The 576,716-nt window shown below is 47.7% G+C and overlaps 1 protein-coding gene across 1 annotated transcript; it reads left to right on the forward strand.

Moving 5' to 3' along the window:
* Positions 1-217,382: 217,382 nt before the first annotated feature.
* LOC144817846 (uncharacterized) lies at positions 217,383-456,561 on the forward strand. Its single transcript, XM_078674707.1, has 5 exons — positions 217,383-217,629; positions 437,190-437,651; positions 440,110-440,247; positions 449,025-449,115; positions 452,723-456,561. The coding sequence occupies exons 1-5, from the start codon at positions 217,575-217,577 to the stop codon at positions 452,937-452,939; spliced, it is 963 nt and encodes a 320-aa protein (XP_078530833.1). The 5' UTR covers positions 217,383-217,574; the 3' UTR covers positions 452,940-456,561.
* Positions 456,562-576,716: the final 120,155 nt, after the last annotated feature.

Raw genomic sequence — 576,716 nt, forward strand, 5'->3', positions numbered from 1 at the left:
AAACATTTTCCAAACTGTTTGACCATCCTAGAAGTGGGCGGATGGATGAGTGGGTGGATGGATGAGTGGGCGGATGGATGAGTGGGCGGATGGATGAGTGGGCGGATGGATGAGTGGGCGGATGGATGAGTGGGCAGATGGATGAGTGGGCGGATGGATGAGTAGGTGGAAGGATGAGCGGATGGATGAGTGGATGGATGGATGAGTAGGTGGAAGGATGAGTGGATGGATGAGTAGGTGGAAGGATGAGCAGATGGATGAGTGAGAGGATGGATGAGCGGGTGGAAGGATGAGCAGATTGATGAGTGGGCGGATGGATGTGTGAGCGGATGGATGAATAGGTGGAAGGATGAGTGGATGGATGAGTAGGTGGGCAGCTGGAGGGAGGGACGAGGGAGCGGATGTATGATGAGGTCGGCGGGCGCCTGCTTTGATAGATGAGTGGGTACCGGAATGGTCAAGTGGGCAGCTGGGTGGGTGAATGAAGAGATTGGCAAGTGCATGCGTAGATAGATGAGCGGGTGGATCAGTGGCTGGGTGTTCAGATGGGTTAGATGAGTGGTTGAATTTGCTATTGTAAATGACAATGCCATTTATGTTAAAAAAAAACATAAATAAAAATGTCAAGAGCAATGCCAATAGCTCTAACTTTAACAAAGGCAAAACCATTGCATTGTAAATGCTTGTGTTACATTGAAATCCATAACTGTCAAAGGATTGTTTTGTCAACAAGTAGTTCAGGGGTGTTGTCATAGATTGCCCAATAAGTTGCACGCCAGGCGTGATAGATGGTTTGTTCATCTTTAACCCGTGAATCTTTGTTTAGAATGGGGTACGTCCATTTGTGGTGAAGTAATTGCCCCTTGGTCAGATATAATCACGTTTTAGGTAGTGTGGCTGTCACCTTTACAATGGGGAGAGTATGAGGTGTGTGGCCATTTAGCTAGGTCATGCCTGTTCTGGGAAGAAATCTCGTCCCCCGTCGTATGTGCAATTGAAAGAAATCTTTTACTTCGTTAACTTTGTGGTTAGGCTCAGGTTATGTTATGAGGTTTTTATATAGCACACGTTTTGGCTCCCATCTCTTCCTGCTGCCGACTAAGGTTTTTTTGTTGATGACTACTATGATGGCATATTGGGTGATGTATTATGTTGCATTAAGCCATCCAGGAGCTCTCTGACAAATGAAGCTGTAGACCTTGTCTTGTTTCATGTCATAGAATCCGTAGGTAACTGATGCACTCTGATATATCATTATGGGTAGGTGTAGTCAGGTACAGAATTGGTGTTATGGAAAACAAGCACAGGGATTTTACACACCAGTGCATCTGATGAAGCAGATATCAAGTGTGTGGTAAATTTGTTTGGCGTTCTCAGCCCAGACTCTGAAAAAGCTTTACGCTTTGTCTACGCAAAGCTATCTAGCACCTGTTTGCAGGTAAGCTGGGTGTGTTTGCTAAACAAGCAGCGCAGTGTTATGCAGGATGTTCTGCAAACAAACAACATTGAGCAAGCAGAGTGGGAGCGATTCTATTATATGGTCCCAACTCCGGTTTCAGAAAGACACAATCACATTTTTTTCCAGCTCAGAAAATAATTTGTTAATATAGTGTTTACTGTCATACTTTTGCCATTTGTAAGTGTTGTGAATAACATATTTAACTGTTGCCTATTTAGTAACCCCAGATAGAAGGTAAACCGAGTCTGTCTTCCTTGGATTCAAATTTATGACCTTCAGATTGCTACATTTGTCTGTGTCGAATGTTCAACGCATTGAGTCATCCTGCTAGATAATAGAATATTACAGACTAGCATAATAGTCATAAGCGGAGCTAGCTACCAGTGAAGAACCAATTGGGGCATTCTTGTTTATTTTGCTTCTTTATCATTTCATTTATCTTAGGAGTCCTTATTCTGTGTTTTGTGTCAGTGAACGCCCTCTTTGGTATTTGCTGGAGCCATTAGAAGGCTAGTTGTAGACATTAGCTATCTGTGTTAATTGCTTGTTAGATGAGGTCTCAGTGAGATATGTTCAAGGGCTGAAAGGTTTAATTTCTTAAGGTGCCTGTAGGTGACATAGTTTCGTGTCACTTCTGCTGGGGCTTTTCAAGTTGCAAAGTTGTTATGCAAGGAGAAGATGTGATGGTCACACCAGATTAAGTTCATGTTTCTTCTTGTTGTGATTAATCCCGGCATGCCAAAGATTACGTGTGGGTCAAGCCACATAGAAATTTTCTTGCCACGTCAGTATGGTCATACCAAATGTTCGTTGCCTAAGACAAAGACAGATGTTGCTTATTGTTGGTTCTGGGATGAAATTAATTAAGGCTTCCTTGAAGGCTCCGTTGTTTGAGGATATTATGTTGGTTCTGGGATGAAATTAATTAAGGCTTCCTTGAAGGCTCCGTTGTTTGAGGATATTATGTTGGTTCTGGGATGAATTTAATTAAGGCTTCCTTGAAGGCTCCGTTGTTTGAGGATATTATGTATCGCAAAAGGGAAACACATTTCACGGATCTTATCAGTACTAGGAAAGATTCACATTTAGTAAAGTCTTCCATTTTGCCCATTTCTTCTATATTTGAAAACACCAACGATCTCACCCGCTGTCTACACATGAGGGATCCCGAGTGTGTGCGTGTGTGAATGCCATTTTTTATCTGTTTTCAAACCCAACACATAAATACACATTTTGTCATTTACAATGCCAATAGCTCTAACTTCTCCAAAGGCGAAACCGTTGCATTGTAAATGCTTGTTTTATATTATTTTGAAAAACATTGTTTTCAGGCTTGTTGGGTCAATTGTATCAACTGACTCAGAACAATAACAGACGTCACCATGGCAAACATAAGCTCAGAACAATAACTCAGTTTTCACCATGGTAAACCTAAGCTTCGCTGCTCTGATTTCTATTGCATTAGTTTATTCTTCTCCCTCCTTTTTGCTGTCGTACACCTTCATCCTGCTCCAAGCCAAGCCCTTGCTGCACTATATGTTGTCTCCTCCCCTTAAGCACAATAATTATTCACCACAATGCAACAGCAGGCTCTTAAGTAAATAAACAAGCATTGGCAATAGGTCTCGTTTTACTTTAAATGGCCTCGGTTTCTCCTGCCTTCACAAGCGTCCAGCATAGTTTGGCAAAGGAAACCCGCTGTCCTCGCGTTTCTTATGTAACGCTCTTGTTCTTGTTGTAAAGGCTACTTAAAACGATATTGGACATTTCACTCACTTTTTTTTTATTTCAGTATTTTCGCAGGGCTTTGCCTGCAGACTCATCCCCTCTGCTTAACTTGGGTTTAAAAACAAATCCAGCTTGTCAGACGGTGGGCATTTTAGCGGAGATATGAGAACAACATCACTTTCTTGCACTTTCCCCTCGTAACTGACCTGGCATGCTGTCCTGCTCCCCTGTACTCTTTCTGCTGTACCACACTTTTCACACACAACAGCTATTTTCTCACATGACCGCCTGCCGAGCGGTGCCTCTTTACTTTGTTAGGTTGCTTCTTTCCATAAATGAGCTCCCTGACGAGATTCATTGCTGCCTCTGCTACTCCACCCTCCTTCAGTAGGCCATTAAACTTCACATATAATGTTACCAGGGCAGTGTCATAAACCCAGCACACTAGCAGATCACCACTTTGTATTTAGATTACTGTGCACTTTGTATGTCTGGGTACTAATCCTATTTCAAGAAACATAGAGTTTGCATGTTTAAACATTTGAAATGACACACACAACCACACACACAACCACACACACAACCACACATACAACCACACACACACATACACAACCACACACACAACCACCCAACCACAACCACACACTCAACCACAGACATAAACACACACAACCACACACACACACAATCACACACACACACACAATCACACGCACACACACAATCACACGCAAATACACACACACAACCACACACACACAACCACACACACACACACAACACACACAACCACACACACAACCACACACACACACATAAACACACACAACCACACACACAACCACACACACACACAACTACAAGTACACACACAACCACCCACACACCCACACACAACCACAACCACACACAACCACACACACAACCACGCACACAATTACACACGCAACCACACACACACAACCACACGCACACAACCACACACGCAACCACACACGCAACCACACACGCAACCACACACACACAACCACACACATAACCACAAACACACATACAACCACTCACACAACCACACACACAACCACACACACATAAACACACACAACCACACACACAACCACAAACATGCACACACCCACAACCACACCCAACCACACACACACAACTACAAGTACACACATAACCACACACACAACCAACCACACACACACACACACACACACACAAACACAACACACACAACCACCCATAACCACACACACAACCACACACACAATCCCACACACACAACCACACACAACCACACACACACAACCACACATACAACCACACACACACAGCCACAACTACACACACACAACCACATACACACACGCACACACAACCACACACACAACCACAAACACACACACAACCACACATACAACCACACACCCACAACCACAACCACACACACACAACCACAAACACACATACAGCTACACATACAACCACACACACAACCACACCATCAGTGCACACTTTCACCAGGCACAGACACCATCAGTTGTCAGTGCACGCTTTCACTGGGCACAAACACCACCAGCCGTCAGTGCACGCTTCCACCAGGCACACACCACCAGACGTCAGTGCATGCTTTCACCAGGCACACACACACAACCAGCCATCAGTGCATGCTTTCACCAGGCACACACACACCACCAGCCATCAGTGCACGCTTTCTCCAGGCACACACACCACCAGCCGTCAGTGCACGCTTCAACCTGGCACACACACCACCAGCTGGCAGTGCACACTTCCACCAGGCACACACATCACCAGTCATCAGTGCACAATGTTACAGGCACACACACCACCAACTATCAGTGCACACATCAATTGTTAACGCATCCACAATTAACTATTGTAGCAATCGCAGTATGGCGCACTTTACTTTTAAACATATTCATCTAAAGCGCAGCATGCCAACAATGCTACAAAAATAAATACACGTTTTTTTGGCTTACAATTTTAAGACTTTTGTTGCAATTGGTGTTGCACTATTTAGCAATGCCAATAGCTCAAACTTAATGCCTTGCTACAGTGAGAGAATGTATGATAATTTTGAGCTGGACCGGCGATCCGCCCTGGAGCTTCAGTGAAGCCTAAACTGGACACAAGCTTTTTGTCAGCGCATGCAGGGTACAGCTGAGACCATGGCAATTTCCCCCCTGAGATGAGGTTGCAGCTATCTCTTTAGTTGACGTTCTGCCACCAGTGCAGTCCGATCTTCAGATGGCGGGTCAGGTCACAGTGTGTGAGGTGTTTTCTTTTTTGTCAGTTTGTGGCCTTGTCAGGCTGGACTGCTGCTTTTTCTGAAGAAAATAAAATCCTTAAGTAAGCTTAAATGAACGGAATATGACTTGCAAAACAGGTATATAGCATATGAGGACCACCTGAAAACGTGTTTGTTATGGTGTACGTTATGATCTCCCACTGCTGCACTGACTTGCTATGCTATGAAAATTTGCTTTTGGTGGCACAGTCGCGTTGCTCAAATGGGTGTAATTTCTGATATTTACGTTTTCATTGCTTGATTTTACTCGCAAAAAAGTGTCGCTCATAGTCGTTGAAATGTCACTCATAATTTCCCTAAAATTATGAACACGTCACTCATAGCAATCCGAAACCTTGGCAGCTATGCTCTAGCCTAAATCCAAAGAGGTGCTAAGAGAGGCCTGAGGGTGGACAGCGGTGCCAGGACCAGTGGGATCGGAGGCCGGCACCATGCCGCTCTTCGGATCCAACCCCTTCGATCAGGACGGTGAGTGGGTGCGGCGGACGTTGGTCTTCCAGCCTGACTCAGGCTCCGTACACCTGACAGGGGGAGGCTGGGGATCCTAGGCATGACTATCCGATGTCCACGGTTTCCCGGAAGTGACAGTCCCAAGTAGCCAGGAATTAGTAGCTCCGTGACCCACCTCGTACTAAGAAGGGCTCTGTCATTAGCTCAACAGGTCCATCCTTGTTTACAGCTGTTGTGAACTTGGGCCACTCCTTCACAAATACCCCAATGGTGGAAATGTACATGCCCTAAGTCCCCAGTAAGTACACCGTGAAAACCCATTCACAGAACACAGTAAGAAACACAAAGTTTCGACGGTTTAGTAAAAAGAGCACTGCTGCCAAAGAGTAGTAACATGAAAATGCCAGCAGTGCCAGGAAAACAGTGAAACAGCAGCAGCGCTGGAGAATAGTACTATTGCTGCACTTCCACCAGGAAGTATTAAAGTGACAGGTCTCAGTTGGGATCGAAACATAGACACTCACACAAAGCTTAAAGAAGCACTTTCGTCACACCGTTGTATTACAACAGCAGCAGTAATAAATTAACAAGCAGGAGTGCTGGCAGAGACACTCACTGAAACATCACTAAATCTTCCAGCTGGTGAAACTACCATAGCAGCATTGCCATAGAGTACAGCTAAAGCAGCAGTGCTGCCAGCGGGTAACTTCAGCACCATCACAGTCATAAAGTATTATTACAGCTGTAATGTTAAAATTCTAAAACAGCTGTACTGAAAGAGGATCATTGCGGCAAAAATACATCTAATTAACATAGTAAATGCAGTGGTACCTATATTTATTATTATTATGTGTTCTATAGTAATAGCTAAGTGACGACTCGGTATGGCAGTAATATTGAGATGGTAACCCTGCTGTCAAGCAGCGTTAGAGCTGCAGCCCTACACTCGAGTATTATTAATGTGACGCACTTTGCAGCTTCGTAGTTGTGCAGACAACCGCTCGTGCAGTCCTTCTTGTGAGCGTCACTCTCTGCTACTACGTCTTACAACTGTAATGTTAATACGTCTGTATGAAGGTATAGCGCCTAGTGCCGTCAGCAGCATTACTTATAGCAGTCCGCTCTCCTGCTGCCCGTGGGAGAAGAGGATGGACAGGCGCCTGTGGCTGTAGATGAGACTCAACATGTTGACCTGCGTAAACTGCTAGCTGTGTCTAACACCTGCCCAGATCTCCAGGTATCGCTCTTTCGGGCCAGCTACTGACAGTAGCCCTGTGTGTGTGTGTGTGAGAGAGAGAGATTGTGCGCTTGCCTATCTCTCGAGTCCCAACTACTGTTTGGTGGTCAATGGAAACTTCCCCACCACAAGATTTCTCCTATAGCCCACCATGCAAACCATCCTCTCACTTCATACAGTTGTTAATCTCCACTGATTTCAACAATGCCAACATTTAAGACTAACACTCTTACCTTCGTTGGAGAATCAGCAGTTTAGTGGCATATCCTTGCGTTTGTAGCGCGTGCCCTGTGTTATGAAAGTTGATGTTTTGTTGCCTTCTCCATTGTGTCTGTCAATTAACCTCCATAATTAAACATTATTCATATCCTTCCATACTACCTTGCCCACCTAGTCCTCATGACTGTCTTCCCCAGTAACTGTTTGATGTAATCCATGTCATCATGTTATATAATTTACAAATTAATTTCCTAGTCTCTCGTCATCAACAGGCAAGCGTATAATGTGGGGCTCTGTGTGGGTGTGGGGCTCTGTGTGAGTGGGGCGCTCTGTGTGTGTGTGGGTGGGTCTGTGTGTGTGTGTGTGTGTGTGGCTCTGTGTGTGTGTGTGTGGTTCTCTATGCGTGTGTGTGGGACTCTATGCGTGTGTGTGGGTCTGTATGTTTGTGTGTGGCATTTGGGGGAGATTAAGCTATTGACATTGTAAATGACAATGCCATTTATTTATCTGTTTTCAAAACCAACACATAAATAAAAAATGTGTCATTTACAATGCCAATAGCTCTAACTTTTGAAAAAGCGAGACCGTTGCATTGTAAATGCTTGTTTTTTGTGTGTGTGTTAAGTCGTCGTCCCGTCTCCCCCGCCCCACTACTTTTGTTTCACAGCAGCCGCTACCGATTATGGGTGGGGGAGTCAGTTATCAATTGCATCAGTGAGGAGGGGTTTTTCAATATTTTATTATAAATTACAAGTTTCTAATACACACCTGTTCTAATAAAGCAGCCTTTTGCTCTTACCATGGCCTGTTATCTCTGCACTGTTTTGCCTGATGAATGGTTGGAAACTAAGTTGAAGAGAAACCATTCCTATACTTTCATTAAACAAAAACAACCAAGTCAGGGTGGATGAGGAAGCCCAGGTCTTGGGGGTCACCATCTCACAGTGGCTCTGGATGTAAGTCACTGATACGGAGGAGTGTAGGAACACGCATGGTGACAGGCGCACCTCAAGAGACAGCCTACAAGGTTAGCTTGCTTGAAGTGTACATTGAGGGAAATGAGTGTCACCAGCATCTTTCTGGACTGGTATAGAGCAGAAAATGCAGTCTTGTAAAATACAGAGGAGTGCTGATGGTTATGATTAATTCAGCCATTTAATCGTTCACGTTTAAAAAAAAATTGTGGGACGCTAGAAGCTGCTCTGCACGTCTGTCAGCTCCAACTGTTGCAGTGCACCAACACAACGTAGGGATTGAGCTGAATAATGCTGTGCGTAGATCCGGATGCTACAGAACCCCCCCCCCAAAAAAACATGCAACTCGCTGTTCGACTGCATGAAAACTGTGAGCAAGGCTATGTACACCTCCCAGAAAAAAAAAATTTGAGTATAAAGATCACTCAGCTGTGGCACAGTATTTCCCAGTTCTTTGGTTTCGACTGACGCCCTTGCGGTAGCACTTTTTTGCAAAGTAAACATACTATTTTTCTCCATTTTGTAAAAGACTAGTAAATAAGGTTCCGGTGGTCCTGTGCTGAGGAGGGAACAGTTCCGTTCTCTGCACATGACCAGGAAATCTCTCTGCTGTTTACAGCAGAGGGATTTCCTTTTTTAGGTTTTGCTTGGCAATGCATACGAAGTACGCATGCGCTAGCAAAACCCTTATGTTTCTCTGTGGGGTCGGGTATCCGCCCCCTCCTCGCCCCCTCCTCCCATTGGCTAGCTCCATAAATGGAGGCTAGCCATTGGGAGCCGGATCTGTCCGTCAAAGGCCGGACCAGATTCGGGGGCGTTCCCGAGAATTTTTCCCTTTCTGCTCACGTCATGTAGACGTGTTCACTGTGGGCGTGTACTTTTTTTTTTATATTCATGGCTGTTTTCCCTCATTTCTTCGATGGTCCTGGTCTTGCATGGTTGTATCCCGCTGTCCGTGTCTTTGTTCGGCCCCCCTCCCGTCCCCCCCACCCCCCCCCTGACTCCCGCGTCGGGCCTCGCGCTTCCTTTTCCTGGCTGGCTGTGGACGAGGCATCGGGAACGTAAGGGCGCTTTTATTACTTTTACTCCGGTAGCACGTATTTTTTTTGTTTGACCGAGCATCTCAGCCCCTTCCGGTACGGACGGCACACTTTATTTAGCACAGGAAGGGGCTCAATGCTTTCTTCCGTTGGTTCTAGGATGGGTGGGTATTATGTGAATAGTAGGTTTGAAAATGATTATGCTCGAGAAATTCGCGTTTTAATTGAGTTAGGGATGCCGCCATCATTGTGCGCGTCGCCCTCTCCAAGAACAGTTTATGGCCGGTGGAGCCTTTTAATCGTAGGCGCTGGAGACGGTAAATGCTGGCACGCATCTTGTGGTGAGTTAGACAGTAATTAAGTTCGCAGTTAGCTCCTGCGAGATGCCCTTAATAGTGGAGCACAGCTGCCCGCCCCGCGTGTGTGCGTGAGTGTGTGTTTGGGAGGTGCCGTTTCCCACAGCTCTGATCTAATTCAGACGAAACTGATTGCAATGTCCGTCTGTCTGTGTGCCTGTAGTGTCCCGCTGTCTGTGCGCCTGCAGTGTCCATCTGTCTGATTGCAATGTCCGTCTATCTGTGTGCCTGCGGTGATCGGCTGTCTGCCTGCCTGCAGTGTCCGTGGTCCGTCTGTCTGTGTGTGTGCCTGCAGTGTCCGTCTGTCTGTGTGCGTGCAGTGTCAGCCTGTCTGTGTGTCTGCAGTGTCCGAGGTCCGTCTGTCTGTCTGTGTGCCTCCAGTGTCCGTCTATCTGTGTGCCTGCAGTCTATGTCTGTCTGTGTGCCTGCAGTGTCTAACGTCCGTCTTTCTGTGTGCGTGCTGCAATGTCAGCCTGTCTGTTCGTTCCCCCAGCAAAAAAAAGTGAGCACCTACTGTCAAGGCAACCACAGTGTCATGGAGCAGCCCCTCTCCTATCTGTTCCTTCCTTCAACCAATCTCGCACAGGGTGAAACGCCTAAGATGCGCCACTCCGAGCCAGCAGGAATAAGAAACAACCCTTGTGTCTAGGTTTACAATGTCAACCGGCCAGGATACGGTGCCTGTCTGTGTGCCTGTAGTGTCCATCTGTCTGTGTGCCTGTAGTGTCCGTCTGTCTGTGTGCCTGTAGTGTCCCGCTGTCTGTGCGCCTGCAGTGTCCATCTATCTGATTGCAATGTCCGTCTATCTGTGTGCCTGCGGTGATCGGCTGTCTGCCTGCCTGCAGTGCAGGCCCGGCTCCAGACATTTTTATTTGGGTGGGCCAAGGGTGCATTTGGGTGGGCCACTGGGACTCAATTTGTCGCATATATTTCTGGGCAGGCCTGCTTCAGGGCCCTCATTTATCTCTTCTTACTCTTGCAAGGCCCAGTAAAACGCACTCTTTTCCAAATCTCTTTCTAAATTTTATTACTCTCAAAAAGTGCTTTTTCCTTGTAATGTTCCTTTGATGGGAAGAGGCGGATTCTGAGGTGGGGATATCAGGCAAATGACACTTCTCGGGCTCCCTCTGTGCGAGCCTTCAGGGAGAATCCCTCTTCATTACTACCTCCACCTGACCCCAGACTCTGCAACACACTCCCTTACAGGCTTGTATATCCACTACTCCTCTCCAGTGCACCTTATGCCACAGCTGACCTTGGGCCCCAGCCCCATATCAGGCACCATCGGGCTCCACTTTCATTTTGCCCGGTAAAAACATTAGAAAAATCACCTTCCAACTTAAAACATTGAATATAGCAGTAAATGTAATTAGCACGCACTTTAAAGTATGTTCCACAGTAGCCCTTATGACCCGACTGCTAATTAAATAAACAAAAACAGAAAGGCCATGACAGGGCCGGCTTTACCGCTGATGGGAAAGTCTTTTTTGGTGCCACACCAATAACCTTTCTCCGTAAATACCTTTACAACCACCTTCCAACCGTGCCCCTCATCCCTCCATGACCCCCCCTATTGACCTCCTCCTCAGATTTCTTCACTGCCTCATGCCACAAGTGCCCCTCATATCCCCATAGCCCCTCCCCCGCATGACCTCCTCCTTGGAGACCAGTACCCCTTATCTCTCTGTAGCCCCTCCCACTCAAGACCTTCTCGTCTAACTCCCTCACTACCACCCTACACCAGTGCCCTCATCCCTCCCTAGCTCCCCCTCCACCCCATGACCTCTTCCTCGGATTCTCTCACTACCACCCTCCATCAGTGCCCCATATCTGTCTGCAGCCCCCCTCATGACCTCCTCCTCAGGCTCCCTCACGCCACCCTCCACCAGTGCCCCTCATCGCTCCTTAGCCCCTCCCACTACCTTCTCCTCGGATTCCCTCACTGCCACCCTCCAACAGTGCCCCTCCTCTTTACGTAGCCCCTCTCTCATATGCATTTCATTTGTTGTATAGCGCTACTCATGTCAGTGTAGTGTGTGTGTCAGTACTTTACACCACACACACATTATACAGAGACAATGAATCATACAAGTATGTAAATCAGTCTACAGGGAATGTCACATAAACCAATGAGGATTACAAGGTGTAGGAATAACATGCCATCCATACTGGTGGGCAGTATATTTTAAAAGGGTTTGGTATGGGGAAACCCAACCTTAGGATTTAAAGACGATTCCATGGGGTCAGCTTTACTGATAAAAATGTATATCTGTCCAAACATACTCATTTTAGCAACTTTAGAATAATGAAAGACTGGGGAAGTTCTAACTATATCACAAAACAAAAAAAGCTAAGTTCTAACTATACCATTCATGTTTGTAGACAGCTCTTAGATGACAGTTCATAGGTCACTGTCCTATGATACGATTGTAACCTCTGAACTTCAAGTAACACAAGGATCTCTGCGACAAAGGCAGTAACCCACTGAGCTATCCAGATACAATACAGTTCATCTGCATTTAAAAACTACTAACAAACAAATGATTGCTCTCCAGAAGGATCATTAATCACCAGCGTTATCTGGGCATTTTGTTTTGTCTTATTGCTGTCCTGCATCGGCCATGATAAAGATGAAAACTGTTTAAATAAAGCTCACACGAAGTATGTGTCCTGCTGGGCCTGTGCAGATTTCAAAAAGAAAAAAATGTAGTAACACATTCTCTTACCTGCTCCATTAGTCAAACTTTGTGTCACAGCCTGATGTGATAAGCCACTGCAGGGGTTAGGAAAGGTGACTAAGAATAAACAAACTTATTTTCGCCTGAGCTGCATAGAAAAAGAAATATCAACGCAGCAGGGCAATAGGCAAAGGTTACCAAAGGTTACCAGTGTCAAAGAAAGGATTTGTCACCTTTCGCTGTGCCGAGATGAAGGGGTGAAAAAAGTTAACAAAGCCGTGTTAACATGTTAATGGTCTTTAAAGACCTGTGAAGTACTGGGGTGTGGGGCTGCGATAATCTCTAAATCTGTCTGTGTGTGTGTGTGCGCGCCCGGGAAAGCTGCCTCGGCCGGGCTGACACACACGACCTGAGCGCTGCGCGCCTGCCTTCAAGCCCTCACTGCGAGGGCCAAGGCTCCTCTTTGGGTGGGCCAGGCTCATGTTTGGGTGGGCCTGGCCCACCCTCTAGAACCGGGCCTGCTGCAGTGTCCGTGGTCCGTCTGTCTGTGTGTGTGCCTGCAGTGTCCGTCTGTCTGTGTGCGTGCAGTGTCAGCCTGTCTGTGTGTCTGCAGTGTCCGATGTCCGTCTGTCTGTCTGTGTGCCTCCAGTGTCCGTCTATCTGTGTGCCTGCAGTCTCTGTCTGTCTGTGTGCCTGCAGTGTCTAAGGTCCGTCTTTCTGTGTGCGTGCTGCAATGTCAGCCTGTCTGTTCGTTCCCCCAGCAAAAAAAAGTGAGCAACCACTGTCAAGGCAACCACAGTGTCATGGAGCAGCCCCTCTCCTATCTGTTCCTTCCTTCAACAAATCTCGCACAGGGTGAAACGCCTAAGATGCGCCACTCCGAGCCAGCAGGAATAAGAGGACTTTGCAAACAGCAAGAAAAACTGGAGCACATTAAAACTTGGCTGCGCAGATGTGGCAGACTGTGAAAAGTGACGGTGTGGAGATTTAAGTGCTAGTGCCGAGCACCGGAACCTCCAGCTCAAATTAAGCACTGGCTGCTGGGTGCCTGTCTGTCATGTGTGTATCCTGCGACAAACGTGTGTGTGTGTCCAAGATAAGAGTGAAAATAATTGCTTTCAGTTGTTGGATGCAGGACTTTGGTGCAGCAATGTGTTGCACAACTTGTGTTTCTCAGTGCCATGCTTCTGTTTGCAGAGGGTGGCAACGGAAGTGGTCAGTTGTGGGGTGATGCAGAGTAGTTTATGATTACATTTCAGTTTCATGCAGTGGTAGCTTTTGCACCCAGCTTTCCATACACGTGCCCGTAAATTTCATTCGTATGCCTTGTTTGTGTCCGTATTTCTGGAATTCAGGTTTACAGGAGCCGTGTTTGCATGCTTGCTGACTAGCAGAATGAGCGTGCAGCTCAGGCGAAAATAACTGAGCCCAGACTGTGAGCTTTTACATAGCTGACCTGGCCCTGATTCAAAGATGGCTGCACCAAGCACCTGCCTTTCAAAGGGTCTCTGGCGGTGGATACTCAATCAATCAATCAAGTCATTTGTATAGCGCACTACTCACCCGTAGGGTCTCAAGGCGCTGGGAGGGGGGGGGGTGCCGTTACTGCTCGAACAGCCAGGTCTTGAGCTTCTTCCTGAATGAGAGGTGGTCTTGGGTCAGGCGCAGGTCGGACGGGAGTGAGTTCCAGGTCTTGGCAGCCAGGTGGGAGAAGGACCTTCCTCCTGTTGTCGCTCTTCGGATGCGGGGGACGGCGGCGAGGGCGTGGCTGGTTGATCTGAGGAGGCGCGTGGGAGTGTAGAAGTTGATCCTGTTGTTGAGGTAGCTCGGGCCTTGGTCGTGTAGGGCTTTGTGCGCGTGGGTGAGGAGGCGGAAGGTGATCCTCTTGTTGACCGGGAGCCAGTGCAGGTCTCTCAGGTGTCCGGAGATGTGGCTGTTTCGTGGGATGTCGAGGATGAGTCTGGCTGAGGCGTTCTGGATCCGCTGGAGTCTCTTCTGGAGCTTGGCGGTGGTTCCGGCGTAGAGGGCGTTGCCGTAGTCCAGTCGGCTAGTGACGAGGGCCTGGGTGACAGTCTTCCTGGTCTCGGTGGGGATCCACCGGAAGATCTTCCGTAGCATGCGCAGGATGTTGAAGCATGACGAGGAGACGGCGTTGACTTGTCTGGTCATGGAGAGGGAGGAGTCCAGGATGAAGCCCAGGTTGCGTGCGTGGTCCGTCGGTATGGGTGCGGTGCCCAGGGCGGGGGGCCACCAGGAGTCGTCCCAGGCGGAGGGCGAGGAGCCCAGGATGAGGACCTCCGTCTTGTCTGCGTTCAGTTTCAGGCGGCTGGTCGTCATCCATTCGGCTACCTCTCTCATCCCTTCGTGCAGGTTGGCTCTGGCGGCGTCGGGGTCGTTGGTCAGGGAGAGGATCAGCTGGGTGTCATCGGCGTAGGAGATGATGTTCAGGTTGTGTTGGCGTGCGATGGTCGCGAGGGGGCTCATGTAGACGTTGAAGAGGGTTGGGCTCAGCGAGGATCCCTGGGGTACGCCGCAGATGACTTCGGTGGCCTCTGACTTGTACGGTGGTAGACGGACTCTCTGTGTTCTTCCGTCGAGGAAGGAGGTGATCCATTCCAGTGCCTTGTCCTGGATTCCGATGTTGCCGAGGCGCTGTACTAGGGTGCGGTGGCAGACAGTGTCGAAAGCCGCGGAGAGGTCCAGGAGGATGAGGGCCGCTGTTTCCCCGTTGTCCATCAGAGTTCGAAGGTCATCGGTGGCGGCGATGAGGGCGGTCTCGGTGCTGTGGTTCGCTCGGAAGCCAGACTGTGAGGGGTCGAGGGATCCATTCGTCTCGAGGAAGGCGGCCAGTTGTTTGTTGACGGTCTTCTCGATGACTTTGGCCGGGAACGGGAGGAGCGAGATGGGACGGTAGTTCTTGAGGTCGGTGGGGTCTGCTGTGGGTTTCTTGAGAAGGGCGCTGAGTTCGGCGTGCTTCCAGCTCTCCGGGAAGGTGGCGGTGCTGAAGGAGGTGTTGATGATGTCCCGCAGGTGGGGTGCGATGACAGCGTCGGCCTTGTTGAAGACGTGGTGAGGGCAGGGGTCGGTCGGAGATCCGGAGTGGATGGAGTTCATTGTGCGGATGGTGTCTTCGGTGCTGATCGGAGTCCAGGTGCGGAGGGTGGTGGTGGGTGGCGTTGTTGCGGTTGTGGCTTCCGTTGGTTGGTTGCTGAAGCTGTTGTGTATGTCCGCGATCTTGTTGTGGAAGTAGGACGCGAGGGAGTTGCAGAGGTCTTGCGACGGGGTGATGTCGTTGTTTGCGGCGTTAGGGTTGGAGAGCTCTTTCACGATGTTGAAGAGTTCCTTGCAGTTGTGTGCGTTGTTGTCCAGCCGGTCCTTGTAAGTATTTTTCTTGGTGGCGCGGATCAGTTGGTGGTGTTTCCGGGTGGCGTGCTTGAGGGTGGTCATGTTGTCCGTGGTTGGTTCCCTTCTCCAGACTTTCTCGAGGGCTCGACAGTTCTTCTTGGAGCTCTTGAGTTCGTCGGTGAACCATGGTGTTTTTCTGCTGCAGGGTCCGCTGGGTGGGGTTCTCAGAGGGGCGAGTTCGTCTGCGCAGTTGTTGATCCACATCGTGAGGTTGTCAGCGGCCTGGCTGGGGTTCGCTGAGCTGGCGGGAGGGTGCTGGCTCAGGGAGGCGGTGAGCTGGTCGGCTGTGATCTTGTTCCAGCTTCTTCGGGCAGCCTGTTGCTGGTGGTGGTGGATCGTCGTTCTTTTGAAGGTGAAGTGGACGCAGCTGTGGTCCGTCCAGTGGAGTCCTGTTGCGTGGCTGAAGGTGACGTCTTTGCTGGATGAGAAGACTGCGTCGAGTGTGTGTCCGGCGAGGTGGGTGGGGGAGGTTACCAGTTGCTTGAGTCCGAGGTTGGCGAGGTTGTCGAGCAGGCTGATGGTGTTGCGGTCGCTGTTGTTCTCCAGGTGGAAGTTGAGGTCCCCCAGGAGGATGTAGTCGGCGGAGGGGAGGGCATGCGGGCTGACGAAGTCGGTGATGTCCTCGCTGAATCGTGTGCGTGGTCCCGGGGGTCGGTAGATCAGGGTGCCTCTGAGGGTGGTCTTCGGGTCGGTGTGGATCTGGAAATGCAGGTGTTCAGCGGTGGTTAGCGTGTCGTCGGTGTTGGTCGTGATGCGGATGGTGTCTTTGTGGATGATGGCAATGCCTCCTCCCGTCAGGTTGGCGGTGCGGTCCCTCCGGATGATCTTGTAGCCCTCCGGGATGGCGATGGCGATGTCTGGGGCTGAGGAGGCGTTCATCCAGGTCTCGGTGAGGAAGGCAACGTCAGGGGCGGTGGTGTCGAGGAGGTTCCAGAGTTCTACGGCGTGTCTGTGGACGGAGCGGGTGTTGAGCAGGAAGCACTTGAGGTGGTTGCTGCTGATGTTCGGCTTGGCGAGTGCTGGTGCCGGGCAGGTCCGGATGCAGGTGAACTTGCAGGCGTGGCAGCTGAAGGGTCCGTGGGTGTGCTTCGGGGCGGCTCGGTGACATCCTGGGATGTGGCCGGTGTTGAGTGCGATGAGGTCGGCGGCGCTGTAGGTTCGTCGGGTCGGCTTCCGTCGGTGGGGGCCAGGGGTCCTGGCGCTGGGCGCGGTCCAGGCGCGGACGGGCGCAGACGGGCTTACCTTTGGCGCGCCTTCGGCGCACAATCGGCGCACCCGCTGCGCGTGACCGCTGCGCGTTCGCACGGTCGCCATATAAGGCCAAGTGCGCGGGTGGGCGGAGCAGCTGGGAGGCGGGAGCGGGGAGGGAACAAAAGAGAAAGGGGCGGGGTAACAGGTGGTGGCGGGAAGCGGGGAGGGAGAGCGGCGAGGGCGGCGGGAAAAGGGTAGACGTTAGCACAGAAGTACAAAGTCACAGAAAACAGGCACAAATTACGGGGAAAAAGAAAACAAGCACAAATTACGGCAAAAACAGAAGGCACTGTCGAATATCACCGCCTGCCTGTGCACAAGTTATTCCCTAAGTGGCCTCCAGATCGGTGCCACAAGAAGTCCAGCAAAACATCTACATGTGGCATAACTGCAAAGTCTGGAGCTGTCCATAAAGCTCTTAGGTGCCCCAGAGCTAGGAGTGAATACATCCACCCTGGATCATAGATGGCAGGAGTTATTACCAGGTTGATCTCTTCCTCCTCCTCCTGGTCTAGTAAGCAGGACCCTCGGCAGCGCAGCTGCCCTTTACGGTGCAGGCATCACTTTGCTTATGATATCGGATGAACGCGTGATAGTGGTGGTGTATTTATTTTATTTTATTTATTTATGCATTTTTATATAGCGCGGACTTTACCCGAAGGCGTCAGAGCGCTTCACAATACGAACAGAAATTATACATGATGAGAACATTACACAAGAACAGATTACAAAATTAGCCGTTAAGTTACAAAAGGTAAAAGTGACAATTGTGAGCAAACAAAATACATGAGGTAGTAAAAAGTGTACAGGAGGACAAAGTGACAAGTGTGCAGTTACAAGAGAAAACAAGGTATAATTGGAGGTATAATACTGCAATATGTGCTAGACACTCAGGCACAAGAACAAACGTTACTTAGGCAAAGGTGGCACTTGTGCAAGTATCAAAGGTAAAAACATGTGAGAGGTAGCAAACCGTGTGTTACAAGGGCAAAGTGGTGTGTGCATGTTACAAAAGGGCACCGAACACACGTACAAGGAAAATACTGCAAAAAAAAAAAATCAAACACTGATTTGTTATACTGATTTGAGCTTGGCGCCTGCAGGAAGGAAGGCACGTTGTGGTGTGTATGTAGTTTGGTGGCAAGGAGTTGTACTATACTTCGCGTGCAACATCTAACTAGCTCCGGAATGCGCTATTCCCTGACCTTCGGTGTACCATGAAGGGCCGGATCGAACTGGCCATTAAGTTCCACTTCTAGCCACGCTCCCGCCATTGCTTGTTTCGACCTTTTAAAGTGTGCATAGCACGATCGTTGTGAGCGGCAGCGCCAGGCACTTAGTTCTTACAACGTTTTTTTGGGAGGTGAATATAAAAATATTGTATTTGATGTTTTTTTCTTTCAGCGCAAGTTACCTCCATGAAAAGACCGAGGCATATGTGCCATGGTGTGGACAGGGTTGCCCAAAAGCTTAGCTAAATTGGACGCCCCTCCCCTTTCGGATTTTCCCGGCTTGAAGTTAAGACATTGTTGGCAGCTGACCCTCCCCCACGTAATGCTGGACATGCCATGCGTTCTGGCCAGATCCCTTCACTGTTGCGCCTTTTCACGTTAAAAGCAGACCTTTACTTAGATTTTTGCCGACTGTTGTTGTTCGTGCAATAACACGCTGTCCATCCTCTCTACACGCTAGTCCCAAACCCTGCACCCGGGACCAGTGTCACATGCTCCTGTCTCCCACCTCTGCCCCCTAGTACCTGTGTCTCCATGCGTCTGTCCGCCCTGTGCCAGCCTTTCCTGTCCAGACAACCCCGTCACTTGCTCAGTCCTCACCTTCATGAACAACTTCCTCTTCGCTCCTCCCACTCCCTGTGGCTCCATCACTCGCTCTTCCCTTTCACCGCACTCTCCTTCTCTCACTGCCTCTCTCTCTTCTGCTCATACTCTCATCCCGTCACTCACTCTTCCCTTTCACCACACTCTCCTTCTCTCACTGCCTCTCTCTCTTCTGCTCATACTCTCATCCCGTCACTCACTCTTCCCTTTCACCACACTCTCCTTCTCTCACTGCCTCTCTCTCTTCTGCTAATACTCTCATCCCGTCACTCACTCTTCCCTTTCACCACACTCTCCTTCTCTCACTGCCTTTCTCTCTTCTGCTCATACTCTCATCCCGTCACTCACTCTTCCCTTTCACCACACTCTCCTCTCACTTCCTCTCTTTCTTCTGCTCATTCTCTCATTCCGTCACTCACTCTTCCCTTTCACCACACTCTCCTTCTCTCACTGCTTCTCTCTCTTCTGCTCATACTCTCATCCCGTCACTCACTCTTCCCTTTCACCACACTCTCCTTCTCTCACTGCCTCTCTCTCTTCTGCTCATACTCTCATCCCGTCACTCACTCTTCCCTTTCACCACACTCTCCTTCTCTCACTGCCTCTCTCTCTTCTGCTCATACTCTCATCCCGTCACTCACTCTTCCCTTTCACCACACTCTCCTTCTCTCACTGCCTCTTTCTTCTGCTCATTCTCTCATCCCGTCACTCACTCTCCCTTCAACACACTGTTAACTCTCTCCAATGCACCACTTTCTCACCCTAATTTGTTTTTCCTTCTTGGCTCTCTCTATTCATTATCCCTCCCAGGCTCCTCCTGATTCTATAGAGCACTTTTCAATAAATGTTGTAACTATCGTCCATTTGCGTGAGATTACTGTCAGGGCTAGGGTGGCTTGCGGTCTAGGGCACGCCCCACTCAGCATTCGGGGGTTCCCGTGTGGCAAAATGCATCTGTCGTCCTTGGGAGGGCGTTGGTGGCTGATGTGCGCTAGGCCTGCTTGTCCATCTGTCTTGCATCCCTGTTAGAATGTCTGTGCAGGCTGTCTGTCCTTACTCTGCTGTTTTATGCTATTCCGCCTAATGCGTGAGGTTTGGCATGTCGGGAGCGTCCGCCTAATGCGTGAGGTTTGGTAGACTGGTCGCATGCGTGAGCGCCGTAAGCACGCTAGTTTACGCGACCGCGCCCTGGCTTCTGTGCTCACTATTCTGGACTATTCTAGGGAGAGGCTGTGGGCTCTCCTTTCTCCTCATCTTGTTTTTGGCAGATCCAGCGTTTTGGAGCAAGAAATCACCGGAGGCTTTCGGAGATCGATCCAGGGGGCGTGGCAGTTTCCAGCTTTCCTCGTTCTCAGGATTCCAGGGGAGAAGAGTCGTTTTGAGTGCCCAGAAGGGACGTTAGTCCTTCAGAGAAGTAGAGTAGGTCGTACTCTACAGGTAGGGGCTAAGAATTCAGAGTTCATGGCGCAAATTGTCTTACGTTTATTTTTCATGTTTTAAAGGTGACAATTAGGCTGCTAATTAACCATTGATGATTTAAATGCACTGAAAGGCTGAATCACTTTATGTTTTTTCTTTTGAACAGTGAAATGCATCTCATTGCTGGCAATGGTTTAATGTTTTCTGAGAAGCGCAAAGCTAATTAATGGCGCGTTAATCCTATTTAATCACAGTACATTTTGGCGCTATTCTTTGCTTGAGATATTTGGCGAAAAGGCCAAAAGGTGGTTTTTCTGGAGCTTATGTGAAAGACAACATTGTGATAATTTATAGTTTGCTCTTCAAACTTTGGTAAAGGAGTTTATTTACTAAAGAGTGGTGTTATTTCTGAATCTGTCGCAATTCACAAGAGAAGAGAATACACAACGTAGTGAATAGAACTGTGATTTATGAATGCTTCTTTACTAGAGGCTATTTGGATTCTTAGAGAGAGTTTGATTAGAGGCTGGTGTTCTAGAAAATTCTCAAGTTTGGTTTTAAAGGTCTTTAGTCAACTTTGGATTCCAGAGTGTTTTGTTACTAACTTTTCCTTTTCAGATCTCCTTCCCTGCTGTTCCCTTCCCAATTCCCTTTTCCCCCCCGCTTGATCACTCCAAGATTCTGTGTAATTATTACATTCGGAATTGGAGGTATCGAGAGGTGGGTCCTTATTACTTCACGACAGACCCTGAGGAAGACTTCGCCTGACAGAATAGTGAGCCCACGAATTATTTTCCTCCCGGTCTGAACGTGAAGTCATAATGACTACCATCAATGACATAATGTCAGCAATCATGCGTATGCAATCAGACTTAAAAGAAACCATGAATGCAACTGCTTTGTTAGCAGCTAAGGTAGACAACATTCAATTGCAGGGTACTCCTCTTCCTGATGACGTTCAGGAAACTGGTGCTAGTAGGGCAACCACTAACATAGCTGTTACAGTGCCCCCCCAGATTCCTTTAGCAGCTCCTGAACGTTTTTCTGGGGACTCTTCCAAGGTGCAAATCTTTTTGACCCAGATAGAGTTACATTTTGCTTGTAGACCAGCTGCGTTTCCAACCCCTCAGTCTAAAATTGCGTTTTTAATTTCGTATTTGACCGGAGATGCCGCAAACTGGGCAGTTCCTTTGGTCAGACAAGATGACACCCTGTTATATAACTGGAAACGCTTTGTGGAAGAATTTGAAAAGGTTTTCGATCGACGTACTGTAACCTTATCAGCAGATCGAGAACTCCTTCAGTTAAAACAAGGAAATAGGGACCTTGTTGTTTATTTGTCTCACTTCAACAGATTGATCGCCGAAACTTCTTGGCCAGAGGAAAAAAGAGCAGCTCTTTTTTATCAAGGTTTAAAAGATGATCTAAAAGATGTTTTGGCGCAAATAGACCCTCAACCAACAGTTTGCTCTAATTTGATTAATCTAACTCTGCGATTAGATCACAGACTCTCTGAACGAAGAACAGATAGAAAAAAGATTGACAAACCTAATTGGAGATCTGAAGCTAAATCTAGACCTCAATTCTCAAACTCTGAAGCTAGTTCTGAGCCAATGGAAATTGGAACGTTAAGACAACCTTTGTCAAAGGAAGAAAAAGACAATCGACGAAAGAATGGACAATGCCTTTATTGTGGTCGAAAAGGTCATTTCGTGAAGGACTGTTTGACTAAGCCTAAAGGAAGATTTCCTAACCCTAGTAAGTCAGCAGCTCTGGAAAAAACAGAGCAAAAGTCGGAAAACTAGCTGGCCCAAGATGTTTGAAGGGAGATCTCTTGGGAACCATTGCCTTCCCTTCTGTGAACTCATGTGTCTCTAACTACAAGGCACATTTTAGATTAGCAGTGCAAATCAGGTTAATTCGAGAAACATGCCAAATGGAGGTTTTAGTTGATTCTGGAGCTACTGGAAATTTTGTGGACTTGGAAACTGCCCAACGCCTAGGAATCATCTGTGAACAAAAAGAGACTCCAGAAATTGTCCAAGCAGTGGATGGAAAAATATTAGCTGGAGGGCCAGTAACCATGCAAACTTCTAAAGTCGTTATGTTCTGTGAAGATGCTAAGCAACAATTACATAAGGAAGAGCTCCAATTTGATGTTATCCAAGCACCTCAATATGGTTTTATTCTTGGAATGCCTTGGCTTTGTTTACATAATCCAACCATAGATTGGCGGAAGAGAGAACTGATGTTTCTGTCTGACTTTTGCCATTCATCTTGTCTAAACACCTCAAAAACAACTCTAAGTCAATTGGCCACAGCAGAGGAAAAAGAAACACTTTTACCTAAAATGTACAAGGAATACGCAGAGGTGTTCAGTGAAGCTAAAGCAGCCCTCCTTCCTCCTCATCGTAGCTATGACTGTCAAATTGATCTCGTACCAGGTTCTAGTGTCCCAAATTGCCGCATCTATGCTCTGTCTGAAAAAGAAAACCAACATTTAAGACAGTATCTTGATCAATATTTGGAGAATGGTTTCATCCGCCCCTCCAAGTCCCCGGCAGCATCTCCGTTGTTCTTCATTCCAAAAGCAAATGGGGAATTAAGGACCTGTATCGACTATAGGGCGTTGAATAAAATCACCGTCAAAAATAAATATCCATTACCACTCATCCCTGTTCTGTTGGACCAAGTTAAGAAGGCCGAAATCTACACTAAATTGGACCTTAGAGGGGCCTACCATTTGGTTCGTATCAGGCAAGGTGATGAATGGAAGACTGCTTTCAAGACTCGATACGGATTATTTGAATACTTGGTAATGCCATTCGGGCTGTGCAATGCACCAGCGGCTTTCCAGTTTTTTCTGAATGATGCCTTGAAAGAATTTTTGGATCTTTTTGTTATTGTCTATATAGACGATATTTTGATCTATTCCGATTCTGAAGCTGAACATGAAGGTCACGTCAAGAAGGTTTTGAGCACTCTTCAGTCTCACAACTTATATTGTAAACTATCGAAATGTGATTTTCATGTTCGAGAAGTTGAATTTTTGGGAGTTCTCCTCACTCCAACTGGAATGAAAATGACTGACAGAAAGATCAAGGCAGTTGCTGATTGGCCTACTCCGACATCTGTTCGAGACATACAATGCTTCTTGGGCTTTGCGAATTTTTACCGACGCTTCATTGATCACTTTTCTGCTGTGGTGGCTCCTATTACACGTTTGTTGAGGAAGAAGGTGAAATTTGAATGGACCACAGAAGCTGAAAATGCGTTCCAAAAGCTAAAAAAGGCCTTTACTGAAGCACCCGTTCTTATGCATCCCAACGTAGGAGAACCTTTCATCGTTGAAGCAGACGCTTCTGATGTAGCCATAGCAGCCATTCTCTCTCAAAGGCATCACACTACTGGTCAGATGCATCCAGTTGCTTACATGTCTCGAAAACTTAATCCCGCAGAGCAAAACTATGTTATAGCTGAAAAAGAATTACTTGCTATACTCGAGGCCTTCAAAGAATGGAGACACTACATAATGGGAGCGAAATTTACTGTAACAGTTTATACAGATCATAGAAATCTACAGTTTATGAGTTCAGCTAGAATGTTAACCCCGCGACTACTCCGATGGATGATGTTCTTTGCCGAGTATGATTTCTTAGTAACTTTTCGCCCAGGACAAGACAATAAGAAGGCCGATGCCTTGTCCAGAAAAGACTCTTCTTTGCATCGCTTTGAAGGGACACCACAACCTATAATCGATCCTGGCAAGGTAATCAGTGTGCTCTCAGCAGAACAGTTTCTGGAGAATATTCATGAAAGTTTTCCTCCTTCTCAGTGGAAACTATGGTTGAACCCCATAAAAGATCAAACTATCAAAGAAGGAATACCTTTCCATGGAAAACAAGTATATCTGCCCTCTTTGAAATTACAGGAAACTGTGTTCAACTGGTTACATTCACATCCTATGGCAGGACATCCAGGCCCCAGAAAGACTGTGGAAAAAATACAAAAGATGTTTTGGTGGCCTACGCTACAGAAGGATGTAATGATGATGGCTAACGATTGTGAGGTCTGTGCAAGATTTAAATCCGATCACACGAAACCAAAAGGTTTTTTGCAGGTTTTACCAACACCAACTGAACCATGGAAAAATATTTCATTGGATTTCATTACTGACTTGCCACCAATCAATCAGCATACTGTGATTCTAGTAGTTGTGGACAGTTTAACCAAATACGCACATTTCATTGCTTGTAAGCAATTGCCATCTGCTGGACAGTTAGCGCAGTTATTCTTGCAACATGTGGTGCGCTTACATGGCTTGCCTTCAGTTTTGCTTTCAGATCGTGGTTCTCAGTTCTCTTCCAAGTTCTGGCAACAATGGTGTAAAAATCTACAGATTACTTCCAATATGTCCACCAGTTACCATCCTCAAACTGATGGGCAGACTGAAAGACTGAACCAAACTTTGAAGCAATACTTGAGATGTTATGTTACGGACTCTAAGAAATCCTGGTTAGATCTACTTTGGATCGCTGAGTTTGCATACAATACTTCGCCTCATTCGTCAACCGGATCCTCCCCGTTTGAGGCTCTTTACGGCTATGTACCTAACACCATTCCTTTGACTCTGCCCAATGATGGGAGTGGTGTGCCGGCAGTTAGAGACTCTGTGCAGCTTATGCAGGCTATTCATCGTCAGGTTCAAGATCGTTTATTGCAAAGCAAAAGAAAGTATAAAGAGCAGTATGATAAACGACATCGTTCAGGTCCTGAGTATGCCCCTGGAGACAAAGTTTGGCTATCCACAAGGAACTTGAACTTTAAACACAAGAGTATGTTTCAACCTAAGTTCATTGGTCCTTATCCAGTCCTGCGTCAGGTGAATCCTGTGACATTCAAACTGTTGTTGCCCAGGTCCCTGCGCATTCATCCGGTCTTTCATACTTCCCTTCTTAAGCCTGCTAATCAGAACCTGGCTCCCCGTCCAGCACCAGTTTTAGTTCATGGCAGTTGGGAATATGAGGTGCAGAACATTTTGGATTCTAAACGTCGAGGCTCCAGGTTGTGGTATCTTGTCTCCTGGAAGGGGTACGGTGCTGAGAATGATTCCTGGGAGCCGGCTGACAATGTTCATGCCCCTCGTTTGGTACGCCGTTTCCACCTCCTTCACCCTCTGAAGCCGGGCCCTAGACCGCTCTTGGGAGGGGGGAGTACTGTCAGGGCTAGGGTGGCTTGCGGTCTAGGGCCCGCCCCACTCAGCATTCGGGGGTTCCCGTGTGGCAAAATGCATCTGTCGTCCTTGGGAGGGCGTTGGTGGCTGATGTGCGCTAGGCCTGCTTGTCCATCTGTCTTGCATCCCTGTTAGAATGTCTGTGCAGGCTGTCTGTCCTTACTCTGCTGTTTTATGCTATTCCGCCTAATGCGTGAGGTTTGGCATGTCGGGAGCGTCCGCCTAATGCGTGAGGTTTGGTAGACTGGTCGCATGCGTGAGCGCCGTAAGCACGCTAGCTTATGCGACCGCGCCCTGGCTTCTGTGCTCACTATTCTGGACTATTCTAGGGATTATTGAACCGTCTTTGTGTGTTTCCCATTTTCTGATTCTGTTTTTATGTAATGTATCCTTAATAAATTGTTTTTATAATTTAAAAATATTTTTAGAGTGTTTTCACATATATGGTTGATTTCATCTGTCTACATTGCTTCTGTGTGTTATATGGGTGGCTCAAATGGTTGTTTGAAAGTATTTTTGTACTATTGTTACCTTATCCAAAGGGAATTTCTTTCTGACTAACGTCAACTGTGGAACCCCATCCCTTTGGTTTCGGGGTCCCTCTCTCTTTTATTAGAGATTCTGTGAACGGTCCTTTGGACTGGAGAGTTGTACTTTGCCCTTGAGCCTAATATCTATATCCTCAGAGACGTTTAGCCCTGATGGATAAAATCAAAACATTTGGTTTCAGTGAAGACCAACTCCACCGCATTATAAGTACCAAAAGTGGGAATAGGATCACAGTAGCCTCAGGGAAAGGAGAAAACTGGGGGAAGCTTGTGAATCTGAAGAAAAAATTAATTCGAACGGAAGCCCATGCTGACTTCCTAGTAGAATATTTAACATCTGGTATTATCCCCATTGGATTACAGGTTCGCAATGAACCGGGAGTATTCATAGAGAACAGGAAGTTCCTTGAAACCTGGGCACTAATCTCAAATAGGTGTAGTAGAGACTGGATGCTCTTAATCATCGAAACAGCGCAGGGCCTACTCATCCTAGAAAAGGAAGAAATTGACAAACTTGAAGATGAACTTAAAAACTGCCCAGCCCTAGAAGAGGCCAAGAAAAAGCTGGCCGACATTAACAGAGATGTTGAGGGCTACAGTACCTACCTGATAAATAAAAAAACTAATAAGTTGAAAAAAGACATTGAGATGTATGCAGAAGATAAAACGTACCCTTTTCTAAAGGAGAATTATTTTCAGAACAAATATAATGGGAGTTGGGAACGACCCCCTAATAGACAGATATACTCAAGAGGGGGTAACAAACAAGTGACCTTCTCTAATTCATCATGTTCCGGATCTGAAGAAGAAGAAATTAGTGAGGCTGGTAGGAACAATTATGATCAAGGGTTTTTTTTAGAACCACGCCCAAGGAGGGGGCAAGCTTACAATGGGAACCGAGGCCAGGGTCATTTCAGTCGAGGGAGGCAACAATACCAGACCCAGGGCCAACACAATTACAACCAAGGCCCCCCTCAACAAACTTATATCCAGGGTCCTCCCCAGCAGAACTACAACCAAGCACCTCCTCAGCAGGAATATCTAAGTACCCGGAACAAGAAGTACTGGAAACAACCAAATTACCAGTAGTCAATCTATCAAGCAAAACTCTGAGTGATGTAGAAATAGGGATCCTTAGCAAAGGTTTTAGTTTTGTCCCATCCACCAACTTAGACAAATTTCAGTTTGAAAAGGACCTACGTTCATTTTTTAGGAAGATCAGATTAAAAAGATTTTTCGAAGACAGGGAATATAGAGAGAAAATAAATATCTCCGGCCTAAAACCCAAGTCTAAATTCACCCCTACTCTTAGTATGGTGAACAAAAACATCGAAGCCTTTGAAATGGCAGTTGAAAGTGGCATCCATAAACTGTTCAATAAAGAGAAGCGATGTTACAACCATAACATCTCAGCTAGTGAAAGAAGGGCCATCCATCAGTTGAGAGACGATAGTTCCTTGACCATCAAACCAGCAGACAAAGGCGGCGGGGTGGTGGTCTTTGACACCGAGGACTATGAGCAGCGCATGCTTGGGCTCCTTGGTGTTAGTGAACACTACGTCCGTACCACCGAAGCCAGCCTGAAAAGAATAGCAAATGAGTGCCTTGCTCTGCTTACAAATGCCAAAGAATCTGGACTCATTTGTGACGAGGAATTTTGCTTCCTCAACAATCTGGAGCCTAGAACACCTGCCATTTATGGCCTGCCCAAATTGCACAAGAATAAATCTAATCCTCCTATGCGCCCAATAGTGAGCAGTATCGACTCTCTATTGGAACCAGTTAGCAAGTATGTCGACCACTTTTTGAAACCGATTGTGTGTAAACTAAAATCATATGTGCGAGACTCAGCACATATCATATCAATGATTGAGGGAATTCCCTTTTGTGGAGAGACTCAGTGTCTAGTTACTCTAGACATTGAGTCGCTTTACACGAATATCCCTCAGGAGGCTACCACAGAAGTGATCGATGAGATTCTATCAGGACAAGATCTTGGCGGGGCCAATAAGGACTTCATAGTTGACTGTGTGAGACTTATTCTTACTAACAACGTTTTCCTCTTCAAAAATGATTATTATAAACAACTGAAAGGGACCAGCATGGGGGCCACCTGTGCCCCTAGTCTGGCCTGCCTGTATGTGGGCAGGTTCGAGGACACACACATTAACAACGAATTGGCCCCTTTCTTCGAAAATGTAGCGGGCTGGTACCGCTACATAGACGATATTTTTTTCATATGGGACGGGCCAATTGAACTCCTGGAGGAATTTCTCCTGTGGATTAACTTAGGAGATCCCAATTTAAAATTCACCTCAAGTTACAGTACCACCAGGGTTGAATTCCTCGATATATGCATAAAAAACTGTGATGGAATCTTGGCAGTAGAATTATATACAAAGCCAATGGCGAAGAATACATTGTTGGAATTTTCAAGTTTCCACCCAAAATCCCAAAGGGAAAGTATTCCTTTTAGCCAGTTTCTCCGTCTTCGGAGAAACTGTTCAGATCTGAATGACTATTATAAACATGCTGAAGTCCTTAAATCTAAGTTGAAAGATAGGGGATACCCAAAAAAACTCCTTTCAAACTCTATGAAAAGGGCACGTTTCTTTGATCGGGATGCCTTGATTCACAATACCCCTAAGGAAAAGAAGCCCCTTAACAAGGTTGTATTTGTCAGTAAATTCTCAAATATGAGCAACCAAATAAAAAACGTTGTAAACAGACATTGGCACATTCTGAACCACGAAGAAGATGTTTTATTAGAAAGGCCATTATTTGCATTCAAAAAGAATAGCAATTTGCGTGATCTATTGGTTCACACCTACAGGGATGAACTAGTTGAAAAACAGAGAACTATTGATGGCACAAAGGTGACCGGTACAACAAAATGTGGAAATTGCAATATGTGTAATCAATGTATTGTGGGACCTGAGATTGTCTGTAATCTGAGAAAAATAACATGCAAGACCCACAACAATTGTAGGAGTAAAAATGTCATCTATCTACTGCTATGCCCGTGTGGCCTACCCTATGTTGGAGAAACAGGGAGAGAAGTACGAACAAGACTTCAGGAGCATAGATCAGCCGTGAGAATGGAAAAAATCACTGCTCCAATCGTGGCCCATTTCTTAGAAAGGGGCCATAAGGATTCAGAATTTGGCTGGTTTATACTAGAAAAAATTAAAATTGGTAAAAGAGGTGGAAATATGGTCGCAAGGAGAAAGGAAAGGGAGCAATGGTACATCTCTTTTCTGGACACTGTTAAGAAGGGCCTTAATTCAAGAGAAGAGTGGGAACGGATTATTGGAGCTATATAGGACAATCACTGATTCTTAGATGCTCCTATTGGCTACATAATTTGCTCATACTATCTACATTTGGACGTATCAGGTATAATATAGAGAACGGTGCTCCCCTCCACATAAATAGATCACTCTGTAAACACAACTTTGATGCCCGGAGTATTTAGGGTTTATGTCTAAAATAATGACCTTCACATATGACATTTTCATTAGCGACTATTTAAAATAACTATAAACTTAAAGTAAAACGAATATAAGAATTTTTCTTTTTAATTAGTTCATGAAGACTTTCGGCTAATAAGTAAAATAATATCAACCGCTGTATTAGTTTTTGTAGAATTTATAACAATTTAAAATAATAATAACAATGCATTATACACGAACGTTACTAGCACGGGCAGTCTGTTTTCCCGTTTTACTGTTTCCGCATTCGTCATCAATAATCACCCGCGTAAATGCTGGGTATTTAAAGTCGCGTCTCTTCCCCTAACGTTGCTAGCCGGGAAGACGAACAAAAGCACGCAGGACGTCCGGGACCACAGCACCCAAGGTAAACATATTGAATGGTGGTTTTAGACAACAGTGCGTTAGCGTTATACGCATACGCTTGTAACGAGTATATTTGCTCTTTTCTCGTTATGACGTGCAGGGCGTACAGAGAGGTTCCCTTGCACAGCGGGTATATTTGGATCATATTCCCTGAACCCATGCTGACACCAATCGTGTAGAAACCTGATTAAAAAGACTAAAGAATGGACTGCACTGTTGGGGGCTTTAGAATATATTGCGTTAACGGTTTTATTAACACGCTTGTAACGAGTATACCTGCCCTTTTCTTGTCATAATATGCAGGGCTTACAGAGAGGTTTTCTTCGTACAGCGGGTATCTTTGGATCCTACCTCCCGAACCCACGCTGTAACAAAGTGTGTAAAAGCCTGATTAATAAGACGAAAGCGGGAATCGAATACCTCACTACTGCGTGCTCATGCACTAGCTTTTTAATTATTTGTAAGTATGTCTCTAGAATTCGGCATAGCAAATATTTCTTACTTCATAGCAGCCAGTCAGTAATGGTCTGCTATTGTGTATTTCCTTAGCTACCAGCCAGTCAGCTGGAGAACTCGATGAGTGAGATAGACGTATTTACGCCTCATACCTCCAATTTTTAAATAGTAAGTACTTGATAATAATAAAAATTAATTATCTGCTTAAATAAACGGAAGAATGTCTGCAATAGCACTGGGGTATCATTACCCAGCAAGCTTACAACTGAGGTTGCCCCCCTGCTTTTTATAAACATTTACCTCCTTCTCTGCCCAACTATAGTATCTATGTCAGACATAAGCTGAGACATTATTTTTGTCAAACGCACAAACCAATGGGCATAGGTAAATTGCTGAGAGCACTAAGTTGTTTTTTGATAAATGGATACACATGAGCTAAGTTCCTTGTAAATCCTGAGCTATGGCACGCAGAGGGCCAACCATCTCTATATATTCATTTTTTCTAAATAGGTGTCTCTCTAATATATAAAAGAAAGACGAATTCGCTGGACGAATATCTTGAGTTGACGACAAGGAGGCCGAATACCCCTTACAATATCTGTTAGACTTATCTAGTGTCTGAGGTAGGTGATGTATCATTGCGCTATTTCCGTGCCACCTCTAGTACAGTAAGCACTGATCAATGTAGTATACCAATACTCATGGAAAAACACATGTTCCTGAACTCTTTCTAAAGTCTGGAAAGATGTATTTCAATGTCCTTAAATGATGTGATTATTATCAAAAATGTTGTAGTAATATTGTCAGATTATGAATCCTGCATATCTATATGAGCATGATGGATGTACTATGTGTTGTTTGTTTGGAAGCAATGTGTATATATATGTGTTAACATAATGAGTTGGAAACATTATGGTTGTAATAGTGTTATTAGATTTCTATATATTAAGTGGATCTTCCGTCTCTAGCAAGTAAGCTTAAGACTGGTTTTATTTAATTTCAGAATTTATTTGGGAAACTCTATTACTGTCCTGATGAAGGCGGATTAAAATGAATACTCCGCCGAAACGCGTCGACGCCTAAGGAGTGAATCTGGGAATACAAACTAAGGAGGAATTCAAAACTGCTCTCTTTTTTTATTGAGTTCTATCCTTTTTCCCTGTATACTCCTTTTTATTTGAATGTGGTCTTTTATTGATTATTGAACCGTCTTTGTGTGTTTCCCATTTTCTGATTCTGTTTTTATGTAATGTATCCTTAATAAATTGTTTTTATAATTTAAAAATATTTTTAGAGTGTTTTCACATATATGGTTGATTTCATCTGTCTACATTGCTTCTGTGTGTTATATGGGTGGCTCAAATGGTTGTTTGAAAGTATTTTTGTACTATTGTTACCTTATCCAAAGGGAATTTCTTTCTGACTATTCTAGGGAGAGGCTGTGGGCTCTCCTTTCTCCTCATCTTGTTTTTGGCAGATCCAGCGTTTTGGAGCAAGAAATCACCGGAGGCTTTCGGAGATCGATCCAGGGGGCGTGGCAGTTTCCAGCTTTCCTCGTTCTCAGGATTCCAGGGGAGAAGAGTCGTTTTGAGTGCCCAGAAGGGACGTTAGTCCTTCAGAGAAGTAGAGTAGGTCGTACTCTACAGGTAGGGGCTAAGAATTCAGAGTTCATGGCGCAAATTGTCTTAAGTTTATTTTTCATGTTTTAAAGGTGACAATTAGGCTGCTAATTAACCATTGATGATTTAAATGCACTGAAAGGCTGAATCACTTTATGTTTTTTCTTTTGAACAGTGAAATGCATCTCATTGCTGGCAATGGTTTAATGTTTTCTGAGAAGCGCAAAGCTAATTAATGGCGCGTTAATCCTATTTAATCACAGTACATTTTGGCGCTATTCTTTGCTTGAGATATTTGGCGAAAAGGCCAAAAGGTGGTTTTTCTGGAGCTTATGTGAAAGACAACATTGTGATAATTTATAGTTTGCTCTTCAAACTTTGGTAAAGGAGTTTATTTACTAAAGAGTGGTGTTATTTCTGAATCTGTCGCAATTCACAAGAGAAGAGAATACACAACGTAGTGAATAGAACTGTGATTTATGAATGCTTCTTTACTAGAGGCTATTTGGATTCTTAGAGAGAGTTTGATTAGAGGCTGGTGTTCTAGAAAATTCTCAAGTTTGGTTTTAAAGGTCTTTAGTCAACTTTGGATTCCAGAGTGTTTTGTTACTAACTTTTCCTTTTCAGATCTCCTTCCCTGCTGTTCCCTTCCCAATTCCCTTTTCCCCCCCGCTTGATCACTCCAAGATTCTGTGTAATTATTACATTCGGAATTGGAGGTATCGAGAGGTGGGTCCTTATTACTTCACGACAGACCCTGAGGAAGACTTCGCCTGACAATTACGCTATTGGCATTGTAAATGACAATGCCATTAATTTATCTGTTTTCAAAACCAACACATAAATACAAAATTTGTCATTGACAATGCCAATAGCTCTAACTTTGTCAAAGGCAAAACCATTGCATTGTAAATGCTTGTTATTTTTTAGCCTCTGGAGCTGAGGAAGAGGTTCCCCCAGCGGCCTGGGATATTTTTTCCCCTCCAGTGTAATGACGATCGGCGCGCGTGGTGCGCTGATGTCATTACATTGAAAGTGAACTGAGCAGATTGGCTCATCTCACTTTTACTGCCTACGTGCACGTGGGGCTATCTGAGCCCTCCAAACATGGAGGCAGACTAGAGAGGTATTATTGGTAAGGGGAGAATCGCCCCTTTCCAGTGGTACTCTTCCCTAGTGATCCCGCAGGCACTTGGTCCATGCAAGCCATACATCCTTGTAATCCCCGGGTGTCTAGTTTTCAGAAATGTCTGGGTTTGGTAGGTTTCTCTAGATGGCCTCCTAGCCCAGGACCAAAAACGTAGCTCCCCCTTGTAAAAGCAGGTCATTTGTGATAGATAATTTTGATATCCCCAAAATACATTTTGGACCCTTCCCTGTTGCCAGCACTTGGCTCACCCACACTAGTGAGGTGCCATTTATATCGGGAGACCTGGGGGAACGCTGGGTGGTAGGAAATTTATGTCTGTCCGGTGATCCTACAACTTTCAGGACACAGAAATGTGAGGAAAATGTGATTTCTTTTTTAGCTGAATTTGACCTTTGTAGGGGATTCCGGGTAGGAAAATATGGGGGGATCCACACAAGCCACACCCCCTAGACTTCCCTGGGTGTCTAGCTTTCAGAAATGTCTGGGTTTGGTAGGTTTCCCTACATGGCTGCTGAGCCAGGGACCAAAAACAGAGTTTACCCCCTTGCTAAACTAGGTTGTTTTGTGATAGCTACAATACATTTTTAGACATTTCCTGTTGCAGGGACTTGGCCTATCCACACAACTGAGGTACAATTTTTTATCCGGAGACTTGGGGCAATGCCGGGTGGAAGGAAGCTTATGGCTCTCCTCAGATTCCAGAGCTTCCCATAGGAAATGTGAGGAAAATGTTTTTTCAGACACATTTTGGGGTTTGCATGGGATACTGGGTAACGGTCCCTGGTGAGACCCACACAAGTCACTGTACCGTGGATTCTCCTGGGTATATAGTTTTCACAAATGTAAAGGTTTGCTAGGTTTCCTTAGGTACCGGCTGAGCCAAGGTCCAAAATCCTCAGCTAGGCACACTTTCAGTGGAAAAATGTAATGTGTCTACCTTATGTTTTGTCCCATTTCCTGTCGCAGGCACTAGGCCTACCTACACCAGTGAGGTACCTTTAAACTTTGGAAAATGCAGGGTAGAAGGAAGTTTGTGGTTCCCCTCAGATTCCAGAGCTTTCCATCACTGAAATGTGAGAACAATTAGTTTTGTTTAGACACATTTTGAGGGTTGCGAAGGATTATGGGTAACAGGACCTAGTGAGAGCCACACAAGTCACCCAATTCTGGATTCCTCTGAGTGTCTAGTTTTCACAAATGTACATGTTTGCTAGGTCTCCCTAGGTGCTAGCTGAGTTAGAGCCCAAAATCCTCAGTGAGGCACATTGCAAAAAAAGGGTCCGTTTTCAGTGGAAAAATCTGATGTGTTCAAGTTGCATTTTGGGTCGTTTCCTGTCATGGGCACTAGGGCTACCGACATGTGTTTGTATTTATATAGCGCACTTCTACCCAGAGGTCTCGTAGCGTAGCACATAAATAAGGTACTTTTTCTACCAGGAGACTTGTGGGTGGAAAGACGTTTGCACCTCAACTCATATTCCAGAGCTTTCCATCACTAAAATTTGAGGAAAAGGTTTTTTATTTTATTTTTTACAAATGTTGAGGTTTGCAAGGCCTGCTGGGTAAAAGAAGCTGGTGAGAGCCACACAGATCAGCCAATCCTGGATTCCTCTTGGTGTCTATTTAAAAAAAAAATACAGGTTTGTTAGGTTTCCCTAGGAGCCGGCTAAGCTAGGGCTCAAAATCAGCTAGGCACATTGCAAAAAAGGGTCAGTTTTCAGTGGAAAAATGTGGTGTCCATGTTGCATTTTGGACCACTTCCTGTCGTGGATTTTAGGCCTATCAACACAAGTGAGGTACCATTTTTATCGAGACACTCAGGTGAACACAGAATAATAGAACAAGTGCTATTAGCTATTGTCTTTCCATGCAATTCCGGCTTCCAAATGTAAAACTGTGTCAAAAAGAAGTGATTTCGAAAAGTGCCCTCTAATTCACATGCTAGTTTGGGTACCCACAAATTCAGAGATGTGCAAGTAACCACTGCTTCGAAACACTATATCTTGTTCTCATTTCGGAAATACATAGGTTAGCTTGATACCTATTTTTCACTCTTTATTTTTTACCAAATGAATTGATGTGTCCCAAGTACACAATAAAAAACCATTCGAAGGTGGAGCTCAGTTAATGGCTCTGGGTACCACGGGTTCTTGGTGAACCTACAAACCCTATATATCCCTACAACCAGATGGGTCCAGCGGATGTAACAGTATGTTATCTTTAAAAATCTGCCCTAGAAGAAGTTACTGGTGAAAACGTAGACACAAATGGCTGTTTAAAAAAAAAACTCAATTAAAATATTTTTTTATTTCAACTTTTGCTTTCTAAAGGAAAACCTTGAAGGATCTACACAGATGACCACTTACTAAATTCAGAATTTTGTCTACTTGTCAGATACGTATAGCCTTCTAAGATCCCTGATTGGTTTCAGACCCATTTCTAGCACTAACTGGAAGGAGGTTGAAAGCACAACAAATAGGCTATGTCCCAGTAAAATGCCAAACCTGTGTAGAAAAGTTTGGTTTTCTGACAAAAGTCTGCCTGTTCCTGAGAGCTGGGAAGATTGTGATTTTAGCACTGCAAACCCTTCATTGAAACCATTTGCACTGGGAAAAAAACGACGCCTTCTTAAACAGCACTTTTATCCCCAAAAAATCCCAAATTTACCTCTGTTTTGGCTAATTTCTCAGTCCCCTTCAGGGAAATCCACAAGCCCTGGGTACTTTTAGAATCCTCAGGATGTTGAAAAAAAGGACTCAAATTTGGCATGGATACCTTATGTGGGCAAAAAGTATGGGGGCCTAAGTGCGAACTACTCCAATTTGCCAAAAAAAAGGCTTAGCACGAAGGGACGGGGGGTCCAGAAGCGAAAGGGTTAAAACAATTGGGAAACTCAATTAGTCCCAAAGGTGAATCCTTTTGGCTTTGGCACTGCTTGTTTTCTTTTAAACAGTACGAAAAACTATGGAGTGTTTCTGGTTGAGGAGCTTATTCTTTTTATTTCACGCTGTCAAATATTTTACCACTAGATGGCAGTCATACCAAACTTTTTCAAGTCATAAATGCCAGCTGTAAACTCATTCCCTGAAATTTTGATGCAAACTGCAGACCTCATCGTAGACCTGATCTGAATTTTTTATGAACTATGTCAATCACACTGTCCATGAAAAATCAGTGATGGCATTATAGAGAACATTGTATTGCAGGAAACATGTATTCTAAGGAGAGAGTGAATGTCTAGGAAGATAACATAATATTACTGAACAGCACATCAGTCAAAGTCAGACCAGCTGTTTGAAACTACCAATCTGTTTTTCACTACAGGTGACAACCTGGTTTGTGTTTCAAAGGGGACAATGATACCCTTGCAGGCAGGTGCAGTGAATGACTGTACTAGCCTGATGGGGTATGCCTACGGGGGTCCCTAGCACCCTCATGCCCCTGTCACAAGGGGTGTCTACTAGCAGCTCCTTTGCCTCAGCTTCCTCATGTCATTATGATGAGTGATGTAATATATGAGGTGAAAAGCAGTGCATGATTGGTGCAAAAGTCCTAGTTAGTTCACTACTATTTCTGTGATTTTTTTTTTTTTGAACATTAGCTCCTGTCTCATTCCAACACCTAACGATAATGTCACTTTAACCTTTTTTTCCCCAGAGAATATATGTATGTATATATATATATATCCATCAAAACGAAGGTGACCCCTCGGTTGTCCTCATGGAAAGAGCCACTCAGCAGGTAAGTATGTTCTTAGCTTTAATCATGAAAGCTGCAGCATCACATCCGAAAACAGCATTAAATATCAAGGGAGTCCATACGCCGACGCGTTTCGTGCGCTGTGCGCACTTCTTCAAAGGCGGACTGTTGAAATAACACACAGCAATCCACGGCACCTGAACACTTTATGACGCTCGCTGAGTAGGGCGGGGACAGCTCGCACTGTCTTCTGGTCAATTGAGTGCAGTGGACAATAAAGTTTTGCTAGTGTGCTGTCATATTCAAATAAAGTTCCACAATGGGTTAGTGCTCGTTTCTCTTCTGGGAGGCTGCACTGTAGACCTTCCATTTAGCCCTCGCCTGCCCCTTCAGCTAGCGTGATTAGGCGCCAGCCTGGGCTGTGGAACACAGCGGGGTTCTTTCCGCGGCTGGACTAGCCGCTACGAATCCATCAAAACGAAGGTGACCCCTCGGTTGTCCTCATGGAAAGAGCCACTCAGCAGGTAAGTATGTTCTTAGCTTTAATCATGAAAGCTGCAGCATCACATCCGAAAACAGCATTAAATATCAAGGGAGTCCATACGCCGACGCGTTTCGTGCGCTGTGCGCACTTCTTCAAAGGCGGACTGTTGAAATAACACACAGCAATCCACGGCACCTGAACACTTTATGACGCTCGCTGAGTAGGGCGGGGACAGCTCGCACTGTCTTCTGGTCAATTGAGTGCAGTGGACAATAAAGTTTTGCTAGTGTGCTGTCATATTCAAATAAAGTTCCACAATGGGTTAGTGCTCGTTTCTCTTCTGGGAGGCTGCACTGTAGACCTTCCATTTAGCCCTCGCCTGCCCCTTCAGCTAGCGTGATTAGGCGCCAGCCTGGGCTGTGGAACACAGCGGGGTTCTTTCCGCGGCTGGACTAGCCGCTACGAATCCATCAAAACGAAGGTGACCCCTCGGTTGTCCTCATGGAAAGAGCCACTCAGCAGGTAAGTATGTTCTTAGCTTTAATCATGAAAGCTGCAGCATCACATCCGAAAACAGCATTAAATATCAAGGGAGTCCATACGCCGACGCGTTTCGTGCGCTGTGCGCACTTCTTCAAAGGCGGACTGTTGAAATAACACACAGCAATCCACGGCACCTGAACACTTTATGACGCTCGCTGAGTAGGGCGGGGACAGCTCGCACTGTCTTCTGGTCAATTGAGTGCAGTGGACAAAACAGCATTAAATATCAAGGGAGTCCGTCGGCGTATGGACTCCCTTGATATTTAATGCTGTTTTCGGATGTGATGCTGCAGCTTTCATGATTAAAGCTAAGAACATACTTACCTGCTGAGTGGCTCTTTCCATGAGGACAACCGAGGGGTCACCTTCGTTTTGATGGATTCGTAGCGGCTAGTCCAGCCGCGGAAAGAACCCCGCTGTGTTCCACAGCCCAGGCTGGCGCCTAATCACGCTAGCTGAAGGGGCAGGCGAGGGCTAAATGGAAGGTCTACAGTGCAGCCTCCCAGAAGAGAAACGAGCACTAACCCATTGTGGAACTTTATTTGAATATGACAGCACACTAGCAAAACTTTATTGTCCACTGCACTCAATTGACCAGAAGACAGTGCGAGCTGTCCCCGCCCTACTCAGCGAGCGTCATAAAGTGTTCAGGTGCCGTGGATTGCTGTGTGTTATTTCAACAGTCCGCCTTTGAAGAAGTGCGCACAGCGCACGAAACGCGTCGGCGTATGGACTCCCTTGATATTTAATGCTGTTTTCGGATGTGATGCTGCAGCTTTCATGATTAAAGCTAAGAACATACTTACCTGCTGAGTGGCTCTTTCCATGAGGACAACCGAGGGGTCACCTTCGTTTTGATGGATTCGTAGCGGCTAGTCCAGCCGCGGAAAGAACCCCGCTGTGTTCCACAGCCCAGGCTGGCGCCTAATCACGCTAGCTGAAGGGGCAGGCGAGGGCTAAATGGAAGGTCTACAGTGCAGCCTCCCAGAAGAGAAACGAGCACTAACCCATTGTGGAACTTTATTTGAATATGACAGCACACTAGCAAAACTTTATTGTCCACTGCACTCAATTGACCAGAAGACAGTGCGAGCTGTCCCCGCCCTACTCAGCGAGCGTCATAAAGTGTTCAGGTGCCGTGGATTGCTGTGTGTTATTTCAACAGTCCGCCTTTGAAGAAGTGCGCACAGCGCACGAAACGCGTCGGCGTATGGACTCCCTTGATATTTAATGCTGTTTTCGGATGTGATGCTGCAGCTTTCATGATTAAAGCTAAGAACATACTTACCTGCTGAGTGGCTCTTTCCATGAGGACAACCGAGGGGTCACCTTCGTTTTGATGGATTCGTAGCGGCTAGTCCAGCCGCGGAAAGAACCCCGCTGTGTTCCACAGCCCAGGCTGGCGCCTAATCACGCTAGCTGAAGGGGCAGGCGAGGGCTAAATGGAAGGTCTACAGTGCAGCCTCCCAGAAGAGAAACGAGCACTAACCCATTGTGGAACTTTATTTGAATATGACAGCACACTAGCAAAACTTTATTGTCCACTGCACTCAATTGACCAGAAGACAGTGCGAGCTGTCCCCGCCCTACTCAGCGAGCGTCATAAAGTGTTCAGGTGCCGTGGATTGCTGTGTGTTATTTCAACAGTCCGCCTTTGAAGAAGTGCGCACAGCGCACGAAACGCGTCGGCGTATGGACTCCCTTGATATTTAATGCTGTTTTCGGATGTGATGCTGCAGCTTTCATGATTAAAGCTAAGAACATACTTACCTGCTGAGTGGCTCTTTCCATGAGGACAACCGAGGGGTCACCTTCGTTTTGATGGATTCGTAGCGGCTAGTCCAGCCGCGGAAAGAACCCCGCTGTGTTCCACAGCCCAGGCTGGCGCCTAATCACGCTAGCTGAAGGGGCAGGCGAGGGCTAAATGGAAGGTCTACAGTGCAGCCTCCCAGAAGAGAAACGAGCACTAACCCATTGTGGAACTTTATTTGAATATGACAGCACACTAGCAAAACTTTATTGTCCACTGCACTCAATTGACCAGAAGACAGTGCGAGCTGTCCCCGCCCTACTCAGCGAGCGTCATAAAGTGTTCAGGTGCCGTGGATTGCTGTGTGTTATTTCAACAGTCCGCCTTTGAAGAAGTGCGCACAGCGCACGAAACGCGTCGGCGTATGGACTCCCTTGATATTTAATGCTGTTTTCGGATGTGATGCTGCAGCTTTCATGATTAAAGCTAAGAACATACTTACCTGCTGAGTGGCTCTTTCCATGAGGACAACCGAGGGGTCACCTTCGTTTTGATGGATATATATATATATATTCACTGAAAAAACCATAGGTTTTTGGCACGTTATAGTTAGGAATTAGCATTAAAAAAAACGTAGAAATTCACAAAAAAAACATAGGTTTCAGGGACGTTATAGTTAGTTGAACATTTGACTCATATAAAACCAGAGAAATTCGCCTGTTATAGTTAGTTGAGCTAACTATAACTTGCGAGCCCGCAATGCACTGCTGATGATGTCACATATTACATCACTCATGACATGGCCAGTGACATCACTGATGACATCTCAAATGACATCACTCATGACATCATCCAGTGAATGTGCGTTTCTGTAAAGGTTAAATATATTTGATATATATATGCCAAGGGGTATTGAAGAATGAATGCATTTACAAGTCCCTAAAGGAATTATTTCGTATCTGCATGACTGACTGTTTAAGTGAGTGATTGAATGTGCTTACTGAATGCATGGGTTAGTGACTAAACTGTGTAAAAGTCTGTATTAGTCTCTCCGTTGGTGTGTAAGCAACTGCATGGATTGCTGAATAGCTACATGAGTGTCTATCTAGGTTATTGATTTGTAGTCTGAGTATCTCTATGGGTCCCTGAGTGTCTGTGTGGGTGGGTGTGTGGGGGGTATATGAGTCTGTGCATAGATGTCTGAGTGGGTGATTCAGTTGTTGTATGGATTAAAAAGTGCATCTGCAAAGGGCGGTATGGGTGAGTTTGTGTGTCTATGGGTGTGTTGGTGAGTGAATAAATGTCTCAGTGGTATATCTGTGAGTAACTACATATCTTTTAAGGCAGTAGATGTGAGTGTTGGAGTATATTAATGACTATACATGAGAGTAAGTTATTTTAAGAGTGGTTGTATAAATAAGTGTCTGCTTCTATCAGTGATTGTATAAGACTAAATATGTAGAACCTTCCTAAGGGCATAGCAGAACAGTACCTGTCAGAGCGCCAAGGAGAGCGAGCGGACCAAGCGCCAAGGAGAGCGAGCGGACCGGATAAGGACCACAAAACCGCCACCAGCCGCGCCGCCGCATCGGGACTGCATATCCCGACAGCCTCAGCGGCGGCGCGTTCCCCGACGCGTCACACGCGCCGGGACGGGCCAATAAAGCAGAGAGCCCTCGGTGGAGCGGGGGGAACCTTCCTAAGGGCATAGCAGAACAGTACCTGTCAGAGCGCCAAGGAGAGCGAGCGGACCAAGCGCCAAGGAGAGCGAGCGGACCGGAGAAGGACCACAAAACCGCCACCAGCCGCGCCGCCGCATCGGGACTGCATATCCCGACAGCCTCAGCGGCGGCGCGTTCCCCGACGCGTCACACGCGCCGGGAGGGGCCAATAAAGCAGAGAGCCCTCGGTGGAGCGGGGGGAACCTTCCTAAGGGCATAGCAGAACAGTACCTGTCAGAGCGCCAAGGAGAGCGAGCGGACCAAGCGCCAAGGAGAGCGAGCGGACCGGAGAAGGACCACAAAACCGCCACCAGCCGCGCCGCCGCATCGGGACTGCATATCCCGACAGCCTCAGCGGCGGCGCGTTCCCCGACGCGTCACACGCGCCGGGAGGGGCCAATAAAGCAGAGAGCCCTCGGTGGAGCGGGGGGAACCTTCCTAAGGGCATAGCAGAACAGTACCTGTCAGAGCGCCAAGGAGAGCGAGCGGACCAAGCGCCAAGGAGAGCGAGCGGACCGGAGAAGGACCACAAAACCGCCACCAGCCGCGCCGCCGCATCGGGACTGCATATCCCGACAGCCTCAGCGGCGGCGCGTTCCCCGACGCGTCACACGCGCCGGGAGGGGCCAATAAAGCAGAGAGCCCTCAGCGTCGCGGGACGCGAGCGGGACGCCCGGGGCTAAGCCCGGGCAAAGGGCGGGCCCTCAAAGGCCTGACAAGGCCGGGCCGGGCTACCTCCATTAGGTGTCCATCTTGGTAAATCATCTGCCCGGGTAGTGAGGATGTCTAAATCGGGAACTGAAGGCCATAGAACCGCCGAAGGGAGCACAATCCTGGGACCTTTGGATAAATTCTTTTCGAAAGCAATTGGCGATCAAGATAGAGATCTGGCTCTGGCTGAGCGCCGCATCGCGCGGCGACAATCCATAGAGCAACTTAAAAACACCATTCTAGATCCTTGTCTGACACTTACCCCTGAGCCTCTCCCTGTAAATTCATGCCTGGAAAACACTGACGGGGACTTAATGAATACAGATAATGTTCCTTTACTATTTCAATCTTATTTTTCCCCGAAAAATGGTACATCTACACCGTCCCCTTCACAATTGGTTAATAACACTACCACTGCTACTATTGATCTTATTGACCTGGTCACTCAAAACTTGCCAAAGATTGCTGAGTTTGTCCCATCGGACATCATTGTAGTTCCGTCCCCCCTGGTCACACAAAAGTTAACTATGTTTCAACCATTACCCGTCGTATTAAGGCCAGACAAATCCTTACCCGCCACAAATCCATCCAAAAAGAAACAGGCTATCATTCGATCTCCACCAAAAAAACTACGAAAAAAAGCCCCAGTAAAAAGGTTACCTAAACCCCACCTATCGGCTGAGGATCAACTAACTAAAGAATTGTTACAAATTGGAGAGGGATCATCCATTTGACCACGGGACACACCGACTTCTAGTGTCCCCCCTACAATTAAAGACTTTGTGGATGCAATGAAACATCTTATCAAGGCACTATTAATACCTATCCTTGAGAGAGTGAAGAGAATAGGCACTCAGTTGGATACCTTTTTGGGAACCCAGACTCAAAACCAACCTGGTAAAAGGGCCCAGGAAGCCCCTTTGAGCCTCGAAAATGGAGAAAAAATTCAGAGTACTTTAAAAACCTCCATGCCCATAACAAAGCCCATTTCTCTGATAGCCGCAGAAAAAACGACTAATAAAGAACAAAAGACCGTGGATCAAAATTTGATAAATGACAGGACTCCGTCTGGTCAACAAAAAACCCAATCGTCAAAATCAATTATTAAGGTGGCATTAAAACAAAATCCAGTGCCACTCCCAAAAACACCTTCCAATACTCAGGAGCAAATGCTTCAAGTAAATTCCCTAATGGCTTCGGCAAAAATGGGCAATTCCCAGGCCATACTAGAAAAAACTAAAACCACCGTACAACATGAAAAACGTGCACGTGAAAGGTATGCTGACCTACCCCCCGCGGCATCACAAAACGTTATATTATTAACGGGGGTCTTACCATTACCATTATCTACTAAAGGAGGTTATGAAAACCACCATAGCCTAAAAAACAAGGTGATTTTCTGGCTCCGTGAGAACAGACCCCTACCTCCCCACATAAATGGCGATATAATAATGGTAAGAAGAACAAACTGGGTCGGTATTCGCCCGAAAGATATTGATGGGGACGTTGTAATCGTCACGTTTAAAGACGCAAGGGTCATCACACATATCTTAGATTGGTTTTCTGGGTTTAGCAGGGGTCCAATATCGCCTAAACCTCTTGCTTACTTCTACCCTGAATCACTAATGCTGTCTAAGCCACATCAATCAAAAATTGCTTATGGTAATTCCTCATTGGCACAGCCTAGAAGATCATTTTATGATAAATATTCCACAAGGTACCGAGTAAGGGACCAGACATCTTTCCCTTTTACCGATTATAGGCAATTGCCCACACCACGATATAACCCTGTGGGATATCTGCAACCTTCCCCTTTTATAAATTCGTCTTGGAACTTTCCCTGCCATAACTTTTATGAGCCACTCTACGGTCTTGATGATGTAGAGTGACTCTTTCAGGGCAAAGAAGATATCAAGGGTAGTAGGTATGCTGTAAGATCTTCTGACCACCTCCATGCTACTCAGGCTAATCCGGTTGATGGGCTTGAGTAAAACTTATCTGCAAACAGAGCTAGAAATAGTGAAAAATCTATTGAAAGGGGCAAAATTAAAGGTGTACTATGTTCAGGCCTAAAACCCACTAACAACATTCCCTCGTCATATATGGGATCCAGGAATAAAACTTCCCACTTACACTTCCTCTCTTGGAACTTGGCGGGTCTTTCCTCAAAAATGATTCTACCAGACTGGATTAAGGTGGTTAATCAGTACTCCATCCTGTGTTTTCAGGAAACTTGGGTGATTTCTCCTATCCATCTACAGGGTTTTCAAACATTTCATTCACCAGCGTCTATGAGCAAACAGGGCAGACACAAAGGGGGACTTTGTATGTATATTAGTGTAGCAGTCGCCCACAGGATCAGAAAAACGTTACTTAGGGACTCATTCCAAGTAATCGTCATGGATATTGCCCCGTCCCTTTTACTGATTATTGTTAACTTCTACAATAACTTGACCGTGGAACAGTTAGAGAAAGCATTGGACAACCTACAACAAGCCGTTCTAACGATCAAAGCTACCTCTGGAGGCGAGTGTGCAATACTTTTCATGGGCGATTTCAATTGTCACATCTGCCCTAACACAACGAGAGATGCGTGTGATATCTGAGTCATATGAACTGGATTCTCCCGATGCTAGTTTCAATCACTTCCAACATACAAAATCAGGGGATCTGTTTAATAATTTTGTGACCTCTCTCAACTTACATTTTGCGAATGAGCTTCTTCACATCCCAAGAACTCTTAAAACAACTTTCCATGGCAGAGGAACGAGCTCTATCATAGACTTCATACTCTTCTCAAAAAATCATGCTTCACTAATATCAGGCTGGGACACCCTCAACCACCCTCACAGTGACCACTATCCCTTGTCTATATCGGTTAAGTGTCCATCTCCATCTATGGATCAAAAAAACTTAGAGGTAAGACACGATCAACCAATTCAAATTGGAGCCATAAACGGTTACACTGTTAAAATGGAATAAAATTAACCCAAATAATCTTCTCAAAAACCTAGTCACCAAGAGGAGGGAGGAGATTCATATCTGTCTTTCTGACAACGATAACCCTAATGTCATTTGTAAAGCCTTTATTAAAATTCAGACTACACTAAAAGCATTACTTACGCGCCAGTTCAAATCCGGACCTATTGTACACAAAGGGTGGTTTGATCATGAATGTTCCATGGCTTTAAAATCTTTAAAGAATTTGCTGCGTGTCACCCCCAAACCACTTCCAGAAATTCGACAGGCTAGAACACACTATCGCCTAGTTATTAAAAATAGAAAAAGGGCATTGAAAATGGAAGCATGGCGAAACTTGGTGAAAACTTCCGAAATTGGGGACATGTCAGCCTTTTGGAAACTTATCAATACACCCCTGCCATGGGTAGTATTGCCTGAGAGGTACTTGGACTTGGCAATAACTGGCGAGACGTGGGCGGCCTATTTTCAAAAACTATATAGTAAACCCACGTGCTCAAATACCTCAAATACCTCTATATCAGATCCCATCTTACCTCCAACTTTAAATTCGTCTCCGGAGGGTCCATGTAAAATTGTATTCTCTTTCCAGGAGGTTGAATTGGCCATTAGGGAAACACCCCCTGGGAAGGCTCCTGGTCCGGATGGCATTCCGGCGGATGTGTACAGGGCAGAAATAGAATTTTGGGCCCCCCTATTGACTTCTGTTCTAAACTCCATAAATACGTTTGATCTACTACCATCATGGGCGGAGGCAATAGTAATACCAATCTTTAAAAAGGAGATAGGCACCTGCCATCGTGCTATAGACCAATATCCCTGCTTGATACCCTAATGAAAATTGTTGGACGTATCATCCTGAAACGAATAACTAACTGGACAGAAGATAAGAACATACTGTCGAACTTGCAATATGGTTTTCGGTCAGGTAGAGGAACCATTGAACAGACCCTCAATCTACACCTTATTATGTCCAAATACGTCGATACAAAAAAGCAAAGTCTGTATATAACATACATAGATTTAACTTCAGCATTCGACTGTGTGCTTCACGATCAACTATGGGACATTTTAAAACAACTGGGGATAGATCCATCAATTCTCCTTTTTATTAAGGCCCTGTACAGAAATGCCGGCGCCAGAGTCCGATTTGGCCTCAAGGGAGAGTGCTCGCCACGCTTCAACATCAATAGAGGGGTTAGGCAGGGGTGCATCTTAGCCCCCCTGCTTTTCTCCCTCTATATAAACGCTATTGGCGAGCATCTCAAAAACATCGAGTGTGATTTCCCAAAAATAGGCGGTCAATCTATCCCAATTCTGCTATATGCAGACGACGCGGCTATTCTTTCCCAGACCAGAGTGGGTCTACAAAAAGCTGTATCTGCATTCACAGTGTTCATGAATGATAGGGGCCTGAAAGTAAACATAGGAAAAACGCACACAATGCTATGTAACAAAAGGCATAAAAAAATCCCTTGCCCCGTGTTTATTGAGGGCGAAAGACTTGAGACCGTGGAGGCATTTACATATCTGGGCATTTGTTTACACAAAAAACTAACATGGAAATCGGCAATAGAGAAGAGGAAACTTGCGTTCGTCAGAGCCATTGGTGGACTCTGAGATTTCGCTGGGAAAATAGGGGGGAGGCCTGTGAAACAACTAATAATCATATACAAAGCAAAATGCGCCTCTATTGCCACCTATGGGGCTGGACTTTGGGGAATAGATAAGCATATCTTATCCTTACAGATAGTGGAAAATCAATTTGTAAGATATCTTCTGGCCACCACAAAAGCAACCTCCGTGTACATGATGCATATTGAACTCGATTTGCCGTATATAGCAGACATTATAAAATCTGAGCCTCTCCTTCTCTGGCACAAAATTTGGACTACCCCCGAGACCGCTTTAAACAGAGAAGTGATATTGGATATCCTAAAACTGGAAGGGGCTAAAACCGCCAACCAATCTAAATGGTTAACTTATGTCAAAAAAATTTTTGGTGAGATTGGACATCCAGAGTGGTTTACAGATCCTTCGCTATTGGAAGACATCTCAAGAAAAACCCTAAGAGAGACCCTAATGGCCCACCTGGAAACAACTAGATGGAATAAGCAAAAACACCTTAAAAATATCCAGGCTTATCAAAGGGTGACATCCCATAAGGGACTACAATTATATCTCTCTTCAGAGTTCTCATGCTACTCGAGGATGTTGCTTACGAGATTTAGATTGGGTTCTTTCTATCGCCTTGTAACTTTTCCCACATGCAATGATTGGGCTCAGATTCTTTGCCCCTGTCCCTGTGATGAATTGTCAAATCAAACTAACATCCACACTATTCTTTTTTGTAAATAATATGTGTCTCTGCGGAAAGCCCTTTTGTTACCCCTGTTAAAGAGATGGGGTATTAGGTTCTGTAAAATCGCCTTCGAGCGTCTTCAAGAACTTGAAGACCGGGAGGTGATCTCCATCATGGAACAGTTTTTAAAACTATTGATCAAATTCAGGAAATCCTTAGCATGATATCGTTGATAACAATTGTCGTTTTTAAATGCTGTTTTTAAACGCTGTTTTTAAATTGTTTTCTTAACAGTGTGTTTTTAACCGTTGCTTAAGCTATCGAGGAATTTCAAATTGGAATTTTATGTGTTCCTTTGTTCTTTTCTTTCATTATCCTGTTTTTAAAAATATTGTATACAATGTACGCTTATATGATATTTCTTTGCTAAATATCGAATAAAGCTTATTTTGAATCTTTTGAATCTTTGACTAAATATGTGTTAGTATCTGTATAAGTAAGTGATCTGGTATGTCTAAAAATAACGAAGTTGGTGTGTATAACTGTATACATGACTAAATGGGTATGTGATTGATTCTTTGCATGACTGACTAGGTGTGAGAGTAACTCTATGGATGAGTGGCAGAGTGTGACTGTATGTATAGATGTATGAGTGCATATTATAGTCCTGTATTGATGAATAACTACAAGTATAAGTGACAGGATGTGTGTGTAGACCTAGGAAATAGTGAGTGCTACGTAGTATATGGCATTCTTCTGTGTATGGTTTAAAAAATAGTAGTCAGCATTTTAGAATGGGTATATCAAAGTTTACATTAGAGCATCAGTATTTGCATCAGATTGTCACGTGCATGATGGCATGAGTGATATCATCAGTGATGTCATTTCAGATGTCATCAGTGATGTCATCAGTGATGTCACTGACCATGTCATGAGTGATGTAATATGTGACATCATCAGCAGTGGATTGCAGGCGCTCAAGTTATAGTTAGCTCAACTAACTATAACAGGTGAATTTCTCTGGTTTTATATGAGTCAAATGATCAACTAACTATAACGTCCCTGAAACCTATGTTTTTTCAGTGAATTTCTAGGATTTTGCAAATGTTAATTTCATATTTTAATGTTTCTAAAACCTATTTTTTTTTTAAATATTTTGCAACTCTATTATACTTCTTTTTTTTAATTAAAAAATTATGTAATGTTTTATATCTTCACCAAAAATATGTATACATTTTCTTTTTTTTGGGAGAAAACTGCACTCCCATACTGGTAGCGTACTAAGCTCTATCACCACGCAAATCCTATCCACCATATTGCTAAACTCGTAAATGATGGGCATTTCGTATCCGACGACTTCGTGGCACCGCATCCAGGGGGACGTTATATGCGCATGAAGTCACCCCAGCTGCTACTATGGTATCCGATGGGTACACAGTACCAAGCCACACGTTATGTCATGTACGTATGGGGTCGCGCCCGCTGCGCATTGCGTATGCGACAAGTACACGCTGCCAGGCCCTGTGTTATGTCACAGACGTATGGTGTCGCGCCAGGTACGCCATTCCCTAAGTTTTTTTTGTCTCAAAAGTATATCTAAATAACTTTAAACAGTATATGAGAGCAAGCATTTATATATTTCTAACTGTAAAACTTATATTATGATAAATATATTTTGTCAAAATCGCGTAGGGTTGAAAAGTTTTTTTGCTGTGTTGTACACATATCTTATACTACTGGAAAGGGGCGACCATTCGGTCCCCCCGAACGTATGGTGGAGTACCACGATCCCCCGGGAAGCCATCTTGGGCGGGAGGCGAGTCTCGGCTGGTATGCCCGAAGCGGCGTGGCCGGGGCGCGCCTTTTCCCGCCCTGGAGTGGGTTGTCCTAGACACTGACACACTCAGCCACGCCCTCGGGGGCGGGCGGGGGCGGGTTGACGCCCGCCCCGAAGACGGATAAAAGAAGCAACACGCCAAGAAAACATCCTCTTGTTCCTGTGCTCTGAAGCTGCACCTCCCCACTGCACGTGAGCTCAAGACGGAACGAAGAGCCAATTTTGAGCGTTGTAATCTTTCTTTTTGTCTTACAGATATCCCGTCCGGGAATGCCTAGGAAAGTTGAAAAGCGGGTCAGTACCGATCAGATGCTCCGCATGCTCATGAAGGAGGTAGCTGATTTGAAGAAGCAGATGGCGGCTAAGAACGGGGAGGGAGGACCGAAACGGCCTTTGCCGGGAGTAGTCCCCGGTGGGAGAGGCAAGAGGTCCAGAAAGGGGGAGCTTGGGGGTGAAACTCCGGTCCCTGATACCCCACTTGAGGAGCCAACCCCGGTGCCGAAGGGGGGGAATCCGATCCCCGTGGTGGTCACCCCCGTGACCAGGGAAGATATGCCTCCCGAGTTAGCGGCACAATTGGCAGCGTGGTTGGGAAAAGATAACGAGGGCACCACGGCTGACGACGCCCGGGCAGTAATGAGACAACTGCGTGACTCTAGGGAGGCTGGGAAGACACCAGCTTCTGTTACCCCGCCAGTTACGACGGCGGAAAATGCAACGGGCCCAGTTTCGGCGGCAAATGCAGCTTCTGGTTCAGGTAAGCGGCCATTGCCAATCGCGGGGGAAGGGTCTGTACCTTCACGAAGGGAGAAGGTGGCTCAGCATGTTCCACTGGAACTTAAGGAAAAGATTTGGGCGAATAAGTATGTTAATATTTTTTCTTTGCTTACCGACCATTACGAGATGGAGCATGTTAAGAGCCAAAAGGAGCTCATGCATCCGAGTGTTTGGCGCGCAAAAATGGCCGCCTTTAAGGTTGACGAAAACATTGGTACTTGGGGCAGAGCGTGGGGCATTTTTACCTCCATCATGGGTGAGCGCAGGCCCGAGTTGCTGACCGAATTGCCTATTTATCAAGCGCGTATCATGGAGTACTCCGTAGCGTATGGGGGCAATCAGTGGTTCTGCTATGACAATGTTTTTAGAAAAGCTAAGGAACATGACCCAGTGTTGACTTGGGATTGTTACGACTCCGTGTCATGGCAAAAAATGGAGAGTACTGGAATGTTAAAAGTACCATTGTCGGGGAATAGCGGGGGTGAATCTTCCTGCCAATACTCTGGGACACCCTTTCGGACGGGTGCAGGTAGCGAGTACCACTCGAAGACGAGTGGCAACGCAGGTAAAAGGGGGATCTGTTGGAATTTTAATAGAGGTAAATGTACGAGGCCCCAGGGGTCATGCAAGTTCAGACATGAATGTGGGGGGTGTGGGCAGCCATCCCATCCTGAGTCCATGTGCAGAGCCAAAACGGGTGATAACGGTGGTAAAGGAAGCGCCAAACAGGTCTGAAATAGTCCGAGGGGCGGCTTTACCTACTCCGATTGATACCATGGCAATGATTCCTTGGCTCAGTGAATACCCGGATCATGCTTCCGCTGGGGTGTTGCGGAACGGGTTTTCATATGGTTTCCGCATCCCAGTGGGGGATTTTCAGGGTGTAGCTGACTGTACGAATCAACTATCGGTCTTACAGCATTCGGCTGTGGTACAGGCAAAGATTGGGAAGGAGGTGACTCGAGGTCGTGTCGCCGGTCCATTTGACTTGCCACCGGTTGATAATTTTGTTTGTTCCCCTCTAGGGGTGGTCCCCAAGAAGGACCCGGGTGAGTTTCGGCTGATACATAACTTGTCGGCCCCACGTGGTCTTTCCGTGAATGATGCGATAGACCCGGAAGTGTGTTCGGTGCGGTACGCATCTTTCGATGAGGCCGTCGCCATGTTGCATCGCCTGGGGCCCGGGGCGCTGATGGCAAAATCAGATATCGAGTCAGCGTTCCGGTTGCTCCCGGTACACCCAGACGATCAGCGTCTCCTTGGTTTTAGGTTTCAGGGTCGCTATTACATGGATAGATGTATGCCAATGGGGTGTTCTATATCTTGTGCCTATTTTGAAATGTTCAGTTGTTTTTTGCAATGGGTCTTCACAAAGGAGACGGGTTTTCAACATGTTATGCATTATCTCGATGATTTTTTGTTCTTGGGGGCAGCCGGGGATCCAGAATGTGGACAGGCTTTAAATGAATTTTGTGTCTTGATGAACCAATTTGGTGTGCCGTTGGCGCCAGGTAAGACCGTGGGTCCCTCGACTTCCCTCGAGTTTCTGGGGATCGAGCTCGACTCGGTAGAGGGTTGTTTTCGACTACCAAGAGAAAAGGTTTTGAAATTCAGGGCATCCCTCGAAACATGTATCAGTGCGACTAAAGTAAAACTGCATCAATTACAACAAGTGGTGGGCCAGTTGAATTTTGCCCTGAGAGTAATGCCGATGGCCCGCCCCTTTTCCCGCTCGATTGCACAAGCCATGGTCGGCCTGAAGGAGGGTCATCACCGCACGAGGCTCTCGGCTGAGGTTCGCCAGGATATGCGCATTTGGTTGGCATTTCTTGCGAATTTCAATGGTCGAATTGTCTGGATGAAACCAGCGGTGTCCTCTGAGGAGCTGGGGCTGTGGACCGATTCGGCGGGGAGTATAGGTTTTGGCGGCATATTCGGCACACAATGGACGGCTCAAAAATGGCCGCCATGGTAGCATGAGTGCGGATTGACAAGGAACATTGCTTTTCTAGAACTTTTCCCTATTTTGGTGGCCCTGAAAACTTGGCCTGAGGGTTTCCGGGATCAGTCTGTGGTATTTTGGTCTGACAACATGACCGTGGTAGAGTGCATCAATAGCCAGGCAGCACGTTGCAAATGGATGCTGAGACTGCTTAAAGAAATTGTGTTATTGTGCATGCAGTTGAATGTGCTCTTTAAGGCAAGACATGTCCCGGGGGTATTGAACCAAGCGGCTGATGCGCTTTCTCGTTTCCGTATGCAGGCCTTCTGGGGTTTTCTGCCCGCAGCGGACCCGGTGGCAGCTCCCTTTCCCGAAGCTCTCTGGTCTCTCGGTGCCCCGAACTACAAAACCTCGTGGGAGAGAGTTTAGCGCCCAGGACAAGGAAGGCATACGAAGGGGCGTTCCGTTCCTATTGGTCCTTTTTGGGTTCTGCTAGGGGGGAGCTTTGGGGCCAGGAGGAGCTTGTCGTTAAATTTTTGCTGTCTTTACATCAGGCAGGCAAATCAGTAGCTACGGCCCAGAGGCATCGGGCCGCCATTTCCTTTATGGCAAAGGCTCATGGGATCCAGGACCCGACAGCGTCTTTCGTAGTCCAGAAAGCGCTACGGGGGTGGCAACGCCTGGAGGGTCGCAAAGCAGATGAGAGGCGCCCGATAGGTCTGGCTAGGTTGGCCCTGTTATTTTCCGTACTCCCGGCAACATGTTCATCACAATATGAGACAGTATTATTCCGAGCCGCTTTTGCGCTAGCATTCCATGGGGCTATGCGGGTAAGCGAACTAGTGGCGAGGAACAAGCGGGATACGATGGGGGGATTGTGCCAAGAGCACGTTCAGGTCAAGGGGGAGACAATGACTGTCTCGTTTGTCAGGTCCAAAACCGATCAGGGTGCGTTTGGGGACTGCATAATCATACAGAGGATTCCCGGGTCCTCCATGTGCCCTGTGGTTTGCGTAGAGGAATATTTAGCGCAGAGAGTGGCATCATGGGGGGGGACCTTTTTGAGACACGCTGACACCACCCCACTGACAAGGTTTCAGTTCCAGCGGGTGCTTGCGATGTCGATTTCGGCCGCGGGCTTGAACCCCGGAGAGTTTGGGACCCATTCTTTTCGGATAGGGGCTGCTACAGAGGCTACAGCCAGGGGTCTGAGTGTGGAGGAAGTAAAACGCGTTGGGCGTTGGTCCTCGAACTGTTATAAAAGGTATGTGCGGTTACACATGTTATGAAGCTGTAATGATGTACTCACGCTTCTTGTTTTGTTTGGTTTTCAGTTGCGCAAGCCTACGAGGCGGGGCGGACTGTGCAGTCGACCCGACACATGTGGACCAGCGGTCAGACATCACCGGCTGTGAAAAAGGAGGTGTGGGTCGTGGGCCACTCATACGTGAGGCGAGCCGCGGACGTATTCAAAGCAGGTGACATGATTCACGTGGCTGGGGAATACGGGTACAGTGTGTCCTTCTACGGAAAGGGCGGGCTCTGTATTGACCAGTTTCAATCCTTTTTTGCGGGTTTGTTAGGGCGGACAAGGTCACCGCCGTCTATAATCATAGTCCATCTTGGGGGCAACGATCTGGTGGCCACTGGTAGACGACTTCTTCTTGAGGCAATGTTTTCCACAGTAAGTTGGTTGGCAAGGAGAGTTCCAGGGTGCACAATTGCATGGTCCCACATGATCCCACGAAAGGTGTGGCGGGGGGCGATTTCTGTTTCTGCTCTGAATCATTCAGTAAGGAAAATAAATAACAAAGTGAGTAGATTGTTTCGTTCAAATACTCTGCATTATGTGTCGCATGGTTGTATCAGAGGGGACAGTATGTATTTGGGGGACGGTGTTCATTTGTCCCGGGTGGGGAATGAGTTACTCATAGGAGACATCATAGCTTGGTTAAAGAGTTTATAATATGACCTTTAGGCAGGAGTTTTTGTGGGGGGTCCGGATAGCCGGTCAACTATCCGGCCTGTGGCGGTAAGGTCATGATCGGTGAGCAGTAATTGGAAGATCCCTATGTGGGGGCGTCACCCATTACGGATGGGAGCGCTCGGGGGAGGTGGCCATTGGCCCCTCAACGGGGAGGCGGTCCCGTCTAAGGATAGGCCGCCGGAAGGAAAGGAAAGGTGGTCAAGGCCCCTTCCTGGATAGGAGGGGCTACGGGCCCTCCTGGGGAATTTCCCGGGGCCAGGACATCTGCGACGGCAGATGGGTAAGTTGGTTGTGTGGGGTTCGGGAGGGGGTTTACGCTACCTCTTAGACACCTCACACGAGTCCTCGGACGACCGTTAAATGGCGTCGAGTTCATTGGGGCCCCCGTCAAGTCAAAGGGAAATTGGTAGATGCACTTGAGGTACGCCTCTGTGCGGTTGGTCCTCTCACAAGTGAGGGTTGTATTTCCGGTTTAGGGATCTGACACCGGTTACGACCTTGCCGTTGGCCCTTAACGTTAGGATGTACAATTTCAAGTCAAATGTTTTGTAGGATGTTGGATCGGCTAGGAGAATCTTTGTATTAGAGATCTGTTAAGGTTAGCCAAACATCGTAATGTGGAAATGAAATTGTACATAATATGAAACTGTTATTTTAATGTTTTGATTTTGTTTCATATTTTAATAAATACGGCCGGGAGGGTCACTCCCTCCCGCCTTCCAAAAGTTCAGAACCGTTTCGGTTTCCCATCATTGGGGATTGTGTCGAGAGGGGGTGGCGGGTATCTCAGCCATATGGAAAGGGGCGACCATTCGGTCCCCCCGAACGTATGGTGGAGTACCACGATCCCCCCGGGAAGCCATCTTGGGCGGGAGGCGAGTCTCGGCTGGTATGCCCGAAGCGGCGTGGCCGGGGCGCGCCTTTTCCCGCCCTGGAGTGGGTTGTCCTAGACACTGACACACTCAGCCACGCCCTCGGGGGCGGGCGGGGGCGGGTTGACGCCCGCCCCGAAGACGGATAAAAGAAGCAACACGCCAAGAAAACATCCTCTTGTTCCTGTGCTCTGAAGCTGCACCTCCCCACTGCACGTGAGCTCAAGACGGAACGAAGAGCCAATTTTGACCCACCCACCAGCCCCTGAGGACAGCTAGTCGTTTTGAAATAAAGTTTTGATGTGGTAACTCGATTTTCTTACAGGTTGTGACGGTTGTTGTGATAATTTCTGAGTATGCAATAAAGATGGTCACTTTCAGTATGTGGTGCAAATAAAGGATTTTGCAGTGGTGTTGATCAGTAATCATGCTTTCAATAGGCTATAATTGTTTCGTGATTTAGTAATTTAGGTAGATTTGTCGTATTTATTGTCGGGCGGTAAGGTCATGATCGGTGAGCAGTAATTGGAAGATCCCTATGTGGGGGCGTCACCCATTACGGATGGGAGCGCTCGGGGGAGGTGGCCATTGGCCCCTCAACGGGGAGGCGGTCCCGTCTAAGGATAGGCCGCCGGAAGGAAAGGAAAGGTGGTCAAGGCCCCTTCCTGGATAGGAGGGGCTACGGGCCCTCCTGGGGAATTTCCCGGGGCCAGGACATCTGCGACGGCAGATGGGTAAGTTGGTTGTGTGGGGTTCGGGAGGGGGTTTACGCTACCTCTTAGACACCTCACACGAGTCCTCGGACGACCGTTAAATGGCGTCGAGTTCATTGGGGCCCCCGTCAAGTCAAAGGGAAATTGGTAGATGCACTTGAGGTACGCCTCTGTGCGGTTGGTCCTCTCACAAGGGAGGGTTGTATTTCCGGTTTAGGGATCTGACACCGGTTACGACCTTGCCGTTGGCCCTTAACGTTAGGATGTACAATTTCAAGTCAAATGTTTTGTAGGATGTTGGATCGGCTAGGAGAATCTTTGTATTAGAGATCTGTTAAGGTTAGCCAAACATCGTAATGTGGAAATGAAATTGTACATAATATGAAACTGTTATTTTAATGTTTTGATTTTGTTTCATATTTTAATAAATACGGCCGGGAGGGTCACTCCCTCCCGCCTTCCAAAAGTTCAGAACCGTTTCGGTTTCCCATCATTGGGGATTGTGTCGAGAGGGGGTGGCGGGTATCTCAGCCATAATACAACATGCAACGATCATCTTGATCCATATTCATGGTCTGTACATTAGCCTTCCACGTGTGATTGCCATGCATCTCAAATGTTCCATCAAAAAACTAATGTGTTACACGATGCCCCTGGTGTGTGTGTGTGTGTGTGTGCACATTATTGTGCTCCCTTTCGGCCTGGGTATTCGGGGCTCTAAGAAGTATCAGGAGCCACGGGCAGAGTGCACACCCTAGATCACATGTGACAAACAGTAAACCGCAATGTGTAGATTTCTTTTGCTGTACGCTCTGTTGACAGGCTTTACCAATATACTAGTGAGTTATATGTGAGACTTTCAGATTCACATTTGACATGTATTCCTTGACTGTAATGAGTGTTATCACTGTGCATGATGTAGTCTCACTGCTGTTCCTCCCTCCATCCGACCACATTCACATGTGTAGGCTTCGCGATAGGAATACTTTCAATAATACCGCACACCATTGACATGTGTGTCTGGGCATATCCACAACCTTGACAACAACATGTAATGTTCACCATTCAATCTTTTCAAACACCATCTCATTAACGATAGTTTCCGCTCTCCCGACACATGCTACACTAATGTAAATTGCACACTCTGAAAGGTCAAAACTTCAAAAGAAACACACATAAGTACGCCTCCTGGCCAGAGAGGAACTGAACAACGCCCAGGTCCCCGGAATAATTATTCACACCCCTACGCTGGCCTGGTGTACGCAAGCCCAGCCCACTTTGCGTACGTATAAATAGGATAACCACGTCCCTCTTCTTCCACACTGCCTCAGGTGATGTGGCTGCATCCACCTCGCATATCACAATGCGCAATAACAAAAAAAAGGGATCCATGAGGTGTACACCATCCTGGCAATCAAAACAGGCTCTAAATTGTGAGCCCTACTGCACGTCGTCTATGAACGGGATCCATGAGGTGTACACCATCCTGCAATCATCACTCCAGCTGAATTGTGAGCACTGCTGTCCTAGTGTTTGCTCACACAACAATGACAGCAGGTAAGCAGAGCGGCCTGGGTGCACAGGGCCTCCAATTGAGCGTGGTGCAGTGAGACAGGTGGGGTGCATCACCCTGGCTGCGCAGGTGCAAACAAACGATGTTGCCGTGCAAAATGATGTGATCTCTGACCTGATTCAGTCTCATCTCTGTCTCATTTTAAAGACCTGCTGGACTGTACTGTAGGCCTGAGCCAGCGGGCAGTGCAGCCCTACAGACACCTGTTGAGCACGGTGCTGCAGGAGGGGTGGGGTGTATCAGCCTGAGTGCGCCCGTGCGAATAAGCGATGTTGCCGTGCATAATGATGTGATCTCTGACCTCATTCAGTCACATCTCTGTCTCATTTAAGGACCTGCTGTACCATACTGTAGGCCTGAGCCAGCGAGCAGCGCTGCCCTACAGACACCTGTTGAGCGCGATGCTGGTCGAGGGGTGGGGTGCATCATCTTGAGTGTGCATGTGTGAAAAAGCGATGTTGCTGTGCGTAATGATGTGATCTCTAACCTCATTCAGTCACATCTCTCATTTTAAGGACCTGCTGTACCATACTGTAGGCCTGAGCCAGCGAGCAGCGCTGCCCTACAGACACCTGTTGAGCGCGATGCTGGTCGAGGGGTGGGGTGCATCATCTTGAGTGCGCATGTGTGAAAAAGCGATGTTGCTGTGCGTAATGATGTGATCTCTAACCTCATTCAGTCACATCTCTCATTTTAAGGACCTGCTGTATCATACTGTAGGCCTGAGCCAGTAGGCAGCGCTGTCCTACAGACACGTGGCGTTGGCTTTTAGGGCATTGCAGTGAGCTTGTTACTAAGTGTACATGCACACAGCCTTCCGCCACTGCATTACACGTGCACATTATGCTTCTAGCATGCGCTCTGTTCCTTTCTATATGAACCTTCGTATAACATATTATTATTTAACCTTGTGAATTCTCGAGCACTCCAACTCCTCTTTGAACCATGATTACCACTAACACTTGAGCTGGGAGGTTCCACCATGGTGGTAATCAGCACAGCGGAGAATGGTTTGGCCCTCAGTTAATTCCTCCCCTTATCCCCTGCCATAACCGGTACAGCGAATTGGAAGCTGTTGATTGACTCTCGGCACAGGTAAAGGTCTCTCAGGCCCTTCATGTTCCCTTTCCTGTATTGGACAATACGGTTAGAGGTAGATCTAGGTCCCTAGAACGTTCTGACAACCTGCTTTCTACATTGTCCCCCGAGTTATGTGGGGATAACAATTCTAATGCCCAGCGCAAAAACTCCACCCTGTGTTCGTTGAGTGATGAGGACCACTTTACCCTGACAGGAATTGGCATATGTGGTAAAAAGAAACTCATAGTATCTGACAACCCACTCCATCTGGTCCCAATTGATGGTAGTGGCAAAGATCCTGTCCTAATACATACCAATACATACCAATGGCCAAACTAGCTATTTGAATATCATCTCCTGGAATATAGCGGGTCTGGGAAAAAAATATTACTTCCCGACTGGAATGATTTAATTGGAAAGTATGACCTGTGCATTTTTCAAGAAACTTGGTGCCTTGAACCAGTGTACAAGTCTGGTTATTCCACTTTTTACGTTCCAGCCACCTCTTCTGGAAGGGGTCGTCCGTCTGGTGGCCTGCTAATTTGGATCAATATTTCTTTGAACTGTAAAATTATCCATCATCATGGTACCTCTCCTGATATGATGAGGCTAACGATCCGGGTTCCTCAAGCCGCAGTGACTCTGGAGCTCTTTAACATATATGCCAGAGGCCTGAAAGGGGGGGGGGGCAAATCTCCAACTATCTCCTTGTTAGCAGATTTACTACATTCTTGCCCCCCAGACTCTTTGCCCATAATTGCCAGCGATTTTAATTGCACCTTTGAACCGCTGGCAGTTGATGGTGCGGTAGGTTTCTCTGATGAGGACGCGAGATGGGGAATCCCCCAATTGACGACTGTGCCTATTAAAAAATGGACACCAATCGTCATTCAACTAAATGCCTTTGTAATGGAGCATGCACTGGTTGCCGTGAACGGGCGCACACCATCAGATTTTGCGGGTGCTTGCACCTATAATAGGGTCACTTGCCCCAGTAGAATAGACTACATCTTGGTCGACAGGAGACTGTGGAGATTTGTGTCAGACATGATAGTTATCCCATCTATCCATAGTGAGCATAACCCCCTATCTCTTAGTTTGTGGAATTTCATAACTGAGGGGATGCCCTTGCCCACTAATAAATCTATGCTGGCGACCAGAGAACTTGCACCTTCAAACTGCAAAAGATTCATTAAATGGCAAAAATTTGTCATTAATGAACAAAAGACTAGCGCCCTGGGGGAGATCGCAAGAGCTCAGACGGAGAAGCTCTCCGCTATTTGTATTAACGATCTAGGTCCTTTTCAGGCTGATGTGGTCTATGTGGAGACAATTGACAGGATGGCTGCTCTCTTTCTTGACTCTCGTGGGTCAAGTAAATCGAAGAGTAGGAAATCCTCAGCCAAGTGGTACAACCAAGAATGTAGAGGGGCTAAATCCAATTTGTTAAGTGCCATTAAACCAACGATGCAGCAGAGGTTCGCTTAGCCCGAGCCGCGTACAGGCGAACACTACTGGCGGCAAAGAGGGCTTGGGATGACTCCCATTGGGAAGAGTTGAAGCAGGCTAGCCAGTCCAAAAATGGTGAGCGTTTTTGGGCTTTAGTTAGAAGAGAAAACGAAGGCGATACCGAACCACTACCCAATTATATTACGGATAAGGACTGGTTTGAACATTTTAGGAGGCTGTATGAAGGGCCAGGGGTACCCGATAGCAGCGAGCCCTCTGCATATTGCACACCACCCTTGTCCGACATCTCGCCCCCATTGATCCCATAGGGCAGGCAGAGGTTGAGTCAGCTATCAATAAAATTGTTCAAGGTAAGGCACCAGGCCAGGATGGCATTTCTGGTGATCTGTTTCGCGCCAGCTCCAAGCAGTGGGCCAAGTTCTTCTCACGTTTGATCAACGCCCTTCTCCATGGGTCCCCAGTCCCTAGCTCATGAAAGGGGGCGGAGGTGATCCCCATTTACAAGAAGGGGTCAAGGGGCGACCCTGCCAACTATCCTCCAATCAGCTTGATCGATGCTGGTCAGAAGGTGGTTGGCAGGGTTCTTCTGGAAAGGATCCTCTCCTGGGCGGAGGAGAATAACATCATATCCCATTTCCAGGCAGGCTTTAGGGCCTGCACAGGCACCGTCGACCAGGCATTTAGGCTGGTACTACTCCACTGGAAGATAGTATCCATTGGTAAAGGCGGTTTGTAGCTGGCCTTTATAGACCTGAAGACCGCGTTCGACCTACTCCCTCGTGAGCGCCTGTGGGTGGTTTTGCAGGAGATGAGGCTTCCATTGCCCATTCTGCACCTGTTGGCCCGCATGCACGACGGAACGTATGCATGCATCCGGTGGGGCACGCAGGAGCAGAAAACGGCTAAAATCCCTGTAAACAGAGGTGTTCGTCAAGGATGCGTTCTGGCGCCGACCCTCTTTTCTCTGTTTGTAAACGGGGTTGTCTCCTTTTTATCTGACATCGATGCTGATGCCCCTATTTTGGCTGGTGTTAAAGTCCCCGCTATGCTTTTTGCTGACGACACGCTATTGGTCTCTAAAACGCCCATGGGGCTCCAAAAGCTTTTGGACCGGTTTTGTGTCTTCTGCAACTTAAGGGGCTTGGTTATCAACACCGCCAAAACTAAGCTCCTTTACTTTAACCCCAGTAGAAAAGCAAACCGTACGCTCACACTAGATGAGGAGCCACTAGAGCGTGTCAAAATGTTTGACTACTTAGGGATTAGGATATCCGACCAACTCAAATGGAACCCACATATTGAAAAAATGGCCCTAAACCATAAACGTGTCGTGGGTGCCATCAGTAGGGAGCATAGATCTTCATTATCCAGACCCATAGCCCCTGCACTGGAGATCTATTCGGCAAAAGCCATAGGCAGCGCACTGTACGGAGCGGAGCTATGGGGTTTCAATAATGTCGATTCCCTTGTCAAGGCTGAAAACAATTTCTTTAGGGAGCTACTGTCCCTACCCAGGGGCTCGCCTAACAAACCTCTCCAATATGATCTTGGCCGCAGATCTATTAAAGACCTTATAATCCTGCGTCCACTTCTCTATTGGGCTCGTCTGTGGCGTACACCTGAGCAAGCTAGCCACGCAGACGGCCTTAGAGAAGTTATGAATATGCCGGGGTCCCATAAAATTGCTTGGCTATCAAAGGTTAAGGAGCTGCTAATGGCCATTGGATTTAGTGCTGCATGGGAGATCGGTGCACCGGTTTCCAAACTGGAGGTCAAGCGAGCATATTGGTTGTGGGTTGATGCCCAAGATGCTAGAGCTGATAATCTGGGTAGACTCACAGATGAGTTTCGTCTGCACAAGACAGTACACTCCCTCGAACCTTATACGGACTTCATCAGAAAACCCAAAGATAGGGCCTTATACATCCAGTTTAGATTGGGAACCCTACCGGTTTGTGAACGCACCTCCAAGTGGAAACCCCCTCACCAAACACCTGCCACTTGTCCACTCTGTAACGTTGCACCAGAAACCATTCCACACCTTTTTTTCGTTTGCAGCGCCTACAACAAACTCTGATCGAAATGGCTAAAACCTGTTTGTCGGCAGCTCGAGACCAGGAGCCATGTCTCTGCCTTAAGAATTTTACAGACAGACCCTAACACTACACTGGCCTGTGGGGTAGCTAAATTCCTCAGTTGGGTATGGGTGATCAGATACAAAGCCTTATGATTAATTTTATCGGTGATGCTTTATTTTTAAAATCATGTTCAAAGCTGTAAATGGTTTAATGTCTTTTTATTCTTGTTTTTTAATTGTATATTAAGTGCATTTTTTAACCAAAATGTATTGTATTTTTAATAGTTATGTGCTTTTAAGATATTTTTATATATCGAAATAAAGCTTTGATACACTAACAGTTGGTAGATCGTACTTCAAAAACGAAGGATGCACTCAACTCCTGTTTTCTATCAAGCTTGAAATAGACCTTCATTTACCTCCAGACGTTTCTACCAATAAATTATTTCTCCCTTTTCAGACATTCAATTGATCGGCTCAAGAAGGGCGGAGCGGGAGCTGACCCCGCAATGATGCCCTGGGCATTCTGACACCTTCCATCGTGGTATCAAGACACCGTCCCCGACCGGAGACCTAGTCTCCTACCGTACAAACCTACCCCGGACTCGGAGCTTGCACCGGTGGTGGCAGGTGAGCAGTGAAACCTCAGTGTGCAAGACCTACAATTGAGCACAGTGCGGGGGAAGGGGCTGGGGTGCAGCACCCTGGGTGCACAGGTGCATGCAAGCGATTTTCCATTAGCTAATAATGTAGGACTATGTTATCAAAGAACAGTGATAACATTATCGCCGCTTTAGTGGCAGGAAACTGCCTCTAAAGCAGCGATAATGGGCTTGATAATATGCCCTTGTGAATACCTATAGAAGCCCAGGTTCACACCAGAACCTGGGCTTCATTGGGAATTCAGAAAAACAAGACACCTGAAATAGCCACCAACAGGAGCAGACAGCAAGGCAACCGTCTTCTCCAGCACCGTGTACGAACTCTGCAAGGTTCCCCTCATGACAGCCCTGCATTCTAACATTACATACTTAGATTCTAGTAGAATTACATACTAACATTCTACTATGACTTACATTGGAATACTACACAGAGCACATGACTTTACAGCAATGAGCTCATGGTTTCATCCACGAGTCTTGAGACCGGTAAGGGTAAGTATTTCGCTTCACACTCCCTATATTGTATAAATGCAAACTAACACTGCTTCCACAGGTATGCTACAGCTCCCAGAGCACATCACTTTACAGCAATGAGCTCACAATTTAGGCTCACGGTTTAATCCCCTAGTCTTCACACCAGAAGGGGTGAGTAGTTCACTTCCCACTCCCTGTATACTATAAACGCATACTAACACTACTTACACACTTATACTACAGCAGCTAGTATTCTACAGAACCCAGAGCCCATAACTTTACAGCAATCAGCTCGGTTTGATGCACTTCCCTTCCTACTTCCAGGATAGTATAAACGCACTGTACCGGTCAGTAGTTCGCTTCCCACTCCCTGTATGGTACAAACGCCTACTAACACTACTTGCACACGTATACTACAGTGCCCAGAGCCCATCTTTTTACAGCAATCACCTCGGTTTCATCCCCAAGTCTTCACACCGGTAGGCGTAATTACTTCGCTTCCAGCTTCCGGTATACTATCAACACACAGTAGCGGTCAGTAGTTCGCTTCCCACTCCCTGTATGGTATAAACACCTACTAACACTACTTACACACGTATGCTGCAAACACCAGACCACATCACTTTACAGCAATTACCTCACGGTTTAGGCTCTCGGTTTCATACCCAAGTGTAGCACCATATCATATCAGCACCATGTCTCTCTGAGCAACACCGGACTTTCAGACCGGTAACAGTGACTACTTCGCTTCACACTCCCCACAAAGCTTACAGTGCTCCTACCCTCCTTTCCTACTTTTTTGCCCATTTTCCCCTTACTCGCTTCAACGGAATCACAAAATGGCAGCCAACACTTCCTAGTTGCAACAGCATCACAGCCAATAAGCAGAAAGCACGTGCTCGTCACGCCTCAGCCAATCAGATGGCAGAATTCCCAAATATCGTTTTCTGTAATATTTCTCAAAAACTAGTGAACGAATTTACACCAAATAAACAAACATGTGCTTTCTACACCAAGACCCTTCTCCCTGCCAAATTTGGGGTAATCCCGTTCACCCGTTCCACCTTTAGCCTTGTCTAAACTTTCCTATGGAAATTATCATGGAGAAAACACGTTTTGGGACCCCCTTTTATCTCGGCCCCCCTTTGACGAATCACCCCCAAACTTTCAACATAGGACTGATATGAAGAAAGAATTAGTTTTCAAAATTTCATGAAGATTCATCAAATGACGCCAAAGTTATAAGCAAAACAAAAAATTATTTTCTTATAGAAACTCGGTCCTGACTCTATAATTACCTACTGGCATCGCCAGTAGGTAATAAAGAACAAATTAGAATAGTTCCTTGGTTCTTTTAGCTTTCAAAACTTCTCTCTATTACTGTCTTTCTAATTTTCCATATAAACAATGTTTTTAATATTCAATCCAGAAATGAGTCGGATGGAAGCTCGTTGCGTGAAGCAATGTGTTCCCATCCGTGGGTTTTCGGAAGAGTTTGGTGTGAAGTCTTCCTTGATGTATGTACAAAGTGAGATCTAAAAAAATAACCTCAACACTACTGATGACACTGGTAAATTTTAGGTTAAGCTGATTGATCTGTAGCTTCCTTACAAATTCTCGGGAACTGATCTTATCTCCCTTCCACACTACAAATAGATCATATATATAGCGATTCCACTGAATCACATTGTGTTGCCATTCAAGCGGAAACAGCGCCTGGACCACCTGCTCCTCCCACCAGCCCACATGCAGATTCGCATAGCTGGGGGCGAAGCAGGTGCCCATCGCTGTCCCACATCGCTGATGATATAAGTCATCATTGAATAAGAAAAAGTTGTTTTCTAGGCAAGTGGTTATCATTGACAGTAACATCTGAGTGGGGTGCCACAATGAGTCTAATTTTTCTCCCAGAAAGTATTTGACTGCATTTAGACCATTCTTATGATGAATACTCGTATACAGAGTTGTCACATCAATCGTCATAAGAAGGAAATCTGGTTCCCAAGGCATGTCATATATCTTCCGTAGGAAATCACCTGTATCTTGGATATACGAGGGGAGTTTGGTGACCAAGGGGCAAATAAATGAATCAACAAATTTTGATGTGTGCTCAAAAGCACTATTGATAGCTGAAATGATAGGGCAGACAGGGGGGTTGTTAATGTCCTTGTGTATCTTGGGGATTAAATAAAATACAGGGGTAACTGGGTTGGAAATTTCAAGATATGCCAGTTCGTCTTGGCTAATCAAACCCTGGCTATGCCATGCGGATAGCTGCGAATTGAACACGTCAACACTTTTCAACATAGTGTTATTATCGATTTTTTCATAATTCACTCTGTTACCCAATTGTTTGTTGGCCTCCGCTAGATACTGCTGTGTCCCCCACAAGACCACATTGTCGCCTTTGTCTGCATTCCGGACAATACACTCGTCATTGTTCGCTAGTTTGTATACTAAAGCATGATAGTCTCTCATTCTCTGCGTGGCATACAATTGTTTTCTTTTGTTCTTTTGTGCCCACAATCCCAACTAACTTCATGGAACTCCAGACTGAGCTTATGCGAATTTTCAGATGCATACGCCTTCAGGCCTTCTTCCAGTTGCATCCAACACCCGATTACAATGCCAAGACTCCTTTCCATCCCCCCTCTACTTTCCTCCCCTCAGCCGGGATGATTCCCACTGAGGTCCTTACATTCGAGAAAGTCATTTTAAAAGAACTGTCCTTTCTCCAAAAGTCGAGGAAATTCATTCCTTATAACATCACACTACAAGAAAAACAGGCAATTAACCAACTCAAAGCCAATGACACTCTGAGAATTAAGAGTGCAGACAAGGGGGGCGGTATTGTGCTCCAGGAGAAGACAGCCTACACAACAGAGATAGAGCGCCAATTGAATAACAAAGAACACTACAGAAGGCTTGCTCATAATCCCACAAAAGAGATACAAACTATGATTCTCAAGATCACTAATGAAGGACTGGAAGCTGGCTTTCTATCTAAAAAAGAATTTAATTTTCTAAATGTAAAGAGCCCACGCATCCCAGTTATATATACACTTCCTAAAGTGCACAAAAATGCATTGAACCCATCGGGAAGACCTATAGTCTCGGCATGTGGCTCTATACTGGAGCCCCTGGGCTCATACGTAGATTATTTCATCAAAGACTCCGTTCCAAAAACTCAATGCTTTGTTAGGGACTCAATGAACATGATCAATATGATTGAACACTATCCTTTCAATCCAGCCTCAGAGATTCTATGTACCATGGACGTAGAGTCTCTCTGTACGAACATACCCCAGACATCAGCGCTATTAGTGATCCAACGAGTCTTAGACTCAAGACCCCGACCCCACCCTGTTCCAACCAACTTCATTCTCCAACTTTTAGAGGTATGCTTGACCAGAAACTGCTTTATGTTCAAAAATGATTTCTTTGAACAGATCAAAGGGACCTCCATGGGGGCTATTTTTGCCCCCAATCTGGCTGTGCTCTTTATGGACCAGCTGGAGACCAATGTCATCCTTACACCATCCAATCCTTTTTTCACAAATATTGGATTTTGGCGCAGGTATATTGATGATATCTTCATCATTTGGAAACAGGACGTCAATTACCTGCGCCAATTCCTGCACTGGATGAACAACAACTGTTCGGTCTGGCTTTTACCATAACTAATGACAATGATTCTGTGGCCTTTTTAGATCTCACAATCTTTCACTGTGACGGTCACCTGCTCACGAGGCTTTACCGCAAACCAACAGAGAAGAACAGTCTGCTGGCATACAGCAGTAATCACCCGAGAGCTTTACGTGACTCTTTGCCCTATTCTCAATTTTTGAGAATAAGACGCAACTGCTCATGCAAAAATGACTATTTTCAGGAAGCAGCAGTGCTTACCTCAAAACTAAAAGAAAGAGGGTACCCCAAAAAAATCATAAAGAATGCCTCTAAACGAGCGTGGTACTGTCCGAGAGAGATCCTGCTAACTCCCAAGCCCAAAAAAGACTTGAAACGTATTGCATGTGTGACTACATTCTCGCCCATTTCACACAAATTGAGGAAAACAATACTCAAACAATGGCCAATTATCAACTCAGGCATTCTTGATATTGACAAACCACTCTTTGCTTTAAAAAAAAAGCAAGAACCTCAAAGACCACCTTGTTAGGGCAGCTTTACCCTACACACCCACAGCTTCCACCCTTGATGTTGTATGGGGTCTGTCCCCCATTGTTGGTCATTCAAAATGTGGGGGTTGTAATAGCTGCAACTCGACGATTGAGGGAAAAAGCTTCACATTTGACAATATCACTGTTCATAGCCATTCTTTCTCAAATTGTAATACTCAAAATGTGATATATCTCATTCAGTGCCCATGTCCAAAAATATACATAGGACAGACCACACAAAAGATTCGCACCAGGATCGGACAGCATAGGAGCCGCATTCGATGAGGTACCCTGAACGCCCCGTTGGTTGAACATTATGCAGCTATGAGATACAATGAGGACGATCTAAAATGGACAGTCCTTAAAGTACTTAAACTACCGCCGCAGGTCGGTAACTTGACATTATTGCTGAACAAAGAGGAACTTAAATCAATCATACAGTTCAATTCCATCCAAAACGGACTAAACAGATCTGAAGATTGGACTAATCTGCTGTAGGACAAACCACCCAGCTGGTCATACACGATGTTACCTGTTGCTTCCGATGGTTTCTAGAAATTACACCAACCAGCTCTCTGATGTCTGGTTGACTATGGACAATGTACTACTACCATGCTGAACTGCCCCACTTATCTTGAATGATAATGTAAACCATACTGCATGTGTTCAAAGTTGCTGTATTTATTTGTATATAAGTTTTTGTATTTAATTGCATACAAACTGTACTTGTACTGTGTATCCACTTAGAACACTCCTTCACTCCGCATCCTAAATTGCCTGCCGTCCTCTCACTCCCTCACCCCCTTTCCACCCCTTCAATATGTCACCCACACTTTGGACGTGTTACCGTTCCAAAACGGCGCCCACAACCTGGACGCTTTACTGTTCCAAAATGGCGCCTACACGCCAGGTCCTCGATCGACATCAGTCCTATTTCTATTTCGACCGTCGGCATGGCAAACGCCGACATATGAGCAATCTCGCTATGCAGTTACTCTTCCACCATTGAGTGAGAAGGACGGGACTCCGTACTGCACACGACTCTATTAAGGTAACTGGCCTTGGCCCGCCGTCCCGCACCAACGGTTTTTCCCAACTTTTCCCAACTGGTCACGTGTCTAATTTCCTCCCACTGCTGGTTTCCACAGGACACGATGACAGCGGACTGCTCACCCTGACAGCCGCCATCCCCAAACTGCCCAGGATCGACCAATTTACTTGACCCTGAGACTCCTTTTTAAGGTAATTCGACTATCCCAATATACCCCCTCACTCAACCCCCCGGTAATTCTAGTTCCACCCGGGACAGTTCCTTACTGTCTGCCTTCATCCCACAGGCAATCACGCCCGAGGACGAGGCCCTTCATAATCAATTTTAATTTAAAAGCTGCCATCCCGTCCCACAAGCCGCAGAAGACACATCAAGGTAAACGCGCATGTTTTGCCCTTGTGTCCAAAGTATCCCCTGCGCTTACACAATGTTTTACTAGCCTTTGATTTTTACAGGTGTTTGACTCCTCAGTCAACCGCTTCCAATCCAGACGCCCCGGAGCTCATCCGCCCACTGGGCCTGGTTAGTACCGGAACTATTTTTAGTCATGCAACCCGCGGAACCCTTGACAATTGTAAATTCAACATAGCCAATACTCTCTCACTTGCCGCATCGTGGACTTAAGGCTTCCAGTCGAAGCCTACTCGCCCTCCGGTTGTCTAGTACCGCACTCACTCTAGTCACCAAGCTACCGTTGTCATCCTTGCCATCACGACGCACACCGTATGGTCGCACTCACTTGCCCTATCGTGGATTTAAGGCTTCCAGTCGAAGCCTACTCGCCTTCCGTGTCGTCTAGCATCACAATCACTCTAGTCACCAAGCTAGCGATGCAATCCTTGTCATCACGGCATACACCGTACGTTCGCACTGAGTGCTTCACTTACTGGGCACTTCCACTCGAAATCTGTATTCGATCGACCCCACACAGTCTGCTCAATACCCTCCTAGTCACACATCACTCGTTACCCATCTCACAGCTACCACTGCCTGAAGTTCACTGGGTCACCAGTTCACTAAGTGTGTTGAAACAACGTGCAAATGGATGACATGCCCAATTCCTATTGAAAACGCTTTATACCTTATCTCCACTTTTCCTCCTGTTTATTCCTACAGGCTTCGAACAGCTCAGGCAATAGCAAAAATAATAGTCCTGAAGATGATCCCAGTTAATTATTGGAGCTAGGGATCGAAACGTCACGTCGACTGTTGTAACAGAACTGCATGTCTCTAACGTATATATTAAGTGCAGTAACTGTTTGTGCATGCTTACACAAGACTGCACTGTATTGTAAGCCGCCATTTGCTCCAACCCTTTTGCCTGTTTAAATTTTCATTATTCTTTTTCTTCTTTCTCTGACTTGGTACAGGCTTGTGCCCAGTTTTGTCGATTCATGTTGTGTCTCACGTATTCATCTATTTTCTAAAAATCCTTAAAATAAATCCTTGTCCGGCTGGACACTGGAAACTAAGCCATCGTTCTTATTTAAGTCTATGTTTGCCATTTTTCCTAAAGTATTTGTTAAGCTCAGGACCTTTGTTCTTGATAAAATACAATTGTTTTACATCATTAATTACAAAGTCACTAAAAACATCCACAGAGTCTCTTGTTGTGGCAGGTATGAATTTGGACGGTAGTTTGAATTCAGATCATTCACTTCTGCCTATCTCAATTCTCTCATCCTTGGCCAATTGTATTGCTCTGTTGGATATACTTGGCAGATCTTGTATATCATCATCCATTCCTGGGTTAGTTGTTTCTCTTTCTAAATCTTGCAGTTCGACCATCAAATTAATGTCATTGACTCTCAGTCCATCCCCACTACAGCCTTGATCACTATCAGAGTTCATTGGTCATTGGTCTTGTTTGAGCATTCGCAAACATTTTTTTAAATCTTAGTAACCTACGAATTTAAATAGATCAACCCTGGTCCACCCGGGTGGCAATATAGTCCATATCCATCTCTGGACAGTATGACAGTCCTAACCTCAATATTCTTTCTTCATTTTGCGACAAGGTAATTGGTGTAAGATTAACAATTGTTGCATCACTCTCTGAATTTATTTGTTGGTTTTTGATTTAGCTTTCCCGTTTGAAGGCACAGAGTTTGGCGCCTTTGCGCCTCTTGCTCCTCTGCCTCTTCCTCTTGGTGGCCTGTGATCTATGGGAGGTCTTGGCCTGAGATTGAATCGTCTCTCCTCCCTTAAAAAATCAAATTCATCTATTACACACGGGATTGATGATGCTTTCACATTAGAAGTTGTCTCCTCTACATCAGTGTCTAATTCGGAGCTTTGTAAACTGCTGGCATCTGATTGCCGTGCCATCATACCTGTGCCACCCATATTCATCCTCTGTCTTCTCATACCCTCAACCTTTTTCGCAATGGTATACATTTGGCCCCTCTCATAATCAATTTTATCCCGCAAAAGATTTTGGGCTTTCCTCTCTTTTATGGTTGCTTCCAACTTGGTCAAATGATCTTTCATTTCCGCCATGAATTGTAAAATGGGCTTTTGGTCTGTTTCCTTGCTCAACATATCTATTATTTGTTCTACTTCAACAATTATTTTGTACCGATCTATCACTGCATACTTAATCAGTATATCCAACATCCGGCTAGAGGACTCCTGGTTGTTATCTGCCCACTCTCTTAGCATGTTGGGATTGGGGTCCCCGTATGTGGGTGCTACCAATATTCTGAGGCCCCGTGGATTTCTTTTCACTTCCAAATATCCGTTTAACGATTTTACCTCCCACCACTTTGATAGCTCTGAACGTTTGAGCTTCTCCAGTCTTTTAAGCCTTGTTTGCACATCAGTTAATTTCGTATTAGTATTAATTGTTGCCACTTTCTTGCTGGTGCTAGGAGCATTATCATCAAATATGGAAAGTGCCGCCTCCTCCTCTCTTTTAACTCGGCAGCTGACATGACGTTATTTCTCAAATTCTAGCACTCCAAAACCGCACCCCAAACAAACCGCCAAACAAGCAAACAAACAAACCGCCAGTAGTCGCACTCAGGCAATCTCTGCGACACTGTAATGACACTGGCTTTCCTCTCTCCCCAAAGCCGTAGCATGACTCTCGCTCACCTTAGCCTCTTCTGTCATTTCCCCGGGTCCTCCGACTCGACGATGCGAACAGGTCAAGCCTTCTGGCAGCTTGTGAGTCCTCTGATTAGGTCGCACTCCTGCTTTCCTGTAGTAACAGCTGTGGGGGGTGGTATCCAACTCGGTCCACCAGATGCTTCTAAAAGCCCTCTGCCTCTAGAACAAGAGGCGCGTTGACGTTTTCTAGACCTCAAAGCACGGTCTGGTAATATCCACAAAATTCTAAAAACGGATTGCCGGTGTCGGGTTGCTTTGCAAAATGTTGTTAATACGTCAGCTGCAACAAAAAGTCAGGCTTGTTCACCAACATTTTTGTAAACAAGAATTTTGCCATTTAAGGAGTAGTTTCTTACCTGTAACTCCAGTTCTGTAGTAGGGGTATCTCTGTTATAGTCATAATCTAGTGAATAGTCCCGCCCGTGTGCGTGGACCCCGGAACAATCAAAAATAATCTCTTAAACTGTCTTCATTGCAGTCCTGCATAGACACTTATGAGAAAATTAAAGACAATAATGCAGCCTGTACCTATAAGACTACACTGTCCAGTACTTCAACTAGAAATGCCAAGGATATTACACCAATAACACATTTAACACAATCTGTCAAGTTTCACCCATAGAGAAACTTTCCTCCCCTCACCAAATCCTTGGAATGATAGAGAGGACGGGATGGACAGACAAGCCTCCATAGGCTGCCATTATGTGTCTGGAAAAGGGATACGTGCCTTTAAGGAACACTCTAGAGATCCTCGGTATCCCAGCATGCACAGCCCAATCCTTTTACTTTCAGTTCTTTTTGAAGGTGCATAAAGCAAGGCCTGTAGCATACATCACAGTACCATTTTCTCCACCGGGGAGGAGGGCCGGCGCTTATGACTATAGCAGAGATACCCCTACTACAGAACTGGAGTTACAGGTAAGAAACTACTCCTTCTGTAGTAGGGGATCTCTGTGTGTAATCATAATCTAGTGAATAGAATGGCAAGCCCATCCAAAAACAACCCAGCGGTGGAGAAAAACAGACAACACCACTATTGTGCGAACAGATTCCGCAGCGAAGCCTGTCCAACCTGAGCATCTGCTCTGGCATCAGAGTCCAGACAGTAATGCTTAGCAAAGGTGTGGACCGACTTCCAAGTGGCCGCCCTGCAGATCTCTGCAATGGGAACATTTCGAAGCAAAGCTGTTGTAGCTGCTTTGCCCCTGGTAGAATGAGCCTTAGGCTTACGCCCTAAGGTCTTATTCGCTTTCTGATAACAGAGCTGGATACATGACACAATCCACCTAGAGATGGACTGTTTCGAAGTAGCCAGACCAGTCCTAACCGACCCATAGTTGACAAACAATTGGTCAGATCTACGAATACCCTTGGTCTTATCCAGATAGAATTTCAACACCCTTCTGACATCCAGGGAATGAAGAGACCGTTCCGCTGGAGTGGAAGGATTCTGGAAAAATGTTAATAAAGTTATAGTCTGATTAACATGAAAATCAGAAATCACCTTGGGAAGGAACTTAGGGTGAGTATGCATAACAACCTTAGCAGCATGAAATACAGTTTAAGGTTCCTGGCAACACAATGTCTGAATTTCACTCACCCTGCGGGCCGATGTAATGGCCACGAGGAACGCCGCCTTCCAAGACAGGTGCTGCAGTGAAGCCTTATGAATAGGCTCGAAAGGTTCCTTCATCAGCATGGACAGCACCACATTCAGTTCCCACAAAGGCGAAGGAAGCCGAACAGGAGGGAACACTTTCTTAAACCCTTCCAAAAAATCCTTAATCACAGGAATCTGGAAGAAGGATGTCTGCGAAGGGCATTTTCTGTAAGCCGTCAATGCAGCCAGATGAACCTTAATGAAATGGAAATTAAGGCCAGACTGAGCTAGATGCAGAAGGTATGGAAGAATAACATCCTCCTTGCTGGTCGTCGGATCATAGTTCTTAGACATGCACCAGATGCAGAATCTCTTCCACTTGTAAGCATCCTTGTAAGGTCCTAGTAGACGGCCTCTTAGCCTCCTTCAATATGTCCATGCAATCCTCAGGAGATTCAAGTGGCCATATTGCACTATCTCAGGAGCCACGCCGCCAAACTCCACGATGAGAGGTTGGGGTATACCATCTGCCCCCCGAACTTCGTGAGAAGGTCGGCCGACACGGCAGCCGCCGACGAGGCAGGATCGACCGGTGAAGCAGGTCTGTGAACCACCACTGCCTGGGCCATTCCGGCGCAATGAGGATCATCCGCGCCCGGGATTGGGCCAGCTTGATGAGCACCACCAGAATCAGGGGAATGGGTGGAAAAGAGTACAGAAAGCTGTTCGACCAGCTGATCCATAACGCGTTCCCCAGAGTCCCCGGCTGGTAATACTTCGAGACGAAGTCGCGGCATTTGCTGTTTTCTGCGGTGGCGAACAGATCCAATTCTGGAGCGCCCCACAGGGCGAAGATGTCGTCGAGCACCTTGTTGTTTATGACCCACTCGTGGTTTTTGTGAAGCAACCTGCTGAGGGCGTCTGCCTGAACATTCTGCACACCTGGCGGATGAGTTGCCGTTATCGTCATTCCTCTGGCTAACAGCCAGTGCCAGATCGCCTGCGCTTCCTGTGACAGTGTGCGCGATCTTCACCCCCACTGCTTGTTGAGGTAATACATCGTGGTCGTATTGTCCGTCTGTACAAGCAAGGAGTTGGTCTGGAAGGACGGATGAAAGGCCTTCAGTGCCAAGTGAACCGCTCTGAGTTTCAGGAAATTGATGTGATACGTGGACTCTGTCGGAGACCACGTTCCCTGGATCTGTAGATGGTCTGAATGCACTCCCCAGCCCAGGAGAGACGCATCCGTAATGATAGTCTGAGTCGGGATGTCCTTGTGGAAAGGAACCCCTCTGAGGAGATTCTCTGCTGAGCACCACCATCTCAGGGACTGTTGGGCGTGAAGAGACAACTGAATCCGATCGTCCCAACACCCTTTCCTCTGGTCCCACTGGTCCTCCAAACATTCCTGTAGTGGCCTCATGTATAGGCGTGCGTGCGGAGTGAGGAAGATACAAGAGGCCATCGGCCCCAGTAGAGAAGACACCGTCCTCACTGTTGTAGATGGAGCAGCTATGAGAGCCTGAGCCTTCCGATGGATGGATAAGCATCTCTCCTCCGAAGGAGACACGCTTGCCGACAGCGTATTGATGGAGGCTCCCAAGTACTGCAGGCACTGCACTGGAATCGGGACAGACTTGGACAGATTTATGTGCAACCCCAGACAGTTCAGCAAGACGGCCATCCTGTTGAAGTGCAATTGTGCTTCCTGGAAGGTGGAGGCTTTGATCAACCAATAGTCCAGGTACGGGTAGACAAACACCTTGTTCTTTCTCAGGTGCGCTGCTACCACAGCCATGCATTTCGAAAAAGTCCTGGGTGCAGACTTCAGTCCAAACGGTAGTATGGTGTACTATTAGTGATTGGTGCCGACGAGGAAGCACAGGAACTTCCGATGTTTCCGTGCAATGGGCACATGGAAGTACGCATCTTGCAGATCTATCGCGCACAGCCAGTCTCCTCTCTGCAGCTGAGGGTAAATCTGGTGCAAAGACAGCATGCAAAACTTTTCCCTGCGAATCCACTTGTTTGCTTGTCGCAAATCCAGAATGGGTCTGAACTCGTTCTTGTCCTTCTTCTGTACTAAGAAGAAGCGTGAGTAAAGACCCTTTCCCCTTTGAGACAGAGGGACGTCTTCTATCGCCCTTTTTCTTAACAGGGTATCGGCCTCTGCCTGGAGCTTGCGCAGCTGGAACTGCGAGCCAACCGGTGGAATTGCTGGAGGCGGGCTGGTGAAACGAAGACTGTATCCATTGCAAACAATATTCAGCACCCACTTGTCCTGAGTAATGTTTCTCCACTCTGCCAGGTAATGTTGGATGCTTTCCCCCACTGGAGCGGGTAACGGATGAAGGGGAAGTAGCACCTCAGGGCCTAGACCCAGCCGGGCCTTTGGTCGCGGAGGAAGACTGTTGACCACCTCGGCCCCTCTGGCGCTTTTGGAACGGTTTTCGCTGGAACTGCTGCTGTTGCTGTCCAGCCTGTCGACCTTGCCCTCTGCTTTACGCCCCGTACCACCTCAGGAACGGGCGGAAGGTCTTTTTCTGTTCCTTAGGCTTTTCTAACCCGCCAGCCGTCAGGGTTTCCGCCTCCGCCTTCATGCGGGCCATCTCGTCGGCAGCATGTTTCACGAAGAGGGTCTCGCCCGAAAAGGGTAGGTTGGCAACTCTCTGCTGCGCCTCGGGCTTCAAGGATGTAAGACGCAACCAGGCGTGGCGCCTCAGGTTGACCCCATGACAGTACCCGTGAGCTGCCAAGAGGGAGGAGTCCGCAGCCGAATTTATCACCTGGTTGGAAACCAGCGGTCCTTCAGCAAGGATCTCTTGGAAATCTTCCCTTTTTTCCCGGGGAAGGTGTTCCGAAAATTTTTGGAGGGACTCCCACAGAGCCTGATCGTAATGCCCCAACAGTGCTGAGGCACTCGCGGCCTTCATCGAGGTGGAGGCCGTCCCGCAAACCTTGCTGCCTGCCGAATCCATCCAGCGGCTCTCCTTGTCAGGAGGCACTGTCGATGATGGGTTGGTGGCGTGCTGTTTTCTTGCCGCCGTCACAATTACCGAGTCAGGCGCAGGATCCAACCGAAGAAACACTCGGTCCGAGTCAGGAGCCTTATATTTCTTATGCAGCCTTGAAGGTGCCGACCTCGTAGCCGCAGGAGTGAGGAACAGCTCCATGGCAGGTTCCACCAGCCCAGGCACCAAGGGCAGCGAAGGGCGAGATAACTGCTTCTTGTGCAGAGTTACAAAAATGACGGAAGTCAATGGCGCGGGCACAGTGAGCGTGATAATCAGCTTAGTCGCCCCTCGCAGCAACACGTCCTGGAAGGAGACTATGTCGTCTACTGGAGACACCCTCGTCCGAGGGGAGTCATTGTACAACATGTCTGTATTCATTAACAGTAAAATTACAGAGAGGTGCCCAAATACTGCTCAGGTGGCACACTATCAATCACAGGGTTCTAGTTCACGTGTTTTAGGCCACATCCTAAATTACAGAGCCTCTTGAAAAGGACCAATAATTTTGCTTCATTGACCACGCCTCTTCTGAGACCTCCAGCTTTTCCATCCAACTTAAAGCACTGTGATGGTTCATGCAAATAAAATCCATGACAGAAAAGACATGTATTTTCAATGTGGGCTTCAAGTAGTTAGCATACCTCCTACAAAATATCCGTTTGGAAAATACTTTCAATGTGCTCAGAGTCTACTAAATATAGGAAATAAGAAACTACTAACAAAATCCTATGGCCCAGACAGACACCTATGCATTGGAGTCTCGTTTATTTCTTGAATATCCTAGACCTACTAAGTAACATTTGCTAATAATAATGCCTAGTTTGTATATTACACATTAGTATTCCCAAAGAAATAAACTTAGCCACCAGGAAATAAAGAAAGTTGTCCAGATGTGAGGATTAGCACTTTAGTCTCCATACTCCCTATTTTGGCTCTTTAACGTTACTCTCCTGTTTAATAGACAGAATCAGGTGCACACGATTTTAGGTTCAGGCACACTTTATTGAGAGAGCCAAGAATAAAAGGAGAAAAAGAGGAAAGCAGCAAAGAAGAGGAAACTGGAGACTATAAAGGAGAAAGGGAAGGCAGTGTAGGCCAAGATGAAATGAGAGGATGATGACATTGAACCAAGAGGTCCTAAGGTGAGAAAAAGGATGAGTTATATGTAGTCGATGATGAACAGTAGTGAGATGTAAAGGAGGCAGAGAAAAAAGGAGCGAGAGAAGGAGAGAGGAAGAGAGAGGGATAGAAAGGCCTTAACAGGAACAGGAGAGAAAAGCAGAAGAGAGGGGAAGGACAGAAATAACTGAAAGAAAGAGATAAAAGGGAGCATGAAGAATAGAAACGGAGAAAGAAAGGTATATATCATATTGTTTATTTCTAAGAATAATTTCTTATACAAATGCGAATCTAAAAAAATCACAATTTCAAAACAAACATATAACAAAATTTTGTTAATCGAACCAATTATTCCACCACATAATAACAATAAAAATACCCCTCTTACATAAATTATACATATTTAAACAATCTCTTTTGTATCAGGATAATATACTTCGCAGTTGACATTTCAAAGGCTAAAACCTGCATTGAACTTACATCGACTTGTGCTTGATTTTGTGTTCTAATGCCATACTTCCTGAGAAGAGAACATGGAATCCTTTTCCTCTCAGGAAGAGAATTCAATCTAAAAGAAGGTACATTAAGAGGCAAAGTAGAAGAGAGGAGAGACTGAAAGGGAGAAAGGAGAATAGATGAGAGAGAAAGGGCAATAGGGATATGAAATAAACAATTGTACTTTTATGGCACTTACTCCGCCTGATGAGGCATTCAAAGAAAAGAAGAACAAATGAGTAATTCAAAGACATGTAGTATCATTAGTGCAGCAGGTACCCAGAGGTGTGAGGGATCTACGGTCTCCCAAATATGGTTTTCTGTAAATACCAACCTGTGAGGGCGAGGGGGCTCATTTTCCTTCCTTGTGATAGAGTGTAAATAGCACTCTAACTTGTAAGGGTTCACTATACTCATGATTTAAATGCACCGCATATAATTACAGTGTTACAATGTATTATGTTTATGAAATGCATTTACTCTACACATTAAGTAAGAAAGGTAATGTGCACTTTAAAAAAAATGTGCATAGCTTGGAAGACACAGTCATTTCGACATGCATACGTGTGCAATTTGATATTACATTCACATAACTATAATTGTGTGTGTTAAAGTTGCCTGCAGTCTAGGCCCAAAGCTGCAGATTGTTTATAGTTTCAGTTCTCAGCTACTAAAGAAATAATTGAATGTATTTTTGTATGTGCCATACAGTGTGCTTTCCTCCCATTGCAGGTATAAGGAATTTAACATCGGTATTTTAGTTAGGGAGATAACTGGAATGTCTTTGAACAGTCTGAGAAGTGAGAGGGGAGGATATCTTCTGAGCCTGGCCTATCTACACTCCATGGTCACAAGAAGGGAAGAAGATTTAATTAAAGAAGTCATGGAAAGTCACCAAAACTCTGAAGAAATGAAACAATATGTCACGTGATACATTTAGGAGGGGGGCTGAATTTATCCTTTTTGTATTGTGCGCAAGGACAGAAAGTCAGACTTCTAGATTTTCGGGGGAGAAAGAGCATCTGAAGAACGAGCTCTATAGCTTTAAGCTATTCTGACTCATTTGATGTGAATACTTCTAAGGAAGTCCAAACGTGCTGACACCTTTGAGAAAAGAGATAGGGGAATCAGCTAGAGACATCAGTAATGAGAGTAGTTTAGGGAAAGGTAATTTATGCTTTCCTTCCAGATGAAAAGGGACTTGGATTTCGCCTCCATCTTGGGTTGTGTACTAATCTTGGAGTTTATTACTCTGGGTCTTCTATGCCGAATCAATTATATGTGTAGATTTGGTTCTGTATAAATTTGTCTGTACCTATATTCATCGATACTCCGGTGTGTGTATATTCAACTATTTTTGGCCTTATAATAAAATCCATAAACTGGAATTCGGAGTCTGTGGTCTTTAAAACATGACTACATTAATAGTATTATCTCGACGTGTTTATATTCCCCTCAACAACTTTCAGTAGGCAAATAAAAGACCATCAACGCTAAATTTGGAAGGTAAGGCAAGGTCCGAATTTGGAGTTACCACTTGCAAAAGGGTCATGACACCATTGCTATGCCACTGTTTTAGGTCCCTCCTCTCACGTTCCTTCAGTGCTCTTGTTCTCTCATCCCTCTTCTTCATCCCTTCTCATCCTCTCTTTCCTCAGTTCTCATGTTTCTCCATGGCCTTGATTTTCCCTCCTCGACTCCCTAGTTCCTCACTATGAATGGAGCTTTCAAATGGCCTAAGTGGTGAATTGTTCCTTGCATGGTGCCTACGTCATTAGTCTTCACTCCTTCCCCATCAGCAGAGACCAGAGTGATCCAGTTTGTCTCAGCCTTCATTTACTGTTTGGCTGGCATGCCGGCAAGCAACTGCTGACCTGCATTAAGCCCGCCATAGACTTTTCCCCTTCTTTAGCATTGCAATGTTTTCCAATTACAAACTCCAATTGGGGGATTCTTTTTTTGAAAAACTCAAAAAGAATCAATATCTTTGACGTGTTGTTTTTCTCCCAGTGCGGACATGTGTTTTTTGTTTCCGGTCTCAAACTGGCAAGTGCTGCACTAGAACTAGAAGGCCCATCCTAAGAAGGGCGGTCCTTCCAAAGCCATACCAGGTGGAGGTTGTGTACATTAATGGGGTGGAGCTGGCTTTACTGGCGGATTGGGAATCAGCCTCTGAGCGGATTCCTTCCTTCTCGGACTCTTCAGAGCTACTTTACCAGGTGGGAGAGGAGCTGGATAGGTGGCCAGGGCCGACTGGGAACCAAAACCGGCCCTGGCCAAGTGCTCGGCCGGTCCCCCCCACCCTCCAGGGGGGTTGGGCGTGCGACCCCGCTCTTTGCCAGGGCCGGTTTTCGGACGATTTTGTTACAGGGCCGTTTTTGCAGCAAGGCTGCAAAAACAGCCATGTAACAAAACCGGCCCCCACCCTTGCGGCGCACCGGGGGATTGCCCGGTGCCAACAACGGCCAGTCCGGGCCTGCAGGTGGCACAAGAAAAGCAATTCTGATACAGATGCAGCAGGTCCTGCGTCTGCTCTCCCTGTTCTCAAATACATGTATGACAACCGCTTGCATGAAAAATGTTAACACCCTTCTTAGAATGCTTTTCACAGTTCCTGTCACAGTAGCCTCTGGGAAACAATCCTTCTCAAAGACTAAAATTATTAAGAATTACTTGTGCTCCTCAGTGGCCCAGCCCCGGCTTGACACCGATATCCATTGAACATTAAGTTGGACTAACTCTCGACTGCTGTGAACTAATAAAAAAAATTGCAGGACAGAAAGCAAGGAAAGTTCCCTTTTTGTGAAGAAGTAGCATTATATAATATTCTATCACAGGTGCACTTGTATAGTGACATTTTACTTGTTAACAATCTACTAAAATAAAATGATTAACAATGAAAAACAATTGGACTTGTGTCATGGGGGAGAGGGCCAGTACAGTATACTCTGCACAGGGCCCAAGGTATCCTAAGGCCGGTACTGGCGGGTAGTACTGAGCATTCAATAATCTGATATGGAGTGAAGCATTACACAGTTTAAACCGGAAGTACAAGGTGATCACTTCATATTATTGAAAATATGAAATGAGACATTACCCAGATTAGATCAGAAGGTCGATTAAGGACTCTGTGTTGTCTTAACCGAGGCTGGGAATTCAGCGTGGTTTGACGTTTTAGTAAAAAGACAGTGGCAAGACCAGTGTCTCTAGACCCCTCTGAGCACCGACAGACACTTGGGTGGCACAACCAGAGGCCAGGTAATCGACAAACAACATAGAAAAGACATACCCATCAGATATCAAAAGAATACAGAAACACTGTAAAGAATGGTATAATGGCACAAAGGACAACGCCCGGCCCAAAAAAGGCACATTTGCCGATAAAACGACCAAACACATTAACTTGCATTCGCACCAAATACACGGGGAAAAGAAACAGTAAAGGGAAGCCACCCTAGCACTTTTGACCCAAATGACGTCAATGGGCAACACATCTGTGACGTATTAGAGCAGCCTGTTGGAACTAGTAATGATGGGTCACTTCCCATGCGAACAAGCACTGGCCACAGCTTTCATTTGCGGTCGAAAAACCCACAACAAGAGTAATGGGGTGAATTTATATGCAGAACATTCAGTAGGTGCAATAATACAGAAGGTCAAAGGCACCCTTACAACCCAGAGAGCCTCAGCATACATCAACATCATACTGTCACTACCTTCGCTTCAAACAGTCCGCAGTCACACAGTGAATCCCATCACATTTCTTACATGTCCAGTAGAACCTGGTGAGGAAGTGCATGATTGCACCACTCACGACCCAGAAGAATATGGGACGGTGGAGGAGGATCCACTACCAGGCAGTATCCTCCTGTTTGTTGACGCCAGAAGAATATGGGACGGTGGAGGAGGATCCACTACAAGCAGTATCCTCCTGTTTGTTGACACCAGAAAAATATGGGACGGTGGAGGAGGATCCACTACCAGGCAGTATCCTCCTGTTTGTTGACGCCAGAAGAATATGGGACGGTGGAGGAGGATCCACTACCAGGCACTATCCTCCTGTTTGTTGACACCAGAAGAATATGGGACGGTGGAGGAGGGTCCACTACCAGCAGTATCCTCCTGTTTGTTGACACCAGAAAAATATGGGACGGTGGAGGAGGATCCACTACCAGGCAGTATCCTCCTGTTTGTTGACGCCAGAAGAATATGGGACGGCGGAGGAGGATCCACTACCAGGCAGTATCCTCCTGTTTGTTGACGCCAGAAGAATATGGGACGGTGGAGGAGGATCCACTACCAGGCACTATCCTCCTGTTTGTTGACGGTTTCTCCTTTATCGACCAGGACACGGGGATGAGACACACTGGAGCAGCGGTGGTAAGAGTGGAGCAACAAGGTTCCTCAGACACCCCAAGTATTCTAATGTAGATACCATTATCCTCTAATTACTCAGCACAAGCAGCAGAACTAGTAGGCATGACAGAGACACTAAAACAAGTAGAGGGAAAGGAGGCTACCATCTTTTCGGATTCGGCATACATGACCACCATGATACACTCACATATCCACAGGTTGGAAAGGAGAGGGTTCCTCAAGTCAGATGGGTCACCCGTTATGCACAAGGATCTAGTAGCACAGCTAATTAAAACTCTGACACTACCCTTCAAAGTGGCCAAAATAATGTGCAGCTCATACTAACAAACAGGACCTCATATCAAGGGGCAATGCCCTAGCAGACTGGGCAGCTAAAGATGCAGGTAGGGCCACCGCAGGGACAACAGAGGTCTTCTCAACAGAGTTGACATATAGACAGACAAAAGACAATGACCTACCCCCCACCTTACACAAACATAGACAGGCTACATCTGCAGGAATTGCAGGATCAGGCTCTTCCCCACGAGAGAGAACTGTGGGCACAGCAGGGATGCGTCCAAACACCATCAGATTTTATCTACAGACAGGAGGCCACGGAAAAGGCAGTGATGCCACAGGCCTTACTATACACCTCTCTAGAGTAGCTGCACCTCCCTGCACACACTGCAAGAAGTATATTTTAGCCACACACCAGGCCGACTGGTTCATCCCCCAGCTAGCTGAAATTATCACTATGAACATGGCAAAATCAAACAGGGAATTGTAAGGCGTGCTACTCACCAGTGAGGGCCACAAGGCGCTGGGGGAGGGGGGAGGGACAGTCGAAGGGCCAGGTCTTGAGTGACTTCCTGAAGATGTTCAGAGTGGGGGCGCGTCTGATGTCGATCAGGAGCTCGTTCCATGTCTTGGCCGCGATGTAGGAGAAGGCCCTTCCACCCGTTCGGGCTCTGCGGATGAGCAGGGTTTCGGCGAGGGCGAGGTCAGAGTATAGGATGTTTCTCTTGGGTACGTGGAAGGAGATTTTATCGTTGAAGAATTGGGGTCCGGTGTTATGGAGGCATTTGAAGGTGTGGGTAAGTATCTTGAAGGTTACTCTCTTCTCGACAGGGAGCCAGTGGAGATATCTCAGGTGTTGGGTGATGTGTTCTTGTCGAGGGATGCTGAGGACAAGTCTGGCAGCGGTGTTCTGTATGGTCTGGAGTTTGCGTAGCAGAGACTTGTGGATTCCGGCATAGAGGGTGTTTCCGTCGTCCAGTCTGCTGGTTATGAGTGCATGGATGACGGTTTTTCTTGATTCGGGAGGGAATCCATTTGAAGGTCTTGCAAAAGATGTGGAGGGTGTTGAAGCAGGTGAATGCGACGGCATTGACATGACGGGTCATGGAGAGGGAGGAGTCGAGTACGATGCTGAGTTTCCGGGCATGGTCGGTGGGGGTGGGTGGGCTACCGAGGGCGGTGGGCCACCAGGTGGTGCCCCATGCAGTGGGGGAGGGTCCCAGGACAAGGACCTCTGTCTTCTCTAAGTTGAGCTTCAGGCAGCCGCTGCTCATCCAGGATGCGACGTCCTTCATTCCTTCCTGGAAGCTGAGTCTAGTGGTGATGGGGTTCTTGGTTGGGGCGAGAATGAGCTGGGTGTCGTTGGCTTAGGAGACTATCTTGAGTCTGTGCTGTCTGACGATGGCGCCCATGTAGATGTTGAAGAGCGTAGGGCTGAGTGAGGATCCTTTAAGCACTCCGCAGTTGATCTCTGTGAGTTCGGAGAGGAAGGGTGGCAGTCTGATTCTTTGGGTCCTGCCGGTGAGGAAGGAGCAGAGCCATTTGAGGGCGGTTCCCCGTATCCGGCTTCCATGGAGTCTGGGGGCGAGCGTGTGGTGGGAGACGGTGTCCAAGGCTGCGGAGAGGTCGAATAGGATCAAGGCCGTGGTGTGGCCTTGGTCGAGGAGGGTGCGGATGTCATCTGTGGTGGTGATTAGGGCGGTCTCAGTACTGTGGTTGCTGCAGAATCCGGATTAGGAGGGGTCGAGGATGGAGTTCTCTTCAAAGAATTTCGTTAGTTGGGCGCTGTGACTTTGGCTGCAAAGGGAAGGAGGGAGATGGGTCGGTAGTTTTTGAGGTCCGAAGGGTCTGCAGAGGGCTTCTTGAGCAGGGGCTTGACTTCTGCATGTTTCCAGTCATTGAGTAAGGTGCCAGTTTCAAAGGTGGTGTTCATGGTGCGTAGTGGTTCTGGTGTGATGGCGGCGGTGGAAGATGTGCGGAGGGTGGGGGTCCGTGGGAGCTCCTGAGTGAATGCCTTACATCGTCGATTCGGTGTCTTCAGTGGTGGCTGGGGTCCAGGCGTGGATGGGGGTTGGCTGGTGTTGTTGGAGGTGGGGGTGGTTTCGGAGTCCCGAGTTCTTTGAAGTTGTTGTAGAGGAACATTGAAATGCGGGGCATGCCAACAGTACAGCCCCAAGCCCACTCTCAAGGTGATAACATTCACCATCCCGCGACCCACAGGCCATTCAAGAATTTACACATAGACTGTGTGGACAAGATTGTCAGGTGTAATAACTACCGGTACCTCTTGGTAGTCATCTGCCCCTTCTCCAAGTGGATTAACGTAGGGTCTTACGTTCAAAATGATGCAAAAGCAGCCATGACAGTCGTAGTGAAAGAGGTGATAGCTAGGTGGGGTATGCCTAGGCCATCCGCTTGTACAATGGCACACATTTTGTAAATACCCACTTTCAGCATATCTGTTCATCCCTAGGAATAACGCATAAATTGACCTCCGTTTGTCACCCACAATCTAATGGAATTGTGGAATGCATGAATGGTTTATTGAAGAACAAAATAAGCAAACTGTGTGCCACTCTACAGAAGACATTTCTGTACTGGAGCCCCCCCCCCCCCAACCCTGTACGCCCTCAGGAATCAGCCCGTTAGCAACCATCACCTGACACCACACCAGATTGTCATAGGGTGCCCCATGCCTACGCCCCTGACGTTTCCTTGCAGAATGACAGATGCACAGAAAACTGCAGAAGTATTGGGAAATAAGATGGCGTTGTATTTCTGTGTACTAACAAAGGCCGGTAAGTATATAAACAGGTATCGCAGAAGGAGCAGTGCACCAACGAGCTGGAAGTGACACCAGTGATACCTGGCCCACACGTCTACATCTGCACACTCAGAGCACACCAACAGCAATAAAAGTGACAACCAAGAGATCATGGATACACTGGATCGACGTCTGGCTGGACCTAGCACAGCATCCAACATTCCCAACAGATGGGTCGGAAGGAAAATGGGCAATGAGGTTATCACCCCCCACTCCCCCGCGGAATGGGCAGTTACGTGCCTTTTATTGTTCTTTTTTGCTTTTGCTTTGGCGCTTTGCTTGTTTGTTTTTCATTACCTTAACAAGACAATCCGAGCTCAGGCACGCAATGCTGCCTCGGCGCCCATAGGTTCTGAAAATTTCTCCTCCCACACCCACGCCCTTCATTCAAAATCACTAGGGAACATGTGGTACCAACATATGCATGACATAGGTAGAGATATATCCAATGACAGCTGCTTTGTGTGTTCCTTCATTCCTCATGCCACCATATCAGACAGGCTACACTCCTCAAAAGAAGTACCACCAGACACCACACTATGCCTACTAGACCTCTTTCTATGTAGAATATTAGCACAGATACAGTCGCTCAGTATTAGGCCTGTCTCAGTTAAGGTGCTCACCATAAAATACCAGAATAACGCAGAGGAGTGTTATACCAAGACAAATCCCAAGGAAGTGTCTGCAGAGTTGCAGGGCAGGAGACAGCTAAAAAAGAATACGCCCAATAGTTGGCTAGTGATGAAACAGCTAGATATTCTTGGGGACAACTAAGCCATCCTCTGCATGCAACAACTATTGAGCTGACCCCACGCCCCCTGAGTGTGCAGGAAGGCCAGCACTGGAGGTCAGTGGGACAGTCTATGCCAACAGCCGCTGAAACTACGAGATTCCATTCCCTTGTAGGGTAATATCATTAGGGAGTGGCAAACGTAATGATAGTGAGACCATGCGCAGGTGCCAGCCAATTTGGGACACATATGCACCCTACTACCTTCGGCTAGATGTAACTACCAGGTCCAGACCAATGATGAAACTGATATCATTATCTTTCTGTTTCCAAGGGAATGGCTCCATTGAGGATAGAAGGAACCTCAATTGCTTCATCACAATATATAAAGCTGGCATGCAGGTGGTCCAGTTAGAGAAAAACACGAGCAGAGAGGCGGTATAGATAAGATTTGTATAAGCAGGGACATGTCTTAGTAGTTTATTTTTTTTAAACATTAACATGTGAGTCAATACTGTTTTTAGGTATAAAAGAAGTTGCCTGCGAGCAACAAATTCAGTTCAGTTCTCAACTCTAGAGTTGACTGTCCTGCCAGCCATGTGCAATTAAACCCATATCGTATTGCCAACAGAATTGTGACTTTTTGTGATCCTAGTTAAAACACGATAATATTATAGTAGAGTAGTAATGGTCATTTTCCTATTACAAGTGTCTAGTGAGGCCCCATGCTTCCTTGTAATATAACACATACGCTGGTGATAGGGATTAAATACAGTTTAGTTGAAGGTAGGTTAAGTCTTCACATTTTGCATGTGTTCTTACTAGAAAGATAATTGAAATCTGTTTAACTGAAAAAGCACATTATACAGCAATACACATGGGAGGGGTGATATAATGACCAAGGGTGTGTCTTGGCTGCATATTACCACGCTATAACAATCTAATCAAATCCTAAATAAATAAAACCAACTAATGTGGATCAGATGAGGCACAAATACCCAAGGGTGTGGTTTTTGCCTGCTTTACGTTAGGAACTATATTTTCATGGTCAATAACACCCTTCTCCACTCTTCATGCAGAGAGTTCCCCAAAGTTTGTGTGCAGTGAATTACTCATGCAATGACAGTCTGCATGTTTGTTATTGTGGAATTTAGAAGTATTACTTTATGTTCTTGCTCGATGTGAAAGCAACGTGTGTGTCGGTCTCTGACGTGGAAAGCCTTGCTCTCGTGTCCGACATCAGATGCGAAAATTCTTGACTGGCTTGCTCATCTCTGAAAATCCCACAATTTCAGTTTTTGCACCTGGACAGCTCCTTGTTTAGGTTTTGTCACAAGATCTCCAATAGAGGCCTATGTATGAAAACATGAACCTGCATTATTGAACTTGGAAGCTTTAGCTTGCAGTGCACAAGGATCCCCAAGTCACCTTCTGTGGTTCATAGATTATTTTTCTATTTTGTTAGTAAGTAATTTGAGACCTATATTTCAGCGTGAATGCAGATTTCTTTCACATTTCCCAGGTCCATTTCACCCTGATAAATATCAATGGTAAAATTGACAAAGATATAAAACAACTAGGCCCCTCATATCATACTAGTACTCGCACCTTTAGGTCTTCTTCCATCTTCCAAAACATTTCTCAGACAGTGGTCCACTTGTAGTAATACATTTATTGTATTAATCAAAATATTACATTAAAAAACAGTATAAGACAATCGTCATGAATATCAAAATGGATGGTTAAAAAGTACAGGACAAAAATTAAATTAGCCTTACAATTGCACTATTATTTGATTCTTAAACAGTATCTAACAGACTCTACAGTCGATCTTATTTTTGCCTTATTAAAAATCGGTCATAGGTGCAAGTTTCTTAAATAAAAGTTTGGGACAAGTACATAAAATGTGTAAAAGGGTTTCAGCAGTAAGTCCGCACAGTCGACAAGCAGTTTTCCTTCATGAGCTGGATTTCATTTCCCTTCAAATTCATAAATGGAAATGTAGAACAGTCTGAATCTTAAGAATTTCATTTTAACTAGGCCCGGCAGGTTTGACCCTAGATATTCTTGGTTCTGTGAGGCAAAAGGGTTTCAGAAACTAAATCCATGTGTTTATATTGTTGTGACTTGGCCAATTCGGTCTTCCTCTGTCTGCTGGTTAAAATCCCTCGAACTAGGCTTTTCTGGGACACTCGGTTTAATTTTGCCAGTGACTCTAGATCGGGTACATTACATGTTTCTAGAGCCGTTTTTGAAAATACAGCATTCAGTTGTATGTCCTTGTATGATGTTTCATTTAATTCCTGATGAATTAAGGATTTTAAGGTTCACAGATCAGCCCTTGCACAGTCACAGGAATAATTCAAGCTGCTTTTGTACTAAAGTCACGTTAGAATTTTTAGATTTAATTCCAACCTGATGACGCAGTGTGGAGTGACTGTGCGAAGAAGCATAACATTATTTCCACATATAAGTGCATATAAGTTTTATTGAGACTAGCTATGAACTTGTTAATTAATGGAGGTGATGCATAAAGCAAGGGATAAGTTTCATGTTTAGTGCTTTCATAGAAGATGTGATTGCTCTGGCCCACGAACAGGTTGGAAAATCTTATGAAAGATTTTATAATCATGTTTGTTTTTAGCTTTCTTGTAAATAGGTGGTTAGTCCATGATAGCTTACTGTCAAATGTAACTCCAAGGTAGTCGTATTGATTGACTGTTTTGATCGAGGTCTCTCCTAAGATCCACAATATGGACTTGCTTTTCTTTCCAAAGGTCTTCATTTCGGTTTTAGACAGGTTGGAAATTAGTCCACTCTCCAAATTAAAGTTGTTTAGACAATTTAGTATATATAAATATTGTCGCCCTTTTGGGGTTTGCGATAAAACCACTAGTGTAAAATCAGCGGAGGCCAAGTGTTCCCCTACAGACACCTCCCAACATAGATCTAATGACATGTTGAGTAAACCAGCATATCACTATTTTGTAATGAATTCTATTGCCTGACCCTAGATACAAAGCAAAAGAGAATTATACATCATGGGAAGTTTGCAGTGGACAGTGAGTAAAAAAGGGGTGATGTGGGGAGATACATAATCAAGACCATTGGGGAAAGGAAAACTTTCAGTGGACGTCTGCATAGCAAGGGGAGTGCCAGAGCTGTGGATGGGTGGGTTAGGATGGGAACTCTCCAGGGGTGTTTTTTAATATGGTTGGTTACACGATGTTCTTTGAAGAGATGGGTTTTCAGTTTGTTGCATATGTAGTTAGGTAATCAAGCACATTTCTGCAGAAGAGGCATTAACTCCAAGCGCTATCTTACTAGAAAGAGGCACAAGCTTCCCCTTACTTGAATGTGTTGTGTCAAATGCATTTTCAGATCTCCAAATCAGTTTTTATTTTTTCTTTGTAGTCAGGTACCTTAATTTTTATGGGATATAAGAAAACTACAATTACCAGAATGCAAAGAAGAAGACCCAAATTCAATGACTGCTTATACTTGAATTTGAGAAACTTGAGAGTTCTGCAGTACTGTGATTCTGGCTAACAGTACTGTTATTCAAGCACACTGCAACAGAGAGGACTTGTCAAATCTCCATCAATGTGGCAGCTTTGGCATGAAGCAAGGATGTTTCAACGAAAGCACGTTATGCTGTGTTGTGTTGAGTTGTGTAGGTTATTGACTGCTTTCTTAGACCTAGTATCAGTCTTGCAGCCATAGCCATGCAGTGAACTGCCCGGACATCTGAATTCCGCTGCCCGCCTGCAATCACCGCCTGCATTAGACTGCCCGGACATCTGAATCCCGCTGCCCGCTGCCTGCCTGCAATCACCGCCTGCAGTGGACTGCCCGGACATCTGAATCCCGCTGCCCGCGCCTGCCTGCAATCACCGCCTGCAATGGACTGCCCGGACATCTGAATCCCGCTGCCCGCTGCCTTCCTGCAATCACCGCCTGCATTGGACTGCCCGGGGACCCCGGACGGGACCGCGGCGGGAAGACCTGACTTCGCTGCACCAGGAGGTCGGTGTGGCTATCGCGGCGGTCTGTGTGTGTTTCTGCTCCGCGTGTCCCGGCGATCTGGGGGCCTGTCTTCTCGGTCCGGGGGCTGGATCCCTCGCGCCCCGGTGGCGCCCGGAGGGTTCGCCGCCCCCCCCCTCACCAATAAGTGTCATTGGTTCCGCCGGGGTGGGGGACAAGCGGATGGGAGTTGGCGCGGACCGATCCGGCGAGGGTGACGGAGGACGTTCCGACGGGAGGCTTCCCCCCCTCCCAGTGAAGCATTGAGAGCGGGACATTTGGAGTGGTGGATCTTCGAGAGCGGGGCATTTGAAGCGGCTCCGGTGTGCCCTGTTTGTGTGTTTTGGGCAGCCTCTACGTAGCTCTTTGAGGTGCCTGATCTGAGCAGCGTCAATGGCGACGCGGAGGGTGGCTGAACGAGAGTCCTCTATGTTGGATACTCATGCTGATGTTTCACTCTCTGCCCGGAACTCTGCACGCAAGACTATTTGAGCAGCGTGCAGTGGCGACTCGGAAGGTAACTGCACACAAATCTATCATTTTAAATACTCATGCCGGTTTCCCACTCTCTGCCCGGAATTTTGCACGCAATCTTTCACTTTAAACACTCATGCCGGCTTTTTTACATTTTTACATTTTTTACTTTACTGTATGCCTGGAATTTTAAACTGATATCGGTGTACTTTACATTTTCGCGGGCTTTGCGTTCGTCTCACTCTCCATTGGCCAATATGGCTGGGGCCATAAACTGGAGCCATAAATCGCCCCCATGCCCACCAGATGACCATGAGGCTACATACCAACGCGGTCAGGGATCAGCAAAACAGAGATAAGCCTCTCTCCTCACCATCTAACTACATAGAAGCTGAACTCTATCCTCCCCCTTCAAGCAACATGGAAGATGGACTAACTGGACCTGCCCAGAGTAGAAAGAGAAACTAAACTCTGTATTCACTACAATTTGGCGGCCATTTTAGACTGGTCTCTCTCTCTCTCATTGGCGGCCATCATGGTCTATCTAGTCTTATTCACACCATAAGAACTGGCCTCTCCTGACTAGACTATTCTCAACTAGCGATTGCCTGCCTTTTATTGCAGTATTATACCTCTACTTGTATTTAAGACCACACCCTAAGAACTGGCCTCTCCTGACTAGACTATTCTCAACTAGCGATTGTCTGCCTTTTATTGCGACTGTCTGCCTTTTACTGCAGTATTATACCTCTACTTGTATTTAATGCACCGATCGGTAGCTCATATATCTCTAGCTGCACTCTAGTCTCATTTTGACTCATTTAGCTCTTTGTGTGCACCTGTATTTGTTCCAGTATATCATTAGTTTTATACTTCTATACTGTACATTGTTATAAACTGCACCCTTTGCACTTTCTATTTAGTTTTGCACCGACTGCTACCTCATATTTTTATTTATTTCTTTCTCCTTTTCTTTATTGTAAGCTATACCCATTCCCATTTCACTCTGTGCACACCTGAATTTTGGTCCAGTGTATCATTAATATTACACTTATAGACTACACATTGTTATAAGCTGCACCCTTTTCACCTTCTATTTCTGTATTTGCACCGACTGCTACCTCATACTTTTATTATTATTATCTTTATTTTTACTTTTATTTTTTATATATCTTTCTTTTTCTTTTCTTTGTTGTAAGCCGCACCCATTCCACTTTATGCCTGGACTGCACCAATTACTACCTACTATATTTTGATATTTTGATATTTTGATTGGGATTATGATTATGTTGACTGCTCAATAGTATCACTTTAGTCTCCATGTAACTTACTGTTTGCATCTGTTTTTTGCACACGTGTACCACTTTAGTTCATCCTCCAATACCCACCTAAACCGCCATCCCAACATGGATCCCATCGGTAAGCACACATATAAAATAAACTACCCACCCACACTCACTAAAAAAGCAGCTAAACGCTATAAACACAACTTCCTGAGATCCCACCCTGAAACCCCCTTTGCCGACACCTACTTCTCACCGGTCAATGGATCCCTGAACACTGATATCATCTTCCACACCACACGCAGAGCTCAATGGAGAAAAACGTTCCACACCTTACTCACCGTCTCCAACACCCGGAAATCCGCTCATGGCCTAACTCTCTCCATCACACCATCACAACTCTTCCCAGGCAGAGCCACCATTACTATTTACAATAACGGGATGGTCATTTCTCAATCCACAGACAGGAACTTGGAACTACTAGACAACCTGTTCCCCACTCTCAAAGATCACCTGTCCAATCCGCGGTCAGACACTCACATTTCCCTCAGTCCCACCACCCCTGACTTCACAGCTCCCACCACACACAACCCCTCTAACCTAGCACAGCACCAGGTAGCGGCTACACACTCATAATTCAGTGACACACCTACCACCCCTGACTTCTCAGCTCCCACCCTCAACCCTTCTCTCCCAGTTCAGAACCAGGTAGCAACCACTCCTCAAACACAGACACAGATCCTTCCCCCTCTTACAACACTCGCACCCCCACCCCTCCTTCCGGACCTAGGACCTCCACACATACCATTATCACTCCTCTCTCCCAGGACATCACAGCCGGCATTGACACATCTAACCTAGTTCTGCACCAAAACGACACGCACAACGACGAATCCCACCCTCTATCCCTCCCCACTCTCAGTCCCCACCTCCCTCTAACTAACTACGCAGAACACACCTCCTCTCTTAATTTAACTCCCCCTCCCCACAACAGGACCATCTCCAATCCCATTTCCCCACCCACTCTCAGCCCCCATTACCCTTCCTGCACCCCCAGTTCCACTAACATACACCCAACCTCCACTTTGATCTCATCGCCTAGCAACAATGCCCTCACTCATACCACCAACCCCCTCCCTACCTCATCCACACCACACCCGCCCAAACACTCTCTCCCTCCTAATACCATCTCGTACACTAACATAACGGAGTCCTGCACCAACACCAGCCCACTCCCCCACCTGCACGACATCTCCCTGGCCAGTCATCCACCTTCGACCTCCACCCCCACCGCCAACACCTACCCCACATTGGACATGATTATGGCCACCCTCATCCAGATCAAAGGAGACATGCACAGCATCAAAGAACTACTATCCACACACCCCATACACCCCTCACCCACCTCCACCTCCACCCCAAACACATCCCCTACCCTACCGGTTCACCCTCACACTCAGCACTCCACACACCGGACTTCAATCCCTGTTCGTAATCGCAACAACCGCCCCCGTCGCCCCTGCAACCCCTCACCCACCTCCACCTCCCCTCCCAACATGTCCCCCACCTCTTCGGTTGACTCCCTCACGCAACACTCCCCACAATGGACCTCAATCCCTGCTAGCAATCGTAACAACCGCCCTTGTCGCCCCTGCAACCCTCTTTCGGACCTCGACACACTCACTCTCCTCCGTGCGTATGACCCAACCCCCCAAAATCACACATCCACCACACACCTCACCATTCCCACGATACACTCAAACTCCCTTAGACCCCCCACACTAAACAGCAGAATCTTCAACCCCAATAACCTTAGAAAAGTCCCTCTCTCTCTAGAACCCTCTACCGCCCTCAACGCACCCCGTCTCAAATGCACTCTCCTCAACTGCAGATCGGCCTCGAAACATTCCGCCGCCATCGCTGATCTCCTCTTATCGCTGGACCTTGACCTAATCATTCTGACTGAAACATGGCTAACTGAAGCCTCGTCACCTATAATGGACATTCTGGTTCCACCTAATTACCACATAATTAGACTTGACAGGCCAGGCAAAATAGGTGGTGGAATCACATGCATCTACAGGAACAACCTCTCCGTTCTGAAAGGCAAGTCCACCTCCATATCATCCCCAACATCCTGTGAATACATTTGCCTCGACATTATCAGTGGGGGCAAACCGATATGCTCTCTACACAGCATTTACCACCCACCCAGAGACAATCTCACCTTTTCCCAACAAATCATGGATATGATCTCAACCAACTCCGGACGGCAGCTCACCCAAATATACCTTGGCGACTTCAACCTCCACTGGAATGATCGCAATGACGCGGTGGTAAATAGTCTTACAAGTTTCCTCAATGCCCTTGACCTCACCCAAATATGTCACAGCCCGACCCACGAGAAAGGCTCTATCCTCGACCTTATCATCTCCAAAGAGGACTCTATCCAACTCGAGTCTATCAAACCCTGTGACTGGTCAGATCATCATATTGTGACATTCTTCATCAATGTAAAAGTTAAATCTAACCCGGTTCAATCCTCCAAGCCCAAAGTCTGGAAAAGAGACCTGGAAAAACTCAACCCAAGCTCTCTGCCTCCTAACAGCTGCAATCTCCTAATACCACCGCCCGGCGCTAAGGACGTTCAATCACTGACTGACCACTACTTCAACGCTATGACCTCAATAATAAATGAGGCTGCACCTATGCAGTTAAAAAGAGTCCTCACTAAAATCTCCAACCCATGGTATGACGGAAGTCTCAATGAGGATAGACGAGACATGCGACTGGCAGAACGCACCTGGAGATCATCTCCCTCTGCACTGCACCTAAAAACTCTGAAGAAAAAGAGAAACGCTTATTTCAAGAAAATAAAACGCTCAAAACTAGACTTCTTCAGCCTCCAGCTCGACCAAGCAAAAAACCATCAGAGAAAACTGTTTGAGCTAATCAAAACACAATCCAAGGAACAACCCCAACCACTCAGCACTGTGCGCGAAGCTCCTTCCTGTGAAGACTTCTCCGCTTTCTTTATCCAAAAAACTGACAACATTAAGAGCGATCTCCTCACTGACGCAAGCCTCTACTCCAAACCCCACTGCATAGCACCCATTGAACAAAAAAACAATGCTACATGGTCATCCTTTGGTACATACTCTGAAGAGGAAATTGGTAAACTGCTCAGCACCTTGAAACCATCCAATCACCTCACAGACCCCCTTCCTGCTAACGCTGTAAAAGACTTTGCCCCTTTGCTTCTCCCACTCTCGACTAGAATTATCAACAGCTCACTTCAACAAGGAACCATACCTGACTCCCTCAAAGTTGGACAAGTCACACCTTTACTAAAGAAACCTACAGCGACCCCTCTGATCTGAACAATTACCGTCCCATCACTAATATCCCACCCTCGCCAAACTGCTGGAAAAATGCGTACAACTACAATTGACTGAACACATTGAACAATTTGATCTCCTCAATCCTCATCAATCAGGCTTCCGAGCAGGACACAGTACAGAAACTGCTATGACTCACATAATTGACGACGCACTTCAAATGCTAGACCAAAACGACACCTGCCTCCTCATCCTCCTTGATCTCTCTTCAGCATTCGACACCGTTAAACATGAGAACTTACTCGAACTACTAAGCTCAAGAATGGGTTTATCTGGAACTGTTCTCAAGTGGTTCACTTCCTTTCTCCACAACAGGTCGCAGAAATTCAAGAGCAACAACCTGATGTCCTCGCCAATACCTGTAACACTGGGCGTCCCCCAAGGATCCTCCCTATCCCCAACTCTGTTCAACCTAGTGATGGAACCTCTCACCACCTTGCTACAAGCATCCAATTTACACTTTCACATGTACGCCGATGACACCCAACTATATCTCAAATTACAATCCCCCAAAGACATTTTGCTCCTGAACTCAACGATCAGAAGCACCCAATCCTGGCTGGCCGATAATCATCTTAAACTCAATGCTCTGAAAACAGAGTTCCTTTTGATCTCACCTCCAGGGAAGATCTCCACCACTCAAAGTTGGCTCAAACACCTAACGGCACTCAATGTCCAACCCACCATCGTGGAATCAGCAAAATCTCTAGGCATAACTCTCGACACCAATCTCAACATGCAGCAACACATCAGCAAGGCAACTAAGGGAGCGAATTTCCAAATCAATACCCTGAGGAAACTTAAACCTTTCCTCCCAGCCAATGACTTCCAAACCGCAGTACAAGCACTAGTCATCCCTCGAATAGAATATGGCAGCGTCGCCCTCTGCGGACTCCCTCTAACTACTACCGCACCCCTAAGAGCTTCTCTAAACGCTGCAGCGAGGCTCATCACTGGGTCAAAAAAGCACTCTCATATTTCCCCTGACCTGAAATCCCTGAACTGGCTGCCTTTTGAAGCCAGAATACATCTGAAAATCGCCTGCATGACTCACAAGGCGGTACACCTGAACTCTCCCGGCTACCTCACTCAGAAGTTGACAATCTCTGGCGGCGCTAGAAACACTAGAGGCACAAACAATCTTTTGCTGAAACCCCGCAGATTCCGGAAGGAAAAAACATATAAACGCTCCTTCTCAGGAATGGCACCCAGAATCTGGAACTCACTCCCCCCCGAAACTAGGCTCATCTCTTCCACTACACTCTTTAAGAAAGAAGTGAAAGCTATCCTCATGGCAAAATACACCTGAACTATTAATTCGGTCTCCTTAAAAATATGCACCGAACTGTATTACTTGTTTGACCCCGCTGCATATTTGTATTACTTGTATTATTGATTTACTGATTTACATGATTGGCTTTGCCCTCACTTATTTGTACTGTATGCTCCTCTGACTTACTGGTTTGACTATGTTCCCTCATGTACCCCTTCTGTGTAAAGCGCTCTGATATCTGCAAAGATCTTGTTCGCGCTATATAAAACTTTTACCTGAATCACCTGGAGGCAATCAGAAATCCTCTTCAGTCTCCCCCAGGTAGCTGCTGAAGTCTAGTCGTGATCAGTGGCAGCCGGCATGACTCCGAGGTGGTGGGGTGGGGGCGGGGTTTGTGAGGGGGTTGCGGGATTGCGCAATGAAAACTATATATATATATATATATATTTATATATATATATATATATTCACTGAAAAAACCATAGGTTTCAGGCCTTATATAGTTAGGAATTAGCATTTAAAAAACCATTGAAATTGCTCCTATATAGTTAGTTGGACTAACTATATTTCGCACACCCGCAATCCACTGCTGATGTCATTTGAGATGTCATCAGTGATGTCACTGACCATGTCATGAATGATGTAATATGTGACATCATCAACAGTGGATTGCGGGTGCGCGAAATATAGTTAGTCCAACTAACTATATAGGAGCAATTTCAATGGTTTTTTAAATGCTAATTTCTAACTATATAAGGCCTGAAACCTATGGTTTTTTCAGTGAATTTCAAAGGTTTTTTATATGCTAATTCCTAACTATATAAGGCCTGAAACCTATGGTTTTTTCAGTGAATTTGCAAGGTTTTTTTAATGCTAATTCCTAACTATATAAGGCCTGAAACCTATGTTTTTTTCAGTGAATTCACAAGGTTTTTTAAATGCTAATTCTATTAGCGGATAACGTTTAAATATGTTAATATCCTTGTGGGACCACCTGAGCAGCCCTAGCGGGTCAGGTTGTTTCTACCCTGTCCCCTTTTTGCATTCTACACGTTTGTATTTCTGCTTCTTTTGTGCCTCGGTCTACCTAGCACAAGATGAATGCCAACACTTCCTGGTTAGAAGTGTTGACAGCAAATGAGCATGCTGCTTTCCTGTGAAAGGCATTCTGATTGGCTGCCACTGTCTGTCAACACTCCAAACTAGGAAGTGAGGGCAGCCATCTTGTGCTTTCCCCGTGGTACGCTCAGGTTACCTGTAAGCGTACATGGCATCGCACCCAGCGCGTACTCCGCGAAATTAAAATTTTTTTTTAGTTTTTTTGCCCCCCTGAGAAAACCTAGAGGGTCAGGGGGTCTCTACCCTGCCCCCTTTTATAGTTTTCCCCTTTTGTTTTCCACCTCTTGTGTCTCGGTTGTACAAGATGGCGGACTCTCCGGACCGTTTGGAATGTTCACAGACACCCGAGAGCCAATCAGCTTTCCGCTCGCGCACTTCCGCGGCGTGCCAGGTGCGCTCCCCGGTACGCGTACAGGTATGCGCTCGAAGCGCGCATATAGATATATATGTGTTTTTGAAGTTAATTTTCATAAAAACCACTGGAGCAATTTTCACCAAATATAGAAAAGGCACTTCTGCGTACTAGTCCCTACAATTTTGCAAAGTTTGGTGTAATTCCATTCAGCGGTTCGGGCTGTAGCCGTGTCTGAACGTCCTACGGAAATTAACATGGGGAAAACACGTTTTGGGACTCCCCGTTTTTCTCAGCCCCCGCTTGACGAATCCCCCCAAAACTTTCAGGGAAGGAGCAGAACTGAGCTGGCCAAAATTTTGGAAAATTTCACGCAATTTCCTCAATTGACGCCAAAGTTATTCCCAATAGAATGTTGTGGATTTTCTATGGAAACTAGGTCCTAACTATATATACCTACTGGCTATCGCCAGTAGGTAATATATATATATATTCCACTACTTTTTTTCGCTTCAACTCGAGCCACTTACGACGGCGGGCCGTGGCGGGTCAGCGACGCCCAATATTCCACTCAATCCGTGTTGGAATCCTGTTTCCATGCACAAAACAACGGTCCACGGCACCACAACTGCTTTCACAAAATTTTTATTTAAATGGCAAATTTAAATAGATAAATACACACATATATATATATATATATATATATATATATATATATATACACACACACATATACTTACCTTGCCGCTGCGTCTTTGCTCCTTGCTCACGCTCTCCTCGTGGGACATGAGGAGCAGGAAGCTAGGAAGAACAGCCAGGCTCCCCTGAACAATCACAATGTTGCTCCAAGAGCAAGGCAGGCAGCCCCACCCGCCTGTCCGCTAAGGCAACATAAAATGATAATAAGTCAGAGTTATTAACATTTTATCAGTGGCGGCTCCTCTTCCACCCCACTGCTTTTGAGCAGTATAAAGTAAAGGAAATATGAAATAGTAATAACTTTGAGTTATTATAATGTTATGTTTACTTTGCTCTGGGCTGCTCTGCTCTCGGAGCAGGGCAGGAGAGGAGTGGTTTGCCCACTCCTAAGAGCGTAATGACTGTTTGGTCGGCCCTCTCGGGTCGCCAAAACCAGTCATGCGCACTTTCTCCATTGTCCATGCAGGCTGCATTTCAGCATGCGTGGAGAACATGCCCAGGCCCCCATTCCCTGATTGGTTTTGAGCATCCTGGTTCGACGCCTAATCACAACTTTGTATTGCAGTGTTGTGATTGGTCAGGGGAGCCTGGCTGTTCTTCCTGTTTCTTGAGTCCCACTAGGAGAGCAGGAGTAGAGCCATAGGACCCGGTAGCAAGGAAAGTGTATATGTATATATATATATATTACCTACTGGCGGTCGCCAGTAGGTATATATAGTTAGGATTTTTTCTCTATGGGATTTTTGAAAATTCTATGTCTAATAACTTTGGAGATTGTGGACGGAATTGGCTGAAATTTTCAGGAAAATGGCACATTTTGTTTCTGAGCAGCCCTTGAAAATTTGGGGGGGTTCGTCAAGGGGGGGCCGAGAAAAAAGGGGGGTCCCAAAACGTGTTTTTAACATTGAGTTTTCCATAGGGCGGTTGGCCTCACATTTAGCCCGAACGGCTGAATGGATTTGCACGAAACTTGGCAAAATTGTAGGGACTGGTAGCCCGATGTGCCTTTTGTAGGTCTCAATATATGTGCTACAGTGGATTTTGAGAAATTAACGTTTAAAAAAAGATATATATCTGTAACAGCGGACCGGGCAGCGCTCCAGGACGCGTACTTTTTTCGCGCAACGGAGCTTTGTGAAGCGAAGCTGATTGGTTCTCCGGCGTCTGTCAACATTCCAAACAGTCCGTAGCGGCCGCCATCTTGTCTCTCGGTAGGATCGAGAGACAAGAGGAGGCCAAAGCGAAGGGGCAAATGACCATAAGGGGGAATAGTAGATCCTCGCTGACCCCCTAGGTTTGATGTGGAGGTTTTAAAAGGGCCCCGCGGGGCAAAAAAAAAAAATAATAATAATAATCGAACGGCTGAATGGATTTGCACGAAACTTGGTAAAATATTAGGGACTGGTAGCCCGATGTGCCTTTGCTAGGTCTCAATATATGTGCTCTAGTGGATTTTGAGAAATTAACGTTCAAAAAAAGATATATACCTGTAACAGCGCTCCGCTTCGCGTAACGGAGGTTTGCGAAGCTGATTGGTCATTCTGTCACTGGGCTATAGTTGGGCTACATCTGGCTGATATTTGGGCTACATTTGTTTTTTTTGTCTCTGGCGGCCATCTTTGGGCTACATTGGGCTACATTGGGCTTCATTGGGCTTCATTGGGCTACATTGGGCTACATTTGGGCTCCAACATATATATAGGCCAATGTAGCCCAATATATATTTTTCAAAGTTAATTTTCGTAAAAACCACTGGAGCATATATCTTGAGACATAGCAAAGGCACATCTGGCTACCAGTCCCTACAATTTTGCCAAGTTTCGTGGAAATCCATTCAGCCGTTCGAGCTAAAAGTGAGTCCAACCGCCCTATGGAAATGAAGGAAATGAATGGGTAATTTGTAATTAGCAAATAGCTAATCGCAAACTAGGAATGGTAAAGAATCGCTATTTATTCCTTAAAGTTCGCTATTTAGGAAATGCAAAAAACTTTGATGATACATATGGCGGTTCATCTCGAACAAGATAAGAAGCATAGGGATAGATTTATGATGACTGGCGCATCACCAGGGATGTGTTAGTCATTCTGTGCCGCTGTTCCGTCACCTATGGTGTGCTGCATTTACAATGCGGCGCATCATGGGGCAAAAACAGCACAGATGCGTGATGTAACTGTGCCGTAAAGGTGGCGCATTGCTGGAGTTGTATCGCAAGTGTGATGAAGCTCCAGGAAGGGTCGGGGGTGCCCCTGTCGCAGGGTTTCTGTTCTCACACAGAACTGTGGACAGAGGATTGGAACCTCGGCGAATTAGAGTGCCCCAAAAGTCACCTTAGTAATCAAAAACCCCTTAGCAAGCTAGGTACAGTGTCACATTGGATATAACAAACTCTCAATGTTTAGACAATCCAGAATATGAACTTATAGTACCTCAGGATACGTGGAACTCATGAACAGTCGGTCGTTATATATTTCTTAGAAACCAGAACATGGAGTTAAGAAGAACACATGTGTATTTGAAATGTTGATTTACTAATGCCGTCTTCTCAGGCGTAGTATCTTAGATAATACAAGTACACATATTATCAGTAGCAAAATTACCAGCATAGTTACTAGTACATAAAAAGCGAATGGTGACAGTATGTTAACATGCTGTAAATGAATAAGAGTTATCAACACTTATAAGCAGCCACGGGCCGTGGAGGGAGTTACGGTGGGGCAGGGAGGCGGGGAGGGGGAGGGGCAAGGTGGAGAGGGCTCCACCCTGCCCCTCCCCCTCCCCGCCTCCCTGCCCCATCGTAACTCCCTCCACGGCCCGCGGCTGCTTATATCTCACCCTCCCTAATACACATATTATATTATTTGCTAAGAATGTCTCTTTGTGTTGGTTTAGGGCGTGCCCATACTTTAGTGTCTTAGATTTGAAGGAATCACATCAGCATACACCAGCTCTCTCTTCATGTGAACCGCATCAAGTGTTGTGTATGTGTGTTCGGCAAAGCAATATAAAACCCGCCTCATGCCCAGAATTGGCAGAAGCTGCACTTATGTTATGAGTATGAAGTCGTGGAGATCAGACCTCATAACAATTCTGTATCGTGTTGTTCTTGAAACTTCAGCACTCGCTGTACAGATATAGTTTAACAAGTAAAGCAGATAGTAGAGCAATAACATATTATTCTCATGTAAATCACGATGAACTATTAGGTTGAAAGCTAAAGCAACAACTAAGTGTCGTGTGCAGAAGTTGCAAAAAAGGAAAAATGGCGTTTAAACCGGTAATGAGCCCATGCTAACTTAACACGGTGTAAAGATATCCAGGACCTAGATGACACCTCCCCATGATCCGGAAACAAACTGAATAAGATAATAGAAGTGCCATCTCATGAGAGCAGATTGCAACTTTATATGTGGACGGTCCGCAAGGTAAAATATTAAAAACTAGGAAAATTTAATGCTAAAGAAAAATAAAACAGCCAAGTACTTTATCGAGTCTTAAGCCAATAGGCAAGCTAAATAATAAAAACTTGACAAATAAGTCAATGAATTGTCAATGAAATGCTAGTACTCAGCATATCAAAAATGAAAAAGGTCTATGACATAACTGTGTATGCAAAATAAGCTGCAACAGCCTCCAATAGGAAGTCACCGTCTTCATCCGAAAAGAGTTCAGCCATCCAATTTAAAAGCGGAAAAGAACATACGTGCTCTCCCAGCACCGGATCCTCTATCACCATCAGAGGACAGCTCGGTGGGTTTTCAAAAAAGCTCTGTTCCAAGAAAGACTGTGTTGCCGCCAGTAAATTCCAGGGACCAATTAGTCCATGCATCAATGCCACAGCCATAATCCTTTCGCCAGGACAAACCAACTCGTGAGTAATGATAGGAGTCATCAGCTGATTAAAGTCGACGTCAGGAGAAACCGGTCCGCAGAGACACAAATCAATGGCCCAATCGAAATCACAGGTCAGGCAGTGAAATACAGGCTGGACACAGGTGAAGTAGGAGAATCGAAAAGATAATCCATATGCCGTGCTTAATATCGCCAACGGCATTGTGCCATAATATTCTAGCATGCGATTGCGGAACAGTGTCAGCAGCTGCAGGGCGGGAGGTTGCACAGGAGGGACATCCATATTTAAAAATGTAAAAAAGCACAAGAGCGTCCGCTGGTAATGCAAGTAAAAATGGCAATCCACGAAGCAGAGTGGAAAAAATAGAATGAAAGAAAGCAGGGATGACTCCAAAGATTTTCTCAAATGAAGTCACGAGACCACTGGTAACAACTTTAAAAAAGTGCGCCAGGGCCTTTGTGGAGGATGCGTTAAAGATAGTCCGAACCATGTCGCTGAAATGCAAAGGCGAATCTGTATTGAAAAGGGTCTGCACCTCTGTACGGGTGTTCGCTATGTGAAGCACGAAAGTTTCACGGGCCGAACTCAAGGCCACCTCTCTCTGAGACAAAAGAGCTCTTATTCTTGCCATGCCGTTGAAATCTGCTCCCAAGGTTGGTATTTGTGGCGAGATTGAAAACTCCCTATGTTCATGTGTGGGAGGAAATAGAACATTTCTGCAGCAAATAACCCGTTCACTTACTGTTACGATAAAAGGAATACTTTTAATTAACCCAGAACAATCTTCATTATTGAGCATCAAATAACTACCATTTTCCAACAACTTGAACGTGGGGATGATAGCAGGAACTGGCGTGCCTTGCAACACGCAAGCCATATTTGGTCGGTGTTTGTTGCATGAACCGTGTAACTGTATGTGCCTACACATTAGTGAATGATCTGGCGTCTCAGTGCATTCCTCTCCATTCAGATAAACTTCTTGATCATCTTTGAAACATCTGTATGTGTATGGAAGCGACCAGACCTCATGAAGAAAAGCACTACCTAAAGGTTCATAACGACCTATTGGTATATATTTCATACAATTTGAAAACTTATATAAAGCAAAAGGCAGCGTTATTAAACCGTGGATAAGGCACGTTGCCAAAAAACCCGCAATCCTCTGCTGATGATGTCACTGAGCATGTCATGAATGATGTAATATGTGACATCATCAGCAGTGGATTACGGGTAATAGTATCTCTAGTTTACTCCCCTATAGCTGTCTTTCTTTTAACATAAGTGTCTGTTTCCTTCCCTTATACTTACTGTTTTTGGTTCGCTTCCGGTTCGCGTACCGGCGAGCGAACTGGGAAGCGAACTAAGAGAAATAGAGGTTGGCACAGTTCCAAATATTGTACCAATTTTTTAATAACGGGGAGGTAGTTCTGAAAAGAACTTTTTTTTTAATTGTTTTTGTTGTTTTATATTTTTTTTATTATTTTTCTGAACATTTTTTTACTTTTTTTGAATTTTTCTGAACAGTTTTATATTTTTTTGGGGTTTTCTTGGAGGGGGCAATGAAAACGATTCATTGTAAAGGGCTCAACAGGAGCAACAAAACAAAAAAAAAGTATTTATTATTTTGGGCGTTTCGTACAAACTTGCATATGATAGTCAATAGCTCTGTTGATCAGAGTGATGCTTCTTTCTCCGTAGCAAATGAATCCATCGCAATGTACGCAGACGTGTTTTACTTCACCAAATCTCATTTGTATATTTGGCACTATCTCCCTGCCCTCTGGTCCCGTTACTTCCGGTACAACAGATCTTCTGGCCATAATAGGGAGATTATCTAGGTCGTTCCGAAACTGTGCAGCACTGTAGTTGTTAGGATGCCACCTAGTCATATGGCGATGCATTGTGTAGTTTCCGAAACTGTATTTTTTCTCGGTCCCTCTGGACAGTCTATCTTGACATATAAGGCAAGTTACGTATCTTGCATTTACTTTTTTCTGACCTTTGGGAATTTTAAAAAATTGCCAAATGAAGTTTTCTTTCCGGTGAGACGTCCTGGGCTCCTCAGGCAAAAACTGCCTCTCTTCGTGCTCGTCGTCCTGTTCCTCTTCTTCCTCTTCTTGTTGAATTATAACTTGAGCAGGTGGTCCACTCTTCCTTGGATGTGGTGGAGGTGGTGGGGAAGCACCAGCTGAAGCTACTAAAGAAGCCATTGCTCAGTGATCACAAAGGGTCTTTCTCTCACAATGATGAAAGTCAGAGTGAGGAAAGAAGGAGGGATTTTCATCATTTGGGAAAAACAAGAGTTCTCAACCAATGAAAAGTGTTCATTTTAGATTATATGACCTAGTCTTACATCATTAGGAAACCAAAAGTGAAATGAACCAATGAAAAGTGTTATTACCAAGTCACATGACCTGCTGTGTTTACGTTAAGCACTTTGCAGGGCCTCCCGGTTTGCTTCCAGAAACCTGCGCTTTGCGACTCGCTTCGCGTACCAGTTCGCTAACGTAGCACGTCATATGACGTATCACGCGACAACGTGAAACGTCATGCGGACGGGAGGCGTCACGATGTTGTTTTCTAACGCGGCAGTTGCGGTAAAGAAACGTTTACCGGCTCGCGGTCTATTTCGCGGCATCAAGGTCAGCTAACGGGAAGCTTCCCGATTCGCGAAGCGGGAACGAAGAAAAAAAAATATTTAAAAAATTTTTTATTCATAAACATATAAAATATCTTTTTGGATTTAAAGAAGAATACATTTTACAGCTACAGATATCAGCTGTTAAAAAACCAATGAAATTCACTGAAAAAACCATAGGTTATAGACCATATATAGTTAGGAATTAGCATTTACAAAACCTTGAAAATTCACTGAAAAAACCATAGGTTATAGACCATATATAGTTAGGAATTAGCATTTACAAAACCTTATTTTACTCACACAAAACCATTGAAATTCCATATATAGTTAGTTGCACTAACTATATATCGCGCACCTGCAATCCACTGCTGATGATGTCACATATTACATCATTCATGACATGGTCAGTTGCCATCACTGATGACATCACTGATGACATCTCAAATGACATCACTGATGACATCACTGATGACATCTCAAATGACATCACTGATAACATCTCAAATGACATCACTGATGACATCACTGATGACATCTCAAATGACATCACTGATGACATCACTGATGACATCTCATTTGACATCAATGGTCACATCACTGATGATATCATTCATGTGACAATACAATGCATCTCCTCACACTTTCATATAATCTCTGTTACACCCAGTGTTAAATACAGAATATAATTTTTTAAACCATTGACACACCAATACTAGTTACTACATACGCCCTCACTGATTCCTACGTCTACACACACATTCACTCATTCACCCATACAATCATTTATACATACAATCACTCATCTTTACAACACTATCATATGCACTCATACACCTATACAAACACTCACACTCTGCCACTCATCCATGGAGTTACTCACACACCTAGTCAGTCCTGTAAAGAATCAATCACACTTCCATTTTCTAATCTATACAGTTAAACATAGAGTACCTTACATTTTCAAACATATACTAACACATACTTACTCTCTTATACAATCATTGATACAAGAACATATTGATCTGCACAGAGTCACACATCTCCCAGCCAGCCACACATACACTCAGTCTCCCATACAAATACTTGGACAATCAATCAATAACCCATATAGTTAGTCATATAGCTACTGATCAACACATGCAGCAGTTTACAGAACAAAAGACGTAATGATGCACAAATTAAGACAGTTTAGTCACTAACCCATGCACTCAGTGAGACACATTTAATCACTCATTCAGTCATGCACCTACTAAATCCTTCGTCCAGACACTTATACATCTACTCATTCTTCAATATGTAAGACATATTTTAACTTTATAGAAACATACAGTCACTGGATGTTGTCATCAGTGATGTCATCAGTGATGTCATTTGAGATGTCATCAGTGATGTCATCAGTGATGTCACTGACCATGTCATGAATGATGTAATATGTGACATCATCAGCAGTGGATTGCAGGTGCGCGATATATAGTTAGTGCAACTAACTATATATGGAATTTCAATGGTTTTGTGTGAGTAAAATAAGGTTTTGTAAATGCTAATTCCTAACTATATATGGTCTATATATATATATATATATATATATTCACTGAAAAAACCATAGGTTATAGACCATATATAGTTAGGAATTAGCATTTAAAAAACCTTATTTTACTCACACAAAACCATTGAAATTCCATATATAGTTAGTTGCACTAACTATATATCGCGCACCCGCAATCCACTGCTGATGATGTCACATATTACATCATTCATGACATGGTCAGTGACATCACTGATGACATCACTGATGACATCTCATTTGACATCAATGACCACATCACTGATGATATCATTCATGTGACAATACAATGCATCTCCTCACATTTTAATATAACCTCTGTTACACCCAGTGTTAAATACAGAGTATAATTTTTGAAACCATTGACACACCAATACTAGTTACTACATACGCACTCACTGATTCCTACGTCTACACACACATTCACTCATTCACCCATACAATCATTCATACATACAATCACTCATCTTTACAACACTATCATATGCACTCATACACCTATACAGACACTCACACTCTGCCACTCATCCATGGAGTTACTCACACACCTAGTCAGTCCTGTAAAGAATCAATCACACTTCCATTTTCTAATCTATACAGTTAAACATAGAGCACCTTACATTTTCAAACATATACTAACACATACTTACTCTCTTATACAATCATTGATACAAGTACACATTGATCTGCACAGAGTCACACACCTCCCAGCCAGCCACACACACACTCAGTCTCCCATACAAATACTTGGACAATCAATCAATAACCCATATAGTTACTCATATAGCTACTGATCAACACATGCAGCAGTTTACAGAACAACAGACATAATGATGCACAAATTAAGACAGTTTAGTCACTAACCCATGCACTCAGTGAGACACATTTAATCACTCACTCATACATTCAGTCATGCACCTACTAAATCCTTTGTCCAGACACTTATACTTCCACTCATTCTTCAATATGTAAGACATATTTTAACTTTACAGAAACATACAGTCACTGGATGTTGTCATCAGTGATGTCATCAGTACAGTGATGTCATTTGAGATGTCATCAGTGATGTCATCAGTGATGTCACTGACCATGTCATGAATGATGTAATATGTGACATCATCAGCAGTGGATTGCGGGTGCGCGATATATAGTTAGTGCAGCTAACTATATATGGAATTTCAATGGTTTTGTGTGAGTAAAATAAGGTTTTTTAAATGCTAATTCCTAACTATATATGGTCTATAACCTATGGTTTTTTCAGTGAATTTTCAAGGTTTTGTAAATGCTAATTCCTAACTATATATGGTCTATAACCTATGGTTTTTTCAGTGAATTTTCAAGGTTTTGTAAATGCTAATTCCTAACTATATATGGTCTATAACCTATGGTTTTTTCAGTGAATTTTCAAGGTTTTGTAAATGCTAATTCCTAACTATATATGGTCTATAACCTATGGTTTTTTCAGTGAATTTCAATGGTTTTTTACAAGCTAATATCTATATCTGTAAAATATATTCTTTATTACGTGACGTATCACGTAGCCACGTGAGACGCCTCATGACGCGTCGCATAACCGTGACGTATCGGCTCTGCAGCGCAAACAAAACCGGTAACGTAAGCGCGCCGGAGCACGCTTACAGATATATATTTTTTTTTTAACCTTAATTAGACAAAATCCACACGTGCACATATCTTGAGGCCTTGCAAAGGCACATCAAACAAACAGTCCCTACAATTTTTCAAAGTTCTCTTGATAATCTATTCCATAAATTTTTTTTTTTTACTGTTTCTCTTGTTACGCTTACCGGGACGCTACCCGGTACGCGAACCGGACGCTCCAAAAACACAAGATGGCAGACTCCCGTTACGCTGCCAGTTAGCTGCCCGGTTCGCGTACCGGGATGCGCCTCTATGGCGAAAAATCGCAAAAATTTTTTTTTGCCCCGCGGGGCACTTTAATATCCCCCTCATCAATCCTAGGGGGTCAGGAGGGGTCTACCTTGCCCCCTTTCCTTCATTTCCCCCTTCGTTTTTCACCGCATCTTGTCTCTCGATCCTACCGAGAGACAAGATGGCGGCCGCTCCGGACTGTTTAGAATGTTGACAGACACACGAGAGCCAATCAGCTTCGCTTCGCGAAGTTCCGTTACGCGTCAGGTACGCGAACCGGGGCGCTGCCCGGAGCGCGCTTACAGATATATATTTTTTTTTTACGTTAATTTCTCACAATCCACTGGAACACATATATTGAGACCTAGCAAAGGCACATCGGGCTACCAGTCCCTACAATTTTGCCAAGTTTCGTGGAAATCCATTCAGCCGTTCGAGCTAAAAGTGAGGCCAACCGCCCTATGGAAAATTGAATGGGAAAAACGCGTTTTGGGACCCCCTTTTTTTCTCGGCCCCCCCTTGACGAAACCCCCCCAAAGTTTCAGGGGCTGCTCAGAAACAAAATGTGCCATTTTCCTGAAAATTTCAGCCAATTCCGTCCTCAAACGCCAAAGTTATTCGACATAGAATTTTCAAAAATCCCATAGAGAAAAAATCCTAACTATATATACCTACTGGCGACCGCCAGTAGGTAATATATATATATATATATATATATATATATATATATATATATATATACCTCCTTTCAAGATTTCAAGAGACGCCTCAGAAACCTCTATCTCAACTGTGCATTCCCGAACTCTACCTCAGCAGCTCACCCTGCAACTATGACTACCTCTAACGCACTACCTCAAACTCGCCCCTCAGGCGCCAATTAACAATGTTAATCCTTGAACTTGTATGAATCTCTCTTTCTTGATATACTGTTATGCACCCGTTCCCTCCAGCTCGATTGTAAGCGCTCCGATACCCTCGGGTCTGGCCAGCGCTATAGAAAACTCCAAAAATAAATGAAATAAATAAATATTTTTTTTTCTTTTGCACAACCCCGTGTACTCTTACATTTTGTAATTCTGACTCAGTGTCACCTGATGCGCCCCATCTTCTCGACATATGTCGGTTCCAGCGGGAACATTAAAACTGCCAAACAATAATGAACGGGTGCCTTGCATACGTGTAAGTGGCTGCATGAAATTCACAAGGTCCATCAATTTAAAGCACTCTGCTGGTTCCATTTTATTCTGTTAAAAAAGGCAGACGCGTTTCAACATAAATGTCTTTATCAAAGCCCATTGCATGGATTCACTTGAATCCCTTGTTGTAGGACTTAACTCGCTCCCATTGGTTGGAATGCTGGCAAAGTGTTGTTTGAATAGAATTCAAACAATGCTTTGCCAGCATGGTTGCCCTCACAATCGTGTGAGGGCAACCACAATGTTGTCGACCTGGTAAGTCTTCAGTAGATGTATTATGCCACATTCGGTACAAAGTCCATAATGCATTTCACCTCACTTTTTTCCATTCCAAGTGCATCCACACAATGGGCAATGATAAAGACATTTCTGTCAAAACGTGTCTGCCTTTTTTTAACAGAATAAAATGGATTACTGAGAATCCGCTGAGTGCTTCCAGTTGATGGACATTTTGAATTTCATGCAGCTACTTACACTTATGGAAGGCAACCGTTTGTTAGTGTTCGGCAGTTTGAATGTGGTCTTGGTGAAAATATATGTGTGTGTAGTAAGTGAGCTACGTTATAAATGAGGCCAAATGTTTCTCTGTTCAACCACTCATATTTAATTCTCAATTTTGAGCTGCTATGTAATATTTCCCTATTTGGATTGGATTGGATTGGATTGGATGTGTATTTGTAAAGCGCGAATTGCTGCCCGAGGGCGTCCAAGCGCTAAAAATACCGTGGAACCACACTATGGCCCAGCATGGGAGAGAAATGGGTGTTAATTAAACTGGATGACATAGAAAAGTTTTCAGCTGTTTACGGAAGGCTAAAAGATTGGGGTTGGCTCTGAGATGCAACGGAAGGGCGTTCCAGGCCCTGGCAGCATTGTGTGAAAATGTCCTGCCTCCGGATCTAGATCTTTTTATTCTGGGAGCCACTGCAAGGAAAGTCTGACTAGAGCGTAAGCTTCTGCTGGGCATGTAGTGGGTAATTAGGTCCCGAGTGATCATGGGGCCAGTGTTCCAGAAGGCCTGGTGTGCTATGCACATGGCTTTGAACATAACTCTCTGGCGCACTGGCAGCCAGTGGAGGGTTACCAATCCGGCCCTCACTGACTGTCTGCGGGGGATGTCGAGTAAAATGCGTGCTGCGCAGTTCTGGGCTATCTGAAGCCTTCTCAGGGTGGATTCCGGGGCACAAAGGTAAAGTACATTATTAAAATCAAGGCGTGACTGGATTAGAGTTTGTACAGCTGCTTGTTTGGCTTCCAGGGGGAGGAGGGGAAGAATTCTCCTCAGCATCCTCATGATGCCAACGCATGTGGCTGAGAGTTTAGTGGCTTGTATGCTGAAGGACAGGGATCTGTCCAGCCAGATTCCGAGACTCATGATACTGTTTTTGGGTATTGGCGGGGGACCCAGACTGGGCGGCCACAGGGAGGCAGGGATGCTAAGTTCTGAGGGGCCTAGGAGCATCAGCTCAGTTTTGTCCCCATTCAGTTTTAAGGACGATAGGGACATCCAGGTCTTCACTTCCTCTAGGCACTCTCTAAGCCCGCCCAGAGCCGGTGGATTGGCTTCCTGCGTCAGGGAGACCACCAGCTGCGTGTCGTCCGCATAGGAGATGATCTTAATCACATAAGGGCGGACGACATCAGCCAGTGGCCTCATGTACAGGTTAAAGAGAGCAGGGCTTAGAGAGGAGCCCTGGGGAACTCCACATTTCAAAGGTCTGCTGGTGGACACAGACTCGCCTTCAAACACACGGAAAGATCTGTCCTCTAAGAAGGACTGGAACCAAGACCAGGCTTTATCCTTAATCCCGACCTGGGACATACGGTGCAGCAGGGTGTCGTGGCTGACCCTATCGAAGGCCGCACTGAGATCAAGGAGGATCACTGCCACTGATCCTCCCTGATCCAGGATTTTTCTGGCTTCCTCTGTAACCATGAGGAGGGCGGTCTCGGTCCCATGTTTCGGTCTAAAGCCCGTCTGGGAGGGATCCAGTAGGTGGTGATCTTCTAGGAAATTTATTAGATGTTGATTTATATATTTCTCCAGGATCTTACTTATCCATGGGGGCAGGGATATGGGGCGATAGTTACTCAGGTCAGTAGAGTCCAGGTTAGGCTTCTTCAATAAGGCTCCGACCATGGCCTGCTTCCATACTGTCGGGACCGTGCCAGAAGAGATGGAGGCATTTAGGACCTCCATTATGGTAGGCAGGGTCGTCTGCGAGGCTGCCATTATTATGTCTGGTGGGGCTGGGTCATTCGGGGATCCGGATTTTACTTTCCTTGCTAAGGGTTCGAGGGAAGCGAGGTCCAGCAGAGGGAAGTGGGTCAGCGTGGGGAAGTGTTGGTTGGAGGGAGAGGCTGTAGGAAGGAGAGGATGGGCTAAAGGGAAAAGATTATTCGGGGGAAAGACAGAGTAGATGGAGCTTATTTTCTGGTGAAAGAATTCAGCGACATTATTGCAATGAGTGGTGGACTGGTCCGCCTGCACACTGGGGGACTGCTTTGATAATTGTTTGATGATTCGGAAAATTTCCTTGGGTTTGGATTTAGCAAGCAAAATGTTCTCAGAGAAGTATGTGGCCTGGGCCGCTTTTATCAGTGTTTTGTATACACTGATGGCTTTCCCGTCCTGAGCTTCTCAGAAGCGGTCTCTCCCCTCGCTGCTCCCTGCTTCCACCTGGTATCGTAGCGCTCTGATTGCCACGCATTGGACGCATTGCTCGCACTGCTAGAATTTGTTTGTCATCGTAGCGCTTATTGCCAGACTTGCTCGCACTGCTGAATATTAAGTGATCGTAGCGCTTCACCATTAGACCGTGCTTTGCTATTTACTGTGCCATTGTTATTTACTGTGCCACTCGCTTTGCCTGCTCTGATAATTGTTGCCTGACTGTGCTGCCCAGTTCATAGCGCTTAATTAACTACGGTCGTGCCCCAATCTCGTCCTGTTTCGCTTTTGGCTTGCTGCCATTTTGTTGTTTGTTGTTGTGCCTCCCAGCCCGGCTCTCCACCCCGCTCCCGCCTCCCAGCTGCTCCTCCCTCCCACAGAGAGTGTAAGCTCTACCCGTCCTGCAATAGCGCTGTGACCGTCCTGAGCTTCTCAGAAGCGGTCGCTCCCCTCGCTGCTCCCTGCTTCCACCTGGTATCGTAGCGCTCTGATTGCCACGCATTGGACGCATTGCTCGCACTGCTAGAATTTGTTTGTCATCGTAGCGCTTATTGCCAGACTTGCTCGCACTGCTGAATATTAAGTGATCGTAGCGCTTCACCATTAGACCGTGCTTTGCTATTTACTGTGCCATTGTTATTTACTGTGCCACTCGCTTTGCCTGCTCTGATAATTGTTGCCTGACTGTGCTGCCCAGTTCATAGCGCTTAATTAACTACGGTCGTGCCCCAATCTCGTCCTGTTTCGCTTTTGGCTTGCTGCCATTTTGTTGTTTGTTGTTGTCCCTCCCAGCCCGGCTCTCCACCCCGCTCCCGCCTCCCAGCTGCTCCTCCCTCGCCCCACCCCCCTCCACTAACCACTTATGACAGATGCTTTTGGGCGCAGCGTTCACGCGCAGCGGTCGCGCCCCATGCGCGCCGAAGGTGCGACAAAGGTAAGCCCGTCTACGCCCATCCGCGCCTGGACCGCGCCCAGCGCCAGACCCCCTGGCCCCCACAAAATCCACTCCGCCCGCATAACATATGACGCCGCAACCCTCTCAGCCCTTAACCCCGGCCACCCACCAAACTGCTACCAAGCCGCCCCAGGACACACCCATGGACCATTCACCTGCCACTCCTGCAAACTCGACTGCATCAGGACCCACACCAAATCCAAAGACTCCAATCAGAGCTCCGACACTAACCACCTAAAGTGCATCCTGCTCAACACCCGCTCGGTCCACAGACACGCCATTGAACTCTGGAACCTACTCGATACTACATCGCCGGATGTCGCCTTCCTTACAGAAACCTGGATGAACGCCTCATCAGCACCCGACACCGCCACAGCCATCCCGGACGGCTACAAGATCATCCGCAAGGACCGCACCAACCAAACAGGAGGAGGCATTGCCATCGTCCATAAGAACACCATCCGCATCACGTCCAGTTCCGACGACTACCTCGCTACCGCCGAACACCTTCACTTCCAGATCCACACCGACCCCAAGACCACACTCAGAGGCACTCTCATCTACAGACCACCAGGACCCCCCCACACAATTCAGCGATGACATCACTGACTTCATCAGCCCACATGCCCTTCCCTCCGAGGACTACATTCTACTGGGAGACCTCAACTACCACCTGGAAAAGAAAAACGACTGCAACACCACCACCCTTCTGGACAACCTGGCCAACCTCGGACTCGAACAACTTGTCAACACCCGCACCCACTATGCCGGACACACGCTCGACCCAATCTTCACCTCCAGCAAGCACATCTCCTTCAATCACACCACAGCTCTCCACTGGACGGACCACAGCTGCGTTCACTTCAACTACAAAAAGACCACGACCCACAACCCCCCACAACCTATTCCCCGAAGAAACTGGAACAAAATTACTACCGACCAGCTCTTCACATCGCTTCACCAAAACCCTCCTGCCGAATCATCGGACCCAAACCAAGCAGCCACCAACCTCACACAATGGATCACCCACAGCGCCGACGAACTAGCACCCCTGAAAAACCATCAAATCAAGCAAGTTAACAAAAAAGCCCCCTGGTTCCACGATAACCTTAAGAAATCCAAGAAGTTATGTCGCACCCTCGAGAAAGCCTGGAGAAAAAACCCAACCACTGACAACCTGACCACCTTCAAGAACGCCACCCGCAAACACCACCAACTGATCCGATCCGCCAAGAAATCAACATTCAAGGATCGACTTGACAAGAACGCCCACAACAGCAAGGAACTATTCAACATCGTCAAAGAATTTACCAACCCCACCGCCGGCACCAACGACATCACTCCCTCCCAAGACCTCTGCGACTCCCTAGCCTCTTTCTTCTACAACAAAATCGCCGACATACATAACAGCTTTGAACACCAGTCCGGAGATCAGTCCACTCCACCCACCTCCGAACCAAAACCCCCCTCTATCAACCTTTGTGCCTGGAACCCAATCACCACTGAAGACACCATCCGCCCCCGCCATCCGCCTCCAACCCCAGCACTGGCACCAACGACATCACTCCGTCACAAGACCTCTGCGACTCCCTCGCCTCGTTCTTCCACCGCAAGATCGCCGACATCCACAACAGCTTCGGCGCCCCACCCACGCACCCAACTGTCGAACCAATGCCCCCCACCGCCACCCTTCGCACCTGGACCACGGTGACCACCGAAGACACAGCCCGCACGATGAACACCATCCACTCTGGATTACCGACCGACCCCTGCCCACACCACGTCTTCAACAAGGCCGACTCCACCATCGCACCCCAACTCCGGAACATCATCAACGCCTCCTTCAACACCGCCACCTTCCCGGAGAGCTGGAAGCACGCCGAGATCAGCGCCCTCCTGAAGAAACCTACAGCGGACGCCACCGATCTCAAAAACTTCCGCCCCATCTCGCTCCTCCCTTTTCCTGCTAAAGTCATCGAGAAGATCGTCAACAGACAGCTGACCGCCTTCCTCGAGACGAACAGATCCCTCGACCCCTCGCAGTCCGGCTTCAGAGCCAACCACAGCACCGAGACCGCCCTCATCACAGCCACCGACGACATCCGGACCCTGCTCGACAAGGGGGAAACAGTGGCCCTCATCCTCCTGGACCTCTCTGCTGCGTTCGACACGGTCTGCCACCGCACCCTAGTCCAGCGCCTCAGCAACATCGGTATCCAAGAGAAGGCACTGGAGTGGATCATCTCGTTCCTCGCCGGAAGAACACAAAGAGTCCGCCTCCCCCCGTTTCGCTCTGAGGCCACCGAAGTCATCTGCGGCGTCCCGCAAGGATCTTCACTCAGCCCCACCCTCTTCAACATCTACATGAAACCTCTCGCAGCCATCGCACGCCAGCACAACCTCAACATCATCTCTTACGCCGACGACACCCAGCTGATCCTCTCCCTCACCAGAGACCCCGACACCGCCAGAACCTGCCTACACGAAGGGATGAAAGACGTCGCCGAGTGGATGAAGGACAGCCGCCTGAAACTGAACTCGGACAAGACGGAAGTCCTCATCCTGGGATCTTCGCCCTCCGCCTGGGACGACTCCTGGTGGCCCCCAGCCCTGGGCACCGCACCCAAGCCAACCGACCACGCACGCAACCTGGGCTTCATCCTGGACCCCTCCCTCTCGATGACCAGACAAGTCAATGCCGTCTCCTCATCGTGCTTCAACACCCTGCGTATGCTTCGCAAGATCTTCCGCTGGATCCCGACCGAGACCAGGAAGACTGTCACCCAGGCACTCGTCACCAGCCGACTGGACTACGGAAACGCCCTCTACGCCGGAACCACAGCCAAGCTACAGAAAAGACTCCAGCGCATCCAGAACGCCTCCGCCCGACTCATCCTGGATGTCCCCCGACGCAGCCACATCTCCAGCCACCTGAGGAACCTGCACTGGCTCCCCGTCGACAAGAGGATCACGTTCCGGCTCCTCACCCACGCACACAAGTCTCTCCACGACCTGGGCCCCAAGTACCTCAACGACCGCCTGACCTTCTACAGGCCCACCCGCCAGCTACGGTCCACCAGCCTCGCCCTCGCAGCCGTACCACGCATCCGAAGAGCCACCGCCGGAGGAAGATCCTTCTCTTACCTGGCTGCCAAGACTTGCAACTCCCTCCCCATCCACCTTCGGCTGACCCAGGACCATCTCGCCTTCAGGAAACAACTCAAGACCTGGCTGTTCGAGCAGTAGCATACCCCTCCCCCCAAGCTGTGGTAAATAAATAATTAATTACCGGTACTATTTTTCAGTATAAGCAATAAAACAGGTAGCTCAATAAATAAGAGTCAGGATTCGAGGTATCTTGAGTCTTCAGGCTTTAATCAGGCATAAGAGAAAAGGACAGAACAGCCTGGAAGCACGGGACGGCAGCTGCACGGGAAGGGACAAGGGAAACTGGGTAACTTTTTGTAACAGTGCACAATATATATATATCAAAACAATTGCATTACATTTAATACAGTAGGCGTAGCAGTATGCGTGACTCGTAGCAGTCGCGAAAGATAAGGGCAAAATGATGTAACAAGAAGGCGTGTACAGGGCGTAGACATAGACATGTGATGTAAACGTAACAGAAGTGTCATAAATGAGGCGGAAACATGGAGGGGGCTACCTGAGCAGCTGGGACCTCTAACCTAGTGGTGCGCGCAAACGGGCAATGACGTGTTACCAGGGAGAACTGGGGGCTATGACTTCTGCGCTAGAAGAGGAGACTAAAGTCTGGAGTGTCAGAGCGACATGTACCCAAGGCATATCTGGTATCTGGTGTTTAGAGTACATATTGATAGAATCCAAAAGTTATCAGGGCAAAGGCTACTAGACATTAGGCCTGATGCGTGCATAATTCTACATGTATTGTGTGTGCGAGGAATATTCTATGAATATTAATACAGTATTTCTCTTACATGGAGACAGAAAGGCTAGACCATGACGGAAACTATTGATGCGATTCAGTAGCTTAGGAATGCAGAGAAGGAGGGCTGGACTGATAACTGGAAGCATAACATACTCTTGGCAGACTGGGAGGGAGAGCCAGGCCGGGCCGGGCACTGCGAGGCATGAAGTAAGCTAAGGGTCAGGGATGCAAGTGGGGGCTGTATCGCTCCTCGGAGAGGGTTCAGAAGACTGGAGCTGAATCTGAATCCGGGCCCTTTTGAGGCCTAGAAACGGGGACAATTCAATGAATTAACGTGCACACTGTGAAATATGGCAACGTAGGTTTACATAGGCCTGATATTCGTTGTTTTCATGATGACTGGAAACTGGCATACTAGAGATGGACACAACTGTAATTGCGTCTTTAATCGATCAGAGGGGAATACATGCATATCGATCATGCACATATAGCATAAGATGGGGAACACGTAGGCACATATAACATGGCAAAATTTACTTTTCCACATTCCCTCCTTGTGCCCTACGTTTCCATCAGGAAACATCAATATTCATGATACCATCTATCATTTCATATAGCATCATTTGTTCGTCTCGAATTGTCTTGGAACGGGACTTAGGACTGGGGATACAAGAGGTAGCACACATGCCACAAATCGCAGGGCCACATTGTATACAGAGGCAGCAACTGAATATGATCATTACTGCTACACCTAGGAATGACAATACTTTCCATCCCCAAGCAGATATGATACTCCAGAGCCAACCGGACCATGTCCAGGTGCCTGGATTCTGGTGTAACTGATGGGCAATTTTATGAAGTCTGGTTATAGCTGAATAAACAGACGGCGCGTTATTAGGAATGAAAATGCAGCAACTAGATCCGATGACTCTACATGCTCCTCCTCTATCGGCCAGTATGACGTCAAGAACGAGACGATTTTGGAGCACGACAAATCTCATAGCAGATTGCTCTTCGGTTAAGTTACCTAGAGCGGAAGTAGTCTCATTCACTACTGCTTCAAGGGTTCTGGTTAACCTACGTATTAGCTTACTATTCTGGATAGGTCGTATAAAGAAGAAGAAACCTTTATTGAAGTCTTGATATTGTTCTAGAGTAGTTTCAGTTTGATCGACAATTGGGGACTCGATCTCCCTTCTATGTCTGACGTGTACTAGATGTGTGTTTCTGTGATAATCAGATGGGGCTAGAAGAACTGGTGGCAGTAGGAAGGCAATATAACATGTTCCATCCCAATCGAGGGGCAGACGAACATATGCGGTCTGACCACAAACAAAATAAGAATGACGTGAGGCTTTGAAAATAGATTTCCCACTGTCACTATACTCGATAGTAGTAGTACAATCACTATGTCCCACATGTGCGGAACCATTCTTTCTGACACATAATTCGCCTTTGACTGGTAGTACTGAAATGGCAGGTAAATCTGGAGTAGTATCAGACTGAACATTCAGGACCATGAAATTCGAAGAATAATTACCTAAATCATATACTTCATTTTCTAGATCTAACCCTGTTCTATGGGAGAGACCTTGCTTGTCTGGAAAACATGTTCTATTCAGAAGGGACATATCATTTGAGGATGATGTTAACGTGGACCATGCTCCACACGAACCATTATGTGAAAACGGATAAGGAAAGAGTGGCAGAACTCCCTTCGGAGTCTGGAAAGGGGGGAGTCGACCACACACCCAACAATTAGTGGCATTGCTGGTCTGGTGTGAATAATGCAACATCTTATAGAGTTTTGACTAACTCTCTCACTATGGGGGTCTATCTCATACATGTCAGGGACCTGTCTAACCGTTTCACCCGAGAGGGACTTAGACAATTAAACTGGCTGACTTATTTTACTAGACCGGAGTTTCTGTTTATACTCCTGTTGCGGAGTTTTCTCTAACAAGGGAATTTTGAGTTCAGAGTCAAGTTCAGAGTCTGTTTTTAGGCAGTCTTTTGGAATGAGGCAGTCCTTAGCAAAAGTCTTTTCTGGTAGTCCATGGAATTTCTTTATGTGGGTCAGGTGGACCCATCCTTTTCTCCCCTCGAGCTTTACTGCGGTCCTTGTTGTTAGTAAAACGAGGCGGGGCTCCTTCCAGCGGGGCTCCAGCGGACTTGAACGATCAAAATTCCGCACCAACACCAGGTCGCCTGGAATGACTTCATGCGGTTTCACCTCGGTGTTGTCTGGAAATGCGGCGGCAACCTGTGAACGACAAGAGTGTAGGGCAGACATCAAGGAAGCTAGGTAATCTGTCAGCATATTACTGGAAACATCGGTAATACTGCGGGGTCTAGGTGTACCCCACATGTTTGGGGGGCGGCCGAATACGACCTCATACGGGGACAGACCTGATCTGGAATGTGCAACCATCCTCATAAAAAATAAAGCAACTGGCAGGGCAACTAGCCAGTCTACACCTTTTTCTCTACAAATTTTAGCAATGCGGATTTTCAGAGTCTGATTATGTCTCTCTACGAGACCGGCTGCTTCAGGATGGCGCACACAATGGAACTTCCACTGGTACCCTAACAGAAGGGAAACATGTTTCATGAGCTCAGATGAGAATGGCTGGCCGTTATCTGAATACACGACCCTAGGGAGTCCATAGCGGGGAAAGAATTCACGAACCAACTGCCTGGCAGTGGTCGCGGCTGTGTAATCTGGAACTGGATATGCTTCTGTCCACCTGGACAAAGCGCATACAACTACGAGGACATACTTAAAACCTCGACATCGCTCCATCTGAATATAATCCATCTGGAGGACTTCAAAAGGGTGGTCAGGGGGTTGGAATCCACCTTGTTCCACCGGGACACTTTTACCTGGATTGAACTGACAACATATCATACAGGTACGGACTTTCTGCTTGGCTGCAGCTCGTAAGTGTTTGTTGAACCAAAGGTTCTGAATACTGTCTAACATAGCTTTCTCTCCTAGATGTGCTGGACTATGTGCGGTATTAATAATGACTTGAACCATAGAGTCGGGGAGAAACCATGTGGCTTTTCCCTTCGTCAACCACCCTTGATCTGTCTGGACCCCTCCTTGTTCGGACCATTTCTTGATTTCTTCGGGAGTAGCATGTAACTGTATGTCTATGACATCTTGTGTAGGGTCCTTAACTGTCATGCAAGTAGTCGGATCTGGAGTGAGTGTCTGTGTCGTGTTAACTAGAATGTCTGAAGCCTGAGCTGTAAGCTTGGCTGTTCGATCTGCTAGATCGTTACCTTGGGAAATGATGTCAGTAACTTTCGTATGTGCCTTGCACTTCATGATAGCGATAGCTGTCGGTAAATGTATTGCATCTAACAGAGCTTGAATGAGGAGACCATGCTGAATCTTGGTTCCATGAGAAGTCATGAAACCTCTCTCCTGCCAGAGCACTCCAAAGTCGTGTACGACTCCGAATGCGTAACGTGAATCTGTATATATGTTTACTTTCAGGTTCTTGGCACGTATGCAGGCTTGGGTCAGAGCGACTAGCTCTGCTGCTTGAGCAGACAGGGTGTCAATACGATGTGTTTCTATAACTTCGGTTTCAGTAGTCACTGCATACGCGGCTACTAGTTCTCCTGTACTTGTTCTCATACATGAACCATCCACATAAAGTGTCAGGTCGGGGTTAGGTAATGCAATGTCTGTCAGGTCTTGTCTTGGCTTTGTCATAGTGTTGACAACTTCCACACAGTCATGTGTGGCCGGATTTGAAGTAACTGACGGTAACAGTGTGGCTGGATTTAGAATGTTGCAGCGTCTGATTTCTATGTGTGGCTGGAACAGTGTCAGTTCATAACCTGTTAAACGTGCAATGGTCAAGTGTTGAGTCTGGGTTCGGTTTAAAAGAACTTCCACGGAGTGTGGAACTTGTACTGTCAGGGAATGTCCTAACACTATGGAATCACTTTGTCTGATTGCTAGAGCTGTGGCTGCAACTGACTTGAGGCACGCAGGCAGAGCCTGGGCTACTGGATCTAATGTGCTCGAGAAATAAGCACAGGGCTTGTACTGTCCTGCTTGATCTTGTGTGAGAACAGATAATGCAGTACCATCACGTTCTGTAACAAAAAGTGTAAAAGGCTTACTGTAGTTGGGTGTCGCTAGAACAGGTGCTTGACATAAGGCTTTCTTTAATTCATTGAATACAAGTGTATGTTCCTGGGTCCAAGGGAGGACAGTCGATACGGCTGCCTCCTGTGTCGTTAACTGTATCAGGGGCTTGGCTAGAAATGCATACTGAGGAATCCATTGTCTGCAGTAAGAAGTGAGGCCGATAAAAGCTCGTACCTCCTTCTGTGTCTTGGGCTGTGGAAGACTCGCTATTAACTGGATACGGTCTGGTGTCAACTGCCTACCCCACTTGGACAGTAAGTGTCCTAAGTATACCACTTGCTGGACACAGAATTGTAATTTGGAAGGGGACACCTTGTGCCCCTGCTCGGCCAGAAAATACAGAACTGTAAGTGACGCTCGCTCGCAGTCACGTTCAGAACGGGCCGTGATCAGTAGATCATCGACATACTGGAGCAGGGCAGTGTCAGATGGCATGTGAATATTGTCTAGTTGTCTCTTAAGTGCTTGACTGTAAATACTGGGACTTTCTGTGAAACCTTGAGGAGCTCGTGTGAATTTATAGCTCCTTCCATTTAAACAAAAACCGAAAAGGTACTGGCTGTCTGGATGAATGGGGACACTGAAAAATGCGTTCTTGAGATCGATAACTGTGAAAAATGTAGCTTCAGAATCAATGGCTGTCAATAGGGAAGAAATATCTGGGACTACTGGATACTGAGGTATGATACATTTATTAAGCTCTCGAAGGTCAATCACTAATCGATATACTGGAGGTGCATTTGGATCAGTACGTTTCAAGACCGGAATGATAGGAGAATTACATACATTGGAGTCAGTTTCTACAACCACTCCTTGAGCAATGAGCTCGTCAATAATTTTGGATAAGGCTGCTACAGCCTCAGGTGGCAATCTGTACTGTCTGATTCGTGGCAAAACTATACCTTGCTTGAGAGTCACACGATGGGGTGTGATATGCATACAACCTACATCAGTTGGACCATGCGCCCATAAATGCTGTGGTACATTCAATAATCTTGGATCAAAATCACGTAATACATAATGACCTTTAAAGTCTCTCAGGAACAATCGGACCCCTTCTGGGGAGCAACAAATTACTGCACCTAATTCTTTTAATTTCTTAATGCCTAACAAATTTTCTGGACATGATTTCGTGAGTAACAAATCAGTAGTTCGGGACAATGGACCAACTTCTAGAGAAACTGGTTTCGAAATTTCATTAACAATCGGCTTTCCTGAAAATCCAAGGGAAACATTTTTAGAGCCTGAGAGCGGAGCCCCTGGAACCTCGTCATGACTGATAGTAGTCCTACTTGCCCCTGTATCAATCAAAAACTTTCTGTCTTTCCCTAATACTTGACTGTGTACATAGGGACCCTCTTGATCTACAGGTATCTCGATGAGAGGCAAGCCTACCTCCCTCTCTAGGCTGTATCATGAATATGGCTGATAATCTGGATATTCTGTCTGTGCATACTGGTACATCTGCTGTGTAACATGCTGTGTTGCAGTGATAGGCTGCGATGCTGGAACTGTCTGTTGTGCATTCTGGGGTGACTGAGAAGTCTGTGAATCTTGTTCTTGTCTAGGCGGATGTGGTCTTTCTTTAGTCTTACCAGTAGCTATGTTGTGTTTCAGAACTGCACACTCGTTTATAAAATGACCTGGCTGTTTACAGTAATTGCAGGTCCCTTTAACGGGAGCTGCAGGATGACTGGCTTGATTCGGACCCCTCTTCTGACTGTCTTGTGGAACAGATTGTGCAACTAATACTTTCATTTTCGTGTCTTTCATACGTCTCCTTTCGTGTTCTTGCTCTTCCCTGATTCTATTCTGGTGATACTGGAGCATCTGGAGCATTTGTGACGGAGTATTAGCTTGCCAACTACTTTCGACTTTCAAAACTCGATTTTTAACTTGTGGACTTGAATTCTCGACTAGTTTGGTAACAAAAAGATGAGGGTACGATTCACTACTCGTTTTCAGACCACTATTAATAATAAAACATTTTTCAAATCTAGAATAAAAATCACTAGTGTCTTCCTCCTGTTTCTGTTTACAAGCTGAGATTGCATCCCAATCTTCCTTTTTCGTGGCTAGTAATCTTGGCAAAACCTGGATCAATAACTCGGGCAATTCTTTAACTTTAGCCCCAAGACCGGTACCTGGTACTCGTGAATTGTCTTCAGCTTCTAGAGCTGTCCAATCTATCTTTTTCTCTCCCACCTCCCATTCTTTTTCCTTGAGTTTTTCATATACCCCTGCGGGCAACAGGACCTTTAACATTTTAATAATATCAGGATACGTGTATTCTCCCATACGGAGCATGTCTTTTAATTCTCGGTGGAACCCTGCTGGATCTTTGTCGTGACAGGGAATTAACTTTTTCATCTCTAAGAGTTCCATCTTTGTGATAGGGGTGTAAACAAATACTCGTTCTAGATCACCACCCGTTGTCCTAACTGGGTGTACTTCTCGTAACGGATGTTGTCTATCTATGTAAAATGATTTACTTTCTGGAGGTGAGACATGAACAAAATGCGGATTCAGAAACGTTCGATATTTGTGGCGCTGTTCTAGAATGATACTAATTAAATCAGTACCTAGACCTCTCCATCCATACTGGAGTAACTCGTTCAGAACATCATGTAACGGACCTGGATCAGAATGCTGTCCCTCATACAATGTAATGAGGTGCTGGATCATATACATACCCACCAGTCGCTGCTCGGCTGGGGGCAGTTTCAGAAACATTTGTGCCACTATTTCGTCTGGAGAAGTGGTAGAATCAGTAGTCCATCGGACTGCTGATCGAGCTAGTTCTTGTTCATGCATTGTACTCAGTTCACTATAACCGATTCGTGATTTCAGAATGTGATCGGTAGCTTGAAATACTTGCTCAAGAGAACCTTGTTCTGGTGCTGGAGGAGGGAAAACTTTCTTGTGATCTAGGCGTGAATGTCGGTCGGGAAGTCTAGTACTACCTACATACGCTATCCTGGAGGGATTCTCGTCGTCTACCTCTTCAGTAGAAGAGTTGTCTTCTTTCTCGGTTACTCGTGCTGCTTCTCGTTTCTCGTGTATCTTTATTATTTCCCTACGCATTTTCTTGTACATACTCTCTATACAGTTCTGTGTCTTGTGTCTTCCCTCGGCTATATGGTCACTCCACCTGGTCAGGACTTTCATTTCTTCCGGATCTTTATCCGGATAATCTTGTTCTCTTATTAAACAATTAATTAGAAATTTTAAAAGCATGAGCTGAATCTCGACTTTTCTTTGAGCCATGGCCTCGCCAATACTTCCTGGATCTGCTCCTGTACGGATGAAACGATATATTCTGTCTAGATAACCTTTCATATTCGGTAGGGTGTCCAAATATTCGGTCACCCGTCTTACACGCAATGAATACAGGACCATATCATCATCGCCTGGGACTGGATCATAACGGCATTCGGTAAGGGCTCGCTTGATATCGGCGACTGACTGAAGTTTGGGCGAACGCTGTAACGCTCGTGCATGTAGCTCGAGTAGCGTGATACGTCTGGGTTGAGGCGGGGTTCCAGGAGGACTTCCCCCCGTGGCCCCTAGACTAGAATCGTCAACGGGTACTGTACGTGCTGGGAGAGTGACTGATGTAGCGGGTACATGTACTGTAGGCTGGACCGGGGGTGCCGTAACAGGTGCTGTAACCGGTGCCCCGGTGGCTGGAGGAACAGGAATTACATTATTTACGGGAGCTGGCGGAACAGGATTTGCATATTCTGGGACTGTGTCGTCCAAATAGGACGAGAGAAAAATATCAGCTGCGGTTGGTTTGTGACGTAACTTAATCGGAACTAATGGCGGCGGAAAATTACATGGTGCTTCCGGGGTTGCTTTCGGCAAGCCCTCGGCAAGAAGAGGATACATACCCTTAATAAGGGCATTTCTCTGTCTGTCTGACTGTTCGGCTTTAACTCGTTCACCTACTTCGATTAATTCCCTTTCTTGGGCTCTTTCGGAGGATTCCCTACTTAATTCTGTCTTTCTGATTTCTTTTTCCGTTCTTCTGTGAGATTCTTTGCGCCATAACTCGATGGCATCTTTCTGGGACTGTCTGGATTTCTTTTTCCATAATGCTTCTTCTACTCGCATGATGCACTCGGCATCCCACGTACCTGATACAGGCCATCTATATTTCTCTTCTAATTCCTTGGTGTACTCCACCCATAAGTCTAGATATAATATGGCACTTAAGCCATGCTTATGATACATAAAATGACCTGGACTGTCCCTCGGTGGGACAGGAACTGCTTCCTCTAACAATCCCTTTCTGGTTTTTAACTGACGTAACTTCGAGAATAGAGGCATAGTTTAGGCTGAAGTCTGGACACAATACAATACACGGTAAACACAATAATAACTGGAAAAACAAATCACTCATACCACGACATTGAAGACACATGAAATAACATTTAAAATAACGGTTCGGACAGAACACTTGAATTTCTTGAGAACAGAACTTACTGGAATGACTAGATGCACTGCTAAAACAGCACGAACTTACCGGTCCCATAAAGAGACACGTCAGGACCCGCATCCACCTAGGTGGACACTTCGTGTTGGATCTGTGTACCCAAACCCACGGACCAGAGACAAATTAATTGACCCTGTCTAGATACTACCCCAGCAACGGTACTCACCGGGCAGCAAGAACGGAAGGCCTCTGACTGGACTGGACTGCTACGACGACGGACTACGAACTTCGGACTTCAGTTACAGGTGGGCCTCCGGATACCTCGGACCTTGGACTCTCGGCTTGGGCTCTGGTCGGGACTCGCCGCGTTCCTCACCGCCTCGTCTGGATGCTGGACCGCAACCTCCGTCTCCTCCGTGGGCCTGAGGGATACTTGAAGCAGAAATATCTGCACGTGCACGGTATGGTTCCGTCATGGCTGCAGAGGATCAGGGGGCCTGCGTGGCTTCTCCGGCGCGTGGGGAAAGGGCAAGTTCCTATTCGGGCGCCATTATGTGGTAAATAAATAATTAATTACCAGTACTATTTTTCAGTATAAGCAATAAAACAGGTAGCTCAATAAATAAGAGTCAGGATTCGAGGTATCTTGAGTCTTCAGGCTTTAATCAGGCATAAGAGAAAAGGACAGAACAGCCTGGAAGCACGGGACGGCAGCTGCACGGGAAGGGACAAGGGAAACTGGGTAACTTTTTGTAACAGTGCACAATATATATATATCAAAACAATTGCATTACATTTAATACAGTAGGCGTAGCAGTAGGCGTGACTCGTAGCAGTCGCGAAAGATAAGGGCAAAATGATGTAACAAGAAGGCGTGTACAGGGCGTAGACATAGACATGTGATGTAAACGTAACAGAAGTGTCATAAATGAGGCGGAAACATGGAGGGGGCTACCTGAGCAGCTGGGACCTCTAACCTAGTGGTGCGCGCAAACGGGCAATGACGTGTTACCAGGGAGAACTGGGGGCTATGACTTCTGCGCTAGAAGAGGAGACTAAAGTCTGGAGTGTCAGAGCGGCATGTACCCAAGGCATATCTGGTATCTGGTGTTTAGAGTACATATTGATAGAATCCAAAAGTTATCAGGGCAAAGGCTACTAGACATTAGGACTGATGCGTGCATAATTCTACATGTATTGTGTGTGCGAGGAATATTCTATGAATATTAATACAGTATTTCTCTTACATAGAGACAGAAAGGCTAGACCATGACGGAAACTATTGATGCGATTCAGTAGCTTAGGAATGCAGAGAAGGAGGGCTGGACTGATAACTGGAAGCATAACATACTCTTGGCAGACTGGGAGGCAGAGCCAGGCCGGGCCGGGCACTGCGAGGCATGAAGTAAGCTAAGGGTCAGGGATGCAGGTGGGGGCTGTATCGCTCCTCGGAGAGGGTTCAGAAGACTGGAGCTGAATCTGAATCCGGGCCCTTTTGAGGCCTAGAAACGGGGACAATTCAATGAATTAACGTGCACACTGTGAAATATGGCAACGTAGGTTTACATAGGCCTGATATTCGTTGTTTTCATGATGACTGGAAACTGGCATACTAGAGATGGACACAACTGTAATTGCGTCTTTAATCGATCAGAGGGGAATACATGCATATCGATCATGCACATATAGCATAAGATGGGGAACACGTAGGCACATATAACATGGCAAAATTTACTTTTACCCTCCCGGGTGAGTAGTGCGCTATACAAATGGCATGATTGATTGATTGATTGATTGATGAACTCCATCCACTCAGGATCGCCAACCGACCCATGTCCCCACCACGTCTTCAACAAAGCAGACTCCATCATCGCACCCCATCTCCGAGACGTCATCAACTGCTCCCTCAACTCCGCTACCTTCCCGGAAAGCTGGAAACATGCCGAACTCAGCGCCCTTCTGAAGAAACCCACAGCAGACCCCACTGAACTTAAGAACTACCGCCCCATATCGCTCCTCCCATTCCCTGCCAAAGTTATTGAGAAAGCCGTCAACAGTCAGCTCGCCGCCTTCCTCGAATCTAACAAATCCCTCGACCCCTCACAGTCCGGCTTCCGAGCCAAACACAGCACCGAAACCGGCCTCATCGCAGCAACAGACGACATTCGAACTCTACTGGACAACGGAGAAACAGCTGCCCTCATCCTACTAGACCTCTCCGCTGCCTTCGACACAGTCTGTCATAGCACCCTCATACAACGCCTCAGCAACGTCGGAATTCAAGGAAAAGCATTGGACTGGATCATCTCGTTCCTCGCCGGAAGAACCCAGAGAGTCCGCCTCCCCCCTTTCAGATCAGAGGCCACCGAAGTCATCTGCGGCGTACCACAAGGATCATCACTCAGTCCTACCCTCTTCAACGTATACATGAGTCCCCTCGCATCCATCGCACGCCAACACAACCTCAACATCATCTCCTACGCAGACGACACCCAGATGATCCTCTCCCTCACCAAAGACCCAAACACCGCCAAAACCAACCTACACGAAGGAATGAAAGAAGTAGCCGAATGGATGAAGAACAGCCGTCTAAAACTGAACTCGGACAAAACGGAAGTCCTCATCTTAGGATCATCCCCCTCCGCCTGGGACGACTCATGGTGGCCATCGGCCCTGGGAACCGCACCCATACCTACGGACCACGCACGTAACCTGGGCTTCATCCTGGACTCCTCCCTCTCGATGACCAAACAAGTCAACGCCGTATCATCCTCATGCTTCAACATCCTACGCATGCTCAAAAAAATCTTCCGCTGGATCCCCACCGAAACAAGAAAGACGGTCACCCACGCACTGGTCACAAGCCGACTGGATTACGGAAACACCCTTTACGCCGGAACCACAGCCAAACTACAGAAAAACTCCAACGCATCCAAAACGCCTCAGCTAGACTCATTCTGGACATCCCCCGTCAAGCTCACATTTCCGGACACCTGAAAGACCTCCACTGGCTCCCCGTCAACAAGAGAATAACGTTCCGTCTCCTCACCCACGCACACAAAGCCCTCTACGACCTAGGACCCGAATGCCTCAACACGCGACTGTCCTTCTACACCCCCACCCGCCAACTACGATCAACCAATCAAGCCCTCGCCGCAATTCCGCGCATCCATAGATCCACCATGGGGGAAAGAACCTTCTCCTACTTAGCGGCCAAAACCTGGAATTCTCTCCCCACCCACCTCCGCCTTGCAGAACCACCTCTCCTTCAGAAAGCAACTAAAAACTTGGATATTCGATAAATAAAGTACCCCCCTCCCCCACGCGCCTTGAGACCCTATGGGTGAGTAGTGCGCTATACAATTTTCTGAACTTGAACTTATATCTGGGAAGCTAGGACCCCTCTTTCTTGGTAGTGCTCCTTAACAGTGCCTTTGAAGTCTCAGTTTCTGTTGTGCCACACTAACACATCGCAAGCCTTTTGCATCCGAGACATCTCTTGGCTCGACTTACCGACTAAGTGGGGTTGAAATAGATCGAATAATCAGGGCCACACGAATTAATGCACCAGGAGAGAGACAAATTAGGCTTCAGGGTTGAGCAAATTATGCAGCAAGAAGAGCCAAACTATGCAGCATAATGCGGCACATTTTGTAAAAGTGTTACTTAATTATTTTGTCATTTTGAAACTTGGTAACACTGTCCGGGCATTGGCTACACTCATTAGTACCAGTTTAACCCCCAAACATAGCAATAAGCAACAGAAAGGTGACCAGTCAACCTTTGCAAAACGCCTTCCACTTCGAAACCGTTTTAGCTAAAAGAATTGTTTTGGGTTAAAATATGTGGATTAAGTGGCAATGATGGATTATGTGGCAAATGCAGTAAACATATAGTTCTCCAGTATTGGGGTGTCTTTCGTAGATTCACATGCCTGAATCATTCCCCGTCGTCGGAGTGGGAGTCTCACGGTATATAAAAATGCAATAAATATGCCAATAATAACCAAAAACCTTGGTTACAAGAAACCAGGTTGTAAAGTTGCCCAAGGCTACCAAGAAAAAAGTTGCACATGTATGACTATCATAGTCATTATACATAGCTCAAACTGCAGCCAATCAGGAGACAGCACCCACCAGAATGTTCTCCCCAGAGGCTCAGGCTCTTAGATTTTCTATTGCATGTCGTGTGAAGGGAGGCACCCTGAGCTCTGCTCAGTTTTTCTCAACTTTCTTCAGGATTTCTTACTTTTAGGATGTCTTCCTCTAAGAAATCATTATTCAGGCCTTGTGAATCTTGTGGTAAGCTCCGGCTTTTCTCAGAAGATCCCCACAAGAAATGCATTTACTGCCTGTATCCGGATCATCAAGTGAAGGACTGCAAGATATGCAGGACCTTCCCTCAAAAGATTCTCAGGGATAGAGAGGGCCGCTTACTTCTGTGGCTACAGAAGCTTAAGGACCAGGAAAATCCAGTTTCTGAGTTAGGAAGTATTGCCTCTGGGTCATCTGTGGCCTCTAGGAAGAGAGCTGTTGAGGAGATTATATCTTTTCCTGGGGCCAAGGTTGTGAGGAAACAACAAGCCTCTGAGGGTTCAGAGAGGCCTACCACTTCTAAGGCTACTCCTCCTGTCAAGAGCAAACCTTTGCCTTCCACGCCCCTGAGAAGATCAGTCAAAATGTTGCCTCCAAAAACAACTTCTGAGAAGATTCTTCCTCAGAAGAAGACCCCATCGTCGACGACCCTTTCGTCGACGAAGATTCCCGTCGACGCAACTTCCACATCGACTGTGAATTATTCCTCACCTAAACCTCAGATGATTATGTCGTCGGCGTCATCCCCGGCGACGCTGGTCTACGTCTCGGTGAAACCCATATCATCGACGAAAGAGACTGCATCTACTCCTATCGTCGGCGTGTGATCGACGACCAAGAAGATCTCGTCGACAGAAGCTTCATCGACGATGGCCTCGTCGACGGCCGCTTCATCATCGTCGATGACTTCCTTGTCGTCGAGAACTACATCGTCGAAGACCACATCGTCGACTAAGCCCTCCTCGTTGTCTAAGGCAACTTCGTCGACAGCCACTTCCTCGTTGGCGTTATCACCTTCAGGAATTATTCATTAGTCGACGGGCCTGTCGACGACTCTCCCGTCGACGCTCAAATTATCAACATGTGCTGAACTACAAGCCTGGTCACCGTCTACGGCTTTATCATCTACGCCGTGTACGACAAAACCTCATTTGTTTCAAAGATGTGGTTCCGCACTTGAACCCTTATCTCCATTACGCCTTTCTCCACATAAGGTACCTCTACAGGTTCCTGACAAATTGCTGGATTCAGAAGACAGTGAGGAAGATTCTGATGTGGATGATAGATTTAGGGCAGCTACAAGTCCTTCGGAGCTGTTCATAAAGTACTAGGAAGATGATCAGGATGATCAACCTTCACCTGAACATGCGGCTTCACCTACTGCTAATATCCTTACAGCTCAGATGCCTATAGCTTTATTAAATAATCTTCAGCATATGCTAGACGATTATTATCACTGTTTCCCGCCATCTGAATCAGCGGATTCCATGCCTCCTACACCAGTGGCTCAAGCTTCCACATCAGAATTCCGGTCGCTTAGACCTCCTTCGCCAGTGGTTTCACATCATTCTGCAGAAGCGCACTCATCGGATGAAGAAGATAGAGAGGAAGGTGAGGTAGATGAGAGATCTCTATTGTCGGAGTGGGATGAATACCAGATCCAAACACCTTCTCCTTCACCTACGGCTCCTGCTGATTCACCTCCAGTGGACATTGGAGGCTTTCACCTCCTTATGGAAAGATCAACCCAACTTTTCCTTATCCCTATGGAAACTAAGAAGGAAGAATGCTTCCTCTATGATTTTAAAGACCAGCCAAGGAGACAAGTGCGGGAGATTCCCATTATAGACTTTTTATGGAAAGAGGGATTGAAAGTGATGTCAAATCCTGCATCTATTCCTCCAGTCTTGCCACATCTGGACAAGAATTATAAAGCAGCTAACAAGTCTCCAGCATGCCTCATAGGACACCCAAAGGCGGATTCCGTGATCCTGCAGGCTGCCCAAAGACGGGCTAGAAATCCATCTTCTCCGATCACAGCCCCACCTGACAGTGATGGCAGGCGGCTGGACTCGATTGAGAAATGAGTCTCCACTATGGCAGCGACAACAGCCAATTCTCTAGCCATTCTGAGTCGGTACGACCGACAAATGTGGTCTGATATTTCCCCATACATAAACATGCTACCAGAGCCTTCAAAATCTGAAGCTCTGAAAATACTACAAGAGGGAGAACGGATTTCGGCAGAAATGATTGATTTGGCAATGTACGTTGCTTTCACAGGTTTCAGGGAGCTGGCGGGGGCTGCTGTTCTACGTTGACAAGGCTACTTCGTTTCGCCAGGAAGTACAGGCTAAGATACTTGACATGCCTTTCGATGAGAGGCCTTGTTTGGCCCACATGTAGAAGAAGCCTTACAAACTATTAAGAAGGACACAGAAACAGCCAGATCCCTTGGCACCTTACAGTTTCATAAGCCGCCCTTTCGGGGTGCAAGAGGACGTGGATCGTCCTCTAATCGAGGAAGCTATAGTCAACAATCTTCCTACAGGTCATATCAAGGAAATCAGCACTACCAATTGCAACGTTACCAATCATATGGCCAGGGCAACACATCCTATTCCCAGAATAAGAAGAAACCTTCCTACAGTGGAAAGGATTCCAACAAAAGACAATGAGTATCATCACCTGCCACCGCTACTGCCGCAGTCCCATGTAAATGTTGGAGGAAGAATCTCAAGATTTTATTCAAATTGGTCCTCAATAACATCGGACAAGTGAGTCCTAGACATTGTAACCAGGGGCCATGCTCTAGAATTCAAAAAGTTTCCTCCAAATTTCCCTCCAAGGACCCTCCTACAGCTCATCTCAAGGAGTTGTTTTCCCAGATAAATTTGATGTTACAAAAAGGAGCGATCGAAAAAGTCCCTCAATGGCAGAGAGGAACAGGATTCTATTCACGGTTCTTCCTGATAAAGAAGAAATCCGGAGAATGGCATCCAATTGTAGATCTCGGTTCTTGCAACAAGTATCTAAAGAAATTGTCATTTCGGATGTTATTGCTTCAAGAAATACTTCATCTTCTGTCGGCAGGGGATCACATTGCCTTCCTGGACCTTCACGATGTGTACTTCCAAGTTCCCATTTTGCCCCGTCACAGAATGTTCCTGCGTTTCAGAGTGGCTGGCAGGGATTTCCAGTTCAAGGTCCTTCCCTTTGGACTAAGATCGGCACCCAGAGTGTTTACGAAGGTCCTAGCACCAGTAGCAGCGCACCTCCGCCTGGAGGGGATTCAAATATTTCCTTACCTGGATGTTTGCCTTATCAAGGCGAGTTCTTTCTCAGACACAAACACCCATGTCCAAAAATGTCTGTCTCTGTTCCAATCGCTGGGTCTCTCTATCAACCTCGGCAAAAACGTTCTTGGGGCGACCTTGGACACGCAACTAGTTCAAGCTTTCGTATCAGACGAAAGGCAAGAAAGAATCCAAAAGCTGGCTCACATGTTACGATCAAAAAGTCAGTTTCAGTCCGACAGTTCAAGTCCTTTCTGGGAATGGGCTCTTCTTGCATCCCGTTGATACCAAATTGCCGCCTCAGAATGAGGCCCCTTCAAGAGGAGCTCAACCTGCAATGGTTACAAGTTTCAGGTTCATTCGAAGATCTCATTCAAATCACTCCTCGGATGCAGGAGGCATTTCTCTTGTGGGCTCAAGAAAGAAATCTAAAGAAGGGGTGTGCATTCCTTCAAGAAACGCCGAATTTCACTATCACCACAGACGCATCCCTCGAGGGTTGGGGAGCACAGCTTCAAGGGCTAAAGGTCAGCGGGAAATGGAGCCCTCAACAAAGAAAGTGGTACATCAATCTACCAGAACTAAGAGCCATCTTCTTAGCCCTCAAGTCGTTTTGTACACTCATTCATTGGTTCACACAGACAATACTACAAGTATGCATTATTTGAACAAACAGGGAGGAACGAGGTCGGCTCTTCTGTCTCAGGAAGCCCAAGAAATCTGGGCTTGGGCGATACGGCACAAGATCAATCTCTTGGCAGTTCACGTGCCGGGAGTTTCAAATGTTCTGGCGGATACCCTCAGCAGGTCAACGGTGTCCACCCATGAATTGGAACTGCATCAGCCGACGGTGGATCGAGTCTTCCATCAGTGGGGTCATCCCAATCTGGACCTCTTTGCGACGAAGAAGAACAGAAAATACCTATTCTTTGCAAGCTGGCTTCCCCACAAAGATTCTCAGGGGAATGCGTTTTCGATGAACTGGTATCAAATATATGCCTACGCCTTTCCTCTGATACCGTTGGTTCCCAGAGTTCTCCGGAAGATGAAGAAAGAACCTTGTCGACTAATTCTCATCGCTCACAGATGGCCTTGCCAATTCTGGTTCACCGAACTTCTCCTCCTGTCAGAGTGCGATCTAATTCAGTTTCGACCAGTACCCAATCTCCTGTCCATTCAGAACGGTCAGATTTGCCATCCAGGTCCAGCTTCTCTGAAATTAGCTGCCTGGTGCCTGAGCACCTTGAATTCGCTCATCTAAATATTCCTGCGGATTGCAAGGAAGTTCTGGCTAACGCGTGAGCGCCTGCCACAATAAAGACTTACAGACTTAAATGAAAAAAATTCTGCATATGGTGTCAATCTGCTGGGGTTCACCTGATTTACGCAACACCGGAAAAATCATTACCTTTTTTTTTTGCACTTAGCGAGATCAGGCTTCTCTCATTTAACGTTAAAAGTCTTTCTGGCAGCCATTTCAAGGTTCCGACAGGATGGGTCCAATTCTCTTTATTCATCAAGAATAATACAACAGTTTTTTAAAGGACTATTCTGAAAGTTTCCTCCTGTACGTCGTCCACCTCCATCCTGGCATCTTAATTTGGTATTAGCGCAGCTCATGCGCCACCCATTTGAACCAATTCACAGAGTGGATTTTAAATTTCTTTCCTGGAAGGTTTCTCTGTTGCTAGCATTGACTTCATCTAGAAGGGTCAGTGACATTCAAGCTTTCACCGTCAATTCACCTTTCTTGCAATTCACGTCCAAATCTGTGGTGCTGCGTACAAATCCTAAATTTATGCCTAAAATGCCTTCGTATTTCCACCTGAACGAACCAGTCATCTTAAAAAAAAAAATATCCTAACCCGCAATCCCCTGCAGAGAGGGCATTGCATACCCTTGACATCAGAAGATGTATTAAGTTCTATTTACAAAGGACCTCTACCATTCGTAAATCTGATCAATTGTTTGTTGCCTACGGAAAATACGGCAAGGACAAGCGGTGTCTAACAGACCATAGCTAGATGGATTTCTGCCGCTATTGACTTTTGCCATCTACAAGCTGGAAGACCTTTGCAGACAACTCCAAGAGCGCACACTACGAAGGCGCTTTCTTCATCGACTGCTCTCTTCACTGGTGTTCCTCTTCAGCAAATCTGCAGGGCAGCAACTTGGTCCAGAAGACATACTTTCACCAAGCATTACTGTTTGGAATCTGCCAGCGATGCGGATGCTTCAGTGGGACAAGCGGTTCTCTTTTCAGATAAGGTGAGCCTCTGTTTCGCTCCTCCTCTACACTGCTTTTCAGACGCTTATTATCTTGCCTATATTCCGTACATGCTCATGTGATTGCAAATTTTCATATATGTTTATGCATATTAGCATTTCTATTATGTGATTGCAAATGCTTTCCAAAAGCAGATAATGTTAAAAATAGCGTCTTATAAGCATTATTTGGGTACTGCTATCTACTCTGATTCAGGCATGTGAAACTATGACAGACACCCCAATACTGGAGAAGAACAATAGTTACTTACCTGTAATCTGTGGTTCTCCAGTATTGGTGTCTTTCATAGATTCACATGCAACCCGCCCACCTCCCCTCAGAGGCTACTTTATGCTCTTATCTCTTGGTTACATTCTTGTGCGAGAAAATCTGAGAGCCTGAGCCTCTGAGGAGAACATTCTGGTGGGTGCTGTCACCTGATTGGCTGCAGTTTGGGCTAAGTATAATGACTATGATAAAAATTTAACAAGAGGGGGGAGAGAGAGAGTCAGTGGATTCGGCCTCCCTAGTTATATGCATAAACAAAGTAGAATCCACTCAGAGTGGTGGTGATCCCAAACAAGATGGGGAACACACAGTGTTGTATAAATGCCCCTCACACACCAACAGGCCCCTTGGTGTCATGCTTCATCATCGGGGCCTTCGCACCCCTCTACGGGATGCGGCGTGCTACGACTCGCGAATACGCAGGAGCACTTGTAAGTGAACTATGTGAGGGGGTGTGTGTCTACAAAAGTGTGAGTGAGGTGAGGTGAAAAAATGGTTAAAAGATACCTGGCGCGTGGGTGAAACAAAATTTATTAAATCCCCGGCTGGTATTATTAAAAAAGTGCAAGGCGTGGTTGAAAAAATACTAATTAAGGTATTACAACCACTGTGAAAAGTGTCAACATGTTTCGGAACTCAGAGGTTCCTTCTTCAGGACAAGGATAGCACTTACCCTCCCCTTACTCACATGTAAATGTAAAAGTGTAAAATTTAATTACAACAATGTGTAATGTACCTAACCATGTTATATATGTAGGTGGGTGTCGTTGCGCCCAATTGGCGATGAAAACCTGTAAAGAGAAAGCATACATAAACACACTGGTCTAAGATGCACAGGTCCTAGGAGAAGAAAACAACTTCCCAAAATACAACTTCTCAAAATACAGCAGGGTAAATCCAAAAATAGTGGAGCCCTGTGAAAAATGCAAAAATTAAAATCAAAAATAAACACACAAGGACATGGCACAGTGTATACATGTACAAACACAGAACACGAACTTAGTCTCTACTCTGATGGAAATAGAGCACAAAAATAGATAATTTCACAGCTTACTTCAGGTTCTCAAAATTAAGACCTCATGAGCCTGTGCGTGTTATTGGGGGATCCTTCCTTTCTGTTCAGAAAATGACCTATAGAAACATTAGTATATGGGATTCAATTTGTAGTAGGTACCAATACACCAATGCGCCATACTCAAGCTCCTATTTCTAACCCAAAACTCACGGTTACTGCAATGGCTAGTTGCCTGCCTTCCCTCAACGCGGCTCCGATGAAGTGAGCGTGCATCGCGTCAGTACCCTTCTTTATACTCTGAAAATTAGCTCATTATCGTTGGTTAATTGAATAATGAGACCCGGTAGATGCCCAAATAGGGACTTGGTAATCCGAGGAAGTCCGGTGCTGCGCGATCTGCCACCGCTATACATTGCGCATGCGCCTACCCAGCAGGAAGAGTGTTAACTGCGCATGCGCGGAAAAATACAGTCACCGCGCATGCGCAAAGGAGCGGCACTGCCGCTCATGTCAGAACGCCTGAAAAAGAGACTTGGAGGTGTTTAAAGCATGCGCGCTCTCTTTCCAATGTAACAGGAAGAGAAAGGGCTACATGAAAAAGAGACTTGGAGGTGTTTCGAGCATGCGTGCTTTCTTTCCAATGTAACAGGAAAAGAAAACGCTACGTGGGGATTAACAAAGCGGTGATTCGCCATACATTCTAGAAGGGGTAATGGTTTTCTATGTCGGAACAGGAGACATACAGGAAAGGGGTGTGTTTTCAAGAACCCTGATTGAGTTTTAAATGGCCCCATTAGCTATCTAATGTTCATAATTCATAGGGGTGATGGTGAAGAGGAAAGAAGTTTGAGATTATCCTATTGGTGATGATATAACTTGATATACCCAAACACAAGGATTCTCAGAGGCCATTTTGACAAAGTTTGAATAGAAGGTCTGAATGCAGTTCATCTCAAGAGATTCCAAGGAATGGAATCATTAAGCCCAGTGACATCAGTGCCAAGACGGAACACCCATCTTTGTTCTTTTTCCAGGAGGCCCACATCTGAGGGCAGTTGTTCTATTACCGTCCACTGTAATTCGTTGACACAGTGTTGGTGTTCGATGAAGTGGGCAGACATTTTAGTTGTAAGTTTTTTGCACCTGATATTACTTTTGTGCTCATTGAGTCTTATTTTGACTTGTCTCGTAGTCATTCCCACATACTCTTTCCCACAGGGACACGTGATCAAGTACACAACATTTTTACTGTTACAATTCGTAAAAACACGTTGGTCCCACTTTGTCCCGTTCGAAAAAGTCAAGGACAGGCTTTTTTTGGTGAGGTGACAATTGTTACAGTTTCCACATGGGTGGTGGCCGTGAATGCCCTGCAGTCTCGGCTGGTCACTTTTTTTGGGCAATGGTCTCGTGTGGACAAGCATGTCTCTTAAGTTCTTACCCCTTCTGTGTGCAAACAGAGGTTTTTCCAATGACAGACTTCCGCTCGTCAGTGTGCGCCAATGTCTATTGACCAGTTTTGTCACCTGGTTTGTAACTGGGCTATATGTTGTGACACATACTGTTCTTTCCCCTTTATTGTCACTCCTTGGATTATCCTCCAGGAGGGACTCACGGTTGTTATTTCTAGCCCTTTTCATTGCTTTTTGGATCACAGTTTCTGGATACTGTCTCTGTCTCAGTTTCGTACTGAGGTCCTTCGCCTGAGTTTTGTATTTGTTGATGTCACTACAATTCCGACGTAGACGCAGGAACTGTCCGTACGGTAAATTCTCCCTCAGATGACGCGGATGAAAGCTGTCAAATCTGAGGAGACAGTTCCTGGCCGTCGGTTTGAAGTGGGTCTCTGTTTTTAGGATGCCCGCTTGATGATAGATGTTTAAGTCCAGGAACACCATGCTCTCATTTGACACCTGATGTGTGAATCTAAGAAATGCATTCTGGGTGTTCAACCAGTGGATGAATTCAGATACTGTGGTCTCATCTCCTTCCCAGATGACCAAAATGTCATCTATATACCTTCGCCAGGTATGAATCCTTGCCCTGTGTGGATTGTCTGGATGCAGAATCTTAGTGGATTCAAGATGATGGACATATAAACCCGCCAGACTTGGGGCAAAGGTGCTACCCATACTCGTACCATGTTTCTGCCAGTAAAGGGTACCCTCATACTCGAAGAAATTTTTGGTAAGGGCCAGTGAAATACATTCCAATACTACATTCCTGGGAGTGTGGTATTCCCAATTAGTAGAGTGCAGTACTTCCTCCATAATTTGCAAGGTCTCATCGTGTGGGAGGCTGGTATAAAGGCTCTCCACGTCCAGACTGAGGAGCATTTGAGAGGCGGTATCAAAAGTTTGGTTTTGTAATAGTTGGAGTACCGCTTTGGTGTCTCTCAGATACGTGTCAGTGGCTTGTACAATAGGTCTCAGAAAGGCATCGGCAAACTTGGACAGAGGTTCCAAGATTGACGATATGCCAGATACAATGGCCCGTCCTGGAGGGTTGTCTAAGTTTTTGTGCACCTTAGGAATGGTGTAAAAATAAGGAATACGTGGATTGTTCTGAATCAAAAACTCAGACTCTTTTTTGGTTATCCAGTCATGTGCAAGAGCCTCTTCGACCATACCACCTATCTGCACTCGTAGTGATTCAGTGGGGTCTTCAGTTAAGACCTGATAGTTCCTCTTGTCAGAGAGCAGTCTCCTGCACTCTGTGTCATAGGCCTGGGTGGTTTGGACAACCACTGCCCCACCCTTATCAGCGGGTTTTATAGTGAGATTTTTATTCAGCCTCAATTCCTTGATTGCCTCATTTTCCAATCGGGTCATGTTCTGAAAAATCTTTTGCTTAGTTTCCAAACATTTCAGTTCTTGCATTATGGCTTTTTCGAAGGCCAATACCTCCACCGGGAGTTGGTGATCCATCGGTGTAAAGGTTGACCTAGGTTTCAAACCTGTATCTGAAGTGTCTGTAGATGGTTCCTTGTCTTTGAAAAAGGCCCTCAACTTAACTGTTCTGATGAAGTCCTGCATTTCCTTGTGCAGTAGAAAGAGGTCTGGCTTATTGGTGGGGACATACCCCAGACCTTTGTTGAGCACCTTGTTTTGTAATTCAGTAAGGGGCCATGGGGTTATGTTAATGACTAGGTCCCCCTGCTGCTCGTAGAAGCTTGATTCGCCGTCATGCTCCTCGTCGACACCCGTTGGTCTGCCTCCTCTGTGGGATGCCAGTTGACATTGTTGCCCTTCTTGTTCCTCCCCCTGCGGGATCCCTGGCCCCAGGATAAAAAAGGCTGTGCATTCTGGGGTGCATTGGTTTGGTCTGGGACCCATTGAGGATACATTTGTCCCATTTGTGGGGGAACGAACTGGTATTGTGGGAATTGGAAAGGCGGCTGGTAAGGATTAAATTGAGGACCTTGATAACCACGCCAGCCTCTCTGGCGTGGGAATTGGGCTCTTCTTTGTCGAAAACCACCCCTTTGCTTGTTCTGTTGGAAACCTCCTGACTTTGTACTTGAGTTGCTACCATCCGAGTTCACACTGTCCGTGTCACTTGTGTTATCTTTCATAACATAGTCAGCCCGTGTGTATGGGTAGGCTCTTTCAGGGGTGAAACGATCTTTATCCTTTTTTAATTTATTAAATTTACTTTGTTTCAAGGTTGCCTCAAAGTCTCTCATTTGTTGGTTCAATTCCTCTAAACCTTTCTTTAAATCTGCTGGTGAGATACAGGCTTTCAATTGGACCTCCAGTCTTTGGATCTCTACTTTCAGTTCCAGAGATTTCCTCGCGGCAGTTTGGACTATAAGCACCAACCAATCCCTGGTGCAGTGCCATGAGATAAGCGACCATGCTTTCTTAAAAACCAGGTCATCTTGAAAGATGAATGGTTCTGTTTTTACCAAGAGACCCTGCGGGGCCATTTTGTTTCGTAAATATTCCCTCATCAGGAGGCCATGGAGAGCTGTTCTGATCTGGTTTTTACGTACGTTCATTAATTCATCCCAGTCCGCCACAGCAGGGCCAGGGTCACTGTTGCTAAGGCCTTCAAAGGGATTGACATCAGCTAGAAGCCGATCGATGTCATCCTCACTGAAGGTCAATCCATGTTCATCCTCCATGATGTTGAGCAAGGAGGAAGGTACAAAAATGATGTTCTGTGTTGTATTTAGTGTGTGTCTGTGTATGTCCAAGGTGGGTAAGTTATAACGGGAAAGGGGCTCCCACAGCTGCGCGCTGTCTATAGACAAAAATTTAACAAGAGGGGGGAGAGAGAGAGTCAGTGGATTCGGCCTCCCTAGTTATATGCATAAACAAAGTAGAATCCACTCAGAGTGGTGGTGATCCCAAACAAGATGGGGAACACACAGTGTTGTATAAATGCCCCTCACACACCAACAGGCCCCTTGGTGTCATGCTTCAGTGCCGCTCCTTTGCGCATGCGCGGTGACTGTATTTTTCCGCGCATGCGCAGTTAACACTCTTCCTGCTGGGTAGGCGCATGCGCAATGTATAGCGGTGGCAGATCGCGCAGCACCGGACTTCCTCGGATTACCAAGTCCCTATTTGGGCATCTACCGGGTCTCATTATTCAATTAACCAACGATAATGAGCTAATGGCAGAGTATAAAGAAGGGTACTGACGCGATGCACGCTCACTTCATCGGAGCCGCGTTGAGGGAAGGCAGGCAACTAGCCATTGCAGTAACCGTGAGTTTTGGGTTAGAAATAGGAGCTTGAGTATGGCGCATTGGTGTATTGGTACCTACTACAAATTGAATCCCATATACTAATGTTTCTATAGGTCATTTTCTGAACAGAAAGGAAGGATCCCCCAATAACACGCACAGGCTCATGAGGTCTTAATTTTGAGAACCTGAAGTAAGCTGTGAAATTATCTATTTTTGTGCTCTATTTCCATCAGAGTAGAGACTAAGTTCGTGTTCTGTGTTTGTACATGTATACACTGTGCCATGTCCTTGTGTGTTTATTTTTGATTTTAATTTTTGCATTTTTCACAGGGCTCCACTATTTTTGGATTTACCCTGCTGTATTTTGAGAAGTTGTATTTTGGGAAGTTGTTTTCTTCTCCTAGGACCTGTGCATCTTAGACCAGTGTGTTTATGTATGCTTTCTCTTTACAGGTTTTCATCGCCAATTGGGCGCAACGACACCCACCTACATATATAACATGGTTAGGTACATTACACATTGTTGTAATTAAATTTTACACTTTTACATTTACATGTGAGTAAGGGGAGGGTAAGTGCTATCCTTGTCCTGAAGAAGGAACCTCTGAGTTCCGAAACATGTTGACACTTTTCACAGTGGTTGTAATACCTTAATTAGTATTTTTTCAACCACGCCTTGCACTTTTTTAATAATACCAGCCGGGGATTTAATAAATTTTGTTTCACCCACGCGCCAGGTATCTTTTAACCATTTTTTCACCTCACCTCACTCACACTTTTGTAGACACACACCCCCTCACATAGTTCACTTACAAGTGCTCCTGCGTATTCGCGAGTCGTAGCACGCCGCATCCCGTAGAGGGGTGCGAAGGCCCCGATGATGAAGCATGACACCAAGGGGCCTGTTGGTGTGTGAGGGGCATTTATACAACACTGTGTGTTCCCCATCTTGTTTGGGATCACCACCACTCTGAGTGGATTCTACTTTGTTTATGCATATAACTAGGGAGGCCGAATCCACTGACTCTCTCTCTCCCCCCTCTTGTTAAATTTTTGTCTATAGACAGCGCGCAGCTGTGGGAGCCCCTTTCCCGTTATAACTTACCCACCTTGGACATACACAGACACACACTAAATACAACACAGAACATCATTTTTGTACCTTCCTCCTTGCTCAACATCATGGAGGATGAACATGGATTGACCTTCAGTGAGGATGACATCGATCGGCTTCTAGCTGATGTCAATCCCTTTGAAGGCCTTAGCAACAGTGACCCTGGCCCTGCTGTGGCGGACTGGGATGAATTAATGAACGTACGTAAAAACCAGATCAGAACAGCTCTCCATGGCCTCCTGATGAGGGAATATTTACGAAACAAAATGGCCCCGCAGGGTCTCTTGGTAAAAACAGAACCATTCATCTTTCAAGATGACCTGGTTTTTAAGAAAGCATGGTCGCTTATCTCATGGCACTGCACCAGGGATTGGTTGGTGCTTATAGTCCAAACTGCCGCGAGGAAATCTCTGGAACTGAAAGTAGAGATCCAAAGACTGGAGGTCCAATTGAAAGCCTGTATCTCACCAGCAGATTTAAAGAAAGGTTTAGAGGAATTGAACCAACAAATGAGAGACTTTGAGGCAACCTTGAAACAAAGTAAATTTAATAAATTAAAAAAGGATAAAGATCGTTTCACCCCTGAAAGAGCCTACCCATACACACGGGCTGACTATGTTATGAAAGATAACACAAGTGACACGGACAGTGTGAACTCGGATGGTAGCAACTCAAGTACAAAGTCAGGAGGTTTCCAACAGAACAAGCAAAGGGGTGGTTTTCGACAAAGAAGAGCCCAATTCCCACGCCAGAGAGGCTGGCGTGGTTATCAAGGTCCTCAATTTAATCCTTACCAGCCGCCTTTCCAATTCCCACAATACCAGTTCGTTCCCCCACAAATGGGACAAATGTATCCTCAATGGGTCCCAGACCAAACCAATGCACCCCAGAATGCACAGCCTTTTTTATCCTGGGGCCAGGGATCCCGCAGGGGGAGGAACAAGAAGGGCAACAATGTCAACTGGCATCCCACAGAGGAGGCAGACCAACGGGTGTCGACGAGGAGCATGACGGCGAATCAAGCTTCTACGAGCAGCAGGGGGACCTAGTCATTAACATAACCCCATGGCCCCTTACTGAATTACAAAACAAGGTGCTCAACAAAGGTCTGGGGTATGTCCCCACCAATAAGCCAGACCTCTTTCTACTGCACAAGGAAATGCAGGACTTCATCAGAACAGTTAAGTTGAGGGCCTTTTTCAAAGACAAGGAACCATCTACAGACACTTCAGATACAGGTTTGAAACCTAGGTCAACCTTTACACCGATGGATCACCAACTCCCGGTGGAGGTATTGGCCTTCGAAAAAGCCATAATGCAAGAACTGAAATGTTTGGAAACTAAGCAAAAGATTTTTCAGAACATGACCCGATTGGAAAATGAGGCAATCAAGGAATTGAGGCTGAATAAAAATCTCACTATAAAACCCGCTGATAAGGGTGGGGCAGTGGTTGTCCAAACCACCCAGGCCTATGACACAGAGTGCAGGAGACTGCTCTCTGACAAGAGGAACTATCAGGTCTTAACTGAAGACCCCACTGAATCACTACGAGTGCAGATAGGTGGTATGGTCGAAGAGGCTCTTGCACATGACTGGATAACCAAAAAAGAGTCTGAGTTTTTGATTCAGAACAATCCACGTATTCCTTATTTTTACACCATTCCTAAGGTGCACAAAAACTTAGACAACCCTCCAGGACGGCCCATTGTATCTGGCATATCGTCAATCTTGGAACCTCTGTCCAAGTTTGCCGATGCCTTTCTGAGACCTATTGTACAAGCCACTGACACGTATCTGAGAGACACCAAAGCGGTACTCCAACTATTACAAAACCAAACTTTTGATACCGCCTCTCAAATGCTCCTCAGTCTGGACGTGGAGAGCCTTTATACCAGCCTCCCACACGATGAGACCTTGCAAATTATGGAGGAAGTACTGCACTCTACTAATTGGGAATACCACACTCCCAGGAATGTAGTATTGGAATGTATTTCACTGGCCCTTACCAAAAATTTCTTCGAGTATGAGGGTACCCTTTACTGGCAGAAACATGGTACGAGTATGGGTAGCACCTTTGCCCCAAGTCTGGCGGGTTTATATGTCCATCATCTTGAATCCACTAAGATTCTGCATCCAGACAATCCACACAGGGCAAGGATTCATACCTGGCGAAGGTATATAGATGACATTTTGGTCATCTGGGAAGGAGATGAGACCACAGTATCTGAATTCATCCACTGGTTGAACACCCAAATGCATTTCTTAGATTCACACATCAGGTGTCAAATGAGAGCATGGTGTTCCTGGACTTAAACATCTATCATCAAGCGGGCATCCTAAAAACAGAGACCCACTTCAAACCGACGGCCAGGAACTGTCTCCTCAGATTTGACAGCTTTCATCCGCGTCATCTGAGGGAGAATTTACCGTACGGACAGTTCCTGCGTCTACGTCGGAATTGTAGTGACATCAACAAATACAAAACTCAGGCGAAGGACCTCAGTACGAAACTGAGACAGAGACAGTATCCAGAAACTGTGATCCAAAAAGCAATGAAAAGGGCTAGAAATAACAACCGTGAGTCCCTCCTGGAGGATAATCCAAGGAGTGACAATAAAGGGGAAAGAACAGTATGTGTCACAACATATAGCCCAGTTACAAACCAGGTGACAAAACTGGTCAATAGACATTGGCGCACACTGACGAGCGGAAGTCTGTCATTGGAAAAACCTCTGTTTGCACACAGAAGGGGTAAGAACTTAAGAGACATGCTTGTCCACACGAGACCATTGCCCAAAAAAAGTGACCAGCCGAGACTGCAGGGCATTCACGGCCACCACCCATGTGGAAACTGTAACAATTGTCACCTCACCAAAAAAAGCCTGTCCTTGACTTTTTCGAACGGGACAAAGTGGGACCAACGTGTTTTTACGAATTGTAACAGTAAAAATGTTGTGTACTTGATCACGTGTCCCTGTGGGAAAGAGTATGTGGGAATGACTACGAGACAAGTCAAAATAAGACTCAATGAGCACAAAAGTAATATCAGGTGCAAAAAACTTACAACTAAAATGTCTGCCCACTTCATCGAACACCAACACTGTGTCAACGAATTACAGTGGACGGTAATAGAACAACTGCCCTCAGATGTGGGCCTCCTGGAAAAAGAACAAAGATGGGTGTTCCGTCTTGGCACTGATGTCACTGGGCTTAATGATTCCATTCCTTGGAATCTCTTGAGATGAACTGCATTCAGACCTTCTATTCAAACTTTGTCAAAATGGCCTCTGAGAATCCTTGTGTTTGGGTATATCAAGTTATATCATCACCAATAGGATAATCTCAAACTTCTTTCCTCTTCACCATCACCCCTATGAATTATGAACATTAGATAGCTAATGGGGCCATTTAAAACTCAATCAGGGTTCTTGAAAACACACCCCTTTCCTGTATGTCTCCTGTTCCGACATAGAAAACCATTACCCCTTCTAGAATGTATGGCGAATCACCGCTTTGTTAATCCCCACGTAGCGTTTTCTTTTCCTGTTACATTGGAAAGAAAGCACGCATGCTCGAAACACCTCCAAGTCTCTTTTTCATGTAGCCCTTTCTCTTCCTGTTACATTGGAAAGAGAGCGTGCATGCTTTAAACACCTCCAAGTCTCTTTTTCAGGCGTTCTGACATGAGCGGCAGTGCCGCTCCTTTGCGCATGCGCGGTGACTGTATTTTTCCGCGCATGCGCAGTTAACACTCTTCCTGCTGGGTAGGCGCATGCGCAATGTATAGCGGTGGCAGATCGCGCAGCACCGGACTTCCTCGGATTACCAAGTCCCTATTTGGGCATCTACCGGGTCTCATTATTCAATTAACCAACGATAATGAGCTAATGGCAGAGTATAAAGAAGGGTACTGACGCGATGCACGCTCACTTCATCGGAGCCGCGTTGAGGGAAGGCAGGCAACTAGCCATTGCAGTAACCGTGAGTTTTGGGTTAGAAATAGGAGCTTGAGTATGGCGCATTGGTGTATTGGTACCTACTACAAATTGAATCCCATATACTAATGTTTCTATAGGTCATTTTCTGAACAGAAAGGAAGGATCCCCCAATAACACGCACAGGCTCATGAGGTCTTAATTTTGAGAACCTGAAGTAAGCTGTGAAATTATCTATTTTTGTGCTCTATTTCCATCAGAGTAGAGACTAAGTTCGTGTTCTGTGTTTGTACATGTATACACTGTGCCATGTCCTTGTGTGTTTATTTTTGATTTTAATTTTTGCATTTTTCACAGGGCTCCACTATTTTTGGATTTACCCTGCTGTATTTTGAGAAGTTGTATTTTGGGAATTTGTTTTCTTCTCCTAGGACCTGTGCATCTTAGACCAGTGTGTTTATGTATGCTTTCTCTTTACAGGTTTTCATCGCCAATTGGGCGCAACGACACCCACCTACATATATAACATGGTTAGGTACATTACACATTGTTGTAATTAAATTTTACACTTTTACATTTACATGTGAGTAAGGGGAGGGTAAGTGCTATCCTTGTCCTGAAGAAGGAACCTCTGAGTTCCGAAACATGTTGACACTTTTCACAGTGGTTGTAATACCTTAATTAGTATTTTTTCAACCACGCCTTGCACTTTTTTAATAATACCAGCCGGGGATTTAATAAATTTTGTTTCACCCACGCGCCAGGTATCTTTTAACCATTTTTTCACCTCACCTCACTCACACTTTTGTAGACACACACCCCCTCACATAGTTCACTTACAAGTGCTCCTGCGTATTCGCGAGTCGTAGCACGCCGCATCCCGTAGAGGGGTGCGAAGGCCCCGATGATGAAGCATGACACCAAGGGGCCTGTTGGTGTGTGAGGGGCATTTATACAACACTGTGTGTTCCCCATCTTGTTTGGGATCACCACCACTCTAATGACTATGATAGTCATACATGTGGAACTTTTTTCTTGGTAGCTTTGGGCTACTTTACTTCGTGGTTTCTTGTTACCAAGGTTTTTGGTTATTATGGGCATATTTATTGCTTTTTAATATACCGTGAGACTCCCACTCTGACGACGGGGAATGATTCAGTCATGTGAATCTATGAAAGACACCAATACTGGAGAACCACAGATTACAGGTAAGTAACAATTGTTCTCATGCAAAACTTGCCGTGGACACACAATCACATAATTCCAGTGGCCCTGCCAATAATCTAGGTAGTATGTTCATTTTGAGAGCAACTATTCTTCCCAGCCACGAGATAAACAATGGCTCCCATAAGTATAGGTAATTTTTATTTCTTACCTAAAAATGCTTTTACATGCACTATTACGTTGTAACCTATACACTGACAGAAAGGGCCATAATTATGTAAAATGGCATTGACAAAGACAGTGCATCATATTACATAAACAGGCACTGGTAACGCCAGATAGGTTTCACCTTTATAATGCAAGTACAGCGCTGTAGGCTTTGCCAAGGTTTGTCTGTAAAGCATTGCTGAATTTTCTTTTTTTAATGAAAACAACATTTCATAATAGTGAAGGAAAAGAAAATGCATATTTTATGAAATCTCAAAGACTTCACTGAGGAAATACTGAACAGAACATTAACAATGAAAAAGGAAGTGTCAGAATGTAAATGGAAACTTGTCTCAGTGCCATGAAAGCCTTTGTGTGTCAAAGCTTGTGCTTTTCACACAATAGTTGGAATGCAGGAGATAAAACAAAAACGATCTTTGAGGTATGCTTTTCAGCCATACCCTAGCAAAAAATACCCCTGTTGCTGTGCTTTTACAGATAAGCTGGGAGGTGTGAGGAGCAACACAGTGTGGGTGGCTATTTTTGGGGAGAGGAAGCACAAGAGAGTCAGAGCTAGCAACTACATGCACTCCCTTGGAGTGACGAATTTGCAAATAAAAAAAGGAGTTCCTTAAATATGAGCAGGGAAAGGATACAAGTCAGCCAATCAAAATGACCTGAAAGAGACTATGCATTGTGCAAAGGAAAATCACAAGAACAGGACAGGGGCGGCTCCTCCGTTAGGGCAGAGGAGCGTCACCTCCCCAAAAAAAATGGCCCCAGAGATCGAAAAATAAAATGGTAATAAATTACCAGTTTAAATGTCAAAACCCCAGTAGCAAAAAGCAGTAACGGGTAGAGAGGGCACTTAGATTTAAAGTGTGCATGTTTTTTTGGCCGGCCGTCTTACGATGGCCAGCCAGACATGCGCAGTTTAAGCCTCTCTAACTCAGCTGTCTTAGACAGCTGGGTTAGAGACAGCATAGGGCTCTAGTGCCCTCTGGAGCTGTGAGAGAGGCCGATCCCTCCAACCCTGGCGCTGCTTTCATGCTGCGTGAAATCAGAGCCAGGATTGGTTACTTCAGCTTCCCAGTCCCACGTTGGAGCGTGCCTGCCTAGAGAACAGAAAATCCGAGCAAGGAGGACATCACCCCAGGATTAAAGGTAAGTATAATTTTTTTATTTATCACTTTGAATTTTTTCCCTCTCGCCTCACCACCATTCTTACATGCCAGCCGCCACTGGAAGGCAATCAAGCAAAGGAGAGTGACAATAAAGCCAACCAACAGTAATCAGTGGACGAGCTCTACGCACACTGAAAGCTTACAGGAGACAGCTTTTTCTGTCTGGTAAGCTTGACCTAAAAAGTGCAGTATCCACTGGGCAGGCACTAACTTGCGCCTGCGTTAGGACCACCATTGCATGGCTTGAAACTGCTGGTCTGTATTTGAGGACAGGGATAGTCAGTATTTTGAGGTAGGGGTAGGGATCCTCCTACAGGCTGGTGCAGTGTGTCATTGCACCACCCACCCCGGGTGGGGTCCACGAGGAAGTCATGGTCCTCCCTATGCACCCATCCCTATTGGCGCACACTGTGTGGAACTTACTATGTGCACAATCAGGCACAGGGTATACCAGTTGCGGCGGATGGCACAGGTGTAGGAAGCTGGGTCTGTATATACTATACCAAAGTGAGGTAGAGTGTGCACCAGTGGAACCCCAAAGGTAGGCAGAGGTAAAAGTAGATAGCACCTTACTCTCTATGTGTGGTAGTTTGGTCGAGTAGTAGGGCTGTATCAGAGGAGAATGTTAAGCATTTGTTGTACACACTCAGTCAGCAAATGATTTCAAACACTCAACGACTGAACTTCAGACCAATTATTTTTGTATATAAATATTCTTTTAGTTATTTTACTTTCTAGAACCAAGCAAGCCTGGCACAGGTAAGCAATGAATACTTTGTAGTAGTAATGCAGTTGTAACACAGTTTGGATTGCAATTGTATATGCACTTTGTTTTGATTACAGTACTGTTACTGAAAATGCAATGCTTTGGAAATACAGTACACATACTTTTTACAGGCTTTTTAGTAAAATGACAAGTAGATTACTTTGCAGATTACTTTTCTTACTGTTAGGAGGTGGTTCTGACCCTATGGGCCACCCGGATTTTTCGCTTTTTGCGCACCTAATTGTGAGTTTTTACTGTGTGGGGGGCCTCATATGTTGAGACTCACCCACAGTGAACTCAGGATGAAAGAAGACTGCATGGGGATTTTACTGGTGTCCCCCTGGCTTGACCAGGCCACTGTGCAGCAGCTGGAGTAAGGGACACCGGGCTGGTTACATGCAGACACATGTGTACATGGGTGTGCAGACTTGTTGGGGCTGCGCAGGGGAGATTCCTAGCGTGTGCAGCCAAAGAGCAGGTGCTCATAGACTGGTGTGGCAGGACTTATGCAGAATGGGGTGGTGAAATAGAATAAGCTTTATACACTGGGAAGAAACATGCCAGGAAAGTCAGTGTGTTTTACTGTTTTTACTTCATTATTCCCCTATGGAGATGTGGAGCCAATGGGCTGGATTAACTTTCCTAAGGCCTACAGATTCCAGACAAGCACTAAAGTCCACTGTTACAGATGTATTATGCAGAGTCCAAAGTCATATTTATACTGCTTTTGGGTCAACCAGAAATGTCATATTTATCTGAGTCAGCCATAACCAGGGCCTGGCTGAGGGCTGACCTCAGCAGGCTGGATTGATAACTTTTCTTCCATGAGCTAAGGCCTCCTCTCCACGAAGAGAAGATGGGTGGGGCTACAGGCTTTTCCATCAGCAGCTATCACTGGGTGCCAGGCACCAGGCTGCACCAAGGAGGGAAGACAGCAAGGGTGGAAGGGGCTTTCAGAGACCATGTGTCAGGAGACCCTGAATGAAGCCATCTTGAACCAACCCAGAGGCCTGGGTAGGAAGGAGGGAGCAGGGGCAGAGAAGTGATGTGGTGCTGTGTGATAGGGCAGAGACTTCCTGCCAGCCCCCTCCCTAAATTCTTAAAAGAACTTGCACAGGAAGAGAAGCTCTCTCTGGGGGGGGTGGTCTGCTGAGGTAAAAGGTGCTGAAGCCTGGTGTAATGGGCAGTTGGAAGGAGGAACCCCCTGACTGCCCCCACGATCCTGAACACCCCCGGAAGAAGAGTCCAGGACCAGTGCGCCAAAGCAGGGGTCTCTGCGCAGGGAGAAGAGAGGCCCAGGAGGAGAGCAGGTGGAAGGCTGGCGCAGGGAGCCAGTGAAGACCGCTCCCTGTAGAGTGCACCCTCTTGGAGACAAGAAGGGCGAAGGAGAGTGCTCCCAGTGGTGGGGGAGCACCACAAGGAGCAAGAAGAGGCCAAAATGAAGCCGATTGGACCCTTGCGGGCCGAGAAATGCCCCCCGGAAGGTAGGCAACCTTTGACCCCTAAGAAGACCGACGACGAAGCACCTGGGGCTCTGCCGCCGGTCTCAGAGATGCCCCCGGGGTGGGTCAGGTCCCGGGGGCTGATCCCAAAAAGAAATGAAGCCAGGGGAGCGCTGTCGCAATCCCCTGTGAAGGTGACCAAAGGGGCCCGGGACCCCATCCCCGGGTCCCGCAGAAGAGCCAAGTCAGGGAGCGCCGTCGTGCTCCCCGTGAAGAGGACATGAGGAGGAGGGGGGCACACGTCATGCAACCCCCCTTGCGGCCAAAGTAAAGCTGGGGAGCGCCATCTCGCTCCCCGTGAAGAGTGCCCAGGCGGAGGGCCAGGAGCCCACTCTGGGCCCCGGCGGAGAAGCTAAGTCGGGGATCGCGAAGCCGTGTCCCCGAGTGGAAGGCAGAGACGGGGGAGCGCCGTCGCGCCCCCCGGGAGGGCTAAAGGGGCTCAGGACCCCATCTCCAGGCCCTAGTGTGAGGTCCAGCCAGACCAGGGCGATTCTCCGTGTCTGCCCGCAGGAGCAGGCATACCAGAAGAAAGGTGCCGGCTCACACAGCTGCACGAGAGGGTGCGGGCAGGGTGGGGAGCCGGCGGGGCAGCCAGGAGTGGACTCCATGGATTGCCCTCCAACGAGAAAGGCATGGGGAGGTCCTGGGTGAGACCGGGTCCCCATCAGTGGCATGAGCGGCTGGGCTCCCCGAGCTGTAACTAACTCACATAGGAGTCCGGGTGGGACCCAGCTCCACCACCGAGGCCGGCTGAAGAGGCGTGAGGCCGGCGGCATCGCAGCTCTCCCCAGCACAGCGGGAGAGCCGCTATTGTAATCACGGAAAGGAGCCTGATGCGCCCCATAATGCCTTGCAAGGCATGGGGAAATTTATCGTTTTTGGTGCCTGGTGGCCCCCAGAGGAGGGGGGTCACCCTTATTTGCGAAAAAAGTGCAGGGGGAGCTGCAGGAGCCACGCAACCTTCCCCAGCATGAAGAAGAAAAGTCCCACCCTAAGTGTCCTGGGGACTTCAAAGAAATAACCCTGCAGGGCTCAGGCAGCATTTCAACACCTTCTGGGCTTGAACTTTTGTTCTACAACTGAGGGTGTATGGAGAAGTTCATCAAGGAGTGAATGGCTGAGTTGGGGATGTCTGGAGGAAGGCATCCCCTGGAGGTGAAGAGGTGTAATTGCCCTTTAGTGCATTTCCGAATGTTATTTCTTTCAGAGGGACTGAAGGTTACATGTGTAATGTGAAAGACCTGTGTAAGGTGATGTCATAAGCAAAGTGGGGTTATATTGCCAGCCATTCCTGCTAGGTTATCTGGCATGTGGATGCCTTGATAGCTAGGCCTGCAGTTTGCAGGGCTTTTAAAACCTTTCCAAGGTGGATCAGGTGATCCTGCCAGGTGGAGCTAAAGACAGCAATATCATCTTAGATAAGGTGCACTAAAGGACTCCAACCCAGCAAGGACTTGGTTCACCAATCTCTGGAAGGTGGCAGGGGCATTCTTTAAATTAAAGGGCATAACAGTAAACTGATAATACCCATCAGGTGTGGAGAACACTGTCTTTTCTTTTGCTCCTAGGGCCATGCCAATTTGCCAGTACCCTGCAGTGAAGTCAAAGGTACTTAGAAATTTGGCTGCACCCAATGTATCTATCAACTCATCTGCTCTTGGGATAGGGTGAGCATCTGTCTTGGTGACAGAGTTGAGCCCTTTATAGTCCAAACCTCATTTCTCTCTTTCCACCCTGTGGATGAGGTTTGGGAACTGGAATCACTGGGCTGGCCCAGAGCTCTGAGAGGGTTCAATAACCCCGAACTCCAGCATCTTGCTGACTTCAGCTCTGACGCTTTCCTTGGCTTGATCAGACTGTCGATAGATTTTGGTTTTGACAGGTGAACTGTCACCAGTGTCCACATCATGGGTACACCAGTTTGTCTGACCAGGGGTCAAGGAAGAAGAGCTTAGCATACTGCTGCAAGACTTGCTTGCAATCAATCTGCTGTTGGGCAGTGAGGGTGTCTGACAAGACAACTCCATCCACTTGCCCATCTTTGGGGCTGTATGAGAGGAGGCCGGGGAGAGGTTCACTCTCTGTCTCCTGATCCTCATCAGTCACCATCAGCATGGTGATGTCAGCCCTTTCGTGGAAAAGCTTAAGGCGGTTGACATGGATTAACCTTTTGGGTGTCCTACTCGTGCCCAGGTCAACCAAGTAGGTGACCTCACTTTTCTTCTTTAAAATGGGATAAGGGCAATTCCATCTGCCCTGGAGATCCCTTTGTGCCACTGGCTCTAAAACCCACACCTTTTGTCCTGGTTGAAATTCTACCAGTGCAGCTTTTTGATCATACCAGTACTTCTGAAGCTCCTGGCTGGCCTCAGGATTCTCGGATGCTTTTTCCATGTACTCAGCCATTCTGGACCGAAGGCCAAGCACATAGTCCACAATATCTTGTTTTGGTTCTTGGAGAGGCTACTCCCAACCCTCTTTTAGAAGATGGAGTGGTCCCCTGACAGGATGGCCAAACAGAAGTTCAAAGGGGGAAAACTCTACTCCCTTATGGGGCACCTCTGTGTAGACAAAAAGCAAGCATGGCAAGAGGACATCCCATCTCCTTTTGAGTTTTTCAGGGAGCCCCATAATCATGCCTTTCAATGTCTTGTTGAACCTTTCAACAAGACCATTGGTTTGTGGGTGATAGGGTGTAGAAAACTTGTACTGCACCCCACACTCTTTCCACATATGCTTTAGGTAAGCAGACATGAAGTTGGAACCTCTGTCTGAAACCACGTCCTTAGGAACCCCTACCCTGGTGAAGACACCAATGAAGGCATTGGCTACTACAGGAGTTGTAGTAGTCCCAAGTGGAATTTCCCCAGGATACCCTGTGGCATGATCCACTACTCCTAGTAGGAATTTGTTTCCTGATGCTGTGGGAGGTTCATGTGAACCCACTATGTCCACACCTACCATTTCAAATGGAACCCCAACCTCTGGTAGTGGAATCAAGGGGGCCTTTGGATGGCCAACTGTTTTGCCACTGGCTTGACAGGTGACACAGGAGCTGACAAACTCCTTCACCTTCTGAGACATCTGGGGCCAGTAAAAGTGACTAACTAGCCTTTCCCAGGTTTTGGTTTGGCCCAGATGTCCAGCTAGGGGGATGTCATGAGCTAAAGTTAGTAGGAACTCCCTGTACTTCTGAGGTACTACCACTCTCCTAGTGGCTTTATGGTTGGGGTCTCTGGCCTCAGTGTACAGTAGTCCCTCCTCCTAATAAACTCAGTGTGTACCACTAACATCTCCCTTCTCCTGGGTAGCAGCTTACTGCCTCAGACTTTCAACAGGTGGACAGTCCTGCTGTCCAAGGCACAGCTCTTCCCTAGAGGGTCCCCCTGGGCCTAAGAGTTCAACCTGGTAAGGGTCAAGCTTGTGGCCTCAGTTCCCTCTGTGGTGTCCAAGTCCTTTCCCTGAGGAAAGGGGCCCTGATCCTTTTGCTGTACAGAAGCTGGTTTCCCAGACTTCTTACCTTTTCTCTTGGAAGGTTGGGCTATACTTTCAGGCTCCAACACTTCTTTTTCACCCTGTTTTCTGCTCTGTGCTCTTGTTTTTACACAACCCACCTCAGGGATATCCAGCATTGCTGCATGGGTTTTCAATTCAACCTCAGCCCATGCTGAGGTTTCTAGGTCATTGTCAAGCAGACAGGCGGCTGGCAGCTTTGGAGAGACCACTACCTGCTTCAGGCCAGTAACTCCCCCCCCCCCCAGTCTAATGTCACCTTGTATCTCTCACCATAGTGACACTGGCACCTGTATCCCTCAGAGCTTCTATCCTAGTTCCATTAATACACAGGTATTGTAAATACTTCTTTAAGTTGGGTGGCCACACAGCAACAGTGACAAGCTCAACTTCCCCTTCTGAAACTAGAACTGCTTCAGTGTGCAAGCTGATTTGCTCTTGGCACACTGTTGATCCCATCTGGAGACTTGCTACACCAGCACCAGGAGTAGCTGTAGTAGGACTAAGAGGCTTCTTGTTAGGACAAGAAGCATCTCTAGTTAAGTGTCCCAACTTTCTACAGTTGTTACACCAGGCCTTTGCAGGATCAGAGGGGCATATTACCAACAACTAGCGATAATTATCGCTATGTTGGTTTAGCGGCGATATTTTTATCGCCGAGCTGCGGCGATTTTTATCGCTTAGGAGCCTTGATATTATCAAGGTTCATCTCCTAAGCGATAAAAATCGGCCGAAATGCATGAATATCGCTGAAAAGTCAGCGATATTCATGCATTACCGAGCTAATGCTCTTAGCCATGTTATCCACCTACCATTGGATAACATGGCTAAGAACTGCTCAGGGGCAGGTGTTAGCTTTTGGAGATATTCGCGCGTAGCGCGAACATCTCCAAAAGTTGGTAATAGGAGATAGCGATAGCGAACTTTCCCTTTCAACTACCCCTCTTTTGTTCAGTAAACATATCTTCTATCAGCGCTTGGACGCCTTTGGGCAACAACCGCGCTTTACCAGGTAATCGCGCACTCGTTCTTGAAAGCAGCGCTTTGAATCAGGTTGCGCTCAGGTCGCGCTGAGACCTACAATTTCTTAAAATATCCGCGCTTAGGCTCGGTTTTTTAATTTACCCGTTTTGTATTTTAGTTTATTTTTGTTTATCTTACCCTCGTTTTTAGCTTCTTGTCTTGGCCCTCACTTGCTCTGTAATAGTTACAACACCGCATTTGGCGGGTCCTGCTCACCTACTCCGAATACCAGCGCCATCTTGGGGGTAATTATTGCACGCTCGGCGGCGCCATTGTGGTTAGCGCGCTAGGGCTTGAACATCTACTTAAGGCGAGCGAGAACTGGAGCTCGGGGCTTGACCAGGTAATCGCGCACTCGTTCTTGAAAGCAGCGCTTTGAATCAGGTTGCGCTCAGGTCGCGCTGAGACCTACAATTTCTTAAAATATCCGCGCTTAGGCTCGGTTTTTTAATTGACCCGTTTTGTATTTTAGTTTATTTTTGTTTATCTTACCCTCGTTTTTAGCTTCTTGTGTTGGCCCTCACTTGCTCTGTAATAGTTACAACACCGCATTTGGCGGGTCCTGCTCACCTACACCGAATACCAGCGCCATCTTGGGGGTAATTATTGCACGCTCGGCGGCGCCATTGTGGTTAGCGCGCTAGGGCTTGAACATCTACTTAAGGCGGCCATGTATACGCGCAGCCTTCGCGCGAAGCGTGAGCACGCCGGAGTCACGCCAGAGTCCAGCCCGTCTGCGCCCGTCCGCGCACGAACGGGCCCAGGGGCTAGGACTCTTGGCCAAAACTACACCTATCATGCGGATCAGCTACATCTGCTTAATGCAAATAAGGTGAGGCTAGAGACGAATGTTATTGGGAGACTGAAAGAGTTGCATCTTTTGAGATCTCTTGATATTATGCCCGATCGCCGGAAATACAAACTGAAAGTGGTTAGCCTGAATACGAGATCTCTGCATAAACATCATCTTGATATCTTTACCCTCCTCCAAGATGGTGATATTGATATTCTAACCTTAACTGAGACGTGGTTAGATAATAATTCTGCCCCAGACATCGTGGCCGCCTTGCCCAGTGAATATGATGTCATCTGGCAAAACCGAGCTAACAACCTGCTAGGTGGAGGAGTTGCAATCTTTTACAAAAGGCAGTTGACAATGGAAAACCTGATGGCAGACTCAATAGACCTGGCGGATATACTTGGCGTCAAGTTTACTTTTGAAAATTCTTGTTGGGTGATTCTTACCATCTATCGTCCCCCCAACTCCTCGCCCGCTTTTAATGATCTCTTTTGTCCCATAATATCCGATATCTGCTCAAGAAACCAAAAAGTGGTGGTTACAGGTGATTTTAACCTTCATTGGGAAAAATCCCCTAAAGTATCGGTATCTCGACAATTGGAGGAAGTTATGTACTCAATTGGCCTGACACAGTTGGTGGAATGCCCTACTCATATTAAAGGACATACGCTTGACTTGATCTGGACCTCAGACCCTGTGGTTACTATAGATAGCGTCCTACCGTGTCTTTGGTCAGATCATTTCTTCATCTACTGTACTATCCCCATTGGTGGGAAACCCCCTTGTCAAGTTCCAAAACTGAGGCGGGTACGCCAATGGAGGAATGTTAATTCACAAGCGTTGTTGGACACTCTCCCACAACACCTTGCTCCGCTCAGTGGAAACTTAGATGGGGACTATATGGGACAAATTCAGACCATCTCCCAGGCAATTGATCAGATAGCCCCAGAGAAATTACAACGAGCAAAGGGTCTGGGGAAGGGGGCACCTTGGTATACCACCCCTGTGAGATTTAAAAAAAAAAGCTTCGTAGTATGGAAAGGAGATGGAGAAAATCCAAGGAGGATTCTGATAGGGAACAATATAAAACCCTTTCAAAAGAATATAAGAAAAGTTTGTTGTGGGCTAAAGCTGAATACTTTGATATCCGCATTAAGCGGGCACATAATGTGCAGAAAGAAACTTTTAGTATTTTGTCAGAATTGACAAAGAAACCAACGAATGCGGTTACAAAGATTGAGTATAATACGTTCCAATATTACTTTTTAGAAAAAGTTGAGACTATTCTCTCTGAGATCAAGAGCAATACGGTGAGTGGCCTTTATGTACCGCAGCTGATCGAAGTACCGCAAGATTGTACTATTTCATCTTTTCCAGAGTTGGATGTCATGAGGCTTGAACATCTTATGTCCTCTATAAAATCAGGCTCACCGGCAGATCCATGTCCTCCGACTATTTTTCGAGGAGCATTAGCCTTGATGTCAGACCATATTGTCCCCTTTTTAAATAGTTCATTACGGACGGGCTATCTCCCAATGAAGCTTAAAGAAGCCCGGGTACGACCCTTACTGAAAAAACCTGGAGCTGAACAAACAAACTTGAAAAATTATCGACCAATCTCTCAGCTGCCGTTTATGTCCAAAATTATTGAGCAGCATGTGCTACAATCGTTGGCTGCCTTCCTGGAATCACACAATCTCCTCCAGGGACGCCAAGCAGGTTTTCGGGCACATCACAGCACCGAGTTGGTGATGCTCTCAGTGTTGGATGAGCTCAGGGACATGGCTGACAGTAGGAAACCGAGTGCCCTGATACTTTTAGATCTATCAGCGGCATTCGACACTGTCAGCCATGATCTGCTCTTGGACAGACTGGCGAATTTTGGAATAAAGGACACAGCCTATAAATGGCTAGAGTCCTTTTTGACAGGGAGGCAGCAGAGGATTCAATTGGGAGAGGAGATTTCTGAGTTGGGCAGTATGAACTGTGGGGTTCCGCAGGGATCCGCATTATCACCGTTACTTTTTAATCTTTAACTGCAACCCCTTATTGAATCCTTGGTACAGATGGGTTGTCGGGTGTTCAACTACGCAGACGACACCCAACTACTCTTTAGTATTGAGAACTCTAAAGTAGCTCAGCTACATACACAGGAGGTACTTAGGTATACAGTCAGCTGGATGAGTGACAATCTGCTGAAGATTAACCCCGAGAAGACGGAGGTTTTGGTGTTGTCAACCGGCATTTCACCTTGGGGAGATCTGTTTTGGCCAAAAGAACTTGGGCCCACCCCAATGCCAAAGCCCAATGTGAAAAGTCTGGGTATAAAGATCGACAAGGACTTGTCGATGGTTACCCAGATTTCTGCTGTTGTGGGCACTTGCACTGGCCTAATTAGGCAATTGCGTCGACTAGTCCCTCTTTTATCCGAATCTATGCTTCGGACAGTGGTTTCGGCCACCATATTATCAAGACTGGACTATGGCAATGTCCTGTACTTGGGTCTACCAAAGAATTTGATCCAAAGACTGCAGGTCGTTCTGAACGACGCTGCACGCCTAATCTTTAAACTTCCGAGAAGATCACATGCTTCCCCCTTATTGTCTAAGCTCCACTGGCTTCCTATGAAGCAGAGGGTAGAATTCAAGAGCTTGTGCATCGCACACAAGGCAATTCATGGGCAAGCACCTAGTTATATTAAGGATCGTCTAATGCCCTACAATCCGAAACGAACCTTAAGATCATCTGATGCCTTATTGTTGACTTGCTCCCGCTTTAACTTAGCCACAAAAGGCGGAAGGTCCTTCTCCATACTTACCCCACTGTTATGGAACAAGCTACCAGTGTCCTTGCGCAAGGAGGCGAATCTTCTTTGCTTCAGGAAACAGTTGAAAACGATTTTATTTAGGGAGGCTTTTGGACACACAGGCTAATCTACAATCTGGTCTAAGTTTCTGTGAGTAAGAATAAAGTGTGTTTTCTTTGGTCTGGAGCGCCTTAAGACCTGTTGGTGAGCTGGCGCTATATAAACCAAAGTAACATAACATAACATAACATAAATACCCATTTCATTCATTTCATGTTAGCGACTGTTTCAAGTCGCTAACATCTTGGCACGCCCACTTTGCATGTCATTAGTGATAAATTTCACTGACATGCAAAGCGGGGCCCAAGATGGTCGCTATCTCCTACTAGCTGTCGCTAACTGCTGTTAGCGACAGCTAGGTAATAGGGAGATAATTTTATCTCCGCTTTCTTGGCTTTTAAAGCCAAAAAAGCGGAGATAAAACCCCTTGATAATATGCCCCAAAGTTCTTTCCCATGTCTTTCCCAGTAGTAGATTGGGAAGAGTTTTGGGACCCAACCCCCTGTGCAGGTTTTTGGGGCGCTTTAGAAGACTCAGGCTTTTTATCTTGGGGATTCTCACCACCTTTCCCCTAGGGAGGTTTTGTCACCCCTTTCTTTTGGTCACCACCTGTGGTTATTTTAGTCACCCTTGTCGTGACCCAGTGGTCTGCCTTCTTTCCCAATTCTTGGGGAGAAAGTTGATGTAACTTTTCATTAGTGCAATTCCTTGAAATATGTTGTTTCATAAACAAATTGTAAAGTCCATTGAAATCATGCACTTTGTGTCCAGTTAACCAACCATCTAGTGTCTTAACTGAGTAGTCTATGAAGTCAATCCAGGATTGGTTGTGTGACCCCCCTGAATCTAATTCTATATTCCTCAGTTGATAGTCCAAATCCCTCAATCAGCGTTCTCTTCATGAGGACATAAGACCCAGCATCTGCCCCAAAAAGGGTGAGGAGTCGGTCTCTGCAGATACCAGAGAACAGTTCCGAAAGGAGTGCCCCCCAGTGTGACTTCTTCCCCTTTCTCATTTCACAAGCCCTCTCAAAGGCTGTGAACCATTTTGTGATATCATCACTCTCTTCATATTTAGGGACAATCCCTTTGAGGATTATATGATCATAAGATTGCTCTTTATCCTTATTGAGTAAATTGTTGCCTGGCACCAACCTACCATGCAAGCGTAACTTTGTGCATACACCCAATCTTGCTAACAGCGTCCGTCAACTTCTACAACACAGACGTCATCACCAGTATTACGGTCCCCCGTATTACCAAGCACCAGCCCGCTCAGCCCATACCAGTTAGATGTTATTTTGTCACAGTTTGGTTATTAGTCCCCCCTCACAGTTATGGAACAAGCTACACCCGAAGCGCCCACAAAATGCCTGCACGACATGCGCTGCATGAGAAGCAATTTAGGCTACCACCGCAGACGTAGATCCAAAACGCTCAGTCGTACCTTGTGTAATCTGCAAAAGTTGTTCACAAAGGGAAATGATGCGATTCGTAATTTCAGTGAACCCACTAAACGCAGATAGCTGCAAACGTTGAGAATACAGCAATGTTTTACATTAACACATGCAACACCGACACATCAAGCACTAATGAGTCTTGCACATGTGTTCAGAATGAATAAATAACTCACACCACAAGCAAACAATTGCCATAAGGTCATGTTTAAGTGTAATATTTGTAAACAATTGAACCATGCTTGACAGTTGAAATAACTTTCGATGCTGAATTGTCAAAGTGTTGAATGTATCTGACTTACTAGAGATATGGCATGTATACAGTGCAATGAAGCCTACAGATATTCCCATTCTGGCTGTTTGTTATAAACCATAAACTCAATAAAAAGATTTAAAGAAATAAATTAGGTAAATTGATGACACCATTGATGGGTGCTAGGCCCATCTCTGCGCGCTCTCGCCAGCAACCTGGTCTCTAGATCCAGTCTTTTTGTCAGCCTTGCTAAAAGACTGTCTTCCTCATTGAGGCCGTCCTCAATGTCCTCAGTAGTGCCTGATCCACCTATGTGGGCTCTAGGCACTGAGAGGTTGATTTTTGGATTCAGGGCCATTGGGGCCCTTCCCTCCCTATGAAGTGGGGGGAGGGTGTTGGAAAGCATCCTCATACCCTCAATCTTATTCTTCATCTGTTTGCTCTTCACCATTTTCAAATGGGTGGTCCTTAACCCCTCCCATGCTGATGACGAGCTGAGCTAGTCATCAGCCACGGTGCTCGTGTGCTGATGACGAGCTGAGCTCGTCATGGCCATTAGAACGCTCGCACGCTGGGATAATTCCCCTGCTGTGCTGTGCGTTCTGAGGAAACGGGTGTGGACATGATGAGCTCAGCTCGTCAGGAGCTCAGGAGCACTGTAGCTCAGCACTCGGAGTCAGGTAAGTCGAAGTACAAGAAGAAGTCGAAGAAGCATCGTCGCGCTTTGACTTCTCCCTATCAGTCGGCTGAAGCGAGGAGGGATGCAGGCGGTGCCCCTCAGGCAGCTCAACGTGTGGAGCCTGAAGAGCCGACTCAGAGTTTCCCTCCCTTCCTGGGACCCAGAGCGACTCCTGCCCAGCTTTGTAAATTTTACGAGGCTATGCACGCCATTTTTGGGCAGCCCGAACCCGCTGGCGGGCCTTCGGCTCCAAGGACTTGTTTAAGGGGCCTAGGCCTTCTCCGCCGGCAGCTCCGGCCCTACAGGTCCCCCATGGATCCAGGCCTGGACCCGGATCCGTGCCGGTTGACCTTATTACGCCTCCACCGATGCCGCTTCCTACGGCACCGCACCCGCATTCAACACCGGTCGTGCCCCCAGCCGGCGTAGACCCTGGCCTCCATCCTGATGTGGGCAGGGAGTTGGACCGGCATCGCCTGATGCCGGATCCGGCGCCGAGTGGGGTTTTTGTGCCCCATTCACTCCGGGGGTCTCTGTTAGGTCAGATTGACACCCAGAGGATGAGTAGGATGACTGGGAGGGGTCAGGTGACCCGCTGACCGACCAGTTGAAGTATAATCCGGATTGGAGAGAGGACCTGGGCTATGCCAGTGGTCTTGATACCTCCCATGACCTTGGTAGGTTGTCTCCTCCTACCGTGGCTACGGAGGAGGGAGCATCATACACAGTGGTGTTGCGTAGGGCGGCTGAGGCTCTCAACCTCGAGCTCCCTACAGTGGCAGTAAGGAATAACCTCCTGACAGAGATGCTTCAACCGCAAGCAATCTCTTCCATGCCCTTGCTGCCGCTCAATGACACCCTCACCGATGTCCTTTTGGGCACCTGTTCCAGGCCCAACAAGGGGGCTCCTGTGGATAGGATGATTGCCCGATGCCACCGCCCGGCTCCAGGTGACCCCACTTTCCTCTCCCAACACCCCACCCCTGAGAGCTTGGTGGTCCAAGCCTCTACCTCCAAGAACGCATTCTCTACTGCTCCACCAGATAGGAAATCCAAGAAGCTGGATCATCTTGGGAAGAAGATTTTCTCTTCCGCCAGCTTGGGACTGCAGTTAGTAAACACTGCATGTCTATTGGGCCGTTATTCCCATTCTGTGTGGGACATAATTGCGCAAGTGCTGCCTCAGGGTCCGGAGGAGGCCTGGACAGTGCTCTCTCAGGCTGTTGCTGCCCGGAGGGATGCGGCAAAGTTTACCATCCGTTGTAGGCTGGATACCACCGACTCTCTTGGCAGGACGATTTCCACGTCGGTAGCCCTTTGACGCTACGCCTGGATGAGATCGACTGGCTTTTCTGGGGATGTCCAGAATACCCTTATTGACATGCCCTTTTATGGGCGTCTCCTTATTGGTGACAAAGCGGACAACGATCCAGAGCGTTTCAAGGACTCACAGGCTACGGCCAAGTCCTTGGGCCTCTCCAGCCGCCCTGCACAGTCTGCTTTTTGCCCCTTTTGTGGCTACGGAAGTGGTGCCCCACTACGTTCCAACCAGAGCCACAGGCCGAATCAAGTTCCCCAACTTTTGCAGGGATGTGGGACCCACCGCTGTGGTTCAGGGGGCCAGCGGGCGGGCCAGTCCACCTACCCCCCTTCTGCAGCAGCCTCCAAACCTTCCTACACTGACATTTCGGGCCCATCAAACACAATTGTGTGCTGCAAGATCCGCCATCACCTCCCCCACTGGCACACCATCAGGTCGGACAGGTGGGTTTTACAGACAGTCCGACGGGGCTACTCCCTCCCCTTCGAGGCTACCCCTTCAGCCATGCCACCCCAATACCACCGTATGTCGGAGGATCACCTGGGCCTTCTCCAACAGTCATGGCTCTCTTGGCCCAGAAGTAGGTCGTGGTTGTTACTCCCACTACTTTCTGGTACCCAACAAGGACAAGGGCCTGCGTCCTATCTTGGATCTCAGGAACGTCAACCGCTTCATCCGGAAGGAGAAGTTCAAGATGTTGACGCTCGCTCAGGTCTTGTCTGCCCTCGACCCTGGAGACTGGTTAGTAGCGTTGGACTTGCAGGATGCTTATTTTCACATCCCAGCCTGCCGGCGTTACCTGCGGTTCACGGTAGGCCAAGAGCACTTTCAGTTTACCATGCTCCCCTTTGGCCTTACCAGCGCAACTCGGCTGTCCACAGAAGTGATGGCGGTGGTCGCAGCTCATCAGCGCAGATCAGGGGTTCCAGTCTTCACCTATCTCGACAACTGTCTGTTGAAGGCGGGCTCACCCCAGACTGTTGTCTCCCACCTCCAGACTACGGCCGACCTCCTGCATTCGCTGGGGTTCTCCATCAATGTGCCGAAGTCACGCCTGATTCCCTCTCAGAAGCTCCTCTTCATCGGAGTGGTTCTGGACATGACGCAGTTTCAGGTTTATCCTCCTGAACAGCAAGTCTGGGATATTTGGGCTATGATTCCGATCTTTCAGCCTCTAACCTGGGTTTCGGTCAGAATGACCCTGAGGCTGCTGGGCCTCATGGCCTCCTGCATCCTGCCGGTCGATCATGCCTGGTGGCATATGTGGGCTCTGCAGTGGGACCTGAAGTTCCAGTGGACGCAGCATCAGGGGAATATATCTGATTGCATCCAGATCTCGGAGGGCACTGCACAACAATTGCAGTTGTGGCTCACGAACCAGGACTGGGTCAACAGCAGATCCCTCTCCCATCCCCAACCAGAGTACACAGTGGTGACGGATGCATCCCTTCTGGGATGGGGCGGCCACATGGGAGAGGCGGCGATCAGAGGCCTCTAGTCTCCGGTGGAGTCCGGGCTCCACATTAGCATTCTGGAGTTCCGGGCGATTTGTCTCGCACTCAAGGCATTCCTTCCCTTTGTCCGGGGAAGAGTAGTGCAGGTGTTCTCGGACAACACCACCGCCATGTGGTACTGCAACAAACAAGGTGGGGTGGGGGTGTGGACCCTATTTCAAGAGGCCTCTAGACATGGCTGGAACATCAGGGCATATAACTGGTGGTTCAACACCTGGCAGGTTCCCTGAACACCAGGGCGGACAAACTGAGTCGCCGGTGTATGATGGAACACAAATGGCGTCTACACTCGAAGATGGCACAAGGTCTTTTTCAACAATTGGGAGTGTCTTGGTTAGATCTACACGCCACCGAAGAGAACACGCAATATCAGAAATTCTGCACGTTGGAATTTCCAAGCCAGACCTCGCTAGGCGACGCTTTTCGTCACAAGTGGAGTTGCGGTCTGTTGTACGCCTTTCCGCCTATACCACTTCTGCCCAGACTGCTGAAGATCAAGCGCGACCGGGCCCAAGTCATTCTGGTGGCTCCGGAATGGGTACAAAGAGTCTGGTATCTCAAGCTGCTCAACATGGCCATCGATCCTCAGATCCGACTTCCTCTTCAGGAGGATCTCCTGTTGCAGCAGCAGGGGACGGTCCTCCACCTGAACCTGTCGAGCCTCCACCTCCTTGCGAGGATATTGAGTGGTGGCAGTTGACATCATTTGAATTGCCTCCCGAAGTTTGTGATGTAATCTTGCCAACCAGGCGTCCCTCCACTAAGACGGTCTTCGCCTGCCGCTGGAATAAATTTGTGGCATGATGCACAGCAAAGGCTGTGGATCGCCTTGCTGACCCTCTTTCTGGGGTTCTCTTCTTGCTCCTTTCTTTGGCCCAGCAGGGCTCTGCTCTGGGCACTGTCAAGGGCTATCTTTCAGCCATTTCTGCCTTCCTTCGGCCGCCTGATCAGCCTTTGCTCTCCATGTCCCCGGTTGTAAATCGTTTCTTAAAAGGCATAACTCATCTCTTTCCTCCTATTCCCTTCGTTATGCCTCAGTGGGACTTGAATCTTGTCTTGACTTATTTAATGTGCGCTCCCTTTGAGCCGCTTCTCAACTGTCCTTTAAGACTTTTAACTCTTAAGACTCCATTCCTGGTGGCCCTCACATCTGTCAGAAGAGTGAGTGAGCTCCAGGCTCTTTCATCGAAGACTCCTTTTCTGTCTGTACATCCGGACAAGGTTGTCCTCAGCACTCATCCATCCTTCCTTCCCAAGGTTTCCACCTCCTTTAACATTGGGCAAACAAACCATCACTTTACCCACCTTCTTTCCACCTCCGCATCCTTCAAAACAGGAAGAAAGGCTCAACCGTTTGGACCCAAAACATCCGTTTACCTTTTATCTGGAGCGCACCAAACAGTTCCGGGTTGATGACCAGCTCTTTGTTGTCTACGTGGGCGCCAAGAAAGGTCAGACCGTACACAAGCGGACGATCTCCAGATGGGTCATTTTGTGTTTCAAAGCCTGCTATTCTGTAGCGAAGAAGGAGCCTCCAGTGGGGCTGCGCGCCCATTCCACCAGGGAGAGGGCAGCCACTACTGCTTTGTGACAAGGAGTCCCTCTAAATGACATCTGTCAGAAAACTACGTGGGCATCGCTGCACACATTTACGAGACACTACTGCCTCAACAGCCAAGTCGGAGAGACGGCTTCTTTGGCCGTTCTGTTCTCCAGCACTTTCTGGTGTGAACTTATTCGCAGACCCACCTCCGTGGTTGGTAATGCTGGGGTATCTATTCTAAGGTAAGGAATCTATAACTAACTGTTTCTTCCATATGAACAAGTTACTTACCTTTGGTAACGATATATCTGTAAAAAACATAGGGTAGTTATAGATTCCTTACCGCCCAACCCATCCTCCCCGTTCTGCTAACTGATTTCTAGGGTTACGGACATCCTTTCAGGGCCCTAGTTTTGTGCACCAGTGGTCAGTGTCTTGCATGGCTCTGCGTTTCTGGCACGGAAAGTCGTGTACGGAACTGACGTCAGCTCACGAGGGCAGCTTCTAAGTAGCTACCGTGACGTCATCCCAGCGACCACGACGCCAACGACGGACGCGGAGCTGACAGACGCCACCTTCCGACATGCAGAGGTACTGCTGACGAAAAAACTTTCTGGATCCAGTCTGACACCTGGGGGTAATTCGAAGGTAAGGAATCTATAAATAACCTATGTTTATTACAGATCTATTGTTACCGAAGGTAAGTAACTTGTTTTTTACATAGGGACCTTGCCTCCTTGAAAGACAAGTGAAGGTAAGGGGTGAGGTTGAGCTCCTCAACCTGGTCCTCTTCGTAACTGTGGTTATCTTCACTAACAGCTGGGTTCTTGTTAAGAGACATAGTTAAAACAACTTCTAACCCCTCTTATCCCTAGCCAAAGTGACTTTTTATTTTTCTAAAATTCTAAAGGGACTTAACCAAGGCCCTAACAAGACTTTTAGTACTTTTGCAAAAATGCCAATTTGAAAAACATCAGAATTCTAAAGTCAATTTAAGAGTTCTGTCATATGATCAGGTGGGAACCAAGTTAGTCCAACAAATGCAAAGTTGTATAACCCACCGCTGATCCACCAATGTAGGAAGCTGGCTCTGTATATACTATACGAAAGTGAGGTATACATTGCACAGAGTCCAGTGGAACCGCAAAGGTAGGCAGAGATAAAAGTAGATAGCACCTTACTCTCTATTTGTGGTAGTGTGGTCGAGCAGTCAGGCTGTATCTGAGGACAGTGTTAAGCATTTGTTGTACACACGCAGCAAATTATTTCACACACTCAAAGACTGAACTTCAGACCAATTGTTTTTGTATAGAAATATTCTTTTAGTTATTTTATTTTCTAGAAACAAGCAAGCCTGGCACAGGTAAGCAATAAATACTTTACAGTAGTAACACAGTTGTAACAGTTTGGATTGCAATTGTATATGCACTTTGCTTTGGTTACAGTACTGTTACTGAAAATGCAATGCTTTGGACATACAGCATATATACTTAGTATAGGCTTTTTAGTCAAATAAAAAGTACATTACTCTGCAGATTACTTTTCTTACACAGTGCAGTATACCTGGATAGTGCACTGGAACATTTCCTGTAAACAGGTGAGTAAAAGTGTTTTAGTTATTTAGTACAATTTTAAAAGGATTTTTTAGGTTTTCCAACTCCACACTTAAAAAACGTTTCCTAGAAAACAGTCAATGGTATCCTATGGAGGAAAATAGTGTTATTGGTTAACAGGTATATACTTTGTTGTGGGAGTTGGTATTCTGGGGTTAGACTCAGGGGTCTCCCAGGGTCAAGGATGCACTCTTGTTACCTACTCAGCAGCACTAGGGCGGCCGGGTGCAGAGTGCTGAGGCCCAATGTTATCCAATGGGGGATAGGGGCCTCCGGTTGGTGGCTGCTGACGAGCAGGCCACTGGGTTGTGGGAGCAAAGGTCCTGTACTTAAGCTCAAGTCAAATGGGGGTTCAAGCCAGCACAAAAGGTGCACCCTCAGCGGCACTGGGGAGACCGGGTGCAGAGTGCTGTTTTGGCATCTGGCTCCCAGTAGCTTTCAATGGGGTTTCTCTGGTTTAAAAGCATCAGGCAGGTTTGGGGACGAATGTCTTCTGGGTGAGACCACTACTTGGAGAGGTAAGTTGAGAAGCTGAGGGTTGGTTAGGCACCGTCGGTTGGTCCACCCAAGCCTGTGGGGCGTCGGGGGCAAGGGTGCCTTTTAGGGTCGGCTCTTCTTACCAGCTCCTGGTCGCGGTTGGGGGGACCTTCTGGTTTGAGGCTGCAGGCATCGCCTGGAGGCGTGAGGCGGGTCAAGGATCACTGGATCTCAGGTCAAGATTACCGGGGAGACCTCCTTGTGGTGTTGGGCCACTCGAACTCGGGCCATGGGCGTCGGGTGCAGAGTGGTGCAGACTTGTGGATCCTTGTGGAGCTGGATTCTGTGGGTGAACAAATCCGGTGTTCACTGGAGAAAAATGTCTTTGGGATTGAAGGCAGGCAAGTCCTCAGGGTTTCTCGACGTTGCTGGCTGCAGGACACACCGAGATTTGGCTGGAGCAGGTTTAGGGTGGGGACAGGCCGGTAGGACTGGAGCCAAGTGAGTCTGCATCCTCCTCCTGTTGGCTTCGGCAATGCTGTTCGGTCCTTCTTCTTTTCTTCTTCTGGTTTCTTGTCTGAGGAAGCAAGTTTCAGGGGTGCCCCCAAATACTAGATTATGGGGCGTTACAGGTAGGTACAAGGTTGGGACCAATGGATTCCTTCCCTGGGGTGGGTACATCCCTATTATGCCACCCTCCAGTGGGAGGAGGCCATATGCCACTCCCTGGTTGGCTAGGTCCTCCCATCTACAAGATGGCGAGGACTAAGAGTTGTGCTTCACCTCGCCTCCCCCACCTGAGGGGTGGAGTTGGCAAAGGTGGGCACACCTCTCTTCCTCACTTGTTTTTCCCACCAGTTCTCCCGCCCAAAGGGGGGGTCAGAACCAGTGCGGACCAGTTTCTGAAAGCAGCAAGTGGCCTGGGGAAGCTCACCAAGGTAGCAAGCCTTTGAAGCTTTTCCTTCATGAACCCTGCCCATCCTGGGGGAAGAGGCTTAGCACCTCGTCCCAGGATGTGCATTGTTGCAGGCCCCAGAGAGCAGCAGGTTCTCATCCAGGGGATACTCATCAATAGTCATAATCTATGATTAATCCCCGCCCATGTGTGGGTTCCCGGAGCATATATCGAGTGAGCAAGCGGCGACAAGCTGCGAAACGTGTCTGGACATTAGGAAATAAAATAAGCTGAGCACTTACTTTGGGTCCGTGTCCTGTTTGATTGGCCTATGGCGTGAGATACAAGCGAGCGAGCCGAGGACTGGAAATCTTTATATATATATATATATATATATATATATATATATATATATATATATATATATGTGTGTATATATCCTACTGGCGGTCGCCAGTAGGTAGTTATAGTTAGGACCTATTATCCATAGGAAATCCGCAACATTCTATTTGGAACAACTTTGGTGCCAGTTAACGAATCTTTGCGTCATTTTCAAAACTGGTGGCCCGCTCCGGTCTGCTCTTATCCTGAAAGTCTCAAGGGGATTTGTGAAGCAGGGGCTGAGAAAAAAGGGGGTCCCAAAAACATATTTTCTCCATGTAATTTTCCATAGGAACCTTTAATCGCAGCTACAGCCCGAACTGCTGAACGGAGGTACACCAAATTTGGCAAAGAGGTAGCCTTTGGTTCAGACTTGTGCCTTTTGGTTAAATGGTGTAAATCCGTTCAGTAGTTGCTGAGAAAATTAAAAAGTAAAATCATAGATATATCTATGGCCACGGTGGATCCGCGCACCCTATGCGCATCGTCCCGTTAACGCGCTGCATGCTAATTGGCTGTCAAGTAGTTGTCAACATTCCAAACCAGGAAGTGTTGGCAGCCATTTTGTGCCTCGGTAGAAGCGAGGTTGAAGAAATCAGTGGAAAAAGTGTGCAAAATGTATAAAGGGGACAGGGTAGCAATACCCTGACCCTCTAGACCTGCTTAGGGGGTCCCACAAGGACACTTTTTTTTAAACAGCAAAATGCGTGCAGGGTGCATGGATCGTAAAAAAATAAATAAAAACAAAGCGCAGGATCCCGAGCTTCTTTAATAATTAGCCCCAATGGGGGGCCAAATCCTGGGGGCTAAAATATTAAATTTGGAGGAGGGGCCCAGAGGGGCCCCTTAGCCCTGAGGACCACCACCCCTCGGGGCTACACAATAAATGGGTGGGGGGCTCAAAGGCCACCCCCCCCAGTAAAATACATGGGTGGGGGGTTCAAAGGATCCTCCCAGCCCCGGGATCCGCTACTCCCCGGGGCTTTCAAAAAAATGGGTGGGGGGACTCAAAAGCCCCCCAAGCCCCGGGGATCACCACCCCAGGGGCTTTTTATATTGTGGGAGGGGGGCAGCGTGGCCCCCCTCCTGGAGCCGTAGGGCCCTGGGGACCATCACCCCCCTAGGGGTAGGTCCTGCAGTGTCTCCGGGTGCCCACCCTCGGGACACTGCTATTTGCTATGCCAGGGTGGGAGCCTGGGCTCCCGCCCTGCCATAGCAAACTTTGTTTGGATTTTGAAAGAGAGAGCAGGGAAACCTGCTCTCTCTTTCAAAATGCAAAGCAGACTGCTTTTCCCCACGGGGAGCTGCATGATAGCAGCTCCCTGTGTGAAAAAGCTCCCGAAGGACGCGGGGAGCCGACTAGGACCGTGGAGGCATTGGGGCTCCCCTACGGTCCCCAATGTTGTATATAGGCCGCAGGGGATGGGGTCGCCGGGGAGAATAAAAATTAGTGGTAGGTGGTACATTTTTTTACGGTAAAATTAGGAGTCTCTACGTTTTGGAATGTTGTCAACCCCGTCTCCCACTTAAATAGCCACAAAGTATTTAGTGAAGCCCACACTGTCAAGTGTTTCACAAAACATGAAACAGCAGTGTTTGGCTGGGATCGATGAAGAATTGCCCACTGACGAGTACAGAGTAGGCAAATTGTACATGGGGTTTTGTAACGCCAGTGGCTGCTGCTCGTGCCCTCTCTTGAGGTTAATTCGAAGAGTTGTGTACTCCTTTTGCTCCTAATGTACACTACGCTCCGTAGTCTCTGTTTGCTTCCCCTCTGTCATGTAGAGGCCCCTGGGGAAATATGATGGCTTCCCTACAGCCAGCACCTCTGAAAAGGTAGAAGAGCTGGTAAAGATTCAGCCCGGGTATTACACTTCCAGTCATAAACACCATTCTTTTCTTAGTAAAACTTTGAGCCCCGGCACTTATTCTTTTACAAATTAAGTACTGTGTTGTCACGTGAATTGGGTGCAGAAGGGTACAGAGACGCTTTGCAGTCTAGGAGAGCGCCAACTTCCCGGGTATTGTTTACTAATTGTTCGAGGAGTTCAAGGTCAACTTAAGTCCGGAGATCGTCATACTCAGAATCTTTATTTAAATATGCAGGGTGGGCCTCGGCAGTCCCTGAAGCCTCGGTGGTCCTAGGCAGTGCCTTATTTGTTCTGTAATCACACGGGCACTACTTATGGTTTTATAAAGTGATACACTCATAGAACTCTTGCAGTTGTATAATTACCCAGGATTCATGTGCCTAACAGTTAGTTACATTATTTTTTGTAGGTGCACTGTAATGTTAAATAGTATGGACTTTAAAATCTTCTATAAACAGATGATTATCACAATAAATAATAGTCAAGTGTTGTCAGGAAAAGAAGACCTAAACACTCCGTTATTTATTTATTTTTTAAAAGTAACCTTTATTAAAACAGAAATAAATAGAAATGTAACTTTAACAGAACAGTATAATAAAAGAAACTTAGGTTGGACTCCAGTGGAAGCAGCATAGGTAACCTGCAAGACAAAAATGAAACATAAGCAGTTGTGCTATGTGGAAGAGGTAAAGAAAGCTAGTTCGAATGAAAGGACCATAGTGAAAATGGAAGGGAGGGGCAGTGGGTGGAAGTGAGAAGGGGAGGAGAGTTAAAAGAAGAGAGGTAGGAGGAGATAGAGCGTCGGCCTATTGCACTCAGCCCTTAGTGTTCACCCTCCGTCACCCGTTTGTCTAGGACTCAGGGATCTGCAAGATAGACTGTGGTTTAAGAAGTCCTTAAAATTAAATACATGAAGCCAGAGATTATGGGCTAAATTATGAAGGAAGGGCGATAACATTATCGCAGTTTTAGCATCAGGAAAAGGCCGCTAAAGCAGCGATAAGGAGTTCATAATATGCTGTTGTGAATTCCATTAGAAGCACAGGTTTTGGTGTGAACCTGGGATTCTATGGGAATTCACAAGGGCATATCATCAACCCCTTATCATCACTTTAGCGTTAGTTTCCAGTCTATAAAGTGGTGATAATGTTATCGCCGTTCTTTGCTAATATAGTTCTACATTATTAGTTACTGGAAAATCGCTTGTATTTACCTGTGCACCCAGAGTACTGCACCCCAGTCCCTTCCCCCGCAATGTGCTCAATTGAAGGTCTTCCACACTGAGGCTGCAAAGCTCACCTGCCACCACTGGTGTGTCCCACGACGTGTTGGTGCAAGCTCCGAGCCCGGGATACATTTGTATGGAAGACCATGTCTCCAAAATGGAACGATGTCTTAATACTGCCATGGAAGGTGTTAGAATGCTCAGGGCATCATTGCCGGAGAGAGTTCCCGCTCAGCCCCTTTTCAGGCAATCAATGAATTTCTGTAAAGGGAGAAATAATTTAATGGTGGAAATGTCTAGAGGTAAATGAAGGTTTATTTTAAGCTTGATAGAAAATAGGAGTTGAGTGCATCCTTCGTTTTTGAAGTACGATCAACCGTAGTAATCGTGGTTCAAAAAGAGTTGGAGTGCACGAGAATACAGAAGGTTAGATAATAATATTTCATGGTAAAGTTTACATAGAAAGGAATAAAGCACATGCTAGAATCTTAATGTCCGCGTGTAATGCAGTGGCGGGAGCCTGGGTGCATGTACACTCAGTAAGGATCTAACTACAGTGTCCTAAAAGCCAAGGCCACATGTCTGTAGGGCAGCGCTGCCTTCTGGCTCAGGTCTATAGTACGGTCCAGTAGGTCCTTAAAATAAGACTAATGTGACTGAATGAGGTCAGAGATCACAACATAATACTTGGCAATATTGCTTATTCGCACATGCGCAGTCTGCATGATGCATCCCACCCCTCTTGCAGCACCACGCTGAAGAGGTGTCTGTAGGGCAGCGCTGCCCACTGGCTCAGGTCTACAGTATGGTCCAGCAGGTCTTTAAAATGAGACAGAGATGAGACTGAATGAGGTGAGAGATCACATCATGCACGGCAATATAGTTTGTTTGCTCCTGCGCAGTGACGCTGATGCACCTCACCCCTCTTGCCGCACCGCGTTCAATTGGAGGCACCTAGGCCGCTCTGCTTACCTGCTGCATACACTACAGGCAGCAGAGCTCACAACTTGAATTCTGCTTTGGATTTATACTGCGGACAGCTTTGAATTCAGCCTTGATTTATCAATCTGCACTGCGGACATCAGGGTGCACAACTTGAAAAGAGTAAGACAAACAGTGTGAGAGAGGGGAAGAGAGAGAGAGGAAGAGATAGAGAGAGAGGAAAAGAGAAAAAGAATGAGACAGAGAGAGGAAGAGAGCTCACAACTTGAATTCTGCTTTGGATTTATACTGCGGACAGCTTTGAATTCAGCATTGATTTATCAATCTGCACTGCGGACAGCAGGGTTCACAACTTGAAAAGAGAAAGAGAAACAGTGTGAGAGAGAGGAAGAAAGAGAGAAAAAGAGTGAGAGAGGAAGAGGAAGAGAAAGAAAGAAAAAATGAGACAGAGAGAGGAAGAGAGCTCACAACTTGAATTCAGCATTGATTTATCAATCTGCACTGCGGACAGCAGGGTTCACAACTTGAAAAGAGAAAGAGAAACAGTGTGAGAGAGAGGAAGAGAGAAAGAGAAAGTGTGAGAGAGAGAGAAAGGAAGAGATGGAGCAGGAGGGGTAGTGTTCACACTGGAGAAAATCTTCGCAGCTCACCTTTCTGTCACCGGTGTGTGTCCAACCCGGTCCGGGTCATAGTGCACCCTCAAGTTTAGTGATCTGAAAGATAGTATAGAATTCGTAATTGCAGAGTATATACAACTGCACACACATGTTTCTGTGTTTCGACTCTGAGCACCCAGGCTGCTGTATTCCATCAACTCCCACTCCAAGGAGGTGTCTGTGCGCTATTTTCCTCCCAGGGTGCTGTACCCTATCCACTCCCACTTCCCAGTGATGACTTCCCATTACTGCGTACCCAGACTGCTGCACCCCATCCACTCCCAGTGCCCGGAGGTGAGTGCCTGTTCCTTCGCACCCAGACTGCTGCACCCTAGCCATTCCCACTCCCCGGAGGGGAGTGCCCATTCCTACGCACTCAGGCTGCTGCACACTATGCACTCTCACCGTCCAGAGGTGACTTCTTGCTGCTGTGTAAAAAAGCTTCTCTGCTCACCTTGTGCCACAAGCATGTTTGGAAGAGGGTCCACAATGTGCCGAAGCAACCTTCCTCAGGCATTGTCAGGATGGCCACACATCATCGCAGCTTCCACAGACGTTGAGCTCTTGTGGTGTTGGGGGGGGCGGGCGCCAAATTGTGAAACACAGCCTGTTAGATAAAAAGCAAGATAAGATTGTGCGTCATTCGTTCATCAAGGGAGAGATGAAAAGAGAGAGAGTAAGAGTGAGATAGTGACACTGAAGAGAATCTTCGCAGCTCACCTTTCCGTCACCGATGTGTCTCCCACCACGTACCGGGACATAGTGCACCCTGTAGCTCCACATCTGAAAGATAGTAGAGAATTAGTAATTCTAGGAAAGTCCAGTATGCAGGAATGAAAAGACAGAGATGGCAATTCTCTTGATGTGAATTGATCCTCAGAACACGTCTTGTATGCAGCAAATAAAAAGGAAGAATGACTGAACCGCCGTTAATTTCTACTTCTCAACATTCTCATATTTGAAACATAAAATTCCGAAAGCGACGCAAGGAAGCCACGAGCTGTGACATGAATGTCACGCTCGTGTGTGCAACACACGTTACCTCATTAAAAACAAGCTTTTGCAAAGCAATAGGTCTTGCATTATTTATTTATTTATTTATTATTTGAGCTTTTAGAGCGCGACAGCTACCCGAAAGGGTTTCCCGGCGCTATAATAATGTAGTTAGTCGTGGATGGTCAGGCCGAATCAGTTATTGGTCGAAAAGCCAGGTCTTGACTGCTTTACGAAAGCGAATATAGCTGTCCTCGGAGCGGATGTTCAGAGGAAGAGAATTCCAGAACTTAGGTCCCAGATAGGCGAAGGAGCGGCCTCCCATTCTGGAGAGTTTGATCTTTGGCACAGCAAAGAGGATTTGGGAGGAGGAACGAAGGGACCGGGTCGGGGAGTAGCATTTCACCAAGGTCTGTAGGTAGCTAGGTGCCACCTTATGCCTTATCTTGTGCATATAGCTGAGTGCCTTGAACCTCACTCGCTTTTCCACCTTTAACCAGTGAAGATCACGAAGGCGACTAGATATATGGTCGGTTTTGCGGCAACCACTGAGAAGACGTGCTGCAGCATTTTACACCAACTGTAGGCGTTGAGTGACTGCCTTGGCCGCCCCCAGGTAGACTATGTTGCCATAATCCAATCGGGAGGTGACCAAGGCATTCACCACCGACCTCTGGGTGTCACTGGGCAGCATCCACAGGATCTTTCTCAACCAGCGAATGATGGTAAAACATGTGGAAGAAACCTTGTTGGCTTGGCATTGCATGGTCAGGTCCCTGTCAATTGCAACGCCTAGATTTCGTACCTGTTCCACCGGTGCAGGAAGAGGGCCCAGTTCAGCTGGCCAGTGTCTCCAAGTCCAGAGGTCAGGTTTGTGCCCCAGGACAAGGACCTACGTCTTCCCACCATTCAGCTTGAGGAGATTATTAATGTTTGAGCTATTGGCATTGCAAAATAATGCAACACCAATAGCTTAAACTTTAATAATGAGAGACCTATTGCATTGCAAATGCTTATTCTATGATAGAGTTTAACTTAAAGTGATATTGCAGAAATCATTATTTATGACACAGATTCTTTAACAGGAATAACACGAAGGAAGATATTTTGACTGGTAATTGCCACTATCTTAATTTGGACTATCATAACACCGCCCTCTTACACCCTCCCATCTGCCCCCCCCAAATTGTGTTATGTCCCACAAAATGGCCAACTTGGAAGGTACGGGGTATCACTGACCCTATATTCATCCATAGTTCCACACATAAAAGATGGTGGACATGACGCCTTTCTGTGGATATGAATGTTTATTGCACATTCAGTGGGGTGTTGTAGCTATAGCAATACAGGGCCATGAAAAGTTCAGGTTGCAGTTTTTGGCACATGAAGGGCAGCAAATTAGAGTGAGGCTCGTGGTCGGAGTTAGGCTGCGCCAACATATATACTTATGTGGTCAGTCGGGTACACTGTCGAACTTTGGTGCTGAAAATCAGTGTCGCGCCTCGGAGTCACGTCCACATCCTGTTTTTGTAGGCAAATCACGTAATCTCTGCGTGCCTGGAAGTGTAATGTAAATACAGTGCTCATGTAAATCGCTGAAATACTTTTGGGTCGAGTTCGCGCTATATAAATATGCTAAAAGAAATAAAAACTCAGTCAATCGCAGGCACTTATAAATCTACTATACACTTTGCTTGCAGTACTATAATGATTCAGTCTCTACGTTTGTACTTGTAGAATGAGTGAGAGAAAGTCACATAACCAAAGTTTTTCCTACTGCCAGAGGTAAGATGATTGCATACGCTGTTTACAGCATAATGTAATATGGTAGGGCCCAGGGGTAGCATTTTGCAAACATAATGAATACGCAGACACAGATAGATAGTTGAAATGGGTACGGGCATGTGCACTCGACTCCATTTTATTACCAGGGTCACATGTTCAGTGATATCTGTGCTGGGTGAATGTGGGGTGAGTGTAAGCCAGCCCTCCGGGAATCGTTGCTGTTGGTAACAAGTACAATACTAATCATCAAATCATACACAGATATTCCATCATAAAGAGTTTATGACTTGTGCTGCACAAAGGTAGGAGCACTACATGTGAAATAATACACAAAAGATTTTATCGTAAAGGGTTCATGACTTGTGGTGCACTGAGGTAGGGATGACAGATCTGAAATCATACACAAAACATTCTCTCGTAAAGAGTCCATGACTTGTGGTGCACTGAGGTAGGGGCATTAGAAGCATTCAGCGTCTGCAGACCCAGTTATGATACGTGATCTGGGCAGGTCGCACTGGGAGCATTGTCTGTTGCCTACTGGACTACATCATCTGTAATCGCGATTCGAATAAAAGATGAAACATGTATGCAATACATTGTCAAAACATGTAGGTTTCAGGGACATTATAGTTAAAATTGTGAGCTGTGCTGTCTGCAGAGTAGACTGCCATTCAGTGTTCGTTTGGACTTACAAGATTAATTTGGTTATTGTATTAAACCTATAACTGTTATAAAACAAGTTCTTGAAGGAAGGCTACTAAAAGGATATATTGTGTAGGTTTGAGGGACGTTATACATAGTTGCGTACTGCACTCAGCAATTAATGAATGAGGAGTCAATTTAATTGTGAGCCCTGATAACCGCAGTGTAGGCAGGAGGCAGCGGTTACCAAGGGCCCATGGCCACGTGGCATTGAGTAGAGCTGCACAGTATTGGCAATTCAGCGTGTGTGCAGTCAGCGATGATAAGTGGTGCACTGAGTTAGTGGTACCTGAAGCAACCAGCTTCTGTGGAGCCTGCGATGATGCGTGGTCCGGGCACGTGGCACTGGTAGCATTGTTTTTTGCCTAGTGAGTTCTGCCTTAATAAGGCCATGTGGCGATGACTTATGGTGCACTGAGTTAGTGGTACCTCTGGCGCTCAGCTTGTGCGCACCCTGCGATTATGCGTGGTCCAGACGGGCCGCACTGGGAGCAATGTCTTCTATCTAATGAATTGTGCCTTAATAAGGCCACGTGGCGATGACTTGTGGCGCAGTGAGTTAGTGGCACCTGAAGAACTCAGCGTGTGCGCACCCAGCGAAGATGCGTGGTCCGGACGGGCCGCACTGGTACAATGTGTCTTGCCGACTGGACTGCGTCATCTGCAATCGCCATTCCACCTGAATCGTGAGCCCTGCTGTCTGTAGTGTAGATCGAAGGCAGTAGTCAGCACAGACATCGAGGAATGCTTTTTGTCACATCATTTAACAAAATCTGAGGACATAGGGTACAATTGTCTCTGCATTACATAAATCAAGGCTAGATTCAATGTTGTCCGTAGTGTAGATCCAAATCTGAATTCAAGTTGTGAACCCTGCTGTCCGCAGTGTAGATCGAAGGCAGTAGTCAGCACAGACATCGAGGAATGCTTTTTGTCACATCATTTAACAAAATCTGAGGACATAGAGTACAATTGTCTCTGCATTAAATAAATCAAGGCTATATTCAATGTTGTCCATAGTGTAGATCCAAATCTGAATTCAAGTTGTAAACCTAGCTGTCCGCAGTGTAGATCGAAGGCAGTAGTCGATACAGACATAAGTCTGTGATGCTGTGCGCTGGGTTTGTAGGGGGCCTGTGTCGAGGAGGCCCATGGTCATGGCGGGAGCCATGTGGCTGGGTGAGGGCCACTGCTCTGGCAGACTCTTTTGTCTTCTCACAAGTGAACCACGCCCATGGCGTGGCCTATGTATTTATACTCTTACGCTGGAGTTGCATACGTTGGACCAGCCCACTCCGCTTCCGCTTCAAGGGGGGGGACAACACAGCTACATGACCGAGATATTTCCCAGTGTCTGAGATATTATGGTTACGTCCACTGTGCAGTACACTACAGGTATCAATACTATATCTCCACATGGAAAGGTTTGTTGTTTGTACAGTGAGTTGTGTACAGCATATCACCGGTACACTTGGGATTGTGTGAATTATTGTTGATGTACATAGTTGGTTACACATCTCCGAACATTCAGCTATTGTGCGGTAGAGTGGATATGGTATTTTCGGAAGGTCTGGTGTCCTGCTTTGCTCTGCCTCTGGGGTAGTAGGGGGGCGGGGAGTGGGCCGGGGGGGGGTTGTGGTGGCACTGGGTGGTGTGATTTTGTTGGGTGTCGGAGCTGCATGATTAGTACCTCTATCACATATTCGTCTCTAGATATGGCTGTGAGTTGGGTGTAATTCACGCAGTAGATAGTCGACTTTCTTACACCAGTTAAATGTTGATGTTAATTTGTTACCGGTAAGTGGGGCTATCGTCTCTTTTTAGGTCGCATTGCAGATTTGGCTGTTGTTGAAAATATGGGGAAGTGGTGTTTTCGTGTTTTTTTCCAACGGAAACGCCTAGTTTGTATATCATTTGAGATGTCATCAGTGATGTCACTGACGATGTCATGAATGATGTAATATGTGACATCATTAGCAGTGGATTGTGGGCGCGCGAGTTATAGTTAGTACAACTAACTATAACTGAGGAATTTCAATGGTTTTGTATGCGTGAAATGTCCAGCTAACTATAACACCCCTGAAACCTATGTTTTTTTTTCAGTGAATTTCTAAGGTTTTTTAAATGCTAATTCCTAACTATAACATACGTTTTTTTCAGTGAATATATCAAAACAAAACCCTTTCAGGCATAGAGTGACGCATAAATTATGCAAAAAAGAAGGAGAGAACTCTGGGTAGTTCCCAAGTTTAGGTGGAAAGCAGCTCCTGTTAGAGCACTCTCAACACCAGCGACACTCTAGATCTGTTCACCTCAAATGTCTGTTTTTCTATCAAAGTTTTTAAGCATAGGATTAGCACAGTGCTATCCATGCCGAGATAGAAAATGACAAAGTCTTTTGCCATTTAAACAGCAAAGTTTTTAAGCATAGTACTAGTACAGTGCTGTCCTTGCCGAGCTGTAAATGACAAAAGCCATTTATCACTCCAGGCACAATATTACAGCTTTGAATTGGTAAAATACCAACTCAAGCCAACCTGAAATGAGTAAAAGCAATCCCTGACACAGTGTTTCGCTCTAATTAGAGCTCTTCTGAGAGGTATAGCTTTGTCCAGACACAAGGGAGCACCCAGTATTAAGTCAAAACAAAACCCTTTCAGGCATAGAGTGACGCATAAATTATGCAATAAAGAAGGAGAGAACTCTGGGTAGCTCCCAAGTTTAGGTGGAAAGCAGCTCCTGTTAGAGCACTCTCAACACCAGCGACACTCTAGATCTGCTCACCTCATATATATATATATACATACACACACACACATATGTGAAAACATATACCTGAAGCCTAGAATGTTTCCAACATGGCAAAAATGCCTCCTAACCCATAAGGAAAAGAGGAAGCAGTGAGAAATTGTCATACAACAATGCTTTAATGCCTTAAAGAAAGCTTGTAATTGCAGGCAGTTGCCTGTAAGCTACATAGCAGAGCAATGAAACAAAGAAAAAACTGACACCTTGCCTTTAAGGCTTTCAAGGGTTAGGGTACCGTGCCTTTCAGACCTGAAGGAGACCCCCTGCTCCCATGATGCACCACAGGTGACAGTTAGGTCAGTTCTTTTTTCCGGCTCCTTCTGTGAGGATCCTGGAGTTTGAGCTCTTCCGTTTTTTGACAAAGTGATTTATTTGATATTTTCTCAGAAAATTCAACAGATTCTGATTCCTAGAGGCATATTCTACTTGCTTTTTAGGTTTTTTCCAATTTTTTTCCAGTCAGAATGCCTGCTTTATTTTGGAAATGTCCTTCCTGTGGCTAGAAAATGGCACTATCAGACCCACACTCGGTGTGTATTGTGTGTCTTTCAACTTCACACAACCCTGACCAGTGTTATCATTGCCAAAAGTTTTCCAAAAGGACTCTACGCGACAGAGAACGCATCAAGCTTCATGCCCAGCTGGAGAATGGACAGAAGCCATCATGGAGGTGACCATGGAGACTTCAGAGCACCTTCTTCAAGTAAGCAACACCGAAAACGGCGTCGTTCCACCTCCCCTGAGTCCAGAAAGAAGAAGGTGACGGAATGTTCGCCGTCGACATCAAGATCGCCGTCGAAGAGGCCGAGGCACTCTTCAGCGTCGAGGGACCAGTCATCGCCTCGACGTCAAGACTCTCCGCCACATGCCAATAAGTCGGCTCTTCGGGCTCGAAGGCTGTGGGTCCAGAGAGACCTGAGAAAGGTCCGTTGACGTAGAGGCTTCCGTCGACGTCAAGGCATTCTCTGCCACCCTCTAGGGGGTCGGCGTCGAGAGACACAACGGTGAAGACCATGCCGTGTGTGGACAGGTCGACGTCGAGAGCGTCGTTGAGGTCCCATCATTCAACGTCGAGGAGATCGACGCCAGCCCGACGTCATCGGAGGTAAACGTCCACGTCAAGGTCCCCATATCGCAGTAGGCGATCGACGTCGAGACCAACGTCGATGACAAGACGGCGTTCCCACACTAGATCGCCGCGCACATCGACGACGAAGGTGACGCAGACCTCATTGACGTCGAGGGAAAAAATTGCAGAGGCCACTGAGGAGGCCCAGCGCAAGTCAACTTCGAGATCCCGATCGACGTCAAGAGCCCAGTCATCATCTCCAGGGCTGCATATTGTGCAGATTTCTCCTGAGAGATCTCCTAGAGCTGGGGAGAAGAAGGCCTATGGTCTGTCGCCTCAATGGCTACAGGGTGTCGGAACAGGTGAACGCAGAAGTCTGGGCTCGGACTACTCTCGAACATACTCACCATCCAGAACCTCTCCTGATAGAAGTGCTCCTGCAAAGCCTTTCAAATCCCCCCCCAGAAGACCAAGGTTGCCTTCCACACGCCGATCACGGTCAAGGGGTCATCACAGCTCGCACCACGAACGTCCACACAAGAGGAGACGCAGAAGATCATCCCCTGGCCTTCTTCCACGAGGTCTTCTGTTCGGGTCTATTCGCCCACCTTTTCATCGACTCCACCATCAAGGGTATCTCCCATCGATGAAATCGGGACTTTCTCTGATGTACTGGGTAGAGGAGCAAAGAAGCTGTATATCATCTTGCATACTCCTGTGATCCCTACGTCAATAATGTTTGAGACACTGCACCATCGTACAGCCCCCAGACCCCTGCTGCCTCTGGTGCCAAGTATTTTAGAACCAGCTATGGCCACGTTCCTCACTCCTGCCACAGTGGGCTCAGTTCCGTTGAGGATCGCTAACAAGTACAAGGCTCCAGCGAAGATCTCTTGTTTGTTAGGTCTGATCCCCCAGCGGACTCCGTCATTGTGGTGGCTGCCATGAAAGCACACTCGCTGTCCTCGTCAGCTTCAGTTCCTCCAGAAAAGGACAGTAAGCAAATGGACTCTTATGGCAGGAAAATGTGCAATACTTCTGCATCATCTATGAAGATTGCAAGTGCCTCAGCCCTTCTCGGGCGATACGACAGATCTCTTTGGGACTCCCTGACAAGGTTCACCGACAAGTTCCCCAAAGAAGATTGGCAGGACTTCCATGAGATCCTGCAGGAGGGTGGTCTAGTAGCCAACCAAGTCATCAGCGCAGCAGCGGACGCCTCAGATCTCGCCGCGCATGGCTACTCACATGTCATCTGTTTGCGGCGCTCAGTGTGGCTGCGCCTCACAGATTCTTAACCTTCCTTTGAATGGTTCCTTCTTAGTCGCGGCTCATGCCGATGAGATGACTAAGATGAAGACTAAGCTGGATACGTTCAAAGCAGATGGGCTGGGAAAACGGAAGGAGTTTTGCAAACGCTCTTGTCAGAACGACAAACGTCCCTTCCAACAGAGGGTTCAAACCCCTCAATGGTCCTCCCAGAACTAGCAGAGGTCTCAATTCCAGCAGAAGCACCCTGGCAGTGGAAGGGGGAACAGCAAGCAACAGCAGTCCTCCTCCAAGCAGCCTCCCAAACAGTGAGGCATTGCTTCCTCCGCAGGCGTTCGCCACTCCGGTAGGAGAGAGTATCGTTTTTCACCTGGAAGAGTGGGAAACCATGACAAGAGACAGATGGGGCTGAATATTGTGCAGCATGGCTACTTGCTGAGGTTTAAGTCTCCCCCCGCAAGTGCCCCCACAATTGAAGTGCCTTCCTCAACAACACAGTCTTCTGTTACGAAGCGAAGTGTCTACCCTCCTCTCCAAGAAGGCCATGGAGGAGGTCCCACCTCACCAGCGAAACCAGTGGGTATACTCTTGGTACTTCCTGGTGATGCACGCTGACACGGACGCAGTAATTTTTAAACTCTGGGAAAATTGCTAAACCCTTTTTAAATCATTTCACTTCGCTACTTGTCCACATTGCAATTTGCTTTCTTGCACAATCCTTACCTCCTCTGACGCCCTCTCTGGCCGCGCGCTCTCCGGTCCACCACGGGGTTTCCCCGATTGTTGTGGTGAGAGCGCACGGCGGCAGGCAGCACTTCTGGGCTAGAGGTGGGGGGACGCACACTACAAAAGGCAGCCCGGCACCGAGCTGATTAGATGCACGCTGACAAGGACGCTGTAATTTTTAAACTCTGGGGTAATTGCTAAACCCTTTTTAAATCATTTTACTTCGCCACTTGTCCACATTGCAATTTGCTTTCTTCACAATCCTTACCTCCTCTGACGCCTTCTCTGGCCGCGCGCTCTCCGGTCCACCACGGGGTTTCCCCGATTGTTGTGGAGAGAGCGCACGGCGGCAGGCAGCACTTCCGGGCTAGAGATGGGGGACACACACTACAAAAGGCAGCCCGGCACCGAGCTGATTAGATGCACGCTGACACGGACGCTGTAATTTTTAAACTCTCGGGTAATTGCTAAACCTTTTTTAAATCATTTTACTTCGCTACTTGTCCACATTGCAATTTGCTTTCTTGCACAATCCTTACCTCCTCTGACGCCCTCTCTGGCCACGCGCTCTCTGGTCCACCACGGGGTTTCCCCGATTGTTGTGGAGAGAGCGCACGGAGGCAGGCAGCACTTCCGGGCTAGAGGTGGGGGACGCACACTACAAAAGGCAGCCTGGCAGCTACATGCAGCGGGCGCGCCAAAGGCAAGCCCGTCTGCGGCCGTCCGCGCCAGGACGCCAACAGGAGACAGGAACCCTATCCCCTCGATTGCAAAGGAGTTTAACAAACCGAAGGAAACCTACAAGTATACGCGACAGGAGCTCACTGCCCTTAGGTATCCTACCTCCTTGCCAACCTCATCCATCATAACCTTACTTTGTAGGCACAAATTTCCCATGGTAGTGGAAGGCCCCCTTGCTTGCACCTGTTGCAAATTCCACACCATACCACCAGGGCAGCGGTATTACTTCCCTACTAAGAACTCGCCCGCCTCCTCAGACGCTAAGAAAGCTAGTTGGAATTGCTTTTTAGCTAATGTCCGCTCTCTCCCGAAGCATGCTATTAATATCTGGGACCTCCTGTCTTCTTCATGCCCAGATATCGGCTTTCTTACCGAAACATGGCTTAAACCAGCCTCCACCCCTGCCATCGCTATTGCACTCCCAGATGGCTATCGTATATTGAAAGCAGACAGGCCATGCAAAAGAGGTAGTGGCATTGCCATCATTTACAGAGACCCTATAAAGACCATCTTGATAGATTAACTCTGTAACAACATCATAGAAATCCTCGTATTCAGAAAAGACATCCACTCTCAGTTAAGTTGGAAAGGGGCATTGGTTTACCGCCCGCCTGGTTCACTTCTCCCCTCCCTACCCCTCCTAATAAGCATGATCGCCCCCGCGCAAAATCCTCGAGCAAATTCCTTTTGCTGGGGGATTTCAATATCCACAGTGAGATTGTTGAGGACCCTGAAGCAACCGCCCTCATGTCAGAAATGACTGCCCTAGGTTTGACCAAAATTAATAAGGCGCCTACACATACTGCAGGCCATACTTTGGACCTGGTTTTTTCCAACTCACCATACACAATCTACAACACCACTAGTCCTCTTCTATGGTCGGACCACTCGTTAATCAATTTTAACCTTAACGGCCCATACGAACGTGCAGTCAAGAAAAACTCCACTAGACAGGCTCACCGACAATGGCACAAACTCTCCCCTGACCTCTTCCACGAACAATTTTCTCCCCCCGAGGAGTCAGCCGCAGACACAGTTGACAATCGCCTCATGGCCCTACACAATGCAGTAAGATCTACCATTGATTCCACTATTCCCCTTAAATTTCCTTCTCACGTACCCAAACGCCCCCAGACCCTCTGGTATACACCCGTGCTCAGAGAAGAGAAAAGTACATGCAAACAGCTCGAAGGCCGCTGGCGCAGCACTAAGTTTGTCAGCGACAAGAGGAAATTTAAAACCGCCCTCGATATTTACCACAAAAACCTCAAAATAGCCCGGAAAAAGAATATAGCCACCCAATTAGAGCAAGCCGGGAACAGCCCCAAAACTCTCTTCCAGATCCTTAACAGTCTCATCAACCCCATGGCCTGCAGCCCCGCTGAAGAACCCACTCAGTTCTTATGCGATGAAATCTCCAATCACTTCTCCCATAAAATCGATGAAATATATAAGAAAATATCTATTTCGCATGCAAATCTCGACCTGAACATAGCTACTGACCCTACTTTCAATCTTCCCAGCCTTCACATCCTGGACAAATTTCCCTCTCAGACTATCCAGGAAACTGAATCCCTGCTCATCACAGCCAAATCAGGCTCTCCTAACGACCTCCTCCCAGCCAAAACGGCAAAAAAACTTGCTGCCGATCTGGCTGCTACCCTTTGCGCTGTTTTGAACAGTTCCATCAGCGAAGGCATGTTACCGGCTGAATGGAAAGCGGCTGAAATAATGCCCATTAGGAAAAACAATAAATTGCTCCCTGACATCATCTCCAATTATCGACCAATTTCTCTGCTCCCCCTCTACAGCAAATTAGTAGAAAAACACATCAACACACACCTCACCAATTTTCTAGAATCCTCCAACTGTCTTGATCCCACACAATCGGGATTCCGCCCCAAGTACTGTACCGAAGCCGCCCTGGTCAAAGTGATCGATGACATTCGCATGCAGGCGGACGCAGGTCGAGCGGTCATTCTTGTACTGCTCGACCTCTCTGCCGCATTTGACACCATCTCACATCAAATCCTGCTGGACAGACTGGTAACAGCTGGGATCCAGGGCACTGCACTTGACTGGTTAAGGAACTTCCTCAATGGAAGAACGCAAACCGTTCAACTTGGTCCCTTTAGCTCTCAAACCACCCCCGTGACTAAGGGAGTACCGCAGGGCTCATGCCTCAGCCCGTCACTATTTAACCTTTATGTCGCCCCACTCGCTACCCTTCTCAGGGACAGCGGGTTCTCCCCCCTCACCTACGCTGATGACACACAGCTTCTCCTCACCTTCGACAAAGATACCCCGAATACTAAAAACATCTTCTCAGAAGGTATGAGGACGATAACAACATGGATGAGCAGGAATTTTCTCCAGCTTAATGCTGGTAAAACGGAGATAATGCTCTTCAGAGATGCAGTATTCACCTGGTCCCCCAGCTGGTGGCCAGAAGAATTGGGCCAGGCACCTTCCCCCAAACCAACGGTCAAAAAAACTAGGAGTCCTAATTGATAATAAACTCAACTTCAGTGAACATATAGCCACCACAAAACGCGTCTGCTTTCACGCACTGAGTCTCCTCCGTAGAGTCTTTCACTTCCTCCCCTTGTCCACCCGGAAAGCGCTAGTTCATGCCCTGGTTCTCAGTCGCTTGGACTTTAGCAATGCTCTGTTGATCGCGGCCAAGGAATCTGACCTGGATAGCCTTCAGGTGGTACAGAATACAGCGGCCCGCCTGGTAACTAGCTCCCCCTACCGTACCCCCTCTCTGCCTTTATTGCACAAACTCCACTGGTTGCCAATCCGCTCGAGGATCAAATTTAAAATCTGCTGCCTGGTGTTCAAAAGTCTTAACCAATTAGGCCCCGAGTGCCTTTCAAATAAACTGACCAGACACTCTCCCATGCGGACTCTCCGCTCTAGGAGGAAAGGTCTTCTTGTCGTCCCACGTATCAAACAAACCAGATTGGGAGGTAAATCTTTCTCCCATCTAGCACCCCAATACTGGAACCAGCTCCCACTGGACATCCGCCTCTGCACCAACTAAAAACTAAAGACCATATTCTTCTGTTAATATCTGCCCAGTTTCCTCACCGGCTGCATCTATAGCGCTGAGATACCCCATGTGGGGTGATTCAGGCGCTCTATAAATGACTCAAATAAAATAAATAAATATTAATTTAAACAGATACTGATTAATTGGAAAATACTGTTTAACTGGAAATACATGGTACAGATGGAATATTGTGTATATAGAATGTACTAATTTTATCCTTGATTATCACATCAAATTTTTATTTTTGATAAAAGAAAAGCAAAAAAGAAAAAACAATAAAAATAATATGTTTCAAATAAATTGATTGATACATTGTTTATTTAGAAGTGTTAACACAAAGTTTTTCAGTATAGTCTACACTAAACCCGGTCAATTGTGCTTTTTCTAATTAAGGGTGCTGAATATTGTGCAGCATGGCTACTTGCTGAGGGTTAAGTCTCCCCCCGCAAGTGCCCCCATATTTGAAGTGCCTTCCTCAACAACACAATCTTCTGTTACGAAGTGAAGTGTCTACCCTCCTCTCCAAGAAGGCCATAGAGGAGGTCCCACCTCACCAGCGAAACCAGTGGGTATACTCTTGGTACTTCCTGGTCCAAAAACGAGGAGTAGCCAAAGAGTACAGACCTATCCTCAACCTGCGCCTGCTGAACAGGTTTATAAGGAAAGAAGTTTTGAATGCTAGCCCTGCACCAGATTTTCCCACATCTTCACCAGGGAGACTGGATGTGTGCCATCGGCCTGCAGGACGCCTACTTTCACATTCCTGTTTCAGTGAAGCATCACAAATTCCTCAGGTTCCAGGTTTCTCACCAGCACTACCAGTACCGAGTACTTCCGTTTGGGCTCAAATCCGCTCCCCGGGCATTCTCCAAATGCATGGCAGTGGTGGCTGCCTTCCTCCGCAGGCGGAAGATCTTCGTCTATCCCTACCTAGACAACTGCCTCCTAAAAAGTTCCACACCTGCACTACTCCAGAGCCATCTCTCCTACTGTCTCAATCTGCTGCACTCCCTGGGGTTGCAAGTCAACGACAATAAGTCAGTCCTCAACCCCACACCACAGATACATTATCTGAGCATATCTGAGCACTTCCCTGGACTCCACAAGGGCAAGCGTGTGTCTTTCGGAGGAGAGGTTGTCATCCATGCTGATCAAGTGCCGCACTCTCCTCAGCTCTACACATTCCACAGCAAGGCAGGTGTCATCACTGCTGGGATCGATGGCCGCATGCATATACATTGTGCCCAATGCAAGACTTCACATGCGGCCTCTGCAACAGTCCCTCGAAGATCAATGGACATATAGGTCAGGCTGTTGGGAAGATCGTGTCTCTCTCCCTCAGGCTGCCAGGGAATCCATCAAATGGTGGATGATGCGCTCACACCTTCTACAAGGGGTCCATTTTCATCAGGTTCCTCCGACTCATACAGTGGTTACAGATGCCTCCCTGCAGGGTTGGGGAGCGCACATGGGTCAGCTTCAGGTACAAGGTTTCTGGTCAGAGACAGAAAGAAGTTATCACATCAACTTCTTGTAACTAAGGGCAGTCATCTTGCTCTCAAGTCTCTGTACCAGACCCTACAGTCCAGCTCCATTCAGATTCAGACAGACAACACAACAACAATGTACTATCTGAACAAGCAGGGAGGCACCAGGTCACGGGTCCCGTCTCTGGAAGCCCCAACCATATGGAAGTGGCTTCTGGCGAGGAGTCTCACGATCGTAGCCGTCCATCTTCCAGGAACCTTGAACGTGCAGGCAGATGTTCTCAGCAGAGACTTCGTAAAAGCGCACGACTGGATGCTCAACGACAAAGTCACTCAGGACGTCTTTCGGCAATGGGTAGTGCCAGACATCAACCTGTTTGCAGATTAAGCAAATACAAAATGCCCCGTCTTTGCGTCCAGATTCCCTTAGCAAGGATCAGGGGGGAATGCACTTTTGATCAGCTGGTCGCAGACATGGCTGTACGCTTTTCCGCCACTCTTTCTGATCCCGGTGGTCATACAGAAGTTTTACAGAACCAACACCAAAATGATCCTGATAGCACCAGAATGGCCGTGCCAGTGGTGGTATCCGGATCTCCTGCAGCTGTCAGAAGCTCCACATCGGAGGCTGCCCTGTCGGCCGGACTTGCTGACCAAGAACGAGGGAAGAGTATTTCATCCCAACCTCCGGTCTCTGCGATTGACTGCATGGCTCCTGAAGTCATCCTGTACAGACACACAGACCTCTCTGCCGACTGTATGCACATTCTCAGGAAAGCAAAGAGACCCTCCACCAGAAAGTCTTATGCTTTCAAGTGGAAGAGATTCTACCTGTGGTGTAAGGACAACGCTTTTGATCCGACCAGGGGTCCGGAGCAAGTGATCCTCCCTTACCTGCTCTACTTGGCAAAGTCAGGCCTGAAATACCTCTCCATCAGGATTCAGGGTCCACTTGGCTGCCATTACCGCTTACAGAAAGTCTCCTACCCAGACTTCATTCTTCCAAATGCCAGTGGTCAAGGACTTTCTAGAGGGACTCAGGAAAGTTTATCCACCAGTCAGTTCCCCTTCTCCAACTTAGGAACTTAACATTGTCCTTACTAAACTGATGGGTGCTCCTTTTGAGCCTATTCACAAGTCGTCTTTGCAGCATTGGACCTGGAAGGCTGCGTTTTTTGTAGCCATCACTTCCGCCCGCAGGGTGAGTGAGATTTAGGTGCTGTGCTGCAAGGAACCTTATACTGTGTTTCATGCCAATAGAGTGGTGCTACGTACACATCCGAGCTTCCTTCCTAAGGTGGTCTCGGATTTTGACATCAATCAAGTTATTACTCTGCCCACTTTCTTTCCTCAACCATCCACTCCCCAGGAAAAATCATTACACTCTTTAGATCTCCGGAGAGTATTAAAGTTTTACCTGGCCAAAACTCTTACACTTAGGACATCTGACCGGCTCTTTATCAACTATGATTCCACGAACATCGGTCTAGCTGCATCTAAAAGATCTATCTATTGATGGATCGTCTCTTGTATAGCTCTATCCTACCAGTTAGCTAACAAGACCTTACAAGGCAGACCTAAAGCACACTCAGAGGGAAAGCTCCTACCACAGCTCTCCTTCGCAACGTTCCTATGTCTGCAATCTGCAAGGCAGCTACATGGTGATCAGTGCATACTTTCACACGCCATTACTGTCTAGATTCTGATGCTCAAGCCGATGCCCAGGTTGGGCAGGCTTCTTTAAAAAATGTGTTTGCATGATTGCAATTTGAAATATGATGTTTCATGTTCTGTATACTCTATTGCTCGTCCGTGAGACTTTGGGTATGGGCTTGCTACTCTATTCATAGAATATGACTATTGAGGAGTATTCCATGGATGAGAAGGATTAGTTACTTACCTGTAATCCTAATTCTCATCCAGCGGTATACTCATCAAAGTCATAAGCAACCCTCCCTCCTCCCCGGACGAACATTATTGGAGTTGTTTTTATGTTAATTGCATGTCTAGTCAGGTGTCTGTACATAGTACGCCGTCAAAAAGAACTGACCTAATTGTCCCTGTGGCAGATCATGGGAGCAGGGGGTCTCCTTCAGGTCTTAAAGGCACGGTACCCTAACCCTTGAAAGCCTTAAAGGCAAGGTGTCCATTTTGTCTTTGTTTTATTGCTCTGCTATGCAGCCTACAGGCAACTGCCTGCAATTACAACTTTCCTTAAGGTAATAAAGCATTGTTGTATGACAATTTCTCACTGCTTCCTCTTTTCCTTATGGGTTAGGAGGGTATTGTTCTTGCAATGCAAACCTTTGTAATTTCAGCATTTTTGCCATGTTGGAAACATTCTAGGCTGCATGTATATGTTTTCACATATGTATGTATGTATGTATATATATACACACATACGTATGTAGGTATTTTCTATATGCTCTGGAATCCCGCACATGGGCGGGGATTATTCATAGATTATAACTATGATGAGTATACCCCTGGATGAGAACTAGGATTACAGGTAAGTAACTAATCCCTCTCGACCCAGGGGTCCAGAAACATGTCTGGTGGTGGCAGCAGAAGACAGCCACTCAGCCAGGACACTAATGGTAGGTCGTTTTTAGGTTTCGCTGGAGCACGGAGCTTTTAGCTCCGCCTCCAGAGAAATCTGTAGTCTTCACAGTAAGGGACACTTGAATCCGCCCTCTTCCGCCCTCTGTTCCATTGGCTAGCTCCATAAATGGAGGCTAGCCATTGGAACAGAGATCTGTCCGTCAAGGCCGGACCAGATTCGGGGGCGTTCCAGCGATTTTTTCCCTCTCCGCCTCTGCGATGACGTCATCGCGGCGGTGGGCGGAGTTTCGTTTTTTTTCCTTGGGGTGTTTGTTTTCGTCATTATGCCGACCACGGCCGCCGGAAGAAGTCCAGGTGAGTGTTCGTTTTCCCCCCCCTCCCGCTGTCCGTGTCTTTCCCGCCCCCCCGCCGTCCGTGTCTTTCCCGCACCCCCCCTCCCGCTTCCGTGTCTGCAGCGGAGGACGAATACTTCTAGGCACTTAAAGGTGCCAGGATTTATTAATCACTGCTAAGGAGCACAACCCTGGCATTCAATGGCTGCAGAAACCCGCCAGGGCGTGTGGGCGTACCACAGTGGGAATGATTGCAAGTGGGCACTAGGGTTCGCCCATCAGGACAAAAAAACACCACCCTAAAGAAAAATGGATGTCGGAACCATGTGAACGCACGTTTGTGGTTCGTTCCAACTACAGCTTTGTGGTGTTTCTTTCTATACACTCCCTTGATCGAAGAAGTCCTTCTTCTAACACTGCTTCATTCCCAAGCGTGCGCTTGTGGGTAAACTACGCTCTCCCCAGGCATCGTTGCATTGCTGAGTCTCTACCCATGCTTGATGTCAGCTTCCAAATCGCAACGCCAGGCACACGTTGGGCAAGAGAAGCGCTGAGAATGGATCACGCTTAAGTCCTGTTTGTGGGGTGCGCCACAGAAGTGGATGCAAGAGCACGGGCAGTTCCTCATATGGGTGAATACGTGCATAGACTGTAAACGTCCGCATCACTAGTCTGCGTCAGCGGCAGACGGCTGTGGCCAGGCTGCCGTCTGTGACATGGCCAACTCTCCTGGAGAACTTTCTACCTGTGTCTTCCCTCAGTGTCCTCCCCAGTATTCACTGACTAATGTTTTCGACTGTGTTATAGCTTTTGAATTGCGCACATTCACTGTTCCTCTCCTGTCCGCTCGCACTATCTCACCTGCTCGTAGCCTCCTTTTGGTACTATTTTGTGGGGATCTGCAGTACATGTATTCTTCCTCGTTGTGGCCAAGACCATTAACCCCCACATGAGTATTCACACAGGACAATTCCCTCGGATGAGGACTGCAGTGAAGCGGAGGCAGGCTGCTCCACCAGAACATCGAGACAGCAGGGCATTGCCAATGGGTACCACGCCGCAGAGGAGGTGTGTGCCCTCGGGCACGGTGCGTAGCTCTCCCCTGCTTCTGTGTTATTCCTTTCCCTGCAGAGTGCACTTGATTACCAGGTAGCACAGCAGAGGAAGGGGCGGAGTCGAACCATACTACTCGGAGGTAGGGTGGCAGATTTACGGGCCCTGCCCCCCCCCCCCCCCCCCCCGCTCCGACAGCAGTCCCGGGCGTGGGTGAGGGCTCGCCAGGCCACGCTGAGCTGTAATCGAAGCCACGTGCAGCAACGCGCTGTGGCAGACACCACTTGCCCCGCTGAGAAGGGGGAAGAGCTGGAACAAATTATATGCATTCAAAAATAGTTAGACTAAATTGACAGCAGAAATGGCCTGGTAACCCGAGTCTAAGGTTACCAAGTGCGTGAAACGAATAACCGAGTGGCCTGCGTCCCGCCAGCAGCCGCGGCAGCGGGGGTGTCAAATGCGGGGTGCAGCCAGGCCCCGGGAACTGGGAGCCAGTGAGAGCTGATGTACCTGCAAGGTGAGAAATGGAGTCTCCGCGCTGACCTGGGCACTGCCACAGATGCCAATCACTTTAGGTATGCAGAGCTCTCCAGTCTGTCCACAGTCCTACCTAAATCTGCCCCCTTAACCGATAAATCACCCCTAAATAGACTGCACTGAGCACTGGGAACTGGTTAAAAACTTCCACAAAGCCTTAGACTCTTAGCATAGCCATGATGGCATCACAGAGGGTTTGGTGGCCGAGAGGCTCCCGTGTGACTTCTCTCCTTCCTCCTCAAGTTGGAAACATATCTGACGTCATTGGCACTTCACCCCGATGCCAGAGAACGCTAAAGGATGCCACCGAACTCTAGAGACTTTTGTAGGGTGACTTTCTGAATTCTAGACACCTCTGGCCTCACTCTCCCCAGGACCTCTGTCCCATCAACAAAAATATTAGAGTAGCTATTCGCCCAAATTAACTCTCTGAAAATTAATTTACTGCAAAAGTGTTCTCTAAATTTGTTTTTATGATTCACAAATTTCGTCTTTTAGAAACAATACTTATTGGGATCTGCTCTTGGCAGGCTGCAGTATTGCTGACAGAAGCAAACTGGGCAGCCCTTGGGGGCAGCGCTTGTTAGCTTCACATATATTTATCATAATATGTATCTCACCAACCAAGCAAAAAATCTCACAAAACTCATTACTTCCTTTTAAAAGTTGTACCGAAGAATACTAAATATCTGTAAACGACCGCTGCTGTGTTTTGTGCTGGCCAGCCCTGCGGGCTGATTTCACTAAAGGGGTTTCTGACTGGAATTAACTTTTTAGGGGTATTGATGCTAAAAATGAACGGTGTGCAAAGACCACCGTCTCTCCTCTCCTCCAGGGAAGATGTGCATAGCTCCTGATTTTTTTTTATTATTATTTTTTTTTAACCTTTACTAATTTTACAAATAATTCGTATTAAGCTTCTTACGAGCAACGTTTATTGCTGCATTGCAGGACAATATAGGCTGCAAAACAAAAGTTTCACTCTAATCCAAGCCAACCAAACTGAAAAATGCATTTAGAGATTCTCTCAGCAAGTCTCTTATTGTTGAGCTTTTGTATGCACAATCACATTGTTCAGAAGTACATTAACCACCTGCTTTGAGGCGAATACATGTGAGGGCCCCTGTGCAGTGAAGGGAAAGCTGGGGGAGAAGAGGTGATGTCCTTGGCAGGCAGGATCACTGCATGCTCCCTTGTGCGGTGGGTAAAGGGCCAGGCAATGGAAAGGACCTGAGATGCATGCAGCCCTTACCCAGGGCAATTTTACTTGTCCAATCTTCTGGCTGGAAAACTGGTTCCGCTGCTCCAGCACCCTGTAAATCAAGGTGCACGAGCACCGGCCTACCAAGAGTTGTGCAGAGCGTAAGTGCCACGTGGGTTCTCGGTTTCTCACAACTAATTCCGGGCCATGGTGTTTTCTGCAGAGGATATGTTATGCTGAACCATTTTATTAACAATAAACAAGGATATTTGTTACAGAAGTCACAATTTTCACTCGGAAGTTAAAAAGTGCTGAAAAAAAATGCAACCTTTCCCACAGTCCGTTGCGAGTTTGAGCAAAACAGAAAAAAAGTATTTGCACGAGGTTTCGTTTAGATGAAGGGCCAGGTGACTGTTGTAGTGTTTCTGGTCGATGTGATGGCATGAGTTCCTTCCAAATGTGCGAGGGATGCTCGTGGCACCGGTTTCTGGCACCACCTCCCCCCACACATCTTCTGGTAAAAATAGACTGCGGGTATTAGCGTGGGAGGGCATGGGGTATTTCTGGAATATCAGGGAGAGGGAGAGAAAAGCTGGTATTTCGCTCTTTTACTCACCTGGAGCCTACGCGCCTTTCTTTTTGCTGAACATGCCCTTTCTATAGGGCCTTTTATGGTGCCCCTCCTCCTTTCACCCCAGTCCTGATGAAGACCCCCACGTAAGGGATTGAAGAACCTACATAGGCACGGGGTCGAAATGTCGAGACACTACACTCTGCCAATATAACCAACAGTGATTAGTCCACTGTGGTCTTTTGTCTGAACAATGGCTAGATGATCATTTATAGAGCATATGTTATGAATCTATTGGCCGAAGAAAAAGCCAGTCTGTAATATACATATGAATCTGTGATTGTCACTACATTTCCTTTCCTTATACCCTTTTAAACCTCACTTGAATCACACAGCTTTCCCTATTCCCCTCTTCTCCTGGGCACTTACTGCTTTTCTAATAACAATTGATGCTATAAACGTTAGTAGTATATAGTGATACCTTCACTTCAACTCTGGCCTTAAATTTGACAGCTCCGGCCAGGAATCCTGGCCTTAAATGTGATGGTTCTAGTCTTAAATATGACAGGCCTAGTCTTAAACTTGTGTCTGGAAATTTGACAAGTCTGGCAGCAACTTGCTGGCCGCAAACACTCTGGTTTTAAATGGGTGACATGTAGGGCTAGTCCCAAAACTGACAGGTTTGATTGCAAAACATGGGGTAATTGTGTATGTGTTTTAAAAAAAGTACATAGAAAAAGTGTGTGCATGTAGTAGGGAAATGCCTGGGCATGTTTAAAACTGGGAGGTTGCAGACAGCTGTTGGCTGAACAGATGCAGAGCAGTCCTGAGTCCCCACAGCCCAGGGCCTGGGAGGAAGTCTGTGGCATGTAGGTGTCAAAGTTGTAAATGGTCCTCACAAACCTGCCTATGGTAATTCTCTCCCAAAAAAATAGGTTAATACAAACACCTTATAAAATAGTAAACCCCAGCAACCCCTGAGCTTTGAGATGCGAAAAAAAACAGGTAGCATGTTGAGGCAAAGCTTCCCATGAGACCCTGAAACAGGGGGCCAGCTGTTAGGATGTAAAAAACACATTGCAAAACCCCTGGTCCCAAATTTGACAGGCCTGGCAGCAAACTCTGGCCTTAAATTTGACAGGTCTGGCCTTAAATTTGACAGGTCTGGCAGCAAACTCTGGCCTTAAATTTGACAGGCCTGGCAGCATACTCTGGCCTTAAATTTGACAGGCCTTAAATTTGACAGATCTGGCCTTAAACTCTGGCCTTAAATTTGACAGGTCTGGCCTTAAACTCTGGTCTTAAATTTGACAGGCCTTAAATTTGACAGATCTGGCCTTAAACTCTGGCCTTAAATTTGACAGGTCTGGCCTTAAACTCTGGTCTTAAATTTGACAGGTCTGGCCTTAAATTTGACAGGTCTGGCCGTAAACTGCTGGCCTTAAAATTGACAGGTCTGGTCTTAAATTTGACAGGTCTGGCAGCAAACTACTGGTCTTAAATCGGACAGGTCTGGCCTTAAACTGCTGCCTTAAAATTGACAGGTCTGGTCTTAAATTTGACAGGTCTGGCAGCAAACTGCTGGTCTTAAATTTGACAGGTCTGGCAGCAAACTGTTGGTCTTAAATTTGACTGGTCTGGCTGCATAACATGGGTAATTGTATATGTGTTTAAAAGTGCAAAGAAAAGTGAGTGAATGTAGGAGGGAAATGTCTGGGCATGTTTAAAACTGGGGGTTGCAGACAGCTGTTGTCTGAACAGCTGCGGAGCAGTCCTGAGTCCCAGCCCAGGGCCTTGGAGGAAGGCTATGGCATGTAGGTGTCAAAGTGGTAAAGGGTCCTCACAAACCTGCCTATGGCAATGATCAAAAATAGGTAAATACAAACCCCTTATAAAATAATAAACCACAGCCACCCAGGAGCTTTGAGCTTTGAGCTCAATATCTAGGTCTGTTTCTATCTGTAACCATCTCTGTCTATCTCTCTGGCCCTCTGGCCATCCTTATCTGCCTATATATCTACGTATAGGGCTGTGTTGCAACCGCTCTCACTTTCATTATGTCTCTCACTGTCATCTATCTAGTGATCTATTCTAGTCCCTCTATTCTCTTTGTCAATATTTTTCTGTCTCCTTATGTCTTTTTTCTGTTTCTCTGCTGTGAGTAGGACAATAGTTTTAGCTAACAGTAAAATGTGAATTTGAAGCACCCACAAAATATAAGGAGTTTGTTGAATGTTCTGATTCGATGTACTACCCACCATTTGGGAAATGATTGAACAATACTTCATTTTGCAGTAACGTGTTGGAATACAGTGAAGGTTTTTAAAAGCTTGTGACTTCCATTTCAGATTTAATCACATCATGTGTCATTTCAGTTTTGGAAAACTAAGTTTTTTATCTTTTAATCCAGCCTTATGAGGAAAAGTGTAATCTTTCTGCACAACGTTACTTTGAAAATAGTTTTAATACACTGAGAAAGTTCAGCTTATAACAATCTGTGGTGTTTACATTTGTTTGAATTGCCGTTATATATTGCTTACTATCACAACTAAATTGTAAAAAAAAAAAAGCACCTTTTACATTTTCAAACTGTGTTATCTCGGAGTCAGTATTCCGTTTTACTGACGAGATTCAAATGACCTAATGTTGACGGCTCAAGATGTGGTGACTGCTTCGTAAAGTCGTCTTTCTTGAATACCTAAAGCAAATACCTGGAGGATTGGGGGATGAGGATGCTTGGCTCTGGCTTTACATACGTTAATTTGATCTTCTTTCCCCGGCGTGGCTGTCCTGCTGCTGAAGAAAGGCTTTCTAATCCAGCGCCAGCCAGGTAAAGAGACAAAAAGACATGACAATAGCTGGAAGTTATGGGTCACGCCTTCCTCTTGAGGCTGACGGTCGGATCGTAGGATGCAGAACATTCGGAATCCTGCAAACTCCGAAGAGGCTTTTGTGCGTGACGGGCCGCACCTGCACAGTATAAAATGAGTTTTTCTGCGAGAAACAATCCTTTCATTATTGTGGCCCCTCAACAGAAACCTACGACTTGTCCGCACCTTGTAGTTTATTGTAAACTGGATACAGATTACCCCCACTGATTTAACAATTCTTCATATTATGTCTGTTTTCATAATCTGCTTCAATATACTAGAAGTCTCTAATAGCTTTCTCCAAACTACCGCGGTGCCTGCATATATTGTGTAAACGGGAAAAACATTATTTTTCTTTGCTGTTCTGGCCATATATCTCCCCACCCTTAGAAGATGTCCAGTGCAAGTAAAAAAACTGCTAAAACTGTTGAAATGGTTTTCAGCCCAAAGATTCTAAGCGGTTAAACAGAGAAATAGTCCTTTATTTGCTTTAATTTGAACTGAAAGGCACCTCTTTTTGGGGGGAAATGAATAAAGTACTGAACCATCAGAACCACTTTTAATTTCTATTGTCTAAATACATTGACTTGACTATTCACTTACAACTAACATTGGCACCCCAAAGACTAATGTGCTACATGACTGAAAAAGCTTTGGTATTATGTTTGGAATTCTTTCACTGAATGTACAAAACAGCGCTATTTTAGGCACGCTTTGCATTCTTAGGAACACATTTGGTTCTGTATTTATCCAGAAGAGCCATCAGAAAAAGATTTCCCAGTAAGGGCTGGTGTGTTTTAAGAACTAGATTCTCGGAAATTAATACTGAAAATACATAATGTGCATCAACGTTAAGGAAATTATCCAAGAAAGGCGTTAGTTATTTACCAAAGTACGCTGCATAGCCAGATTTAGTCAACCACGGTAAATCCTGTTAAAATCCTCCAGTGGGAAATATGTTTCATTTAGTATTTAGTAATAAATTAAAAGGCATGCAACATTGTAAGATCATTACTACACTGTGTTGCATATTTCTTTTCCACTCAGTTAAAAGTAGTATTTTGCGGGCTGCAAATACAAATTCATTTTGCTCTGTATTAGGTATTTTTTGCAACACTAATGCATAAAACAACATAACACACAGTCCTTCATTCTGGATACTGTGGTTCACGCAGGTGCATCATTTTTCATGAAGAGGTATGGTTACCGCACATTTGATGTTTTACCACAGTTGGATTTCCACTCAAATGGAGTTTAAAAGTGTGACATGGTCAGATGCTTATGAATAGCTTTCCAGGTTAGGATCATTGGCCATAAGAGTGGGTTGTCCATTGTTTTCATGAGTGGGGAATCATGGTACATGTGTGGTATACCTTTGGGGGTAGAATGTGTAGCCTCTATCGAGTCGGGCCGTTATTGATTAGGTCTAAGAGTTTGTTAGCAAGATAGCAATATGTGACAGTTGAAACATATGATACAGCACTATCGTTGTCAGAATATCATGTAAATATTGTGTCACAAACATTTTCAAAAAGTATTGCCCCAATGGAGTTAAAAATAGTAAATCTACATCCAATGGGACTATACTTCTGTGAACAATATTAAGGAGACAATAAATAGGTCAGGTAATATTTTTGTAGATGATATCGTAATATCCAATTGTGTTGACTTGCTTAATCACAGGATGATATACCACAGGACTGCATATCAGCTCTGAGTTCAGAAGAGTTTGGTGTGTTTTATGTACCCCCAAAGAATAGTATATCTTTGTCTATCTGGTGAAGTAGAAATATTAGGATGAGCAGGGGGATCAATCCTAACAAGCAGGTAAAATGTGGACCACCCCCATATTCACTGTTTAGGCCTTCCTCTAAAGAGTCAATTGTAAGATGGATCTTCGTATAAAGACATTGGTCTTCTCAGAGATTAAGGATGAACCCTCAATTAACAAGTATTCCTAAAAACTCAAGATTATTCTATCTCCACTCCAATTCAAAACCTAGTGGGCACTCTTGACATGGTTAATGTTATACTACCGTTCCAGTTAACCTTAAAATGTACAAAAATGAAAATTATGAATTGAGGGGAAGTAGGGAGGGCTGTGAACTAAACTGCTGAGTCAAAGCAGAATACTAATAGCATGGGGCAGTGGTATAATTGTTGATCTTCGAGTGTTTGCTCCTATGACATCTGTCAGACAGTTGCCTGTTTCTAGAGGTTCTGGAACTAACAGGAAGAGATCAGGCAATAACGGGGCACCCTGTCTCAGGCCCCTGTCAACTACAAAAGTATTGAATAGCTGCCCCACATATTTCCTGTGCCACAAGGATAACACATGGCCGACACAATTTTTTTATTCATACTCTGTCCTATCCATGTCTTTTTCAAGTGTTAGGAACAGATACCCCATATAACAAACAAATTCCTCTTCGGCATCCAGTGAGATAAATATAGCTTCTTCCAAGGTGTCCATGCTGAGCCATAACATATGACGCAATGTCCCATGATGTTTTTGGAATGAGAATCCAAGGACAAATAATTTAAAAACGTGTATTTTAAAATGCACATGTACCCTTAGGTCTCTTGGTGCTAAAATAATATGTTTATCGTTACCCACCAATAGTACAAAGTAGTCTTTCTATTGACTTCAGAATTATGAAGATCTGATTGGACCCACTGTGATCGAAACCTGTTCCCATGAGATAAAACAGAGATTCCTGAAGTGGATACATTTGTCCACGGAACCACCTGGGCCGCCATCTAGTAACAAATGTCACTTGTGACTGAGTTTATGATGGGCGACCATATGCCTGTTAGAATTTTAACCAGAGTCTTCAACAATACATTGATTAAAAATATTTGGAGATAGCTGACACTTTATAAGGTGCCCCTGACGGGTTTGAGATTAACACAAACTAACGCCTTGTACAACAACAATCCAAGTACCAGTGGATTACTCTTCCTTGTGTGAGTGAATCATGAATGTCAGTCAGCTGTGCTTTGCCCAGCTTATAGAATCTTTCTCCAACAATTGGGTTAATGGCAATTAAGTGATGGGTAAGTAATTTCACCCGCTGATATTTTCTTTCTTGTAATGCTTTCTTCTCTGTTTCCACTTGAGGTATGTCTTGCCAGGAAAAGAAATCTTCCGCTGCAGATGTGGTTTCCTCACTCCTCTGCAGGTTTGGTTTCCCCAATCCCTGAAATATACAACTCTATATAGTAACTATCTAATGTATTTAATATGTTTTGAGTAAGGCCATTGGGTTTATTCAATTTTGCAGCTGCGGCGATTTTCACATCATTATAGATTTGTCACATTTAACACATAAGCCATCATCTACCACATGATCTGCAGATATTAACAAAAAGTAGTTTCTAGCTCAAACTGTTCAAAAGTTATAAAAATAAAGCGACATGTGTTGCTGCTCGGTAGTAGGCCCTTTGCAAAGATGGAATGGTCACCTTTCTGTTGCTTATTGCTATATTTGGGTGTTAAACAGGTTTTAATGAGATGCAACCGATACCCAGACAGTGTTTACAAATTACTAAATAATGATGTAATTCTATTACAAAATATGCTGCTTTATGCTGCATAATTAGATTTTTCTTGCCATATCATTTTCTCAAATCAGCTGCATAATTTACTTAACTCTGCTGTATAATTTGGCACTCTCAAGCCGCATAATTCTGGTGGCCCTGGTATTGGGGATGCTTTTGTACGAAGCCCTGGCTATATTAGATGATAGGTATCGCAGAGAGTGCAAGGTTGAGTTGCTAACTGCATATCGAATTTTCACCTTCTTAATAAATTTGTCATTGTAGATGAATAAGGGAATGACCAGATCTGGGGTTAAAGAGCGAGTTAAGAGAGATCTTAGAACTTTTCTGTTTCAGTCAGTGGAGTGTCTTTTGTATCTAGGTGATAGGTCTTGAAAGAAGATTCAAGTCACTTCTGTTCCCACTTAATCTTCTTCTTGTGTAAGGCAATCTCTCTCATCATTCCCACTTGTAGAGAAGTCCTATCCGCTTCCTATGAGGTTACGCTGTTTTCCAACGGATATGTCTTACTATGGTTTGTAGCTCATTCATTTCAGCAGTAAGTTTACGCTTGGTTAATTTTCCATGATTTGAGTAGAAGGGCAGCCTGGATACACTCAAGGATTAAGGTCTCTGGAGAGTGATCTGATAGTGTGCCCACATGGATGTATCAATGCAAAACATTTGGCAGCAGTGAGCCAGTGATAAAGACGCATTTTCTTTCCTTGGTGCAAATGGCATACAATAGAAAGGAGTGATCAATCTTGGTTGTATGTACCGGTCTGCAGACATCCAGCAGGAAGTCTCAGTTGCACAATTCTAGTTGCCCTGGTTATAAGACATATTTATGCTTCGATGTTTGGGTGTGCCTCTTGGTGCCATTTCCAATAGTTCCAATCCCATGAAAGGGGCAGCTGCCCTGAAGTGATTGTAAAGTCTGAATAAAGGCAAGAAAACCTTGTTCATAAACATATCACCCATCATGAGAAGTACCACTGTCTTTCTACCTCTTCCAGGCATTCTCTATCTCGGTCTTTCCATGTCTGCAAATGTATTTCTCTCTGTCTCCCATGTCTCTCTCCCCTGTGTCTCTCTCCTTTTATCTTTCTCTGTACCAGTCTTTTTATCCTGTTCGCTCACTCTGACTCCCCTGACTTATCTTTGCAGCGTGATGTCTCTCTCAGAACCCTTCTTCTCTTTCTCTGACTTTGTATGTATCTCTCTGTCTTTTACTCTTTCAGTTTCCCTCTATCCATGTCTCTTTCTTTCTCCACATCTCTCCCTGTCCTAGGACGTTCCTATTATCTTGGACAAATATTTTCAAACTCTGCACTTAATCTTTGAAGCCTGCTTTGCAAACTGGAAAGTTTCAGAGGCGAAATTGTTTGAATGTGTTTGTCAGTGCTCAATGTAGTCCGCTGTGCATTTTTATTACTACCATCTGACCCTGCTTCGATGGGGTCAGTGGACACTTCATCTTCTTAAATCTCAACTATTCTTTTCTCTATTTATAAATGTTGGCTGTAAGTCATCCTCATCCCTCCCATATCACACTAGATCTTACCATTTGCACCTACTCACATATACCACATACCAGACCTTCAATTAACTTCGACGTGAGAACCTTATGAAAAAGCTACAAATATGGATTCAGCTTTTGAAGGGATCTGAGAAATATTTGTCCCTTTACTAAGTAAAAAATGCCTCAGACATTTGTAGACTTAGAAGGACTAATTTGTGAATTTATAACTGTAACTAGAAAACATTGATACATTTAAATATACTATGCGCTTTAAAATTGCACATGTGGTTTGTTTGTTTTTAATGTAAACTCGAGCTGAGCAGGAGGCTATGATCAGTCAGCCTCTTTTTGAACACTGTAGCCCCATCCTTGCTGCAGTCAGGGTCTCAAATCATAAGCACCTGAGGCTTCTTGTTCCTCGAAAGTGTTTTCCTTGCAACAGGGCCCATCCCCCAGGCTGCAGAGTAAACTGACTTCATGAGATCCTGGAACACTGGCCTCTTGATATTCTAATGGCCCTTGTAATGCACAGGTGCCTATTTACACGTTGATAGCTGCCCATATCGAAGTCCTGCCATGAGCGTCCTCTCAAGGCACATATTTTAACATCTTCGATGGTAGACTGAGGAAAGGGCATTGTCTACATGCTATGGAGCAAAAACTAAAGGCTTTTGTGTTTTAAAAGCAAAATAATGTGAATTGCACAGACCCCTAATCATCAGGCATTTGTAAAAATGTGTCCTGTTAATAATTTTTTAACTTTCATGTAAGCCTTCTGCAACTTTGACACTGTTAAAGAAACGATTTTCTAACAATGAGCCTTCAATGAGAGATTAGCGCTAACAGCAGTTTTAAATTGACCTCATCAGAAGACCTGAAATAATTTGGTGCTGAAGTCATGTTAAAATATCATTGTTGCTAAATCAAGCAGTATGAGCAGTCTTTACATGCTTCCAGAATAAGAAGATATCGAGCCAGTGCAGACATTCCAACACTCCCCAGTTCTTAAAGGCAGCTGCTCAGGTCATTTCCCCACATCCTCTACCTTCCTGGATTTCTCTTTGGTCACCCCATTATGTGTTCCGGTCCCCAGCAATATAATTTTTGTTTACTCACATATCCCCGTTTGTAGTGCGCACTACTGAAGATGCGAACAGCTTAAATAACCTCAGCATTATAACTCCAAAACGTTCAGCTGGTGAAGAGATCGGAGAGGCATGTAACTCTTTCGGTCTGCGCAAACTCACCATGGAACTGCAGTATGTTTAAGTACAAATGAAATAATTTACACAGTAAACTATGCTGCGCCTTTAAATCATACATCCTTAACAGTTGCTCTTGTTTGTAGAACTGCTCGCAGATTTAAGTTCTGCAGAGACAGCCTCTGTTTGCTCAACGGCATCCTATGCTGCTTCTCTGTAGAAAGGTGTGTTAGAGGCAGGACCCACCCCCCAGTCAGAGTTAAGAGAACGCGGATCTCTTGCGATGCTAATTGTCCCTTTGTTATGCGAAGAGAGGCATTTTGCAGCTCTAGTCCGGCGGCATCCTGAAGCCTTCTTAGAGTTTCCTCTCAAAGCAGCGTTCACAGACGCTGTTGAGAAATGCGTCATAGATTTTAGAATCATGCCAAACAAGTGCACCACTCTTTTAAGGGCTGATGACTTTAATCAGGTAACCTCCACGTGCCTAAAACAACAACAACAAAAAAAGATTGGGTCAGAAATAAAAATAGTCGACCTTTGACTTCTATTTCTGAGCTGCACTGTCAGAACCTAAATATTAACTATGAATTATTTTGATGCTAGGTTCTGACAGTGCAGCTCAGAAATAGAAGTCAAAGGTCGACTATTTTTATTTCTGACCCAATCTTTTTTTGTTGTTGTTGTTTTAGGCACGTGGAGGTTACCTGATTAAAGTCATCAGCCCTTAAAAGAGTGGTGCACTTGTTTGGCATGATTCTAAAATCTATGACGCATTTCTCAACAGCGTCTGTGAACGCTGCTTTGAGAGGAAACTCTAAGAAGGCTTCAGGATGCCGCCGGACTAGAGCTGCAAAATGCCTCTCTTCGCATAACAAAGGGACAATTAGCATCGCAAGAGATCCGCGTTCTCTTAACTCTGACTGGGGGGTGGGTCCTGCCTCTAACACACCTTTCTACAGAGAAGCAGCATAGGATGCCGTTGAGCAAACAGAGGCTGTCTCTGCAGAACTTAAATCTGCGAGCAGTTCTACAAACAAGAGCAACTGTTAAGGATGTATGATTTAAAGGCGCAGCATAGTTTACTGTGTAAATTATTTCATTTGTACTTAAACATACTGCAGTTCCATGGCGAGTTTGCGCAGACCGAAAGAGTTACATGCCTCTCCGATCTCTTCACCAGCTGAACGTTTTGGAGTTATAATGCTGAGGTTATTTAAGCTGTTCGCATCTTCAGTAGTGCGCACTACAAACGGGGATATGTGAGTAAACAAAAATTATATTGCTGGGGACCGGAACACATAATGGGGTGACCAAAGAGAAATCCAGGAAGGTAGAGGATGTGGGGAAATGACCTGAGCAGCTGCCTTTAAGAACTGGGGAGTGTTGGAATGTCTGCACTGGCTCGATATCTTCTTATTCTGGAAGCATGTAAAGACTGCTCATACTGCTTGATTTAGCAACAATGATATTTTAACATGACTTCAGCACCAAATTATTTCAGGTCTTCTGATGAGGTCAATTTAAAACTGCTGTTAGCGCTAATCTCTCATTGAAGGCTCATTGTTAGAAAATCGTTTCTTTAACAGTGTCAAAGTTGCAGAAGGCTTACATGAAAGTTAAAAAATTATTAACAGGACACATTTTTACAAATGCCTGATGATTAGGGGTCTGTGCAATTCACATTATTTTGCTTTTAAAACACAAAAGCCTTTAGTTTTTGCTCCATAGCATGTAGACAATGCCCTTTCCTCAGTCTACCATCGAAGATGTTAAAATATGTGCCTTGAGAGGACGCTCATGGCAGGACTTCGATATGGGCAGCTATCAACGTGTAAATAGGCACCTGTGCATTACAAGGGCCATTAGAATATCAAGAGGCCAGTGTTCCAGGATCTCATGAAGTCAGTTTACTCTGCAGCCTGGGGGATGGGCCCTGTTGCAAGGAAAACACTTTCGAGGAACAAGAAGCCTCAGGTGCTTATGATTTGAGACCCTGACTGCAGCAAGGATGGGGCTACAGTGTTCAAAAAGAGGCTGACTGATCATAGCCTCCTGCTCAGCTCGAGTTTACATTAAAAACAAACAAACAACATGTGCAATTTTAAAGCGCATAGTATATTTAAATGTATCAATGTTTCCTAGTTACAGTTATAAATTCACAAATTAGTCCTTCTAAGTCTACAAATGTCTGAGGCATTTTTTACTTAGTAAAGGGACAAATATTTCTCAGATCCCTTCAAAAGCTGAATCCATATTTGTAGCTTTTTCATAAGGTTCTCACGTCGAAGTTAATTGAAGGTCTGGTATGTGGTATATGTGAGTAGGTGCAAATGGTAAGATCTAGTGTGATATGGGAGGGAAGAGGATGACTTACAGCCAACATTTATAAATAGAGAAAAGAATAGTTGAGATTTAAGAAGATGAAGTGTCCACTGACCCCATCGAAGCAGGGTCAGATGGTAGTAATAAAAATGCACAGCGGACTACATTGAGCACTGACAAACACATTCAAACAATTTCGCCTCTGAAACTTTCCAGTTTGCAAAGCAGGCTTCAAAGATTAAGTGCAGAGTTTGAAAATATTTGTCCAAGATAATAGGAACGTCCTAGGACAGGGAGAGATGTGGAGAAAGAAAGAGACATGGATAGAGGGAAACTAAAAGAGTAAAAGACAGAGAGATACATACAAAGTCAGAGAAAGAGAAGAAGGGTTCTGAGAGAGACATCACGCTGCAAAGATAAGTCAGGGGAGTCAGAGTGAGCGAACAGGATAAAAAGACTGGTACAGAGAAAGACAAAAGGAGAGAGACACAGGGGAGAGAGACATGGGAGACAGAGAGAAATACATTTGCAGACATGGAAAGGCCGAGATAGAGAATGCCTGGAAGAGGTAGAAAGACAGTGGTACTTCTCATGATGGGTGATATGTTTATGAACAAGGTTTTCTTGCCTTTATTCAGACTTTACAATCACTTCAGGACAGCTGCCCCTTTCATGGGATTGGAACTATTGGAAATGGCACCAAGAGGCACACCCAAACATCTAAGCATAAATATGTCTTATAACCAGGGCAACTAGAATTGTGCAACTGAGACTTCCTGCTGGATGTCTGCAGACCGGTACATACAACCAAGATTGATCACTCCTTTCTATTGTATGCCATTTGCACCATGGGAAGAAAATGCGTCTTTATCACTGGCTCACTGCTGCCAAATGTTTTGCATTGATACATCCATGTGGGCACACTATCAGATCACTCTCCAGAGACCTTAATCCTTGAGTGTATCCAGGCTGCCCTTCTACTCAAATCATGGAAAATTAACCAAGCGTAAACTTACTGCTGAAATGAATGAGCTACAAACCATAGTAAGACATATCCGTTGGAAAACAGCGTAACCTCATAGGAAGCGGATAGGACTTCTCTACAAGTGGGAATGATGAGAGAGATTGCCTTACACAAGAAGAAGATTAAGTGGGAACAGAAGTGACTTGAATCTTCTTTCAAGACCTATCACCTAGATACAAAAGACACTCCACTGACTGAAACAGAAAAGTTCTAAGATGTCTCTTAACTCGCTCTTTAACCCCAGATCTGGTCATTCCCTTATTCATCTACAATGACAAATTTATTAAGAAGGTGAAAATTCGATATGCAGTTAGCAACTCAACCTTGCACTCTCTGCGATACCTATCATCTAATATAGCCAGGGCTTCGTACAAAAGCATCCCCAATACCAGGGCCACCAGAATTATGCGGCTTGAGAGTGCCAAATTATACAGCAGAGTTAAGTAAATTATGCAGCTGATTTGAGAAAATGATATGGCAAGAAAAATCTAATTATGCAGCATAAAGCAGCATATTTTGTAATAGAATTACATCATTATTTAGTAATTTGTAAACTTGTAAACACTGTCTGGGTATCGGTTGCATCTCATTAAAACCTGTTTAACACCCAAATATAGCAATAAGCAACAGAAAGGTGACCATTCCATCTTTGCAAAGGGCCTACTACCGAGCAGCAACACATGTCGCTTTATTTTTATAACTTTTGAACAGTTTGAGCTAGAAACTACTTTTTGTTAATATCTGCAGATCATGTGGTAGATGATGGCTTATGTGTTAAATGTGACAAATCTATAATGATGTGAAAATCGCCGCAGCTGCAAAATTGAATAAACCCAATGGCCTTACTCAAAACATATTAAATACATTAGATAGTTACTATATAGAGTTGTATATTTCAGGGATTGGGGAAACCAAACCTGCAGAGGAGTGAGGAAACCACATCTGCAGCGGAAGATTTCTTTTCCTGGCAAGACATACCTCAAGTGGAAACAGAGAAGAAAGCATTACAAGAAAGAAAATATCAGCGGGTGAAATTACTTACCCATCACTTAATTGCCATTAACCCAATTGTTGGAGAAAGATTCTATAAGCTGGGCAAAGCACAGCTGACTGACATTCATGATTCACTCACACAAGGAAGAGTAATCCACTGGTACTTGGATTGTTGTTGTACAAGGCGTTAGTTTGTGTTCATCTCAAACCCGTCAGGGGCACCTTATAAAGTGTCAGCTATCTCCAAATATTTTTCATCAATGTATTGTTGAAGACTCTGGTTAAAATTCTAACAGGCATATGGTCGCCCATCATAAACTCAGTCACAAGTGACATTTGTTACTAGATGGCGGCCCAGGTGGTTCCGTGGACAAATGTATCCACTTCAGGAATCTCTGTTTTATCTCATGGGAACAGGTTTCGATCACAGTGGGTCCAATCAGATCTTCATAATTCTGAAGTCAATAGAAAGACTACTTTGTACTATTGGTGGGTAACGATAAACATATTATTTTAGCCCCAAGAGACCTAAGGGTACATGTGCATTTTAAAATACACGTTTTTAAATTATTTGTCCTTGGATTCTCATTCTAAAAACATCATGGGACATTGCGTCATATGTTATGGCTCAGCATGGACACCTTGGAAGAAGCTATATTTATCTCACTGGATGCCGAAGAGGAATTTGTTTGTTATATGGGGTATCTGTTCCTAACACTTGAAAAAGACATGGATAGGACAGAGTATGAATAAAAAAATTGTGTCGGCCATGTGTTATCCTTGTGGCACAGGAAATATGTGGGGCATCTATTCAATACTTTTGTAGTTCACAGGGGCCTGAGACAGCGATGCCCCGTTATTGCCTGATCTCTTCCTGTTAGTTCCAGAACCTCTAGAAACAGGCAACTGTCTGACAGATGTCATAGGAGCAAACACTCGAAGATCAACAATTATACCACTGCCCCATGCTATTAGTATTCTGCTTTGACTCAGCAGTTTAGTTCACAGCCCTCCCTACTTCCCCTCAATTCATAAGTTTCATTTTTGTACATTTTAATGTTAACTGGAACGGTAGTATAACATTAACCATGTCAAGAGTGCCCACTAGGTTTTGAATTGGAGTGGAGACAGAATAATTTTGAGTTTTTAGGAATACTTGTTAATTGAGGGTTCATCCTTAATCTCTGAGAAGACCAATGTCTTTATACGAAGATCCATCTTACAATTGACTCTTTAGAGGAAGGCCTAAACAGTGAATATGGGGGTGGTCCACATTTTACCTGCTTGTTAGGATTGATCCCCCTGCTCATCCTAATATTTCTACTTCACCAGATAGACAAAGATATACTATTCTTTGGGGGTACATAAAACACACCAAACTCTTCTGAACTAAGAGCTGATATGCAGTCCTGTGGTATATCATCCTGTGATTAAGCAAGTCAACACAATTGGATATTACGATATCATCTACAAAAATATTCCCCGACCTATTTATTGTCTCCTTAATATTGTTCACAGAAGTATAGTCCCATTGGATGTAGATTTACTATTTTTAACTCCATTGGGGCAATACTTTTTGAAAATGTTTGTGACACAATATTTACATGATATTCTGACAACGATATTGCTGTATCATATGTTTCAACTGTCACATATTGCTATCTTGCTAACAAACTCTTAGACCTAATCAATAACGGCCCGACTCGATAGAGGCTACACATTCTACCCCCAAAGGTATACCACACATGTACCATGATTCCCCACTCATGAAAACAATGGACAACCCACTCTTATGGCCAATGATCCTAACCTGGAAAGCTATTCATAAGCATCTGACCATGTCACACTTTTAAACTCCATTTGAGTGGAAATCCAACTGTGGTAAAACATCAAATGTGCGGTAACCATACCTCTTCATGAAAAATGATGCACCTGCGTGAACCACAGTATCCAGAATGAAGGACTGTGTGTTATGTTGTTTTATGCATTAGTGTTGCAAAAAATACCTAATACAGAGCAAAATGAATTTGTATTTGCAGCCCGCAAAATACTACTTTTAACTGAGTGGAAAAGAAATATGCAACACAGTGTAGTAATGATCTTACAATGTTGCATGCCTTTTAATTTATTACTAAATACTAAATGAAACATATTTCCCACTGGAGGATTTTAACAGGATTTACCGTGGTTGACTAAATCTGGCTATGCAGCGTACTTTGGTAAATAACTAACGCCTTTCTTGGATAATTTCCTTAACGTTGATGCACATTATGTATTTTCAGTATTAATTTCCGAGAATCTAGTTCTTAAAACACACCAGCACTTACTGGGAAATCTTTTTCTGATGGCTCTTCTGGATAAATACAGAACCAAATGTGTTCCTAAGAATGCAAAGCGTGCCTAAAATAGCGCTGTTTTGTACATTCAGTGAAAGAATTCCAAACATAATACCAAAGCTTTATCAGTCAGGTAGCACATTAGTCTTTGGGGTGCCAATGTTAGTTGTAAGTGAATAGTCAAGTCAATGTATTTAGACAATAGAAATTAAAAGTGGTTCTGATGGTTAAGTACTTTATTCATTTCCCCCCAAAAAGAGGTGCCTTTCAGTTCAAATTAAAGCAAATAAAGGACTATTTCTCTGTTTAACCGCTTAGAATCTTTGGGCTGAAAACCATTTCAACAGTTTTAGCAGTTTTTTTACTTGCACTGGACATCTTCTAAGGGTGGGGAGATATATGGCCAGAACAGCAAAGAAAAATAATGTTTTTCCCGTTTACACAATATATGCAGGCACCGCGGTAGTTTGGAGAAAGCTATTAGAGACTTCTAGTATATTGAAGCAGATTATGAAAACAGACATAATATGAAGAATTGTTAAATCAGTGGGGGTAATCTGTATCCAGTTTACAATAAACTACAAGGTGCGGACAAGTCGTAGGTTTCTGTTGAGGGGCCACAATAATGAAAGGATTGTTTCTCGCAGAAAAACTTATTTTATACTGTGCAGGTGCGGCCCGTCACGCACAAAAGCCTCTTCGGAGTTTGCAGGATTCCGAATGTTCTGCATCCTACGATCCGACCGTCAGCCTCAAGAGGAAGGCGTGACCCATAACTTCCAGCTATTGTCATGTCTTTTTGTCTCTTTACCTGGCTGGCGCTGGATTAGAAAGCCTTTCTTCAGCAGCAGGACAGCCACGCCGGGGAAAGAAGATCAAATTAACGTATGTAAAGCCAGAGCCAAGCATCCTCATCCCCCAATCCTCCAGGTATTTGCTTTAGGTATTCAAGAAAGACGACTTTACGAAGCAGTCACCACATCTTGAGCCGTCAACATTAGGTCATTTGAATCTCGTCAGTAAAACGGAATACTGACTCCGAGATAACACAGTTTGAAAATGTAAAAGGTGCTTGTTTTTTTTACAATTTAGTTGTGATAGTAAGCAATATATAACGGCAATTCAAACAAATGTAAACACCACAGATTGTTATAAGCTGAACTTTCTCAGTGTATTAAAACTATTTTCAAAGTAACGTTGTGCAGAAAGATTACACTTTTCCTCATAAGGCTGGATTAAAAGATAAAAAACTTAGTTTTCCAAAACTGAAATGACACATGATGTGATTAAATCTGAAATGGAAGTCACAAGCTTTTAAAAACCTTCACTGTATTCCAACACGTTACTGCAAAATGAAATATTGTTCAATCATTTCCCAAATGGTGGGTAGTACATCGAATCAGAACATTCAACAAACTCCTTATATTTTGTGGGTGCTGCAAATTCACATTTTACTGTTAGCTAAAACTATTGTCCTACTCACAGCAGAGAAACAGAAAAAAGACATAAGGAGACAGAAAAATATTGACAAAGAGAATAGAGGGACTAGAATAGATCACTAGATAGATGACAGTGAGAGACATAATGAAAGTGAGAGCGGTTGCAACACAGCCCTATACGTAGATATATAGGCAGATAAGGATGGCCAGAGGGCCAGAGAGATAGACAGAGATGGTTACAGATAGAAACAGACCTAGATATTGAGCTCAAAGCTCAAAGCTCCTGGGTGGCTGTGGTTTATTATTTTATAAGGGGTTTGTATTTACCTATTTTTGATCATTGCCATAGGCAGGTTTGTGAGGACCCTTTACCACTTTGACACCTACATGCCATAGCCTTCCTCCAAGGCCCTGGGCTGGGACTCAGGACTGCACCGCAGCTGTTCAGACAACAGCTGTCTGCAACCCCCAGTTTTAAACATGCCCAGACATTTCCCTCCTACATTCACTCACTTTTCTTTGCACTTTTAAACACATATACAATTACCCATGTTATGCAGCCAGACCAGTCAAATTTAAGACCAACAGTTTGCTGCCAGACCTGCCAAATTTAAGACCATCAGTTTGCTTCCAGACCTGTCAAATTTAAGACCAGACCTGTCAATTTTAAGGCCAGTAGTTTGCTGCCAGACCTGTCAAATTTAAGACCAGCAGTTTGCTGCCAGACCTGTCAAATTTAAGACCAGACCTGTCAATTTTAAGGCAGCAGTTTAAGGCCAGACCTGTCCGATTTAAGACCAGCAGTTTGCTGCCAGACCTGCCAAATTTAAGACCAGACCTGTCAATTTTAAGGCCAGCAGTTTACGGCCAGACCTGTCAAATTTAAGGCCAGACCTGTCAAATTTAAGACCAGAGTTTAAGGCCAGACCTGTCAAATTTAAGGCCAGAGTTTAAGGCCAGACCTGTCAAATTTAAGGCCTGTCAAATTTAAGGCCAGAGTTTAAGGCCAGACCTGTCAAATTTAAGGCCTGTCAAATTTAAGGCCAGAGTATGCTGCCAGACCTGTCAATGTCAAATTTAAGGCCAGAGTTTGCTGCCAGACCTGTCAAATTTAAGGCCAGACCTGTCAAATTTAAGGCCAGAGTTTGCTGCCAGGCCTGTCAAATTTGGGACCAGGGGTTTTGCGATGTGTTTTTTACATCCTAACAGCTGGCCCCCTGTTTCAGGGTCTCATGGGAAGCTTTGCCTCAACATGCTACCTGTTTTTTTTCGCATCTCAAAGCTCAGGGGTTGCTGGGGTTTTTTATTTTATAAGGTGTTTGTATTAACCTATTTTTTTTGGGAGAGAATTACCATAGGCAGGTTTGTGAGGACCATTTACAACTTTGACACCTACATGCCACAGACTTCCTCCCAGGCCCTGGGCTGTGGGGACTCAGGACTGCTCTGCATCTGTTCAGTCAACAGCTGTCTGCAACCTCCCAGTTTTAAACATGCCCAGGCATTTCCCTACTACATGCACACACTTTTTCTATGTACTTTTTTTAAAACACATACACAATTACCCCATGTTTTGCAATCAAACCTGTCAGTTTTGGGACTAGCCCTACATGTCACCCATTTAAAACCAGAGTGTTTGCGGCCAGCAAGTTGCTGCCAGACTTGTCAAATTTCCAGACACAAGTTTAAGACTAGGCCTGTCATATTTAAGACTAGAACCATCACATTTAAGGCCAGGATTCCTGGCCGGAGCTGTCAAATTTAAGGCCAGAGTTGAAGTGAAGGTATCACTATATACTACTAACGCTGTATGTCCAGTGTGATTAAACAACACTAGTACATTATTTATATAATGTTGTCTCTTTTATTTGTTTTCATGATTTATGTATGATTTATGGTTGTTATTGAAATAATAATTTACGCAAACTCAACAAGGTATCTGTTTTATTGTCGACCAGTAAGTAGGTGTCGGGATGGATGTATGATTGCAAGGATGCGTGACAGAGTGCTTGTTGATGTCTTGAGTGCCTAAACTCCGCAGTAACTGAAGAGTCCCTTTCAGTTATAGAATGTAGAATGTCTTTGTAGTGCTTGTTTAGCCTCATCTGGAAATTTTTTGACATTCTTTGAACTGGTGTAAATTAAATCATTAAAACTATACATAAAACCTGACCTCTCCTGTCATGCCAAGTTTTGGTGTTGTTTTGTGGAGACAGTTTTTCTCCTTTTCTTTGGTTTATTTGTAGCTTTGGCTAAAACTTTCATGTGCTACTTAAAATGGTGAAAGTAAATTAGGCAATGCCTATAACATTTTTTCTTTACCCATTACTTGTAAACCTTTCTAGGACCAGCCAATTGTAAATGACCTTTTTTGGAAAAGTTTGGTGTGTACTTTACATGAAACTGTTATAATTGAAACAAAAATGCTTTTGCTGTGGACTTTTCAATGTAGTCATAACAGATGCATTCCATAATAAGGAATTTAATCTTCAAGTTTTGTTCATATTTCTCTTGCAACTCTCCACCCCACCCCTACTTAATATGCAATGAATGTTGTCATAGCGCCTGATCTAATTCACAGCCGCATGCTGTTGAGTGTTATTAGTAGCCAATGTCTGAAATTTGCATTGGACGCGTGTACCCACCGTGCAGCGCCCGTGCGGCCACCTGTCTCCGCGCCATCTCCGCCACACACCAGATGCGTACCCTTTCATAACCGCTTTCAGGGTGCTTTCAAGGGGGAAACAACCGCCATGGCATTATCCGCGCAAACATCTGCAGCAAATGTTTATCAATTTAGGAAAAAAAGTACCATAGCAATGCTTGCATAACAAATTGGAAATGTGTGTTTTAGAGGAATCTAGGTTTGAGGTTCATTGACTCTGTGTGTGTGTGTGTCTGACTCTGTGTGTGTGTGTCTGACTCTGTGTGTGTGTGTCTGACTCTGTGTGTGTGTGTGTGTGTTTCTGACTGTGTGTGTGTGTGTGTGTCTGGCTCTGTGTGTGTGTATCTGGCTCTCTGTGTGTGTGTCTGGCTCTGTGTGTGTGTGTCTGGCTCTGTGTGTGTGTGTCTGGCTCTGTGTGTGTGTGTCTGGCTCTGTGTGTGTGTGTGTGTCTGGCTCTGTGTGTGTGTGTCTGGCTCTGTGTGTGTGTGTCCGGCTCTGTGTGTGTATTTGTGTGTGGGGCTCTGTGTGTGAGCAATGCCAATAGCTCAAACTTTTTCAAAGGCGAAACCATTGCATTGTAAATGCTTGTTTAGGGGGCATCTCTAAGATGCCCTCTGTGTGCTTTTTTCATTAAATTCCACACTGGAATCAGTATGGGTTTAATGTGCTGAGAAGTTTCATACTAAATTTCTCAGTTTTCAGTGTAGCCATTATGGTATTCATAAAGACAAACTACCAGCACTAATATACTCTTAATGGCAGCACTACACTTACAATGTCAAAGCATGGGCTTGAACATTATAGGGGTACAGGGCCCCTGTACCCTCACCACTGGTATAGTGCACCCAACTAGTTGGGTGACTGATCTATGCCAGGGCAGTGGGTTGTAGGCATGGCACACAGTGGACTCTTCACTTTGTTCTGCACCAAGACATGCAGCAGAGAGAGAGAGAGAGAGAGAGAGTGTGTGTCTGTGTGTGTGTCTGTGTGTTTTTTTTCTCTCTAAGGGTGGTTCAATAAATGCTGCAGCCCTTAGAGGCCCTACTTGGTCACATTGCCCTGGGTACCTGTGGTACCATTAACCAGGGGCTGACCTGTGGCCAGGGATGCCAATTGGGTTTTGGTTTCAATGCAGTTTTAGGGAGAGAACATAAGCCCTGGGTACCTGATTAACAGGAGCCCAGGGCACATTCAGTCAAAGCACATCAGCAGTTCAGCAAAAAGTGGGGGCAACCATGCAGAAAGAGAACATTTTCTCAAAACAGGTAATTGCAGTGGGAAGTCGACAGACGACGGAATAGGTATAAATATATAAATAAATAATACCTATTCCGTCGTCTGTTGGCTCCCGCCCTGCTACGTCGCGCTTACCTGTGCCGGCCGCCGCTGCAATCAGCACAGCTCGCAACAGCCCATACGCCATCTGTAATTCAGCACGAGAGCAAGGTCATAGATGTTCGCTCTATGCAATAAACGGGTGCAAACGCCTGTTGCGCCTCCAAGCCACTTTCTGAAATATACCAAAAGTTATTTAGATACTGGAGACCACACGAGCACCAAACTTCCTTTCATTTCATTTCACCGGGTTGCTTGACATTGTGACGTTGGGTGCATGTGTGAGTTACGGCCTTTTTAACAGGAGGTCGTCCTGCTGGCATGTCCTGGTGCCTTAACCCACCCACCCACACCTTCACTCCGTTTCGTGAGTACATGCACTTCGTTTTCCTCCCATTTTAAGTACAGCTCAGCCATGCTTGAAGCTTGTTGACACCAATGGCAGCTGACAGCAGGGCCTGGCCTGGAACAAGCTGATTTCACTGCTATTAAACTGTTTGCATGAAGTCACCCAGCTGCAGTGGGAGCCATTGCTGCAACTCAAAGAGACATAGCTACCCAGCTTCTCAGGTTCGTGCGAAATGAGCTGCACAGACCAGGTTTTCTTGTTGTATTCTGGGACTTGTAGTCCTGACCTTATAATGGAATAAACAAGACTGCAACTTCCAGAATTCACAGATAAACTGGACTGGAGCATCTAGACACACATGGACCTAGGAAACTTTTCAGGGCCAGAGAGAACTTGCAGCAACATGCTTGATTTACTGCAAAAGCTAGACACATGGCTCGTTGTTTGCAAGCATCAATGGGTCCATGCATTGCGGGCCAGGAGCGAGGGGGGCTCGGCCCCTCCTCGCGGTCCCTCTCTACATCAGTGCTCTAACCCCCGCTCCCTCCCTCACCCAGACAGCCCACCGGCCATTAGCATTCCCTCCCCGCAGCCTCTAACTGGCTGCAGCTGCTCTCTGCTCGGCGCGCTGGTACCTCTTCCTGACTGCCCCGTCAGCCAGCCCCCCGCATCCTCTTTCACGAGCCGCTCTTGGACTATCCTTCGGGCGCACACTCTGCGGCTTCTCCATCCATCACTGCCCCGCTCTGACTGGAAATGTCGGGTGTAAACTAGCAGACTGCGCCTCTTCGGACCCGGCTCCCGGGACTCCCAGGGGCTCTTGGGCGCCTCGGATTGTTTGTTTTGTTACCTCTGTGTTTGGCCGCAGATGGCCGGCTGCCCGGAGACCACCTTCCTCTCTCGGTGACATTCTTTGCCCACCACGCGTTGCCAAGGAGCAGAATGGAGCGTTTCCCGTGGAGTCTGGGCTGCCTGAGCCTCCTGCTCTGGCTGCAAGGTAAGCAAGTGTTGCAGCAAAGTAAGCCTTGAAAAGTTTACCTGCAGAGCCCATTCCCCAGCGCTAGAGTTTATCAGGTCCCGATTTTAGCGTGGGAGACATAGGACTACTAGTCCCAGAATGAAAAGAAAATAACCTGGACTGGATCAGCTACTCATGGTTGAATCAGCAAACGTTGAGTACCGTTATTCGCAAAGCATGTTAATTGCAAAATCAGGCTCACACCACCCTGGGTCTCCATCAACTGTGGGCTTTTGTGTGACAACCAAATGCATTCAGCGAGTTGTAGCCCTGGTTTGCTTTGTTTGAACTATTTACACTAACAATGCTTTGTAGATGAAAGCCCAGAACTGGAACCACAGTGCCTGTGATAGCCTGGAGCAAGGAAGCAGCCCGACCCTGAAAGGATCAGAATGTTTCCACGTGTATTATGCAACACCTAGATCTAGTACTGGTTTTACATTCAGCAGAACAGTGCATGCTGGGACTTGTAGGCCCACAACATGTTGGGGGAAAGGAAAACTGCAAGTCCCAGAACTTGTTATTGGCAGAAACGGTAAAAATGGCTTAGTATAGGCTTTGCCATACATGTGAATCTAGGTGGGAGAATGTACTTTCTATTGAACCAGAGGCAATTTCAGGTGGGAGGCATCCAACATTAAGTTATTTTTGGCCCAATGCTGCTAAATATGAATAAAAGGCATGGCGGGAATTATAGAGGCCTGATGTAGATATGGACCGATGGCAAACACATAGCTGAAAGTGGCTCCCCGAGCACGGGAGATAGACGGCGTGGAGCTGAATTAGTGTAAGTTGTCAAAGCCACTGAGGATGCAAGCTGTAGGCTTTGTAAGTAACTCCTCATAAACACCCCGTGACAGTACACTGATCCCTGAGAAAACGTCTGTGCACAGAAACCTGCACTGTTACTATCAGCCGAAGGCTGTTGATCTGATGCATTTGATGTGGAGTTAACCCCCACCAAAGGGTTTTTGTACAGGACCGGTTCTCACAGGCATTGTGATTCTAAGTCAGGCTTGCCTGCCCAAATAGCCATATTTACAAGTGCAAACACACTTTCTTTTTCATAAAAGTTGTTTTTCCTCTCATAAATTGATTTACTCACAGGAAATTAGTGTGATCAATTTGCCACCAGGCAATGGGGTGGCCTTTACACAGAATGGGCATACCCTGTAAGTTTAACACCCACAGTCTTACTCAACTTCCTTACCAAACCCATTCCCACTCTGAAAAAGGGTACGATTATACTCCTAAAATGCCCCTGGGAAAGCAAAAATACATAATCAAAGTAGCTCGTCTACAAAGCCTGGAAATCCCTTCTGCGTTTATTCTTATTTTCTGTTTCCCTTGTTTTTCCTACTTTTTCTATTTCCTTCCTTATCACCCTTTCATCCTCTAGAAGTTTTACCCTGTTATGTTTATAGTAATAACTTTTTTCCTTTGGTTTTAACGTATTTGTTCCATTTTATGTACATTTTCTGTATCTGTTTTTCTGATGCACCAAAGCCCAAAAAGTGTTGCTAATAAACTTGAGAGTACACTGGCAAGGGTTGACGTAATTCCATTTCCAGATTGGTAATGGGAAATTGGTGGGGGTGTAGATGAAGGGGTTTCTAAACGAGGAAAAATACATCCCTGGGTAGGGGCGGTACAATGCCATTGAAGAAATGTGATGACCTGTTCTAATGAGCAATGTGCACTTTGTTCAATTGCACACGCGCCGTTAGCTTTGATGCAATTTCGGCTTCACAAAAGTTTCAGGAGTTTGCCAAGAGACCTGTGACAGTCGAAGGTTAAGGGGCGTACCTATCAAAGGGCCAGCAGGTGCTATGGTTGGGGTGGCCAGAATTTTAAAGCCAAAAACCGGGACATTTCACGAAAATAGAAGGACTTCAGTTTTACTTCAAGCAAGCGCACATAATGACAGCGCTCCTCAGCAGAGAATTACAGAACAGGCAGTTAGAACATACATACAATTCAATGTTTAAACCCAGTAGCTTGCCTGTTAATTACATTGTTTTCTTGAAACAACTGCTAAGTATCCCAGCTTTGTACAATATAAAAAAGTACCTCCCGGACAGAAGCTACATTTCCTGAAATTTGCTGGGACAGCAAGTGAAAACCCGGGACCGTCCGGGAAAAACCGTGACGCCTGGTCACCCTAGCTATGGTCCATAGATGTACGCGTCCCCCTTGTTCCCAAATTATGACCATCTTTTATTTCTTTACCAGGAAATGGGGCACCTTTTTTCCTAGCTAGCATTAGGGTTGGGGCACTGTTGCTGTGCTGCCACACAGGACTCCAGTCATAACCTGGAAACTGTTCATGACTTCCAGAAATTAGGGAATCTTCATCTGGTTCATAACCCTCCAGGTGCTGATTTACTTTTGTAATTGAGTATCAGCCCAAGATCTTAAATATGTCTGGTTTTATTAGTGAAAAACAAATCTCTAAATTATAAGCGTGGGTTGTCTTTGGAGACTTTTCTTGGTGTCTCCAGTTGCCCATTTGGATATGCCTTCCACTTCCTTTTGACTTTAGGGTTACTGTTGTTGCTATAGAGGAAATCCACAAAGTAAACTAGATATAAGCAGCTGGCCAGAGAGATGAATTAAGCAATGAGTGTAGGAGAAATTTTATAACTAACGGGTAGTTTAATACAAGTACTAATCATAATGGGTGCAAAAGAGAAACCCTGTCCATGTTTCTGGTGTGTTTAGTTGTGGTCTCTGGTGATTATAAACTTTTTAATGTCTTTATAGAGTTCGTACTGTGAGAGAATTTGTATTGAAACAAATATGCGCAATTAGTTGTGTAAATGAAAATATAGTGGTTGCCTGCAAGGAAGGAGATTGGAGAGGTGTGGTAATGAGGTCCACACAGATAGGATGTAGTTTAAGATGATTTATTGAAGTTAGTTACATGTCGATACTACAAGAGGGCATGCCTGATGCCGCAGAAAAGTAACCTAGGCAGTTGTATAGAATGCCACCTGCAGCGGTTGCCAGACTTCTTCTGAGTGGTGCCTAATCTGGTCCACCAAAGCTGGATCCATACTAGGTCTTCATATGGGATACAGTTATCCACATGGAATCTGTTGGCCTTAATCCCAGTAGTAAACTGATCCCAAATCGTGCACGCTCAGCAGTTTGTGCACAAACTGAGGTTCCAATTTTTTTTTACTGGATATCCACAATTTTTCGTGGACACATTTCGTGACAAGACTGTCTATGTGGAAATAGTTGGAAAAGTGTTGAAACATGCTGTAAATAGTACGAAGAACATCAATGGTTTGTGATTCATATTTGCAGAACTTAGACTCGGTATGTATTTCCAGCTCCTACTAATATTCCAATCTGCAGGAATCTGTATACACCAGGTACAGTAAGTACTAACCCGTTTTCGCAATGCTAGGAATGGGACCCAAAATTTGTAACATTTACACAAGTACTACATGGGATCTGGCAAAGATCCAGTAATGGTGAATGCATGCTGATATGCTTACCATCACTCGCTAATCTTCAGTACATACCCGGTACCACAACTGAGTACTTTCACATTTCATCCACAAACATATCAACACGTGTTAATAATACAATAAGCTATTTTAATATGTAAATGACATACTTTATGTTTATGACACAACCCCCATCCTAGGCCTTCCCCAACAGAGATGTCATTATGTGGTCCTTCCTCCTCACACTGCCAGTAGTACCAGGTGCAATACCACAAGTTGTTACCAGATGTACCTCCGAAGGAAGAGAAAAAATGCAGTACCTCAGGTTGTTAATAAATGTCCCACTAACGTGACCAGAAAGAGCACGGCAAATAATGTTATTAGAAATATTAAAATATGAAGAACAGTGTGGTACCATAATCGGTTTCCAGATGTGCTCTTCACTCAGATGTCGCGCATCTAGAAAAATACTATTTGTTTTTATTTTGCATCCCATATTGTTACATTTGAAAGGAAGCCTGCACCAAAACAACAATCATGCAAGTAAAATTCGTTGAGTGTTCTGTATTCCATGCCTAGTACCTTCACAAACACATTTAATACAAGTTCTAACAATGTTCTGAGAAGGATCCGAGCTAGCATGGCACAGAGTAACTGGCAAAAGGAACACCAAAATGTTCCTGAAGCAGGTATGCGAAGGAATGTAGACCCGATGGTCCAACAGATGTGTCCAGGGTCTCAGATTGTGTCTCATGGATTTGCATGGGCATGCATTCTTACACCACTCACCGGATATGCATGCGCAGGAACGAACATAGATCAATTATGAAAGCCCGTGTCTTCAAAAACACTGGCCCAGTCACAGCAGGCATGGGTTAGCTGTACTAAAGCTACTTTTGGAAGGATCATGTTATCAATATTCTGTTTATTTACAACTTGGGCACCCTCTTCTGGGATTACATATTTTAGTTGATTAGATGTGACCATTGAAACATAGTGTAAATAAATGAATGTCATTATTCATTACAACATGATAATCAAGTCGGCTTGAATAGGGTATATTCCTGTTGGTTTGTATGAATCAGAGTCTCTGTTATGGTGATTGTTTAAAATGAAGACCAAAAGTGTCATGGAACCTGATAACTTCACTTATGTGTATTGCTTTCTAAACAAAGGGTAATTGTGAGAAGTTGGCCTGATGTGCAGTGCTCACTATTCTAGTGATCACTATATATCAGTCCAAACAACCCTTATTGATGATTGGTTGTAAGTCAACCTTATAGACCAGCTATCCTAGTAGCATGGATACGAGCAGTCTAAGGCTAAGACTCTAGAGGGCGTGTTAAGCCAGCTGTTTTACCATCACATTACCCCTTGAACACCCAGTGAAAGGACACCACACAAGTTGTTATGAAAATAAACAGTGTATTTATTTATAACAAGACTACCCTGGCTCTTTATGAGACAGGGAGCTAAGCACACAACAAAACTCTTACGAAAATACTTTTAAGTTAGCACGTTACACAAATGCCCGAGGGGCACGAAAAACCATATACGCTAAAAGTGGAATGCGAATTACTAGCAGGTAAGTAACAGTTCTAATAGGCTTTGGAATCGCTAGGACTGGACTAGGGAATCGTTAGATTACTACTAGGAGGCCCAGGGGACTCGGGTGCAGAGTGTGCACTCTCACGCGGGATGCGGGACAAAGTCTATGGAAGCTAGAATTCACAAAGTTAGTGTTCACGGGCGAACCCGACCTGGTAGGGAGAAAACGACAGTGGATCCTGACCCTTGGATAGTGAGGCTATGCTGGGACACCGGAGTGCCGAAGTTACCTAGCCCAGGGGCTGCAGCTGCATAGGTCTGAAAAGACGTCGGGGATCTCGTTGCCGGACCAGGAGCCTGGAAGGAAGAAGTTGCTGGCAGGCGACCAGTGAAGGAAAGTTCGATGGATCCAAGCCTGGATCAAGGAAGAAGAAAACCTGAAAGCAGAGGGGACCAAGTTCTTGAATCACTAGCCAGTGATTAAGTGGGCACCAGGATGGCACCGGGCGAAGTCACCGCAGTCAGGTGAGTGGGCACTGCTGGGCTCTGCAGTCTCTCGGACCAGGAGGCGTTGTCGGCGACCAGGATGGAGGTGCGAGCTGTCCCACGAAGGATGAAGTCGTTGGCGTCGAAGTTACCCAGGATTGGGCAACAAGCCTTGGCTAATTCAAGCCCACGCGGTGGACTCAAAATGGCGTCTTGAGTGGACCAGGAGGGTCCAGGGTGCTCCTCTTCTGGAAGGGAGCAAGGGCCAGTCTGGAGCAACCAGACCAGCAGCAGAAATGTCGTCGGGCATCGTCAGGAAGGCCACAAGCCAACGGGCTAGTAGCCAAACAACGCGGTGAGCAGCGGAAAGCAGAAGGGCCCCACGCAGATCGTGGAGATGCTGGGGGGGCTGCACTTCGGAGCTGGAGCTGCTCAGAGTCGGGGCTTCTCGGACCCCAAAGCACTCACCAGTAGATTACTCGGCGGGCTTGCTGGAAAGAAGTCGTGCAGTCTTGCAGATGGCCGGTCCCTTGAGGTCTCGTCGCACCCACGGTTCTCAGCTGGGCTGTAGAGGTGGGTAGAGGTCAGAGGTGCCAGGGAAGCCGGTTCTCGTCGAGCTGGGCAGTCGGATTCCGGAGGAAGGACTTACAGCAGACCGCAGTGTTCTTAGATGGTGCCTGCGGATGCAGGGTGACTACTCCTTAGTCACAAGGGAGAAATCTTAGGAAGAAGTCTTGAGTTCCTTTCGCAGAAAGTAGTTTCAGGATTCAAAGATGATCTGATTTGGAAGGGGGCCAGTCTCTACCTTTATCCTGTAAAAAGGGGCTGGCACGCGACTAAGTCCTGCCCTATGGGTGGGACTAGGAGGGGGGTGGTTACACCCACTTCCTTGGCGGGCTTTTCCCCAGCACAGGGTCTGGAGTGACCCTGGAACTGGTTCCAGCCAGCCTATGCACAGTGAGCACCGGGGTGCCACGTGCAGTCACCTTCCTCTAAAGCCCTGCCTACCTACAATACACAAAACCCTGTCTGGGACGGTGCTGGCACCGCCCCTGGCAGGAAACCCTTTGTCCTTTTCTCCTGCTCTGGGAGGACTCCCAGCAGCAGGAGGGCAGACTTGTGTCTCGGTGGCAGCATCCATTTTGTGGATGCTAAGGCTCTGTCTGACTTTTAACCGGGTTATAGGTTACATGCATGTCGTGTCCCTCTAGAAGGGTGGAATGCTAACCCCGTCGCCAGAATTGGCGAGGGGTTAGTATTCCAATTCGTATGACACCTTACTCGACATGTTTTGATAAAGCGATACCAGAGTTGGCACATAACCGCGAGGATTATAATGCACTTAAGAGTATATGGTATGCGATATCATGGAAACGGCTAAGGGATAGATCCTGAAAGCCGCAGACAGGCTCAGCTCATGCCAGAGCACCATCTCACACGATTCCAAGCACTCTGCCTTCAGGATTGTTAAGGCCTGCCATAGGAGTGACTGATAGGAGATCTGTGTGTCCATTTTAGGGTTAGGTATAGGTATACTATATCTAAAGCAAAGGGTGAGTACACCACCTTGCCCCAGCTGTCGTGCAGCCAGTTGTGTCAGTTTTAGTTAGTCAATCCAGGGGTGGCACAATACATGCTTCAGCCCCTGGGAGACTTCTGGGTGCACCTCAGCCCTGGGTACAGGGACTTGGAGAGGGCCCAGTGCCAATTCAGTACCTGAGTACAATTTGGATAGAGAGAACAGCTAGGCTGTGGGTCTGATTAGCAGGCCCACAGCCAGGGAAAGTCGTAAACCAGTGCAGCAAAAAGCAAAAATCTGGGTGATCATAGGATTGCAGACCCTACTCTCCTACATGACCCCCCCCCAAACTTTGGGACAATAAACTAACCTTGACCAGGTGAGTCTTCTTGCTCTAAGTGGAAATACCTGGAGAGCCCATCAGCATTGCTGTGATCAGTCCCAGGTCTATGCTCCACTGTAAAATCCATCCCCTGTAGGGAAATGGACCACCTAAGCAGTTTGGGGTTTTCACCCTTCATCTGATTTAGCCACAAGAGGGGCTTATGGTCTGTCTGAATGGTGAAGTGAGTGCCAAACAAGTAGGCCCTCAGCTTCTTCAGGGCCCAGACCACAGCAAAGGCCTCCCTCTCAATAGCTGACCAATTTTTCTCTCTGGGTGTCAACCTTCTACTAATGAAAGCAATAGGCTGATCATTACCATCAAAATTCAGTTGAGACAGAACAGCTCCCACACCCAACTCAGAAGCATCTGTTTGGACAATGAATGGCTTGGAGTAATCTGGACTCTTGAGGATAGGTGCTGTGCACATGGCCTGCTTTAGGTCATTGAATGCTTTCTGACAGCTTGCTGTCCACTGAACTTTCTTTGGCATCTTCTTGCTTGTCAGGTCATTAAGGGGGGTCACTATGGACCCATAATTTCTGACAAACTTCCTATAGTACCCAGTCAGGCCCAAGAAAGCTCGAACCTGAGTCTGGGTGATTGGAGGAGTCCAGTCCTTGATGGCCTGTATCTTACTCTCCAGTGGCTGAACCTGGCCTCCACCTACAAGGTGGCCCAGGTATACAACCTGTGACTGCCCTATCTGGCACTTTGTGGCCTTGATAGTGAGGCCTGCCTTTTGCAGGGCCTCTAACACTTTCCTCAGGTGGACCAGGTGATCCTCCCAGGTGGAGCTAAAGACAGCAATATCGTCAAGATAAGCTGCACAGAAGTCATCCAGCCCAGTGAGGACTTGATTCACCAACCTTTGGAAGGTGGCAGGTGCATTTTTCAGTCCAAAGGGCATTACCACAAATTGATAATGCCCTCCAGGGGTAGAAAATGCTGTCTTGGGTTTGGCTTCCTCAGCTAACCTGATTTGCCAATACCCAGCTGTCAAATCAAATGTGCTTAAGAAGTTGGCAGAAGCCAATCTATCTATAAGCTCATCTGCTCTTGGTATTGGGTGGGCATCAGTCTTAGTGACTGCATTGAGGCCTCTGTAGTCTACGCAAAACCTCATCTCTCTCTTACCACCCTGGGTGTGAGGCTTTGTCACTAGAACTACTGGGCTAGCCCAAGGGCTATCTGAGGGCTCAATGACTCCCAGTTCCAACATCTTTTGCACTTCAGTTTTGATGCAGTCTCTAACATGATCAGGCTGTCTGTAGATTTTACTCTTGACAGGCAGACTGTCTCCAGTGTCAACATCATGGGTACACCAATCAGTTTGGCTGGGTGTCAGAGAGAACATATGTCGAAAGGATTGCAGAACTTGCCTGCAATCCTGTTGCTGATGTTCAGTGAGGCTGCCACAAAAGACAACACCATCAACTGACCCATCATCAGGATTCTGAGTGAGCAGGTCTGGGAGAGGGTCACTCTCTTCCTCCTGTCCCTCATCTGTGGCCATGAGCAAGCTCATGTCCTTCCTGTCAACATATGCCTTGAGCCTGTTAACATGGAGCACTCTGAGAGGGCTCCTGGGAGTTCCAAGGTCCACCAAGTAGGTAACCTCTCCCTTTTGCTCAATGATGGTGTGGGGCCCAGACCATTTGTCTTTCAGAGCTGCTGGGGCCACTGGCTCCAGCACCCACACCTTCTGTCCTGGCTGGTACACAGTCAGTACAGCCTTTTGGTCATGCCAAGCTTTTTGAAGTTCCTGGCTGGCCTCAAGGTTTTTAGATGCCTTTTCCATATACTCAGCCATCCTGGAGCGGAGACCAAGTACATAGTCCACTATGTTGGTTGCAGGCTTTTTGAGAGGTCTCTCCCATCCTTCCTTCACCAAACACAGGGGTCCCCTTACAGGATGCCCATACAGAAGCTCAAAAGGGCTGTAGCCAACCCCCTTCTGTGGGACCTCTCTGTAAGCAAACAAGAGGCAGGGGATCAGGACATCCCATCTTCTCCTAAGAGGTTCAGGTAGTCCATGAATCATCCCTTTCAGGGTCCTGTTGAATCTCTCAACAAGCCCATTGCATTGTGGATGATAGGGTGTGGTGAACTTGTAGTTCACACCACACTCTTTCCACATGGCAGTCAGATATCCTGACATGAAGTTTGTACCTCTGTCAGAAACGACCTCCTTAGGGAAACCCACTCTGGAGAACACTCCAACTAGGGCTCTTGCCACTACAGGGGCTGTAGTGGTCCTAAGGGGAATAGCCTCAGGATACCTGGTGGCATGGTCCACCACCACCAGTATAAACTTGTGTCCTGATGCTGTCTGGGGTTCCATTGGACCAACAATGTCAATCCCCACTCTTTCAAAGGGAACCCCCACCACAGGTAGTGGTATGAGGGGGGCCTTTGTTGTGCCACCTGACTTACCACTGGCTTGGCAAGTGACACATGAGCGACAAAACTCCTTGGTATTCTCATTCATATGGGGCCAGTGAAAGTGTGAGACAAGCCTGTCCCAAGTCTTTGTCTGACCTAAATGACCTGCAAGGGGAATCTCATGGGCCAAGGTGAGAAGGAAACCTCTCAGAGACAAGGGGATGACCAGCCTCCTGGTTGCACCAGGCTTGGGGTCTCTTGACTCAGAGTACAGGAGTCCATCTTCCCAGTATACCCTGTGGGCACCTGTGGCATTCCCTGCAGCCTCAGCAGCAGCCTGCTGTCTGAGGGGTTCAAGGGAAGGGCAGCTCAACTGTTCCTTCCCCAGGTCTGCTCTGGAGGGTCCCCCTGAGCCCAGAAACTCAACTTGATCAAGTTCAAGCTCTTTAGGCTCAGTTTCCCTCAGCTCTTCTAGATCAGCCTCCTCAGAGACTTGATCCTCAACCTGGGGCAAGGGGGAAGGCAAAGCCTTACCCTTACTGCTCTTCTTCTTGGGAGGTGTCTGGTCCATAATTTCAGGATCCAGCACCTGTTCAGTGGGGCATCTTCTGGCCTGTGACCTAGTCACAGCAAGCACATGTGCTGGCAAGCCTAACATCTCCATGTGAGTCCTCTGCTCCACTTCTGACCATTGTGATGACTCCAAATCATTGCCCAACAAACAATCAACTGGGAGGTCTGAACTGACTACAACTTTCTTTTGTCCCTTCACTCCACCCCAGGAGAAAGCTACAATTGCCACACTATGACTAGTAGTGACATTGCTGGCATTGGTCACCAGGAAATCAGTACCTGGCATGATCTGTCCAGGGTCCACAAAGTTAGGTGTCACCATGGTGACACTGGCACAAGTGTCCCTATAGGCCTGAGCCATTTTGCCATTAATCAAAGGCGTCTGCCTGTATTTGCCCAAGGTATTGGGACTTATTTCAGGGGACATATCCATATCCCCTGTACAGACAAGGACAGCCTGAGTGAGTGTGCCAACTAAGTTGTCAGACCCCTCAGTACCCAAGGTTAACCCAACTAATGCCTTGGGAGTGACACTACCACTACTGACTGTACTAGGGGGTGCAGTTGCTTTAGGAGCTGTAGTGGCAGGAGTTTGTCCTCCTCTTTTGGTGCACTCACTAAACCAGTGAGATTTACTTTTGCAGTACTGGCACCACCTTTTTGACTGGCCTTCTTGAGTCTTCTTCTTCTGGGAAGCCTGACCCCCACCCTCTTTGGTTTGTTGGGGACCTGGTGAAGACTTCTGGTCATTTTGCTCATTCTTAACATTACCCTTCTGGTCTGCTTTCTTCTGACCACCCTGGTTCTGGTTCTGGTTCTGCTTGATCCTTGTCCTGACCCATTTGTCTGCCTTCTTTCCCAATTCTTGGGGAGAGGTCAGATCTGAATCAACAAGGTGCTGGTGCAGCAACTGGTTCTGACAATTGTTCAAAATTTGTTCTCTCATCATTAGATTATACAATCCTGTGTAATCTGTAACCTTGCTACCCAGCAACCAGCCCTCCAAAGCCTTAGTGGCACAATCCACAAAATCAGACCAGTCCTGAGACTGAGTTTTCTGGGTGTCTCTGAACAGCAACCTGTACTGCTCAGTGGTTAAACCAAACCCATCAACCAGTGTATTCTTCAGGACCTGGTAATTGTTAGCATCCTCCACTCTTGTAGTGAGGAGCTTATCTCTACCTTTACCATCAAAGGAGAGCCACAGTATAGCTGCCCACTGACTCTGGGGAATGTTCTGCACAGTGCAGGCCCTCTCCAGAGCAGCCATCCATTTCTGGATGTCATCCCCTTGCTTAAAGGGGGCACTATTTTAGTCAGGTGTTTAGTATCTAAACCCTTCTCTCTATCTCTTGGGAGATTGCTGCCACCAGTGGGAGCTAGCCCACTCATCTGCTGCTCTCTTGCCAGGGCAAGCTTCTCTTTGGCCAGGGCAATTTCTTCCCTTTCAATCCTCAGTTCAGCTTGTCTCATCCTAGCCTCATGCTCCTTTCTCTGAGGGGAAGTAAATCTCCTCGGTGGAGGATTCCTTCTCCCCTGAGAAGAGGCATTAGAGTGCAGAGACCTATTGGAGTCCCTAGAAAGAGATCTATCTCTCCTAACTCCAAGGTTAGGCCCACTTCGGGTTAGTACTGGGGGGCCCCCAGATCCTAGCCCAAGTAAGTCTAAGTTGGTCCTAGTTAGCCTTCTGACTACCTCAAGACCCTTGTCTACCTCATCCCCAGAGAGTACCTCCTGATCCTCCTCCTCAACTGCTGAATCAGTGTTGGGGAGGTCTGGATCCCCAGAGGTTCCCTCTAAGGCTGGCATGCTCTCATGTAACTGAGAGAGCTTTCTGGCATCATATGTCTCTAAGAGACCTATCAGAAAGGGAATGGTGGGGTTAGACCCCTGCTTCAGTTTCCTGGAGACACAGATTTGTCTCATCTCCTGAAAACTGAGAGCTGCATATCTTGAAGTGACCTGTGGAGGGTCAACACTGACCAGGGGAGTCTCAGTAGAGTCCCCCTGAGTCGACATGCTTTTCTAGTGAGGTGTAAGTGGTGCACTTACCTACACTATATGTTTGCCTACTGATCCCTTGCTAGAGTTGTAGTTTAGGGTGTGCTAGGCCCTAGGAGCTACAACAGCTGGTTCAGTAGAACTCAGAGTATTCTAAGCTAAGTTATATGTACCTTTAGTACTTATGTGATCTTTCACCAGATATTCTTAGGGCATGTGTGGTAAAACAACAGCAAGCTCAAATCCCAACCGCTGCTCACCAATGTGAGAAGTTGGCCTGATGTGCAGTGCTCACTATTCTAGTGATCACTATATATCAGTCCAAACAACCCTTATTGATGATTGGTTGTAAGTCAACCTTATAGACCAGCTATCCTAGTAGCATGGATACGAGCAGTCTAAGGCTAAGACTCTAGAGGGCGTGTTAAGCCAGCTGTTTTACCATCACATTACCCCTTGAACACCCAGTGAAAGGACACCACACAAGTTGTTATGAAAATAAACAGTGTATTTATTTATAACAAGACTACCCTGGCTCTTTATGAGACAGGGAGCTAAGCACACAACAAAACTCTTACGAAAATACTTTTAAGTTAGCACGTTACACAAATGCCCGAGGGGCACGAAAAACCATATACGCTAAAAGTGGAATGCGAATTACTAGCAGGTAAGTAACAGTTCTAATAGGCTTTGGAATCGCTAGGACTGGACTAGGGAATCGTTAGATTACTACTAGGAGGCCCAGGGGACTCGGGTGCAGAGTGTGCACTCTCACGCGGGATGCGGGACAAAGTCTATGGAAGCTAGAATTCACAAAGTTAGTGTTCACGGGCGAACCCGACCTGGTAGGGAGAAAACGACAGTGGATCCTGACCCTTGGATAGTGAGGCTATGCTGGGACACCGGAGTGCCGAAGTTACCTAGCCCAGGGGCTGCAGCTGCATAGGTCTGAAAAGACGTCGGGGATCTCGTTGCCGGACCAGGAGCCTGGAAGGAAGAAGTTGCTGGCAGGCGACCAGTGAAGGAAAGTTCGATGGATCCAAGCCTGGATCAAGGAAGAAGAAAACCTGAAAGCAGAGGGGACCAAGTTCTTGAATCACTAGCCAGTGATTAAGTGGGCACCAGGATGGCACCGGGCGAAGTCACCGCAGTCAGGTGAGTGGGCACTGCTGGGCTCTGCAGTCTCTCGGACCAGGAGGCGTTGTCGGCGACCAGGATGGAGGTGCGAGCTGTCCCACGAAGGATGAAGTCGTTGGCGTCGAAGTTACCCAGGATTGGGCAACAAGCCTTGGCTAATTCAAGCCCACGCGGTGGACTCAAAATGGCGTCTTGAGTGGACCAGGAGGGTCCAGGGTGCTCCTCTTCTGGAAGGGAGCAAGGGCCAGTCTGGAGCAACCAGACCAGCAGCAGAAATGTCGTCGGGCGTCGTCAGGAAGGCCACAAGCCAACGGGCTAGTAGCCAAACAACGCGGTGAGCAGCGGAAAGCAGAAGGGCCCCACGCAGATCGTGGAGATGCTGGGGGGGCTGCACTTCGGAGCTGGAGCTGCTCAGAGTCGGGGCTTCTCGGACCCCAAAGCACTCACCAGTAGATTACTCGGCGGGCTTGCTGGAAAGAAGTCGTGCAGTCTTGCAGATGGCCGGTCCCTTGAGGTCTCGTCGCACCCACGGTTCTCAGCTGGGCTGTAGAGGTGGGTAGAGGTCAGAGGTGCCAGGGAAGCCGGTTCTCGTCGAGCTGGGCAGTCGGATTCCGGAGGAAGGACTTACAGCAGACCGCAGTGTTCTTAGATGGTGCCTGCGGATGCAGGGTGACTACTCCTTAGTCACAAGGGAGAAATCTTAGGAAGAAGTCTTGAGTTCCTTTCGCAGAAAGTAGTTTCAGGATTCAAAGATGATCTGATTTGGAAGGGGGCCAGTCTCTACCTTTATCCTGTAAAAAGGGGCTGGCACGCGACTAAGTCCTGCCCTATGGGTGGGACTAGGAGGGGGGTGGTTACACCCACTTCCTTGGCGGGCTTTTCCCCAGCACAGGGTCTGGAGTGACCCTGGAACTGGTTCCAGCCAGCCTATGCACAGTGAGCACCGGGGTGCCATGTGCAGTCACCTTCCTCTAAAGCCCTGCCTACCTACAATACACAAAACCCTGTCTGGGACGGTGCTGGCACCGCCCCTGGCAGGAAACCCTTTGTCCTTATCTCCTGCTCTGGGAGGACTCCCAGCAGCAGGAGGGCAGACTTGTGTCTCGGTGGCAGCATCCATTTTGTGGATGCTAAGGCTCTGTCTGACTTTTAACCGGGTTATAGGTTACATGCATGTCGTGTCCCTCTAGAAGGGTGGAATGCTAACCCCGTCGCCAGAATTGGCGAGGGGTTAGTATTCCAATTCGTATGACACCTTACTCGACATGTTTTGATAAAGCGATACCAGAGTTGGCACATAACCGCAAGGATTATAATGCACTTAAGAGTATATGGTATGCGATATCATGGAAACGGCTAAGGGATAGATCCCGAAAGCCGCAGACAGGCTCAGCTCATGCCAGAGCACCATCTCACACGATTCCAAGCACTCTGCCTTCAGGATTGTTAAGGCCTGCCATAGGAGTGACTGATAGGAGATCTGTGTGTCCATTTTAGGGTTAGGTATAGGTATACTATATCTAAAGCAAAGGGTGAGTACACCACCTTGCCCCAGCTGTCGTGCAGCCAGTTGTGTCAGTTTTAGTTAGTCAATCCAGGGGTGGCACAATACATGCTTCAGCCCCTGGGAGACTTCTGGGTGCACCTCAGCCCTGGGTACAGGGACTTGGAGAGGGCCCAGTGCCAATTCAGTACCTGAGTACAATTTGGATAGAGAGAACAGCTAGGCTGTGGGTCTGATTAGCAGGCCCACAGCCAGGGAAAGTCGTAAACCAGTGCAGCAAAAAGCAAAAATCTGGGTGATCATAGGATTGCAGACCCTACTCTCCTACAGTAATGTTACTCAGAATGTAAGTGAACAGGTGCTGTCTTTTCTTGTCAATGTTTATTTTGAAAAAAGTTAAACAATGAACTGATCTGATATAAAAGCTAGGAACATGAAGGAACTTCGAACCAGGGAAATGGGACAGAAGTCATACAGAATGGTATCATTTTCCTTTGCTAAAGGCTACTGGGAGGGGCTTTATCATCATTTTGTTGGCTTATCATTCGTTTGCCTGTGCATACAGGGATTGCAGACAGTGTTATTTATTATGAACTTTGACTACATTATTGAAACAAGGTATGCAGGTGTGACTCATCTTTGAAACTGGAATTAGGCCTTTTTTCTTTGGTGCTAAGGTCCACTTTCGTTAACAAAAGAAGGAGGGTGGTGTTGTAAATGTTGACTTGGGGCAAGACCTTATGATTTTACCAGCATGTTACAATAGTATCTGCTATTCAAACACTACTGTCCTGTTTGTGTTCATAATAGGTACTATTCATTTTATGTGCAGTAGGATAGGGTTTGATTTTAAAAATAATTATTTGAATTGCGCCCTTGAATTCTTTGCGTTCATGAGTGTGTCTTTCCATCATGAAAAGGGGTATGGGTTCCATTAATTATCCCCGTGACATCTCATGGTATTGATTGTTACCCAAAAGGATTTTTGCTCTGTGGGTTGTGGGGTGGTTGCAGTCCCACTGGCTTTCTGTCTCGGGTTGGCACATTAACAAAGTCCTTAGTGTCAGGGGGTCTAGAAAGCCTATTCCAGTGGCGGCTGGCATGGAACAGTGGAGGGGACAGGGGGTTAGGGAAAAAAAAGACTTACCTGCTCATCTCCGATTTCCAGTCTCCGCCTCTCCTCCATCCTCCATCCCGGCAGCACCCAGGATTCTAGACTCCGTTAGGCCAATCAAGATGCTGCGGTCACCATGACAGCAGCACCAAGATTGGTCTGAGCGCCGTGGTTCGGCACTCAGGCAGGGAGTAGGAGCCTGTGCATGTTCTCCACCCAGGCTGTGCTTTACAGTCTGGTGGAAAGCATGCTAAGTGTGCATGACGATTTGGCTGACCCAAGACTGCCGGTCAAACCATCATGTGCTCTTAGGTGTACCAACCACTCCTCCCCTTGATAGGAGCCCAGCCCCACTCTAACCTGGCTCCAGTCCCTTATAGTAAAAATAAAAAGATAATAATGTTCAGTTATTTTGATTATATTTTTCCTTCCCACTGCTCATAGAGCAGTGGGACGACCCTCCTCTGCTTTAGCGGAGGAGCCGCTGCTGTTCCCAGGTGGTGTTCTGCAGAAAATCGACAACGGAGCCATCAGGTTTTTAATGCAAAGAAAGTGGGGGAGCGGTTAGTGAACAAAAAGAGAGTTGTATATGCGAGCAGGGAGAAATGTTGTCAGGATCAGACATCTGCATACCCACAATCCTTTGTATGAAATACTTGCCATCCTTTTTCATGAGTCCTTCAAGTTCACTTTATTAGACTAGAAGAAAACATTTAGCATTTGTACTAGATAATGTGTGTTTGTAAAGTGTTGTTGGCTTCAGCAAGTGGGATTGTAGTTTGTTGAAGCAACAGATTCTACTGGCGGAGAGGTCTCACTATTCACATAGTAGTTTACTGTGCTACCATCCTCCGGAAAATAAGGTTGTATCCGTTTCGTATCACATTCACCTTGTATGGCAGTGATGAAATGGTTTAGTTATTGGAGAGTTTTTAACTATACAGAGAGCCTAAACATTGTACAAAGTAATGTTTAATGGTTTTTAATTAGTGACTGTGCAACATTTAATGACTGCATGTTGTAACAAATCATAAGCAATATGACAGCAACTTAACAACCAAAAAGGCAACAATATAATTTGATCTTAAACTAAGGCCTTTTGGCAATGATAAGGTGTGTCCCAGATCTTTATTTCATTTCTATGAGTAGTCCTTAAACTGCATTATGTAAAAGTAGTCGTGCAGGGGTTCTTTTGCATGGTTCCATGTTTAAATATCGATAACAAAAATATAGTTAACAAAAATATAGATGTAAAAATATCGATTACAAAAATATCGACTCCCTATACTTAAACAGGTAAGTACAATAATATCGACTCAAAAATATAGATGTAAAAAATATAGATGTAAAAAATATCGACTTTAAAAAATAACATAACTTAAATTAAATAATTAAATGATATTAATATTGACAAAATAAATTAAATTAAATTTATATTTTAACTAATTATAACAAATAAACGTAATTTAATAAATATAAACACAACAAATGTGTACATATATTTACTTAAATACATTTTATTAACTATTATCTTTATTTAATTTATAAACTTTAATAATTATATAAAAATAAAATAAACACATATATAAAACATTTTGAATAAAATTAAATATTCTATATTTAATTAACACATTCAAGTATTAAAAAAAATACATACATTTAATAACAAAATAAAAACATTAGTAGTTAAAACATTGGGTAGCAAAGGGGTAAAAATTACTATTCCCACTCAAGTGAATGCAACAGTAGGGAAAGCGCTGGATAGCGTAGGGGTAAATAGACTATTCCCACTCCCGAAAGTGCAACAGTAGGGAAAGTGTTGGATAGCGTAGGGGTAAAAATTACTATTCCCACTCCAGAGAGTGCAACAGTAGGGAAAGCGTTGGATAGTGTAGGGGTAAAAATTACTATTCCCACTCTAGAGAGTGCAACAGTAGGGAAAGCGTTGGATAGCGTAGGGGTAAAAATTACTATTCCCACTCCAGAGAGTGCAACAGTAGGGAAAGCGTTGGATAGCGTAGGGGTAAAAAATACTATTCCCACTCCCGAGAGGGCAACAGTAGGGAAAGCGTTGGATAGCGTAGGGGTAATGTTGGACTTGGCCCTTCTGGCAGGTTCACCCCTGAACTTTTTGCTTTAAATTGTGACATGGTGTTAGTGATTTTTGGTTTCTGCGCACTTTACCACGGTGTCCCAGGGTAAAGTGCGTGCGTGTGGTGAGATAGGCCTGCCCTCCCTTAGGAATGCATGGTGAATGTATGTGTCCCTGGTAGTTCCTGATGCATGGGGTGTGCAGGCTCGAGTCTGGTATGTGCAGACTCGTGTGATTCAATGCTGCGAAATGATGTATGCGGCGTGTATGTGTCTAGTGGGGAAGTGCCACTTCTAGACATGGGTGTGCGTGTGCAGTGAGTGTGCTGGCACGTGATTGGCTGGGGAGCCTGGCTCCAGGAGTCTGTATGGGTCTGCCCCGGTGGTGAATGGAGAGATTAGCATGCTGATGTGAGGGAGGGGTGCACCTGTGTCCTGAATAGGGCTGGGTTTTCCCCACACAATGCTGGTTCCGCCCCCTGTGGTGCGTCTAACGACCCTAGTCCTGCCAGTGAATAGAGTGAGGGCCTGAGCACATCAAGGGTGCTCACCAACCAGCGCGCCTGGTTTTTCCCCCACCCTGCACCTTTAGACAACGGAAATTCAATGTATAAAAAGGGGCTGTGTCCCCTTACAAAATGTTCTTGTTCTGACACTTGAATCTGCCAGGGGCGTGCTGCTGCTGGGGCTCAGGGGAAGGCTTGCCTCCCTGGACCCTGCCCAGCACCTGGATTGCTGATGGACTTCTCTTGGATCCTTCTGCCTTGCCTGGGGGGACTGGAGGACTTTTTCTTTGTTAGGAGCTGCCTGCTCCGCTTTCCCTACCCCAGGATTCCTTCTTTACCCAGGAGGACCATGTTGCTGGGGCCCTAGTTGCCTAAGGGGTCCTTCCTTAGGGCCCTGGTACTGTTTGTGCCCCCAGCGCCTTGAGCGCGCTTTTATCTTGTCGTCCCTGGGCAGAGCGCTGTCGTTTTCCCTCGGAGAGAAGCGCTCCTGCCCTTTGGGTGCCCGAGTGCGCAGGAGCCTACCCTGCGTTATACCCTGCTTATTTTATTTTTATTCACGGGTGCCACCCCGCTTATCAGTGGCCTAGCGGGTGCTCACCCCGCTATTTACGTGTATTTTGAAGGTGCCTACCCCTCTCTGTGCCCGGAAAATCACCGCCGCGGCCCTCGCGCCGCAGAACAGGAAGTCAGGCACCGTAGTGCCTGACGTGGGGTGGGACTTCCGGTTTTGGAAGGAAGTCCCGCCCGCTGCCGCGCTGTGATTGGCCGGCGCCCGCCTCTGAAAAAGAAACTAACAGCCGGCCGAGATATGTCGTCTCGCGGCCCGGGGCTCCGGTGAGATATGGAGAGCCCCGGGGCCGCCAACAGGGAGAGGAGTGTTGCCGCGAGAGTGCCCGCACCCGGACAGAAGTCCCACCGTCGAAAGGAAACCCGCGAGTCCCGTAGCTCTCCTGTGCTTGTAGAGTAGGCGGGAGTGAGGCGTCACTGCACGTGTGCGAGCAGCGCGCAGTGCTCCAATCTATTCATGAGGATTACTTCGAAGAAAGGGAAAATAATTCCAAAAGTAAAGTTGAAGTCACCTTTGCCTGACTCAATCAAAGGCGGTGATGCGGAATCAATCCGTACATTTGGTTGATCGCGTCTGGGGGAAATGTACGGATTGATTCCGCATCACCTCTCACTCTTTGAATCTGCTCTCGCAAATTACCATCAACAAATCAAAATAGAAAAGAAATCCTACTTCACTAACCTAATCAGGCGGGCAGTTTCAGACTAGAACATGAGATTCTGTCATCACAGACTCTTTGTGATCGAATTGCGCATTTGTTTGTTAACAGAAAGTCTTAGGCTTCCAAAAAATCTTGAGTTAACCCCCTCTCCGGGCTCTGAGGCACATGACCATGATGATAGACTGGCTCTCAAATTCTTTAAGGAGGTCAGTCTGGAAGAGTCATGCCAAGCTATCTTCTCATACAAATCAGGTTCCCCTTTTGACCCATGCCCTCCAAAGTTACTGCATACCATCATTGACATCTTTAACCCAACCCTCAACAAGATTTGAAACTCATCAATCACTCAAGCAGTAGTACCATCACTTTGGAAAATCACAGCAGTTGAACCACTCCAAAAAAAGCAATTATCTGAACGTACAATCCTCTCGAATCTTCGTCCTGTTTCTCTTCCACCCAGCCTCAGTAAAATTACTGAAAAATTAGTGAACACCCAATTGACCGACTTCCTGGAAGAGGCTAATATCCGGCATTGAAGTCAATCAGATTTTAGGCCCATGCACTCCACAGAATCAGCACAACTACATACCACTGAAACACTTAAATTCGCCTTCGACCAATGGAAAAATGTAGTGCTGATTCTGTTGGATCTATCGGCCGCATTTGACACGGTCTCCATGACATCTTGGGAGACCGACTCAAATGATATGGCATTTCCCACATGGATCTTGCTTGGCTGAAATCTTTCAGGCTAATAGCAACCAAATAGTTACCCTCTGCCATTATCAATCTGTGAAGAAACCCTTGCTTTCTGTAGTCCCACAGGGCTCTGTCTTAAGCTCAACACTGTTCAACATCTAAATGGCCCTACTGCTAAATGTGATATCCTCGTCTAACATTGAAACTATTTCTAACCAGATGGTACTCAGTTAATTCTAGTACTAGATAAGGAATCCACCAATGCAGAGGAGAATTTCCAACAATGCCTTACTGCTGTCATTCACTGGATGCAATCAATCACCCGAAATACTACAGCCAAAAAACCGAGATCATGCTGCCTGGCAAATCTAACACCTTCTTGCCCAGTCAGTGGTGGCCAAATGATATTCCTCCCCGCCAAATGCAGTGAATTGTAGTGAGGAATTTGGGATTAAAATGTGATACCTCATTATCCTTCCATCAACAAGCTCTCTGTGGCCGGCACATGCTTCCATCTGATAAAGTCTCTCAAAAAGGTTTTTTGATCTGTTACCAGGTAAGGCTTGCAAGCCTGTTGCATTAGCTCTGATCATGTCCAGACTAGACTACTGCAACAGCTTATATGCAGGTGCCAATAAGGCTGTCTTGAAGAAACTACAGATAGTTTAATATGCAGCAGCTTGTCTGGTATTAAAAAAACCTAGTGTTTTTTCAGCCACAGCAGCTGTAAAATTCTTACAATGGTGCCATACATAAAAGAATCCTCTTCAAGATCCCGATAATCACTTACAGAGCTATCATGTCATCAGGACCCAGGTACCTTACAGCCAGAATTAAACCGTATCTGACACAGCGCCGCTTAAGATCCTTATCAGCAAATCTTCTCACATCACCCAGCTTCAATCTGGTTTCCAGAGGAGACAAATCAATGGCAGTCCTAGGGACCAAAGTCTGGAACTCTCTACCCATCCATCTCTGGCTCTCTCGGACAGAATCCATTTTAAAGAAATCCCTGAAAACGTGGATCTTCGGAGCCTCAGACAATTTAGTTTTCTCACTCATCTGATCTGGTAGAATCATACCGCTGCTGTCCTCGCTAGTCTTCTTTCTGCTTTAGCCCCTTGATGCTCCTCGGAGTGATAGGTGCGCTATATAAATCTCTTCATTCATTAATGAAGTAATCAATGCTATAGCCAAACCTATGGTCCACTGTATTTAAACTGGGTAGGCGTACTACTGTGTTGGTGGGGAGGGAACACTGCCACGACGAAGTTCCCTCTCCGCCAACATATAAATTGGCTCCTTGATCACTCAACCAAATGATTGAGTAGTGAACCAGACACCCACAAAGGCAATCAAACCATCACGCTTAAAAAACAATTCTGCATTTACCAAGTGACATAATCCCTGGCTCAGCAAATGTACTCACTCAAACATTCAATTATCACAGACAACCATACTCGCCCTTTAATTTGAATTTCATGCATCATAACTTCATGTATGCTTGATATATGCACTTTACCTTTCACATCTAATGGGGAGGGTCAGCTCGCAAGAGAACCTTACTTGGCGAATTTTTACGCATTTTTGGTTTTATGTTGGAGGCCTCCTGCCAAAGATGGACTGGGCTGAGGTGTGTTATGAAACGATTCCTGTGGGGCTATATTTTTTCATGTAAAGTGCTCCTCAGTAGGAAGCTCGGCCCCTGCAAGGACATTAAATTAAAAGCAGAAACTCACTTTCCGAGGAAAACGTATCAAAATCCGCCCTGCAGTACATCCAGGCAATTTGTAGCTTTCAGTAAAATGATAACCAGATGCCTTGCTGCCCGTTTACTGACTGGAATAATTAGGACAGCCTTGAATGATTAAGAAAAAAGTGCGTTCGAGAGACATTACTGGGAAGATTAGTCTCAAAACACATGCCAAGCGGGAACAGAAACTGCAGCTATGTGGGAAATGAACTCCTGCAGCGCATGCCTGTGCTTCCAAGTAACTCTACGTACTCTGTGGCTGTGAAAGTGAAGGATCCTCTTGAGTCACTTGTCTAAACTGAGGCGCCAATGTACAAAGGGATATCTCTGAACTAGTAGTAGTAAGCCAATCAATCAATCGATCATGGTTTTGTTAAGCGTGACTACTCACCCGTAAGGGTCTCAAGGTGCTGGGAGGGGATGTGGGGGGGATCAGCAGGTTTCAGTCCATCAAGGAGGGGGTCTGTCGAAAAGCCAGGTCCTGAGGTTTCTTACAAAGATGGGGAGTGATATTGTCTGTCTGAGGTGGAGTGGCAGGTCGTTCCTGGCTCTGGTTGTGAGGAAGGAGAAGGAGCGGCCTCCCGATCTGGTATTTCTGGTGCGGGGCACTACTGCGTAGGCAAGCTAAGCTGATCGTAGGGTTCTTTGGGGTGCGTGGAATTTGAGTTGGCTGTTCAGATATGCTGGTCCGGTGTCGTAGAGGGCCTTGTGTGCCTGGGTGAGTATCTTGAAGGTGACTCTTGCCTCGATGGGGAGCCAGTGCAGTGTGCGTAGGTGCTGGGAGATGTGGCAGCGTCTTGGCAGGTTGAGGACCAGTCTAGCGGCAGTGTTTTGGATGTTCTGTAGCTTGCGGGTGAGGTTCTTGTTTATACCGGCGTAGAGTGCGTTGCCGTAGTCGAGTCTGCTGGAGACCAGGGCGTGAGTGACTGTTTTCCTGTGTTTGAGGGGGATCCATTTGAAGGTCTTGCGTAGGAGGCGGAGGGTGTGGAAGCAGGAGGACGAGACGGAGTTCATCTGGCGGTCCATTTTGAGCTCTGAGTCCAGGATGATTCCCAGGTTACGTGCGTGGTCCATGGGGGTGGGCGGGCTGCCGAGGATATGGGACCACCAGGTGACGTTCCAGGCATTGGGATTTGGGCCCATGATGAGTATTTCCATTTTGTTTGTGTTTAGTTGCAGGCAGCTGTTTTTCATCCATATGGCGACGGCTTCCATGCCTTCTCGAAAGTTGTCTGGCAGTGTTGGGTTAGTTGGATAGGGAAGGGATGAGTTGGGTGTCTGCATATGACACAATGTTGAGTCTGTAGGTTCTGACGATGCGGGCGAGCGGGGCCATGTAGACGTTGAAGAGCGAAGGGCTGAGGGAGGATCCCTGAGGGACTCCGCAGGTGCTTGGTGTAGGGTCCGTGAGATTAGGGGGGGCGGGGAGGGAGTCTGACCCATTGCGTTCTGCCGGTTAGGAAGGAGCAGATCCAGTCAAGGGCCTTGTCTTGGATTCCTGCGTCGTGGAGACTGTGTATTAGGGTGCGGTGAGAGACTGTGTCGAACGCCGCTGAGAGGTCGAGGAGGATGAGGGCTGCTCTTTCTCCTCTGCCAAGTAGGGTGCAGATGTCGTCTGTTGCGGTTTCCATACTGTAATTTTTTCTGAAACCGGATTGGGAGGAGTCAAGGATGTTATGCTTTTCGATGAATGTGGCGAGTTGGCTGTTGACGGCTCTCTCGATGACTTTCACTGGGAAAGGGAGCAGGGAGATGGGTCTGAAGTTTTTGAGGTCGGTGGGGTCCACCAAGGGTTTCTTCAGGAGGGGGTTGATCTTGACATGTTTCCAGTCGTCGGGGAACGTGGCAGTTGCCAGTGAGCGCTTGATGGTGTGGCAGAGCATGGGTGCGATGGTGTCAGCGGCTTTGCTGGTGGGTTGGGCGAACTCCTTGATGATGTTGAAGAGTTCTTTGCTGTTGTGCATCAGTGGAGATTCTGTCTTCAATCGCTTTTTTCCTCGTTTGTCTGATGAGTTGGTGGTAGGCGCTGGTGGAGGCTCTGAAGTTGTTGTGGGCTTCTGTGGATTTTGTGTTCCTCCAGGCCTTTTTGAGGCGGCTGCAGGTGCGTCTGGACTCTTGAAGTTCGGTGGTGAACCATGTAGCTTTCTTGGCATTGGTGGTGGTGTTTTTCTTGAGGGAGGCTGTGGTGTTGGTGCTGTTGGAGATCCATCTGTGCAGGGTTCGGGATGCGGTGTTGGGGTCGTCGTTTTCCGTGGTGGTTGGTGTGGAGTTGCTGAGTGAAGAGGTTAGCTGCCGTCAGTGATTCTGGTCCAGTTTCTTCATGGGAGCAGGTGCTGGTGTCTGTGGATGGTGGGTGTTCTGAAGGTGAAGAGGATGCATCGGTGGTCTGCTCATGGGAGTTCGGTGGTGTGGCTGAAGGTGATCAAGTTTCCTGTTGTGAAGAGGGGGTCGAGAGTGTGTCCTGCTGAGTGCGTGGGTTCGGTCTCGATCTGGCGTAGTCCGATGTTGTGGAGGTTGTCCAGGAGGGATGTGGTGCTGGGGTCCAATTGGTTGTCGAGGTGGAAGTTGAGGTCTCCTAGTAGGTTGTAGTTGGTGGATGCGATGGCATGCGGGGAGATGATGTCCGTGATGTAATTGGTGAAAGGTCCGCGCGGTCCAGGGGATCGGTAGATGAGTGTTCCTCGGAGGGTGGAGGTAGGGCTGACCAGTACCTTGAAGTGAAGGTGCTCCATCCGGTTCGTCGGGAGTGTGCTCAGGCGGAGGGTGATTTTGTGGACGATGGCGATTCCTCCATCCGGGTGGGTGGTGCGGTCCTTCCTGGAGATCTTGTATCCTTGGGAAATGGCGATGGCGATGTCTGGTCCCACGGTGGTGTTGGTCAAGGTTTCGGGGAAGAATGCTACGTCTGGGGTGGTGCTGTTGAGGAGGTCCCAGATTTCGGTGGTGTGTTTGTGGAGGGATCGTACATTGAAGAGGATGCATTGTAGGGTCTTCGGTTTGGTTGTGTTTCTGCGGGTGGGTTGCGCTGGATCCGTGGTCGTGGCGGTGCGGCAGATGTGCCGGCATCGGTGACAGCTGAAGGGTGTCGGCTGGTGAGACTAGCTTGTAGTCGTCGTTGTTGCCTGGGTTGAGAGCGCTGGGTCGTAGCGTTGGCGGTGCAGAGATCCAGGGTTCCTGGAACTGGCCGCGGTCCGGTCGCAGACAGGCGCAGACGGGCTTGCCTTTGGTGCAACCGCACAGGTGTCGCCATTATGATGGGGAGGGGGGCGGGACCAGAGGAAGGGAGGAGGGAGCGGGACTGCAACGAGTGGAAGGGACGCAGGGCTTTGGCGGTGGGAAAACAGGCAACAGAAACGATCTGGAAAACCGATGGGCACAGAGGAAGGGAAATACAACAATGAACAATGAAAACACAATAATCACAAATAAAACAGATGTCAAATGCGACACAGTTACCAGGGCAGAGCGGGTAAAGTCAGGGGGAGCAGGAGGCAAAAGTAGAGAAACGGCAGCACATCGGCCTGTGGAGGCACCGGCGAAGGGGTGGACTGAGGTGCCGGTAGCAGGCGTGAACCCTGTTGAGGGTAGGCGGTGGTGTCCCAGGAGCGGCGATGCAACTGAGCTGCTGGGGAGAGTGCTGGCTTGGACCGGTGGAGGCTCGCCCATTGGGGCGCCAGGAGGTCCACCCACCACCTTGCTCTGCCACTAATTGCTTGGCATGTGCATATTTTACATGAAAATAAACAATTCATGGATCATTTGTTTTTCATTTAAAAACTAAAATATCACCTTCCCAGCAGAAAAGGGCTCCACTGGATGTATTGCGCATGTACCAGGTGGTAGCTGTTACAGCCGAGCCCTATACAGTCACAATACATATCTGATACGCTGCACTAGTAAACCTGATTCCGATTTGTTAGATAAATCACCAAATTATTTATCAATGCTGATCCCAAATTTCAAGATATCCCGAAAAATATTATGAATCAGGGTGCTGAAGGTACTTCCATTTCTGGTTCACAAGGACTAGAGGGGTTTCATCCCAGATCACAGCATATTACCTAATCTTAAAATGTTATTGACAGAGTCCCCTTGAATCTTGGAAGTCCTCAGTGGTCTCACTAGAAAATGAGGAGGGCCAAAACAAGCTGGTCTGAAAACTGTATCAATAATGTTACATTTCGGTTTAATTCTTCATTAGCTTGCAACTGTCGTGAATGGTGACGCAAGATCAACAAATTAACCTAGAAATTATTGATGTTGCTGCACAAACTTTTCCTAAGAATAAAGTTGACAGACTTCTTTTGAAAAAAGTCTTTTGAATTCAGAGTTTCTCAAACAGGGCCTGAAAGGAATTAAATGAATGACCGGGTTACAGAATATTTTGTTGATTTGAATATATACTTCCTGTTTTGGATACCAATTATGGTTATTATGACTACAATAGACATAAAAAAAGGTGCTGTTGTTGAAGTGACGTGACAGACATCCAGGAAGAGATAAGTTGGCATTGCCTGCTCATTGTGGTCCCAGTCGTTAGCTCCAAAGTTGAACCTACCCAGACTTTGCAACACTTAACACAGGATAATGCACCAAAATGTTACTCATGATGTAGAATACTTGGTCCTAAACACATTGAGTAAGACAACTCTATTTAGTTGTTTTGGACACCGTGATTGAACACTTAAGATACAAGAGGTTTACAGTGAATCATTTACATTAATTCCATATAAGAATATTGGAACAGAAAATGTTTTGTTTGTGCTGTGCCTTGGATCAGGGAAAACATTACCCTGACAAGGTTTAAAGCTCACGGGACCCTTTGAATGGAGGTACAACCAAGTGTTGAAGTGGGACAGCCATACAAACACAGGAGTTTTGCCTGCTATGATCTGGCCACTGTGAGAACAAGACTGCTTGCGGCATAAACACCAGAACAGGGAGGGTGCATGAGCACCATCCACACACTCCTGGGAGACATAGAAACACACCTACAGACCAAACAAGTGCAGGAGAGACACAAACAGATGTTTCAATTGCAGCGGGAACATATTCAGACAGTGAGGAAGGACAATGACAGCTGTCTAGGCCCATACGTGGGGGGCCTAGTAGGACTTAGTCATGCCCTCGATGCATATGGTGGACTACAAACATCAGCAGTCACCTCACTCATCAGCCTCCAGTACACAACCTTATCCTGTTTGCAAACACAGCCATGTGTTATGTAGCCATGACCATTCCCCAGGGACATGGGAAGCATCCACCACCCTCTTCCACACAGCACAGACTTCTCAGCATCACCTTGGGTACAAATGACAACCCTTCATGTATGTTTCCCAAAACCAAACCTGTAACTTGTTGGAAATGGTGCTTTCTGCAGTGTCACCCCCAAACTTTTGGCCTTCCTCCTCCCATTTTTGCTGAATTCGTTTTTGTTGGCTTTAGGATTCTGGGCACTTTACTACTGCTAACCAGCGCTATCGTAAATATGCTCTGTACCCTAAACATGGTAGCATTGGATTATCCACTATTGGCATATTTAATTTATTTATAAACCCCTAGTAGAGTGCACTATGTGTCCAGGGCCTGAAAATTAAATGCTACTAGTGGGCCTGCAGCACTGATTGTGCCAACCACTCAGCAGTCTTTATTTATTTAGGAGTTTTATATAGTGCTAGCCAGACCCGAGGGTATCTGAGCGCTTTACCGCATAAGTATTGGTGAAATCAGTCAAAGAATGTTTTACATATTGAGATATTAACAAACAAACAATATTATACATATTGAATCATGCCAAATTAAAAGTCTGAGAATATAGTATCACATTATTGGGATGAAAACGCATTATATAGGAGTGGTCTACAAATTGATTTGTGTGGGGACCTTTTCGGGAGGGGATGCCCATGTACCGTTCGGGTGGTGGAAGCGGTAGAAGTCTTAATGCTCAGGTGGCTGAGTGCTGCAGTGTTCAGGAGTTTGCGTTTGGGCAGCGGCTATCCATTTGGAAGGGATCGGTTGAGGGAGAGGTCTTTGAGTTGTCTTTTGAAGTTTACAAAGGAGGGTTGGTCCTGATATGGACTGGGATGGAGTTTCAGATTTTGGGCGCATTTCCCGAGAAGGATCGAGATGCGTTTTTTGTTTGCGAGTTCTCTGGGGGATGAGGAGTAGAGTGTTGGTACTCCTGAGGCTCCTTGTCTGGCCTGCTTTTTTGAGTTTTGTGGCCAGATAGGCAGGTTTTCCGGTGTGTAGAGCTTTGTGCATGAGACAAGCAGTACTGATGTTCGCACGCATTTCAATTGGAAGCCATTTTAGTTGTCTGAGTGCAGGCGAGATATGTTCAAATTTCTTTACTCCGGTGACCATTCTGGCTGCTGCATTCATAGTTGCTCTGAGGGGAGCCAGGTGGGATTTTGCTGCTACTGTGAGGGTTGCATTCCCATAGTCCAGTCTGGACAGCACTAGGGCTTGAGTAGCTTGTTTAAGGTCATTCGGAGGTATGAAGGGCTTTATTTTGTTGAGCAGTTTGAGGGAGAGGAAGGCGTTCTTGGCAGAGTTTTTGATGTGTTTGGCCATGTCTAATTTTGGGTCCAATGTGATTACCAGTGATTTCACTGAGTTGGCAAGGGTGAGATTGCAGTTGAGAGCATCAATGGCTTTCAGCCATTCTGTGATTTGGGGGTTCTGCTCCTTGTTGGAAATGAGAAGGATATCCGTTTTGTCTTGGTTGAGTTTCCAGTGATAGAGTGGTAGTTAGACTTCTCTTAAAGTGTTGTTTAGTCTTTGGATGTCGTCCATGGAAGAGATTTTGAGATAGATCTGGGTGTCATCCACATAGAGGTGGAAGGAGATGATGGATTTTATGAGTATGGTGGTGAGGGGCTCCATATAGATGTTGAAGAGTTGTGGGGAGAGAACTGATCCTTGGGGTACGCCCCTGTTGACAGGGTGAAGGTCAGACATGAAGTTGTTGATTTTTATCGTTTGGGTGCGCTTCTGTAGAAAGGATGTGAACCACTGTAAGACCACTTCGTCCGCTCCCACCCTCTCTTGTAGTACCTTAATGAGTAATTTGTGGTCAACCGCGTCGAAGGCTGCCGATCGGTTCAAGAGTATGAGTAGACAGCTTTGGTCGTAGTCTCGAGAGTTCTGGATGTCATCTATGACGATTGGTGAGGGTCTAGGAGTTTATTGCAATCCATGTGTTGGGTGAGTTGGAGGAGAGCACACCTTTCCAGGATTTTAGCTAGTAGAGGAAGGTTGGAGACGGGTCTGAAGTTGTTCAGATCATTTGCTTCCGAGCCCGGTTTCTTTAGTAGAGGTGTGACTTGTCCGATTTTGAGACATTCAGGCATAACTCCTGTTCTCAGGGAGCTATTTATAATATTGATCTAGATCGGTGCTAGGGTGAGATTGATCTTTTTGGCCAGTTGGGACGGAATGGGGTCAGAGACGTGAGTTGAGGGAGTAGAACTAGCAATCATTATTGCTATCTCAGCTACAGAGATATAAATGTAAATCCAGTATTTGTAAAGCGCACAGCTACCCAGGGGGGTTAAAAGATTTCCATTTGTTTGGGAGGTGCTTGGGTGTGGTAGCTTCTGTCTCAGTGAGTGAGCTTCTGTCAGGGTGGCAGAGGTAGACGTCTAGGGAGAGCTCAATCTTTGTGATTTTATCATCAAAGAAATTGGCAAAGTTCTCACACAGGACTTTGGAGGCCTGTACAGTGGATACAGGGGGCTTTGAAGTTTGTTGTCTGATGACATTGAAGAGTTCTTCCAGCCTGTTTTTTGTGTTGTCAAGGGCCCTACAAAAGAAGGACTTTTTTTCGTTCTCGAAGTGCTTATTGTATGCCCTGTGGACTGATTTGAGTTGATTAAGGAGGATTGTGGACGGAATGTTCTGCCAGAGTCTTTCTGCAGCTTTGAGCTGTCTTCTTTCCGAGTTGATGTCGGAGGATCTAGAAGGGTGGTTCCTGACTCTATTCTTTATCAATGGGGCTAATTGGTCCATGACGGATGTCATATTTGTGTATTGTGAGGTGAGTTCTGTTGTGGAGAGGTTGTCTGTGGTGATGGGGAGGAGCGCGCTTACCTTTTCCTCTAAGTCCCTAAGAGGAATTTTATTTAGGTTTCTTCCCAGTGGAGTGGTTCTAGTGTGTGTGGCAGGTATTGGGTGGTTTGGTTGATGTGGAATAGAATTAAATGGTGGTCAGACCAGTCCACCAGCAGGATGCGGTCGATAGTGACTGTGTCTGCTTGGGCTATGATGGCATCCCGGATTGATCCTCTGTTATCTGTCTGTCTGTACAGTAATGGGTAAGATTGGTGTTGTGCAGCAGTCCATTTAAGGTTTGGATCATCGAGTTGCTTTCCTCATTCCAATGTAGGTTGAGGTAACCAAGAATTATGCTGTTGGAGTCCCGGAGTGCACAGTGAGTTATCAGGCCAGAGAGGTGTTCACTCTCCAAAATAGAGAGTTTCCCAGGGACCAGAAAGGACTGGGTATCAATTGCTTATCAAAAAGGATTCCTTTCTGTGTATTATTCTTTTAGTTGGTGACCATGAGGCCTACACATTTAAATCAGTGACCTTTGGTTTGTAACTGTGACACTAGACAAGTATTCGTGATCCACACTAAAGTATCATTTTTGTAACTCAAGGTTTATTTTCATAAAAAACATTTGTATTCAATAGAACCATATTTTAAAAATGCATTCAATATATACTTTAATTAGGTGCTCTGGTACAATCTTATATATACTATCTAACAATTCCGATTTACGGTGTCTAACTCAGAGTCACACACAATATATAAAATCATATACTTTCATAATTACAAGTTAACACTGAACAAATACATTTCATAGACATTAAAAAGTCCCACTGTCAGTGGGACTTTTTAATGTCTATGGGCCAGATGTAGGTAAAAAATATTTACCGATCCTTAATTACCGAATTTTACCGATTCGGTAAATAAGAATCGGTAAATAAGAAGGGGGGGTATGTAGGAACATCCAGATGTTCCAATTACCGATTCGGTAAGAATCGGTAAATAAGAATAGGTAAATTTTGAATCGGTAATTACCGATCGGTATTTACCGATCGGTATGGCCAATGCATTCCTATGGGGCAAAAGTCCCATAGGAAAGCATTGGAAATACCGATCGGTAATTACCGATCGGTAAATACCGATCGGTAAATACCGATCGGTATTTCCCGCGTCGGCCAGCAACCAAAAGTGAAACTCAACACAACAGCCAATCAGGTGCAACCACCCTCCCCCTTCCTGGCAGGAAGTGTGCACACAGGCAGCTGCAACTAATTAGAAGGTTCTGGAAAGGCAGTTGGAGCAGAGAGACTGGGAGCAGCAGCAGCAGCAGCAGCAGGCAGAGCTCGTGAATTGAGAACACTTTAAAATGGAAAGCAGCAGGGAAAGTGAGCAGGCAGAAAGGAAAAGGAAACTTAAGTTCAGTAGTACTGAATTACAGGTGCTTGTTGAGGAGGTGGTCAAGGTACACCACAGACTTTTTGGAAAACTGTCCCTCACTGTGGCAGAATCCACAAAAAGGAAAATATGGCTGGACATCCTAGATAAAGTGAATGCTGTGGGAGTGACCACCAGAGTGACAGAAGACTTAAAGAAGAGGTTCTATGACCTAAGGAGCCTCACAAAGAAAAAATTGGCTGATCGCCACAAACAGTCACAGAAAACAGGTGGAGGAAAGAACACAGCACCCCCACTCACCGAGCTTGAGGAGCTGGTAGCCACAACCCTGGAGTCTGAAAGTGTCCATGGACTGGGAGAAGTGGACAGCTCGGCTAAATCTGCAAAAACAAAAGGTAAGATGCATGCACAGCAATCCCCCTCCCACCCCCATCCATCCCTCACCCCTTGCAGCTCAGTTACCCCAGTCCCATGGTGTGTGTGCAAAACTGTAGCAATGCATCATGGTACATGTAGTCAGTCAGTGACAGAACATGTGACATGGCACTGTAACCAACAAGTAATTTAAATGTTTGCAGACAAAATGAAGGGCAGGCAGCATGTTCAAAGTGCAAATTGATATGTTTAATTGTAGTGGCTGTGACACATTAGCACCTAGCTGATATGTGCCCATATGTCCACAGGTCACACATCCAGAAGGCAGTCCGAGGAGGCAGAAGGCACGGCACCCCAGAGGGATGACAGTCAGGATCCAGGGCCCAGTGCATCCCAGGACACAGGGGTTCCGAGTGGGCAGCCATCCTCCCAAGCAACAGACATCAGTGAGGAAATGCATGGAATGATGATCTACCGATGATCTACGCATGCTCCAGGACAAAGGAACATCAGCCGTCCTGGTGCTGCTAGATCTATCGGCAGATTTTGATACCATCTCACATGAAATTTTGGTCGAGCGTCTGACTGAGAGTGGACTAGGGGGCATGGCACTGGCTTGGCTAAAGAGCTTTCTTTTGGATCGAACCCAATGTGTCACCATGGGAGATTTTCGATCCAAGGAGACCAGGATTACTAAGGGGGTGCCACAGGGCTCTTGTTTGAGCCCCACATTATTTAACATCTATGTGGCCCCCCTGGCGAATATCCTGAGAGCCTTTGGTTTTTGCCCAGTGTCATATGCTGACGATACCCAGCTGCTCTTTCCCTTTGACCACCTAACTCCAGAGGTATTACATTCTTTCTCTGAGGGGATGAGAGCAGTTTCCCAATGGATGTCTTTGAACATGTTGCAGTGCAATGTTTCAAAGACAGAGGTTATGCTCTTCGGTGAGGCTAAGATCTGCTGGGCTCCTGACTGGTGGCCTTTAGACCTAGGCCCAGTCCCTGAGCCTAAGCAGATAGTCAAGAACCTAGGGGTCCGTCTGGAACAAGAACTCAGCCTGAAGCAGCATGTTACCAACCTTGTTGGGTCCTGTTTTCGAACTATAGGACTGCTGCGCAGAGTTTTTCCATTGCTTCCAGACACCATTAGAAAGACCCTGGTCCAGGCGCTGGTTATCAGTCGTCTCGACTATTGTAATGGCCTCTTGTTGTCAGCTAATGAGGAGGATCTGGACAGGTTACAGGTCGTGCAGAACACTGCAGCTAGGCTGGTTGTAAATGCTCCTCCCAGGACACCATCAAAACCACTTCTTGCCAGGCTTCATTGGCTCTCCATTCGTCAGAGAGTCATCTTTAAGATCTGTTGTACGGTACATAAAGAACTTCATGGTTTGGGTCCCTCTTATCTGGCAGACAAGTTTGTGCCGTATGTCCCTTCCCGTGCTCTACGGTCCAGTGATCAATTGCTTCTTACGATTCCTAGGATCAAGCGGGCAAGGCAAGGGGGTAAGGCTCTGTCGGTAAGGGGAACGAAGATTTGGAATGGCCTCCCCCTCCAGCTTAGGCAGCTTGAAAATCATCTGGCCTTCAGAAAAAAGCTGAAGACGTTCTTGTTCCAGGTCTAACCACACAGTTTCAGAATTGGATTGCAGTTATGTAACTCGATCTCCTGCAGGTTCGGCAGTCATACAGCGCGGAGATACTCCCCTGGGAGTCTATTCTAGCGCTCTACAAACACGCAAAATAAAATAAAAATAAATAAATGGATCCCCAATTCCCTCACAGTCACCACTATTGGTGTCATCACCAGAAATGCCTGCATCCCTTGAATTGGTAACACCTGGTGCACACCCTAGCAGGAGGCATGTTGTTTCCCCACTGCTGCAAATGGAGATAGGTGCTGAGGAAATGGTGGGTGTAGAGTCACATGACTTGTCTGAGGCTGACATCACTGCCACACTGCAGCCCGGCACAGAGCCTGTACCACCTACCACTAGAAGGCGCACAGTCCAAGGAAGGGGTGCAGGTGCACGTGGGGAGGGGTCCAGTGTCTTCCAAGGCCTGGAGGGATTGATGGTCAGGATACAGAGGATGCAGGGCAAGGGCATCATGGCCTGTCAGAGACAAATGAGAAACATGAACATTAACATTCAGGACATTGGCAAGGGCATACAAGAGCTTGTGGAGGTGAACAAGTGCATGGCAACAGGCATACAGCAACTGTGCACTAAACTTGACTCTGAAATTGCTGCAAGGCGCAGGGACAAGCAGCGAGCACAGAGAGCAGAGAAATCCTTACACCGCCTGGGAACAGCCACATCCCTGCTATGCAGGCGTAGCATCAATAGCCAGGAAGTCCTGACTAATAATACCAACCAGTTAACAAGGGGCATAGCTGGAATGACTGGTGCGCTGGAGGCCCTACTCAATGCACAAAGTGCACGAAGTTCTGCTCTTGACGTGCCGGACAGTGAACCTAGCACCAGTAGGAGCAGCACAGCTAGCCCACATAGTGTTGAGCCAAGGAGGAGCAGCAGGCGACAGGGTGAGGCTACAGGCCAAACGCCCAGTGTACAGGCTGAGCCACAAACACCTGGCAGTGCAAAGCGTGGCCGAAAATGAACATTTTTTACTATGGCCTACTGCCTGTGGACATTTGTTTATTTAGTTGTTAAAGTTACATTTGCACATTTGTGCCATTTAAACAAGCCTAGTGACAATATGCAACTATGGTGGGTGGGTTCAAGACCTGTCTGAGTGTGTTTGCTCACTGTGAGCATTGATGTCAAATGCTTACTGTTGATCTTTTTTTCTTTACCATCTGTTTATGAAACCTAAATAAACAGAAGCTTGTGCTTTGACTATAGCTCAGTGTCTTCACTTACTCAGAAATAGTTGCGTGTAATCTCCTCACGTCTGTATCTGCCATCACTTGGTGTTGACACTCCTGCAGGATGTCTTTCAGGCACAGCATTGTCGTCGTCGTGATCCTCATAGTCACTTAACTCCACCTCAGTCCCCTTCTTAACAGCCAGATTGTGCAACATGGCACAGGCAGCAATGATCTTACAGCATGTGATGGGGGTATACTGCCTTGCACCTCCACTCTTGTGCAGGCATCTAAACCTGCTCTTCCAAATTCCAAATGTTCTCTCAACAACATTGCGTGTGCGCTTGTGTGCCCGGTTGTACCTCCTTTGGCTGGGTGTTGAGGGGTTGAGGTAGGGGGTTAGTATGAATGAGCGAAGGGCATATGCACTGTCTCCTGGAAAGAAAAGGGAATAATTTACTCACATGCATACATGTACTGCTAATTGCAATAGGTCTAATAGGTGTTGCACACTGTGTCTTACCTAGGAGGTAGCCTTCACCAAATTCCCCTGCAGTCAGCCGTTCATAGATGCCACTGTTCTGAAATATATATGAATCATGGGTACTTCCCGGGAATTTTGCTACAAGGTCTGTGATGTAGTGCTTAGCATTGCAAATCACCTGCACGTTGATGGTGTGGGTTGATTTCCTATTGCGGTAAATGTATTCTGTGGCATCAGGGGGACAAATGGGGATGTGTGTGCCATCAATGCATCCGATGATATGGGGAAATCCTGCCATCTGGTAGAAGTCCGATTTGGTTTGAACCAGTTCTGCATGGGTGGATGGAAAAGAAATGTAATGGTCCATCCTGTGCAACATGGCGTCAAGGAATCTGTGAAAAAACCTTGAGAGGCTGCTCTGGGTCACCCCTCCCACCGCAGCAACCACGCTCTGGTAGCTCCCTGCCGCCAGCAGGTGGATGCTGCACAGCACCTGTACATGTGCTGGTATTGCATGTGCCCTTGGGGTGGGGTGCTCCAACAGAGGTTTGAGGTCCCTGATGAGCTCCATGATGGTGTCTGGAGCCAACCTGTACCTTTGCACAATCTCTTCCTCTGTGAGCATGAACAGGGTCACCCTCTGCCTGTAGACCTGCTCCTGTCTCAGCCATTCCCTCTCTCCTTCCTCCTGTAGCCGTAGCCGTCTTGCAATTACATAGAATGCCGCCATTTTGCAAACAGAATTGCATTTTGGGTCCTTTTTTATAGGCTGTACCTGGTTAACACCTGATTTGAATCCATGGTAAATACCGACTCTTAAATACCGATTTGGGCCCAAAATCGGTATTTCAGAGCCTCCCTACATCTCAAACTTCAATTTTACCTATTCTTAATTACCGAATCGGTATTTTACCGATCGGTAAAGTTACCGATCGGTAAAGTTACCGATCGGTAACCGATCGGTAACTTTGCCGATCGGTAACTTTACCGATCGGTAACTTTACCGATCGGTAACTTTACCGATCGGTAAAGTTACCGATTCGGGAAATTTACCGATTCGGCCTATTTTCTGTCACCTACATGCCGATCTCCAAATACCGGTCGGTAACGGCCGAATTCGGCCGTTTCCGACCGGTATTTGGCTAACTACATCTGGCCCTATGAAATGTATTTGGGACTTTTTAATGTCTATGAAATGTATTTGTTCAGTGTTAACTTGTAATTATGAAAGTATATGATTTTATATATTGTGTGTGACTCTGAGTTAGACACCGTAAATCGGAATTGTTAGATAGTATATATAAGATTGTACCAGAGCACCTAATTAAAGTATATATTGAATGCATTTTTAAAATATGGTTCTATTGAATACAAATGTTTTTTATGAAAATAAACCTTGAGTTACAAAAATGATACTTTAGTGTGGATCACGAATACTTGTCTAGTGTCACAGTTACAAACCAAAGGTCACTGATTTAAATGTGTAGGCCTCATGGTCACCAACTAAAAGAATAATACACAGAAAGGAATCCTTTTTGATAAGCAGAGAGGTGTTCACCACATGCGGTGGTGTTGCTAGGTGGATGGTAGAGGAGATGGCACAGTAGAGTTTTGTTTTCCCTCATCTTGATGTTGGTAGTTAGACATTCAAATGAGTTATAGTTGAAGGAGTCAATTTCCATTATCAGAGATGCTGTCCTTGTGTATTATTGCAGTGCCCCCACCTCAATTGATTTTTCTGTTTTTGTTAATGATTGAGAAGCCTGGGGGTACAAGCATGTCCATGGATGGGTCAGAGAACTCATTGAGCCATGTTTCAGAAATGAACGCGATGTCTATGTCGTGTTCAAGGATGTTTTCTGCCAGTTCTGTAGCATGTTTCTTGGCCGATCCACAGTTACTGTGTAAACATTTGATGTTAATCTCCTCGTTGCTGAGATTTTGTTAGGGGGACCATGGGAATAGAAGAGAGGAAATCTGGTGGCCTTGGCGTTCTGGGTGGGGAGCGGTCTCTACCGAATCCAGTGATGGCCTGGATCTTGTAGTTAGGGATGATAGTATGGGATATGTCATATAAGGTGGCAAGTTCCATCGCCTCTCTCATGGGCATTGAGGTTTTTGTTCTATTAGGTCTCTGTGATTGGTTCGCGAGGGGCGTTGTTTTCCAGCGTTGTTTTCCAGCTGTGCCATTTATCCTTTAGAGGTCTTGGGTGTTTCGTGTTGTTATTTTTGGGTGTGAGGTGTGGGTGTTGCTGAGAATTCCGGTGTGAAGTGAGGCTAAGTATGATTTTATTACCGTTTCTAGCTGGCTTTCCATATAGAGCGAGTCTCTGATTCGTCTCCCAGGAGGAGGGGGGTGTTGTCCAGGGAAGGGGAGAACTTGGAATTGAGATATTGGCTTTTAGTGATAATGTTGCCTGAGTTATTCCTGTGGGTGGCCTTGGGCCTGGGGTGAGGGGGGTCAAGTCGTGATTCATGCGGTCGCCTCTGGCTCGCGGGTAGAGTAAGCGAGTTAGGATTCAATGACTGAGGATTCGTTTTAGTAGTTGATAGTTGGGAGGCGTAATTTAGGGGGGGGTGGGTAGGTGATGGTCAGGGGGTTGTAGGGTCTCGTCTGAGGAGTACCTTAAAGAATAGCTTAGGCCTGCCATTACAAAGCCTATGTGAGCGGTTTTAAACTGCCATTTCAACCTGGCAAGTTAACTTACTGGACAGGCCCAAATCTTCCTTTTTATTGCATATACGTTACCCCTTAGGAAGGCCCAGGGCAGCCATTATGGCAGGGTGCTGTGTATTTAAAAAGTAGAACAATTACTTTTCAGTTTTACATGTCCTGGTAGTGAAATACTCTTAAATTAGTTTTTTCGCTACTGCAAGGCCTATCTCCCCCATAGGTTAACATTGGGATTGCCTTAAACATCTTTTAAGTGTAATTTCTAATTGGGAACAGATAGAAATTTCGAGTTTAGTGTCTCTGGACTCTCAATTTAAAATCGCAACTTATGGTGAAGTCAGGTTTTAAATTGTAAGTGTGAAAATGCCACTTTTAGAAAGTTGACATTTTCTTACTTTAACCATTCTGTGTCTCTGGCTGTCTCTGCATACACGTCTGGCTTGGGTGACAGCTGGGCTTTGTGCATTCCCTCTTGACAGTCACACATAAAGGGATATGAGATGTGCCACGCACATCCTGATGGCCCATCACCAGGTTGATGGGTCTTCCCGAGCTAGAGTGTGAGGAAGGAGCTGACATTTTCACCTGAATAGGGCTGTGCCTGTCCCCACACAAAAAGCTTCATACTCCCCTTTACTGAGTCTGTAACTGGAGACGTTCAAAAGACTCTTTGAAGTATGCCTACTTCAAAGACTAAAATGGGTATAAGTACTGCGCCTCTGACACCATGCACTCAGTTCACTTTTGGGTCCTGAAGAGACTCTGCCAAGAAGAGGAGCTGCTTTGCTAGGAGGGGCTGCTACTTTGCTAACTGATTTGCTGTGTTGGCCTACTGCCTGTGAGTGCTGTGCTGTAGGATGGACTGACACTTTGCTACTTGCTCTCCTGTGTTGGTCTGCTGCCTCTTGGTTGGGCAGTGAAAAGGACTGGACTTTCTCTATACCACCTCTACAAGTCCAACTTAAGTAACTCCAATGGCTTCCTGGCTTGTCTCTTTTTTAAGAAATCTCAGTGCCATAAAATACTTCATCACCCCCGTGAGTCTTGCAGACCAGTTCCTCCAGGCCAGCACAACGTTTCCTGACCTGCAGAAAAGGGCTGTACAAAGGTCCAGCACTTGCTTCCGACCTGCATTTGTAGTCTACGAAGATTAGCGCTGTGCGCCAATCTAAATCACCATCTATGTATAAACAGAAGCTGCTGTGCCAAGCGATGCCCTTCCGGCGCAACTTCCAGTGTTGCCTTGGTAACCAGTGCTTACCCCGTGATAGCGCACCAGCTCAGTCCGCCCACGTCAGCAGAGGCCGTGCTGCATGCCAACAGCTTATGGTAACCTCAAGGGAAATCTGTGTTCAGCCTGCTATCCAACCACCGAGTCTGCTTCAACCACTCAAGGGCCGCCCAGAATGGCCGCCGCCGCACCGCCTTCCAACCGGAGAGTCCCCAGTGAAGAGGGCCCCGCTCCTACGGAGAAAGGTATTGTGCATTTGAACAGGATCGGCGAGACCCCCTGTAGCCGACCTGCTCCCTCGCAGGCAGTTGGAAGTATATGAAGGCACTGCTGCCGAGGGACCAGTGGCCATCTCGTTTGGGTGACTGTGAAACAGTTTTTGTCAGAAACTGTGTCAACGCATATCTGTCGATTCCCCTGCTGGAATCTTTGTCAGTTACCACAATCTAGTGAGACCGCAACAATAAATGTGAGTGCTCTTTCCTGCACTCCCATCTTTAAGCATTACAGTAAGGGACCTCTGGGAAACGAAGATGTTTTCAGCACTGTGATTGCATACATTCTTTGAATGTTAATTTCCTGAGAAATATTGATTAGATTTTTGTCACTTTGGTCTTGGTTTGTACAGTAAATGAGACATTAGTTTTGTAACTTGGTGTGGTGTCTTATTGTGGTGTTGCACTGTGTTACCATCGATTAAAATGTGAACCACTACTTTATACATTGCCTCTTTGTGTAGGCTGACTGCTCTGTGCCAAGCTACCAGAGGGTGAGCGCAGGTTAATTTAAGTGTGTAACTTAGTTTCCCTGACTAGGATCGTGGTCCCTACTTGGACAGGGCGCATATCCTTGCCAACTGGAGACCCAATTTCTAACATAACTGTAGCAACATTTCTTGCACTCTTTTACACAATAAATCTTTTGCAACTAACTTGATTCTGTCTGTTGCATAAGCAGTAAATGCACCTTGAGGTGTGAAATGTTCCCCAACATGCATGAAATGCTTGAACCAATCATGCAAATATGCTTACTACCATCAGGAACCACATTCATATTGCCATCAAAATCAAGAGGCATGCTCACACATGATGCCCACGTGGATAATATACTCGTGTGACGTCATACATATTGCATTTTAAAAAGCCGGATTCATTCCTGGAGCATGGAATCCAGGAAACCATGGGATTTTGGAAAGAGTTGAAATGTCCAAGGAGGGTGGTAAGCAAATAAAATTGCGAGTTCAGGGAGGGAGATGAAATTTGGAGTGGGTGTACACATTAATTTTACACTGTCCGAGGGCATAATGTTGAAACCCAAAGTTCACTCTAAAACAAACAGATTTTAAGACCTAGTCCAAAATTCTAGTCTAGTGTAGAACTAAAGTTAAATTAATTCATAGCAAAATAAGTACCAATCAATCAACCTGGAAGTGGTGTTCTTGCAGCTCAGACTCTTTCTGAGTACTTTGACACAAAGAGTGAAATGTGGTGGTACATAATGAGGGTCTGACAAAGCAGCAAGTATGGTAGAAATGTGTTGGTGGGGGTGGATGTGAGGCTGACATGTACACAGCTCCGGAGACAAAAAAATTGTTATTTCTTAGAGATGAACAGACTACCCTGCTGCCGCTTCACCACCTATTTGATTGTGTCCCAGAGAGCCTCCAAGAATGAACAGATGGGGATGATGAAGGGAGAAAACAAGAGGACTCAAAAGTGTCTGGGGCCAAACTCACCCTCTGCTGCTGCTGTTCCAGAGGGTAGGCACCCTGTGTGAGGGGAGGGAGCATCAGGCCAGATGATGATTGGGGAGGTGGTCATAGGCTCTAATATTGGAGAGGCATACTCTTTGGAACTTTCTGGTTGGTCACGGCCAGGAAGACAGCCATCATCACTCTCTGCTTGGCATGTGGTGTCCAAGATGACTATCTCTTCTGTAGCTGAGGCCTCCACCTGGAGCCAAATTGTCTGAGAAAGCGTCTATTTCCATTTTGGCATCGTTTTCCCAGTCTGTGCAGGTGTGGTCTGTTCAGGTTCCTCCATTCTACATACCTATTTTCCAGATGTAACAAGTTGAAAAGGCACAGCTCACAAATGAGATGGCTCCACTTACTCAAGCTATGCATCACACACATACCCTTACGATGGCCCACACAAGGCCTAATACTGATGTCATCATGTTTGAACATATGATTGTGGTATGCCTGTTTGCATAATATGCAACAAATGCAAGTAGGGATTGCATCATGCGCATTAGACAAATATATCACATGAACATGTATTCAACATTAATGATTTGAAATATGTGTTAAGCCACTTTTCTTTTTTTTAAAACACTTTTTTTTTCAAATAAAGGAGAAAATTTGCATTGCATATAGTCTCTTCACAACCCAAACAAATCGTGCCTGACATCTTGTGGTACAATAACGGACAATATATCGACCAGCACAATGGCAAAATCCAGCAAACATCAGTCCCCAACCATCACCCCCACCCCCACCCACGGTCTCACTCCGAGCTGTAATGCTAAGGCAGTCAATGTATTGCAAACACTCTGAGAAGTGGCCTCGCATCCTGGTCCCGCCACGCCATCGCGTGCAGCTGCGTGGCAGCACCTTCCCCTCAGCCCACTCCCTCCACTATGCTGTTATCTGCCAGTGTGCTGGAAGCCTGCTTAGCTGCGTCCAGGTGTGCCCTCAGTGGTCTCCATATGTCTTTGGGGCAGGATGTCTGTGGCATAAGACTGGCATATAATTCTGCGTTGGTGTTGCAAAATACTAAGCTGCTCAGCCAATCTTTTAGTTTGGGGGCTGTCTTCCTGCCCAAGTGAATGGCCACTTCCCTCTTCACTAGAAATAGCCCCAGGGACGCCTATCTCCTTTCTTTCTTGGGAATCTGAACTGTAAAGCCCAGGAGGGCAATTTCAGGAAAAGGGACAAGTGGAATCCCAATTATTTTCCCCAGTTTTTCATGAACCACTGCACAGTAGGTCAGTAAACGAGGACCGGTCCAAGCTAGATGCAGAAAGTCAGCATGTGGGGAGTTGCATTTTAAACAATTGTGTGACTTAGTATCATCAATCTTGTGGACCATGGCTGGTGTAAAATAGGTATGGCGGCTGTTAAGCAAGAGGTCCCTGGTGACCATACAACACTTCTCCCATTGTTTGTCTGTGATCACTCCACCAGTATCTGCCTCCCAGTCCTGTGTAATCTTGGAGTCATCTACAGGGAGCATTTGGGCGCAGGTTTTGTACATTTTGGAAATGAGGCGTGCGCCACTCGTGCTCTCCAGGACCAAACCAAGCGGGGGGAACAAATCTGGTTCAACCGGGTATATGGGAAATGCCGCACGCAATGCGGGTTTCATTCTGCTCATTAGGAAGCGGGTCATAAAGCTGCAGTGAGAGAACCGGTCGTCTTCGTCTTTGTAGACAATATGACCCCCAGGGAACAGATCGCCCATCTTCACTATGTCTGCTGCTGCCAGTGTACGCTGTACTATTCCTTCTCCAGTGAGTGGGAACCATCTGGTATTGGGTAAGGCAGGGCAGAGGAGTATAGAGATGTAGCACCCATGCGCTTTCTCAGCTTGTCCCAAGCCCAAGCAGTAGTTGACACCGTCTGAATGTCCCGCAGGTCCCGTGGGAAACCACCCGGCAGCACCTCACTCAATTTGTCCGGGAGAACCAGGTCCGCCTCTGGTCTTAAAAACGGGATACGGGCATCAGGGTGAAACCAAGCATGCGCGTAGCGACATTGCTCTACCAAGTAGTACAATTGGAAGTCTAGGACGTTCAACACCAACCCACTCACCCCCCCTCCCCCGGTCATATGAAAGGGTCAGTATGGACCAGCGCACGCGGGCCGTTTTCCACCCTATACCAGTCGGATCATGAGTGTGCGTAGAGTGCGAAAGAAACCGTCCGACTGGGGCACAGGGATATTATTAAAGAGAAATAAGAATTTGGGGACAACCACCATTTTTAATATGGTCACCCTGCCCGCTAGGGACAAGGGTAGCCTCAGCCATCTGTCTAACTATTCTTCTAGTTTTGAAAAGGTGTGTCCATAGTTTAAGCGTATGATTTGAGTGGTGTCCAGGTGGATATGGATGCCAAGATATTTCACAGAGTCCTGGCACCATTCAAGAGGGAATTCGCAATCCCATTTGACTGTGCCCTCCGTTAGCGGTAATATGATGGACTTATGCCAGTTGATGCCCAGTCCCGAAAATCTATCAAAACGGATAATTTCACGAATTAGAGGAGCCAGGTTTAAGTGGAGTTCACGGACATACAGGATGGTATCGTCCGCGTACAGGGAAGCTAAAAGGGGGCCCGTTTTGAATTGTAGCCCTCTATGTAGATGGGAGTTCCTGGAAATGCCTAATTAGCGGGTCCATTGCTAGAATGAACAATAGAGGGGACAGGGGGCATCCCTGTCTCGTCCCACGGTATGACCGAAATGGCCTTGACAGAGTGCCATTCAAGCAGAGTCGTGCCAAGGGGCCGCTGTATAGTAAGGAGACGGTTGCGATGAAGCCACAAGCAAGACTCATACGCTGCATCACCACCACCAAGAACGGCCACTCCAAAGAGTCAAACGCCTTCTCTGCGTCAAGTAACACTGCCACCGGCACCTCAGGCAGCTATGCAGCACAGTGAACAGTGTTTGGAGGTTCAAGGACGTGGAGCTTTTGGGGACAAAGCCAGACTGTATTGGAGAAATGATATACTCCATCGACTGTGAAAGCTTGTTGGCGAGTACTTTCGCCAAAATGTTGTAGTCCAAGTTCAATAAGGACAGCGGCCGGTAAGAGCGCATTGTTTGTGGTCCTTGCCTGGCTTCGGAAGGATAATCACAGCTTCACGCATTGTGGGGGGGAGACTTTGCTTTTCCAATGCCTTCGCATACACCTCAATTAACAGGGGGGGCCAAGATGTCCTTGAACTCTTTATAGAAGTCCCCGGTAAAACCATCTAATCACGAGGCAGTAGATCCCCGCAGGGTGTCTATTGCTAGAATGACATCAGCGACGGATATTGGTTCTGCCATAAAGTCTAACATGTATTTCTCCAAGAATACCAATGCGATTTCATCTAGGTATGCAGCCTGGGCCGTCCCGTCGGGGTCTATTCTAGATGTGTAAAGTGTAGTATAATAATCTAAGAATTCATCCCTGATAGCCACAGTGGAAGTGAGAGTAGTGCCAGCTGCGGAGTGCAATTCGGTGATATAATTTTTACTATAAGGTGGTCTCAGCATTTGCGCAAGGAATCTGCCAGGTCGTTCGCCCTCCCCGTATCGTCTTGCCGTGTGGTATTTACCCATGAACAGAATCTCTCGATCCGCTGTGTCCCTGTATTCAGTCAGTAGGGCAGGACTCGCAGCCTGAGCCGTTGTGTCAGGGAGGGTCGCCAACTGGGAGTCTATCGCAGCTATTTCACGTACAATGTGGGTCATTGTCTGTCTAAGTTATTTAAGCTCCCCTGCCTGTTTGGGGATGTACACCCCCCTGATAACGGCCTTAAATCCCTCCCACAGGACAGCCACTGTGTCCACCGAGCCGGTGTGGAGTTCAAAATAGTCCTCTATCGCTTCCCAGACTCCAGCCTTGAACAGGTCGTCCTGGAGGGCTCTCCCAGGGAAACGCCACTGCCTCTTCCGGTCGTGGGAGCATTAAATGTAAAACTATCGGTGAGTGATCAGAATATGTGCAAGGGAGCATAGTATGGGAGTCAAACCAGTCCGCAACCACGGGAGAAATCAGCCAATAGTCTATCCTGGACCAGGTTCTGTGTGGGCTAGAGTGATGGGTGTATTTGGTGAGGGTGGAGTTGTGCCTTCGCCAAATGTCAATTAAAGTGTAGTGATCACAGAGGTCCCTCAGGGCGCGCCGCTCCCGGCTTGGTGTCTGGTGCTTTAGAAGTGCCATCCAGGCCGGGGTGTATTAGTAAATTGAGGTCCCCTCCCAGGAGTAGTGTGTGGGGGTCGTGTTTTGTGATCTGCGCATTGAGGTCTTGGAAAAACTCGGGAGCATGAATATTGGGAGCATAAACATTTGCTAAGGTGAGTTTGTGGCCATAAAGGTTACCCGCGACTATCATATAACTGCCCTCAGGGTCCAGGGTCGCATGTATGAGTGTAAAAGGGACTCTCCTGTGGACCAAGAATCTGTGTGTGCCCCAGCTAGTGCCAAAACGGGCCGAATCTGTAATGGGGAGGTGTGTCTCTTGTAAGTATGCTATGTCGACCTTATGACGAATGAGATAATGGATCACCTGCCTCCTCTTACGGGTATTATTGAGCCCTCCAACATTCCATGACATGAAAGTGATGGCCGAGACATCTGACCAGTGTGTAAACCCTTGCCTGTCAGGACTTGTATGCAATGGCGATGCAATAAGCAATGCTACAATAAAGTGAAAACAACAACTCAAACAATACGCAAGTCTGATCCTTGCCCTCCCCTCCCCCCACCCAGCCGCCTTCCAACCCGAGGGTGGCCATCCAGCTCAAAATTTTCCAGCCTGTGTGTCATGGGGACCGTAAGGCTAACAATCGAGGCCTATGAAGTGGACCCCAAGAATGCAGTGAACCAAACACAGAGGATACACCTGGGGGGGGGGGGAGGCAGCCCGCAATCAGACCGGCCAAGTGATATAGCAGATAATTATGTTAATCAATACGAATTCCCCAGAGCAAAGTAGCCATACAAACAAATATGATCAAACCATCATCCAGTTCCGGAGTTTGAGAAAAGTTCAGCGCTAGCATCCGATCCGCTGTGTGGCGGGGAGGTGAGTGCACCCTCTGCAGAGTTCTGCGTGCTCTGCATCTTATACGTGCGACAAAATTCCTGGGCTTCCGTAGGAGTGTCGAATATTCTGGACCTGCCGCCAAAGTCAACTTTCAGTCTCACTGGATATAACATTCCGTATTTAAGTCCAAGGTTGTGAAGTGTGGCCTTCACCCCCTGAAATTTACGTCTTGCCTCCTGGACCATTGGAGTAAAGTCTGGATAGAAGGACAGTTTTGATCCCTGCCACTCAATTACTCCTCGTTCTATCGCCAGGCTCAGCGCTGTGTCGCGGTCTCAGAAGTTCAGGAGTCTCGCAATGATGAGTCTTGGGGGGGGGAGGGAGGTGTGGCGGCCAGGATTCGGTCTAGGGCCAAGCGACCGGTGTGCTCTTTCAACAACAAAGCCCGAAGTGAAGGCTTCGCTGTCAAAAGTTCTGTAAATAGCTTCTCTACGAAGAGGTCCATCCGGCCTGTGGACGTTGTCTCCGGGACACCCATTATGCGAACATTATTGCGTTGCGATGTGTTAGACACTTGTTATAAATTTGACACTGACATTTTACAATATTTATACAATACATTTTCTGCCATAACCTGTTTACTGTGTGCAAAGAAATACTGAGTGCTTTTTAGACTAAGTTTAAAACAATTAGTACATTTGGCTATGCATGACGTTTGGTATTTAAATGAGTATTTTTCAACAATATGCATGACATCCAGTGTAAATGACAACATGCGAATGCTGTAACTAACTGTATAAGCCATGATGCGACAAAGTTTGACATCTACAGGAGTAGACTTATAAGATAAATAACCAGTTCTCCCTGGCATTCTACTCCAGATGGACATGCAGTTGATCAAGAATGTTCAGTGATACATTCTCCAGGACTCTCCTCCACAGTGTTGTGAGCCGGGCGGGTTGGTGTAGGGATCTGGAACCTTCCCAAGATGTCCTGTGCTTGATGTGAGCCACCAGCCAGTTCAGGCCACATTTCCCCAGCGGGTGGGACTTTCATTTCAGTGCCCTTTCTGGTGATGTCAGGTGTACATTTTTTAGCCAGCCCGGTGACTGGTCCCGCATAGGATGGAGCCCCCTCTTTCTGATAATATTACATTCTTCTGGCATGAAGGTTGAGGTCCTCTCAGATCTATCCTAAGCCAGTCTTTGGGTTCTAAGTCAGAATTCAGTAGCGAGTTGGAGAACCACTAGTTATGCCAGATATTGAATAACCGTGTTATGAACCATTTGAAATAAATATTTGCAGGGCTCGAAAATTCCACTCGACCGCTCGCATAGTCGAGCTAAATTTAACAAGGTCGAGCTGTTTTTAGGTCCTACTCGCACTTTCTGGCGAGTAGGAAAACAAACCAACTTTTGTCCTCTGTCTGTGAAAAGGAGCAAATGTGACAAGATAACAAGATTTAAATACATTTTTATTGCTCACAAAGTTAATGAGCAATAAAGATGCATTTAAATCTTGTTATCTTGTCACATTTGCTCCGCTTTCACAGACGGAGGTCATGTAGGTTACAGTTAGGTCGAGGACATTTTTTAAGGTAGTCTTGCAGGACTAGTACCATTTTTTTGATTTTTCGAGCCCTGATTTGGGATTGTGTGTTTCTAAGAAATGAATTTTTATAAAGCGCTTTCATGCCTGGAGGAGTTCTGGCACTAACGCTACAGAAGGATGTGAAGTAAAAAGGAAAACTTTTTACGATAAAAAAGCAGAAGTAATGAAGATGGACAGCCTATTGGCTGAATAGATATGTTTTTAATGCTTTTCTAAAAGGAAGAAGACCGGTCATTTTTTTCAGACTAAGAGGAAGAGTGTTCCAGAGTTTGGCAGTACAAATAACAACGTTTCTGCTGCCAAATCGATATCTTCTGATCTTGAGAACAACAGCGTTTTAGGTCCAAGAACGCAATGACCTGGATGGAGTATACCAGGAAAAATTGTGTTTAAGATATTTATTTATTTATTTACTTATTTAACGGTTTTATATAGCGCTGGCTAGACCCGGGGGTATCGGAGCGCTTTACAGGGTTGGGAGTGGAAAAAAACAAGTTACAATATTATATAAGTACCAAACAGAGTCAAATGTAATAAACGATACATTTCTTGTGAACCAAGAGAGGGATTAGGATGAGGGAAGTGGAGCTCCTCAAGTCTCTAGAACAGCCTGCCTTGTGAAGTTTTTGACAGAGGTAAAGAGGGGTTTGAAGATGTAAGGCTTTGTGTGTAATGCACGCGTTCTTGTAGGAGGATCTGCCTTCGATGGGAAGCCATTGGAGATTTTTGAGGATAGGGGAGATGTGATCAAACCTCTTGCAACCTCTTGTGCATGAACCACACACTGACTACCTGGAACATCCTCTCCTTCCAGAGCTCCCCCTCCGTTATGAAACCCATCCACTCGGGAGCTCCCAAAAGACCCATGCCGCACCACTTCTTCAACCTCGGAAACCAAAGGATCAGCCAGGAACTCACTACCGTACTCAACACCTCTACCACCACCACAATATTTCTTGATGCCTGGAAACACGCCAAAGTCAGACCACTGCTCAAAAGGACCTTTGCCAACCCCCAACAAACTCAAAAACTGCTAGCCAATCTCTCTGCTCCCATTCCCAGTGAAGGTACTAGAAAAGATTAACAACAATCAATAGTCAGGATCAGAGTCATGGAGTGCTTTAAAAGCAATGCATAGAGCTTTGAAATCAATGTGTTTCCTTATAAGCAACCTGTGAAACTGAATTGGGGTCTGTGAGGTGACTGATGCCTAGGGATCCCTAGCGGCAGACCAGCTACAGCGCTCTGCAGGATCTACAGTTAGTTTAAGTCTTTGCTGCATGTTGGTGTAAGGGCATTGCAATAATCCAATTTAGATAACACAAGCGCCGTGACTACAGTCTTTTACAGCTTATGGAGAATGAAAGGGCGCTTTCCTGAGAATTTTCAGAGTGTAAAAGGATGATGAAGTCACAGCATTAGTTTTGTTTTCGAAAGACAATTTGTCATCGAAAAGAATCCCCAAGTGCCTCACTTTCCGGACCCGAATTGGCAAGGTGCCCAATTCCAGAGGCCACCAACTAAGGGACCAAAAGGAGATGTTGTTACTGAACAGAAGGACCTCAGTTTTTCTTGAGTGCAATTTAAGGCAGTTGTTGTTCATCGGATCACTGACATAATATAGAATACCAAAATATAGACCTACAAAAATATCGACGAAAAAATATAGAATGCAAAAATATTGAATTCCTATCTACAAACAGGTAAGTACAATAATATCGAATCAAAAATATCGTTGTAAAAAATAGTCAAAATAGCAAAAAATTTGATGTCTTAAAATTAATTGAAAATTAATGAAATAATAAATATAATTAACTTAAACATACTTAACCTTAAAATTAATAAATTAATGTAAGTTAAAAAAAATATATTTTTAATACATATATATATATATATATATATATATATATATATATATATATTAACGTAATATTAATAACAAATATACAATATTTTTACCATACGATAGCGGGAGAGTAAAATTTACTATTACAACTCTAGTGAGTGCAACAGTAGGGAAAGCGTTGGATAGCGTAGGGGTAAATATTACTATTCGCACTCCAATGAGTGCAACAGTAGGGAAAGCGTTGGATAGTGGGAGGGTAAAAATTACTATTCCTACTCCAGAGAGTGCAACAGTAGGGAAAGCGTTGGATAGCGTAGAGGTAAAAATTACTATTCCCACTCCAGTGAGTGCAACAGTAGGGAAAACGTTGGATAGCGTAGGGGTAAAACTTACTATTCCCACTCCAGTTAGTTAAACAGTAGGGAAAGTAATGATTTCATATATTAATAAAAATAAATTAAATATCAATACCAATAAAACATTAATTAAAATTAATTACCAATTTAATATTATGTAATAATTAATTAATTAGAAATACAAATACATATTTATTAAAAATGAATTCCCTATTCATAATTAATTAACTAATTTTCAATAACAAAAACGAATTATTAATACAAATTAATACCACTTAATAACGACTAGAATGAAGGTGTGTATGTGTGTGTCTGCAAGTATGTTTCTTCACACATAAATGCAGGGTGATGTTTGTGGGCTGATGCCAATAGCTTTGACTCTGGTTTTAGGAGCTGAGGCCACTTATGTTTTGTGGTGGTCAGACATGCTTTGTTTATTCATGTAGTTTGTGCAGTGTCTCAAATGGTGTTTCTTGCTTCTTTTTATGCAGTGTTTTTGAATATTAATATTTGATTTTGTCACAAAACATGTCTAGCGCTACATAATTAATTTTTTTTTAATTATTTTTCCACAATTTTATTATAGGGTATCTGTTGTGTGTGCATTATAGAACTGTGAAATGGCTGGGTGTATTTAAATTATGCTTCAATTCGCATCTAGCTGCTGATTTTTATTTAATTATTTTTTTAAACCATTTTATTAGGTTTTCCACATTGTGGGATCATTGTACATCGTTGTTTACAAAGACTATATGCATATCAATGGTAGAAGTTACAAAGGTCTAGAGTCTTTGTTACAAGTGGGTAGGAGCATAACAAAAAAAGGAAACTGACGATACGATTACCTCACATCATACTTCAGTTGAGTCTATTTTTCTATGGGGTGGGGGAGGGTTGCCTATCCCGTGCTGTCTCACGGTGGAAAAAAAGGAAATAAAGGGTTTAGGACCCGCTATCTAACTGTAAACTTGGGCATGAACTAGGGGTGTGTTATGAAGGGTATTGGCATGGTAGTGGGTATTTGTCTCTTGTGGCTATGTTGTTTGGGCGAAGGCTCAGTCAGGATGCAGCTCAAATCGGCCTTCAGGAAGGGTTGTCATGTATGCTTGAGCACTTGTGTGGTGTGGGCCTTCAAGAAAGTGGAGGCCTTTCTGGGACCTCAGGAAAAGGCTCTGGGCTGGGTGTCCCTGACCGGGTTCGATGTAGTTGAGGGCAGTTGCGCCTCTTCTAACATTTGTCGGAAGTTCTGGAGAATGTGGCTCATTCTGTGGAGCTACGGTGATGTTGTGTTGTATTCCCCACAACTCTTCATGTCGTATCGAGTCCTTCTCCGCTGCACCCCACTTGCTGATTGCTCCCGACCTCTGGCGCTCGCCAGTGCATTCCCCGTTTTGCCAGGAGGGACGCAAACCATGTTTGGACTTTGTACTGCTTCCAGCGCCGGAATATTCCCAGCGTCAGCTTTCCATGTGGTGATGTCGATGAGCCCCGTAACCTCCAGTGCTGGGCTCAAGAAACATGTTTCTTGAGCAGCAAATCCATTTTATCAGGCCATTGCTGAAAATCTATCCATCCTCATAGAACTCATCATTGGATACAGCCTGTAAACTTGTCCCATTCTGAACTCCAAAAAGAGACTTCATCCGATCAAAAAAAAAAGCACAAAAGTATCCAGCCGACAAGTTGACTTCTCTGAACGTGAAATTTGAATTTTTGCGCTTTCACAATTTCCCATCCAAACCAACAGCTTCAGCTGGATCTCATCCAGCAGCTATCCAGTTAGATGGGGCTTCTTCTGATACAGTTTGCAAGTTAGCCATACTCGAAGATTTAGACTTCCACTTCAATTACTAAGTCCCTAGGTAAGATCTTTGACCGGGGAGAAACCTACTTAGTGTATCCAGCCCACGCTCCATTATAGCTGGCCTGAAATCTCACCTAGGTCGGGAGCAAGTGAGAGTATGCTTGAAACAAAATCTGACCAACTGGGAAGCCATTTTGAAGCATGAGCAAAGTTGGCAATTGTCCAAGACCCCGGTCTTTCAGGGCCCCTCATCCCCTCCAGGAACGTAAAGTGATAACTGTGTGAATAACAAAATATTTTTGGACTTGACAGCTGGGACTGCCCGGCCCGCCCAAACTCATTCCTCATGCTCTTGAGTAGTTGCTGGCAATACATTAAAAATAATATTTTTCCTTACATCTCCTTACTATTTACCCCTGTCTATTTACCTGTCTCTATCTCTCTGTACCTATCCTTCTCTTTTACTCTATCAACACTATTGCAACTATACCAATCTCACCTCTCTCATTTCAACCGGAATATCTGATAGGGCTTTGGAGTGGTTTAGGTCCTACCTGAGTGATAGATCTTTCCAAGTGTATGAGGGTAATGTCGCCTCCTCCAGCAAGCCTTTGGGATGTGGAGTTCCGCAGGGATCATCATTGAGCCCGACGTTATTCAACGTCTACATGAGGCCACTGGCTGAGATCGTCCGTCCGTATGGTATTAAGATCGTTACCTACGCAGACGATACTCAGCTGGTGGTCTCTCTGGCACAGGTAGGGGGATCTTTGGCATGTGCAGATCTGGCTGGTTGCTTGGAGACGGTTAAGAGCTGGATGACCACGTCTTGCCTCAAACTCAACGGAGACAAGACTGAGCTCATGCTCCTAGGTCACACTGTACCATCCTCCATAGACACTCTCTGGCCATCCAGCCTAGGCCCTCCCCCTGTCCCCAAAGACGCCATTAAGAGTCTTGGTGTCTGGCTGGATAGGTCCCTGTCATTTGATCAACAGGCAATAAAACTATCAGCCATCTGTTTCGGCATCTTGAGAGTCATTAGGAAGATCTTATCCTTACTCCCTTTTGAAGCAAGAAAGACCGTGGTTCTGGGCCTGATCCAATCACGTCTGGACTATGGGAATGCTTTATATCTTGGAGCTCCTGATTTTACGCTGCGCAAACTACAGTTGATACAGAACTGCGCAGCACGAATGCTTCTACAAATCCCTCGCAGATCCTCAGTAAAAACCGGACTAAGGAAACTGCACTGGCTTCCCGTTAGGGAGAGAGTCAATTTTAAATCATTATGTATTGCTCACCAGGCCTTTTGGTCCTTAGGTCCGGCAATCAATCTCCCCCTTATCACTCCCTATCTTCCCACCAGACAGCTGCGCTCTACCTCTGCCAATCTGGCAATTGTGCCGCAAATAAAGAGATCAAGATCTGGAGGTCGCTCCTTTTCTTATAACGTAGCTAGGCCGTGGAATGGCCTTCCCCACTATTTAAGATCTAACCCCGACATCCTCTCCTTTCGTAAACAGCTGAAAACGCTCCTGTTCATCAATTAAACAGCTCAGTTGACTTTTCTCTTCCCTTTTAGCTCCAGCTGGTATTCTTAGCGCTTGGACGCCTCAGGGCAGCTATCTGCGCTCTAGAAATCTTAATTCATTCATTCATTCAACTCTCTCCTCCACCTCTCTCAATGACCTCATGTATCTGCCTCTACGCCATGTGCCTACCTCCACATATCTTACCTGTCACTCTCTATCTCAACTGTCTCTCCTTTTGGTCTCTCAATGTACATCACCACACTATTTATTTTACCTCTCTGTAGCTTTACTCTAAACCTCTCTCATCCCTCTATATCTCACCCTTCTCTACCACTCTTAGCTTTCTCTGCCTCGGCATTCTCTGCCTCAGCATTCTCTTACTCACCTCTCTCCCTCTACTCCATTTGATTACCTCATATCCCTCTCACTATCTTATTTCCCTCCACCTCACCTCTTTCTCTCCCTAACCTCTCCGTTTACCTCACCATTTGGTAACCTTGCATCCCCACCTCTTTCTACATGTTTCCTCTACCTCACCTCCCTGACTATTCACTTTCTCACTACTACCTTTTCTTTATATTTACCTCTTTTCTCTATCAACTTCTTTTTTGTTTTCGTATTTGTGTGTGCACCTCCTTCTCTATTTCAACTATCCCTGCTTTACTCGCCCCTTTCTCTACCTCAATGTACATCCTTCTACCTAACCTCTGTCTCCTCCGCTTTGTCTAACTCACAACTTTCTGTACCTCTGTAACACTTAGCCTATGTTTGTCTACCTCGCCTATCTCTACTTCATCTTTTCTCCCTGCATCTCAGGTCTCTTTCAACTTCCCTTTACCCCACTCACTCCACTTTTCTCTCTGCCTAGCTACTCTCTTTAGCTGGTCTGTATTTCCATAAGTGTTCTGTTTGGCCCTCACTCTGCCTCACCACATTGTCTACTTTGCCTCTCTAGAATTGTCTCACTACCTCCCTTCTATTCTATGTACTTTTCTCTAATTCAGCTCTTTCTACCGTACCTCTCCATTTCACCCCTCCGTGTACTGCACCAGTCTTCTCACTACATTTCCTTCTCCTTCTCCTTAACTCTAGCTCTTGCTTCCTCACTCTAAACCTTACCCGTCTTTGGCTGTTTCTCTTACTACTACTTAATGTTTCTACATTTATGTTTCTTTCTGGCTACCTCGCCTTTCTCTCTTTACCTTATGCTTCTTCCTACTGCACCTATCGCTCTACCTTATCTGTATGTCTAACTCCCATCTCCCTCTATTTTCCCTATCTCATTGAACTTCCCTCTTTACCTCTCTCTCTCTTCTTCTTCGCATTTCTCTTGTTCTGCAGAGTCGGATGTCACTATCTAGCAAGAGAAGAGTACAAAAAGAAAGAGAGGAGGGGTAAAATGAAAATCCTCGGAGCTGTGATTTAATTTTCACTGTTGCCGGCAGAATGCAATTATGAATATCCGGTCATTAAAGCTGGAATTTAAATTGCTGTGCACAAGTCTGTAGTTAATATTATGCACTATACCACAAAACATGTGTCAGTTGACCCAAATGATGTATTTCCTATGAGCTGGTTATATCCCACAAAAAGTGCATTGCGTTACAAAAAAAACATATATATATATATATATATATATATATATATATATATATATATATATATATATATATATATATATATATATATATATATATATAATTACTTAACTGCTGCTTATTCAAGGTCTCCTTTTGTACTTTTTGGCGGGCAGATTGAATATTCATCTGAATTTGCGTGCCCACATTTCTGAAAGTTTAACGTATAATTTAATATTGCTTGTGAGCACATGGGTTTAAATTAGCAGAAAATTGTTTAAAACAATTAAAAGATGGGGGCAAAATACGATGCTACGCTACGGAGTAAAAATATTATTCATACCTCACCTCCAATTCACAGCTCGCACCAACGGACACTTCGCTACTCTGTCGTCATTCAGTCCGCATAGCCAGAGACTAGTCTCATTTGAAAAAAAAGTTAATTTAATTCAAATATTGATATCAGAAATTGCTGACTGATTACACAGACGGCTAAAGGCTATCTTTGCCGCAATAGAATAGTTCGGTATTTTACCGTCCCGTGAAAAAGAATAAAGAAATAACTGACCAATAAGATTTCCTCTCGGAACAAAGCCGGGCGCAACCAGGAATCGCGTTCTACGGCAGACACGAGGCACCAAGGGGCAGATTTACAAGGACCTTGCGCCACTTTTGCGTTATTTTTAACATGGGGAAAATGACGCAAAAGTGGCGCAAGGGCCTTGTAAATCTGGCCCCAAAAGCCTGCGCAGCACTGACGGGCTCTCAAACGACTCGGCCTCCGGTCCCTTGGCACAGGCTTTAATCTTTAGCTGGATAAGGCTTTTTTGGCTTGGTGCATTATTGACTTTTCTCTATATCCTTCAGGAAATAAAAGCCTGCTGTGTGAATCGAGCCCATGAAACAAGTTAAATAACTTCGAGCTTTCCCCCGAGGACCGGAGGGATGTGGGCGCCTGGCAGGGCCGCGCTCCTCATACGTTTTTGATTGCTCGTTCTATCCCCTGTTAAAGCCAGACCCTGCGTCACTTCCGATCTTCCGGCTCTTGGCTCAGGTAGAGCTCGGGGCAAAGGAGAGATTAACGGAAGCCAGGGTTATCTGACGTGCGGCGTAAACGGCGCCAATCCCTGGGGCGCGCTGAACCCTGTCCTTGCGTGCTGCTCGGCTCCTAATTTTATTCAGAAACATCTGATGCTTGTTGTATTGTACATGACCCTTGGAACAATCCTACTGAAGGTGATGCATGCGAAATAGAAGAAGAAAAGATAGAAGTTAAAAAACACACAAGCACATGACAGAAAAGAGAGGCAGGCCAGAGCGAGCTGCGGCAGTGACTTGTGTGGCGCAGTCTGTGCTGGGGGATGAGCAGCACCGACAGGGTCACCCCTGCCTTAGAGGGCCTTGGATGCTTGTCGGCAAGTTTCTGAAGTATTCCACTGAGCCACCCTTCAGTTGACCAGTCACAAGGCCATCTCTTGAGTGAATAACGCGCCTTTGGCTTTGCATGTGCTGGGGTTGTATGTTCGCCCACAAATTGAGAGCACTCGCTTTCTTATAGCAGAAAAGGCCACTTTATTCAGGATATGTAATTCATAAATTTCCCAACAGATCATCAAACATGTAAATTTGGCATTTGAACCGAAACCATTTCTTTATTTATTTATTTCCTTTCATCATAAATTTAGACTTCAAACCGAAACCATCAAACCATCTCTTTTCTTGTATTGAACTCATCATAACTTGCCCAACATTTTCTTTCATTTTTTCCCCTCCATTTTTGTGTATAATTCCCCCTATCTAACTAAATAACTGGAGGAGCCCGCTCTAGCCTCCTCCTCCCTGGGGATTTTACGCCACCCAGGAAAACCCAAAGAGTTTTCCTGGCCCCACCCCCTAATAAAAACACAGATCTACTTTATAATTTGGAACTGCACCAAAGATTTACTTGTAACTCTTGCGCTAGCATGTCTCTGACTTCAACTAAATAGTATGACATGCCTAACTGAGACAAGTGGACTCCGTCATCACGAAAAAGATGACTCTCATTACTTGAGATGTTGTCATGTTGTAAAACCCCAATCTTCATCACTTTACAAAATACCCGCATAGCTTTATTGAGTTTCCGCCTGGCCTTCTCCACTGCTGCATGTGACCTGGCCTGACGCCAAGATTGTCTGTATATGAACTCAGTCCAAAACAAGCGAGTGGTCGACCAATTCATCCTTAGCACCGTCAAATCAAGTTGCATGCGTTTGATGAGCGCTAATCCTGACATTTTAACCAAATCATTCTCACCTACATGTATGATAAGGTGGTCCGGACAACCTCTCATGTGAAACATTTGTGTTAATGTAGGAATCAAATCGTCCCACTGCATGCCTCCTTTACCCTTCCAGACTACTTCATGCTGCGCACTAGGGATACCAAGTGAACGTCCATAAATCTGCTCTTCTGCGAAGAGGGCTGCCCACTTTACGAACAAATGGCCTACTATCCAGGTCTGCCGTTTAAACTTTGAATTTGCACCCCGCACAGTACCTGAAATTAAAGAAAAATTAGCCACACACCCTTATCTAAATACTCAACAATAATGTTATTTGCGCACATAGCGTTTGTAACTGTTAGATTTCCATCTACCAACGCGTTTTAGCACGTCCACACCCAAGCCCAATCGTCCCGCCTCTGTAGCTGCCCCTATACGAAAAGAGTGCGTAGCAAATGACTTTGGATTCTCCCCCAAGTATGTCAGAGCCCTTCTCAATACTGCTAAAAATTGGGAACTTGTAATTTTCTCACCAGTTTTATGAATGAAGATGTGTCCTGTTGTCCCTTGTTCTCTCACCACAAAACTAACCCACTCCTGCACCGGGCAACACTCTGCCATCCCACTACTATTTAGAAAAACCCAAGCGCCTCGGCCTAGTTGATCCGTTTTCGACTTCCTCACCCATATCCCCAGCCTATTTTCTCTTAATGCAATCTCTGCACTGGACAGACCTCTCTCACTGCCAACTCCCAAAACCTCCGAGACCCTAAAAGCCCCGAAAAACATCCAAATCATAGCTAACCTAAAACGCCCTATCTCCCACCTATCATAACAAAACAAACCCAATTGTCCTAACAACTTCTGTAACAATTCAAACGTAATGGGAGCTCTTGGTTGCCGTAAACCCACGGACCCCCTTTGTAAACCCCTCAACATTTTCCTTACCAGCTGATCATCCACCGGGTCAAAACCCCACAACAATTGACCGTAAAAGGATAAACCAGACAATTTTCCTGCAATTGTAGTGTGCGACAAACCTTTGTCTATTAAAGTCAGCACAAAATCACAAATACCACCCGTCACTTCCCCCACGGACACCGCTCCTACCAATGTCTGTTTGTACCACAAAAACTCCTGCCATGCTTGCACATAACTTCTTCTAGTTGAAGGGGCAATGGACTGCTCGACTAGCTGAACGATCCTCACTCCCCTAGCACCCAAAGCTTGTGTGGGACTTCTGTTTTGTAGAAATCCACCCCCGGCGCCAATTCGCGGAACCTCTGCCACTGAAATCGGGAAAGAGCATCGGCAATGCAGTTATTAACCCCTGGGACATGTCGAGCTTTAAACATCATGTTAAATCGTAAGCTTAACAACATGAACATTCTAAATAACTGTAACACTCTAACATCTTTCGCTTTCTGGTGGTTAATCAGGTTCACAACAGTCATGTTATCAACATGAAATAACACCGACCTGTTCTGAAATTCTTGACCCCACACTAGTAATGCTACAATCAGTGGAAAAAGCTCTAAAAAGGCGATGCTTCGTCCATGGTTTTTCCAATGATCTGGCCACCCTTCCGCACACCACCGCCCGTCCCAGAAAATACCAAAACCACTGAACCCCGCTGCATCGGAATAGATTTCAACTTGCCATAAATAATTGTCATGCACAAATTGTAAAGGAATGCCATTAAAATTGTCCAGAAAACACAACCATACTCGCAAATCTTCTTTGATGTTTCTTGTCACTCGAACTCTGTGGTGTGGGAGATATGCACCAGATAAAGCCATGCCTAAACGTCTACAAAACGTCCTTCCCGCCCTCACCACTCGACAAGCGAAGTTTAGATAACCCAGCAAGCGCTGCACCTGTCTCACCTCAATCTTAGTTGCGGTTAAAACTGTGAGGATAAAAGCCTTAATCTCGTGAATCTTGTTTTGAGGAAGGCGTGCAGTCATATGGATAGTGTTCAGTTCAATGCCCAAAAACGTTAGTACTGTGACCGGGCCTTCGGTCTTGTCTGGTGCTAAAGGGACTCCCAGAGCTTCAGCCAGCGACTGGAAACTCAACAGCGCTTCCCTACAGTGTCCTGTGTTCGCCTTTCCTATGAAAAGGAAATCATCCAGATAATGACAGCAGACACCCTTAGAATATGTCTGAGAGAAAATCCATTGTATGAAAGTGCTGAAAAGTTCAAAAAGCGCACAAGAGGCCGCACAGCCCATTGGCAATACTCTGTCTACAAAATAGTGTCCTTGGAAAAACATCCCCAATAATTCAAAGTCAGAAGGGTGAATTGGCATTAACCTAAAAGCGGACTGAATATCACATTTCGCCATTTCAGCTCCTTGGCCCATCTTCGACACTAGTTCCATTGCCTCATCCACCGTTGTGTAAGATACTGCAGTGTCCATTTCCGATATAAAATCATTGACCGATCCCCCTTCTGGCCAAGATAGATGCTGAATCATACGATATTCACCAGCAGTTTTCTTGGGAATGACCCCAATAGGGGACACAATCAAATTGGGCAAAGGGCAATCTTTGAAAGGGCCCGCTATCCTCCCTGCTCCCACTTCCGTGTGCAGTTTTTTACACACTACCTCCGGCATCTCTTTAGCCGAACGCAGATTGTCCGCCCACCGCTGTTGTCTAGGCCCTTGATACCCTAATTTGAAACCTTCCTGAAACCCCCAAAACAAGCAGGATGCTGCCTCATTATCATGATATCTTTCTAACCAAGGCACTAAGCTACTCAAATTAATGGGAGTAGGCGCCTTTTGGGAAAGGAGGGAAATGGGCGCCTCTACCTCTCGCTGCCCAACTACTCTGCTCTGGAAACCTCTGTTGATCACTGCCTCTATGCCCACTGAAACCTCCCGCTGGGGCATTACATTGCGTGAGCGGATGTCGCCCCCCGCAATGGGAACAGTCGTGTTTAAAACGGCACAAGGGCCTGTTGCACATTCCTCTGTTATAATTCCAACAGGCGCCTGTACCCGATGAAACACCTCTTCCCCATGCACCCGCTCCAGATTGAGCGGGGCGCCATAGAAAGGGCCGATAGGGAACTGGCAACCCACTGGCAGTGTGTGTCATAGCTGATGGATGTGATGTGGACATCCACTGAAGCCAAAGCTCCGAATCTACGTCACCCCAAGGCTTCTCTACGCAAATACTAATCCGGGCTCGAAACTCCTCATCGTAGTTAAGCCAAGAGTATCCCCCAAAGTGTAACTGCGCCTTCCTAACTATGTCCATGTATTTGTAAAGAGCGACGGACCTTTCGGGGTATCTTTCACAATAAATGCTCGCGTAGATCAAGAAGGCAGAGGTCCAGTTCTCAATCGTACGAGGCACCCTGGGACGTCGCGCTAACTCCCATTCCTCCTCTTTGGAACCCTCTTTGGCCTGCAAGTCTCGATGCAGCAATTTGAATATGTCCACGAACTCATGGTTCCATATTCGCTGCTTGTTTTTTTCTGTCAAATGGGACCCCAGCGGCATCGCCAACCCCATATACGGCAGCCGCTGTCTAACGTTGAGAAACTGTTCTGATGCTGCAACCCTATCCTTCCCTCCAGTTATAACCGGCAATTCTTGAGGTAAAACCCAATCACCTGAACACACCTTCCTCCCGCCTTCTTTCCCAACCACTTGCACCACTGGTATCTCTCGTACAATCCCCCTGTCATCCCTACCCTCCTCCCACACCGTCCACCACTGATGCTTACCGCATGGTAGCTGTCTTGCTCGCTGTTGCAATTCAGTTGGAGACATCCGCTCTTGATAGTCTCGTGGGGCCATATTCGCGACCGCCAAATCCGCACTGGACTTCTGAAACAACAAAGAAGAATTTGTTGCCCCCCTCCCAACCCTGACGTCTGTATCTACTATACCCCTACCACTCTGTTTAGAATGTACACTCTTTTTGCCCTTCTTTCCGTGACCCACCTGACCTTCTGTTGATTGACAAAAATCACCCCTCACCTGACCACTACTAATAGACCCCGGGCAAGCTCCATCTCCCACACCCCCGTCGAAAGTTGACCAAAACAGATCAGCGCTCCGCTCCTGAGACTTATCTGTTCGCAAAAAATCCGCTCTAGATTCGCTAGCGCATACTTTACCAAGCTCCGCATGATACCGTGACACGGTAGGGGCAGCCGCCTGAACAGATGGCGCATTCTGGACCCCAACCATCTGCGCTTCAACTATGTCGCGTGGTACTCTTGAGGTATGCATACCTTCCCTGGGAGCCGGAACTCTAGCTGTGATTTCCTTGCACATGTGGCGCTCAACCCAGTGCGACTGACTGTCTTCTCTTCTAACTGGTTTACTCCTATCGGAAAGTGCATCATATGGTGAAGGGCGGGCACGTGGAAAGAGATATTGAATGTCCCACCTCTTGCCCGCCTGTTCTGCACGTAATGTGTCTTGTCCCTGCTCCTGCTCCAAGTCCTCGTCCGTGTCTGAGCTCACCGAAAACTCCTCCTCTGCCTCAGACTCACTGATGTCTTGTGACCTTTGTAACATTGCGTCATGCTGAAACACTGGGGGCCCCGCAACCAAAGCCATGGGAAAATTCGAAGTATTCTGAGATGACTGCACGGGCGTCTTTTTACTCTGTGGGGCCTGCAGGGGTTGTGACTCATAACCCCCTTCTTCTTCTTCACTGTCACTTGAATATGCCACCAACGACCTCGACCCCCCTCTCATAAAAAACCTCTGACCAGCGTTATTCTTTCCATTATCTAGCCCCATTGACTCGCTGACAGGAATGCTATTCGAGGGGTGGGGGGATAATGTCACACAGTGTTCCCTCAAACCATCCTGTTTAAGGGCTACCTTCTTTACAGTTTTTTCTTTTCCTTTTCTCTTCAGGGAAACCTGCGTGCCACATGTAGCAGCTCTCAAAGGGGGTTCCGCCACCAGCATATTCACCTCAGGTCCACATGCGCTGTTATCTAAAACACTCACTGTCTTCTGTCGTGTGAGTGACGACGCTCTTCTCGCTGGCACCATCTGACTCCCTTCGCCATGAGGTGAAGCCTCATCTGTCCCAGCACTCAAGGAGCGAGCACGCCCCCTTTGCTTCCTGAGCGAAGCCGGTTGACAGGCTTCAATTGCGTACCTCACACCTTTCGCCGCTTGCCTCTGTGGTGGGCGCTTTGGAGGCATCATCTCGTCAAGCGCTGATTTCGTTAACATGTCCTCCCTGCCCTCCTGCTGTATCACTCTCAGCGCTGCTATCAGCTGGGCGCTCATTTCCATTTTCAAAAATACCCCTAGACTGGTTAAATAGCCTCCGTTATTATAACACTACCTATTAATTTACCTGAAAACGCTAAGAAAACTAAACGCCCCTCACTACACTCCCTGCGCCTAATCTCCTCAGCAACTACGCAATGCTATTCCCCTGACGCTCTCCCTAACGCGCGCTCCTGGACCCTACCATTATGCGCGAAATCCGCAGGGGGAGACGTCTCGCGCCACTCCCCCTGCGGATCCATTGTGGGATGCTGTTAGTATGTAGACAATCCACTGTCAAGTCATTCAGGGAGCACTTTGGGGCGGGTGGATCATTGTCACGGAGTGCTGAAGTCTGGAGCAGGATACCGGCGGGGTGAGCAGAGTCCATGATCAGCTGCTGTTTCCAAGTGCCACAAATGCTTCATTACCTTTGGGATTTTACTCATGGTACCTCCATCGGATCACGAGCTGTTCTGTAGGTGGTACTGTCAATCCACTTTTGAAAGGAACTGGCAGGATGTCTGCATCCTTTCTTAATTGGTGTTCGCAGGACAAGTTGATGATGTTGGAGGTCATGTGCAACTTTACCGGGAACAACTGCACTTCAAATTGTAACTTTTGTTCCATATTACATAGATTTGTGGTGGGTTTTCTATGGTTCATCGAGTCCTCTTTTGAACAATGAAGAGTGTTTGTGTGACGGTAATGGGAAGGACTTCGTCATCTTCCAAAGATAGATGAATTGATGGTTATGCCAACCATAGCTGCCAAGGTTTCAGATTGCTATGTGTGACATTTTAATAATTTTAGAGTAATTATGAGTGACATTTCAATGACTATGAGTGACACTGTCTCGTGAGCAAAATTAAGCAATGAAGAGGAGGGAAACAATAATATCAGAAATTGCACACATTTGAGGAACGAGAAACGAAGTTAACTGCTGCAAAACGTAAGAAATATAAACAACTTCCATTGATCAGACTCTAGCTAAAATTACAGAAATTAGATAAAGCAGCTTGGAAGTGGTTCAAAATGTCTTTATAATCAGCTGAATGACTCGCAGTCTCACTCAACTGCTGCCAGTGACCTGAGCTATAACGCAACTGAAAACCAAAGCAGAGACATACTGTGTGAGTGACAGGGGCACAGGCAAACTCGGAATAAGTCTAGAATAGAGTGGTAGGCACCTGATTGCGATGATCCACACTTAACACATAGAACTGGGTAAGCTCTCAGGTATGTTTTCATGAGTTTAAAATGGTTGAAGTTCTCTTCAGTTTAAGATGCCCTAATATTTCGAAAGTAATCTGTGGCATTTAATTTGACGTTGTGTATAAACGCGGCACAGTTTATTCAATTTAACAAGAAGCTCTAATAAATATTGGTTCACTAAGGGACTGGGGTTTGCTGTGGTAGCTGCCCTGACCCGGGCAATCTGAGTGCTTCTGAATAAGTGAAAGATCCGCCGTGGCCTTCTTGTGCTGCCTCTAATCTCTTTTCCTCTACTTGTGAGGCAGAGTGTGACTCTCGGAACAAACAAGGAGGCCCAATGAGGGGGTGGGTGGGGGGCTCCTTTACGAAGCAATAAAAAAAACCTTTCCAGTCGCTTCAGAGACTCACGGCCTCTCCCAAGGCTCCGAGGAGAGATAACCGAGGTACGGCGGAAGAGCTGCACGTGGGGGTGGGGGCTCAGCCAGCATCTTAACTTAGCGCACACGGGCTCTCTCGCCCACTGACCACGACCATTCGAACATGAGGCGATAGCAAAGTATCACTAACCTCAGTCACAGAAGAAGGGCCCTCCACCTCCAGCCTGTCCAGGCGGCCCCGGTGTCACTGACTTCTTTCCGTCGGCTACAGTAAGATATTGCATGATTCAATGGGGGGGGGGCGGTAATAACAATTGCACTGGTGCCCGAGCCGATGCAAACTGGCGGACGGTGCCGTAATTATAAGCAGTGCTCCCTTTAAGGTGAACATGCTGCGCAGCCCGCAAACTATCCAGCCACATCAAGCGCCCAAAATAAACTGAGCGCGCTTCCGCAGTGACGTCCCCCCGCGATGACATCAGCCTGTCAGTAAGAGCCGAGCCGTGGCAGTTAGATTCACCCAGGATACATTGTACTAAAGCTGCTCACTGCCTCAGACTCTCAGTTTTAGTCGGGCTTGATAGTCACTCAGGCTTGACAGTGACAACCTCAAATACTGGTAATACACTCAGCTTTTAAATGCGCTGATTTGCGTGACAATCCTTTCACATGCGGTAATGCGGTAATGCGGTAATGTAACTTAAAATGCGTTAGTGTCACACCGGATGTGTGACACTTGACAGGGCTGGCCAACAAGCTGTGCCTAGATGAGGCCCGTGTGTAAGGCAGGCACCTTGCAGGACATCCTGGGAAAATAAAAAGGACGTCAAACTTTATCTGGCCCTGCTTGCCTCCAGAAATGCAAAATTAACACTTTCGTCTATACTGGGAGAAAATGTGTTTTTTAATAGGGAAAACAGGGGTAAAAAGTGAGGTTGAGCTTCATATTTTTCCCTGCTATTCTAACCATGACAAAGTAGTGAATTATTGGGCAAAACAAGATGCCACAGCCCGATAATTCAAGGAAGCAGAACGTGGTCGGAGGGTATAAAGGAACTCAAGCGGATGCCTCCACAACTTAGGGAAGTTCATTGCTTAGCTGGCTCCCTTTAATATTTTCGTGTGGTTTGCTGTACGCCTACAGATACTTGTTCATTCTATGCTATCCACTAATTTGGAACTGTCCAGTAATTGTCTTAAATCTCTGAAAGCAGCATTAACCCAGTATATTCTGACCCACACACTATGTCCTGTCCTGACAAAGGTCTAGTCACTCAAATAGGACGAAATGCCGACTGCTTCAACGTTGTTCTTGTTAAATATTGTATATGTTACAGGTTGACCATATGAAGGTGTGGTCTTGGGTTCTTGTGTACTACTTCCGATTTTATTACAGCAATAATTATTTAGGATTATCCTGCCCGTTTTCATTGATATCCTGTAAGAACTAATTGGTTGTAGTACGTTACATAGTTTTGGTTGCAATTATGTGACACATTATCTGTGTCCTTAGTTGAATTTAACCTCAGGGGAGCACTCCCTTAGTGTTATTGTTAGTGACCACCGCCCGTTGAGCAACTGGGTATCCCCATCTCTGTGTTGTTACATACCATTGCATCCTTGCTAGGAAGTTCAGCTTGCCTTGCACTGGCCTGTTATAATGGATTTAGAAAATGAAGAAGGCCCACTCATTCAAGTGCAAGTATCATCAAAAAGCCATGTACAGACGGACGTGTTAAAGGAGAAATACAGGCCTGAACTAGTATAATAGAAAGCCAGACTCCGCCGACAAAACAGGCAGCGAAGAAAGCTTATTGGGAGTGGGTCACCCTAGAAGCTACTACAAATTCTAAGCGGGGCACACTGACGGAGTAATTCCTAGACCACAAACCCATTGCCAAACTGGAGCCCTTTCTCGATTTTATTGATTGCCCGAGAGATAGGACACTATATCTGAAGTTAAGGCATGGAAACACTCCCACTCAGTGAATTCACTGTAGGATGGAATTCTAGGGTTGCGAAAGCTAGTAACTGCCCTGCTTGCCCTTCTCCCACAGAATCGCTTCCACATTTTCTTTTTGACTGTCCAGCGTGCAAACTCCAGAGAAGAAAATGGTTGAAACCCGTTTGCATCAACCTGGGAGCTAGGAACTATAGGGAGGTGTTGCGTATTTTAAAATCTGACACATCCTCCCTTAGTACAATCTGTGGGACTGCAACATTTTTGGGCTGTGCCTGGTTGATCAGAAGCAAGTTATTGAAGGCTAATGCGGTTTAAAACTAGGAGTAATAGTGAGGCCTCCCCTTGTATCTCTGGACCTTAGGATATATGAATTGTTTTTTTAGCTTGTATAGTTTTTAAGGAATTTCTACATTTTCTACATATTGTTCTTAATCAACATGAATGTGTTTTATTGTTTGATTGTATGACATTGCGATATTGCTCCTTTTAACTCTGGATGTTTTTAATTGGATGGTCTTGATTTGATTTGTTGATACTTTTATGATATTTTTATATCGAATAAAGTCATACAACAATAATAGCAAGCACAAATGGAGTCAGGACCTCGGGGGGGGGGGGGGGGGTTGGACAGAAGTAGACACACCCTTTACTAAAATAGAGAGATATTATTAGACAGCAAAAATGGAAAGTCACAGGCCCTCATTGTAAGAATGTCTCTGAGAAAAGATGTAGATAAGCAGCACCGAGGCACAGGAAGTGGGAGGTTAGGTCTTGCAGAGCTGTAGACATGTAGGAGGAAGGTAGAGCATTGCCAGGCTTCAAACAAGCATTTTGAATGCAATAGGTCTCACATTTTTTAAAGTTTGAGTTGTTGGCACTGAAAATGAGTTTTTTTTTTTTTGGTATTTGTACGTGCATAAAGAAATGAAGTACTTATAAGAAAGGCAACCTATTAAAAATTGTTAGAAATTCAAATAGATATAGAAGTTTATGCAGATGATATTACATGTAATTAGTTGTTATTTGTATATGGTAACAGTTATGCAATACTTCTAAGAATATGAAGGTGATACGTATTGGATATGGTTATAGTTGTGGAATATTTGCATTAGTAATAAATTGTTTAGCGTTAGTTTTTAGGCGATTGTTGTTAAAATATTATTGTAATCTTTATAAAAAGGAATGCACAATACCTATTGCATAGCCTACGGCGCTTCAATGTAAACATTGGATAAGAACAAATAACTCCTTCTAACATACAAAAACCAACTCACCATTGTTAGACCTGGGGTCACCAGTCCACATAGGGTAGCCTGGCACAGAGTAGGAAGGTCTATTCTCAAGGCAATCTGTGCTAAGCTTGCGTCAGACCCTCACAGGAACCCCGCGCCCAACCACTCAAAAAGATGACACTACACCAGTTTTAGAAAAATATGGTTCACGTTTATAAAAGTTCTTTAGGCTCTCTTGTTCCGTTAGGTATAATATTGTTACTCACATCAGGTACCTCCAACCTTAATTTCTTGCATCACTGAAAATTTCCACAATACATTGTTCCCTAAAATCAATAGTTTAGACAGTTACACTTCTTCCTTCAGATTACAGACAGGTTCTTAACTGTTTAGGCAAGGTTCAATATGAAAAACATTTTACATTACATCAGGCTAATGAGCCACAGCAGTGAATTAGATTGGAGTCCCTTCGTCTTATCTATGGCTTAGGCAATTTCTCATCAGATGCTTGCTCAGCCGAAGCCAAATCAATCCCCTCCTGTTAAGCTGACGTTACAGTTAGTTTCATGCATTGGCTCAATTTGTCTTGCGCTGCACCGGCCCTTGGCTTTACCTTACTCGTCCTGCCAAAATCTGTTTGCCTAGGGTTCGTATGGTTGTCTAACCACTAGAACCGGTGGCTCTCAATTTGGACTTTAGGTCCCTCACCAGCCCTCAGTTTCCCGCTTACTTGTGACCAAAAGCGCCTGTGTTCCAGTTCAGCAGTCTCTGTCAGCTGTGAAGAATTATTTTCCACCGTTAGCCCTTCTGTTCGGCGTCCGCTCCCTCACAGGCCAGGCCGATCTTACAACAGAGCCCGCCTTGAGGGGAGGACACTCTCGCTGTCGGAGCCCCGGTTTTCACCTCACCTCGGCACCTTCCTTGAGTGCTTACACCGTTTCCTGGCAGAACCACGCTACTGGGCCTGCGCGGACGATCAGTGGCTTCACTGAGGTGCCGCCTGTCTCCTCAGGCAGCCGGAAGGCCCTCCTCCGGACCCACTTGCGAGCAGCACTCCTTCACCACCACTCCGCCCCTTTTGGGAAAAGTGTTTCTCCCTCTACTGGGCCTGCGCAGCACTGAGTCACTGCCGTTTCGATCTGCCACCCACACCGCTTTCAATTTACAGCGGGCAGCCGCTCCCGGGACACTTCCGTCACCGGCCCCTCTCTCACCCCTTCTCGACTGGGAGTCCCAACACCCTTCTGGGCTACCGCTAGAGTCGAGGCCACAGGACTGATGAACCCCACCACAGCGGACACACCGGCAATCAACGGGCCACCAAGGGGGGGGGGGGGGACGACCTCCCAGTAGTACTTCACATTACAGGTGAGTGAAGACAGGTAGTACAGGAGTATGTTGTCTCTGGGGGGAAAGACAGCTGTAAGGTTCCCTCAGTCTGGTCTCTACCCTCGCGTTCCTTTTTCAGTGCGCCTGGACAGGTTACTTCAGCTGATTTACAGGGCAGAACTTTCGCTCAGCTCCACCCCACCCGTGTCAGAAATCAGTTCCTCTTGACTGACTAAAGTCCTATCACCAGGGTCACAGGTTTAAACGAGCAGGGCCAGATCTATGGGTCGAGGGACGGTGACCACAGTAAGGAGGCAACCCTTTAGAAGAAGTCAACCCTCTGGGTGTCCTACCCCTCTAGCGCCACAGCCTGCACTCCCACTAGCTCTCAGAAGACTTAACAAAATGGCCGCCCAGGATTTGGCCTTATATACCCCTAGTCCCATGTGTCCCGAGTAAGCCAGAAGGTTCTAGATTCCCCACATTAGTCTATGGCCCAGTCCCTGAGGTAAAAAGATTGTGACAGTTACAAGCCACCATTATAGGTCTCTGTGTTCACCATTTCAAGAGGAGGACTAGGCCTCAAAAAGAAAAATATATATATAGGGTCAAGGTAGCACCTAACCCCCTTGGACAACACCAAAAATTCCAGTGAACATAAAAAGGAAAAGCATTAGGAAGCAAAAAGGGACAAAAATAAATAAACCATGAGGAGGGACCACCCAAAGGGTCGACAGGTCTAACAACCATTATGTGTAATAATAGAGTAAGTCTAAAGGTAGCGCGTAACCAGGGTAGATTACATATCCCATTTACGCAATCAGTGAGACAACCTTGAATTTAAATTATTTATATGCTGTGCTTTTAGGTGTTGATACATATTGGTATAACTACTGTGCAGTACTAAGCATTTAATTTGGTGGCTGTTATCAGGGAGTAATGCATGAAACAATAATTTGACCGTAAGAAGCAACATTTCCACTTCCCTCTTTGCTAGTTCTCGGTCCAAGCCTCATCTGCAGCCAATATTTACAACCAGATGGTCTTAAAAGTTGCACTCCGTTCTATCCAATAATATATCATGACATTGATAGAAAATGATTCTACTAAATCTACAATAACATATTTTAAGAACAGTTGCACGCCAACCACAGGGCTGCAATTATTCAACTCATGGTTTTTCTGGTATCGACGTAAACGCAAGGTTAGCACTACAACATGTTTTAAGATAAAATTCAATTTATGAGTCTAATGGGGTGGTCATTTCGACTTAAAATACTTTTTTGCATAATGCAAAGATTATCCTATATTCTTTGTTCTGTATTTCATAAACTAGTATAGGTTTGAAACAAATCCACTGATAGCACACATGGCACTGGACATGAACAGCAGTTCAGTATTCTGTGGAGAATAAAGGCACAAGTGCGGAGGATAATATGCAAGTGGCACCTTTGAACAAAGTTTATTAGCAACACATCCTCAGGCAGGGCGCATTTAGTGGACATCATCCAGGGATTTGTGAAACACCCAGATATCTTGATGGTCAGAGGTCAGCTGTGGCTTCAATGTACAGAGACCATGAGAAGGTGTGGTGGAAGTAAAGGGTTCATCAGATAGGCTATGTGATTATAATCCAAGGTCGCAGGACCAAATTAAACAAGGAAAAGAAATTATGCAGCACATTACAACACATTTTTTGATAGTTTTACTTCATTGTTTTGACATGGTTACACTCACACCTTTTTAGTGCTTAGGTTTCTCCTCAGTACCAGTTGAACACCCAAATACAGCAATAAGTCTACAGAGTTACCCTCACGAAAACATACATACTTCGATGTTAAAGAAAGATTTGAGGTAATATCAAGAAAGGACTAGCTTAGTTGTGTTGGCGAGACTCAGAGGGTATGTCTGTGGGCAAACCATTTGGTTTGGTCATGAAGCCCTCACCCACCAACCTAGTTGGTGGCATGCTTCATCATCGGGCCCACCACAGTGACACCGAATGTGTCCCGGGTGTGATGCGACTCCAGATTACTGAGGAGCTGGTATACTTACTGAGTGTGCTGTGATAAGTGGGTGTGAACGTGATGTTAAAAGCTATGCAGGTGGTCCCAGTTCCCGAGGGTATAAGGATAATTTTAATATCTGGGCCCCTGCTAGCGGATAAAAAGGCAAGTGGACGTTGTGGAGTGAATTATGAGCTCCTACATCCTATGTGGTCTACATGTTTCAGCCAGGCCTTTTGTTTACAACTGGCTTTCCTCAGGACCAATGAGTATGTGTGGGTGATAAAGTAAATAAACTATATTAAGTGGTTGGTGTGTGTTAAAAAGTGTCGCACTCGCTAAGGTGCTATACGTGTTAGAGGGGGATTCCCTCTGCTTCACTGTACATATAACATAAAGACACAAACAGACATACAAAGTAGAGCCAATGAGAATTGTATTTTTGTAACACAACATGTTGCCGACTTCTAAGGTGCATGAACGGCCTAGAGCGGCAGGTAGAACGTGGCCATGAGGATTTGCATGGCAGGTGTGATTATAGCGTTATTTTACAGCGTAGTGGCGGTGGTGGGCTAAACAGCGATGCGAGCGTAGCGTGAGGTGCAGGTAAGTATAATACATATTTCCTCACACTTGCTATTTGCTGTTAAAGCCTCCTGGGTCACCTGGCAGGGAGAGAAGACCCTAGGCATTGTAAAAAGGCATAGGTTAGGGCTGAACCTGTGGAAGAAAGATACTGCTGCTTACCCAGATCGTAGAGGTGAATCAGCATGATTACTCACGGAATTGCCGATCTGCGTGCTCCTGCGACCTATCATCCTGCTCCGGTGTCCCGAGTGAGAGTTAGAGCTTCGAGGACGGCTTTAAATAGCCTGTTTCATTCGCAGCACCTGGGGCAGGAATGAAAATGGAGGGTGTGGTCACGCAGAAAGCGTGGAGTCATCTCCCATACTGCGCATGTGTGCGAGACAAGTGCTGGTAGCGGGGTACGCTGGTTTTGCGCATGCGCGGAGTATAGACTCTGTGCTGGTGCGCTTGCGCAGTACGTGCTAGTGCGGTTCAAAGGTGATGGCAGCGCTGGGGGGTAACTAACCATGTTGCGGTCAAGTTAAATGATAGGACTATATGCCAATCGTGTGAATTTAAAATTAAGAATTAAAACGAGAACGAGATTAGAAGGGATTAAAAATAGTACAGACTTGGGACAGACCACGAGTCAGAGCGAGACTAGGAATGGAACAAGGGGCTGGTTAGTTTGACAGCGCATTCCACGGAATGGAATCATTGAGCCCCTCTATATGTGTAGAGAGGCGGTATATCCAGCGCTGTTCTTTGGTGAGGAGAGTTTTCTCATTGCAGTCAGATACTGCGAATTGTTCAATCACTGTCCATGTAAAGTCATTTGGGGTGTGATTTTGGGTGAGGAAGTGTTGTGTCAGTTTACTGATGTTTTTACCACAGCGCATGGTGCTTCTGTGTTCAGTCATCCTGGTTCTGACTTTTCGGGTGGTCATGCCAATGTATCTGAGACCACATCGGCATGTGATGAGGTACACAAGATTGGATGAGTTACAATTGGTAAACTGGCGTTGTATCCAGGTTTTTCCGTTTTCCAGGGACAGTGTCTTGGAAGGGGTGGTCAAATGACAGACACTACAGTTGTTACAGGGTTGGTGGCCTGTTATTTTATGTAGGCCCCATGCGTTTAAGATCGTATTGCCTGTCGGCCGGGGATTTTTCTTTGGTCTAGTGGACACCAATTGATCTTTAAGGTTCTTCGCTCTTTTGTAAGCGAACCGTAGTAGCTCCCACTTTCTAGTGCCAGAATTAATGATCTTCCAATTTTTGCGGATTATGTTGGATACCTGGTTAGAGGCTGTATTGTAGGTAGTAACGACGTCAAGGTGGGCGTTTCCGATGGTTTGACGAGGGTTTCCAAGAGTGCTTCTCTATTCTGGTTGCGTGCTCTTTTGCAGGTTTTGGAGATGATTCTGGTGGGGTAGCCTCGATCCTCAAGTTTGTGGACTAGTGCCTTGGACTGTGATTTAAAATCCTGAATATTGCTACAATAACGTTGTATGCGCAGAAATTGACCGAATGGTAAATTCTCCCTGAGCGGTCTGGGGTGGAAACTGTCAAATCTCAGTAATGAGTTCCGCGATGTTGGTTTATAGTGTGTGGTGGAAGTCAGGCCCCTCTGTTCAGCTCTGATATTGAGGTCAAGGAAGGCGAGTTCAGTGGAACTGCTAGTGCAGGTGAACCGAAGGTAGGAGTCGCGGTTGTTAATCCATGTTAGGAAGTCCTTCAATGTGTCCTCATTGCCTTCCCAGATAATGAAAATGTTGTCGATGTAGCGACGCCAGGTTACGATGTTTGCTGAGTAAGGGTTGGTGGGGGCATCAATGTGCGTCCGTTCAAAATGATGAACGTACAGCCCCGCCACACTAGGGGCAAAAACACTCCCCATAGAGGTTCCGTTGGTCTGGAGAAAGAACTTACCCTCATATTCGAAATAGTTCTCTTTCAACGCGAGGGAAGCACAGTCCAAGATGAAATGACGTGGAGTTCGGTTTTGCCAATCGTTCTCCATCAGGACATCATGGAGTACTTTTAGGGTGGCATCCTGTGGTAGACTTGTGTACAAGCTCTCTATGTCTAATCCGACAAGGAGTTGTGTGTCTGGATTGAAGCTGATGTCTTTAATGATGTTTAGAAGATGCTTTGTGTCCTGGATGTAGGATGGTGTCTTTTGGACCAGCGGATTTAGATAGAAGTCACAGAAGCGTGATAGAGGTTCTAGAAGGGACTGGATGCCTGACACGATGGGTCTGCCTGGGGGCGGAGTGACCCCTTTGTGCACTTTGGGCACTGTATAGAAGTAGGGTACTCTGGCATTTTTTTTACAGAGGTAGTCCGCCTCCTGTTTGGATATGTAGTCTGCATCATTAGCCTCTTTCACTAGTTTGTTGATTTTCTTCTGTAGTTCTTGGGTGGGATCTTTTTGTAGACATTTGTAATTACGTGTGTCGCTTATGAGTCTGCGACATTCAGTGTCATAGTCGCTCTTGTTCATGACCACAATCCCTCCCCCTTTATCCGCTGGTTTTATAATGCGGGTGGGGTCATTTTGTAGGCGCTTGACAATCTCCCTGATCATTAATTCTGGCACTAGAAAGTGGGAGCTACCACGGTTCGCTTACAAAAGAGCGAAGAACCTTAAAGATCAATTGGTGTCCACTAGACCAAAGAAAAATCCCCGGCCGACAGGCAACACGATCTTAAACGCATGGGGCCTACCTAAAATAACAGGCCACCAACCCTGTAACAACTGTAGTGTCTGTCATTTGACCACCCCTTCCAAGACACTGTCCCTGGAAAACGGAAAAACCTGGATACAACGCCAGTTTACCAATTGTAACTCATCCAATCTTGTGTACCTCATCACATGCCGATGTGGTCTCAGATACATTGGCATGACCACCCGAAAAGTCAGAACCAGGATGACTGAACACAGAAGCACCATGCGCTGTGGTAAAAACATCAGTAAACTGACACAACACTTCCTCACCCAAAATCACACCCCAAATGACTTTACATGGACAGTGATTGAACAATTCGCAGTATCTGACTGCAATGAGAAAACTCTCCTCACCAAAGAACAGCGCTGGATATACCGCCTCTCTACACATATAGAGGGGCTCAATGATTCCATTCCGTGGAATGCGCTGTCAAACTAACCAGCCCCTTGTTCCATTCCTAGTCTCGCTCTGACTCGTGGTCTGTCCCAAGTCTGTACTATTTTTAATCCCTTCTAATCTCGTTCTCGTTTTAATTCTTAATTTTAAATTCACACGATTGGCATATAGTCCTATCATTTAACTTGACCGCAACATGGTTAGTTACCCCCCAGCGCTGCCATCACCTTTGAACCGCACTAGCACGTACTGCGCAAGCGCACCAGCACAGAGTCTATACTCCGCGCGTGCGCAAAACCAGCATAGCCCGCTACCAGCACTTGTCTCGCACACATGCGCAGTACGGGAGATGACTCCACGCTTTCTGCGCGACCACACCCTCTATTTTCATTATTTCCCCAGGTGCTGCGAATGAAACAGGCTATTTAAAGCCGTCCTCGAAGCTCTAACTCTCACTCGGGACACCGGAGCAGGACGATAGGTCGCAGGAGCACGCAGATCGGCAATTCCGTGAGTAACCATGCTGATTCACCTCTACGATCTGGGTAAGCAGCAGTATCTTTCTTCCACAGGTTCAGCCCTAACCTATGCCTTTTTACAATGCCTAGGGTCTTCTCTCCCTGCCAGGTGACCCAGGAGGCTTTAACAGCAGATAGCAAGTGTGAGGAAATATGTATTATACTTACCTGCACCTCACGCTACGCTCGCATCGCTGTTTAGCCCACCACCGCCACTACGCTGTAAAATAACGCTATAATCACACCTGCCATGCAAATCCTCATGGCCACGTTCTACCTGCCGCTCTAGGCCGTTCACGCACCTTAGAAGTCGGCAACATGTTGTGTTACAAAAATACAATTCTCATTGGCTCTACTTTGTATGTCTGTTTGTGTCTTTATGTTATATGTACAGTGAAGCAGAGGGAATCCCCCTCTAACACGTATAGCACCTCAGCGAGTGCGACACTTTTTAACACACACCAACCACTTAATATAGTTTATTTACTTTATCACCCACACATACTCATTGGTCCTGAGGAAAGCCAGTTGTAAACAAAAGGCCTGGCTGAAACATGTAGACCACATAGGACGTAGGAGCTCATAATTCACTCCACAACATCCACTTGCCTTTTTATCCGCTAGCAGGGGCCCCAGATATTAAAATTATCCTTATACCCTCGGGAACTGGGACCACCTGCATAGCTTTTAACATCACGTTCACACCCACTTATCACAGCACACTCAGTAAGTATACCAGCTCCTCAGTAATCTGGAGTCGCAGCACACCCGGGACACATTCGGTGTCACTGTGGTGGGCCCGATGATGAAGCATGCCACCAACTAGGTTGGTGGGTGAGGGCTTCATGACCAAACCAAATGGTTTGCCCACAGACGTACCCTCTGAGTCTCGCCAACACAACTAAGCTAGTCCTTTCTTGATATTACCTCAAATCTTTCTTTAACTAGTCCTTTCTTGATATTACTGCATATAAACCAGGGGATCCGGACTAGCCTATCTAGTCCTCTCTCTCCATTTTGATTTGCTAAAGAAAGATTTGAGGCAGGGGGAACATTCTGTTATCATGGGCTTCTTCTCTATATGGTAACATTGCACATCAGTTTTAAAGGGTGGGTTAACTTATTGCACACACAATTCCGCACCACAAAAATTCACCTCCACACAATTCAACACCACCCAACATAATTGCACTCCACATAATACCACTCAACACAACGTCATTCAACTCCACATAATTCCACTCACCTTAATACCAGATAAATACACTCCACATAAAACCAATTGATACCATATAGTAAAAATGCACAACAAAAAACTGCATGCATGCCGCATAATTCCAATCAGCATAATTTCACTTAAGACCACACAGTTCAACACCACACAACAAACAACATATTTCAACTCACCACAAATACACATGCCACATATATCCAAACCACACCACAGAATCTACATGCCACAAAATGTAACCGCACGCCACATAATTAAACTCGACTTCATACCACTCCACAACACAAAATACCAATTTACATAATCACACTTAATACCACATAATTACTAGCCACATAATTCTACTACACACCATGCCACATAATTTCACTACACAAATCCACTCCACAGCACACAATTCCATGCCACACAATTCCATACCTAACAATGCCAATCCAGCCCACAACATTCCACCCGCACCATATACATTCACTCCACTCCATAACACATGGGTCTAACACATTATCATTTACAACGCCAAGGTTTCGTTTTAGGCAAGCAGAGCTCACATCCCACCCAGCTCCTCTGTTGTTCCCCTAACTCCCTGTTGCTGCTGCAGCTCCTATGTTTGTCTTCTTAAATTATCTTTACAGACCCCAAGACCTTTCTATTCACCATGCTACATAATTGCACTCCACAAATCCACTCCACAACACACAATTCCACAACTGACAATTCCAATACAACAGATATAATTCGGTCCAATATACTTCCACTCCACTCCATAACACATGGGTAAAATACATTGTCATTTACAGAGCCAATTGTAACTCTTGTATATAATAACTTTTCAACACACTGCACAGCAGGCACACTGCTCTACAACATAGCTTAAAAGCATTAGCAAAGCCAATAGCTGTGGCTAAACCCTTATAAGGTCCCAAAGAAATGACTATTTATTGACTATGCCAATGCTTGTTCTATGTTGTTTATGTGGTGATTTGCCTTAAGAAAAGCCTGGGCAGGCCACGGAATATAAGACTAGTTGAGCCTTCCAGGAGGGCTGTAGAAACCTGTTCCAGCTGCGCGGGGTGGGGAGGGAGGGGTACAACCCTGGCCAGACTGTGGCGTGCTGGGAGGCCCCTCCAGTGCTGGAGGGAAACAGTCCAATGACTCTCCTGCAATGACAGGTGTCCTTGGGAAGCAGTACTGGAGGACACGAAACCAGCTCGGTGGCTCTGCTGTCACTCAGGACAAGAACCAGCCGCTTCACCCTCTGTAAACACCACTGGGTCAAACACCTGAGGGGGGGATTGTGGTCGCACTGCTCCCACTAGTGGCTGAGGTTGTAACATCCTTCTTCTTGGTGCTGAACGTTTTATCCATTGAGAGTATGTTTGGCCTCATGAAGACTCTTTCCATTCAAGGTATTTTACATCTGAATATTCCTTATTTGACTAAATTGTGTGATCCTGGACAAAAACCCTTGTCGTTCTCCTTGGCCTCTGCTGTCAGCAGTGGAAGGGCTTAGAAACAGTTAGTGAGCACACAAGGCACAACTGTGGCGGAATCGAGAGTGCGGCGAGCCACGTGGTGCCCATTGGCAAATGATAGCCTTGTCACTCTCTCTATGGCGCATAATGGGAAGCACTTTGACTACTACAGCAGGCACCCTAACCCTCTGAGTTATGTAACATGGATTGGAAGCTGCGCCTGGCAGGTTTAGACACAGGTCAGTGCGACAGGCTCATTAACCCTCTGAGGTGTTTGCACTAATACACACTGTGATGGGCTGGCATGGACAAATGAGAGCGGCAGGTGCATTATCCCTCTGAGGTGCTTGCACTAATAGACACTGTGACGGGCAGGCAAGGACAAAAGAGTACAGCAGGTGCATTGACCCTCTGAGGTGCATTCACTAATAAACACTGTGACGGGCAGGCACACAAACGAGTGCAGCACGTGCATTGACCCAGTGTGGTGTTTTCTACTCACCTGCTTCTCCGGGGTTCCGAACGCACCCTCACTGCTGCATGCTCACCCGTGGGTGCCTCAGATCACACATCCTGATCAAGGGGGAGCGTGGACCCGAGTGCCCAGGCGAGGGGTCCTCCTGGTACCTTCACCCAGTGCAGTGTCCACTCCTGCGAATCTTGGATGTACCCAGGAGGCTCATGCCTGTGAGTCGCAGCGCCAAGAGTTGAACTGAAAGATATCACTATGGCTTTTAGTCCGTTCGTGTTCCCTTACCCTTGTTGCTGGCTGGAGTCTGATCTGTCCAGGTCACCTCTATTGAGTGACTCCGCTGCGAACGAGGTCTCTCCCGATGGCATCCAGATGTCGCTCGCACGGCTCGAGACGGCCCTGGAAGGGGTCACAGGAGACAGCGAGTCGCAGTCCTCCCCTCTGCGGTTTTACAGACACAAATGCTCCCGGCACAGTGTCGCTCGTCACTTCTCAGAAGAGAGACAGTTTACAACGCAGGAGACACTCGGAAGTGATCCGCGACACATGATGGGGGTAAAAATTAAGGAAGGACCCACCGTAGTTCGAACAGAGATGTAAGAACTACCCGTAGAAATGCCGATAATAATTCCGAATAAAACCATAACAGATGGTTATCTCTTGCGCAAAAAAATGCAAAAAGATCCAAAAGAGAAAAAACAAATAGAAAACAGACTGTGCACATAATCACTAGACTGAACAGGCTCAGGTATAGCAAATGTCTCAGGGGCACCAGAGAGCTCCTGCTCAGAATGGAGCTCGGTCTACCAGAGGAGCAGGGGCGGGAAATCAAAACTAGTGGTGCGTGTGCACCACAGAGGAGCGGGGACAAAGGAGCGCGGCAGCGAGGTGAACGCGCGCTGCTGCACGTTCTAGCCACCATCGGGAATAGGCATTGCAAAGGCGGGACATTGGCCAACCTTTGCCCAATCGAGTGCCGTTTTTTTTTTTTTTAAAAGCACGCGCAAGCCTATGCCAGACAGGGAAAGCAAAACCACACACATGAGCGTGTGGGTAGCTTTCTAAACCCCGTACAAGAGGTCTTGCGCTGCACGAGCAATGCTGCGCACTGCAACGCTAGGCGCGATACCTAAAAGCGAGACAAGCCGAGGACACCAGTAGTACAGCGGTGGCATTGAAGTGTAACAAATAACACGTGCACATGAGTCGCATTTCATAAACGTGTGGTTAGCTGTTTTTGCAGAAAGTAATACCTTATGATATAATGTGTTTAAGCAAATGCTTCATTGCATATGCAAATGCATGACGTATTTGCAGTTACAATGTGGCAGGCAGTTTCTTTTATACATTTGTAAGTTGAAGCTCAGATTCCCAGATTCCAGGGGCGGACTGACCTTTTGCACGCATTTATAAACTGCACTATATTACCAACAGAAGTTGTCATCTTTCTTTTTCATCCGGCAACAGAATGTCCTGCAAGGCGACTGCCTTAGTCATGGGCCTCAGCTAGGCACAACTTGTTGGCATACCCATCAACTTGCCCAGCTTTGGAAGATGACACATCCACTGGGGGGACTTACATATGCCCACCTCACAGCATGCCTTATTCACCAGCCTGGGCCTCTTTGCTGCTGTTATTAACAATACTGCAGTTGTATCCCGGATTACAAGAAGAGACAGACAAAGCTGCAACAGGTACATTCGCAGTGACTTTCCCCACCACCAAGGATGAGGGGGTTCCGACAAGTGATTGGTGAAATGGCATTACAAGTGACCGCAATTTGTCTTGACCATCTAGAGGCGGGAGGAGAAGAAGGAGAAAACAGGGTGGGACTAGAGGGATTTTGGGGGGCAGTCTGTGGTTGCATTGTTTGATATGTAGGTTTTGGTGTGATGAAAAGCAATAAAAAATAGTTTTAAAAAACAAAGCTGCAGTTATGAAACTGACATGCCCTGGCCAGTCTGCCATCCACCAGACAGTTTTAAAGACTGGCCTGAGTGATATCAGGGCCTTTGGACTGGAGTCAGAGGTTATGGATCAAGACAGTGGCACTTTAAACAGTTCAACCTCCTCAATTCCTCAATAACAAAGCAATTCCTATTTAAACAGGCATTGGCATAGCCAATAGGTCTTGGCTTTGGGATCTTATAAGTGTTTAGTCAGAGCTATTGGTTTTGCTAGTGTATTTAAGCTATGTTGTAGAGTAGTGTGGCTGTTGTGCAGCTTGTTGCAAATAAAAAGCGTTGTAAGCATTTTTGTTACCTTATATATAATAAGCCTCGTTCCACCGCGGCTGGTGCCGTTTGTACTGGAGGGCAGAGTGAACCGGAAATTCCTGACTGACTTCCGAGTCAAAGGAGGCAGTCATTCATGCGCGCGCCAAATCCCCTGCCACTTGCATAAAGATAGGATGCAGCAGCGGACGAGCAAGCATTAACGGTAGGTCTACGCCGCACACTGAAATTGATTTAAAACTGATGCACCACGCATATCAGCAACAACCAAGACCTTTTTTTTTTAGCTTTTTTTAAAGATTGCCACAGAATTAGTGTGTTTTTTCATTATTGACTGCAAGACGAGCACTAAGTCAACCTTACCTGCCTTCTCCGTGGTCTTGCCTCGTTCCACCACGGCTGGTGCCGTTTGTAGTGGAGGGCAGAGTGAACTGGAAATTCCTGACTGACTTCTGGGTCAAAGGAGGCAGTCACTCGTGCACGCGGCAAATCCCCTGCCACTTGCATAAGCATAGGATGCAGCAGTGGACGCGCGCAGCGGGCGCGCCTAAGGCAAGCCCGCCTGTGTCTGGACCGGGCCTAGGGCCACGCCCCCTGCCCAAAAGTCAGTACAAGGCTGACGTATTGTAACATCAGTCTTATGAACCTCAATAATAAACCCACTACATCCCCCTGCCTACGACTAATTTGTCTAATGATCTTAAGCCATGCCACCATTGCAACGCTAAGTGTCTATTTACTAAAGCCAAGACCTGTCCCATAGATAACCCAATATGGACAGTCACCAGCCCCAAGGCAGTGACCGGCTTGCTCCTTAACACCCACTCCCTTATAAAACACAACATAGAATTTGCAGAACTATTGACCTCGCACAATGTCGATATGGCTTTTGTGACTGAAACCTGGGCAAACAGCACCACTGACTGCGATCTGGCCTTAGCTATACCCCAAGGATTCTCTATTATCAAAAATGATAGACAAGATAAATGGGGAGGTGGACTAGCAATTATAGCCAATAATTTCCTGGAACTTAAAGGATCCCCGGCAGGAAGTAACCCAGACTGCGAACTTCTCTCCTTTACAATCACTCTGAGCGCCAACTAAACTTTAAACGGCACACTACTGTACAGACCGCCTAGCTCGAAAATCAAATTCGAGGAAACTATTAGTCAAGTAATAGAATCAAGTACTAACTCAGAGGACTACTGTATATTAGTACGATTTTTAATTACCACCTGGAAAATTCAGACGACCACAATTCAACATCACTAATAGAGATGATGTCCAATTCAACACTGGAACAGAAAGTATTGCATCCCACACATAAAGCTGGTCACACTCTGGATGGACTTTTTACTTCCAACCCATGCCTAAAAATACAAGAAATCCTGCCAATTCCATTGTCAGACCATAGTGCCATCTTGTTCACATTAACTACCACTCACCACATTCCCAAGTGGCACATGCCCCATAAAACAATCAGAGGTCGTAACTGGAGGAATATTGGCCCCCTGCAAATGCAATGCACTCTGTCCTCCTCTAAACCTGACCTGAAACATGAAACGAGGGAAGCAACAGGTAACTTCTCCAACTGGATTAATTCCGCAGAGAATTTACTGGCACCAGAAAAAAGCATCACTAGCAAACGCACAAAGAAATCTGAGCCCTGGTTCTGTGATGCCCGGCGCAAACAGAAACAACTCTGCAGAAAGGCAGAGTGGCGCTGGAGAAGCAACTACTCTATAATGGAGAAAACCTCATACTCTCAATCTTTGAGCATCTATAAAAAGATGTTATTGGAAAAGAAAAGTAATTACTTTTCAAACAAAATCCAACAAGCAGGCAAAGCACTATTCTCAACATTAAAAAATCTAGTTAAACTTTGAAACCAAAAAAAAAGATTTGTACACGACTTTCTGCAACCAACTAGCCGTTTTTTTCAAGAACAAGGTACAAATTATCTTCAAATCCCTTTCAGACTGGGAAGACAGCACGGTAGCAATTTCCGCCACAATTTCCCCTTGCCCCTCCACTGTCTTAGTCATTTGAACACCAAACTTAGAGCAGTTACAGGAGACAATTAAATCAATTAAATCCGGAGCATAATCGGACCCCTGTCCTCCCAGCATACTTCACATAATAAGCGAACAACTCCGTATCCTTTTTAAAGAGATAATCAGCTCAATCAATCAATCAATCAATCATACCATTTGTATAGCGCACTACTCACCCGGGAGGGTCTCAAGGCGCTTGGGGGAAGGGGTATGCTACTGCTCGAACAGCCAGGTCTTGAGTTGTTTCCTGAAGGCGAGATGGTCCTGGGTCAGCTGAAGGTGGATGGGGAGGCAGTCCCATGTCTTGGCAGCCAGGTAAGAGAAGGATCTTCCTCCGGCGGTGGCTCTTCGGATGCGTGGTACGGCTGCGAGGGCGAGGTTGGTGGACCGTAGCTGGCGGGTGGGCGTGTAGAAGGTCAGGCGGTCGTTGAGGTACTTGGGGCCCAGGTCGCGGAGAGACTTGTGTGCGTGGGTGAGAAACCGGAACGTGATCCTCTTGTCGGCGGGGAGCCAGTGCAGGTTCCTCAGGTGGCTGGAGATGTGGCTGAGTCGGGGGACATCCAGGATGAGTCGGGCGGAGGCGTTCTGGATGCGCTGGAGTCTTTTCTGTAGCTTCGCTGTGGTTCCGGCATAGAGGGCGTTTCCGTAGTCCAGTCGGCTGGTGACGAGTGCCTGGGTGACAGTCTTCCTGGTCTCGGTCGGGATCCAGCGGAAGATCTTGCGAAGCATACGCAGGGTGTTGAAGCACGTTGAGGAGACGGCGTTGACTTGTCTGGTCATCGAGAGGGAGGAGTCCAGGATGAAGCCCAGGTTGCGTGCATGGTCGGTTGGCTTGGGTGCGGTGCCCAGGGCTGGGGGCCACCAGGAGTCGTCCCAGGCGGAGGGCGAGGATATCAGGATGAGGACTTCCGTCTTGTCCGAGTTCAGTTTCAGGCGGCTGTCCTTCATCCACTCGGCGACGTCTTTCATCCCTTCGTGTAGGCAGGTTCTGGCGGTGTCGGGGTCTCTGGTGAGGGAGAGGATCAACTGGGTGTCGTCGGCGTAAGAGATGATGTTGAGGTTGTGCTGGCGTGCGATGGCTGCAAGAGGTTTCATGTAGATGTTGAAGAGGGTGGGGCTGAGTGAAGATCCTTGCGGGACACCGCAGATGACTTCGGAGCGAAACGGGGGGAGGCGGACTCTTTGTGTTCTTCTGGCGAGGAACGAGATGATCCACTCCAGTGCCTTCTCTTGGATACCGATGTTGCTGAGGCGCTGGACTAGGGTGCGGTGGCAGACAGTGTCGAACGCAGCGGAGAGGTCCAGGAGGATGAGGGCCACGGTTTCCCCCTTGTCGAGCAGGGTCCGGATGTCGTCGGTGGCTGCGATGAGGGCGGTCTCGGGGCTGTGGTTGGCTCTGAAGCCGGACTGCGAGGGGTCGAGGGATCCGTTCGTCTCGAGGAAGGCGGTCAGCTGTCTGTTGACGATCTTCTCGATGACTTTAGCAGGAAAAGGGAGGAGCGAGATGGGGCGGAGGTTTTTGAGGTCGGTGGGATCCGCTGTAGGTTTCTTCAGGAGGGTGCTGAGCTCGACGTGCTTCCAGCTCTCTGGGAAGGTGGCGGTGTTGAAGGAGGTGTTGATGATGTTCCGGAGGTGGGGTGCAATGGTGGAGTCGGCCTTGTTGAAGACGTGGTGTGGGCAGGGGTCGGTCGGTGATCCGGAGTGGATGGTGTTCATCGTGCGGGCTGTGTCTTCGGTGGTCACCATGGTCCAGGTGCGAAGGGTGGCGGTGGGGGGCGTTGGTTCGACGGTTGGGTGCGTGGGTGGTGCGCCGAAGCTGTTGTGGATGTCGGCGATCTTGCGGTGGAAGAATGAGGCGAGGGAGTCGCAGAGGTCTTGTGACGGAGTGATGTCGTTGGTGCCAGTGCTTGGGTTGGAGAACTCCTTGACGATGCTGAAGAGTTCCTTGCTGTCGTGGGTATTGTTGTCCAGTCGTTCCTTCAGGGATTTCTTCTTGGTGGTGCGGATGAGCTGGTGGTGCTTGCGGGTAGCGTGTTTGAGGGCGGTCATGTTGCCGGTGGTCCGGTCGAGGAGCCAGGCTTTCTCGAGGGTGCGGCAGGTCTTCTTGGAGTCCTTGAGTTCGTCGGTGAACCAGGATGCCTTCTTGCTTCTGGGTCTGCTGGGAGGGTTCTTCAGTGGTGCGAGGTCGTCGGCGCAGGCGGACAGCCACTGTGTGAAGTTGCGGGCAGCTTCGTTAGGGTCCGTTGTGTTGGCGGGTGGGCTCTGGTTGAGGGAGGTGGTGAGCTGGTCCGCGGTGATCTTGCTCCAATTCCTGTGACGTACCTGTTGCGGGTGGTGGTGGTGGGTCGTGGTTCTTTTGAAGCTGAAGTGGACGCAGCTGTGGTCGGTCCAGTGGAGTCCGGTGGCATGGCTGAAGGTGATGTACTTGCTGGAAGAGAAGACGGGATCAAGCGTGTGGCCGGCGTAGTGGGTGGGGGTGTTGACCAGTTGCTTGAGTCCGAGGTTGGCGAGGTTTTCCAGCAGGGCGGTGGTGTTGCGGTCCTTGTTGTTCTCCAGGTGGAAGTTGAGGTCCCCTAGGAGGATGTAGTCAGCGGAGGGGAGGGCGTGAGGGCTGATGAAGTCTGTGATGTCTTCGCTGAATTGTGTGCATGGTCCCGGGGGTCTGTAGACGAGGGTGCCTCTGAGGGTCGTCTTAGGGTCGGCGTGAATCTGGAAGTGGAGATGTTCGGCTGCGGCGACGGAGTCGTTGGCGTCGGTCGTGATGCGGATGGTGTTCTTGTGGACGATGGCGATGCCTCCTCCGGTCTGGTTGATGCGGTCCCTCCTGATGATCTTGTACCCGTCCGGGATGGCGATGGCGATGTCGGGTGCAGAGGAGGCGTTCATCCAGGTTTCCGTGAGGAAGGCGACGCCCGGTGATGTAGCGTCGAGGAGGTTCCAGAGTAACACGGCGTGTCTGTGGACGGCTCAGGTGTCTTCCCAGATGCATGGAAGTCAATATCTATTCATCCACTGTTAAAAAACCCAACTTGGACCCCAATGATAACAAAAGTTACCAACCAATAGCAAGGATTCCGTTCCCATCCAAGAGCTTGAAGAAAATTTTAAACCTTCAATTAACGACCTTTATCTCTTCGACAGACCTACTGGACTCCTCTCAGTATGGTTTCCAACAAGGACAAGGCACTGAAACCGCCCTGATCATGGCAGCAGAAGAGATCCGGGCCATTCTGGACACAGGTGCCAAGGCCGCCTTGATCCTGTTGGATCTGTTGGCGGCCTTTGACATCGTGAACCTTGACATTCTAATTAGGAGGCTATAAGAGATGGGAGTTAAGAACGCTGCCCAAACTCTGATCAAATCCTTTCTGAACAACAAATATCAATATGTTAAGATAGGGGATGCCTGCTCAGAACACTTTACCTTGCCTTGCGGGGTGCCACATGGCTCCTCCTTAAGCCCCATCTTGTTTAACCTTAACTTTTGCCAGGGGGGCCACGTAATCAGGCAATTCAGCTTTACTCTCCTATCCTACAGTGATGACACCCAATTTGTGGTGTCCATCTCCAGCAATCCAGAGGAAACAGCTGAGCTTTTCTACCAGTGTATGTCACACAATAACCACTGGATGAGAACACACTTTCTGAAGCTCAATTGTTCAAAAACTGAGATACTTTTATTGGGGTCAAACACTTCCTTTTGGTCACAAAATTGGTGGCATCCTAGTATGGGCACAGTCCCAACTCCAGTTCAGAAAGTGAGGAACCTGGGCATCATCTTTGATGACAAACTGACCGACCTTCCAACAACAGGTCGACAAAGTTGTCTCATCAGTGTTCCTCACTCTAAAATCTATCCGTAAAGTGCGTTCCTTCATTTCTCCCGAAGCGGTAAAAACACTAGTGACAGTCCTAGCCTTGGCTAAATTGGACTACGGAAATGCAATATACTTAGGCCTTCAGAAACAACACATGATTAAACTCCAGCGAGCACAAAACGCTGCTGCTAGGTTACTACTTGACGTACCCAAATTCCAATCCATCTCAGAAGGCTTGGAAAAACTCCACTGTCTTCCTATCAAGAAAAGGATAGACTTTAAGGCCCTATGTTTAGCATATAAGGCTGTCCATGGAAATGGACAAACGTTCTTGAAACAACACTTCACATGGTACCACCCTTCAAGGCTCTTACGCTCAGCACAGATCAAACACCAACACTCAAGAAAGCAAACTGGGGAGGAAAGCGCTTCATCCTAGGTACTGTAAGGCTGTGGAACTCGCTTCCACTAAATATCAAAAGCTGTCCAATACTGCTTGGTTTCAAAAAACTACTTAAGACATGGCTCTTTTTAAATTAATGCGCCACCTCCGGCAATCTCCTCCGCAAAGCGCCTAGACGCTCCAGGGCAATTGTGCGCTATATAAATTCAAGTATCAATCAATCAATTATGAATAACTCAATGACCCTATCAAAAAAATGTGTTTTTGAAGATATATGAGTAAAAGTGATTATTGTTTTAAAGTAACTAAGGCCAAAAAGCGAATTCACAAGCAGAATACCTTTTTATACAGCGGAATAGTGCAAACAGTTTTATATTTCATATAAACCTGCCATGGTTATGCTTTCCTTGAGGTTAGGGAAGCTCTGTGCCTTTTAATCAAGAAGGACCCTTGCGCATGACAACTCTGCGTCTATGCTTAAGGTGTTAATTGGCAGAGGAGAGCCTGTAGAGTCTCCTGTGAAGCAGCGGGCTGAGGAATGTTCACATTTTACAGCCCCTTTAAAACAAGCATTTACAATGCAACGGTTTCGCCTTTGCAAAAGTTAGAGCCATTGGCATTTTAAATGACAACATTTTTATTTATGTGTTGGTTTTGAAAACAGATAAATAAATGGCATTGTCATTTACAATGCCAATAGCTTAATCTCTCGCAAATGCCACACACACACACACACCCACAGAGAGCCTCCCCACACACCCACACAGAGCCCCCCCACACACCCACACAGAGCCCCCCCACATACCAACACAGCCCCCCCACACACCCACACAGAGCCCCCACACACTGCAAGCCCCCCACACACCCAAACAGAGCCCCCCCCAACATTGGGTGCTCACCAGCATACATGTGTAGTATAATGCGAATATTTAGATGAGGGTGCATTGTAATGTTTGCCCTCTTAATTTTCTAAAACACGTCAGGCGTCGAAGTATGTGTGCAGGTTTATCAGTTAAATAAATGTGGAAACAATTTTACAACCACATTTATCCCCGAAATATACAGTAAATATGGATAAATAATTATAAAAATGGCCCAAACATAATTATGGATAAATACAGACGGAAATGTTAAAAAACAAATGCCAGGGAGAAGCGTGGCTCAGTGGTTAGAGGCGGCAGACCCGGAAGCTGAGATCGACCGTGGACCAGGGTTCGATTCCCCGCCTCGGCGGGTCTCGGGCTCAAAAATTCCACGGACTCAACAATTCTCGCTCTAGTGCCTACTCAACTCACGGGGTCACACTCTGCGACTCTGGGCAATAGCTTGCTTAATCTCCACTACGGCCCCTCGCGGCGGGATGCCTGGCTTTCACCTTGTGGACACCCTGCCGGGGTTTCGCACAGGGGAATACCAGGACGGGTTCCCTAAGCAAGCGCCGGGACGCTCACGGGCAGCCGTGCGCTTTACAAATCCAGCACATTTACATTTACATTTACATAAACCCGGAGCCTTAATTATACTCCAAAAAAACTAAAGCACATTTCAGTTACAGTACATAACTCACCAACCCCAGTACAGACATATCCCTCACAATCCCGAGTACATACACTGGCACAATTGCACGCACACACACTCAAATCACAGCCTTCCGTAAACTAAAATCACAACACTATAATAATATTATTCCAATAATAAAACCACACACCCCTTCCACATCTCTCATGATTCCTACAAATATACCCTATGTGATGTGACCGGCAGCTACAGCCCCAGTAGAAGTGCCACAGTCCCGTGTTCAGCCTCATCCCTTCACAGACCCCTCCAGTGGACCACAGTCCCCAGTACATGCGTCAGAGTGGGAAGTACACACCTCTCGTACGTCAGTAATCCCATCACAGGCCTCATCCATCACAACCCCCAGTATATCCCAGAGTCCTGAGTACCTCCACATGTATCTCAACACAGACCCCCTCAGCCCCCCTCAGCCCATCACAGCCCTCTTCCCCCATAAAAGCAAGAGAGTTCCAAGTGCTTGTTCTATCACAGCTCTGCATGACATCACCGACAACTTCAGCTCACCAAAGCCCCAGTACATGTTACGTTATACCGGTGTATTCCATCACAGACCACTTCAGCCTAGAGCCCCCAGAGCAAGCGTCAGTCTAAAACGCACATCCCTCTCAATGTACATCATGTATCCTACCACAGACCCCTCGTGTGCACCACCGACCCCTGCAAAGGCAGCGGAGTTCCAAGCACACGCGCCAGCACACCCATGCACACCATCAGACACCTTCACTCCGGTTACCAGGTGAGTCCATGCCATTATTAACACCGTTTCCTACTCCTAGGATTTTCTTAACCCCCTTAATGCATTTTGGCAAAGGGAAGTACTGTCTCGTTTCCCCTCAAGCGACTGGACTAGCACACCTGAAAACAGTGATTAGTAAAAGGAAAGTCCTAGACTGGAGCACTGTCCCGGACCACATGGAGTAATTTGGTAACCGGTGAGTGCCCTTCAGTATTTCCCGCACCAGAGCCCGAGTGTACCCTACCCGACCCAGCCCCCTACAGTTCGAGTACCTGCGACTGCAGCCCCTGCTTGTGGGTTCACCAGAGCCCCCTCCGTTGGGATTTCCAACTTCCAGCCCCATTGTAAGTCTGCACCGCAGATGGGGTTCTCTTCTCGCTGCCTGGCGAAGGCGCCTCGAATCTCCGCGTCCTGTCCAAGGCGCTACAATTCTGTCAGGCTGGGGGTCTCGTTCTGACAGACCCACCGAGTCTCTTGACCCGCGCTGCAGGTCTGTGCTCCCTGAAGGTCTCGCGGTGGGCGCCTCGTCTCTGCTGGCGTTGTGCGCACAGCGCTGCGCTGCCTCCGCTGGAGCTGTGCGCACACCGCCCATTACCCCCACCCTCTGTCACTCTCCCAGTGCCAGTTGCGCCCCTCCCCTACTTGCTTCCAGCAGCCACGCTGCAAACACCAGACCGCAGGGCACAGCAGCAAACACAAGGCGAGGCAAACTGCCACACGCTTAATTTATTATCACATCTCCGTGCCATGGCCCTTCTACTCACCTTTTTAAATTGAGAATTATTGGCGGGAACAAATGGATCGCTGACAGCGGGAGGAGGGCGGGATAACTCCTCGGCGAGAGGAGTGGGCGGGACGGATGAGGCACGGACAGTGGGCGGGCGGGAGGGAGAAGGCACGGACAACGGGAGGGAGGGCGGGGGATAAAAAAATGGATCGCTGACGGCGGGATAACTCCTCGGCGAGAGGAGTGGGCGGGAGGGAGGAGGCACGGACAGTGGGCGGGCGGGCGGGAGGGAGAAGGCACGGACAATGGGAGGGTGGGCGGGGGATAAACAAATGGATCGCTGACGGTGGGATAACTCCTCGGCGAGAGGGAGGGTGTGGGGGGCGGGACTTAAATAAAGAGTCAGAAACGCCCACAATTCGCGTCTTGACGGGGGAAACAGTGATGGACAACCATGTCTTCCAATGGCTAGCCTCCATTTATGGAGCTAGCCAATGGAAGAAGGGGCGGGTTCAAGTCCCCCATACTGTTCTAACATTAGATTTCGCCCGCGCGAACGCTGCTGCACAGCGGATGCCAGGCGAAACCTAAAAAGCGGTGGGGGCAGAGTGAAGAGGAGAAGGCTTTTTTCTGAACTGTGAGGGTGTGTATCATTTATGGATGACAGGGGGCAAATTAGGCAGCAAGATAATTTTGTGTTAGCCAAAATCACGAATGGAAATCAAACTTTACACTAGAAATGTATATTAACTAGAAAGCGTCTATATGTAAAAAGTAAGCATAAAGGTGGGTAGCTGTGCATGCAGGAATGCTTGGCTGTGAGGGTTTTGGTACAGGCTGATAAAAGGCATGCAAAAAACATGCTAGACAAGGAAAGTGAGGCAAAAGTTGGATGTTGGCCAGTGGCGGTGCGTCCATTGGGGGAGTTGCCCACTAGCCATGGACGACCGTCATGTCACGCATTCAATTAGGATTCAAAATAATTTATTATTCTGAGCGCACTCACCCACTGCTCTACCAGGACAAGCACGACAGAATCGGACATCGCGGAAGGGTGTAGGGGCGGGGCTGCGTCAGTGAGTGACAGTGCAGCCAGCACTGCAGAAATAGCGCAGCAGGCAGCAGCAGTGTGTGCGCATGTCAAATTTAGGACTAGTAACTTTTTTACTACTGGCCCGCGCATGCGCACACACAGAAGACCTTCCCTCCTCCTCCTCCCCTATAGCACCCAGACAGGCAGGGATCCGGGCCCCCCGGGTCTCATTATGGGCAGTGGTAACTCCTGCTCTTAGCCAATCCTGGCTCAGTGGCGCTGTTAATGCTGCGCCAGGATTGGCTGAGTAGACACCGCGCAGACTGCAGCAGGATGGTGACGCGCGTGGGTGGTGGCTGAGCTCAGTGCCGCACTGTATGGCCAATCACATGTGGCTTATGTCAAGCCATGCAGAGGTGATTGGCCATTTCCCTACGCTATCGGCACGTCACCGCGCCTGGCGCACCAGTGCCACAACAACGACGAGTCAGAGTCACTAGGAGAGTGTACAGTGTGTGTAGTAGACCTCGTGACTCGTGCCTGGCCTGCTGCAGTCAGTGTCTTTTTGTCTACACAGTCAGTCATAACGTAAGTGTTTTTAACTCAGTCAGTGACTGTGTACAGTGCGTGTGCGGTGTGCGTGGCATGATGACTCTCCGATGGCATATAAGCTGATCTGTGCCTCAGTCAGTTAGCTAGGCCTCGGAGGGAGGCGGCATTGAAAGGCGATGGGGAGGCACTCAGTGGAGGGGTGCTTTTTCTCCCCAGTGAAAAGTGCCGCCTTGGATACGTTTCTTTTTTAGGTTTCGCCTGTCGAAAGCTGCGCAAGCAGCGTTTCACGCAGGCGAAAACGTTTGTGTACAGTGTGTGTGTGTAGTCCCGCCCCTCTGTTCCATTGGCTAGCTCCATAAATGGAGGCTAGCCATTGGAACAGAGATCTGTCCGTCAATGCCGGAGCAGATTTGTGGGCGTTCCGGCGATATTTAGGCATTCAGCCCCTTTGGTAACGTCATTGCGATGGTGGGCGTTTTTTTTTTTTTGGGGGGGGGGGAGGTTTGTTTTGGTCATTGCAGGCCGACCGCCGCCGGAAGAAGTCCAGGTGAGTGCTTTTTCTTGCCTTCTGCTTTGCCTTTCTTGCCGTTTGCCATTCCCGCCCCCCCCTCCCGCTGTCCGTGCCTTTCCCGCCCCCCTCCCGCTGTCCGTGCCTTTCCCGTCCCCCCTCCCGATGTCCATGCCTTTCCCGTCCCCCCTCCCGATGTCCATGCCTTTCCCGTCCCCCCTCCCGCTGTCCGTGCCTTTCCCGTCCCCCCTCCCGCTGTCCGTGCCTTTCCCGTCCCCCCTCCCGCTGTCCGTGCCTTTCCCGTCTCCCCTCCTGCTGTCCGTGCAAAATATCACATGCATTGGTAATCCAAAAGACTGGCAGCCAATGCAGCCAATGCTAGACTTACTGGCTTTGCATATTCTTGTTCTACCTGTGAAGAGTAAATTCAATGGCGCAGTTGTGTGAAGGCCCGACTTGACCACAGGAGTTGAGATGTTTTTCATTGGTGTTGTGGTTCAAGACAGGAATGTTACCTAGTGAGGTTGCAGAAACGTTCGTTTTTGTTCCGGTTAGAAATATCAAAGTATCGCCGGGTTTTTGCTGGGCAGACTGGCTCCGGTAGTTTGGTAACGTGATATAAAGCCAGGTGGTGACGTTGCTTCGGAGATTAGACCACACATAATAAAGTCGCTTTACAACCCCTCTGTCCTCCCAATCTTTCTTCGGGCCTCTTCGCTCTTCCAATGTTTACTTGCACTCATTCTACCCCCTAAACTTTACCCCCAGTCTCTGCCCCGGGACCCTCTGCTCTTTTACTCTTTACTTCCATCCTCTGGCCTCATAATGCTACTCTGCCCCTACTCTCAGTCTTTACTCCCACCCTCTCTTACCTCACGTTCTTTACAACCACCACCTCTACTTTCCTGGTGTTTACTTCTACCCCCACGCTCTTCAACCTTTTCTCCTGTCCCTCGCCTCTGCAATATTTACTCGAATAGTTCTCGCATTTGTGAGAGATTAAGCTATTGGCATCGTAAATGACTGCCATTTATTTATCTGTTTTCAAAACCAACACATAAATACAAAATTTGTCATTTACAATGCCAATAGCTCTAACTTTTACAAAGGCGAAACCGTTGCATTGTAAATGCTTGTTATTTCCATTCCGACTAATAAATTGTGCAGGCGCACAAGCAGATTCTTACATGCATACGAAACACGCAGACATATATCTTCTCCTACACAATCTGAAATTCATTCTCCCAATGAAACACACTGTCATTTTCATTCATTCTCTCACTCATACCCAAACACAATGTCACTCAAATGCATTCTCTGTCCGATGCAGGCGGTTTCTGTCAGACTCCTATACCGGCATGCACACACTTTTAGACACATTCATGCAAATCCACGCTGCCTCTCTTATACCAAAACTTATGCAAACACGCGCACACACAATTTTAAAGACGGCTTCAGTGGCACACTCACTCCTTCACTTCCACACGCAATCAGTGTACACCATACTCACCCACACATTTTCTCTTGTGCACATGCTCATATTCTCACACTAACACTGAACCTTACAAACATCGAATTATTTTACACATATACACTTTTACACAGCCTTAATGTCAGTAGCCGATTGTATCAGTTTAAGTATTGTCGAGGGTGTGGCGGTAGAGCCAGAGCTGCCGACTTTACAACTGGGTCTCGGCGTCGGCTCAACATTGAACATTCCGTGATTCTGGACAAATGGATGTACGTTGTTACAACGCATGCTTTTACTACGCATGCCTTTACAACGCAGGTTTTTCAACGCAAGTCGTTATAACGACTTGCGTTGGGGGGTGCTGGATAGTGAATAGTTTAATTTACTATTCCAACTCCAGTCCCCGTGGATAGTAGGGAAGGTATTGGATAGTAAATTAAACTATTACCTATCCTAGAGCGCCCACCAGCGCAATTCGTTGTAATGACTTGCGTTGAAAAACCTGCGTTGTAAAGGCACTGCGTGGTAAAAGTTGCGTCGTAAAGGATGTTTCTCGGGCAAATCATCAGTCTCCCAGTGCCTACAAAGTGACCCTGTGTAAAGTAACTGGTGCTCAGGTAAAGTGCTCCTATACCTTCAGGTCGAGTGCGCGGTATATAAAAACTGAAAGCATGAATAGATTTATAAATCGGCGGGTGAGCAGAAACATATCTCTATATTTTAAATATATGTTGTTGTTGCTCTAAACATAGGCGAGATTAAATGGTCTACTGGTAATTAAGTTTGCTACTGGGTCTGCGCGGATCAGACGTAATATGTGTTCTTCTTTTCACGTCATCCGGTTTTCTAGTTCTTGATGCTGTTTGTCAATGAAGCACATTTTGCGCAGCTGGGCTGTTTTTGAGCATATTTTAGGACTCCTCCGGGAGTTCCGCAGACTTGAGAAATGCATTTCTGGCTGGAAAGAGTATCAGTATTGCTGGTGTGTTGTCTCAATCGCCGGCATTCCGAGAGCGGAATTCTCTCTTTTTGCAGTTGCAAACCGTGTTCTGTTTGTAGCTATTGGGGGGCATAACGTGCTACAAGGTCATCTGAACACAAATGCACTGAAGAATTACCCCTGGGAAGGCATGTGTTTTGCATCCCGTCATTGCTAGGGTTCTTATGGAAAGTGGAGAAATCACCTGTTTTTAACGGAGTGGTGACTTGTGTGTGGCTGAGCGTGTATGTATGTGAGTGTGTGTGTGTGTGTGCGCGTGTGTATGCATTGTGTCTGTTCTTTGAGTTTGGTGGTTTGTGGCCATTAATCTACAGTGCCATGTGTGGTCATTGTTTTGTCATGTGCTACTAGGTCGTTTAATTATGGTTTTGTGAGAAAGTCACCAGCACACACCAGAGGTGGATAGAAAACTGAGCCTGGGTTTAATGTCATCTGTGTGAGCTTTCACAGCGCCTTAAAGCAGGCCCGGTTCTAGAGGGGGGGCCGGGTGGGCCAGGCCCACCCAAACATGAGCCTGGCCCACCCAAACAGGAGCCTTGGCCCTCAGCAGTGAGGGCTGGAAGGCACAGGTTGTGTGTGTCAGCCGGGCCGAGACAGCTTTCCCGGGCGCACACACACAGACAGATAGATTTAGAGATTATCACAGCCCTGCACCCGAGTACCTCACAGGTCTTTAAAGACCATTAACATGTTAACGAGGCTTTGTTTACTTTTTTCACCCCTTCATCTCGGCACAGCGAGGGTGACAAATCCTTTCTTTGACACTGGTAACCTTTGGTAACCTTTGCCTCCTGTCCTGCTGCGTTGATATTTCTTTTTCTATGCAGCTCAGGCGAAAAGAAGTTTGTTTATTCTTGGTCACCTTTCCTAACCCCTGCAGTGGCTTATCACATCAGACTGTGACACTAAGTTTGACTAATGGAACAGGTAAGAGAATGTGTTACTACATTATTTTCTTTTTAAAATCTGCACAGGCCCAGCAGGACACATACTTCGTGTGAGCTTTCTTCATTTAAACAGTTTTTATCTTTATCATGGCTGATGCAGGACAGCAATAAGACCATACAAAATGCCAAGATAACGCTGGTGATTAATGATCCTTCTGGAGAGCAATCGTTTGTTTGTTAGTAGTTTTTAAATGCAGATGAACTGTATTGTATCTGGATAGCTCAGTGGGTTACTGCCTTTGTCGCAGAGATCCTTGTGTTACTTGGAGTTCAGAAGTTACAATCGTATCATAGGACTGTCATCTAAGAGCTGTCTACAAACATGAATGGTATAGTTAGAACTTCGCTTTTTTTGTTTTGTGATATAGTTAGAACTTCCCCAGTCTTTCATGTTTCTAATGTTGCTAAAATGAGTATGTTTGGACAGATATACATTTTTATCAGGAAAGCTGACCCCCATGGAATAGTCTTTAAATCCTAAGGTGGAGTTTCCCCCATACCAAACCCTTTTAAAATATACTGCCCACCAGTATGGATGACGTGATTCATACACCTTGTAATCCTCATTGGCTTATGTGACATTCCCTATAGACAGATTTACATACTTGTATGATACATTGTCTCTGTATAATGTGTGTGTGATGTAAAGTACTGACACACACTACACTGATATGAGTAGCGCTATACAACAAATGAAAGAGAGAGGGGCTACGTAAAGAGGAGGGGCACTGTTGGACGGTGGCAATGAGGGAATCCGAGGAGGAGGTAGTGGGAGGGGCTAAGGAGCGATGAGGGGCACTGGTGGAGGATGACAGTGAGAGAATCCGAGGAAGAGGTCATGGGGTGGAGGGGAAGCTAGGGAGAGATGAGGGGCACTGGTGTGGGTGGTAGTGAGGGAGTTAGACGAGGAGGTCTTGAGTGGGAGGTGCTACAAAGAGATAAGGGGTACTGGTCTCCAAGAAGGAGGTCTTGAGGGGGAGGGGGTATGGGGATATGAGGGGCACTTGTGGCGTGAGGCAGGGAGGAAATGGAGGGATGAGGGGCACTGTTGGAAGGTGGTAGTAAAGGTATTTACGGAGAAAGAGGTTATTGGTGTGGCACCAAAAAAGACTTTCGCATCAGCGATAAAGCCGGCCCTGTCATGGCCTTTCTGTTTTTGTTTATTTAATTAGCAGTTGGGTCATAAGGGCTACTGTGGAACATACTTTAAAGTGCGTGCTAATTAAATTTACTGCTATATTTAATGTTTTAAGTTTGAGGTGATTTTTCTAATGTTTTTACCGGGCAAAATAAAAGTGGAGCCCGATAGTGCCTGATATGGGGCTGGGGCCCAAGGTCAGCTGTGAGATAAGGTGCACTGGAGAGGAGTAGTTTATATTCAAGACTGTAAGGGAGTATGTTGCAGAGTCTGGGGTCAGGTGGAGGTAGTAATGAAGAGGGATTCTCCCTGAAGGCTCGCACAGAGGGAGCCCGAGAAGTGTCATTTGCCTGATACCCCCACCTCAGAAATCTCCTCTTGCCATCAAAGGAACATTACAAGGAAAACGCACTTTTTGAGAGTAATAACATTTAGAAAGAGATTTGGAAAAGAGTGCGTTTTACTGGGCCTTGCAAGAGTAAGAAGAGATAAATGAGGGCCCTGAAGCAGGTCTGCCCAGAAATATATGCGACAAATTGAGTCCAAGTGGCCCACCCAAATGCACCCTTGGCCCACCCAAATAAAAATTCCTGGAGCCGGGCCTGCCTTAAAGGCAATCCGAGTTCTTGACAGGCAAGGGGTGGAAATCCTAGAATCGTCGACGAAAATGTAAAGCTGCCCCATTGCACTTCTTTTTTGCAGAGCGGCAGAAGGTGGTGCCAATGTTATTAGCGTGTGCAACCGTCTCAATTGTATGGACAACGAGTACTGCCTTATTTAACCTGTCTTTCCGCGGGGACAGTCAGTGTTCGGTGGCAGGAGAGGCACCAAAACACAATCCCTTGTAGAGAAACTTGAACTGGTTACTGCCCAGAACGTTCCTCCTGGCCTCTCGTCGCTTGTGTTTTTGCAGTTGTATATTTGATTTCTCAGAATTACTATAAATTTATTTATTTAAAGTTTGAAACTCTTGAAAGGAAGTTTCCATCCTTCCTGTGTGCACTAAGGAATCTCCTCTGATTAATAAGAAATGCTGATTTTTACAGATATTTACTTGTGTTTGCTCTTTGTATCACTTTGAATGTTAATGCACTGTGAACGCACCCTTTTCAGGATCTCCAGCTGCTTCCCTTTCCACCCCCTTATAGAGAAATATGACCATTTACGTTCGCGAAATGATATTTGATCAGAAAACAATAAGCACTTCCTTTTCATTTGCAGGCCATCTATTAATCCCCTTGCTTCCGCTTATCACTTTTTGTAAAAAAATGCTCATGGAAATGTGCAGTTAATTGCATTCGACTTATGCTGTGCTGCACGTCTTGAACTTGTGTTTGCATATGTAGGTTACAATTATCATCGTAAGCACAGCTGCGCTTCACCATAGAACACATGTGCAGCGAGACACCAGTTAGCTGTTGGTACATATATACACTCATTCCCGTACTGCTTGCACCATATTGCTTATGGGAGGATATTTGTATGTTCATGCAGGGTGCATCTATTTGGGCCTGGGGTTTCCAAGAGGTGCTGTTAGCCCTGGATGGGAGAGGTTGGGTGGAAAACATGTTCTGTGCACTTTGTGCATTAGAGTCCGCCTCCCTCATTTTATTGTGCAGTGCTTTGTGATTAGCGGTGCAATTTGAACAGTGTATATTGGGGTTATTTCTTCTGTTAAGTAGCTGTAATCAACTAATGGTAGTTGTGAATGCGCTTAAGAACTGTCGTCACAAACTAGGGTTAAATAGGGTCCTTAAATTCCAGGCAGAGGAGGAAGAAAGAAGAACAACATTGAGATCACCATCATGTAAAGGGTAAAAAAAGACTGGTCTAGGACAGAACCATGAGGCTCACTAACAGGTAGGAGAGCAGGTGGCAAGTGGAGGAGCAGCAGAAGGCCAAGAAAGATCAATCAAGGAGATAGGAGATCCACTCTTTGGCTTTACCATCAAACAAGGCTTAGGTGAGATCTACAAGTAAGGTTGGGTGGCCAGCCTATCAGTGTCTACTAAGATGTGCTGAGATGAGGAACTTGTAGATAAGCCTGTGAGGGCAGTTTAGGCCCAGCACTAATTGCTTTATTAACCTTCCTGCTTACTCAAATTTGCTTAAAAATGCACTGTTTGTCCACTTTTTTTCCAAAATTGTCTTGGGGGTAAACCCCCCAAACCCCAGTCGGGACGCGCACAGTACGACAATAATGTTACGCCTCACCACTTTCAAATGTCACCAGCCGCCACTGCTGTTGGGGCTGACCAGCTCTGTAAATAGTAAATCATGTTATTGTATCGAGATGCAACTTGAATGCCATTGCAAGGCAGGACGCCGCCACAGGAAACAAAGTTGCAAGTGTTATTGACTCACAAAAAAGTGAAACAAAAAAGTGAAACAAAAAAGAAGTAAATAAAAATGTGGTGTCCACATTCTGCCTGCCTGATTGTCATGAATAATCTTAGAAAAAAAGAAAAAAAAATGTTGAATTTTTTTTTTTTTTTTTTTTTTGCACTGTTCTGGAAAAATACATGAGAAAAGAAGAAAAAGAACTGGATCGCACCTTAAGCCATCTTTTACGTTTTTATACCAGTGGGCAGACTTGAAACATCCTAAAACAATGTTCACCACTGGTTTAAATCGTTCAGCCCTGGCTGTAAAAGTTACAGTTGTTTCTATGGGAAAAGGAGCGTGAGGGAGTGGGGGTGAGGGGACTCCGGTACACAGCAACACCTGTGAGGAGATAGGTGGTCAGATAGGTTTTTTAAAAATATATATTTTTTTTTTTGCTCCAACACGCAATCCTTTGCCAGCATTAATGTGGATTTAGAAATGTATATCTGTGTGTGTTAGAGGCCAGCCTGACCTGTTTTCTGCTCTAGCAGCCGCTGCAGTTTCTGAGGAAACTAGGCTGATTTTGTAGTCCGGCTGAAAGATGTTCTTTCTCCTATCTCCCAAGAGCCTTCGTGTGGGGGAGGGGAGCAAAGAGAGTGAGAAAGAACTGCAATACACTCCAGGAGAAGCAACAAATCATTCATATTCAAAGGAGCTCCAATCACATTTGTGATTGACAGCCAGGGCACAAGTCATAAAACATGAAGTGGGGGGACTCTCCAAGTTAGGTAGTATCACAGGAAGTGACATCAGCGGGCGTGGCATTGCAGGAAGTGACATCAGAGGAAGTGACAGGTTCCTTTACCCAAGGATTGACAAACTAACTCTGCTGCCAGCCTACCCCACCAGCGCAATATTCCATGTGCAGCATGAAACATGTAGATGCGATTGCTTTTTTGCCTGGTGGTTAACACATTTGATGGAAAGATCTGTTTTTGTTTAGTCCTAGTTTTGACTTAAAGAAGCATACATGGTTAATGCGCCTCCTGCAAAGCACATCATGCAACATGCAGATGGCAGTTCTTATTTTACGTAGATAGGTAAGTGGTTACTGCTTTTAACACAGAGATCCTTTTGTTACACACAGTTGCATTGTAATCCTTCTAGTATAGCACAGTGAGCTATTAAGGACGATATGTGACTACTACACCCAGTAACCCTCACTGTCTTATGTAACATATCATGTACAATGATTTACAAACTTGTGTGAATTATTGACAATATAATATGTATGTTTGCTGTAAAGTGATCTGGCACCCTACATTGTGATGGATAGCGCTGTAAAACAAATAAAAAATGCTGGTGTTTAAATTGTTATTTTGCACACAGAGTAACGCAACTGACTTTCAATATGTATTACATATGGGGGTCCGAACAAAGTCAAAATCATGTCTCTCTTATGCTCCTTTGAAGTGTTAACAAGCTGCTCCTCGTGTTTCCCTTCCTTGCCATTTACATCTAGGTGTGAGGCTACAGGAAGCCCCCAGTCTGGATATTCGGACAAATGCCAAATGGGCCCTTAAGTTCGGTCTGTGTTGTAGCCCAGCAGGAAACTCACATAACAAAGCTCCCTCCTCATTTGACCATTTCTGCTTGAAAGGAAATCAGATTAGGAGCAGGTGCTGCTGATCGAACCCCAGTGTCTCAAACTTTCCTCGGGACGAGTTCACCATGTTTTAGAGTGGGGCTCAACATCTTAGCAGGTGGACGGCGTCCACCCTGTGAAAAGAGTCGGTGGACGCCATCCACCCGCGTGTACCCCTGACTCGAGCCCTGTTTACAGCCGTCCCAAACTTGCCTGCAGTTAATTCCTCAACTGATACTAGCAGCGACAGAGTCTAAGTCGGAGTATCGAATCACATAACAACGTTCAACATGAAACTGAAGTAGAAAGACTTGGATTAATGTTTACAACAGCGTCAGAAAAGAGCCTTGACAAAGCCAACAAGCCTGGTTTTACATTGCTCACTCGGGCAAACCGAGCAGTGCACACATGCACTTTCATACATTCCTACACAACATGCCTCGATTCCCTCTGCCGCCGAGCTTCACTTAACAAGTCCCTGAGACCCTGCGCTATAAACATGACATTTCTTTGCACTCTTTGTCCTCGAATCTCTCACCTTGTCAGTCGGACGGTTCAGAGACGCTGACTGTACGTGCACTGTCCCCCCACCTACTGCTCCACAAGCACCCTTGCACCGACGCAAAAACCACAATAATTTGCAATACAAGCATGTTTCATGATTATAGTTGTATTTTAGAAGCTAGTAATGCAAATTACAACACAAAATAAAATCAAAGCGAATAAATCTACAATGTATAAAGGTGCACATTTTATGAACAAAAACAAAACAATTAAGATGCTAAAATGATCCACTTCCGTTTATTGAGAGGAGGACGTTTAGGAGAAATTCCAAGCACAAAACAAATTAAAATCGATGTAATGATGTGTTCTTTTTAGACAGAAACACTTCTTTGTCACTAAACTTAATATGTGGATTACTTTAGAAAAGGCCGGTGATATAAACATATACACCCCAATGACAGCGTGTAGGAAAGTGGGTTTCTGTTGCACTAACCCCCCACTTTGTGCCAGACTACTGATGCACTTTTCCTTGGTGTGCCCCGGGTTCCTGCCTCTCAGGTTCCTAGGACCTGTGTTCTTCCCCCAAAACGAACCCAATTGGCATCTCTGGCCACAGGTCAGCCCCTGGTAAATGGTACCACAGGTACCCAGGGCACTTTGACCAGGGACGTCCTCTAAGGGCTGCAGCACTTATTCTGCCACCCTTAGAGGCCCTGTACCCTGACACTCACACACTGCCTTAGCAGGCTGCGTGTCTTGGTGCAAAACAAAGCGAAGAGTCGACATGGCACACATCCCTGTGTGCCATGCCCACAAAACACTGCCCTGGCATAGATCAGTCACCCCTCTAGCTGGGTGCCCTATGCCAGTGATAAGGGTACAGGTGCATGAGCCCCGTGCCCCTACAGTACCCAGGTCCATTCCTGGGCACTGTAAGTGCAGTGCTGCCATTAAGAGTATATGGTGCTGTGAGTTTGCCATTACGAACTCCACAGCACCATAATGGCTGCACTGAAGACTGGGAAGTTTGGTATCAAACTTCTCAGCACATTAAACCCACACTGATACCAGTGGGGGATTTAATGTAAAATGCACAACAGAGGGCATCTTAGAGATGCCCCCTGAAACTCGACCAACTCCTAGTGACCTGACTGAGTGGCTGCCTAGGCTGCCACCACCAGACATGTTTCTGGACCCCTGGGTCGAGAGCTTGCTGCTCTCGGGGGTCTGAAACAATGCACATCCTGGGACGAGATGCCAAGCCCCCTCCCCCAGGTTGGACAGGGTTCACGAAGGGGAAGCTTCAAAGGCATGCCGCCTTTGTGAGCCTCTCCAGACCATTTGCTGCCCCCACTGGTTCTACACCCCACTTTGGGCGGGAGAACTGGCGGGAAAAACAAGTGAGGAAGAGAGGTGTGCTCACCTCTGCCAACTCCACCCCTAAGGTGCGGGAGGCAAGATGAAACACAACCTCGAGTCACCACCATCTTGAGGATGGGGACCCAGCCAACCAAGGTCAGGCTCCTGCCCCCGCCCCCCCCCCCACTGGAGAGTGGCAGAATAGGGGGTGTACCCACCCAAAGGAAGGGACCCATTGGTCCTTGACCTTTACCTACCGGTAACACCCATAAATTTAGTATTTAGGGGCACCCTGAACCTTCCTTCCTCAGATTCCGAAACGAAGAATAACAAGAAAGAAAGAAGACCTGCTGTGCAGTTGCTAACAAGAGGACGACACCAACTGACTTGGCCCCAGCCCTACAGGCCTGTCGACCCTCAATCCTGCTCCTGCTAGATCCTGACGTCTCCTGTGGTCAGCAACCTCAAAAGCTCCGGAGGACCTGACTGTCTTGCTCATCTAAAGACTGGGACTCCCACGAGCAGTGCTTCTGCTCAAACAGCAACAACCCATAGTGCCAGCCAGGAACCGCGAATCCATCACACCCTGCACCCGCTGAGCCCGGCCTGTGCCTGAGTGAACAAAGACCACGAGGGCGTCCCCCCGGCGACTGTGACCACGAATCCAGCACCCAAGGACCCTCCTCAACACTTCTAACGACGCCTGCAGTCTCACAACCAGGGACCCCGCCAACCGCGTCCAGCTGAGGGTAAGATTTCCCGACACCAAAAGACACCCCTGCACCCGGCGCCTCATGGCCCTCTGTGCCCAACTCCTGAGTGGCTACCTAACCTACAGCTTCCCAACTTACCTCTCAAAGTGGTGGTCACACCTGAAGAATCTCTGTCCCTGAGTTTGCAGCCTTTGTTCGTATTGCAGCTTTCCCATTGAAATACATTGGGCGCCCGATGGCCCTGCACTCAGCCGCCCGAGGGCCACTGAAAGTTCAGCATCTGTCCTATCCGACTTCCCCCCTTCCATGTGTAAGTGACCAGGAGCTCAGCTCCCACAGCCGCGTGGCCTGACTGCTAGAAACTACCAACCAAAGGCCCCCTACCCGCATACGCTAACATTGGGCCTACTCACTCTGCACCCGGCTGCCCCTGTGCCGCTGAGGGTATAACGACTATACCTACCTAAACCTGAGAGACCCCTGAGTCTACCCCAGAACCTTAACTCTGCCAGTCGAGTACTTACCTGAAAGCCGATAACTCACATTTTCTCCATAGGGTAACGTTGCCTGGTTTTCACTTGGAAATTCTTCTAAGTGTCGAGTTTTGCACCTTTAAAATATTCCTTAAAAATCATCCAATCAACAAAAACAAAATTACTCAACTGTTACCAGGAGAGACCCCAGTGATGGATCTTTGTGCCCAGCACTGACCCTAAAAAGTAATTACACCTGTGATTTTCCAAAAACCTGATTTCCCTCCATAGAATAACATTGCTTGGTTTTGACCAAAATTTCTTCTAAGTGTCAATTTTCAAAACATACTAATATTCTTTAAAAATCGCCTGTGTAACAAAAACTATTTCTTTCAACTGTTTACAGGAGATGCACCAGGATCCAGCCCTGAGTAAGAAAAGCATACGTAAAGTAACTGTTATTGCATTTTACTTAAAATCCCCATTGAGCTCAATGTTATAATTGTGTTTAACTTGTGTTGCATATTGCAACAACTGTATCTATTGCATTTAAAAGTCTATTGCTATTTGAAGGTATTCTATTGCAACATCTCATTTTGAGAAAGTATTTTTATACCTACTTGTGGTTCTAAAATAAAACAACAATATATTTTTATATACAAAACAATTGGCCTAGAGTTCAGTTCTTGAGTGTGTGAGACCATTTGCTGACTGAGTGTGTACAACAAATGCTTTACACTGTCCTCTGATACAGCCTTACTGCTCGACCAAGCTACCACTTTAGAGAGTAAGGTTATATCTAACCTTAGCCTCTGCCATACCTCTGGGGACTGTGGACTCTGAGCACACTGAACTTTACTTTAGTACAGTATATACAGAGACACTTTCTTACATAGTTACACTTTATGAAATTATAATTTCAGTATTTATTCAAATAAAATCACCAACTTGCACAAGGCGCTATGAAGAGCCATTTTTCTGGGCACAAGTAAACCAAGGCTACGGACAGATACACATGTGGCTGTGGTCCAAAAGCTCGACTTATGGTGAGTCAATATAATGTAAATATTTTTTATAATTTAACAATACCGACCTCCACAATTCGCTATTAAAAGCCATGTTGTTTGCTCCTTTTTAAAAACAAGCCTCGAACAAACACATATGGGGCAGAGGTCCAAAGCTGCAGTTCTAGTAAGAAATTATAGTTTATAAATTGAATAACATCAATAAACCAACAACGGCGCTGAAAAGAGTCATGTTTTTGCAGCTCTTGTGTACATAGGACTCGGACATACATAGGATACTAGAGTCCAAGGCTGCGGTCCCAGAGCCCAGCTATAATTGAAATATTCCATAATATAAGCACAGCAACTTCCGAAGGGGGTGTACAAATATCGTTGTCTCTTGAAAACACAAGCCTCGCACATACACACGTGGCGACTGGTCCAGGGCTTGGGGGCGAACTATAATTTAAATATTCCATATTATAAGCGCGCCAACCTCAGTAAGGCGCTTATGAAATCGAGATTATCAGCCCTCAGTGGAAACACAGGAAACGGAGATGTACAAACAAGTGGTGTTTATTCAAGAAGTACAGCAAGAGGACCCCAGCCACAGCTGTCGTCCTGGACACTCTGTCACACACTCCACGCAGGGAGCTTAGCTTAGAACCTTAGAATGCTGTGACATTCTAAAGCATGTCACAGGGGTACAAACCATTATCAAACAAGGGATAGGGGGTGAGGGGAATGAACAGCGTACCCCTAAAGCAGAGGATATAACACAACACCCTCCTTTACAATTTATAAGGATAACAGTGCAATAGGAGAGAGGTGAATGGTGACACGGATTATTCGTCAACATAGTGTTCCAAATACTTTGGGCGGCAAACCTTCCTGCCATTCGCCCTAGGAAGAAAGTTGGCCTGCCTGGCACAAACAGGCTCGGGTGACCTGGCAGTACTTTGGACTCTAAGCTCATTTTCCTCAGGGCTGTTCGTGTCCACAGTGGGAGCAGTGTACTTCACCACCCTACCCAGGTTCCACATTTTCCCTTCCCTTCTTGCGTTTTTACAGCAACCCTGAACAACTTTACAATTTTAGTAGGCTCTGTAAACTCTGACCAGTTCGCTTTACCTGAGGGTGCTTTGACTTTGATCAGATCCCCCACTTTGAATCCCATGCCCTTGACAGCATGTGATCTATCGAACCTGGCTTTCCTATCTGTCATGGCCTTTCGTTCTCTGTCCCGCCACTGGCCTTCTTTTGAGAGACCTGTCCAACTTTTGTACCACTTTATCCAACCTGGTACTAGTCTTGAGTTGGGTTTTCTAGCTTTCAGTAGTTCCAACGGTGTCATGCCCGTGGTTTGATGAGGGTCAGTTTGTAAGCCTCGAGACATTTCAAAACCTCGTCTTTCCAGCACAACCCACTAGCCCTCGCTAGTTGGATACCCTCCTTGATGGTCTTGTTGAACCTTTCGACCATCCTATTAGTTTCTGGGTAGTACAGTGCGCATAACTTGACAAACCTTCCCTGATAAACACTTCTAGTAGGAAGTCTATGACAGTTCTTGTAGTGATTTCAGACACAAACTTTACCATGGGCCACCTAGAATAAAGATCTGTGAGTACTATTATGCAAGGTGTGCGATATTCCCCTGTCAAGAGACCCACTATGTCAAGAGCCACATCTGCCCACGGGCCAACTGGAAGTAACCTACAGTGCATGGGAGATGTGTGTTGTTTGAGAACCTTGTCGCTGGTGGAGCATGGTACACATTCTCTTATTTTTCTCCTGATGTCTACATCCATGCTGGGCCACCAATAGTCTAGACGCAACCTCTGTTTGGTCTTGGTAACTCCCAGGTACCCCTCATTGGCATAGTTGACCAAACTGTCTCTCAAAGTCTCGAGAGGGACCAACCATGTACCCCTGAAAAGACAATCATCTGCAATGGATAGTTCGTGTTTGACCATCCAGAACGGTCTAAGTGTCTCTTCCACCTAAAAACTTGGTCTTTTCACACACCCTCTGCAGGATCACGTCAACTCTTAAGGCTTTATTCCAATGTTCTTCCTCTACTGCTCCTTGGGTAATGACACATACGTTCTCGGTCTGTATCTCATTTTCTTCCTCCTTTTGCTCATCACTATTGACCGCTTCATCCCGTTTTTTTCTCTCACCAGGCAAGAGAGGCAGTCGGCTGCAAAGTTCCTCACCCCAGTTACATATTCAACCTCAAACGTATACTCTTGTAGGCTCACCACCCACCGCTGATTTTGCTTGAGATGGAGTCTTTTTTGAAGACTTCGACTGGAGGCTTATGATCTGTCCTCAGGTTGAACTTCATTCCCCACACAAACACTCTGAATTTGTTAACGGCCCAATGTGCCGCCAACGCCTCTTTCTCAATTACTGAATTGTTGAACTTTGTCTGGCATAGTGAGAAAGATGCGAACGCTATAGTTTCTTCCCCTCCTTCTCCCATTTGCATCAGAACTGCTCCTAATCCTTCGGAGCTGGCATCGGTGGTTATCATGGTATTCCTGCCTGGTACAAAGGATTTGAGGATGGGTGCTTCAGCCAAAGCCTTTTTAGTGTCTTTGAACTCCTTCTGGCACGCATCCCCCCAGTCGAGGGTTACTCCTTTCCTTAGTAAATTGCGGATGGTGTATGTGCGTCTGGCAAAGGGGGTACTGACTACGGGAAGGGTTGGAGGGGAGCCTTGCGCCTTCCTCCACTTTTCCCGGTGGCTTGGCATGTAGGGCACGATTTGCAGTGGGTGTCCACGTCTGACTTCATTTTAGGCCAATAAAAGTGGGTCACCAGGCGGTTGTAGGTCTTGTCCTGTCCCAGGTGCCCGGCCAGGAGTACGTCATGGGCCAGGTTCAGCAGGAAGTCTCGGAACCGGAGGGGGACCACTAGCACCCGGGCTGACCCTAGTTCGGCAGTCTTTTGTTCGCTGTATAGGAGGTCATTTTCCCTATAAATCCAGTGGGTCCCGGACTAGTCGCCGGCAGCCTGGGCGGTGGCCTGTGGCCGGGTGCCCTCGAGGGAGGGGCAGGTGGCTTGTTCGTGGCAGAATTGTTCTCGGGAGGGGCCCCCCTCCTGACGCCATTGGGCCAGTTCGGGTATGTCGACTAACTCGGCGATCTGTTCGATGGTGGGGTCCTGGGGGCCCGGCTCAAGGTCGGGTTCTTCGCGGGTGTGGAGGTGGGGGGGCTCGGGCACCCCCGCCCTTCCTCTGCGTTCGGCTCTGTTCCTTCGGCGGCGGGGACCCGGGCGGCCATGGACCGGGTAGTTGCGCAGACACATTCGGGGAGATCCAACATCCCCAGGTGAGCTTTCCGCTAAACTTGAGCCCACGGGGAGCTCTCTAGGTCGTTTCCGAGAAGGCAGTCCACTGGCATGTTAGGTGTTAGGTCGGACGGCCACTTTCAGAGTGCCCGACACTCCTGCCCATTCGAAGGGGATTTGAGCCATCTGGCACAAGCTTTCTGAGTTGTCGGCTGAGATCACAGGGCAAAGTACGGGGGGTAGGATCGGGTCCTTGGTTACTAGATGACAGCGGACGGCCATCACGCTGGCCCCGGTGTCGCGGAGGGCCCCAATACGGCGTCCATTGACCGTTACCCACTGTCTGTATTTCTGCGTGTTGTTTGGTAACGTGGCCCCAGGTATCATCTCCCCTTTGCCCAAGGATACCAGGGACATGGCGGCTGGTTCCCACTCGCCTTGTTCCTCACCCTCCTCATCCAGGGCAATAGCAGTGATCTGGCGAGCGGGGGGGGGGAGGGCCAGGCCGTTGGTTCATGGGGCAATGAGGGTCGCTGGCATAGTGGCCGGGCTGTTGACATCGGTAGCACGCTGTGGCTGGTCTGGGCCCCTGCCGCCCCGGGGGGCGGGGCACGGTTCTGGGCATGGATGGAGAGGTGTTGCTAAGGGGAAGGTCCCGGGGAGGGCTCCGCGGGGGTCCGGCGGGAAAGTCTCTTTGTCGGTTCTGGCCTCCTCCACCTCTCTGGCGGAGGGACCCTTGGCCGTGCCTGGCGTAATCACCCATAGAGTTTCTAGGTACCCGGGTGTTCACCCAACGAACGGCCTCGACAGCGAGCTTCCGAGGGTCGGTCAGTTTGCTGTCCAGGAGGTGCTGGCGTAGCTCGACAAAGCAGTTTGTAGAGAGGTGCTCCCAAGCGATTAAGTCGAACAGCTGTTCGAACGTGGTGACTTTGCTGCCTTTGATCCACCCTTCTAGGGCTCGACTGTAAAAGTTCACGTATTCCACCCACGTGGTACCGGGGATTTTTTTGCAGTCTCGGAATCGCTGCTAGGTACATTTCGGGAGTGAGGCCATAACTGGTGACCAGGGCCTCCTTCATGTGCTCGTAGGAGGTAATCACGGCCGCGGGTAGATCGAGTAGGGTGTCTCTCCCCTCGCTCAGGAATCGCCCCCACAAGCTGGCGCCCCAATCCTTTTGCGGGACCCGGTGGGCGGTCATAGCCACCTCGTATGCCTTGAGCCATTGTTGGATATCGATGTTCTTATAGTACTCCTTTACCACCTCCTTGGGGATGTCTACTTTCGTGTCCATAGGAGGGGAGGTCCCTCGGTTTCTCGAGGGTCCGGGTTCTCCGCTTCTTGCTTTCAGCTCAATTTCCTTGAGGCAACGTTCATGTTAGAGTTGCAGCTTCTTGCCTTCGTGTTCTCTCTGCAGTTTTTTCTCTCCCAGCTCTCCTTGTAGCCGTAACTGTTCTATGGCTAATTTTTTTTCTGCCAATTTGAGCTCCCCTTCTAGCTTAAGTCGGGCTAGCTCTAGTTCGTGTAATCGGTCCCTTTCTCGGTCTCTCAGTTCGTCTGGGGACAGACCCCTTCCCACAACACCATGCCCCGTCGGGGAGAGGGTTCCTTCTTCCGCCGGGGCTGGGGGTTCGTTGTGTTGTTCTTCTGTCAAGGTGTCTCCCCTTTCTGGGTGCAGGGCAGCTTCGGACTCCAGCCAGGTTTTCAGGGTCCTTTGGAAATCTTCTTTTGTGCTTAAACTGGTGGTAGCGATACCAAAGTCTTTGCAGAACTGTTTCAAGTCTTTGTGTGTATATTCCTCCAAACGTTCTTCTTGGAACTTAGTTGTTTGGTCGGTTTCTTTGGTACTCATGGTTGGTCTTCTGTGTGTCTCATGCAGGTAGTGGGTTACCTACTCGCCGTACGATCTGCAAGTTGGCTCGGATCCCGTTGCCTGCCACCAATGTTAGAAGGGGGGCCGATCCCTGGGGGAGACAGAGCGTAACACTGGCCACCCCGAGACCCACCTCTCCTAGGACCGTTGCCGAGCACAGGCGTGAGGCCCTTCTGCGAGGGCTTCTATCTTGGATCGGACCAGCAGAGCTTTCACCGCACTACAATTGACTGAAATCGTACTTTCTTTATCTAGAAATCACAGAGGGCATATAGCAGTAATTATTTACAAGCAGATCGAGGGATTGCAAAGTCTCGGATGGGGGAAGAATGGGGTAGCGGGACAGTCACAGTATTGGCTCAAGGCCAGGTGTACCCGGCGAACAGCTCTCAATCCTCGAGCCGGGGGGACACGGTAGATAAAGACGAGGGAGCCGCGACAGCGTCCGCAGGCTCCAGTGTTCTCACGATATGTCTTGTTCTGTGAAGCAGAGCCGCGACAGCGTCAGCAGGGCTCAAAGGTTCCGGTCAGGGTTTTATTCGGCGAGGATGAGCCGCGACGGTGTCAGCAGGGCTCAGATGAATCAAAGTTCAGGTTCGAGTCGGTTCTTCAGGTTGGTTAGCCGCGACCAGGTCAGCTGGGCTTTCTTGTCTAGGATCCAACTGCCCACCTACTCCAGTGTAGCCCCCCTTATAGGTCTGCTGTCCTTTGAAGTCCGGGCCCGCTCGGCCAGGGGTCTGGTGCCCGGGGGCTGAGGGATGGGGGCCGTCCAGACACCCAGCGGAGGGGGGGGGGGGGGCTGGAGCCAGCTCCCAGGGAGGCTGGAAGGCGATCGAAACCAGGTGTTAGGGAAAGGCCGGAGGGCCATCGAAACTCCTCCACTCTTGTTCAGTCAAGTGAATCCTTTACCCCCTGGTGCCTCGATGTCGGGATTGTCACTGGAGCCGGGACAGGGGTTAGGCCGAGGTCATGGAGTCAGGAACCGGAGGGCCCGGGATGGTGGCCGGACCTTCGGGGTTGTGGGGGCATCGGGATGGTCCCAGGAAGGGACAACCGGAGTCTCTTATGGTGCTGGTCCCGTCGAGTCTACAGCTGCTCGGGGGGGGGAAGAGGCACCACGCCACGAGGCCGGGTCCAACAGAGGAAAAATGGCAAGGTTCCTGTGTGTGCTACGCACGGCGAACTCCTGAGCCATGCCTCTGGGGAGGAGACACAGATTGAGGACGCTAAGACCCCAGCTGTGCTCCCATTGGCGTGGTGATCTGCTCTTGATGACTGGGCCCACAACTCACCCCGCCTGATTGATGCTGGACTAATTCTGAGCCATCCCTGCGTGTCCTGGGCGCAGCCCGGCCTGTTCACAGGGTGGTGGGGCAAGGCGGAGGACTGATGGCTGGCACCCCTGGTGTAGTGTTCTCAGGGGCTCCCAAGACTGATGAGTTATTTCCACCCCCCCACCTTTTCTCGCTTAAGCAGCGGTAGGGGTCGCTTGAGACAGCAAACTGTGGTGTTGGGCCTCGCCGCCTTGGTGCTTATCCTGGGCCCAGCTGCCAGGGGGCCGCCTGCTGGTGTGTGTGCTACTGGGCTTGCTAGCTGAGGGCCACTGTGACCACCATGAGCAGGTGGTCTGGAACTGCAGATGAAAGCCTGTTGCCTAGACGTGTAGAGGCCATTCGACGTGGCCCCATCAGTGTCTGTAACACTAGGTTTTATGAGAGTCTCGAGGGGTTAGCCCTCATCCTACTTAGCAACCTCCCTATGTTGAGACAGACCCGCAGAGTTGGTAAGTTGCACTTGAAGGGGTGACAGAAGGGCAAGCTTATAACTTGATTAGTGTTTATGTACCCCCACAACTATCAACCTTTTACCAAGGAGTCTCTAAAGACCCTAGTGCTCTGACTCCCACATGGGACCACGATTATAGGTGGGGACTTCAAGACCATGATTTCCCCCCACTCCCCAACGGGGGACCCCTTGAGGGCCATGGGATTTGATGCGGAGAGAGAAACCGCAGTCTAAGTGGGCCACAAGCCTCAGTCTGTGACGCCTGGCACCCAACAAACTGGAATACACTCACACATCTGTGGCCCACAAAACTAGCACATGAATTGACCTCTTCTTTTTGCCTGCTACGGACCTCCTTTCCATGATGGGTGAACACACCTTGCCCCAGGAGATCTCAGATCACTTGCTTGTTCTGCTTCTGCTGGGAACGCCAAGGGCGAACTGCCGTCCGATTTGGCCCCTCAACATGTCATGCCTGACCTTCAGGTAAATTACTCAATTCTTGTCACAAGAAATAAAAGGCATACTGGAGTGATAAAAGCAGAATTGTTAGAGAGAATGTGATGACATCCGAGTAGGATGCTGGAGAAATGGAAGAGAGGACTTGAAGGTCAGCTGGAGATGTTAACTGAAGATACAAATGAAGGTTATAGAAACTGAAGGTGTGCAGATCTCGTCTTTGCATTGGCGACGGGAAGAAGCAGCCTGTGCAGAGGCCGGAAGTGTGGACATCTCCACCCCTGGATTAAACTCAAATGAAACAAGAAAACGATGTAATGTGTGTCGAAGAACAAAAGGGAAAAAAGAAGATTACGGAAAGGGAAGCACTAGCTGTATCATGCTGTTTTTGCCATTTTAAACTGTATTTAATTAAAAACATCGATTGTTGGAAGTGTGAGACCTCCAGTCACGATCAAGCTTACACCTCGTATATCAAGGTGGTTGTTGTCAGTAATGGATTACAATTTTGAAATTTAGTTTGTGAAAGGCAGCAAAAATGTGGTTCGGATTATTTGTCACAGCTGCCTGTGAAGGAGGAGGAATGTATTGAAGAGGTGTTTGACAGAGGGGAATGTGCAATAAATATGGAAGAGTGTAATGTGGTAAAGGAGAATGATCCTGTGATGAAAGAGGTGGAAGTCAGGGTGATACATGAATGAGGTGAAAAGTGAGTTGGATAAAGAGTTGAATTAATGTTTCAATGACAAGGATGAACTAAGTATAATTAGAACATTGGAATGTTGGTAGCTCCATTGAAAACAATGTAGTGCTCCGGGTTTATAATGGCTGGTATAAGCCCAGAGCTCCAACATTCCAATGTTTCTTTGTTCACAGCTCGGGCTGTGAACAAAGGCTTCAGGGCGCCTGAGGGGATTCCAATCCCCTCACGCTCCCTGAAGGCTTTGTTTTATTTGTTAGAACATTCTGCCCTCTAGTGGCAGAATGTTCTTATAGCCCTTCGTAGCTGGGCTATACTGGTGATAGGGAACCCGGCAGGAAGGAGTGTTCCATATGGTTGAGTGGAAGAGTGGATGTAAGGGGTGATTGTGCAGAGTTGAGGAAAAGAGTCAAGCAATCATAAGAAAAAAATATACAGCATTACAACAAAAGGAGAGGGTTGAGGAAATGTTATGTGCAAAATTTAGAATGGGTTGTTGTAAGGAAGATGGGCTTTGTACGTAAGGGAGATAGTATTCCACCCAGTGCAGAGTGAAGAATAAGTGTAGTAATTTTGGAGGGCAGAATGACATGGAGTATGGGAGATGTATGTAAGGTTAGAGAATAAGGAGGTGTACACATGAATTGGAAAAGATAGGAAGATGTATGTAGATAGAGCATTATTTGTTAAAAGATATATATTTATTGTGTTTTATGTTATGATTAGATACTCTTCTGGTAGATTCAAGATATTATACAGGGGAAAATGTGTAGTTATAACAAAAACAAAATTGTCAGAGAATGTGATGATGCTGATGACAGGGTGGAATGTAGAAATATGCTGGAGCTGTAGAAATGGAAGGGAGAACTCAAAGGTCAGCTGGAGATGTTAACTGAAGATACAAATAAAGGTTATAGAAACTGAAGGTGTACAGACCTCATCTTTACACACACCAAGACCTGAATGTAGGGTCGGTTGCCCGGTGCCTTTTATGCGGCTGGGAAGAGATACATGCGGAAAATTATCAAGGCCCATCTTAAAGACTGGAAATAGCAGCAAATATTAAAGTTGGAGACTCGCATATTTCTCCAGCCTTTCACACACTTGTTTGACATGACTAAAATGTTCTTCATCGTTCTTTAAAAAAATTAGTACATCATCCTGAAAACACTTGACAAAATCACTTACATCCTTAAATATATGGTACATTGCCCTTTGAAATACGGATGCCCCGGAGGCTAAACCAAAGCGCATCCATTTGAATGGAAACAACCGATGTTGATATAAACGCAGTGAGTTTTCTAGAATCTTTGGTCAATTTGCTTTGATGATATGCTGAACGGAGAGCAGAAGTGGAGAAAATACGTGCTCCTTCCAACATAGACACCATTTCATTGATGTTGGGTAGAGGATGGCAATCAACTACTAAATGTGCGTTTAATGCCCTCAGTCTGCACAAAGTCTCAGACTTTTATCCGGTTTACGGGCTAAAACAATGAGAGAAACCCACTCTGATGACTTTATCTCCTCAATATTGCCTACTTGAATCATTTCCTTCAACATGTTTTTTAACTCATCTCTCACGATAATAGGGACTCCTCTAAGCTTTTGCTTGACAGAGACAGATCCTTCTTTGACTTTAATCTTATGACTGAAACCAACTAATATTCCAAGCTTCTTCGAAAAAACAGTGGGATAAAGTTTGGGAAAATCAGTACTAATGGAACATTCAGCAACAGTAGACACAGGTTCCTTACTTCTTGGATTCAAAATGATGCTAAGCTTTGCCTGATCCTGCCAACACAACACATTCACGCCCTTAATAGCTACATACAACTTAATGAGGGCCGTTCTGTTTTGTATTCAATTACTAGTTCTTTAAAGCCTATAATGTCAATTTTGGATCCATTGAAACTTTCAGCAATAATGTCAGATTCTATGACGGTATCTAAGTCTACTAAATCACCAAAACATTGAATACAATATTCTCTAGTAATGATGGTCCAAGTCGAACCAAAATCTGCTATCAACTTGAACTCTCTATCCAATACGTGCACCAGACATTTCGGCGGCCCACTACATTTTGTGCCACAGAGTCATCAGGAAAACCACGAATGGAAACAACTATACCTGTTTCCAGACTTGACTGCGTATAATCATGTGGTTTCCCAGAAACACATGAAACCTTTCCCTTGAAGGAATTCACAGAAGTGCTTTTCTTTACATCCTTACGCATCTTACAGAAATGTCCCAACCGCCCACACTTACTGCACTCTTTCCCAATGGCAGGACAACGTGGAAAAGATGCAATATGACAAGGTTTGCCACATCTGAAACAATGACAACTCTTGGTGTTACCCTTATAACCCGAAACATTTTTAGAAGTTCCAGAAGTAATACTATTTACATCTCCTGATACATGGGGTTTTCGAGTCTTTGTTCAGAGACTTCATCCATTTTTCTGACTGCTCTATGGCTTTCGCTGCACTAATTGAAGCCTCTCAATTAGGGTCGCCCATTATCCACAACTGTTCTTGCACTTTTTAACTTTTTACATGGACTATAATTTGGTCCCTGATCATCTCATCTGTGAGCATACCAAAATTGCAATTTATGGACAATGCGCGCAGAGCTGCAAGAAACTCGTCGAAGCTCTCTCCTTCTTGAGCTGTGGTATAAAACTTGAACCTATTAGGTACGACACTAGCAATGGGCTTAAAACCGTTTTCTATTCGCAATAAGGTCTCATCATATGCATTGTAATCACCCGCAGATCAAACAATAGGCGAAGTTCTATATACTTCTTGACCTTCTGATCCTAAACAATGCAAAAAAAAATGTTTCTTTCAGCCGACATTCTTTCTCCATCAATTGCCTTCAAATATGTGATAAGCTCTTCTTCCCATCTAATCCAAGGGATAGATAGGTGGTTCCCCTTTGTTTTGCAAAAACTTACTGGGTGGGTCAAACTGCATCAGGGTGGTCCTAGAATGAACTGATTTGTATTGCGCAGAGGGCGCAAAGAATAATTCAATGAGGAAGAAAGCAGATAAAAGAAAACCTATAAAATGCGATAAGAGATACGAGGTATACACACTTAAACTTGTCGTATAGAAAAATTTGCATAAAAGATAAAATGAGTCTCTCAAAAAATGTCACCCACCAAAAAATTTCATTTTCGCTATGTCGGTGGACACCAATATGGCCAACACAATAAAAGCAAACTGTATGACAAAAGCATCAATTTTGCAAAAGTGTCAGGGTGTGCCTGTCACCGCAAATCAACAGGCTTAACTCCTACCTGGATGTGGACACAATTGTTTAGGTGTGCCCGTCACCGTGGGTATTATCAGGCTTGAATCTGGTCTCCCTTAGTATGAAACGACTTGTCAGGCATGCTGCTAGCGTTGTGCCTGACGTAGAAACCAGTAGATTATGGAAGCCAATTCAAAATGGTCGCTCGCGTGATGATGCAAAAACGCAACCTACGTAGTGTGAAAGGTTAATGTCTTCCACGTAGAAGTATCCCATTGTTAGGGAGCGTCGTCTCAATTGCCACCTGGGAGATGCATTTCTGGAGAACGTCATGGCTGTACAACGGTTGTCATTGCTAGGGAGCGTCGTCACAATCACCGCTGGGCCGCTTTGCAGGAAGATGTCACCGCTGCCTAACTGCCGTTGAGGCACGACAAAATGCACACAAGGACGTCAAAAACACATGGAAAAGTTGAGAGGAACCAGATCTTCGAGCAAATATCAAGCACAACAAGGACAAATTCCGATGAAGCTTCGAATTACAGCCAAAGCACAGGAACTATGAAAATCAATAAATAGGGTCCGGAAGGCAACACTGCACGCACTTATGTCCAGGGCCGGACTGGCTACCGGGCAGTTTGGAATGCTGCCGAGTTGCTGCCTGATTTTACAACAGTGGGGGCTGATTTCGTCCATGGAGACCTGCGTGTGCTTTGAAATACTGAAAGCAAAACGAATTTCGTTTAGCTCACACAGGTCCCCATTAACGAAATCCGCCCCCAGCTCAGCAGCATTCCTAACTGCCCGGTAGCCAGTCCGGCCCTGCTTATGTCACAGTATAAGATGTAGCAGGATTAGTCTCCTCCACTCGTCGCCACTTGTAAAGACGAAAAGATGCCAGGAAGGTAAGATTTGTAGATTTCATTGAGAGCGGCACAGTACAACCAGCTAAGGAAGCCAGTGTCACACACTGCCATTCAGTCGTTCCACGACACTAAACAGAAGACATAAAATGCATGCTCCCTGAATTCTAGGAGCGTGACAAAGGCAACATGAGAAACATATAAAAAAGTATGCAATAGTCTGGCCATTCGCTGACCGTAGAAGAGGTCCAGCCCTATCTGCAGACCACTTGTAAAACTATAATTGGCATCACGCCACCCCTCCTGATGCAACAGGGGAATAAATAGTGGGGGAGTACTCCACCTACGACAATCCTCCGAGGACAATCAGCCATCTTATCTAGCGGATGATCAATGTTCTAATGCTGTTCCCTCTATATGATCCTGTGGACGACTTGACCAGTTCCATTTCCCAGTGTCATGCAGGGACGCTGTTGCTGGTTGGTGGGCAGGCCTGGTCAGGTTTGGGTGCACATCGCTGTCTTGACATTCAGCGGAACGGGCTGTAGAATGCTGTTGCCCTCTGATGTGAGTGCAGGCCTTGGGTGTGGAGTGCTGGGGTGGGTTTCAGAGATAACGCCTGTGAGTTTTTCATTGGGCAAAGATGAAAGCTGGCAGCATGGACAGCAGGGTAAAGCCTGGGCTGGTAATGAACTTCAGCTGGACATCTTGTTATACGGACTATGTGCTGTGTATATTTTATAGACTGACATTTCGCCACCTGCAGTGCCTAACTAAACAGCACTGCAGTTGGAGGTGGAGAAATGCTTGTGTTTGGGAAACTGCAATCAGTGCAGAGCAAACACTAGCATCAATAGTATGTCAGTATTTGCCTTGCAGTGAAATGTCCGCCAATCTGAGATCTCCTTTCTAGCAGCTAAGTCTTTTCTTGGGTCTAGAACAGTACAGATGCTGCCCAGGGTTCAAACTGTGGGGTTGCAACAGGCTTAGCCTGAAGAGTCCCTTCCTGCCTGAAGGCGCCACGTCTGCTTCTCCACCAGCACAAGGCGAAGAGATGCCGGCAGAGGGCAGGCAGGTGAACTGGGCACGAGCAGCGGCACCACGGTGTCGGGGGTGAACACCCCATGAGTGTGGCGAGAAGGCAGAAGGGTTTGTTTCATTTCCAGTGTCCTATGTGACGAAGGAACTCCACGGTTACAGAATGCAGTTGGGAATTGAAGTTGGGGCACATGTACTCAACTAACATTTATTAACAGGGCTGCTTTAGTCATGATCCCTATTAGGGATGGGTGTGGGCAAAACTTAGGAGGCAGCCATCTTGGAGAGTGGGCTGTGCTGATGAGTGCATGTGGAGACTTCAGGGACGTTAGGCAAGTATGAAAGAATGTTATTTTGGTACAGGGTTTTTATAGCACAGTGATTGCCTACTATAGATGTTTGGGTCTGAACACGTTGGTGTAGGTTTGAGGGTGTAGGTTCACAGAGGTGTTCCGGAAGGGGGCACGGTCTCATGAGATGTTCCAGCCTAACCCTTGCGAGTGTCAAGCATGTCATGTGGTCTCTGCGCTATGGCCCTGCCCATAACTTATATCAGCAATGTCGTTGAAATGGGGCTTAGCTGAACGATTCAGTGATTATTTTTTCTATATTGTTCTTGTATTGTCACTTACTAGGCTGCTGAACACCCTTCTGGCTGGATCTGGTCTGCCTGGGACATAAGATATTCAGAGCTCATAAAAATAAAGGGTCCTACATATGCAAATCAGGATTCATGACTTTTTAGGCACACTCCAATAGGGAGTAGAGCCACATGGTGCATTTTTAATACTTTGGGCAGGTAATTCTGGTGAAATTGTAGGTCCTAAGTACGCCATCGCCCTGACAAATATCTGTCCTCTGAACCTAGAGATGTCTGCCGGCCTAGCGGACATCTCTTACATTAACGTAAGAGCGGTCATTGTCAATGTATTGGTTGGTAGTTGAACATGATGGTACCGGCCAAACTTTTAATTGTTGGGGGGGGGGGGGAGTTGTCAAAAAACGAATGACATCCACAGTTTGGGAGTTGTGTCCTATGGTCAGGGGTCGTTTTGTAGTTTTCACTAATAGTAAAAAACTGCCCATTTGACCGCCCATTCTAAATTGGGTGGGCAGACAAATGACCAAACCTCTGGCAGCCCTTACTTCATCGAGTCGGAGGAGGAGTTTGTCAGCGGTACGTCTCCGTCGCTGACATACTGAAGTCCCACCCAACTCAAAAGGAGGTTGGCGGGCCTTAAATATTGCAGAGAGGATGCTGCTTCGTCGTTGTAACTGCGTACCCTTTTCATCAAACTCTACATCAGTGCCTTACTATGGATTCAAAGACCATTTAAAGAGAAAGTTTACGAGTTCTCCCCAAAGGAATTTTAATGAAATGCATGGCAAATTGTTCACTTTAGTCCTGATATTAGTACATAACTGACTAATTAAATCAATTGAACAATTTCAAATATTGGAGCAGGATTGAAGTGAGAGTAGAGGGAGATCCATCCCTGTGTTGAAACCCACTCACGTTGGAATGGCCTCTTCCCCTGGCCCCCCCTGACGCACTAACAACACATTTATTAAGCTAAATTAGCCCATATCCCCTGACAAACATATACAGGATGGCACTGGGAGACACACCACCAAATTGGTTATCAGTTTGTTATTTGTGATTTGTTCATATTAAATAAATATATATCTTTGCAGATCATCACGAGTAACTCCCTTGAGTACACATACATGTGGGTACAGACTCCAGGTGTACGTGACTTTGTCTTCTAGATGTATCACTGTTTATGGACAATAATTAAGCTTTGTGAAGATGTAATTGTCACAATTTATGTCATTGGAAACTGCACACACAATGTGATTGTCTGTGCATGTAAACGAATGTAAACAAATGTGTTTATATTAAAAGAAGAAATGCCAATAAAGATAATATATATTTTTTTAAAACAACAATTTCAAATACTGGTAGTTATATTTCTCATGCTATTAGTGCATATTATATCTTCATATAAAATTGCAGGAGGCACTTGTCCCAGGAGCAAAGCATAACATCTACTTTCACAACCATTGCTAGTTTTCACAGTACAGCATCAGGATTAAATTAGTCATCGACTGGTTACGGTAATAACTTATATGATTATTTAAAGTCATAACAATTTCAGTTTTTGAAGCCATGCAATAAAAAAAATGTTAAAACGTCAAGTACCAGTGATGTATTTCTCTAAAAACATTTTATTTCATGCCAGAAAATACAGAGCTGATATCCAGAAAGAGCTTGCCAACTACGCGGTATCAAGCTGCTTGAGCCAACACTAAATCTCAGCTTCATTGTCTTGGCCCACTCTTCTTTTCCTTCGAGCCATTCTGTGTTTCCTTTCATAAATGCTGCAGACACACGTACGCACGCACGCAGGGAGAGACGCACGCGGAGAGACGCACGCAAACAGACGCACAGACTCACAAAGAAATACAGACACATAGGGAGGAAGGAAACGAGTCCCACCCCTTTCGAATATATAGGTGAAGACAGATAAATATGCAGGGAAGAGCTGTACTGTATCAGAAGTGAGGCTTCATCTGGGATCATTTGGCACTGGCGAGGACGCCTCTAGTAAGATTACATTCCAATTGGATAACCAGGTTACTCCCTTTACGGACTTGTCGCTCAAAGGCAGCGAGTTCAGCAGCCAGTACTTATTCCAGAAGTTTGGAACGTAAATACTGTGCGACACAAGTAGTTATGTTACATAAGAGTATATAGTTACAGCCACATATTTGAAACACAACATCTATTTATTGCCATGTAAAAAGTGTAGCGTAGATGAAGTAATGATTTTTTAAATTTATTTTTATTTATTACATTTGTAGAGCACCGGACTCACCACAAATGGGATATCTCCGCGCTTAGGTACCAAATACGTGTCACAGGGGAGAGAGGATTAGAAAAAATAGGTCTTAAGTTTTTTCCTAAAAGACAGATAATTAGCTTCCTCACGCAGCTCCAAAGGAAGAGAATTCCACAATTTGGGGGCCAAGTAAGAAAAAGATTTGCCTCCTAGTTTGGTCTGCTTAATGCGAGGAACGGTGAGCAGGCTTTTGCTTTCAGAGCGAAGCGAGCGTCCAGGATGGTATTTGACTAGTTTTTCCGACAGATATGTTGGGCCCATAGAATTAAGGCCTTTAAATACCAGGCAGCAAACTTTGAACTGAATTCTCTTGCGAATTGGGAGCCAATGTAGATTATGCAAGAGAGGAAGGGATGGAGTTCTATACGGGGCACCAGTCACCAGACGGGCAGCAGTATTCTGCACTACCTGCAGACTTTGTAAATCGGAATCCTTGGCAGATATCAGCAAAGCGTTGCAGTAGTCTAGACGATTTAGGACTAGAGCAGGAATTAGCGTTTTGCGTGTGCTCATATGTAAGAAATGAAATATCTTCCGAAGGAGGCTCAACGCATAAAAGCAAGAGCGTTTAACTGCTGCAATATGACCCTCCAAATTGAGGTCTTTATTGACAAATAATCCTAGATTTTTAACCTCAGTCCTTGGGATCGGGACTGCCCCCAGTTCTTCTGGCCACCATCCAGGAGACCATCTGGAGATGGCGTCTTTGAACAGCATGATCTCCGTTTTCCCTGTGTTTAATTGCAAGAAATTTCTCTTCATCCAAAGGGTGATGGTATTCATACCTTCGGAGAACACTTGCTGGACATCAGGGGTAAATTTATTATAAGAGAAGATCAGCTGCGTATCATCTGCGTAGGAGATCGGAGAAAATCCGACCTTCCTAAGCAGAGCGGCTAATGGGGCAACATAAACATTAAATAGAGATGGACTGAGACAGGAACCTTGTGGTACGCCTTTTGTTACATTGCTGAATTTGGATTGAAAGGGTCCTAGATTTACTATTTGGGTCCTGTCAGTAAGAAAGTCCTATATCCAGTTCAGAGCCGAGTCCTGAACCCCTGTGAGACGAAGTCTGTCTACCAAAATTTGGTGAGATATGGTATCGAACACAGCGGACAGGTCAAGCAGTACCAAAATCACTGCCTGACCTGCATCCGCTAGCATTCTTATATCATCTGTTACTTTCACCAAGGCCACTTCAGTACTATATTTTGGTCTGAAGCCCGATTGAGAGTAGTCCAGACCGTTGGAGGCTTCCAGGAAAGCTGACAGGTGACTGTTCACATGTTTCTCCAAGAGTTTACTGTATAGGGGTAACCGGGAAATAGGGCGATAATTGGTGATAACATCGGAAGCCAACTTCGTGTTTTTGCGGACTGGCATAATTTGGGCCACTTTCCATGCTTTAGGCAATTTACCCTCTTTGATGGAGTGATTCAGAACTGAGCGGAGAGGTTCCGCTAATTCTTCTGCTAGCTTCTTAGCTTGCTTGGCAGGGATTAAATCGGTAGGAGAGCCTGACTTGGCGGATCTTAGTAGCAATTCTGTGTCTTGGGCTGTTAACAAAGGAAATTCTTTAAGAGCTCCCTGTTCTTCTGGCACAGGTGTTTGAATAGTATCAGCCTCATCTGCGGATATAGATGAAGAGACTATTTTGCAGTAGATATCTTCTATTTTTTGCGTGAAGTAATCCGAGATATTATCACAGAGGGATTGAGTAGGTGCTTCTTCAGTAACAAGGGTCTTAGGGTTTACAAAGGTGTTCAAGATCTGAAAGAGCATTTTAGGGGAGTTATCTGATTGTTCTAACTGCATAATGATCTGATGTTTGCGCGCCTTTTTTATGTTTTTATGATAGGTGAGCAAGGCTGTTTTAAAATGTTCTTTGCTTAGCTCATCTTTAGTTCGCCGCCATATGCGTTCAAGTTTTTTGCAGTTGCGTTTTTCTTCCTTTAGTTCTATAGTGTACCATGTGGTCTGAGCCCGATTGGTCATCGTATTTGATACTTTCTCTGGAATAAGTGTGTCCAAAGAGGTTTTTATAGTGCGATGGAACGACTCTAGATGATCCTCCACTGTAACTGGTACAGGTGTCTGCCTGTTTGTGGAGATCATATCTTTGAATATTTTGGGGGATAGTTTCTGCCAATGTCTAAACGTATTTTTGTAGGGAACAGACTTCACTGTTTCTTTCCTTACGCTAAGAAGGTCAAAAGAGACCATAAAGTGATCAGACCATATGCAATGATGCGGAACAGTGTAATTTTGATTCCATCCTAAAATACTGCAGGAGTGCATTATAATCATGTGTAGTCAGCACTCAAATATATTCTGTGTGATTAGCGTTACTAATAGAAGATGGCAGTATTGTATATTTAAAGGACTCCCCAAGAAAATGAAACTGTGTGCCTAGAAATGTGATCACTAGAGTTTCCTGCAATACTTATATATTTATTTTATGAGACAAAATCTGAGCATAGAATGTGTCTCATTGTGAAGCTAATAGTACAAGATGTAAGAGCCATAGAGTCCTAGAGACCCTAAGAGTCATAGAGACCCTAAGAACCATAGAGACCCTAAGAGTCTCGCTTGCAATTCCATATTAGATTCCTCCATCCACATTTAATCATACTCTAGGGAGGACAGAGTAACCAGAACCATTAATGGGAAAACTCATGAACTTGAACACACAAAGAGAAACTGTGAAAACTATTTGAACATGAATAAAATATTTGAAAAACAAATCTAGAAAGATAAAACAGAAAAAGAGATAATTACTTTGCCTCAGCAGTGGTTAAATGAGCAAGCATTTTGAAGATTTTTAGTGATTCTCTAAAATGTAATGAGATCGTCCTGCAGAAATGACAGGATGGACATTTATTGAGTCAATTAGACTGAATTCGTGCTACTCAATCGGAGGGAACTTAGCTAATGAGAGCTATTTCCTCCATAACTAGGAAGCATTAAGGATTATTCCCCACAATGAAGACTGAAAGACCAGTGATATCAAGCACCCAGAAAAGTTCTAATGCAATTGCCAAGATTGCATCCATATAAAAACAAGTATTTGCGAGACAGAGGTCTTGCCTTTAAGGCTCAGTGAATCTTCAAAGCAGCTATATAAAAACAAGCATTGGCAAAGCCAACAGTGTCGTCTTAAAACCTATTGGCTCTTCCAATGCCTTTTGTTAATGCTTGTGTACCGTAAAAATGTGATTTTTTTGTGGGGGGACAATGGAGGAGCGGGTGGGGATGGGAACCAATGGGAAGTCAGTTGAGGGAAGTAAAAAGCAGCCCCAAGGGAAAGAAATACAGTGGACGAGCGGAAATAGAACAGATGCCACAGGGAGCCACACTGAGTGGGGTGGGGGATGAAAAGAAGCATACAAGTGGAAGAGAGCATTATGACACGCAGGAGGGAAGGAAGCACATGGTCGTGAGACAACAAAACAGCATGCGTGGGGAGAGAAACTCATGAGAAGACATCTGGAAAGCACAAGTACTCTCGGAGTTAATGGGGCGGTCACCTTGGGTAAATCAGACAGTAATGGTGCGATTTCACTGGAACTCCTAAAAATAATATGGCAGTCACTGGTGTCATTTTAATTGACATTCGCAATAGCTTGTGAACAGTTGTCATAGCATACATTGGTATTGTTTTTACCGATATTGATATTGTTAGGCATTCCTAGGTTATGACATACATTGACATCACTTTTACTGGTAACAACATTGTCATTTGTATATGGATTATGGCATACATTGACATTGCTGCTGCTGGTATCATCTCAGTTGTGCAGGGATAGATTATGACATACGTTACCATTGTATTTAAGAGCATTAGCATTGTCATATGGGCGCAGTTTATGGCCTTGGTAGATCTGTACCCTATACTAGGGATGTGGTAAATGTACCAAATGGGAATATGCCAATTCAACCATGTTAAGAGGGGGGCATAGGCCCTTTACTACTGGTTAGCATTAATAGAGTGCACAGACATCTAAATCCAGCACAAATCTATGGTCGAGTAAATGGTGATAAATCTGGGGTGACCAGGCTTAAAAAGCGGCTATCCTACAATCACCCTACAGAATTATTTTGATACTTGTGTAATATGCAGCACCTAAAGCACAATGCACATGAAACATCATGGGTGCAGGGAAATAGCACCACAGTTAGGGTGACTGCTCAGGTTTTACAAGGCGGAGGCTGGTATGTCCTCCCTCCTCTAGGGTTACATTAGCATTAGATTTATTGGTATTACCATTGTCAGACCTGCACACATCATGGTACTCACTGATATCGTATTTACCCACTCCAACAAAGGCTTTATATGACCTGAATAAGTACAGGTTTTGTGATGTTTTCGATACTTTTGAGATACAAGGGCTGCAATATAATCTGTGTCTTGAAGGTGATAAATATAATTGTAAAGTGATAAAAATGATGGTAAAGACTATTTGTTTTTAGGTCTCGTGTAAGGCAGCACATGCGCTGCATGAGCTGTCTCAGCGAGACCTAAAATAATCTGTATGTTGGCTTAACCGCCATGTAATTTGTTTTTCCTCTTGCGATTGGTTGACCTGTGGCATTGCTTTTGTTATCTTGCTTTCTGTTGGCTGTTGATCCATTGCTAACTTCCTTGTAGTCCTGAAGCAGAGGCGCCTAACTACAGTTCTCCTCCACTCTGCTGGCACTTCTTTTAATTGTCTGCAGTGTGCTTATTTATTTTGGAGATAACCCCCTGTCTGCTAACTGGAGACTCTGCTTTGTGGGATTAGCCTCTGTAACTAGAGCAGCAGCGCGAGAGCTTTATGGTTGCCATAAATCACCTCATCTCCCCAGGGCATCCCACACCACCTCCAGCAAGTTGCAGCTGAAGAATGATAAACAAGATGATTTTAGAGGGATGGTGGAAGCATTTGTGTGCCATGACTCTAGCTATAAAACACACGCAGCATTCAAAACCTTTAGTCAAACATGGTTATCCTTTTAGAAATGCTTCCAGTACATTTTCTTTCTGGGTGAAACTGCAGTTTCTAAACACAGCTATTAGATGCCCCCACTTGTTACACATAATAGCCTTACAGTGAGCCATTTTAAGTTTGATTATCCCATAGCACGTAGAAAACAGAGAAGCGATTTACAAAAAAAGTATAAAAAAGTAAAAGAAATTACATCTATACTGTTCACGCTTTATTTTTGTTTGTTTTTTAAGTCGGGCTTGTGCGTCAAGCACGGCAGGCACTTCAAGCTCTAATGAAGAAGTATATTTTCAGACACTGACACGCACTATGTTGCACTGATTGATGGAGTCGCTGAAACACACTAGGAGGGGAGATCACTGCAACAGTGAGACACTAGCCCTTGCACTAGTGGCAGAGACACCAACATCCACACTCAAAAAGAGAGACGCCGATGGTCCCCGAGATAGGGAGACACTGACATGCACATTAGGACAGGGGGCACTGAGACAGATGACACCGACACACACACTGTGACAGGAGATGCTGGCACAACACATTGTGTCAGAGAGACAGACACAGCGCTTGGACAGAAGACCCTGGGACAAGCACTTGGCACTTTTAAAACACTAACAAGCGCACACAGGACAGAGAAACACTAGTGCGTGCACTATTAGTGAAGCATTAATTAACACCTAAACAGATTTGGAGTAAGATCGCAACAGCGGAACCCATGTAGAGTCCTCGGGACATACCGCACACTGAACCCACAGTCTACAATCTGCATATCAGGGGCAAGCAAAAGTGCCCAAAAAGGTCCTGGATTTTGTGGCGCTATACATATATTGTCTAACGATAAGCCAAAGCACCCCCGACTGAGTCCTGGGCGTGGCTTTGCTTTGATACAATGGCAACACCAACCCAAACACACAAGCAAAATGTTCAGATGGCCTAGGGGCATAAAACGGGTTTCATCTGAGGGATGTGGGGTCTGTAAAAAAGATTAGGTTTCATTTGCCTTTAAAACACCCTACAAGCGTTCCCTGATCACAGTACGTACTCACACCCGCAAGCCTTTCTTCTACAGCCACTTTTCTTTACCACTGTGATCAGCCCTACAGGAATAGTGGTTGGAGCGTTAATGTCGGACCCTCTACCCCCAATGACCTCAACGGGGAGCCACAGAGCCCAGAGAGCTGAAGCCCCGTTACTCTCTTAGGAACGAAGTGACTAGCAGTGCAGCAGGAGCACTGACACCGTGGACCTGGGTGTGAGGGTACCAGACCCCCCTGCCCGGGCCGAACCTTGTCTACCAACAGTAAGACCCAGTCGAACATGTCAAACATGTGTCCAGCCTGCGGAGCCTGGGCTCACCTGGGATGTAGACCTTGCCCCGCTCCTCGTCTGGCAGCTCTCTCCACTTCCTCCTGCTGTTGGACGCCGAGGATTTCTTGATCAGGAAGGCCCGTGGCATGTTTCTTGGGGTGTCGGGCAGTGTGAGGACTTCTACTCGGGGTGTCGCACTCCTCCATCTAGAGCCTCGTGGCAGTTGTAGGGGTGTGTACAGGGAGTGCATCTTGCATTTTTACTTGTTGATTAGGTGCTATATTGAGTAGGCATTAGTTGATTGGGCACTGTGTTCCAAACTGTCTTACGGTGGATGTTTTTTTCCACAAGAAAATTTCGGACTTAGTTAGATTTAGTAACCACACAGGTCAACTCAGAGGATACACAGCAGTTTGCAACTACCTTATGTTCATCTTGTCCAACACAACTGCCCGCTCTCAAGAAAGTGTATATTGATATGGTTAAAACCACTATGCAAGGGGTTGGGCCTTAGATGTCACAAAATGGCCCTACGGGTCCTCTGCACTGATACGTCCTCTATTGCTATGGTGTGTGGGGTAGCTATATATTTGGGTAGTGCATGGCAGACACGTATAAGGAGGGCCAAGTCTACCCCCCATCTAACCTAACCGCCAGTTGGCCCCAAGGCTGGAAGTGTCTTTTTAGGTTTCGTAACCTGGCGAGGGGCGAAGCCACTCCCAGATCGAAATCTGTTGTTTCTAATAGTGAGGTTAGGACAGCCTCTGTTTCCAATTGGCTAGCTCCATAAATGGAGGCTAGCCATTGGGAGGCAGAGGCTGTCAATCGCGTTTTCTCTCGAAAACGCGATTCGGGGGCGTTTCTGGTGCTTTTTTTAAGCCCCGCCCCTTTGTCCCGGGCCGCGATGCGATTGGCTGCCGGCCCGGGACACCCCCGTGACGTCATTCCCGGGCCGCGCTGTGATTGGCTGCCGGCCGGGAAACCCCCGTGACGTCAGCCAATCACAGCGCGGCCCGGGACCTGACTTGTTTTTCAGTGTCTTTTACTTTCTTAGGCACCAATATTAGTAGTCATGCCGATAAAATATTAGTCAGGTAGGTGTCTACATTAGCTGCATCTCACTTTAACAATGTGTTTATTCTCGTCTTCGTATAAGTATATAAATTGCGGAGTTTTAGTGAACAATTCATGTTAAACTTTCGAACTAAAGGGCGCTATAAATTTACCAAATAAAAACAGGGAACTGATAATTTCCCTACGTATGAAATGGACTGGCCTGTTAAAACCGCTGTACTCGCAGGGGCAGCCCCTTCCACCTATATTCCCTCCCCTTTCCGTTGCCCGCCATTTCACTACCGCCTCCTACTACCCGAGCTGCCTGCAATCTAAACAGAGAACAAGGAAAGAAAAGGACGAGGAAGGGTTCCAAACGGATAAGGTGCAGCGTCGACTTAACCTGTAAGTAGAATAATACCTCACCAGATGCTGTGCTCACAACAGTAGACCGCGTCCACTGGGGCAGATATAAATAACTTTGGTTCTTTACCAAAAACGAACAAATGCTCCCTGTGCTCTTCTTAAGAAACAAATACCGGGTTATGTGTTTAGCCAATGAATGACATGCTTGCTGCATTGAGTACGTCGTATTCCCCACAATAAGATGTGATTGCAAATGAGTGAAAATGCGTGTGCTTTAATAGTTTTGTCATGTCGTTTCAAGGCCGTGATATTTTACGCACACATTTGCAGTTTGTTGTGTTTGATGCAGAAGCGGGTTTTGTGAACTGTCCTCCCCAAAGGAGGTCCGAATGGAGGGCGCCATCTCCTCTGCTGCACACACGCTGCAATTCCCGCCTCTTAACGTAAAGGAAGGTACAGTCTGAGGCCCACTCTGCTTTAAGAACCGATTAAATACAGACGTCCCGACCCCCTCCCCTCTTGCGAGCGACACCTTTTATTCTTTTACAGTATACCCCTTTTAATAGTTTCAGTTCTTTTCTTCACCCCTTCCGCTTTTCAGCCCCGCCTCCTCCGTGGCCTAGCCGAACCTGCATTTATTTTCATGAAAAAAATGAAATGACGCGCCACGGGTGGGCTTGACGTATTAATTATGCTGGCAAAATATTTTGCATCGCGTTTCAAGCAACCCCCTACGGTAATCTGAGTTTATTTTTCGTTGTGACCTCAAACAATAAACACGCCCTGCGTCCGCGCTGTAAAAAAAAAAAACGCGCCGTTCTTTCAATTGGTCTGGTTTTGTTTTCTTTCTCAAGATTGTTTGAATTAAACAAAAAAATCAGTTTCATGGTTACCCTAAATCTGATTCGACCTCTTTTCTCCCCCCTCCCTTTCCAACAGACTCCATTTTCGAGGTTATAGGCGGCGTCGAGGGGGGAGGGGCACATTGGACGGACCCATGTTACCTCTATACAAACCAGAATTTAAAGTAAAACTACAACATTTTGCAAAGAACAAGATGCTGTGCGTTCCACGCGTACTGCGGGTATATAATACTTTGCCTAGATCAATTTTCTAGTCCTCTCGTTTAGCTAGAAGCAGTATTTGTCAAATCAAGTATGTATTTTCATCGTACTGTGATAGTTCAAGCCAGCTCAGCTGAACACTTAAGGCCCTCATCTCGGCCTCAGGGGTCATTGCAGTAGCTGTCGTTCACCCATTGTGTCATGGCGGACTTCTTCCGGATTGCAGCGAGACTGGTGGTGTGATTGTGCGCCAGAGTTACACTTCCCGTTTCAGCTGATTGTATTATTAAATGCTAGATTGTGTCTCGCCTGGTTGTGCGTTTTAACCGCGTCATTGTCTCCGAGTTAAAATGCCCATGTAGTCACGTTTAAAACGGTGCTTTTCAAACCACCTTAACAACTATGGTAATTATTTTAAACAAGGCTATTTTGGGGAGTAAATAACTCAAAATGATTTACCGTGTTATAAGATTCTTTTTTTCTAACATGATGCCTCACTTTAAGAGCATAATTTCGCCAAATCGGACAACTGTCTCTGCCAGTCGCAAATTAGCACTTTTAGCAATTAACGGCGATTTATTTATTATGTTATTTGCTAGTAGTGCTCTAGCACCCCGGACTTGAATACTGTGATAATGTAGAAAGCGAAACTGCAACCAACGGCAGGCACTTAAAGGGCGACTAGATTTTTTTTAAACCATAACAGAGGACTTCTCACAAACATAGAAATAGGACTACTATTTGCATCCATGGGGCGACATGGAAATGCTTAATTAACAGTGCAATCAACATTGAATATACAAGCAACGAGGCACTAAGGGGCCATTATATGCTCACAGTATCTTCTTTGCTAATTAAATAGTTTTCGGTTGAGGGCAGCTAACCAATTAAGTAAGTATCGAAACACATGTAAACTTGCTTCCTGTGTTCAGTCGTCTGAAAACCGGACGTGTTAAATACTCTGAAATCTTCTATGACAGATGGTAAACAATAGAGGCATGGCCAGAAAATCAGGGTCGCCTGGTCACCTATACACTTTGGTATGCTGAGCATTTGATATGCTGAGCATTTGAAAAACATAAATGGTTGTGAAAGTAAGTGGCAAGAAAAATAACGTGGGCTAAAAGCTGGCATTCGTAACCCGTCCAGAAAAGCCTTTGTCCTTTAGTTATACCTAGGGCCATTTTCTGAAATAATACCAAAATGTACCTAGAAAAAATAGTCTGTCGTTATTTCCTGAATCATTAAATTTTTAGGATAACATTTGTTATATTATTGATGTAGCTGTGGTGTATTTTATGGAATAGCTGTTTCTTCATTAAAGGTCCTCATGAAGGAATAGTTCTCTGATTTCTCTACTCTTTCCTTTTAGCTCTACCAAAGATCCATTGGAGGACCTTTGATATTGCTATTGCTAACAGAAAGGCTAATGACCTATGGGCCCCTCATTATAGTATTTACGTTTCCTATGGAAATGTAAAGGTTAGTGTGGGATCAGCGCCGGATTTAGACTTAATAAGGCCCTAAGCTATTTGAAATATGGGGCCCTTTATAAGTCCAGATATTCTATGTGACTATGTCAGTGACAAATATTATTTTCAGATACCTAGAGGGTTAAACTGAAATACAATTAAGAAGTATATTGATAGTGAAATAATACATCTTTAACTTAAAACCATTTTTATACATAACAAACTTAAAAATGCAAACTCTGGTAAAAAGAAACAAAAGTTGTTTTAAAAGGCACAATTTACAAAGGCTTATTATCTAATCTCTTGAAACATGTTATAAGGATTAAGGAATTATATTAAAGTAAAATATTTTCTTTCTTGCCTTTGCCAGAGCAAAGTCACTGATGACATCATCAAATGATAAACTGCGTAGTTTGTCGCTGTCTATGCACATGAGACTGAGGGAACATAATTTATCTTGAGTCATAATTTAATACAATCAAAACAAAATAATATGTATTTTTTAATGTCCAGTTCTTTCAAATATATATGTAATAACAACAAATTATAAGAGCAGGCAAGCACTTTGGATATAACATTGGCGGCCAGCGTGTTAACTAATTAACTGGAATTATGTGACAGGGAAGGACCACAGTGTGTGGCATTGGTTTACTAATTGTGCTGCAATTAAAAAACAAGCATTTACAATGCAACGGTTTCGCCTTTGGAAATGTTAAAGCTATTTGCAATGTAAATGACAATGGCAATTATTTATCTGTTTTCAAAACCAACACATAAATACAAATGTTGTCATTTACAATGCCAATAACTCAAACTTTTCCAAAGGCGAAACCGTTGCATTGTAAATGCTTGTTTATGGTTTTCATGAAACTGTTTTTAGGGCATATCTTAGTAATTTTAAAAATTGAGTAGTATCTGATGCTGTATGTTTACATAGGATTGGTGGGTCCCTGCACTTCTATCTTTTCAATGTACTGTATAAATTGTACACTTATATCTTAGTAATTTTAAAAATGGAGTAGTATTGGATGATGTATGTTTACATAGGATTGGTGGGTCCCTGCTCTTTTATCTTTTTAATGTACTGTATAAATTGTACACTTTTATGATGAATTTTTTATCGAATAAAGTAATCTACTACTACTGTATATTGAACACAAACTTCTGGGGTGCGCTGCAGGATGTTCTTACCTCTGACACCGTATAAAATGCCCGCACTCTTTCACTCATGCTCCTGGTTACTGACAGTATTTGCATGTCTTTACATTTAAGTCATCCCTTAAGCTGTGCCACTGTGAAGGAGCTCACATTGATGCAAAGTAAAAAGATGTTACAGACAAAACTAGAGCTGCAGCGAAAACTTGAAGCTTCAGCAGGCAGCACCTCTTCTTATCCAATAACAAGAAATGTGACACGCCTGTCACATGAGTTGCTGTAACATAAGATGTTGTGAAATCAGGACTAAATTAAAAAAGTGGAATTAGGCAAATGTATAAGTAGCAAGTTTTATAGCTAGCTCATTACATTAATGCACCCCCTGCATCCATCTGTGTACAAAACAAAACATTCTATTTGGTGATCCTCCTTAATGTGGAAAGAAATGTGCATGCTTCATTTTTAGGTTGAGCCTGTGCAGCGCATGCTCTGCTCTACAGCATGCTGTATTGGAGTATGGAATAGAAGTCCCGCCCACTCTCTGACCATATTCGTCATTGGCTTGTGTCATTACCTTTTGTAAATGCTGGCTTCTGATTCGTTTAACAGGCTTTGTTAGTCCCTCCTTAGTACCGCCTTGTCTTCATTTGTAACCTCACATGAGGACTGGCCCTTTTACTTCGGTTGTTACACGTTAGGTCTTTTTTTGCCTGTAAGCACTATTTTCTTTAATGAGTTTCTCCGACATGCTTTCCTGCAACATTCAGTGCATCATGCACGCTTTCACTTTCTGAGCACCCCGGGACAATGGCAGTCGCTTCTTTGAATAGGTCTCGCATTTACAAGAGCTTGAGCTATTGGCATTGTAAATAACAATGCCTTTTATTTATGTGTTAATTAGCAAAACAGATAAATAAAAGGCATTGTCATTTACAATGCCAATAGCTTAAACTCCCGCAAATGCGAGACCTATTGCATTGCAAATGCATGTTATGATTCTACTGTAAATTAAAACAAAGTATGCTTTTCTATATAAGTCTGATGTTGGTTATTGTAATAATACATCTATCAATGTAATGTAACTGTGAAAACATTGTGGGTCTTTCCCCTACTGCAAAAGATGAGTTGAACGAAACCTCAAAACAAAGACAAGTAAAAAATCTATGGTTTTGCCCTCAAATTTAGTGAGAGGAGAAATGTGCATGACAAAACATCCCTTAGGACGTATCATTTTGAGCATACTGTGGATTTGTGATTCCTTTGTTTGAGAATCACTGTAAGAAATGTGATTGTTATTAGGGGAGGTGACTGCCCAACTCAAGGAATAATCACAACCCTTGTCAGGGTGAACCCTCCAAATCTCTAAATTAATCTGAGCTCAATCCCCTGGTAACTATGGCACAGAACAGACAGGCTTAACCTAGAGCAATGTGCAAAGTATTTATGCAGTACAAAAGCAGTTATAAAGTCGAAATGCAAAACAATTAAATACCAAATTGAATTAGAAAAATAGAGCGGGGGGCGTGGCTTAGCGGGCGTTGATGGCGGACGTGGCTTGCTAGAGCTCCAGCCGGCCCGAAGATTATCCTTTCTATTCTCCTGGCCCCCGGACCCGAAAAGGGCATTAAGTTTGGGGTGATAGTGGTGTAAGATCCTGGGAATCATCCGGTGCCGAGAGCGGCGCTCCGGGACCCTTCAGAGCGGCGTGACACGTCGGAGCAGCGAGCGGCCTGGTGCCGGCCGGACAAGCCGGGGCCTCGATTTTGGAGCACCTGATCCGGAGGGCTCGCCCGGAAGCCGGCGGCGCCGCACCTCGGTCAGGACCAGGGCCTCCCTGCAGCCAGCGAGCCATCGCGGAGTCCCCTGCCTCTCCCCATAGTACCGGCTGCGGGGACGGCTGCCCAGGGACCGCCGCGGAGGAGCTGCGGCCTACCTGGCCTGGGCGAGGCCGGGGCCTCGAGTTTGGTGACCCCCGCCTGGAGGCACCATCGCCTACCCTGGAGCCGGGAGTGCAGGCGCAGCGGAACCCCGGGAGCTGAGGGATCAGAAGTGCGCTGGGCCCAGTCTACTGCCTTCCCCACACCAGTGGTCGCCGGAGCGGTGGACAGAAGACCTGTGGATAGACCCGGCGGGGCACGTGTCTGCGCCGAGGCGAGTGGGCCGGTGGACCCGGCGTGGACCTGGCGTCGGCCCCGCAGTGGGGTCCAACAAACCGTGAGTGTCTTTCCCTCCCCCCCCTGGTGCAGCCCCCCCCCCCCTCCCATCGCATTGCAGTGACTGCTGGGGGCGCGGAGCCGAGTGAGCCGATTGGGGGCCCTGAGCAGGCTGCCGGGCCTGGATATCCCCGGACTATTGTGGGGGCTTGCGAGGTGCACCAGTGCGGGTGGAGGTGGAGGACACGTGGGGAAAGGTGCCCCGGGTGGTTCTCGCTCACGCTGGACTTTGGACTACCGGCTGGGGTCTGCGGAGACGAGTCGTGGGGCCCCCCCCCCCACCTCACCCTGGGTGGACGGAGACGGTGAGCGGGAGGAATATATCGCCTGCGAAGGGGCCTGGACAGTCAACTAAACTTGGCAATTGTCGGAGGTGGGGACTGGCCCGCTGAAAGGATCCGCTGTTGAGGCCACTCTTACCGGACTTAGCCTTGGCCATGACCAGAGGGGGGGGGTGGACCCGCTAAGCAGGGGCCCATCGACAAATTCACGGAACCGCATGGCGGCCCCGGAGCGCAGGGCGGCCAGGGGCCAGATAACGCGGCGCTAATGGCAGCTATCACCCAATCGAGGGACATGCTGGACACCAAGATTGGGGCAGTTGGGGCGGATGTGACCCTCCTGAGACAGGACCTGCGCAACGCTGTGGCGCGAATAACTGAGACAGAGTCCAGGATCTCCGTGGTGGAAGATGACGTTGGGACCCTGAAAAAGAAAGTGGCGGAGATGGAGAGTGTTCAAAAGGGCCTCGCACTTCGGGTGGAGGATGCCGAAGGACGGGCGCGCAGAAATAACCTTCGCTTCGTGGGTTTTCCGGAGGACTGTGAGAAGGGTGGCATGGAACGCTTCCTTTCCCAATGGCTGGAGAGCTGGCTCCCCCCGGATACCCTGTCCCGCTGCTTTGTGATTGAACGCGCGCACCGGGCCCTGACGCAGAAACCGCCGGTAGGTGAACGACCCAGGCCGGTGATCGCCAGGATACTGAACTTCCATGACAGAGACACCATTCTGCGGGAGGCGAGGGCCAAAGATTCTCTGTTATTTGAAAACCATAAGATCATGATCTTCCCCGACTACACCAAGAAGGTGCAACAACAGAGACACTCTTTCCTGGCCGCCAAGGCAAAACTTAGGGGCCTGAAGATTCAGTATTCATTACTCTTTCCGGCCCATCTACGAGTGGTCTTTCAATCCCGGACTCACTTCTTTGAAACACCAGAGGATGTCTTCAAATGGACGGATGAAACGGTGAGGGTCAGGCCTCATGCCCAACCGGGCCTTGATCCGGGACACATGAGCGACTCATCGCAATCCCAGGGCGAGCGGACCGCCCGAAGCCAAAGGAGTAGGAAATCAAGATCGCGGCGGCGCACGGTCTCCAGCACTGAACCTAAGACTGCTGCGCCCACTGATCCAGACCTCTCGGGCGGCGAGGGCTGAGGGGCGATGGGTGGTCTGGCCCACCTACGAAGCCAGCTTCCTCGGCTGAGGGGAGTGATCCGCAGGTACATCGCTCTGTGGACAGCTGCACACTGAGTACACTGACACGCTTGGCTGGTTATTACACCAATTGTTGAGCCCTTGGAAAGGGTTCGGGGCGCTCCGTCACAGGGGCTACCTGCCTCCTACATGGTTGGGAGTGGTTGGGGGGACGGGGGGTGTTTAGCGTAGCGGGTGTTTGGGATCCATTGGTATGGTAGGCTTTGGGCGCTCTGTTTTGGGCCCGAGGTCGCCCATGCCGCGACAGATACTTCAGTGTTCTTTGAGGTATTGGGGGGGGGAGGGGGGCAGTTGGGGGACTTGGTTGGGGATACAGTGGTTGGGGCGGGTGGGGAGGTTGGGATGGCTGGGTGGGGTTGGTGGCCGGGGCGGGGGGGGAGGGCGGTGGGGGGTGTAGATGAGGTAGAAACAGTGTCTGCGTTACATAGGCGATTGTATGGTATGTGTGTGTGGCTCCAGGAGCCCAGGGCTCTTCATGTTCTTCCCATGGACAATGGTTGATGCCCAACGGTCAGGCCCCCAACGGGCAACGATACGAGTAGTGAGCTGGAATGTTCGGGGGATGCTGGATAAAATAAAGCGAGGGGCGGTGTTGCGGCTGGGGAAGAAGGAAGGGGCGGACATTCTCCTCCTACAGGAGACGCACCTCCGGGGCACCAAGACCCTCAGCTTGCAAAGATATGGATATCAACAAGTGTTTCATGCGGGCTTTGCGAGGGGGTCCCGGGGGGTGGCGGTCCTGATTCACCGTAGGCTCTCATATGTACACGATACGCAATGGGTCGATGCACATGGTAGATATGTGTTTGTCAAAGGAATGATTGGAGACGAGCCAATGATCTTCGGTAGTGTGTATGCTCCGCCCCCGTTGCAAGATGCACTTATCGAGAAGTTGTTCGAGGTGTGGGCTGCTATCCCGGATGTGCTGGCGGTTGTGGGGGGAGACTGGAACGATGTGATGGATGGACGGATGGACCGCTATAGGCCCGGTAGGGAACCCCAGGCTGCGACGCCGACGAGGCTTCACGGCTTAGTGCAGGGCATGGGTTGGATTGACACATGGCGCTATCAGCATGCTTTGTGTAGGGAATACTCCTATGTGTCGGCAGTCCACAAGTCCTTCTCCAGACTAGATTACTTGTTCGTGCCGCTCCCCTGGCTGGCGAGGGTCGCCTCCACGGCGGTTCTCCCCCGTGGTATCTCGGACCACTCCCCCGTGTCCTTGGACCTACTGTTGGACAAGAGGCGACAGCCTTTCCGATGGCGCCAGTCTGCGTGGCACCTGCAACAGGATAGCTATCGCTCACATTTACGCGAAGCCATTTCCAATTACTGGGCGGAGAACGACGGGCCGGAGGTGGATGCCGCCACCCAGTGGGAGGCGCTGAAGCCGGTGATCAGGGGGGTGGACATTGCTTGGTGTGCTGAGGCCCGCAGGACCCGTCTGAGAGAGGTGGATGAGGCAGCGAGGCGGGTACAGGACCTCGAAAGAGACTGTACTAGGAGTGACACTGATGAGTCTGTGGGGCAGCTCCTGCTGGCACAGCAATCATATTCGTCCCTGTTCCTCAATGAGGCACGGCAGCTTTGGCTGGCCACACAGAGCAGAATTTATCAGTGGGGGGATAAATCCAGCACCATGCTATACCGACTCTGTTAACATACCTTTCAAGCTCAGACTCTGCCGGGCATTCGAGATGAGCAAGGTGACCAGTTGTCGGCCCCTGAGGACATAGCGGCCAGTTTTGCACGGTACTACGCGGCTCTGTATGCCCCCCGAGAGGTCCTCCCCGCGGCGGACATTGATAAATTCTTGGCTGACCTCCCGCCGCGCGCACTCCCGGATGAGGTCAGGGATCACCTAGACCTCCCCCTATCCCTCGAAGAACTAGGCACGGCGCTTGGGGGTTTGAACTCTGGTAAAACCCCAGGGCCAAATGGGTTTCCATGTGAATTTATGAAAACCTTCCACCTCCAATTGGAGGGGCGCTATAAGTTGGCGCTGGAGGCAGCCAGAGAGGGTGGACGCCTCCCAGCGGACTGGCGGCATGCCGAAATTGTTGTTTTCTGTAAGCCCGGGAGGCCCCCTGAGCACCATTCATCGTACAGGCCGATTTCTCTTTGAAATTTTGAGGCTAAGGTATTGGCCAAGGCCTTGGCCAACCGTCTCCTCCCATACATCACTGATCTGGTGCACCCGGACCAGGCGGGGTTCATGCCCCATAGAGCGACCAGACATAACATTCGCCGCGCACAGGTGGTGGTGGAGACGGCCCGGGCCGCGAAGATCCCGACGGCGCTCCTCCTGGCCGATATTGATAGGGCGTTTGATTCCCTCAGCTGGGTATACCTTAAGGCGCTGCTGTCCCGCCTCAATCTCGGGCCAGTTTTTCTCTCGTATCTGAACCTGCTCTATACAGACCTGACCGCGTCGGTGAGAGTGGCGGGAGCGGCGTCCAAACCCTTCCCAATCGGACGGGGCACCAGGCAGGGCCGCCCCCTCTCACCCTACCTATTCGCTCTGGCCATGGAACCCCTGGCGGCGTGGGTGCGGATGGATGCACAACTCTGCGGGCTGGAATGGGCAATGGGCCCCTCTGATCGCATCGCGCTATATGCCGATGACGTCCTATTCTTCCTTACGGCCATTAATAGGTCCGGGCCCAGAGTACTAGAGATAATGAGGACTTTCGGGGAAGTTACAGGATTACACCTAAATGTGCAGAAATCTAAGCTGTGGGTGCTGGGCGACGACACGGGACTGGGTGCTTGGGCTTCGACGCTGCAGACTGCGGTGGGTGGCCTCAGGTATCTGGGCGTCTTTATCACGGACACTCCAAATGTGGCATGGGAGCGCAATGTGGTGCCCGTATGGGACAGAGTGCGCTCGGACATGAGAACCTGGTCCAGAATGCCATTGAACATTTACGGCCGGTCTGCGATCTTTAAAATGGTGGCCCTGCCGCGCCTCCTGTACCAGCTGCAGAACCACCCATGCCCTATAGCACCACAATGGTTTCGTCAGGTGAACGCTGCATTGAGTCATTTCCTCTGGGCCGGGGGTGTGGCGAGAGTAGCCCTCCGCACTTGCTTCCTATCTACGTACTGCGGGGGCCTAGCCACCTCCGACATTTTATCATACTATCAGGCGGCGCACCTACTGGTGCTTAACGACTGGTGGTATGGGGATCGGAGTGACCCGACTTATGCCCTGGAACGGTACCTGATGGACCCAAACACGGTTCACACCATCCTTTACTCGGCGGCTATCAGGAAAAGGCTCCCCATGGTCACCCAGGTGGTCTTCCGTGTGTGGCGCGCAGCCCTGCACCGCATGGGGTGGTGAAACAAATTGACGCGGGAGACCCCGCTGTGGCAAAATGGACGACTACCAGCGCTGGCGTCCCTGCGGGGATTCGAGGGTTGGGATGCTATTGGCATATCTGCGCTCGGCCACGTCATGAGGGGCACCACCCTTAAGTCTTTCCAGGCTTTGAGGGAGGAATATGCCATGCCCAAGACCCAATTCTTTAAATATCTGCAGCTGCGTCATGCGCTCTCTCCATCGCTGGTGGGATTAGAGTCCCTGCCCGAGTTTAGCCCCCTAGAGGCCAAGGTATTTATGGGGGAATTGGAGGAAAAGAAAATTTCCAATATATACCAGACCCTGGTCACACACTGCTCCTCCTCCCTGGATGGGCTACGCGCGCCGTGGGTGAGGGATATTGGAGCGCTCGAAGAAGAAGACTGGAGGGAAGCCCTAGAAGCCCCTAAGGGGGCTGCTATTGCGATGCGTCTCCGCTTTATTCAGTTTAAATATTTACATAGGGCCTATTTTACCAGAGAACGGCTGTGGAAAGCAGGTTTGATTGCCTCCCCTGAGTGCTTGAGGTGCGGACGGGAAGTTGGGACGTTTGTTCACACTGTGTGGTCATGTGCAAATCTGGCGAGGTACTGGATGGGTATCTGGGACTGCTTGGATGAGGTCTTGGGCTGGGACCTTCCCCGATCACCGCAACTCGGTTTGCTGCATATTATGGAACAGGTGGGGGGCAACATCTACAAACGCCACCTACTGGTTTTGGCCCTCACAGTGGCTAAGCGAGATATAGCCAGGGCCTGGAAGGACCCCAGGGCCCCTTTGTTGGAGGTTTGGAGACGGGGGTTGGACTTTTGCATGGGGTTGGAGCGTCCTGTCTTTGAGGCCAGGGGATGCCCTCGGAAGCATTTTAAGATATGGAAAAGATGGGCGGACTACAGAGGACTGTGGCTGGAATCACCGACAGCCCAGGACACTGGAGAAGATCTATAGCAGTTGCATCCTGGGTGACAGGAACACACACATCTTGTATTACCTAGCTTTATGCCTTTTAGGTTAGCAGACACTGTAGGGGGAAAGGGGTGGGACCGGGGGGGGGGGTGGTAGGGTGTTGGGAGTTTGGGGGGCGGGTACCTAATCCAATATTGCTTGTACTGACTGCATATCCTTTTCATGCCTCGGCTCATTAGTCCTACAATGTAATGTGGGACGGTGTCCCCCCCCTTTGTGTTTTGTCGGTACTTCAATAAAATTTTGTTCTGGAAAAAAAAAAGAAAAATAGAGCAACATTTAATAAATAAAATGACACCGAAATGTCAAAAATTCTTAAAGAGGAACCAGAGGTATGAAGTGTTAAAGTTTTAGGTAGGAACAGCTCCAAGTAGCATACAGTGTCAATAATAGTCATTGGTTGCGGTAGACTGGGACCAAGGAGCAATTTGACGTTGACCGCAATGGAGGAGGAGTTGGATACGACAAGCATCTTAGCCCAGGTCAACGATTTTATCTTCTGACTTTAGTCTTTTTTTTTTTTGTTTAAATGTCTTTATTGGGAGTTTCACATTTCATGGTACATAGTTGCACATCATTATTACCACATGATGGGCAGGCAGGTGAATGGTATCATTGCATCCTGGAACAACCATCACATTTTATATTTAACATCACTTATAAGAAATAGCAAAATGAAATGGAAATAACACTTCAGGTGGGCTATAATTTGTAATGGTAGATTGCCTGGTGCTTGCTGCCTGCAAATGTGGGTTTCCCCGGGTCGTGGTCTGATGTTCAGTCCCCAAATCTATCCCCGTACACCTCCTTATATATTGTCCATGGTTGTGTTCCCAAGACGGATGAGCCGACTATATAGGTGTCTGGGGGAAAACGTAGAACTGTAAACTGAGGGAGGTGAGGGGAGCCTACGGATCGGATCGTGGTGATTGCCCAGTTTGTGGCGGATTCTGGTTTGCTAGTCAATGAGCTGTGGTGTTAGTGTTAGTGGCGAGAGGAAAGAGGAGCTCAGGGGGGGTGGTTGCGTCTCCCATCAGGGGACCTGGGTGTAAGTCTTGTGGGGCCCAAGTATACAGTCGACTCTGCGTATCGCGTGGCTGTTACATGGTGGTGTTTGTTTGTGCTATGGGGGACGGGGACGGAGTTTCGGATAGGGATTGTGTGGTCGTGGGTGATTCCTCTGGTGTTGCTTCTTGAACAAATTGGAACAGGAGTTGTGCCCATTCATGGAGATGGGGGGTTTACGTATCCCTTTCACCTCCTCATCTCTTAGTGTTTCTTCCTCTGCTGTCCCCCACTTTTTTACGGCGCCTATCCAGGCTGCTTCTGGGGGTCCTGCTGGGGCCCTCCAAAGCATGGCTATTCCACGTTTCGCTAAAAGCATAGACAGGGATGCAAACCTGCATTGCACCTTTTCTGTCTTCCGCCTGCGGAAGACGCCTAGGACGCACGCCTACCACGTAGAGATGTTCATGAGGTTGACTGTAGCCCTTAGGATCTTATGTACCCTGGCCCAATACTCTTGGATTGTGGGGCATTCCTGAACATTTGTTTAAAATTCGCCTCAGGTGCCTGACATCTGGGGCATGCAAAATGTGTATCGGGGTAAAAACGGTGGAGCCGGTGAGGTAAGTATGCACAATGTAAAATATTGAATTGGAGGATTTTGAAACGTGCATTCCTAGAAACCTTCTTTGGGTATTCTAGTGCCTTTTCCCATTCCTTATCATGAAGCACTCATCCTAACTCGTCCTCCCATTTCTGGCGTAGGGCTTGTAAAGGAACTGTGACCAATTCCGGAGCGTTTTTTAGTGCCAAGTGACTAAATGTCTCTCCGCGCCCATACGCTGAATTGTGTGTAGAACCGGATGTGTTGGTGGTTCCCCCTATGTGAGATCCCAGTAGTGCCGGGCGCTCTCTACTAGTAGCCTATGTACAAGGAATTGTCCCGGGGGAGCTCGTAGCCTTCCCTCAATTGAGCATATGTTTTCAGCTGCCTATCTTAGAACAGGGACTCTACCTCTGTCACCTTGTGTTCAGTACCTATCCGGAGGGTGCCTGTGGTGTAATATTTCTCCCGTTGAGGAAATCCTACCAAGGGGAGCAACAGGGAGTAGAGGGGCCGACCCCTTGACATACGGTGTATAGGCATCATGCATTTGCGGGCTATCGATACCTGTAGGGGATGTGTACACGTAGGCTTGGTACCTGGGATCAGTAATCTCCGGAGGGCTGGGAGAGGTATCCGGCCGTCGTTAGAGAAGGTCTCTTCTATGTGGCGCTCTGCCGTCCAATGGGACAGCCACTGAAGCTGAGCTGCTAGGAAACATGCTTCAAAGGAGGGTGCTCCCAGACCTCCCTGCGTTGTGGCTATTCTTTTTAGTCCCAATCCACCCATGTAGTACACTACTAAATCCCTCCAAGACATCAGGGGAGGCATTTAGAGACTCACAGGGTGGCAGGAAGAGGCCAACAGGAGGGCCCATTCCAAGTCCAGTTGCGATACCTGCCAGTTGCAGGCAAAAACGGCCTCTTGTACATTGTTGTGTCCCTGTTATTTTAACATGTCGTCAGCCTTATGACACTTGGAGGCCACTTCTTTGTCTTGGGTACAAAAGAGAGCCAGCCAGTGCTTCAGGGCTCTTCTTAGGATACAGACAGCAGGGTCAGTCCTCTTATGATCTTCCGCCATTTTCAAGATGGTGAAAGTCTTCGGCCACACGAAACTTCGGCTGTGAGAGCTGGGATTTGTCATGGGAGTGTACTGTGATAATCCTAGAGTCCTCCCACATCTAAACCTAAATCCAGTTTGGTGCAGTCACTGTAACCACAATTAAACCGCTGGTAAGAGAGGCCGCTGAGGCTCCGTGCATTTACTGGTGTAATTGTAAACTTTTAACTTTTCTGTTGTGTATTCTACAGTCTACCTGGCCGGCTCTTTGGGCTATGTAATACTGGTCTTTTGTTGATTTTAATAACAATTTACCTGCACATGATCGCCGCTCTTCGGCGCAACGTTCCCTCATCTGCATAAACATTGTATTTTTGCTCCTGGCGCCGATCCGCCACGGCTTGTGCCGTTTGCAGCGGCGGTGGCCACACGAGCGCGACTTTTGTTCCGCCCCTACATCCTCACTTCCGCCCTGCTGGCTAATTGGCAGGTTAGCGGACTAGTGACTGGAATAATTATTACTATTTAAATCCAGTGTAATCGTCAGTCGGGGCTAACAGCTGGTAAGAGAGGCCGCTGAGGCTCCGTGCATTTACTGGTGTAATTGTAAACTTTTAACTTTTCTGTTGTGTATTCTACAGTCTACCTGGCCGGCTCTTTGGGCTATGTAATACTGGTCTTTTGTTGATTTTAATAACAATTTACCTGCACATGATCGCCGCTCTTCGGCGCAACGTTCCCTCATCTGCATAAACATTGTATTTTTGCTCCTGGCGCCGATCCGCCACGTCTTGTGCCGTTTGCAGCGGCGGTGGCCACACGAGCGCGACTTCTGTTCCGCCCCTACATCCTCACTTCCGCCCTGCTGGCTAATTGGCAGGTTAGCGGACTAGTGAGTCTCTATCCCTGAGTATTTTATGACGTAATGGCGGAAGCGCAGCGGGAGCGCCGACTTCGCACCGAAGTCGTGCCAAAGTCCTGCCCGTCTGCGCCCGTCTGCGCCCGTCTGCGCCACGACGGGACCAGGGGCTACTCCATCTGCTCCCGGTTACATAACATATTCCCGCACTGCCTTACTTAGGTTACGTCGACCTCCTTGTACTTCTGCCACCATCTTGAACTATTGACTATTTGCTCGACCTGCACCCTTGCATTAGACTCTATCTCCCCGGTCACAGATTGTTTGTCCTCTACTTTCTGGATTACTCCTCCCTCCACGCATCATGCTCCCTCCACCTTCCATAAAACCTGTTCTTCCTTGAATTTTATTAGCATTAACTGTCGCTCTCTCTCGAAACATAAGAGAGATATATTTGATCTCTTAGTGACAGCCAGCCCAGCAGCCATGTTTTTAACTGAAACGTGGCTAAATGAGAACTCTGGCCCTGACATCGCCATGGCTCTCCCCAATGATTACCCCTATGTGGGGCGTAATCGGGTTCTCAAAGAGGGCGGAGGTATCGCCATCATTTTCAAGAGAGAATTTTCTTGCAAATGGGAAGACCTTGATTTTCCTAATTGCGAAGCTGGTCTTTTTAAACTTCTTCTTTCTCCCCATTTTACCTTAACGGGTACGCTGATTTACTGTCCACCGGGCTTGGCTGGTGCTTGGGCCTCCTCTCTTCCCGAACACATTGCCCCTCTATTAGCACAATCCACAAATTTTCTTGTCATGGGTGACCTAAATATCCATTTCAACTCTGCTTCCTGCCCCATTACTTCACGCCTTTTACAGGATTTTGCAGCTTTAGATCTTCACTTACACAACTCCGGCCCTACGCACAAGGTCGGCAACCTATTAGATCCTATTATTTCTAATCTTACTTGCATTTCTTACCAATCTTCCTCTCCGGTTATTTGGTCTGATCACTTCATTATCAATTTTGCAATTAAGATATCTGCTCCTAATGCTTCTAGTACCGCACATCCTCATAAAGCTAGTAGGAACTGGAAACGATTAGACAAAGACAAATTAAACACCCTCCTTGCTAACTCGAAACCCTCGTTTTCCAGTGCGACTACTAAACAGGTGTCTGCTGTCAGCTCTTGGTTGACAACAGCCTTAGATTCTTGCCTCCCAACCCAAAGAAATAAATCGCAGATTCATCACCCTCCGGCACCCTGGTTTAATGATTTTCTTCGTCTAGAAAAATCTCGCTGCAAGAAACTGGAGCGCATTTGGCGCTCCAGTTATTGCACAGATCATAAAACAAAATACAAGGCTGCCCTCAAAGCTTATCACTCTGCTTGTGATACTGCCAGAGCTAACTTTGCCAATAGTACTATACTCGCCGCTCAAAATAGGCCAAAGGCCCTGTTTAAAATAATTAAAGATCTTTCAGGTGCCTCCTCCTTACCTAAAGACCCTTGTCTGGACACTGTTCAGTGCAATGCACTGGCAAACTTCTTCCTAGATAAAATTGACAGGATTTACGACACTCTTAATGCTACTCCTGCTGCATATTCTCCCTCTGATTATACACCTCCTACCCCCTTTCTTGCTGATGCTGCCAATCTAACGCCCATTGCTCCCAACTCCTTTCCTGGGAACCAATTTCCCCCATGCTTTTAATAAAATATCTTCAAAATATTAAATCTGGCTCCCCCCTTGATCCGATGCCTACTCAAATTTTGAGTACCCTGGACCCAGTCTTACTCCAGATTATTCTGGATGTTCTGAATGCTTCATTGATTGAGGCCACTGTTCCTAATGAATGGAAACACGCGATGGTGGTTCCATTGTTAAAAAAGGCTAACGCCGATCCAAACAACCCCTCCAATTTTCGCCCTAACTCCTTGCTCTCATGTTACTCCAAAGTTCTAGAGAAACATGTCAATTACTTACTTAGCTCTTATGTGGAAGCTTCTAATCTCCTTCACTGCTCACAGTCCGGGTTCAGGGCTGGCTTTTCCACTCAGACCACTCTTCTTGGTGTGTCGGAGACCATCAGAAGACAGGTGGACAATGGGGAGACAGTGGCACTCATTTTACTTGATCTGAGTGCCGCATTCGATACTGTCTCCCATTCCATCTTACTGTCCACCTTGAAATCTGTGGGTATTGGTGGACCCGCCCTGGCCTGGATTGCTAGTTTTCTTTCTGATCGCACTTTTCAGGTCTTTTCTTCTACTTCTGTTTCTTCTATTTTCCCCTCCCTTCACGGTGTTCCCCAGGGTTCTATTCTTAGCCCTCTCTTCTTTAATCTATATGTGAGACCTCTGGCATTCTTGGCAGAGCAAGCTGGTCTCACAATCTATTCTTACGCAGACGACACGCAAATCGTCTACTCTCTCTCCACCAATAAGCATCTTCCCACGTCCTCCCTACAGTCTGGATTGAAACACATATCTGACTGGATGTACAAACATAAATTAAAATTAAATGGGGACAAAACCGAGCTACTCCTGTTTGGTCCTGATACTTCACTCTGGGGCCCGCAACATTGGCCTCTCCAGATGGGCCCTCCACCAACTCCATCTGTGACAGCCCGCAATCTGGGGGTCCTCCTTGATAACCAGTTATCTTTTAAGCAACACGCTGTAAAAGTCTCCGCCACCTGTACCACCATCATCAGGTGGCTAAGAAAAATAACGTGGATGCTTCCAACTGACACCCTGAGGACTGTAGTCCAGGCTCTTGTCACCTCACGTATGGACTACGGGAACATTCTACTTTTGGGTGCCTGTAAGGAGGTAATAAAGAAATACCAGGTGGTACAGAACATGGCAGTTCGCCTTATTTGTAACCTCCCTGATCATCGACCACCATCCATCTGCGCAAACTTCACTGGTTACGAATCGAGAGCCGAGTAAAATTCAAAGCACTCTGCTTAATGCACCATATTAAGACCAGCAAAGCTCCGAAATATCTATCCTCTTTGGTGCAGCAATATGTTCCCTCCCGCACACTGAGGTCCTCCACTCAAAACAAATTCAAGATTCCTTGTGTTAACAGAGCTAAGATGGGCGGGCGCTCGTTCGCCTTGTTAGCACCTTCCTTATGGAACTCTCTACCCCAAACTCTACGTTCTGAAGGTTGTTATTTGACATTCCGTAAAGGAATTAAGACCTCGCTTTTTAATACCTAATCTGCATGTCTTTTATTCCTCACACTTAGCTTACCCTGTTGTTTTGCTTTAGCGCCGGGAAACCTCCGGGTAGCTGTGCGCTTAATAAATGTAATTATAATAATAATTATAATAATAATAAACCAAAAACCGAAGTAAGGTTTTCCAGCATCCAGACATTGGATACACAAAAGTTGTTTTGACAATTTGTTTCCCTTCCTTTCTAGTGCTCCCCCAGTGTTATAGGTAAAACCCAGAGACAGAAGTCTGATAGATCCAAAGTAGGGTTTTCCAGAAACTAGATGATGGATACACAAAAATTGTTTTGCCATATTGTATCCTTTCCTTTGAGTTGTGTCCCCAGAATAATTTGCAAATCTCAACAGACCTGTCAAGGAGGATTTGCAATTCAAGCAGGATTTGACACTCTAATGTCAAAATGGATGATCACAGCTCCATCATGCATATTCTGTTTAGTTCAGAGGATTCCTTGCTGTCCATTTAGGTCAGCCTATTGTTTGCTAACTGGGAGGCACGTTGCTCCTTTTTGCACACCTATTCAAATGCAAATTATTGGCTGGCAGAAGTGTGGAGCAAATGGAATCGTAGCCTCCATGAATTTCAAGCATGGAAAAGGTAACGTTCTAAAAGTTACTTTTCTCTAAAATTCATAAAAAATCCAACTTCACCATTGAATTAGATTTTAATAACTATTAAAAATAGTTGTTTCATTATTTTCTAGATGGCCCCATTCCTGAGATACAATATAAGGATTTATTTTTAATTAGTACTCTAGTTTTCTACATAGGACAACTAGGCCTGCCACAGTGAAAAATAGCTTTTATGTGGTAGTCATTGTAAGGACAGTTTAACATTCAATTTGTACATGTCCTACTTTTAAATACCATGCACCCTGCCTTGCTTACATAGGAATGAACTATTAATATTCAAAAGGGAGGTAATAACCTGTCAAAAGGTTTTATTTTGACGGGTTGAATTGCATGTTTTACACAGCTATAGTCAGGCTACATTGGTAGGCCGGACGTCATGGTTGCATTGCAACTTTAGCAGATGACAGCATAAATGCTGCAGCCTAATGGTGGCATTTAACTTCCTGGCCCTGGATAGACCATGTTACGAGGGGGCATTGGCACTTCACTACTTGTTAGCATTGATAAAGTGCACAGACATCTGAATTCAGCAAAAAGATAGGGTCCAGCAAACTGTGATAAATCGGGGATGACCAGACTAAACAAGCATTTGCAATGCAATAGGTCTCGCAGTAGTTAAAGTTTGAGCTACTGGCGTTGCAAATAATGATGCAACGCCAATAGGTCAAACTTTCAGTAATGCGAGACCTATTGGATTGCAAATGCTTGTTAGTCTTGCTACGTGGACGCGTGAGCAGTGACAGAGCCCACAGTCATGTTGTAATTACCCAAAACAATACAAAACACATGACTGTGATGCTGCAGCCTGTTGTGAACCTCCCCTTTTTGTTAGCATCCATATGTACAAAGCACAGATTCAAAACAAAGGGATGACCAACAGGCTGAGACCCACGGGAAACCAAATTCAGGCACCAATGGCAACATGTGAGCAGGACTCCAGCAGTGTTGTTCACTTTGATCAGTCCAAATCAATAACAATAAAGGAGAGAGAGAGAGAGAGAGAGAGAGAGAGATATAAATAACAATAAAGGAGAGAGAGATATAAATAACAAACGAGAGGGAGAGAGAGATAAATAACAATAAAGGAGAGAGAGCGATAAGTAATAAAGGCACGTGGTTTTTAGGAAGCCAATATGAATCCAGGGTCCAACATCAGATAACAAACAGTACGTAGCCTGTGAGAAAGCCAGAACCGCAATTTAAACTTCTATAGATACACCACCCATTTACATCTCGGGCTGCATCACTACAGTGTCAATACGCCTCTGGTGGTTTCGGCATGCAGAACAGTCACTTCATGCAGCAAAGCCGGTTTACAAAGATATGGGACGCTGGCAAAGAGCTATATGAACAAGTCAGGTGCATTGCTGTCCCACGCGCAGAGGTTCTGGTCTGACAGACAGCAGCATTGAGGAACTGCAGCACCCCGTCTCGAGTCAGTCACACTGTCTATGCTGTTTAGGACTCTAACTCTTACTTGTATTTATTTACCCCGAGCACGCTCTGGGCTAGTTGCCGGACTGTCATTCTCAGAAATGCATGCTGCCCAAGCGCAGCACGGCAGAAATCTAAGTGAAGAAGCATTGTCAAAGGCAATCTGGTGGGATGGCTAGCGGGTGATGCTTTTTCTGGCGGGGTAGATGGGGAAGGTCTGACAGAAGCAACTGGAGGGTTTTGGGGGATTAAAAGCAACAACAGGAGGGGTGGGGGTGAATTGAAAGCCACAGAGGGATGGTGGGGGAGAACTAGAAATAGTGGCGGGGTGAGGGGTTTAAATCAATAATGGGAAGGTGGATGGTGGCATTGAAAACAACAATGGGACGGGGGAAGGTTTGAAAGTAACCACACCAATATAAAACTCGAGTATGCATTAACCTCGCCACAGGAAGTAGGTGAGAGGGAACAGTGTGCAATACCTTTGGATCGATTTGGTGCTATATAAAGCTGCAACAAATAAAAAACCAGTCATGTTGGCTGCTCTGGTCCTCCGCTCGGGATCCCACTTGCCAGCCGCTTCTCTGCTCCTTCTCGGGGTCGATGCAGCTCCTGTCAGATACCAAAATTCCGTACTTAGACCACATGTGCGCCCAGCAGTCCGCGCTCGCGCTCTACCGCGCGCGCGCCGCGTGTTGTCATGGCTACGGGCACGTGACCAGCGAAACCAAAAGCAGCCCGGACTTAGAGTGAGAGGGCGGGGGCTGCCCGCGCATGCGCGCTCCGAGCCCCGGCGCCAAAGCGGAGTGCGGCATCTGAAGTCCCGGGTCCCAGGAGGGGGCCCGGGTGAAGACCAGCGCTGGGGACACGAAATAAGCCGAAAGAGCCCGGTGAGTGGGGGGGGGGGATGTGTGTGCGCGTGTGTGTGTGCGCGCGCGTGTGTGTGTGTGTGCGTCTGTGTGTGTGTGTGTGTGTGCGTGCGTCTGTCTGTCTCTGTGTGTGTGTGTGTGTGTGTGTGTGTGTGTGTGTGCGTCTGTCTGTCTGTCTGTGTGTGTGTTGTGTGTGTGCGTGCGTCTGTCTGTGTGTGTGTGCCTGCCTGCGTGTGCATGTGTTGTGATTCCGGCAGGCTGCGTGCGCGTGCCAGTCTCTTGTCTCCTCTGGGTAGTCCTTGAAAGCTGAAAGGACTGAAACGATTGCAATAGACTCGCTTTGCGACAGCAGGCGCGAGACCAAAAAATCACCTATCCTACAATCACCCTACAGAATTATTTTGATACCTGTGTAATATGCAGCACATAAAGCACAATGCACATGAAACATCATGGGTGCAGGGAAGAAGCACCACAGTTATGGTTACTGTTCAGATTTTAAATGGCAGAGGCTGGTAGACAAATGCAGACCTAAAACAATACAGAAAATGACATAAAGCAGCATTGAGCGATAGGCCAAACTCATACACACCAAGACCTAAGACTGAGGCTGCTGCCATCATCAACTTGCTTAAGGCCACCATCTTACAAGGACTACATTCAATGTTGTCATAGGGCAGAGGTCTTCAAACATTTTGATGCAGAGACCCCCTTGTCAATTTTTGGTAGGCGTAAGGAAATCCTCCTGACAAAGATTTCTAGAACCTAGTACTTCTCATCCTTGACAACCATAAATGCCCCAATTACCACAGCAAATAATTTTTACAGTGGGGAAATATTAAACAGTGCTTAGCAAACCAAAGGTCAGTGAGCGTGGTCAGAAGGGTAGCTATAAACAAAGGGCCTCATTTATGAGGAATTGGTGTAGGACAGTGCCGCAAGTCTTCTTGCTGTGCTGCCCTACACCAATGTGAAAGGGCAGGAATGCACCATATTTATGAAATACGGTGCATTCCTGTCCTTTCCCTTGTGTTGGTCCACAAATTGCTGTCTAGCAACGATGTAGGTAGGATTGATTTTATGCAGGAAGGGGCACCTACCTTCACAAAAACAATCCAGAGAGGCGTTTTCCTCTTTCTAAGTGAACTGCAGAATGCAGCACAAATGGAAAGAGGAAAAAACAAAGTGAAATGAAAACATTTCTCTATGGAAGAGTAAGGTTTTGGCGATGCCCCAGGTTTACATGATTTTGTAGATCTGGGCAGCATCAAAATCCATGGGTGTTGTGTGGAAACACCCATGCAACGCCAATGGAACGCCTCCTTGAAGCAGAGTAGGGCAACGCAGCAACTTGCGTTGCTTTGTCTTACTCCATATCTATGAGGCCATGCAAAGCCAAGCAGGGTGAATTTGTGTCGCTTCATAAGTATGTTGAGACGCTTGCGTCACCGCAGCGTAAAAAAGTGATGATCTAGCGGTGCAAGCCACTCATAAAGAAGCCTCAAAATATTCTGTAAGTTTTTAGCTACATATTAAATAATGGGAAGCTTAAATGAAATATAAATTAAAAAAAAGTTGTTAGTGGGAAATGCACTGAACTACATTATGAAACCTCCATTAGTTTATGTACTGCAGAGGTCTGTGTGTAACCAAAGAGCCACAGAATTAAATCTTGGTTGGTGGAGGGAGGAGCCTAGCTCGAGGACGGAATGGCCGCCTTTTAGCTCGGCTCCGTCGGCCCTCCGGCTGACCTAGACTATCCTGCAATATATCCTGCACTGCTACGATACTTCAATACAGAATTTGAAATTTAAAGATCCACTTTTACTCACCGTCTGGTCCGGAGGTTCCTGTGTGCTGTGGGTCCGCAGCTGTGCCCTCGGTGAGATTGGGGCCTCCGGGCACCCGAGACCGGGACCTCGCCTGCGGGACCCGACCGGCGGAGAAGAGATTGCCGGCTCCGGCCGCGAAAGTGAGCCACTGGTGGGAACCATTATGCGTGTGCCCCGGAGATCCTGAACCGGCCCCGACGACTGGGCCGTGCGGCTGGAGGGGGACGTGATGTGTTGGGGGCTGACCGTGTGAAGGGGTCCCTTCGCCTTTGTCCTGTCCGGCGGCCCTGGACCCCGCGACTGGCTCTCGCCTATGGGGCCTGCCACTGTTCGGAGGCCCCCCCCATCGGGCGCTCGCCCATCCTGTGCCGGTGAGGCCGTTGTTGGGAGCCTCCGGAGGTCTGTAAAGTCCTCCATTTGGGAACTGTTTGGGGGCCCACGGTGGAGTGCGGGGCGGCGAAACTCACAAGATGGCTACCGACAACGTGGGGGATGCTCCGCTCTGCATCGGCGCTCCTTACCGGCCGGATTGTGCGGAGGCCTGGGTGTGTCGTCGAGCGCCCACGCCCGGAGATGTCCTGGACGCCTTGATGTCATTGTACGCTGTCTTGGCCCCCGGTGCCTCTGCCGACTCCATGCGACTCGCCGCCATTTTGGGCTGCCGCTCTTCCATGCACCCCCATCGTCTTGATGCCGCCATTGCTTCGCCCCCTTCGGCTGCGCCAGGAGTTGCTGTTGTTATTCTTCGGCCGACTGATGGGCCGGTGACTGTTGACCCTCTGCCTCCTCACCGTCTGGATTTCGAGGACTTTCATACGCCGCGGAGATCTACTCCTTCCCGGGTACCTGGGACTTATGGTGGGCCGCTGTTTGATGCCGCTTCGTTGGATTCGAACTTTTGTCCTGGAGGGGTACCTTTGAATTGTCGAATTGCGCATCTGGACTCCGGCTCGCCTTTGCTTGCCCTGTCGTTGCTACTACAATTGACTTGCTTTATTGACTTTTTGTATTCCCTCCGTACGAAGGCTCTCCCTGATTTATATTACTGCCGTGACTCTGGACAATATTACGATTATTTTGTGCTGGGTGGTCCACTCCTCACTCTCCTTTATTGGGTTGGTTTCGTGGTCAGGAGGGGTTGGGGGTGAGTTGTACGACATGATAGTTTGCTGGTTTACCTGCCCGTTGCACTGATGTATGTACTCCCTGATACGGTGAATCGTTGCAATCTCTTCCTCCTCCCCCTCCCTGTGATTTTTGCTGTATGTGAAGATGTAGTATTGACTTGATGCTTATTCATTCGTTGGTCGGGAGAGGGTCGCGGCCGAATGTGTTTGCTCATATCCTCTGGCTCCTCCCTCACATTTATTTTTGTTTTGTATTTCTTCTCCTTCTCTTTTTGACTTCTTCCTCTACTTTCTTTTTTCACTATATTTCGGGTTTCGGATTAGGGCGACAGGCACGCTGTTTGGAGGGTAGGCCGTAGCCTTCTGCAGGGGTGCGGGGTGGGACGGGTGGGTGGGGTCTTTCAGATGTTTTCTTTTGGTTCTATGGCCCTTTCTATTCCTTTATAGCGGTGCCGCTTCTGTCCTCGCTTCTCAGGCATGAGTGGATTGGGGTCTGTTGCTATGCCACTTTTCTCGGTTTCGATGCTTTGTCGCTACTGCCATGCCCTTCTTTTCGCCAGCTTTCCACTTTCTTCTGTACTATTAGCCGCGGGTTGCCTGGCCCGGGGTGGCGCCCATCTTGCACGATAGTGGTTTTCCTTTTATATTTCTTTGTTTTGCTCTTTCTCCTTCCTTTCCTCCCCCTTTCTGTCCTCCCTTTTTGGTTTCTTCCCCTTTGTTTCCCCCCCTATTTTTCCCCCTTCCCTTTCCCTATCCCTTCCCCCCCCCCTTTTTCCCCTTCCCCTCCCCCTTTTTCCCAGGCTCGTATTGTTAGAAGTGGGTTCGGTTCGTACAGTTTATCCGTTCCCCCTGTCTCTGTTAACATGTTATTGGGTGGGGAACATGAGATCTTGGTAGCACTTGTATGCTTCTCCACTATATTTTACGTTTGTTTTGTGCTGCGATCGAGTCGTGCCCTTACATCCTCCTCCCCCCCCAAAACCCCCCCCCCCCTCCTTTCGTTTCAGCATGGGTGTATTCCTGTTTCTGGGTTATCCCTTGTTTGTGAGTCAGTCATGAGCCTTCTCCCCTTATCATAAAATGGACCTCATTGATCCTGATATTGGGCCGTTATTGCCGCTTATCCCATTTCTAGCATTGTTTAATTATGTTTTGCTTGCCTGCCAACTGGCCTAGTGTCGCTTATTTTGAACTTTATGATCGTCTTTGCCTTGTGGCCGGCCAGATTGGTTGTAGGCCCGCACATGTTTATCCTAATGATGCAAATAAAGGTCTTCAAAAAAAAAAAAAAAATCTTGGTTGGTGAAGTGGAGAATAGTGACTTCTGTATTTTTTGTGCTACGAGGTCACAGCCTTTGACAGAAAGCACTGTGAATATGTAAGTCCTTATTTTATACTTGCATTACACACAGTGTAAGATATACTGCCACTAGGAGCTGCTAATTGAGTTGTACACGCGCTATTCTGGTGCTACCTGCATTTTCTGTGCCTCATTTTTAACTTGTTTGCTGTGTGTAAAATGAATTTTAGGTTTGTCATACTTGTTCTTAAAGGAAACAGTCTTTTAAAACTGATTTGATTTGTTTTAAGAAAACGGTAAAACATGTCTGATTTTAAACAAAATACTGCATTGCCTCACTCACCACGCATCACGACGCCATTGGGGTGGGTATTTCTGGGCACCATATTGCGTGGGACGCGCTCTAGTCATTTAGGGGATTCCCATAAATATGCATGCTGCGCGGACACCAGTGCCACTAGGAGCTCCTAATTGAGTTGTACACGTACTATTCTGATGCTTCCTGCATTTTCTGAGCCTCATTTTTAACTCGTTTGCTGTCTGTAAATTGAATTTTAGGTTTGCCATACTTGTTCTTAAAGGAAACTGTCTTTTAAAACTGATTTGATTATTTATTTTAAAAAAAAACCGATTTAAAACGAAATACCGCATTGCCTCACTCACCACGCATCACAACTCCATTAGGGTTGATATTTCTGGGTGCCATTTTGCGTGGGACGCGCTCTAGTCGTTATGGGGGATTCCCATAAAGATGCATGCTGCGTGGACGCCCCACTGACGCGCCTACGGCAAGCCCGTCTGTGCCTGTCAGTGTCCCGGAAGCGGCCAGTGCCAGCCTCGCTGCCCGTTTCAAATCGCAGTCGCAAGACGGGTCGCCGATCATACAGCTGTGGTTAATTAATATCATTAGATTCACATCGGGATAAGTGTGAACATCAATGGGAGGTACTGGACAATACTCACAGAAGCTGCGATATTTGTAACTTCAGCTTCTGTACTGAATTGGAAATCTGCTCTCATCCCACTGCCCCCCCTATAGCCACTCTAAAAGGACATTGCATCCGGGGGGCTTTAATTGATTCCCGCTCACTAGTGAAACATGCCTCCGATATATTTGAGTTACTGTCAGATGAGCAGCTAGACTTACTTTTTGTGACAGAAACATGGCTTAATGAGTTTTCTAATCCAGTTATTGAGTTGGCTATACCTAGAGAGGAATAAAATAACCAAGGCAGACCGTAAAGTGGGTAGAGGTGGTGGAAGAGTAGTGGTGGTGAGGGAGGCGTGGGTTTTTACCCGAGAAGAGTCCCAGACGATCGGGGATGGTGAGGTATTTAATTTGTCCATCGTCATATCGCCCCATTTTACACTGGGTGGCACACTAGTGTATAGACCCCCTGGCTCTTCGAGAGCCTTTCTGAAAGCTCTGGACGAGGTAATTGTCCAAGGGCTCTACGCTTTTCAGATTTTTTGCTCCTTGGTGGTTTTAATATCCATTGGGATCGAGGGGAGGCAAGTGACCCGAGGGATTTGCAGGACTCGCTTAACCTAGCTCAACTCAATGGACTAGCTCTCCGTCTCTTAGTGGGGGGCATATTGTAGATCTAATTTGTTCCAATTTTCCGCTCGATATCAAAGAACCCATTCAAGCATCCTGGTCGGATAATTATCTGATCCAATTTTCTTGGACCATTCAGATGCCGCACTTCACTAAGGGACATCTCCAAAGTAGACCTTCTCCAAGACTTGTCCCTTCGGCTTTGAGTAGGGTTCTGTTAGACACACATCCCTTTGCTGCTACAAATATGGTGGGAGCGCTAGAGAGCTTCTGTAATTAGATCTCCCAGGTAGTAGAATACTTCTCTCTGCCTCTCTCAAATAAGCGAGCTAGAAACGCCCTTCAAAGCCCTGGTAAATCAGAAAGCTTAAGGAGCTAAAACAACTCTGTAAAAAACTAGAACGTAGCTGGAGAATGGCCTACTGCCCCTTGGCCAAAACAGCGCTAAGGAAGGTCCAGAGATACTACTATCCTGCAATTAGGGAGGCTAAAAGCAGCTACTATTCGGATTGGATCGCCATGTCCAAAACAATTGAAAGGACATTTTTTCCATCGTGGAGAGCTTTCTGACCCCTGAAGCTGAGCGCAGTGTCTTACCAGCCTCTGTGGCTTGGTGCGAAAGGCTGCCCTGCTTTTTCTTGACAAGATTCAGGACAACTTTGGGACTAGCTCACCTGGGCCGGAAACGGTTCCTGTGGGAATTCTACAGGGTCCAAATTGCAGGTGTCCCTCCTGGTGGAGTTCACTCCTATTGGCTTGCTTGACTCTTTGGTGATTCTTAAATCTTTGAACTCGGGTTCCCCAGTGGACCCCTGTCTTGCAAGAGTGCTAGCAGCAGCTGCCGAGGTGGTTAATCCTGAAGTCAATGCCATCATAAACATGTCACTTTAGACCGCCATCGTTCCACCTGAGTGGAAGCAGGCCAAACTACTACCTTTATTAAAAAAGGCTTCCCTAGACTCTAATACGCCAGCTAGCTATCGACCCATATCTCTTCTCCCGGCCATGGCAAAGGTGTGCGAAAAAGGAGTTTACAAGCAGTTGGCCACCTTTGTGGAGACTTCCAGAGCCCTCCACCAGATCATAGCTAATGCTGATGATACTCCGCTTCTTTTTACCTGGAAGTAAAACGACTTGTCCCCAGACCAAGCTAAAACCTGTCTCCCCGCCGTTTTTTAAATCGCTTGCACTCTCACAGCTCAAGTGCAATGAAGACAAGGCGGAGATACTACTTAATGGCTCTTGTCCCCCATATTTCAGGGAGTCGATCTGGCCTACTGAGTACCCCATGCCAAAATCTATCTGCAATCCAGTTAAGAATCTGGGGGTGTGGTTTATTGAGGACCCTCGGTTCTCCCCTCAGACTAAGAGACTTGTTGGTATGTGCTTTGGTATAATGAAATCTCTGAGAAAGTTCTTGCCTCTGCTTCCCAGACCTGCAAAGGAGATGGTAACACGAGCTCTTATCCCTTCACGCATTGATTATTCCAATACTTTGTACATTGGTTTGCCTGGCTATCAGCTAAATAAATTACAAACAATACAAAATGTAGCTGCCAGAGTTTTGCTTGGTATTCCCAGAAGAACTAGCATGAAACAACATCTTCGGGACCTACATTGGCTCCCTGTGGCCAGCTGTGTCCAGTTTAAGGCTCTCATTCTCGCTCATGGAGCGTTGCATGGCACAGGGCCACCCTACCTCAGACGACGCTTCAGTTTTTATGAGGTCAAGAGACAACTGCACTCTGTTGTGCAGCGCTTAGTGGTGGTTTCTTGTTTTTGTCTTTCTCGCACGGGGGCCAGCTCATTATCTTTTAGGGCCGCAGTAGCCTGGCATGCCCTCCCTTTCAAACTACGCAACACTCAAGACCTCAGGCTTTTCAAGAAGCACTTAAAGACTCTGCTGTTCAACTAAGTTGCACTTCTTTCAGTTTTACTGCTTTGTTGGCTCTCGCGCCGGGACACTCAAGTAGCTGTGCACCTAACAAATACCAATAACATAACATAACAAAATCAGCAAATAGTTTTACGATAAAATGGTGCTTCCAAAATGTAGATTTTAGTAATACCAGAGCATATGCAATGCAATTTCTTTTTACATAACTGTCCCCTTAACACCTTTTTAGGGGTACTAAGGGCTGTGTAAATACAATTGCGATTAAAAGCAAGCACTTCACATCCTAGTTGTTGACACTTTGCACTACCACTAAAAAAAACAAATCTTTGTCATCACAGAGCTTGGAGTGATTAGATAAAATAAAGTAAGAACCAGTTCCCAAGCACCCATTGCAGATTCATTCATAGAGCACATTTGCATTTCATTCAGGCAAGCGGGCACCCTGGCACGAAGGCTTTTCATTGAACAGGAGTTTCAATTAATGAAAATTCAGCTGCAGCATTTTAACGATCGAAATAAACAGTCCCTGGGTGTTTTTCTTTCTTTCCAAAACAAAGAGCAGACGTTTCAGATTCCAGGCATAAGTGAGGCTGGGGAATGCTCTCCCCCTTCCCAGGACTCCACGGCGCCCCCTGGGAGTTGCGCCCAACAGATTGAAAACCTCTGACATAATGTAACAATATGTAAGGGGGTACAATTCTACAAACAGCCTAAAGTGCCACATCCACCCACAGCCAAATTGCCACAGGGTCCTCCCACCTTTACCTGAAAATAGTAAATGGCGGTCATACCAAACAAAACCATTTCCTTCTGTAGGGACTATAAACACACTAGCCAGAATACAGGCCATTTCCAATGCAACCACACAAGCACGGGATCAGATCATCCCTGCAAGACAACAAAACTGAGGGTCTTTACAACATAAACTGATCACCTTTATGGGTGCCGGTTTTCCTATCCTGAAGTCACCCTATGGGCACTTCCAACCTCTTCCACACCAGTACTGGCAATAGAGTCCTCAAACTCCTGCCAGAGAAAAACTGAAAACAACAGTGAACTTCTGTCACACAAAACTGAACACGTGTATAGGCGTAGGATCTATTTAACCTGAATCTAACTGATGGTCACAGGAAGTGACACCTGGTTATTGTTTTTATTTCAGCACTGCACCTGACATCTATCTGGCAAACAGAACAATCCCCACACAGAAGGAATATGTGCAGCATTGGCTAATACATCTTGCAATAAAAGAAACAGATAAAAAGAAAGAGATCCTTGGCAGCAGCTGGTGGCGGGCGTCTGCCACAGAAAGAAAGCATGATACTTAAAGGCGGATTCTCAAGCAGCAGGCATGGGCAGGGGCTAAAAGCCCCTCCACTCTCCAGAGAGGGTCCCTGCAGTGTGTCTGGGCGTGAGGGTCTTCAAGAGTCATTACCAGGGCAGCAGTCCAAGACAGTGCAGCTTGTGGTGATGGTGGCACCTATCGGCCGCTATGTTGTGGCCCCCAATAGCGATATGTATTGGAAACTGACACAGTAGCATACTGTCACACCTGCAACCCAGTTCATTAGGGCACCCTGTTAGCCTGGTCACCAGCCCTCAATCAATCAATCAATCACAGGCATTTATATAGCGCACTACTTACCCGGAGGGTCTCAAGGTGCTAGGGGGGGGGGGGGGGGGTGCTGCTACTGCTCGAATAGCCAGGTCTTGAGCTTCTTCCTGAAGGAGAGGTGGTCTTGGGTCAGGCGCAGGTCGGTCGGTAGGGAGTTCCAGGTCTTGGCGGCCAGGTAGGAGAAGGACCTCCCTCCCGTTGTCGTTCTTCGGATGCGGGGGACGGCGGCGAGGGCGTGGTTGGCTGATTGGAGGTGTCGTTTGGGAGCGTAGAAGTTGATGCGGTTGTTGAGGTAGCTGGGGCCTTGATCGTGTAGGGCTTTGTGTGCGTGGGTGAGGAGGCGGAAGGTGATTCTTTTGTTGACGGGGAGCCAATGCAGGTCTCTCAGATGTCCGGAGATGTGGCTGTGTCGTGGGATGTTGAGGATGAGTCTGGCTGAGGCGTTCTGGATCCGCTGGAGTCTCTTCTGGAGCTTGGCGGTGGTTCCGGCGTAGAGGGCGTTGCCGTAGTCCAGTCAGCTGGTGACGAGGGCCTGGGTGACCGTCTTCCTGGTCTCGGTGGGGGTCCACCGGAAGATCTTCCGTAGCATGCGCAGGATGTTGAAGCATGACGAGGAGACGGCGTTGACTTGTCTGCTCATGGTGAGGGAGGAGTCCAAGATGAAGCCCAGGTTGCGTGCGTGGTCTGTCGGTTTGGGTGCGCTGCCCAGGGCAGGGGGCCACCAGGAGTTGTCCCAGGCAGAGGGTGATGATCCAAGGATGAGGACTTCCGTCTTGTCAGAGTTCAGTTTCAGGCGGCTGCTCGACATCCACTCGGCTACGTCTTTCATCCCTTCGTGAAGGTTGGCTCTGGCGGCGGCGGGGTCGTTGGTCAGGGAGAGGATCAGCTGGGTGTCGTCAGCGTAGGAAATGATGTTGAGGTTGTGCTGGCGTGCGATGGCCGCAAGGGGGCTCATGTAGACGTTGAAGAGTGTTGGGCTGAGCGAGGAGTCTTGAGGGACGCCGCAGATGACTTCGGTGGCCTCTGACTTGTACGGTGGTAGACGGACTCTCTGTGTTCTTCCGTTGAGGAATGAGATGATCCAATCCAGTGCCTTCTCCTGGATTCCGATGTTGCTGAGGCGCTGCACTAGGGTGCGGTGGCAGACAGTGTCGAATGCCGCGGAGAGGTCTAGGAGGATGAGGGCCGCTGTTTCTCCGTTGTCCATCAGGGCTCGGATGTCATCGGTGGCGGCGATGAGGGCGGTCTCGGTGCTGTGGTTGGCTCGGAAGCCCGACTGAGAGGGGTCGAGGGATCCATTCGTCTCGAGGAAGGCGGCCAGCTGCTTGTTGACGGTCTTCTCGATGACTTTGGCTGGGAACGGGAGGAGCGAGATGGGGCGGTAATTCTTGAGTTCGGTGGGGTCCGCTGTAGGTTTCTTGAGTAGGGCGCTGAGTTCGGCGTGCTTCCAGCTCTCAGGGAAGGTGGCGGTGTCGAAGGAGGTGTTGATGATGTCCCGCAGGTGGGGTGCGATGATTGTGTCGGCCCTGTTGAAGACGTGGTGAGGGCAGGGGTCGGTCGGAGATCCGGAATGGATGGAGTTCATCAAGCGGATGGTGTCTTCGGTGCTGATCGGAGTCCAGGCGCGGAGGGTGGTGGTGGGGGGCGGTGGTTCGGTTGTGACGTGCGTCGGTTGAGTGCTGAAGCTGTTGTGTATGTCCGCGATCTTGTTGTGGAAGTAGGAGGCGAGGGAGTTGCAGAGGTCTTGCGACGGGGAGATGTCGTTGTTTCCGGCGTTGGGGTTGGAGAGCTCTTTGACGATGTTGAAGAGTTCCTTGCAGTTGTGTGCGTTGTTGTCCAGCCGGTCCTTGAATGCGGTTTTCTTAGTGGCGCGGATCAGTTGGTGGTGCTTCCGGGTGGCAAGCTTGAGGGCGGTCATGTTGTCCGGTGTTGGTTCTCTTCTCCAGGCTTTCTCGAGGGCTCGGCAGTTCTTCTTGGAGCTCTTGAGTTCGTCGGTGAACCATGGGGCCTTCTTGCTGCCGGGTCTGCTAGGCGGGGTCCTCAGTGGGGCGAGTTCGTCCGCGCAGTAGTTGATCCACTTCGTGAGGTTGTCGGCGGCCTGGCTGGGGTTCGTTGAGCTGGCGGGGGGTGCTGGCTCAGGGAAGCGGCGAGCTGGTCAGCTGTGATCTTGTTCCAGTTTCTTCGAGCAACCGGTTGCTGGTGGTGGTGGATCGTCGTTTTTGTGAAGGTGAAGTGGATGCAGCTGTGGTCTGTCCAATGGAGTCCGGTGGCGTGGCTGAAGGCGATGTCTTTGCTGGAGGAGAAGACGGCGTCGAGTGTGTGTCCTGCGAGGTGGGTGGGGGTGGATACCAGCTGCTTGAGTCCGAGGTTGGCGAGGCTGTCGAGCAGGGTGGTGGTGTTGCGGTCGTTGTTGTTCTCCAGGTGGAAGTTGAGGTCCCCCAGGAGGATGTAGTCAGCGGAGGGGAGGGCATGCGGGCTGACGAAGTCGGCGATGTCCTCGCTGAATTGTGTGCGTGGTCCCGGGGGTCGGTAGATCAGGGTGCCTCTGAGGGTGGTCTTCGGGTCGGTGCGGATCTGGAAGTGTAGGTGTTCGGCTGTTTTCAGGGTGTCGTCGGTGTTGGTCGTGATGTGGATTGTGTCCCTGTGGATGATGGCGATGCCTCCTCCAGTCTGGTTGACGCGATCTCTCCGGGTGATCTTGTATCCCTCTGGGATGGCGATGGCGATGTCGGGCGCTGAGGAGTCGTTCATCCAGGTTTCCGTGAGGAAGGCGACGTCAGGAGCTGTGGTGTCGAGGAGGTTCCAGAGTTCGATGGCGTGTCTGTGGACGGAGCGGGTGTTGAGCAGGATGCACTTGAGGTGGTTGCTGCTGGTGTTCGGCTTGGCGGGTGCTGGAGCGGGGCAGGTCCGGATGCAGGTGAACTTGCAGGCGTGGCAGCTGAAGGGTCCGTGGGTGCGCTTCGGGGTGGCTCGGTAGCATCCAGGGGTTCCGACGGTGTTGAGTGCGAGGAGTTCGGTGGCGTTGTAGGACAGTCGGGTCGTCTTCCGTCGGTGGGGGCCAGGGGTCCTGGCCCTGGGCGCGGTCCTGGCGCGGACGGGCGCAGACGGGCTTACCTTTGGCGCGCCTTCGGCGCACAATCGGCGCGCCCGCTGCGCGTGACCGCTGCGCGTTCGCACGGTCGCCATATATGGCGAAGTGCGAGGGAGGGCGGAGCAGCTGGGAGGCGGGAGCGGGGAGGGTACAGAAAAAAAGGGGCGTGGTTAGCGGGGTGGCGGGAAGCGGGGAGCGGGGAGGGAGGAGACCGAGAACAGGGGACAGGCGAAAATACAGGCACAATACAAAAGTACAAAAAATAACAGAAATTGAACACAATATTACTCAGCAGTCAGGGGGGCACACAGCAGGAAAACGGGGTACAGGAGCACAGCGCTATCACGCAGGAGACCACGCCGCTCGGAGGCAGGGGGCGTGGTCACACGGTGGCAGCAGGGGCAGCGAGGAGGCACACGCAGCAGCTGGTGGCCGTGCGGCGCGGGGGTGTCCTAGATTAGGTCACACTCACCTGCGTCGCACGGTCGCCATATATGGCCAAGTGCGAGGGAGGGCAAAGCCCTGACCTGGTTATTGAATTGGTATAAACAATGTGATGGCTCAACCAAAACACTTTATTGGCCTATCCTGCAGATGTGCATGATGAATCCAAAAGCTGTTGTCTTGGCTGCTCATAAGACTAGCTCTCTTTAGAAAGCAGGGAGATGATAGACATTTGTTAGGGTGACAATAAGAAATGAGGAACTAAAAATTCACTACTGACTGAATCTGATTCTGGCTGGAAAGAATTGCGCCTACTCAGTGGCAGCCCCTCTAACTTATACGCTAAGAACCGATCACTCGAGATGGCCTGTATGCCTAGGACAGAGGTCCAGACAAGTCACCCACTGGCCATTGGAGTTAAGTTAGATATTCTTATAAAGATTATTGTGTAGCTGACCAATTTAAAAACTTTTTTTAGAAGTCGCTCTTTTGACTACATTGCACCCAAACATGGAAAGACCTCCCTCAACACATCAGAGCCTCCTTCTAACTTCTTGAGTTCCTCAAGAAGCTGAAAACCTGGCTTTTTGATTAATTACCGAGGTGGACACATACCTGCCCAAAGTGCCTGTGTATCCTCACAAATTTGAAATAACATTAAGAAGAGATGTCCACTTTCTCCTAGTTCTGGATTTCTGAACAGTGATCCTGACCATCATTATGTTCCAGTTAGAGTCTGGTAATGCTGTGCGGGTTGTTTATCATAAAACCTCCTATTTCCCTCTACTGGTATGAAACAAAATGACCAGAACCTGCTGCAATATTGGTGTGGTGGCCAAAAAGATGCACTCGTTCAGGCCATCACACAGATCTATAAGGGGCATGGCTAAGCTGCTCCTTCTTAAATGTTTGGTGCCCCCTGCATTGCTTGTGCTGAGGGGGGTCGATGTTATACCCATTTACCCCTCAATCAAGATCTACTTTGTAATCAGGTCGATTAATTTTCAAACGATTAAAAGTGTCAAAATTATTTTATCAGCGCTTACCTTCATGACAGTCACTGGTATTACACCTACGCCGAGTTACTACAATGCGATATTCTTACAGAAAATTAAGAACGCTCTAGCTTCTCCAGAACAAAGAAGTGCAATAGGTGACACATACTGCTTACCGCACTGACTGCCTATAAACAAGAGCTGACAATGTGATATTGCTGCTCTGTGTGTTGACTTGAGTGTTGCTATACACCTTTCCCTTAGTTACACCTTTCCTACTGCTCAGCCAAGATGAGAGCTGGAGCGATTGTTGATGTAGTGAAATGCCTGGGTGTCTGGTGTGGTGCTGAGTGTCAGTAGGAGCGTGCAGGCTGAGTACCTGCCTACTTACCTAAAACATCTTCATAACTTGTAACTAAGTCTTAATAAACCATCTTCTACAATCTACTCTATGGCTACCTGGATCTCTTTTACCCTTACAACATTCTGGTTTTAATATGTCAGAATAGTACTTCATACTGTTCTATATTCCAGCTACTTCCCTCAGGCCATGCATCTGAAGCTAGTTAAATTTCCTCAACTTAGGCACAATTATCTTATTACGGGCACTTTTATGGGAAATTCCGGATCAGGAGCCAGTTAGGACACCACTAATTGCCTCTGCATGCGAGCCTGTTAATTCCAAGCACATAATGATACATTCTTGCTGCCTCTAAATTTGAGGGCTGGGGGCTTATTACAAAACTAATCTAAATCAACCTAGATTTAAAAAAAAAATTTTTTTTACTGTTGAACTGAGCTTTTCAGTTTTTTAGGTGGACATTTAATATTACTTTCTGCGTGCATTACAGGATTTATGAATTTTGAAGTCTCAAAAACATCTAAATGTGCTTTTTAATCTACCTGAAATATCTAATGTATAGGGGTTAAAATGCTCTGGGATAATTATGAATACTAATGAAAATATTGTATTCCATTGATATGACTTTTGGCACAAATTATATATTTTTTATTATTGCATGTACTTTTTAAAATGACACATACAACAACGCAACCCTTGCAGTCTTTTGCACCATTTATGCATTGAGTGCATTAGAGTATGTGATGGATATAAAAAAGAACTTGAAAACATGCTTGCTTATTTCTGACAATAACTATTTAAAGTGTGCATCTTATAAAGTGTGTGCTAGGTTGTCTGTCATGTTTTCTGAAGCTTGCATTAACAAGCAGGAGGAAAGACCATTTTAATTCTCTGAAGTTTTTTTATTATGCATGTCATGCTGAACCATCCACGCATCGCAAAGACCTAATGACTCCATCCATTTCCCAAGTTGTCAAGCTCTCTCCAGGCGGTGCCTAGTGGGGGTCCCAGAAGATTCCACCGTAGGGTTTGGCGCAGCATTAAAGTCACCTCCCAGGATCGTGTTAATAGGTGGTAACCGCATCACGATGTCCGTTAACACTGCTAAGGTTTGTGTTGGTAGCTGGGGCAGAATGTAAGTACTTAGGATATTATATGGTTGTCCCTCTAGGGACCCTTAAATCCCAACAAAGCAGCCGTGCGGGTCGTAGAAGGTCCGGGTGACGGCCAACAGGACGTGTCTGTGTAGACGTATGGCTACTTCTCGTGACCGCCTGGTAAAACCCACGTGGAAGACTTGGACATAGACGAAGCAATGCAGGAGGGAGTAGTTAATAGCTAGTAAGTGAGGTTCTTACAACAACTGTACTTCTGCTGTGAGCCATTTGGCAAAGCGGAAGACAGCCATACATTTGATACAGTCCAGAAGGCTGATGACATTCAAATTCAATATTTGGAAATCGGCCGTTAGGGGCTCGAAGTGGTGGGTGCTTCAGTCACAGGTAATCACTGACATGTAAAGCGGCAGGTAGGTGTGGAGTGTATGGCAGTGGGTATGCACGGAATCTACCTAAAGTAATGTACTATAGTGAACCAAAACTCTGAACTGTTGAACTCTCCCTCAACGACCCTCCTCCACACACTTCAACCCCAGAAGAAACTGTCACCCTTAACCCTGAACAATCCACTACAACCTCGTAAGGAATTAGAAGTGGACTTCCTCCATCACAGAATCATATGCCAACGTTTGTGTAAAGTCCCTCCGTGGGTTCCACTAAATTCCGATTGTTCTCAGGGTGCTAATGCATAACTTAGCAAAGAAAATGCTCCATCTGTGCAGTTTCATAGCATGTTAGCTGTCCCCCTGAGGGCCTCCTCTCCCTCCAAGACTGCTCCCTGGGAGTCGATCTGGTTGACACAAGGCTCCAATCATCACTAGGAGGGAACATCTGTCATTTGGGAGCGGCTGTGGTCTGTGTCGGATGAGTTTGGTGTTCTTTCGCACTGGCTGTGGGCTCTTCTGGATTTTGGCCATGTCTGTGGTTTTGATACAGTGGGTTGGCAAGACTGGGTGGTGAGTAGCCACCTGTTCCAAAGTGTGGGGGGGGTTTACGGCATCACAGTTACCGTTCCTCCACAGCCCACTCCCTAGTCTCTTCTTGGGATTCAAAAAAGAAGGAACCGGGAGATGTAGATCACCTTATTTATTTATTATTTATTTGAAGAGTTTTATATAGCGCTGGCTAGACCCGAAGGTATCAGAGCGCTTTACATGAGGAATCGTAGCATTACAAGTTACAAATTACATCCGTTACCAGAGCATAGTAGAACATAGGCAAAACAACAATGTTACAGTAATTCGACGAAGGGAGGGGGAGGAAGGAGACAGGGCGGGGAGACGGGGAGAACAGTGCCCAATGTCCGGCTGGGTAGGTGACGGCCGAGGTGGTGAGCCAGGGCAGATTTCCTCTATAGCTGTCTAGCAGCTCCACCGGGCATCAGCCATGTTGCTCAGGTCTCAGCGGTCAGGGAAAAACAAGATTACAATAGTTACGGCTGCATCGACGAGACGGGGAGAACAGTGCCCAATGTCCGGCTGGGTAGGTGACAGCCGGGGTGGTGAGCTAGGGCGGATCTCCTCTATAGCTGTCTGGCAGCTCCACCGGGCATCAGCCATGTTGCTCAGGTCTCGGCGGTCAGGGAAAAACATGGTTACAATAGTTACAGTTGCATAGTCAAACACAGAAGAAACAAGTCCCCAATAGAGGAATAGAGGGAATGTGTGTGGGGTGGGGGGGTAGTAACAGGGGGCTAAGAGGCAGTACAGTTCTGGCAGATCGGCAGTGGTAGAGAAATACCTTGTGGGGGCCCAGGAAGTAAGAGTAGATGGGCCCATAGCTCAGGGGGTCACATAGTCATTAAGTCCAGTGTCAAGATTAAGCGGTAGGTTATCTCGGCAATAGGGGGGTACCTTGCAGTATCGCGTTCCATGCCTCTGTCTGTGGTATCTGTAGTCTAGAGCGAACCATCCATGCGATTGGGAGGTGTTTAGCAGGCTTCTGCACTATCGGGTCAGAAGTGCGTGGTGCTGAAGATAGGAATACTTAGAAACACTGCGGAGTGAGGTCCTGGGACGTGGGGGCAGCTGGACCAAATAATACAATAGACAAGAACAAATTGCTGGCCCCACACTTTGACTTTTGTCTCCAACACTAAGAGAAACAAACAAATCCTAGTCTTATGTTTGTTGGGTATATTTTACCCCTCTGAATTTATTTTTCAGTATTACTTTCCGTATTTCATGAGTGAGAAAAACCACTATACATTAAATACACATATAAAGATATATACAAAACAATTTCACATTATACAATTATACACAATATATACAAACTTCTTCTGTAGGAAACAACTTTTCATCCACAAATAATTAATCTTTGTAGGAAAATTGGCAAGTATAATAACCACAAAAAGTGAGAAAAGTCTTGCTAAAAAGAAAGATCAAAAAAAGACTTTAAAGAATTAAATCAAAGTCACAATCAATGCCATCCTTATATCTTTCTTTATGCTGACGCGTTTCGAATCCGGTGTTTACAATTGCCAGATTCTCATCAGGGCTCTGTCGTTTTGGGTTGTCTTTAGTCTCTGCACCAAGTCGGAAATGCAAACAAGCCGCCACGTTGACGGCTTGTTTGCATTTCCGACTTGGTGCAGAAATCGAGAGGTGAGAGAGCGCTATTGAAAGCCAGTAACAAACGTGAACAAAGCGTGCGTTTTCAGTAATCAGTATGCGCTTTTGTACAGGAAAGTAGCGCGATGATGTCCCGCTGGTGATAGCAGCGTATCGAGGGAATAGGTGATCAGCAAAAGCAGCTTGGCGCCCGGAACGTGCAACTCAGGTATGTTGCTCTCCATGGGCGTGTGATAGAGTCTTGGCTTGATTTAAATAGAACACTAAGCGCTATGTCCGATTATCATTTTAGATCGGGCGGAATGCTACACACAATGAACTGAAGTCTTCGCACACGCTCGTTTTCTCTAACTAAAGGTAGGAACATGAGGACCGCGAGCCTGGTGCTACTCCCTGACTGTTCTAAGATTGATAAAGATTAGTAAAAAATCCTTTCTCCCACTTGTATACTAGGTAATCGCTCCCTATAAACAAAGTGAAGTATCGTTTCGTTTACATTAACAAAAGTGGACCAGCAGGATCGCCCGACCAAGATAAAAGGTACCTCTAGCTGTGATGTGACATCCAAAGGGTTTTGTAGTAATAGAGATTCCCAGTTACTAAATTCCCTTCTTCTATATTTCTCAGATAGACAACCCAAAACAACAGAGCCCTGATGAGAATCTGGCAATTGTAAACACCGGATTCGAAACGCGTCGGCATAAAGAAAGATATAAGGATGGCATTGATTGTGACTTTGATTTAATTCTTTAAAGTCTTTTTTTGATCTTTTTTTTTAGCAAGACTTTGCTCACTTTTTGTGGTTATTATACTTGCCAATTTTCCTACAAAGATTAATTATTTGTGGATGAAAAGTGGTTTCCTACAGAAGAAGTTTGTATATATTGTGTATAATTGTATAATGTGAAATTGTTTTGTATATATGTTTATATGTGTATTTAATGTATAGTGGTTTTTCTCACTCATGAAAAACGGAAAGTAATACTGAAAAATAAATTCATAGGGGTAAAATATACCCAACAAACATAAGACTAGGATTTGTTTGTTTCTCTTAGTGTTGGAGACAAAAGTCAAAGTGTGGGGCCAGCAATTTGTTCTTGTCTATTGAAGATAGGTATACAACACATTCGGGGTGGTCCTGCAGTAGTGACACTCACTTAGCTGAATCATTCAGCCTATTGCTTATTCAGCACATCTACGAGCCTTGCTGTGGTCCTTGTTGGCGTCTTTTACTAACCTCGAATTCCTGCATGTCTATGCCCATTAAGAGAGAAAGTAGTTCAAAATTGTTTAGGGCGTAAGAAATTAATTAAATTCCCTATATTAATCTAAACCGATCAGGACAATCATTGAAAACTATCGATGTACAGAGCCATTCCAAGATGGCCGCCACTTGGTTGAGAGTGGCTCAGCTTGTAGCTGTAGTCCTTTGTTTGTCTCCCGTGCGCAGTACTCTTTCCATTGCCAGCTTCTTAGCATAGAGAGCGGATAGCTGCCATTTTGCAGGGAGTGTCAGTGAAATATATCTGTGAGCTCAAAATGGATGAGAAGGTCTGTTTTCAATATTTAAGGGGTAATGAATTTGCCATGCAAATGGCTACGACCGTTTGGGCAGCAAGAGGTTTTCCTTTACCTGTGCACATGCTGCAGCAGGGCATTCCGCTCTCACTCGGGAGATGCAGGCTGTCTTTGCTGCCTCTCCCGTCCGTGCCGCGATTTAACCTTATGCAATCCAAGCTCTGATCCACGTTTCAAGGATTTTCTCTGGGGATGGGGTTTCAGTCCCTTCTGGGAGGCCAACGATGCGCAGATTATTGCTGCGAGGCCGATTTTCAGCATCTTCTACTCGGGCAGTTAGAGACTGAGAAGCGGACATTCTATTTGTCACTGTGGCTTTGAAATTAGCCATGTCATCCTCCAGTGTAGAGATTCTCCCTTCTGCCTCAGTGACCTGTCACGCCACCTTTCAGAGGCCCTGGTGAAGAAAGAAAGACATCAGTCTCCACCTTTGTCTTGATTGCCTCTCAAGCGGTGTGCATCGCCTGCAGGGTTCTAGTCACTTCTGAAGAGTCCAAGTGACCGTGAGCTTGAGGGGCGGTGGCTGACTGCTTAGAGGGCTGTATAGTATATTTGTCTATTTTTGCTTTAGTGTGCATCTGAGGGCCTCTGTTATTTACCATAGGGGCCGCCCGCAGGCACAGCACCTGGCGAATAAAACCGGAATTTTATGTCAGAGCTTTGCCTCTCTTGTACAGTACACTTGTGTGCTGCAGTCAAACCCCTTAATGTGCAGGAGGGGGTGTCTGGTAGAGCTGCTCAGCTGGGCTGAGGTTTGCGGCCACTGTGGGTACAGGGTATCGCAGGCCAAGTGACTCTTTGAGCCGGGGCAGTAGCTAGTTTTTCTCCGGCCCAATTGCCTCCTCCATGCAGTGGGGGTAGCACAAGCAGCCGAGGGTTCTTTCCCAGCTTCCGTCTATCAAGTAAATTCTCCTGTCTGTGGTCCTGGATGCCTAGCTGGCTGTCGACAGAGAGCTGGAACAATCTACTTCCAGGCATTCATCCTAAGGGTGGTGCCCGCCTCGGATCCGCTCCGTTGGCCCGAGAGGACACCAAACTCCCTGGAATCAAGAAAGCCCAGGCCATACTATGGTGCCACAGGTCCCCTGTTTGCCCCCTCCGCAGACTCTGAGGCACAGGCTCTGCTCCCATAGCCCCCAATTTGCTTGGGCATTATTCCCCAGCACGGGCCTCACCTCCATGGGACAGGTCTTGGGAGAGCTCCTCTTGTCCAGGGAGAGCTCCACCGCTACAAGTGCCAGGCAGAAGCAGGGTGATGTGGATGGGTTCCACCGCCACAGGGCCCGCCGGGCATCCTAGGTCATGGCCCACAGGTGTGCCGTCCTGTGCCTATGCTGGATCTAGCCAGTGTCTTAGGGGAGGCCTGCAGCTGAGTAAGTGGGTGTGGTCCAGAGTCATGCAGATTGGGCCACCGACCCTGCTAACGTGCAGCTGCCGTTTTATCACTGCAGTGACAGCCGCATGGTTTCTGCTTCTCCCATCAGAAATTGTCACAGCTGAATTCTAGTCACACAGAGTCCAATTAGATGCCTGGGGTGCTCCGCAATGAATCGCAATACAGGATTCTGGGCACTGACATGGTTTCTGTTTCTCCCGTCTGAGTTTTACACCTCTGAATTCTAGTCACACAGAGTCGGATTAGAGGCCTGGGGTGTTCAGCAATGAATCGAAGTAAAGGATACCAGGCATTAGCTGTAGGATATTGAGGGATGGTGGGCAAGATCCGGGAGCGTTACTGGAACGCAACCGTCATCTTGGCCTCCCTGGCCACGGCCCCCTCAAAACATATATTTGACATCTGGTTCATTTGCAAGTATTGGAATTAGGAGTATCCTGTAGACCAGAAGGGAAACCTAGATGGTGTCTGTGTGGGAGCAAAGTGGTACCACTAAAATTATACACCCCAAAATTTACCTCAGAGTTCCAACATTTCATTGGGCCAGAGATGGTCTTAAACCTCAATTTCACGAGGCAATGTGTCCCACTTTAAGGCCCCACCCAAAGTATAAAAAATTAGGAAACACAATCTGTAAGAAATTAGGTTATCATTTGAGGGGGGTGTAAACCCTTCTCAAGCAACAACTATAATCCTTGTCAGGGTGAACTACAAAAGTCACTAAATTAGCCTGTGATTAACCCTCTGGTAGCTTGGCACAAAAGTTATCAGTCTTCACTTAGAGGCACTGTGTCAAGTATTTATGCAGGACACAAACCGTAATGAAATGAAAACATAACACAATAAAAGTCCTGGACCAGTTTAGAAAAAGAGTAAAATATAATAAATAAAAATCACACCAAAACTAATTAAATACAATCAGTAGAAATGGAGTTAAGGTTTTTAAAATGTTTAAGTGTAAAATAGCACCTAAAAGATCACAGCATCAATCGTGTATATAAGCAGAGTGCAGTTTGGGCACATGAGGTGGTTTGGGCTGGTCTCAGCCTACCTTCAGTCTTAGAAGAAATTTCGAAAACAAGTTCCTGAGAAGGTAAATTTCAGAGGGCCAAGGCAGTTGGAGGTGTCCGAGTAGGAGGTGTCATCATCGGGGACTTGCCGAGCGGAGTCATGATAAAGATTTCTACCTTGAGACTTTTACACTTTTCTGGAGGTCCAAAATCTCCACTGGGACAAAGCTAAAGGCTGTAGCCGAAAAGGGCTCTACGAAGCTGGATACCTTTGGTGAGAGGTCACGCTGAACAGTATTTGGTGCTGTGGAGATGAATGTAGTAGAAGATACCATGGAGTCAGGCTGACTGGGGATGCACATTGGGCAGATCTGCGAGCAGGTACGTCCGGGTCTCCTGTCTGTTCTCAGGCCACTTTTTGGTGAAAAAGTTTTTAAGTCAAAACTTCTAGGGTTAGTCGGGAGCAGCACCTTTAACGCCACCATCAAGGGTCCAGAGCTGGTTGGGCACTCACTCCAGCAACGATCAGGTGCAGGATTTAAGGTCTCTGGAGCTTATGTCCCTGTAGCTCACATAGGTGTTCAATCAACTAGCCCTTGCTAGCCCTAATCACTCTGGTAGTCCTGGGTTCAAGCAGCAAGGCAGGCTTCAAGAAGCAGGGCAGTCCTCTGAGGGTACAAAACCAGCCTGTAGCAGCTGGGCAGGCTTCTGGAGATGTAAGGCAGTTCTTATGATGTTCTAAGCAGGTCCAGGAGAGTGCTGAAGAGTTGGTCTGCTGGCCCAATTTTTAACCTGGTGACAGCCTTTGAAGTGGGGAAACTTCTAGGCTACCCCCACATCTGGCTCTGGAAAGTTCTTTCCTTCCCCTGCCCAGTAGTAGTCGAGGGTGAACTAAGACTGGTGTCAAGTTCTTTTGTGAGGGTGCTGGAGACAGCCCTGTGAAATGTAAGCTCGGCAGGTAACAGCTCCACCCCACCCATCTTGGCGGTATGGCCAATCCTGCCAGCATCTAGTCTCCCTTTGGCTCACGGTCTGTGGGCAATACACTAATTCCAACAGCCAAGCTATTCAGTTTTCGTGACCCAGGACAAAAGCTCCAAGCATCAAATGGTTAGGACAAGAAAATTGCAACTTTCTAAAAGTGGCATTTTCAGAATTGTGACTTAAAATCCGACTTTACCATTAAACAGGATTTTAAATTACAATTCATTTGAGACCACACATCACATCCCTATCTGCTCCCAATCAAACATTAGCACATATTAAAAGTAATAGGGTAACCCAATGGTCCAACTTTTTAAATACAATTCACCCTTCCGTAAGGGTCCTTTAGGGCCTACCTTAAGAGTAACTGGTATGTATTTGAAAGGAAGCTTTAGGTCTAGCAAAAAGTTTATTTTGCCGGGCTGAGATGGCACCTGAGACATGTTTAAAAGGGCTACTTTAGTGCATGGCACAATGACTGCCACAGGCCCACTAGTAGCATTTAATTTACAGGCCCTTGGTACATGCAGTGCCATATAATAGGGACTTATAAGTAAATGTATAAGTACCACTCAGGTGTAAGGCAATTTTACCTTGCTTTTAGGCAGAGAGCATTAGCACTTTAGGAACTGGTTAGCAGTTGGAAAGTGCACAGAGTACTAATGTTAACAAAAACGAATTCTGAAACCAGGAGGGGTGAAGGCAAAATGTTTGGAGGTCAGCCTGCAGAGATTGCCAAATCCAACACAATCAATGTAATAAATGGGCCCACTCAATAACTGAGTTCTACATCAATGGAAAAGGTAAAGGGTTTTATTTCAGAATTTTAAAAAAATGCAAATCATTGCAATAAAGGCTCTTACTGTAAGTTATACAGGAAAAAGAACATCTGAAATAATTTGAAGTCCCAAGTGAGCAGCAAAAGTGGGTCAGTAATTTCCCTAGTAAACCAGGACAGTATTCTCACCCCACAATCAAAGTTTTTTTTATACATTACTTTCTAATTTAATCTGTAGACTCACTGTTGTTTGAGCAAATGTAACATTTCATCAGCAAATCAGTGAACCTTACAAATAAGTAATTAACACCTAGGCACTACTCCACTACATGAATAATTATTCAGTCCCCTCTATGCTAATGGCGTCAGGATATGCTTGAATAAAGCATGATACATTAACAATAATTATTATATGAATGAAAAGCCATAGTGAAATGTTACAGGTTATGACTGAAAGCCCAATGAGAACAGAAAAACAATAACAGTGGAAATAAACTAGTACATCTCGGATTGACTGTGTGCTGAAGAGTTTGCGAGGAGAGAAGTGACAGGGATGACTTCCATCTTTGAAAGGATGGAGTTTACACCTAATTTTGGCTGTCAACATCCATCAGAAAAACACAATTCTACACATAGACAATTTGGTTAAAAAGGAACAGTACTTTATAATCAAGCATGAAAATGCATTCTGCATGTTGCTATTTATTAACAAAATCCATAAAAACCTCTCATATCAGACCAAAAGCACATGGACATTTATGGATTCTGGTGCAGATCATATTGTTCAGAAAGTTGAGACATTTGTATTCATGTATTATTCTATATGGCTTCTTTCAAGCTGCACAATAAAGATTTAGAGCAAAACTGGAGTGGTGCGGGGGAGATATTAATGGAGCACCAGGAATGTTGTGTAGAGGAGATGTGAGCTGACAAAACTAGTCCCAAATGTCTTTTACGGTTACTTAAACCTACACATATGGCTTAGTGCTGTTACTTGAAACCACCTTCTTCATGAACTGAAACAAACTGCATTGAACCTTCCTTACATGGCACCCCCACTGACCTTAAGCCTGAGGAGGATGGCTCGCACTCGCTATAAACATGCCTTTTTACAATAAAATGATTAGAAAAATGCTGGAACTGTGACCAAACATGTGCTCCTAATGAGCGCTGCTCAGAAGACATATGTTTTCATGTATCCTTGGCAAACCATGAACAAAATGCGAAATGCACTTTTGAGAGCTAAAGGGGGAATTCAGTTTTTTTTTACATTCTCTTCTCCGTGTCGGGCCGGAACAGGAAGCACCCAGGCTCCCCAAAGTCAATCACAATGCTGCAATGCAGCATTGTGATTGGTCTGAGTGCCGTGGTTCGGAGCTCAGGCAGGCAGTAGGAGCCTGAACATGTTCACTACTCAGGCTGTAATACAGCCTGGGTGGAGAACATGCAAAGTGCGCATGACTGTTTAGCCTGCCCCAGACAGTCATGCGTGGTTACGGTGTTCCACCACTCCTCCCTCTGCTCCTCTGTCATCAGAGTGGCCCTACCCCAACCCGCCTGCAAAGCTGCTGCAGTGGAAAAATATAAAATGACAACCTTGAGTTATCATTTTATTTTTCCTTTATTTCACTGCTGCGATGCAGTAGGGCGGCACTCCTCTGCCTTAGCGGAGGAGCCACCACTGAATGTTCTGTATAAATGTCTGAATGGTTCATATCTGTGGTCTACAGCTAACCAGCTCAGCCATTGAACAGTAGAGGGAAACATTTGATATTTATTAATTATTAAATAGGCAACATACCATGTCAACCTTGTATTAGGCACTTGCTTTGGGGAAACTACGTAAAATCTTCAAATGGATACCTATTAAATCCAGGAAACCTTGGGTGCAGGGTCTCATTGTAAGCCGTCTGGACTATGGGCATGCTTTATTAGCTTCCCTAAATGAAGATCTTTTTTCCAAACTGCAGATTCTGCAAAACACTGCTGCCAGACTTATCTTAAATCTTCCACTGAGATCTCCTTCAGCCCCCAGTCTGAGGATCCTCCACTGGCTTCCGGTAAGAAAGAGAGGCCGCTTTAAAATTCTTTGCCTCACCCACAAGATCATATATGGACCGTGACCCTGTTATCTAGCGAAAAAACTTAACAGGTATAAGCCAGGAAGACTGTTAAGATGCAGCTCAAAATCTCTTCTTACCCCATTATGAATCTGCACCGTATGAAGTGGGGGGCGATCCTTTTCCTTTCTTGCTACTGACCTTTGGAAGAGGTGTGGCGCCGCGGCCAGGGCGACTGACGCTGGAATCTGGGGACCACGGTTCGATCCCCGGCTCTGGCGGCAGGTTAGCCCAGCACCATGTGACTCTGGGCAATAGCTCGCTTAATCTTCCCGACGGCCCCCAGCGCCTAGAGACCCTTACGGGTGATTGTGCGCTTTACAAATGTGGACTTTACTTTACTTTACTTTACCTTTGGAACAAGCTACCATCTCATCTTCCTTCTATCACTGATCACAAGCGTGTTCGGAATGAATTAAAAACGTGGCTATTTGATTGGAAATAACGCTGCCCAGATCTGACCCTCAGTCTTCTAGAGTTCTGCAAGTGCCATGAGACCTTTTTGGTGATTTGTGCACTCAACAAGTTCCTTTGATTTTATAAATGTACTATATGGAATATGATCATCCCAGATGTGGCTTGTCCCACCAAGACATCTCTGTGTAACCTGGAGGTCAATAGTTTGAATGCTGCAGTGTCCACTTCATGCCTATCCTTTCGAGGACGATCAAAATAAGTACCATTGAGTTGGTCAAATCAATGATGTTCCTGAGATGCTAAGCATTGCTGTAGGTGTTGGTACCATCAAACTCCAAGTATCTACACTTATTTTACTTGAAATGAAGAGTACTGCCATCCAACAGTGGCATGGTATAAGTATTTATGTAGCGCTTACCCCTGACTAGGCGCTGAAGCACTTTGCTCATGCCACTCCATGGAAGACCAGTGTTAGTGATTTAGGCTTGCATAAATGTTAGTTTGTGATTCTAATTTTGTGTTGTATCATGCATTTTGCAATATGCATCTCATTCAAAATTATTGGTAAATTCATTACATTGTGTGTTTTAACTTACATGTGATGTTTCACATCAGTTGGAAGTTTAACATTCTATTGTATTGGCATTCCTAGATCTGAAGTTCTTTGTTAACGGGTCGCAGGCTGCTCCATGAGATACATACAACAATAGAGACAAGTATCCACCAAATTGAGAACAATTGGCCATGCCAGTCATCACATCATTAGCAAACAGTTTGACTTGTAATTTGCTGTCCAGCTGATATATAATGTTGTCACAAAAAGTAATCCAATCTTTCATACTATATGCCCTTAAGAGGTTAGACAATTGGTCGTGTATGCAGTCATTCAGGTTGTGTAGCGATCATGAGATAGGTCATGCAAACAGTCATCCAAGCATATGAAATTAGTGGTGTCAATCATATACTATAGGTCATCCCAGAAGCTAAACAATCCTAACACCTGGTAGTAATGCTAAGCTACCAGGAAGTACCATAAGGAATCTGTCCAGGAGAGACAGATTCCTAGACTCTTCCGGCACTGCCAACTCTTCTAGAACCGCCACATGGAGTCGAAATGGGAGCAACAGGATCCTGGCTCCTATCTGGCAATGCCATACCATGAAGAGATACAATGAAGTCTGGTTGAGTAAGACCGAGACACCAAGTTAGGTGATCTGCAGTTTAACCTGAGAAGTATTAATAAATGAGGAAGAAATAGTAGTTGACTGGGTTGTATGACGAACAACACAGGGAAATACTGCGCATGCCTTTACGACACATTTTTTACCCCACATTTGCTTTTGCAACGCATGCCATTACCACACTTTGTTTTTATATATTTATAAATATATATATAAAATGTATTTGCGGGGGAGACCCTCATACACTCCCAACTTACCTTAAAGGCGTGGTAAAGGCATGCTTTGTAACGGCTTATACGATGTAAAAACATGCGTGGTAAAGGCACAAAATGGTAAAAACCTTGTTGTAAAGACTGTTTCCAAGTTGGCTGAGGTGCGTGTCTGAAGCAAGAGTGTGTTAGGTTAAGTGAAGAGACATTAATGGGTAAAAGGTAAAAGGACAGTGTTAGATTTGGGGGTCTCTAGTTGACATGGGTAGGTACCTGTGACAAATAGGGACCCTTGCGTCTAGTCAGGGTAAGGGGGTACACTCCTAAAATAACCCCTGCACACCCCCTTGGTAGCTTGGCACGAGCAGACAGGCTAATCTCAGAGGCAGTGTGTAAAGCATTTGTGAACACATACAGTAACCAAGTGACAACACTACAGATTGACACCACACAAGTTTGTATATTAAAAATAAGTGTCTTTTATATAGATTTAAAACACAAGACCACAAACGACAAAAATCCACAATACTGTACTTCAAATGGTAGAATTAGCTTAGTTCTCTTTAGATCTTAAACTGCGACACTTTGAGTCAATGTACCTTAAAATGTGTAACGCAATCCAACGAGAGTGTTGCAGGGAAGGTGATGCGTTGGTTCCCTACTGCTGCATAGGGGACGGAGATGAGTTGTATTCTTACTGCGCTTCCGTGGCGATGCAGCGAGCAACGCTGTGATGCGATGAAGTTTTGGTGCAAAGAAATAAAGATGTCGTCTTCTTGATGCGGACCGCGACAGGCCCTGCGTCACGCTTCCCGGTGATGTGGTTGCAAAAACACACAGTGCCCACACCACAATTACTCATTCAATATTCAAGAAGGGTAAGAAACCAGTTTATTGTAACCACCCTTAGACAGCATTACTCAGTGTCTATCATTTTATGCTTTTTTTCAAATTTTCAAAAAATCATAACAGAATAAAGGACTTCGTATTGGAATATTTACAAGACTAAATACACTTTGTACATACATCAAAAGACAAACATTTACACACTAAAAAATGTTTCTGCATCAAACATTACAAAAAATTATAATTACATCACAACCAACAAATATTACAATAAAAAACATGAAGAAAAATGATTTCCAAGGGGGTATAAGCAACTTAATCGCTTGTAAACGCTTAAATACTGGACCAGCCGGTCCTAGTGTCGTGAAGTTGACAATTTATTCCACCATTCCCGGTGATGTGGTGGCATCTGCTGCGACATCGATCCTCTTCTCCGGTGGCCCTGCGATGACTCAGTGGTTCATGTAGGCCGTGACAGGCCCTGCGACACGCTTCTAGGTGATGCAGCGGCGTCTGCTGCGACGCCGATCCTCTTCTTCGCCGATGCGAGGCGCTCTCGTGTTGTGAAGTAACAGCGGCAGTTCGGCATCACGCTTCTTGCTCGTGGGTCGCGCTTCCAGCTCCTTGCGATACGCAGTTCCTCAAAAAGTCCAGCACAACCGCAGGCATTTCCAAAGAACTCTAGGGGAGCTGGTGGGTGAAGTCTGTTGTCTCTGAGACTTCAGCAGGAAGCAAGCTCTTTTCTCAAGCCCTTGGAGATCCTTACAAGTTGATGAAAGTACACACAAAGTTCCTCTCTCCTTTCTTTGGCAGTCAAGCAACCACTGCAGGCCAATCCCTCAAGCAGCACTTCAGCTCCTCAGTCTCTCTGGTTCCGCTCCTCAACAAAGGTTTCTTCTTGTTTCCCAAAAGTGACCTAATTCTCTTGGGTCTGGGTCCCCTCTATTATACACAGTTTCTCTTTGTTCTCTGATGGCAGAGAGGCATTTGCCTAGTCCAAACCAGTTCTGGTCAGTCCTGGAGCACTCCGTTTACATGACTCCTTCTTTCCTTTGACAGTGCAGGGCAGTGACATCAGACGCACCACAGGAGGTGGAGCTAGCATTGTGGAGGGAAGGCACAGCCTTATTCAGGTCCCAGGTGCAACCCCTCCCTCCCATCTTGATGCAGATCTCTCTATTCACCACTGGGCTGACTCACCCTGTCTCTTGGAATCCCCCAGCGCCTGTCACTCAAACTCCAGACAAGGAATATACAACCTAGAAGAGGCAGGCTTGGATAGTTAGGCAAGAAAATACCTACTTTCTAAAAGTGGTATATTCAAACACAGAATGTTATAACCAACTTCACTAAAAGATGCATTTTATCATTCTGAGTTCAGGCATACTAAACTCGAATTTCTACCTAATTCCCTGAGTCAGTTAGGATTTTAAGATGTAATAATCAAACTGCCTGTTCTGGCCTATGGGGAATAAGTAGCCTTGCAATAGTGAAAAACGAAAATGGCTGCACTTCACTATTAGGACATGCCACACTCATCAGGGCTTGTCCTACCTTATACTTACAATGCACCCTGCCCTTGGGCTGACCATAGGAGTGACTAATATTCAGAAATGGGAAGGTTTAGGGACTGGCAAGTGGGGGCACGTGGCCAGACTACATGGCAGTACCAGACTGCACACAGGCTCTGCAATGGCAGACCTGAGACACACTTTTACAGGCTGCTTCTGTGGGTGGCACAACCAGTGCTGCAAACCCACCAGCAGCATTTGGTTTACAAGCCCTGGGCACACTCAGTGCACTGTACTAGGATCTCACAAGTAAACCAAATCAGCCAATCATGGAGTCACTAATCCATACATCAATTTACAATAGGAAGAGCCTATGCACTTTAGCACTGATCAGCAGTGGTAAAGTGCCCAGAGTCATAAAACTGCCAACAATAGGTCAGAAACAAGCATTTACAATTAGGGCTCCCGGTTTTATGGTATTTATTTTTATGCCATTTCCGTCTGTATTTATCCATATTATTTTTTGGGCATTTTTTCTGTATTTATCCACATTTATTTATGCCACAAGCAAACGTCAACGCTACAGCTAGTATTTTTCCACATTTATTTAAATGATCTGGGACCAGTCCTTAGCAGAGTAGTATTAGTCACAAAGCATATTTGAATGAGAAATATATGGAGAGCTTAAAAGAGGTGGTGCAAGGTTCAAGAGCAGATATATTCTCCCAGCCAAAAACACGAGGCAGTGCAGAGGGGAAAATAATGCAACAAATAATGCAAGCAAATATTGTGGTACAGGGGGAAAAAAAAAATCAGAAATCATGGCAAATATAATGTGGTGATGGAGACAATTTTCTTAGCAAAGAGTGATAAACTGTTAAAGAAACAGTCTAGGAGTTAGAAGGAAAGTGCTTGCAAATTAGTCAAAGGCAGGGGGCTTCCCATCGTCTTCGAATCATTAACGATATTGTGAATTTTTGATTTAACTGTGCCACAAGCTAAAGTTCAAGTGCTATGTTGTCCATAGAATTGTTCCCCCTCTTCCTCAATAAACCAAATACCACTAATATTGTGGAGGACACCAGATTAGAAATAGCTCTTCCCCGGAAAACAAGGTAAGGTATAGGACAGAAAAATCCAGCTTCGCCAAATACAGCTTTGGGGCTGGGAAACGTTTTAAAGTCGTAAAAGAGTTTTACGATTTGCAGAGTCAGCAGCAGAGCGAGCACAGGGTGATCACAGGCAATGTTGAAGAAAGAATTGAAATTCTTTACATCTCGTGTAATGATTTACATTAATCACTTGTAAAGAAGTGAAATCCCTAGCATCTTACATGAGGAAGGAGGATAGAGGAAACTATTTCTGACTCTGGTGCTGCCAGTTCATACCGGAGGGGAGAGGTTCCCAATGCTGTCCCAGGACAGACCGTGTGACTCAGGAGCGGTTTTCTCGGGGTAGTGTCCAGGCTTTTATCTCTCTTTTGTTTCTAGGGACTCTGTGAAGCCGCCATTTATCTGTTCCCTGAGAGCACATACTTAGGGGAAAAACACGCACCTTTCCAGTTGAAATGGCGGAGGGCTAGCGCAGAGCTCATTTGAAAGGCAGAGTCCTGATCTTAACACGCCAACTCAGTGACGCTTCAATCTCACCAGGATTGGTTTAGGGGCACGGCAGTAGGTTATTAAAAGACCCTGATTAGAAGGAACTTCCAGCATCAGGAAAAGGGGTGTGGCGAGGACTCTAGACGGCACGGCAGCGCGGCAAAATGTGCTAGTATTTTGCCGTTTTTACATATAAATACAGACAAAGGAAAAATAGTTTTCCGTCTGTATTTATATGTAAAAATCCGGAAAAACGGAAAACCGGGAGCCCTATTTACAATGCAACGGCCTCGCCTTTGCAAAAGTTACAGCTATTGGCATTGTAAATGACAATTTTTATTTATGTGTTGGTTTTGAAAACTGATAACTAAATAGCATTGTCATTTACAATGCCAATAGCTTAATCTCTTGCAAATGCCACACACAAACACACAGACCCACAGACACACACCCACACACACACAGAGCCACACCCACACACACTGCGAGCCACACACACACACTGCGAGCCACACACACACACTGCGAGCCACACACACATACACTGCGAGCCATACACGCACACACTGCGAGCCGCACACACTGCGAGCCACACACACACATGCACTGCGAGCCACACACACACTGCGAGACACACACTGCGAGCCACACACACTGCGAGCCACACACACACACACACTGCGAGCCACACACACTGCGAGCCACACACACACACACACTGCGAGCCACACACACACACAGCGAGCCACACACACACACACAGCGAGCCACACACACACAGCGAGCCACACACACTGTGAGCCACACACACACACACTGCGAGCCACACACACACTGCGAGCCACACACACACACTGCGAGCAACACACACAATGCAAGCCACACACATAAACTGTGAGCCACACATACGCTGCCTGCAGGTACGCTAACTGACTTCCTGGAAGTCAGTTAGAAGCTTCTTAGTAAGTTACTGCCGCGCTTGATCATGGAGTGACGGGGGTTTACACCCCTTCCGCCATCGAGAATTATTAAGCGACGAGAGCGTACCTGAAGGCAGCGTTCCATGTGAGCAGATCAACGGAATCGCTCCGCGTATATTTAAGGTCTGGAGGCATCTGGGCATTACTTGGGAAGCCTGGGTGCCCAAACAATAGTTGGCTTCAAGTAAAACGGGGATACTGACACATCAGAACCACATACGAAGGCAGTGACCCAGAGGACTTAAGAGTCTTGTTGGTCCTGAGGAGAACCCCACCAATTGGAGGGTTCAAAATGCGTTGACCTGGTCCCAGGTCACACAGACTGTGCATTGTTTGGTTATTTTACAAGAAAAAGTTTAGCTTTAATCATTGAAAAAAAGACAATAGATTTATGAATTTTCATGATAATCTGCTTTATTCTTTTTTGTTGTTGTATTTGAATGTGTACATTGGGACCACTGTATAGTATGAGTGTCTGAAGTCTGAGAAAGGTGTGGATGTGGTTTAGTTAAAATGTGTTAGTTGTAAATGTTGTGTCTATTTTGTATATATTTGTATAGATCAGTTGTTGTTTATATTCTTGTTTGGATACTATGCACAAAGTATATAGTGTTTTCAAAAAAATATACAAAAACGAACAATTTGAATAAATCATTAGATGATGCAAATAAATAAGCAGACGTTTATGTTTCGTTCCTAAGGGTTTTTTTGAAAATTTGTTAGGAGTCAGTCTCAGTTCTGGCATACGCTTTGTTCTATATATTATTTGACTCAGCCTGACTGAGTTCGAGTCAAGGCCCATGTTGTAACTTTCCTCTAGGTCCCTTCCATCCCCTTCCGTTTCCCCCTCGCCTCTTTCCCCCCTTGGTATCGCCCGTGCTGTCACCTTAAGGCAGCGATAGAATGTTAGCGAGTCTCACGATCCTGTCAAGCTGGGAGCACCTATGTTAAATAGAACTGAATAAATGTTCTTGAATCTTACCACGTGTGGACCTTCATTACTACACTTTTGGCGACGGAGGTGACAGAGCTGAGCCAGGGTCAGTGTGGTGTTTCCCCCCTGGAATGGTATGAGCTTGGACGAGGAAAAGGAAAATAAGAGGAAATGAAGTGATGACTTACCTTGGGCGTTCTTGTGAAACTGAAATATTAAAGAGAAGTAAGACCCAAGTTGATGAACACTGGAATAAGCGCAAGTTTAAGCTGTGTGAGGAGATTTAGCGGAGCAGGGAACGAATTTACAGCTCTGACACCGCGTTTTGAAGTTGATAAATGGAGCCTTGCATGTGTTGCATAAGGAGCGTGACCTGTGAATAAAAGTGGACTTAGATTCATCGTGAGAAAAGCTGAGGTTATGATAAGGAACCTTTGTAGCTTAATACTGGATTCTGTGCTAGACTTATGTGAAGAGCCTTGGTGACTAATTCGAGGAGAAGTGAGCAAAAAAGGGGACGAAGTGTTCTCTGTAACCGCATTTGAATTTGTTGTGAATCAGCGCAAACGGCGTTTGAAGTGAAATTCTCCTCAGATCTCCAGTGTGCAGCCAAGGAAAACGTTTTAACGTTAAATCGTGTGAGGTGAGATTCTCTACATATCTACAGCGCAAACCCAATAGCAGACGGGATAACGCTCTGCCGCTGTGTGGCCATTTTGACAAAGAAACCACATGAAAATACGCTGGTAAGGAGGGATAAAGACTTATTTTGAAATGAATGGCAAGTGGAGGAATAAAAAGTGGCACTGATCATTAATATTTATGTAAATTTTAAAGTGAAGAGGGAAAATAAGATTGAGCAATTAAAAAGACTTGAGCAAGGAAAAGGTATCGGCGAGATAGAATGTGGAGATTTTGACGAATATTTGGAACAGCGTTACCTCGTTTGTGCTGATTTAAGGTACTTTAGCGAGTAAAGTGAAATTCTCCACAGCGTCGATCCTTGGACTTATGTGACTCTTTTTAATAGAGCAGCGCATTACAATTTAGCCGTGTTTTAAGGGAATGTGTGGCGCATGTTGAGTGGTGGAATCCCTCGGATGTGTTAACAGACTGATTGTAAGAAGTGGGACTCTCCTCAGTGCGAAGCGGAGAAACTCAACCACACAATAAGAGTAAATCAGCATCAGCGAATGTCGACTGTTCTTGTAACACTTCTTCTGAATGATTTAAAAGAAATAATTATCTTACCTTGAAGCAGTAGTTTCAGGAACTTGAGGTGAACACGGTTAACAGTTCCCGGCGTTGCTCTTTCCTCAGCTTTTTGGCACGAAAGGGAGAGAGACGCACTTCACGTAGTGGCGCCACCTTACTGTTGATTGCCGCATTTGCACCTTCTCTCGACAATTCCTGACAAAAATTTAATCGAGTGGTACAGCAAAGGATTATCTAATAAAAGCGTGGTGAGCGAAAACAAGAGTGGATAAGATTAGTACTTCCTAGGGTGGAACTTATAAGCAGCACTTCAGAAAATAAAAACATGTTTTTGGGAAAAGTTTACTTGATACACAAAAAAAAAATGGCATATAGAAGGAAATTTTAAGGAGAATACACCCAAGTTTAGTTAAAAGACTGAACACCCACTTCTAAGTTAAATTTTGAGGAAAATTAACTAAATTAGCTATGGGAGAAGAACATGAAATGTGCTTAATAGTGTGAGAAGGAACAACTGAACTAAGCTAATCATCTGTAGCTTGTCATATGGAAATTCAATAGTAAGAGTACGGAGACTGTATTCTTCGTGCTGATCATATATAAAAACAGGAAGATATTACTGTACTGTTGAAACATAGAAGAAAATATAATAGTACGAGTTTTGGTTTATTGCGATATGAATATGGATAAAAACATGATGTTTAAATTACCGCCACCTGAGCCATTTATGAAAGGAGGTGAGGCTAATATTGCTGAATGGGAAGAGTGGAAGGAATATTTTTACAATTATATTTCCATTTTTGATGAGCAGGAAGAACCTTTAAAACCAGAGGAAAAGGTAGGAATACTGTTACACAGTTTAGGAGCCGGTGGACGGAAAGAGTACTATGACATAGAAAAGAAAATCTATAAGGGAACAGACAGGAATGCATTTGAGAATGTCATGCATGTTTTGGATGAACATTATAAGCAAGTAATGAATGGAGATGCACAAAGGAACAAAATATACAGAGAAGAGGGAGATATCAAAATAGTAGTGAACAAGTGTGAAACTAAACATGAGTATACCATCAATATAGGTGGAGTAGATATTGACATTAACGGTGACTCAAGGTCACATTGTACAGTAATAAGCAAAAGAATATGGAAGAGTCAATTGGCTATAACACTAGGGAATGAATTGGAAGAAGCTGACACGTCCCTGGAAACATACACTGGTGAAAGCATTATCTTGATTGGAAGGAGAGAGATGAAGTTGATTTACAGGGAGAGAAGTACATGGAGTAATGTGTATATATCGGAAGAATAGTTCTCCATACTAGGATGGGATGAACAATTGAAATTAAGAATAACACAAATTCCCAAAAGCTCAGAACCTATGGGTAGGCTGCCCATAATCAAAAGTAGACAAATTACCAAGTTGGAGATGTTGATGGTGAGAACACCAGTATCCATGGACGGTGTTGGAGGGACAAAGGCTGTTTGGAGGAATGAGCGGATAAGAGTAGCAGCAGTTGACAAATTCAAAAGAAATCAAAATACATCTTGGAGAAAAGATGGGGAAGGAAATATAAGAAAAAGTTTCGGTGAAAAGATCAGTGAGGATGATGTAGGAAGGAAAAAAAAAGAACTTGTTTATAAGGGAACTTGTGCGGTAACACTATTCGCGAGGGCAGAGGAGGACCTTGGTAAGTCCACCCGCCACAAAGAAGGGAAAGCGTGGCGCTCTACTGCACTGGCCAAGTCCAAACCTTTGACAAGGGAGAAATGTTCTGAGGACATTGACCTAGGAGGAGTTGATGGTCAGAGTCTGATTGAATCAAAGTGTAACAAGCAAGGAGAGTATTTGGACTGGTTATATAGCGAAGTGTCTGGTATGGAAAGTGAGGAGGCACACAATAACGTACGATATCCGCACCCCAAAGTTCTGTTAGGAGGAAACAGGATGCTTACAGTAGGCTGGAGAGAATATGTGTTCAGAGACACAGAAGACTCAGCCACATTCTCCAGTAAATCGTGTTTGAAGGAATCTGAAGAAAGACCGGTCTTTGATGAGGCACGTACCGAAGGATTTACAAGTGGCTCTGGTTCAGAGTACAACAAGAGAACTGACGTTAGACCCAACGCTGATCATGATGATGGGAAGGAAACCGGTTATATGAGTAGGCGTAGACGCAGCGTTACATGGTCCAGGAAATTTCCCAAGAAAAAGAATTATAAGGATGTGGTCACACACTTGGGTGGAGAAGTGGTACAAGTAATTGTGGACTAGAGCACAATAGTGAAGGGGATCGCTGTGGCTAGTGGCACCCTGAGGAATTAGGGGAAGAGAAGAAGTTGGCATCTCTCCCCTTCTATGCCCACACCATGAAGCATACTTAGGGGGTGTTTTCCTTTGCTTTTAGGATTTGCGTGTGAGCTCAAGTTCAGGTTATCGGTAGGCTCACCTGTTTCTTTTGTTAAATTCATTCTTCCTCGTTGGGGGGGAATGGACAGACCTGGGGATGAGCCCACATGGAACAAATGAACACTGTTCAAGGCAACCCTACTTTTGAATTGAGAATGGGTGACAACTATACGTCTGTGTTTGGACTAAACGCAGATTATGACTACGTAGAATGCAACCATTTATCCGTAAAGACATGGCCGCATTATCCATTGACTCTGGTAGCCAAATAATCCCAGGTCACATTTGATATACGTAGTACTATTCATCCTTCGTTTCCCATGGAAGGACTTCTGTTACATTAGCACTCTAAACTGTCCTGGTATTGACTGTACAAGAGGAATTATGGGATCCCTCGCCACCTTAGGTCCTGGTTTTGGGCCTCTCCCATCAGGTCAACCCAGGTGCTGTACCTGGGTAAGGGCCTTTTATGCAAGACCCACTGTTGCGTTTCTTTGCGCATATGTTGTTACCTCCCCCACCTTAGTTCTCCTGTTTTCCTTCCTCCCACCATCTCTCTCTCTTTCTCTCTCTTTCTCTCTCTCTCTCTCTCTCTCTCTTCCCCAACCTACCGTGGTTTCCCTAGGGAGGATGATGTGTTGTAACTTTCCTCTTGGTCCCTTCCATCCCCTTCCGTTTCCCCCCTCGCCTCTTTCCCCCCTTGGTATCGCCCGTGCTGTCACCTTAAGGCAGCGATAGAATGTTAGCGAGTCTCACGATCCTGTCAAGCTGGGAGCACCTATGTTAAATAGAACTGAATAAATGTTCTTGAATCTTACCACGTGTGGACCTTCATTACTACAGCCCATTACTGCTTTTTGGTTTGCTTCTGATCACTGTCACAGTGGTCAAAATGGGCAGGATCTATTAGGAAATGCAGTCCTTCATTTGTTTTTATTATTAATGTGACAAAAATAGTTCCCCTCATTTTTGTATTTAAAAAAACCAAAACATTCTAGAACAGTAAATGTTGACCCTGACGTGCCCCTAGCTGAAAGGAAAGTCATATTCAGCACTGTGCCAACCAGGATTTAGTTCTGTAATTGCCTGATTAGGCACAATGTCGAATTAACTGAGCTTTGGTAACGTATTTCCCATCTATTACTTTCACTTGCATTTATTTTATACTTAATGTGTGTTATATTTTGCATGCATTTACCTGAAAGTAATAGGCCAAAATAGTTGCAGAATATTTTGTTCTTTTAGCCACGTGTCTGACCCCATCCCCACACTCATGGACTCAAACATCCATTACACTCTGGATCATTGTCCCCGTGCTTGCTTAAAGCGCTTCACTCTCTGCGCAGAGTAAGCACAGGTGCCAAGGGGATTCATGCCACTTTTGAAACGTTTATCTATTTCTGTCTCTTTACACGTCAACATTTTGCGTGCTACAACTTCATTTGAAGACTATATTTTCAATGCCAAATAAAAAGTGAGAAGGTCTATATTGGAAAGCGGGGTTGGCTAAAAAACTAGGACTAGTTTAACGTGTCGCTACAGGACATATGGCCAGGCACCTATGGAGACAGACAGCAGGATGACTAGTGACGGTTAAACTGCATGGTTACAGACAGTCCATAGTCTGTGAATGTAGCTCAGCTGTAAGAGTCAGTAACCAGACACTAGTTCCTTCAGGTGCATTTCAATCCCCAACTCAGATCATCCTTGTGAGATTAACAAAATGAGTACCAATGTCTTTAAGTGGGCCGGGTCCTGCCAGTGCTGAGCACGGGCATTCTAGAAAGCAGGTGCTGAGACAGGTCCCCATTTTGAATCAGGGTATGTATGTAAATGTATGTGTATGTAACTTCAAAGAGACGTATAGTTCATCATTTTAGAACGGAAGCATTTTCAATATCATAAACCATGAAGCCATAGTTGCTAAAAAAAAATGTATCATGCAATTAACAACCATTGGCAAAATCAATAGTCCTGGCTTGTTGTAGGTATAACGTATTATGTATCTGGTACCAATGACAGAAGCAGCAAAATAACCAGTCAGTGGCACACTATGCTGAGCACTGATTTTTAACGTTTCATAGGCACGCCCTTAATTGCGTCGGACACGCCCCTGGAAAGACAGCTCCAGTTTTTTCATCCCACTTAAAACCATGGGTGTAGCTACCTATACCGGAATAAATAGCCCTATGTAAACCAAGCGCGATACAGCAATGATCCTTGAGCAGCAGAGTCTACAGGGGTCATGTCCACCTTTCTATTTTATTTATTTATGTATTTATTTGTGCATTTTTATATAGCGCGGACTTTACCCGAAGGTGTCAGAGCGCTTCACAATAGGAACAGAACTGATACATGAGAACATTACAAGTGAACAAAATACAAAAGCAAACGTTACATTAAATGAAGCAAAAAAGACAATCGTGAGCCAACGAAATACAAGAGGTACTGAACTTATTATGATAAAGTTTGAGGATGGATGAAGTAAGCAGTAAGGAGTTTCACGGGAAGGAGCCCAGCCAGCTGGAAGACGTTGTAGATACAAGCAATGTATTTTTAATCCAGCGTCGGTACAAACAAACGCCGTCCTTGTGCGCGGTGCGGCGGTGGCGGGTCCTTCCGGTCAGCAGCAGCTGCTTCCGGTCCATTTCGGTCTCTCATTGGAGCCCGCGGCTTCACACAATGGCGCCTTCTCCCTCCCGTGGACTGCGCTTATCTCGGAGTCCAAGCACTCTCCTGAGATCCTGGGGCCTGCTGAACCGGAAGGAACCCCCCAGGAGGGCCCCCTAAATAGACACTGGAACCAGGCCTTCAAAGGAAAGCCTGCTCATTGTTCTAAAGGCTCCTGTACACAACCTGAGCTAAGCGTCTCAAAAGTCTGTGTGGAGATTAGCCTTGGCAGGGGCTGACCTTCCTACATCTGCAGGGGTGGAGTGGGGGAGGTGGGGGGCACAGCAGTGCACGGCAGCTGTAGTGAGTGGGAGATAACGAAATCAGCAGCAGCCTTGGACCACAACACACCCCATAACAATCAGTGACCCCCCCCCAGAAAGCTGGGATGGAATGGCCTGTACATGAGGAGGAGCCCAACCTTCAAACATCCATCCTACGCATTAAGCACTCGTGAGTGTTCATGCCAGAAGATATCAAACTTGAATGCGGGGAAAAAAAAAATTTTGACAACAGAAAAAGAATGTGCGAAAGTATCAGGACATATAAGGCCAGACTGCTTGTGGATTATAATAAAGGCACACCGAAAGTGCATACATATTAATGGGAATAACATGGTATTTAACTACGGAAAATGTACTGAATATTGGGACTTATAAAACCAGAATGCACCTGCGACATAGTGGCTTACACACGAAATAAATAGTTGTTGGGGGGTTTGTCTCTTCCCATATATGAGGTGGCATGTAGTAACATAAAAGTTATAGGGAAACAGGTTCGAGTTCTAATCGCAGCTTCTCCATTTAATCAACATTGTGTGTTCTTGTACCAAATCGCTTTATCGACCCTTGCCTTGCTTCTGGAATCTGTTGTGTGTGGAATCGTGTAAAACATGCAGAACAACTGAATTAAGCGTTTTCACACACAAAAATTGTCACCACATCATGTAAAACCTGCAAAGCATCTGTATGTGATTCAGTTGGTGGTAAAATGCTCTTGGTACTTTGTGAGGAGGCATTTTCTGTTTGTCAGTCCGTCGGACCATTATGGCATTCACTGGTTGCATCTTCACAGAGGACTGAAGAGCAGCGTCCATATGGGCTGCCCACACCTTCAAAAGTTCTTTAGACCGGCCACGGGTCAACATGTCCGCCATCGACATGTTGGGCACCTGAAGTATCGCCTCACGAAGCTTGCTGGAATAACAGCCCTGTATAAATTGTGCCCTAATCTCATCTGCTGCATCAGGTAACCTTCAGGTACTAGCCAATACCCGCAAGCGAGCAAAAAAGACATCGACAGACTCATTAGGCAACTGCCTTGCCTGGCGTAGTAAAAACCTCTCGTAGTCAGGATTCGCCAGAGGTTCAAAATGTGCAGTCAGAGCCTGTTTCAATGTATCATAAGTGTGCGGGGTTTCCTCCACAACCGACTGCCCCAGCCGATGTATTGCCGCCCCTCCAAGATGCAATAACATTGGGCGCTTCCTCTCATCATCCAGGTCAATGTCCTCAAAGTAGGTCTCCAAGCGACTAACCCACTCTTTCCATCGAGCAGCCTGGGCAGAAGGGGGGCCATCCAGCAAGAAATGTTCCACTGGGGGAACAGTCGACATCATTGAGCTCTCAATTTATAAATGTAGAGCACACCAGGAAATCCCAAAGTCAGGCCCAAAATGTGATGCCTACAGTCACTGAGCACTCCTGCCACTAGGTGCCCAGCAACCAAGCAGTCACAGGAGCGTTTCACACAGCTGCACCGAAGGGACTGACAATGATGCCTGCAATCACTGAGCACATCTGTCATTAAATGCCCAGCAGAATTACAGAAGAACACCCTGCCGGAGTAAATACCATATGGCCCTCTAAGGGATCCAGTTCAGTTAATAAAGGAGCTAGATTACCGAGTATCAGAGCCAGAAATTCAGATCATACTTTTTATGAAAAACATATCTTTTTATTGATTTTTATGCACATATTTATAAAAAAGCATTCAGGGATTAGCTGTTCGGACATTTAAAAAAATATACAATCAAAGTTATATTTCAAGTCAGGATGATGAGAACAACATCATACATTAAAGTGTTCCATTCACTCCGGGGCAAGTTAAGGGGACTCAACAGGCACTCACATCTTCAGGGGATCATTCAGACTCAAACACATTCAGGCCGTTTACACAGGTGACCTGCAACAAATGGATGGACTTATAGTTGCATGGGCAGGTTGCAGAAATGAAGGGGCAAATTAGATGGTATAAAGTTGCCATCCTTGATGGTAGCGCCAACGCGTGTTTCGGTGTAAGGCACCTTCGTCAGGGCAAACAGATGGAGCCAGGGAGGGGAACACACAAGCTGTAATTTAAACATATTTGTTTGTATTACATTGTTCAAACGTTTTCATACCTTTTTATCCACAAGCTTATCTACACAATTGTCATACAATCAATTTATTGATTTCAATAGCACGTTTAAAAATCAACAGATGTAGTGGCTCTGATACCAGTAATTGCTCATATAGTAGAATGCAACCCCCTAGGATCGGGGACTGGAGGCCAAGCAAGGATGAGTACTTCGAACAGAACACCGGGAAGGTCCGCTCTGACAGTACTCTATGGAAGGCATATAAGGCGGTGGCAAGAGAACATTAAATGCCCGGCAAACAAGCAGCCACAGGAGCGCATTCACAGCTCCCTCGAAGAAACTGACAGCCTCCATGTTGTCAGGGCCGCGAGCCAGTCGGTCCGCTTACTCACGCACAGCCACAGCTCCAGCCACGCCCCCAAACGCTCGGAGCGGGCAGGGGAGAAGGAAAACCCCAAGCCGATCGCCGTCTGCCCTTCAAATCCGGAAGAAACCACCGAAGCCTGGCCACTCCAACAGCGTTACACGAAAAGAACCACCAAGACAGGAAACGCCCCAGCAAAGCACCGTAGCTTCACCGCCACGCCAGAACGAGGGGCGGGAGAACAGCCTCAAACTCCGGACCTTCGTCACCAGAATGTTATGTAGTGAGTAACCATTACACGCACACAGGTACGACTGTTCATTGTCCTGGCCAAACCAGGACCTTTTTATTAGTCAACACAAGCCCCAATGAACAAATTAACATTAATCCTACATAAACATCAGCTGTAACAGCGCAATCCCTTTTGGCGCCATTCCCATTCAGGTAACCACATCACAATACCCACCTTCACTCATGGTGTGAAGGAATGAGCGAGCTAATGCATTCCTCTGCAACTCGACAGATTTCACATATCAACTTATTTCTACAGCAATTCTCAATTGTGTTTAAAACTATATTTTCCTGGGTTTGACTCTCAGCTTTTCAACTCAAAGTTGTTGACTGCTATATGTGCTTCAATGCACTGTCTCTAACTGCAAGAGCACATAACACATGATGAGATAATCAACATTAATTGCTAGTAGCCGGAATGGGGCCAATAAAGTGACATTGGGCCATCTTTTGTGCTGGAAAGACCCTGAGGGGAGAGGATTCGGATCATAAAGAGACATTTGAAAGGACACACACAATAAGTATGTGGGGCGGGCAGAAGGGGGGAACGGTTGGAAAAAGGAGAGACTCCGTCCCAACCGACCCCTATTAAATAGAATGTTCATGAATGGGCGACAGGCGCTCTGCAAATTGGGGCAGTGGGTAGTTTTAGACCTACAGGGCAGGGTGGCATGGATGGGGGATTTGACACTAGGGAAATGTTCTGGTTATTTGAATAGTCGTTTGTAACAAATAATTGATGCTATGTTTGCATTCGAATTAAGGGAACCAAAGAGCTTGACACAGGGCAGAGGGGAGCAGGCGGAGCGAGATAGAGGCGGGGACACATTAACAATGGCATCAGGAACGGCTAAGGCCATTACGATCCTGTCCTGGAACTTCAATGGTCTGGATAACAAAATGAAACACACAATGGTCCTCCAATATTTGCGTAGACACTCCCCAGACCTAATGTTACTTTAAGAGACGCATCTAAAAGGTAACTGTTACTTGGTACTGAACTGGTACGACTACATGCTAATAGTCCACGCAGGGTAAACATCCTGTTCAAGGGGGGGGGGCGATACTAAGCAAAAACACAACCCCTTTTGTGACGGGCCACATATGGCAAGGGCAAATATGTATCTCTAGCTGGGACATGGGAGGGTAGAACCATTAACATATGCTCCCTTTACATACCGCTAAAACTCCACTCAGAAACCTTCTAAGGGCTTAATAAAGTGCTGCTTGATATGCCTGGGGGCTCCTTATACTAGGAGGCGACATGAATGCAGTAATGTCCCCGGAGATGGACAAAAGCGCAAGGCTTGAAAGAGCCCCTGGATCGGGACCGTTACAACCGTTTACAAGAGCAATGGGACTAACAGATTTATGGAGAGTTCACAACCCTAACACTAGGCAGTACACACACATTTCACCAGCGGGTCATACTTAGATTACATATTTACACAAAGCATACATGCTGGCTTCTTTAAGGAAGCGCGACACAAAGCCAGAGGAATATCGAATCACTCACCGGTAGAAGTAGTGCTCAGAGGTCAGATGAGGGACTGCACCCTCCCTCCATGAGTACAACCATGCTCTTCAGAGATGAGGAGTTTGCCGACAACTTTAGGGAAAGAACGGAACAATACTTCGAAGAGAACACCGGGACGGTCCGCTCTGACAGTACTCTATGGAAGGCATATAAGGCTGTGGCAAGTGAACATACACAGGCACCAGCTGGGGGCAAAAGGAAAGAAAAACGGGCTAGATGTGAGGAGTGAGAGCAGGGTATAGCTGATCTAGAGAAACAAATAGGGCAAGTGGACACATTAGAACCTACCCTGGAGCACAAACTACTTTTGGTATTCACAGAAGGCATTTAGGACTCCTAACTTTACTACTACTAAATGCCTTTTGTGAATACGGAAAGTCCTAAAGTTAGGATTTTGTCTCAGTTTAGTAGTAGTAAAGTTAGAAGTCCTAACTTTACTCCTACTAAATGCCTTCTGTGTGAGAAAGTGCCATCTTTCTTGCATTGGTATGCCCCCACTTTTTTCTGAACTGCTGATGTGCTTTGACTGAGTGTGCCCTGGGCTCCTGCCAACCAGGTACCTAGGGCCTGTGTCCCTTCCCTAAAACTGTGTTGAAACTAAAACCCAATTGGCATCTCTGGCCACCTGTCAGCCCCCAGTAAATGGTACCTTAGGTACCCAGGGCATGGTGACCAGAGAAGACCCCTGAGGGCTGCAGCACTTATTGTGCCACCCTCAGGGCCCTGTACCCTGACACCCACACACTGCCTTTGCAGGCTGAGTGTCTAAGTGCAGACCTAAACAAAGAGTCGACATGGCACACATCCCTGTGTGCCATACCCACAGAACCCACTGCCCTGGCATACTTCAGTCACCCCTCTAGCTGGGCGCCCTATGCCTGAGGTGTGGGCACAGGTGCATGAGCCCTGTGCCCCTACAGTACCCAGGGCCATTCCTGGGTACTGTTAGTGCAGTGATGACATTAAGAGTATTATGGTGCTGGGAGGTTGTCATTACGAACTCCACAGCACCATAACAGACCCCCCAGGATATAGCGGCATGGATTAGCAAATTTAGCGGCACAAATATGGAAATTTAGCGGCACAAATATGGAAATTTAGCGGTAATTTTGCGGCATTTTATTTGGCAGTTTTTCCTGCAACAAACACAGATATCTTCGTTTTTGAGTTATTTAACAACATGAAGCTATGTATATTTGGTTTATTTACAGTCTTGAGGCACCTTGTAACGTCAGAGTAGCTCAAGTGAAAACATACAACAGTTTTGCTCTAACGAAACAACCCTTTTAACTTGTTCACAGAACAGTAACATATATTTGATAAAAACAACAATGTGTGCAATTTACTGCAATACTTGTCAGATTTTAATAGCAATTTGCATGGCTTTAAGTAAACTTTCAATTATGTCTGGGACTCACTTCATATTACATTGAAAAATGCAATTTTATACAAACATTATCACATTTTTGTCCAATGTTCTTGAAATACATATAGTATAGGGGAACATGGTGTTTATTTGAGAAGAAACCAATATAAAAGAAGTGTGGCTTTTTTGAGACTGAAGCATATGAGATGAATATACTTTCAATGAGAAACACCATCACCCACAGCTAAGGATATTATTGCATTTACACTTGAGAACAACTTTCATGTGGGGAAAAACAGAACCTCGGCCTGCTTGGAGCGGAATCCAACTAAATAAAACAAGGTATTTATAATAAGAACAAGGACCTGCAGTTTCTGCTGTAGCTGAAGCTGCTGGGACAGGAGGGGGGGCTGGGACAGGACGGGGAGCAGGATGGGGGGGCTGGTACAGGACGGGGGGCTGAGACAGGACATCGCACAAGGTCACATGCATTGTTCAAGGCATCAGGAAATTAGGGAATTTGCCCAGAATCACAAGAGTTTCAGCCAAAATTGAGATTGGAACCGGGTTCCAGAGTTCCTAAGACAGCAGATCGGGCTGTAACACCACATCCCAGGTACAGGGAGGGAGACAGCAGCCACAATAAAGCTCGGCTCGTTATGGGCTTGAGGTTCTAAGAGGCCCTCGACCTGAGCCAGAGCCGGGCTTTAGGCTCGAGCTTCAGAGGCTCGCCCACCTCTACGAGATATGACTACTAGTGATGCCCCTTTGTTTGGAAGCAGCAAGGGGTTTTAGTATCTGGTGCTGCAAGAGTGTACAGTGTGTGCTTAAACCCAGGGCCGGCTTTAGGGACATGCGACTGGTGCAGCCGCACCTGGTGCTGACTTTGATGGGGGCGATGTGTTCAACAGTGTCAAAACAACTCTGCTGATTGTTACTACTGGTGAGAGATCGGAATTGTGTGTAGTGTCAGTTAAGTTATGTTATGTTATGTTATGTTAAGGTCTCTTCTATAGCGCACGGCTACCCAGATGGGTGTTCCGGCGCTTTGGCAAAGAGAGCTACAGCGGAGAACACAACACAGCTGCTCATGAAGGTCATGAGAAAAAAAATCATACTGAAAAGAGCCAGGTTTTCAGCTCCTTTCTAAAAGAAAGGAGACTGGTTGACTTTCTTAAGGAAACCGGTAGCTCATTCCAGCAGCACGGGACCAAGTAGCGGAAGGAACGCCCTCCGATCCGGGCAAGTTTAATAGGGGGAACCTCGGCTTTAGCCAACAAGGCGGACCGCAGAGTCCTCCTCGGAACATAAAAAGCCAGTCGCTTCCCCAGATACTTAGGACCGATCAAATGGAGGGCCTTGAAAGCCAGGGTCAAAACCTTGAAGGTGATTCTTTGAGCAATGGGCAACCAATGCAGTCTCTTTAGGAGTTCCGAGGCTCTTGCCCTGCGTGGAAGACCAAAAATGGCTCTTGCAGCCGAGTTCTGTACAATCTGCAAGCGGGCTAGCAGATATTTAGGCAGCCCTAGATACAGGGCATTCGCGTAGTCGAGTCGCGAGCCAATTAGAGACTGCACAATGATTTTCTTGTGTTGCAAGGACAGCAAAGGGAGAAACTTCCGAAGCATTTTTAAAATGCCAAAACATTTCCCCGTCAGACCAACAATTTGCGGTCCGAAAGAAAGGCCGTCATCACACTGCACTCCAAGGTTTTTCGCTTTCACAGAGGGCACATCAGGAGGAAACATGTCCTGCGGCCACCAGGTCTTCCAGCTAGGATCCGGCGGACATTCGAAGAAGAGCAATTCCGACTTGTCGGAATTGCACTTCAGACTGTTCCGCTGAAACCAGTCAAAGACCGCACCCAGACATTCCCTGATCAAACCACCATCAAAAGCCTCTCCCTTCTTACAAGTAAAAAGGAGCTGGGTGTCATCAGCATAGGATATGATCCGGGCACCAAAAGATTCCGCAACCGCCGCCAGAGGGGCCACGTAGATATTGAAGAGGGTGGGGCTCAGGATAGAACCCTGCGGAACCCCCACCTCCAGCTGCGGCATTTCTGCGGAAAACGGTGGTGCCCAGACCACTTGTCGACGGCCGGTCAGAAAGGATTTAAACCAGTTCCACACCGTCCCACGGAAACCGATCTCCCAGAGTCTGGAAAGGAGACCGATATGGGGAACGGTGTCAAACGCCGCCGACAAGTCCAGCATAACCAAGATCGCCTTCCCTCCCAGATCTAAAGTCTCCCTGATGGCGTCGGTGATCTGGACAAAGCTGTCTCCGTGCTATAATTCGCACGGAAGCCCGACTGAGAATCATGTAAGATGTTATTGCTCTCTATAAAGCTGGAAATAGTGAGCTGTACATGCTTCTCGATCACCTTAGCCAGAGCAGGGAGGAGGGAGATCGGCCTATAGTTAGCATGGACAAGAGGATCCAACGTAGGCTTTTTGAGTAGCGGCAGGATCAGAGCATGCTTCCAGGCCGATGGCACTTCGCCCAGTGTCAAGGAGAGATTAAGCAGCGGATTAAGCAAGCTGTTAATTGCAGGCGCTATTTTTCCTAGGCATTTTGCTGGGCACAGGTCCAACAGTGAACCTGACTGGAGCCGGGAGAGAAGATCAAGAGAGGAGGTGACGGATAACGAAGGAAAGTCCGAAAGGACTGGACTCTTCTCTTCCGATGGCAAAGGGAGGGTGACCTGCAGGCCTGTGGATGCCCCAGCGTCTATACCAGGGAAGGTGTCCTGAATGGACTTGATTTTGTTTATAAAAAAGTCCCCAAGCTGGCTAATCCAGACTGCGGAGTGCGAGTGGGCGGGCGAGCTCTAGGAGGGGGAAACGAACTCCTTTACAATCCGAAAGAGTTCTTTACTCCTATTTTCTGCCTCATCGATTCTGCGCTCCAGATACACTTTTTTCCCTCAGATATATGCTTGTGGTAGCTCCTGATCGCATCCCGATATTTAGTTTTATCATCAAGGTCATACTTACGTCGCCACAATCTCTCGGCTTTCTTGCAGTCTTGGCGCATTAGCCCAAGCGCCGGGGTGAACCAGGGGGCCGATACATGTCTGGCCACAGATTTGACTGGTTTCCCCGGTGCGAGCTCGTCAAATCTAACTGCCAACCACTTCTGGACAGAATCTAGATTTTCCTCCAAGTTGCCAGAGAGCGGACAGGGATGACGCTGAAGGGCGTCAGACAGCATTTCCGCCGTGACCTTATAAAACGACCGCCCCATCCGTTTCACCTCCCTCAATGATCTGGAATCAGTGGAGGCGGAAGAAAGGATGCAGAAGTCAATTAAAAAGTGGTCAGTCCATAGCACCGGACGCGGCAGAGATACTTCAATCGGCCTGGTCGAAAGAACCTGATCAATTGTATGACCTTTGATGTGGGTGGGGCTGGTAATATAAGAGATCATCCCTAAGTCTGCTCATAAAGTAGCGCAGAGGGATAATGTGCCTGCTGGAAAGCACATGCAGTGGCGACTAAACAAAACTTACCTATGGGCTTTAAGGTTCTGGCTCAACGACCGCCAAGGTCCACAGTCCCTGCAGGGTGGAAGCCCAAGAGCGGCTGCAGCCCCTCCTGATGCCAGGGGCCTGGAGAGTGACTGGGTGGGCGAGGCCGACTTAGATTTATTTATTTATTTATTTATTTATTAACAGTTTTCTATAGCGCGGACATGACCCATGGGTATCAGAGCGCTTAACATCATATGGTATAGGTTACAGAACAGTGTACATAGAGCATTGCGACATGCAGATTAAATAGTGTCGTTTTAGACCTAGTAACTAAAGGCTAATATCGGGGATATCAGCAACGTGTCGGAATTGATTAAGACCTGAGTTAACAATGTTCTGAGGTATTATTCATAGCGGTTCACTCAATTCCTCTATTTGGTTTAAGGATATAAAGTCCATGACAAGTCTTCGGTTACGTTTAACTTGTTTATGGGAGGAACTTGCTCATAAAAAAGTTCTTGATTTCTTTCTTGAATGTCTTTGTGTTTCTAACTCTTCTAATGTTAGCAGGGAGGGAGTTCCAAATCCTGGGAGCTACGCCTGAGAATGTCCTATCATAATTTTTTTTCTTCTTGAAGATAGGTGGTTTCAGGAGCAGATAATTGGCACTCCTGACAGGTCTGTTTCTTCCTGTGATTTCTATTTTGTGGGCGAGATATTTAGGTGTGTTGTGATGAATCGCTTTATGGGTGATACATGCCATTTTCATCTGTTTTCTGGCCTCGTACGGTAACCAGTTTAAGGCCTTCAGGTGAGGTTTGATGTGGTCAAATTTCCTCGATCCCGTAATAAGTCTTGCCGCAGCATTGAGGCAGGCTTTTAAGGGTGAAGTTGAAATTTTTGGTAGGCCGGCAAGTGTAGTACAACCATATTCGATCCTAGATATAACCAGCGATTGCACCGCTAGTTTCAGGTCTGTCTCCGTTAAAAAAGATTTCATCTTTCTCAAATAGTTCAAGTGGAAACGGGCATTTTTTGCCATAGAGTTAATGTGTGTTTTCATATCCAGGTTCTCGTCCAGTGTTATTCCGAGGGATTTCGCCGAGTCAACTAGAGTTGGGATGCAATTTAATGCTGTAATCCTTTTGGACCATTCTTTGACTAAGGATTGATTTTTTTGAGGTGAGATGAGTAAGAATTCAGTTTTGTTAGCGTTAAGTTTGAGATGATTGTTAGTTAACCAATTCAGCGATGTTTTGAGGGCATCATTCATTGTGGTTATGTCTTCCAGGCTAGCGATCTTGATGTAGAGTTGCGTATCATCTGCATAGATAAAAGTGAAACTGGAAGGCATGTGGCGGGAAGAACGTACAAGTTTAAACGCGTACATGAAAGCAAGACAAAAACAGCTGTGATTTGAAAACTCGGCAGCTTTGCAGCATTTGTGTTTGCAAGGTCTTTTTTTCTGCTCTTTTTCGGATCCAGGTGAGAAGGCAGAAGAAGCAGCAGCAGCAGGGCAGGTGAGGGGTGGAGGGGTGTAACTAAGCACTTCACCTCGCCTAGCTGCTGTGAGGACCCGAGGACCCCTCCTTCTATTGGCTCCATGGCGAGAGCCACCGGGCCAATAGAAGGGGTCGGATTTCGCGGGCAGTTTTGTAAAAATCGCAGCATTTTTACAAAACTGCCGATTTCGCGATTTTTTTTGCAAATCTCGAAATCCTGGATGGTCTGATAATGGCTACACTGAAGACTGACAAGTTTGGTACCAAACTTCTCAGTACATCAAACCCGCTAGTGTGGGTTTTAATATAAAATGCACCAGAGGGCATCTTAGAGATGCCCCCTGAAAACCTAACCTACAATCCACGTCTGGGCTGAGTGGCTGCAGAGACTGCCACACAGCAGACATGTTGGTGGACCCCTGGGTGGAGAGCCCCCGCTCTACTGAGCCTGCAGCAATGTACATCCTGGGCGAGGTGCTAGGTCTCCTCCCCCAGGATGGGCAGGGGGAAGCTTCAAAGGCATGCCGCCTCTGTGAGCTTCTCCAGACCATTTGCTGTATGCAGCAACTGGCCCCCGCCGGTTCTAACCCCCACTCTGGCGGGAAGACTGGCGGGAAACCCTACGTCAGGAAGGGGGGGTGCCAGCCTGTGCCAACCCCACCCCTCAGGTGGGAGAGGCGAGGTGAAGCACGACCCCGGGCTCCGACCATCTTGAAGATGGGGAGCCCTGCCCTATCACAGCTAGGCTCCTGCCCCCTCCCACAGGAGAGGAGCAGGCTAGGGGGTGTACCCACCCCAGGACCTTGCCCTACCTGTAACTCCCCTAAATTTAGTATTTAGGGGCAACCTGAACCTTCCTTCCTCAGATCCCAATAAGAAAAGAAGAAAGAAGATCAAGAAGAAGAAGACCGGCCGTGTAGCTGCTAACAACAGGACGACACCCACTGACTTGGTCCCAGCCCTACCGGCCTGTCGATCCTGGAACCTGCTCCTGCTTAATCCTGGCGACTCCTGCGGACAGCAACCGTGGGACACCCGGAGGACCTGCTTACCTTGACCCTCTTGAAGACTGTGACTCCCATAAGTAGAGGCTCTGCTTCAACAACCAACTCCTGGTGCCAGCCAGGAAGCTTAAGACCTGCCCACTCTGCACCTGCCGAGCCCGGCCCGTGCCCGTGCCCGAGTGATCCAAGACTACGAGGTCGCCGCCCTGGCGACTGGGACCCGAAGTCCAGTGTCCAAAGACCCTCCTCGACGAACCAGATGACGCCTGCAGCCTCAGAACCAGGAACCCCTCCAACTGCGACCAGCCGAGGGTAAGGTTTCCCGACACCCAAAGACACCCCTGCACCCGGCGCCCTGCGACCCACTGTGCCTCCCTTTGGGGTACCTACCTCTTCTCCAGGATCCCAACTTACCTCGCGAAGTGGTGGTCGCACCTGAAGAATCATCGTCCCGAGTCTGCAGCCTTTGTTTCCTTTTTACCTGTCTCATTGAATAACATTGAGTGCCCGACGGCTCAACGGCACCCTGCACCCAGCCGCCCGAGCGCCCCTGGAAGCGCAACCTGTGCCCTATCCTACATCCCCATTTACCCTGAGCAAGTGACCAGGATCTCAGCTCCCACAGCCGCGTGGTCTGCTAGCCAGCAGCCCCCAACCGGAGGCCCCCTGCCCATCATTGGATAACATTGGGCCGAACTACCTCTGCACCCGGCCGCCGCTGAAGGTGAACCAACTGTACCTCCCTGACCCTGGGGGACCCCTGAGTCTATGCCCAGAACCCTAACTTCCCCAGCTGAGTACTTACCTGGCAACCGGTAACTCGCTTGCCTGTCATTGGATAACATTGATTGGTTTGACTCGAAAAATCTTCTAAGTGCCTACTTTTGAAAACTTTAAATATTCACATAAAATCAACCGAATTCCGAAGTACTCACCTGTGATCAGAAGAGAAGCCAGTACTGCATCTTGTCGTCCAGTACTGAACCGCAAAAGTAATCCCAGTCGGGTTTACTAGTAACTAGAATTTGTTTCCGTAGGAATCCATTGTGTGCTTTTCTGTGAAATTTCTTCTAAGTGTCTACTTTTGAAAACTTGAAATATTCTTTAAAAATCATACCAAATACTGAAACGTAATTACTTACCTGTTTTAAGTTGGGACCCCAGTGCTGGACCTAGGAGCCCAGTACTGGATTACAAAAGTAACAAGATCGTACTTTACCTGCAACCTGAATGTTCTCCCTTTGGATAACATTGCCAGATTTCTGTTGAAAAGTTTCTAAGTGTGAACTTTTAAAATAGCTTTATGTTCCTGAAAAATCCCTGCAATAACTAAAACGTTTTTACTAAATTGTTTTCAGCTTAGAACCCAGGACTAAATCTAAGATCCAGTCCTGGAACTACCAAAATAATCAATCTACAAAGTAATCAACTGTGTTTATTTAGAAAAACCCATTGAGCTCAATGCTAAATTGTGTGTAGAATTGTGTTGCCTACTGCAACCCCTGTACCTATGGTGTTTACAAAGTTTATTGCCTTTCTGCAAAGTACTCATCTGAGACCTCTCATATTGAGAACAGTATATTTTGATACCTGTTGGTTCTAAAAAATAAAACAACTATATCTTTGATATAAAAACAATTGGCCTGGAGTTCAGTCTTTGAGTGTGTGAAACCTTTTGCTGACTGAGTGTGTTAAACAAATGCTTTACACTGTCCTCTGGTACTGCCTTACTGCTTGACCAAGCTACCACTTTAGAGAGTAAGGTCACACCTGGCTTTAACCTCTGTTATACCTCTGAGGTTTGTGGACTCTATACACACTGTACCTTATTTTGGTCCAGTATATATAGAGGCTCTTTCTCACATTCTGTGAATACCAAAAGTAGTAAGTTTAGGATTTTATATCCGATTAGTTCTGTGAATCGTCCCCCTAGTTTCTATCTTTCAGTTGTCAGTGATGTGAACACCATGATTCCAATGCAGCAGTTCTACTCCTGTGTTTCCTGCTGGATCCATTCTTTGTTACTGAGTGTTTCTGAGATGTTTTATTTTTGTTTTAAACATCTGTCTATAATTCTCTAATGGTTCCTTTCTCTAGGTGGGGCTGTACAAAATGCTTGAAATCTCATCAACATATAAACTACAAAACAACTGAAACTAGCCAATCTCGAACTATGTAGGGGAGAATGCAAAATGTCATCACTTTCGTCATGCAAAGTTTCTATTCTTTTAAGGACATGGAGGTGAGGATTATGCTTTCTTCTTCATGGTACCGCAGCCTTATTTAATAAGGGAAGGAAAGGAAAAACACAACAGACCCTCCATACACCATCGACCACGACCCCCTGCTAGCCTGGGCCAGCGTGAGCATCGATGACACCATCAAGACCATCCACTCCGGCTCTCCGTCGGACCCATTCCCGCACCACGTCTTCAACAGAGCAAGCAGCACCATCGCACCCAACCTGCGCAACATCATCAATCTCTCCCTCGAGACCGCGACCTTCCCAGATTTCTGGAAACACGCCGAGATCAACGCCCTACTCAAAAAACCTAAGGCAGACCTAAGAGACCTCAAGAACTTCCGGCCCATCTCTCTGCTCCACTTCCCGGCCAAGGTCATCAAGAAAACAGTCAACAGACAGCTAACCCGATACCTCGAAGAAAACAGAATTCTGGACCCTTCCCAGTCAGGGTTCCGCAGCAACCACAGCACCGAGACTGCCCTCATTGCCGCCACCAACAACATCAGGGCCGTGCTGGACAACGGTGAGACCGCATCACTCATCCTCCTAGAACTCTCTGCTGCCTTCGACACCGTCTGCCACCGCACACTATGCGCACACCGCAGGGATCCGAGACTAGGCTCTGGGTTGGACCACCTCCTTCCTCTCTGACAGAGCCCAGAGCGTCTGCCTCTCCCCATTCCGTTCCAAAGCCTCCGAGATCATCTGCGGCATACCCCAGGGATCCTCCCTCAGCCCGACGCTGTTCAACATTTACATGGCCCCGTTCGCACACGTAGCCCGACAGCACAACCTCAACATAATCTCCTACGCCGAAGATACTCAGCTGATCCTCTCCCTCACCAAGGACCCCATCACAGCCAAAGCCAACCTCCACAAAGGAATGAAGGCTGTCGCCGACTGGATAAAGACCAGCTGTCTGAAGCTGAACTCTAACAAGACGGAGGTCCTCATCCTCGGCTCCAACCCTTCAGCCTGGGACGACTCCTGGTGGCCGACGGCACTGGGGGGAGCCCCGACACCCACCAACCACGCACACAACCTGGGAATCATCCTTGACTCATCGCACTCAATGACCAAGCAAGTCAACGCCGTCTCCTCCTCCTGCTTCAACACCCTCCGCATGCTCCGCAAGATCTACAGATGGATCCCGACAGATACAAGAAAGACAGTCACCCAGGCCCTCGCCAGCAGCAGACTCGACTACGGAAACGCCCTCTACGCGGGAGCCCCGGCCAAGCTCATCAAATGGCTACAACGCATCCAAAACGCCTTGGCACGACTGATCCTCGACGTACCACGCCACGGCCACATCACCCCTCACCTGAGAAACCTGCACTGGCTCCCCGTCAACAACAGGATATCCTTCAAGCTCCTCACCCCCGCACTCAAGGCACTCCACAAGACTGGCCCAGCCTACCTCAACAGACTGCTCTCCTTCTACATCCCCAACCGCCAGCTACGCTCCGCCGACCTCTCACTCGCCACCATCCCGCGCATCCTTAGAACAACCACCGGTGGGAGATCCTTCTCCCACCTCGCCGCCAGGACCTGGAAAACCCTCCCACTGAGCCTACGACAGACCCAAGACCTGCTGACCTTCAGGAGGATACTCAAGACCTGGCTAATCGATCAGTAGCGCCCCCCACCACCCCCCAGCACCTTGAGACACTCGCGGGTATGTAGTGCGCTTTACAAATGACTGACTGTTTGTTTGATTGATTGATTGGAAAGGACTACGTTTCCCATGAAACATAGGAAAAGGGAAGGAAAACACATCGCAACCAATCAGAGAATGGACAGTCCAACAATCGTCCTTCCTAATATTTCTTCGCATGACAAAGATCGTCTCCGTCCTGCATGTTACTTTTGTTTGGACATTTCCTAAAGGAGCATGAAACAACATAGCTGAAGTAGAGCCTGTTGAAGATATCTACATGGTTGACAACAGCATTATGTAGTCAAATGTTTGCAATTCAGTTATTTGTATAAGCAACAATGTAGCATATACACAGCACTTTCGTTATCACAATTCATTCTATAAAACCAAAACCATCTCTAATTACTGTTGGTATATTTGGGTTCAATTCTGCTTCCAGCCCTCAATATACTGATGGGCAAGGATCATTGATCGTCGGGCGGGATAATCCTCGCCTCTGTGTCTTTGATAGAATCAAAACTTTCTGCGGCGAAAGTATAACATTTTACATTCTATGTCAGGACCGCAGGCTGGGGTTATACTCGGTCAAGGCTTATTTACTATACCTACAAGTGGTTCAAAATAAAACCTTTTGAACGTACAGTCTGAGGGCCAATCTACGGCATTCAGATTGCCCTCTAATCGGGCCCCCGAAGAGAAAGCTTTCGAGATCATAGCCCTCCTAGTAGAATGTGTTCAAAATATCTAGGTATCAATACCTGCCTCTTGCATGACCCATTTGACCCATCTGGCTTTAGTAGGGGATGAGACTGCGTGAAAAGGCTTTCGGATGGAAATCAAGAGTGGTTGCTCAACTGGGGTTCGAAATTCAGCAGTCATGTCTTCAAAGGCTTATCAGGGAGGAGGTTGGATTTTGATTGTTTGATAACTGTTCGGTATAAACTCTGTGAACACATTGTAACTGTAATAATATGTGGTGTTCATAACTAAAAAAACATTAAAATATGTTTTAAAAAAAGATCTTCAAAGGCTTTTATGCATATTGCAACACAATTTTGATGGTCAGTAAACGGTGTATAAGAAATCAATCTTGAATTGTACTTTTTCATCTAGGTAGATGGAATGTAACCCCATCTGGGGTGAATACCATACCTGTAATGTGCTCTGACATCTGAAACCCTTCTGCAGGAGATTAAGCACAGTAACAGGGCCAACTTACCTGAAAGTTCCTTCCTAGAAAGAGATGTATTAGTCCTCTAGGACAGTAAGAGATTAAGGACCTTGTTCATGTCCTGAGGGGCTAAGTATCGAGGTTCTGGCGGAAGGGACAAACGTATCCCTCTTATCAGTTTCTGTACCAATGGATGCTCTCCAACAGGAGAAAAGTCTTTATGGGGGGGTGGTGTTGGGGGTGGAGGGAGGTACGTAGTCACTGTGAATCTGTAAGCCCTACTTTTCAACTCCAAAAATGACAAGACGTTTATGATCTGTGCAACATCAGACCCCAAGGGATCCACATCCATCTGGAGACACTAACCCAACCATCTCGACCAGGCAGACCCATATCTCTAGTTGTTCCATTTACCCAACCCTTTGAGGAGTCGCTGAGCATCTTACGAAAGTCCAGGGACTTTCTATCATTCCCTGTAATGCTCCACACCATGAGAAAATGTTTCCCTTTCAACAGAAGGTGATGCAAGTGAACCAGAGGGTCCAGGATGAGATCCAGAAATAAGGATTGGAGAATCCCAAGAAAGTTCCATCAGACCTGGATACCAGAATTGCAACCTCCACCTCTGTGTGATAAGTACCAACTCCGTCTTCTGTCTTCTGACCTGAGTTGATAATCTTGTGATCATGGTGAAAGGGGGTAATGCATTCCCCTTCTCTTCACTCCAATCCTGGACAAAGGCATCCATCACTACTGCTTGTGGATCGGGCTTCCAACTGAATAACCTCTTCATCTGGTGGTCTAGTCTCAATTCAAACTGGTCGACTGTGAAAGGGCCACATCTGCTCTGTATCTCTTTAAACACCATTCGGTGCAACTTCCATAGACTCATGTCTTGTAGATATCCAGAGTGCCAGTCCACTACTTCGTTGGACATTCTGGTGAAATGTTCCGGTATCACTGAGAGTTTGTTGTCCAGACAGAAGTGCCATAAGTTCGTAGACGACTCCGACAGGGCTTTAAATCATGTATTGCCTAGGTGATTGCTTATAACATAACACTGAGATGTTGTCCATCTTTAACAGTATGTAACACTGGGCCCTCTCTTTGGTCAAACAGCACACTGTGAACAAGCCCGGTAGAAGTTCTAGACAGTTAATATGTAAACGTTGCTCTTAAGGAGACTACTTCCCTCCTGTGGACGATTTGCACATTTGACGATCCAACCACATTTGCTGGCATCTGACTTTATAACAAAATCTGGATTGGAGCCGAATATTGCTCTCCCATTCCACACTTCCATGTGTGTGAGCCATCATCTCATGTCTTCTTTGGTGTCCTCCGTCAATGGAACCAGTTCTGAGTACTTCACGAGTTTGCTCAAATTATGAGCTTTCAGGCGCTGTAGTGCCTTTAGTGGAGTGGTCCTGGAAATATTTACTGAAACGATGATGAAAGGAGTCCTTTCACCCTAGCGATTTGTCTCAGGGAGGTCTGCTCCTCCGGTAGAGTTTCATGGACTTCCGGTCTGATCTTTGCAATCTTCTTTGAAGAGAGACTCAGCGTAGTTTCGCAAGAGGCTCAGAGTTACAAAACCCCAAATATCCTACTGTGAGCAGGGGTAGAAGCGATTTCTAAATTCTGATGACAAATCCCAGGCCTTCTAGAAGGTGCACTGTCAATTGAGGGTGTTCTTAAAGTTTTCTTGGGGATGGATTTAGTAAAAGCATATTGCCCAGGTATACTACCAAGCATATCCCTTGGGCTAGTGGAGTCTCTATGGCTAGAGGTAGGACCTTGGTGAAACACCATGGGGCCAATAGGAGACCCACAGAGAGTGTGGTGAACTCATATGGTTCTTCCTTCCACACGAAGTATAGAAATGTTGCTAATGTAATGTCTTAGCAGTTCTGTACAAACTGTGCTAGCCGCCCTTCAACTCTTAGTTGGGAAGAAGGTAGAACACTTAAAGAATGTATCCCCATGGGCATTTCCTCAGGATCCTTCCCTGGCACCGCAGTGACTTTGGAGACCTGTGGATGGGAAGAAACCCCCAAACCTGGACTGGTCCAGCCAATGTCCACTTTGTGAGCCTTGGACTTCTTTAGGGCTTGGGAAGAGAAACGGCTGGTCGAGCACCTTCTACCATGACCAGCCCCAGAGAAAACCTTTGGGGCGAAAATGCATTTCACCGAGGCCTGGTCTTTGTTTAGTGAAGTAAATGTCACCACAAGCGTACTCAGTTCCTTTACAAAAGGGTCCCCAAACAGCCCCCCTTCAGCAATTGCCCCTGCCACTGAAGAAATAGGTCTCACAGCTTGCAATCCACTTTAATCCTGAGAGACACTTTGTTCATTGAATTCTGCGAAGTTGGCATTCCCCAAAAAGATGACTGCCTGTTGGGCCCACCCACACAACATTTCAGGAGAGATTAGAGACTGAGATGGCGTGGGCTATTCAACCATATCAAGAACATTTGTGATTGGTCTCGTAATGCACAATAATTTATCTTGAGAAGACCACCATGAGCAGCAGTCATTGCACTTCTTTGGGTCCTTTCTGAACATTCTTGCCTAGAAAAATGACCGTCCTGATGTCAATTTCTGAATTTCATGGTCATCTTGCCATCCAATAAAGGGCTGAAACATTTGGCTCAAAGCAGGCACAGGCCTCTTTTGCTAAGGGTTTCCTTAGTCTGCTTCTGATATATGACACCACTTTCACCTTCTATACTGGGCACTGTTCTGAGGAACAGGGGTGCAGGAGATCTTTAGGGTTCAGCATGTCAGACATGTTAGTTCCTGGAGGGGTGGATTACTCTCCTGCATCTGGCGAGGGACGGCATGGTCTTGATATGCCCGGGTCCCCATTCGAATCCCTATGAGAGTCGTCAGTATTCAGAGGGTCCGAGGTGTCCACCGTGCCTGGCTCAGTCACATCTTTGTCTGGGCCTCTAACGATTGGGGTGGGTGTCAGGATATCTTGTTGTCTGTGAAGGGAAGAGAATGGGACATGTATGCCTTTTCTAAGCAGCCAAAGGTGTCTAAATCTACGCCTTGCACCTGTTTTCTCTAACAGCCACCTCCCAACCTGGAAGGGACTTTGTCGGGGAGCCCCAATGGCTGAAAGGAACCCTATGGACCTCCAGATGTCAGTTAGGATAAGAGGCTCATGTAGCTGTAGGCTGATTGCAATAATTTCCGCACCAGGTGTGCGATGGCTGAGGCGACCACCTGGTGGATTGACGCATCTACTGCATCAGAAAACTCTTCGTCAGAGTAATCTGCCACTTATTTCTGCATGTTGGTGCAGTTAGACCAGACTTTGCCTGCATGTGGCATCTGCAAGAGTGTAGCGCTGAGTGACACAGCAAGTTATGGGTGCCTGAGATTCAAGTGATGAATCTACGCCCTTCGGCAGACTCGCCCTTCTGTTATTTTGTGGGCCATGCAGCTGGGCCCTGTCCCAATGGCTCTGAGCCCTGCAGTGTAATATGGACCCACCATTTTGGGAGTCCATACCACATCTGATGCAGATGTTTAAATAACACAGACCCCAGAAGTGGGGAATTTTGCTCCAGGTGCTGCGGGAGGCCAAGGCTCTTTCTGTGGACACGTTGCTCCAATATGAAATGTAGCTTGTGCAGCTGAGAAAGCGACACTTTGAGTCTACTTTTTTCGGGTAGACTAAAAATGCTGCTTTTCTATTAACTACTTCTGTTTTTATCCTAAGTCTAACAGTATCTTTTAGCCGCCTTCTCCTTGCGCCAGGATACCCAGTGAGTAGTAGAGTACTTTACAAAACTTCAATAACATAACCAGATTTAAGGTGATTCTAGCCCAACAGCATTGCTTGTTGGTTTCAGTATTTTTCAATTAACAAATATAATATGTTTGCCTATGGCCAAAATCAATATTCCACTACTTAATACAGGAGGTACACTTGAGATTAGACAATAGATTTTCCACCAGGGTAATCAGAAAGGTAGTTGACACAGAGCACACTTGCTAGTATCGTGATGGACTGCTCCCGCCTTTTCATTGGCCGAACTGGGAACCCAAAGCAGCCCTGGCACAGACCAGGTCTGGGTGGCTGGGGCACAGGGGGGTGGAGGGGGGGGGGGGCTATAAGGGGGAGGCTGCTAGTCTGAAGCACTGCTTCTTTTATGGGTGGGAATGTATATTGCAGCACTGCTGCAAAGCCGGCCCCCAGTAACAAAACCGGTCCGACCACTACAAAACTTGCCCCCACTCTTCCAGCGAAACACCTGATGCCTGCTACGGCCAGTCGGGACCGGTCCTTTTCTCAACCCTGCTCTCCCCACCACCACCTTGGAAGACATCCAGAGCTGCCAAGTTGGCCACGTGTCATGTGTGAAACTGTCAGTCAACCAATCCTAACTTTTTAACACTTTGCATGCTGATAATTGTAGTGTTGGTTTTCTCCATAGGCCTACACCAGCCAGCATGACACGTGTTCAATGCATAATCGGGACTGGTTTTAGGTTCCCCTACTGACCATGCTGCCCACGTTAAACTAAGGTTGAACTCAATGTTGTCAGTAAGCGGTAGGCAGCGGGTACTCAGGTGTTGCACAGGAAACACAATATCCATCACTTAACATTCAGATATTTTTTTCAGTCAGAGACCTTATTAAATCATTAGTCCAACTCGCTAATAATGGGATTCATTGCAAAGTGCCGCACAACTAGTCAGTCCTTCATTTAATCAAAACATCCCCCAAAGTTTTTAGGAGGTGTAGATATATACACGTCACTTCATTATAAAAATGGAAATTATATATCTTAGTCCACAGTTTTCTAGAGTCTGCGCTTCAATTCAATTCAACTTTAACTCCAAAATAAGAATAAAATAATGCTATTGTCGTCCATGCAGATCAAAACAAAAGCAAATTATTCTCTTTTACAATTTATCTCACTTATCATATCCATTCTAATCTACAAAAGTGTAAAGCTGTGCTCAAAAACATGCTTCTGTCGGGCATGACAACATTATCCCGTTTCTTGTCAATGAGGTTTTCCACAGTGTGGGAACTGGAGGCCAACAGCAGTTTTTGCTTTTAAAGGGGCTATCCTGTCTTTAGGTGTTCAGTAGAGTATTGTGGATGTTACATGATATTTACAACCACAGCTTTTCTGCAACACGTTGATACGAATGGCAAAACATGGTTCCTATTAAAACAAGATTGCTAAAGCCTATAGGTCTCACCAATGCAAGAGCTATTGGCTGGCCAATATGTTTATACCATGTTGTACACCAGCATTGCTGCTGTTCAGCATGGTTAAAAGTTAGTAAGGGAATGGAGAGTGGAGGGGTGTCGTAAAGTGGAGCAGAGTTGAGTGTAGGGAGTGAAGTGAAGTGGATTCTCGTAGAGTAGTATTGCAGAGTTATGTGGAGTGTCATGGAGGGAGTATTGTCATAGATTGGAGTGGAGTGGAATAGAGCAGAGTGGAGTGGAATAGAGCAGAGTGGAGTTGTGTAGAGTGGAGTGGCATAGAGGGTGTTGCGTAGAGTGTCGTATAGTGGAATGGCATGAGTGTATTGTGGAGTGGAGTGGCATACAGGAAAGTGGAGTGGAGTGGCATAGAATAGAGTGGAGTAAAGTGGCATGGAGTGGCATAGAGGGAGTTGCATAGAGCACCGTAGAGTGGAGTGCTGTCGGAGAGTGCCATGGAGTTACAGAAAGTAGAGTAGAGTGTCAGAGTGGTGTAGAGTTTAATGGAGTAGGGCATCGCAGAGTAGAGTATTGTGGCATGGAATGTGGCAGAGTGGACTAGAGTGAAGGGGCATAAAGTATAGTAATGCAGAGTAGATTGGCATAGAGTGCATTGGTTTTGAGTAAAGTGGTATAGAGTTCATTGCCGCAGAGTGCAGTGACGAAAAGAAGAATGTTGCTGCCAGTCATTAGAGGACTCTGGGATATAGTCCCCTGTCCTAAGCATTTTTTTAATATAAGGGGCAGGGAGGGAATACCCTGCCCCTTAGGCCCCATGGGGGCGAAGAACTCCTCTTGGGTCAAAAATATATATTTTTTTAATTCTGCAGCTCCTACAGCGATTTTGCAAGACTTCTGCGGGATCAGAAAACAAAAATGGCGGATGAGGATGATTTCTATTATTAAAGGGAGGGGATACGCGGTCCACTCCCCTAGCCATTATACGCCCCAGGGAGCCCACCCCAGGGCTGACATTTACCTAAAAATGGGAGGGGACCCCAGGTCTTGAAAAAGCCCTGAGGACGCCATCCCCCAGGGTCATTAACTTTAAAAAAATGAAGGTGGACGCGCGGCCCCCCTCCCTTAGCCTTTATTGGCCCTAGGGACCACATTCCCCATGGCCGGCTCACTTCCAGTGTTCCGGGGATCCCACACCTGGGACACAGCTCTTTTGCTGCCTGCACCGTAGTGGGTTGGGATATATGTGTTTGTTCCCACCAGCTGGCAGCAGAATTTTCATCTGTTTTCTGGGCCGCACTGATGCTGGCAGGGAACAGATCAAGATATTTCTGCCGTCCAGAGGGAGCAGAATCTGCTCCCTCTGGGCAGGAGCAATACGTGTTCAGCAATAAGCTATTATATGCCGCAGACCTGTCCACATAGCCAACACCCTGCTGCGAGCGGTTGACATTATGCATGGTAATAAAATATTACTTTACGTTAAAAAAAAGACTAGAAATTCACTGAAAAATTAACATAGGTTAAATCAAAGCTATAGTTAAGTGAATAGGTCAGTGGTAACATTAATGTTTAGAACTTTAAAAAAAACATAGTCACTAGTTGTTAGCAAAGCTAACTATAACTTATGCCCCTGCTATATACTGCTTTTGGACTCACATATTACATCATACATGGCATGTTCTATGACATCACTGATGACATCTTAAAATACATAATTGATGATATCATCCAAGGTGTGTGCTAGTTTATTTGATAGTTTACATAGTGGTAGGTAACTACCATATTACTTTTCTACCTAATTTTTAAATCCTATCCTGTGTACAGCTAATGGGTATTAGTGTTTACAAAAGGCATGTGCTACTAATGCATCTTAGGTGTGTAGAGGTATTGAGCATGTTAAAAATCTTCGAATTGAATAGTAACTCTGTGTGTAGATGACAGTTGTTGACTTGTGACCAGTATGTTCCACACAAGTGTTTTGGTTCTGCAGGAAAAGTTTCTAATAGGGCAAAGATTCTACATCGTAGATACTACGTATATTAAGCAGCCTTGAATTATTAGACCGAGTCGTCTCAGCATGACAATTTGTATATAACATAGAAGACTGTGTTCACCAGGTACTGACCTATGTACATGTGCCTCTTTTACTTCAGAAGATTGGCTATCTGTAAATTTTTCACCGCAGTATGAAGGTTGCAGGTAATATGATGTTTAGCACCTTCAGACCTTGGTTATTTTAAGCGAATAATGTTTTTCATATAGTATGTACTGTTCTTACTAAATAATTTTTAATACTCTGTATAATATTTCTCATGAGAGTTTCACTGTCTATAAACAGTGTGGCACAGAGTAAATTCTCTCAATAGAGTAAACACGGTTTACAGTACCCACTTTTCTACTTAAATCAACTTAATTTTTCAAAGTAGGTTCGGTGACTGTGAGGGGTTTGATAAAGATAAAAGCTGTCCATAGTATGGCAATAAGTTAGGAACATACATTAAGTATCTTGAGGAACTTGGCTTCTTGGAACTGTTGTATACAGATTGAACACCGTGTACAGTAGGGGTTTCATATCTATCCATGGTTGATTGTGAACTGGACTACCGATGAAGTGAACGTTATAGGGTCAATTTTGAACATAACACATGCTTGCTGCACCTAATGGAGTTCTATCTGTGATGGCATACTCCTGAGTTATTTTGTACTTACTTTCAGGCCTCTAATACCTCACCTCCATCTTCACAGTAACCTTCCCGAACAGATGGAAACACGCAGACGTCAGACCCCTCCTAAAATAAGCCTCTGCTGTCCCCAACAATCTCAAACGTTATCAGCCGATCTCCCTGCTGCCCTACCCAGCCAAAGTACTTGAGAATGCTATCAACCAGCAGCTCAGCAAATTCCTGGAACAAAACCACTTTCTGGACGCATTACCATCAGAATTCCATGCCAACCACACGATTAAGACCGCTCTAATCGCCACCACAAACGACATCAGAACACTCCTTGACCATGGAGAAACTGTGGCGCCTGATCCTCCTCGACCTCTCTGCGGCGTTCAACACCATCTCGCAAAACACCCTCCTAATCAGACCCTACTCAGGCATACAGCACAACGCCCAAAAGTGGGTCACCTTCTTCCTTACAGGACGCACACAGAGCATCTGACTACCTCCCGTCACCTCAGCACCCAAAGACGTAATATGCGGATTACCACGAGGATCATTCCTCAACCCCACCCTTTTCAACATCTACATGACTCCCCTCACAGACGTCAACACATCCCACAGACTCAACAAAATCTCCTACGCAGAAGACACTCACCTGCTCCTCTCACACATTGAGGACCCCTCCAATGCCAAATCCAACTTCCACAATGCCATGAGCAACATAAGCAAATGGATGAGAGACAACTGCCTCCAACTCAATTCTGAAGTATTGATCTTCAGCTGGTGGCCTACAGAAGTCGAACTTACACCCACACCGACTGACCATGCACGCAACCTCGACATCGTCCTCGAAAACCACCTGACCTGGCCATTCCCAGTTGTCCATTTTCTGGGAGTTAATGCCATCCACATCTAGACCTAGGGACATATGGGAGCAGTTTGTGGTGTGGGCTCGTGGGCGGGGTGAGGAGGGTGGTGCTGCACCATTGTGATTTGGAATGGGCGGTCTGGGCGAGAATATTGTCCAAGAGTATGGATTCTAGCACAGGGCAGGCGGACTACAGAGGCAAGGCTAGGATCACTTCCATACATAAGAATCCAAAAGGTATGCATCACCTGTAAGGGTGGGCACAGATTTCCATGCTGAGACTTTCTATGGTCCCTTGTTAATGTTTATCTGCACATGTACTTTGACCACTCTCAAGTTTTTATTCCATATAGCATTGTGGACCGAGCACGCAAACATCACACTTGTTACTGATATGGAATGTGAAACAAGATCAATTATGTCATGAGTCTGTACTGGCTATTTGGTTTGTTCTTTTATTTTTATTTTGCAATGTTTGTTGCATTATATCAAAATGCCAATAAAAAGAAATACAAAAACAAAGGCCCGCTCCAGCGTTAAAGGCCCGAGCCGAAAATGAGGGCCTTTAACAATGGAGAAGGACTTTAATAGCTGGTATAGCCCAGTTATGAAGCGCTATATGGCTATTGGAACATTCTGCCAATAGAGGGCAAAATGTTCTTAACAAATTTAAACAAAGGCCTCTCGGAGTTCGAGGAGTTTAAATTCCCTCAGGCTCCGAGAGGCCTTTGAAAACAACATTGGAATGTTGCTTTGCGGGCCTTTACCGGCCGTAAAGGCGTGGAGCACTCCATTGTCATCAATGGAGCTCCCAACGTTCCAATGTTCTAATATGTCCTAGCCTACAAAAATGTAGCCATGAAAAACCAGTAGTAAGGTAGTAAAATTAGTGAAATATAGATCGTGAAAAAGAGGTGAAATAAAGATGAAAGTAAGCCAGTTCTAAGTAATATTCACAAGGGATGTAAAAAATCAGATCTAGTCCTCCCATACTAGAAACGCTACTTACATATTATGTAGGACTTAGTAGTTAGGGTAAGCTTGTCGTATAAACTTAGCAAAGAGTCTGTTCTGGGTCCTGTAATTCATTACATGAATTGAAGTATACTTTGCTGATTCAGTTTAATGTGTAAGCTTTGCCACACGCTGTAAATAAAACAAATAGTGAGATAAATAAATAAATAGATTCCAATAATTTATGTTGACAAATTTGTAATCAACCACATGCAGGGCTAAAAACACTAGTACAATTACTGACCTTGCATGCGTGAACCAGATCCAAAAGTTTATTGCCGCCATGGCAGCAGACTATAGGAACGTTAAAATATTGTGGTCTTCAGACTAAGATGATGGATTACTACAAACTGGACGCTTTGTACCAGTGCCAATATGTCTGCCATTTTGTAATGGTGCAACACTAAACATATTGATGTTTAATAAAGTATTATGAGGAAATCTTCATTAATAATTTAACCAAGGCCAAACTTATGGCAAAAAGTAACAAGAATTTGCAATGCAATAGATCTCAAACGAATTTTCAAGAGTTTGAGCTATTGGGAATTCTAAATGACAATGCCTTTTAGTGCAGCAGAGTTTTTTCCCTGCTCGTGCTCGCGAACGGTAAGTCCGCGTCTGCAAGCTGCCCCTCGGGTAGAATTTATACCAGAGCGGCAGGAAGACAAGTGTGAACGGCAGTTCGCACTGTACTCTACCACTTGCGGAACTCCGCAGAGTTTTTTGTCACTTCACAGAGTTCCGCATGGCAAAACTCTGCGAACTACGCCCAGGCTTATTAATGTGTTGTTTTTAAAACAGATCATTAAAAGGCATTGCCATTTATAATACCAATAGCTTAAACTCTCGCAAATGCAAGACATATTGCATTATAGATGCGTGCTATACATTTTTAAAAAAGTGTTAGCGTGTCCTGCCTGCAATAGCAAGCAGGACAAAGCTATTTAAGAAAATAGTGCTTGGAGGTTGTAATTAAAGCCTACTGAGTAACAACACACGTAACGGGGTGTCGCCATTGGAGGTTACAAAATGAGACAAGGCGGTACTAAGGAGGGACTGTTAAGCCTTTTGACCAATGAATAGCCACAGTTTACAGTGGACAATGAAGCAAGCCAATGAAAAAAGTGGGCGGAGAGTGAGCGGAGCTTCAAGTCCATAACTGAATACAGCATGCCTCGCAGAGAGCTTATGCGCTGCACAGGCTCGACCTAAAAATAGTATGGAATTGATTATAATGATCCAAAATGTATTTTACACCAAAAGTAACAATTTTAGAGCCTTCTGTAGTGCATACATGCAGGAATGAGAAAGAAATGAAAAGCAGAGTAATTGTGTATAGGTGCAACAAGTACGATTTTGATCAATAATTGCCCGCCATCTACATAAATGAACAATTGACATGTTTTACAATTATTTCCTCATGTTAAATTTTCCGAAATATTCGACATCTTTGTTTTCCAAAATATTTCTACACTAAAGAAAGAAATCTTGTAGTGAACAGTCCATATATGTCACCTTTACCATTGAGATCTAAGCACTGCATTAGTAATATTTACGAGCCCTATGCTACTGAAAAAGATGATGCATCAATAAGTAGTATCGCTAGATTGTGCCCATGGGCAATACACATTAGACCTATGTTACTTCAACAGAAGCCCTTTATTAAATAATACAGCGAACTGGCTTCCTTTGGTCTTTATTTCTGATGTTGTTCTGATCTGTCTACCTATTGTCCAAGAGAAAACAAGCTCTATCAAGGTACCTAATTGGAGAGCTAACTTTCACCTCTGACCTCTTCCTCAGGATCTGTATTTCACAAATGTTACTACTTTGCTTTCCACTGGCCACTCCCTGATCGGTAATCTTTTTCCAGCACATTAACTATTCTTGGGTTGCTTTTTACATCTCTGTGTGTATATACAAACACACACGTGAAAGCAAACTATACGAACCGCAAGTTGGGAGGGAGTATTTCTTTATCAGTAATCGAGATAAATGGAGTCACCGAGTGACGGGGCCTTTACTATCATGACGGCTATTCTATTCTTTTCCTTATAGGAGCACATTTTCGTTGACGCTGTTCAAAAATCTTGACTTCTAGTAAGACACCAATGGCCACTTTGTCATAACTACATTATTGTGAAGCTATGACATACATACGAAAGGCATAGCATTTCAGCCTTTATTGTGTAACCATTGTAGCCTTGAAAACGTCCTAGCTTGGTGCAACACGTGTTGGCTGCCAGATGTTTATGTACACATTGTCTTCATCAGGACCTGTTCGAGTACTTGAAGTATTGACAATAAAAGCGGCTGAGTAAGAAGAGCGTTCGGATCACTTCCTTGACTCAATTAGTACCAAATACTTATTGATTAAGGATGCTCAAGTGTCCTACTGCGCTGATGGATTTGATTGGAACTCATTTTGGGTTACAACATTCTTTACACCCCTTTGGTAGCAGGGTGTAAGACACTGTCAGAAGCACCTAATGTCCTGGCCTTTGATTACTAGCATTGTGGCACTATACAAACCCTCATTATATAGTTCCCTGTGGATGTGTGATTAATCCCACCCACTGCTACCTAACTTTGTTGTTTTCGTATAACTGAAGGGGTGGGTGTTTTGAGGGGTGTGGAAGTAATCTTGATTAGAGTGATTGAAGGGGTTGATTAGGGTTCTATAGAGGGGGTGGAAGTAACCTTGATAGAAGTGATTGAAGGGGTAGATGTGGGCTCTATTAAGAAGATTGAAGTAAGCTTGATTGAAAGGGTGACGGAGGCCTCAATGTAAGAATGCACATGAAATGTAACTGAAAGGAAGAACAGAGGACTTAAAAGAATGAGGTGGAGGAAACTGGTTGTAGAGATTAAGGTCCAAGGGGGGAGTGTAGTGAGAGATAATTCTGTTATAATTATAATAATGTATCAATATAGCACCGTTGAGGTGTGGTGGCCACCAAGTCTTTGGTGATGATGTGTGTTTATGGTAGGAGTGGTTAGACTTTCTTGATGATGTTGTTGTGCATCTTTTCTTGCCTTATTCTCTGAAGAAGCTATTTCTGTGTCTCCGGGGACAGACCTAGGTGGGCTCACTATCTAATAGCAATAGTAATGCCTTATTTTCAATTATTAAACCTCGTCCCCAAGCATACCAGACTTACCAGTGAAGGGTTCTTATACTTGAGGTTTGTATCTGATAGAATGATGACATGGAACACCATAGACGTGTGGGATTATTGCTCAAACTGGCAATAAGCAGGGTGATTTTATGCGGCACATCACTATGTTTGCATACTTCCAATCGATTGTGTACATTTAACAGAGATTTTATTTCACTATACATGGTTACTCTAGGAGGACTTATTCACAGGCACTGTAAAATATAGTTTATCGGATAAGAAAAATGTTGATGGATACAATATTTGTGCATCATACGATTAGACTTGAAATCTCAGACCTGAAATCCTTCTTGATTCCGTGGTAAATTCCAAATTAGGATCTAACTGTTTTGTGTATAGCACAGCCTTGTATCCTAAAATAATCTGAACTGTTTCCTCCATTGTACTGTACAGCTGTGAAGGGACAGAGCTTCATGATGAGGAATGTCCACTTGGAGAAGTGTGTTCATGTCGCCCACGAGAGGGTGTCTCTGACAGAGTGCGAACCTCACTCCCTTGAGCAGCGGTGGAGCTGGGATTCTGAAGCCAGATCGATTGTTAGCCTTACGAGCAAGAAGTGCCTTGGTGTCACCAAGATGAACGAATACGCAGTGGTGACTTTGGAATCCTGCGGTGACCACGAATGGCAACGCTGGGTGTGTACCAAGAAGGGTCACGTGATGCTGCACAGCCAGGGCCTGTACCTGAATGCTAAACATGGGACCAACAAGATCTTTATATCCCGGGAGAAGGGCAAATTCAGCAAGTGGAGGACCCTGGGCAATGATCTGATCTGCAGTAGTGCCGGTGACATGGAGTGGTACAGCCAGGTCAGAGTGGTGGACCTCGCAGAGACACCAGTCCTGTTCTATGAACGTAAGAGCCAGCATTCACCGATCACTCATCTTTCATTACCTACCTTCACATAGAAATCATCTCATGGACTAACAAGGACATAGGGAGGCTCATTCCGGGGCAACCGGTCACATCCCATATCACTCATCTACAAAACTAATATCATAAGAGGCTTGAACCTGATTGTGCTTCCTGTATTATGATCATTTTCCATTATGTGGTTTTCTGCATTACAAGGTGTTGCACTGCCATATTTTAGTAGGAAATTATCAAACATGGCTGGTGGTGGAGGGTGGTTGACTGCATCAGCAATGCCTGTACAAACGAAAGCAAATATCACAGTCTAGGGATGATTCTACAAATGTTTTGCAAGCAGCAATTAAATCCTATTTACTCATGCGCTTACCTAAGTTGCCTTCAGATGGCTGGCACCATTGTTGTTGGCTCAGTTATCAATTTTGTAGACCTGCGCCCATATTAAAAACACCTTTGTACTTTTTGATGATGTTTGCATGATAGGAATGAAGCAAATGTAATTTGCTCCAAGCTAAAAAAAAAAAAACAATTCCAGGGGAAAAGAAGCTAACTGATGTCATGCAATTTTTGCTAGGATTTTGATTATACCTGGAGAGACTAGATCAATCTTTCACATTTGAAAAGTGAAGAAAATGTAGGTTTTTCATGAGAAAGGCAGAAATATTAAAATGACTCAATCGCAACTTCTTTTTCACATGTAAGTTGAAGTTGATGCGCAAAAGTAAACGCTGAAGACCTCTACAGGCACAAATGACAGGTCAGGATCTGCAACCATTTATGTAACTACTATGCTGTGTTATGTTACTACTTCAAATAAATCCACTTTAACTAATAAGTAGTAGTGGAGACGCAGGTTTTATTGGGATAGGGGCAGGGGAGGTTTTTTTGAAAGGTAGTGAGCATCAAGAAAGGTTTACATTTGTGGGTATTCACAAACATTCCTGATGGTATTTACACCCAATGTTGATCCTTGAGTGTCAAAAAGCTGCAAAAGAGCCTCAAGAAAATGTTATGGGAGGGCAGGCATAGAGATTTCGCCACCTGAAAAATATTATCCTGGTGGAGAAAAATATATGTAGGGTGGGGCCTATGGGCCTAGAGGGATCACGATGGAAAATCTGTGGGAGCCTTACCAGCCATTTTCCGCCATTGGCATGTGTTTTGCCATCGGCGTAGTCATGGTTGAAAGCATCATCATTGGGTCTTTTTAGCCTCCACCAGGAGGTGATCCTGAGGGGTTGACTGGGATCTACTCATAAAATAGTGAATTAAAATTACCTCTTATCATGGAATTGATTTAATAAAGGATATGGTATGGGTAAGGTTAAAAGCAAAGTTGGATGTGAAAATAGGATATGTAATGTAATCTTGACATCACATGTGCCTTTGAAAGTGGAACTGCCTCCCATTCACAGCAAGGATAAGATGACACTTGTTCATTTGTATCCTATCGAGGCTATGAAGAAGAGATTGGCAAATGCACAATCGGTACTAGTCCCTTCAGTAACACCCTCAGGGCCACATACTCACCCTCTGAGATCAGTGGATACAACCACTGTCCATTGACCATGCGTGAGGGGCTTTGTTGGGCAGGTACAACATACACACGTGCAGCAGACAGCTGCACACTAAATGTAATTGGACATATAGCATAAGAGCTCTGCACTTACATGTCCACCCCCCCCCTCTTAGCAGGCCCTGTGTCAATCCCAGTACCCAGAGAGTCAATGTCAGTGCCACATGTGTATCTTTTATTGAAATTGAATATTCTATACCAGCTTTTTCCAAGGGCTGATGAGGGATGGCCATAGCCTCCCTCACCTTAGGTGAAAACATTATGACAATACTTTTGCCAACATACTTTCCTAACTCTGCCATCCAGGGCACCATTAAACCAATGCTGATTGTTAGACTTGACCCTGCACGCGCACAAAGGTTTGAGTAAATCAATACAGTAATCACTGTGATGTGATCATTTCTGTATTTATGAATAGCTTGATTTAGTGGGTTCAATAGACACTGAGATTTCTTTTTCCAGCCATTTCATCGCATTTGAAGACCTGGATGCTCGGATCAAGTTGTCGGCCGCCCGTTGGGAGCACAGACTGTGATCACTTTGTAGGTCCGATACAACAAGTCCAGATAGATGCTGGTTCTGAAGAGCTCGTGTGCATGTGTGGGACCACTCTTCCATGACTCCCCTCATCTTTTCATGTGCTGTTGGGTCAACTGTAATACTCTGCTTATGAAGTTCCTGGAGTGAAGTAATTTTTGCCAATGAACTAGGGCATCAATACAAATTTTCACCTCATGATCTTCTGATCTAAGGCGTTTTAGGTCATGAAACAAAGTGCGCTGTTCAAGTTGCTCCTTGCTGATTAGATTTTGTGGGGGATAGCATTCGTGAAAATAATATTGTGTGTGCTCTTCTTGTTTCCTCAAGCAAAAGTCATTAGCACTTCTGAACAGATGGAAGCTTTGTCCGAGAGCTCCTGGGTCAACCCTACAGCCTCCACCCCACTCTCTGACTACAACAGCACTGCAGCGGCGGGGAAAATCCAGAGCCTCATTGCGGAAGATGGTAAGCCCTTCACTTCTAAATTTTTTGAGTCTCTTAAACATGTTTTCAGCTTCAGCAGAGGACATAGCAGAAAAGTATGAAGCTCTAAATGGTTGGTACTGAGGTCCAAGTGAAATGCAGCTGCCCACATTCTTAAGCATACGCCCATCCTGGACGCACCTGAGGCACATATCTACCTTACACAGATGTGTGGAGAGAAGACAGAATACAGTCACATCTGGACTTTAGAGCTGTCCTCCAATGAAACATCTGCACCGTCTCCATCCCTTCCATCAGGTGTGTTCTATTGCCCTGAAGAGAGAGATGCCCTCTCGTGCCTATGCAGAAGCAGCAGCTTGAACACAAAGTCATTGTGCTTAATCCAGCAAACACCCTTTGCTTTGCAGACGCCCGTCTCCCTATTCACTTCCTTCCTTGATCTGTTAATGAAGGCTGGTTACCTCCTCCTTCTGCGCTCCAACCTGCCCACAGCAGCAGCTGCGCCTGGAGCCATCCCATGTAATGTCCACCACATTAGGGCAATAGCCATGTTGTTGTCTAGGCAGGGTGTGTGCTTTGCCCTGAAAAATGCAATCTGTCACAGATAACAATGCGCAAGCTCCCGCAAAAACCTAAGTAGTGGTCGCGAACTATCCTTCTATTAACACTTTCCTGACAGCCTCGTTGTTTACCATGAAAGTCACCTTCTCATTCTGCCCACCCTTCTCATTAACAGGACCACGGGGAAGAGTTCAAAGAATGCAAAGTTGAGGGTCCTCGCATTACTAGTTACGCACAAAAACCCCTTCCCAGGCAGCATCAGAGTATTTCAATCATTCAGGACTGGGAATCATCTTTGGGCCACATTAGCACTTCATTGTAATCATTCATTTTAGATGTCAAGTCGGCATATCCCACAAACCAGTGCTCAATTTGTAAAAAAACAAAATTAGTGCCAGGGCCCTCGTCAGGAGGCCATCACAACTTGGACCACCCATTGCTACTGCCAGTGATGCCAATGACAGAGCCAACATATGTACTAACCATCTCACTGGTACACCTGTGACATTTCAGACTGTTCGAGGCCCCCAAAGCTGTAACAATGGATTGGGTGACTGATAATAGTTGTTTTTAATGTACATTCAATTAATAAACAACTGTTCTCCTGCCAGGGGCGTAACACAGGCCCCCGCAGCCCACGCGGTGCGGGGGGGCCCCTAGCTCCAAGGGGCCCCCTTGGCACTGAACTCTGGCTGAGAGAGCTCCTGATTGAGGCCAGAGGGGGGCCCCCTAAGTACCGTGCAGGGAGGCCCCCTCACCTTTCGTTACGCCAGTGTCTCCTGCTCATCTATTAATTACTCAAACAGCACCGCAATGTGGCAACTGTCATAAGTGCTGGTGTTGACAATTTATTGCCAGTAACCACGGGTTCAAATGAAGCAATGCCACACACTATTTCTGTGACTTTTATCCAGTGATGAGGTTTTTTCATATATTTGAAGGACAGATCCTTATCTGGTGCCCCCGCCTTCTGTGCATAGTTCAAACATTCTGGATCTTGCTGTGGTAATTTCAACTCTCATCTCCCTCTCTGTAACACTTTTGACACCAGCTCTCAATTTATGCAGGTTATTAGTCGTCAACCTGAAGGACACCATCGCCACCAAATCCAGTTAAACTGCTATTCTCTTCGGGCTCTTCAACTGTATTCAAAATGTTAGCACAAAACTTTCACTCACCATCATCAGGTAGTACGTTACTTGCTCTGACCCCAAATGCTGGCTTCGTCCTGTTTACTGAGTGGCTAGAAACATTCCGGGCCAACCAGTAGTAACTGAAGGGCACACATCATATCAACACTTCTCGCGCTCAACCACGGCCATGCCCTTCTCTAGTCTTATAGCGATTTGTGTGTTTCAGTAACTTGCAGAGCACACCATGATCTCTACAATCATATAACAAGCTGGCCACTGGCACGATGAGTGATGAATCAACCTAAACTCCCCTGCCACTTAGAAACTATGCAGAATGGTGAGAAATAATGTCTGGCAGCAGAATAGAACTAGCTGGGCATAGGTTCTTTCGTCCCTTAACATTCTTGTCCATCTTAACCTGTTCCACGGTCGGGTTTTATTTTATTTATTTATTTATTTGCTTCTATAGCGCCGGACTCGACCCCCTGAGGGGTATCTCCGCGCTTCGCACGCTGTAGATATCAGAGAAAGGTGTCTTGGGTACTAAACGGGTGGGTGTCTAAGCTTCCCTAAAGAGGTAGGTTTTTAGTGCCTTCCTGAAGGAGAGAAGATTGGTGTTCTGACGCATGTCCAAAGGGAGTTTGTTCCAAAGGGAGGGTCCTACATAAGAGAGAGCACGGCCACCCTGCCTTGCCTTTTTAATAGATGGAATTTTTAGTAAGAATTGGCTGTTGGACCGCAAAAGACGTTCCGATTTGTGAATTTGAAATTTCTGAGCCAGATAGTAGGGGCCTGATCCAAAGAGACTTTTATGAATGATACAACAGATTTTAAATTTGATTCGCTGGCGTACAGGCAGCCAGTGAAGTTCTTCCAAAAGAGGCCTAGATGGAGTTCTTGAGGGAACATTGAGAACCAGTCTGGCCGCGGTGTTTTGGGCCACTTGGAGTTGGTTGATTACATGTTCATTTGCCGAAATTAGGGGGCCATTGCAGTAATCCAACCGACTTATTACAAGCGCCTGGACTAAGGTCTTTCTGTAGATATCCGATAGATAGGGGAAAAACCCTTCTCAGAAGGCCAATTGTCCGGAAGCAGGATCCAGTCACCAGATTCACATGTTCTTTTAGGACCAGGTTCTGGTCTAGTCGGACTCCCAAGTTCTTAACTAATTGTTTTGGACAAGGGGTAGGTCTCAATTCCAGAGGCCACCAATCTGGAGACCACAGGAGATTTGCGTTCCCAAATAGCATGACTTCTGTCTTGCCTACGTTACACTGGAGGCAATTTGAGGCCATCCAGTGTGATACCGCTCTCATGCCTTCAGCAAAGGAGTTCTTTATTTCTGAAGTTAAAGTCTGAAAAGGGAACAAGAGCTGCGTGTCGTCAGCATACGACACAGGGGTAAACCCATATTGTCTCACAATGTCAGCAAGGGGGGCCACAGACACATTAAATAATGTGGGACTTAGGCATGAGCCCTGCGGAACCCCCTTAGTGAGCTCCCTAGAGATGGAATGATAGGAGCCCAAGCTGACACTTTGTGAGCGGCCTGTGAGAAAGCTCTCTAGCCAGGACAGAGCTACGCCTTCAATCCCCACCTGCTGCAACCGGCCGAGAAGAATCTCATGTGACACGGTGTCAAAGGCTGCAGACAGGTCTAACAGCACCAGAATCATGGAGCCTCCTCTATCCAGTGTCATTTTGATGTTATCTGACACGGAGAGGAGTGCAGATTCGGTGCTGTAGTTGGGTCTGAACCCAGATTGAGAGTGGTCCAGACCCCCTGTAGCCTCAACAAACCTTGACACATGGGTGTTTACATATTTCTCGGCCAATTTGCTTATGAATGGTAGTAGGGAAATGGGGCGTAAGTTGGATATTTCTGACCAAGGCAGGGCCATGTTTTTACGTATGGGGTTTACTACCGCCTTTTTCCAGTCTTGTGGAATTTGTCCCTCTTTGAGAGATAGATTGATGATTGTCTGTATCATAGGATACAGAAGATTGCTTATTAAGGCCGTTGTTTTTGCTGGAATGAGATCTAATGGGGAGCCGGTTTTAATACTACTGATCAAGGATGAGATTTCTGTATGACTGATTTCAGGGAAATCAGTTAACTTGGGTTGGTTATTATCAGGGGGTGTCAGAGTATTTTTAATGCTAGTCCCGGGGTTTTTAGCCATTGTGATTTTTTGATAAATGGTGTCAATTTTTTCCTCAAAAAAGAGGGAAATATCATTACATAATGATTGGCTAAATTCGTCAGGACTCTCACGAGCCAGGGGCTTTACAAAGGTCTGTAAGATCCTGAACAGCTCTCTAGAGGAATTCCCTGCTTCTGCTAGCTGTGATGTTAAGCTGTTCTTTTTGGCTAGCCTGATGTTTTTATAATAGGAGCTTAGAGATTCTAGGTGATTTTTCCGGCTTTCTTCCGTATGTGTCTTTCTCCATACCTTTTCTAGTTTTCTGCAGCCCTGCTTTTCTACCCTCAATTGTTCATTATACCATGTCTCCTGTTTTGACATGGGATATTGTTTCTTAAGTTTCAGTGGGGCTATGAAATCAACAGCTTCTTTAAGGGTTGTGTTATATTTGGAAAGAGCTGACTCCACATTATCTTTTGCTGTGATAATCGGTTCTTTCCATACCTTCTGGATTTCTTCTAATGTGACCTTGTGCCATTGTCTACGCCATATGGGAGGAGCAGGCTGTTTTTTAATTGGTTTTTGCTAATCCGGGGAGAATGAATTCAACAAGACAATGGTCTGACCAGTTAACTCGAGTAGGGGGTCGACAGCATAACTTGGGGCCATTAGAGAAAATCAAATCTAAGGTATGGCCTCCTATATGAGTAGGACCATTATTTTGTAACTGAAATCCTAATAAGGAAAGGTCTGAGAGCAGGGACAAGGTTTCAGGATGGTCGGGAATATCAACATGAAAATTGAAGTCACCTACTAACAATACATTTTCTTTGGCTTTTAGGTGTTGTGCTAGTAGTTCTGTTAAAGATAGAGTAAATTCCTTACTAGGCCCAGGTGGGCGATAAATCAGAGCTCCTTTCCAGTTTTGTTTGGAGCTTGACTTTATCTTGAAAATCATCATTTCCATCGTTGGACAGCAACTTTGCTCAATTATGGTGACTTTCAGATCTTCTTTATATACTATTGCTATCCCGCCTCCAGTTTTTATAGGGCGGTCGAGCCTGAGAATGTTGTATCCTTCCGGAATTCCCAAAGCAATAGCTGGGGTGGCATGCGGTTTTAACCATGTTTCTGTTAAAAAACATATTTCGGGACTGGTGGTATGTATAAGGTCCCAAATCTCCAGATAATGTTTGGGCAAAGAGCGTACATTAAGAAGAAAACTTTTCCAGCCCTTAGACACGGGTATTTGTTTAACCACGTGTCCAATAGAGATAGTAGTTAGGGTTGCTTGAAATCTGCAATGTATGCACGAAAAGGGACCCTCCAAACATGGCCATTGATCACGGACACAGCCCCCTTCCTTCGGAGGACGGAGATAATGTAAGGGTTTTAATTCTCATCCTTTTTTCCCGCACATGGTTCTGTCTTAAATCAAACTAAAACCTTAAAACAAATAAATTTCAAAGACAACTTTGTTGACTGCCTTTCTGGATAACGCAGTAAACAATTCACCATTTCCCTAATCTAAATGGAATATAGGCCTTGTCCCAACATTCCTTTTACAGAACCCCTATCTCTTGGCGACCCTGGCTGTGCCATAAATTATACTAAAACCTTAATTGAAACCTTTCAAAGTCAACTTTGTTGAATTCCTTTCTGGATAATTCAGTAACCAATTCTCCATTCCAAATCTAACTGACCCAACATCCATCTACCAGATTCCCTCTCTCGGCGCCCCATTGATGGACTTGCAGATTGAAATAACATTTGACCAGCGGGAGCTTACCACTGTGTGTGCGTTACTTTTATCAGAACTGACTTGGTGACTGACAGCAAACTCTCTGTTAAATGACCAGACTACTCTTATTAGTGGCAAAGATTGTATTCGAACCTCTCTCCTCCTTGGGTGGAACAACTAGGAAAATGGGCAGATGGCATTAGGAGGCGACCGGTGGTATGAACTGATGACAATGTCCTAGAAGGTGTCATACACTGGGGTAACTAGTTCACCATCACACTGTCTGATTGACACTTTTAACAGCCCTAGATTCACCATAGCAAGGACAGGCAACCTCTCCAATACTAATCTGTCTAACCCACCATATGACATTCACATACGCGTTGCATTGCAGGAATGTTTCGAATAAATCCTGGATATATCTTGAATGTGGATGTTCAAATATCAACATTTCAGTCTCCTAGCCTAGCCCCACGCACTCCTCTTTTGAACGCTCTTTGTAACGTTTCTCACTTAGGAGTTTTATATACATCCATATACTCTCCTGCCAACATCTTTGCTTCTGTGGTCTGAAAAAGGTAGCAATAAAGTGGTTTCTGCATCCGTGGACAAACAAACCCACACCACAACCACAGTCCCCTGTACTCAATTACCATAGGATATTCGCCCCAGCTGCTGGTGTTCCATCCACCTGGCATGCTTGTGGCTCTCAGCTGCCTCTCATCTCTTTTGGACCAGTAACCCTCCTGAATGTCATGCTCCCTGACTCCCCAGAAGCACTAAGTACTGTTGTGTTTACCCACTCAGTGGGGGGGAACCACTCACCGGGCATTCTGTTGGTTGGTCTTCCGCAGACGCGCCATTTGGATGACCTGCCATCACTCCATGTGCTCCTCACTAGTGTCTGCAAAGCATCCCACCAGCTCTTCCCTGGAGGGAGTGCCTGCTCTTGTACTTCATCCACTCACTTTCTTTCGGCCCAATGTCTACAGCATTATCTACATTGTCTTCAGTGGTGGTGCACCAGCAAACTATCATCACCGTCTCCCCTGTTCTTGTTCTCTTCCAACAGCTAAAAAATGCGGATATGCTCTTCCTCATGGAGACAGGAAAACATTTTAAAAAGTGCACAATAAGACTTGAGATCGGTGGTTTCTTCTGATGAGTAAGGCTCTACATGAACCTTGGCATGGTTTAAAGAATTGCATCCTGTAAATGCTAATATAGTGTTATACATAAAGTGCATAATATAATCCCACAATCTGCATTTCCTGAGACCTCAACTAGGGTCAAAACTTTTGCCCAACCCCACAATAGCGTAGAAAGCCTCCATTAGCCATTCATCCTGGATCATGGATCCTCTCCAGGAAAGACCTCACTGAAACAATCAGTAAAGATGCATCTTCCCTCCCTCAATCTCCACTCTGAGACATGCTGGATAGCGCACTGATGCCAGATACCCGCTCGCTGTCCGTCTTCTTGCTGCTTGATGCCCATCAAAGCTTTTATCCTGGTTCAATCATACTGAACTTTAAAATGTGTAAATAATGGCAGGTGTTCAAACCTCCTCCGCCCCATTCTTTTACACAGCAGCATGCAAAATCCTGTCTTTTTCAACCACAACCATCACTGTGCTGCCAAATCACTCTTCGGCTTTCGCCAGTTTTTGAGGAGATTTCATGAACTACTACAAAAATAAATGTTACAAATTGGTGAAAGGTCCATAAAAGGAAAACACAATAACAGTGTTTGAATTAAATAACAATTGCATTTATTTGTTGAACATCTCAGTACAATATTATTTGTTATTAATTCTTCATTATCATTTTGCAAGTTCATATCTTCATGTAGTATATAACATTACTTCTAAAATTCAGTGTTGCTCGTTTAAATATTATTGATTTAGTACAGTCAAATTTCAGTAGTCACTTTCCATTCATATTATTAGCTCTTGAGAAGAGTTGATTATGCCCTAAAGAAACAGCAGTTTACTTTAAGCTGCTGAGCAAGTGTTGGTTGTACAACATCAAAGACACCAGTTATTTCAATTGATATGAGCGGAAAGAGACTATTGAAATATGACATTGTTTGACTTACTACATCATTAACATTTTAAACTCACAACACTGAATTATTTTCTGACTCTTAGGGATTCATGTCTTTCTCCTGGTCCGACCAGAGGTCTACGTCTAACATAACCTTTACTGTTTCAGTTGTGGGACACGGCGAGAGCCTGGGTGGTGATGGTAGATCTTCTTAAAAATCCGACTGATGACGATGACTGATCCTTCCGGATATGCATGTCACCCTTTACTACATAAGAACACAACCATAGGCCGCAGGGTGAGAGGGTAAAATGTAAAAATGTAAATGTCAAGGTATTTGTAGAGCGCACTGCCACCAAGCAGTTTCCTGGCGCTATTACTCATACCGCTGTGGAACCCTTCCTGGCTTTCCCTGTGAAGTGTCCACTCCTGGGCACCCCCAGGGTGAAGCCAGGCATCCTAGCACTGTTGGGGCCGGTGTGGAGGTTAAGCAAGCTATTGCCCAGAGTTGCAGCGTGAGACCCATGGTTAGAATAGGCACCGAGGCGAGAATTGCCAGGTCCGAGGAAATTGAGCCCAAGACCCCCCGAGGCGGGAATTGAACCCTGGTCCCGGGCCAGAACTCTGCATCAGGGTCTGCCGCTCTAACCATTGAGCCACACTCCTCCACTGTAGGGTAGGTGAGAAGATGACTAACGTGGGTGCATCTTCCTAGGTGGGACATGGATCACTGCCATAGGGAATCCAACGGAGCGTGCAGGATAAATATTGTGCAACAAGTGCGCTGTTAGGGAGAGCGGCATGTCTGAGGGGAGAAGGGAGGTGGGGCTAATGGGAGGGGGCCAGGGTAGGGGGGAGTGAGTTGGGGGGGTGGGTTGTGTTTTTTGTTATCTGATCTGGTAAATAGGTGTCGACAGTGCTCGCATAATCTTGGAGCAACACGAATGAGCCCCTTAGGGTATATGACACAAGCCGGATAGGATATGACTCCTACATTTGTTGGACTACTCTCCTCGCGAAGAAGAAAAGGGCGGTCTAGACGAGCTGATGAGAAACGGGGCTATGTCTTGATGTGGTCACAACCGACTGTTGGGTTCTGCATTTATAATGTATTGTGCGAAATATGAAAATTGAATAAAGTATGTTTAAAAAAAAACCTTTACTGTTTCAGCAACCAACTGGAAGCTCGGAATGCTGATCCTGAGCCCGCTGGCCTTCATCACCGGACTTCTTATACTCGTCCTGAACATCCACTGCAACAAGTAAGTGGGATTCTTGTTGGAAGGACTGGATTACCCTAATATGGGGCCCATCACCTAAAAGCCTTTTGCAGCCTTGCTCATTTAAGTAAGCTGGGTAATGCAACACAATGGTATTTTCTTCTGTAAAGTAAAGCAAGCTGCTCTATACCATAATAATTTAAAGAAGGATGCTACCAGAGGAGGGTCTACTACAAAGGAAAGGAAGGGATGTGAGGAAAAAGAATCCAGATCTGCACTTAATCTGATGGGAATTATTTGCAGACCCTGCAGGGATTCAGACAGCAGTACTTGAGCTTGTAGTTAGAGAATGTCCCTATTAAGTTCCATCACTGATGTATATAGCACAAATGGCAGTCCCTATGGTGCTTTGTGCTTGTTAATGAATGCAGGGAGGTGTCTTCACTGTATGTCTAGAACAGTTTCAGCATCCCAGTCTTGGACTTGAAAGGGGTTTTAGAAATGAAGAGGATGCAGTCTGTTGTGACACTCATTTCATTCACAAAAACAGATGCGTGGAATGCTTGGACCCGGTTTATCATTCTTAGAATAGACTGGAGCCAATGGAATATTGCCATGTACACTGGTATTAAAATAATACTCCACGAGATGAAAAAGTTTATATTTCCAGGTTACATCCAGGCATTTTTGGGTGTTCCATCAGCAGTTCATTTCCACAGTTTTGACTCTCAACCTTGGAACCTTCAGGGGAAAACCCCAAGGGGATGTGGACAATGACAATACCAACAGAAGGAAAGGGTGAGGATTGGGTGAACCAAGGAGAGGAGGGAATAAAGAGATAGGAGAATGGAAGAATTAACACTTAGACACATGTTCAGTTGTTTCTGTTTTTGGAGGCAGTAGAAGATTTCGAGCTGGAGTTGAGTAGTAAAGTTACTTACAGAGGTGGTCTTGTACCAGCTAACAGAGGTGAAGATGACACAAACTTTGAATGAATGAATGAAATTTTTTTACAGCGCAGACTTTGCCCAAGGGCATCAAGGCACTGCAATACAGACCAACATGCACGCAAAACCGATTTCCTGCTCAAACCCCTCTCTCAGGGAACAACCAAGTCTTCAGAGTCTTTAGAAAGATTGAGTGTACTCGTTGCCCCGAAAGATCATCCGGGAGAGAGTTCCAAACGTTGCCAGCAGGGAATGAAAAGGCTCTCCCGCCCCATCTCATTCTTTTGAACCTCGGAACCACAAGGAGATTCTTTTTTGCTGACCTAAGGTTCCTCGAGGGCACATACTGTTGGAATATGGTCTTAATGCCCGATGTGTCCAGGCCGTAGTAGGCGCTGTGAGTGAGGCAGAGGGTCTTAAACACAATTCTGCGTTCCACCGGGAGCCAGTGCAACGAATGGAGAGAAGACGAAACCGAATGATGTTTGGGTAGATCCATCACCAACCTTGCAGCGGTATTTTGCACCAACTGCAGGCAGCGCAGCTGACCTTAGTTGATGCCTAAATAAAGGGCGTTGCAGTAGTCCAATCGGGACAATATTAACGCGCCCAGCACTTTTTTACGTGCTTCAAATGAAAGGAACAGAGAAATTTCCTTATAATCCGGATGAGCCCAAAACAGGTGGCCACTGTCCTAGAGACCTGCAAATTCATGGATAGGGAATCATCCACCACCACTCCCAAATTTTTACCATGGGAGACAGGAGTTGGACAGGTGCCTAGGGAGTCAGGCCACCACTCCCTAGACCAAATGTCAGTCCTGTCCCCAAAAATCAAGACCTCCGTCTTCTCGCCATTCATTTTTAGATAGTTTTGTACCATCCATGACGAGACTGCTGATATGCAGTTTTTAAAGTTCTGCGAGGAGTCCCTGACATTTTGCATGATTGACACCATTGTTTGGGTGTCGTCCGCATAGGACAATATGTCCAGCCCAAATGATTTCACCACCCTTGCAAGCAGGGCCACATAGATATTAAATAAAAGTGGGCTCCGGGAGGAACCCTGAGGCACTCCGCAGACAAGGGGGGTAGAATCCAAATAGAAACTTCCCAGTTTAACTGTTTGAGACCGCTCACCCAAAAAGGAGGTGAGTAGGTCCAAAGCCAGGGCCCCAACCCCTATCTCCCTGAGACACTCCATCTCAGGGGAGACAGGGTATCGAATGCTCCGGTGAGATAGAGTAAAATTAAGAGGGTGGTATGACCAGCATCCACCTGAACTCGTATGTTATCAAAACCCACAGTGAGGGCAGTCTCCGTACTGTGACACCTTCTGAATCCATGTTGAGAGCCATCCAAAATCTGATGCTCCCTCAGGTAGGCACTCAAGTGAAAGTTGAAGTGGGATTCTAAACTTTTCGCTGGGACCAGCAGAAGGGAGATGGGACGGATTTTTTTTAGATTTGACGGGTCTAATGAGGGCTTTTTTAAAGGTGGCCTAACCACTGCCGCCTTCCAAACCGGAGGATACTGGCCCAGTGAAATGGCTAAATTTAAGACCGTGGTGAAATGCGGGATCAGAGCCGCCTTAGCCGTTTTCAAAACTTTTAAGGGACAGGGATCCAAGGGCGACCCCGACTTAACTCCATCAAGTAGGTGCTCAACTGCTTCAGGCGTAAGCTTTGGAAAAAGACCTGAGGTGGGTGTGCTGCTACTCATAGACTGGAAGGCCAATGCATGGTTCCGGGCTGGACTGGCACATCCGTCTATTAGGACTAGAAAGAGGTAAGTACAAAGGAGTTGTCTTCAAGAAGAATTACCCAAACACAGTCTTAACTTGCTGAGGTTTACCAAGGAGTGTAAGTTCCTGATTTGGGAACTGCAGGGCTGCAAGACTTTCAAGGTCACAGCGCTGATGTTATTTTCTCAGGATGGAAGGTGCCAGATGATGTTACTTGTGCATGCAACACTGTGCCTGACTGGGGTAATGACGAAGTGATGTCCTATGATATTCATTTTTTTTAATGAGGGTGCCCTCAAGTACCACCCTCTACTGATAATACTGATAATCATACAATAGTGATTGAATATGCATGATATTAGGTATCCTCTATAGTTAACTTCTAGATTATTAATAATCAAATATCATAAGATGAAAACTTGTTTTAACTTCATGATTTCCATCCAGAGACCTAAAACCTGACTCATTCAGTCTAAGTATTAGACCCCGCTTCAGTGCTGCGTTCATTACTTTGTTACATAATTTAACCTCTTGGTTTGGGTACAGAACAAATTAGTACAGGATCTTTTAACTCCTAATACATCTAGAAACATTGCACAGTAAAAAAAAAAAAAAGTATCGTAGGCATCAATACCAAACACTTCCATTGTGATGACAAGTTTAAAAAAATGTGAAAAAGTGAAAGTCATCCACCTCCTAAGAGAAATCGAAAATCTAGAAAAAGTGACCATAAAACATGTCATTGTGAGTGTATCTTCTCGCTACTTTTATACTTGAGTGCAGCTGAAGCAAAACGGAGAGATATATTATAATGCTGATTTTGTTCGGATATTGTTGGGAAGAATGTGGTCTGTGTATAAATCCATTCTGCTGTTGACAGTGTCAGTTATGGAATGAAAGCAAATGGTCAATTGAGATGTATCTGGAGTAACTAATCTGTAATACATCTCACCTTTTAGGAAGAGGAAAACTATTTGTGCTCTAAAGAGCTATCCGCAGACCTGGCACGGGGTAAATTTGGCAGACGAGAACGCGCCACTCGCTGCAAAAGGGGGGCTGGCACAGCATGGTGGCTTAGCCTCCCGCTCACCTTCCCTGAGGCACGGGGAGATCCTGATCGAGTGGAAGGATGGGACAGTCACCCCTCTCTTCGAAAGCAGCTACCAAACAAACTGACACCGCAGGACACATTCCGGGACATTTGCAGAATATGTTCCATCGTGAGCTACGAAAGGACGATTTATAGATGCATGTTGTTTTTTTTAACAATGAGAGATTTGGTCAATAACTTTATCCTTTATGACAATACAAGAATAAGTTGTTCTGCCTTTGCCTTCTCACTGTGTAGAAACATTGACCAAATGTGCTTTTGTCGCTATAACTAGCTACTTAGTTTCTCCCACAATGTGGAAGGTTTTGTAGCAAAGAATTTGGTTTTATATGTTTCTTATAATCCTGAATTTACAATAATATGCTATTCTAATGTACATTTCTTTTCATGTTAACCAGATGTTGCCTGATGCGACCCCACTCCTACTTTCTCATTACAATGCAATGAGTTACTCAAAAACACTGCTGTTGCTCAAACTTCATTTAGTGACCAAACTACTATAGGTGTACACTTCAGTTTGCCTGATATCGTGTTGCAAGTCCAGCAGTATTCTGAGGAAGGCTGGGAGAGGGTCCAGGCTGTAGGGTTCACCAGCCTGTAAGCGGGGAACATCCTAAGACACTCCTAGTTCCTCTCTGATCAATGGAGCAGAGGTTCCCAGACATTGACCTACCTATTCTGCAGTGGTTCCTGTTTGCTTTACTGCAAACATACCCATAATGACATTTTTGGGCATTTTCAAGGTGGCACAAATGTTGGGCCACACTAAACCTGGGCTCCGAGGGTTGGGGGAGTGTACTGTGGTAATGCCAGTGTCCTCCCACATGTAACACTAAAGGCTGGTAGGATAAAAGCAAAGTCCTTCAGCAACTAGACAGGCGACCACACCATATTTGCTCCCTTCGAAGGGCACAAAACTTTTCCATGTGCGTCAGACAGGCCTGTCATACAGGATTTGACAATGGAGTGTCAACGAGAATGGCAGAGCCACCACCCTGCATATTTTATTGATTTTAGAGAAGTCATCTCTGCCCATTTTGGTCCACGTATTGTGGGCTCCTGGGAGAAATTTCACACCTCATTCAAAGCTGAGCATTGGCTGTGAGTAGCTGGAGTGATAAATCAAGTTAGCCTCGCTGAATGCTCAGACATGTAAAGGGTAACTTTCTAAAAGTTACTTTTCCCTAATGTTTATTAAAACTCTGACTTCACCATTGAATTGGATTTTTAATATATATTAAAAATAATGATTTAATTATCTTTCTAGCTAACTTATTTCTCGAGATAGCAGTATTTTAATCTGCATTCTAGTTTTTTTACACAGGGCAGTTTGGTCTGCAACAGAGTAAATAGCTTTTTGGGCCCCATCACTGTAAGGACATGTTACCATTAATTTTCTACATGTCCCACTTTAACATACCATGCATACTACTTTCTGGGCAACAAGCCTTAAACAGGGGTGATTAATACTTAAAAGGAAGGATTTGAGCTGTCAAAATTGTAATTTTAACAGGTTGCACAGCAAGTTTAAACGGTGGCAGTCAGGCGACAGTGGTAGGCTTGAAGTCATATTTTTCCTTGTCATGCTAGTGGATGTCACAATAAATGCTGCAGTCCACAGGTGACATTTAACTCTCCATGGATGCAGTTTATACACCTTACACTATAGGTGTATAGGACAGTTAAATGCACCATTCAAGGATTAGGCAATTTCTACATGTTTTAGGGATCACAGCATATACACAAGGCACTGAACAACAGTGTCCCAGTGTGTAGAGTCTAAAAACCAGCAATACAATTCAGCAAATAAATGTGAGTGAGCACGCAAAAAGGGGGATTTCTCACAATGCCCACTTCATGCATTATAAGATTAGAGTGGTTATGGCTTCTAGGACTCTCAGCTATATTGGGGATAACTTGCATCCTCCCTTCCGCAGTTCCTCATGTCACAGCCTAACAGTGACATTAAGAGCCACAAATTGAGTGGGGGGAGAGAAAAATACTGTAGCACCATGACTTCCTTATACAGTCCCCAACCAGCCCCCTCAGAATTAAAAAGGACCTTGCAATGAATATGCACTCATGAATGCACGCAGTCCAATTAATTCTTAGTCTTCTAATATGGGTTCTAGGATGCAAGTACGAACGAGTACTTATTCAATGTAAGCATGGATTTACTCACTACCTATCAACATTTTAAACAGTAGAACTAGGTTTCAGACCTGGTCTTTGCTCAACATCCGGTGATTCTGGAACCAGGCTTGAGTCCTGGTTTTGGCTCAACATCCTGTGATTCTGGTCAAATCACTTAATCTACTGTGCCTAGAAATTGTGTAATGAATTCTGGTGCTAATAAAAAGCGCTGTAATGCCCATGTGCCATGTTCGCTTTATATAAAACTGAAAAATAAAAAAAAAACTGTCTGTAAAGCTACTTTAAAACTTCCCTTAGAAGTTGAACCATATCCACCACGAACTGCTGTTTGAAAAAATCAGTGCAAATAGTCTTACATCCAGTTGTTAGCATGTTCTTTATTATATTTTGAACTATTGGCTGAATATAGTCGTATGGCAATCATTTTTGCAAAGTCACGTACACATATCGACATCTGAACCTTTTAGAAATCCTCCAAAACGTGCAGCAATGCCATGTGTGTGCTATATAAATGCCATATGATCATACAATGCAAAGGTCAAACAGAAGCCACTCACATGAGTTTTGCACAATGCATAACTCCGCCAATTTTAAATCAATTAGCACTACTTGCATTCTCCAAACTTCAGAATTATTGGCACCTACTTTGGGGGGGGGGGGGCATAATTAATGATCGATCTTACCAATATATGTAATTATAGATGGGTAATTGTGAGTTATAGAGATGATTTTCACCAAGGGGTTCTCAGTGACATCAAATAGACCACCGGAGCAAAGCTTGAATTGTCTATGATGTCACTCGGGACCCCAAGTTACTGTCTGGGAGTTTCTATATCGTTCTATGTTGGCAGGTTTCCATTCGTGGGCTTTTCTATCAAATTATCCTCTTAGTCATATTAGGTGAATAGAAGCAAACTGTTACTACAAAGGCATTGATTATCTGGCAAACTCCCCCCCGCCCCCCTCCCTCCCTCCCTCCTAAGCGGGCCGTGTGAGGATGCGTAAAGTTGCAGCAGGAAGAAGAGGGCAAGTTCTGTCATGTTCTTTCCCTGCCCCTTTGGCATGTCCGTGCCATTACCAACACTCCGTCAATTCCTGACGCTCCCAAGACGTCATAGAACACGCAAAGCCTGCGCATGCGTGGTATGTTACCCTCACATTACAGATGGTGAATAACGTGGACATTCGCAACAGTGCTTATCTGGACACGCAGGGGTCAGCGGAGGCATGTGTTAATAATTGCTGCAGCCTACGAATAATAACTGCGTTAACCACGCAACAGCTTTACATTTTTACAGAGATGTTCTTGTTGTTTCCTTTTTCAAAGGGTTTCGAGATTTCTTTGCAATGTGGAACTGGTAAAAAAAATGGTACAGTAGTTCGTCCTTTTGTGGTATAAACTCTCGTTCTGCATTGATATGGATTTTTGAGGAAGCTCATACATAATGCTATAATGTCCTTACTCTCTTTATTTAATGTAGGATTATGTTTATATGATAAGCTTGCTTTTTAATGAATTTAAATAAACTGTATACTGACTTCAAGTTTCTACTTATTAATGTTTTTTGTTGGTGAATTCCAATAGCAACAGAGTACTATAACAACTTGATACAAGATGTCATATTATTGGTTTTGACATTTGTAAACTCTAACAGGGGTTATTAATACCTACGGTAATGACACTCAAGTTATTGGCTAAGATGTATGAAAGGTTGAGTTAGACTTCTAATAGTAAAACTCTACTTTAACTTGTCATATCATTGGGTTTTGCTGTTTCAAAACTTTGTAAATACCATGTTATTAATTTACTGATATTCTGGTTATCAACTCAGTATGAAAGGTTGAGTATCAGCCTTGTTTGAATTTGAACACTTTGCCTGCAGGTGAACAAGGGCCTATTTCACTAAATCATCTTGCTGGCACATCTCCATCAGATTCTTACCATAAAACGTGTTCTGCAACGTTTCTGCATCACCTGCTTAGAAATCTTGGTATCAGTAGTGTATTGATAACGTACGCGCTAGGACCCTTGCGGAACTGAGCGAACTCTGAACAGGAACTACGTAATATGCTGGGAGGTGTTAAGGTGTGATTAAAGGAAGTATGGCATTATTTGTGCAGAGTGTGGTTGTATGTTGGAGTATAAAGATATCTATGAATCCGCTCTGTATGTGGTGTAGTTCATTTATGTGCGCCAAAGCTGGGGACGGCGCTACAACTGGCGATGAGGATGAGATGCGTGCCCAAGAAGAACCAGGCTGCTGTCTCTGAGAGTTTGCAATGGTACAGCACACTGCAGGTGCGTGCCATATGTGCCTCAGATCAATGCAAAACAGCTTGCAACTGGTGCATGTGGAGTCAAAACCCTGCTCCAGCTTGTACGTGGCTGCAACTGAAAAGAGAATTAAAGGCCCTGCAGAGGAGCATATTCAAAAAGCCCACCATGAAATTGCCAGTGAGGTTGCCGGCAAAGATGCTGTGTCTGGAACACACTGCAGTAGTCAAATGAAGCAAAGACAATGGCAGAGAAAACCAGATACAAGATACAGAAATCCATTCACTATCAAAAACAGAAAGCCGTCTATGATCTCGAATCAGACGTGGAGATCCAGGCTCAATCGTGAGGCCAATGCTTGTAGAAGTTGCAGGTAACATTCAACATGACAAACGCTGTCTGAACAGCATATACTTTTATTGGCAGTAGAAGGGGACGCGAGATACACTGCAGCTTCATTTCTGAAACCTCCAGCGCCGTTCGACACACACAAAAAACAGAACATGGGTTCCAGGTGAGCTGCGTAGGTTGAAACGTTCATTGACTTCATAGATGCATATAATAAGAAGACAACAAGAAAATTATTAAATACTTGAAAAAACTTGCAGGTGATGGAGTGAAAGTAGTGGTAAAGAAAGTCTCGCAAACTAATGCAACATAATACCAACAGATAAAGGAGTTTTTGGAAGCCAAATTCAATCCGATGCCGAACGTAGACTATGAAAGATACATCTTCAACCAAGCACAACAAGCTGGTGAAATGATGGATGAGTTGTTGAAAGATTTATTGCACTCATCAAACACTGTAACTTTAACAAGGACGAAAGCCATATGTCTCAGAATCATTGATGGCTGTCTCTGCAATTCTTTAAAAGATGCTTGTTGAGAGACACACTCAGTCTAGAGAAATGCAGATGGCTACAGGAGTCGAATAATGAGCAGAACGACAAGCTGCTGACATGGAAGCAGAAATAACACATAATGAATCAACACTGACCATGAAAAAGCAAACATAGGTGCAAAACAGATCCATGCAAGTTGACAACCTCGAAGAAATCAAAGCTATGCTTCTGATGTGGATTTTGATTTCTCCATGATGGTAAATATCCCGCCATCGGACAACTTTGCAAGGGCTGTGGGAAAGAGCACCATTTCATAACAGTGTGCAGAGCCAAGGAGAAATGAAGTGTGTCACTGCAGAAAGGAAAACTGGATGCTAGAATGTTTCAGAAGCACTCTACCACAAATGGTATATTTCACAAAACTAAACTCAAGTTCTTTGGGCATATGTTCTCTGATGGGGTAATGACTCCAGACCTGGACAAGATGTTACCATACTGCAATCCTTTTAGGCATGACCAGTTATTACTCAAGCTACATTTGCAACTTTGCTACAGTGAGTGCTCCTTTGAGAGACTTGACAAAGTGAAACGTCCTGTTTCAGTGGTCCCCTGAATGCGAACAAAGTTTCAAAGACAGAAAACATGCGATTGAGATGGCAACTGAAATGGCCTATCTTGACCCCAATTTAAATAGTGAAATCACAGTAGATGTGAGCCCATTAGGGCTGGAGGCAATCGTTGCTCAGCACAACGGTCATCCAGACCCTCCAAGAAACATTGTGGCTTACGCCAGTTGAAGCTCATCTGAAACAGAACGTGCCTATTCTCAGCTGGAGAAGGAAAGTCTTGCTGTAGTTTGGGCCTGCAAACATTTTCATGTCTTTCTCTATGAAAACGATTTACTGTCATAATGGATCACTAAGCACTGCTTACTATTTTTGGAAATCTTAAAGCCAAGATGCCCTGTGCATCGAGAGCTGGGGGGTTAAGATTGCAAGAGTATGACCATTTGATCCTACATAAGCCAGAGAAGGATGAGAACCCTGCAGACTACTTTTCACGAGTGCACCTACAATGACAGAGTTTAACATCCAAGGCTGAAGAGTATCTCAATTTCATTGTGAGGTCCAGCACTCCGGTGGCTCTGTCTGTGGAACAAATCATTGCTACCAGCAACACAGACAAAGACCTGCATATCATCAAAGACCTGATTACAACACAGTCTTGGAGAAAGAGTACTTGACTCCTTACTGATATGTTGAATTTCAAAAGTTCAAGAATGTGCAAGATGAGTTAGCAGTCACTCAAGAAGGCATAATATTGATAGGCTCGAGAATCATTATAACGGAGAGCCTACGACAGCAAGTAATCAAACTGGCCCGTGAAGGACACGGTGGTATTGTAGCCACCTAGAGAGCACTTGATGGCATCTTTGCAGCGTGGGGCATTACTGAAGTCCTCAAATCTGACAATGGCCTGCCATTCAATAGCAAAGAGCTCAAAGAATTTCTTGGCCGACTTGATGTAAAACATCAAAGAAGCACACCCCTTTGGCCCTAAGCCAATGGTGTCGTTGAGCGAGTCCTGGGCACTCTAAGGAGAGTGATTCAACGAGTGTCATAGAAGGAATCGATCACAACCAAGTCCTGTGTCAGGCCTTTCTAGCCTATCAATCAACTCCTCATTCCACGACTGTTGAGAGTCCCGCCACCTTGCTATTTGGGAGAGACATAAGAACAAAACTACCTCAATGAACATTGGATAGATCAGTGAGTACCGACAAAGTTCAGACCCCTAAAGCTAATTAGAATAGCATGATGAAAATATATACTGACAAGCACCAGTGTATCCAGGAAACCGTCTTTAACAAAGGAGATTGGGTTCTGGTTAAACGGAGACAAAAACAGGAAACAGACACTCCCTTTGACACTGACCCATTCAGATTATAGCTTGCAAAGGTCACATGATGACAGCACATCATCCCAGAAAGCACATCACAAGGGACACATCACATTTTAAACATCTACCTCAACAGTTGTCAACTCATGGAACTTCGTGTGACCCCGCTCACAAGTCTTGCTCGATTATCTGAGCCTGTGCCACCATACCTGGTCAGGGTGTTCTTTGCTCATCTCGGATCACCCGAGCTGGCAGACAAGTGCGAGTGCCTCTCCGACTGTTTGGGAAATGTGAGTTCTTAATGATGTCTGCCACTTTCTATTTAATGAAGGTGAGGATGTAGCATATTGATGATCTATGCGCTAGACCCCTGGGTGGACACTGAACAGGAACTAAGGAATATTCTGGGGGGAGTTAAGGTGTGGTTAGCGGAAGTATGACGTTATTCGTGCAGAGTATGATTGTATATTGGAGAATGAAGACATCTATGAATCAGCTCAGCGTGTGGTGTGATTGATTTATGTGCTCCAGAGCTGGGGAAGATGCATTAGTATCCTCCATCCCATTCTTGTATTCAATAGTCCTTAATGTTGCCTTACAGTACCCTTATCTTTGGGATGGAGTGGGGGGTGGAGGGGCGCTAACTCTTTGACCAAATAATGTTTCACCTTACCACATACCAAGCCTAACCATGTGATGCATGCAACAGGAATACCACGATGTGGGAGAAGGTTGGTCACAGACCATATGGATTTTCAAGGTGTTCTCCCTAAACAGTTTTCCAATCAACGTGCACTTATTTCCAAGACCAGCATATTGTGAAGATAAGTAGATGTGGAGTTAAGAATGCTTTAGATGTAATTTTCTTTTTTTTATTATAAGGTTTTGACTATAATAACCTGTAACCACAATGTTATCTTGCTCAGGTTAACTCTGCGCACCTGGTGTGCCTATCTCTCCGGCAAAGCGAGCTGCACCTTGCCACTGTAGACAGATTTTTGCAGACTAGCTTCCTCAGCTGATTTTGTTGTCATGGTTACTTGCCACGTGTATGTAGCTCATGCCTGGCGAGCTCTCCCCCGTGCTCATCTGTGAATATACAGCGCAAGAGGCACTAACACAGGGTGGGGACCAGGCTGTGCTTTGCGGTAGCGCTTCATGTGTAAAAAATATATATATATATACATTCCAGGGCTCTTGTCAGAAGGAAACTGCAGCTTGCGACACCTATTGCCCCTTATAGAGCTGCAAATGACAGTACCAACGTAACTACTAAGCATCACACTCCTACAAGTGTAACAACTCAAGCTATTCCATGCCCCAATGCTATAAAAATGGCTTGAGTGACAGGTATAAGTCATTTTTAGGTCTCGCATGAGACAACACATGCGCTGTCTCTTTTCGAGACATTTAGAAAGTGGCTTTTAAAAGTGCCACCAGATGCTTTTGCTGGCCTACAGCTTGTGTTCACGTTCTGTGTTTTTATTGCTGTAATAAGGCTCCTCTGCTTGCACTACCCACTCCCTTTTCCCCCTCCCTCCTGATCAGCTTCATTTGTGTCTTCTAGCTGTGAATCATGCTCCTCTGCTCGCACTCCCCCTCCCTTCTCCCCCCTCCCCCTCCTTCCCCTCCTCCTCTTCGTCAGTTTCATTTGTGTCTTCTATCACTGTGAATGCTCCTGCTTCCACCAGGCACACACACCATCAGTCATCAGTGCACGCTTTCACCAGGCACACACACCACCAGCCATCAGTGCACGCTTCCACCAGGCACACACACCACCAGCCTTCACTGCACGCTTTCACCAGGCACACACACCACCAGCCGTCAGTGCACGCTTTCCACCAGGCATACACACCACCAGCCGTCAGTGCATGCTTCCACCAGGCATACACACCACCAGCCATCAGTGCAAGCTTCCACCAGGCACACACACCACCAGCCGTCAGTGCACGATTCCACCAGGGACACACACCACCAGCAATCAGTGCACGCTTCCACCAGGCACACACACCACCAGCTGTCAGTGCATGCATCCACCGGGCACACACACCACCAGCTGCCAGTGCACGCTTCCACCAGGCACACACACCACCAGCCGTCTGTGCACGCTTCCACCAGGCACACACCACCAGCCATAAGTGCGCGATTCCACCAGGCACACACACCACCAGCCATCAGTGCACGCTTCCACCAGGCATAAACAGCACCAGCCGTCAGTGCACAATTCCACCAGGCACACACACCATCAGTTGTCAGTGCATGCTTTCACCAGACACACACACCACCAGCTGTCAGTGCACGCTTTCACCAGGCACACACACCACCAGCCGTCAGTGCACGCTTTCACCAGGCACACACACCACCAGCCGTCAGTGCACGCTTCCACCAGGCACACACACCACCAGTCGTCAGTGCACGCTTCCACCAGGCACACACACCACCAGCCGTCAGTGCATGATTCCACCAGGCACACACACCACTAGCCGTCAGTGCACGCTTCCACCAGGCACACACACCACCAGCTGTCAGTGCATGCTTTCACCAGGCACACATACCACCAGCCGGCAGTGCACGCTTCCACCAGGCACACACACCACCAGCCGTCAGTGTACGCTTCCACCAGGCACACACCACCAGCCATCAGTGCACGATTCCACCAGGCATACACGCCACCAGCCGTCAGTGCGCGATTCCACCAAGCACACACATCATTACTTGTCAGTGCACGCTTTCACCAGGCACACACACCACCAGCGGTCAGTGCACGCTTTCACCAGGCACACACACCACCAGCCGTCAGTGCACGCTTCCACCAGGCACACACACCACCAGCCGTCAGTTCACGCTTCCACCAGGCACACACACCACCAGCCGTCAGTTCACGCTTCCACCAGGCACACACACCACCAGCCGTCAGTGCACACTTCCACTAGGCACACACACCACCAACCATCAGTGCACACTTCCACCAGGCACACACACCACCAGCTGTCAGTGCACGCTTCCACCAGGCACACACACTACCAGCCAACGGTGCACGCATCCACCAGGCACACACCACCAGCTGTCAGTGCACGCTTTCACCAGGCATACACACACACCACCAGCCGTCGGTGCACGCTTTCACCGGGCACACGCACTACCAGCTGTCAGTGAATGCTTTCACCAGGCACACACACACCACCAGCCGTCGGTGCACGCTTTCACCTGGCACACGCACCACCAGCCGTCAGTGCACGCTTTCACCAGGCACACACACCACCAGCGCACGCTACCACCAGGAACACACACCACCAGCCAGCAGTGCACGCTTCCACCAGGCACACACACAACCAGCCGTCAGTGCACGCACCAGGCTTTTTCTCAGTTGCAAAGTTCGGCACAAGCGCACAGCTAGGCAGCCCCCACACCCCCGTGAATGACTGCTTTCTACAACCAGAATGGAAACAACATTCAGAGCAATGAAAACAAGTTCATTTGATGCAAATAACTGTTAACAAAAACCATGTCTAGCTATTGTAGATTTGGCAACTTAAAACCGCAACAAAAAACCAACAAGCATTGGCATAGCCAATAGGTCTTGCTTTTTGGACCCTATAAGTATTTAATTATGCAGCAGAATATCCTTGGTGCAACAACACCAACTGTTGCATGCCTAAACACTTATAAGGTCCCAAATGCGAGACCAATTGGCTATGCCAATATTAATTCAATATACAGTAAAAATAGGCAAACTGTTGTTCTCCTCATCTCTAAATTAGATATATAGCACCACCATGTGGTAGAATGTCATAAGACCCGGAGTTGACAATTAAGTGCCTGTGCCGAGCACCGGAAACCACCGGTTTAGCACTGGTTTGTGGTCTCCTCTGCATTTCTCAAAATGCCTGCGGCCCCTGCCCTTGGAAGCTGCTCAGTGGGGTACCTGATTTTGGGCCCCTTTGGACCAAGATGCCACTGCGTTGATTGACCCCAGGCTCGTGTGGGCAGGGGAAACGCGGAGAAGACGCCTGGTGGGGGAGGACCGGCCCTGCAACCTATGGCCCCCGCAACACCCTAAGGTGGCCCCCTGGATCTAATCAAAGTAGGGCGCTTGACTATGCGGGGGTCCCCATTTTCGAGATGAGGTGCTGGAGCCACAAGGAGGCCTGATTGAGCTGGGGAGCAGGCTGGACAAACCTGTGGCCTGACCTTGAAGCAAGGAGAATGCCGAGGGCATTTGGGGGGAGGAAGATAATTTATGTACAATAACTCGATTACACAACAATTGTAAAGTTGGAAGAAGTTGAGGGTCCAGGGCACTGTAGATTTTGCTTGCAGCACTTGGAACTGCCCATGCCTGTGCGACCTAGGAGAGCAGGAACCCCCCTTCAGTGACCGAGTGGCGCACTGTTGCCCCCTCCACACTGGGATACCAGGTGAGGACATGTGCGTGACGCAAATTGATACCTGTTGCAGCGTTGGAAGGCCGCTCACTCGGCCGGGGATGCCATGTGATTTAGCAGCACAGGCCAGAAGGCTCTTCTGGGGACCTCTGCAGAGTCCCCATTGGTTCCTCTCTTTCATGCTGCCGGATGGCGAGTAAAGGCAGTGCACTCTTCTGAATATTATGTGGCACAAGCCAGCTGCTCGTGCCACCAGCATAGTAAACATTCCACTACTACGGCCACATGACTGGCTGGGTGAGGTGGGTGGCATTTATTTGGCTCTCTCATCATGGGCAAATCTAGACTCCCTGCTAAATTGACGACCCACTGTCTATGGCACGGCATCTCTGGAGGTCAACAGAGACCCCGCTACTGGACTCAGTTCCTGGGGCAGATCAGAAGTCGTCGATCTAGCACAAACTAGACTTGACAAGATCCTGGCGGTAGTGTTAGATACCAAGACAACACCTAATGATAACGTTTTTGGGCTGGCTGCAGACTTAAGCCTCCTAAGAGATGACTTGTGGAAATTATATGACGGGATTAGAACCACAGATACAGCCATACTGGAAGTCCAACCCCAGACTTCTGATCTTCAAAAACAGGTGTAGGATCTCACTGGTCAAGTGTGCTTTCTAGAGGGGAGGGCCAAGGACATTGAAGAGAGATCAAGGCATCATAGAGGTTGCCAGGGGGCATGGAGGACAATAACCCCCAATCGTGCCAGGACAGATATTTCAAAGTGGGTTTTGGAAAAGTGATGATGATCTTTCCTGATTACACACTGGCATTGCAAAGGCGTAGAGCCAGCTTCGCTGAGGTTCAGTGCAAACTCCTCTGCATGGGTCTTAGCAATGTTCTCCTATTCCCAGCCAAACTGAAGATCACAGCTGACAAAGGCGCCTGTTTTTTTTACTGAACTGGAGGAGGATTGGGACTTGGCCAAACAACATGAAATAGCAAACAGAAAATCAGGGTCTGGGCTGACATCTAGATCTCAAGGAGGCCCTCTGGGTGGCATAGGAGGGTGCGCTGGAGCAATCCCTCTTCCCACCATCACTTTCTAAGGCCTGTCCTGACCAACCAGCAGCTATTGACACCGTGGTGTGGTTTGGAAAAACCCCAACTGCCTTTGCCTATTACCACCCTAGCGCACCACGATTCAACGCCGGCACTGACACCAGTAGCAAGATGTCCATCCTTCTTCCAATGGTCCCACCACAACCTGCCAATGATATGATCTGATTTGATTGATCTTAATACCTGCACTTCACTGTGGGTCTAGGATGCTTGCTCCTACTGGCCTCCCTCAGCTGTGTAATTGATGTATAACCTAGATGTTTCCTTTGTATCTGTGGCTCTCCACAGCTCAACGCAATCTATGCATGCAGCTAATACTGGGATGGTTTGTTCACTCTGGGTTACATGCAGAAGGGTGTGCCGGCAGTGAGCCCGTCCTTTCTCATTCCAAGGGATCCCTGCTGAACACAGGTCCCCCACTTCTCCACACCACAGCACGTTTACGCCTCTTGTTGACAGGACGCATGCAGCAGATGCGCACATTTCATTTTTCTGTTACCAGTTTGTTAGTTGGGATTTTTTTCGGTCAGAGTATGTTTGGGTCCTGGCCTGGAAAGGAGAGGTGGGCGGTTTGGCCACATCAGGGTAGGCGACCAATGGGTCCCGAACAGGTCCAGGAATCCTCTCAAATGGACACAAGAATTGGAAGAAAACGTCAAAGATTCTATCATGGAATGTCTGCAGCATGTAAATGATATACTGCACACTCCTTTCTAAGGCTGAGAGGGGTTCACCTTACGCTGCTTCAGGAGACGCACATGGGCCACTGGAAGGATCAAGACATAAAGCCAGATGGATTGGGCAGGAGGTAGCTACTGAGTTCTCCTCCGACGCCAGAGGCTCCCTTACCTGGGTGTGCCTAGCTGTACTGTTTCAACTCTGTAGTCGCATTAATGACACAAACAACAGGCATGTTATAGAATGGGTGGGCGATGGCAGACTGTTGGGTACTATCTATGTACCGAATGTGGGACAAGCAATATTTTTTACTCAACCCTCTCCCTATTGATAGTTAATTGGCCTAACCACCTTGCCATAATAGGAGGTGATTTTAATGGGATCCTAGACATACATTTAGATCGCTCTCACCCTCCCCGGCTCTCCGGTACATATGATGCCAAGGCCCTCAGGGATTGAACGGCTCACTGGGACTTTTGGTGCCACAAACACCCAACCACGCAGGAGTTCTCGTATTATTCAACAGTACATAACATCCATGTCCACTTAGACTGCATCATTTGCTGTTCTTTTATTCTCTCTGAGGCTCCTCACGGCTGAGTATCTAGGCTGGGCTGTTTCTAACCACAGCCCGCTCGTACTAAAATTATCATGGGAGAGAGGAACCACACCTATCCCTACATGGAGATCACAATGTGAGGCTTTAGAGGACATAGCTTTTTTCTCATTGGTGAGGATATACATAACACATTTTTTCTAGGACTGTGTAGACTTAACATACTCTTATTTAATGGTATGGGTGACCTTTAAAGTGGCCCTTAGAGGCCATTGTGTATGTACCTCAGTAGGGATTCGATGAATGATAGACCAACAGCTTACAATGTTATATGAACAAATTTGAGATCCAGAGAAAAAAGACACCTCAGACAGCATTTATGCTGCAACCCTGCATGATGTAAAGGAGGAACACACCTATCTATTTAATGTTGCTAAGCTCTAGAATTCTCTCCCCTTGGCCATTAGGCAACTGGACAATGAGCTGCTTTTTTGAAAAGCCATTAAAACCTGGCTCTTTCCACGGTGATCTTTTTATGGTTACCTACGTTCTTTCTTAGGCTTGCCGTGCTTCCTCTCTCTTAGCGGTGGGATGCCTTTGGGTCACCATATATATATATATCACATAGCATACCTGGTAGAAAAACAACGTTGCATGGATTATGCAGCATATGCAGCCCACCAACACCTGAAGGGGGACAAGTCCAGTAAACTCCTAGCGTGGATGGCCAATTCAGATAGGCGAGAGATTGTACTGACAGGAATAATGGACTAGAGCGGGACACTATGTCATTAAGAAGGAGACATCCACACAGCTGTCCTAGATTATTGTAGACACATCTTCCAATTGTGACGAGGGGGGCGACTCCGCCATTGATGATATCTTCAGACATCCAATGCATGTATGCTTTGGATCCTTGCACTCATGTATATCATGTGTATGTTCATCCTTTTTGTACTCATTACATGTTTAAGGAATAACACCCTCTGATCCAGAGCAGTGCCTAATGTGGGCATGTGGTTTCTGGAGCTCAGCACTTATGAGAGCTGCCATATAGTGGCCCTGTTTGTGTAATTCCGAGATAGCCAGAACAACAGTTGTTTATTAATTTAATATCCATTCAAAACAATTAATACCTGCTCCCAAGCCAATATTATAGCTTTGGGGGCCTCCAACAGCCTGAATTGTCACACCCGTAGCAGTGTGAGGGTTAGTAGTTGAGTAGGTACTGTCATTCACAGCGCTACCAGGGGCAATGGGTGGTGCAAGTTGGGGTGGCCTCTTGCCGAGAGCCCTGGCACTTATGTTTTTTACAAATTAAGCACTGAGAGAGTGTAAAATGCTAAATATCTGCGCACATATCCTATCTAGGATCGTGCCTCCCCGACAGCGCTGCTTGTATAGTGCCTCGTTGGGCCACCATTTTGAATCCTTGGTTTTGATGTTTTAACGTATGAAGTTATAACAAAAACAGGTAATCAGTCTTCTCCACTGCTGTCGTTTGTGTTTAGGGATTTTATTACATTTTGTAGGATTTTATTACATTTTGTATTCTAATTGACGCTTCTCAATTTTGTGTATTAATCCAGTGCCCAAAACCAAGGATTCAAAACTAAGGAGGCCCAATGAGGCACCCTACAAGCAGTGGTGTTGAGGAGACTTGATCCTGGGAAGGATACAAGCTCTGAGACATCCCACGACCCTAGGTGACACAGTAGGATGTGAGTGCACTTGGGCGTCCTATATCTACACAAGAAGTGAAGGACAACATGACTTCTCTGGTGTGATGTGAAGTCCCAGGAGTGGACAGTCTCTCGCCTCTAATTCTATGACACTTTTAAGGACCAGGTGGTCACACTGTAGAATGAGGCACTTGAAAGAATGATGCAGCCACCCATGTCTCTAGAAGCACTAAAATCACTGAAACCAGGAATGCCCCCAGACAGCTTAGTGTCATACTGTGCCCTTTCTATATTAAATGCGGACTATAACATATTAGGCAAACTGTTCGCTAACTGACTGTTTTCATATATGACGCGCGTTAACTATGTCGACCAGGGTGGCTTGCTCCCAAGCCGCAACACTTCTCAAAATATACGGCGGCTAGTTTACATTGCTTAGAGGGCCCCCTAGTTGTGGTCAGATGCAGAGGTGCTCACCGCCTATATGGAGAAAGCATTTGACATCCTCAGTTGGAGATACCTCAATAAGGTGTTTGTTCGCTTTGGCCTCAGGGGCACATCTCATAAATGGATGAGTTTTCTAGGACTCACCAACAGCACATGTATGCCTGGCTGGTATTTTCGGATCGGAGGCAGGCAAACAGGAGGACCAGACAGAGATGCCCCAATTCCCTTTTGTTCTTCGCTCTTGTGCTCGAACAGTTTCCAGCACATATTCAATCAACCAGCAGGGAAATGGGTAAATGGGCTTTAGGGGGGTCCCAGGGTAATGTCCCCCATGATTCTTCTCCCTCTATGCTGATGATTTGTTATTGTATATGCAGAGGGTGAAAGACAGTATAGAAGAGGTAATTCAAGAACACTGGTAGTAAATTATCTGGACTTGCGGCGAATTGGGGCACGACCATCATCTACCCTTTGAGGTGCAGAACACCATTGGTCTTGGAGACCACCACGTCCATTCTTCCTAAATGGGAAACCTCTACCTTCAAATATCTGGGAGTGCAGGTTTACCACTCAGGCGCAGATGTAATAGACAGGAATACTGGGCGGATGGTGAGAACCCTCCATTCACAAGAGACTTCCTGGCGCTCTCTTCCACTCACAGCTGCTGGGCAGATAGCATTGTCAAAAATATTGTTGCCTCGACTTCTTTAATATTACAGCAACTTCCCGTATATTCTGCCCAGAGAGGAGAGGATGTGGCCAAACAGGCTAGGGCGGTCGATCTCAAATCTGGAGAACCGGGTTCGAGTCTCTGCAATGACACTCAACATCCTGCGATTCTGGGCAAATCACTTAGGGGCATATTATCTAGGGCTGTATCGCCGCTTTAGCTGCACATTTTGCCTCTAAAGCGGTGATATTTTTATTGCCCTATTAGCAAGCTGTCGCTAACAGCTGTTAGCGACAGTTTACTAGCAATAGCGCCCGTTTTTTTGCCGCTTTGCATGTCAGCGATATTTATCGCCAGTGACATGCAAAGTTGGCGTTCCTCACTAAAAGTAAAGGGAAACAGTCGCAAACACAACTTCCCCCTATTATCAATACCCGCGAAGCGATAAAACAGTCTTGCTAACCGAGATTATCGCTGGTTTTTAACGCCTGATGAAAACTTGACTTAGCCATCTTGTCAATGGGGGGTGGATTGTTAGGTTAAGTACACACTTGCCTATTAGCAAGCTTTTCATTAGCGCAGTTCATTTAGAGCTGGTATTCTCACGCTATTTCTGGATTTGTTATCGCCTTCGAGATAAGCGTTGCTAATAACGCGCTATCTCAGCGATAATATCCAGCAATAAACGGTGATAAAAAAATGCTGCAAACCAGGGTTAGCGATAATTATCCACTCTTCTTGCTAATATGCCCCATAATCTCCCCATGCCCAACAAAAATGGATGTGACCTTGTGTAAGGAAACTGGTGCTCGTGTCAAGCACTCCAATACCTTCGGGTCAAGTTTGCGCTCTATAAAAGTCTGGGGAAAAAAGCACTTTCGAGAGCTTGATGGCCTATTAGTTGACCTGATTTGGAATGGCAGTCGCTCCAAGGTGTTCCTAGCAAATCTTAAGCAGCACACAGGGCTATACAGGAGGAGATTTACTGATTTTAAGTTGTATTATCTGGTGGCCCAAACTCAATGGCTATGCTACTAGTCAGTGAACGGAAGCTCAATGAGCTGCCACATCATGCCTTGCTGTCAAAGGTGACTCATGTAGCACATTGGATCCTAAAACCGATGCAACCTCGACTTACCATGTTCTGTCTTTTAAAGGTTGCACCATATTGCCATAGAAAATCACTCATGCCCCCAACATACCCTCTAGCAACATTTTTTGCCCGACTGACAGGAGTGGCAGCCGAACAGTGGCACAATGGGAAGTACTAGGGCTATCAACGCTGGGAGATGTATTCGATAATGGAGCACCAATACCTTTCAGCTCTTTACTCAACACAACTAAACTCACCCAAGGGATCTTTCTAATACTTAGGGCGGTGCTAGCGCAAATGCATATTCTCTGACACATCACTAGCTCTGAACCGCAATCACACCGTTCTATGCAGACCCTTTGATTTGGGGAGAGGCTGGTTGCATGGTTAATCGATCCCAAAATGTGTTACGCACCCCTCCGTTGGCTAAACTTAAATTCCATTGGGAAGCTGATTTAGACCACCCTCTCACAGACAAGGAGTGGGACCGATTCCTCGCATACCCTAGGAAACTGACCCACAATGTGAGGCTACAACAAATCCGGAACTATCCGACACAGAGTGTTTACTTGACCCCCCGCATGATTGGTAAGCTGCAACCCACTGGGATAGTTTCCTGTCCCTGCTGCCAACTGGACTTTTTCCTTATGATTTGGGACTGTCCAGTAGCGTCATCCTTCTGGCACAAGATCCAGGACACCTTGAAGCCGGTGACAGGGAGAGAATGTTATACAACCCCGGAAGCCTGACTCTTTGACCTGGCCCCCGCCCTAAACCTGGTAAAGCAAGGACTAATTAAGCTGATCTCCTGCTGATCATGGCAAAACGTGGTATTGCGATGCATTGGAAATCAGCTACTTGTCCCCCATGTCAAGCAATGGGAGGCAGCATTCAGAACATTTGCGGCTAGCGAGAGCCCCTAAGCTGCGCAGAGAAGACTCACGCCGCTTGCGCAAATACCCAATTGCTCGATTGGGATGAAATGAGTGTGACATTTGCCTTAAAATGTAAAGATTACACTCTCTCGCCCTGTATTTTTGGTTGGGTTACCCCATAAAGGCTGACACAACATGGCATTACAATTCTGACACCAAGGCTGACTTGGAAAAGTACTGTTATTAAACCACGATTCCTATCGCTGAGAGAACAGCACTTTCCTCCAGATATGTATGAGATTCTGGACATCCCTGATGTCTTCCTTCTCCTTCAGCATAGCGCTGCTTTGCTTTACTTATGGCAAAGGGGGCGTACAATGGGCATTCACATGCAATCTCAAGGTTTCCTACGATAAGCCCTATTTACTTAAAAAAGTTCACAAGGTTTAGCATCAGAAAATAGCGCCTGCTTCAACCATGCTCTGTCACGAAGAAATGCTTTCATTTCTTCTTTCTTTTCCGACTTTGCATGTGTGCTGCACTGTACAGTTCACATGTGAGGTGGGACAAGTTTTGAGGTTAGTCTAAGCATAGTATTTTATACAGCAAGGGTATCTTTCCAGTACAAAACCTATGAGAGTCCCATGTAGACATCCTTTCACTATGGTGCAAAGGTGTGTCCGTGGCGCACAGCAGCACAATTCTGCAACGGCACTAGGGAGAGGGGAGGAGAGTGTCATATCTCTTTCGTTATTGTGCTCTCTCCTTCTCACGCAGCGCAGCATTTGCTGCTGCTGCACTGCGCTGCCTGATAAATTGCAAATCTGGGCCAACGACTCGTTTAACAACCAACCACAGGATCAATTATTCGAGCTGATGAGACTGCACTTCCCCATAGGGATCGAAAACCTCTCAAGACAAAAAGCATCCAGTCCACACTGCACCTCAGACATGGAGAATGCCCGCTGAGGTGCTTGAAAGGTTATAATTGATGTACTCTCTCTTGCGCTGTAATTGTAATGGCAACCGAAACCACAGTTTACCAAGTGTAGACTATGTCCAGGGCCGGACTGGCCATAGCGGGCACTGGGCAATCCTCCGGTTGCGCTGCACGGGTGGGGGCCGGTTTTGGGCCCCTGGGGGCCGTTTTTGTTAGAGGGCCGTTTTTGCAGCTTAGCTTTGCCAGGGCCGGTTGTGGTTCCCAGTCCGGCCCTGACTATGCCATTTACATGAAGAAAGCCTGTCTCACATGTTATCGATCCGTCCCATTCTACTAACCGAACGCATGATAATATTGAAAAGAATCTTCAATCTGCATGGCATTAGAACAGGTCAGCATGCCTCGCTTTTTTGTATGAAAGGTGAAACCCCACAAATAACAGCAGCCTTTATAAAATCATTTCTAAAAGTGGATCAGTTACTGTCAGCAGAAGGTCTGATGATCACCATGTAGTTTGTCAATCATTTAACTTGATGTTTGCATTGTTAGATGAATTCTGGTAATTGAATGGTACAATGCTATTTTTAACAATATTGTTTACAGTGGGTGGGGGCAAAGGTAACTTTAAGCGATTTTGACCCAAACATGATTGCACTTTAACCAGAAGAGTCTTCACCCAAAATCCTCATGCACTTTAAGTGACTCTGAACCAACGAGCCTGCACTATAATTCGGAACAAAGCAGAAGGAGGGGCACTGCGTCACTTTCAACAAATCGATCTTTTTGCTGACTTCTGGTGGTTTTGCACGAACATGTCTGCACTCTATCCAGTAAAAAGTTAGGAAAAGTACTTCACTTTAAACAAATCGACAATTCTGCTAACTGGAGGGGATTTTAAATGGACACGCCAGCACTATAACCTGGAAACAAAGTGGAAAAGGATAGGCTCTGCGTCCCTTTAAACATGCCCAAAACTCTGTAGACTTTATCTGCCACACTGTAAATTGTTGAAGAGCACGAGACAAAGCAAATCGGCGCTCAAAGGTTTTAGTCTACATTTAATGCTACTGTATTTTGATAAGAATTCTGCTAGGGCCACTAGTACACCAATCTACATTTCTGAATTTAAAATAAATAAGGCAAGTTGGAGTTCACGCTGGTATCTGTATTTATATACAATTTTCAGCCTATGTATTTTAAATATAAATTTGTTTAAAATTATATCTTCCAATGTCAAAAAGAAGTCTTTTCTCTGTACCTAGTGAACCTGCAATGTTTAACATTTTATTGGTTGTGCTGTGTAATATATTCTGTTTTTTATTTACTGAAATTAATTTACTTTGATTTATTGTTGAAGTGCCAAGAAAAACGTTATACAAGAAGAGTACATGTACCACCTCTCATGAGCTCAGCTGACCATCTGCTCCTGTTCTTTGATAAATACTAGAAACTCTTTTAAACAATATAAATTTGCATTTTGTCTATGCTGTGGGATCGGGTCTTTATTTGCCAATTAGGGAGATCCCCTGGTTGGTGCAAAAATATATATATTGCAATACACATGTTACAGACTCCACCTAAATATTTCACTTCAACATCTCTTGGTATGTCGGCCTGGCATCGCGACACTGGGACGCCGGGAGAAAACAGTCATCCCACACCTTACGAGAGCCTCAACAGGCTGTGACTGAATGTGTTAGTTTGCAAGGAGGCTTTCAACAAGTGTGGGTGTACTTTCCACCCACGTCCTACTTTGTGATGGTGGTAAGAGCTGTCACCCCTTACCTTCCCTCTTATCCTGAAAACTAACCCTCTAGGATAAGCCCAACCTCTGGTCTCCAGCATGGTGGCCCAGTGAAATGGACAACCCCGCACTCCCTTCGCGGAAAGTCAAGAACTTGGAGGTGATCATGGACAACACACTGACGTTTGGGGAACAGGTCAGCGGGGTGGTTTCAACAAGTTTTTTCATCCTGAGAACCCTGAGGAAAATACAATTCTTCCTTGCAGAGGAAAGTTTCAGAACAGTTGTCTCATCTCTCATTCTCTCCTGTCTGGACTATTGTAACAGCCTGTATCTGACCATTCATAAGAAACAGATTACAGATGGTGCAGATTGCGGCTGATAACAGCCACACCAAGGTTCATTTCGGTCAGAAATGACCTACGACACCTTCATTGGCTTCCGATAAAACAACGTGCTCAATTTAAAACTTTTTGTACGGTTTTTAAGTCCCTGATGGGTATTGGTCCAGCAACCTAAAAAAGCGCATTCCATGGTATATCCCGGGGAGAATGCTGCGCTCAATGGAAGCAAAGTGAGTGGTGGCTCGTTCCTAGAGCAAAGAAGGCTAATTGGGGTGGTAGGAGCTTTGTCCAAAGAGCCACCAATGCCTGGAACGACCTTCCTATACATCTAACGTCTGCCATGGATCTCCTTTCATTTAGGAAGGGTCTGAAAACCTGGTTGTTCTCAGTTTGATCTCAGTCTGAGCTCAGGGGCAGAGGCTACCAGTTAGACAGTGCTCAGTGCCAGGACACCCTTGGGTAACAGTGCGCTTTACAAGACTAAATAACATAAGCTGTTGGGATTGACATCAGGCAACCCAAGCACTTTATCTTGGTGAAAGTGGCATTAAGTTAGTTTACTTTGGTTCTCTAGTTTGCCATTTTCCTGAGGGTTTAGATGGAATCCCACTCACATGCAACCAGAATGATTTAAAGCGTGGGCAGGATTATTACAATTATTTTGGTCAGTTGCATTGAACATGATATGAAATTGATGTTTCCTGAAGAGCATTTACAGAACCTTAACACAAAGGCTAAAACACAACCAAGCAAACCAGACCACTGGTGGCTTTGTTGAACTTGCAGGAGGGTGACTTGAAACGCTGGGAGGAATTTCAAGTGGAGGGGTCTTAAACAGGGGCAGCTGGTGACATTTGAAAGTGGTGGGGTGTAAAATGATTGTCATAATGCACCGTAGCAAGCGAGTGCAGCAAGCGAGCCCGAACAACCTAAGGAGGGTTCCGGGGGTTTCCCCCCCCTAGAAAATTTTGAAAAAAGAGTGGACAAATAGTGCATTTTCAAGAAAATTTGAGGAGGGTTAATAAAGCAATTGTAAAAGTTCAGTTATTACATTAATAAAGAGATGTCCTATAACATAGGTAGCTGCTTATTCAAGCTTTCTTTCACCCCATAGTCCAGCAGTTCTTGATAAAAGACAGACAAGAGAAAAAAGCTGCGTGGTCCTCGACTAGGAAGACACTCATATTTTGTTGGTAAGAAGTCAAAAGATTGGTCAAATTGAAAACCTGAAATGCAATACGCAATTCAACAATTTGCAAGTACATCTCATCTATGTTCAACATGCCATGTTTTACCCATGATTGGAATTGTGAATCACCAAATAAACTGAGCCTCTGCAGTCAAAATCAACCAAAACTACATCCATATTTCTTAGGTCTGTCTTTCTCTTCTTTGCACCTTCTTTCACCCTCTGTCTCTTGATTTCTCTCTACTGTCTCTAGCACTCTTTGTTCTCTCCCAGTCCTCCGTAGTCACACTCTCTCAGGGGAGATCCCCATCACTGCCCAGATATAAACAGAAACGTAATCAGAGAAGTAACCAACAGACAATATTTAGAAGAATATAAACGCCCCGTTCATGGAACAATTATTATTGAGCAGTTAAACAGCCTTTGTGAACAAACATGCAAAGGAATAAAACAATCTCCTACTAAACCAAGGCTTAAATGGGAAAATAATAAAAAAAGTGGTCAATAACTCGAATAATAAATTGAACCTGTCATTTCAAAATTCTCAAAACCAAAAAGATGAGCTAGAGCAACGTGTTTCTTCACCCCTCTTAAATTTTGTGACTGATGTGATGGAAACCGTTATAAACTAACTGGAGACCTTTGCTGGGGTGGAAATAGACTCCATTTTCTGTTTTAGTAACCAAAACGAAAATAATAAAACAAAAGCATCAGTTTTCAAAGGGAGTCAACAGTATTCTAATTTACCAAGCAAATATTGCGAACAAATTAATTCAGATAATTTGTGGAGAAAGAAGCAAACTTTGCAGAGCCTCCTTTTAAATGTGACGATCACACGCCAGCCCAAAAAGGAATAATGTTATGTTACCTGGCACGCACGAAATTAAAACCAAAAGATGCAGTTAGAGCCATATTTAAAAGAATCGGAAAAGAAATTCCTATTATGCCACATATCAGGCTTCGTTCAAGGGAGAACACTGTTCTAGAGACAATTATAAATGCAATTTTGGAGCATGCTCAATATAAAGCTAGCTACTGATAAGTGTGCTAAATCGTTGAAGTCCAAAATTCAACAAAACCATTTGCTTGAGGATAACTTTCACACTTCCAGTGCAAGAAATAGCCCCCCATGTGCCAATGACTTGCACCTCTATCAATGTTCTGTTGCAGTTCCAGTCTGAAAAGAGTTGGAAGTGACCAAGTCCACTACAAGTTGAAATCTAATGAAAATATTGTGCTTGAAAAGTTAAAAATAAGTACGGAGGTACACTTCTTTAATGCCTATAGTGAAAGACACGGCAATTTTGCAAATCTGTGGCTAGAGCACTTTTATGCACAATAATAGATTAATACGATGAAATGCTTGCACATATTGTATTAACGTGTAAAAACTACAAATTAGTAAAGCAGCCTTGCTTTACCCGCCAAAACAAATTTTTGCTGCATTATTTAGTCAACCCTGCCACATAATTGGCCTCATCTGTTGCTTAATTCTTGTGGCACTGCATATAGTTTACCTAATATGGATAACCATGTGTCCAACCTAAAAGGTGCAATATGTCTGCACACACCGAAAGTACCTTTTCATTCATCTCCCACGCACCATAACAAAGATGTAATGCAGAAGACCATTGTCTGCTTCAAAACGTAAGCCAATACATGTTTTTCCAAACGTTTGATGGCCCAGAATAGTCAAAGAATTTAAAAAGTCAAATTTTTCTGTTATTCCCTTGAGAGCAGCAGTACAAAAGGCAAGTCGGAACGTCACAATCAAAACACCAAATGTACATTTTCCATCTGTGCTTTCCGTGATACATCGTTGTGTAGGCATGGCGTCCAAGTAACACCAAGTCATATGTGACACAGTCAAGCTACTCAGTTTTTGTTTGTCAACATAACTTCGCGTTCTGTGACTTGTAGACGTGCTATAAAATCAAGAAACAAAGCATGCAATATGAGCCCGTGAAAACTACAAGACTAAGTAAAGGCATGCCAAGTGGTAAGGGGACAATTGGCACTCATTCAAAAGTGCAGGTGTGTGAGTTAGGTTTGCGTACATGGATTCTGGAATGTGTGCAGTACATATGTGTATTGTCTGCATGTGTCTGCCCCCATTTGCCCCGTGAAGCCTACCACTGTCTTACTTTAACTACATGTGTACATGTTTCATTATGGTGCGTGCCTCGGAGAGCTTCACCTTATGTCTTTGTCATTGTCTGTTATGAGAATATGGGGATGCAGCTAGCCCTTGTATGATCTGCCTGCGGTCTTCTAAGGTGGTCACCTCCTTGTTTACCAGTACTTAGCTATAAATAATCAGAAGGTCCACAGCTGCATTCCAAATATAGCAAAGAAGGAGATGAGGGCTCATTGCCTTTGCTTGCTATAAGCACCATGGTATGGCTGCTACGCTACCTCTTGTTTCTTCGCAACTAAACAGAAATGATTTTAGATCTCTGTACAATTAAAAAGTGTATAGTATTGCAAAAAGGAGGTATGCTATTGCCCCATAGATAAATCCTACGCCTGTGTGTTTCCTTGACCACGCATCCCGCGGTATTGTCAAACAACGATTTGACAACAGAAGAATGCCGAGGGAATGGGATAGGAGGTGTGGACAAATGCCTCCATCTTACTTAGCACTTCTATTACGGTTCTGAGGAAAATCCAACACGTTATATTTCAGGAATTATGCACTTTATGGAAGTTCTGCAGAGGCTAAAGGGTGCTTTGAAGCACAAATAAGAGATCGAAGAGCAGGAACCTTTATCAACAATAATAAGTGTGTAATCTGTGAACTGAAATCCGATTTGGAAATATTGAAGGTGGGACTATGTCGTTATCAATATGGGAAATTTTAGTAGAGGAGCACAACAGACAAGTGGGTTCTGGAACCGCTTCAAATAAACTGAATTTACAGAAAGAGTTTCTCTGCAAGGGTTTTTTATTCATGAAGAAAAACAAAGCTCGTGCGCAGGGGGGGTGGTCACGCTGGGGGGGTGGGGGTGTCCGAGGGTGAATAAAGTGTATAAAACTTACCTGACCGCCTTTGCTCCTGGTCCGCTTTGGCGCCTCTTCAGACAGGAACAGCACTGGAGTGACAACCCCACAGCCAATCCTGGCGCTGCTGCAGCACCAGGATTGGCTTGGGGCACAGGTTACTCTTCGCCCGCCGCCTGCCCATTAGAAGACCGAAGGGCTCCTAATGGGCATGCGCGGGCATGCGCAAACAAGTGCAAACACACATGCGTGGACACAGGCAAAATATTCGCCCTCTGTCCCCACTCATGCACACTTGCGTTGTGCTGCTGCCTGCTGCCCCTGGTGACAAACATGTCAGTCAACATGACGCCAGACCGCCCACCCCCTTCAGACTCTGAAGGGGGTGGGCGGTCCGACATCATGCTGACTGACATGATTGTCAATTCTCCCTCGGTGTCTGTGAACTTAAGTAAACCGAGTCAGTTTACTTAAGTTCACAGACACCGAGGGAGCTGCGGGTGCAGGCGGGGGGTGGGCAATGCCCCCACGCCCCAATGTACGCACCGCGCCTGGTCTTAAAGGCACCCAATAGAAACTGAGGTTCAGAATTAGTCACGTGATGGATATAATTCGAGCTTCTACTTGTCTCTGTGCCCAGAAGTCTAGAAGGATAGGGAGGAAAATCTCTTATGCATCTTAAGTTTCTGATTCCAACCGATGGAGCCAGAGGTGTATCGGCACTGGCACCTTATTGCAGCATCAGGTGGTCCTTTGAGGGGTTTCAAGCACATACCTCATCGGTAGTGAGAGTGGCAGTCGGTGCAGCACGTGTGGTGACCACAGCAAGTGTAAGCACGGCAAGCACTGGTAAAAATGGCAGTAATGTATGAGTTACTTACCTTCGGTAACGGTGTATCTGGTAGAGATGATTCTAGCCGCAGATTCCTTAACATAGAATTACCCCCTGGTGTGAGACTGGATCTGAAAAACTTTTTTGCCACAGCACCCGTGCGCGCCGGGGGGACGGCATCACGTGACTCCGCCCAGGCGGCGTCCGCGTACATGACGTCAGCGAGGTCACATAAGTCCCACTCCAGCGCGCCTACGTCAGTTTTCTTTGGATAACTTTTCCGCACCACAATGCGGAGTCACCAGACAAACTGTGGGAGCATGGGAACAGTCTGCGAAAGAGCAGAAAAAGTGGTAAAAGGAATGGTGACGAACAACATCATAAGGAGCAGTGCCAACACTGCAGTACCCAAAGGCAGGGAAAGAAGAAGCCCTGAGCAGCCCTGAGCAGCCACCCTGGCAGCATGTAGACAGTTACCCCCGAGGCAAGGAACATATGCAAAATGTCATGACAACATGTAGCAGGAGTATAACCCCAACCAAGAACAACGAATGGGAACCAGTTCCAAGACAAACAGGGAATGACAAACCTCCAAGGCAACCCAAGCACAGAGTGTGACAACACCCTAAAGGAACAAGGGCAAGGCACGGCAAGATGACCCCAATAGATATCCTAGCCATACCCACGGGGAAGGAGGGTCTGCGAAAGGACCCCACTAGCCTGAACATAACAGAGGGTCCCACAGGGGACTAGTCCAACGGACAGGGCGAGGAGCCCCGTTCCCCCAGGCAAGGGGAACCCCCACAAGCAGAACACCATCGACCCCAAGAAGGGTGTGGGAAGATGAAAAGAAGGAAGAGGAAGCCCATTCACACTCAACAGAGGAAACAAGGGCAAGGCCAGGTGAGGCCAAAGCACCCCACGCAAGGAAGAGGAAGAAGAACAACCTAGAGGCTACAAGGAGACGAGGGAAAAGAAGGCAATCTCACCACAGCTGGAAGTCAATAGACCAGACAGAACGGCGCTGACAGCAAGAAAGCAGTCAGAAGCAGGACGAATAGCCCGGGCCCCCAGGAAGACCGGGCAGGCTGTGCTTGAAAGGAGGAGGGACACAAAACCATCTCAGCCGCCAGGACAGAGAACAGGAAGGCGAAGAAGAGCCCGGACACCTCAGCGAGGGGTCCGCACACACGGCCTAAGAAGCAGAACCAGAGCCACGATGCCAGGCTGCAGACAGCAAGTTAAACCTGGCGAACAGCGCAGCCACCCCGGAGAAGGACACCCCAGGGCGCCACCAAGGCATTCCAATCCAGCAAAAAGGGAATTGCACCTGCAACGTACACAAACACCATGGAGAGCAGAGGCCCGAAGGCGACCACAACTTCCCAGCACTGAACAAGCTATATAACAGCTACCACTACCCCACATAGGGTATGTTAAGTCCCAAGAGATGGGAACCCTCTTTGGAAGAAACTTCCGCAGCAGAGGACAACAGAAAGAGTCGCAGGGAAAAAAATCAGCAGAAGGCTTGTCAAGCAGCCAAAGAGAAAAACAGAAGGCCTAATCTCAGGGCCAACCTGGTGCAGATAACCCAAAGCAAAAACACACAGTCAAGAAGGTCCATCCAGCAGCCAACAGAACCACAGTCTCAACAAGGAGGGCTCGAGTGGCCACAAAGCACACAGAACAACAACGAGGGCGACTCGCCCAAAAGGAGGAGCACGTCCAAGAACTAGATCAACTCACAGGTCACTGAGGGGGAGAAGGAGGAGGAGGAGGAGGTGGCCGAAGCCCTGCCAAGAACCTCCGGATGGCCGAGTCTGCCGGGGCATGGAACAAAAGACTGCCATCGAAGGGAAGATCAACCAGCCATTCCCTAACATTCTCCGGGAACATACTGTCCCGAAACCAAGCATGGCGGGGAAGGGCAACCGAAGAAGTCATGGCTCGACCAAGCACCTCCGATATGTCCAGAGCGGAGCGAAAAATAAACGCCGCCAGCTCCTGGCCATCCAACGCATAGTGCCGCAAATCAACCCAAGCATCCTCCTGTGAGGCGGTGGATCCCAGGGACTCAGCCGAGTCCCACAAACAAGAGGTGGCCAACACACATAAAGTGTTAAGGGCCTGCAGAGCTGCACTAGTCTAAGCAAACATGTTGCACCCCAAGAGTCTAGCCAGCGGGCCTCCCGTGATGGTGGAGAGAACAGCGGTGGCAGGGAGGGAAAGGCAGTCCACAAAAGTGGGCTTGAGACAGAGGGGCGGAGGGAAAGACACACCGGGTCATGTGGTGCAGGTGCAGAAGGTGTTAGGGCACCGGATCCCCCGTGGCGCGGTGCCCCCAAGTCCCCATCAAGAAAGAAAGGAGCGAACCCTCAAAGGGAAGGAGAAGCTCTCTCCCACCAGAGCCCTGGTGAAGAACTTCCAGAAGATGATCCGCGGGGAGATGGGCAACTGGATCACCAATGCGCAAAATACCCACAGCCGTGGACACAGCGCAAGTGAAGGCCGCACCCACCTCAGTAGGGCCCCACGGTGGGGAAAGTAGCTCCTCCGTGGGTGACGGCTGCAAGCTAAGGCAGCCGTCACCGAAGCCAAGCAAAGCGGGCAAAGGCCAGGTACGTAAAGGAGAAAGAGGGACCGAGGAGTGGGGGACCTGTGGCTCCTCCGGTGAAAACCGCAGCAACAGCGAGGAGATGCCCTTCGATGACGTCGGGGCAAAAGCCACGACACGGCGGCCCGTCTCCGGCGAGGAGGACACCAGCAGGCGCCCAACCTCCAGGGAAGAGGGGGTATCCAAAGACGAGTCCATGAGCCGACGCCTGGCCGGCGCCGTAGAGTCCGCAGCCCGAGGCAGGACGTCATCCCCGTCTGGCGCCAATGGAGACGCCGGACAGGCTTCCTCCACACCACACAGCGCAGGGGACCGGGGCTGGGCCGGAGCCAAGGTGGCTAAGGGACGGCACAGACTCGACCTCCGACGAGGCAGCCGCCTGGGTGGAGGGACGAGAGGGACCCGGGGAGTGACACGGAGCCCCCCGCCAGCCTCGACCCATAATGGGACATGGGGGGGCCCATGTGGCGCCGCCGAGGCCGACTAGACCTCCGACAAGGCATCCGCCTGCGTGGAGGGAAGAGAAGGTCCTGGAAGGGGACGAGGGGTCCCCCGCCAGCCTCGACCCATAACGGGACGAGGGGGAGGAGAAGCCAGTGAGGCCTGCAAAGCAGACGCATATGTCTCGATCTGGGCTCTCGACGCCCCATCACAGGGAAACTGTGGATAGGGGGACGATACGCGGGGCCGCATGACCCGCGGAGAGCCCACGCCCCCAACAGGCCAGAAACCAGCCCTCGGGGACAAACTGCGACACTTACCATCATGGGAGCGACGCTCTTGTGGCATAGGAGAGGGATGAGGATGACAACAACGATGGCTGCTTTGAAAACCTTCCACAGAAGCTGATCGAGGTGACAAAGCCGACTTTGGCAGACGAGCTGAGAGAAGTTTAATGCGGCGCTGCCGCCGTGACTTCGACTATTGGCACGCCTTGCAATCAGTGGAGCCATGATCTTCCCCCAAACATCACATGCAAATAAGATGAGGGTCTGTCGCCGACATAAGGCGTCCACACAACGAGCACGTCTTAAAGCCCGAAGGCATCCGCACACTGTTTCCACAAACACACGCAAAAGCGAAGGAAAAGGCCTAAAAAGGCCCGGAGCACGAACCGGATCCGCGTTGCATGCGGAAGAGGAAAAAACAGACGTAGGCGCGCCGAGCCAGGACTTATGTGACCTCGCTGACGTCACGTACACATGATGCCGTTCCCCCCGCGCACAGGGATGCTGTGGCAAAAAAGTTTTCCGGATCCATTCGCACGCCTGGGGGTAATTCTACATTAAGGTATCTGTGGCTAGTAGTCTCTATCAGATGTGACAAGTGTGAGGACAAGATGAGAGGTTTAAATGACACCCTATCACAGGCAATCCATGACACGCCTCTGAGGTTGATGAGAACATGATTTGTGGACAATGGAGGATGTGGATTGGGAGGGGGTGTGTCTATACCTCAGATAGGTGGCTGTGGGGGCAGGGTTCCGCCTGGTACAATTCAACATACTACACAGGGCGTTCTTCTCTAGAGTGAGGCTACACAATTACTTGGAGGATTGGAAATGATAAATGCCTTAAGGCCTGTACCCTACCCCATACCCTGTGGTATGCCCACCCATTAGTGCAATCTGGAGCGGCATCCAATTCAGACTCCTAGAAATGACGGACAGACCATCACCCTCACTCCACAGGAGGTAGCCCTCGTTATATGAGGAGATGCAACAGCCCCCAATACAGATTGTTATTCAGTAATATCGCTTTAATAGTGGCCCAAAAAATATATCTAGACTCTGTGGAAGGGCACAACCTTCACTGCCACAAACGGTCTCGCATGATGGCTTGGTGGATGAGGGTCGAAGAGCTTTTGTTAGGGTTGTCCCCCAAAGTTCATTAAGATATGGGGCTGATGACGGGAAACCCAGACTAGCTAATGCTGCAATCTGCGCGTATGTGACTAAAGGTGGGGTGGGGAGGGTTAGAGAAGGATTGCCTAGGTGGTTGCATGACTAAAACTCTGACTGTCTTAGTAAACTACCCTGTATACCACTATGATCATCATGTGATGCACTATGACACCTGCACACTGTGGGGCAGATTTACAAGCCCAACGTGTCATTTTTGCACTGCTGTTACGTCACTTTTTGTGACGCAGCAGTGCTGTAAAAATGTGACCATTTATAATGGGACGCATCTAGGGAGATGCGCCACCCACGTTGTAAAGCCCTGCGTCACATTATAAATGCGTGAGGTATAATGTATGCAGAGTGGGCGTTCCCACTTAAAAAAGCCTTGTATAAATGTTGCAGTGAAATCTACAAGATTTCACTGTGTCACTTCTAGGATGCCACTGCATTAAAACCTAATGCCTGCTTGAAGCAGGTGTGAGGAGTGATGCAGTGTAGTGAGAATAGACCTCTGCATGCATTGCTGGAGTTGCGTCGTGCCTGCGACACGACTCCAGCAATGCGTGACTTTTGGGTTAACAGATGCATCAGAATTTCTGACCCATCTGTCAATCCTTGCACCATGGTGTGCCGTATTGTAAATACGGCGCATCCATGGTGGCGCAAGGGTTTCTCAGAGTGGTGCAGAGAAAGTGACTAATCTCTAAAGATGCGTCACGTTCTTGTAAATTTGCCCCTCAGACTATTAACACTCATTGTTCATTTGTTTGAGAATGGAAAAATACAAAATAGAAATTAAACTATCGATTCGATTCAAAATCTTTATTCGGATTACCAAAAAATCCATAAAAGCACAATTTCAAATACAATGCAACATATTTAAAATTACAGTTACACAACGAGCATTGAATATTTGTAAAATACATGTTAATATAATAGCAATTACAAGAACACATATTCCTTTGTCTAAAATACGTGGGAGGTTAATAATCATAAGGAGTACAAATTAATCAAGGGCATTCCATACTTCTACGAACATTAAAAATGACTTTTAGAAAAGTGCTTGTGCGGAATATAAGTTCATCGTTCTCTAGTTTTAGGAGCATTAGGTAAGACTGATTCACAGAAACAGGTCTACGTTTTTTAAAATATGGGGCTAAAAACCACTTAATATATTTCATATAAAACTTGCACATAAAAAAGAAATGTAAATCATTTTGTTTGCTAATTCCGTCACAGGGGCACGGATTATTTCTGTATGGGCTATGTCCCAGTGGAAAACAGAGTGAGAACTTTATTGTTCCTGCTCTCATTCTGAAGAGTAGCGATCTTTCCCAATTGCTCATTGGTAATATCAAGTACAATGGTAGTTGTTGGGTTAGTAAGTCATTATTAATATAAGACACAACAGTTTGTTTCCGTATCTCTTCCAACAATCTATTTCCATTGTAAGTCGCATTTAAATCAAGTTGTACTTCCTTTCTATCAGACTTCTTAATATGAGATGGGTTTTCAAAAAGGTCACCTTTGCCTACACTAGACAAGCTTTCTTGTATACCTCGAAGCCATGGGATTTTGTTCCATTTTTCACAAGCTAAACATTCCCTTAGGATGTCGTGTGTTAAGCTTGCATAGTCATTTACCCATATAGCCAACCAAAATAGTGCCGGCCTAGCAGCAATAAAATCACTAATATAAGGTACATTCAGCTCTGAGTGGCAAATGTACCCTGATGATGAAATGGGGACCCCCAGTAGTTTCCTGCAGAGCCGATTCTCTTCCCTTTGTAATATGGGGGTTTTTGTTAATCCCCAAATTTCGGCGCCGTAGGTTGCCACTGGTGTACATTGAAGCCTATATATCTTTAATATGGCTTTAGTTGCTCCAATTTTCCTTGGTCTGGGTAAAGATAAAATTGAGTTTATAGCCTTTGAGAACTTGCCTGTGGCGTGGGCAATATGCCCACTCCACAGGCCGTTCGCAGCAAAGACTATACCTAAATAAGGGAAGGTTTTAGTTGGGAGCAACTTATCATTTCCTATCGTGATAGATTTTAGTTGGCTAGCACCCGGCCCACAAGACATGATAAATGATTTTTTTAAATTTACTTTAAGATCCAAATTCCCCATATGTGATGAAAAATCCCTGACTAGGGCACGTAATGCATTGGGTGTTAATCCCATGAGCACAGCGTCGTCCGCATACAACAGACATGGTAATGGGCCTCCTTTAATTTTGGGGACATCTGTAGTGGCCTTCTTAAGAGAGTTATTCAGGCCATTTATATAGATGATGAATAACAGGGGTGCTAAAACGCACCCCTGTCTCACACCTCTTTCTACATTAATTGGCCCGGAAACTGTGCCCTCCATATCAATCCGTACTTGTGCCTTTGTGTCTTTGTGCAGGTGTGCAAGGAAATGTACCAAGGGAGGATCCAGACCGTATGACAAAAGAATCGACCACAATTTTGACCTGTTTACTAGGTCAAAAGCGGACGATAAATCCATGAACGCAAGATAAATGGGAGATGCCTTAACCAAATTATATTTACTAATTAAAAGATTTAAATTTAGGCATTGTTCAGTAGTCCCAACCCTGCGTCTGAAGCCCATTTGACAGCGGTCTAGTACCCCCCTTTCCTCAGCCCAATCATTTACTCTGTTGTACAATACCCTGCCCAAGATCTTCAGTGTGTTGTCCAGGAGCGAAATAGGCCTATAATTTACAGGGTCAGTTCTTTCCCCCTTTTTATAAATTGGCACTATTATGCTCGTGGACCAGGTTGTAGGTATTTAAACAAACGATAAGCTGTTAAAAAGGTTTACAAGAATTTTCCCCCAGAATTCCGGGTTATACTTGATTATATCTATTGGCAGGCCATCCGGCCCCGGTGCCTTGTTACCAAGGCTTTGATTTATGGCCTCAGTGACCTCCCCCACGGTAATTTCTAAGGGATCCAATTTTCCTTGGGCATAGTCTTCAGTGCCATTTCCACAGCTAGCATATATTCTGGAGAAGTGCAGTTCTCATTGCTCACTTGCTATGGTACAGCTGGTTGGAGTTAATTGTTTGCCCATATCCCGCATCTTTTTAACAGCAGGCCAAAAAGTCATGCTGCTCCCTAATGCAGCAGCAGTTATTAGTGCCTCCCATTGCTCCACTAATAAACCAGCCTTCCTTAAACTTATGGCTGTTTTATAGTTTTGTCTAGCGGCCCTCACGTCCCTTATGTTTCTAGGTTTACAATTTAGGGCTTTACAAAGAGCCTTGTTTGCTGCTGAGCAGTGGGAATCGAACCACCTTGGCTCAGGGATTGTCGGTTTAATGGGGGCGCTTAGAAGGGATTTTATAATGTTACATAGTTTTGAAAAGCTTTTTACTATTCTGTAATAATTCCCATCATCCGAGGCGCAAGATTCGATTAGCAGACCATGGTTATTTATGATTGTGTTAATTACTTGGCCACTATCTACCCCTCGCCATTTTAGTCTTAGATTATTAGTTGAAGCCACAATGTCCCTTGCTCCCAAAAAGCGAGCAAAGGCACTGGGAGGACCTAAGCTGATATTAACCTCCAGGGCATTATGGTCCCCAAAGGCAGTTTCAAGGACGGTAGCTTTCTTAACTCTATCTATTAGGTCAGAGGACATAAAAATATAGTCCACTGTACTAGAAAATTCTCGTCCTCTGAAGGTTGGGATGTAGGTAAGTGACTCATTCTTGTTAACATTCATTATGTCTGTTAAAATATGTTCATTGAGGAAGCGTTCTAATTCTTCGCCCCGTTTATGCGCCCTATCTGTTTGTACATTATCCGTATTAGGTATTTTAAGCTTTGCGTTAAAATCTCCTGCTAGAATTATCCTAGTGCTCACTTGGTGATGTAATTTTCCCGCTATTTTAGCTAATTCTCCGAAAAGATCTATATAATTCTTATTCGGAGTTGAGCTAAAGTCATTGTTATAAAAGTTAATTAGATAGTATGGAAGCCTACGAGTATACTCAATTATCTGGATATTCGGATTTTTTGAGGGAATCAGTTTTATGGATCCCCCTATATTTATTTTAAACCCTATTAATAACCCTCCCATTGGGCGGCCAAAAACAGGTTTTTCTGCTTTGATGCAGTAGCAATGAAAGCCCTCTATATGTACAGTTGTTAACGCCCAAGTTTCCTGAAATAATATTATGTCCTTATCTGAGATAACCTTTAGCCATTCCAGATCCGAGACCCTTTGCTTAAGTCCTGCGACATTCCAGCTTAAAATCCTAAATTCCTTATTTTGCACCCTTGGGTGTTCATTACCACTATTTATCTTGATGTCCCGAGTGCTAATGTAGCAGCCCGGCTCTTGAACCCTCTGTTCTCTCAGCTCACAGTTGGTTGCACATCCTACCTTTTCTCGACTACAGTCATTAAAATCATTAAGAGGTGACTGAGGATGTTGTGATGCTGAAATATGCTCCATAGTGGGTCTTAATAGATCTTCCCCAACTATGTTTTGGGCCCGGTGATCCCTGTATAGACTAGATAGATCAGTTTGATCTATAAAACAGCCCCTCCTCAGGTACTCATCATATGGCCCTTTCAATTTGTATGACCCATTAAGTCATTCATTCTCATCCATTCGGGAGAAAGGATGGAATAAATTAGACAGGGGTATATGCCAAGTATCCTTGGGATCATAAGTCTGGGAATGATCCCTTCGATTATTGGCAAAGATGTTATAATTATGAGCCTGTAGGTGGTTTGGATATGACGGGAGAGGACAGGAATCAAAATTTCTATTATTATATGGATCATGGACCACCGAGTGCATAATGGGATTTTGCCTATATGGTACTTTAAATCTATTGCTACTAGAGGGGTGGGAAGTGGGAATAGATTGTAGGAAAGGGGAATTATTTCCATTGTAATACCTTTGAGCTTGGTTTGAGGTAGATCTAAATGAATCCTCTGGTCTCCAGGTATTCCGAATATTATGATTCTTATTCTTCCTTGATGAATTATACTTAGATGGAGACTTCATAAGTGTTTCCGGGTAGAAATAGCTCAGATTGTGTGTAGCAATTCCCCCTCCCCTTCCCCAGGGTACCAATCACTAATGTATGGGACTAATCTATGATCTTTAAAATTAACAATAATAACGTCACCTTCAATGTCCTTTGGTCTGGATCCCACCCATTTGCATCGCCTGACCGATACTATGTCACCATTAAGGTGTGCTGGTAATGGTCTATTTTTCTTAAGCCAATAAATGACCTTATTTTTTAGACTTGAGTAATGTTCATGACTATCATTTGGGATCGACGGGACTCCTGTGAGGATGATAACAAAATGTAGGGACTCCGGAGGTAAGTCAGCTACATTTCTCATTCTCATTGTGGTTACAGGGATCTGGCCATTTGAGGATTCTTTTATAATATGGCTTCTTTTCTGTGTCCCTGTATTAGGCTGGGGGATGTCCTTAGTTATCTTATCTGATGTTGTTGAAGGTTTGATAGATGGTTTAGTACCTAGTAATGAATTGGGTTTCCCCACCATAGACGTGTTAGTTACTGTAGACGGACCGGTTTGTTGTTTACCGGATCCAATAGGTAGTGGTTTGGCTGCTTGGTTCCTATTTTTATGATCATCAGAATCTCGATAAAAAGGTACCTTTTGCCCTTCAAGGATCTGATCCATTTTATCCACTAGTATTTTAACCCTTTCTGTGAGTGGGAGTATCAGTGCCTTAATGAGGCTATCAATATCATTAAGTAAGCCTTCATAGCTTGGAACAGCTATCGATTTCACAGACGTGCTCTCTCCCAAGTCCATTTTTTTCCCCTCTTCCGGTATCGTTTGCAGAGGGAACATAGAAGGACTGTTTCCCTTTTTTAGAACACCCTTCCTTCTCCTCTTTCTCGGGGGTGAGCCAGAGACTCTGTTGGGACCCTTATTGCTTTTCTTAAAAGGAGAGTTCTTTGGTTTTTCGCAATTATAGCTAGATAGATGTTGGAGCTCATCCGGTCCTAGAGGTGTAAATAAAGGGGAGGGTACATTTATATCGTGGAGAGGAGCTAAACCATTTGATAGGGGAGTACTTAAGTCAATTATCTGATTGTCGATAAACTCTGAGGTAGCAGGATCAGAAATGACTATAACCTCGTTTTGGGCTGGGTGATTTCTCTGAAATATAAGGGGAATACCCTCTGTACTGAGACACTCACTGTCGGAATCATTACTTTTGGTACAGTCTAAGGGGTTAGCTGAATAAACATTCTCGGCAAGGAGTGGTCTTAGTTTTAATAACTCAATAGATAGGCGTCTCTCCGCTCGCTTCTCAGCGAGCGTGCGCTCTCTATCAGTATCGGTCTTTATTTTTGCAAAGAATTTGTCTAATGGACCCAAAATGAGAGATCCCGACTGACTAGACCGAGGGGTTACCTCAGATACAGACATTTTCAAACTGGCTTCACGGTTTAAATGTCTGTATCAATGAATAAACCCACAGATAGTACAACATGAAAATCTCTACTTAAACAATAAGGGGGGTGGCCCGGCCCGGCCTCCAGCGGCCCCGGACGGCCTGAGACGGCCCCGCCCTTGTCCCGGGCTTCTCCCGGCACGCTCCCGCGAAGCGGAGGTACTGGGGAGTTTTGTACAGGTTTACTGCAAGCTCATAGGTTGATAGGCGGGTGGGCGTGGCCAGCGGGGAGAGCAGCCCAGGTGTAACGGATTGGGCGCGCAGGGACTCCTGGACACTGGAGTCCCTGCCTGTGCTCGCAGCCCCGCCTGGCCTTCCGCCTACCCCGCGCTCCTCACAGGCAGAGTTCCCAGGAAAACAAAGGCTGCTCAAGTCAAGAAGCGCTGCGGGACCCGCGAAGCGGGTCCGGCGAGGCGCTGATGAAATCCACAAAGCAGCACTGGCAGAGAGATAGCTGATAAGCCAGGGACCATGTATGGGCTAAAAAACGTATCCAGAAGGGTCCCGGTAAACTGGTTACAAGGTCTGGTTTTAACTCCGTCGGCAGGGGGCGTGGCCAGCGGGGAGAGCAGCCCAGGTGTAACGGATTGGGCGCGCAGGGACTCCTGGACACTGGAGTCCCTGCCTGTGCTCGCAGCCCCGCCTGGCCTTCCGCCTACCCCGCGCTCCTCACAGGCAGAGTTCCCAGGAAAACAAAGGCTGCTCAAGTCAAGAAGCGCTGCGGGACCCGCGAAGCGGGTCCGGCGAGGCGCTGACGAAATCCACAAAGCAGCACTGGCAGAGAGATAGCTGATAAGCCAGGGACCAGGTATGGGCTAAAAAACGTATCCAGAAGGGTCCCGGTAAACTGGTTGCAAGGTCTGGTTTTAACTCCGTCGGCGGGGGGCGTGGCCAGCGGGGAGAGCAGCCCAGGTGTAACGGATTGGGCGCGCAGGGACTCCTGGACACTGGAGTCCCTGCCTGTGCTCGCAGCCCCGCCTGGCCTTCCGCCTATCCCGCGCTCCTCACAGGCAGAGTTCCCAGGAAAACAAAGGCTGCTCAAGTCAAGAAGCGCTGCGGGACCCGCGAAGCGGGTCCGGCGAGGCGCTGACGAAATCCACAAAGCAGCACTGGCAGAGAGATAGCTGATAAGCCAGGGACCAGGTATGGGCTAAAAAACGTATCCAGAAGGGTACCGGTAAACTGGTTGCAAGGTCTGGTTTTAACTCCGTTGGCGGGGGCGTGGCCAGCAGCGAGAGCAGCCCAGGTGTAACGGATTTGGCGCGCAGGGATTCCTGGACACTGGAGTCCCTGCCTGTGCTCGCAGCCCCGCCTGGCCTTCCGCCTACCCCGCGCTCCTCACAGGCAGAGTTCCCAGGAAAACATAGGCTGCTCAAGTCAAGAAGCGCTGCGGGACCCGCGAAGCGGGTCCGGCGAGGTGCTGACGAAATCCACAAAGCAGCACTGGCAGAGAGATAGCTGATAAGCCAGGGACCAGGTATGGGCTAAAAAAACGTATCCAGAAGGGTCCCGGTAAACTGGTTGCAAGGTCTGGTTTTAACTCCGTCGGCGGGGGGCGTGGCCAGCGGGGAAAGCAGCCCAGGTGTAACGGATTGGGCGCGCAGGGACTCCTGGACACTGGAGTCCCTGCCTGTGCTCGCAGCCCCGCCTGGCCTTCCGCCTACCCCGCGCTCCTCACAGGCAGAGTTCCCAGGAAAACAAAGGCTGCTCAAGTCAAGAAGCGCTGCGGGACCCGCGAAGCGGGTCCGGCGAGGCGCTGATGAAATCCACAAAGCAGCACTGGCAGAGAGATAGCTGATAAGCCAGGGACCAGGTATGGGCTAAAAAACGTATCCAGAAGGGTCCCGGTAAACTGGTTGCAAGGTCTGGTTTTAACTCCGTCGGCGGGGGGCGTGGCCAGCGGGGAGAGCAGCCCAGGTGTAACGGATTGGGCGCGCAGGGACTCCTGGACACTGGAGTCCCTGCCTGTGCTCGCAGCCCCGCCTGGCCTTCCGCCTACCCCGCGCTCCTCACAGGCAGAGTTCCCAGGAAAACAAAGGCTGCTCAAGTCAAGAAGCGCTGCGGGACCCGCGAAGCGGGTCCGGCGAGGCGCTGACGAAATCCACAAAGCAGCACTGGCAGAGAGATAGCTGATAAGCCAGGGACCAGGTATGGGCTAAAAAAACGTATCCAGAAGGGTCCCGGTAAACTGGTTGCAAGGTCTGGTTTTAACTCCGTCGGCGGGGGGCGTGGCCAGCGGGGAGAGCAGCCCAGGTGTAACGGATTGGGCGCGCAGGGACTCCTGGACACTGGAGTCCCTGCCTGTGCTCGCAGCCCCGCCTGGCCTTCCGCCTACCCCGCGCTCCTCACAGGCAGAGTTCCCAGGAAAACAAAGGCTGCTCAAGTCAAGAAGCGCTGCGGGACCCGCGAAGCGGGTCCGGCGAGGCGCTGACGAAATCCACAAAGCAGCACTGGCAGAGAGATAGCTGATAAGCCAGGGACCAGGTATGGGCTAAAAAACGTATCCAGAAGGGTCCCGGTAAACTGGTTGCAAGGTCTGGTTTTAACTCCGTCGGCGGGGGGCGTGGCCAGCGGGGAGAGCAGCCCAGGTGTAACGGATTGGGCGCGCAGGGACTCCTGGACACTGGAGTCCCTGCCAGTGCTCGCAGCCCCGCCTGGCCTTCCGCCTACCCCGCGCTCCTCACAGGCAGAGTTCCCAGGAAAACAAAGGCTGCTGAAGTCAAGAAGCGCTGCGGGACCCGCGAAGCGGGTCCGGCGAGGCGCTGACGAAATCCACAAAGCAGCACTGGCAGAGAGATAGCTGATAAGCCAGGGACCAGGTATGGGCTAAAAAACGTATCCAGAAGGGTCCCGGTAAACTGGTTGCAAGGTCTGGTTTTAACTCCGTCGGCGGGGGGCGTGGCCAGCGGGGAGAGCAGCCCAGGTGTAACGGATTGGGCACGCAGGGACTCCTGGACACTGGAGTCCCTGCCTGTGCTCGCAGCCCCGCCTGGCCTTCCGCCTACCCCGCGCTCCTCACAGGCAGAGTTCCCAGGAAAACAAAGGCTGCTCAAGTCAAGAAGCGCTGCGGGCCGCGTAGCGGGTCCGGCGAGGCGCTGACGAAATCCACAAAGCAGCACTGGCAGAGAGATAGCTGATAAGCCAGGGACCAGGTATGGGCTAAAAAACGTATCCAGAAGGGTCCCGGTAAACTGGTTGCAAGGTCTGGTTTTAACTCCGTCGGCAGGGGGCGTGGCCAGCGGGGAGAGCAGCCCAGGTGTAACGGATTGGGCGCGCAGGGACTCCTGGACACTGGAGTCCCTGCCTGTGCTCGCAGCCCCGCCTGGCCTTCCGCCTACCCCGCGCTCCTCACAGGCAGAGTTCCCAGGAAAACAAAGGCTGCTCAAGTCAAGAAGCGCTGCGGGACCCGCAAAGCGGGTCCGGCGAGGCGCTGACGAAATCCACACAGCAGCACTGGCAGAGAGATAGCTGATAAGCCAGGGACCAGGTATGGGCTAAAAAACGTATCCAGAAGGGTCCCGGTAAACTGGTTGCAAGGTCTGGTTTTAACTCCGTCGGCGGGGGGCGTGGCCAGCGGGGAGAGCAGCCCAGGTGTAACGGATTGGGCGCGCAGGGACTCCTGGACACTGGAGTCCCTGCCTGTGCTCGCAGCCCCGCCTGGCCTTCCGCCTACCCCGCGCTCCTCACAGGCAGAGTTCCCAGGAAAACAAAGGCTGCTCAAGTCAAGAAGCGCTGCGGGACCAGCAAAGCGGGTCCGGCGAGGCGCTGAGGAAATCCACAAAGCAGCACTGGCAGAGAGATAGCTGATAAGCCAGGGACCAGGTATGGGCTAAAAAACGTATCCAGAAGGGTCCCGGTAAACTGGTTGCAAGGTCTGGTTTTAACTCCGTCGGCGGGGGGCGTGGCCAGCGGGGAGAGCAGCCCAGGTGTAACGGATTGGGCGCGCAGGGACTCCTGGACACTGGAGTCCCTGCCTGTGCTCGCAGCCCCGCCTGGCCTTCCGCCTACCCCGCGCTCCTCACAGGCAGAGTTCCCAGGAAAACAAAGGCTGCTCAAGTCAAGAAGCGCTGCGGGACCCGCGAAGCGGGTCCGGCGAGGCGCTGACGAAATCCACAAAGCAGCACTGGCAGAGAGATAGCTGATAAGCCAGGGACCAGGTATGGGCTAAAAAACGTATCCAGAAGGGTCCCGGTAAACTGGTTACAAGGTCTGGTTTTAACTCCGTCGGCGGGGGGCGTGGCCAGCGGGGAGAGCAGCCCAGGTGTAACGGATTGGGCGCGCAGGGACTCCTGGACACTGGAGTCCCTGCCTGTGCTCGCAGCCCCGCCTGGCCTTCCGCCTACCCCGCGCTCCTCACAGGCAGAGTTCCCAGGAAAACAAAGGCTGCTCAAGTCAGGAAGCGCTGCGGGACCCGCGAAGCGGGTCCGGCGAGGCGCTGACGAAATCCACAAAGCAGCACTGGCAGAGAGATAGCTGATAAGCCAGGGACCAGGTAGGGGCTAAAAAACGTATCCAGAAGGGTCCCGGTAAACTGGTTGCAAGGTCTGGTTTTAACTCCGTCGGCGGGGGGCATGGCCAGCGGGGAGAGCAGCCCAGGTGTAACGGATTGGGCGCGCAGGGACTCCTGGACACTGGAGTCCCTGCCTGTGCTCGCAGCCCCGCCTGGCCTTCCGCCTACCCCGCGCTCCTCACAGGCAGAGTTCCCAGGAAAACAAAGGCTGCTCAAGTCAAGAAGCGCTGCGGGACCCGCAAAGCGGGTCCGGCGAGGCGCTGACGAAATCCACAAAGCAGCACTGGCAGAGAGATAGCTGATAAGCCAGGGACCAGGTATGGGCTAAAAAACGTATCCAGAAGGGTCCCGGTAAACTGGTTGCAAGGTCTGGTTTTAACTCCGTCGGCGGGGGGCGTGGCCAGCGGAGAGAGCAGCCCAGGTGTAACGGATTGGGCGCGCAGGGACTCCTGGACACTGGAGTCCCTGCCTGTGCTCGCAGCCCCGCCTGGCCTTCCGCCTACCCCGCGCTCCTCACAGGCAGAGTTCCCAGGAGAACAAAGGCTGCTCAAGTCAAGAAGCACTGCGGGACCCGCGAAGCGGGTCTGGCGAGGCGCTGACGAAATCCACAAAGCAGCACTGGCAGAGAGATAGCTGATAAGCCAGGGACCAGGTATGGGCTAAAAAACGTATCCAGAAGGGTCCCGGTAAACTGGTTGCAAGGTCTGGTTTTAACTCCGTCGGCGGGGGGCGTGGCCAGCGGGGAGAGCAGCCCAGGTGTAACGGATTGGGCGCGCAGGGACTCCTGGACACTGGAGTCCCTGCCTGTGCTCGCAGCCCCGCCTGGCCTTCCGCCTACCCCGCGCTCCTCACAGGCAGAGTTCCCAGGAAAACAAAGGCTGCTCAAGTCAAGAAGCGCTGCGAGACCCGCGAAGCGGGTCCGGCGAGGCGCTGACGAAATCCACAAAGCAGCACTGGCAGAGAGATACCTGATAAGCCAGGGACCAGGTATGGGCTAAAAAACGTATCCAGAAGGGTCCCGGTAAACTGGTTGCAAGGTCTGGTTTTAACTCCGTCGGCGGGGGGCGTGGCCAGCGGGGAGAGCAGCCCAGGTGTAACGGATTGGGCGCGCAGGGACTCCTGGACACTGGAGTCCCTGCCTGTGCTCGCAGCCCCGCCTGGCCTTCCGCCTACCCCGCGCTCCTCACAGGCAGAGTTCCCAGGAAAACAAAGGCTGCTCAAGTCAAGAAGCGCTGCGGGAATCCACAAAGCAGCACTGGCAGAGAGATAGCTGATAAGCCAGGGACCAGGTATGGGCTAAAAAACGTATCCAGAAGGGTCCCGGTAAACTGGTTGCAAGGTCTGGTTTTAACTCCGTCGGCGGGGGGCGTGGCCAGCGGGGAGAGCAGCCCAGGTGTAACGGATTGGGCGCGCAGGGACTCCTGGACACTGGAGTCCCTGCCTGTGCTCGCAGCCCCGCCTGGCCTTCCGCCTACCCCGCGCTCCTCACAGGCAGAGTTCCCAGGAAAACAAAGGCTGCTCAAGTCAAGAAGCGGTGCGGGACCCGCGAAGCGGGTCCGGCGAGGCGCTGACGAAATCCACAAAGCAGCACTGGCAGAGAGATAGCTGATAAGCCAGGGACCAGGTATGGGCTAAAAAACGTATCCAGAAGGGTCCCGGTAAACTGGTTGCAAGGTCTGGTTTTAACTCCGTCGGCGGGGGGCGTGGCCAGCGGGGAGAGCAGCCCAGGTGTAACGGATTGGGCGCGCAGGGACTCCTGGACACTGGAGTCCCTGCCTGTGCTCGCAGCCCCGCCTGGCCTTCCGCCTACCCCGCGCTCCTCACAGGCAGAGTTCCCAGGAAAACAAAGGCTGCTCAAGTCAAGAAGCGCTGCGGGACCCGCGAAGCGGGTCCGGCGAGGCGCTGACGAAATCCACAAAGCAGCACTGGCAGAGAGATAGCTGATAAGCCAGGGACCAGGTATGGGCTAAAAAACGTATCCAGAAGGGTCCCGGTAAACTGGTTGCAAGGTCTGGTTTTAACTCCGTCGGCGGGGGGCGTGGCCAGCGGGGAGAGCAGCCCAGGTGTAACGGATTGGGCGCGCAGGGACTCCTGGACACTGGAGTCCCTGCCTGTGCTCGCAGCCCCGCCTGGCCTTCCGCCAACCCCGCACTCCTCACAGGCAGAGTTCCCAGGAAAACAAAGGCTGCTCAAGTCAAGAAGCGCTGCGGGACCCGCGAAGCGGGTCCGGCGAGGCGCTGACGAAATCCACAAAGCAGCACTGGCAGAGAGATAGCTGATAAGCCAGGGACCAGGTATGGGCTAAAAAACGTATCCAGAAGGGTCCCGGTAAACTGGTTGCAAGGTCTGGTTTTAACTCCGTCGGCGGGGGGCGTGGCCAGCGGGGAGAGCAGCCCAGGTGTAACGGATTGGGCGCGCAGGGACTCCTGGACACTGGAGTCCCTGCCTGTGCTCGCAGCCCCGCCTGGCCTTCCGCCTACCCCGCGCTCCTCACAGGCAGAGTTCCCAGGAAAACAAAGGCTGCTCAAGTCAAGAAGCGCTGCGGGACCCGCGAAGCGGGTCCGGCGAGGCGCTGACGAAATCCACAAAGCAGCACTGGCAGAGAGATAGCTGATAAGCCAGGGACCAGGTATGGGCTAAAAAACGTATCTAGAAGGGTCCCGGTAAACTGGTTGCAAGGTCTGGTTTTAACTCCGTCGGCGGGGGCGTGGCCAGCGGGGAGAGCAGCCCAGGTGTAACGGATTGGGCGCGCAGGGACTCCTGGACACTGGAGTCCCTGCCTGTGCTCGCAGCCCCGCCTGGCCTTCCGCCTACCCCGCGCTCCTCACAGGCAGAGTTCCCAGGAAAACAAAGGCTGCTCAAGTCAAGAAGCGCTGCGGGACCCACGTGTCGTGTATTTCTATAGGTTCTGATTCGATCCCCCTATTCCTGACCCTATTCTGGTTAAACTTACTAGCTAGTTAACTAACAGTCAGCCCATGAGGCAAGAAATTCCCCATGATGCAGATACCGTTATCTGACGCAGTCACACTACGGCACAGGAACGTGTTATCTGATTAGGTCATAACGCTTGAGATCTAATTAGACAAGCGATATTCCTCCAGCCCCTGATAAGGCATACGACGTTCTCATAACAAATCAAACCTATGACAACCTGGATAATCCGTGCGGCCATTGTTTTGATTTCACAGAGAACTTTAGTAAAGAATGTGCTAACGAGCAAGTCGTATGACATCTTTATTGACGTACCTATGTCCATCCTTACGTCAATCCCGGCACCTTTAAGGTATAAATATTGCCGACCTTGCCCTATGCAAACACACGCGTGGTGACAAGACGGAGCAGCCATACTTGCCGAAGCCGAGAGCAGAAGCAGACCCCGCAGGCAGCAGCCCCGCCTTCCTGACGCGCTGAGAGACGCGCTGCTATCTCAAGCCGAGAGACCCAGCACCGGCGCTTCTGGGCAGCCCTCGCAGGCAGCCTGGAATATCGAGAGCAGAGAAAGAGATACCATTCCTCATTCATCCTAAATTCCAGGTACAGAACTGAATAACCCCTCCTAGAGAATTCTTTAGTTATTCACTTGGCAAAAACAAACTTAAACTAAACTGTAACTTTCTATTCCCGCCCACGCATTAGACTTAGGTCAGGTACACGGGGTAGGCGTATTTAGAAACACCAGTTGAGTACGTTTAGTCAAATGTATATATGTATGTAAATATATTTTATTCATTTTAAACATCATATAGCTCAGAAACCATATCAATGTTTTTACAGTATTATTTTATACTATTGCTTCTAATGTATGCACTTTACTTAACTATAAGTATTGCAATAATATCGATCCATTTCTCTTGTACGAGAAAAGAGACTGATCAATAAATAACATCTTTATTGAACACGCCCGTCTCTTCCTTTTCTCTACATTCTGATGAGACTAAGAATGCACGTACTGACTGAGTAAAATAATTGCCTTGTGCTCACACGACTCTCGAGATTGACTCTTGATTAGGGGAGAGCAAAGTTGTCATGTTCTATGGTTGTCAGAAACTAAATCCCTTCTTGTCTAATCAGGGGAGTTAATCCTTCCTTGAACATTCGAGAAAGTTTCTAGCGAACTCTGAGCTTAGCTGGCAAACCCAAAAATTAAGTCTAGTATCGACAGTAGTAGACCTAGTTAACGTCTGGCCTAGGCCTTTACTGCTGTAGGCACTATTCCAATGCGCAGAGCCTATTGGGAAAATAGGAGCTACACTACATGGCGCCCAACGCGTTTGGAAAGGGCGATAAAACTAACGTAAGACATTTAGAGTAACTCAGTCGTGCTTTCTCACTCAGACCCCTTTTCCTAAATACTCCAAAGACGTCTGGAGTGGGTGAAAGGTTATTATATCCTCCAAAACCTCGCAGGAGGGAACTCCTATGTATGGTTCTTGGTCTAGTCAACGTTGAAGGATAAAACAGTTCCAAAATATTGTGCACCTACTCTTTGTTCCATAAAGAAACCTGATCTGCAAACAAAAGACATAAGCTTCCTGTCGGTAAAATGACAGAGAGTGATGAAGAAAGAGAGGCAATTAGATTAGCTACTGAAATAGCAGCAGCTGATACTACAGCACTCGATGCAGACCCGGATATAATACTCATCCAGGTCGCCAAAAGGAGAGCTATAACTCTAAAACTTATAGAAAATGGACTGACACCTAGAGGTGGCACAGTCATATTCGTAATCGAGGCACACGAATATCGGCAGACAGAGGTATACTATACATGGATAAATTTTCCAGCAGCAAATGCTGTAACAAAGTACTTCCACTATTACAAAGTAGAGGAACCTCCTAATGAGTACACTCCTTTCGAGGAGGTGGAAGTACCACTCAAATTCCAAGAGCATTTGCTCTTATTTGATGGCGCCCTAATACATAACAATCACATTACAAGGCTCGGTCCTTTAGGAAGACCAGGAGCAACGTGGCCGGTCCTAGCCGGATACACACCACATCCAGACATCGAAAGAATGCCTGCAGCAGAGCTGTTAATACAGCTAAAACAACTACTAAAAATTCACAGACAATTAGTTCAGTATGTAATGCGGACTTCAACAATTCAGCCAGCGATTAAACTTCCACAGCTGACCCCTCACCAGGGGAACACAAATAAAATCACACCACAGAACATCCAATCCTGCCTAGGTAAAATTCCAGCTAAACGGGAACAAATACCATTCTGGTTGGCACAGAAAATTACCCAAATAGAGGCGGTGTTTCCTGACACCACCCCATTAGAAAAACACAGGATTCTGACTATATGTCTCCCAATGGGAATCGCACCACACATTGAGGACTGTTACACTTGGGGTACAGTCTTTGCTTCCATCTACACAAAAACGCACGGTGTCCCATCCATTTCGGTGATACCAGATGTGCTAAAACAAATTCAAGATGAATACGGTCCAGAACCTGCTTTAACTCTTGGTATGAAATTACTGAAAGACTTCAAGCAGGTCTCGGCTATATTATTAGCCAACATAAAAGGTGAGGCAGCAAACGTGGCGATCCGCCAGAGGTTAAAAGAGACAGATATAGCAGACCAACCAGCTGAAATTGCCAGAATCATAGAAAAATCCTATGAAGAACTAGGCAGAGATAGTCTAGGTGGAATACCAGTAAAACCGCAACTGACTACAAGTCCAGAAAAAATATTTTTTAATAATAATTCACCAAAAAAGAACTGGGATGGAAATAAACAATCCAATCCTAAAGAAAAGAAATTCCAGTCCAGAGGAAGGTCTCCTAGGCGAAGAGAGAAATCTCCAAACCCGAGACAAAGGTCACCTCAGAGTGAACCCTCTGGGAATAGATATAACCTTAGAAATAGGGATAATATTAAAAAACCTGATAGATATCAAGACATTGATACACGTCCCTCTCAATCTTTTCAGAATTCCTCGCAGAAATCGGAAAGAAGAGGACGATCAGAAGAGCACGCCAAGTCCAAAGACAAGGAACCTGCTCAACTGAAAAAGAAATCACAATTTCCAAAAAAGAAGGTAGCCAGTATCAAGGTAGTTAACAATGCCGAGAATACTGAGGACACAACTGAAAAACGGAGAATGGGCTCAGACAATGCTAGACAGCGCAGCAGAGGTGAGCATAGCTCGCAAAGTCCTTATGAATCATCTGGAGACAGTGGACACGAATGAATACCTTCAAGTGAAAACTGCAGATACCAGAGTTAGCAAGCCCCACAAAATATATGAGATAACATTACGTATAGAGGGAGATAAGACTAGGAAAATAAGGGGACTATTTTGGGATAACCTATCCAAGGGCTATGACATCCTTCTAGCTGAAAAAGACTGGCCACCAGAGTTTGTCAGGGAATGCCCTCATGGCGAAGAAGTAATTATGCCTGCCTTCTCGAATCAAATACCGATTCATAAAAAATATACACTTGCTAGAAAGTGGGCAGTGGCCTTAGCACCTGCTTTATATAAAAATCATGTAGGATGGGATGAGGATTCTCCTCCTCACAAAGTCCAGTTAAAATCACAACCTACTGCACAAAGGCAGTACCCAATTAAGCAAGAAGCTAAAAAACAAGTAAATGAAATACTAGATCAGCTAGAATACCAAGGGGTGATTGAAACTTGCACCTCACAAATGAACAATCCTTTATTTCCGGTCTCCAAACCAGACAATTCGTACCGTCTAGTTTTGGATTACCGACACCTTAACACATGTTGCAAAACTTTTGCAGTGCAAAACTCACACAGTGCTGCACTAATGAATAACATAGTGCGCAAAAAATACAAAACAACCTTGGACATCTCCAACGGATTCTTTTGTCAAAACATAGCACCAGAGAGCAGATATTTAACTGCATTCTCAGTAAATGGCACTCAAAAACAATTCTGTCGGTTAGCCCAGGGGTACAAGAACAGCCCGGGGGTATTCTCAGCGAGAGTAACAGAATTACTACAACTATATGATGATGAAGCATTATCTTATGTCGATGACATTTACTTAACAGATGATGACCTGGAAACTCACTTGAAAAGAGTGAACACCATAATACTTGGTTTCGCTGCAGAGGGTTACAAATTCAACTTCAAAAAGTCCAGAATTGCCCATCTGACGGTCCTATTCTTAGGATATGAGTTATCAAGTGAAGGCAAGAGCCTGGCAGACAATTTCCTAGAGAAATGTGCCGTAATCCAAGCTCCTAAAACACTAAAAAACCTACAGTCAATTCTAGGCTTCCTAAATTTCGGAAGAACTTACATTGCAAATTACGCAGAAAGGGTCAAACCCCTTTACGATCTAATTAAACCAGACTTTAAAAGATCCAGTTGGACTCAAGCACACACAGAAATTTTGAGATCCTTACAAACAGACATGCTAATTAAAACAAAATTAGAAACCTGTGATAATACACGCAACCTTGTGATCCGAGTCATCCCAGGGAGATACGGATTCACATACCTAACCTCTAATGAGGGAGATAAGGTACCAATTGCATTCAAATCACATTTGTACACAAAAGCTGAACAGAGATTCAACAACAAAGGAAAAATTGTTCAAGCAGTTCAAACCGCAATAGCTAGAGAAAAAGACATAGCTGACGGTAGACATATCACAGTCAGAACAGCAGAATCAGCTTTTGAGGCATTAACAACACCGTGTAATTTACCAACAACAACATTGGATCCAGAATGGTTACAATGGGTAAATTCAATCACAACGGACAAAGTATATTACTTCTTTGATCCAGAACTAGAAGAATTAAAAAATCTAAAATATGAAAAAACGTATCCTCTGCCAATCGACATTCTGCCTCTACGACATTACGCCTGTGTAATCTATACAGACGGACATGCTCAACCCTCCGTTTGGGGAGAACATGCATACAATCCCACATGTGAGATTACAAAAGAAGTGTGGCACGGAGGTAAACTAAGACCTCTATTAACAAAATCACACTCAGTAGAAACTAATTCAGAACTACAAACTGAAATATTAGCTTTGAAAATGGCGCTAGATAATGCGGATCGCGAATTCCCGACACTTATAGTGTCAGATTCATATTTCTGCGTCAAAGCATATAACAAGGATTTGCAGACCTGGATTCAGAACGATTACAAAGATGACACGGATGCACCAATAAAGCAGAGACTGCTCTGGGAACAGGTAGCTCTTTTGAAAAAAGAACTACCAAAGACTCACGTGACACACTCACTGAGTCACCAGCGTGATGGCGTTCACGTTGTAGGGAATTCATTGGCTGAAACAGCCGCAGCGGCAGCCAGTAAACCGGCTCCCGTAGATCGAAAAAAGCGTACATTAAAATACATTGACGGCGAAACATTGCTGGCAGTAAAAACGTCATCAAAAGGCGACTGCTCGGCGTTACCGATCAACTATCCACTCAATTACACATACATCATAGATGCAAACTCCATTCCTTTTGCTCAAATCCCTGGAGTGGGGGATAGAGTGATTCCAAACATGGACAGGAGAAACTTGTTAATCGCAGACGCACACATGGGCGAGGGTCTCAGACACCTTAAATTAAAAGATTCTCTGGAAGAATTACAATCACGGTACTGGTGGCCAGGCATGAGCCTGCACTACACCATGTTTGTAAAAAACTGCCCAAACTGCAACAGAGATCGCAGTGGGGAGAGAAGCAGTTTAATACCTCGTCGTATCAAGGCAGATAACATCACCACTAAAAAGAATGGCTTGCGATTAACATATACAGGCTAGTTCCCACTTATAATGTAGATCCACAGCACTCGGCTGACGTCCGGACTGTTATACAAGATTTGCGAGTCTAAATGGCATATACGCTAAGAGCATGCTACGTTCGACCATTTTTTCTTTTTCTCAGGCAATCCAGCCTGGGGGGGGAAAGAATGGCCAAATGAGCACAGCCCAGCGGGAATCTTCTCACTTCCTTCCTGAGGGTATGGGATGGTGTAAAGAAAAAACCAAGACAGAAAGCAATCTATAATAGAAAGGATATTAGGTTCGGGAGCTGGGTGGGTCAAACATCTAATAAGTGTCCAACGTAGTCTTAATAACTTGCCAAGAAATTCTCTGAAGGGATTCAGTCCGTACGAATTATTATTCGGAACTAGGATGTTGATCTCTGACCTTGATAGTCAGACTTCAGTGGTAATAGAAAAAAGCTTTGATGTCAAAGACCGTTTGGCTATTTTGCAGGACTTAAACAAAACAAGAAAAGACCTGAGCAACATACAGTTGAAACAACAGCCAACAACCACTGAAGAATCACCACCTGTCCCAGCAAGACCTGTCTGGATTCCAAAAGTCGGGGATCTAGTCAGGGAGAAGATCGCGGTAAAGAAGGAATTTGGGCCTTCTTACAGAAAAGCAGTTCCTGTATTGTCTGTCAACGGGACAAGATCAGTTGTACTACCGCCACTTGCTGGAAAAAAGGAGAACCGAGTTGTATCCATCGACCTGGTAAAACCACAACATGTGGCCGATAACAAACAGTAGGCCAAGTGGACTCCCAATAAGTAGCAGAACACCAAGGTTTGCTACCAGTACAGAGGTCCTATCAAAGAGGCTCATCACATTCGAAACGCCTACGGAAGAACAACAAGGACTATGCAACAATGCAATAGAACTTAGACCTCTGAAAACCCAAATAAAGACATTTAGCAGAGACACACCAATCTATACAGAAGTACCAAGTGAAAATGCAAGAAACAAAAATCCTGAACCAATTGGAACAATTGACAGAACTGCATCCGGTTACTTCATCAACTTCGATGATTCCTCTGAAGGCTTCAGCGAACAAAAGACACAGCCATCATCAAAATCCTTTAAAGACAAAGCGAAGGAACTTTTAAAACAACTGAAAGAAACATATCTAGTTTCTCCATGGATTGAATTTTGGGTGGGTTTTGGTGCATTTATCCTCATACTTTGGCTCATCATGGTATTTACTTTGGGACGCTTCATTGAGGGAAAATATGCTAAAATGGACACAGCAAGTCAGAACATCAACTTGGTCCTCAAACCACACACATCTTCACACGTCAAGAAACGAGAACTTTCTTCAGAACTTTCTTCAGCCAACTTCACAGCAATTCCAATACCTGGTGGGGTAGCCTGGGACAACACTGACTATGAAATTTATGGTCCGGTCGAGATCCTGAAATATCCACACCAAATCAAGATCTCCTTGAGTGATTTTGCAAAACCAAACTCATTTGCTGATGATTGGGACTTTGAAAGTATAAACAATATGATGTCTGACTTAGTAATGTCTGCTAAATTTACAAAACATGATTATTTGCAGGGTTCTACAAATTATGACAGCATGTACTGCTATAACCATTATGGTAACCATTTCTTGCATAAATCTGCACAACCTAGAAATGTTTTAAATTTTAATCAATGGGAACATTGTGCTACACCTCCAAAAGGGAGCTCTAGAACCGTATATGGCAAATATTCATATTTTTCAGGTTTTAACATAACTAATGCTGAAACATTTTATTACAAATTGTCAAACAAGACAGGGATGAAAACCATGATAACCAACACAAAATTGATATATTCAGATTCTTTCTTTGAAAAAATGAATACTTTTGGATTTGATTATTGGGACAAACATGTTGATTTGAAAAGTGTTTGGGGTACAAAAGAATGGCAAGTACAGGGTATAGAAGCTTTGTTTAGAGCCTGCATGATCCCAGAACAAATGATATTTTTAATGACACCGTTCAACAAACCACCTGTCTTGGCTTAGCCAAAATCAAAGATTTAAATAACCTGTCTATTCCAAAGCCAACAATGTTTAGCAATAAATCTGAAACAGATGAAGAAATAGACATAAACCATATACTTAACCAAAACAGAACACATCCTGATTGGAAACAATGGTTGATCTGGCCCACAGATACAAATAACTGTCAAGATAGATTCCTGAATAAAACACAGGGTTTCAAAATGACCAGGCCAGACCCTAGATATCCCCAAAGACATCACCCAGGGATAATAACAACCTACAGTGTGGGCAAATTATGCCTTCAATGGCTACAAACTTCCACACTGCCTGAAATTAAGCAACACCTAACTTTACTTACTGATGGTGCTGACTTGCGTGATTTCATACTGGGACCACGCAAACAGCGTCATAAGCGTTTCATAGCAGCCTCTGTATATGCAGCATACAATGAGGCCTGGAAGGTTACTCAAATTGAGACAGCAGAAAGAATACGGGAAATTGACCGTATTAATTTGGAAAAATCACTTTCTGTAGTGGACAATGGGTTAATGACTCTGTCCTCCAGAATTTTTTCATTGGACAGCATTGTGTCGTCAGCAATCGATATATTATCGCAAGACTTACTGTTATTACAACATGGTCAGTCACAATTGCGTTCTATTGTACAGCTTGGCTGGACGTTACAAAATCTGCGTTCAGGCTATGTGCCTTGGCGTTTAATCAACACAACGTCACTATTCCAAATCTTTAACCTTACTGATAGACAAATCGGTATGGCTCAGAAGGGTGCTGATTATACAATCTTGAGCATTGAAAAACTAGAAAGATTACCGTTGACAATGTCAGAACGACCTGTCAGTGAATGGATAATCCACGGAATCATAAATATTCCAATCTCAACCTTCAGGTTTCAATACTGCCAAAAATATATACAGGCTGGCATGTACGAGAAATTGGGAAAGTGGTACCTTAAAACAACATGGAACCTACCCTATTCACATGCATGTGTCAGTAACAAAGGACAGAAAGTGTTTCTTAGTGGCAACAATTGTGCTATGTCACTAAGCGGCACGCTTCTGTGTAACGGTATTAGTTTGCACGGAGCCTGTGAAGGGAATTCATACAACCTTTCATGTCACCAGCAAGGCGCACCTGCAACTGAAATAGAACCATTCTTTCAAAGACTCTATAATGGGAGTTACATTCTTATTGTAGACCGCAGATGCTGTAGTCTTATGCCCGGTACTCCTTATCTCGTCACTACGACGGCGAAGGTCAAGTGCTGTGGACGTTCTTTGTTTCCCAGCTCCTTTCCAGACAAGGAGGCAAGGGTATGGCCCGGATTGAAGATTACTTCTATTCGAATAGACACTTTAAGCAGAATGAAAACAGTGCTTCTTCAGACGCCTACAAGGCTCACGTCATCTAAAGAAACGTATGATCTACAAGTCGCAAGGACGACTGCAGAGATACATACATTAATATCAATTAATCCCCCCGTACATTTCGCGGAAATCCTGAGCGAAATCTTAAATATTTCTGATACCACAGGGGTCTCAAAGGTATTTAAGACAGTATTTTCGATGGCATTAACACCATTCAAAGCCATACTGGGTATTTTTCCAGACTTCGTCCATTCGATTTTTGGCGGACTTCCCCTGATCCTAGGACTAATTGCAGGAATCCTATTCCTAGTCCTTATTTTTCGTTATGGCAACCCATGTCACAGAACAAAATCTCACGACAATGGAAGATACGATCCTAGCCATTGGATACCGGGACCGGATATCAAAAATCCTGGGACTATCCCGGCTTAGAGACCTAAACATGACTTGGTTTCTATCATTTCGACCAATGTGGCAAAGGTGTGTTTTACCTGTACTAAGGTGTCTGCTATGCGGAGAAGAATGCGTGTTAGACACCTGTCTGACGCTACAATCGGATGCGCCGGTGGATGCAGATACACTGTTGGTTCCTACCAAGGTTCACGCACTGTGCTGCCCTCAAAGGCTGCCAATTCTGATGACGGCATTCCTGGAATCTTCACCACTGCGATTGAAGAGTAGTGAAGTTCAAGATGAAAGCAGCATCGAACAGGTACGACCTTCTGTCAGCAATGCAAATCAGAATGTCAATGGAGACAATCATGCGCATGAATGCATGGTTACCCCTATTTCCGACTTAGAGGAACTTTCCCATGAAGCTGTTGACAGTTTTTTCGAAAGCCTGAATGATATGATGTTCTCTCCGGAACAGAAATAGAGACTTTTGAGTAAACTCGCACACGGCGTTCCCTGAATTCGGCCTTCAACTTTAAAAATAAAGTCACATGAACAATTACAATCCAGTTCACGGACAGCAACTTTTTTCAGCAAGCCCATAAAATATTTTTCTATATATTTTTTCCCGGGACACTGATTTTCTGCTTAAAGTAAGAGACTATTCCTAGAGAACTAAGATTTCTATTTTAGATACTTTATAGACTTTATAGACTTTAGCTGCCCGCTGGTATGTTCGCAATAGATTTTATGTGATGAAATGGTTTCGACTTTTTTTCTGTATAGCCATATTAAGAGCCATTTCATGTGTATTTCTCATATACCAACAAGCAATAATGCATAACAATGCGTGTTTACTTTTGCATTTAATTCATAGCTTAAGTGCATACAATATATATGACTGCAATTTTTCAGTATATTTGAAAATTTCGAAATGCATTTTGTGTATTTTGGGGTGGTAAGGTATACACTATACTCTATAGTATGTTGTACTATGTTATACTATGCATAGATTAGTAGATATGACCATAGTTAGCGTGGAGTGGGTGTCGTGTATTTCTATAGGTTCTGATTCGATCCCCCTATTCCTGACCCTATTCTGGTTAAACTTACTAGCTAGTTAACTAACAGTCAGCCCATGAGGCAAGAAATTCCCCATGATGCAGATACCGTTATCTGACGCAGTCACACTACGGCACAGGAACGTGTTATCTGATTAGGTCATAACGCTTGAGATCTAATTAGACAAGCGATATTCCTCCAGCCCCTGATAAGGCATACGACGTTCTCATAACAAATCAAACCTATGACAACCTGGATAATCCGTGCGGCCATTGTTTTGATTTCACAGAGAACTTTAGTAAAGAATGTGCTAACGAGCAAGTCGTATGACATCTTTATTGACGTACCTATGTCCATCCTTACGTCAATCCCGGCACCTTTAAGGTATAAATATTGCCGACCTTGCCCTATGCAAACACACGCGTGGTGACAAGACGGAGCAGCCATACTTGCCGAAGCCGAGAGCAGAAGCAGACCCCGCAGGCAGCAGCCCCGCCTTCCTGACGCGCTGAGAGACGCGCTGCTATCTCAAGCCGAGAGACCCAGCACCGGCGCTTCTGGGCAGCCCTCGCAAGCAGCCTGGAATATCGAGAGCAGAGAAAGAGATACCATTCCTCATTCATCCTAAATTCCAGGTACAGAACTGAATAACCCCTCCTAGAGAATTCTTTAGTTATTCACTTGGCAAAAACAAACTTAAACTAAACTGTAACTTTCTATTCCCGCCCACGCATTAGACTTAGGTCAGGTACACGGGGTAGGCGTATTTAGAAACACCAGTTGAGTACGTTTAGTCAAATGTATATATGTATGTAAATATATTTTATTCATTTTAAACATCATATGGCTCAGAAACCATATCAATGTTTTTACAGTATTATTTTATACTATTGCTTCTAATGTATGCACTTTACTTAACTATAAGTATTGCAATAATATCGATCCATTTCTCTTGTACGAGAAAAGAGACTGATCAATAAATAACATCTTTATTGAACACGCCCGTCTCTTCCTTTTCTCTACATTCTGATGAGACTAAGAATGCACGTACTGACTGAGTAAAATAATTGCCTTGTGCTCACACGACTCTCGAGATTGACTCTTGATTAGGGGAGAGCAAAGTTGTCATGTTCTATGGTTGTCAGAAACTAAATCCCTTCTTGTCTAATCAGGGGAGTTAATCCTTCCTTGAACATTCGAGAAAGTTTCTAGCGAACTCTGAGCTTAGCTGGCAAACCCAAAAATTAAGTCTAGTATCGACAGTAGTAGACCTAGTTAACGTCTGGCCTAGGCCTTTACTGCTGTAGGCACTATTCCAATGCGCAGAGCCTATTGGGAAAATAGGAGCTACACTACACACGAAGCGGGTCCGGCGAGGCGCTGACGAAATCCACAAAGCAGCACTGGCAGAGAGATAGCTGATAAGCCAGGGACCAGGTATGGGCTAAAAAACGTATCCAGAAGGGTCCCGGTAAACTGGTTGCAAGGTCTGGTTTTAACTCCGTCGGCGGTGGGCGTGGCCAGCGGGGAGAGCAGCCCAGGTGTAACGGATTGGGCGCGCAGGGACTCCTGGACACTGGAGTCCCTGCCTGTGCTCGCAGCCCCGCCTGGCCTTCCGCCTACCCCGCGCTCCTCACAGGCAGAGTTCCCAGGAAAACAAAGGCTGCTCAAGTCAAGAAGCGCTGCGGGACCCGCGAAGCGGGTCCGGCGAGGCGCTGACGAAATCCACAAAGCAGCACTGGCAGAGAGATAGCTGATAAGCCAGGGACCAGGTATGGGCTAAAAAACGTATCCAGAAGGGTCCCGGTAAACTGGTTGCAAGGTCTGGTTTTAACTCCGTCGGCGGGGGGCGTGGCCAGCGGGGAGAGCAGCCCAGGTGTAACGGATTGGGCGCGCAGGGACTCCTGGACACTGGAGTCCCTGCCTGTGCTCGCAGCCCCGCCTGGCCTTCCGCCTACCCCGCGCTCCTCACAGGCAGAGTTCCCAGGAAAACAAAGGCTGCTCAAGTCAAGAAGCGCTGCGGGACCCGCGAAGCGGGTCCGGCGAGGCGCTGACGAAATCCTCAAAGCAGCACTGGCAGAGAGATAGCTGATAAGCCAGGGACCAGGTATGGGCTAAAAAACGTATCCAGAAGGGTCCCGGTAAACTGGTTGCAAGGTCTGGTTTTAACTCCGTCGGCGGGGGGCGTGGCCAGCGGGGAGAGCAGCCCAGGTGTAACGGATTGGGCGCGCAGGGACTCCTGGACACTGGAGTCCCTGCCTGTGCTCGCAGCCCCGCCTGGCCTTCCGCCTACCCTGCGCTCCTCACAGGCAGAGTTCCCAGGAAAACAAAGGCTGCTCAAGTCAAGAAGCGCTGCGGGACCCGCGAAGCGGGTCCGGCGAGGCGCTGACGAAATCCACAAAGCAGCACTGGCAGAGAGATAGCTGATAAGCCAGGAACCAGGTATGGGCTAAAAAACGTATCCAGAAGGGTCCCGGTAAACTGGTTGCAAGGTCTGGTTTTAACTCCGTCAGCGGGGGGCGTGGCCAGCGGGGAGAGCAGCCCAGGTGTAACTGATTGGGCGCGCAGGGACTCCTGGACACTGGAGTCCCTGCCTGTGCTCGCAGCCCCGCCTGGCCTTCCGCCTACCCCGCGCTACTCACAGGCAGAGTTCCCAGGAAAACAAAGGCTGCTCAAGTCAAGAAGCGCTGCGGGACCCGCGAAGCGGGTCCGGCGAGGCGCTGACGAAATCCACAAAGCAGCACTGGCAGAGAGATAGCTGATAAGCCAGGGACCAGGTATGGGCTAAAAAACGTATCCAGAAGGGTCCCGGTAAACTGGTTGCAAGGTCTGGTTTTAACTCCGTCGGCGGGGGGCGTGGCCAGCGGGGAGAGCAGCCCAGGTGTAACGGATTGGGCGCGCAGGGACTCCTGGACACTGGAGTCCCTGCCTGTGCTCGCAGCCCCGCCTGGCCTTCCGCCTACCCCGCGCTCCTCACAGGCAGAGTTCCCAGGAAAACAAAGGCTGCTCAAGTCAAGAAGCGCTGCGGGACCCGCGAAGCGGGTCCGGCGAGGCGCTGACGAAATCCACAAAGCAGCACTGGCAGAGAGATAGCTGATAAGCCAGGGACCAGGTATGGGCTAAAAAACGTATCCAGAAGGGTCCCGGTAAACTGGTTGCAAGGTCTGGTTTTAACTCCGTCGGCGGGGGGCGTGGCCAGCGAGGAGAGCAGCCCAGGTGTAACGGATTGGGCGCGCAGGGACTCCTGGACACTGGAGTCCCTGCCTGTGCTCGCAGCCCCGCCTGGCCTTCCGCCTACCCCGCGCTCCTCACAGGCAGAGTTCCCAGGAAAACAAAGGCTGCTCAAGTCAAGAAGCGCTGCGGGACCCGCGAAGCGGGTCCGGCGAGGCGCTGACGAAATCCACAAAGCAGCACTGGCAGAGAGATAGCTGATAAGCCAGGGACCAGGTATGGGCTAAAAAACGTATCCAGAAGGGTCCCGGTAAACTGGTTACAAGGTCTGGTTTTAACTCCGTCGGCGGGGGGCGTGGCCAGCGGGGAGAGCAGCCCAGGTGTAACGGATTGGGCGCGCAGGGACTCCTGGACACTGGAGTCCCTGCCTGTGCTCACAGCCCCGCCTGGCCTTCCGCCTACCCCGCGCTCCTCACAGGCAGAGTTCCCAGGAAAACAAAGGCTGCTCAAGTCAAGAAGCGCTGCGGGACCCGCGAAGCGGGTCCGGCGAGGCGCTGACGAAATCGACAAAGCAGCACTGGCAGAGAGATAGCTGATAAGCCAGGGACCAGGTAGGGGCTAAAAAACGTATCCAGAAGGGTCCCGGTAAACTGGTTGCAAGGTCTGGTTTTAACTCCGTCGGCGGGGGGCGTGGCCAGCGGGGAGAGCAGCCCAGGTGTAACGGATTGGGCGCGCAGGGACTCCTGGACACTGGAGTCCCTGCCTGTGCTCGCAGCCCCGCCTGGCCTTCCGCCTACCCCGCGCTCCTCACAGGCAGAGTTCCCAGGAAAACAAAGGCTGCTCAAGTCAAGAAGCGCTGCGGGACCCGCAAAGCGGGTCCGGCGAGGCGCTGACGAAATCCACAAAGCAGCACTGGCAGAGAGATAGCTGATAAGCCAGGGACCAGGTATGGGCTAAAAAACTTATCCAGAAGGGTCCCGGTAAACTGGTTGCAAGGTCTGGTTTTAACTCCGTCGGCGGGGGGCGTGGCCAGCGGGGAGAGCAGCCCAGGTGTAACGGATTGGGCGCGCAGGGACTCCTGGACACTGGAGTCCCTGCCTGTGCTCGCAGCCCCGTCTGGCCTTCCGCCTACCCCGCGCTCCTCACAGGCAGAGTTCCCAGGAAAACAAAGGCTGCTCAAGTCAAGAAGCGCTGCGGGACCCGCGAAGCGGGTCCGGCGAGGCGCTGACGAAATCCACAAAGCAGCACTGGCAGAGAGATAGCTGATAAGCCAGGGACCAGGTATGGGCTAAAAAACGTATCCAGAAGGGTCCCGGTAAACTGGTTGCAAGGTCTGGTTTTAACTCCGTCGGCAGGGGGCGTGGCCAGCGGGGAGAGCAGCCCAGGTGTAACGGATTGGGCGCGCAGGGACTCCTGGACACTGGAGTCCCTGCCTGTGCTCACAGCCCCGCCTGGCCTTCCGCCTACCCCGCGCTCCTCACAGGCAGAGTTCCCAGGAAAACAAAGGCTGCTCAAGTCAAGAAGCGCTGCGGGACCCGCAAAGCGGGTCCGGCGAGGCGCTGACGAAATCCACAAAGCAGCACTGGCAGAGAGATAGCTGATAAGCCAGGGACCAGGTATGGGCTAAAAAACGTATCCAGAAGGGTCCCGGTAAACTGGTTGCAAGGTCTGGTTTTAACTCCGTCGGCGGGGGGCGTGGCCAGCGGGGAGAGCAGCCCAGGTGTAACGGATTGGGCGCGCAGGGACTCCTGGACACTGGAGTCCCTGCCTGTGCTCGCAGCCCCGTCTGGCCTTCCGCCTACCCCGCGCTCCTCACAGGCAGAGTTCCCAGGAAAACAAAGGCTGCTCAAGTCAAGAAGCGCTGCGGGACCCGCGAAGCGGGTCCGGCGAGGCGCTGACTAAATCCACAAAGCAGCACTGGCAGAGAGATAGCTGATAAGCCAGGGACCAGGTATGGGCTAAAAAACGTATCCAGAAGGGTCCCGGTAAACTGGTTGCAAGGTCTGGTTTTAACTCCGTCGGCAGGGGGCGTGGCCAGCGGGGAGAGCAGCCCAGGTGTAACGGATTGGGCGCGCAGGGACTCCTGGACACTGGAGTCCCTGCCTGTGCTCGCAGCCCCGCCTGGCCTTCCGCCTACCCCGCGCTCCTCACAGGCAGAGTTCCCAGGAAAACAAAGGCTGCTCAAGTCAAGAAGCGCTGCGGGACCCGCAAAGCGGGTCCGGCGAGGCGCTGACGAAATCCACAAAGCAGCACTGGCAGAGAGATAGCTGATAAGCCAGGGACCAGGTATGGGCTAAAAAACGTATCCAGAAGGGTCCCGGTAAACTGGTTGCAAGGTCTGGTTTTAACTCCGTCGGCGGGGGGCGTGGCCAGCGGGGAGAGCAGCCCAGGTGTAATGGATTGGGCGCGCAGGGACTCCTGGACACTGGAGTCCCTGCCTGTGCTCGCAGCCCCGCCTGGCCTTCCGCCTACCCCGCGCTCCTCACAGGCAGAGTTCCCAGGAAAACAAAGGCTGCTCAAGTCAAGAAGCGCTGCGGGACCCGCGAAGCGGGTCCGGCGAGGCGCTGACGAAATCCACAAAGCAGCACTGGCAGAGAGATAGCTGATAAGCCAGGGACCAGGTATGGGCTAAAAAACGTATCCAGAAGGGTCCCGGTAAACTGGTTGCAAGGTCTGGTTTTAACTCCGTCGGCGGGGGGCGTGGCCAGCGGGGAGAGCAGCCCAGGTGTAACGGATTGGGCGCGCAGGGACTCCTGGACACTGGAGTCCCTGCCTGTGCTCGCAGCCCCGCCTGGCCTTCCGCCTACCCCGCGCTCCTCACAGGCAGAGTTCCCAGGAAAACAAAGGCTGCTCAAGTCAAGAAGCGCTGTGGGACCCGCGAAGCGGGTCCGGCGAGGCGCTGACGAAATCCACAAAGCAGCACTGGCAGAGAGATAGCTGATAAGCCAGGGACCAGGTATGGGCTAAAAAACGTATCCAGAAGGGTCCCGGTAAACTGGTTGCAAGGTCTGGTTTTAACTCCGTCGGCGGGGGGCGTGGCCAGCGGGGAGAGCAGCCCAGGTGTAACGGATTGGGCGCGCAGGGACTCCTGGACACGGGAGTCCCTGCCTGTGCTCGCAGCCCCGCCTGGCCTTCCGCCTACCCCGCGCTCCTCACAGGCAGAGTTCCCAGGAAAACAAAGGCTGCTCAAGTCACGAAGCGCTGCGGGACCCGCGAAGCGGGTCCGGCGAGGCGCTGACGAAATCCACAAAGCAGCACTGGCAGAGAGATAGCTGATAAGCCAGGGACCAGGTATGGGCTAAAAAACGTATCCAGAAGGGTCCCGGTAAACTGGTTGCAAGGTCTGGTTTTAACTCCGTCGGCGGGGGGCGTGGCCAGCGGGGAGAGCAGCCCAGGTGTAACGGATTGGGCGCGCAGGGACTCCTGGACACTGGAGTCCCTGCCTGTGCTCGCAGCCCCGCCTGGCCTTCCGCCTACCCCGCGCTCCTCACAGGCAGAGTTCCCAGGAAAACAAAGGCTGCTCAAGTAAAGAAGCGCTGCGGGACCCGCGAAGCGGGTCCGGTGAGGCGCTGACGAAATCCACAAAGCAGCACTGGCAGAGAGATAGCTGATAAGCCAGGGACCAGGTATGGGCTAAAAAACGTATCCAGAAGGGTCCCGGTAAACTGGTTACAAGGTCTGGTTTTAACTCCGTCGGCGGGGGGCGTGGCCAGCGGGGAGAGCAGCCCAGGTGTAACGGATTGGGTGCGCAGGGACTCCTGGACACTGGAGTCCCTGCCTGTGCTCACAGCCCCGCCTGGCCTTCCGCCTACCCCGCGGTCCTCACAGGCAGAGTTCCCAGGAAAACAAAGGCTGCTCAAGTCAAGAAGCGCTGCGGGACCCGCGAAGCGGGTCCGGCGAGGCGCTGACGAAATCCACAAAGCAGCACTGGCAGAGAGATAGCTGATAAGCCAGGGACCAGGTAGGGGCTAAAAAACGTATTCAGAAGGGTCCCGGTAAACTGGTTGCAAGGTCTGGTTTTAACTCCGTCGGCGGGGGGCGTGGCCAGCGGGGAGAGCAGCCCAGGTGTAACGGATTGGGCGCGCAGGGACTCCTGGACACTGGAGTCCCTGCCTGTGCTCGCAGCCCCGCCTGGCTTTCCGCCTACCCCGCGCTCCTCACAGGCAGAGTTCCCAGGAAAACAAAGGCTGCTCAAGTCAAGAAGCGCTGCGGGACCCGCAAAGCGGGTCCGGCGAGGCGCTGACGAAATCCACAAAGCAGCACTGGCAGAGAGATAGCTGATAAGCCAGGGACCAGGTATGGGCTAAAAAACGTATCCAGAAGGGTCCCGGTAAACTGGTTGCAAGGTCTGGTTTTAACTCCGTCGGCGGGGGGCGTGGCCAGCGGGGAGAGCAGCCCAGGTGTAACGGATTGGGCGCGCAGGGACTCCTGGACACTGGAGTCCCTGCCTGTGCTCGCAGCCCCGCCTGGCCTTCCGCCTACCCCGCGCTCCTCACAGGCAGAGTTCCCAGGAAAACAAAGGCTGCTCAAGTCAAGAAGCGCTGCGGGACCCGCGAAGCGGGTCCGGCGAGGCGCTGACGAAATCCTCAAAGCAGCACTGGCAGAGAGATAGCTGATAAGCCAGGGACCAGGTATGGGCTAAAAAACGTATCCAGAAGGGTCCCGGTAAACTGGTTGCAAGGTCTGGTTTTAACTCCGTCGGCGGGGGGCGTGGCCAGCGGGGAGAGCAGCCCAGGTGTAACGGATTGGGCGCGCAGGGACTCCTGGACACTGGAGTCCCTGCCTGTGCTCGCAGCCCCGCCTGGCCTTCCGCCTACCCTGCGCTCCTCACAGGCAGAGTTCCCAGGAAAACAAAGGCTGCTCAAGTCAAGAAGCGCTGCGGGACCCGCGAAGCGGGTCCGGCGAGGCGCTGACGAAATCCACAAAGCAGCACTGGCAGAGAGATAGCTGATAAGCCAGGGACCAGGTATGGGCTAAAAAACGTATCCAGAAGGGTCCCGGTAAACTGGTTGCAAGGTCTGGTTTTAACTCCGTCGGCGGGGGGCGTGGCCAGCGGGGAGAGCAGCCCAGGTGTAACGGATTGGGCGCGCAGGGACTCCTGGTCACTGGAGTACCTGCCTGTGCTCGCAGCCCCGCCTGGCCTTCCGCCTACCCCGCACTCCTCACAGGCAGAGTTCCCAGGAAAACAAAGGCTGCTCAAGTCAAGAAGCGCTGCGGTACCCGCGAAGCGGGTCCGGCGAGGCGCTGACGAAATCCACAAAGCAGCACTGGCAGAGAGATAGCTGATAAGCCAGGGACCAGGTATGGGCTAAAAAACGTATCCAGAAGGGTCCCGGTAAACTGGTTGCAAGGTCTGGTTTTAACTCCGTCGGCGGGGGGCGTGGCCAGCGGGGAGAGCAGCCCAGGTGTAACGGATTGGGCGCGCAGGGACTCCTGGACACTGGAGTCCCTGCCTGTGCTCGCAGCCCCGCCTGGCCTTCCGCCTACCCCGCGCTCTTCACAGGCAGAGTTCCCAGGAAAACAAAGGCTGCTCAAGTCAAGAAGCGCTGCGGGACCCGCGAAGCGGGTCCGGCGAGGCGCTGACGAAATCCACAAAGCAGCACTGGCAGAGAGATAGCTGATAAGCCAGGGACCAGGTATGGGCTAAAAAACGTATCCAGAAGGGTCCCGGTAAACTGGTTGCAAGGTCTGGTTTTAACTCCGTCGGCGGGGGGCGTGGCCAGCGGGGAGAGCAGCCCAGGTGTAACGGATTGGGCGCACAGGGACTCCTGGACACTGGAGTCCCTGCCTGTGCTCGCAGCCCCGCCTGGCCTTCTGCCTACCCCGTGCTCCTCACAGGCAGAGTTCCCAGGAAAACAAAGGCTGCTCAAGTCAAGAAGCGCTGCGAGACCCGCGAAGCGGGTCCGGCGAGGCGCTGACGAAATCCACAAAGCAGCACTGGCAGAGAGATAGCCGATAAGCCAGGGACCAGGTATGGGCTAAAAAACGTACCCAGAAGAGTCCCGGTAAACTGGTTGCAAAGTCTGGTTTTAACTCCGTCGGCGGGGGGCGTGGCCAGCGGGGAGAGCAGCCCAGGTGTAACGGACTGGGCGCGCAGGGACTCCTGGACACTGGAGTCCCTGCCTGTGCTCGCAGCCCCGCCTGGCCTTCCGCCTACCCCGCGCTCCTCACAGGCAGAGTTCCCAGGAAAACAAAGGCTGCTCAAGTCAAGAAGCGCTGCGGGACCCGCGAAGCGGGTCCGGTGAGGCGCTGCCAAAATCCACAAAGCAGCACTGGCAGAGAGATAGCTGATAAGCCAGGGACCAGGTATGGGCTAAAAAACGTATCCAGAAGGGTCCCGGTAAACTGGTTGCAAGGTCTGGTTTTAACTCCGTCAGCGGGGGGCGTGGCCAGCGGGGAGAGCAGCCCAGGTGTAACGGATTGGGCGCGCAGGGACTCCTGGTCACTGGAGTACCTGCCTGTGCTCGCAGCCCCGCCTGGCCTTCCGCCTACCCCGCACTCCTCACAGGCAGAGTTCCCAGGAAAACAAAGGCTGCTCAAGTCAAGAAGCGCTGCGGTACCCGCGAAGCGGGTCCGGCGAGGCGCTGACGAAATCCACAAAGCAGCACTGGCAGAGAGATAGCTGATAAGCCAGGGACCAGGTATGGGCTAAAAAACGTATCCAGAAGGGTCCCGGTAAACTGGTTGCAAGGTCTGGTTTTAACTCCGTCGGCGGGGGGCGTGGCCAGCGGGGAGAGCAGCCCAGGTGTAACGGATTGGGCGCGCAGGGACTCCTGGACACTGGAGTCCCTGCCTGTGCTCGCAGCCCCGCCTGGCCTTCCGCCTACCCCGCGCTCTTCACAGGCAGAGTTCCCAGGAAAACAAAGGCTGCTCAAGTCAAGAAGCGCTGCGGGACCCGCAAAGCGGGTCCGGCGAGGCGCTGACGAAATCCACAAAGCAGCACTGGCAGAGAGATAGCTGATAAGCCAGGGACCAGGTATGGGCTAAAAAACGTATCCAGAAGGGTCCCGGTAAACTGGTTGCAAGGTCTGGTTTTAACTCCGTCGGCGGGGGGCGTGGCCAGCGGGGAGAGCAGCCCAGGTGTAACGGATTGGGCGCACAGGGACTCCTGGACACTGGAGTCCCTGCCTGTGCTCGCAGCCCCGCCTGGCCTTCTGCCTACCCCGTGCTCCTCACAGGCAGAGTTCCCAGGAAAACAAAGGCTGCTCAAGTCAAGAAGCGCTGCGGGACCCGCGAAGCGGGTCCGGCGAGGCGCTGCCGAAATCCACAAAGCAGCACTGGCAGAGAGATAGCTGATAAGCCAGGGACCAGGTATGGGCTAAAAAACGTATCCAGAAGGGTCCCGGTAAACTGGTTGCAAGGTCTGGTTTTAACTCCGTCGCAGGGGGGCGTGGCCAGCGGGGAGAGCAGCCCAGGTGTAACGGATTGGGCGCGCAGGGACTCCTGGACACTGGAGTCCCTGCCTGTGCTCGCAGCCCCGCCTGGCCTTCCGCCTACCCCGCGCTCCTCACAGGCAGAGTTCCCAGGAAAACAAAGGCTGCTCAAGTCAAGAAGCGCTGCGGGACCCGCGAAGCGGGTCCGGCGAGGCGCTGACGAAATCCACAAAGCAGCACTGGCAGAGAGATAGCTGATAAGCCAGGGACCAGGTATGGGCTAAAAAACGTATCCAGAAGGGTACCGGTAAACTGGTTGCAAGGTCTGGTTTTAACTCCGTTGGCGGGGGGCGTGGCCAGCGGGGAGAGCAGCCCAGGTGTAACGGATTGGGCGCGCAGGGACTCCTGGACACTGGAGTCCCTGCCTGTGCTCGCAGCCCCGCCTGGCCTTCCGCCTACCCCGCGCTCCTCACAGGCAGAGTTCCCAGGAAAACATAGGCTGCTCAAGTCAAGAAGCGCTGCGGGACCCGCGAAGCGGGTCCGGCGAGGCGCTGACGAAATCCACAAAGCAGCACTGGCAGAGAGATAGCTGATAAGCCAGGGACCAGGTATGGGCTAAAAAAACGTATCCAGAAGGGTCCCGGTAAACTGGTTGCAAGGTCTGGTTTTAACTCCGTCGGCGGGGGGCGTGGCCAGCGGGGAGAGCAGCCCAGGTGTAACGGATTGGGCGCGCAGGGACTCCTGGACACTGGAGTCCCTGCCTGTGCTCGCAGCCCCGCCTGGCCTTCCGCCTACCCCGCGCTCCTCACAGGCAGAGTTCCCAGGAAAACAAAGGCTGCTCAAGTCAAGAAGCGCTGCGGGACCCGCGAAGCGGGTCCGGTGAGGCGCTGACGAAATCCACAAAGCAGCACTGGCAGAGAGATAGCTGATAAGCCAGGGACCAGGTATGGGCTAAAAAACGTATCCAGAAGGGTCCCGGTAAACTGGTTGCAAGGTCTGGTTTTAACTCCGTCGGCGGGGGGCGTGGCCAGCGGGGAGAGCAGCCCAGGTGTAACGGATTGGGCGCGCAGGGACTCCTGGACACTGGAGTCCCTGCCTGTGCTCGCAGCCCCGCCTGGCCTTCCGCCTACCCCGCGCTCCTCACAGGCAGAGTTCCCAGGAAAACAAAGGCTGCTCAAGTCAAGAAGCGCTGCGGGACCCGCAAAGCGGGTCCGGCGAGGCGCTGACGAAATCCACAAAGCAGCACTGGCAGAGAGATAGCTGATAAGCCAGGGACCAGGTATGGGCTAAAAAACGTATCCAGAAGGGTCCCGGTAAACTGGTTGCAAGGTCTGGTTTTAACTCCGTCGGCGGGGGGCGTGGCCAGCGGGGAGAGCAGCCCAGGTGTAACGGATTGGGCGCGCAGGGACTCCTGGACACTGGAGTCCCTGCCTGTGCTCGCGGCCCCGCCTGGCCTTCCGCCTACCCCGCGCTCCTCACAGGCAGAGTTCCCAGGAAAACAAAGGCTGCTCAAGTCAAGAATCGCTGCGGGACCCGCAAAGCGGGTCCGGCGAGGCGCTGACGAAATCCACAAAGCAGCACTGGCAGAGAGATAGCTGATAAGCCAGGGACCAGGTATGGGCTAAAAAACGTATCCAGAAGGGTCCCGGTAAACTGGTTGCAAGGTCTGGTTTTCACTCCGTCGGCGGGGGGCGTGGCCAGCGGGGAGAGCAGCCCAGGTGTAACGGATTGGGCGCGCAGGGACTCCTGGACACTGGAGTCCCTGCCTGTGCTCGCAGCCCCGCCTGGCCTTCCGCCTACCCCGCGCTCCTCACAGGCAGAGTTCCCAGGAAAACAAAGGCTGCTCAAGTCAAGAAGCGCTGCGGTACCCGCAAAGCGGGTCCGGCGAGGCGCTGACGAAATCCACAAAGCAGCACTGGCAGAGAGATAGCTGATAAGCCAGGGACCAGGTATGGGCTAAAAAACGTATCCAGAAGGGTCCCGGTAAACTGGTTGCAAGGTCTGGTTTTAACTCCGTCGGCGGGGGGCGTGGCCAGCGGGGAGAGCAGCCCAGGTGTAACGGATTGGGCGCGCAGGGACTCCTGGTCACTGGAGTCCCTGCCTGTGCTCGCAGCCCCGCCTGGCCTTCCGCCTACCCCGCGCTCCTCACAGGCAGAGTTCCCAGGAAAACAAAGGCTGCTCAAGTCAAGAAGCGCTGCGGGACCCGCAAAGCGGGTCCGGCGAGGCGCTGACGAAATCCACAAAGCAGCACTGGCAGAGAGATAGCTGATAAGCCAGGGACCAGGTATGGGCTAAAAAACGTATCCAGAAGGGTCCCGGTAAACTGGTTGCAAGGTCTGGTTTTAACTCCGTCGGCGGGGGGCGTGGCCAGCGGAGAGAGCAGCCCAGGTGTAACGGATTGGGCGCGCAGGGACTCCTGGACACTGGAGTCCCTGCCTGTGCTCGCAGCCCCGCCTGGCCTTCCGCCTACCCCGCGCTCCTCACAGGCAGAGTTCCCAGGAAAACAAAGGCTGCTCAAGTCAAGAAGCGCTGCGGGACCCGCGAAGCGGGTCCGGCGAGGCGCTGACGAAATCCACAAAGCAGCACTGGCAGAGAGATAGCTGATAAGCCAGGGACCAGGTATGGGCTAAAAAACGTATCCAGAAGGGTCCCGGTAAACTGGTTGCAAGGTCTGGTTTTAACTCCGTCGGCGGGGGGCGTGGCCAGCGGGGAGAGCAGCCCAGGTGTAACGGATTGGGCGCGCAAGGACTCCTGGAAACTGGAGTCCCTGCCTGTGCTCGCAGCCCCGCCTGGCCTTCCGCCTACCCCGCGCTCCTCACAGGCAGAGTTCCCAGGAAAACAAAGGCTGCTCAAGTCAAGAAGCGCTGCGGGACCCGCGAAGCGGGTCTGGCGAGGCGCTGACGAAATCCACAAAGCAGCACTGGCAGAGAGATAGCTGATAAGCCAGGGACCAGGTATGGGCTAAAAAACGTATCCAGAAGGGTCCCGGTAAACTGGTTGCAAGGTCTGGTTTTAACTCCGTCGGCGGGGGGCGTGGCCAGCGGGGAGAGCAGCCCAGGTGTAACGGATTGGGCGCGCTGGGACTCCTGGACACTGGAGTCCCTGCCTGTGCTCGCAGCCCCGCCTGGCCTTCCGCTTACCCCGCGCTCCTCACAGGCAGAGTTACCAGGAAAACAAAGGCTGCTCAAGTCAAGAATCGCTGCGGGACCCGTGAAGCGGGTCCGGCGAGGCGCTGACGAAATCCACAAAGCAGCACTGGCAGAGAGATAGCTGATAAGCCAGGGACCAGGTATGGGCTAAAAAACGTATCCAGAAGGGTCCCGGTAAACTGGTTGCAAGGTCTGGTTTTAACTCCGTCGGCGGGGGCGTGGCCAGCGGGGAGAGCAGCCCAGGTGTAACGGATTGGGCGCGCAGGGACTCCTGGACACTGGAGTCCCTGCCTGTGCTCGCAGCCCCGCCTGGCCTTCCGCCTACCCCGCGCTCCTCACAGGCAGAGTTCCCAGGAAAACAAAGGCTGCTCAAGTCAAGAAGCGCTGCGGGACCCACGTGTCGTGTATTTCTATAGGTTCTGATTCGATCCCCCTATTCCTGACCCTATTCTGGTTAAACTTACTAGCTAGTTAACTAACAGTCAGCCCATGAGGCAAGAAATTCCCCATGATGCAGATACCGTTATCTGACGCAGTCACACTACGGCACAGGAACGTGTTATCTGATTAGGTCATAACGCTTGAGATCTAATTAGACAAGCGATATTCCTCCAGCCCCTGATAAGGCATACGACGTTCTCATAACAAATCAAACCTATGACAACCTGGATAATCCGTGCGGCCATTGTTTTGATTTCACAGAGAACTTTAGTAAAGAATGTGCTAACGAGCAAGTCGTATGACATCTTTATTGACGTACCTATGTCCATCCTTACGTCAATCCCGGCACCTTTAAGGTATAAATATTGCCGACCTTGCCCTATGCAAACACACGCGTGGTGACAAGACGGAGCAGCCATACTTGCCGAAGCCGAGAGCAGAAGCAGACCCCGCAGGCAGCAGCCCCGCCTTCCTGACGCGCTGAGAGACGCGCTGCTATCTCAAGCCGAGAGACCCAGCACCGGCGCTTCTGGGCAGCCCTCGCAGGCAGCCTGGAATATCGAGAGCAGAGAAAGAGATACCATTCCTCATTCATCCTAAATTCCAGGTACAGAACTGAATAACCCCTCCTAGAGAATTCTTTAGTTATTCACTTGGCAAAAACAAACTTAAACTGTAACTTTCTATTCCCGCCCACGCATTAGACTTAGGTCAGGTACACGGGGTAGGCGTATTTAGAAACACCAGTTGAGTACGTTTAGTCAAATGTATATATGTATGTAAATATATTTTATTCATTTTAAACATCATATAGCTCAGAAACCATATCAATGTTTTTACAGTATTATTTTATACTATTGCTTCTAATGTATGCACTTTACTTAACTATAAGTATTGCAATAATATCGATCCATTTCTCTTGTACGAGAAAAGAGACTGATCAATAAATAACATCTTTATTGAACACGCCCGTCTCTTCCTTTTCTCTACATTCTGATGAGACTAAGAATGCACGTACTGACTGAGTAAAATAATTGCCTTGTGCTCACACGACTCTCGAGATTGACTCTTGATTAGGGGAGAGCAAAGTTGTCATGTTCTATGGTTGTCAGAAACTAAATCCCTTCTTGTCTAATCAGGGGAGTTAATCCTTCCTTGAACATTCGAGAAAGTTTCTAGCGAACTCTGAGCTTAGCTGGCAAACCCAAAAATTAAGTCTAGTATCGACAGTAGTAGACCTAGTTAACGTCTGGCCTAGGCCTTTACTGCTGTAGGCACTATTCCAATGCGCAGAGCCTATTGGGAAAATAGGAGCTACACTACATGGCGCCCAACGCGTTTGGAAAGGGCGATAAAACTAACGTAAGACATTTAGAGTAACTCAGTCGTGCTTTCTCACTCAGACCCCTTTTCCTAAATACTCCAAAGACGTCTGGAGTGGGTGAAAGGTTATTATATCCTCCAAAACCTCGCAGGAGGGAACTCCTATGTATGGTTCTTGGTCTAGTCAACGTTGAAGGATAAAACAGTTCCAAAATATTGTGCACCTACTCTTTGTTCCATAAAGAAACCTGATCTGCAAACAAAAGACATAAGCTTCCTGTCGGTAAAATGACAGAGAGTGATGAAGAAAGAGAGGCAATTAGATTAGCTACTGAAATAGCAGCAGCTGATACTACAGCACTCGATGCAGACCCGGATATAATACTCATCCAGGTCGCCAAAAGGAGAGCTATAACTCTAAAACTTATAGAAAATGGACTGACACCTAGAGGTGGCACAGTCATATTCGTAATCGAGGCACACGAATATCGGCAGACAGAGGTATACTATACATGGATAAATTTTCCAGCAGCAAATGCTGTAACAAAGTACTTCCACTATTACAAAGTAGAGGAACCTCCTAATGAGTACACTCCTTTCGAGGAGGTGGAAGTACCACTCAAATTCCAAGAGCATTTGCTCTTATTTGATGGCGCCCTAATACATAACAATCACATTACAAGGCTCGGTCCTTTAGGAAGACCAGGAGCAACGTGGCCGGTCCTAGCCGGATACACACCACATCCAGACATCGAAAGAATGCCTGCAGCAGAGCTGTTAATACAGCTAAAACAACTACTAAAAATTCACAGACAATTAGTTCAGTATGTAATGCGGACTTCAACAATTCAGCCAGCGATTAAACTTCCACAGCTGACCCCTCACCAGGGGAACACAAATAAAATCACACCACAGAACATCCAATCCTGCCTAGGTAAAGTTCCAGCTAAACGGGAACAAATACCATTCTGGTTGGCACAGAAAATTACCCAAATAGAGGCGGTGTTTCCTGACACCACCCCATTAGAAAAACACAGGATTCTGACTATATGTCTCCCAATGGGAATCGCACCACACATTGAGGACTGTGACACTTGGGGTACAGTCTTTGCTTCCATCTACACAAAAACGCACGGTGTCCCATCCATTTCGGTGATACCAGATGTGCTAAAACAAATTCAAGATGAATACGGTCCAGAACCTGCTTTAACTCTTGGTATGAAATTACTGAAAGACTTCAAGCAGGTCTCGGCTATATTATTAGCCAACATAAAAGGTGAGGCAGCAAACGTGGCGATCCGCCAGAGGTTAAAAGAGACAGATATAGCAGACCAACCAGCTGAAATTGCCAGAATCATAGAAAAATCCTATGAAGAACTAGGCAGAGATAGTCTAGGTGGAATACCAGTAAAACCGCAACTGACTACAAGTCCAGAAAAAATATTTTTTAATAATAATTCACCAAAAAAGAACTGGGATGGAAATAAACAATCCAATCCTAAAGAAAAGAAATTCCAGTCCAGAGGAAGGTCTCCTAGGCGAAGAGAGAAATCTCCAAACCCGAGACAAAGGTCACCTCAGAGTGAACCCTCTGGGAATAGATATAACCTTAGAAATAGGGATAATATTAAAAAACCTGATAGATATCAAGACATTGATACACGTCCCTCTCAATCTTTTCAGAATTCCTCGCAGAAATCGGAAAGAAGAGGACGATCAGAAGAGCACGCCAAGTCCAAAGACAAGGAACCTGCTCAACTGAAAAAGAAATCACAATTTCCAAAAAAGAAGGTAGCCAGTATCAAGGTAGTTAACAATGCCGAGAATACTGAGGACACAACTGAAAAACGGAGAATGGGCTCAGACAATGCTAGACAGCGCAGCAGAGGTGAGCATAGCTCGCAAAGTCCTTATGAATCATCTGGAGACAGTGGACACGAATGAATACCTTCAAGTGGAAACTGCAGATACCAGAGTTAGCAAGCCCCACAAAATATATGAGATAACATTACGTATAGAGGGAGATAAGACTAGGAAAATAAGGGGACTATTTTGGGATAACCTATCCAAGGGCTATGACATCCTTCTAGCTGAAAAAGACTGGCCACCAGAGTTTGTCAGGGAATGCCCTCATGGCGAAGAAGTAATTATGCCTGCCTTCTCGAATCAAATACCGATTCATAAAAAATATACACTTGCTAGAAAGTGGGCAGTGGCCTTAGCACCTGCTTTATATAAAAATCATGTAGGATGGGATGAGGATTCTCCTCCTCACAAAGTCCAGTTAAAATCACAACCTACTGCACAAAGGCAGTACCCAATTAAGCAAGAAGCTAAAAAACAAGTAAATGAAATACTAGATCAGCTAGAATACCAAGGGGTGATTGAAACTTGCACCTCACAAATGAACAATCCTTTATTTCCGGTCTCCAAACCAGACAATTCGTACCGTCTAGTTTTGGATTACCGACACCTTAACACATGTTGCAAAACTTTTGCAGTGCAAAACTCACACAGTGCTGCACTAATGAATAACATAGTGCGCAAAAAATACAAAACAACCTTGGACATCTCCAACGGATTCTTTTGTCAAAACATAGCACCAGAGAGCAGATATTTAACTGCATTCTCAGTAAATGGCACTCAAAAACAATTCTGTCGGTTAGCCCAGGGGTACAAGAACAGCCCGGGGGTATTCTCAGCGAGAGTAACAGAATTACTACAACTATATGATGATGAAGCATTATCTTATGTCGATGACATTTACTTAACAGATGATGACCTGGAAACTCACTTGAAAAGAGTGAACACCATAATACTTGGTTTCGCTGCAGAGGGTTACAAATTCAACTTCAAAAAGTCCAGAATTGCCCATCTGACGGTCCTATTCTTAGGATATGAGTTATCAAGTGAAGGCAAGAGCCTGGCAGACAATTTCCTAGAGAAATGTGCCGTAATCCAAGCTCCTAAAACACTAAAAAACCTACAGTCAATTCTAGGCTTCCTAAATTTCGGAAGAACTTACATTGCAAATTACGCAGAAAGGGTCAAACCCCTTTACGATCTAATTAAACCAGACTTTAAAAGATCCAGTTGGACTCAAGCACACACAGAAATTTTGAGATCCTTACAAACAGACATGCTAATTAAAACAAAATTAGAAACCTGTGATAATACACGCAACCTTGTGATCCGAGTCATCCCAGGGAGATACGGATTCACATACCTAACCTCTAATGAGGGAGATAAGGTACCAATTGCATTCAAATCACATTTGTACACAAAAGCTGAACAGAGATTCAACAACAAAGGAAAAATTGTTCAAGCAGTTCAAACCGCAATAGCTAGAGAAAAAGACATAGCTGACGGTAGACATATCACAGTCAGAACAGCAGAATCAGCTTTTGAGGCATTAACAACACCGTGTAATTTACCAACAACAACATTGGATCCAGAATGGTTACAATGGGTAAATTCAATCACAACGGACAAAGTATATTACTTCTTTGATCCAGAACTAGAAGAATTAAAAAATCTAAAATATGAAAAAACGTATCCTCTGCCAATCGACATTCTGCCTCTACGACATTACGCCTGTGTAATCTATACAGACGGACATGCTCAACCCTCCGTTTGGGGAGAACATGCATACAATCCCACATGTGAGATTACAAAAGAAGTGTGGCACGGAGGTAAACTAAGACCTCTATTAACAAAATCACACTCAGTAGAAACTAATTCAGAACTACAAACTGAAATATTAGCTTTGAAAATGGCGCTAGATAATGCGGATCGCGAATTCCCGACACTTATAGTGTCAGATTCATATTTCTGCGTCAAAGCATATAACAAGGATTTGCAGACCTGGATTCAGAACGATTACAAAGATGACACGGATGCACCAATAAAGCAGAGACTGCTCTGGGAACAGGTAGCTCTTTTGAAAAAAGAACTACCAAAGACTCACGTGACACACTCACTGAGTCACCAGCGTGATGGCGTTCACGTTGTAGGGAATTCATTGGCTGAAACAGCCGCAGCGGCAGCCAGTAAACCGGCTCCCGTAGATCGAAAAAAGCGTACATTAAAATACATTGACGGCGAAACATTGCTGGCAGTAAAAACGTCATCAAAAGGCGACTGCTCGGCGTTACCGATCAACTATCCACTCAATTACACATACATCATAGATGCAAACTCCATTCCTTTTGCTCGAATCCCTGGAGTGGGGGATAGAGTGATTCCAAACATGGACAGGAGAAACTTGTTAATCGCAGACGCACACATGGGCGAGGGTCTCAGACACCTTAAATTAAAAGATTCTCTGGAAGAATTACAATCACGGTACTGGTGGCCAGGCATGAGCCTGCACTACACCATGTTTGTAAAAAACTGCCCAAACTGCAACAGAGATCGCAGTGGGGAGAGAAGCAGTTTAATACCTCGTCGTATCAAGGCAGATAACATCACCACTAAAAAGAATGGCTTGCGATTAACATATACAGGCTAGTTCCCACTTATAATGTAGATCCACAGCACTCGGCTGACGTCCGGACTGTTATACAAGATTTGCGAGTCTAAATGGCATATACGCTAAGAGCATGCTACGTTCGACCATTTTTTCTTTTTCTCAGGCAATCCAGCCTGGGGGGGGAAAGAATGGCCAAATGAGCACAGCCCAGCGGGAATCTTCTCACTTCCTTCCTGAGGGTATGGGATGGTGTAAAGAAAAAACCAAGACAGAAAGCAATCTATAATAGAAAGGATATTAGGTTCGGGAGCTGGGTGGGTCAAACATCTAATAAGTGTCCAACGTAGTCTTAATAACTTGCCAAGAAATTCTCTGAAGGGATTCAGTCCGTACGAATTATTATTCGGAACTAGGATGTTGATCTCTGACCTTGATAGTCAGACTTCAGTGGTAATAGAAAAAAGCTTTGATGTCAAAGACCGTTTGGCTATTTTGCAGGACTTAAACAAAACAAGAAAAGACCTGAGCAACATACAGTTGAAACAACAGCCAACAACCACTGAAGAATCACCACCTGTCCCAGCAAGACCTGTCTGGATTCCAAAAGTCGGGGATCTAGTCAGGGAGAAGATCGCGGTAAAGAAGGAATTTGGGCCTTCTTACAGAAAAGCAGTTCCTGTATTGTCTGTCAACGGGACAAGATCAGTTGTACTACCGCCACTTGCTGGAAAAAAGGAGAACCGAGTTGTATCCATCGACCTGGTAAAACCACAACATGTGGCCGATAACAAACAGTAGGCCAAGTGGACTCCCAATAAGTAGCAGAACACCAAGGTTTGCTACCAGTACAGAGGTCCTATCAAAGAGGCTCATCACATTCGAAACGCCTACGGAAGAACAACAAGGACTATGCAACAATGCAATAGAACTTAGACCTCTGAAAACCCAAATAAAGACATTTAGCAGAGACACACCAATCTATACAGAAGTACCAAGTGAAAATGCAAGAAACAAAAATCCTGAACCAATTGGAACAATTGACAGAACTGCATCCGGTTACTTCATCAACTTCGATGATTCCTCTGAAGGCTTCAGCGAACAAAAGACACAGCCATCATCAAAATCCTTTAAAGACAAAGCGAAGGAACTTTTAAAACAACTGAAAGAAACATATCTAGTTTCTCCATGGATTGAATTTTGGGTGGGTTTTGGTGCATTTATCCTCATACTTTGGCTCATCATGGTATTTACTTTGGGACGCTTCATTGAGGGAAAATATGCTAAAATGGACACAGCAAGTCAGAACATCAACTTGGTCCTCAAACCACACACATCTTCACACGTCAAGAAACGAGAACTTTCTTCAGAACTTTCTTCAGCCAACTTCACAGCAATTCCAATACCTGGTGGGGTAGCCTGGGACAACACTGACTATGAAATTTATGGTCCGGTCGAGATCCTGAAATATCCACACCAAATCAAGATCTCCTTGAGTGATTTTGCAAAACCAAACTCATTTGCTGATGATTGGGACTTTGAAAGTATAAACAATATGATGTCTGACTTAGTAATGTCTGCTAAATTTACAAAACATGATTATTTGCAGGGTTCTACAAATTATGACAGCATGTACTGCTATAACCATTATGGTAACCATTTCTTGCATAAATCTGCACAACCTAGAAATGTTTTAAATTTTAATCAATGGGAACATTGTGCTACACCTCCAAAAGGGAGCTCTAGAACCGTATATGGCAAATATTCATATTTTTCAGGTTTTAACATAACTAATGCTGAAACATTTTATTACAAATTGTCAAACAAGACAGGGATGAAAACCATGATAACCAACACAAAATTGATATATTCAGATTCTTTCTTTGAAAAAATGAATACTTTTGGATTTGATTATTGGGACAAACATGTTGATTTGAAAAGTGTTTGGGGTACAAAAGAATGGCAAGTACAGGGTATAGAAGCTTTGTTTAGAGCCTGCATGATCCCAGAACAAATGATATTTTTAAATGACACCGTTCAACAAACCACCTGTCTTGGCTTAGCCAAAATCAAAGATTTAAATAACCTGTCTATTCCAAAGCCAACAATGTTTAGCAATAAATCTGAAACAGATGAAGAAATAGACATAAACCATATACTTAACCAAAACAGAACACATCCTGATTGGAAACAATGGTTGATCTGGCCCACAGATACAAATAACTGTCAAGATAGATTCCTGAATAAAACACAGGGTTTCAAAATGACCAGGCCAGACCCTAGATATCCCCAAAGACATCACCCAGGGATAATAACAACCTACAGTGTGGGCAAATTATGCCTTCAATGGCTACAAACTTCCACACTGCCTGAAATTAAGCAACACCTAACTTTACTTACTGATGGTGCTGACTTGCGTGATTTCATACTGGGACCACGCAAACAGCGTCATAAGCGTTTCATAGCAGCCTCTGTATATGCAGCATACAATGAGGCCTGGAAGGTTACTCAAATTGAGACAGCAGAAAGAATACGGGAAATTGACCGTATTAATTTGGAAAAATCACTTTCTGTAGTGGACAATGGGTTAATGACTCTGTCCTCCAGAATTTTTTCATTGGACAGCATTGTGTCGTCAGCAATCGATATATTATCGCAAGACTTACTGTTATTACAACATGGTCAGTCACAATTGCGTTCTATTGTACAGCTTGGCTGGACGTTACAAAATCTGCGTTCAGGCTATGTGCCTTGGCGTTTAATCAACACAACGTCACTATTCCAAATCTTTAACCTTACTGATAGACAAATCGGTATGGCTCAGAAGGGTGCTGATTATACAATCTTGAGCATTGAAAAACTAGAAAGATTACCGTTGACAATGTCAGAACGACCTGTCAGTGAATGGATAATCCACGGAATCATAAATATTCCAATCTCAACCTTCAGGTTTCAATACTGCCAAAAATATATACAGGCTGGCATGTACGAGAAATTGGGAAAGGGGTACCTTAAAACAACATGGAACCTACCCTATTCACATGCATGTGTCAGTAACAAAGGACAGAAAGTGTTTCTTAGTGGCAACAATTGTGCTATGTCACTAAGCGGCACGCTTCTGTGTAACGGTATTAGTTTGCACGGAGCCTGTGAAGGGAATTCATACAACCTTTCATGTCACCAGCAAGGCGCACCTGCAACTGAAATAGAACCATTCTTTCAAAGACTCTATAATGGGAGTTACATTCTTATTGTAGACCGCAGATGCTGTAGTCTTATGCCCGGTACTCCTTATCTCGTCACTACGACGGCGAAGGTCAAGTGCTGTGGACGTTCTTTGTTTCCCAGCTCCTTTCCAGACAAGGAGGCAAGGGTATGGCCCGGATTGAAGATTACTTCTATTCGAATAGACACTTTAAGCAGAATGAAAACAGTGCTTCTTCAGACGCCTACAAGGCTCACGTCATCTAAAGAAACGTATGATCTACAAGTCGCAAGGACGACTGCAGAGATACATACATTAATATCAATTAATTCCCCCGTACATTTCGCGGAAATCCTGAGCGAAATCTTAAATATTTCTGATACCACAGGGGTCTCAAAGGTATTTAAGACAGTATTTTCGATGGCATTAACACCATTCAAAGCCATACTGGGTATTTTTCCAGACTTCGTCCATTCGATTTTTGGCGGACTTCCCCTGATCCTAGGACTAATTGCAGGAATCCTATTCCTAGTCCTTATTTTTCGTTATGGCAACCCATGTCACAGAACAAAATCTCACGACAATGGAAGATACGATCCTAGCCATTGGATACCGGGACCGGATATCAAAAATCCTGGGACTATCCCGGCTTAGAGACCTAAACATGACTTGGTTTCTATCATTTCGACCAATGTGGCAAAGGTGTGTTTTACCTGTACTAAGGTGTCTGCTATGCGGAGAAGAATGCGTGTTAGACACCTGTCTGACGCTACAATCGGATGCGCCGGTGGATGCAGATACACTGTTGGTTCCTACCAAGGTTCACGCACTGTGCTGCCCTCAAAGGCTGCCAATTCTGATGACGGCATTCCTGGAATCTTCACCACTGCGATTGAAGAGTAGTGAAGTTCAAGATGAAAGCAGCATCGAACAGGTACGACCTTCTGTCAGCAATGCAAATCAGAATGTCAATGGAGACAATCATGCGCATGAATGCATGGTTACCCCTATTTCCGACTTAGAGGAACTTTCCCATGAAGCTGTTGACAGTTTTTTCGAAAGCCTGAATGATATGATGTTCTCTCCGGAACAGAAATAGAGACTTTTGAGTAAACTCGCACACGGCGTTCCCTGAATTCGGCCTTCAACTTTAAAAATAAAGTCACATGAACAATTACAATCCAGTTCACGGACAGCAACTTTTTTCAGCAAGCCCATAAAATATTTTTCTATATATTTTTTCCCGGGACACTGATTTTCTGCTTAAAGTAAGAGACTATTCCTAGAGAACTAAGATTTCTATTTTAGATACTTTATAGACTTTATAGACTTTAGCTGCCCGCTGGTATGTTCGCAATAGATTTTATGTGATGAAATGGTTTCGACTTTTTTTCTGTATAGCCATATTAAGAGCCATTTCATGTGTATTTCTCATATACCAACAAGCAATAATGCATAACAATGCGTGTTTACTTTTGCATTTAATTCATAGCTTACGTGCATACAATATATATGAATGCAATTTTTCAGTATATTTGAAAATTTCGAAATGCATTTTGTGTATTTTGGGGTGGTAAGGTATACACTATACTCTATAGTATGTTGTACTATGTTATACTATGCATAGATTAGTAGATATGACCATAGTTAGCGTGGAGTGGGTGTCGTGTATTTCTATAGGTTCTGATTCGATCCCCCTATTCCTGACCCTATTCTGGTTAAACTTACTAGCTAGTTAACTAACAGTCAGCCCATGAGGCAAGAAATTCCCCATGATGCAGATACCGTTATCTGACGCAGTCACACTACGGCACAGGAACGTGTTATCTGATTAGGTCATAACGCTTGAGATCTAATTAGACAAGCGATATTCCTCCAGCCCCTGATAAGGCATACGACGTTCTCATAACAAATCAAACCTATGACAACCTGGATAATCCGTGCGGCCATTGTTTTGATTTCACAGAGAACTTTAGTAAAGAATGTGCTAACGAGCAAGTCGTATGACATCTTTATTGACGTACCTATGTCCATCCTTACGTCAATCCCGGCACCTTTAAGGTATAAATATTGCCGACCTTGCCCTATGCAAACACACGCGTGGTGACAAGACGGAGCAGCCATACTTGCCGAAGCCGAGAGCAGAAGCAGACCCCGCAGGCAGCAGCCCCGCCTTCCTGACGCGCTGAGAGACGCGCTGCTATCTCAAGCCGAGAGACCCAGCACCGGCGCTTCTGGGCAGCCCTCGCAAGCAGCCTGGAATATCGAGAGCAGAGAAAGAGATACCATTCCTCATTCATCCTAAATTCCAGGTACAGAACTGAATAACCCCTCCTAGAGAATTCTTTAGTTATTCACTTGGCAAAAACAAACTTAAACTAAACTGTAACTTTCTATTCCCGCCCACGCATTAGACTTAGGTCAGGTACACGGGGTAGGCGTATTTAGAAACACCAGTTGAGTACGTTTAGTCAAATGTATATATGTATGTAAATATATTTTATTCATTTTAAACATCATATGGCTCAGAAACCATATCAATGTTTTTACAGTATTATTTTATACTATTGCTTCTAATGTATGCACTTTACTTAACTATAAGTATTGCAATAATATCGATCCATTTCTCTTGTACGAGAAAAGAGACTGATCAATAAATAACATCTTTATTGAACACGCCCGTCTCTTCCTTTTCTCTACATTCTGATGAGACTAAGAATGCACGTACTGACTGAGTAAAATAATTGCCTTGTGCTCACACGACTCTCGAGATTGACTCTTGATTAGGGGAGAGCAAAGTTGTCATGTTCTATGGTTGTCAGAAACTAAATCCCTTCTTGTCTAATCAGGGGAGTTAATCCTTCCTTGAACATTCGAGAAAGTTTCTAGCGAACTCTGAGCTTAGCTGGCAAACCCAAAAATTAAGTCTAGTATCGACAGTAGTAGACCTAGTTAACGTCTGGCCTAGGCCTTTACTGCTGTAGGCACTATTCCAATGCGCAGAGCCTATTGGGAAAATAGGAGCTACACTACACACGAAGCGGGTCCGGCGAGGCGCTGACGAAATCCACAAAGCAGCACTGGCAGAGAGATAGCTGATAAGCCAGGGACCAGGTATGGGCTAAAAAACGTATCCAGAAGGGTCCCGGTAAACTGGTTGCAAGGTCTGGTTTTAACTCCGTCGGCGGTGGGCGTGGCCAGCGGGGAGAGCAGCCCAGGTGTAACGGATTGGGCGCGCAGGGACTCCTGGACACTGGAGTCCCTGCCTGTGCTCGCAGCCCCGCCTGGCCTTCCGCCTACCCCGCGCTCCTCACAGGCAGAGTTCCCAGGAAAACAAAGGCTGCTCAAGTCAAGAAGCGCTGCGGGACCCGCGAAGCGGGTCCGGCGAGGCGCTGACGAAATCCACAAAGCAGCACTGGCAGAGAGATAGCTGATAAGCCAGGGACCAGGTATGGGCTAAAAAACGTATCCAGAAGGGTCCCGGTAAACTGGTTGCAAGGTCTGGTTTTAACTCCGTCGGCGGGGGGCGTGGCCAGCGGGGAGAGCAGCCCAGGTGTAACGGATTGGGCGCGCAGGGACTCCTGGACACTGGAGTCCCTGCCTGTGCTCGCAGCCCCGCCTGGCCTTCCGCCTACCCCGCGCTCCTCACAGGCAGAGTTCCCAGGAAAACAAAGGCTGCTCAAGTCAAGAAGCGCTGCGGGACCCGCGAAGCGGGTCCGGCGAGGCGCTGACGAAATCCTCAAAGCAGCACTGGCAGAGAGATAGCTGATAAGCCAGGGACCAGGTATGGGCTAAAAAACGTATCCAGAAGGGTCCCGGTAAACTGGTTGCAAGGTCTGGTTTTAACTCCGTCGGCGGGGGGCGTGGCCAGCGGGGAGAGCAGCCCAGGTGTAACGGATTGGGCGCGCAGGGACTCCTGGACACTGGAGTCCCTGCCTGTGCTCGCAGCCCCGCCTGGCCTTCCGCCTACCCTGCGCTCCTCACAGGCAGAGTTCCCAGGAAAACAAAGGCTGCTCAAGTCAAGAAGCGCTGCGGGACCCGCGAAGCGGGTCCGGCGAGGCGCTGACGAAATCCACAAAGCAGCACTGGCAGAGAGATAGCTGATAAGCCAGGAACCAGGTATGGGCTAAAAAACGTATCCAGAAGGGTCCCGGTAAACTGGTTGCAAGGTCTGGTTTTAACTCCGTCAGCGGGGGGCGTGGCCAGCGGGGAGAGCAGCCCAGGTGTAACTGATTGGGCGCGCAGGGACTCCTGGACACTGGAGTCCCTGCCTGTGCTCGCAGCCCCGCCTGGCCTTCCGCCTACCCCGCGCTACTCACAGGCAGAGTTCCCAGGAAAACAAAGGCTGCTCAAGTCAAGAAGCGCTGCGGGACCCGCGAAGCGGGTCCGGCGAGGCGCTGACGAAATCCACAAAGCAGCACTGGCAGAGAGATAGCTGATAAGCCAGGGACCAGGTATGGGCTAAAAAACGTATCCAGAAGGGTCCCGGTAAACTGGTTGCAAGGTCTGGTTTTAACTCCGTCGGCGGGGGGCGTGGCCAGCGGGGAGAGCAGCCCAGGTGTAACGGATTGGGCGCGCAGGGACTCCTGGACACTGGAGTCCCTGCCTGTGCTCGCAGCCCCGCCTGGCCTTCCGCCTACCCCGCGCTCCTCACAGGCAGAGTTCCCAGGAAAACAAAGGCTGCTCAAGTCAAGAAGCGCTGCGGGACCCGCGAAGCGGGTCCGGCGAGGCGCTGACGAAATCCACAAAGCAGCACTGGCAGAGAGATAGCTGATAAGCCAGGGACCAGGTATGGGCTAAAAAACGTATCCAGAAGGGTCCCGGTAAACTGGTTGCAAGGTCTGGTTTTAACTCCGTCGGCGGGGGGCGTGGCCAGCGAGGAGAGCAGCCCAGGTGTAACGGATTGGGCGCGCAGGGACTCCTGGACACTGGAGTCCCTGCCTGTGCTCGCAGCCCCGCCTGGCCTTCCGCCTACCCCGCGCTCCTCACAGGCAGAGTTCCCAGGAAAACAAAGGCTGCTCAAGTCAAGAAGCGCTGCGGGACCCGCGAAGCGGGTCCGGCGAGGCGCTGACGAAATCCACAAAGCAGCACTGGCAGAGAGATAGCTGATAAGCCAGGGACCAGGTATGGGCTAAAAAACGTATCCAGAAGGGTCCCGGTAAACTGGTTACAAGGTCTGGTTTTAACTCCGTCGGCGGGGGGCGTGGCCAGCGGGGAGAGCAGCCCAGGTGTAACGGATTGGGCGCGCAGGGACTCCTGGACACTGGAGTCCCTGCCTGTGCTCACAGCCCCGCCTGGCCTTCCGCCTACCCCGCGCTCCTCACAGGCAGAGTTCCCAGGAAAACAAAGGCTGCTCAAGTCAAGAAGCGCTGCGGGACCCGCGAAGCGGGTCCGGCGAGGCGCTGACGAAATCGACAAAGCAGCACTGGCAGAGAGATAGCTGATAAGCCAGGGACCAGGTAGGGGCTAAAAAACGTATCCAGAAGGGTCCCGGTAAACTGGTTGCAAGGTCTGGTTTTAACTCCGTCGGCGGGGGGCGTGGCCAGCGGGGAGAGCAGCCCAGGTGTAACGGATTGGGCGCGCAGGGACTCCTGGACACTGGAGTCCCTGCCTGTGCTCGCAGCCCCGCCTGGCCTTCCGCCTACCCCGCGCTCCTCACAGGCAGAGTTCCCAGGAAAACAAAGGCTGCTCAAGTCAAGAAGCGCTGCGGGACCCGCAAAGCGGGTCCGGCGAGGCGCTGACGAAATCCACAAAGCAGCACTGGCAGAGAGATAGCTGATCAGCCAGGGACCAGGTATGGGCTAAAAAACTTATCCAGAAGGGTCCCGGTAAACTGGTTGCAAGGTCTGGTTTTAACTCCGTCGGCGGGGGGCGTGGCCAGCGGGGAGAGCAGCCCAGGTGTAACGGATTGGGCGCGCAGGGACTCCTGGACACTGGAGTCCCTGCCTGTGCTCGCAGCCCCGTCTGGCCTTCCGCCTACCCCGCGCTCCTCACAGGCAGAGTTCCCAGGAAAACAAAGGCTGCTCAAGTCAAGAAGCGCTGCGGGACCCGCGAAGCGGGTCCGGCGAGGCGCTGACGAAATCCACAAAGCAGCACTGGCAGAGAGATAGCTGATAAGCCAGGGACCAGGTATGGGCTAAAAAACGTATCCAGAAGGGTCCCGGTAAACTGGTTGCAAGGTCTGGTTTTAACTCCGTCGGCAGGGGGCGTGGCCAGCGGGGAGAGCAGCCCAGGTGTAACGGATTGGGCGCGCAGGGACTCCTGGACACTGGAGTCCCTGCCTGTGCTCACAGCCCCGCCTGGCCTTCCGCCTACCCCGCGCTCCTCACAGGCAGAGTTCCCAGGAAAACAAAGGCTGCTCAAGTCAAGAAGCGCTGCGGGACCCGCAAAGCGGGTCCGGCGAGGCGCTGACGAAATCCACAAAGCAGCACTGGCAGAGAGATAGCTGATAAGCCAGGGACCAGGTATGGGCTAAAAAACGTATCCAGAAGGGTCCCGGTAAACTGGTTGCAAGGTCTGGTTTTAACTCCGTCGGCGGGGGGCGTGGCCAGCGGGGAGAGCAGCCCAGGTGTAACGGATTGGGCGCGCAGGGACTCCTGGACACTGGAGTCCCTGCCTGTGCTCGCAGCCCCGTCTGGCCTTCCGCCTACCCCGCGCTCCTCACAGGCAGAGTTCCCAGGAAAACAAAGGCTGCTCAAGTCAAGAAGCGCTGCGGGACCCGCGAAGCGGGTCCGGCGAGGCGCTGACTAAATCCACAAAGCAGCACTGGCAGAGAGATAGCTGATAAGCCAGGGACCAGGTATGGGCTAAAAAACGTATCCAGAAGGGTCCCGGTAAACTGGTTGCAAGGTCTGGTTTTAACTCCGTCGGCAGGGGGCGTGGCCAGCGGGGAGAGCAGCCCAGGTGTAACGGATTGGGCGCGCAGGGACTCCTGGACACTGGAGTCCCTGCCTGTGCTCGCAGCCCCGCCTGGCCTTCCGCCTACCCCGCGCTCCTCACAGGCAGAGTTCCCAGGAAAACAAAGGCTGCTCAAGTCAAGAAGCGCTGCGGGACCCGCAAAGCGGGTCCGGCGAGGCGCTGACGAAATCCACAAAGCAGCACTGGCAGAGAGATAGCTGATAAGCCAGGGACCAGGTATGGGCTAAAAAACGTATCCAGAAGGGTCCCGGTAAACTGGTTGCAAGGTCTGGTTTTAACTCCGTCGGCGGGGGGCGTGGCCAGCGGGGAGAGCAGCCCAGGTGTAATGGATTGGGCGCGCAGGGACTCCTGGACACTGGAGTCCCTGCCTGTGCTCGCAGCCCCGCCTGGCCTTCCGCCTACCCCGCGCTCCTCACAGGCAGAGTTCCCAGGAAAACAAAGGCTGCTCAAGTCAAGAAGCGCTGCGGGACCCGCGAAGCGGGTCCGGCGAGGCGCTGACGAAATCCACAAAGCAGCACTGGCAGAGAGATAGCTGATAAGCCAGGGACCAGGTATGGGCTAAAAAACGTATCCAGAAGGGTCCCGGTAAACTGGTTGCAAGGTCTGGTTTTAACTCCGTCGGCGGGGGGCGTGGCCAGCGGGGAGAGCAGCCCAGGTGTAACGGATTGGGCGCGCAGGGACTCCTGGACACTGGAGTCCCTGCCTGTGCTCGCAGCCCCGCCTGGCCTTCCGCCTACCCCGCGCTCCTCACAGGCAGAGTTCCCAGGAAAACAAAGGCTGCTCAAGTCAAGAAGCGCTGTGGGACCCGCGAAGCGGGTCCGGCGAGGCGCTGACGAAATCCACAAAGCAGCACTGGCAGAGAGATAGCTGATAAGCCAGGGACCAGGTATGGGCTAAAAAACGTATCCAGAAGGGTCCCGGTAAACTGGTTGCAAGGTCTGGTTTTAACTCCGTCGGCGGGGGGCGTGGCCAGCGAGGAGAGCAGCCCAGGTGTAACGGATTGGGCGCGCAGGGACTCCTGGACACTGGAGTCCCTGCCTGTGCTCGCAGCCCCGCCTGGCCTTCCGCCTACCCCGCGCTCCTCACAGGCAGAGTTCCCAGGAAAACAAAGGCTGCTCAAGTCAAGAAGCGCTGCGGGACCCGCGAAGCGGGTCCGGCGAGGCGCTGACGAAATCCACAAAGCAGCACTGGCAGAGAGATAGCTGATAAGCCAGGGACCAGGTATGGGCTAAAAAACGTATCCAGAAGGGTCCCGGTAAACTGGTTACAAGGTCTGGTTTTAACTCCGTCGGCGGGGGGCGTGGCCAGCGGGGAGAGCAGCCCAGGTGTAACGGATTGGGCGCGCAGGGACTCCTGGACACTGGAGTCCCTGCCTGTGCTCACAGCCCCGCCTGGCCTTCCGCCTACCCCGCGCTCCTCACAGGCAGAGTTCCCAGGAAAACAAAGGCTGCTCAAGTCAAGAAGCGCTGCGGGACCCGCGAAGCGGGTCCGGCGAGGCGCTGACGAAATCGACAAAGCAGCACTGGCAGAGAGATAGCTGATAAGCCAGGGACCAGGTAGGGGCTAAAAAACGTATCCAGAAGGGTCCCGGTAAACTGGTTGCAAGGTCTGGTTTTAACTCCGTCGGCGGGGGGCGTGGCCAGCGGGGAGAGCAGCCCAGGTGTAACGGATTGGGCGCGCAGGGACTCCTGGACACTGGAGTCCCTGCCTGTGCTCGCAGCCCCGCCTGGCCTTCCGCCTACCCCGCGCTCCTCACAGGCAGAGTTCCCAGGAAAACAAAGGCTGCTCAAGTCAAGAAGCGCTGCGGGACCCGCAAAGCGGGTCCGGCGAGGCGCTGACGAAATCCACAAAGCAGCACTGGCAGAGAGATAGCTGATAAGCCAGGGACCAGGTATGGGCTAAAAAACTTATCCAGAAGGGTCCCGGTAAACTGGTTGCAAGGTCTGGTTTTAACTCCGTCGGCGGGGGGCGTGGCCAGCGGGGAGAGCAGCCCAGGTGTAACGGATTGGGCGCGCAGGGACTCCTGGACACTGGAGTCCCTGCCTGTGCTCGCAGCCCCGTCTGGCCTTCCGCCTACCCCGCGCTCCTCACAGGCAGAGTTCCCAGGAAAACAAAGGCTGCTCAAGTCAAGAAGCGCTGCGGGACCCGCGAAGCGGGTCCGGCGAGGCGCTGACGAAATCCACAAAGCAGCACTGGCAGAGAGATAGCTGATAAGCCAGGGACCAGGTATGGGCTAAAAAACGTATCCAGAAGGGTCCCGGTAAACTGGTTGCAAGGTCTGGTTTTAACTCCGTCGGCAGGGGGCGTGGCCAGCGGGGAGAGCAGCCCAGGTGTAACGGATTGGGCGCGCAGGGACTCCTGGACACTGGAGTCCCTGCCTGTGCTCACAGCCCCGCCTGGCCTTCCGCCTACCCCGCGCTCCTCACAGGCAGAGTTCCCAGGAAAACAAAGGCTGCTCAAGTCAAGAAGCGCTGCGGGACCCGCAAAGCGGGTCCGGCGAGGCGCTGACGAAATCCACAAAGCAGCACTGGCAGAGAGATAGCTGATAAGCCAGGGACCAGGTATGGGCTAAAAAACGTATCCAGAAGGGTCCCGGTAAACTGGTTGCAAGGTCTGGTTTTAACTCCGTCGGCGGGGGGCGTGGCCAGCGGGGAGAGCAGCCCAGGTGTAACGGATTGGGCGCGCAGGGACTCCTGGACACTGGAGTCCCTGCCTGTGCTCGCAGCCCCGTCTGGCCTTCCGCCTACCCCGCGCTCCTCACAGGCAGAGTTCCCAGGAAAACAAAGGCTGCTCAAGTCAAGAAGCGCTGCGGGACCCGCGAAGCGGGTCCGGCGAGGCGCTGACTAAATCCACAAAGCAGCACTGGCAGAGAGATAGCTGATAAGCCAGGGACCAGGTATGGGCTAAAAAACGTATCCAGAAGGGTCCCGGTAAACTGGTTGCAAGGTCTGGTTTTAACTCCGTCGGCAGGGGGCGTGGCCAGCGGGGAGAGCAGCCCAGGTGTAACGGATTGGGCGCGCAGGGACTCCTGGACACTGGAGTCCCTGCCTGTGCTCGCAGCCCCGCCTGGCCTTCCGCCTACCCCGCGCTCCTCACAGGCAGAGTTCCCAGGAAAACAAAGGCTGCTCAAGTCAAGAAGCGCTGCGGGACCCGCAAAGCGGGTCCGGCGAGGCGCTGACGAAATCCACAAAGCAGCACTGGCAGAGAGATAGCTGATAAGCCAGGGACCAGGTATGGGCTAAAAAACGTATCCAGAAGGGTCCCGGTAAACTGGTTGCAAGGTCTGGTTTTAACTCCGTCGGCGGGGGGCGTGGCCAGCGGGGAGAGCAGCCCAGGTGTAATGGATTGGGCGCGCAGGGACTCCTGGACACTGGAGTCCCTGCCTGTGCTCGCAGCCCCGCCTGGCCTTCCGCCTACCCCGCGCTCCTCACAGGCAGAGTTCCCAGGAAAACAAAGGCTGCTCAAGTCAAGAAGCGCTGCGGGACCCGCGAAGCGGGTCCGGCGAGGCGCTGACGAAATCCACAAAGCAGCACTGGCAGAGAGATAGCTGATAAGCCAGGGACCAGGTATGGGCTAAAAAACGTATCCAGAAGGGTCCCGGTAAACTGGTTGCAAGGTCTGGTTTTAACTCCGTCGGCGGGGGGCGTGGCCAGCGGGGAGAGCAGCCCAGGTGTAACGGATTGGGCGCGCAGGGACTCCTGGACACTGGAGTCCCTGCCTGTGCTCGCAGCCCCGCCTGGCCTTCCGCCTACCCCGCGCTCCTCACAGGCAGAGTTCCCAGGAAAACAAAGGCTGCTCAAGTCAAGAAGCGCTGTGGGACCCGCGAAGCGGGTCCGGCGAGGCGCTGACGAAATCCACAAAGCAGCACTGGCAGAGAGATAGCTGATAAGCCAGGGACCAGGTATGGGCTAAAAAACGTATCCAGAAGGGTCCCGGTAAACTGGTTGCAAGGTCTGGTTTTAACTCCGTCGGCGGGGGGCGTGGCCAGCGGGGAGAGCAGCCCAGGTGTAACGGATTGGGCGCGCAGGGACTCCTGGACACGGGAGTCCCTGCCTGTGCTCGCAGCCCCGCCTGGCCTTCCGCCTACCCCGCGCTCCTCACAGGCAGAGTTCCCAGGAAAACAAAGGCTGCTCAAGTCACGAAGCGCTGCGGGACCCGCGAAGCGGGTCCGGCGAGGCGCTGACGAAATCCACAAAGCAGCACTGGCAGAGAGATAGCTGATAAGCCAGGGACCAGGTATGGGCTAAAAAACGTATCCAGAAGGGTCCCGGTAAACTGGTTGCAAGGTCTGGTTTTAACTCCGTCGGCGGGGGGCGTGGCCAGCGGGGAGAGCAGCCCAGGTGTAACGGATTGGGCGCGCAGGGACTCCTGGACACTGGAGTCCCTGCCTGTGCTCGCAGCCCCGCCTGGCCTTCCGCCTACCCCGCGCTCCTCACAGGCAGAGTTCCCAGGAAAACAAAGGCTGCTCAAGTAAAGAAGCGCTGCGGGACCCGCGAAGCGGGTCCGGTGAGGCGCTGACGAAATCCACAAAGCAGCACTGGCAGAGAGATAGCTGATAAGCCAGGGACCAGGTATGGGCTAAAAAACGTATCCAGAAGGGTCCCGGTAAACTGGTTACAAGGTCTGGTTTTAACTCCGTCGGCGGGGGGCGTGGCCAGCGGGGAGAGCAGCCCAGGTGTAACGGATTGGGTGCGCAGGGACTCCTGGACACTGGAGTCCCTGCCTGTGCTCACAGCCCCGCCTGGCCTTCCGCCTACCCCGCGCTCCTCACAGGCAGAGTTCCCAGGAAAACAAAGGCTGCTCAAGTCAAGAAGCGCTGCGGGACCCGCGAAGCGGGTCCGGCGAGGCGCTGACGAAATCCACAAAGCAGCACTGGCAGAGAGATAGCTGATAAGCCAGGGACCAGGTAGGGGCTAAAAAACGTATTCAGAAGGGTCCCGGTAAACTGGTTGCAAGGTCTGGTTTTAACTCCGTCGGCGGGGGGCGTGGCCAGCGGGGAGAGCAGCCCAGGTGTAACGGATTGGGCGCGCAGGGACTCCTGGACACTGGAGTCCCTGCCTGTGCTCGCAGCCCCGCCTGGCCTTCCGCCTACCCCGCGCTCCTCACAGGCAGAGTTCCCAGGAAAACAAAGGCTGCTCAAGTCAAGAAGCGCTGCGGGACCCGCAAAGCGGGTCCGGCGAGGCGCTGACGAAATCCACAAAGCAGCACTGGCAGAGAGATAGCTGATAAGCCAGGGACCAGGTATGGGCTAAAAAACGTATCCAGAAGGGTCCCGGTAAACTGGTTGCAAGGTCTGGTTTTAACTCCGTCGGCGGGGGGCGTGGCCAGCGGGGAGAGCAGCCCAGGTGTAACGGATTGGGCGCGCAGGGACTCCTGGACACTGGAGTCCCTGCCTGTGCTCGCAGCCCCGCCTGGCCTTCCGCCTACCCCGCGCTCCTCACAGGCAGAGTTCCCAGGAAAACAAAGGCTGCTCAAGTCAAGAAGCGCTGCGGGACCCGCGAAGCGGGTCCGGCGAGGCGCTGACGAAATCCTCAAAGCAGCACTGGCAGAGAGATAGCTGATAAGCCAGGGACCAGGTATGGGCTAAAAAACGTATCCAGAAGGGTCCCGGTAAACTGGTTGCAAGGTCTGGTTTTAACTCCGTCGGCGGGGGGCGTGGCCAGCGGGGAGAGCAGCCCAGGTGTAACGGATTGGGCGCGCAGGGACTCCTGGACACTGGAGTCCCTGCCTGTGCTCGCAGCCCCGCCTGGCCTTCCGCCTACCCTGCGCTCCTCACAGGCAGAGTTCCCAGGAAAACAAAGGCTGCTCAAGTCAAGAAGCGCTGCGGGACCCGCGAAGCGGGTCCGGCGAGGCGCTGACGAAATCCACAAAGCAGCACTGGCAGAGAGATAGCTGATAAGCCAGGGACCAGGTATGGGCTAAAAAACGTATCCAGAAGGGTCCCGGTAAACTGGTTGCAAGGTCTGGTTTTAACTCCGTCGGCGGGGGGCGTGGCCAGCGGGGAGAGCAGCCCAGGTGTAACGGATTGGGCGCGCAGGGACTCCTGGTCACTGGAGTACCTGCCTGTGCTCGCAGCCCCGCCTGGCCTTCCGCCTACCCCGCACTCCTCACAGGCAGAGTTCCCAGGAAAACAAAGGCTGCTCAAGTCAAGAAGCGCTGCGGTACCCGCGAAGCGGGTCCGGCGAGGCGCTGACGAAATCCACAAAGCAGCACTGGCAGAGAGATAGCTGATAAGCCAGGGACCAGGTATGGGCTAAAAAACGTATCCAGAAGGGTCCCGGTAAACTGGTTGCAAGGTCTGGTTTTAACTCCGTCGGCGGGGGGCGTGGCCAGCGGGGAGAGCAGCCCAGGTGTAACGGATTGGGCGCGCAGGGACTCCTGGACACTGGAGTCCCTGCCTGTGCTCGCAGCCCCGCCTGGCCTTCCGCCTACCCCGCGCTCTTCACAGGCAGAGTTCCCAGGAAAACAAAGGCTGCTCAAGTCAAGAAGCGCTGCGGGACCCGCGAAGCGGGTCCGGCGAGGCGCTGACGAAATCCACAAAGCAGCACTGGCAGAGAGATAGCTGATAAGCCAGGGACCAGGTATGGGCTAAAAAACGTATCCAGAAGGGTCCCGGTAAACTGGTTGCAAGGTCTGGTTTTAACTCCGTCGGCGGGGGGCGTGGCCAGCGGGGAGAGCAGCCCAGGTGTAACGGATTGGGCGCACAGGGACTCCTGGACACTGGAGTCCCTGCCTGTGCTCGCAGCCCCGCCTGGCCTTCTGCCTACCCCGTGCTCCTCACAGGCAGAGTTCCCAGGAAAACAAAGGCTGCTCAAGTCAAGAAGCGCTGCGAGACCCGCGAAGCGGGTCCGGCGAGGCGCTGACGAAATCCACAAAGCAGCACTGGCAGAGAGATAGCCGATAAGCCAGGGACCAGGTATGGGCTAAAAAACGTACCCAGAAGAGTCCCGGTAAACTGGTTGCAAAGTCTGGTTTTAACTCCGTCGGCGGGGGGCGTGGCCAGCGGGGAGAGCAGCCCAGGTGTAACGGACTGGGCGCGCAGGGACTCCTGGACACTGGAGTCCCTGCCTGTGCTCGCAGCCCCGCCTGGCCTTCCGCCTACCCCGCGCTCCTCACAGGCAGAGTTCCCAGGAAAACAAAGGCTGCTCAAGTCAAGAAGCGCTGCGGGACCCGCGAAGCGGGTCCGGTGAGGCGCTGCCAAAATCCACAAAGCAGCACTGGCAGAGAGATAGCTGATAAGCCAGGGACCAGGTATGGGCTAAAAAACGTATCCAGAAGGGTCCCGGTAAACTGGTTGCAAGGTCTGGTTTTAACTCCGTCGGCGGGGGGCGTGGCCAGCGGGGAGAGCAGCCCAGGTGTAACGGATTGGGCGCGCAGGGACTCCTGGTCACTGGAGTACCTGCCTGTGCTCGCAGCCCCGCCTGGCCTTCCGCCTACCCCGCACTCCTCACAGGCAGAGTTCCCAGGAAAACAAAGGCTGCTCAAGTCAAGAAGCGCTGCGGTACCCGCGAAGCGGGTCCGGCGAGGCGCTGACGAAATCCACAAAGCAGCACTGGCAGAGAGATAGCTGATAAGCCAGGGACCAGGTATGGGCTAAAAAACGTATCCAGAAGGGTCCCGGTAAACTGGTTGCAAGGTCTGGTTTTAACTCCGTCGGCGGGGGGCGTGGCCAGCGGGGAGAGCAGCCCAGGTGTAACGGATTGGGCGCGCAGGGACTCCTGGACACTGGAGTCCCTGCCTGTGCTCGCAGCCCCGCCTGGCCTTCCGCCTACCCCGCGCTCTTCACAGGCAGAGTTCCCAGGAAAACAAAGGCTGCTCAAGTCAAGAAGCGCTGCGGGACCCGCAAAGCGGGTCCGGCGAGGCGCTGACGAAATCCACAAAGCAGCACTGGCAGAGAGATAGCTGATAAGCCAGGGACCAGGTATGGGCTAAAAAACGTATCCAGAAGGGTCCCGGTAAACTGGTTGCAAGGTCTGGTTTTAACTCCGTCGGCGGGGGGCGTGGCCAGCGGGGAGAGCAGCCCAGGTGTAACGGATTGGGCGCACAGGGACTCCTGGACACTGGAGTCCCTGCCTGTGCTCGCAGCCCCGCCTGGCCTTCTGCCTACCCCGTGCTCCTCACAGGCAGAGTTCCCAGGAAAACAAAGGCTGCTCAAGTCAAGAAGCGCTGCGGGACCCGCGAAGCGGGTCCGGCGAGGCGCTGCCGAAATCCACAAAGCAGCACTGGCAGAGAGATAGCTGATAAGCCAGGGACCAGGTATGGGCTAAAAAACGTATCCAGAAGGGTCCCGGTAAACTGGTTGCAAGGTCTGGTTTTAACTCCGTCGCAGGGGGGCGTGGCCAGCGGGGAGAGCAGCCCAGGTGTAACGGATTGGGCGCGCAGGGACTCCTGGACACTGGAGTCCCTGCCTGTGCTCGCAGCCCCGCCTGGCCTTCCGCCTACCCCGCGCTCCTCACAGGCAGAGTTCCCAGGAAAACAAAGGCTGCTCAAGTCAAGAAGCGCTGCGGGACCCGCGAAGCGGGTCCGGCGAGGTGCTGACGAAATCCACAAAGCAGCACTGGCAGAGAGATAGCTGATAAGCCAGGGACCAGGTATGGGCTAAAAAACGTATCCAGAAGGGTCCCGGTAAACTGGTTGCAAGGTCTGGTTTTAACTCCGTCGGCGGGGGGCGTGGCCAGCGGGGAGAGCAGCCCAGGTGTAACGGATTGGGCGCGCAGGGACTCCTGGACACTGGAGTCCCTGCCTGTGCTCGCAGCCCCGCCTGGCCTTCCGCCTACCCCGCGCTCCTCACAGGCAGAGTTCCCAGGAAAACAAAGGCTGCTCAAGTCAAGAAGCGCTGCGGGACCCGCGAAGCGGGTCCGGCGAGGCGCTGACGAAATCCACAAAGCAGCACTGGCAGAGAGATAGCTGATAAGCCAGGGACCAGGTATGGGCTAAAAAACGTATCCAGAAGGGTACCGGTAAACTGGTTGCAAGGTCTGGTTTTAACTCCGTTGGCGGGGGGCGTGGCCAGCGGGGAGAGCAGCCCAGGTGTAACGGATTGGGCGCGCAGGGACTCCTGGACACTGGAGTCCCTGCCTGTGCTCGCAGCCCCGCCTGGCCTTCCGCCTACCCCGCGCTCCTCACAGGCAGAGTTCCCAGGAAAACATAGGCTGCTCAAGTCAAGAAGCGCTGCGGGACCCGCGAAGCGGGTCCGGCGAGGCGCTGACGAAATCCACAAAGCAGCACTGGCAGAGAGATAGCTGATAAGCCAGGGACCAGGTATGGGCTAAAAAAACGTATCCAGAAGGGTCCCGGTAAACTGGTTGCAAGGTCTGGTTTTAACTCCGTCGGCGGGGGGCGTGGCCAGCGGGGAGAGCAGCCCAGGTGTAACGGATTGGGCGCGCAGGGACTCCTGGACACTGGAGTCCCTGCCTGTGCTCGCAGCCCCGCCTGGCCTTCCGCCTACCCCGCGCTCCTCACAGGCAGAGTTCCCAGGAAAACAAAGGCTGCTCAAGTCAAGAAGCGCTGCGGGACCCGCGAAGCGGGTCCGGTGAGGCGCTGACGAAATCCACAAAGCAGCACTGGCAGAGAGATAGCTGATAAGCCAGGGACCAGGTATGGGCTAAAAAACGTATCCAGAAGGGTCCCGGTAAACTGGTTGCAAGGTCTGGTTTTAACTCCGTCGGCGGGGGGCGTGGCCAGCGGGGAGAGCAGCCCAGGTGTAACGGATTGGGCGCGCAGGGACTCCTGGACACTGGAGTCCCTGCCTGTGCTCGCAGCCCCGCCTGGCCTTCCGCCTACCCCGCGCTCCTCACAGGCAGAGTTCCCAGGAAAACAAAGGCTGCTCAAGTCAAGAAGCGCTGCGGGACCCGCAAAGCGGGTCCGGCGAGGCGCTGACGAAATCCACAAAGCAGCACTGGCAGAGAGATAGCTGATAAGCCAGGGACCAGGTATGGGCTAAAAAACGTATCCAGAAGGGTCCCGGTAAACTGGTTGCAAGGTCTGGTTTTAACTCCGTCGGCGGGGGGCGTGGCCAGCGGGGAGAGCAGCCCAGGTGTAACGGATTGGGCGCGCAGGGACTCCTGGACACTGGAGTCCCTGCCTGTGCTCGCGGCCCCGCCTGGCCTTCCGCCTACCCCGCGCTCCTCACAGGCAGAGTTCCCAGGAAAACAAAGGCTGCTCAAGTCAAGAATCGCTGCGGGACCCGCAAAGCGGGTCCGGCGAGGCGCTGACGAAATCCACAAAGCAGCACTGGCAGAGAGATAGCTGATAAGCCAGGGACCAGGTATGGGCTAAAAAACGTATCCAGAAGGGTCCCGGTAAACTGGTTGCAAGGTCTGGTTTTAACTCCGTCGGCGGGGGGCGTGGCCAGCGGGGAGAGCAGCCCAGGTGTAACGGATTGGGCGCGCAGGGACTCCTGGACACTGGAGTCCCTGCCTGTGCTCGCAGCCCCGCCTGGCCTTCCGCCTACCCCGCGCTCCTCACAGGCAGAGTTCCCAGGAAAACAAAGGCTGCTCAAGTCAAGAAGCGCTGCGGGACCCGCAAAGCGGGTCCGGCGAGGCGCTGACGAAATCCACAAAGCAGCACTGGCAGAGAGATAGCTGATAAGCCAGGGACCAGGTATGGGCTAAAAAACGTATCCAGAAGGGTCCCGGTAAACTGGTTGCAAGGTCTGGTTTTAACTCCGTCGGCGGGGGGCGTGGCCAGCGGGGAGAGCAGCCCAGGTGTAACGGATTGGGCGCGCAGGGACTCCTGGTCACTGGAGTCCCTGCCTGTGCTCGCAGCCCCGCCTGGCCTTCCGCCTACCCCGCGCTCCTCACAGGCAGAGTTCCCAGGAAAACAAAGGCTGCTCAAGTCAAGAAGCGCTGCGGGACCCGCAAAGCGGGTCCGGCGAGGCGCTGACGAAATCCACAAAGAAGCACTGGCAGAGAGATAGCTGATAAGCCAGGGACCAGGTATGGGCTAAAAAACGTATCCAGAAGGGTCCCGGTAAACTGGTTGCAAGGTCTGGTTTTAACTCCGTCGGCGGGGGGCGTGGCCAGCGGAGAGAGCAGCCCAGGTGTAACGGATTGGGCGCGCAGGGACTCCTGGACACTGGAGTCCCTGCCTGTGCTCGCAGCCCCGCCTGGCCTTCCGCCTACCCCGCGCTCCTCACAGGCAGAGTTCCCAGGAAAACAAAGGCTGCTCAAGTCAAGAAGCGCTGCGGGACCCGCGAAGCGGGTCCGGCGAGGCGCTGACGAAATCCACAAAGCAGCACTGGCAGAGAGATAGCTGATAAGCCAGGGACCAGGTATGGGCTAAAAAACGTATCCAGAAGGGTCCCGGTAAACTGGTTGCAAGGTCTGGTTTTAACTCCGTCGGCGGGGGGCGTGGCCAGCGGGGAGAGCAGCCCAGGTGTAACGGATTGGGCGCGCAAGGACTCCTGGAAACTGGAGTCCCTGCCTGTGCTCGCAGCCCCGCCTGGCCTTCCGCCTACCCCGCGCTCCTCACAGGCAGAGTTCCCAGGAAAACAAAGGCTGCTCAAGTCAAGAAGCGCTGCGGGACCCGCGAAGCGGGTCCGGCGAGGCGCTGACGAAATCCACAAAGCAGCACTGGCAGAGAGATAGCTGATAAGCCAGGGACCAGGTATGGGCTAAAAAACGTATCCAGAAGGGTCCCGGTAAACTGGTTGCAAGGTCTGGTTTTAACTCCGTCGGCGGGGGGCGTGGCCAGCGGGGAGAGCAGCCCAGGTGTAACGGATTGGGCGCGCTGGGACTCCTGGACACTGGAGTCCCTGCCTGTGCTCGCAGCCCCGCCTGGCCTTCTGCTTACCCCGCGCTCCTCACAGGCAGAGTTACCAGGAAAACAAAGGCTGCTCAAGTCAAGAATCGCTGCGGGACCCGTGAAGCGGGTCCGGCGAGGCGCTGACGAAATCCACAAAGCAGCACTGGCAGAGAGATAGCTGATAAGCCAGGGACCAGGTATGGGCTAAAAAACGTATCCAGAAGGGTCCCGGTAAACTGGTTGCAAGGTCTGGTTTTAACTCCGTCGGTGGGGGGCGTGGCCAGCGGGGAGAGCAGCCCAGGTGTAACGGATTGGGCGCGCAGGGACTCCTGGACACTGGAGTCCCTGCCTGTGCTCGCAGCCCCGCCTGGCCTTCCGCCTACCCCGCGCTCCTCACAGGCAGAGTTCCCAGGAAAACAAAGGCTGCTCAAGTCAAGAAGCGCTGCGGGACCCGCAAAGCGGGTCCGGCGAGGCGCTGACGAAATCCACAAAGCAGCACTGGCAGAGAGATAGCTGATAAGCCAGGGACCAGGTATGGGCTAAAAAACGTATCCAGAAGGGTCCCGGTAAACTGGTTGCAAGGTCTGGTTTTAACTCCGTCGGCGGGGGGCGTGGCCAGCGGGGAGAGCAGCCCAGGTGTAACGGATTGGGCGCGCAGGGACTCCTGGACACTGGAGTCCCTGCCTGTGCTCGCAGCCCCGCCTGGCCTTCCGCCTACCCCGCGCTCCTCACAGGCAGAGTTCCCAGGAAAACAAAGGCTGCTCAAGTCAAGAAGCGCTGCGGGACCCGCGAAGCGGGTCCGGCGAGGCGCTGACGAAATCCACAAAGCAGCACTGGCAGAGAGATAGCTGATAAGCCAGGGACCAGGTATGGGCTAAAAAACGTATCCAGAAGGGTCCCGGTAAACTGGTTGCAAGGTCTGGTTTTAACTCCGTCGGCGGGGGGCGTGGCCAGCGGGGAGAGCAGCCCAGGTGTAACGGATTGGGCGTGCAGGGACTCCTGGACACTGGAGTCCCTGCCTGTGCTCGCAGCCCCGCCTGGCCTTCCGCCTACCCCGCGCTCCTCACAGGCAGAGTTCCCAGGAAAACAAAGGCTGCTCAAGTCAAGAAGCGCTGCGGGACCCGCGAAGCGGGTCCGGCGAGGCGCTGACGAAATCCACAAAGCAGCACTGGCAGAGAGATAGCTGATAAGCCAGGGACCAGGTATGGGCTAAAAAACGTATCCAGAAGGGTCCCGGTAAACTGGTTGCAAGGTCTGGTTTTAACTCCGTCGGCGGGGGGCGTGGCCAGCGGGGAGATCAGCCCAGGTGTAACGGATTGGGCGCGCAGGGACTCCTGGACACTGGAGTCCCTGCCTGTGCTCGCAGCCCCGCCTGGCCTTCCGCCTACCCCGCGCTCCTCACAGGCAGAGTTCCCAGGAAAACAAAGGCTGCTCAAGTCAAGAAGCGCTGCGGAACCCGCGAAGCGGGTCCGGCGAGGCGCTGACGAAATCCACAAAGCAGCACTGGCAGAGAGATAGCTGATAAGCCAGGGACCAGGTATGGGCTAAAAAACGTATCCAGAAGGGTCCCGGTAAACTGGTTGCAAGGTCTGGTTTTAACTCCGTCGGCGGGGGGCGTGGCCAGCGGGGAGAGCAGCCCAGGTGTAACGGATTGGGCGCGCAGGGACTCCTGGACACTGGAGTCCCTGCCTGTGCTCGCCGCCCCGCCTGGCCTTCCGCCTACAGCGCGCTCCTCACAGGCAGAGTTCCCAGGAAAACAAAGGCTGCTCAAGTCAAGAAGCGCTGCGGAACCCGCGAAGCGGGTCCGGCGAGGCGCTGACGAAATCCACAAAGCAGCACTGGCAGAGAGATAGCTGATAAGCCAGGGACCAGGTATGGGCTAAAAAACGTATCCAGAAGGGTCCCGGTAAACTGGTTGCAAGGTCTGGTTTTAACTCCGTCGGCGGGGGGCGTGGCCAGCGGGGAGAGCAGCCCAGGTGTAACGGATTGGGCGCGCAGGGACTCCTGGACACTGGAGTCCCTGCCTGTGCTTGCAGCCCCGCCTGGCCTTCCGCCTACCCCGCGCTCCTCTCAGGCAGAGTTCCCAGGAAAACAAAGGCTGCTCAAGTCAAGAAGCGCTGCGGGACCCGCGAAGCGGGTCCGGCGAGGCGCTGACGAAATCCACAAAGCAGCACTGGCAGGGAGATAGCTGATAAGCCAGGGACCAGGTATGGGCTAAAAAACGTATCCAGAAGGGTCCCGGTAAACTGGTTGCAAGGTCTGGTTTTAACTCCGTCGGCGGGGGGCGTGGCCAGCGGGGAGAGCAGCCCAGGTGTAACGGATTGGGCGCGCAGGGACTCCTGGAAGCTGGAGTCCCTGCCTGTGCTCGCAGCCCCGCCTGGCCTTCCGCCTACCCCGCGCTCCTCACAGGCAGAGTTCCCAGGAAAACAAAGGCTGCTCAAGTCAAGAAGCGCTGCGGGACCCGCGAAGCGGGTCCAGCGAGGCGCTGATGAAATCCACAAAGCAGCACTGGCAGAGAGATAGCTGATAAGCCAGGGACCAGGTATGGGCTAAAAAACGTATCCAGAAGGGTCCCGGTAAACTGGTTGCAAGGTCTGGTTTTAACTCCGTCGGCGGGGGGCGTGGCCAGCGGGGAGAGCAGCCCAGGTGTAACGGATTGGGCGCGCAGGGACTCCTGGACACTGGAGTCCCTGCCTGTGCTCGCAGCCCCGCCTGGCCTTCCGCCTACCCCGCGCTCCTCACAGGCAGAGTTCCCAGGAAAACAAAGGCTGCTCAAGTCAAGAAGCGCTGCGGGACCCACGAAGTGGGTCCGGCGAGGCGCTGACGAAATCCACAAAGCAGCACTGGCAGAGAGATAGCTGATAAGCCAGGGACCAGGTATGGGCTAAAAAACATATCCAGAAGGGTCCCGGTAAACTGGTTGCAAGGTCTGGTTTTACCTCCGTCGGCGGGGGGCGTGGCCAGCGGGGAGAGCAGCCCAGGTGTAACGGATTGGGCGCGCAGGGACTCCTGGACACTGGAGTCCCTGCCTGTGCTCGCAGCCCCGCCTGGCCTTCCGCCTACCCCGCGCTCCTCACAGGCAGAGTTCCCAGGAAAACAAAGGCTGCTCAAGTCAAGAAGCGCTGCGGGACCCGCGAAGCGGGTCCGGCGAGGCGCTGACGAAATCCACAAAGCAGCACTGGCAGAGAGATAGCTGATAAGCCAGGGACCAGGTATGGGCTAAAAAACGTATCCAGAAGGGTCCCGGTAAACTGGTTGCAAGGTCTGGTTTTAACTCCGTCGGCGGGGGGCGTGGCCAGCGGGGAGAGCAGCCCAGGTGTAACGGATTGGGCGCGCAGGGACTCCTGGACACTGGAGTCCCTGCCTGTGCTCGCAGCCCCGCCTGGCCTTCCGCCTACCCCGCGCTCCTCACAGGCAGAGTTCCCAGGAAAACAAAGGCTGCTCAAGTCAAGAAGCGCTGCGGGACCCGCGAAGCGGGTCCGGCAAGGCACTGAGGAAATCCACAAAGCAGCACTGGCAGAGAGATAGCTGATAAGCCAGGGACCAGGTATGGGCTAAAAAACGTATCCAGAAGGGTCCCGGTAAACTGGTTGCAAGGTCTGGTTTTAACTCCGTCGGCGGGGGGCGTGGCCAGCGGGGAGAGCAGCCCAGGTGTAACGGATTGGGCGCGCAGGGACTCCTGGATACTGGAGTCCCTGCCTGTGCTCGCAGCCCCGCCTGGCCTTCCGCCTACCCCGCGCTCCTCACAGGCAGAGTTCCCAGGAAAACAAAGGCTGCTCAAGTCAAGAAGCGCTGCGGGACCCGCGAAGCGGGTCCGGCGAGGCGCTGACAAAATCCACAAAGCAGCACTGGCAGAGAGATAGCTGATAAGCCAGGGACCAGGTATGGGCTAAAAAACGTATCCAGAAGGGTCCCGGTAAACTGGTTGCAAGGTCTGGTTTTAACTCCGTCGGCGGGGGGCGTGGCCAGCGGGGAGAGCAGCCCAGGTGTAACGGATTGGGCGCGCAGGGACTCCTGGACACTGGAGTCCCTGCCTGTGCTCGCAGCCCCGCCTGGCCTTCCGCCTACCCCGCGCTCTTCACAGGCAGAGTTCCCAGGAAAACAAAGGCTGCTCAAGTCAAGAAGCGCTGCGGGACCCGCGAAGCGGGTCCGGCGAGGCGCTGACGAAATCCACAAAGCAGCACTGGCAGAGAGATAGCTGATAAGCCAGGGACCAGGTATGGGCTAAAAAACGTATCCAGAAGGGTCCCGGTAAACTGGTTGCAAGGTCTGGTTTTAACTCCGTCGGCGGGGGGCGTGGCCAGCGGGGAGAGCAGCCCAGGTGTAACGGATTGGGCGCACAGGGACTCCTGGACACTGGAGTCCCTGCCTGTGCTCGCAGCCCCGCCTGGCCTTCTGCCTACCCCGTGCTCCTCACAGGCAGAGTTCCCAGGAAAACAAAGGCTGCTCAAGTCAAGAAGCGCTGCGAGACCCGCGAAGCGGGTCCGGCGAGGCGCTGACGAAATCCACAAAGCAGCACTGGCAGAGAGATAGCCGATAAGCCAGGGACCAGGTATGGGCTAAAAAACGTATCCAGAAGGGTCCCGGTAAACTGGTTGCAAAGTCTGGTTTTAACTCCGTCGGCGGGGGGCGTGGCCAGCGGGGAGAGCAGCCCAGGTGTAACGGACTGGGCGCGCAGGGACTCCTGGACACTGGAGTCCCTGCCTGTGCTCGCAGCCCCGCCTGGCCTTCCGCCTACCCCACGCTCCTCACAGGCAGAGTTCCCAGGAAAACAAAGGCTGCTCAAGTCAAGAAGCGCTGCGGGACCCGCGAAGCGGGTCCGGCGAGGCGCTGACGAAATCCACAAAGCAGCACTGGCAGAGAGATAGCTGATAAGCCAGGGACCAGGTATGGGCTAAAAAACGTATCCAGAAGGGTCCCGGTAAACTGGTTGCAAGGTCTGGTTTTAACTCCGTCGGCGGGGGGCGTGGCCAGCGGGGAGAGCAGCCCAGGTGTAACGGATTGGGCGCGCAGGGACTCCTGGTCACTGGAGTACCTGCCTGTGCTCGCAGCCCCGCCTGGCCTTCCGCCTACCCCGCACTCCTCACAGGCAGAGTTCCCAGGAAAACAAAGGCTGCTCAAGTCAAGAAGCGCTGCGGTACCCGCGAAGCGGGTCCGGCGAGGCGCTGACGAAATCCACAAAGCAGCACTGGCAGAGAGATAGCTGATAAGCCAGGGACCAGGTATGGGCTAAAAAACGTATCCAGAAGGGTCCCGGTAAACTGGTTGCAAGGTCTGGTTTTAACTCCGTCGGCGGGGGGCGTGGCCAGCGGGGAGAGCAGCCCAGGTGTAACGGATTGGGCGCGCAGGGACTCCTGGACACTGGAGTCCCTGCCTGTGCTCGCAGCCCCGCCTGGCCTTCCGCCTACCCCGCGCTCTTCACAGGCAGAGTTCCCAGGAAAACAAAGGCTGCTCAAGTCAAGAAGCGCTGCGGGACCCGCGAAGCGGGTCCGGCGAGGCGCTGACGAAATCCACAAAGCAGCACTGGCAGAGAGATAGCTGATAAGCCAGGGACCAGGTATGGGCTAAAAAACGTATCCAGAAGGGTCCCGGTAAACTGGTTGCAAGGTCTGGTTTTAACTCCGTCGGCGGGGGGCGTGGCCAGCGGGGAGAGCAGCCCAGGTGTAACGGATTGGGCGCACAGGGACTCCTGGACACTGGAGTCCCTGCCTGTGCTCGCAGCCCCGCCTGGCCTTCCGCCTACCCCGCGCTCCTCACAGGCAGAGTTCCCAGGAAAACAAAGGCTGCTCAAGTCAAGAAGCGCTGCGGGACCCGCAAAGCGGGTCCGGCGAGGCGCTGACGAAATCCACAAAGCAGCACTGGCAGAGACATAGCTGATAAGCCAGGGACCAGGTATGGGCTAAAAAACGTATCCAGAAGGGTCCCGGTAAACTGGTTGCAAGGTCTGGTTTTAACTCCGTCGGCGGGGGGCGTGGCCAGCGGGGAGAGCAGCCCAGGTGTAACGGATTGGGCGCGCAGGGACTCCTGGACACTGGAGTCCCTGCCTGTGCTCGCAGCCCCGCCTGGCCTTCCGCCTACCCCGCGCTCCTCACAGGCAGAGTTCCCAGGAAAACAAAGGCTGCTCAAGTCAAGAAGCGCTGCGGGACCCGCAAAGCGGGTCCGGCGAGGCGCTGACGAAATCCACAAAGCAGCACTGGCAGAGAGATAGCTGATAAGCCAGGGACCAGGTATGGGCTAAAAAACGTATCCAGAAGGGTCCCGGTAAACTGGTTGCAAGGTCTGGTTTTAACTCCGTCGGCGGGGGGCGTGGCCAGCGGAGAGAGCAGCCCAGGTGTAACGGATTGGGCGCGCAGGGACTCCTGGACACTGGAGTCCCTGCCTGTGCTCGCAGCCCCGCCTGGCCTTCCGCCTACCCCGCGCTCCTCACAGGCAGAGTTCCCAGGAAAACAAAGGCTGCTCAAGTCAAGAAGCGCTGCGGGACCCGCGAAGCGGGTCCGGCGAGGCGCTGACGAAATCCACAAAGCAGCACTGGCAGAGAGATAGCTGATAAGCCAGGGACCAGGTATGGGCTAAAAAACGTATCCAGAAGGGTCCCGGTAAACTGGTTGCAAGGTCTGGTTTTAACTCCGTCGGCGGGGGGCGTGGCCAGCGGGGAGAGCAGCCCAGGTGTAACGGATTGGGCGCGCAAGGACTCCTGGAAACTGGAGTCCCTGCCTGTGCTTGCAGCCCCGCCTGGCCTTCCGCCTACCCCGCGCTCCTCACAGGCAGAGTTCCCAGGAAAACAAAGGCTGCTCAAGTCAAGAAGCGCTGCGGGACCCGCGAAGCGGGTCCGGCGAGGCGCTGACGAAATCCACAAAGCAGCACTGGCAGAGAGATAGCTGATAAGCCAGGGACCAGGTATGGGCTAAAAAACGTATCCAGAAGGGTCCCGGTAAACTGGTTGCAAGGTCTGGTTTTAACTCCGTCGGCGGGGGGCGTGGCCAGCGGGGAGAGCAGCCCAGGTGTAACGGATTGGGCGCGCAGGGACTCCTGGACACTGGAGTCCCTGCCTGTGCTCGCAGCCCCGCCTGGCCTTCCGCTTACCCCGCGCTCCTCACAGGCAGAGTTCCCAGGAAAACAAAGGCTGCTCAAGTCAAGAATCGCTGCGGGACCCGTGAAGCGGGTCCGGCGAGGCGCTGACGAAATCCACAAAGCAGCACTGGCAGAGAGATAGCTGATAAGCCAGGGACCAGGTATGGGCTAAAAAACGTATCCAGAAGGGTCCCGGTAAACTGGTTGCAAGGTCTGGTTTTAACTCCGTCGGTGGGGGGCGTGGCCAGCGGGGAGAGCAGCCCAGGTGTAACGGATTGGGCGCGCAGGGACTCCTGGACACTGGAGTCCCTGCCTGTGCTCGCAGCCCCGCCTGGCCTTCCGCCTACCCCGCGCTCCTCACAGGCAGAGTTCCCAGGAAAACAAAGGCTGCTCAAGTCAAGAAGCGCTGCGGGACCCGCAAAGCGGGTCCGGCGAGGCGCTGACGAAATCCACAAAGCAGCACTGGCAGAGAGATAGCTGATAAGCCAGGGACCAGGTATGGGCTAAAAAACGTATCCAGAAGGGTCCCGGTAAACTGGTTGCAAGGTCTGGTTTTAACTCCGTCGGCGGGGGCGTGGCCAGCGGGGAGAGCAGCCCAGGTGTAACGGATTGGGCGCGCATGGACTCCTGGACACTGGAGTCCCTGCCTGTGCTCGCAGCCCCGCCTGGCCTTCCGCCTACCCCGCGCTCCTCACAGGCAGAGTTCCCAGGAAAACAAAGGCTGCTCAAGTCAAGAAGCGCTGCGGGACCCGCGAAGCGGGTCCGGCGAGGCGCTGACGAAATCCACAAAGCAGCACTGGCAGAGAGATAGCTGATAAGCCAGGGACCAGGTATGGGCTAAAAAACGTATCCAGAAGGGTCCCGGTAAACTGGTTGCAAGGTCTGGTTTTAACTCCGTCGGCGGGGGGCGTGGCCAGCGGGGAGAGCAGCCCAGGTGTAACGGATTGGGCGTGCAGGGACTCCTGGACACTGGAGTCCCTGCCTGTGCTCGCAGCCCCGCCTGGCCTTCCGCCTACCCCGCGCTCCTCACAGGCAGAGTTCCCAGGAAAACAAAGGCTGCTCAAGTCAAGAAGCGCTGCGGGACCCGCGAAGCGGGTCCGGCGAGGCGCTGACGAAATCCACAAAGCAGCACTGGCAGAGAGATAGCTGATAAGCCAGGGACCAGGTATGGGCTAAAAAACGTATCCAGAAGGGTCCCGGTAAACTGGTTGCAAGGTCTGGTTTTAACTCCGTCGGCGGGGGGCGTGGCCAGCGGGGAGATCAGCCCAGGTGTAACGGATTGGGCGCGCAGGGACTCCTGGACACTGGAGTCCCTGCCTGTGCTCGCAGCCCCGCCTGGCCTTCCGCCTACCCCGCGCTCCTCACAGACAGAGTTCCCAGGAAAACAAAGGCTGCTCAAGTCAAGAAGCGCTGCGGAACCCGCGAAGCGGGTCCGGCGAGGCGCTGACGAAATCCACAAAGCAGCACTGGCAGAGAGATAGCTGATAAGCCAGGGACCAGGTATGGGCTAAAAAACGTATCCAGAAGGGTCCCGGTAAACTGGTTGCAAGGTCTGGTTTTAACTCCGTCGGCGGGGGGCGTGGCCAGCGGGGAGAGCAGCCCAGGTGTAACGGATTGGGCGCGCAGGGACTCCTGGACACTGGAGTCCCTGCCTGTGCTCGCCGCCCCGCCTGGCCTTCCGCCTACAGCGCGCTCCTCACAGGCAGAGTTCCCAGGAAAACAAAGGCTGCTCAAGTCAAGAAGCGCTGCGGAACCCGCGAAGCGGGTCCGGCGAGGCGCTGACGAAATCCACAAAGCAGCACTGGCAGAGAGATAGCTGATAAGCCAGGGACCAGGTATGGGCTAAAAAACGTATCCAGAAGGGTCCCGGTAAACTGGTTGCAAGGTCTGGTTTTAACTCCGTCGGCGGGGGGCGTGGCCAGCGGGGAGAGCAGCCCAGGTGTAACGGATTGGGCGCGCAGGGACTCCTGGACACTGGAGTCCCTGCCTGTGCTTGCAGCCCCGCCTGGCCTTCCGCCTACCCCGCGCTCCTCTCAGGCAGAGTTCCCAGGAAAACAAAGGCTGCTCAAGTCAAGAAGCGCTGCGGGACCCGCGAAGCGGGTCCGGCGAGGCGCTGACGAAATCCACAAAGCAGCACTGGCAGGGAGATAGCTGATAAGCCAGGGACCAGGTATGGGCTAAAAAACGTATCCAGAAGGGTCCCGGTAAACTGGTTGCAAGGTCTGGTTTTAACTCCGTCGGCGGGGGGCGTGGCCAGCGGGGAGAGCAGCCCAGGTGTAACGGATTGGGCGCGCTGGGACTCCTGGACACTGGAGTCCCTGCCTGTGCTCGCAGCCCCGCCTGGCCTTCCGCTTACCCCGCGCTCCTCACAGGCAGAGTTCCCAGGAAAACAAAGGCTGCTCAAGTCAAGAATCGCTGCGGGACCCGTGAAGCGGGTCCGGCGAGGCGCTGACGAAATCCACAAAGCAGCACTGGCAGAGAGATAGCTGATAAGCCAGGGACCAGGTATGGGCTAAAAAACGTATCCAGAAGGGTCCCGGTAAACTGGTTGCAAGGTCTGGTTTTAACTCCGTCGGTGGGGGGCGTGGCCAGCGGGGAGAGCAGCCCAGGTGTAACGGATTGGGCGCGCAGGGACTCCTGGACACTGGAGTCCCTGCCTGTGCTCGCAGCCCCGCCTGGCCTTCCGCCTACCCCGCGCTCCTCACAGGCAGAGTTCCCAGGAAAACAAAGGCTGCTCAAGTCAAGAAGCGCTGCGGGACCCGCAAAGCGGGTCCGGCGAGGCGCTGACGAAATCCACAAAGCAGCACTGGCAGAGAGATAGCTGATAAGCCAGGGACCAGGTATGGGCTAAAAAACATATCCAGAAGGGTCCCGGTAAACTGGTTGCAAGGTCTGGTTTTACCTCCGTCGGCGGGGGGCGTGGCCAGCGGGGAGAGCAGCCCAGGTGTAACGGATTGGGCGCGCAGGGACTCCTGGACACTGGAGTCCCTGCCTGTGCTCGCAGCCCCGCCTGGCCTTCCGCCTACCCCGCGCTCCTCACAGGCAGAGGTCCCAGGAAAACAAAGGCTGCTCAAGTCAAGAAGCGCTGCGGGACCCGCGAAGCGGGTCCGGCGAGGCGCTGACGAAATCCACAAAGCAGCACTGGCAGAGAGATAGCTGATAAGCCAGGGACCAGGTATGGGCTAAAAAACGTATCCAGAAGGGTCCCGGTAAACTGGTTGCAAGGTCTGGTTTTAACTCCGTCGGCGGGGGGCGTGGCCAGCGGGGAGAGCAGCCCAGGTGTAACGGATTGGGCGCGCAGGGACTCCTGGACACTGGAGTCCCTGCCTGTGCTCGCAGCCCCGCCTGGCCTTCCGCCTACCCCGCGCTCCTCACAGGCAGAGTTCCCAGGAAAACAAAGGCTGCTCAAGTCAAGAAGCGCTGCGGGACCCGCAAAGCGGGTCCGGCGAGGTGCTGAGGAAATCCACAAAGCAGCACTGGCAGAGAGATAGCTGATAAGCCAGGGACCAGGTATGGGCTAAAAAACGTATCCAGAAGGGTCCCGGTAAACTGGTTGCAAGGTCTGGTTTTAACTCCGTCGGCGGGGGGCGTGGCCAGCGGGGAGAGCAGCCCAGGTGTAACGGATTGGGCGCGCAGGGACTCCTGGATACTGGAGTCCCTGCCTGTGCTCGCAGCCCCGCCTGGCCTTCCGCCTACCCCGCGCTCCTCACAGGCAGAGTTCCCAGGAAAACAAAGGCTGCTCAAGTCAAGAAGCGCTGCGGGACCCGCGAAGCGGGTCCGGCGAGGCGCTGACAAAATCCACAAAGCAGCACTGGCAGAGAGATAGCTGATAAGCCAGGGACCAGGTATGGGCTAAAAAACGTATCCAGAAGGGTCCCGGTAAACTGGTTGCAAGGTCTGGTTTTAACTCCGTCGGCGGGGGGCGTGGCCAGCGGGGAGAGCAGCCCAGGTGTAACGGATTGGGCGCGCAGGGACTCCTGGACACTGGAGTCCCTGCCTGTGCTCGCAGCCCCGCCTGGCCTTCCGCCTACCCCGCGCTCTTCACAGGCAGAGTTCCCAGGAAAACAAAGGCTGCTCAAGTCAAGAAGCGCTGCGGGACCCGCGAAGCGGGTCCGGCGAGGCGCTGACGAAATCCCCAAAGCAGCACTGGCAGAGAGATAGCTGATAAGCCAGGGACCAGGTATGGGCTAAAAAACGTATCCAGAAGGGTCCCGGTAAACTGGTTGCAAGGTCTGGTTTTAACTCCGTCGGCGGGGGGCGTGGCCAGCGGGGAGAGCAGCCCAGGTGTAACGGATTGGGCGCACAGGGACTCCTGGACACTGGAGTCCCTGCCTGTGCTCGCAGCCCCGCCTGGCCTTCTGCCTACCCCGTGCTCCTCACAGGCAGAGTTCCCAGGAAAACAAAGGCTGCTCAAGTCAAGAAGCGCTGCGAGACCCGCGAAGCGGGTCCGGCGAGGCGCTGACGAAATCCACAAAGCAGCACTGGCAGAGAGATAGCCGATAAGCCAGGGACCAGGTATGGGCTAAAAAACGTATCCAGAAGGGTCCCGGTAAACTGGTTGCAAAGTCTGGTTTTAACTCCGTCGGCGGGGGGCGTGGCCAGCGGGGAGAGCAGCCCAGGTGTAACGGACTGGGCGCGCAGGGACTCCTGGACACTGGAGTCCCTGCCTGTGCTCGCAGCCCCGCCTGGCCTTCCGCCTACCCCGCACTCCTCACAGGCAGAGTTCCCAGGAAAACAAAGGCTGCTCAAGTCAAGAAGCGCTGCGGTACCCGCGAAGCGGGTCCGGCGAGGCGCTGACGAAATCCACAAAGCAGCACTGGCAGAGAGATAGCTGATAAGCCAGGGACCAGGTATGGGCTAAAAAACGTATCCAGAAGGGTCCCGGTAAACTGGTTGCAAGGTCTGGTTTTAACTCCGTCGGCGGGGGGCGTGGCCAGCGGGGAGAGCAGCCCAGGTGTAACGGATTGGGAGCGCAGGGACTCCTGGACACTGGAGTCCCTGCCTGTGCTCGCAGCCCCGCCTGGCCTTCCGCCTACCCCGCGCTCTTCACAGGCAGAGTTCCCAGGAAAACAAAGGCTGCTCAAGTCAAGAAGCGCTGCGGGACCCGCGAAGCGGGTCCGGCGAGGCGCTGACGAAATCCACAAAGCAGCACTGGCAGAGAGATAGCTGATAAGCCAGGGACCAGGTATGGGCTAAAAAACGTATCCAGAAGGGTCCCGGTAAACTGGTTGCAAGGTCTGGTTTTAACTCCGTCGGCGGGGGGCGTGGCCAGCGGGGAGAGCAGCCCAGGTGTAACGGATTGGGCGCACAGGGACTCCTGGACACTGGAGTCCCTGCCTGTGCTCGCAGCCCCGCCTGGCCTTCTGCCTACCCCGTGCTCCTCACAGGCAGAGTTCCCAGGAAAACAAAGGCTGCTCAAGTCAAGAAGCGCTGCGAGACCCGCGAAGCGGGTCCGGCAAGGCGCTGACGAAATCCACAAAGCAGCACTGGCAGAGAGATAGCTGATAAGCCAGGGACCAGGTATGGGCTAAAAAACATATCCAGAAGGGTCCCGGTAAACTGGTTGCAAGGTCTGGTTTTACCTCCGTCGGCGGGGGGCGTGGCCAGCGGGGAGAGCAGCCCATGTGTAACGGATTGGGCGCGCAGGGACTCCTGGACACTGGAGTCCCTGCCTGTGCTCGCAGCCCCGCCTGGCCTTCCGCCTACCCCGCGCTCCTCACAGGCAGAGTTCCCAGGAAAACAAAGGCTGCTCAAGTCAAGAAGCGCTGCGGGACCCGCGAAGCGGGTCCGGCGAGGCGCTGACGAAATCCACAAAGCAGCACTGGCAGAGAGATAGCTGATAAGCCAGGGACCAGGTATGGGCTAAAAAACGTATCCAGAAGGGTCCCGGTAAACTGGTTGCAAGGTCTGGTTTTAACTCCGTCGGCGGGGGGGGTGGCCAGCGGGGAGAGCAGCCCAGGTGTAACGGATTGGGCGCGCAGGGACTCCTGGACACTGGAGTCCCTGCCTGTGCTCGCAGCCCCGCCTGGCCTTCCGCCTACCCCGCGCTCCTCACAGGCAGAGTTCCCAGGAAAACAAAGGCTGCTCAAGTCAAGAAGCGCTGCGGGACCCGCGAAGCGGGTCCGGCGAGGCACTGAGGAAATCCACAAAGCAGCACTGGCAGAGAGATAGCTGATAAGCCAGGGACCAGGTATGGGCTAAAAAACGTATCCAGAAGGGTCCCGGTAAACTGGTTGCAAGGTCTGGTTTTAACTCCGTCGGCGGGGGGCGTGGCCAGCGGGGAGAGCAGCCCAGGTGTAACGGATTGGGCGCGCAGGGACTCCTGGATACTGGAGTCCCTGCCTGTGCTCGCAGCCCCGCCTGGCCTTCCGCCTACCCCGCGCTCCTCACAGGCAGAGTTCCCAGGAAAACAAAGGCTGCTCAAGTCAAGAAGCGCTGCGGGACCCGCGAAGCGGGTCCGGCGAGGCGCTGACAAAATCCACAAAGCAGCACTGGCAGAGAGATAGCTGATAAGCCAGGGACCAGGTATGGGCTAAAAAACGTATCCAGAAGGGTCCCGGTAAACTGGTTGCAAGGTCTGGTTTTAACTCCGTCGGCGGGGGGCGTGGCCAGCGGGGAGAGCAGCCCAGGTGTAACGGATTGGGCGCGCAGGGACTCCTGGACACTGGAGTCCCTGCCTGTGCTCGCAGCCCCGCCTGGCCTTCCGCCTACCCCGCGCTCTTCACAGGCAGAGTTCCCAGGAAAACAAAGGCTGCTCAAGTCAAGAAGCGCTGCGGGACCCGCGAAGCGGGTCCGGCGAGGCGCTGACGAAATCCACAAAGCAGCACTGGCAGAGAGATAGCTGATAAGCCAGGGACCAGGTATGGGCTAAAAAACGTATCCAGAAGGGTCCCGGTAAACTGGTTGCAAGGTCTGGTTTTAACTCCGTCGGCGGGGGGCGTGGCCAGCGGGGAGAGCAGCCCAGGTGTAACGGATTGGGCGCACAGGGACTCCTGGACACTGGAGTCCCTGCCTGTGCTCGCAGCCCCGCCTGGCCTTCTGCCTACCCCGTGCTCCTCACAGGCAGAGTTCCCAGGAAAACAAAGGCTGCTCAAGTCAAGAAGCGCTGTGAGACCCGCGAAGCGGGTCCGGCGAGGCGCTGACGAAATCCACAAAGCAGCACTGGCAGAGAGATAGCCGATAAGCCAGGGACCAGGTATGGGCTAAAAAAAGTATCCAGAAGGGTCCCGGTAAACTGGTTGCAAAGTCTGGTTTTAACTCCGTCGGCGGGGGGCGTGGCCAGCGGGGAGAGCAGCCCAGGTGTAACGGACTGGGCGCGCAGGGACTCCTGGACACTGGAGTCCCTGCCTGTGCTCGCAGCCCCGCCTGGCCTTCCGCCTACCCCACGCTCCTCACAGGCAGAGTTCCCAGGAAAACAAAGGCTGCTCAAGTCAAGAAGCGCTGCGGGACCCGCGAAGCGGGTCCGGCGAGGCGCTGACGAAATCCACAAAGCAGCACTGGCAGAGAGATAGCTGATAAGCCAGGGACCAGGTATGGGCTAAAAAACGTATCCAGAAGGGTCCCGGTAAACTGGTTGCAAGGTCTGGTTTTAACTCCGTCGGCGGGGGGCGTGGCCAGCGGGGAGAGCAGCCCAGGTGTAACGGATTGGGCGCGCAGGGACTCCTGGTCACTGGAGTACCTGCCTGTGCTCGCAGCCCCGCCTGGCCTTCCGCCTACCCCGCACTCCTCACAGGCAGAGTTCCCAGGAAAACAAAGGCTGCTCAAGTCAAGAAGCGCTGCGGTACCCGCGAAGCGGGTCCGGCGAGGCGCTGACGAAATCCACAAAGCAGCACTGGCAGAGAGATAGCTGATAAGCCAGGGACCAGGTATGGGCTAAAAAACGTATCCAGAAGGGTCCCGGTAAACTGGTTGCAAGGTCTGGTTTTAACTCCGTCGGCGGGGGGCGTGGCCAGCGGGGAGAGCAGCCCAGGTGTAACGGATTGGGCGCGCAGGGACTCCTGGACACTGGAGTCCCTGCCTGTGCTCGCAGCCCCGCCTGGCCTTCCGCCTACCCCGCGCTCTTCACAGGCAGAGTTCCCAGGAAAACAAAGGCTGCTCAAGTCAAGAAGCGCTGCGGGACCCGCGAAGCGGGTCCGGCGAGGCGCTGACGAAATCCACAAAGCAGCACTGGCAGAGAGATAGCTGATAAGCCAGGGACCAGGTATGGGCTAAAAAACGTATCCAGAAGGGTCCCGGTAAACTGGTTGCAAGGTCTGGTTTTAACTCCGTCGGCGGGGGGCGTGGCCAGCGGGGAGAGCAGCCCAGGTGTAACGGATTGGGCGCACAGGGACTCCTGGACACTGGAGTCCCTGCCTGTGCTCGCAGCCCCGCCTGGCCTTCCGCCTACCCCGCGCTCCTCACAGGCAGAGTTCCCAGGAAAACAAAGGCTGCTCAAGTCAAGAAGCGCTGCGGGACCCGCAAAGCGGGTCCGGCGAGGCGCTGACGAAATCCACAAAGCAGCACTGGCAGAGACATAGCTGATAAGCCAGGGACCAGGTATGGGCTAAAAAACGTATCCAGAAGGGTCCCGGTAAACTGGTTGCAAGGTCTGGTTTTAACTCCGTCGGCGGGGGGCGTGGCCAGCGGGGAGAGCAGCCCAGGTGTAACGGATTGGGCGCGCAGGGACTCCTGGACACTGGAGTCCCTGCCTGTGCTCGCAGCCCCGCCTGGCCTTCCGCCTACCCCGCGCTCCTCACAGGCAGAGTTCCCAGGAAAACAAAGGCTGCTCAAGTCAAGAAGCGCTGCGGGACCCGCAAAGCGGGTCCGGCGAGGCGCTGACGAAATCCACAAAGCAGCACTGGCAGAGAGATAGCTGATAAGCCAGGGACCAGGTATGGGCTAAAAAACGTATCCAGAAGGGTCCCGGTAAACTGGTTGCAAGGTCTGGTTTTAACTCCGTCGGCGGGGGGCGTGGCCAGCGGAGAGAGCAGCCCAGGTGTAACGGATTGGGCGCGCAGGGACTCCTGGACACTGGAGTCCCTGCCTGTGCTCGCAGCCCCGCCTGGCCTTCCGCCTACCCCGCGCTCCTCACAGGCAGAGTTCCCAGGAAAACAAAGGCTGCTCAAGTCAAGAAGCGCTGCGGGACCCGCGAAGCGGGTCCGGCGAGGCGCTGACGAAATCCACAAAGCAGCACTGGCAGAGAGATAGCTGATAAGCCAGGGACCAGGTATGGGCTAAAAAACGTATCCAGAAGGGTCCCGGTAAACTGGTTGCAAGGTCTGGTTTTAACTCCGTCGGCGGGGGGCGTGGCCAGCGGGGAGAGCAGCCCAGGTGTAACGGATTGGGCGCGCAAGGACTCCTGGAAACTGGAGTCCCTGCCTGTGCTCGCAGCCCCGCCTGGCCTTCCGCCTACCCCGCGCTCCTCACAGGCAGAGTTCCCAGGAAAACAAAGGCTGCTCAAGTCAAGAAGCGCTGCGGGACCCGCGAAGCGGGTCCGGCGAGGCGCTGACGAAATCCACAAAGCAGCACTGGCAGAGAGATAGCTGATAAGCCAGGGACCAGGTATGGGCTAAAAAACGTATCCAGAAGGGTCCCGGTAAACTGGTTGCAAGGTCTGGTTTTAACTCCGTCGGCGGGGGGCGTGGCCAGCGGGGAGAGCAGCCCAGGTGTAACGGATTGGGCGCGCAGGGACTCCTGGACACTGGAGTCCCTGCCTGTGCTCGCAGCCCCGCCTGGCCTTCCGCTTACCCCGCGCTCCTCACAGGCAGAGTTCCCAGGAAAACAAAGGCTGCTCAAGTCAAGAATCGCTGCGGGACCCGTGAAGCGGGTCCGGCGAGGCGCTGACGAAATCCACAAAGCAGCACTGGCAGAGAGATAGCTGATAAGCCAGGGACCAGGTATGGGCTAAAAAACGTATCCAGAAGGGTCCCGGTAAACTGGTTGCAAGGTCTGGTTTTAACTCCGTCGGTGGGGGGCGTGGCCAGCGGGGAGAGCAGCCCAGGTGTAACGGATTGGGCGCGCAGGGACTCCTGGACACTGGAGTCCCTGCCTGTGCTCGCAGCCCCGCCTGGCCTTCCGCCTACCCCGCGCTCCTCACAGGCAGAGTTCCCAGGAAAACAAAGGCTGCTCAAGTCAAGAAGCGCTGCGGGACCCGCAAAGCGGGTCCGGCGAGGCGCTGACGAAATCCACAAAGCAGCACTGGCAGAGAGATAGCTGATAAGCCAGGGACCAGGTATGGGCTAAAAAACGTATCCAGAAGGGTCCCGGTAAACTGGTTGCAAGGTCTGGTTTTAACTCCGTCGGCGGGGGCGTGGCCAGCGGGGAGAGCAGCCCAGGTGTAACGGATTGGGCGCGCATGGACTCCTGGACACTGGAGTCCCTGCCTGTGCTCGCAGCCCCGCCTGGCCTTCCGCCTACCCCGCGCTCCTCACAGGCAGAGTTCCCAGGAAAACAAAGGCTGCTCAAGTCAAGAAGCGCTGCGGGACCCGCGAAGCGGGTCCGGCGAGGCGCTGACGAAATCCACAAAGCAGCACTGGCAGAGAGATAGCTGATAAGCCAGGGACCAGGTATGGGCTAAAAAACGTATCCAGAAGGGTCCCGGTAAACTGGTTGCAAGGTCTGGTTTTAACTCCGTCGGCGGGGGGCGTGGCCAGCGGGGAGAGCAGCCCAGGTGTAACGGATTGGGCGTGCAGGGACTCCTGGACACTGGAGTCCCTGCCTGTGCTCGCAGCCCCGCCTGGCCTTCCGCCTACCCCGCGCTCCTCACAGGCAGAGTTCCCAGGAAAACAAAGGCTGCTCAAGTCAAGAAGCGCTGCGGGACCCGCGAAGCGGGTCCGGCGAGGCGCTGACGAAATCCACAAAGCAGCACTGGCAGAGAGATAGCTGATAAGCCAGGGACCAGGTATGGGCTAAAAAACGTATCCAGAAGGGTCCCGGTAAACTGGTTGCAAGGTCTGGTTTTAACTCCGTCGGCGGGGGGCGTGGCCAGCGGGGAGATCAGCCCAGGTGTAACGGATTGGGCGCGCAGGGACTCCTGGACACTGGAGTCCCTGCCTGTGCTCGCAGCCCCGCCTGGCCTTCCGCCTACCCCACGCTCCTCACAGACAGAGTTCCCAGGAAAACAAAGGCTGCTCAAGTCAAGAAGCGCTGCGGAACCCGCGAAGCGGGTCCGGCGAGGCGCTGACGAAATCCACAAAGCAGCACTGGCAGAGAGATAGCTGATAAGCCAGGGACCAGGTATGGGCTAAAAAACGTATCCAGAAGGGTCCCGGTAAACTGGTTGCAAGGTCTGGTTTTAACTCCGTCGGCGGGGGGCGTGGCCAGCGGGGAGAGCAGCCCAGGTGTAACGGATTGGGCGCGCAGGGACTCCTGGACACTGGAGTCCCTGCCTGTGCTCGCCGCCCCGCCTGGCCTTCCGCCTACAGCGCGCTCCTCACAGGCAGAGTTCCCAGGAAAACAAAGGCTGCTCAAGTCAAGAAGCGCTGCGGAACCCGCGAAGCGGGTCCGGCGAGGCGCTGACGAAATCCACAAAGCAGCACTGGCAGAGAGATAGCTGATAAGCCAGGGACCAGGTATGGGCTAAAAAACGTATCCAGAAGGGTCCCGGTAAACTGGTTGCAAGGTCTGGTTTTAACTCCGTCGGCGGGGGGCGTGGCCAGCGGGGAGAGCAGCCCAGGTGTAACGGATTGGGCGCGCAGGGACTCCTGGACACTGGAGTCCCTGCCTGTGCTTGCAGCCCCGCCTGGCCTTCCGCCTACCCCGCGCTCCTCTCAGGCAGAGTTCCCAGGAAAACAAAGGCTGCTCAAGTCAAGAAGCGCTGCGGGACCCGCGAAGCGGGTCCGGCGAGGCGCTGACGAAATCCACAAAGCAGCACTGGCAGGGAGATAGCTGATAAGCCAGGGACCAGGTATGGGCTAAAAAACGTATCCAGAAGGGTCCCGGTAAACTGGTTGCAAGGTCTGGTTTTAACTCCGTCGGCGGGGGGCGTGGCCAGCGGGGAGAGCAGCCCAGGTGTAACGGATTGGGCGCGCTGGGACTCCTGGACACTGGAGTCCCTGCCTGTGCTCGCAGCCCCGCCTGGCCTTCCGCTTACCCCGCGCTCCTCACAGGCAGAGTTCCCAGGAAAACAAAGGCTGCTCAAGTCAAGAATCGCTGCGGGACCCGTGAAGCGGGTCCGGCGAGGCGCTGACGAAATCCACAAAGCAGCACTGGCAGAGAGATAGCTGATAAGCCAGGGACCAGGTATGGGCTAAAAAACGTATCCAGAAGGGTCCCGGTAAACTGGTTGCAAGGTCTGGTTTTAACTCCGTCGGTGGGGGGCGTGGCCAGCGGGGAGAGCAGCCCAGGTGTAACGGATTGGGCGCGCAGGGACTCCTGGACACTGGAGTCCCTGCCTGTGCTCGCAGCCCCGCCTGGCCTTCCGCCTACCCCGCGCTCCTCACAGGCAGAGTTCCCAGGAAAACAAAGGCTGCTCAAGTCAAGAAGCGCTGCGGGACCCGCAAAGCGGGTCCGGCGAGGCGCTGACGAAATCCACAAAGCAGCACTGGCAGAGAGATAGCTGATAAGCCAGGGACCAGGTATGGGCTAAAAAACGTATCCAGAAGGGTCCCGGTAAACTGGTTGCAAGGTCTGGTTTTAACTCCGTCGGCGGGGGCGTGGCCAGCGGGGAGAGCAGCCCAGGTGTAACGGATTGGGCGCGCAGGGACTCCTGGACACTGGAGTCCCTGCCTGTGCTCGCAGCCCCGCCTGGCCTTCCGCCTACCCCGCGCTCCTCACAGGCAGAGTTCCCAGGAAAACAAAGGCTGCTCAAGTCAAGAAGCGCTGCGGGACCCGCGAAGCGGGTCCGGCGAGGCGCTGACGAAATCCACAAAGCAGCACTGGCAGAGAGATAGCTGATAAGCCAGGGACCAGGTATGGGCTAAAAAACGTATCCAGAAGGGTCCCGGTAAACTGGTTGCAAGGTCTGGTTTTAACTCCGTCGGCGGGGGGCGTGGCCAGCGGGGAGAGCAGCCCAGGTGTAACGGATTGGGCGTGCAGGGACTCCTGGACACTGGAGTCCCTGCCTGTGCTCGCAGCCCCGCCTGGCCTTCCGCCTACCCCGCGCTCCTCACAGGCAGAGTTCCCAGGAAAACAAAGGCTGCTCAAGTCAAGAAGCGCTGCGGGACCCGCGAAGCGGGTCCGGCGAGGCGCTGACGAAATCCACACAGCAGCACTGGCAGAGAGATAGCTGATAAGCCAGGGACCAGGTATGGGCTAAAAAACGTATCCAGAAGGGTCCCGGTAAACTGGTTGCAAGGTCTGGTTTTAACTCCGTCGGCGGGGGGCGTGGCCAGCGGGGAGATCAGCCCAGGTGTAACGGATTGGGCGCGCAGGGACTCCTGGACACTGGAGTCCCTGCCTGTGCTCGCAGCCCCGCCTGGCCTTCCGCCTACCCCGCGCTCCTCACAGGCAGAGTTCCCAGGAAAACAAAGGCTGCTCAAGTCAAGAAGCGCTGCGGAACCCGCGAAGCGGGTCCGGCGAGGCGCTGACGAAATCCACAAAGCAGCACTGGCAGAGAGATAGCTGATAAGCCAGGGACCAGGTATGGGCTAAAAAACGTATCCAGAAGGGTCCCGGTAAACTGGTTGCAAGGTCTGGTTTTAACTCCGTCGGCGGGGGGCGTGGCCAGCGGGGAGAGCAGCCCAGGTGTAACGGATTGGGCGCGCAGGGACTCCTGGACACTGGAGTCCCTGCCTGTGCTCGCCGCCCCGCCTGGCCTTCCGCCTACAGCGCGCTCCTCACAGGCAGAGTTCCCAGGAAAACAAAGGCTGCTCAAGTCAAGAAGCGCTGCGGAACCCGCGAAGCGGGTCCGGCGAGGCGCTGACGAAATCCACAAAGCAGCACTGGCAGAGAGATAGCTGATAAGCCAGGGACCAGGTATGGGCTAAAAAACGTATCCAGAAGGGTCCCGGTAAACTGGTTGCAAGGTCTGGTTTTAACTCCGTCGGCGGGGGGCGTGGCCAGCGGGGAGAGCAGCCCAGGTGTAACGGATTGGGCGCGCAGGGACTCCTGGACACTGGAGTCCCTGCCTGTGCTTGCAGCCCCGCCTGGCCTTCCGCCTACCCCGCGCTCCTCTCAGGCAGAGTTCCCAGGAAAACAAAGGCTGCTCAAGTCAAGAAGCGCTGCGGGACCCGCGAAGCGGGTCCGGCGAGGCGCTGACGAAATCCACAAAGCAGCACTGGCAGGGAGATAGCTGATAAGCCAGGGACCAGGTATGGGCTAAAAAACGTATCCAGAAGGGTCCCGGTAAACTGGTTGCAAGGTCTGGTTTTAACTCCGTCGGCGGGGGGCGTGGCCAGCGGGGAGAGCAGCCCAGGTGTAACGGATTGGGCGCGCAGGGACTCCTGGACGCTGGAGTCCCTGCCTGTGCTCGCAGCCCCGCCTGGCCTTCCGCCTACCCCGCGCTCCTCACAGGCAGAGTTCCCAGGAAAACAAAGGCTGCTCAAGTCAAGAAGCGCTGCGGGACCCGCGAAGCGGGTCCAGCGAGGCGCTGATGAAATCCACAAAGCAGCACTGGCAGAGAGATAGCTGATAAGCCAGGGACCAGGTATGGGCTAAAAAACGTATCCAGAAGGGTCCCGGTAAACTGGTTGCAAGGTCTGGTTTTAACTCCGTCGGCGGGGGGCGTGGCCAGCGGGGAGAGCAGCCCAGGTGTAACGGATTGGGCGCGCAGGGACTCCTGGACACTGGAGTCCCTGCCTGTGCTCGCAGCCCCGCCTGGCCTTCCGCCTACCCCGCGCTCCTCACAGGCAGAGTTCCCAGGAAAACAAAGGCTGCTCAAGTCAAGAAGCGCTGCGGGACCCACGAAGTGGGTCCGGCGAGGCGCTGACGAAATCCACAAAGCAGCACTGGCAGAGAGATAGCTGATAAGCCAGGGACCAGGTATGGGCTAAAAAACATATCCAGAAGGGTCCCGGTAAACTGGTTGCAAGGTCTGGTTTTACCTCCGTCGGCGGGGGGCGTGGCCAGCGGGGAGAGCAGCCCAGGTGTAACGGATTGGGCGCGCAGGGACTCCTGGACACTGGAGTCCCTGCCTGTGCTCGCAGCCCCGCCTGGCCTTCCGCCTACCCCGCGCTCCTCACAGGCAGAGGTCCCAGGAAAACAAAGGCTGCTCAAGTCAAGAAGCGCTGCGGGACCCGCGAAGCGGGTCCGGCGAGGCGCTGACGAAATCCACAAAGCAGCACTGGCAGAGAGATAGCTGATAAGCCAGGGACCAGGTATGGGCTAAAAAACGTATCCAGAAGGGTCCCGGTAAACTGGTTGCAAGGTCTGGTTTTAACTCCGTCGGCGGGGGGCGTGGCCAGCGGGGAGAGCAGCCCAGGTGTAACGGATTGGGCGCGCAGGGACTACCGGACACTGGAGTCCCTGCCTGTGCTCGCAGCCCCGCCTGGCCTTCCGCCTACCCCGCGCTCCTCACAGGCAGAGTTCCCAGGAAAACAAAGGCTGCTCAAGTCAAGAAGCGCTGCGGGACCCGCAAAGCGGGTCCGGCGAGGCGCTGAGGAAATCCACAAAGCAGCACTGGCAGAGAGATAGCTGATAAGCCAGGGACCAGGTATGGGCTAAAAAACGTATCCAGAAGGGTCCCGGTAAACTGGTTGCAAGGTCTGGTTTTAACTCCGTCGGCGGGGGGCGTGGCCAGCGGGGAGAGCAGCCCAGGTGTAACGGATTGGGCGCGCAGGGACTCCTGGATACTGGAGTCCCTGCCTGTGCTCGCAGCCCCGCCTGGCCTTCCGCCTACCCCGCGCTCCTCACAGGCAGAGTTCCCAGGAAAACAAAGGCTGCTCAAGTCAAGAAGCGCTGCGGGACCCGCGAAGCGGGTCCGGCGAGGCGCTGACAAAATCCACAAAGCAGCACTGGCAGAGAGATAGCTGATAAGCCAGGGACCAGGTATGGGCTAAAAAACGTATCCAGAAGGGTCCCGGTAAACTGGTTGCAAGGTCTGGTTTTAACTCCGTCGGCGGGGGGCGTGGCCAGCGGGGAGAGCAGCCCAGGTGTAACGGATTGGGCGCGCAGGGACTCCTGGACACTGGAGTCCCTGCCTGTGCTCGCAGCCCCGCCTGGCCTTCCGCCTACCCCGCGCTCTTCACAGGCAGAGTTCCCAGGAAAACAAAGGCTGCTCAAGTCAAGAAGCGCTGCGGGACCCGCGAAGCGGGTCCGGCGAGGCGCTGACGAAATCCACAAAGCAGCACTGGCAGAGAGATAGCTGATAAGCCAGGGACCAGGTATGGGCTAAAAAACGTATCCAGAAGGGTCCCGGTAAACTGGTTGCAAGGTCTGGTTTTAACTCCGTCGGCGGGGGGCGTGGCCAGCGGGGAGAGCAGCCCAGGTGTAACGGATTGGGCGCACAGGGACTCCTGGACACTGGAGTCCCTGCCTGTGCTCGCAGCCCCGCCTGGCCTTCTGCCTACCCCGTGCTCCTCACAGGCAGAGTTCCCAGGAAAACAAAGGCTGCTCAAGTCAAGAAGCGCTGCGAGACCCGCGAAGCGGGTCCGGCGAGGCGCTGACGAAATCCACAAAGCAGCACTGGCAGAGAGATAGCCGATAAGCCAGGGACCAGGTATGGGCTAAAAAACGTATCCAGAAGGGTCCCGGTAAACTGGTTGCAAAGTCTGGTTTTAACTCCGTCGGCGGGGGGCGTGGCCAGCGGGGAGAGCAGCCCAGGTGTAACGGACTGGGCGCGCAGGGACTCCTGGACACTGGAGTCCCTGCCTGTGCTCGCAGCCCCGCCTGGCCTTCCGCCTACCCCACGCTCCTCACAGGCAGAGTTCCCAGGAAAACAAAGGCTGCTCAAGTCAAGAAGCGCTGCGGGACCCACGAAGCGGGTCCGGCGAGGCGCTGACGAAATCCACAAAGCAGCACTGGCAGAGAGATAGCTGATAAGCCAGGGACCAGGTATGGGCTAAAAAACGTATCCAGAAGGGTCCCGGTAAACTGGTTGCAAGGTCTGGTTTTAACTCCGTCGGCGGGGGGCGTGGCCAGCGGGGAGAGCAGCCCAGGTGTAACGGATTGGGCGCGCAGGGACTCCTGGTCACTGGAGTACCTGCCTGTGCTCGCAGCCCCGCCTGGCCTTCCGCCTACCCCGCACTCCTCACAGGCAGAGTTCCCAGGAAAACAAAGGCTGCTCAAGTCAAGAAGCGCTGCGGTACCCGCGAAGCGGGTCCGGCGAGGCGCTGACGAAATCCACAAAGCAGCACTGGCAGAGAGATAGCTGATAAGCCAGGGACCAGGTATGGGCTAAAAAACGTATCCAGAAGGGTCCCGGTAAACTGGTTGCAAGGTCTGGTTTTAACTCCGTCGGCGGGGGGCGTGGCCAGCGGGGAGAGCAGCCCAGGTGTAACGGATTGGGAGCGCAGGGACTCCTGGACACTGGAGTCCCTGCCTGTGCTCGCAGCCCCGCCTGGCCTTCCGCCTACCCCGCGCTCTTCACAGGCAGAGTTCCCAGGAAAACAAAGGCTGCTTAAGTCAAGAAGGGCTGCGGGACCCGCGAAGCGGGTCCGGCGAGGCGCTGACGAAATCCACAAAGCAGCACTGGCAGAGAGATAGCTGATAAGCCAGGGACCAGGTATGGGCTAAAAAACGTATCCAGAAGGGTCCCGGTAAACTGGTTGCAAGGTCTGGTTTTAACTCCGTCGGCGGGGGGCGTGGCCAGCGGGGAGAGCAGCCCAGGTGTAACGGATTGGGCGCACAGGGACTCCTGGACACTGGAGTCCCTGCCTGTGCTCGCAGCCCCGCCTGGCCTTCTGCCTACCCCGTGCTCCTCACAGGCAGAGTTCCCAGGAAAACAAAGGCTGCTCAAGTCAAGAAGCGCTGCGAGACCCGCGAAGCGGGTCCGGCAAGGCGCTGACGAAATCCACAAAGCAGCACTGGCAGAGAGATAGCTGATAAGCCAGGGACCAGGTATGGGCTAAAAAACGTATCCAGAAGGGTCCCGGTAAACTGGTTGCAAAGTCTGGTTTTAACTCCGTCGGCGGGGGGCGTGGCCAGCGGGGAGAGCAGCCCAGGTGTAACGGACTGGGCGCGCAGGGACTCCTGGACACTGGAGTCCCTGCCTGTGCTCGCAGCCCCGCCTGGCCTTCCGCCTACCCCGCGCTCCTCACAGGCAGAGTTCCCAGGAAAACAAAGGCTGCTCAAGTCAAGAAGCGCTGCGGGACCCGCGAAGCGGGTCCGGCGAGGCGCTGACGAAATCCACAAAGCAGCACTGGCAGAGAGATAGCTGATAAGCCAGGGACCAGGTATGGGCTAAAAAACGTATCCAGAAGGGTCCCGGTAAACTGGTTGCAAGGTCTGGTTTTAACTCCGTCGCAGGGGGGCGTGGCCAGCGGGGAGAGCAGCCCAGGTGTAACGGATTGGGCGCGCAGGGACTCCTGGACACTGGAGTCCCTGCCTGTGCTCGCAGCCCCGCCTGGCCTTCCGCCTACCCCGCGCTCCTCACAGGCAGAGTTCCCAGGAAAACAAAGGCTGCTCAAGTCAAGAAGCGCTGCGGGACCCGCGAAGCGGGTCCGGCGAGGCGCTGACGAAATCCACAAAGCAGCACTGGCAGAGAGATAGCTGATAAGCCAGGGACCAGGTATGGGCTAAAAAACGTATCCAGAAGGGTCCCGGTAAACTGGTTGCAAGGTCTGGTTTTAACTCCGTCGGCGGGGGGCGTGGCCAGCGGGGAGAGCAGCCCAGGTGTAACGGATTGGGCGCGCAGGGACTCCTGGACACTGGAGTCCCTGCCTGTGCTCGCAGCCCCGCCTGGCCTTCCGCCTACCCCGCGCTCCTCACAGGCAGAGTTCCCAGGAAAACAAAGGCTGCTCAAGTCAAGAAGCGCTGCGGGACCCGCGAAGCGGGTCCGGCGAGGCGCTGACGAAATCCACAAAGCAGCACTGGCAGAGAGATAGCTGATAAGCCAGGGACCAGGTATGGGCTAAAAAACGTATCCAGAAGGGTACCGGTAAACTGGTTGCAAGGTCTGGTTTTAACTCCGTTGGCGGGGGGCGTGGCCAGCGGGGAGAGCAGCCCAGGTGTAACGGATTGGGCGCGCAGGGACTCCTGGACACTGGAGTCCCTGCCTGTGCTCGCAGCCCCGCCTGGCCTTCCGCCTACCCCGCGCTCCTCACAGGCAGAGTTCCCAGGAAAACAT

Source organism: Lissotriton helveticus, chromosome 2_1 (genome assembly GCF_964261635.1).
Source record: "Lissotriton helveticus chromosome 2_1, aLisHel1.1, whole genome shotgun sequence".
NCBI classification, from domain to species: Eukaryota; Metazoa; Chordata; class Amphibia; order Caudata; family Salamandridae; genus Lissotriton; species Lissotriton helveticus.

What these genes read in the sequence shown, in the direction of transcription:
- LOC144817846 (XM_078674707.1), top strand. Translation starts at nt 217,575, where the DNA reads ATGGAGCGTTTCCCGTGGAGTCTGGGCTGCCTGAGCCTCCTGCTCTGG. An exon ending in CCTCCTGCTCTGGCTGCAAG is followed by an intron (nt 217,630 to 437,189) that starts GTAAGCAAGTGT and finishes TGTACTGTACAG; the next exon opens with CTGTGAAGGGACAGAGCTTC. An exon ending in CTGAACATCCACTGCAACAA is followed by an intron (nt 449,116 to 452,722) that starts GTAAGTGGGATT and finishes CTCACCTTTTAG; the next exon opens with GAAGAGGAAAACTATTTGTG.